General features: G+C 48.8%; 137 protein-coding genes and 1 non-coding gene across 138 annotated transcripts; 67 read left to right on the forward strand and 71 right to left on the reverse strand.

The window, feature by feature from the left end:
- Positions 1-270: 270 nt before the first annotated feature.
- On the forward strand, positions 271-2,347 carry INS49_014853 (uncharacterized protein; the record flags this gene model as incomplete). Its single annotated transcript, XM_043175541.1, has 4 exons — positions 271-553; positions 621-869; positions 922-1,946; positions 2,012-2,347. The coding sequence occupies 4 exons, from the start codon at positions 271-273 to the stop codon at positions 2,345-2,347; spliced, it is 1,893 nt and encodes a 630-aa protein (XP_043020498.1).
- A 369-nt stretch (positions 2,348-2,716) lies between these two features.
- Positions 2,717-3,909, reverse strand: INS49_014854 (uncharacterized protein; the record flags this gene model as incomplete). The annotated part of the gene is made up of 3 exons (XM_043175542.1): positions 2,717-3,163; positions 3,518-3,794; positions 3,863-3,909. The coding sequence occupies 3 exons, from the start codon at positions 3,907-3,909 to the stop codon at positions 2,717-2,719; spliced, it is 771 nt and encodes a 256-aa protein (XP_043020499.1).
- Positions 3,910-5,182: 1,273 nt separating this feature from the next.
- Positions 5,183-6,707, forward strand: INS49_014855 (uncharacterized protein; the record flags this gene model as incomplete). The annotated part of the gene is made up of 3 exons (XM_043175543.1): positions 5,183-5,640; positions 5,695-6,597; positions 6,680-6,707. 3 exons carry the CDS (start codon positions 5,183-5,185, stop codon positions 6,705-6,707), a joined length of 1,389 nt encoding a protein of 462 aa, XP_043020500.1.
- Positions 6,708-7,854: 1,147 nt separating this feature from the next.
- On the reverse strand, positions 7,855-8,660 carry INS49_014856 (uncharacterized protein; the record flags this gene model as incomplete). Its single annotated transcript, XM_043175544.1, has 2 exons — positions 7,855-8,460; positions 8,529-8,660. The coding sequence occupies 2 exons, from the start codon at positions 8,658-8,660 to the stop codon at positions 7,855-7,857; spliced, it is 738 nt and encodes a 245-aa protein (XP_043020501.1).
- Positions 8,661-12,650: 3,990 nt separating this feature from the next.
- INS49_014857 (uncharacterized protein) lies at positions 12,651-17,288 on the reverse strand (the record flags this gene model as incomplete). Its single annotated transcript, XM_043175545.1, has 1 exon — positions 12,651-17,288. One exon carries the CDS (start codon positions 17,286-17,288, stop codon positions 12,651-12,653), a length of 4,638 nt encoding a protein of 1,545 aa, XP_043020502.1.
- Positions 17,289-34,803: 17,515 nt separating this feature from the next.
- On the reverse strand, positions 34,804-36,039 carry INS49_014858 (uncharacterized protein; the record flags this gene model as incomplete). Its single annotated transcript, XM_043175546.1, has 1 exon — positions 34,804-36,039. One exon carries the CDS (start codon positions 36,037-36,039, stop codon positions 34,804-34,806), a length of 1,236 nt encoding a protein of 411 aa, XP_043020503.1.
- Positions 36,040-36,524: 485 nt separating this feature from the next.
- On the forward strand, positions 36,525-38,487 carry INS49_014859 (uncharacterized protein; the record flags this gene model as incomplete). Its single annotated transcript, XM_043175547.1, has 2 exons — positions 36,525-37,367; positions 37,414-38,487. 2 exons carry the CDS (start codon positions 36,525-36,527, stop codon positions 38,485-38,487), a joined length of 1,917 nt encoding a protein of 638 aa, XP_043020504.1.
- A 4,670-nt stretch (positions 38,488-43,157) lies between these two features.
- On the forward strand, positions 43,158-44,889 carry INS49_014860 (uncharacterized protein; the record flags this gene model as incomplete). Its single annotated transcript, XM_043175548.1, has 3 exons — positions 43,158-43,168; positions 43,246-43,298; positions 43,355-44,889. 3 exons carry the CDS (start codon positions 43,158-43,160, stop codon positions 44,887-44,889), a joined length of 1,599 nt encoding a protein of 532 aa, XP_043020505.1.
- A 1,579-nt stretch (positions 44,890-46,468) lies between these two features.
- INS49_014861 (uncharacterized protein) lies at positions 46,469-47,171 on the forward strand (the record flags this gene model as incomplete). Its single annotated transcript, XM_043175549.1, has 2 exons — positions 46,469-46,561; positions 46,749-47,171. 2 exons carry the CDS (start codon positions 46,469-46,471, stop codon positions 47,169-47,171), a joined length of 516 nt encoding a protein of 171 aa, XP_043020506.1.
- Positions 47,172-47,603: 432 nt separating this feature from the next.
- INS49_014862 (uncharacterized protein) lies at positions 47,604-48,739 on the reverse strand (the record flags this gene model as incomplete). The annotated part of the gene is made up of 2 exons (XM_043175550.1): positions 47,604-48,527; positions 48,620-48,739. 2 exons carry the CDS (start codon positions 48,737-48,739, stop codon positions 47,604-47,606), a joined length of 1,044 nt encoding a protein of 347 aa, XP_043020507.1.
- Positions 48,740-49,373: 634 nt separating this feature from the next.
- INS49_014863 (uncharacterized protein) lies at positions 49,374-51,564 on the forward strand (the record flags this gene model as incomplete). The annotated part of the gene is made up of 4 exons (XM_043175551.1): positions 49,374-49,471; positions 49,534-50,103; positions 50,156-50,288; positions 50,347-51,564. The coding sequence occupies 4 exons, from the start codon at positions 49,374-49,376 to the stop codon at positions 51,562-51,564; spliced, it is 2,019 nt and encodes a 672-aa protein (XP_043020508.1).
- A 1,256-nt stretch (positions 51,565-52,820) lies between these two features.
- Positions 52,821-54,280, reverse strand: INS49_014864 (uncharacterized protein; the record flags this gene model as incomplete). The annotated part of the gene is made up of 3 exons (XM_043175552.1): positions 52,821-52,901; positions 52,957-53,917; positions 53,988-54,280. The coding sequence occupies 3 exons, from the start codon at positions 54,278-54,280 to the stop codon at positions 52,821-52,823; spliced, it is 1,335 nt and encodes a 444-aa protein (XP_043020509.1).
- A 2,160-nt stretch (positions 54,281-56,440) lies between these two features.
- On the forward strand, positions 56,441-58,603 carry INS49_014865 (uncharacterized protein; the record flags this gene model as incomplete). Its single annotated transcript, XM_043175553.1, has 3 exons — positions 56,441-57,107; positions 57,212-57,822; positions 58,412-58,603. The coding sequence occupies 3 exons, from the start codon at positions 56,441-56,443 to the stop codon at positions 58,601-58,603; spliced, it is 1,470 nt and encodes a 489-aa protein (XP_043020510.1).
- A 584-nt stretch (positions 58,604-59,187) lies between these two features.
- Positions 59,188-60,009, forward strand: INS49_014866 (uncharacterized protein; the record flags this gene model as incomplete). The annotated part of the gene is made up of 1 exon (XM_043175554.1): positions 59,188-60,009. The coding sequence occupies one exon, from the start codon at positions 59,188-59,190 to the stop codon at positions 60,007-60,009; it is 822 nt and encodes a 273-aa protein (XP_043020511.1).
- Positions 60,010-62,410: 2,401 nt separating this feature from the next.
- INS49_014867 (uncharacterized protein) lies at positions 62,411-63,382 on the forward strand (the record flags this gene model as incomplete). The annotated part of the gene is made up of 1 exon (XM_043175555.1): positions 62,411-63,382. The coding sequence occupies one exon, from the start codon at positions 62,411-62,413 to the stop codon at positions 63,380-63,382; it is 972 nt and encodes a 323-aa protein (XP_043020512.1).
- A 1,801-nt stretch (positions 63,383-65,183) lies between these two features.
- On the reverse strand, positions 65,184-66,114 carry INS49_014868 (uncharacterized protein; the record flags this gene model as incomplete). Its single annotated transcript, XM_043175556.1, has 3 exons — positions 65,184-65,653; positions 65,832-65,898; positions 65,956-66,114. 3 exons carry the CDS (start codon positions 66,112-66,114, stop codon positions 65,184-65,186), a joined length of 696 nt encoding a protein of 231 aa, XP_043020513.1.
- An 8,750-nt stretch (positions 66,115-74,864) lies between these two features.
- On the forward strand, positions 74,865-75,458 carry INS49_014869 (uncharacterized protein; the record flags this gene model as incomplete). The annotated part of the gene is made up of 1 exon (XM_043175557.1): positions 74,865-75,458. The coding sequence occupies one exon, from the start codon at positions 74,865-74,867 to the stop codon at positions 75,456-75,458; it is 594 nt and encodes a 197-aa protein (XP_043020514.1).
- A 3,551-nt stretch (positions 75,459-79,009) lies between these two features.
- INS49_014870 (uncharacterized protein) lies at positions 79,010-82,473 on the reverse strand (the record flags this gene model as incomplete). Its single annotated transcript, XM_043175558.1, has 3 exons — positions 79,010-79,277; positions 79,333-82,171; positions 82,257-82,473. The coding sequence occupies 3 exons, from the start codon at positions 82,471-82,473 to the stop codon at positions 79,010-79,012; spliced, it is 3,324 nt and encodes a 1,107-aa protein (XP_043020515.1).
- A 624-nt stretch (positions 82,474-83,097) lies between these two features.
- On the forward strand, positions 83,098-85,444 carry INS49_014871 (uncharacterized protein; the record flags this gene model as incomplete). The annotated part of the gene is made up of 4 exons (XM_043175559.1): positions 83,098-83,228; positions 83,288-83,414; positions 83,482-84,890; positions 84,949-85,444. 4 exons carry the CDS (start codon positions 83,098-83,100, stop codon positions 85,442-85,444), a joined length of 2,163 nt encoding a protein of 720 aa, XP_043020516.1.
- A 369-nt stretch (positions 85,445-85,813) lies between these two features.
- On the reverse strand, positions 85,814-87,629 carry INS49_014872 (uncharacterized protein; the record flags this gene model as incomplete). Its single annotated transcript, XM_043175560.1, has 3 exons — positions 85,814-85,906; positions 85,963-87,149; positions 87,203-87,629. 3 exons carry the CDS (start codon positions 87,627-87,629, stop codon positions 85,814-85,816), a joined length of 1,707 nt encoding a protein of 568 aa, XP_043020517.1.
- Positions 87,630-88,360: 731 nt separating this feature from the next.
- INS49_014873 (uncharacterized protein) lies at positions 88,361-89,245 on the forward strand (the record flags this gene model as incomplete). The annotated part of the gene is made up of 2 exons (XM_043175561.1): positions 88,361-88,617; positions 88,675-89,245. 2 exons carry the CDS (start codon positions 88,361-88,363, stop codon positions 89,243-89,245), a joined length of 828 nt encoding a protein of 275 aa, XP_043020518.1.
- Positions 89,246-90,067: 822 nt separating this feature from the next.
- Positions 90,068-92,952, forward strand: INS49_014874 (uncharacterized protein; the record flags this gene model as incomplete). Its single annotated transcript, XM_043175562.1, has 5 exons — positions 90,068-90,163; positions 90,229-90,939; positions 90,990-91,583; positions 91,635-91,878; positions 91,931-92,952. 5 exons carry the CDS (start codon positions 90,068-90,070, stop codon positions 92,950-92,952), a joined length of 2,667 nt encoding a protein of 888 aa, XP_043020519.1.
- Positions 92,953-94,634: 1,682 nt separating this feature from the next.
- Positions 94,635-96,747, forward strand: INS49_014875 (uncharacterized protein; the record flags this gene model as incomplete). The annotated part of the gene is made up of 4 exons (XM_043175563.1): positions 94,635-94,700; positions 94,772-94,902; positions 95,012-95,710; positions 95,841-96,747. 4 exons carry the CDS (start codon positions 94,635-94,637, stop codon positions 96,745-96,747), a joined length of 1,803 nt encoding a protein of 600 aa, XP_043020520.1.
- A 766-nt stretch (positions 96,748-97,513) lies between these two features.
- Positions 97,514-97,880, forward strand: INS49_014876 (uncharacterized protein; the record flags this gene model as incomplete). The annotated part of the gene is made up of 2 exons (XM_043175564.1): positions 97,514-97,605; positions 97,700-97,880. The coding sequence occupies 2 exons, from the start codon at positions 97,514-97,516 to the stop codon at positions 97,878-97,880; spliced, it is 273 nt and encodes a 90-aa protein (XP_043020521.1).
- A 2,215-nt stretch (positions 97,881-100,095) lies between these two features.
- Positions 100,096-103,780, reverse strand: INS49_014877 (uncharacterized protein; the record flags this gene model as incomplete). Its single annotated transcript, XM_043175565.1, has 8 exons — positions 100,096-100,854; positions 100,944-101,019; positions 101,098-101,215; positions 101,295-101,619; positions 101,684-101,869; positions 101,943-102,235; positions 102,304-103,287; positions 103,360-103,780. 8 exons carry the CDS (start codon positions 103,778-103,780, stop codon positions 100,096-100,098), a joined length of 3,162 nt encoding a protein of 1,053 aa, XP_043020522.1.
- A 742-nt stretch (positions 103,781-104,522) lies between these two features.
- Positions 104,523-105,443, forward strand: INS49_014878 (uncharacterized protein; the record flags this gene model as incomplete). Its single annotated transcript, XM_043175566.1, has 1 exon — positions 104,523-105,443. The coding sequence occupies one exon, from the start codon at positions 104,523-104,525 to the stop codon at positions 105,441-105,443; it is 921 nt and encodes a 306-aa protein (XP_043020523.1).
- A 4,204-nt stretch (positions 105,444-109,647) lies between these two features.
- INS49_014879 (uncharacterized protein) lies at positions 109,648-112,519 on the forward strand (the record flags this gene model as incomplete). Its single annotated transcript, XM_043175567.1, has 4 exons — positions 109,648-110,361; positions 110,439-110,621; positions 110,704-112,039; positions 112,344-112,519. 4 exons carry the CDS (start codon positions 109,648-109,650, stop codon positions 112,517-112,519), a joined length of 2,409 nt encoding a protein of 802 aa, XP_043020524.1.
- A 743-nt stretch (positions 112,520-113,262) lies between these two features.
- Positions 113,263-114,087, forward strand: INS49_014880 (uncharacterized protein; the record flags this gene model as incomplete). Its single annotated transcript, XM_043175568.1, has 2 exons — positions 113,263-113,699; positions 113,811-114,087. The coding sequence occupies 2 exons, from the start codon at positions 113,263-113,265 to the stop codon at positions 114,085-114,087; spliced, it is 714 nt and encodes a 237-aa protein (XP_043020525.1).
- Positions 114,088-115,377: 1,290 nt separating this feature from the next.
- On the reverse strand, positions 115,378-123,398 carry INS49_014881 (uncharacterized protein; the record flags this gene model as incomplete). Its single annotated transcript, XM_043175569.1, has 4 exons — positions 115,378-119,677; positions 120,542-121,624; positions 121,676-121,832; positions 121,895-123,398. The coding sequence occupies 4 exons, from the start codon at positions 123,396-123,398 to the stop codon at positions 115,378-115,380; spliced, it is 7,044 nt and encodes a 2,347-aa protein (XP_043020526.1).
- Positions 123,399-123,804: 406 nt separating this feature from the next.
- Positions 123,805-124,261, forward strand: INS49_014882 (uncharacterized protein; the record flags this gene model as incomplete). The annotated part of the gene is made up of 3 exons (XM_043175570.1): positions 123,805-123,832; positions 123,909-124,048; positions 124,112-124,261. The coding sequence occupies 3 exons, from the start codon at positions 123,805-123,807 to the stop codon at positions 124,259-124,261; spliced, it is 318 nt and encodes a 105-aa protein (XP_043020527.1).
- Positions 124,262-124,920: 659 nt separating this feature from the next.
- On the forward strand, positions 124,921-126,777 carry INS49_014883 (uncharacterized protein; the record flags this gene model as incomplete). The annotated part of the gene is made up of 3 exons (XM_043175571.1): positions 124,921-125,104; positions 125,160-125,526; positions 125,583-126,777. 3 exons carry the CDS (start codon positions 124,921-124,923, stop codon positions 126,775-126,777), a joined length of 1,746 nt encoding a protein of 581 aa, XP_043020528.1.
- A 219-nt stretch (positions 126,778-126,996) lies between these two features.
- INS49_014884 (uncharacterized protein) lies at positions 126,997-128,316 on the reverse strand (the record flags this gene model as incomplete). Its single annotated transcript, XM_043175572.1, has 4 exons — positions 126,997-127,479; positions 127,628-128,044; positions 128,103-128,198; positions 128,266-128,316. The coding sequence occupies 4 exons, from the start codon at positions 128,314-128,316 to the stop codon at positions 126,997-126,999; spliced, it is 1,047 nt and encodes a 348-aa protein (XP_043020529.1).
- Positions 128,317-130,772: 2,456 nt separating this feature from the next.
- INS49_014885 (uncharacterized protein) lies at positions 130,773-131,813 on the forward strand (the record flags this gene model as incomplete). Its single annotated transcript, XM_043175573.1, has 3 exons — positions 130,773-131,009; positions 131,109-131,320; positions 131,381-131,813. The coding sequence occupies 3 exons, from the start codon at positions 130,773-130,775 to the stop codon at positions 131,811-131,813; spliced, it is 882 nt and encodes a 293-aa protein (XP_043020530.1).
- Positions 131,814-133,219: 1,406 nt separating this feature from the next.
- INS49_014886 (uncharacterized protein) lies at positions 133,220-134,615 on the reverse strand (the record flags this gene model as incomplete). Its single annotated transcript, XM_043175574.1, has 4 exons — positions 133,220-133,223; positions 133,279-133,804; positions 133,857-133,976; positions 134,138-134,615. The coding sequence occupies 4 exons, from the start codon at positions 134,613-134,615 to the stop codon at positions 133,220-133,222; spliced, it is 1,128 nt and encodes a 375-aa protein (XP_043020531.1).
- Positions 134,616-136,346: 1,731 nt separating this feature from the next.
- Positions 136,347-139,317, reverse strand: INS49_014887 (uncharacterized protein; the record flags this gene model as incomplete). The annotated part of the gene is made up of 7 exons (XM_043175575.1): positions 136,347-136,802; positions 136,878-137,661; positions 137,717-138,207; positions 138,264-138,848; positions 138,913-139,019; positions 139,082-139,109; positions 139,282-139,317. The coding sequence occupies 7 exons, from the start codon at positions 139,315-139,317 to the stop codon at positions 136,347-136,349; spliced, it is 2,487 nt and encodes an 828-aa protein (XP_043020532.1).
- A 2,039-nt stretch (positions 139,318-141,356) lies between these two features.
- On the reverse strand, positions 141,357-141,679 carry INS49_014888 (uncharacterized protein; the record flags this gene model as incomplete). Its single annotated transcript, XM_043175576.1, has 2 exons — positions 141,357-141,596; positions 141,653-141,679. 2 exons carry the CDS (start codon positions 141,677-141,679, stop codon positions 141,357-141,359), a joined length of 267 nt encoding a protein of 88 aa, XP_043020533.1.
- An 857-nt stretch (positions 141,680-142,536) lies between these two features.
- On the reverse strand, positions 142,537-145,166 carry INS49_014889 (uncharacterized protein; the record flags this gene model as incomplete). Its single annotated transcript, XM_043175577.1, has 3 exons — positions 142,537-144,273; positions 144,343-145,015; positions 145,078-145,166. The coding sequence occupies 3 exons, from the start codon at positions 145,164-145,166 to the stop codon at positions 142,537-142,539; spliced, it is 2,499 nt and encodes an 832-aa protein (XP_043020534.1).
- Positions 145,167-147,810: 2,644 nt separating this feature from the next.
- On the reverse strand, positions 147,811-149,485 carry INS49_014890 (uncharacterized protein; the record flags this gene model as incomplete). Its single annotated transcript, XM_043175578.1, has 4 exons — positions 147,811-148,881; positions 148,940-148,991; positions 149,048-149,166; positions 149,234-149,485. The coding sequence occupies 4 exons, from the start codon at positions 149,483-149,485 to the stop codon at positions 147,811-147,813; spliced, it is 1,494 nt and encodes a 497-aa protein (XP_043020535.1).
- A 1,670-nt stretch (positions 149,486-151,155) lies between these two features.
- Positions 151,156-152,637, reverse strand: INS49_014891 (uncharacterized protein; the record flags this gene model as incomplete). Its single annotated transcript, XM_043175579.1, has 1 exon — positions 151,156-152,637. The coding sequence occupies one exon, from the start codon at positions 152,635-152,637 to the stop codon at positions 151,156-151,158; it is 1,482 nt and encodes a 493-aa protein (XP_043020536.1).
- Positions 152,638-154,993: 2,356 nt separating this feature from the next.
- On the reverse strand, positions 154,994-156,251 carry INS49_014892 (uncharacterized protein; the record flags this gene model as incomplete). Its single annotated transcript, XM_043175580.1, has 2 exons — positions 154,994-155,938; positions 156,186-156,251. 2 exons carry the CDS (start codon positions 156,249-156,251, stop codon positions 154,994-154,996), a joined length of 1,011 nt encoding a protein of 336 aa, XP_043020537.1.
- Positions 156,252-157,508: 1,257 nt separating this feature from the next.
- INS49_014893 (uncharacterized protein) lies at positions 157,509-160,204 on the reverse strand (the record flags this gene model as incomplete). Its single annotated transcript, XM_043175581.1, has 4 exons — positions 157,509-159,024; positions 159,076-159,375; positions 159,433-160,069; positions 160,189-160,204. 4 exons carry the CDS (start codon positions 160,202-160,204, stop codon positions 157,509-157,511), a joined length of 2,469 nt encoding a protein of 822 aa, XP_043020538.1.
- Positions 160,205-161,257: 1,053 nt separating this feature from the next.
- On the forward strand, positions 161,258-162,090 carry INS49_014894 (uncharacterized protein; the record flags this gene model as incomplete). The annotated part of the gene is made up of 5 exons (XM_043175582.1): positions 161,258-161,311; positions 161,449-161,664; positions 161,742-161,767; positions 161,827-161,922; positions 161,985-162,090. The coding sequence occupies 5 exons, from the start codon at positions 161,258-161,260 to the stop codon at positions 162,088-162,090; spliced, it is 498 nt and encodes a 165-aa protein (XP_043020539.1).
- Positions 162,091-163,122: 1,032 nt separating this feature from the next.
- On the forward strand, positions 163,123-165,089 carry INS49_014895 (uncharacterized protein; the record flags this gene model as incomplete). Its single annotated transcript, XM_043175583.1, has 2 exons — positions 163,123-164,314; positions 164,380-165,089. 2 exons carry the CDS (start codon positions 163,123-163,125, stop codon positions 165,087-165,089), a joined length of 1,902 nt encoding a protein of 633 aa, XP_043020540.1.
- Positions 165,090-165,463: 374 nt separating this feature from the next.
- On the reverse strand, positions 165,464-166,633 carry INS49_014896 (uncharacterized protein; the record flags this gene model as incomplete). Its single annotated transcript, XM_043175584.1, has 2 exons — positions 165,464-166,224; positions 166,300-166,633. The coding sequence occupies 2 exons, from the start codon at positions 166,631-166,633 to the stop codon at positions 165,464-165,466; spliced, it is 1,095 nt and encodes a 364-aa protein (XP_043020541.1).
- Positions 166,634-167,653: 1,020 nt separating this feature from the next.
- INS49_014897 (uncharacterized protein) lies at positions 167,654-170,315 on the reverse strand (the record flags this gene model as incomplete). Its single annotated transcript, XM_043175585.1, has 3 exons — positions 167,654-167,800; positions 168,297-170,019; positions 170,095-170,315. 3 exons carry the CDS (start codon positions 170,313-170,315, stop codon positions 167,654-167,656), a joined length of 2,091 nt encoding a protein of 696 aa, XP_043020542.1.
- An 899-nt stretch (positions 170,316-171,214) lies between these two features.
- On the reverse strand, positions 171,215-171,602 carry INS49_014898 (uncharacterized protein; the record flags this gene model as incomplete). The annotated part of the gene is made up of 3 exons (XM_043175586.1): positions 171,215-171,219; positions 171,272-171,398; positions 171,477-171,602. The coding sequence occupies 3 exons, from the start codon at positions 171,600-171,602 to the stop codon at positions 171,215-171,217; spliced, it is 258 nt and encodes an 85-aa protein (XP_043020543.1).
- Positions 171,603-172,149: 547 nt separating this feature from the next.
- On the forward strand, positions 172,150-172,542 carry INS49_014899 (uncharacterized protein; the record flags this gene model as incomplete). Its single annotated transcript, XM_043175587.1, has 3 exons — positions 172,150-172,152; positions 172,243-172,381; positions 172,469-172,542. 3 exons carry the CDS (start codon positions 172,150-172,152, stop codon positions 172,540-172,542), a joined length of 216 nt encoding a protein of 71 aa, XP_043020544.1.
- A 487-nt stretch (positions 172,543-173,029) lies between these two features.
- Positions 173,030-174,383, reverse strand: INS49_014900 (uncharacterized protein; the record flags this gene model as incomplete). Its single annotated transcript, XM_043175588.1, has 2 exons — positions 173,030-174,264; positions 174,335-174,383. 2 exons carry the CDS (start codon positions 174,381-174,383, stop codon positions 173,030-173,032), a joined length of 1,284 nt encoding a protein of 427 aa, XP_043020545.1.
- Positions 174,384-175,500: 1,117 nt separating this feature from the next.
- On the reverse strand, positions 175,501-176,997 carry INS49_014901 (uncharacterized protein; the record flags this gene model as incomplete). Its single annotated transcript, XM_043175589.1, has 2 exons — positions 175,501-176,721; positions 176,782-176,997. 2 exons carry the CDS (start codon positions 176,995-176,997, stop codon positions 175,501-175,503), a joined length of 1,437 nt encoding a protein of 478 aa, XP_043020546.1.
- A 1,068-nt stretch (positions 176,998-178,065) lies between these two features.
- Positions 178,066-179,595, reverse strand: INS49_014902 (uncharacterized protein; the record flags this gene model as incomplete). The annotated part of the gene is made up of 3 exons (XM_043175590.1): positions 178,066-178,391; positions 178,496-179,041; positions 179,151-179,595. 3 exons carry the CDS (start codon positions 179,593-179,595, stop codon positions 178,066-178,068), a joined length of 1,317 nt encoding a protein of 438 aa, XP_043020547.1.
- Positions 179,596-182,228: 2,633 nt separating this feature from the next.
- On the reverse strand, positions 182,229-183,379 carry INS49_014903 (uncharacterized protein; the record flags this gene model as incomplete). Its single annotated transcript, XM_043175591.1, has 3 exons — positions 182,229-182,264; positions 182,407-182,433; positions 182,492-183,379. 3 exons carry the CDS (start codon positions 183,377-183,379, stop codon positions 182,229-182,231), a joined length of 951 nt encoding a protein of 316 aa, XP_043020548.1.
- A 978-nt stretch (positions 183,380-184,357) lies between these two features.
- Positions 184,358-186,139, reverse strand: INS49_014904 (uncharacterized protein; the record flags this gene model as incomplete). Its single annotated transcript, XM_043175592.1, has 1 exon — positions 184,358-186,139. One exon carries the CDS (start codon positions 186,137-186,139, stop codon positions 184,358-184,360), a length of 1,782 nt encoding a protein of 593 aa, XP_043020549.1.
- A 1,171-nt stretch (positions 186,140-187,310) lies between these two features.
- INS49_014905 (uncharacterized protein) lies at positions 187,311-187,986 on the reverse strand (the record flags this gene model as incomplete). The annotated part of the gene is made up of 2 exons (XM_043175593.1): positions 187,311-187,624; positions 187,734-187,986. 2 exons carry the CDS (start codon positions 187,984-187,986, stop codon positions 187,311-187,313), a joined length of 567 nt encoding a protein of 188 aa, XP_043020550.1.
- Positions 187,987-189,365: 1,379 nt separating this feature from the next.
- Positions 189,366-189,913, reverse strand: INS49_014906 (uncharacterized protein; the record flags this gene model as incomplete). The annotated part of the gene is made up of 2 exons (XM_043175594.1): positions 189,366-189,596; positions 189,662-189,913. 2 exons carry the CDS (start codon positions 189,911-189,913, stop codon positions 189,366-189,368), a joined length of 483 nt encoding a protein of 160 aa, XP_043020551.1.
- Positions 189,914-190,259: 346 nt separating this feature from the next.
- Positions 190,260-191,368, forward strand: INS49_014907 (uncharacterized protein; the record flags this gene model as incomplete). The annotated part of the gene is made up of 2 exons (XM_043175595.1): positions 190,260-190,362; positions 191,037-191,368. The coding sequence occupies 2 exons, from the start codon at positions 190,260-190,262 to the stop codon at positions 191,366-191,368; spliced, it is 435 nt and encodes a 144-aa protein (XP_043020552.1).
- An 8,313-nt stretch (positions 191,369-199,681) lies between these two features.
- INS49_014908 (uncharacterized protein) lies at positions 199,682-201,934 on the reverse strand (the record flags this gene model as incomplete). Its single annotated transcript, XM_043175596.1, has 2 exons — positions 199,682-199,779; positions 200,239-201,934. The coding sequence occupies 2 exons, from the start codon at positions 201,932-201,934 to the stop codon at positions 199,682-199,684; spliced, it is 1,794 nt and encodes a 597-aa protein (XP_043020553.1).
- Positions 201,935-205,010: 3,076 nt separating this feature from the next.
- On the forward strand, positions 205,011-205,590 carry INS49_014909 (uncharacterized protein; the record flags this gene model as incomplete). The annotated part of the gene is made up of 2 exons (XM_043175597.1): positions 205,011-205,520; positions 205,585-205,590. The coding sequence occupies 2 exons, from the start codon at positions 205,011-205,013 to the stop codon at positions 205,588-205,590; spliced, it is 516 nt and encodes a 171-aa protein (XP_043020554.1).
- Positions 205,591-206,409: 819 nt separating this feature from the next.
- INS49_014910 (uncharacterized protein) lies at positions 206,410-207,762 on the reverse strand (the record flags this gene model as incomplete). The annotated part of the gene is made up of 1 exon (XM_043175598.1): positions 206,410-207,762. One exon carries the CDS (start codon positions 207,760-207,762, stop codon positions 206,410-206,412), a length of 1,353 nt encoding a protein of 450 aa, XP_043020555.1.
- Positions 207,763-208,733: 971 nt separating this feature from the next.
- INS49_014911 (uncharacterized protein) lies at positions 208,734-209,709 on the forward strand (the record flags this gene model as incomplete). Its single annotated transcript, XM_043175599.1, has 6 exons — positions 208,734-208,814; positions 208,881-208,893; positions 208,945-209,191; positions 209,244-209,277; positions 209,334-209,551; positions 209,604-209,709. 6 exons carry the CDS (start codon positions 208,734-208,736, stop codon positions 209,707-209,709), a joined length of 699 nt encoding a protein of 232 aa, XP_043020556.1.
- An 840-nt stretch (positions 209,710-210,549) lies between these two features.
- INS49_014912 (uncharacterized protein) lies at positions 210,550-211,399 on the forward strand (the record flags this gene model as incomplete). The annotated part of the gene is made up of 2 exons (XM_043175600.1): positions 210,550-210,963; positions 211,049-211,399. 2 exons carry the CDS (start codon positions 210,550-210,552, stop codon positions 211,397-211,399), a joined length of 765 nt encoding a protein of 254 aa, XP_043020557.1.
- Positions 211,400-214,157: 2,758 nt separating this feature from the next.
- INS49_014913 (uncharacterized protein) lies at positions 214,158-215,143 on the reverse strand (the record flags this gene model as incomplete). The annotated part of the gene is made up of 2 exons (XM_043175601.1): positions 214,158-214,630; positions 214,720-215,143. 2 exons carry the CDS (start codon positions 215,141-215,143, stop codon positions 214,158-214,160), a joined length of 897 nt encoding a protein of 298 aa, XP_043020558.1.
- A 4,512-nt stretch (positions 215,144-219,655) lies between these two features.
- Positions 219,656-220,345, reverse strand: INS49_014914 (uncharacterized protein; the record flags this gene model as incomplete). The annotated part of the gene is made up of 1 exon (XM_043175602.1): positions 219,656-220,345. One exon carries the CDS (start codon positions 220,343-220,345, stop codon positions 219,656-219,658), a length of 690 nt encoding a protein of 229 aa, XP_043020559.1.
- Positions 220,346-220,955: 610 nt separating this feature from the next.
- On the forward strand, positions 220,956-225,838 carry INS49_014915 (uncharacterized protein; the record flags this gene model as incomplete). The annotated part of the gene is made up of 5 exons (XM_043175603.1): positions 220,956-220,978; positions 221,057-221,076; positions 221,140-223,350; positions 223,403-224,407; positions 224,700-225,838. The coding sequence occupies 5 exons, from the start codon at positions 220,956-220,958 to the stop codon at positions 225,836-225,838; spliced, it is 4,398 nt and encodes a 1,465-aa protein (XP_043020560.1).
- An 810-nt stretch (positions 225,839-226,648) lies between these two features.
- INS49_014916 (uncharacterized protein) lies at positions 226,649-227,317 on the forward strand (the record flags this gene model as incomplete). Its single annotated transcript, XM_043175604.1, has 2 exons — positions 226,649-226,833; positions 226,897-227,317. 2 exons carry the CDS (start codon positions 226,649-226,651, stop codon positions 227,315-227,317), a joined length of 606 nt encoding a protein of 201 aa, XP_043020561.1.
- A 29-nt stretch (positions 227,318-227,346) lies between these two features.
- On the forward strand, positions 227,347-227,868 carry INS49_014917 (uncharacterized protein; the record flags this gene model as incomplete). Its single annotated transcript, XM_043175605.1, has 1 exon — positions 227,347-227,868. The coding sequence occupies one exon, from the start codon at positions 227,347-227,349 to the stop codon at positions 227,866-227,868; it is 522 nt and encodes a 173-aa protein (XP_043020562.1).
- Positions 227,869-228,892: 1,024 nt separating this feature from the next.
- Positions 228,893-229,844, reverse strand: INS49_014918 (uncharacterized protein; the record flags this gene model as incomplete). Its single annotated transcript, XM_043175606.1, has 2 exons — positions 228,893-228,915; positions 228,995-229,844. The coding sequence occupies 2 exons, from the start codon at positions 229,842-229,844 to the stop codon at positions 228,893-228,895; spliced, it is 873 nt and encodes a 290-aa protein (XP_043020563.1).
- Positions 229,845-230,413: 569 nt separating this feature from the next.
- On the reverse strand, positions 230,414-231,772 carry INS49_014919 (uncharacterized protein; the record flags this gene model as incomplete). Its single annotated transcript, XM_043175607.1, has 1 exon — positions 230,414-231,772. One exon carries the CDS (start codon positions 231,770-231,772, stop codon positions 230,414-230,416), a length of 1,359 nt encoding a protein of 452 aa, XP_043020564.1.
- Positions 231,773-244,550: 12,778 nt separating this feature from the next.
- INS49_014920 (uncharacterized protein) lies at positions 244,551-245,756 on the reverse strand (the record flags this gene model as incomplete). Its single annotated transcript, XM_043175608.1, has 5 exons — positions 244,551-244,689; positions 244,800-245,058; positions 245,134-245,187; positions 245,288-245,423; positions 245,736-245,756. The coding sequence occupies 5 exons, from the start codon at positions 245,754-245,756 to the stop codon at positions 244,551-244,553; spliced, it is 609 nt and encodes a 202-aa protein (XP_043020565.1).
- A 1,275-nt stretch (positions 245,757-247,031) lies between these two features.
- INS49_014921 (uncharacterized protein) lies at positions 247,032-249,974 on the reverse strand (the record flags this gene model as incomplete). The annotated part of the gene is made up of 2 exons (XM_043175609.1): positions 247,032-248,318; positions 249,960-249,974. 2 exons carry the CDS (start codon positions 249,972-249,974, stop codon positions 247,032-247,034), a joined length of 1,302 nt encoding a protein of 433 aa, XP_043020566.1.
- Positions 249,975-250,108: 134 nt separating this feature from the next.
- On the forward strand, positions 250,109-250,571 carry INS49_014922 (uncharacterized protein; the record flags this gene model as incomplete). Its single annotated transcript, XM_043175610.1, has 2 exons — positions 250,109-250,259; positions 250,411-250,571. 2 exons carry the CDS (start codon positions 250,109-250,111, stop codon positions 250,569-250,571), a joined length of 312 nt encoding a protein of 103 aa, XP_043020567.1.
- A 367-nt stretch (positions 250,572-250,938) lies between these two features.
- On the reverse strand, positions 250,939-252,135 carry INS49_014923 (uncharacterized protein; the record flags this gene model as incomplete). Its single annotated transcript, XM_043175611.1, has 1 exon — positions 250,939-252,135. The coding sequence occupies one exon, from the start codon at positions 252,133-252,135 to the stop codon at positions 250,939-250,941; it is 1,197 nt and encodes a 398-aa protein (XP_043020568.1).
- Positions 252,136-255,089: 2,954 nt separating this feature from the next.
- Positions 255,090-257,544, forward strand: INS49_014924 (uncharacterized protein; the record flags this gene model as incomplete). Its single annotated transcript, XM_043175612.1, has 4 exons — positions 255,090-255,887; positions 255,945-256,670; positions 256,727-256,838; positions 256,910-257,544. The coding sequence occupies 4 exons, from the start codon at positions 255,090-255,092 to the stop codon at positions 257,542-257,544; spliced, it is 2,271 nt and encodes a 756-aa protein (XP_043020569.1).
- A 4,206-nt stretch (positions 257,545-261,750) lies between these two features.
- INS49_014925 (uncharacterized protein) lies at positions 261,751-265,808 on the forward strand (the record flags this gene model as incomplete). Its single annotated transcript, XM_043175613.1, has 8 exons — positions 261,751-261,977; positions 262,075-262,130; positions 262,288-262,827; positions 262,908-263,178; positions 263,420-263,540; positions 263,604-263,951; positions 264,085-264,149; positions 264,209-265,808. 8 exons carry the CDS (start codon positions 261,751-261,753, stop codon positions 265,806-265,808), a joined length of 3,228 nt encoding a protein of 1,075 aa, XP_043020570.1.
- A 1,160-nt stretch (positions 265,809-266,968) lies between these two features.
- On the reverse strand, positions 266,969-267,082 carry INS49_014926. The gene has a single exon. It is a non-coding gene; the product is annotated as a tRNA-Met (tRNA).
- Positions 267,083-267,662: 580 nt separating this feature from the next.
- Positions 267,663-269,318, reverse strand: INS49_014927 (uncharacterized protein; the record flags this gene model as incomplete). Its single annotated transcript, XM_043175614.1, has 4 exons — positions 267,663-268,169; positions 268,248-269,057; positions 269,185-269,244; positions 269,316-269,318. The coding sequence occupies 4 exons, from the start codon at positions 269,316-269,318 to the stop codon at positions 267,663-267,665; spliced, it is 1,380 nt and encodes a 459-aa protein (XP_043020571.1).
- Positions 269,319-270,252: 934 nt separating this feature from the next.
- On the forward strand, positions 270,253-271,143 carry INS49_014928 (uncharacterized protein; the record flags this gene model as incomplete). Its single annotated transcript, XM_043175615.1, has 3 exons — positions 270,253-270,513; positions 270,595-270,866; positions 270,969-271,143. 3 exons carry the CDS (start codon positions 270,253-270,255, stop codon positions 271,141-271,143), a joined length of 708 nt encoding a protein of 235 aa, XP_043020572.1.
- An 898-nt stretch (positions 271,144-272,041) lies between these two features.
- INS49_014929 (uncharacterized protein) lies at positions 272,042-273,396 on the reverse strand (the record flags this gene model as incomplete). The annotated part of the gene is made up of 5 exons (XM_043175616.1): positions 272,042-272,631; positions 272,691-272,779; positions 272,864-272,990; positions 273,073-273,101; positions 273,212-273,396. 5 exons carry the CDS (start codon positions 273,394-273,396, stop codon positions 272,042-272,044), a joined length of 1,020 nt encoding a protein of 339 aa, XP_043020573.1.
- A 651-nt stretch (positions 273,397-274,047) lies between these two features.
- Positions 274,048-275,772, forward strand: INS49_014930 (uncharacterized protein; the record flags this gene model as incomplete). Its single annotated transcript, XM_043175617.1, has 1 exon — positions 274,048-275,772. The coding sequence occupies one exon, from the start codon at positions 274,048-274,050 to the stop codon at positions 275,770-275,772; it is 1,725 nt and encodes a 574-aa protein (XP_043020574.1).
- A 1,676-nt stretch (positions 275,773-277,448) lies between these two features.
- On the forward strand, positions 277,449-280,021 carry INS49_014931 (uncharacterized protein; the record flags this gene model as incomplete). The annotated part of the gene is made up of 8 exons (XM_043175618.1): positions 277,449-277,686; positions 277,750-278,115; positions 278,182-278,469; positions 278,532-278,747; positions 278,815-279,013; positions 279,081-279,355; positions 279,415-279,489; positions 279,591-280,021. The coding sequence occupies 8 exons, from the start codon at positions 277,449-277,451 to the stop codon at positions 280,019-280,021; spliced, it is 2,088 nt and encodes a 695-aa protein (XP_043020575.1).
- Positions 280,022-282,889: 2,868 nt separating this feature from the next.
- On the forward strand, positions 282,890-284,166 carry INS49_014932 (uncharacterized protein; the record flags this gene model as incomplete). The annotated part of the gene is made up of 2 exons (XM_043175619.1): positions 282,890-283,145; positions 283,283-284,166. 2 exons carry the CDS (start codon positions 282,890-282,892, stop codon positions 284,164-284,166), a joined length of 1,140 nt encoding a protein of 379 aa, XP_043020576.1.
- Positions 284,167-284,900: 734 nt separating this feature from the next.
- INS49_014933 (uncharacterized protein) lies at positions 284,901-286,895 on the reverse strand (the record flags this gene model as incomplete). Its single annotated transcript, XM_043175620.1, has 3 exons — positions 284,901-285,941; positions 285,970-286,435; positions 286,498-286,895. The coding sequence occupies 3 exons, from the start codon at positions 286,893-286,895 to the stop codon at positions 284,901-284,903; spliced, it is 1,905 nt and encodes a 634-aa protein (XP_043020577.1).
- A 1,425-nt stretch (positions 286,896-288,320) lies between these two features.
- Positions 288,321-289,576, forward strand: INS49_014934 (uncharacterized protein; the record flags this gene model as incomplete). Its single annotated transcript, XM_043175621.1, has 3 exons — positions 288,321-288,536; positions 288,593-289,304; positions 289,365-289,576. The coding sequence occupies 3 exons, from the start codon at positions 288,321-288,323 to the stop codon at positions 289,574-289,576; spliced, it is 1,140 nt and encodes a 379-aa protein (XP_043020578.1).
- A 1,056-nt stretch (positions 289,577-290,632) lies between these two features.
- On the reverse strand, positions 290,633-290,950 carry INS49_014935 (uncharacterized protein; the record flags this gene model as incomplete). Its single annotated transcript, XM_043175622.1, has 1 exon — positions 290,633-290,950. The coding sequence occupies one exon, from the start codon at positions 290,948-290,950 to the stop codon at positions 290,633-290,635; it is 318 nt and encodes a 105-aa protein (XP_043020579.1).
- A 1,987-nt stretch (positions 290,951-292,937) lies between these two features.
- INS49_014936 (uncharacterized protein) lies at positions 292,938-293,950 on the reverse strand (the record flags this gene model as incomplete). Its single annotated transcript, XM_043175623.1, has 2 exons — positions 292,938-293,082; positions 293,169-293,950. The coding sequence occupies 2 exons, from the start codon at positions 293,948-293,950 to the stop codon at positions 292,938-292,940; spliced, it is 927 nt and encodes a 308-aa protein (XP_043020580.1).
- A 21,894-nt stretch (positions 293,951-315,844) lies between these two features.
- Positions 315,845-317,670, forward strand: INS49_014937 (uncharacterized protein; the record flags this gene model as incomplete). Its single annotated transcript, XM_043175624.1, has 5 exons — positions 315,845-316,038; positions 316,099-316,397; positions 316,587-316,721; positions 316,791-316,937; positions 317,021-317,670. 5 exons carry the CDS (start codon positions 315,845-315,847, stop codon positions 317,668-317,670), a joined length of 1,425 nt encoding a protein of 474 aa, XP_043020581.1.
- Positions 317,671-318,572: 902 nt separating this feature from the next.
- Positions 318,573-320,320, forward strand: INS49_014938 (uncharacterized protein; the record flags this gene model as incomplete). The annotated part of the gene is made up of 6 exons (XM_043175625.1): positions 318,573-318,594; positions 318,721-318,831; positions 318,887-319,501; positions 319,529-319,695; positions 319,774-319,935; positions 320,045-320,320. 6 exons carry the CDS (start codon positions 318,573-318,575, stop codon positions 320,318-320,320), a joined length of 1,353 nt encoding a protein of 450 aa, XP_043020582.1.
- Positions 320,321-320,418: 98 nt separating this feature from the next.
- On the reverse strand, positions 320,419-321,294 carry INS49_014939 (uncharacterized protein; the record flags this gene model as incomplete). Its single annotated transcript, XM_043175626.1, has 4 exons — positions 320,419-320,584; positions 320,668-320,753; positions 320,804-320,833; positions 320,902-321,294. 4 exons carry the CDS (start codon positions 321,292-321,294, stop codon positions 320,419-320,421), a joined length of 675 nt encoding a protein of 224 aa, XP_043020583.1.
- Positions 321,295-323,051: 1,757 nt separating this feature from the next.
- Positions 323,052-324,918, forward strand: INS49_014940 (uncharacterized protein; the record flags this gene model as incomplete). Its single annotated transcript, XM_043175627.1, has 6 exons — positions 323,052-323,083; positions 323,152-323,492; positions 323,559-323,640; positions 323,696-323,782; positions 323,924-324,324; positions 324,380-324,918. The coding sequence occupies 6 exons, from the start codon at positions 323,052-323,054 to the stop codon at positions 324,916-324,918; spliced, it is 1,482 nt and encodes a 493-aa protein (XP_043020584.1).
- Positions 324,919-326,341: 1,423 nt separating this feature from the next.
- Positions 326,342-328,301, reverse strand: INS49_014941 (uncharacterized protein; the record flags this gene model as incomplete). Its single annotated transcript, XM_043175628.1, has 5 exons — positions 326,342-326,732; positions 326,842-327,412; positions 327,463-327,614; positions 327,705-328,029; positions 328,094-328,301. The coding sequence occupies 5 exons, from the start codon at positions 328,299-328,301 to the stop codon at positions 326,342-326,344; spliced, it is 1,647 nt and encodes a 548-aa protein (XP_043020585.1).
- Positions 328,302-328,684: 383 nt separating this feature from the next.
- On the reverse strand, positions 328,685-329,905 carry INS49_014942 (uncharacterized protein; the record flags this gene model as incomplete). Its single annotated transcript, XM_043175629.1, has 3 exons — positions 328,685-328,822; positions 328,887-329,059; positions 329,251-329,905. 3 exons carry the CDS (start codon positions 329,903-329,905, stop codon positions 328,685-328,687), a joined length of 966 nt encoding a protein of 321 aa, XP_043020586.1.
- Positions 329,906-331,198: 1,293 nt separating this feature from the next.
- On the reverse strand, positions 331,199-332,494 carry INS49_014943 (uncharacterized protein; the record flags this gene model as incomplete). The annotated part of the gene is made up of 4 exons (XM_043175630.1): positions 331,199-331,374; positions 331,433-331,621; positions 331,782-332,254; positions 332,316-332,494. The coding sequence occupies 4 exons, from the start codon at positions 332,492-332,494 to the stop codon at positions 331,199-331,201; spliced, it is 1,017 nt and encodes a 338-aa protein (XP_043020587.1).
- A 5,112-nt stretch (positions 332,495-337,606) lies between these two features.
- On the forward strand, positions 337,607-339,669 carry INS49_014944 (uncharacterized protein; the record flags this gene model as incomplete). Its single annotated transcript, XM_043175631.1, has 4 exons — positions 337,607-337,686; positions 337,709-338,001; positions 338,101-338,472; positions 338,531-339,669. The coding sequence occupies 4 exons, from the start codon at positions 337,607-337,609 to the stop codon at positions 339,667-339,669; spliced, it is 1,884 nt and encodes a 627-aa protein (XP_043020588.1).
- Positions 339,670-340,919: 1,250 nt separating this feature from the next.
- INS49_014945 (uncharacterized protein) lies at positions 340,920-341,475 on the forward strand (the record flags this gene model as incomplete). The annotated part of the gene is made up of 3 exons (XM_043175632.1): positions 340,920-340,925; positions 341,033-341,223; positions 341,352-341,475. 3 exons carry the CDS (start codon positions 340,920-340,922, stop codon positions 341,473-341,475), a joined length of 321 nt encoding a protein of 106 aa, XP_043020589.1.
- A 4,454-nt stretch (positions 341,476-345,929) lies between these two features.
- Positions 345,930-348,095, forward strand: INS49_014946 (uncharacterized protein; the record flags this gene model as incomplete). The annotated part of the gene is made up of 4 exons (XM_043175633.1): positions 345,930-345,952; positions 346,052-346,582; positions 346,663-347,780; positions 347,851-348,095. The coding sequence occupies 4 exons, from the start codon at positions 345,930-345,932 to the stop codon at positions 348,093-348,095; spliced, it is 1,917 nt and encodes a 638-aa protein (XP_043020590.1).
- Positions 348,096-348,646: 551 nt separating this feature from the next.
- On the reverse strand, positions 348,647-350,142 carry INS49_014947 (uncharacterized protein; the record flags this gene model as incomplete). Its single annotated transcript, XM_043175634.1, has 2 exons — positions 348,647-349,524; positions 349,608-350,142. The coding sequence occupies 2 exons, from the start codon at positions 350,140-350,142 to the stop codon at positions 348,647-348,649; spliced, it is 1,413 nt and encodes a 470-aa protein (XP_043020591.1).
- Positions 350,143-354,712: 4,570 nt separating this feature from the next.
- On the reverse strand, positions 354,713-357,276 carry INS49_014948 (uncharacterized protein; the record flags this gene model as incomplete). Its single annotated transcript, XM_043175635.1, has 2 exons — positions 354,713-354,952; positions 357,274-357,276. The coding sequence occupies 2 exons, from the start codon at positions 357,274-357,276 to the stop codon at positions 354,713-354,715; spliced, it is 243 nt and encodes an 80-aa protein (XP_043020592.1).
- Positions 357,277-376,420: 19,144 nt separating this feature from the next.
- Positions 376,421-378,407, forward strand: INS49_014949 (uncharacterized protein; the record flags this gene model as incomplete). The annotated part of the gene is made up of 2 exons (XM_043175636.1): positions 376,421-378,094; positions 378,219-378,407. 2 exons carry the CDS (start codon positions 376,421-376,423, stop codon positions 378,405-378,407), a joined length of 1,863 nt encoding a protein of 620 aa, XP_043020593.1.
- A 1,638-nt stretch (positions 378,408-380,045) lies between these two features.
- On the forward strand, positions 380,046-381,848 carry INS49_014950 (uncharacterized protein; the record flags this gene model as incomplete). Its single annotated transcript, XM_043175637.1, has 3 exons — positions 380,046-380,383; positions 380,445-380,720; positions 380,843-381,848. The coding sequence occupies 3 exons, from the start codon at positions 380,046-380,048 to the stop codon at positions 381,846-381,848; spliced, it is 1,620 nt and encodes a 539-aa protein (XP_043020594.1).
- A 337-nt stretch (positions 381,849-382,185) lies between these two features.
- On the reverse strand, positions 382,186-382,797 carry INS49_014951 (uncharacterized protein; the record flags this gene model as incomplete). Its single annotated transcript, XM_043175638.1, has 2 exons — positions 382,186-382,548; positions 382,645-382,797. The coding sequence occupies 2 exons, from the start codon at positions 382,795-382,797 to the stop codon at positions 382,186-382,188; spliced, it is 516 nt and encodes a 171-aa protein (XP_043020595.1).
- A 2,331-nt stretch (positions 382,798-385,128) lies between these two features.
- Positions 385,129-386,214, forward strand: INS49_014952 (uncharacterized protein; the record flags this gene model as incomplete). Its single annotated transcript, XM_043175639.1, has 1 exon — positions 385,129-386,214. One exon carries the CDS (start codon positions 385,129-385,131, stop codon positions 386,212-386,214), a length of 1,086 nt encoding a protein of 361 aa, XP_043020596.1.
- Positions 386,215-388,537: 2,323 nt separating this feature from the next.
- Positions 388,538-389,112, reverse strand: INS49_014953 (uncharacterized protein; the record flags this gene model as incomplete). Its single annotated transcript, XM_043175640.1, has 2 exons — positions 388,538-388,765; positions 388,873-389,112. 2 exons carry the CDS (start codon positions 389,110-389,112, stop codon positions 388,538-388,540), a joined length of 468 nt encoding a protein of 155 aa, XP_043020597.1.
- A 6,573-nt stretch (positions 389,113-395,685) lies between these two features.
- Positions 395,686-399,427, forward strand: INS49_014954 (uncharacterized protein; the record flags this gene model as incomplete). Its single annotated transcript, XM_043175641.1, has 6 exons — positions 395,686-396,233; positions 396,291-396,676; positions 396,741-396,793; positions 396,897-396,987; positions 397,092-397,756; positions 398,381-399,427. 6 exons carry the CDS (start codon positions 395,686-395,688, stop codon positions 399,425-399,427), a joined length of 2,790 nt encoding a protein of 929 aa, XP_043020598.1.
- A 2,135-nt stretch (positions 399,428-401,562) lies between these two features.
- On the forward strand, positions 401,563-402,645 carry INS49_014955 (uncharacterized protein; the record flags this gene model as incomplete). Its single annotated transcript, XM_043175642.1, has 2 exons — positions 401,563-401,877; positions 401,977-402,645. The coding sequence occupies 2 exons, from the start codon at positions 401,563-401,565 to the stop codon at positions 402,643-402,645; spliced, it is 984 nt and encodes a 327-aa protein (XP_043020599.1).
- Positions 402,646-405,672: 3,027 nt separating this feature from the next.
- INS49_014956 (uncharacterized protein) lies at positions 405,673-406,887 on the forward strand (the record flags this gene model as incomplete). The annotated part of the gene is made up of 1 exon (XM_043175643.1): positions 405,673-406,887. One exon carries the CDS (start codon positions 405,673-405,675, stop codon positions 406,885-406,887), a length of 1,215 nt encoding a protein of 404 aa, XP_043020600.1.
- Positions 406,888-407,920: 1,033 nt separating this feature from the next.
- INS49_014957 (uncharacterized protein) lies at positions 407,921-409,243 on the reverse strand (the record flags this gene model as incomplete). The annotated part of the gene is made up of 2 exons (XM_043175644.1): positions 407,921-408,340; positions 408,416-409,243. The coding sequence occupies 2 exons, from the start codon at positions 409,241-409,243 to the stop codon at positions 407,921-407,923; spliced, it is 1,248 nt and encodes a 415-aa protein (XP_043020601.1).
- Positions 409,244-410,830: 1,587 nt separating this feature from the next.
- On the forward strand, positions 410,831-412,318 carry INS49_014958 (uncharacterized protein; the record flags this gene model as incomplete). The annotated part of the gene is made up of 4 exons (XM_043175645.1): positions 410,831-410,865; positions 410,972-411,037; positions 411,343-411,558; positions 411,640-412,318. 4 exons carry the CDS (start codon positions 410,831-410,833, stop codon positions 412,316-412,318), a joined length of 996 nt encoding a protein of 331 aa, XP_043020602.1.
- A 229-nt stretch (positions 412,319-412,547) lies between these two features.
- Positions 412,548-413,936, reverse strand: INS49_014959 (uncharacterized protein; the record flags this gene model as incomplete). The annotated part of the gene is made up of 1 exon (XM_043175646.1): positions 412,548-413,936. The coding sequence occupies one exon, from the start codon at positions 413,934-413,936 to the stop codon at positions 412,548-412,550; it is 1,389 nt and encodes a 462-aa protein (XP_043020603.1).
- Positions 413,937-416,141: 2,205 nt separating this feature from the next.
- On the forward strand, positions 416,142-417,098 carry INS49_014960 (uncharacterized protein; the record flags this gene model as incomplete). The annotated part of the gene is made up of 1 exon (XM_043175647.1): positions 416,142-417,098. One exon carries the CDS (start codon positions 416,142-416,144, stop codon positions 417,096-417,098), a length of 957 nt encoding a protein of 318 aa, XP_043020604.1.
- Positions 417,099-417,315: 217 nt separating this feature from the next.
- Positions 417,316-418,211, reverse strand: INS49_014961 (uncharacterized protein; the record flags this gene model as incomplete). Its single annotated transcript, XM_043175648.1, has 2 exons — positions 417,316-417,995; positions 418,085-418,211. 2 exons carry the CDS (start codon positions 418,209-418,211, stop codon positions 417,316-417,318), a joined length of 807 nt encoding a protein of 268 aa, XP_043020605.1.
- Positions 418,212-419,397: 1,186 nt separating this feature from the next.
- On the forward strand, positions 419,398-420,447 carry INS49_014962 (uncharacterized protein; the record flags this gene model as incomplete). The annotated part of the gene is made up of 1 exon (XM_043175649.1): positions 419,398-420,447. The coding sequence occupies one exon, from the start codon at positions 419,398-419,400 to the stop codon at positions 420,445-420,447; it is 1,050 nt and encodes a 349-aa protein (XP_043020606.1).
- A 533-nt stretch (positions 420,448-420,980) lies between these two features.
- On the forward strand, positions 420,981-422,889 carry INS49_014963 (uncharacterized protein; the record flags this gene model as incomplete). Its single annotated transcript, XM_043175650.1, has 2 exons — positions 420,981-421,665; positions 421,742-422,889. 2 exons carry the CDS (start codon positions 420,981-420,983, stop codon positions 422,887-422,889), a joined length of 1,833 nt encoding a protein of 610 aa, XP_043020607.1.
- A 36-nt stretch (positions 422,890-422,925) lies between these two features.
- On the reverse strand, positions 422,926-424,114 carry INS49_014964 (uncharacterized protein; the record flags this gene model as incomplete). The annotated part of the gene is made up of 2 exons (XM_043175651.1): positions 422,926-423,653; positions 423,724-424,114. The coding sequence occupies 2 exons, from the start codon at positions 424,112-424,114 to the stop codon at positions 422,926-422,928; spliced, it is 1,119 nt and encodes a 372-aa protein (XP_043020608.1).
- A 1,948-nt stretch (positions 424,115-426,062) lies between these two features.
- On the forward strand, positions 426,063-427,385 carry INS49_014965 (uncharacterized protein; the record flags this gene model as incomplete). Its single annotated transcript, XM_043175652.1, has 3 exons — positions 426,063-426,569; positions 426,801-427,086; positions 427,126-427,385. 3 exons carry the CDS (start codon positions 426,063-426,065, stop codon positions 427,383-427,385), a joined length of 1,053 nt encoding a protein of 350 aa, XP_043020609.1.
- A 475-nt stretch (positions 427,386-427,860) lies between these two features.
- On the reverse strand, positions 427,861-429,653 carry INS49_014966 (uncharacterized protein; the record flags this gene model as incomplete). The annotated part of the gene is made up of 3 exons (XM_043175653.1): positions 427,861-428,076; positions 428,120-428,249; positions 429,280-429,653. 3 exons carry the CDS (start codon positions 429,651-429,653, stop codon positions 427,861-427,863), a joined length of 720 nt encoding a protein of 239 aa, XP_043020610.1.
- Positions 429,654-431,312: 1,659 nt separating this feature from the next.
- Positions 431,313-432,483, reverse strand: INS49_014967 (uncharacterized protein; the record flags this gene model as incomplete). Its single annotated transcript, XM_043175654.1, has 2 exons — positions 431,313-432,129; positions 432,185-432,483. 2 exons carry the CDS (start codon positions 432,481-432,483, stop codon positions 431,313-431,315), a joined length of 1,116 nt encoding a protein of 371 aa, XP_043020611.1.
- A 2,325-nt stretch (positions 432,484-434,808) lies between these two features.
- On the forward strand, positions 434,809-436,342 carry INS49_014968 (uncharacterized protein; the record flags this gene model as incomplete). The annotated part of the gene is made up of 3 exons (XM_043175655.1): positions 434,809-434,935; positions 435,011-435,993; positions 436,055-436,342. The coding sequence occupies 3 exons, from the start codon at positions 434,809-434,811 to the stop codon at positions 436,340-436,342; spliced, it is 1,398 nt and encodes a 465-aa protein (XP_043020612.1).
- Positions 436,343-437,566: 1,224 nt separating this feature from the next.
- INS49_014969 (uncharacterized protein) lies at positions 437,567-440,856 on the forward strand (the record flags this gene model as incomplete). The annotated part of the gene is made up of 4 exons (XM_043175656.1): positions 437,567-437,885; positions 437,941-438,661; positions 439,661-439,765; positions 440,025-440,856. The coding sequence occupies 4 exons, from the start codon at positions 437,567-437,569 to the stop codon at positions 440,854-440,856; spliced, it is 1,977 nt and encodes a 658-aa protein (XP_043020613.1).
- Positions 440,857-441,214: 358 nt separating this feature from the next.
- INS49_014970 (uncharacterized protein) lies at positions 441,215-443,727 on the reverse strand (the record flags this gene model as incomplete). The annotated part of the gene is made up of 2 exons (XM_043175657.1): positions 441,215-442,140; positions 442,197-443,727. The coding sequence occupies 2 exons, from the start codon at positions 443,725-443,727 to the stop codon at positions 441,215-441,217; spliced, it is 2,457 nt and encodes an 818-aa protein (XP_043020614.1).
- Positions 443,728-446,113: 2,386 nt separating this feature from the next.
- Positions 446,114-446,440, forward strand: INS49_014971 (uncharacterized protein; the record flags this gene model as incomplete). Its single annotated transcript, XM_043175658.1, has 1 exon — positions 446,114-446,440. The coding sequence occupies one exon, from the start codon at positions 446,114-446,116 to the stop codon at positions 446,438-446,440; it is 327 nt and encodes a 108-aa protein (XP_043020615.1).
- Positions 446,441-446,988: 548 nt separating this feature from the next.
- Positions 446,989-447,468, reverse strand: INS49_014972 (uncharacterized protein; the record flags this gene model as incomplete). Its single annotated transcript, XM_043175659.1, has 2 exons — positions 446,989-447,173; positions 447,219-447,468. The coding sequence occupies 2 exons, from the start codon at positions 447,466-447,468 to the stop codon at positions 446,989-446,991; spliced, it is 435 nt and encodes a 144-aa protein (XP_043020616.1).
- Positions 447,469-448,545: 1,077 nt separating this feature from the next.
- On the forward strand, positions 448,546-448,948 carry INS49_014973 (uncharacterized protein; the record flags this gene model as incomplete). The annotated part of the gene is made up of 2 exons (XM_043175660.1): positions 448,546-448,654; positions 448,743-448,948. 2 exons carry the CDS (start codon positions 448,546-448,548, stop codon positions 448,946-448,948), a joined length of 315 nt encoding a protein of 104 aa, XP_043020617.1.
- A 670-nt stretch (positions 448,949-449,618) lies between these two features.
- Positions 449,619-451,565, reverse strand: INS49_014974 (uncharacterized protein; the record flags this gene model as incomplete). Its single annotated transcript, XM_043175661.1, has 1 exon — positions 449,619-451,565. One exon carries the CDS (start codon positions 451,563-451,565, stop codon positions 449,619-449,621), a length of 1,947 nt encoding a protein of 648 aa, XP_043020618.1.
- Positions 451,566-452,014: 449 nt separating this feature from the next.
- Positions 452,015-452,729, forward strand: INS49_014975 (uncharacterized protein; the record flags this gene model as incomplete). The annotated part of the gene is made up of 3 exons (XM_043175662.1): positions 452,015-452,258; positions 452,356-452,585; positions 452,703-452,729. 3 exons carry the CDS (start codon positions 452,015-452,017, stop codon positions 452,727-452,729), a joined length of 501 nt encoding a protein of 166 aa, XP_043020619.1.
- Positions 452,730-453,787: 1,058 nt separating this feature from the next.
- On the reverse strand, positions 453,788-455,581 carry INS49_014976 (uncharacterized protein; the record flags this gene model as incomplete). Its single annotated transcript, XM_043175663.1, has 6 exons — positions 453,788-453,840; positions 453,929-454,567; positions 454,640-454,707; positions 454,810-455,168; positions 455,240-455,344; positions 455,414-455,581. 6 exons carry the CDS (start codon positions 455,579-455,581, stop codon positions 453,788-453,790), a joined length of 1,392 nt encoding a protein of 463 aa, XP_043020620.1.
- Positions 455,582-459,137: 3,556 nt separating this feature from the next.
- Positions 459,138-459,611, forward strand: INS49_014977 (uncharacterized protein; the record flags this gene model as incomplete). The annotated part of the gene is made up of 1 exon (XM_043175664.1): positions 459,138-459,611. One exon carries the CDS (start codon positions 459,138-459,140, stop codon positions 459,609-459,611), a length of 474 nt encoding a protein of 157 aa, XP_043020621.1.
- Positions 459,612-459,920: 309 nt separating this feature from the next.
- Positions 459,921-460,858, reverse strand: INS49_014978 (uncharacterized protein; the record flags this gene model as incomplete). Its single annotated transcript, XM_043175665.1, has 2 exons — positions 459,921-460,618; positions 460,705-460,858. 2 exons carry the CDS (start codon positions 460,856-460,858, stop codon positions 459,921-459,923), a joined length of 852 nt encoding a protein of 283 aa, XP_043020622.1.
- A 1,859-nt stretch (positions 460,859-462,717) lies between these two features.
- On the reverse strand, positions 462,718-464,984 carry INS49_014979 (uncharacterized protein; the record flags this gene model as incomplete). Its single annotated transcript, XM_043175666.1, has 3 exons — positions 462,718-463,449; positions 463,610-464,710; positions 464,796-464,984. The coding sequence occupies 3 exons, from the start codon at positions 464,982-464,984 to the stop codon at positions 462,718-462,720; spliced, it is 2,022 nt and encodes a 673-aa protein (XP_043020623.1).
- A 2,599-nt stretch (positions 464,985-467,583) lies between these two features.
- Positions 467,584-469,756, reverse strand: INS49_014980 (uncharacterized protein; the record flags this gene model as incomplete). Its single annotated transcript, XM_043175667.1, has 3 exons — positions 467,584-468,477; positions 468,537-469,586; positions 469,745-469,756. 3 exons carry the CDS (start codon positions 469,754-469,756, stop codon positions 467,584-467,586), a joined length of 1,956 nt encoding a protein of 651 aa, XP_043020624.1.
- A 5,959-nt stretch (positions 469,757-475,715) lies between these two features.
- On the reverse strand, positions 475,716-476,236 carry INS49_014981 (uncharacterized protein; the record flags this gene model as incomplete). Its single annotated transcript, XM_043175668.1, has 2 exons — positions 475,716-476,042; positions 476,102-476,236. 2 exons carry the CDS (start codon positions 476,234-476,236, stop codon positions 475,716-475,718), a joined length of 462 nt encoding a protein of 153 aa, XP_043020625.1.
- Positions 476,237-477,712: 1,476 nt separating this feature from the next.
- INS49_014982 (uncharacterized protein) lies at positions 477,713-478,815 on the reverse strand (the record flags this gene model as incomplete). The annotated part of the gene is made up of 4 exons (XM_043175669.1): positions 477,713-478,308; positions 478,445-478,510; positions 478,577-478,736; positions 478,786-478,815. 4 exons carry the CDS (start codon positions 478,813-478,815, stop codon positions 477,713-477,715), a joined length of 852 nt encoding a protein of 283 aa, XP_043020626.1.
- Positions 478,816-479,561: 746 nt separating this feature from the next.
- INS49_014983 (uncharacterized protein) lies at positions 479,562-483,291 on the forward strand (the record flags this gene model as incomplete). Its single annotated transcript, XM_043175670.1, has 6 exons — positions 479,562-479,700; positions 479,781-480,212; positions 482,357-482,444; positions 482,515-482,745; positions 482,948-483,005; positions 483,175-483,291. The coding sequence occupies 6 exons, from the start codon at positions 479,562-479,564 to the stop codon at positions 483,289-483,291; spliced, it is 1,065 nt and encodes a 354-aa protein (XP_043020627.1).
- A 12,079-nt stretch (positions 483,292-495,370) lies between these two features.
- Positions 495,371-496,991, forward strand: INS49_014984 (uncharacterized protein; the record flags this gene model as incomplete). Its single annotated transcript, XM_043175671.1, has 2 exons — positions 495,371-495,759; positions 496,001-496,991. The coding sequence occupies 2 exons, from the start codon at positions 495,371-495,373 to the stop codon at positions 496,989-496,991; spliced, it is 1,380 nt and encodes a 459-aa protein (XP_043020628.1).
- Positions 496,992-497,990: 999 nt separating this feature from the next.
- INS49_014985 (uncharacterized protein) lies at positions 497,991-498,669 on the reverse strand (the record flags this gene model as incomplete). Its single annotated transcript, XM_043175672.1, has 2 exons — positions 497,991-498,481; positions 498,537-498,669. The coding sequence occupies 2 exons, from the start codon at positions 498,667-498,669 to the stop codon at positions 497,991-497,993; spliced, it is 624 nt and encodes a 207-aa protein (XP_043020629.1).
- A 32-nt stretch (positions 498,670-498,701) lies between these two features.
- Positions 498,702-499,410, reverse strand: INS49_014986 (uncharacterized protein; the record flags this gene model as incomplete). Its single annotated transcript, XM_043175673.1, has 3 exons — positions 498,702-498,881; positions 498,945-499,126; positions 499,158-499,410. 3 exons carry the CDS (start codon positions 499,408-499,410, stop codon positions 498,702-498,704), a joined length of 615 nt encoding a protein of 204 aa, XP_043020630.1.
- A 1,596-nt stretch (positions 499,411-501,006) lies between these two features.
- INS49_014987 (uncharacterized protein) lies at positions 501,007-501,685 on the forward strand (the record flags this gene model as incomplete). The annotated part of the gene is made up of 3 exons (XM_043175674.1): positions 501,007-501,020; positions 501,074-501,550; positions 501,652-501,685. The coding sequence occupies 3 exons, from the start codon at positions 501,007-501,009 to the stop codon at positions 501,683-501,685; spliced, it is 525 nt and encodes a 174-aa protein (XP_043020631.1).
- Positions 501,686-502,332: 647 nt separating this feature from the next.
- On the reverse strand, positions 502,333-503,001 carry INS49_014988 (uncharacterized protein; the record flags this gene model as incomplete). The annotated part of the gene is made up of 1 exon (XM_043175675.1): positions 502,333-503,001. The coding sequence occupies one exon, from the start codon at positions 502,999-503,001 to the stop codon at positions 502,333-502,335; it is 669 nt and encodes a 222-aa protein (XP_043020632.1).
- A 583-nt stretch (positions 503,002-503,584) lies between these two features.
- Positions 503,585-503,995, forward strand: INS49_014989 (uncharacterized protein; the record flags this gene model as incomplete). The annotated part of the gene is made up of 1 exon (XM_043175676.1): positions 503,585-503,995. The coding sequence occupies one exon, from the start codon at positions 503,585-503,587 to the stop codon at positions 503,993-503,995; it is 411 nt and encodes a 136-aa protein (XP_043020633.1).
- Positions 503,996-504,687: 692 nt separating this feature from the next.
- On the forward strand, positions 504,688-506,353 carry INS49_014990 (uncharacterized protein; the record flags this gene model as incomplete). Its single annotated transcript, XM_043175677.1, has 4 exons — positions 504,688-504,750; positions 504,814-504,873; positions 504,943-505,011; positions 505,616-506,353. The coding sequence occupies 4 exons, from the start codon at positions 504,688-504,690 to the stop codon at positions 506,351-506,353; spliced, it is 930 nt and encodes a 309-aa protein (XP_043020634.1).
- Positions 506,354-507,972: the final 1,619 nt, after the last annotated feature.

Genomic DNA, 507,972 nt, shown 5'->3' on the forward strand with positions numbered 1-507,972 from the left:
CTCTACCTGAAGTATATGAGTCTTGCGGGCCCCTATGTGGCTTCTCTCAGCCGTCTCGCATCCTCCCTCTGGACCCCTCCCTTCCATATTGCCAAGTCCTGGTCGTGTGAGCCAGAACTGGGTAGCTTCGACCAAGCTCTAAGTGGCTTACATGGGATCTCCTATGGATATGTGTTGGGGGCCATTAGACATCACCACTCTTCCTATACTCCTCCCTCACCAGCTGTCCATGCAATACCTTGAAGCATGGCAGCTTCACTACTCAACAACATGGTGGTCTCATCGTTGCCTCTGAGCCTCTTCCTCTTCCTCCTGTCAAGCACGGCAGCCATCCAAGTGACACCCGGCTCATCGTGTGCATCTGTCTGCCTCGACTCGTCCGATGGCGACCCCATGCGGGCAGCGGCGTCGACGACTAACTCTTCGGACATTGTGTGCAACGATGTTGACTATTTCTCGTCGTCGACCGGGCAAAAGTTCAAGGACTGCATCACTTGCTTGCAGACTAGCAACGCCCTCAGCGGCGAGGAGAGTGATGTCTCATGGTTTCTCTGTAAGCTGTCACGCGCAGCCTGATATCCCACACCGGTGGCTGGTCTCTAACGAGTGGGACCATAAAGACAACCTGCGGTACGCCTCGGCCGTGTGTCTCTACGACTACCCGGGCCACAAGAAGACGGCCACAACGCCATGCGATCTCACCAGCGCCTGTGCCCCACTGCAAGGCACACTCGAGTACGGCAGCCTGGACCCGGAGAACGGAACGGAGTATGGCTACTGCCAGGCCGACGACGGTGTTCTCTACGGGGCGAACGTCGATGATTGCGTGACCTGCCTCCAGTCAAGCTCCTCCACATATCTGGCAAACTGTGAGCCTCCCCAACATTTCCCCTTCTTGACAGGGAGCTGACCGGGAACCAGTTCTTCGCGCCCTTCAAGCCGGGTGCAAAGAACAGCCGCTTCCAGGGGCGGCCCTGAGTATATCCGGCAACATATTCTCCGCCTTCCCCATCAACACCACCGACGCGGGCAACACCACGTCGCCCAGCGCCACAAGCTCCGGCGGTCAAGATAAGCCGGTGCTCACGACGGGCGCCACCGTCGGCATTGCCCTGGGTGCCGCGGCGCTGTTCCTCGGCGCCATCGCTCTGTTCGTGGCGTACTACCTGAGGCAGAAGAAGTGGGAGCGCGAGGACAAGGCCCGGCCGCCGCCGTTCGCCTCGGCCCACCAGTTCTACTACAGCAAGGACCCGGGCAGCGGGAGCCCGGCGTCCATCACCACCTCCAACCACAGCTACGCGCTGCCGCAGTACACGGCCGACTACAAGCCGCAGCAGGTGGGCGCGGCCGCCGTCTCCGTCTCCGTCTCCGACTCCGAGACGCCCGAGCCGCTCCCGTCGGACTACTCCAGCAACGCCGAGTACTACGACCGCCTCGAGGGCAAGACCAGGGGCCGGCCCCTGAGGAATATAAGCCCGCCCATGCAGATAGCCGCGGTCGACAGCAACCACCATGAGCAGGTCGACACGATCGGCCAGCTCCCCACCAATTCGCTGCCAACGCACCCGGCCTACATCCCGCGCAGCAGCAGCAGGAACAGCAACAGAGGCACGCCCCAGCCAGGCGCCAGGCCGAGCCGCAACCCGACTCCGACGTCGGTGCGGTCGAGCACGCAGTCGGCCTCCCTGCGGCCGCAACACAACAGCACCAGCACCACCAACAGCGGCGCCAAGCCCGACTCCTACGCGATCCAGGTCTACCTCAACGCGGCCGAGGACCCAAAGGTCCCCCCGCCGCCGCCCCCGGTCGCGGCGCCGTCGTGGTCATCATCACACCCGCCGCCTCGCGCCGCGCCCGCCTCCAACGCCGAGATCGCGCGGAACATCCAGATCGAGCTGGCCTCCGCACAGCCCACGCCTCCTGCCTCCGCGGCGTCCCTCCCACAGGTGGGCGGGCGTTCTACACCCGCGCCGTCGTTGCAATCTCAGCAGCAGCAGCAGCACATGTCGAGGACGACGTCGCCCGACTACACCGCCGGCGAAGGCTCACCGCTTCCGCCGCCGCCGAGGATCGGGTCGCTCATCCTGCGTCTGTGCCGCGGATCCGCGTGCCGGGCAGCAAGAAGCTGCCGCCACGCCTCGAGGTGCCCGACGGCGCCGGCGCCGACATCTCGGGCCCGCTGGCGTTCCCGGATAGCCGCTTCTCGACACGGCCGCCGCCGCCGCCGCCGGCGCCGGGGCAGGGTCAGGCCCAGCGGCAGGATCGCATCATCACGCAGACAGTAAACCGTGGCGGTCGCTCGGTGGAGATGCCGATCGGCAGCGGCAAGAGCTACCTGTACGGGTGAGACTGGCTTGGCTGTCTAATCTGTGCAGTTCCAATGTGTTTTCTTTGGCTTTTGTCTTTATAGGAAGATTTCGTCTTTTTCCGGCGGTGGGTTCGGCAAGGCGTTCTGGTATTTTGGGTCATGGGACGGACCCCTTGAGCTAGGTGGGATGGTTGTCTTGTTGGGAAGTCGGTCTTTTGCTTGGAAGCTAGGAAAAGTAGGATACGACGGCATGTGCACTGCACAGTCGCAACGCAGGTCGGGGGGCGGGATTCTATTTCAACTCAACAATGTGGTAAAGCAGTCCACAGTCAAGGCTTGATGCCAGAAATAAACAAATAATATTAAATGACCACGATGGCAATGGAAACGCTAATGCTATGTGTTTGATCAACCTAGACGGTGCCCGGAACCTCTCGTCTTCCAGGAGTCGGGAAGTGGGCCCCTGCCCTGCGCGCCGGTGGAGGTGCCCGCCCTCGGATCGTTGCGGATGGCTGTGCCGTACTCACGCTGCATGAAGCGAGGAGTGGTGACTAGGCGTGCGAAAAAGGCAGGGGTGGGGATCCAGTTGGCGCCACCGCCGAATTCTGGCCACAGCCTGGTGAGGAAGTCGTGCAGATGAGCAGCGACGAGCCCGGTCAGCTGCAGGAGCATGACGTGGGGTCCTGCCATAAGGAGGCTGGCGCCCATCATGCAGAGCGGAATGAGCTGAGCGGGAACGGTAAAAAAGAAGAAGCCAGCCTTCTGGCCTCTCTGATCCTGAGTGGCAGTGTAGCACATGGCTAGGATCAAGGCCTGCAGGAAGTAAAGGCTTCCAAGGAAGTATTGCGCGAGCACCTTTTTTGACTTGTTAGCCGTGCACATGGGATTTTGAGGTGAACAATGTAACACGACAGCAAGTGATGACAGTGTTGGAGTAATGTAGGGCGCTCGAAACCACCCGAGTCCACAGGGATCGAGACCCGAGTCATCCATAGAGACATCCCACCATGCCCACACCGCGAACCGGCCCTTAACTAGGTATTGCGAATGACGGACCGGCCGAAGTGCAGGGGTAATCTCCCTCCTTTCCAGGAACCGTGATAGCAGTAGAGGCACTTCACTATCCGGGCAGATATAAGAGGTGTGCAGTTGGGGTATGGGCAGGACAGGGAAGGGCAGGGCAGACGAGGTGTTTGGTGTGGAACCTACAATGATGACTGTGCCGCAGAAGACCAGGTACCACAAGAAGTCCTCCTTCCTGCAAAACTTGGGGTGCGTCGTCTCCAGCTGGCTTGCGTACTGGAAGATGAAGTATGTGTCCATGACGATACCCAGCTGCGGGCTGGTGAGCAGGAAGCTGGTGAAGGGGCGCCATATCTGGGGAGGCAGGCGGAAGAGCTCCAGGTAGTGGAAGTAGATCCAGCTGTAGGGCATGATGCCCATGTGGCAGGCAATCGAGGTTGCTAGGACAGCGGTCGCGAATGTTCTGCGCGTGGTCATGTCAGAGCCTGTCTTGCGGGGCACATGGCTGGTGTTGGGAGAGGGAGTGCTTACCTCGCGATGGCTGGCGCGCGCCAGTAGGCATCCATGATGTCGGCCATGGCTGCAGGCTGGTGTAGAGAGAGACGCGACGAGAACAGAGACGGGAAACTGGAACAGGAACAGGGTGCAGACACGAGTAGAAATAGAAACGGAGAAGAAAAGGCTGCAAAACTGTTTGCGTGGCCCCAGCTGCTCCAGCTAGTAGACTAGGTAACGCAGGAGATCATATAGACAAGCTAGCTGGGTGTGGTGGTGATTGTCGCGGAACTTGTTGTTGTTTGACCTGACGTGAGGTGAGGTGGCCTTTCAACGAGTAGGCCGCAAGCGGATGAGAAGGGAAAAACTGCTGCAGAGCTCCGAGGTCCGTGGCGGGGCGGATAAAGGAGCTTGGGGGAGCTAGGCAGCCAGAGGCCCCACATTGCCGAGACTGTGCACCTCCCGCCCAAACAAGCAGCCGCAGCAAAAATTGTGCTGGGCAGACGGTGCGAGAAGAAAGCTCGGTTTGGATGGCCCTGGGCAGTGAAACCTACCTGCCTTGACTCACCTGGCAAATGCCAAACGGACGGAGTAGACTACCCAGATTTGGTATGTCTCGTACGAAGTTGCTTTGCAGGAAAGGTAGCGAGAGGGAGTCGCAGCGCAAGGCGTTCCTTTGCCCTCAACCCTCTGCCCTCAACCCTCTGCCCACTTGAGGCCCGTGTTCAATGTCCACGTCCACGTCCTTGGTGAGCTCAGGAAGTTCAGGAGGCGCCATGGAAAGGGTCTGTTCAGGTGCAGTCGTACAAGACGCGATACAGCGATGAGTTACCGCAATCCTGCCTCGACAAGATCGGACAGGAAGCTTGGAGCTGGAGAATGAAGGAATGCAATGGCAGAAGGAAGAAGTTGTTTGGATGAAGAGTGTGAGGAAAGAATGCTGCAGACTCCAATTCAGATATGCAAGATATAAAATTTTCTGAGGCTGCACGGGCCAATCGAGGGACCCAATTGACATGGGGAGCTCCCCAAGCCCAAAGCGATTGCGGAGCTGCCTGCTGTTGCTCATAGTTGGGGACTCATACGCGCCGAGACCTGGGACATTTATACATGGTCCTGTCCGGGTCCGGTGGTGAGTCTTGTTCTGATCTGTTGAACAGCATAACAAGAGCCATTGAGCGATTTAATTAATTGCTTCCCATATACACACACGCAGTCTTCAGTACGGCAAGGGAAGAGAGGACATCTAGGTGCGTGTTTCTGCTGGTACCTATGTAATGTACCATTCATCCTCTCCACACAACACCTCTCACCACGAGAGTAAGGTCTCCAGACTAACATGGCCCAACAGTCCTCATGGAGCGCCCAGCCTGGATCGCCAGGCAGCTCGCCTCCAAGATCCAGTCACGGGCCTACGCAACACACGGGCTCGAAATCCCGGCAAAGAAGCTCAAGTATGTGCCCAAGACGGGCACTTTCCCGCTGGGCTTCCGCGTGGCCGCCGTCAACGTCGGCGTCAAGCCCGCCAACACCACCAAGCCTGACCTGGCCCTGATCACCTCCGACGCACCCTGCGCCGCCGCCGCCGTCTTCACCAAGAACAAGTTCCAGGCCGCCCCCGTCACTTTCAGCCGCGACCTGCTCGCCCGCACCGGCAACCGCGTCCGCAACGTCGTCATCAACTCGGGCTGCGCAAATGCCGTCACTGGAAAGGGCGGCCTCGAGGATGCTGCCGCCATGTCCCGCCACACCGACCAAGTCACCGGTGCCTCCGACTCCACCATTGTCATGAGCACCGGTGTCATCGGGCAGAGGTATGCGTCCTGTCCGGACACGCATCCCCCAAGATGCCAGCTGACCTCCCGCAGGCTCCCCATAGACAAGATCACAGGCGGCATCCCAAAGTCCCACGCCGCCCTGGGCTCCACCTTTGACCACTGGCTGACCACCGCCATCGCCATCTGCACCACCGACACCTTCCCCAAGCTCATCTCGCGCGAGTTCACCCTGCCCTCTGACCCATCCAGGACCTACCGCATCGCCGGCATGACCAAGGGCGCCGGCATGATCCACCCCAACATGGCCACCCTGCTGGGCATCATAGCCACCGACGCCCCCGTCTCGCCCTCCCTGACCCCGTCCCTGCTCCGCTCCGCCGTCGACTCTTCCTTCAACTCCATCACCATCGACGGCGACACCTCCACCAACGACACCGTCGCCCTGCTAGCCAACGGCGCCGCCGGCGGCCGCGAGGTCGCCGATGACAAAGGGGCCGATTACGCTGCCCTCGCGGGCGCGGTCCGCGACCTAGCCACCGACCTCGCCCAGCTCGTCGTCCGCGACGGCGAGGGCGCCACCAAGTTCGTCACCGTGCAGGTCACCGAGTCCCGCTCCGAGGCCGCCGCCCGCAAGGTCGCCAGCACCATCGCCCGCTCGCCCCTGGTCAAGACGGCCCTGTACGGCCGCGACGCCAACTGGGGCCGCATCTTGTGCGCCACCGGCTACTCGCTGCTGTCGGAGCCCGGGTCCGCCTCGGCCGCCGCCGACGAGGCTGCCGACGCGGTCGTCGTCCCCGAGAAGACCAACGTTTCCTTCATCCCCACCGACGGGTCCGCCGAGCTGAGGCTGCTCGTCAACGGCGAGCCTGAGGCTGTTGACGAGGCCCGCGCCTCCGAGATCCTTCAGGCTGAGGACCTGCACATCCTTGTCAGGCTGGGCACCGGGGACAAGGAGGCTAAGTACTGGACTTGTGACTACAGCCATGAGTATATGTGAGTCTCTTTTTCGTTTTCTTTTTCATTTTCACATCAGACGAGTGGCGTTTGCTCAGTTGCTGACCATCTTTTTCCACAGCACGATCAACGGTGACTATCGTACATAGAGATTCACCCAGTCCGCCTGGGTACGGATGAAAGCGATGTGCTTGTTTGAGATGAGAAGTTTAGAGATACCATGAGTGCTTGGTAACAGATATTGTGAATGGTAGTATTTGAAACTAAACCGTTCCGCTTATGAATCCTCAACGTTAGATGTGAATGCAGACTCATGGGTTGCTGACGCCAGGTGTGTGGCTCAACAGTGAGGATCGACCAAAGAGGAATCGCGGCACGGCCTTCCATGAACGGGAGTGCTATCAGGGGGCGGTGCGCCGTCAGTAAATCTGCAGGTGCTGAAGTCTGCTTGAAATGTAAGTCCCAACTGTTCTGGTTCGGCAGGCACACGGATTATAATACAACAAAAGTGGGTACCAGTCGGACGCGTCGTGTAACGGTAACACTTCTGTCTCACTATAGCAACAGAATCGCTGGGTCGACTCCAGCCGCGCCCAATTTTCCTTTTTTTTTCAACCAGGAAGTATTTCCCTTCATTTGTAATTTTTTAACTTTTTTTTTTTTTTTTCATAAATTTTCTTTTTTTTTTTTTTGTTTTTCAAATTTAAATTTTGTTTTTAAAAAAAATTTTTTACGTTTTGTTCATTAGGCACATCCTAAGTATTTCAAACAATAAAAACAAGGCTCTCTGCTCTGTTTGATAACTATTGAGAAAGATGGTAGGGTTAAGCTGCATTGGCTGAGGGCTGGCAGTTGGCTTCTGCGGCAAGCAGGGCGCGGGAGGCTACATGTAACTGCAGGACCCTGAGCTCTTGTCAATCAAGTAGGACCGGTGGGGTCTGAAGGTCCGAGAAAAGTATTTTTCAAAAAGAAAACTTTAAAAACATACAACACCGGGTATTCGCTGGTCGTCACCGACCCAACTACTAATCCAGCCCTCAGCGGCTTGACTATGGGAGAGCGGACGGGATCCCGTATTTTCCGCTGGGTATGGTCGTATGTGACAAAGTTTGTGAAACTGGTGGTTATGAAGGGAACAATTTCAGGAGCTTGCAGTGCATCTGCGGGTGCTCCAGGGAGTCACACTCAAGTATTGAAAAGACCCACCGACCACCAAGTGTCGCATTCAATTTAGTTACGACGTCAATCGAACGGAATTCCTTGATAAATTTCTCTTGGGCACTACAACCCCCTCTTTCATGAGGCCGTTTCCGCCTGGCCTCCTATGTCCGCAGAATCCATCGTGTCTCTTGTCGCGTCCGCATCATCAGCCTCTTCAATAGTCAACTGACCGCTCACGTTCATTATAGCTGTTTGGGCATTATGTCCCCAGGACCCGTCCGATGCGGAGGTCGTCGTCGACGTCGAGCTACGACCACTCAAGGGGACCGCGCTGTCCGAATGCAAAGATGCCCCGGTCGGAGAGGAAGGGTCTGCCGCAACGAGTCTTGGTTCTACAGTCTTGGTATTCCCCTTCGGTGCCTCAGGCCTGCGAAGAACCGGGTGTTCTGGATTCGAGATGTCAAGATTCGCTAAGGAGAGTTCCGGGTCTGTAGTTGGGATGTCATCGGCGCAGTTGGCCCATTTCTGCCCCATGAGCTGTTCGTGTGCCATACGGTGTAGCTGTAGGCTGTTGTTGCTGATCCATTCCAGGTGGGCGTATGACTTGTGCTGTCGGCGCTTATGAAGGCGGTTGAGGATCGGCTCTAGGATGTAGGACGTGATGATGATGAGAACGCCCGTGGTGAAGGTGAAGTAAAGGCCGAAGCAGCTGAAAGATGTGTGCGTCGAGCTTCGAATCTTCTACAGTTTGTATTAGGATGTTCAATCTGACTCATGGTGGGGAGGTGTGGGTAGGATTCGCTTCTAACCTGACTATTGCAAATGTTCTGTTCCTGATCGTTGAGCGGCGGCGATCGATACTGGAAAAATTCTGGGTCGGTCGGGCCCTGTGCAGTATCAACAACTGGCGAGAGTAAGCCTACTATCATTGAGTATGACATGACTGCGGCCTGCTATTGATGTTGAAGTCCGCAGACATGCCAGGATATTTAACTCACTAATGAGAGCTTAGCCATACGATCATGTAAAATCTTCGACCGAGAACACCCAATTCCCAGAACAGAGCACAATACGTACTCGTTGTGAGAAGAAGAAAAAAAAGACTAACCGTGATGCCTGTACTGCAGCCAAAATGATGTGCCACCATTGAAGTACATCTAACTGCCATTGATTCTCCGGAAGTGGCGACTGAACGCCACTGAAAAGGGTAGATTGAGATGCGAGCGACCTTGTTCCGAGAGAGCCCATTAGGGCTGGAAGAGTGGTAGGGTAACCAGTCATGGCCAGCCAAGGCCATACGAGGCGAGCAGAAGTTGCATCAGATGACATTGGCCGAACTGTGGCTAAGTCTTCGTGTGTCAAGTTGAAGAATGGCGCAGCGCCAGAGAGAGAATCAGAGAGGCTTGCCAACGGTCCACAGCCACGGTCTCTTGGGTATGCTGAGTTACACCACTGGAATTGCTCAACGCATCCCATCGGCGATGCTGAAACATCTGGGCGCCAGGTTGGCAGGCGCCCAGAGACTGCTGGCCAGTAGATGGTGCGCCATGGCGTGGTCGCGCGATACCAGTCATCATCCATCCGTTGAATAAATCGGACTCCAGCTCCAGATAGAAAGACAATTGTCAAGTCTCCATCCTGCCGCACGAGCTCGGATATCGGACTCCAAGTAAGTGATTCTCCTTGAAACATGTAAATAGTTTCGTAGCTTCGAGACAGTTAGAACCACGGTCTTGCGAGACTCCTCGACACAGTACACTTACCTCAGCTTGGAGTTGATCCCGGCCAGGGTGGTTCCATTTGGTAAACGATACTGGTTGTCCAAGTCCTCGATCTCGTACACGTAATCTATTAAACCGGTCCGGTTGTCAGACGGTCCGACGGGGAGATTTCCATAATGATACCTGTCCCAGCCTCTGCCATCCTCTACGACGTGGCTTATGTAGCTGTCAGTCCCAAGTGGAGCGCAATGCAGTACATATCTGTACGCAAAACTTTCATCCTTGGGGAAGTTCAGTCCCAGGTCATCATGACTATCAATGTAGCCCGAGTCTAACCTTAGCGCGGATTGAGGGTTGCGGCATATCTGATGCTGGAAAGGGCACTCGGCGGTGACGTTCACTATACGTGTTGGCAGACTGCTGCGAACAAACTTATTGCAAGCTGTTGTCGTGTTGGACTGGTTGGTGCGGTAGCATTGTTGGACGTAATTCGCTGCGCTGTTTGACAGCTCCGAACGCCACCGAGAATTTACTGACTGGCCTTCGGCCGTATAGTTGTTCGTTACCGTGCTTATGCCGCAGTTTTGGCCGTTGATTAGGACCTCGTCGCCGATTGAAGTCGAGATATTTGCCGAGAAACCTCCCCGCAGCTGTGAAAGCCGCAAGGTAACAGGCGCTGAATATGAGCAAGGGTATGAGGCCGGCGATGCGTTGAATCCCCGATTTGCGCCATGCCCAAAGTAAAGCCAGAATTTCAAACAACGCCGACACTGCAGCGCTCGAGTTGCGGAGCATGACTTGACGCTGGTGGTGTATGGCACTTCTGTCTGTGGCCGTCGAGTAACATCGATGAAAAACGAGGCAGCAGATCCTCCAGAGCCTGGAAGCGACAAACGTGACAAAAAGAGCCGTAAAGGCAATAAGAATATTGCCGTATTGTTTGGTTATGGTGAGAGTTGGCCCCAAAATGGTGCCACGAGACCAGTTCGTCCAAATCCCTATATAAATGTCGTTATCCATGGCAGCTTGGGTGGTTGCCGAACGAAAGGAAAAGCACAATTGAATTGGAATCTATATGAGTTTGCCCCGAATCGAACAGATGAAATAACCTGAAAAAGTGAAAGAAAAACGCTGCCATTTTAAACTTTATACGATTCGCATCCACGCAACCATTGTGAATCTGCCTCGGGGGCTCAATCCTACCAGCCCGCAGAATGAGGCCCTTAAGACAGCGCCGTGCACCGCTACGCTATGGCAACGGAAACACCGAAAGGTCAGAACTGTCCAGAACGCTCTGGAAAATGCAGTGTAGCCTATATAGCTGTGCCGTCACACCCCCAACCCCTCCCCGAATTCGTTGACCGACACCGAAGAGTCGCATGAAAGCTACTGAATATGTGTATCACGACATGCGCAGCTAAATGACCGAGTGGCCCAGTCGTCGAGTAGGACTTTGTAAATCAAGTAGTCTTATCTTCCTGACGTCGTTGACCAATATGCCGTTGTGTGGTAATCAGCCCGAGTCGGCTTAGACCACCTAGGCAGATTCTCAGATCGACACACAGGTTTGCAAATCTGCCTTGTCACAGTGCTTCTCGGTGGGCGGGTGCAGCACTCTATACGTACTTGCGCAAATGATCGGGCCCTGCTTGAAAATAGAAATTGAATAGATGGAGGTGTACAATCCGAGCGGAAAGGGGGGGCCTAAATATTCAACCATGACCTGACAGCTTAGTATGTTTTCCTGCAAGATAATGTGCTACAAAATAGCCTACTATATAATAACCTCTTCCAAGGCAATGGCTTTATATACTGCCCAGGGCTCCAAGACCTGAGCTGATCTTGCATAGCAGGCTCACGATGCATCAGTGCATGCTTGACTTTTGCACGTAGTCTACACTATTTGCATGTTTCCACCATGTATAGCTATTGAGACTAGTGAAACCTTTATAAATATAAGCCATGTACATGCATTTCAAATACATCTTTGCATTTCAAATACACACATTGAGGGCCTTCAGAAACTGAGAGACACCGATTTCCCTTTAGCTGAGATCAAGCTGCCGGCATGTCAGGGTTAGACCGCTACTGACTCGGAAGGGGGGGGGGCTACCTTGCGCCCCCCTAGCCCTCACCTCCTTCCCCTCGCAGGATTGTGTAAGACCATTGGTTGAAACGAAAATAGGCCACCGGAGAAACCTGCCTGTGGAAGAAAGACGGCTATCTAACGTCCACGCATAACATCACTGTCAGCGGGGGCACCAGCATCGACTATATGCACGACAAGGGCATCTTCTCGATCATGTCCGATCCAAGCAACCGGTGTGCCCATCGAGTCGCGGCCATCTATCTCCCCGGGCACTTCTCTAGTTCCGGAGGAGGAAAGGGCATGGAGGGCCGGAGGCAGAGGGAAAAACACATGAGGAGTGACCTAATGGGATTCATTTTTTTCCCCCCAGCGTGAATGGCCAGATGGACAATAACATCGAAACAGGGCCGGGAGGCCTACTTCAAAGCAACGCGAGACGAGATGCATTGTGTGCCTTGCGGTGTGCAACCCGACTGTCAGCACCGCCCGCCGCCCCACAGCAAAGTTGGCACATCGGGACTTCATGCGGCAGCGACTGGGAGCACGAACAAGTCTTCGGCTATCTATAACATGCAATGATAATTTCATTTCTCACTCATCAGGAAGAAGAAGAATAGAAGACAAGTCACATTTCTTTGTCATGTTCGATATAGTACTCGGGTATCTACGCCCAGAAATCATCACACAGAGACACAGAGAGAACGAGAAAGAAGAGAAAACGCCCATAACAGTTGAACCTGCCCAATGCTCGCTTGACTTGATTTGACTCGACTCAGCTTGCTGATGTGTGACTTGATGCGATGCGTTGCGCGGCCCCGTGCCTGCTCTGAAACTTTGCCTGACCACCCTTTTCCTGCCCTGAACACTCCTTGACCGAAAAAAACGCCTGGCTGGATGCAAGAAGAGAGCCGATTTCCGTGAACCCTCATGTGTATAAATGTAAAGAAAAACACTGCCCTGATATGCCGCCGCGGTAGTCCTTATCTCCCCTTCCTATTCAGTCCCAGTCGTCGAGCGCAATGATGTCTTGCTGCTGACCCGGTTTCCCTTTCCCTTGTTGTTCCTAGCTTCCCAGCTTGAGATCCGTCGAGATTTTCAGCCTCGCCGCCGTTGGTCACACTCTAAGCGCCAAAGGCTTGCTGACCTTGGGACAATTGCTTGTTCTGCTCGCGATACCATTCCGTTTCGTTGTCCAACTCGGCAGCAACCCTCTTCAGCTCCCGCAGGCTCTCCTCGGCGTCTTGTTGTAGGGTACTGACGGCACTACCTGCCTGAGACACAGCGTCGCCATCTGTCTGCCGGGAAGCAAGCAGCGATGCCGAAGACATGCCCGCGGGAAGTGATTGTCGTGCCATCGATGGCTTCGGTTTCAGGAAACTTTGTCGCGGCGGCGATCCCGCTGCTGATTGCGGGACGCTGAAGGTGCTGCGGCGGGACCCCGTCAACCCCAAGCTTGCACGGTAGGCCCCATCCTGTTCCAAAACGCGGTCATCCAGGTCACCGGCGTCCGAGTCTCCGGAGTACTGGGAGCCGCCTTCATGGTTGTTACTCATTACTGGACGAGGAGCCTTATCGGACAGGACATGCCCAGTTGGCGTTGCGAAGAGTCCTCGACTTCGGAGTAGCCAGTAGGACGATTTGATGCCGCTGCCTGGCCCATTCCTCGGTCGCTCAGGCTCGGCTGATGAGCGAGGCGATGAGGACTGGTACCGAGAGAAGTTTGTAACCTTGCCACCCGTGGGGACCGATCTTGCCATACGCGAAGAATTGCTGCTCCTGAAGCTGATTAGGTCGTCCTCGCGGTGCTTGCCGCTCATCAAGTCTTGGAGGTATTGGGCCTTTTTGCTGAGTTTCGGTTTAGGTGCGGGCTTGGCCACGGCAGCGTTGCGGACAGACCGAAGAGGGTCCTTGGGCCTGGCTGGAGGGCCCATACTTTGCTGGCTGGGGTTCGGGTGTATGGTCACGCCCACCAGCGCGTCGTACAGGGAATCGTCGTCCCGGACGCAGTTGGCAGCCAACTCTTGCTGATTCTCCATGCCCGAAAATATGCCGGTAGCAAGCAAGGCGTCTGCACTGCTTGAGGTGATACTGGCTCTTCTCGAGGTATCAAGCGACATGCTTTCTCGCCTAGCCCTCTTCAAAGCTCGATCCTTCTCCAGTTCGTCTAGCCAAGACGACGGGCCGGTGAGCCGCTTCGTACGGGACTTCTCGTCCTTCTCCGCCTTCGCCTTCGCTGCCTTTGCTTCAGCCAGTTTGGCCTCCCTATATTGCTTCATTGCGGCTCTGTTGTGGCGCCCAACGCGCTTCAGAGCCAATTTCCTCGCAATGTCCCGCCATCTGTAAAAGAAGCGGACTCTCAGGCTGTATATCCTGAACTTTCGAGCTTTTGCCCAGGACCTGTTCTCTTCTTCTTTTCGTTTGCGCTCTTCTTCTTCCTGTTGATGCTGGTCAAAGACGGCACGAACTAGGTGCGTGACGAGAGCCTCTTGGAATTCTTCCATCAACCCATTGTCTCCAAGCACCACCCATCTGGCGAAGTCGCCCATCAGGTCCTTGGGCGGCGCAGGTTTTGGCGGTGGCGGAGGATTCGTCTGGGCCGGCTGTGGTTTGACCATCTCCGAAGGCTTCGTGAATAACGATGGAACCTGTGGTTGCGAGGCTTCCGAAGATTGTTGTGTGGACGTCGAATCCGGGCCTGCAATGAAGGGAGGGTTGGTTGACGGCGCAGAATTTTGATCGTTAAATGGTGCAGGTGGTGCGTCCGAGGGCTTTGTCGGATATGATTCAAAAATCGGAGCCTGTGCGTTGGCTTCTGCGGCCTGGTCTGGAGTCGAGAACAAGTGTGAAGAAATGCCCGATGCTGTGGTGGTCGAGGTAGCAGTGTCGGGAATAAAAGATGCTTTGCTTGTTTCTGCTGGCTTATTCAAGAAGTCGAACACGGAGCCTGAGCCGACATCAGGGGGTGGGGTGCTAGCCGTTGTGTCGGCCGGGGTAGTCGACCAGGAGAACTTGGGCATTTCTATCGGCGGCTTTGCGGCGGACTCGGACGATGGAGGATTACCGAATATACTGTCGGCGGGCGGCTTGGATTGCCAAGGAAAAGTTGGAGGTTGTGCATTTGAGGCGGAATTGTCTGTTGGAGGGGTGCTGCTCGTGTTGGATGCCTGGAAAAACGGGTTGCTGGACACTCCGGAGAATGGGTTTTTGGGCGTCGAGTCCAAAACTGACTTGTTCGTATCTGAAGTGGCAAAGCCGTTGGTCGTCGGCGGCCTTTGGAACGGCGAAAGCGTCTTGAGAGGGGGCTGTGGAGATGATGAGGGCGTTTCATCGTCGGAGAAGTTGACCTCAACATGGGTCGCTCTTGGGTCGCCACTTGCACCAAATCCTGGAGATCCTGATGGTTGCGTGACGAACATGCTGTCGGGGCTGTAAGTTGCCTCGGCGGCTGCAGAGGCGTCCTCGAAGACGGTCGAATGGATAACTTCTGGCAGCGGCCGGCCGCCACGCTTGCGCTCCACCATTACCCCTGAGAACGACTGCCGAATGGTTTTCCCGGGAATGCTCCTCCTGCGCTCCACCACGAGGTAGGGCTCATCTGCACCATCGGATGAGAAATCCATTTCCAGCTCCTCCAAGAACGCGATGCATTGCTCCTCGGTGTCAAATCGAAGTATGCTGTTGAGTACCTTCGCCGTGAGATCCTTAGGACCATCTCTCACTCTCCCATATGACTTGTGTATGGACTTCAACAATTGGCGACGAATTTGGGTGAAGTGGATCTCCGCAAAACAGGCCATGGTGTATGATACCTTGCGGTCTTCGACAATGGAGAAATAGGTAGTGAAAGACGCCGAGCCCGTCGTGAGAGCAACTTGAGGCCTGAGTGGGCCACGTCCATTCCATACGTTCTGCATTGCCTCAATCAGCGTGACGGCAGTTTGGACCTCAGATGAGTTGAACCAGAACTTGTCGTCCCAATCTTGCATCTGCTGCATCACAAATGGGTCGTGAGCGTTGAAGAGGAGATAGTAGGCTCGAAACTCAGCCTCGCTCTCCATGTGGACGCCTTCCATGTCCTTGCACTCGTCGTAGACCTGCATCAGCGAGAGCAACGTCTTACCAAGCTGCTCACGCTCTTGCTGTTCGGAGAAGTCTTCGGCCGCAAAGTTCTCTTGTGACAACAGATGAAGTGCCACAGCGTGGAACCTGGCAATGTTTTCCAGGCAATAGATCTGGTCCGTCCGTTCCTCAGCCGACATTGCGTTTTGAAAAATGAAGTCTTTCCTTATCGCCCTGGTCCGATCCCAAAGAAAGTTGTGCTGAGAAGGGAGGTTCTCATCAGACCTCAAAAAATCGTCAATGAGGTAGTCGACAGTTCGTCTCAACGCGGCTGGCGATCGGACTTCAGTTGGCAAGGGCGAGTCGGTTCCAGCTGCTGAACGCTTGAATGACTTGATCATTCGATCGGGATCCGGCCACATTTCCAGGCCATCTGGACTCGTGGTTTTCTCTGCCAACTTTACATCGTATTCGACTATTCGTGAGACCTTCTCGCCTTCGGGACACATATCCTGACAAATGCCCCTGAAATCGATGGCATCGCTTAGCTTTTTCCGCACGTCCGGATCATCGATTAGTCCAGCCTTTATTAACGATGTTCGGACACGTGCTTGATACTTCTTGTACTTCTCACTGTGGTCTTCCATCGCTTGCCTGCTGGCTGGGTTCCCTGGTTGCCGAGGCCATGCTGGCGGGTGGAGGTTGTCTTTGCGCAGTTGGTCGCGGATCTCCTTCTCGTAGACGGACGGTGATTTCTGGACGCCGTTGACGTCGAAACTATGGGCGCGTGCCGTCTTGGGGCCGAGGCCGCTTACCTCCCTCTCTTTCAAGTAGTCGGAAAATCCGTTGCGGTTCTTTCTGGTGTCTTTAACGCCGAAACCAATGGGATTGTTGCTGGAAGGACCTGATGTGAAGGCTGTCTGTGGCTTCTGGAAGGAGGTTGTCATCGAGTCAAAAGCGAGCCGCTTCATTGCACCTGCGTCCCCGAACCCGTTTTTTCTCTTCTGGCTGTTTGCTGCAGCGCCGGCGAAGGTGGCTGCCGCGTTGTTCGAGCTTTCAGCAGGGTTCGCAAAGAAATTGGATGAGCCATTCGTGATGCTAGAAGGGGCGCCAAAGCTGTTGGCCGAGGTGGCTGCGGCAAAGGGGTTCGATGCTGTCCCAAAGCCCGGGGCTGTCGTCGTCGCAGGCGCAGCGCCTGAGAAGGGATTCGAGGAGGCGCCTGTCGTCGCCTGTGCCGTGAAGGGATTTGACGCCGTGTTGGCCGACGCGAACGGATTGCTCGTTGCTGGCGAGGGCGCGCCGAAGGCAGGTGTTTGTTGTTGCTGGCCGAATGTCGAGGAGGAATTGAACGGAGCTCCAAATGGCGAGACTGATCGGTTGGTCGCGTCGGTCGAAAGCGCCTGCGCTCCGAATGCAGGCGCTTGACCGAAGCCCGCCATTTCTGGTTGAGTCTGAACGCCAGCTCCAGTTTGTTGGCGACGTTTGTTGCGACGCGGAGGGTGAGGGGTCGGGGTGCGAGATGGAGGGTGAGGGAGCGAGACGTTGTTGGAGTTGACATCGCGGCCCCTGCTGCTGCTGGTAACTGGTGTGCTGAGCTCGCCGGCCGGTGGTTCCCTTTTTGGCTTAGCGCGTCTCTTGCTGCGGACCATTCCCAGGATCTCGTTCAGCGAACCATGGAGTGGATCTCTATTGTCCTCCATAGTGCTCTCTCCCTGCAAGCTGGGAAGCACAGTCATGCTCGAACGCAAGATCGGCTGATGAATACACTCATGTGATTGAAGGCAGAGTTCAACCGCCAACCGCGTGCCCTGGGCGGAGTTTGTCATTGCAGCCGGAAACAGTCAGTTACCTTGTCTCACTGTCTATCCCGCAATTAGCTTTCTTGGGATTAATTCCACATTTCTGCGGGATTGCTCAAGTATAGCGGAAATAAAAACAAAGACGCTTTCTTCTGAATTCCCAAAATAACCCCCCTCTAAGGAGATTGGTTGTCTTACCAGCAATTTGTTCCAACTGCAGTTGTGAACACGCTCAGTGGAGTTCCAATTGCATGAGCTCTGTTGAATTGTCTTGTAGTCTTAGTCTTGGTGGACAAGCTGGGTGATTGTTTTCAAATGCTCTTGCGATGCAGAGGAGCAGGGTTGTAAAATTAGTTTTGAGTTTTAGTTAAACTAAATGTAGTTTTTAGTTTTAGTTTTGAGTTAGTACTTTTTTAAAAACTCAATGTAGTTTTTAGTTTTTAGTTAAGCCTATTAACTAAAACTAAAAAACTACAAACTAAATTAAGTTTAACTAAAAAACTAAAAAACTAAAAAACTAAAAAATTAAATTAATTAAATTAAAAAGAATTAAAAGAATTAAAAGAATTAAAAGAATTAAAAGAATTAAAAGAATTAAAAGAATTAAAAGAATTAAAAGAATTAAAAGAATTAAAAGAATTAAAAGAATTAAAAGAATTAAAAGAATTAAAAGAATTAAAAGAATTAAAAGAATTAAAAGAATTAAAAGAATTAAAAGAATTAAAAGAATTAAAAGAATTAAAAGAATTAAAAGAATTAAAAGAATTAAAAGAATTAAAAGAATTAAAAGAATTAAAAGAATTAAAAGAATTAAAATCTATTTTAAGGGTGATTCAAACCCCTAGCTATTAATACATGATATAGCATATAATTACAAGCAAGGAATTTACATTATATTTATATATTAATAAATTGATAAGCATTATTATAATTATCACGGGCAATTATTACAAATTTTATTAACGCTATATACAACTATACTATATATACTATGAAATTACGAAATATATATAATTTGGCTTCCTTATAAGTACATATAATATATATATATTATATATAATATGTGTACCCTATACCCCCCCCTTCCCCCTACCCTTAGCGTAACCACCTAAATATAACCTTTAATATCTTAATGGTTTATAAAGCTATAAATAGAAATAAAATATTTTTTAAAAGCTTATATTTTAATCTTTATATATAAAAAACTTTCAAAATATATTTACTTTTTAAAAAAATAGATATTTAACTTTAATTAAGTTTTACCTTAAATGAAAACTTAAAATACTTTTTAATAAAATTATATAATAATATTAGATTTTTTTTAAATACGAATATTATTTTTTTATATATATTTAAAAATTTTCATAAATAATAAATAAATTTATTTAAATAGATTTATTAAAACTTATATATCCTTATAAATACTTTAACTTTAAAAGTAGCTATAAGGCTTATTAAGGCTTATTTGCCCCTATAAATACTATAACTTAAAAAGTAGCTGTAGGGCTTATTCCAGCTTAAAAGAAGTTCGGGGTAATATATATATTGTTAGCGGATGCAGGGAATTACGTGAGAAATGGTATTGCGCTAAATTTTGGCTGGCTATAAAAAGCTAGCTTTTACGCTTATTTTAAACATTCTTTTAAGAAATTAATTTTTTTCTTTTCTTATATATTTAATGCTTTAATTAAGCTTTTCTTATTTTTAAGAATTTTTAAAATATTTATCTTTTTTTTTTAATTTCTTTTTATTCCTATCTTCCCTTTTTATTGCATTAAAGCTTTTCTTTAAGTTATCTTTAAGAAGGTTTAGCAAAACTTATCCCCTATTATTTAAGTAACTTGTTTTTGTTAATAATTTAGCTTAGGCATGATTTTAATTTTATATATCTTTAATTAATAATAAGAAGAATAAAAAGTTAGCTATAAATTAATTATTTATTAATTTTATTTCTTTTCTTATTTTTATATTAAACATTACCAAATTATTTTATATATTAGCTTAAAGCTTTAATTAAAGCTTATATTTATCTTTAATTTATTATAAAAAAGAATTAAGTATAATTAAACTTATAATAATATTATAAATACCTTAAAATTATTTTTTAGTTTTAAAATATCTTTTATGCTTTTAATATTTAAATAAAATACTATCTTAGTTTTATATTAATACATTATTAAGCTTTAAACTTATTTTAAGTTTTTTATTAAAAATTATACTTAAAATATAATAGTAATATAAACTTAAGATTAAAATAATAAATTTAAACTTTATAAATATTACTTAATATTAATTAAAAATGCTTTAAACTCTTAGTTAATATTTATTATTATTATTATAATTTTAAGTTTAAAATAAAAAGGGCTATAATATAAAATTAAAATGCCTACCTTGCTTACTTATAAGTTTAATAAATAGCATTATATTATATATTCTTATATTAATTAAATTATATAAAAAATTTAAACTTAAAGCATAACCTTGCTTAGGCTTTAATTAAATTTGGATTTAATTTGCTAAGGGTTTAATATAATATTAATAAGTAAAGTATTAAATATAAATTTAAAGAGCTTTTTTTATTATAGCTTTATAATTCTTATTTTTTAATAAAATATCCTTTTATTAAGTTTATTTTATTTATTATATTTATTAATACCTTTATTTTTTAAACTTTAATTTAAGTATTTTATAATAATATTAAAGATAAATTCCTTAAAACTAATTACTTTAATTAAAGATATTATTGCTTTTAAGTTTCTTTATTCTGCCATTATTTTAATAGAAATTATTATAATATATATATTATACTTTTAAGCTTAAAGTCTTTTTAAACTTATTCTTATTTTAAAAGTACCTTAAAACCCTAAAAACTATTTATCCTTTTTTACTTAAAGTTAAAAAAGGAATCCTAAGAAACTTATTAAGAAAAAAAAAAGATTTAATTCTATTTATTATTAATTAAAGTATTAACTTTGCTTTAATTAAACCCTATAATTTATTGCTAATAATAAATTAAGGATTTAAATTAATATTTTAAAAGTTTTACTTTTTATTAATATAATAATTTTACTATAAGTAGCTTTATTTATAATTTATAATTTAAATACCTTAAAGTTTAATAAAATTAATATTATTAAGATTTTAAATAACCTTAAAATTATTGCTTATTAATTCTTTTACTTAAATAATTAAATTTTAAAATTACTTAAGTAATATTATATTACTTTAAACTTAATAAAAGTAATTAAAAGCATTATTGCTAAATAATTTATTTAAAAAGATTAAAAAGAAAAGCTTTTTACCTTTTATAAATTTAATAATTAAACTTATTATATAAACTTAATTATAATTATTAAAAATATTATTTATAATAACCCTTATAATAACTTAAAAGTATAAAAAGGGAAAATTATAAAATATAATTAAAAACTTAATAATATAAATAATATTTTTCTTATTATAACTTAGCCCTTTTATAAGGCGCTTTTATTATATTTAAAAAAGTAGCTAATAAGGGAAGAAATTACTTATAAATTAATAAGGAATATTCTTTAGCTAAATTTTAAGCATATCTTATTAAAAGTTATTAACTAAAAACTTAAATATTTTAAGCAAAATAAGTATTTATTTATATAAAATAATTTTAATTAAAATTTACTTAATTTAAAAAAGTTAAAATTCCTTTAAAAAAGCTAAAATAATTTTAATTCTTTAAATTACCTTTAAAATAAAAACTTATAAGCTTAATAATCTTTATTTAAATTTAATTATATTAATATTATTAAAAGATATAATTAGGATTTATAAAATATAAATAAACTTATTAAAAGGTTTATAAAGTTAAAACTTAATTTAATTAAGTTTAAAGATAAATTTAAATTATTTTAATAAGATATTAAAGCTTTTTTTAATAATAAATAATAAAGTAATTTTAAAATAATTAAGTTAAGAGCTATAAATTTTATTTAATAGCCTTTAATAAGACTTAATTAAAGTAACTTTAATAATAATAAAGCATAAGCTATAATTTTAATGTTTTTTTTTAAAAAGGATGGATTATTTAAAGTTTGCTATAACTATACTTTTTAAAACTATAATGCATATTAATATAATAAGCTTAAGTAACTTTTTTTAAATAGCTTATTAATAGCTTTTAAGCTAAAGAAATTATTAATATTTTTTAGCTTACTTAAAGATATTTAAGCTAGCCTTTTAAAGTATTTAAATCCTACTTATATTTAATTATATTATAATTAAAGTAGCTATAATTTAGAAAAATATATTTATAATTAATTAAAGTTTTTATTTAAGAAAAGAAGGTTTAATTTATTTTATATAATTAAATATTATAAGCTTATTAAGGCGAATTCTTTATTTAAAGAAAAGGCTTTATTAAAAGTTTTAAAAGTAATTTAAAAGCTTAATAATTAAAAGAAAGTTAGCTTAATCTTAATACTTATAAATCCTATAAATTATATAATTTATATTAAAGAAAAGCTTATAATTATAAGTAATAATAAGCTTCTTTAAATAAATATTACTATAATTAAAAAAAAGCATATAGCTAAGAATATTAAAAATTAAGATAAAGTTATAAGAATTATAAAGGCTAATTATATTTAATTTAAAGACTTTAAAAAGGCAAAAGATAATTAATCTTAAATTATTAATAATAAATTATAATTAAAGAATAAAAAGAAAGTAAGGAAAAGGAAAAACCTATTTATTAATTAAAATTAAATTTAAAAGAAAAACATTAAGTTTTTTATAATGGGAGCAAGCTTAGTAAGTATAATAAACTTAAAATTAAAAAAGCGTATTTAATAATCCTTATTATTTAAGGAAAAAGTAGCTTAAGTAATTTTAATTATAATTATTAAAATAAGTGCTATAAATATCTTAGTACTTAATAATATTAATTTAATCTTAATTAAGCACCTATTAATAATATAATTTAGGGTGCATACCTTATTAAAGATACTTTTTAAGTTAATATATTTTAAGGATTATATTAAAGACTTATCTTTTAAAGTTAGCGTAATTACTCTTTTAAAAGATAATATTAAGGCTAATATTTTAATTAATTTATTATAAATTATTTAGTATTAGGTTAACTTTATTGCTATATTTATTATAGATATAATTAATTAAGAATGTTTTAATTTAGCTTATTTAATAATTTATATAAAAATAAATAATTATTCTTTATAGCTTGCTTTTTTAAATATTAAAGCTAAAATAAATTTCTTACCTTTATTATATTATAAATATAATAAACTTTTATATGCTTTACTTAATAATATAAACTTAATAATATATAATAAGGATTTCTTATCTTTAATTAAAATTATAAAAGAATGGATTTATATTAATTTAGAAAAAATTAAAGCTATATTCTTTATTATTAATAATAAGGCCCTTAATACCTTACATTATATTCTTTTAAAAATGCTTTTTTTCTTAAATATAAATTTAATATTTAAATAATTAAAGGGATATCTTTATGCCTATCTTACCCTTAGTGATATTAAAGTAATATATAATTTAAAATAAAAGAATTAAAAGCCCTTTAAAGTAGCTTTTTTTAAGAAAGCTTGGATTCCTTAAAAGTACCTATTGGCTTTTAAAAGCATTTCTTTACTTTTTTTAAGCCTTAATTAAAGCTTAATATTAATTAATATATTAATAATGCTAACTTATTTTAATATTAAGGTAAAAAAAAATAAAAAAGTTTTAAGCATTTTTTTAAATAAAGATATAAAAAGTTTAATCCCTATATTTATAAAAAACTTTTAAATTAAAGTTTAAAAGATTTATTAAGTTAAAGGGGAAGGTTAATAAATATTAACTTATATTTATAATGCTTATTTATAAAAAAGAATTGCATATATTAAAAAATAAATTAATAAAATTCCTTTCGCTTTAATAACTATTAAATTAATTAATAAAACCTTTTAACTTTTAATTAAAATTCTTTATAAGCAAATAAGCATTAAAGTTTATTTTATAAATAATTATTTTTTTAATAATATTATTCTTAAGGGCATAATTAATTAAAAACTTGCTTATAAAGAAAAAGTAAAATTAATTATAAATAAGAATTATAAAAGTAAATATAATGCTTAAATTTAACTTAAATTCTCTTTAATTAATAAGGAATTAAGATTAATGCTTAATTAATTAAATGCTTTTTTATAAAAAAACTATAACTTTTTTTTAAAGCAAAAAAAAGAAATATTTACTTATTTACTTTTTAATTAAGAAAAATCTTTAATATAAAATTAATTTTATATTACTTAAATTAATATTAATATAGCGTTATTATAATTTATTTAAATAATTCCTTATAAAGCATATTAAGCAAAGATAATTTAACTTTTAAAAGCTTTAAGGAAAATAATTATTAAAATGCTTAAAGATTAATAAGTTAATAAAGTTATTAAGAAATTTTATGCTATTTATAAAAATTAATAATTTCTTATAAAAAAGAAAAACTTTAATTATTAACTTATTAATAATATCTTAAAAGCTAATAAAGTTATAATTAAAAACATTTTTATTTTATTATTAATAAATAAATTTACTAAGAAATTTACAATATATAAAATATTATTTCTTCTTAACTTTTTTTTAAAATATAATTAAATTAAGCTAAATAAGAAAAGCTAAGATATTATAACCTTTTTTACTTTAATTAAACTATTTTAATAATATAGCTTACTTATAAAAGTTATAAATTTTATTACTTAATTTATATAATATATAGTTTAAATCTTTTATAATTTAATTTTTATAATATACAAACCCTTTTTTAATAATATTATAATTAAGGGTTTAAAAATAAATTATAAAAATAAAGAAATACTTACTTTATTAAGGATTTAAAAATATATAGCTAAGTATATTAAAAACCTTAATAATATTCTTTATAATTTTAAGCTAGCTAAAAAAATAATTAATGCTATTAAATTAAAATAATATAAGCAATAAGCTAATATTATTAACTATATTTATAAAATACTTAATTAATTTTTATTAAATAAGAAGATTATTAAAATTAATAAGTAAAATATTTATAAGAATATAATTAAACTTAAATCCTTTTTAAGCTTATTAAACTTTTATAAAGTATAAATGCCTTTTTATAAAATTATTGCTAAGCTATTATTTAACTTTTTAAAAAAGGGTATGCTTTATTAATAAACCCTAAATTAATAAAAAGTTATAAATGCTCTTAAAACTATAATTACTTTAAAGCCATACTTAGTTAATATTAACTATTTTAGCGATAAAATTATTTTTATAATAAATATAAGTTTTAAGAAATAAAATATATACTTTATATAAATTAAAAATAAATTATAATACTTAGTTTAATATAAAAATAATACTTAAATAAAGATTAAAAAGCTATATAATACAATAAAATAAAAATGCAAAGCTATCTTATATATAATTAAGCGCTTATGCTTTTATATTTATAGCGTTTACTTTATTTTAAAAATAAATTTTAATATTTTAATTTAATAATTAAAGGGATTTGCCTTAAATATATTAAGTATTTATATTATAAGATAGTTAATTATAATTAAAATATATAATTTTATTATTTATTATATTAAAGGTTTTAAAAATATTATTATAAATGCACTTTTTAAAAAGTTATTAAGGCTATTAAATAAAGCAAACTATAAATTTAAAGGAAATATTAAGAATTAATATAATGCTTTCCTTAATTAATTATCTTAACTTTAATTATTTAATTAAGAATTATTATTACTTAATAATTATTTTTAATTAAAAGAATTATTTAAAATTGCTTAATACCTTTGCTATAGGACTTATTTTAAAAACTTAATATTATAGCAATAATTATTCTTTTATAAAAAGGCTTATTATTTCTTTATTTATAAAGAAACTCTTTAGAAATAACTTAAAAAGGATTTGCTATAATAATAAGTTATTAATAACCTTAATTAAAAATAAGAAATTATTAAGAATTATTATATTCCTTTTAAGCATTATAAAAGAAATATTATTTATTTTTAAATTTAAGCTATATATTATTAAAAAGGAATATATATTAATATTAAAAAAGCTATTATTAGCTATCCTTATTATAATAAATAAAATATTTAAATTTATAGTAATAAAATTATTTTAATTATGCTAAATTAATTATTTATTAAGATTTATATTAATATTTAATATTTACCTTTTAATTAAGGATATAATAAGCTAATTAAAAAATAATATAACTTAATAAGATAAGTTAAAGCTATGCTTTTTAAAGTAATTAACTTAAAAAGTATTAAAAAGTTCTTTATTTAAAAATTTCTTTTTAAATAAGGGCTTTTAATAAAGATAATAGTAAATAAGGGATAAAAAAATATAAATTAATTTACTTAATATTTCTTAATAATTAAAGTTAAGAAGATTATAATCTTAATATATAACCCTTATGCTAATAATATTATTAAATATAGGTACTTTATTATTATAACTATTATTAAAAAAATACTTAATAAAGGGATTAAAGGCTAAATATAAATCTTATCCTATGCTTTTTTTATTAATTAAACTTTACTTAAAAAATTTTATAAGAAAAGTTCTTTTTATTTTTTTTATAGCTTTAAATTAATTATTTTAATTAAGATTATTATTTCTATATAGCGTATTTAAACTTAGATTTTAAATATATTTGCTTAAAATGCTTTTAATTCTTAGCTTTAATTACTTTTTAATCTCTTATAAAATATAAAGGCGGTAATTAAATTAATCTTTAATTATAGGAGGAAAGCTGCATAATGAAATATATATTATAGTTTCCTTTAACCTATTTTCTTAAAAAAGGATAATTTAGTTTTGCTTATTAATAAGTAAAGAAAAGCTAATTATTTCTTATTTTAAAAATTAACTTATTATTAATTTAATTTTTTTATTATTTATAAGATTTATTATAATAATATTTATAAACTTTAAATACTTAATAATATTTACCTTTTAAGTATATTTTTATTAAAATAATTAAAAAGATTTATTAATTATTTTAAAATATAGGAACTTAAACCTTATTTACTTTAGAAAACCAATCTTATAGCCATTATAAATAATAACCCCTTTCTAAATATTTTAATGAAATTCAGCCTATTTAACCTTATCTTAAATAACCTTAACTTTAATTACTATTAAGATTAATTAAATATATCTTTATTTATTACCTAAGTATATTAATTATTTATAAGCTTAAACTTATTAAATTCTTTAAACTTTAATAATTAGGATATTAAACTTATAATATGCTTATATATAAAATAAAGAAACTTAAAAAATAAGCCTTTATAATTTATTAATATTTCTTTGCTTTAATTAAATAACCCTTAATATTCTTAATATAATTAGCTTAGCAATACTTTTAAATCTTAGCTTAGGTATTTATTTAAAGGGGGGGGTTATCTTTTCTTATATACGCATATATATATATTTATTATAATATAGAATTTCTTTTTATATGCATTTATTTACTTAATTAAATTTAACCTTAGGTTTAAATATAAAATATTATATTTTTAAAAAATGCATTATAAAATTTATTATATACTTATTTATTATTTTTTTGCTAAAATTAAAAACTTTCTTTTTCTTTTTAATAACTTAATTTACTTTTTCCCTTTTTCCTTTTATTTTAATTATTATTTATACCTTATTAAAAGCTTATTCTTATAATTAACATAATAAGAATTTTATATTATAAGGTTACAATTATTAGCCTTAAATAATATTAACTTTCTTATTTTAAATAATATTAAAGCTAATTATTTTTTTAAGCTATATTATTTTATTAATAATAATTATAAAGTTAAGCATATTCTTAAACTTTACTTATTTAACTGCTATAGCCTTTTATATCTTTTTTATATTATTATATTTATTAAAGGTATAATTAAATCCCTTAATATAATAAATATAGTTAATATAAACATTATTATAAAAATTATATAAGAAGTGGTAATTAAAAAAGGGGATTATAATAAGAACGTTTTTATTTATAATTAAGAAAAAGTTATAATTTATATGCTTTAGGCAATACTTATAAGGAAAAGCATTTTAATGGCTATAAAAGGCTATAAGCAAAGCTACTTAATAATAATAATTAAAATAATTATATATTATTATTATATACTTTTTATAAAGAGCTTTATTACTTCCCTTAATAATAATAATATTTATATAGCTTTTAATTAAATTCTTAATATTATTTAAAAACCATTTTTTTTATAGCTTATTAAAAAACTTATTAAATAATTTCTTAATTATCTTTTTAAAGGTAGAATTAATAAGTTATTAAATAAGGTATTAATTTTATTTAATATTAATAATTTTATATATATAAATATTTTTTATAAAAGCATTATAAAGGATAGTTTTAATAAATTAACTTTTATTAAGAATGCCTTTTAGCTTAAAAGATATGCAAATACCCTTAATTAAAACTTGCTTAGCTTATAAGTTATAATAAATAGCTTAAAAAGAGGAAGGGGAATTTTCTTATATTAAACTTCTTAACCTTAATTAAGAAGGGTTTAATAATAAAGATATTATTATAAAAAGATATTAAAGGATAAGAAAATTATAATATTTTGCTTTAATTTTAGCTTAACTTAAAAGCTAATTAAAGTTAAAAAAATATTAAAAAAAGAAAAGAAGAAAAAGAAACTTAAGGGAAAAGAGGAAATTTATATATATAAAGTTATTATAATAAAAAAAAATAAGCAATGCTAATAATAAGCTACCTTATTATTAAAAGGAGTAATTTATTACCTTGCTTTTAATTAAGGTTAATTTATTATTAAAAAGGAGTTATTTACTTTTAATTCCTTGCTTATAAAAAAGTTATTTATTTTTTTATTATAAAGGAATTTTAATTAAGTAATTTATTTTAATTTATACTTAATAAATTTATAAATTAAAAAGGGAGTACTTTATAATTAATTATTATTTAAGAAAAATAAAAGATTATATACTCTTTTACTTTAATTATTAGCAAAATGATAAATTAATGGCTTTTAATAATAACTTATAAACCTCCTTATTGCTCTTTTTTTTTAATTAATGCAACTATTTAACTTAAGGGTAATAAGTTATTAGCTTTTGCTACTTTAACTTATATATGCTATTATACCTATTTATTTATAACTAAGCCCTTTTCCTTTCCCTTTTCTTCTTTTTCTTTCTATCTTTATATTATTATTAATTAAAGATTAAAGGTTAACTATTACTTAGCTATCTTAATAATAATATACTTTTAATATATTAATCTTTTCCCTTACTTAATTCTTATTTAAAAATAAGTAATAATTATTTATAAAAGCTACCTTAAGTTATAATTAAATATTAATTATATTTTTTCTTTATTTTTAACTTTCTTTACCTTAATTACTTATATAGCAATCCTTAAAAGTATAAGGCTCTTTTCATTATTATACTTTCCTTTTTTATTACTTAACTTTTATTACTTATTCTTTACTTTATTATTTATTTTTTTTACTTTCTTTCTTTATAATTAAAAGCTAAGATATTTTTTAATTAAAAAAATAAGGTAAAAAAGTAATTTTAATTACCTTTATATTATAAAATATTTTAAAACTTTAATGCCTTAATTTTAATAATTAAGCTTATTAATTTAAGAAAGAATAATTTAGTATTAATAATTATAAAACTTCCTTACTTTAATAACTTTAAAGATTTACTTAGCAAAGTATTATAATTTTTAAATATTATAAATATTTAAAATTAATAAAACTTTATTTAAAAAGTAAGTATTAACTTTTTTAAAGATCCCTTTAAAATAAGAATTATTATAAATAAAGTTTACTTAAATAATATTTAATAATTTTAAACCCTTAATTAGCCATTATTCTTTAATATAAAATAAATAGCGTTTAATAATAAGCTTATAAAGATAATATAAGAATATTTCTTAAATATTAATTTTTATCTTAAGCTAAGAAAATTAATTAAGTTAATAAATTTAATAAAATAATATTAAGCTTTCTTTATTCTTAATTTTTTTAATATAAAAGAAATGCTTTATAAATATAAAGAATTAAGAACTTAATATATTATAATTTTTATAATTTAGCAACTTTTTAACTTTTAAGATATTATATTCTTACTTAAAGAATTTTTATATTATAATTATATTTTACTTAAGAAATATTAATAGCATAAATTAATAAAGAATTATAAATTTATTATTATACTTATTTATATATTTAACTATTAAATAATAATAATTTTTAATAAAATAAAGAATTATTGCTTATTATAAAATAGTTTTATATTAAAAGATAGAAAGAGTAAAATAAATAAGGATGTTAAAGCGCTTATTTATAAATATTTAATGATTACTTTAAAAAATAAAATATAAGATTTTAATAAAGAGTTTGCATTAAGATTAAGATAAATTAATAAAGTATTTTATAAATAGTATATTGCTAAGTTTATTAGAAATTATTTTAAGGAAAATTAAGGAAAGAATAATTAAGAGGTATAAGATTAAGTTAAGGCTTTTTTAATTAAAACTATATATTATAAGATGCTTAAAATTGCTGCTAGCATTATTATTTAAATATTTATTATTTAATTAAAGCTTAATGGGATTAATAAAGTTATTTAAATGCCTATATTAATTCCCCTTATTAAAATTAATAATATAAAAGTAATTAAAGCAAGAAGTAAGCTTTTATTATAAAGGGATATTATTTAGTAATAGCTATTTAAATTGCAATATATTAAGATTATTATTAATTGCAAGAAGGGCATAAAGAAAATAATATCTTTAATATAAATTAATTTAATAACTTAATTTTAAATATTTAATATATAATAAAGCATAAATTTTTAAATAACTTAAAATTAATTAAGCATAATTTTAATTAAATAAGCCTTTAACTTAAGCATTATATTATAAGATATTTTAAAGCTAGCAAGGAATATTTACCTTAGCATATATAAAAATCTTTCTTATTTATCTATTTTAATAATAAATATAAATAAAACTTAAAGCATATTAACTAACTTAAAATAATTAAAATAATAATAAAGTTTGCTTAAGGATAATTTAAAAGGCTTATAAGTAAGTTAGCTAAGTAATTAAATATAAGATATAAATATTAAAAATAAAAGTATTATAAAAAGCAAAAATAAAAGTAAAAGCTTTATAAAAAGCTAAAGTAAAAGTTAATAAAGCTAGCATGTTATACTTAATATAATAATTAAAAAAAAGAATAAATTTACTTTTTATTTTATAAAGATATTTAAATTTTTAATAACTATATTAATGCTAGCTATTAAAGTAAATTTTAATAACTAAAAAAATATAATTAATAAATATATTATTAAGTAAGTTTTAAGAATATTTAAAGCTTTTATAAAAAAGTAAAAGCTATAATAAGATAAATAAGCAAGGAATTAAAAATAATAATAATAATTAAAATTATAATAAGGTAAATTTTAAAACTTAAAAGCTTAATTAAAAATAATAAAATTTTATTTTAATAATTTTTATAATATTTATTATAAAGTGCTTAAAAAGGGATATATTAATAAATGCAAGGAATTATATAAGAAATAATATTATATTAAATTTTAATTAGCTATAAAAAGCTAGCTTTTATGCTTATTTTAAATATTCTTTTAAGAAATTAACTCTTTTCTTTTTTTATATATTTAATGCTTTAATTAAGCTTTTTTATTTTTAAGAATTTTTAAAATATTTATCTTTTCCCTTTCTTTAATTCCCTTTTATTCTTATCTTTCCTTTTTATTGCATTAAAGCTCCTCCTTAAGTTATCCTTAAGAGGGTTTAGCAAAACTTATTCCCCATTGTTTAGGTGGCTCGTTTTCAATATATATATTACTTATTTTAAATAAACCTTATAATTTAATTTATAAAAAAATAAAATATATAAATATTAATAATTACTTTAAAACTATATAATATATATATATATATAATATAAATTAAATAAACTTTATAATTTAATTTATAAAAAATAAAAATACATAAGTACTAACAACTGCTTTAAAACTATATAGCTATTAAAAGAATAAATAAGATAAATATATAACGAAATGTATAATTTACTCTTAGAATAGCTTATAGTTAAAGCATTACACTAATAAATTAGTGGACAACCCTGCTCCCTAAAGTTTAAATAATATAATAAAACCCAGATTATTAAGTTTTAAAATATCCCCTAGAGCCCTTAATAACTATAAATTAATATAGTGTTAGCTATAGCTTTTTAAAGAAAATAAATTAATCTTTTCCCAACGGTAACCTAGGTAGTCACTATAATCATACGCTTTACCGCTAGATTACGGTGATTACCTATTAATAAAAAAAAAAAACTTATAAACTTACTTTAATATTTAAGAAAAAAAAGAATATATTTTATATTATTAAAGAAAATTTTATTTATTAAAAATATTTTATATATTATTAATTTTTAAATTTTATTATATTTAATAAGACTTTTAATAAATATTAAATATTATTATATATAAGAATGCAAGGTTATAAAGTTTTATTATTGTTATTATTATATAAGTTATGTAAGCTTATTAATTAAACCCACTTATTTTAAACCTTATGAGTTTAATTCTAAGTATATTTATTATATTTAAGTTTTAAAAGTAAGTTTTAAAATAAAGCATTTATAGGGGCAAATAGGCCTTAATAAGCTCTATATTCAGTTTTAAAATAAAGCATTTATAGGGGCAAATAGGCCTTAATAAGCTCTATATTCAGTTTTAAAATAGAGCATTTATAAGGGCAAATAGGCCTTAATAAGCTTTATATTTAGTTTTAAAATAAAGTATTTATAAGAGTAAATAAGCCTTAATAAGCTTTATATTTAGTTTTAAAATAGAGCATTTATAAGAGCAAATAGGCCTTAATAAGCTCTATATTTAGTTTTAAAATAGAGCATTTATAGGGGTAAATAAGTTTTAATAAACAAGGATAATAAAATTATACATAATATTTTTAAAGATTTCTTTCTATATATAAAAATAATATTATTATACTAAGAAAAATTCTAATATTATTATATAATTATATAAAGTAGTATTTAATTTTTATATTTAAGGTGAAAGTAATATATCCTTTTATATTTGTTTTTCTAGAGAGCGAATAATTTTAAATAATATTTTATTTATTAAGTTATAAATAAAACCTATTAAAAAGTATTTTTTATATAATTTTAAGTTTCTTATATAAAGAGATATTAATGATTATATTTAGGTGGTGACGCTAAGGGTAGGGGGCATAGGGGGGGTGGTCATGTCCCAAATAAGCAATTGCCATTTAGCAGATTTAATATAAATATATTAAAACCTTTATTTTTAAAAAGCCATAAGTATTTTAAAGAATTAATTATATAAAAAAAAATTATATTATATAAAATATAAAATTTCATAAAACTTAATAAAAATAATATATAGTTTATAAATAAAATAATAAATAAAAGAAAATTTAAAAATCTTTAAAAAAAGAAGTTTATTTCCTTATTATATAAGACACAATAAGCTAGTAATAAATATTATACCCCTTAATAATAATTTATTTTAAGCATATTACGTTTTATTTTTCAGAAATAAACCAACGTTATATACCATTAGGCTATAACGGGAGTTTAGGTCGTTAGTTTTTTTTAAAAGAAATTTAATATATATATTTAAAAACAGATATTTATATTAATTAAATAATCATTATAATTAATAAATTAAATATAAAATTAAAAGTAAATATTATAATATTATAAATTAAATAATATATATAAATTTATATTTATATTTATTTATTTATTTATTTATTTATTTATTTATTTATTTATTTATTTATTTATTTATTTATTTATTTATTTATTTATTTATTTATTTATTTATTTATTTATTTATTTATTTATTTATTTATTTATTTATTTTAAAAATTTTTTGAGTTAAACTTAATTAACTAAAAAACTAAAAACTAAAAACTAAAAAAATTTAGTTTTTAGTTTTTAGTTAAACCTATTAACTAAACTAATTTTTTTTTAGTTTTTAGTTTTTAGTTAGACCCATTAACTAAACTAAACTAAACTAATTTCAACCCTGCAGAGGAGCAAGTTGTGTTGGTTTGTTGTGTGTTCGAAGCAGAGACAGAACTTCAGTCTGCGAGATGGTTTCTTAATACCTGCCCTTTACGAGCAATTTGAAGGCCCACTTCGACCACGACGGATTGGACCTTGATGGCTTCGACCTTGATAACTTGTTTTGTTTGCCGATTCTGTGCAATTTCATTGCATGAGTAACTCCGACCTTGATAACTTGTTTTGTTTGCCGATTCTGTGCAATTTCATTGCATGAGTAACTCCGACCTTGATGGCTTCGACCTTGGTAGCTCAACGGTGCTGGCACTAATGAACTATAGGTTAGCTGTAGCCTGTCACTAAGACTGTTCGGTGCAAAATAGTGGCTTCTAACACGGCATTGGGCTGCAGAAGGAAATTGAATAGACACTATCTAAAGCATTAAATAGCGAAAATAACTGTATTTACCATGGGCACTGCGCTTGTACAACACAAGGGTACAGTTTGAGTGTAGACTCATTGTGTTTTTCATTATTTGTTTTGTACTCTTCAAATCGCTAAACGTGAGAAGACTGAGGCTATCGGCGGGCTGTTGCTCTGCACAGGCTACAATGCAACAAAGTGGCAGAGTGAGTGAAAGTTGGCCATAATGCTTGCATTTCGTGTTGCATAAACCAGACGGTTACTTGGATACAGAGGGAAAATGGAAGCACACATCCCCTCTGTATAGTTTCAACATAGGTAGATTTTCCAACTTGACTTGGCAGAATCAGGCCTGGCAGAATGGAAATGGCAGATGTTATGAATGTGGTGGCAGGCTTGAGAGATGGCAGAATGGGTTTGTGTTGACATGAGAGTGGATGAAAAGGCTGGGGAGGAAAGTCCAGTTGGAAGAATTTGACGCAGGTCGTTCAGCTCACTGTAGACATATGTAATTATTACAACCGGCAAGCGTCTTGCTGCTCCAGCGTTGCGATGGAATTCTGCAAAGACAGCGTATTCTTGAGTATCTAATTCTTTTGAATCCAACTGTGTCTCTCCTGCCATTCACGAGCAGGCCGTGTTTGGTGTGCCTACATCCAGCCTGATATTGATAGTGCAAGCTTGAGTAGATGCTACTGAGCAACAAGTTGTTTCACATTGCAAACGGTACAGCATAAGTGGTGAGGGCATTCATTGCAAAGACTATGAAGCCTGGGTATCTTGAGATTGTGGTCAGCTCTTTTAAAGCTATGCTATCGTTCAGTCATGAGGTTGTCTGCCGGGTGTTCCTGATGCGCCTATGCATTTCGACCCTTAATCCGCGCTGGTCCCAACCCTCTCCTGATTTCGTCCAGCTGTTGAAGTCCACTCTGGTCCTTTCCTCGCTTGATGCGCCTCTTTCCCTGCATGCTGTGGTTGCCCAAAAACTCGTCGAGAATGCCGTCGAAGTCTTGTCTCATCGGGCCCTGTACGCTCGACATACCTGACATGCCCGACACAATCGATCCCTCGTCTTCCATATCGTTGTAGCGCTCCTCCATCTTCTCGAAGCGTGCGTCCAGAATGTCCAGCTGCTCTGTGCGCACAAGCGAGGAAGAAGTCATGGTGTAGGCTGAAGGGTTCGTGAGGGCTCCCTTTCTCTTCTTCTTCCGGCCGCCCATCGTCGTCGTTGTCCATATGGACGACAGGCCATCCGCCTGCTTTGGCTCGGCCGGCTTCTTCTCTGCCTTTTGGTCCTTCTTGAATTGCTTGAAGTCCTCCAGCCAGCCTTCCGATGGGCCCTGCGCCGGCACTTCGGCTGTGTTCACAAGAGTTGGCACCTCGTCGTCTCTGTACTCTTTTGTGGGCTTCGCAGTGCCGTCTGACTCCCAGCCCTCATCGTCCTCATACTCGTCGTATGTCTCATCGAACTCGTGGTCGTTCAGCTCCTTGGCGTCTTTCGATAGGGTCTGGAAGATGTCGTCGTCATCGTCCACATAAGCATCATCATCCAAAGCTTCAAGGACCTCGCGAAGGCGAGGGTCCATGTCGGGCTGGAAGCCGGCGATGGAATCTGGCACATCTTGCTGCGACTGGTAGTTCAGCCTCTGCAGGTCCTTGGAAGGCAGGAGGTCCTCGTCGAAGAGGTCTCCAGACTTTTGCTCCAGCTCCATCTGCTTGAGAGCTGACTCGAGAGACTGCTTCTGCTTTCCCTTTGCCTTGTTCTGTGGCGCCTCCGCTTCCACAAACACGGCCTCTCCGCCACCAGTTCCAATCTCGCGCAGATGTTGCATGTAATCGTACTCGGTGTCGTCATAGTATACGCCGAAGTTTGCCGCCTCGCCTTCATTGTCCCGTATGCTCTCTGCCTCTGACCCCAGTTCCGATGCGAGGTCGTTCAGCTTCTTTGACTTCGAGCTGCCCGGGGTCGGGTTCAGCACCATGGACGGCGCCGAGTCATCATTGATTCGAGGGTCGTTTTGGGGCCGGTGCACCAGTGTGAAGTGCTGGGCGGTGCCCTCCTTCTTGGCTTTTTGCCAGTTGGAGGGAGGCATCTTGATGTAGTTTGAGGTGGTTGAGGAGCTGAGTGAAGAAAAGAGGTTCCTGTTTCTGGTATGTTGTTGGTAGTGGTGGTAGCAATGGAAATGCGGGAGAGTTGGTCTAGAGTGCGATGAAAATGGTCTACCAAAAAAAAGTTCTGGGGTCCAGTGAAATACTGTCGCATGCCAAAAAAAAATCCAATTTACATGCCGCGCTATCTTATCGCGCGGGGCACTTGCTACTGGCGCTGGGGTTGCTGTGCTTCGAAAAGTCTGTGCCCCGCGACAGACCCCAATTTCTAAGCCGGGTCTGATTTCGTCACTTGTTACTAGAGGGGCCCGCGCCGGATTTTGCCTCTGCCTGATCTCTCAGTCTCTGCCTCAACCTCGTCCTTACACCCCCTTGAGAGAAAGGCAAACATAAACCTTTCGCCGGGGGCATCCTACAGGAACATTCAAAATCGCATCCCACATTCGACTGTGCGGGAATCGAATCCACGATGGGGCAACCGAAGAGCCAGAAGAGCGTCGGCCTGGGCAATGCCCTGATGCACGACCGCTTCGGCAAGGGCAAGGGAAAGGATCGAAGGAAGGGCACTGGAGTCACCCGTATCAACCACGCGACCGGCGAGGAGTACATTACAAATGACCGCGAAGAGGCGAGTTGGGTCAAGATGAGGTCGGTCACGGAGCAGGGCGCCCTCGACGAGTTCTTGGCGACAGCGGAGCTCGCTGGGACCGACTTCACAGCCGAGAAGATGAACAATGTCAAGATCATCCACACCGATCAGAAGAACCCCTACCTGCTCTCGTCAGCAGAGGAGCGCATCGCATCAAAGAAACACAAGGAGAACAAGGACAAGTTGACAGTACCAAGACGGCCGCACTGGGATGCGTCTACCACACCTGAGGAGTTGGATGCCATGGAGCGGAAGAGCTTTCTCGACTGGAGGCGAGGCCTTGCGGAGCTGCAGGAGAACCACGACCTTCTGATGACCCCGTTTGAGCGAAATCTAGAGGTCTGGCGTCAGCTCTGGCGTGTCATTGAGAGGTCGGACCTAGTCGTGCAGATTGTCGATGCGCGAAATCCTCTGATGTTCCGTTCCGAGGATTTGGACACGTATGTCAAGGAGGTTGACCCACGCAAGGAGAACCTGCTTCTCATCAACAAGGCCGATATGATGACATACAAGCAGCGAAAAGCTTGGGCAAATCACCTGAAGGGCGCGAAGATTGCTTACAGGTTCTTCTCCGCTCAGCTGGCAAAGGAGTACAACGAGGCGCAGGAAGACGAAGATTCTGACGAATATTCCGACGAAGAGCCCCAACCGAGCAGCTCCAAGGTCGCGGAGGACATCAGAGCAGAAGGAGGAAGACGATAACGCAGAGGCGGCAGATGACAACCCCAATCTCCCGTTGACCGAGAGCGCCATTGCACCCGAACAAGACGACGAAGACACGAGAATATTGACCGTGGATGAGCTAGAAGGCATCTTCCTGCAACACGCACCCACGAACCCGGAGAAGAACACAAAGCTGACAATTGGCCTGGTGGGGTATCCCAACGTCGGAAAATCGTCCACCATCAACGCTCTCATTGGAGCCAAGAAGGTCTCCGTGTCGGCCACACCCGGCAAGACCAAGCATTTCCAGACGATCCACCTGAGTGAGAACGTCGTTCTCTGCGATTGTCCCGGTCTCGTTTTCGCCAACTTTGCCAGCACAAAGGCAGAGCTGGTCTGCAACGGTGTTCTTCCTATTGACCAGCTGCGGGAGTTCACCGGGCCTGCTGCCCTGGTGGCCAAGAGGATACCAAAGAGCTTCCTGGAGGCTTTGTACGGTATCACGATCAACATGAGGCCTCTGGAGGAGGGCGGTACCGGAACAGTCACGGCTTCAGAGATGTTGAGAGCGTATGCCCGCGCGAGAGGCTTCGCTACCACGGGGCAAGGAAACCCAGACGAATCTCGAGCGGCGAGATATGTCCTCAAGGACTACGTCAACGGCAAGCTCCTCTATGTTGAGCCTCCGCCGGGAGACATTGACGCAAGGGAATTCAACAGTGAGCTGTACGACCCGTCACATCTGACAGGAAAGAGACGACTGGCCCTCTCGAGCGCCATGGAGTCAATGTCAGTTGCCGCAGACGATGGAGCGTCCGTAGATCTGGACATGATCATGGACATGCCGGCCGGGCCCAAGTCCAAGAAGCTGGACAAAACCTTCTTCGGCCCCGGGAGCGGCAGCGCCGGGCACCTCAACAAGCCTTTCAGCTTCAAGTACTCCGAGCAGGGCCAGGCGGAAGGAAGGCAGCTGAGCGGGAGGAAAGCCAGGACACTGGCTGCGCTGGAGAAGGGCCTGGACCCTAGGGACGCGCAGTTGAACATGTCCGGCAAAAAGCACTTCAAGGGCGGGCAGAAGACCCGGACGAAGAAGAAGCCAAGTACGGCGGACGATGACTAGATTATTCTCAGGTTGTACATTGTAAAGCCAGAGAGATATTCCACTAAGTGGAGTGCCAGTGCAGATACGGCTCCTCTCGATCGAAAAGGGCCCACCGAGTGCTTATACGAGGAGTAGTACTTACACAATCCTCATTCTACTTAGGGCCCCTTTCGTAATTACGCTCTGAATCGTAAATTTATACATCCTAGCTCAACACACGCTCGCAAGCCCCATCCGAGCATTAGCTATGCAGCGGGCCTGCCAACTCATCATATCTTGGGGCAGACTGAATTGGACGACGTGCTCCGGCACAGCGAGATTGAACTCCAGCATGCCTTCTCCATTGTACTTTCGCGGCTTCCGCTCTCCGTGGAAAGTGAGGTCCTCAAGGGACCCGGTAACAGTGCCGCAAATTGCACTTTGATGACTTGTCTGTACCGGAAGATTGGATACCATTCAGTACATGGAGTGAAAGGCTTCTTTTTAAGCTTCTAGACTGAGGGTGGAAAATTGAAGTGAATTATTACGACACAAGTACATTAAATATTGAGTGGCTAGCCATGTGGTGTGGCTACGTTGTGTAACCAAGTGTTGTCCACCTTTAGTGTCTTTTCCCGTGATTTATTTATCCGTAATGTACTTCACACGTAGGCTGCGCACGTCACACTCCTACAGAGAACCAGGAAGAAAGACAACTGTGATGCTGTAGCCTCTTCGAGGCTGAAGTGAGCTTGAAGAAAGCTGATCGTATTTACTAGCAATATTGTTTCTTCGATCGTGGCGTTGAACAATCAAGGTTCGTACAAATGAAGCAATATCTCACTTCAACAAGTATTTCATCGAATCCCAATACGTTCGGTTGAAGAGAATGTTCCAGACTACAGATGTGCATGCCTGGAAAGCACTGCACCTGAGCCTGCACTGCTCTTATATTCAAGAACGAAGATCAATTATTACCCACAGAACTTGGCAAACAGATTCGATAATAGAACAAATTGCTCTCCGCAACGAAGTACAATCACCTGTGTCTTTAGTGGGCAGGAAGCTAAACTGAACGGAACTTGCTTTGTTCTACGGTAGACACCTTTTTGCAAATGGTACTAGTAGTAGAGTCCCAGCGAATCCAAAACCGGTAGGTGAGCTCTTGGTAGACCCAAGCTCGCATCCAGGTCTCAGCAACCCGGGCTCAGAGTTCATTCTGCTCAAGTCTATCATAAACACAAATTCCTCTGTCACTAGGCCACCGAACTTCTAAGGATCAGACATCGTGGCCGTGTGATAGCACTAGAAGCAGGCGAAGCAATTACGAACGTCACGGTTAGGTGTCATTAGCCAGCCGCGATGAGGAAACCGCCGCGTCCCGCTGTTTCTGTGATGGCATTGAGGCCATTGAATGGGGCTGGAAATGATATTTATCTAGTATGTGGAGGAATGCCCTACTTGTGGACTTTCCCAGGGCCGCGGGTGCCCAACTTGCTTTTTGGTGTCGATCTGTTGCTGTTTTAGTGGCGACCATTGGCTAATTAAGTCGCCGCACCGTATCGACGCAAGTCTAGTATGCTTTTCTGAAACGTCCTGAACATTTATTTGCCCGGCGGCTGGTAGACTGCGTCTCAAACCAACGCGAGATGTGGCGGGCTGGAAGGAGAGGAAGTCCGTCATGTTACACCAAGTGACATCAGCGCTGCTACTGTGGGCAAGGTACCTCGGTACCTCAGTCTGGCTTAAGACACCTTGAAAGCTACGTTTGAAAGAACATGATTGCCTTCTGGCGTTGGTGCTGGACCCAGGGTGTGACGAATGGAAGGAAGCCTATGCGGGTTCACGTAGTCAGGAGCTCAGTAGTTGTTGTCGATATCGCCAGCCATGCCGGACAGTAACATCCGGGTAGATAGACTTCTGCGAGGCCGGATATTAGATGGCCATATAGCCAGGGTGGTCAACAACCTGGCAGTGAGATAACCTCATCTTGTGCAGGGCGGCACGGATTGGCCTCCCACGAACTCTGCATGACAAGCAAGCTTGATTGCGGGCTGGCGCCGCCGGCACCTGCCAGCCTATCCTTGCGCGCGTAAGCAGCTGCAGTGGTGGTCGCATGTTGGCTAGCCCACGTTTTCTGTCACGGCGCGGAAACAAGACTGGTCCCAGTCAGAAGAGGGCTCAGAGCCCGAGCGAGGTTCCAAGGTTGTTTGGTGAACCGCGGAATTGCGGGGTACCAGGAGCCCGCGGTCCAGGGAACAGTGTGGTCAGATATTCTGGAGGCAGCCGTTGCCCACCAAGACTTTTCTGGGGTTTCCAAGCTCGTCTATCTGGTGGTCGATCCTGCAGATGTCTTTTTATATCCCGTGATATTCATTGACATGGGATGCCACACCAGGACGATCAGTGACACCTAGACAAGCTCACACGAGGTGAGCTCCCGGGCGGTTGGGGATCGGTGGGCGAGACAAGCTGAGGTGGCGACAGACAAACTCCCGCCAGAGTGTCTCGGTATGACGCGGGAATGCGGTTTCCCTGGGCGCAGCAGGGTCACAGAACCAGAAGTCCACGACGAGACGGCGGCCGATCACTATGTGCGTGTGGTGTGAGGGTGCGTGTGCGTATGCGCGTGTGTGTGTTGGTGGTACCTAATGAAAGCAGTGCTGTCTGGTAGTCCGGTAGTCTAGTCGTGCGGTAGTCCTTGTGGTAGTGCAGTGTGGCAACGCCGAAGCGGCATGGGCTGGGGGGTTGCTCGCCCCTGGTGCCCCTGACGGCATTTGCGACGAAACAGGCCTGTGGTTGGTCGAGCCCGGTTGTCCAATAAATGCTGTGTCCACTCCCCATCCAACGCTCCATCTAGACGAGGGCCGGATCCATGATCCAGAGACAGGGGCTAGGGGTAGTCGGGGGGACGGCAAGCAGCAGTTGTGGATTGGGCCCGTGAGGATATCTCGATTCTTTCTTTTCCATGTGCAAGGCAGCACAACACATTGAGAATGTGGTTGCTGGACGAACGCTGAGGCAGAGAGACGAGCGGGCAGACAAAGAACAAAGGACGTGTTCGTGTCGGCCGACGGAAACAAGAGTCAGGAAGTGCTTGTCGCATGCGCCGCAGCAGAGAGAGGCCGCACAGCAGGCATTGACCTTGTATGCTTGCATGTGAGATACTGGACCAGCAGGATTCCATTCCAGTAACCACACTCACACACACACACAGTCTTTTGCTGATAGGCATCTCGAAATCCGAGGTGGTCAGGGTGGGATTTTCAAGCTTCTGCAGCTCTGCTAGGCGTGCAGCGCACTACCCAGGTGACTACTGGGCCATTGCTAAGTGGGTGCCAACTACGACATAAGTACAGTAGGAGATGGTGAGGCCTGTGGGAGGAATGAGCAGGCAAGCATGGCAAAGGCTGGGCTGCTGGTGCTGAAGAAAAGGAACGCGAGTGAGGGTGATGGAGAGGTCGTCAACCGTCATAATGGTAGGGAGAGACAGGAGTGCGTGGCCGAGATTGTGTCAAAAGCAAGGTACCCGTGCAACCCGAATCTCTCTGCTGGCCTGGGTAGAGGAGGCGACTAGGCACGGGTGCGTGTTGTACTCCGTACCGCACCTACAGAACGCCCCTTCCTCCTGATAATGGCAGGGAAAATTAGATTGACGAGGAGGGGGAGGGGGAGGGAGGAGGAGGCAGAGGCACGGTGCTTCCATTTTAAGGGATGAAGCTTTGGGGGGTGTGCTGGTGCTTGCTCCTTGGTGCTCCCGCTACTCACAGGCCCCATTCCCAGGTTCAGGTACTACCACCGCCTTGTCGTTCGGCCCTCATTGGAAGACTACAAGAGAGGGCTCTGCAGTTTGCATTTTCCGTGAAATTGGACCGGATGTCCATGCAGAGCAGAGCAGCTTGGCCACTCCAGTTGCAGCCACTCGACTTGGCTTCATCAGTCCTCTTCCGTCCGGCTTCTTTCTTCCTCTCATCTTTTTTGTCACAACACAACCCAACTTCACCATCGTTTCCAGGACCGATTGACTGCCTTGGGAGAGTGTGCGTGCCTGTGTTGTCTGCATTTGCCTTGCCACTTGTCAGTCCAACACTCGTTTTGGATTTGGATTCCCTTTTTTTTAGCAAGGCACAAGAAACAAACGGAACATCGACCAAGACCAAGCCAATCTGACTCGCTCCTAGATTGGGCCCTGGCATGGATGGATAGCACTTGAACGCTGCGACATTCCCGCCAGACAAAGAACGCAGAAGAAAGCGTCGCCGCCCACCGCCCACTCACAACCCCAACGCCCACTCCCAAGCCCACGCCCGCCGCCGACTGGGCGCCAAAAAAGCCGACCAACGTACGGTAAACACTAGACCGCGCAGGAGAAGGCGTCAACTCAATTCGCAGCTTCCACCGCGAACCTGTCGATCGTGCAGTTTGACCTTTCAGCCACACACGTTCACAGGCGCCCCGGCGACTTTTCTTCAACTTTCGTTTTCCCCCCTTGCTGACCGCGTCGGTCGCTGCGAGTTTCTGTCGGGTAAATTCCACCGGGCAACCAACGGTGACGAAAAGACCCACGTTCTTTTGGTTCCTTCTCCTTTCTCCCTGGGCCTGGGCCACCATAACCCAACCCCCTTTTCCTGCAAACGACAAAACTCCCGCGTCTCCTCCTGTCCAGCAATCCGGTCCGACGTGGCATCACCGCTGAACAGCTGCCCAGGATGGCGAACCCGTACGTCAACCCCCCAGTCCCCCAAGGAATCAACGTGGCGAGACAAAGGCTGACCGAGTTCCATTGACAACAAACAGACTTGGCTCCGCCTTCAAGTCCTTCTGGCACACAATGACCAGTTACGACAGACGTACGTAATTGCTCTCGTCCCTCCAACTGGAGCACATGCTGAAGATAAAACCACAGACTCCGGTCACGATTCTCCATACCGATCTGGTCGCCACGTCCCCCTCGGCGAGGGTGGGCTCACATCAGTCGCGACCGCCTCCGAGTCTCGAGCAGACATCACATCCCCCTACGGCGACTACAACAACCGGAGCTCCCTGACCCATCTTGACAGCTCGACCTCGTACAACGGTGCCCCGGTCTCGCCCGCCATCCCTCAAAGCCCTGGCGGAAGCAGGCCATACTCGCCTGGAATGCGCTCCCAGCTTGCTCGGTCCAACACCGGCGACGGTTTCGAAATGCAGAGCCCGGTCGGCGAGATCCCAATGCAGTCGTTTCAGGACGGCCAGCCTCCACCACCGCCCGTCACTCACTCCTGGAAGCGTATCGACTCCTGGGCTGAAGACAACTACCCCGAGCTCTGGGATCAGCTCTGTGAGGGGTGTACTGCCAACGATTTGAACGAGCTGGAACACCAGCTGGACTGCACACTACCTCCCGATGTCCGTGACTCCCTCCAGATCCATGACGGCCAGGAGAGAGGCGGCATGCCTACCGGTATTATCTTCAGCAACATGCTCCTTGATTGCGAAGAGATGGTGCAGGACTGGGATCAGTGGCGCAAGGTCAACCAGCAATTCCTACTTGACACGGCAGTCGTGAAGCCAGTGGCTCCCTCCAAGGCTTTTGGCGGGAGCAGCGAGGCCTCGTCCTCCAAGTCCGCACCGAGCCCGACCCCACAGGACAAGACAGCCTGGAGAGAGACCCTCATAGCTCGTCAGGAATCCGTCCCCGCTGACTCGATCCGCAAGGCTTACGCTCATCCCGCCTGGATCCCTCTGGTCAGGGACTGGGGTGGAAACAACTTGGCCGTCGATCTCGCCCCCGGCCCCAAGGGCAACTGGGGCCAGATCATTCTTTTCGGCCGTGACTACGACACGAAGTACGTCGTGGCCCGGTCTTGGGCTCATTTCCTGGCGGTTGTTGCGGACGATCTGAACAGCGGCAAGTGGTTTATCGACGAGGACAGCCAGGAGCTCAAGCTGCGTGAGTTTAAGGCGGCTCGCGTCGAGCCGGGTTACTTCGATATCTTGAGGTGGAGGATGGATCAGAAGTACGGCCGAGGGGCGGCAGCCCGAGCTGCGAAGAGGAAATCAGGTGTTCCGGGATCCGGCACCCCGACTGGACCAAGCTCACCTTACACCAGCCCGACAGAGCCGAACGGCGAGGTCCGTGGGCGCTCGCTCCACCGCCTCAGCGGCAGCTCGCCTCTGGCCAGTCCCATGCGTGCGAATGGCAAGGCGAGCCCTCTGGCTCGCGTCACAGAGGAGGCCTCGCTCCAGGAACTTTCGCCCAACGGACTTACGAAGCCAGAGAAGCTCGTGGAGGTGGAGACACCGAGGGTCAGCGGGGAGGAGAGCAGCGCCCCGAGACTCGCGGCCCTGACGAAGGGTGAGACCTCAGATAGCGCGGAATCTGAATCACCCTCCTCGGCCAAGGTCAACGGCAAGAAGCCCATGGTAACAGAAGAGGCTATGAAGGAGATCGAGATCTAATGGAATTCCGCGATGAAGAACATGATACCTGCAACGAAAGGGAAGAGCATATATATCCCGCCACAAGGGGATTGGCGTTTACGGCGTTTTGACGAAGCCTCGACCCTAGACGAAACCGTTCTCTCAAAGTCTTTCAGCCCCTTGCGCGTTCACCACCTCCCGCGACTTCTGACCGAGAAAACGGATGTCGTCATCGGTTTCCCGGCCTGTTTCCGAACATCGCCATACGGCTTGAAGGATGCGTTGGTTTCTAGCACGCCTTCTGTACGAACACCACACCGGATTTTGCATTCTCCCTCAGCTCCGGCCAACCTCTGGCTGGCCGTTTTGGAAGCGAAAGGATACAATTAATAAGCCCCGTCTTCTGCCTTTTTTTGCCAAGTCGGGGTTTTGTTTTTGTGTATATTACTCCTCTGGCGGGAACAGACAATGCCCACCGCGTGGGGGCCTGTCCTTTCGTCGCACCGAATATTCTTCACTAATTACGCATTCAAGGCCGAGGTGGTAGTCTGAACGTCGTGTGTTCTAGATTTGGAGGTGGTCTGCTTGAGGCGTTTGCGGTTGGATGGGACGAAAACACCAGAAATCTCTAAAGGTCGTGTAGAGGGGACGAGGGGTCCACGAGCAGTTGGGGGACGTCAGTGGGAAGAGAGACGTAACCTCCGGTGGCGACGACGGACTCGGACTTCTCCATCTAGTACACCTGCGAGCGACGGCGAACCTGCCTGAGCCAGACTTCAATAAATCGTCCCGTTGAGGAGCCTTCAATTGTTGACTCTATTGTGCTGCCCTGGGCTTTTCGAGCGGGTGCGTGACATGTAACGTGATACGGTCGTTGGTTCGCGCAGGCGAGGCCGGCATAGTTGTGAAGCTTTACTCGTGATCACATGTGTGTTCCTTGTAGCCACAAGTCCCTGAGCAGGTATGAATACATTCGTTACCGATTGCCATGGAATCATTCCCCTGGAAGTGTTGCGGGACTCATGCTTTAGCGGTCGTCATACTGCTGTGAACTGGCAGGCGGCTGTCCTGCTCCTGTAGTTCAAGGTATCGACGTGTAAATCACAATATGACCAACCTGCCACCGTCACGTACGTGCAAATATTCAACAACGAGTAGCACTCGACTGAATGCTCTACCTCGCATATGCAAGACAAATTCGATCCACAGGTCCGTCCATCAAGGTGGAACACCAGGGCCGTATGAGGACACCCCGGCGCTCGAGCGCCCTTACCCCCTGTCAGGTCCGACCCGGCAGGCAGCCTGACGCGGCTGGGGAAGCTCCTCCAAAGCTCAGTCGTCATCCTCAGCCTCCACCAGAGTGTCGCAACCCCATCAACGACGACCATCGAATTCAGCCAAGAATCAGTCCTAGAATCCCGAACTCGACGGACACCGAACCCACCACATTCCATACCTGAGCTACCAGTGCTCCGAGGCTTCACAACAAGCGGACCAGCCGTCGTGATCGAGAGGGGATCTCTAGTACGATCCTAGTGTCACAGCTCGAGCGACACCGACCAGCCTGCCTACATACTCACATTCCCACCCACCTCGCATCCCTATCCCGGCCGCCGCCATGTCGGAAGAGCGCCTCTGGAAGTTCCGCAAGCCCGAGTGGCTCAACAGCGTCTACGCCCGCAACGCAGGCGTCTACAGCGCCGGCGCCTTGGTAAGTCTTCTCGGCATCACGGCCCCACGAGGGAGATGGGACCGGGGGAAATCTGGATCAACGGGGTCACGACAGCATCATCCGCAATGGCATCCCCCTTCCGCCCTCTGCGCTCTCGCCCCCTTGAAAGCGAACTCCCTACCCAAAAAAGCCACAAGCGAGCTAACACCGCACCCCTTACACACAGTTCTCCCTCGCCTTCTACGTCCTCCTCGACGCCTCGGTGTGGTCCAAGTCGCCCCTGAACGGCTCCGACGTCCACGTGACCTTCGTGGACTGGCTGCCCCTCATCTTCTCCTCGCTGGGGATGCTCATCATCAACAGCGTCGAGAAGCAGCGGCTGTCGGCCGACTCCTTCTCGTACAGCGGGTCCGGTGTCGCGTGGAAGGCGCGCGTCGTGCTGTTCCTGGGCTTCGCGGCGCTGGCGGGCGGGATGGCGGGCGGCGTGACGGTCTTCGTCCTGAAGTTCGTCGTGCCCTCCGTCGAGTGGCCCATGATGGGCATGGGGGTCGAGAACGTTGTTGCGAATGCGCTCGTTGGGCTTAGCAGTGTTGTGCTTTGGGTTAGCCAGAATATGGAGGATGAGTATAGCTATAACCTGGCGCTTTGAGAGGGGGGCGGGGAGTACACCGAAACGGGTCGTTGATTGGGGCGAGGATGGGGGAGGCGAGGCATGGGGCTTTGCATAAGCTGTGCTGCTAGTCCTTGATGAGAGAGGTAGAAATGGTTCGGTTGGGAGAATGGGTTTTGCCTCTGCCAGGAGTTTGGGTTCATTCACGCCTTGTCTTTTTCCCTTTGTGCACTGTACCATACGTTTCTACTGATGCAGCATGACAATGGGAAACCGGAATTTTCTTCAAGTCACCTGGGCTGACGAATGTCGTGGTATGAGAATATTGAAGTATTAGGCTCGGTGAGCTACGTCTTATTACAACTCTTTCTTGAATAAACCCTCCACGAGCAACAGGTCTTGGGGTCTAGCAATGACGTTTTGCGTGTATTAACCGTCTAAAATACCATGGAAGGGGCCCAAACCCAGCGCTTATTTGCTTCGCTTGTAGATCTTGGCCAGGAAGGCCTCGAAGACCCCCTTCTTCAGGCCGTCGCTCTCGTCGATGTTGGCGATCTTGTCCCTGATCTCGCCGACGACCTTCTCCTCGTAGTCCTTGTACAGCTTCTCGAGGTTCAGCTCGTCGTAGAGCTTCTTGACGACGGCCTCCTTGTCCTTGTCCTTGCGGCCGTAGTTGTCCTCGAGGATCTTCTTCTGCTCGGGCGTGCAGATGGCCAGGGCCTGGTTGACCAGCCACGAGCACTTGTTGTCCATGATGTCGGTGCCGATCTTGCCAATGTGCTCTGGCAGGCCAAAGTTGTCGAGGTAGTCGTCCTGGATCTGGAAGTACTCCCCCATGGGGATCAGGATGTCCTCGGCCTGCTTCAGGTTCTTGGTCGTGCCGATGTTGAGCTGGTGCAGCGCGAGAGCGACAGGCAGGTAGAAGGAGTAGTAGGAGGTCTTGTAGATGACGATGAAGCGGTACTTCTCCATGGAGAAGTTGTCCAGGTCGACGTTGTCCTCGGGGGCGGTGAGCAGGTCGGTCAGCTGGCCGAGCTCGGTCTGGTACGAGGTCTCGTGGAACAGCTCGATCAGGTCGACATAGGCCGGGTGGGAGCGGAAGTACTTCTTCAGGAGGGTGTAGATAGCAGCCTCGAGCATGAAGGCGTCGTTGATGGCGATCATGCCCACGCCGTCCTGCCTGTACCAACACGGCTTGCCGCGGCGCGTGATGCTGGTGTCCATGATGTCGTCGGACACGAGGAAGAAGGCCTGCAGCAGCTCGGTCAACCAGCCCAGGGTCGCGGCCTTGAAGTACTCGTCCTCCGAGAGGGGCTTGCCCAGCAGCAGCGACACGGAGTCGGGGACGGACATGCCGCGGTTGCATTTGCCTCCCAACGTGTTCGTCCTCAAGCTCTGTAGAAGAACAGACAGGATTGGTTAGACCTGAGGGTGACCTCGCCAAAAGGTGATGCCCACGATGGTGGCATGTCAGCCGGGGCACCTACCGCCTTGTACCATTCGACCTGCTTCTGGGGCAGCTTGTACGACTCGGCATGCTCGACGAGGTCGGCCTCCAGCTTGGGGAAGACGGCCTCGAATTCCTTCAGAGTAGTTCTTTGCGCCATGGTTGCTGAGGGCGTGGGGCTGTGGTTGCTGAGGGCGTGGGGCTGTGGTCGCTGTCGCTGTGGTGGGCTGTGTCGAAACTCGAGAAATGTCAGTCGGAGAGTTGATTTCTTGCTCCGGCTGTTTCGGCTAGCGAGAAAGAGGGGAGACTTGCTTCTGCTGACGCCGAGTAAATAGGGCAGAGGTCAGCGCGGTTGTACAGAGCCGACTCGAAGATAAACAAAATTATGGAAAGTCCCTTGGCGGGGTTACCTTCTCAGCCCGGTAAAGAGCGAAGCACAAGGGTACCCTTGTTAAAGGACTGGCCGATCCCTCAGGGCGGAACGCGTTACACACCTGGACAATACCACCATCGCACATCGCTGCATCTGACCCTGGGACCGGTACCGCCGCCCAGTGTTGACTGCCTCCCTCTCCGTCCGATGGCTGGCTGCGGGCATCCCGACAACATCCACTCCTGCAAGCACTGAGGACCCTAGCAACGACTCCAGGCTGCAAGGATCGACACGGTCATCAGAGGTGTCTTGACTCTCAATCCGAGCCCGTCTTGTTGAGATTGTCCCAATCTTGCAAGCCAGCCTGGTGCGTCAGGGGTGTTTGCTGCTCCGGCCTGATTGGGCCATACCCACTTGCACCATGGTCTTCACCCAGCAGGACATCGTCAACCTGCGGGCGTCGCTCCAGGATGCCGTTGTCAAGTGCTCAGAGAGATGCCTGTATCAATCGGCAAAGTGGTCCGTACTCACACAAGTCTCATCAGCCTCTTAAGTCACACGCCACTAACCACGGGTTACAGGGCTGCTGAGTTGCTTGACGTGCTCCCAGAAGCAACCTCTGAGGACGATGGGGTGAAGCTGAACAGCACCCCTCGAGGCTACGTGCCTGCGATATTGACTCCGAACCCTGATGAGAAGGAGGCCCGGCTTGAGGCTCGCGAGTTCAACAAGTATCTACTCGCCAAGTCATTCTTCGATTGTCGGGAATTCGATCGATGCACGGCGGTTTTCCTGCCCGATTCCCTTTTATCCAGCGTCCTGTCTCCCAAGGGCGACGACTCACCACTAAGTTCTCAACTGAAAACCACCAAAGGCAAAGAGTCCTTGGTCCCAACTCACACTATATTCCAACTGAGACCCAGTATTCTCCCTGAGCTGAGCCAGAAGAGCTTGTTCCTGGCCCTCTACGCGAAGATGCTCTCGGGAGAGAAGAGGAAGGATGAGGACTCGGAGATGGTTATGGGCCCTCAGGACCTCGGCACAGTAGGCAACAAGCAGCTGCCCATCGTGAGCCGTTATCTCAAGACCTGGTTCGAGGAGCGGAGCGACGACCAGTCTGCCGAGGGTAGCCAAGGCTGGCTGGAATATCTGTAGGTGATCAGGGCGAAATTAATGAGTCTGGGATAGCTGACATCACCACAGGTATGGCATGGTCTTGGCCAAGGAGAAGAACACGGACGAAGCGATGGCGTGGTTCTTGAAGAGCGTTCATCTGTTCCCCATGAACTGGGGCTGTTGGCTCGAGATGACTTCAGCCATCACCAGGGTAGAAATGGTCAGTCCCATGAACAATGTTGTTTGCCCGAGACTCGTTCTCTGACGAATGACTACAGCTCAACAAGATCGTACCTCGTCTACCGCAACATATCGTCTCTTACATGTTCCACATCCACACATCACTAGAGCTATACCAACCAACGAATGAGCTTGGAACGGCACTGGACCAACTCCTGGGCATCTTCCCAGATTCCCCATTCCTGCTCACATGCTCCGCCCTCTTGTCTTATCATACCAAAGAGCTTAAAGATGCCTCGACACGATTCAGCCACCTCCTTTCTCTTCATCCCCATCGCCTAGACAGTCTCGACATCTACTCCAACATTCTCTACGTGCTCAACGAAAGGCCAAAGCTGGCCTTTTTAGCTCACCTTTGCTCAAGCGTCGACAAGTTTCGGCCAGAATCGTGCGTTGTCATCGGTAACTACTACTCCCTGCTTTCACAACACGAGAAAGCTGTGCAATACTTCCGTCGGGCCTTGGCGCTGGACAGGTCGTGCTTGTCCGCGTGGACTTTGATGGGGCACGAATACGTCGAGCTCAAGAACACGCACGCTGCCATCGAATCTTATCGACGAGCAGTGGACATCAACAGAAGGGACTACAGGGCCTGGTATGGTCTTGGTCAAACGTACGAGATGCTGGAGATGTATCAATACGCGTTGTGGTACTACAAGAAGGCTGCAGGTCTACGGCCCTGGGACGGCAAGATGTGGATGGCCGTCGGCACCTGCCTGCAGAAGCTAGGCCGTGAGCGAGACGGCATCAAGGCACTCAAGCGAGCCTTGCTGGCCGATACTTACTACGAATCCTCGGGCAGCAGCTTCGGCAGCGCAGCCACGGGGTTCGACCGCACAGCGCTAGGCCGACTGGACACAGAGGTGCTCGTCCAGATCGCATTCATGTACGAAAGCCTGGACGAGGAGGAGGAGGCCAGGGCCTACATGGAGCTGTGCATCGTCCAGGAGGACGGCAACGTCGACAACCTGGGCGACGGCGCCGCCAAGCACAGCGACGTGCTGTCAGACGAAGGCGAGGACGGCGACGAGCGGGAGAAGCAGAACCAGGGCATCGGCGTCACGAACGTGACCAGCAGGGCCAGGATGTGGCTCGCCAGATACGCAATGCGGCACGCCGACTTCGACACGGCGAACCGCCTGGCCAACGAGCTCTGCCAGGACGGCCAGGACGTGGAGGAGGCCAAGGCCATCATGCGCGAGGCGCGGTCGAGGCTGGACCTTTCCTCTGGGGTGGCGGGGGGTTCTGATGGCTAGGTGCTGCGTTTCTCCGCCATTATTCCTCTGTCCTCAAATGCGAGGACCTCTTAGGGGAGACCTCAAGACCAATCTTGAGGTGTTGGGTGCTGCTGGGATTTTGAAGTTCCCCCTGCGCCATCTTGGGGCGGGAGCATCTCCAGTCCTATCATCATTTTGTCCCACATCAGGCAACTCGAGCCGGGCACCGGGGATACAGCACATCAGCTCAGCTTGGCACCTGACCATATGTATTCACGGTGGCGATTCATTCAAGTCATGTGGGCTTTGGCTTTGGGAGAGCCGAGGCTCATTCCTGATGATGCCGTAGGCCAAGCTCTAAATTCGTATTCTGGTGTTGAGAAACACGATGGGCCTCGCAAAGCAGAGACTTGAGTCTCAGAATAAAATTGATACCCAATCAACATTGTATTTTCCCGGCAGAGTGAGAAAGCCAAAGTGGTAAAGGTCCCCGGTTAATAATTTTGACGTCGCAAGAACTTGTGCCCATAGCAAGCCGCTTCGCAATACTGACCCGTGACGCCTGCTGGCTTAATTCTCAACAATCAGCTTCTCATGCCGTTGCAACTCACCTCATCTTCAGATGCTGAAATTTTGCAATCCTTGGTGTCTAACAATTGGATAATGCCCTCTAGGTCTTGAAACCCCGGAGGGGTTGTGCCCCCTCATGAGATGGAATGGCTTTGTGGTTCTATGGGATGTCTGCTTCATACATTTTTTTTTCGTATGCATTCAACCAGTGATGCGGTGTCAAGTTTGTAAACATCATCTGTAGTAAGGCACATGGAGAAGAGAGGCATCATGGTCAATGAAGAAGTTTTTTATTCATCAGGCACCCATCAAATGGAGATGTATGTTGGTGCTCATGCCAGTATCTCATCTGCTCGTGCCGATTTTCCATGATTTCATGCTGATTTATCATCTTCTCATCTGAATCTTGGTCTGCTCATGCTGATCATTCGTCGTTCGTGCCGAATTCTCGTCAGCTCAAACCAATCAATCATCCGCTGACTGCACAGACAAAGTGCCGCTTTTAGATAAGGGGCCTGTTTCCTAAACAGACGATGTGCTTCCAGTTCCAAGAAGCAACTACTTCCTCAAAGTCCATCCAAAGCCTTTGCTTTCTATCCTGAATGGAGAACCAGCCGATCGGATCAAGGACACAAAGGCCACACAGAGACCACACCACCATGGTACCCAGGTCCTTCGAGCCCAGGGAAATGCTAGGTATGTATCACAAAGTGTTGGCCAAGCTCCTAGGGAGGCGGGATGTTGATTGTGATGTTGTACGTCGCATTGGGTGCAGCATCGGTCAGGTCAACTCGAACGGTGTAGAACTGGGCCACATCAATTAGTAAATAAGCCAGTGCTACTGTGACCTAGGAAGCTTACCCGGTTGTCGGGGGACTGGACCGTGATGTAGGCGACGCGACCGATCGCAGGCATGGTTCCCACCGCAGGGGCACCGCCAGATGCTGGGAGAGCACCGTCCGCAATGATCGTATCGTCCGCGGTAGGACCATCACCAGCCGCCTGAGCACCGCCGGTTCTTCCGGGGAGAGAACCGTTCGTAGGCATGGCTCCGGTCGTAGGAGGAGGACCGCTAGCCGTCTGAGCACCGCTAGCTCTGACGGGGAGAGAACCGCTCGCAGGCATGGCCACGTTCGCAGTAGCACCATCACCAGGCGCGGGAGTACCGCGGCCGTTGGCCGCACCGCCGACCGTACGAGCAGAGCCAGCCGAGGAAGAAGAACCACCAACTGAAGGAGTGGAACGAGCCGAGGGAGAACCACCAACGCGAGGGTTCACACGGGCCCCGGTGACGCCATCGTTGGTGGAGACACGAAGGATCAGTGACGGACTGCCGGACGCGGTGATGCTCGGGCGCTGGGAGGTGTTGTTGGACGCAGATGCGAGGTGGGCCGCAAAGCTGCTAGTGATTGCAAGCCTGTCCAGGCCTGTGGTTAGGTTGGACGTGGTGGCCCGGTTAGAGGGACCAGTGCCGCTGGCGGGCTCAGTGCGGTTACCCAAGTTATCATCGGTGAGACCGCCTGCGATGGACGCAGTAGTGCGGCGGTTAGAGAGAGGGCTCGCGGTGGCCTCGGTGATGCCGGCAGGGTGGCGGCGCTGCAGCAAGATGGACGGCTGGCGACTCGCAGCAAATGACCGCAGCATGGAGAACCTACCCGGCCGAGCCTCTCCCTGAGTGGTCCTGTGGCCCTCGAATGAACGAGTTTGGGTCTCAGGACCGGCGAGGAGGGGACGGCGAGCCTGGTCTGGGCTCGGAGGAGAGGCATCAGAAGCGCGACCGGTGTCACTGGTCATGCCATCGTTCTCAGTTGGCGCAGAGTTTCTAGCAACCACACGCTGAGAACGTCAATATACATGTTGTATCATGAGCTTTCCAGGGTGCGCAAGCATACCTGTAAGGCCTCCTAGACCTCAGGGTCGTGGGTGTGTGCCTGCAAACTGCGAGCGATGGCGGCGCGCTCAGACGCACCAGCAGGAGGGTACGCATGATTGCGCCGAGGATAATTTGGATCTCGAGATGAACGATCCATCTTGAAGCGACCTGAAGAGTATTGGACCAGGCGCTGGCTGTCTGAGGAGACGGCGTTGAGGTTGTGAAAGGATTAAGAGACGGTCTGTCGCGGTTGAGCTGGTTGCTGTCGAAAGATCCATCAGGGCCTACTGAGAAGGAGACCGATTGCGTCATTGCTTGCCTGCCGGCCGCGTAATTCAATTCAGGAGCTTCACGCTAGCGTATAAAATGAATTGTTCCCTTGAGGGGGGTTGGTCAGGACTTCTTAATTCACATGGAGTAGACCTACGTACCTAATCGTCCCAAGTCAGCCTTTTTGGCAGCCTGACCTCTTTCCGACAGACGCAGTCAGTAATTCCATCTTGGAAAGGCTCCTAGTAGAAGCAAACATATCTTGCACGGCCCACGTCACCTGGTCGCAGACTTCCATGGAATAGTCTCGAGGCCACGTGTGATCATGCAATGATGGGAAGGTGCTCACGACGTGTGAAGGGCACAAGGGTGCTTACAAGACCCATTCATTTTTTTCACACAGTCTTTAAGAGTGAATTCATTTCAACGTCTAGCAATAATCGAGTTGTGTTCAATGTCCTGGACAACCCCGGAAGAGACTCGGAACCCACGGCCCGGAAAACGAACACTCTCAGATGGTTGCAAGTGAGGAGACCCACGGGTTTCTTTGTATGATTGAGCATGAACAAGAGAGAGCCAGCCATGCAAAGGACAATTCTAAGACTAGCTTTACCTAGTATGAAGAATAGGTGCAAAATGTCTCTCAAGCCGGGAGTGGTTGTTAATGTATATACCTAACTAATTAAGCCTGCCTCAGCCGGGCCAGAAGTTTCCCACATGGCACCATGCCTCTGTTCATCCAAACAGAGACATTGGGACGATTTTCCTTGCCCTCAAGAAGCCGGAAAGGTTTGCTCTACCTAAAATTAAAAAAGTAAACACGAAATATGGCGATGATGGCCTACGAGACCCCATCCCTGGATAATGGCAAGTCAGCATGATGGTGGGCGGGCCTTGGTGCTAGATGAGGGCAAGAGTATCACAGCGCATGGGTTGTGTAATACGCCATGTCACGATTAATGTGACTATTTAGAACCGGAAAGGTGATATCATACACGGCTTTAGTTATCCAAGGTTGCAAGAGCGTCAGTACCCCAAGTCCAAGCGTCATCTCAAGCCCGAAGAGTCCAGCCACGATCAAGTGTGAGGTTCCTCGGTGTTTTTATACATGCCGTCAACGGCGGTCAAGCATATAAGACACAAAGCTGTAGGTAGATTGGTGTCACGGCACAAGAAAGCCTATTGCGCCAAAATACCCAAAAGAGGGACGTTGTAATGCCAAGAGCATTACCATGGCTTGCACCTATATACATACTATAACAATAGCCACCCTTTAAGGTCTATCGTCCCAATAAACCATTAAGGTTGCTGCTAAGTACCCCCTGAAAAAAGATCCAAAGGCCCTATTTTCGAAATTATAAATCAAGTTATCCCCGGGTCTCGGCATTGCTCAATTCTTCCCAGTGAGGAAACACACCCACAGAAATCCACTCAATTTTTTTTTTCAGCGAAAAATTTCTTATAATGCCCAGGCTCAAACTTACAACCCCTGTAAAGGCATTACAAACTATCACGGCACAAGAAAGCCTATTACGCCAAAACACCCAAAAGAGGGACGTTATAATGCCGAGAGCATTACCGTGGCTTGCACCTATATACGTACTGTAACAATTAGTACCTAGGTAAACCAGTCAAGTTGGGTCACAGCTACTAGACATTCTTGGCGTCAGCATCTGGGCGCACAGTTCATCACATTGGCGCATAGTCCGGAGGAGACCGGCAAGTCGGGGGGCACAAGCTGTACAGCTCATCTCAATAGAACGTTGGCTTGATCTTATTTGTTGGGCGTCAGCATCAAAACGCCAAGCGGATTGCACTGCACGGTTTCGGAGAAAAAGCAGACCAGAATCTTCAGCTCGTGTGGCTGTTAGTCGGTGAACCCTGGGCTCGCTGTCATTGGCTTCGCGACTTCGTGCAAGGAAATTCAATTAGAGGTAGGTGCACAGGACGGAAGTCTTTGTACTCCATAGGACTTTTGCAGCATCGGGAGGACGGATATATAACTGAGCCCAACCACTCGAGCTAGGCGGGAGAACAAACTCTTCTGGTCCCAACGCATCGACCAGACCGTCTCCGTCGCTCACTGCTCTGTCTCACGACTGTCTTCTACGGTCCTACCGTGGCTATCCACATACTCGACAAGATTTCTCTTGGCTATTTCTCAGTAGCGGTAAAATCGGCTGAACTTGGTCATTTCCCAAGATGTCAGGCGTTCTCGAAATCCTCGGCGGCATTGCGTCCGTCATCGCCACCATCGAGGCGATCAAAACCACATATAAGGCGATACAAAAGCTCAAAGGTCTTCCTTCTGCTTTCGAGGAGGTAGTAGCCCGCCTACCTAAGGTCGAAGACGCGTTGGAGAAAGTCCGGAGGCACGCAGAATCACATCAAGGAGAGTCGGCTACGAACAGTGTGCAGCTAGCTGTCCAGAGCTGCAAGCCTAAGGTGGAAAAGCTGAACGAAATCTTTTACGAGATTCAGCAAGCAGATGAGAAGACTCTCGGCTTCGGGTTTCGCTCTTTCCTCGTCCGGTTCGGGAAGGGCAACAGGGTTGAAGATCTGATGAAGGAAATTTTGAGAGACACCGAGGCTATGGCTTGTGATCGGATCTTTGAGACCGCCACCACGCAAGACATCGAGGAGCTTCGCAGGGCGATCGACGTCGATGCTATTCGCAAGGCGATAGATGACTTGTCCGCGGTGGAACCGTCAGTGCCCGACGCTGCTTTTGCCAGCGAAACAGGCTATCATCAAGTCGGAAATCAGAATACGATGAAGAACTACGCGAACCATGGGACTGGGTCACAATATAACTTCGAGACAGCTGGTTCGGGGGCCTTCATTGGTGGCGAACATAAACACACACACAGTTAGTCGACTCCAGTGCCCCTCTTCAGCACTAGTTATAGCAGACCACATAGCTTTGGTACAAGATTCAATTCACTCACACTCTTCGAGTCCATCAAATGCCAGAAGCGAAAGGAGACTCGCGCAAAGAAAATTTGCTTTACGTTCTTCGCTGTGATGACGAATGCCCTCTAATCGACGTGAGTCCGGATACCTGCGACTGGATTCTCAAAACGAACGAGTATAAGCGCTGGGCATCCCGAGGCACGGGCAGTTTCAGTGATGACCGAGCCATTCTGTGGATCCGAGGCAAGCGAGGAAGTGGAAAGTCAACACTGGTTCAGTTCCTCTTTGATCGTGCCAGGCGGGCAAAGGATAGGGAACGGCTTGAATTATTTGCGCCAGGCATTCCGAAGTACTTCGTCGCAGCCTTCTTCTTCAATGCGAAACGGAACACACCACAATTGTACCGATCCCTGATCCAGCAGCTCCTCCAGTCATTGCCGCAGGACGCCTCCATCTTCCAAGACGCCGCCGTCTTCACAAATGAGCTTACCGATGATGATCCTCGGGTGCTTGGCCAGTTCAAAAAGCTGTTCAAAGACACTGTCAACGCCCATGCTACATGCGGACACATTTTTTGTTTCATAGACGCCCTAGACGAAGCCGCCGAAGACGACATCGAAAAGATCGTCGACTTCGTCCACACCATCGTCAGCGACGACTTGAACCGCCACGTGAGCTTCTGTATTTCAACAACGCCATCTCCAACAATCATACCGCCGCACCCAAGGTGTTTGCTCGATCTCAGCAATCATCCAGATCATCAGATCAGCATCGAGAAATACATCAATGCACGTCTCGAGAACTTTCCTTCCAAAAAGAAGACAATTCTTCGAAGACGAATTCTACAAAGGGCTGCCGGTGTATTTCTTTGGGTGGCCCTAGTCGTCGAAACATTGAAAGCCCACAAGGATGAAACCTTGGAAGTTCTCCTGGGCGAACTGGACAAACAACCAAGACATCTAGATGAGCTTTATCAAGCCAAATTACGAAGACAAAGAACCGAAAACATGGTAGTCACGGTTACTTGTTTCCAGGCTCTTCTTTTTGGGCTTTGGGACCAGGACGGGCCCACCGTGCAAATACTTTACCACCTCTTGATCTCGGTAGCACGAGAGGGAAAAATATCGCCGCGGGAGCCGGAGGAGACCTTGTCGGAAATGAAGCAATACATTTTGCGAGCTTCCCACGGCCTGGTAGAATTCCGCAAAATCAGTTCGTCAAGATGGTGGCAATTCAAATCGCCCACAGACAGATTCGCAGTACAATTCATTCATGGAACCGTTCGCAGCTTTCTGCTTGGAAGTCAGGGTCTCGGCCATCTTGATCCCAGCCTCAGACCTAACATACACGGGCTCAGCCATACGCGACTACGCAACGTTTGCATTGACTATTACCTACAAACCCCAGTTGGAGACTTACCTCCTCCTTCAGCACAACAAGATGAGTCGTTGAGTGGTCGTTACACCTGGCTTAGATATTCAATCTGGCAGGTACTACGCCATTGTGAGGCTGCAGAAGAAGGTGGCCAATCGCAGCAAGATTTCTTCGACTCCGGGCGCTTCAATTTTCAGGATTGGTTAAATTATGTTATTCCGTGGATGCAACACGACCGCCAACGGCGATTACACAGCCATTTCATACGAAATCACCTTCAAGGAAAACCCATGACTCAAAGTATCGCTCTTCATTGTTTTGCGATGTGCGGCTTGCCTCGACTTACTCTGTCACATCTGAAGAGGCATCCAGAGTCCAGAGAATGCTACGTTGGGGGCGGGCGGGCATTTGAAGACCTCGGATCTCCCATGATGACTTCAATCATCACTTTCTTCGTCGGAGATTCTAGCTGTCCAAATGGCGCTCGGTGCTGCCAATTCTTCAATGTTTGTGGAAACGACAGTCTGTATCACATGGACAGGGTCTTCATTCCTCATTCTGTGGACAGCGTTGATGCTGTTGACTACGCATTTTACAAGAGTCCAGGAGATGTGTGGTTTTCTCTTTTAGAGGACAGATTTGACGAATCCATGGTAGGTAGAATGGAGTTGAAGCACAAGGTTCGGAACTCGTCTCTGGCCCATGTATTTCTTTCGTTCGGCATAGGCATGATCAGTCAAGAGGCGAGACACATGCTGGTAGATCCCCAATCTTCGCACAATGCCTTCAACCAGAGCTCTACGCCAGCGGACGGCATGACGATGCTTCATCTGGCGGCTCTTTGGACGGGACATGAAGAGGACTTTGGTTTGATACTCGACAAATATCGAAATCTCATCAATGGACAAACCCGGAACAAGAAAAAAACTGCCTTGCATTTCGCGGTTGAACGCGGAGACCCTAGGATGGTCAAGCGCCTTCTCATGGAGGAAGAACTGGATCCGAATTTGCAAGACACGGTTCACCAAGCACCGTTGAATAAGGCCATCCTCGGGGAAGAAACGGAGGTCGTTCGACTGCTTCTCAATGACAGGCGGGTTGATCCAATGACACAGAATAGCCAAGGGAACACACCATTACATCGAGCTGCCAACGCAGGACGCCAAAATCTTGTGAGGCTCCTTCTCGATGACAAGCGGGTTGACCCCAACGTACGCAACGCCGGTTTGGAGACCCCATTACATCGAGCCATTCGCGCGGGACACGCAGAGTGCGTGTCGTTAATTCTTGCACACCGGCTGGTTGATCGCGAGGAACAGTGGAGATTTGGATTGACTCCATACGACCTAGCTCTCAACAGTAACAACCCGGATATCATTTACCTCCTTGCAAGGGGACCTGAGGAGAGGTCTGAGCGTACAAAGTTGCTGTGGGAAGTGGATGATGATGACCCTGAATACCAGTTTCGGCGGGATGAATTTTAGACAGAGTTTCTAGTCAACATTCAAGAATTTTCCAACGACCGCGTAGTGATCTGCTCTTCAAATCGATACACCATTAGAACGCGCGGTGGTAGTACCTGCCTCGTCGACGCTTCGCCTATGCGTACATAAGATGGGATTTTGGTCATCTTTGGACAACATGTGCTTAGGTGGTGGCAGGCTGGCCTATATGTATATTATTATAAGTACACTCCTCGTGCCTAGTTAAAGTTAGGCTATTATTCAATATACCACCATCAACGTCCCTGTCTCCGTGATTCATAGACCTCCGTCCCTGCCAATTCCTGTCGCTCCCTGACCGAATCTACCTCCACCGGCCTGTGCGTCGCCTCACGCACCTCATACCCCTGATTTGGGCTTGAGAACGCTGTTCCTTTTGGCGTCGCCGCGGACAGCTCTGAATTGTGGCCCTTCTTTCCTTGCCGCTTCCTGAGGAACCACCACATTGCCAAGGCAGAAATGACAGCGGCTAACGGGAGGCTCACCCCGAGTCCGACTTTGAGCGCAAGAGCCTCGCCGCCTCCAGATTCTGAGCCTGAACTGACGGGAGCAGTGTCTTGAGTGGGTGTTGGATCCGCCGACGTTGCGCTCGAGACCGTTGTGCTCGAGATCGGTGTGCTGGTGGAGCTCGCCGATGTCGTCGAGCTTGTAATCGTAGAGGATCCAGGAAGTAGAATTCCGTTGCTGTCAAGGTACACTTTCGGTTCCACATCGTTATTGCAGCACGGTGTGTCGCCCTTACGGCAACAATAGACACCGTCGCCACATATCTCTACCCTCGGAAAAACGTCGTCGTTGAACCCTGTATTTTTGGACACCTCATCTAGCGATTGACAGCCTCGTTATTATCATGGGAGTTCAAGAGAAGGAAATTAGGTGAATTGACGTACTGAAGACACAAATCTGTGCGCAGAGGTTCTTATCATATGGGCTCACGCCACAGGGCCCCCGGATCAAGATGTTGTCGGCAGTGCCCTTATTTTTGCACAGTCGGTTGGGCATACACTGGCTATCTGCTCCACAACAAGCTTGGGAATCGCTGCATTTCGTCTGATTATAAGACTCTGTTCCTCTGTAGCTCCAGCAAGTGTCACCTTGGGCCTGTGCTGTGAGAAAAGCTAGTAGGTAGAGCCTGTTGGCAAGCGGTCCCGTAGATCCAAGCATTGTGACAAGTTGGATCAAAGTATGGAACCAGAGACCGGCGAAAGTGAAAAGACAAGAAGGAATGGTAGAATGGAGGAGACAAGCAACGAGGACAGGCAGGCAAGACCTTCTTGGGGGCTTTGCCTGCCATGGGGGCTCGGAGGATTCAAAGCTGGCCAGGTTGCTGTTCAGCTCCCCCTTATTGCCGCGCCCCTTGTAATTTGCTTTTTCAAAGCGAATATCTTGTCCTTATTGGTGATCAGGGCGCGGTTTTGTAGAAAGGCAAGGCTCTGGTGGGGTTACACAACATGCGCCCTTCCAAGGTTTGCTCACCTGTGCAAGCGCCGCCACGCAGGATGGCTCGGCCCAGACATTAAGTCACCTTCCCCAAAACTTGTCACCCGCTACCACAACCCATAGACTTAACAGCCTCGTTTCTTTTCAAAAGAATTTTTAAATAAGCCATAAACTAGCTATATTGATAGCTGGGCTTAAGTATTGATTGCTAAGTTATTTAAGAGTTCAATTGAAACTTTGGTGATGGGATATTTGATGTAGCTTTTGCAGAGCAGTTTGTGAGTGCGCTCTTTTTTTGTCTGGGCCGAGGATGGTCAGACGCGTTGGGGGCCCAAAGATCATGTTCTCCCGGACATTCCGTAACGGCAAACTGGCGTTACAAAACCATCCTGTAAGAATATTAGTATTCACGGGCTTCGTTCAAAGTTCTCATCATCGATACGATATGCCGTACTCACGGTTGACTACGGCTATTCTTTCCGTCTGTAGCCTGGTGTTGATTGTCATCACCTTAACGATATGGTCACCCTCCTACCATCCGACATCGCCACCACCTTCAGTGCCGCCACCAGGAATTCATCCTCAATCGACCAGCAGGCCAACAGAATTCAGCCAGACATCATGGCAGAAAGAGGCCGCAAGGATCATTCAAGACGCAAAATCTTTCGTCGAAGAGCCAATCAACCCTCCGTACAAATCTAGATTCTATGACATGGGTCAACGGACCCAGATCGCTCGAGGATGGGTTGAGTTTCTTGATGATGCTCCCAAGTCGGAGGACAGTCGCGCTGTCCTCGAGGCTGTCGAAAGTGCGATCGGGTCAATGTACTCTTATCTACAGAATTCACCTAAGCACCCAGGAAGCAAGACGCCTTTTACTGACTTGCATTCCTCCATAATCCCGGGGTCTCGTGGGATCGTGATTCCTACTGGTAAGGCAACAATGAGATACGCCACTCACCTCATTGGCTCGCTCAAAGACGTCCTGCACAGCGGATTGCCCGTACAGATTGTCTACGCCGGAGACAACGATCTCCCAGTTGAGGACCGAGAGCGTCTGCGCTCGCGGTTCAGAGAGGTCGAGTTTCTAGATATCCTGACGCTCATCGACGACACGACCACGAAGCTCGAGAAGGGCGGTTGGGCCATCAAGGCCTTCGCAGCCCTCTACTCACCATTCGAGGAGGTCATCCTACTGGATGCGGATTGTGTCTTTGTCCAGCCTCCTGAGAATCTCCTTTCGCATCCTTCGTACGCCTCCACCGGCGCTCTGCTATTCCACGATCGACTTCTCTGGCAGCACAATTTTCGTGGGCGCCACGAGTGGTGGATATCACAGATCCGCCATCCCAGCGCAACACTAAACGAGTCACTTGTGTGGACCGAAGATTACGCCGAAGAAGGGGACTCCGGCGTGGTTGTCGTCAACAAGTCGCGACTGGATGTGTTTATGGGGCTTCTGCATGTGGCCTGGCAAAATACCCAGGCCGTACGAGACGAGGTCACGTACAAGATCACATACGGCGACAAGGAGTCTTGGTGGTTTGGCTTCGAGCTCAGCGGATCAGGCTACTCTTTCGAGAGGCACTACGCCACGATGGTTGGTTGGCTTCAGGACAAGACGGAACAGTCTATGGAGAGGATCTGCAGTTTCGTCATCGGTCACCTCGACGACAGGGACGAGGTGCTCTGGTACAATGGAGGGCTCCTGAAGAACAAGAGGCTTGATCCGCTCGAGTTTGGTCTTCCCACGCACATGATGGTCGACGGGACCTGGGAGAAGGGCGCGACGAAGGATGACATGAGCTGTATGCTTGGCAGCACTGGCAAGCCACTATCGCGGGAAGTGGACCGGATCTTGGACAAGTCTATTACTCTGGCACAAGAACTGGATACCGAATTTGGCTTTGTCTAAGGCGATTTGACAGGGGCCAGGGATCCGATTTAAGGTCTTTCGCATTATAGACTGTAGACTATTTGTACTCTTTGAGTTCCTCTACTAAGCTGGAATGACAGTCATTGTCCTAGTAGGACAAGGATTCTTTTTACATCGCACCCCACAACAAGTCGGGCTTGCTTCGCCCGAATCAGTATCCTACAGCCCTACGCAACGTCTGCGGAGGATACCGTTTTAGCCCGGCTCTCGATTTACCAGTCAGGGTGGAGGGGGTTGCAATACTACTGTAGGAGGCCCGATGCGTCTGTATTGGTGTGTAGCAGAGGGGCAGGGACTGGGCGCGCACCACCAACCCTGTCAGCACACCAGAGAAAGAAGCTATCGGTTCCAACCCGTAGTGCTTGACCGGGGGAGGGGGGGGGAGGTCCATCATGCACGGATTGAGGTGATAAGCACCGGTGGGGTGGGCAACACTGACAGCAGGCTCTGGGGACGAACAAATCCCACGCCGGGAAACCTCGTATTGCGATGCGATGCGCCTCGGTGTGGACCAGCGCCATTGGGCTCGACTGCTGGCAGGGCGGCAGGGTGGGATGTGGTTGTTGATGGGAATGGCATATTGCTTACTTGTCGCATCACTTTTTGTTTTGGTGTGATCTGGTCGGGCATGATAGTGGCATCACAACGTCGTAGCTACCTTGCCTGAGTGTCGTCTGGATGACCTTGCAGATCGAACACTTGGCTCGATAGGAAACCCCTTGTCATCTGGGGTTCGGTCTGGGGGCCCCAGATGGCGATCTTTCCCCATGGTTTTCTGTTGGTTGTATGTATAAGCAGAGAAACGTCCCTCGTGCCTTTCGCACAGCGTGAGTGACTTGTCCCGCAATGGAATCTCATTGTAGCACGATTCGGCTCATTGGGAACTTGGCGACATGCGGTGTGGTGGTACGAGAAATAGAACGGTCAAAATGCCACCCTGATAGCGCTGGCCAACCACAATGCTACCGAAGCTGCATGCGAGTGAATATTGACAAGGGTGTATTATGCCCTCGCCCAAGCTCTTGCAGAGGCGGAAAGGTACTTCAAGGTAATAAAATCGAATAATTTAGAGAGAAGATTGAAGCCGAAAGACGTCGCACGGCGACAGGCTGTACACAGGCTGGTGCCACTCCGCGAAGCCGCTCCGGTTGTATGTTTGGGAGGAGGGCGGGAGGGGGGGGCATCGTACTCAAGATACACAAGATAATCCTTAGTGGACGAGGGCAGCTGAGTGATCAATGGATACGAGTCGCGATCGTTCACTGCGAGCTTCTTCCCCACGGGTATGGGGTGTCTTGTCATCGTGTGGATCGCGAGGCTGGTGAATGGGCCTCGGATCGTGCGCTAACTTGGGAGTGCGAATAGCTTCGATGAAGCAGACGGCCCTCTTGCCCTGAGATAACATATTCGGATAGTTGACTGTCTTTCCCAACTATGATACGTGCCCGTGGCATACGAATTGGTTAGGTGATGTCAGGAAACCGGCTGCCAGAGCTTGATATCAAATATTAAGGTCTATTGTGGGGGTGAGGCTAAAACCTCGAAGCTACCAAAGCAAATCCACGAGTTCCACCATTTTCGCCAATCCATTACTCCCGACATGGTTTTGGTAAATGACAGCCGTTTCGCTTGGTCCAGTGAAGGAAAGTCTAGAAGGGTATAAGTCGTGACAAACAGTTTGCATCCATCTCCATCATTAGCTTGCTCAATCATGAGACGTCCAAAATCGTCCAAGAATCATTCGAGACATGTCCTCTCAAAATCCTCAACCAATCACAAATTAGAGAACGAGGGCCGCAATACCGGCGACCAAGCCGAGAGCACCGGCCTGAGATCCCATCTTGGGAGCACCCGCAGTGACGACACCGGCAGGAGACGAAGTGGGAGCCACGGGCGTGTTCGTAGGCGCAGTGGTGGCGAAAGTGGTAGGGGTTGGAGCTGGGACGCCGCCGCCGATGGGAGTGGTTCCGGACAGGTAGGTCGACGGTGGAGGTGTGCTAACAATCACGGTCGTCGAGGTCACCGTGCTAGAGGAACCCGGCAGAGGTGTCGTTGGGGCACCAGGGGCACCGGGGGTAGGGGTGCCGCTGGGGATGGTGACAGGCGGAGGAATCACGACGGTGGAGTTAACGCTCGGGTAAGGAACGCCGCCTGACGGAAGGGTTGTGGTCTCACAAGGCACCTCAGTCGTGTAGGTGGAGGTGGTGGTGATGGGCGGAGGAGTGGTGACCGACAGGGTACATGGGCAAGCTACAAAGGACGGTCAGCCTTGTGCAAATATACATCCGGGTAATGCTCCAGAGTCACGAGCTCCGCAGGAGACTTTCCCGAGGCCGGTCACACAGCGACTGCGTGTGCAAACCAAGAAAGAGACAGGGAGGCAAGAAGGGAAGATTCCGAAAAGTCTGGGAAGAGCAAGGGTACTCACGCAAGGTGATGGTCGTGGCAGAAGTGACAGTGTAGGTCACATTGTTCCAAGCCCAGGTAGTGGGAGACTGGAGAGGGCGTTAGTCAGGAGCGGCCGTGCAAGCTTCTTGGAGAGAAAGACATACCGGGCAGTATGTGGTGTAAGTGGGCACGACGACGGTCGTCCACTCCGTGCTCGTGGGCGGAGCACCACCCGTGGGGCCTCCGGTACCAGTGCCCCAATGCTTGCCAGCCTGAGCAGAGGCGAGAAGCCCGGCGAAGGAGGTGATCTGGAGGAGTCTCATTTTGGCTGAACGAATCTTGTCTGGTGAGAGCAGCGAGAGAAAGGGTCTTGTTGCTTGGTTGGGCCTGTATCCTGGCCTTGACCTTGGGTTCGGTAACGAAGGTGAGAGTCGGTGAAGACCAACAGATGTTGCTGATGTGCAATAACGACCGTGCAAAGTGGTGCGAGAGTGGGATGAGAGAGTGAGGAAATGATGGGAGACGAGGATGCAGGTGGGAAGAATTGACTTATATCAACAGACGAAAGACGAGAGGCAGGGACGAGAGAGACGACAGCGCGGTGCTCCCGAACCTGCAGGGACCAGGCACAAGCGCTGCTTCGCGGTAGGCCAGAAGGTGGTGGTGGTGGTGGCAAGAAGGGCAAGAAGGGCAGTAGCAGGGCAGTAACAGGGCAAGTGTGTGCCCAAAGTCAGCTCACATCATCAACACGACCACGGAAGGAGCGGGTGAAGGCGCGCGGTGCGATTCGATACGATGCGCTCGACACATCCGAACCCGAGAGGAAGGCACACTCGGCCTCTCCTCATCACTCAGCAACACACGCCACACACCACCACTTGGATGCCCACCTGCCTGGGTGGACAAGGTAGGTAGGTATGCGCGGTATCTGACAGATACCTAGACATAGATGCCCATGCCCATGCCCATGCCTGCCTGCCCGCCGGCCCGCCTCCTTCTTGCCCGATGAGTAATTCTCACGGATCAAATTTGGAAGGAAAAGGACAGACCAGTCCCCAAAGGGTGAGCGAGGCGAGCAGAAGAGGTCAGCCGCCTCTTTCCGTATCGCATCAAGGAACATCCCATTCTGGAGTCAGCCACTGGTTACTGGCTTCTCTGCTCACTACTCTGTCCCGAGGTCCCCGTACCTCCTTCCCTGCAACGGCTGCGGGCACTGTCCCACTCGATCTTGCAGCTGGATGCCTTGAGCAGCACTTGCCCGAGGGGATACACGATAGGAAAGTGATGGGATGGCCGTGCTTTGTGCTTCACGGTCTGCGATCCAAGGCAACGTGATTGCCAGCGTATTACCCGGTTCACTCTGAACGTTGTCATGGCCGGTGGCTCGAGAGGTCCCAGTTCATTGCACGTGTCAAGCCCAGACCCGAACCGGCGGAAGCTTGACGGCGGATGGCACCCAAACTGTGACGATGGCACGCGCCATGTCGTATCTCGCCTCACCTTATCGACCGTTGGGTCACCCCGTGACGTACCAGCTCGCGGGGGAGCTAGAAGGCTTTGGAATCTTTCCGTCCTTGGGGAGGGATTTCGAGATCTCAAGCCGGTACCGTTGACAGCTTGTCCTGCAGAAAATACAGTGCACAAAGGGTTGTTGATGGTGTCGAGTCAACTTATCGTCCAGGTCAAATACGAGAAATCCTCGACCAAATGTCAGCCAAGTAATCCGCCATTGGTTAGACCCGATTTTCAACTTCGGTTTTGGGAGACAGGGCTCCTGCAGCATGGCGATAGTCCGGTGTACACAGAGCGGGGATCCCTGCAGCTGCCAAGCAGCAAGCTACCTAGGTAGCATTGACAGCCTGTCACCGCCATCAATCCCTTCGTCGTCCTTCGTCGCATCAGTCACGGCCGATTCCATTTGGCCGAGTCGACGATGGAGACATACCTCGTGTCGGTCAACATGCCTTCTGTGAGCCAATACGCTGGTTCACCTTGGCACTGCCCGATGAGGGCTCCGTCCATGTTGTGATCTGGCTGACGGTCCGGCACAGAAGCCCACACCCCGCCTCGGTCCAACGTTACCTTTGATCCTCCTCGTCACACTGCCCTTTGGGAAGCGAACGTTGAACACGGCGGACTGCTAAGACCGAATGCCTCACAGGCTCAACCGGGCCGAATGCCCAAAAAAAGAATGAGCCTCAGAGGCACCAAACCTTGTTCGGGCCTTGGTTGGACTAAACACACTGGGGAGTCCGGAACCACCGGCATGACGGCGATGTTAGCAAATCGGAGACGAGGTGGCTGACGATGACCCAGAGGCTGTCTTGCTGAGCCTCTCAGGCTCCGTAACCTCGGTGCTTGCACAACCCATGCATCGCCTGCGTCAGCAGCGCTCTTCAACGTCGCACAGGGCCGCGAGCTTGCCAATTTGCCAATAAGCCATTTCAGTTCGAGGACACTCCCGACTCGGTTCCTTCGTCCCAGTGAGAACAACATTCATGGGCTGCTTTCGCTCCGGGAACTCTCGCACTAGCGAACCTAGCCGTCTGCAACGCTCCTTGGCCACTCAAGGCCCGAATCTCCAGGTATTGGACTTTGATTTATGCTTCTATCCACCGCGCAACGAGTGCAGGCAACGCCCCAAGGCCGGAAGCATCTTTCAATCCATGCGTGCTGTTAAAAACCTCAATGATACCACGGGCTTCGAAGATTGGATCATGTGTGCCCTTTCATGAGAATCGTCCTGGACTGAGTCTTACGTGGGCAACCACGCCTTCACATCTGCCCACCCCGCGACTTGGAGAGATTTCCAGGAGAATCCTTCCTTGGAGCGAACTCATGCCGAATTCGATACCCCATCGAGTCGAATGCGAGCGATGAGGGAAGTCTTTAGCCCCTTCCTAGCTGATGGGACATGCTCAGCGAATACGGCAGGTGTCTGCTACACACATTTTGAGGTAGTGTCACTGTCAACGAGGCTTGTCGCCCCCGGCGTGATGGCTACAGTGTGTGTACCTCAAAAGATAATTCCATGATGAAAGTCGTGCACAGAGGGAAGATCGTGATAGTCAGCTAACCAGTCAGCAAGTTTCCGCTCACCGTGAAAGAGAGTTGATGCCCCAACAGTATGCTTTCGCAGACAACAGACTATCTCGGACGACACTTGCTCAGGTGCGAAGCCTATGTATCTGTCACCGAAGAAATTCATCCTACAGATGACAAAAAGGGTGTCGAGAGGCACTCTTGGTTCAGATCGGTGCTGACTGCAGAACTGCCGGCTTTTGCGTCGACGAACCGAGTGATGATGGACAGGAGAGACATCAAGGCAAACCAAACGAACCTCACTGTATTTGACGGGCGAAGCACAGGAATCTGTCAAAAGCCACATACGAGGCTAATCCTCACCTGAGCCCGCCTGGGTCTGGATGCTCCACGCGGTCTCGATTGTCCCCCGAATGTCGAATGGCGAGCTGTGTCTCAACAAGAGCAATTCGAATAACTTCTTCACAGGGATCTTGAGGGCAGGAGCGGGAGAACAGAAGTGTGCATCAAAGCTGTTTGTCTAGGCATCATGCATCCCCTAGCGTCCACAGCTTGGAGAGCCTGTGCTACACGAAGGCACGACGGTAACGTTGCTCAGTACTCGGAGGCTGCCTAAAACAATGCTGCCGACCTACGACGCCCTGAGAGGCCTTCCTGGCGGTGCACTCGAACTCGGTTTGACTTCGACGACAGATAAGATCTCTTCACATTGCCGAAGAAGGTCACCCCAGCCAGCATCCCTCTGTCCTCTTCCAATATTCACCAAGGCCGAGGATTTACTCCAGTCGCTTTTTGGGACTGCCTTCGCGATTCCCTTCGAACCTTTGCGTTCTTGTCTGTTGAAGGAGAAAGGTCTAACTACCCACCAACAAGGTTCATCTTCGTGTGATTTGGCATTGCTGTGGACTGACTGTGGACTTGCATCCGGCAAGCCTCGAGATCACTCATGGTTGCCACTTGAATACCAAAGTGCCGCATTACGAGCCGACGTGAAATCTGCTGGATCAAGAACCGAGAAACCAATCGCTTCCAGAAGCCGGAAGTACTAGCTTCGATGTCTTACCGGCGCCGAAAGACTTTTCTTGCTGCAGTTCTTTTCTCTAAGCCTCTGCTCGGCCGAAACGAGGCTTTTGCCAGCCTTCGCAGTCCTCTTGACCGCCTCCCTCGGGACTGCTCTAGTTTGGAACGCGCAATGCAGTATACCACGATGGAGAGGCTAAAACATCGAACCCTTTGTTGGCTCCACGCCTCTTCGGGCGCTATCGGCATGACATTGGTCTAATAAGTCTCATGTTTTTGAGTCTGCGAACTTTTTTGGCCAGGCCAATTCTGAACAGCCCCTGTCGGCGGTATTTACAGCACATTCAATCCTGCTGGAATGCGCCGGACAAGTTCTCGCCATCTTCAATACTTGTGGAGTCCTCCACTAATTAACCAGGGGAAGTGAAACGAGAACAAGACTGAACATTTGCACTTGCACTTTAATTTGACGGAATGGGAATAACCCGTCAACCTTTGGGAAAACGACATCCCGTTGAAACAACCACATCTGCTCAAGACAGTCCAGCAGTCCCAACTCAACCAGGACCCGATCGGTGACAGATCGCAACCGTCGAGAGAATTCCCGAAAAGGCTTCGGCCCGCGTTACGACGGCGCGGTCTTGCCCGGCGCTTTTACTCGAAATATCGAAGCGGCAGAGCCGTCGCGTGGCTTTCCGACGCCGTTTGGCACCCACGCTTCACAAAGCCGACGATTTTGGTGGCTCGGAATCGGCCTAGACTTGGATACTCGGCAGTTGTCAGAAAAGAAAATGGCGTTCGGAAAAATTCTGAAGCACTGGACCTTTCTAAGGAGTGGTCTAGAAGCAGAGCGCTCTACCTTCGTTACCGAGCAGAGATGTACCAACCAGCCTCTGGCCGATGCGGGATCAATCTACCAGCAATCGGACAACATCGATGTTTTGGGGTCCATCGCCAGCTCGGGCAATACTTACTCCTCGTTTGACCAGCGATGCAGAAGGTTTTCCCCCTTAATCGTGTTGTGTTTGGTGCATGACTTTACGCGTGTGAGTCGGACAGGAAAAGCGAACGCAATCACTCCTTGGGTTTGGCGTGACTGGTCAAGCCAGGGCCAACAATTCTGACCATCGGAACTGAAGAGGCTCTGAGAGGTCCTCTGCTCGTCGACTTTTGACCTCTGACACCACAGTTCAAGCAGAGAAGCACCTACTGGGTACGCTGGGAATACAGAGCTGCTTACTATCACTCGAAAAAACGAATGTCGTCACCCCAACACCCGTTTGATACTGTCCGCACCAGGAACGACATCGCAGCGGGACGATCTTTGGTTAAATTCCCTGGACCTCAGTCTTGGTCGTCGTGGACATCGCGCTCCAAACCCTCGCAGTCCATTCGATGGAGAAAGACACTTGCCGAATACCAGCCATTGCGCTCCTGCACTGTACTATTTCTCATGGTGCAGCGTCTTTCGACGCTCTGAGGCGACCGGCTTTCGTGATCTCTTGTTAACCACGCTTTCCGGAGATGCCTTCCTATTTGGGCCACATTCTTCGAAGTTTGGCCTCGCGCCCAAGCATGGCATGGGCAGAAGCAACCCGTTTTTCAGGCGGTCGTGTGTGGGCTCATGGAGCAAGAGTCAGCGAGCTGCCGAGGTGCGGGCGAGAATTTGCTAACAAGTCCACCCTACTCTCCGCACTCGTGGGCGTTCACAGTCATCATAACGATGTAATGGTGGACAAACTCTGCAGCATCCGATTCTCGGCCACGCGAGTCGTCTTGGAAAACAGTCTCAACCCACAGAGACGATCTCCACGGACCTCGGCTCTGTGGTCCCGAGGTGTTGGGTCCAGAGCGAAGAGTGAATGTCTTTTTGGCCACGATCGGCGATGGATTACCAACACAAGCTTTCACGGTTCCCAAGCGACTGGCGAGCTGTCAGTCAACCTTTTACTGTGGTACCGACGTGCCTGGCGATCAATGTCGATCGGTGACCCATCGCAGCACACGTTCTGACGTCGCAATCGGCCCGGAAGGCCATTCGCCCATCGCTATCGATAGAGGCTTGTGGGAACCCGGACCCTGGTTATGCTCACTTTTTGGTCGGTTCTAGGCACACTCGCACCCACTGGGAAGCGCAACGATCTGCGGTTCGCACGTCCCGTCCGTCCCGTCCGCCAAAACCCTGTTCTGGAAGTGCTTGGCAAGCCTTCTCAGGTTGACAACACTGTTGCTGACTTGCTGACTGAGTAGGACGCACCACGAGCATCCGCCAATAACAGCAACTGGAATGCGCGATTTCCTGTTACTTGGTGCCCTGTGTCCCCGCGCCACTGGGCAAAGTGCTCCTGAGATACACTTCCGCCCAATGTACTGTGACACCGAGCAACATTGGCTTGTTGGTCTGTTCACATGCAGGCTGAAAACTCTGAAGCCGGGGCACAAACAACTTCCCCTCCATTGCGGCCAGCTAGATGCAGGTGAAGGGCGCCGGTGTGAGACTTGGACCGAGTTCGCTGGGACGATGCTGGGCAGCAATCTCACCGACTGCCCACGCCTCCTCGTTCGCAGACACGTCGCACACCTGCGCTGCTGTGCTCAGTTGGCCCCAACCCCCAACTGCAGCGCACCCAAGACAAGTCGCTTGGACATGGCCCAGACTTTCTATGAGACGTAGCACGGCCGTGGAAACCAGCGTCAACGTCTACTGACCTATCCGGGAGTCCTCGGTGGAACTCGCCATTACTGGGGTGGACACTGAAAGCCGTTTGCCGGGAGGCGAAGGTTGGATGAGCCGCTGTGCCAGAGGCAACTGGCATCCGAACCATCACCCCACGCTCGCGCTTGACAGCAGACCCAATCTTTCAGGCTTTTGACAAAAGATGAACAATGAGGGGGAAAACCTTACCCGTCTGCCGGTGTGGCAAGTGTGGCTGCTGCTGCACCAACTCTGCTTACGTGTGTGGTAGTGTCCACCCGGCTTCAATGCTCCGAGGGCCGGCACAACAAGTCGGCCGCTTTGGCTTTGGCTTTGGCTTTGGCGTGCAGTTAGTGTACCTGCAGACACTTCCGCACCTCTGAATCTCCAGCAGGTTTAGGCGGTCTCCTCTGCCCCTCAACCCCTCAACCCCTCACCTCCATTCATGGAACTTTTTCGGCGAAAAAAAAAAAAAAAAAAAAAAAAAAAAAGGGATGCTTCTACACAGGCGCGGTGCGCCTCGCTCAGACCATTGCGCGCTTGTTTCCAGCCAAGTGCTGATGAAAGCATGCCATGGCGAAAGGATCCACATGGGCTTCTTGGGAATCCATGTCTGTCACGCTGGCTTGTCGAGGATGGTTGCAACGGCACACATGGTGAGAAATGAAGGTCCGAGGTCCTGTTGGGTTGTCCTACCCTCCATTTCAACCCCCAGCCAAACAGCAGTGTTGTTTCCGGCCCAGGCACATGCAAAGACGCGGGCTTTGCCCCTGAGCCGATCCCACCCAAGAATCCTCGCAGGAAGGGCCTGTCAGGAACAGACACATGGTTGGCCCTATGGTCGCTCAGGTACCCGTCACCGGAAGCGATACCCAGCCAATGAAAGCTGAGAAGTGCCTGACTGCCGCTCCACCTCCAGCTGGAAGGTCCTAGCGCTTGGCGAAACTCACTAGCTAAACTTATTTTTTCCTTATTTTTTTTCTTATTCCTTGGTTTATTTCCCCAAAGTCCAGGCCCAACCGCCCCAGGACATCCGAAGGGACACGTCAGTAGCCTGTCCCAGTCCAGTTCCTTTGATGGGTATTCTGGGAAACCAACGGCGCCATGTGTTCTTCCTTTCCCACTGCCGCTGTTTCTCTCATTGTGCTAAATCCAAAAGTACGCACTGCGATGTACTCAAGTACGTGGCGGCCACGCATGCCGGGTCCCTATTTCTTTTTGTGGCTGTCGGCCGGCCCTCGGTTGCACATTGCTAGCAGGCTCAGGACATTGAGTTCTCGTCCCCAAGTGAGGCCCACGCGACAGGATTGCACGCCCGACAGGCTGCTTCTGTTGATTTGTTTCAAGGACTCGAGGGAGATGACCGCATGGACGCTATAGTATGGCTGGTAAGAGCCGTTGCGAGCGGCAGACGGCTGCCAGTCTACGCCCGCGGCCAAGCGGAGAATGGTATTGTCCTGGAAGTCGGAGGGGGTGGAAGGGGGGGGGCATGATCCCAGAAGCGTGCTCTTGAGCCGAAGAGGGAGTCAAATCTTGTTTTCTAGCAGCCTTGGCCCTCTCGGCCGTCCACTGACGAGTGTTGGCCCCAGTGGGTAAAGGGCTAAAGGGTGGGAAACAAGGTTGCGGGTACCTGGACCGTTGAAGACAAAGTTGCTGACTGAAAGATTTGGCGGGTACCCAATAACACCGAAAACAGCCCCAGCTCATTGGCCAGCTAGCGCATCCGATCTTGGTCCCGGCAGAGGAGAATCGTGGCGTGCCCCGTCGGGTCTTGACTCGGCCTGCTTTGGGATGTCGAGAGACCCACTCCTGTTGTCTGGACCGCCCTTGTCACCAGGTCCCGTAGTACCTGGGACCTGCTTTGCCAGGATGCCTGGGCGTTTCTCTCACAACGGGAACCCCATCACACCCTCCATTTTAATTTGTTTCCCTCCCATCAGCATGGCCAACATGTGGGAGACGGATGAGTATAAAGAAGCCTGTCCCACGATTCCCTGCCCTGGAGTTCCTTCCTTGACCTGATCTTCACATTTCGGCAAGCCGTTGTGAACTTACCTTCCTTCTTACGGAATACACACACTCATTCTAGCCATAGGCTATTCACTCTTTGCAACACGCAATATCAAACCATTTAGACAAATTCAAGTCCCGGGCGACTTTTGACTCCGATCTCCACGATCATTCTCTGCGCAGACACCAGGAAGCCTTCGAAAGGAATCCCATCTAGCACATCACTTCTGGAAACTGCTCCGGTCTACTTCTGACAATATATACACCTATCCACTTCGGCCCATAGATATATCGACATCAGTCACAATGCAGTACAGCACTCTCGCACTCCTTGCCTCCGCCACTCTGGCGGGTGCTGTCAACCAGATCACCTTCATGTCCATGGACGAGACCGACCGCACCGTCCACTTCACCCCCAACTCGGGCCTCGCCTCGGTGGACTCAACCGATGTCCCCGCTGGTCAGAACGTCACTGTCACCATCCCCGACTCTTGGATTGGCAACTACTACGCCGTCTCCTCTGGCTCTGAGAACTCGCCTGGCATGCTTGGTGAGGTCAACTTCAACAGCTGGGGTGGCCTGACCTACTTTGACGTGTCAGCCATCGTCGACGAGAACGACCACAGCGGCGTCTACATGATGTACCCCGCAGACACTGAGTCTCCCGTGTCCGGCTGCACAAACTTCCTGTGCGACACACTTTACCGCCTCCCCGATGATATCCAGACCAAGGCCACGACAAGCACCCACCTGATCACCACCCTCGGCGCTGGCAACCAAGTCGTGTACAAGGCTGCCCTGGCCACTCGGGATCTTGAGCAGCACGTCTACCCTCGTGCTGCCGTCACCGACGCCAACTGGACCCCCGCACGCCTGCACTCGCGACAGTTCAGGATCTAAGCTCGAGCTCGGCCAAACCAGGGGGACGAGAAAGGCAGGATGGCGGTGGAGGTGAAACAGCGCGCTCTGGAGGCGCAGCTTTCCAACGAAGCTACGATCAACCACAATATCTAACATTCAATCACACACCACAAGACCGAAGCCGAGGGTCTTGTGTTATAGAGATACCCCGTTCCCCCAGCGCCTGCAAAGCAAGCAGCTACAGGAAGGAGGAGTTTTTGGGCAATGAAGGTGTCGCGCGCCAGCGATGTTGGCTTTTGATCTTTCCGCGAGGATGATAGAAAAGGGGTGACGGCTCTACGATTGACGAGTATAGACAAATTCACGGTCCTGGAGCTGTATCTACCTGCACCTTGAGTGGTACAGCTCCAGAACAACCGGCACTCGCTTCAACAAATCTTATCACTTCACTACACTCATTACCAAGCTCAGATGAGCACTTGCACCTTATTCAAAGCTTCGATACTTGTACATAAAATTTAGTACGAAACATCCAATTTGAACTTTTTGATAACACCAACAAGATTTCACATGAAATAGTGACAACTTTCAAAACCGTGTTCTGTCGAACCTGTTCGCCGGCCTTGGTTTGGCCCCTTGGCATGGCTGGGGCTGTCGTTCGTAAGAGGTGGGTCCGGCCGTGAATTGCAGTCTTCATCACCAACAGGCGTCAGCGCCCCATCCAGGCGGTGATTCCGCACGCGTCATGGCGCCGTTGTGGCTGACGCTCTCCTTCATCACCGAAGCTGAGGGGCGGAGGGCCCCCATGTGCCAAATGAAAGTGACAGCCGAGGCGAGCTGAACTGCTGTGAGCACTTCCCTTTTCTTTTCTTGCTCGTTGCATGGTAAGTACATACTGCTTTTTTCCTGTTTGGTGGAGAAATCCCGTATCGGAAATAGCAGACCTGGAATTTGGCCCCCTCATTGTGTGTCTCAGCCCTGAGCCGCATGCGTGCACTAGTCTGTGCTGTTCATACTATTGCTACATACTACTTTTACAGTATGCTGATCATAAAAGAAGGTACTGCTTTATTTCTTGGGACCGGCAATCCGAGGACGTGGTAGTCTAGCAACTCTTGTCTCTCGTCATATTCCGCGATCGATCGTCGCACGCCCGCTGGGCCGCGTAGGGCTCTGGGGCTCCCCTAGGCTCAGGACAGCTAGCCCGGAACAAAAAAAGAAGAAGGGAGATCGCTCGCGTGCCTGGCTCGCTTGCCCTCGCTTGCGTTCGCTTGCCCGTCGGTCTGGTGCGCGCGACGCAACATCACTCCATCGTCGGCCGGTAATTTGGATCCTTCCCGGCCCTCGGCTGTGGCCTGGGCGGGGGCTGGGCAGGCCTTGAAAGGGCACCCACTCCCTCCCCATCCTCTCTTGTTGGGGGCGCGCCCACCAAGCAACCCGCCAAGACGGCAGGGAAGGGGAGGGGGGCCCTAAACCAACTAACTGACATTGTCCATTTGGCCCGCGTTCGTCCCAAAATTAGAGGCGCTGTTTTTGGATATCACTTTGGGGAGATTAACGACATGAGATGAACTGCCGATGGCTGCTGGGTGACGGCTGAGCTGTTTTCAGGCCATGTTTCAACCTGCTCGTGTCGCTTGGGAGCCACCAGCGACAACGACGAGGGCGACAACGTCGGCTGCAGGAGCCAACGATTGCTTCCTGGCATTTCAAGGGGCCAGGATGTGGAGCAGGATGCAGCTGGGCACCGATTGCATTTTGCCCCTGATCCGGATGATCCGGAGACTTGGACAACACGTCGGCACGAGAAGGCCACGGCAGCGGAACCTTTGCGGCAGTGCACGCATCACCGCGGCAAAATAGGCCGAGAATAGCAAGCTCTAGCGCGCAACAACAAAGCCAGAGGGACGGCACTGCAGGAATTGCAATTCCTTTCTCATAATAATGCGCAATGCTGGGTCGCGACCTATCTGTTGCGAGGCAACCAACTAGTCAAGTCGGCCAAATTAAGCAACCCAACCCAGAAGGAGGAGAGCCGGCCCCGCATGAAGTCGCCCATTTCCGCGCCCGCCTAGCTGCGAAATGCACTGCGCAATGCGCAGGACTAATAATAATAATGAGAAGAGAATAGGGGGATGAGGATCTTCAACCAGCGGGTGCCCGGTGGCCAAACAGAGTCAAGGAAAGGCCAAAGGAAAGCAAAGGGGAAAAAAGCCTCCTTCGGGATCCCGTCTGACGTTGGCTGCTGACGCAGTCAGATCCTAGCTCACGCCACCTGACTGGTTGGCAGGGCAGTCCGTGGCGCCGAAGCGGCAATGCAGTCAGCCGCCTGCTTTGTGCTGTGTACCATGTGTGTGGGTGTACCAAGTCTATTTTTCCTTATCTCACCCAACCCACTCTCACAACCTATCCGTGGAAAGTGAAGGTGAACAATCCCCCGAGGTGAGGGAACGGCCCCCCGTGGGGAAACGAGTGATCCTTTGGCCTCGCATGCGGGTGCCTCGCTGCCGTCCCGGAGACAAAGAAGCCGAGAAGAAACAGGGAGTTGACGCGCGAGGTCGTTCAATCTCCAGAAACGGGACAGTCTCAACCCACTCAGTCCCGGCTCTTCACCGCTCAGCCTCTCTCTCTCTCTCTCTCTCCTAGGGGCCCCTGCCGGAGGTGTGTCTGTCTAAGGCTGAGGGACGCCACACCGGGCACGAGCATATAGTAAACACATCACCAGCAAAAGCAGCCGGGGAGAGAGTGCCAGAGCAAGACAAGGCGAGACAACCAGCCAAGACAGCAGCACGCAGGCCAAGCCGTCCGACAAGCTGGGAACATCCGACCCAGCTCAGCCACGGTGACACGGCGCCGGCAGTGCTGCGGTGCCTCATCGCGCCCGCCTGCCCGGGCATGGACGAACCAGGCACCTCCCGAGAGGGAGGGAGAGTGCGAAGGTAACACCCGCGTAGGTATTCCTACATACACACACACACACACATAAATCGTCGCACAGGTCTCGGGCAACCCTGTTCTTGCTCGTGCTTGGCCCGCGTGGTGTTGAGACCGTATGGCTTCAAGCCAGGTCTCTCCCTCCCCCTATCTCTGCGCGGGAAGGACCGCATTTCTGATGGCGTGCATGCGTGCGCCAAGTGGTTTCGAGGGCTCAAGAGCCCGGGCGGGGGAAGGGGACGGGCGAACCTGCTCTTCCATCGTATTTCTTGCTGGGCAAGTCGAGCCGCGAGGCACGGGGGGTGAGCAGGCTGGCCGGCAGGCTCTGCTGCCGTGCTCTGTCCATGAGACAAGTACACCCGGCGCCGACAATGGGTCCCTGTCCCTCGTGGCGGTGGCGGGTTGTGATGCTATGGTGTCACAAGCCGTAGGTATGTTGACCGGTAAGAAATACTCTGGGCTGTCGTCGCTGGCAGCGCAAGTCGGCAGGCTCAAGAGCCGAATCGATGCTTAGGGAGTGATGGGTGTGTGATCGGGGCCCGCTGTGCAGAGAACCCGATAATAGTATATTATTCCACCAGGTGTGACACGCTCATGCTACATATCTTGGCAGTCCGCTTCCTCCCACCACCATCACCGGATGCGATGCGCCACAATTACTGAGGGCGTGTGGCACCGTCGAATCCCGCTTGCGCAGGCTTCTTCTCCTCACTGCCGCGTCCTGTGTCTTTGGCCTCTGACGTGTCTTCTGCCGCAGCCTTGTCTTCTGCCGCAGCCTTGTCCTCGCCATTGGTCTCACTCGGACGCGGGGAGGCGCTCTTGACCTGTTTCGAGTTGATGATACCCACCAAGTAGTCGCCCGTGTCCCCGAAGCCGTCGATGTGTTCTAGCTTCGCCTTGAAGAGTTCTATGTCGCGCAGCATGCTAAGTCTAATGTTAGTGGTGTCTCGCATGTCTTGGGTGTTCGAGAAGCACGTACCTGTCCCGACCAGCCTCGGTCTTTGGATCCGCCTCCTGGAACGCGGACCCGAACTGCTCCTTGAAGCTGGCGAAGACGGGAATCATGATCATGCGCACGGTGTCTTCCGACAGGTGCTTGACAAGGTTGCGGTGCAAAAGTGACGTCTCCTTGACAAGCGTCTCGATATATGGGTGTGGGCTTTTCTCGTCCTTGTCCCACTCGATCGCCTTCGCGGTTTTGGCGTGTGCCCCAGCTCTCCCGCTCATGATCTCCACAAGCTTGTCGAAAATGGTTTGCATATGCTCTTGGTAGTCCCGTTTAACCTTGTCAAAGTCTGCCATTAAAGCAGCCCCGCCCGAGCCGCCATGCCGTCGGATGAATTCGCGAACATAGGGTATCAAAGTGGCTATGAATGACAGCGCTTGCGAGGACGAGGCCAGATGTCGAGTGGTGATGTTTTTCAGGCCGGCGGATTTTGTAGCACCGGCTCCGAGGATTAGCTGCTTACAGCGGGAGTCGAAAAATTGGAGGTACTTCACAAGAGACTTCGCGACGTCTGATGTGATGGATGGAATGCCGACAATTAGGTGCAGGAAGTTCGACATGCCCTCCAAGCAGTATACGGCAGAGTTCGGCAGCACAAAAGCCTCGGAATCGATGACAGCCTTGGACTTTCCTGATCCGTTGCTCTGGGGTGCATTTTCAACGCCATTAACCTCCTCGTCCCCATCAGGATATGGAATCCAGACCTGTGTGCCAAGAATCCAGTCGTTTGGATCGCTCGTACTGCATTCCAGGATCCGGCTCAGCTGAGCAGTGTGCTTCTCGGTAAAATCGATCGCGCCCCACTGATCAGATTCCATGCCCTGAGCGAGCTTTTGCTGCTCACGGTCTCCATTGCTTGCAACAAATCTTTTGATGTGGTCGTTGACCTCGTCTTTCAGTTGTGTGCCCCCCCTTCCAGATATTGACTCGCATTCGTTGGCGAAATGCAGGTTGAGAGTAAAATATCGGAGGAACCAGACCAGCTCCAGATGTGTGCTCTGCTCGGACCGGACCCGTAGCACCCTCACAACCTTGTCTTGAGCTATGTCAATGCAGTTCCCGAGGAGCGACGACAAGTCCATGACCTTGTGAATCTCCTCTTGGGCCTCGAGTCCTGCGATGGACTGTCTTCTCGCACCTGGGCTCAAAGGCGGTGATTTAAGGGGTGGCGACTTGAGACCGGATGGGATCGACCCATCTTCAATGGATGCTGCGACGTCCAGCATCACCTTGACCTGTATTGATGCTCTCCTCAAAGTCTCAGTCACACTGACGTAAATCTTCACCAACAATTCCTCTGCGTCACCAGGGTCCATGGCGCGCAGATTTCGCGCGAGGATGGATGACTTCTCCCTCTGGGAGAGATGCCGCCCGCCAGTAGCAGTTGAAGCAGACATCATAGACGCATTGTCGTCGTCATTTGAGCTGGGCAGGCCTTGCTTCACAAGACTTTTGATCTCCTTAATCACAGATTCCCTGTATGCTGTGACGGCGACGCCAATCTGTTTTGCCCTGTAGAGACCTGCCAGGCTTTCAATAAGTTTTGCCCGGACTTCGTCGGTGGAGCCCAGGTATGATGGGAACGCAGATGCCTCGCGAGTACGGCCGCCTCTAGCTCGCATAGACGCAGTATGCCAGCGCGTGAGGACCTCCTGGTTTGACACTTCCCCAACATGACGTCGAAGGTCGGCCATGAGGCTTGTCACAAATCTCGTCTCGTAAGCCTTGCCGATTCGTGATCGCAAGGTATAAACGTCGTCACTGACACCCTGGAGCGCAGTGGCACTTCGTAGATCGATAAGCTGGACATCCCGTAATGCCGGGGCTGAAGGCCTGAACTCGTCCTCTTCACCGGCTATGAGTCTCTCGAGCGAGTCGATGCTGTCGAGGGCAGCATCCACGTCCCCTTCGTCAACCAGCGACTCGCACTTCACTAGCTGACTCAGTATCTCTTTAAGTTGCAGAACAGCATGGTGTAGTTGCTGAACATTCTCACGTCGCCGTTGCTGCTGAATTGTGTTGAGCCCAGTGAGTACTATCTCCTCATCCAGAGCCTCTAGTTCTTGCCTCAGCGTCTTGATCTTGTCCACAGATTCTGCTGCCTCTGTATGGAGTTCCCTCAAGGAGCCCAGAGCACTGAAGAATGTGGTCGAAGCCGTAGATATGGAAGAGATGAGGTGCATCTCAATGGTGTCCATGTACCACGATAGCTTTTCCTGGAGGATCGCATTCGTTGACAAGGTCTTCCGAGGCGCTGGCGCATCCCCGTTTGAGTTCTTGTCCTCCTTGCGCACCACCTCCGACCTCTCGCTTACAACATCGAATGTCCTGGGGTTCTCCAGATGGAAGTCTTCCTCGAAGTAGACCAGCGGGATCGTGGAGAGTGGTGGTGGACCCTGCGCGGATTTCCTAGCATAGCTCGAACTGGACCTTCGCACGGGGCTCGGCGCGTCCACATTTGTCCAAGACGATATTGAGGACACAGACGCTTTTCGAGACCCCTGCGGCCGCCTGCCCGGGCGCAGTCGGTTGTCCTCGAAGGGCTCCATGAGCTCATCTGGTTTCCCACGGCTGTTTCGATGCAACGTGTCCTCCTCCTCGCTCGCCTTGACCTGTTTTAGCTGCGTGTAGAGGGCGCCGACCTGCTTGAGGTATGGCTGGAACTCGGCAGGGTTCACTTTCTGGATGTTGGTCAGGGTCACCGGAGGTATGTCTCTGATTGTCGGTGGCCTGTGGGCACTCGACGCTGGAGCGGACGTGTGGGGGACGAGGCCGGTTCGGACGATGGGTGGTTGCAGGAGCGTAGATATTGCTTTACGAATAGTCAGCGACGCAGGCACGCAGACACACAGACACGCTTGCTTGAGGCCTCGTCAGGGGGAGTAAAGGACACAAACCATTCTGTCCTGCTTCCAGCATGGTATTGCTACTGCTCCAGCTGCCCTGATCCAATGCGCCGCCGACCGAGTGCAAGGAGCTCGCGGTCGAGCCTCGCCTGGTGCTGACAGAGCCATGCCTTCCACTATGGAACGGGAAGTCTGTCCGATGGGTGAGCGGAGACGTGGGCGAAGCAAGGCTGTCGATGGACTTTCGAGCGGCAGGATTTGAATACATGATGGCCGCGAATCAGCGAGAGGATGCGACAGAACACGGGTTGACGACACGGCCCCTGAGAACGGCAACAGGGAGACCGGCGCTGCTATCAATGGATCGATAACGGCGCTGCTACCGAGGAATCATCGCTGGGCCGGGTGCGCTGCACATGAGAGAATTATGGACTTCGGATTCACTAGGACTCTGTGGCTGGCCGATATATGACAGAAAAGAAGCACACGAAAGCAATGCGGGAGAGGGAGGAGCGGTTGCGCATTCCCTCCTTGGACCGGGGTTGTTGAAGCGAGACGAGGACGGGATCGTCTCCCACCCAGAAGAACAGCTAAACCCAAACAGAAGCTCAATACCCAGAAAGACAAGTCGCTGTGTGGCGCAGCTGATGGTGTACCCCTGTACCTCTGTACATGCTGTGGCGCATGCAATTGTCACTTTAAGCCAGTGGCAGGGATCTCGCGTTTTCATGCGCGAAAGGCGCGTCCTGGAGCGCGTAAAGTGGTTTATCGGTCCCTCTCGACAATTTGTTCGGCTTCTCCCCCTCCATACATGCCAACCCACTGCAACTCCAGACTTCGCCTTCTGGTACGTTGACGATTCTTTCACATCGCATTCCCTACAGACTTCATCATGGATCGTGGGTCTGTACATACCCTTCACGTCTTCCCCCAGGAGGAAGGGGAGGACACCAACCTCCAGGTTCAGAAACAGCTTGAGACCTTCATTCTTGAGTTCAGGCTCGACAACGTCTTCGTCTACAGGTATGCGCAATCCTTGGGAGCATCACACACACTCATAGCGCTCGCTGACTCCTATGCAGAGACCAGTTGCGCGAGAATGCGCTCCTTCAAAAATACTACTGCGACGTCAACATTGGCGACCTGATCAAATACAACGAGGAGTTGGCGCATCGACTGGTCACAGAGCCAGCAGAGATAATACCATTGGTTTGTTCGGATCTTCTTTAAGTCTCCATGTTGAATGATATCTCTGACGACAGAATACTTCTCACAGTTTGAGAATGCGCTGCGCAAATGTACGCAAAGAATTGTCTTCCCTCACGAAGCAAAGATCAGCCTCCCGCCGCACCAACTTCTACTGCACTCCAACGCCGAAGATGTGTCTATCCGAAACCTGGACTCCCTCACGATATCTCGACTTGTGCGGGTGCCCGGAATTGTCATTGGTGCCTCTGTCATGTCATCCAAGGCGACTGAGCTGCACCTCTCCTGCCGGAACTGCGGCTACACCCAGCTCATAGGCATCGATGGTGGCTTCTCGGGCGTGACTTTGCCCAGGAGGTGTGGCAGGCAAAGGCAAAAGGGCGATCCAACGGACCCGTGTCCCCTCGACCCCTACTTCGTCGTCCACGAGAACTCGAAGTTCGTCGACCAACAAGTCATTAAGCTGCAGGAGGCGCCCGATCAGGTACCTGTTGGAGAGCTGCCACGGCATGTGCTCATCTCTGCTGATCGATACTTGACCAACCGCGTTGTACCCGGATCAAGATGTACTGTTATGGGCATCTTCTCGATCTACCAGAACAAGGGCAGCAAGAATTCATCCACAGGTGGCGCCGTTGCCATCCGCACACCGTATCTCCGAGCTACCGGAATCCAAACGGATATTGACCAGACCGCAAAGGGTCATTCCATTTTCTCCGAGGAGGAAGAGCAGGAGTTCTTGGAGCTCAGCAGGAGGCCGGATCTTTACCAGGTCATGGCGAGGTGCATCGCGCCATCCATCTATGGAAACGACGACATCAAGAAGGCAATCCTGTGCCTGCTTTGTGGCGGCTCGAAAAAGATCCTACCTGATGGAATGAAGCTCAGAGGTGACATCAACGTCCTCCTTCTTGGTGACCCTGGTACCGCGAAATCGCAACTGCTGAAGTTCGTCGAGAAGGCTGCTCCTATCTGTATCTACACTTCAGGAAAGGGCTCGTCGGCAGCCGGTCTGACTGCCTCCGTGCAGCGAGACCAGTCCACTAGGGAGTTCTACCTGGAGGGTGGTGCCATGGTGCTTGCAGACGGTGGCGTCGTATGTATCGACGAGTTCGACAAGATGCGTGACGAAGACAGAGTTGCTATCCACGAGGCCATGGAGCAACAGACCATCTCGATCGCCAAGGCAGGCATAACCACTATCCTGAACGCGCGGACTTCTGTCCTGGCCGCTGCCAACCCCATCTTTGGCCGCTACGACGACATGAAGACCCCCGGCGAGAACATCGACTTCCAAACGACTATCCTTTCCCGTTTCGACATGATCTTCATCGTCAAGGATGCGCACGAGCGCGGCCGTGACGAGAGCATCGCAAAGCACGTCATGGGCATCCACAAGGGCAGCACCGCAGCCGAGGCTGAAGTCGAGTCTGAGATCCCTGTGGAGACAATGAAGCGGTACCTGAGCTACTGCAAATCGTAAGTCGCACCACCCACCCCAAATGAATCCACAAAAGCTAATCAAGTCACACCCCAGACGCTGCGCGCCCCGCCTCAGCCCAGAGGCGGCAGAGAAGCTGTCGTCGCACTTCGTGCAGATCCGCAAGCAGGTGCACGCGTCGGAGCTCGAGGCCAACACGCGGTCGTCGATCCCGATCACGGTGCGGCAGCTGGAGGCGATCGTGCGCATCACCGAGTCGCTGGCGAAGCTGACGCTGTCGCCGATCGCGACCGAGGCGCACGTGGACGAGGCGATCCGCCTGTTCCTGTGCTCGACCATGGACGCCGTCAACCAGGGCGGCGCGAACCAGGGCGGGCGCGAGCTCGGCGAGGAGGTCGCGCGCGTCGAGGCCGAGCTCAAGCGCCGCCTGCCCATCGGCTGGAGCACCAGCCTCGCCACCCTCCGCAGGGAGATGGTCGAGGGCAAGGGCTTCAGCGAGCAGGCGCTCAACCGCACGCTCATGATCATGCAGAGGCGGGACACCATCATGTTCCGGAACCAGGGCGCGCAGGTCTACAGGAACGGGGCTTGATTGGTCTGGTGCGTGTGCCTGTTTCTTCATGGATGGGACGTTGTGGGTTGATCCGTCAAGAGGCGTGGAAAGAGCGCGGGTGGAGGTGGTGTGGTGTACAGGCGTTGGGATATCCAAGGTTGGTAAACTTGGTGTAGTGCATTTTATGGCCTGTTGCGTGATGGTTTATTATCTACGGTAATGGCATTGTACGGTTTGATGACACGTAGTATTGTTTTGTTCTGGTCATTGCTCTGGCAGTCGTTGTCTCGGGTGATCAACTGTACATGCCCAAGGGAAGTCGTCAATCGTCAGTTACCCCAGAAATCAATTCTTAGTCTACACAACACGAGTGTTTACGAGTTCAAACAGGCGGATTCCGGTGGCCCCTCAAATGTAGGAAATCGTGTTGTCGAAGCGGATAATGCCGTCTACACCCAGCGCAGCTTCGCTGCCTGCCACACAAGGCCCGCGGGCGAAAATCTAGAAGTTCATGTTAGCAACAGAGCATCAATCAGTCGTTCAGTAATGACACTCACCTCTCCTTCGGCCTTGTCATCCGTAACCTTGTGATCATCCGAGTCCCGCAGGATTATCTCCGTACACGTGAGAGGGGGTCCAAAGTGCGAGTACTTGTCCTCAAAGACGCGATAGTCGTAGAACTGCGTCTGCGCCACGGCGCCGGCGACCTTGGGTGCGCTCAGCGCGTAGATGACCCTCGCGCCCAGGAAGATGCGCAGGTCGGACAGCACGGCGGACGACAGCGGCGGGGTGCCTGAGCCGGCGCGCTCGGCCGTGTACAACAGGCGGAGCTTGCCCGGGGTGCGGCCAACGGCCGGCCGCAGGCTGTCGTTGAGGCTCGTGAGCAGCGACGCGGCGGGCATGACGCCGTTCTGGGTGAGGCTTCGGGTCTGCAGCCAGTGGATCTTGCTGGCGAGGAAGGAGCTGACGTTGCGGGTGGCCTCGGCGTGCGTCTTGAGGAGGGTATTGGGGGATGCGACGACGATGGTGGGGGAGATTCCGCGGGTGGCGAGGGTAAGGTCCATCTCGTCGCTTGCTGAGGAGTTGAATGCCACCGAGGCATTGGAGAAGAGAGCAGTCAGGGTGAGGACGAGGGTGTACGTGTTGGTCAGGGCGTCTGCAGGGAGGAACAGGTCCGAGGGGGTCATGCGCTGGGACTGTGGAACGGCGAAGAGCTGCCCGGCGATGGCGGATACCAAGTTGGCGCTTGTGAAGCGGACCATCTCCTCCTGAACGCCCGGCTTGGACTGCCAGAAGACCGTGATATCCCGGGGCTCCGACTGGCCCTGGACGGGAAGGACCTCGGTACCGGCCTCCACGGGGCTGTCCTGTACGATATCCTGCCAGGTCGAAACGTTGATGCTGCCTCCCATGCCCTTGGGAACCTCGGTCCAGTCCAAGTGTCTGTTTCCCTCATCGACTACCCAGATGACCTGTCGCAAGGACGGATAGTTCTTGACCACGAGGTCCAAGGGGAATGAGCCAGGCAGGGCGACGACAGTGTCGGCGGCAGATCGCCGCAACATCGAGATGACCGCCTCATCTGACTGATCGAAAGGAATGAGGATCGCAGTCAGGTTGTGGAAGGAGCATGCGAAAAGGCTCGCGAGGAACTCGACCGAATTGGGGAGGTAGATGGCGACGCGAGCGCCGCCTTGGTCGTGAATGTGCTTTCCGATGAGGTTGATCTGACGGGTCACGTCGTCTGCGCATATTAGCAAATGAGGATCAATACTCGAAGAAGCCTAGGACGCATACCAAGCTTGTGCTCCAAGACCTTCTCGGCGCCCAAGACAGTCAAGATCTTGCCCTTGCCGACTGGTTTGCCCTCCTGGGAGGTGCCGCTGACGGCCTGCCGCCAGACGTCCCTGAGGTCACCGTCCCGTCCCCGGGACCACTTTGAGGCACCGGGCTCTTTAACATTCAGACCAGCGTTCAAGGGCATTCCATGAGGGGCGGAGTGTGAGCGGTAGATGGACGATTCGCCTGGGTGTCGCACCGGCGAGGCTTGGGCTTGGCGGGCAAGCAGCAGAGGATGGGTCTCGGGGTCGCGGCGCGTAAATAGCTGGTAGGTGAGGTACATGACGAGGAAGGTGGTGATGGCGGTCGACCAGGCGTTCCATTGCGAGAACAGGCCGGTGACGCCCTCGTCGAACTGCCACATCGCCCTCTCGTATAGTCCCATGTTGAGCAGATGGGCCGGCGGCTCCGACGGGCGCGGATGGTGAGATCGGTTCGGTTTTAGATGCGCAACTGGTGAAAGGTTCAGATCATTTGGATCATGGGCAGTGATTCTTTTCTGATCCGTGTTGATGACGGGTGACAGACGCGATCCAATGCTGTCGGGTTGATATAGCTTTGGAGGACTTGCCTAACCGTCAGCCAAATACGTAGTTGGTTCCAGGCGGGCGTCAGCTACCTCTATCGAGTCTAATCCTGGAAGCCTCGGGGCTGAGCTGTCACTCGGTAGCGGGGCTAGGTACGTGTGTACCTACAGTAGCACTGGGCTCCATCGGCCTGGGGTCCAGCATAGACTCCGAGCGCAGAACGGGCAGAACGGGCTAGCGGCTGATGCCGAGATCTAAGAGGCTGGCGACAGGGATGTGGTCGCCTGGGAACCCGCGCTTTGTTTTCATCCACCAACTTGGCCAGGCCGCGATTTAAGCTCCTCCGCCTGCCTTCCCTTTCTCGACATCACCCACCCAGCGCCGACGTCGACGACAACCACCACACCCCCGCGGGCTTGCCTCGGCATCGCCACTCCCCCGAGATCTTACTAACCACAGCAGCACCATCCACCGAATATCACGTTGTGCTCTCCCCCCGCCTGCGCACTTCTGACGGCCCGTGGCATAGCTGCGTCGACATCACCAACCGCGCATCAACCCTGCCGCGCAGTGCGAGCGGCAACTCGCAATGTCTTCCACGACAGCCCTTGCACTGAATAAGACACGAAGTACCAGAGCTCTCTCAACACCGTCCAAGGCCACCCCAGCTCCAGCTGTCGACTCTCCAGGGAACTGGCAGCATCCGCGCATCAAAGAGATCACTCGCCGCCAACAAGCAACAACCTTCGGCAGTGACAATGTCAAGACTATTGTCTACAACCTTGCCGCTGTCATCATCATCCATTTGATACGTTTGGCCGCCGCCGAGTATGGCCCAACGCCGCTGTAGGCTCGATCCGTCCTTGTGCGCAGGATCTTCTTGAAGCTAACGCGCAACTTCAGGTCAGGCGACGTGAAAGAGTACGTCCGCTGGACCGTCCTGGGTATCCAGGTACTTCCTCTCGTGAACATGGGCCGCGCCTGTCTCCCGATACTACGGTCGAAAGACGACCTCTCCGACATTGCCCTGACGCCGGCCCAGCGCGCTCTTCTTGGTCTGCCCCCGAGCTCAGCTCCGCCCACACCGAACTCAGTCTACAGCACACCCCCGCGATACACCCGCACACCTTCGATAAATGGATCCGTCGGAAAGCCGAGTCCGGCAAGTTCGCCTCTGTCTGCAAATGGGAGCCCTGCCTCTGCGACACGGCTCAACGGATCTCCATACTCTCCCGCAGCAAGCCCACTGCTGCAGAAGGCTGTGGGCTACAGTGGAGGACGGCGATCGTCGTATGGGTCTCCGAGCCCCTACAACGCGAGCACGAGCTCTTTCAACCTCAGCACTGCATCTAGCCTTTTCTCGGAACCACCTCCGACCCCCAGCCCGATCGGCGGGAAAAGGACAAGTGTTGGCCTGAACAACAAGTGGTTGTACGATAGGAGTCGTCGATCCTCGGGCAACGTCTGGTCGTAGGATGGCATAAGCGAATGCATGGGATGGATGCACCGAGACGGGGTGTGGCCGACAAAGAAGCATGGTATCTCTAGCTCATGACCGGTGTCTGCGTCCGCCCGTCTGGTCTTTGTGACGAGCAGACCGGGACCGGATGGGGCATATTGAAGCAGAGAAAGCAAGGATATTCAGAATAGACACGGGGCACATGGTCTCGAATCTGCCATACTGATGGCTCTGGTCTTGCAGCTTCAGAGAGCGGCGCCTGGCAACATTGCCAAGTTCCGCATCATGTAACTTGAGATACCACCGTACGTAAATAACCAACAAATTTTACACAATACCAAATGAGCACAAGGAAATCGGAGACTACATTTGAATGTTCACTTTCACCGGGCGTAACGAGTCAGTGTCTAGGGAGTTGGTAGAGGCAAGCCCTTGGTAGAGGCTGCTTAACAGGAGCAAGATATGTGCCAATTGAAATCGCCGAAAATGCAAATCGCGAAAATGCCATGGTCGCTTTGTGCAAATAGAGATACCCAGGTACCTAGATACCCAGGTACCTAGGTACCTGGGTAGGTAGATAGCTATTCGTACCTAGGTACTCCAGGGCAATCGAGGCGAAAGGGTTAGGTGGCCCGAGTGCAGCCATTATTAGGGGAGTGATATCACTGCCGCTCGCCGGCCTGCCCAGTTGCCGGCCTCAAGAACCCCAAGGCATCAACGTCCAAACCTACACGCCCTCCACCTGCGGCTCCTTCACCAGTGAATCCCTGCAGACCCATCTCCCTCCTCGACCAGGACAAGAGCAGGCTTGAGACATGCTATCGGGTCGCTGCCAACATGGGTGCAAGCGACTCGAAGCTTGTCTTCAAAAAGGGCATCTTCAGGCTCAGTGGAGAGCGCAGCATTGCTGCTGACGATCCATACTGGACCTCTGTCCGTAGCCCATCCTGTCCCCCCAAGCTCGGCCAGGCCGCCTTGTCGCTGACATTCATCAACAGTTCTGGGAGCTCCCCGAATCCTCCGACGATGTATTCAGCCTGTTTGCCGCCGCGGACATACGGCGCACGCGAGACCATGCGATCGAGAACCTCGAGACCTTGATACTGGCCGTTACCTCGCGGCTCTTCAATCTGCGACACCATCCGTCCTTTCCCGACCCCGAGATTGCCCCCGAGCGCGATGCCCTCAACTGCATCCGGGTTCTCACCAGGGTTCTGCCCTACATCTACGAGGCCGCCAACCTGCACGAGTGGGAGGACCGCTTCTTCTGGGGCATCCGGCGTAAGAAGACGCGGGAGTCGGCAATAGCCAGTGAAGTGCTCTTCGACGACGACGAAGAGGAGGCAGCGAGGAGCAGGCGGTCAGATGAGTACGAGGAGGTCAGGCCCTTGGCGGAAGAGCTCATCGACACCCTTGTCGACCTGCTGTTCTTCTCCGATTTCACCGTCTCAAAGCAACAACACGGCAAGCCCAAGGTCACCTATGCGATATGGCAGAGCGGGGTCGGCTGTAACCAGACCGTTGCTACGACCAAGGAATTTGAGAGCAACCGCATCGAAGTGTTGCGCCTGCTACTCGCCATCACCGGCCAGAGCCTGTACATGTCGGCCGCAGTGCTCCCACAAAATGGCACGAAAGCTCTTACGCACATCTGCACTTGCTCGGACAAGCAGGTTGTATTGTCTCTTCTCTGCTCGTTGCTGAATACTGTAAGGTCACTTGAGTTGAACTTGTTGCGTGCAATTCTAACAATGCCCAGACCATGAAGTACAACCCTGCGAGTTGGCGAGTACCGTACAATACGCTTGTCTTCAAGGACCCAAAGCAGATCCTTGTCACCTACTCCTTGCAACTACTTCTTGTCACGCTTCTGTATCCTGTTCCCGAGAGAAACGGCGAGCCGCAAAAGAACTGGTTCCGTCACTTTCTCGGACGGATACACCGGCCGCAGGACTTCCAGTTCATCGTTGACGGAATGACGCGTATCCTGAACCAGCCTCTGCAGGCTAATGCTTCCTATATCCCCGGAACCCAGTCGTCCATACGGTTTGCACCCGAAATGATAATGTTGTTTTGGGAGATAACGCAATGCAACAAGCGGTTCCGCTCCTTCATTGTCGACACCGAGAGGGCACACGACTTCACCATCCTCATTTTGTTCTACGCTCTCGAGTACAAGAGCGATGCTTCAAAGCAAGGGGTCGTGAGGATGTGTGCGTTCCTCCTCCAAACGTTGAGTGTGGAGAAGAACTTCGGCGTCAACCTCAACAAGCCGTTTGAAGCACAAGAAACCCTGCCTCCTGTGATCCGCATACAGGGCTTCAGGGGCAGCTATGCTGACTTCCTCGTACAAGTGAGTCCACAAATTATTTGAAAGTGGACGTCTAGCTCTAACATCATTCAGTCCATCTACAACCTCATCACCACGAGCAATGGAAAGCTTACAGCTATCTACCCTGCTTTGTTGGCGATTATCAACAATATTGCTTACTACCTCGAGGGACTCAGTGTTGCTACCGGCGCAAAGATGATGCAGCTCTTCAATTCGATGTCTTCTCCCTCGTTCCTGTTGGCGAATGATACGAACCACACCCTTCTACGATCATTGCTCGAGTCTATGAACTCCATACTCGAGCACCAGTACAAGAGTGAGTTGAAGAGTGGTACAGGGTTACAGGGAATGCATCTAACACTTTACAGACAATCCCGAGTTCGTGGCGGCAGTCCTGCGAAACAGGAAACGGTTTGAGGCTCTTCGCAATTTTACCCTGGAAAGTGGCCAGGAAGAGATCGAGAGGCGCAATCGACGGCGAAAGGATGCTCGAGCTTCTTCAGACATTGACTCCACCAGAAGTTCCGCTGAGAGCCTGAGGAGTCCAGTGACGGGCCATTCTCGGCCACCAACACTCAGCAACGTTCCCGAGGAGGACGGCACATTTACCATTGGCGATGACGAGGATGACAGTGACGAAGAGCGTCCCACGCCCTCGCAATCCGATCCAAGCGAAAATCCATCACGGGCGTCTTCGGTGGTGTCGAACGTCGAGGACGCGGTCCCAACACAGCTCCGGGGCATGTCAGAGAAGGCCAGGGGCAAGATGCCGGCCGGCATACAGAACTTCTCCAGGCAGAACAGCATGACCAGCCTCAGCGGATACTCCATGTCTGGCCAGTCAATGAACGGCCAATTCGAGCCGACTCCGCAATGGATCGACAGCTGGCTTCCAGAACTACCACTGCACACCATCCTGAGCGCGATCCCGCAGGTATCGGCCCTGGTGCCGCGGCAGGCGCTGATCGCGGACCACGCTTCGCCCGAGACGCTTCGCAAGATCAGCCAGGTGAAGCTAGTTGGGGTGGACCCGTCTCCGGTGCGGGTGCACTCGTTCGAGTGGTCGCCGCTGGCGCTGGGGTGGTACGAGTCCCTGATCTGGAGCTTTATCTTCAGCAGCGAGATGCAGATCTCCAAGGGCACGGTGGGCATCTGGAACGGCACGGGCATCAAGCTGTTCCGCGTGCAGGAGACGGCGCCCGAGGGCCCGACGCTGACCAGCCCCCGCGGGGCCGTCGACGCGGTCGGCAGCAACATCGTCTCCAGGATCGGCGCCATGAACCTCCGGGGCCCCGCCCAGCAGGGCTACAGTCAGGTCGGCCAGGGCGCAGGCGGTGGCGGCAGCGGCCCCGCTGCGGGCGGCTCACCTAACCCGTCTGCGCGGAGTTAGGAATAGGGTGATGCTGGGTTAAGACATGCTGGGAGGGCAACAACCGGTGTATGCCGGGAGGGGCGGCGACGGGATTTGGGGTCACACGCATAGCGATTGTATTACATATGCAGCTGTTTCGTTGCGGAGCCAGTGAAGCCAGGTCCATTCAGTCGGTGAGAAGAGGCCTTTTAGTGAGCGGGTTCCTTTTTTTCTCTGGGGACGGGCGTGCATAGAGCCTGTTCCCCTATCTCCTCCCTCCCCCCTTTTGTGAGAAGGGGATGGAATGACTGGCGTCTCGTACCTTTGAGGCGCGGCGCTGCTCAACCACTTCTAAAGAGCAGTCGTGATGCGAAGATCTGGAATACAAGGCTAATACCGAGGAATATATCACCCTTGACACATGCCTTTTTCCCCCCGTGATGCGCTCGCTGGCCCGTGACCGGCTGTGCTTGACCGACACGGCGGTTAAGAAGAGGTAGTCTAGGCGCGCGCGGTGTGTCTGCTTCTCACATGCCAAGACGTCATGCCATGCCTCTGCTGCAGTTTGCGCGCGGTCCGCTGCCCATTGGCCTGCTGGGAGGGCTTTTGGGGGTCTGAGGTGACACCCTCCTGCACGTAGCTACCGAGTCGCCACTGGGCAGCCAGCCTCCCGGTAGATACAGAAGATGGTGCTGTGGAGCGGCCATAAGCTTATTACTCTGAACCTTGATACCCACGGTTCTGAATATCCCAATGCGACGCGAACAGCAATTTGCCAATCAGGGCTGGCCAGGATACCTGTTCCCCAGCGCTTTGCGCCGGAGGGATCTCGTGGGGAAGATTTTTCGCCACTGCCCGTCAGCCCGTGACACTTTGGGCCCCCAATATGTGTGAGGTGTGTGAGAGGGTGTGGCGGACAGACACTGGCGTGCGAGTCGGTCGCGACATGCAGTGCATGCATGTCTCGGAGGCAGCCCGCAAGAACTAGGTGGTGTGTGTGTGTGTGTGTGCGTGTGTCTATGTGTCTGAAATGCCGTGCAGAAATTTCGCCACTCTCACACGAGCAGGATCGTCTTCTTCTTTCGTCGTCTCCTTCCAAGTTTCCGGTTGCGCTTGTGGTGGTACACCGGCATTCTCGTTATAGAACCGGGCGGTTTCCTTGGAATCCTGGCCGCGGGAAGGACGGGGACCCTCGAGGATCACCTTCGGCAGGAAGCACCAGAAAGGGGTCGATCATTTCCGGAGTGTTGTTAGCGGGCATGCAGCACAGCCACGTCGGTGCCGTTTTCGAGAAGTTGTGCTGGTTCCGTGCCGCTTGAAGAAGGACATTTTGTATGGAAACGACGCCACATCTGCGACTGGGGGCATGTCAAGCCACGTCGCCAGGATGATAGCTGCCCTGTTAATCTGGACCCTTGAAGTTGCTACATAGTCTGGTAGGCGCCTTTCCTGTTTTGACCGGTCGTTGATGGGAAAGTTGAAGAGGCAGCGCGCGTGTTTATTATCCCATATCTCCTTCTTGTTATAGGTGTCGTCAAGAATTATTTTGCCATTTACAATCCTGTTTTCGCGTCGCATCATCGCACATGAAATTTTCATTTTTCTGCGACTGAAAGAAACTCACGCTCGCTCTAGGATTTACATGTTGATTCCTGTTTGTGATCCTTGTGCCAAGACTTGCCCGTGAGGTTGGATAATGTGTGTGGCATCGCGGTAGCATCATGGCCGATACTGAAGAGGCCCCGCCGGTGGCGTCCGGCGACGAGATCAAGCCTTACAAAATCCACGTGAGTCGCCTCCTCCCCTAACGTACATGTTCTCGTCGCTGGCAAGGGCAGGCTGCTGACGCCACCCGCAGGTTTCGAGCAGATATCTCGACCTGACGAGGCAGAAGCTGGAGCTGACTCGTCTTCCGCACGAGAGCACACAGCCTCCGTCCGAGGACTGGTGGGAGCCGAAGCCTCAGGTAGAGCCGCTCATTGACTTCTGGTAAGTCGCCCTGTTCGCCGGCAGTAGAGCTGCCCGGGTTGTGGGATATGGGACGACTCGTCACGGGAGGCTGGAGTCTGGCGTCAGGGCCGTGCTGACACGGCAGCAGGCTCGAGAAATACTCGTGGCGCGAGCAGGAAGAGACTCTGAACAAGACTCCCCAGTTCCGCACCGCCATATCGACCCCATCCTCAGAGGCGCCCCTTCGGCTGCACTTCATCCACGCCCCGTCGCCTCACAGCCATGCCCTGCCACTCCTGCTGATCCCGCCTTTCCCCTTCTCCAACCTCGCCCTCGCGCACCTGGTGAAGCCCTTCACCGAGCCCGAGGATGCGTCCCAGGACCAGCCGTTCCACCTGGTCATCCCGGCCCTCCCAGGGCTCGGCTTCAGCGACCCCTTCCCGAACAACACCCCCGTGATCCCCGCGACGGCCGAGATGCTCAACACCCTCATGCTGCGCCTCGGCTACCAGCACTACCTGGTCAGCAACTCGGGCGCTGCGCAGTCGTCGCCCGCGAGGATCGACTGGAAGCTGGTCGAGAGCCTGTCGTCCGCCTACCCGGGGGCCTGCCTCGGCGCCCACCTCATCTCCCCGCCGCTGTGCTCGCCCAAGCTGTCCGAGGCGCCCCTGGAGTGGGCCAAGTGGACCATCGCCACCGTGCTCAATGCGCCCATCCTGGGGTACAGCAAGGAGGACCTCTCCGCGCACAAGCAGACGGCCGTTGCCCTGGCGCAGAAGAAGAAGGCGCTCACACCGTCCGAGTTCGGCCTGGACAATGTCGGGCTGAAGGAGCCAAACACACTCGCGTAAGTAGCTGCTATTCTCGATCATTGGCCCAGCGTGGGTCCCGCTGCAGTGCACGCTTGTGCACCATCTCCGCAGACGTCGACTCAGACGAGTTCGTCTACGAGGCTCTCTGGACTGACACTGCCGCAGGTACGCAATGTGCGACTCCCCCACGGGGCTCCTCGTCTTCGCCCTCAAGGGCCTGCGCCTACTCGCCCCGAGGCTGCCATTCACGCCAGAGCAGATCATCACCTTCACCAATCTCGCGTGGCTGCCCGGGCCGGAATACGCCATGCGGTTCTGGGCACACTGTGCCACGCATGACAACGACAACAACAACAACGCAAGGAAAGAGGCGGCCAAGAAGCCAGCCACGAGACCGAGGGTCGGCATCACAGTCTTCCTGGGGGAGACGGGGACAGGAGGCAGGAGCGGGGGAGCCGATACCGCGGCCCTCCCGGAAGGAAACGAAAGGACCGTCCAGGTGGATGCGCCCACCAAGGCCGACGCGGGCGCCGGGTACGTCTGCCCGGCGTGGGCCAACGCGCACTACAGCGTGCTGTTCTCGCAGCGGGCGCAGGGGGTGCCGGGCCTGCTAGCCTGGGAGAGGCCGCACGTCATCCTCACGGGCCTCAGGGGCCTCGCGGCGGAGGTGCTCAAGGCCGACGGGCGGCTCCGAGCCTCGCCGGCGGGGGCGGACACCGCCCCGCTGGAGGGCGTGGTGTCCCCCGGGGATGCGGCAGCTGGCGCGGGGGAGGGTGGCGACGACGACGGCCTGAAGCCGCCGCCGCGGCCGATCCTGGAGCAGGGCGACAGCTCCAGGACGCAGGTGGCGTCGCAGCCGCCGTCCAGCCCCAAGGGCAAGGAGCCCGAGATAGCGTCTCCCATGGCATCCCCAATCACGGCCGCGGCAGATCAAGACCAGAACCCGGGGTCGCCCTGGGCGCCGGCGAAGGGCGGGGAGGAGGAGGAACGGTCAATCAGGGAGGGTACTCCTGACACTGTCGTCCTGGTGACGGCGCCGACGCCGCAGGAGGAGGAAGCTGTGAAGAAATGAGCCCCTGTACCTCCTGGTTCATCAACCGAAAAGATGAGGACCAACTGCACGATTCCATTTTGTTAGCGATACCATATTTCTTCGGCATACACACGGCATACAAAGCAACAATTTATCATACGCATTTTCGGGGCGGGAGGGAGGAAAAGGAGCATACGAGGCGGTAATTCGGGGCAATTGCCAATGGACAAAGGGGGAGCAATTCGGAGGACGTCATCATACCCATGACCCGCAGGAGGAAGAGGAGGGGAGGGACTCCTTCTCTGTGTAATACTGATGCATAGCACATGCGCATAGATCCGTCGAGTGGAGCACTACAAAGCGTGATGAGGTGGAAATCGCATCCTTCCTGTCTGGACAGAGTGAATGGAAATTTTTATCGACGCGGGATTCCGAGCAAAACAGTCCATTCAGTGAGGGGTCCTGCCGGCTGGGAGATGGGGATGTGCGCTGAACCTCGTCGTGAGTGGTAGATCCCGGCTTACAGGGGATAATTAACCTACCCAATGAGCGAAAGGATGTCGTCGGTTCCAACTTCAGCGCAACTGCGACATGGGTGAAGCTTATTTTATCACGGGAGATGATCTATTCCGTCAGACCTAGGCCAAGTAAATATGATCTGGCAGCCCTATGATATAACAAACAGCAACTTGCACACGGAGAAATGGCCCTGTGGCCTGGGACTTGCTCAACCCGGAATTTTCCATTCCAGTCCACACACACATGGTGTCTTTTACAAGCTTGCTGATATCGATGTCTTTTAGTGATGCCCATTAATGCCACACTCTCCCATGGATTGGACGCTGGTGCGACGAGGTTCCCTTCAGTCATCGCATGCTGGGAGAACCTCGGCGACCTGTGAGTGAGAAGGCTGCCGTATATTCGCTGTGGGGATTTCATCCTTTCTGGCACCTGGCCACATTCCACTGTTCTGTGACTCTTGACATCGCAGGCCAGCAGACGTGACCTTCTCCGCCGACGGGCGCGTCCCCACGCTCAGGAGCGTTATCTTCGATGCGATAAACAGCGTGTCGGGCGAGATCCCCGCGAAGAAGTTCCGCAAAGCCAACCTCGCTGCCGAGGGCGGGCGGCAGCGACATGCAGCAAAGGCCCGGCTGCTGTTCCAGCCCTAACATGGGCTCTGCGGCTCCCCCCGGGGGGGGGGGCTGGACTCGCGGATAGAGTACCGGCCTGCGGTGGAGGACGACGCCATCAGGGCCGTCAGCCGGGCGAATGCAAGTGCGTTGTGGGCGTACATGGAGACGGTGCCCCGGATGCCGTTCAAGAGTAAAGAAGTGGGCCCGCGAGGACGCCGACGCGCGCCGCTCACATGGCTATGTATCTCGTGAGGGCGTTTCCCAAGAGGGAGGGTGAGGGCGGACGGTGATGCGTCTATTTCGATCTGGCAAAAACGGGAATGCCGAGTTCTTCACAACTTCGGTGTAATATCATCGCGCAGGGCGTGCGTTTCACAACGACGGTGACAAGGGGTTTATATGTGCTTACACGGACGGCTGCCAAGAAGGGCGATTTGTTGTGTGTTCTATTTGGTGGTGCTACAACATGTATTCCAAGACGGTTACTGGGTGGCGAGCGTTGTGCGTGCGGGCTGATGTTTCGGAAGGGCACTGAAATGCTCAAAAGAGGTGAGGCTTAAGGAACATCGTTTGATATAGTAGAGCAGCATGTGGACAAAGGCAGTCTAATTCAAAATACCTCTATAGTCATACCTCCTGTTCAGCTGGCCCTGGATCTGCACATAAGGTTGGGATGTGACTATTCTGAAGTGGTGAGGGATATGTGCTTTACCAAGCTTGGTATTCATTACCTAGGAATGAAGAAACAGTCTCCTTTGAACGAGAGTTGCCTAGGGGTGCATAGTGCTCACTAGTCTAGAGCGCTGTTGTTGTTGTTGGGGGGGGGGTGTTGTCCTGTCAGTAACCCTGCAGATCCTGGACTCAGGTTGTTGTAGGGAAGAGTTCCAGCTCTCTCATTTAATTTGTATATATATATTGCTACATTCTTAAAATGACAATGAAATAAAACGGGCATGTGGTGTAATGGTGACACTTCATGTTTCATTATATAAGCAGAGATGACCCAATTGCATCCACAATCTTTGTTTTTCTCTGAAGTACTTTCCCTCCCATACAGACTAGCTAAACCAACACTGATCAGTGACTGCATGGCAAGCCGTCACAGACAGCAAGGTCCCTGAAAGTTGTCTGTAAGCATTGTAGGTGATGGAACTCACTGTCCATTGGACTAGTGTAGTCTCTTCAGCTATAGATCAACATTATGATTTAAAATTTGTCTTAGGTCTAGGGATGGTTATTATGGGTATCTTATGCTTTGCATTAGCTTAGTTAATGTTTAGAAAGGCTAATGTATATTATATTAAAGTAATATTAGCTGTATTATCCCAAGCATATGGCTTTAAAATGGCTAGCCATTAGACTAAGTTATATTAAGATATAAAGCTAGAAAGGTTTTAAAAAGAGATTTTGCTTTCCGGATCATGGTGGTTATAAGAGGATTAGGTTTTAACTTTAAATTTCTCTTATTGTAAATATTTGAATTAAGACCAGCTTATGTGTATCTAGTTGCCTTGAGAATTTCTATTCATTCATTAAATTGCAGTGTACATAGCTTCAGAGTTGCTCAACCAGGGTGCAAATAAATTTAATTCATTTGTGTAGTGATAGTGTATGGTTGGGGGGGGGGGGGGGATCTACTTATGGCCATGGTGGTTACATGGTATGAGAAGGAAGCCTGAGTATACATGTGGTGAGACAGGAGGATTGACAGAACTTGACATTTAGGTAACTTATACCGATAGCTTGTGAAGATTATTTCATCATCCCTATGGGATGTCAGTTACTCTGATTTATCAAAAGCCATATGGTAACTGTAGAGACCTTTGACACGGCACTTTGATTCACTGTGTTAGTGGGAACCTGTATGTTCTGGAGGGGATGGACTCACATATATCATTCCACATCAACAATTTCCAGGTCCCCTATTCTGGAAGCCTTTCAGACATGTTGGGGATGCTATGATGAATCCCACACTAGGGCTGATCAGATAACAGACTAAGAAGCCAAGCCAACGCCACAGTCTCAAGGAAAACAAGCCTCCGCCGGTATTGAGGAAGATCAACACCAACCGACCACGGCCCGCAGAGCTGTTTCCGTTCGTCGCCAATACCAAGATGGAAAGTGGCGTCTGCCCGACTCCCGACTAAGGGCGCTGGTAAAGCAGCTGGTGAAGGATTTCCATGGCAGACAAATGCAGGACGGGCCCCTTGTAGTCAAGGACACGTCTATTTCACACATGTGTTCTGAGAATCTACGTAATGCCCTTGCGCAAGAAGTGCCGTGCCAGACCTGAGATGAACTCAAGCTCACCATCAGGCCTCCTCTTTGCAGCCTTCAGCTTCCCAGCGTCGAACAACTCCCACACCTTGAGGTACAGATGGTCCGTGTTGCTATCCGTCCCGATGGAGGACATGGCCGTCTTCATCGTCTCGTGGTCCCGGATCTGCTCCAAGTCGCTCGCCTTGATTGCGAGGGTCGGGTCCTCCTGCTGTCGTTGTGGGCTGTTATTTGTGTGGATCACCCCAAGCCGAACGCACTCGATAATCAAAGCCGCAAGTCCGGCAGCGAGTGCCGTGGCCACAGATGACCCCGTGTGTGCTTCGAACTCGGCAAGGGTCTTGTCTTCCACGTCGTTGTACCAGTTGTCAATCACCACGTCCTGGCCGGGAAGAATGAAACTGAGGCTCTGCTGGTCCCCGACTGTGTCCGAGATCTTGCCGGTGGCGGCGGCGGCGCCGATACGGAAGATGTTGGGTTTTACGGCGTGTGGGTACGTGCGGTCGGGATACTTGCCCTGGTCCGAGGCAGCGCAGAACATGAGCGTGTCCTTTGAATTGAATATGGCCGACGTGATGGCATCGGTGAATAGCTTCTTCCTCATTGGTTCCTCAGGCGGCATGATCGTCCAGGACATGGAAATAATGTGAGCGCCGAGTTTTATTGCGTGTGCGATGGCCTCAACAGCGCTGTTGGGATCGATCTGAAGCTTCGTGGACCCGCCAGCACAGAACTGACACATTTTCTAGGTCAGTTCCCAATTCACAGAACACCCCCGTGGATGCAAATGGGCTGTGTGCCAAAGATCAGAGTATCACATACTGTATGCAGCTTGATAACATGAATAATAGCAGAAGGGCAGATGCCTGCGATAAGGCGGGCCATGAGCGTTCCGTGTCTGAGGGCCGATTAGCATTCTGTTCATCAAATTGAGGAGCACAACACACGCCCCAAAACATCCATGATAATCACGTACCCGCTTTCCGAGTGCCACCAAGGAGCCATACGGGCACCGGACCGTTCCTTATATTTATAGAAGCTCTCGCCGTCAAACTTCTTCTGCAGGTCTAGGTCGGGGTGATGGATATCAGTGCCTGTGAGTTTTCATTACCTGTTAGTTACTCGGAGTTCTTGAGTTCTGAAACCAGCGCCAGTAGGGTTAAGAAAGCTTACCGTCGTCAATGAGAGCTACCACGACAGGGCCCAGACGAGAATCAACCTTGTTTCGAGCCTCCCTCAGCTCCTTGATCTGACGAAACTCGTTCGAAAACCTCTTCATGCATTCAATCCACCTGTGTGAGTCTACAGTCTTGTCATGTGAACTTGTGAAACCGGGTAAGACTTTCTCAGGCTGAGACAAATCGCCTGGAAGGCCCCGAATTTGTGGGTGGATGAGGACCCTTGGCTTGCTTCTGCCTTCGCGAAGGAGCCATGATTTGTACAACCTCTTCTCAAAGTCTTCCAAATTCTGATTAATCCTGTCCTCTGATTCTGTAACCTTTATGGTTTCCATCAGTATATTCAACCAGGTTTGTAAAGTTGGGTTGAGTCTGCCCACTTACGTTGACCTGAATAATGTTGATGGTCTCCAAGCTGGTCAGTTGAGCCAGTCCATCAGGTTCAGACCACGCACGAAGAACTGGATTGCTTCCACTCCAGTAGAGACTGATTTCTCTCAGATGGTCGCCGACTTTTGCAAGGGAGGCAGGGCACAAGTCTTTTCGCCTCCAGTCCAACACCTCCACTTTCTAAGACCACGTCAGTCCAGACTGGGCACATGTGAACTCTGCTCTGGGAACGAGACTGTCAGGACTAACTCACAAAACCCGCCAGAGATTGCTCAATGGCCACATCAGTGTGTGATGGAGACTCAAGGTCATCTACTATGACTCTGATGATCCTTTTAACACCACGCCCCTCCGCCCGCAGCCAGTTGAACAAGGCTACCATTGGAAACTGTTCTTGACTATTACCTTGCTTTGTCACAAGTTGGATATGAGGGAACGCCACGTATTGAAGAATAGACTCAAACTCGAGATACTGAAAGCTGCTTCTGGTGAAGTCTTTCATACTGAGTCTTCTTGGCGGTCCAAAGTCGAACCACAGCGCCTTGTCTAGGATTATATGGTCAGTCGAATCACATGCGTAGTCTGATGTTATTGGGGGTAGACCATATGTTTACCTTGTTTCCCTAGGCTATCGGGGCTCCGCAGAAAACGAGACGCGATATCCGGTTCATTGTTCCTCAAACAAAACAGCTTCAGCAATTCAGAAACCGCAGCAGCTGTCTCTCGTAAGCCCTCGAGGTGATCCTCAAGCTGTCTATCAGCTGATTTGGGCGGGGCCGCGACGGAATCCTGGGCCTTGATGACTGGTGACGCTCCTATCTGAGATGAGCCCCCTGCTCGTCGCTCTGTCACCGGAGTGCTGGCACTCGTGATGGAGTTCCTCCGCACGGCGACATTCGCATCAGGCTTGTTCGTTCTTTCAGCTAGAGGCTTGTCTTTCAGAGTCGACCACGACGGCGGCAGCATTTCCCCCTTTCTGGCGGTCGACTCGACAACCTTTTTCGACTCCGTCTTCCACATATCACTGCTGGGCTTTGCCTGCTTTTCTTCTTTGCCTGGGGCCATGTCGTCTCCCCGCTTAGTTTGGCCTCGTTCTGGTTGTGCAAGAGGCAGACTTTTTTGATTCTTAGCTGCCATCTGCATTCTGAGCTTCTTCTCCCACAATGTCTTGCTCTCCTCGTGGAACTGGAAAATGGAGAGACTTGAGCCACCCGCGCCCTTGATCTTGCAGTTGATAGCCGCAGGACCCTCTTTCAATAGCTTCAAAACGATTCTCTCCTGAGATGGGAGGCATTTTTCATACTGGACGGCTAGGTGCAGAGGTGTCCGGCCGCTGCTGTCCGTCTGGGTAAACATTTCGTTGGGTACCAGGCTGATTATCTTCGTGATGAACTTCTCGGCGTTGATCTTGCGACTCTTGTAGAACGTGGCTGAGAGCGCGGCGTGAAGGCAAGTGGTCCTCTCTCCATCCACGTTAGGGTTTCCTGAGCCTATTCTGCATTCGGTTCTCAATTGCTCGCCCAGATTCGTTGCCTCCGTTGCGTTGAGACGCAGGACTGCGTTGTAGCAAAAATAGTAATTTTCCTCGGCAATTGCAACTAATAAATAGAAAAGAATCAGTTCAAAATTTCGGATTTGCGAAGAATTTTGTCCAAACGTCGTCGCCTTACCTGCCAAAGGTGTACGTCCTGAACTATCCAAAGCACCCATTAAATGTGGTTGCCGAGTGCTTGCTACTTTGACGAGTGCTTGAGGGTAATACGCCACGCCCAAGAGACTCTCGTACGCGAGGTAGTGCAAGAAGTTCCGGTCCTTGGATGTTGTGGCGCCCCAGTGCGCTTCTCGTCGAGAGGCAAATTCAGCGAACTTAGCCTCCAGTTGTGATTCCATCTCCTTCGTCCTCTCTTTGCTCAGGTCCCCACTGGCGTTTTTCTCGTTCTTCTTCCGCAGCTCCTTTTCTCTTTGCATATCTTGTGCTTCCCTGTAATCTTTCTTGAACTGCTCCTCGGCTTGGTCTTCTACGTAAGACCCTTCTTGGGGCCCGACGGGATCGAGAGTCAACTCTCCATCGTCATCATCGTGAAGATCCATGGTTGCTGTCCTCCGAGGAGCGCCGTAACTTGGCGGATCGAGGCGGCCTGAGGGGATATTTGCGTTGCGCGATCGATATCTGGTATCGAGACCACGTTTGGAAGCACGAGCTGACAGCTTAATGGCATTCGTTATGATTAGCTCTCAAGGTGGGCATAAGAGTTTTGCAAGTCCAAAACTATTAGAACTTAGCCGCACGTTCGGAGTGTCAGCGTCACGCAATCGCCCATGCAGACCATATTTTATCGTCTTCCTAATATTCGGCTCGGTGGCCTCTTTTACTCATGCTAATGTGAAAGTGACACAGAACGTGCCACACGCTGCTACATGCATATCCCCATCAGGCAGACGCGCCACTGAAGCTGCACACCTGTAGGTAGGCAGTGCAGAAGGATGCGACCAGCGGAACAGATTCATTTTGTATTGCATGTGTTACTGGGCCTATTAGATTTCCCCTCCAGTAGTATCGCTTGCTTGCTGACCGCGTTCGAAGGTCATCTGCATGTAAGACGGCCGTGTTAGCCTAATCGGGTCGAGGTTGTGCATGCTAATGTACCCGGAAAGTACCAGCGACCTCCACGATTACCTGGGTAATAGGCCGCCACCTGAGAAAACTAATGACTTAGTCTGCGAGATACTTAAAGCAGAAGCTGACGCCAGCGGTATTCAATACGAGCCATGATGGTCTCATCGCTTCGTCAAGTGCCTTAATTCTGATCTTGTTTCTATTTTACAGAGCACCATGTCTGAAACCGTTGTTCAGTCCGACCAAATCGATGGAGCTGAAGTGGATGAAGCTGTTCTGAGTCTGGATATCGGGCTTGAGGATGTTGTCAGTGGCGAGGAAGACACCTTCCGGACCCAGAACACTTCGATGACCGACTTCGAGCGCCGCAACATTATCGAGAGAACAGGAGGCAATGTTCATACCCGCGTGGAGCTTCTTGACGTCACACATGGCCGTCTTAGCGATGGCGACGAAGGAACGCTCATGGTCCTCCGATTCCTATTCGACCCGCGCAAAAATTCGAGCCGTGTGCTCCGTGGAGAGGTGAAAATCGATTTTTTCGCCGCAGATGAGGATGATGACTGCCCAGTGGTCGAGTCCATCGCTCCCGATGGGCGTTTCACGGTGATGTCGACTACAGACCAGGTGTCGACCACGCGAGGTGGCGACCTGAACCTGGGCGTCTCTGGCGCATCTGTGGCCAGCATCAGCGCCACGGCGAAGCTGGAGAAAACCAGGAGTCGCGATGTTAGCGACTCTACAAAAGTCATAGGGTCTATCAACCTTGGGACGGGTCGGAATAAAGGCGACCCGACTGCAGCGGCATGGAACCTGTTGGAGAACAAGCATCGCAAATCCGGAGTGCCGGACTCGCTGACCGTTGCCATTCTTCTTCGTCGGACTGATTGTGAACTTTTCAACGCCAAGGTCACCCTAGAGGCAGACTGCGATTTTGCAACGGGGTTGCGTTCCAAGTTTAAGAAGGTCCCTTTGGATGATCCGGTCCTCTTTAATTCACGCCTCACAGGGAGGAAGGCGAAGAAAGGTCGCCATTATGGCACCGAAAACTTGGACAACGTCAGCCTTGATAGTCTTTGCGAAGTCAGAATGGATGTGCAGGCCCCCTTTGCGATTGGTGGCGAGGCTACTTATTAGTTGTATTGTGGTGGATTCTGGAAAAGACACCTGGAGGCCCACCGGGGACCTGCAGTGGCTCTAGGCTGCTGGCCTGGTTCGGGTTGGCTTCCGGAACAGCAAATACCGGCATGCATTATAGCCTGTCAGCCACCAATCCTCCGAATTGCAAGGAACGAAACCAAAGTCACTGGTACACCGCGAGCACTACTTGTGGCCGAGTGTTCAGCTCCTGCAGGCATGCAACCATCAGCTTCAAAAGGGCAACTCGGGTGACATGGATTCTGCACTTGCTCTAGTAAGCAAGTGGTACAGAGAATGTAGATCGTCATCTGGCTGCCGCCACGAGCGGGCACCCAATCCCGGGTGATTCCTGCCCTTTCGAACCTCACCGTACTGGCTTTTGCCTAGAGCCGTGTGTCTCGGGCGTATTTGCTTCCACTCGCAGAGAGCGTCCTTCCAGTCTAGCACGTCAGTCAATACCAAACAGATACGACCAGCTACGGAATGGGTGATGAGGGTGATGCCGGTCGAAATAATAAGGTGACATTCGGTCACGATCTAATTAAGCAGCTCAGGCAACCTCCGTGTCGACGACGGAAAGGAAGAAGCCATGGCGAGATCTGAGGGACCCTTGAATATCGTTGAGGAAGATGAGGGCAAGACGGGGGCAATGGTGATTGATCCCACCTGGCTAGGAACATCTGTTGGTATTGAGTGAGTGGTTAACTCCCCTTGCATCAATCCAATTCTCAGACTCCGAAACAAAATTCTGGATAAACCGTTAACCTCGAATATCAAGTGTCGTTGCTGTTCATGGTCTTTGTGGCCACAGCAACAAGACTTGGGCCACATTCGACAACCCAGAACGTCTGTGGTTGCATGATGCCTTTTCCGAAGGAACTTCCTTCGCTGCTCGAGTCGTCTCGTACGGTTATGATCCAAACGACAGTTTGAAGAGCTGCTATACATTGAGTGGTATCTACCAGATGGCTGAAGAGCTTCTCGCCAAGCTCTTGGAGGTCCGTAGCGAGGAAATCAAGGTTAGTTGGGATTCAATTCCGGCAAAGCGCAATAAGTAGGCAGAATACTAAGACTTGACTTGGAAGGGTGCACGCCGTCCCGTCTTCTGGGTATCTCACGATGTAGGAGGATTGGTAGTTAAAGCGGTAAGCATTCTGGGCACTGCACTCAAGTATCGTGAAAGCTGCGCAAGACGGGTTCACTACTTCCGTAGGTATATACTAATTGAGATATAATTAGGCCCTGATTCTGGCACACTACGAAAAGGAGAAGTATGCTGATATTCTCCGGTCCACACGGGTTCTTGTAAGTCACGACCGTCTTCAGAAAGCCCTCAGCGGAGAAGTATCTAACGAACCCATCGTCGTAGATATTTTTTGGCTGTCCTCATCGTTCAACCGGAAACAGTGATTTGCAGGAGAACTTACTCAGGCTACTGTCTCTGCGCCTCCAGTTGAGACCCAAGGTCAAGACCGCCTCAACTTTGTCCCAGACAGTGACTGAGATCAATGGAGCCTTCATCCACACGCAAATTCTTACCCAAGCTTTACTAGTGAATTACTGTTCTTCTCGTACAGAGATTTCTGAGAGTGTTTTCTCCTCATTTATCGCTTCCTTTGGCGTCGATGGCGAAATCGTTCTTAGCAATGCTCGGTCCCATCTGGATCTGCCACGCCCAATAAATGAGACCGTACATCCGCTCAAGGGCAAACCTGATTCCGACTGGCTATGTAAGTGTGCCAATTACCTAGGCACAGCCAGCCTTCTAATCCATACTTTGCTAATCACAATTCAACACATCAGGGGGGGACTGGGATCCAGACGAGCTCCACTCAATGCAGCGCGTCCTCGACCAAATGCCACCCACGTATCCACTCTCTCGTCCCAGGCACCTACTGGATGGTTCTACAGAGCTAAAGGAGCTAATGAAGCCTGAAACTTGGAATCATATTGTCCACATCCGCTGTGAGACTGATGCCAAACTCACCTCAGAAGAATGTTTTCGCGCCCTCCAGCGTATGAAGACAAACATTTGGCAATTCCAGTTCTACTTCAACTTCGACTCTGACGACTTTCGATTCAGTTCTTTGGAGTCTTGGTTTGCCTCGATATGTTCGCACATAGCCTTCGGTCGAACCGTTACTATCAAAACGCCAGAAACTGTTGGCCTTATAGGACGTTACATGTAAGTAGGGCCCTCTGATTTTCGCCTGTCTCCTTTCCTTTGCTGCCTTAAAATTTCTCCCTGGAAATCACAGGGAGAGAAAAGATACTCCAGCTGATATAATCTTACAGTCCATGGACCTTGGAAGGTGGGATAGATCATTGTTGGGAACGTTTGATCTCCATCGGGGCAGTAATGGATGCGGTATACGTACTGGGCTGTTTCGACGAATGCCACGAGTCGCAAGCTCTGTGGCTCATCTCCAAAATCGAGAGACAAATTCGGTCTACCGAGGAGCCATTGAAAATTGTGATAGTCACCACTGCAAATTCGAATCACGGGCAGAAGATCACTGAGGCGCTCTCACGGTTCCCCGAGAAGTCTGTCACCACAATTAGCTACTCTGGTGTACCGGTTGTTCCTCCTAAAGAAAATCTCGATGAAAGACTTGAAATACCTTTCTTCTTGCAGGAAGACCCGAGATATGCAGACGGACAAACATCAGAGAAAATTCGGCAGATGTACGCCTCAGGTCAAGCAGATGGAGATCTCCGTTGTCTACTCCTCACTTTGATGAAGGCAAGCCCGGATCCTATGAGAACGATGCAGTTGCTTCGGGCGGATCTGCCGCTCAGTGACCAGATCTTCACGGCCTCTCTGGAAGCGATATCAGTGGAGAACCGATCCCGAGCCTTGAACGTTATTTCGAGGCTGTCAACTTTGCGAAGACCCCTCCGAGTGTTCGAATTTGTCACATTGCACCAATTACCTGAGCGTGCATGCGGTACTGGCTGTTTGCAGCACCGAATATCCAGAACAGATCCATGCATGAGTTACAAGGCTGGCCAGATCTTACGGGATTTCGGTGGCTTGCTTCATATCAAAGACGACGAGGTGCGCTTCAGCCATCCCCAACTGAGGTCCTGGCTCCTGTCAGTAGGAGCAAATCCAAGATCGGAGAGCCAATGGTTCCACCTTGAGAACGAGTGCGAGCGCCACGCAGACGTATTGGACTTTTGTTTGAAGTGTCTCAGCCACTTGGACGGTGATGAAAGGACCGACGGATTGTTTGCCTACGCTGTGGAGCACTGGGCTCATCATTACACCATGACAAATGGGTTACGGCACAATGCAATTCTGAATAAGGTCTTTGGCGATACGCAACTTCTCAACAACTGTATCGCAGCATATGGCCGCTTGCAGACTCCTTTTGTGAAGCCACGACCTGGGGCCTCAAAGCCTCTTGCCATAGCGGCACACTTTGGCCTTGACTCCATTGTCAAAACTCTATTGACGAGGGAGAGCATTGATTTGAGCACTTGGAGTGAAGCTATACTTGAAAGTGTGCGGATGGGTCGTTTATCGACTCTTCTTGCTCTCTATGAAGCCTGTCCTACGGAGTTGGAGTTTGATAACGATGTTCTGCACGACATAGTCAAAGAGGCTGCGTTAAGCGGACATCATGAGGTATTCCGAGAGGTGGTCCAGCGTATTCCCGAAGCTCCTCATGAGAAGCCGGGATGGAAAGCAATCAAAACGCGACCAGCCGAGAAGCAGGTGCCTCATAGCGGCGAGCATGAACCAGCAGAAGCGCCCTCACACTCGCCAGCGAGGTCCGCCTTGGGAGCCACGGCTCAGGATACCTCGGAGGAGGAACGACGGCAACAAGAGACTCTGTTTACACAGACCACAGAAGACGACGAGGGTGCTGGGAATCAAGGCAAAGACAACGAGCTGCACAAGATTTGCACAGACATGGATCACAACTCAGAGCCATCTCGAGAGCAGGGTTCGAATCCACAGAATGAAGAGCAGGAGTCCAAATCTCCTATTGAAAGCTGTACCCCAGCGCCAATCACTCCGTTTGACTGGCTCCATCTTATTCTCTGCTACGCGGCAAGATATGGTCTTCAAGACGCGGCTGCCAGACTACTCTCACTCGGCGCAAATATCAACGCCAAGACTATTAGAGTTCCCAAACTCGAATTTGGCAAGACATGTGCCTTAATTGAAGCCAGTCGACTCGGGCATCTAGCTATGGTGCAATTTCTCCTCGACCATGGCGCAAACCCGGAGCCGACATCGAGATACATGACGCCCCTGATGGCTGCTGTCCACGGCGGAAACCGCGATGTTGTCAAGCTGCTACTGGAGAAAGGGGCTGACATTGAGGCAACTGACAATCACAGTTGGATGGCGGTCACCCATGCCAGCTGTTGGGGTTGCTATGCTGTCCTTGAAACACTCGTGCAGCACGCACCCCTGGTGGAATACACAGCTACAGAGACACCACCGCTATTGCCTCAGGCGGCAAGGAGAGGGAGGTATAACACTATGAAGATCCTACTCGAGAACGGTGTCGGTGCCAACAGTGCCGAAGAGGGTCAGAGTGCGCTGGCTCTTGCGATTCGTCGGAGGCGGTACGACATTTGCGAGCTCCTTCTTAACGGCGGCGAAGGTTGGACAGCTGCAGATCCCAACTACACACCCGAAGACTCGACGCCGCCTTTGGCGCTCGCCGTCGAGATGTGCAATCTTGATATTGTCAAATTGCTGCTCGAAAAAGGTGCTGACATCCAAAAGGCGGATCAGACCGATGGGTGGTACCGGGCGCCCTTGAGCACTGCAATCCTGTACATCGGGACGTATTCGAAGACCGACATCATAAGACACTTGCTTGAGAACAAGGCAGACCCTCTCGTCTCTGATGAAGATGGCTGGACGCCGCTCTGGACGGCTGCGAACGAGGGAGTGAGTATTTGTTCAGTCTTCTTTCCCCTTGAGAATTGAAACAAGCAGATCGAGTCTGAACTAACGCCTTGAATAAGTACTCCGAGGTCGTCCGATTGTTGTTGACGTCCGGAGCTGCGCCGTCGCTGGAGACCCCATGTGGCAAGAATGGGTGGACGCCCTTGTGCACAGCCGTTGTCCAGGAGCATACAGACGTGATCCAGGTACTCGTCGAGTTCGGGGCAGATTTCAACAAGGAAGTTGAATCCGGAGCTACATCGGTGTGTATTCCTCACACCCTCGTCTTGGACAGCACTCCATGTCCACATCCTGAATGTGAACCTTTCCTGACCGCCCCTGCAGATTGCCCTTGCCGTGGAAAATAGTGATGCAGAGAGCCTTCGGCACCTCCTGTCCAGTCCCAAGCAGAAACCCGATATCAAACATCCTTCAGTGAAGAGCGCACTTCTCGATAAAGTGAGGTGGAGTGACAACTGCCAGGAGGTCTTGGGCATGGTTCTTGCGGCTGGGGCGGATGTTGACATGGTCGAGCAAACTGGGGCCAAGGCACCACTTCTCATGGCGGCGATGGCAAATCCGACTCCTTTGACAAACAAGCTCGCCCAGACCATCCTAATGTACGGCCCATCTGTCGACTTCAAAGACGAGTTCGGCAACAACGTCCTCACCAGCATCAGTCCCTATACCTCGGTGAACACCATCAGGATACTTCTCCGCCGTGGCGCTATATTGGACGTCAACAGCAGTGGTCAAGGTCCCCTCATAGCCGCGATTGAAGCTGGCAATATGGATGTTTTCAAATTCTGGTTGACCCAAGACGTTGTGAAATCATCCGTCAATACGCCCAGTACCTATGGAACCTCACTACACCACGCCGTCAGGGTGGACAACATCGAGATGGTCAAGACATTGATTCAGCACCATGGCGCCAACATTGATTTCTCCGAGGATCTCAATCGTGGCACGCCTATAATGACGGCCATCAGCCTGTCACGAGATTCTATAGTCAAGATGCTATTGGACGCCGGGGCACAGTTGACGCGCCCAGCAGGCCTGCTCTCGTTTCCGATCAACATTGCCAGCGCAATGGCCCCACCGAGTGTCATCCGGCTGCTCCTTGACAAAGCCGACTCTGGCGTGTCAATAGACGTCCGTGACCAGTTCGAAAGAAAGCCTGCTCATCTCGCATGCTACAACAGCCTAGAAGCGTTCAACGAGCTGTGCATTCCGGACGGCGACTTTGCCGCCAAGGACCGAGTGGGCCGCGTACCGCTGCACTATGCTGCTCTCTCTGGCAATGTGAAACTTATGGAAGTTGTGATTGAGCGCTCGCAACGTGTCGGGGTGGACATCAACGTCGAGGATGACGACGGCTGGACACCTCTGCTATGGGCTGCGAGGTTTTCCAAACCCACGTGGATTTCTTCGTCTTCCTATAAGCCCCAGGAGATGATTGAGTATCTTCTCAATAACGCGGCCGTCGATGCTAGCGTGTGCGTTGGCGGCATAGGGGCTGACGAAGGCGACAAAAGCTGGTCGGCTGCCGACATTGCTGAGTATTCAGATCATCAAGCAGATCCAGCTATCATCAGCCTCCTGAGAGAAAGAGTGACCGAGAGGGGCATGAGCTCCACTGGGAGGGGAAAGCGTGGCGCTGACACTTCACGCTACTGTGATTGTTGTTTCGCTGTAAGTTTTCTCCCACACATACGTTTCCCATTGCGCCGAAGTACTGGCTATACCACTAGCCCTGATTTGCTACCCTGATGAGCAGTACCAGAGCGGTATATACATAAAAAGAAAATACTTAACTAGATACCTATTGCTGATCAATCCACAGCATATATACGGGATTTATTTCCGCTGCTTGGACTGCGGGACTGGGTTTCTAGGAGGTTTCGATTTGTGCTTCAAATGCGCATATTCCAAGCGCAAGCTTCACTCGTCAGGTCACCATCTCGCTAAACACGGTGAAGAATTAGCCGTCAACGATGGGTTGGACTCACCCGTGCTGGAGGGGGGCAGCCCTGTCCCCCAGGACCTTATTCTGGACCAGCCTGTATACGAGGGCGAGGATGACGCCGCTGATGCGACCGAAACAGATATGTTTGATGACGTGCCGGAGTATGAGAGTGGGGATGGTGGCGATGACCTATAAGGTCCTGCTTTATTTCATGATATGAACGTATGGTACCTATGGCTGGGTCACAATGCTGAGCCATAGCAATCCTGTGCCGCAGTCGCTGCGCTTCCCCAGTGTTAATAGCTTAGAGATGAGGGCTCATTTGCCTTTCTTCCTTCTTCCTTCCGTCTGGTGGTCCCCAATGCGACCTTTATTGCAGTGCTCACACATATTTCGTTACATACCAGACTGGATGATTTAGTACTCAGAGGCCTTGACTCCAGCCTTGTGGTATGGGAATGTTTGTGTATAATTTATATCCCTTTCAGCCCTTGTAAATCGCCGTGACGTGGACGAGATGTAGGTGGAGTGTGTATGAGTCGCTGACTAACCCGGTTGTGAGTAAATTCGGGGAAGACTCCCAGGTAGTGTCACTCTAGTCTAAGCGATAAGGGATTCGATAAGGGACTGTCAGGCTTAGCCAGGGACCGACTGCCACTGCAGGCAGGTCGCTACTAGGCAGCTCTAACGTGGCCTAAGCTTCATCTTACTGCCTTGTGACGGGGACAAGAAGCCACGTTCCTCCCGACAACCAAATAGATATCTAATATCTACTTGGTATATCCCACCACCAACTCGCAGCGATGACTGCAAGATAGAAAATAGCACATACCTTCCGAGCCTGACCAGCTGAAGTGCTCTCTCCCGAAACAACCACCAACACCACACCAACACTGACCGAGCAAGGCCCCTCTGGGCCCCCCAAACACCCGCCCGCCATGTACACCTCCCTCGTGCGCGCGCAGAACGTCTTCGGCTTCTTCACAACCGTCGCCTTCGTCGTCGCCGCCTTCATAGCAGGGACCGACCTGCTCGCCCCGCGCACGCCCTCGGGCACCATCCGGCCCACCAACACGCAGGTCGTCAAGGGCCGCCCGCACTACTACTCGACCAAGCGCGAGGAGTACGCCATCATCAAGTTCAGCCTCGACGCCGACCTCAGCTCCCTCTTCAACTGGAACACCAAGCAGGTCTTTGTCTACGTCACGGCCGAGTGGCCGGCCGCGGGGGACAATGCCAACAACGCCACGAACCAGGCCGTCATCTGGGACCAGATCATCACCAGCCCCAGCTCGGACCACCTCGCCAACATCGGGCCCGCCACCCTGCGCAAGCTGAAGAAGAGCGCCGCGGGGAAGCCGATAGACCCAAGCAGGTAAGCATCAAAAGTCGGGAGAGGAGGGGATGGCTGGGAAGACGGAGCAGGGCCAAGGAGGAAACAGCGATGGACGAATCACTTGAAGCTAACGCGCGCGAAACAAAACAGAGGCAAGCTCTCCCTCAAGAACCAGCGCCCAAAGTACCAGATCACGCACCCCTCGTCGCGCATCGCCGAGACCGACCGCGTCGAGCTGCGCCTGCACTACAACGTCCAGCCCTGGGTCGGCGCCCTGACCTGGGACCAGGGCCGCGACTACGGCCTGTGGAAGGCGACGGCCGGCGGCGCGAGCGACGCCTTCGCCCTGCCAGCCATCAAGAAGAAGGAGGACGGCGACAGCAGCAGCAGCAAGAAGAAGACCAACAATAAGAAAACCAAGGCATAGTCTGCCAGGCGCGCCCGTCGCGGACTAACTTGGTAGGTACGATCGTCAGTTTGTAGGGGGTGGGGAGGAGAGAGTTTCAATGGGAAACTCATGAGAGACCCTCGGCATCGGACTAAGAGGCACGGACACTGGGGAGGTAAGCTGCCGGAGGTGGATCGTTCCCATGAGCGAGCCTGATGAGGTCGTGATTTTGGCGTTCTTTGTCCTGAACCGTGGTCAATCCGACGGCCTCCGCTGCATGGGAGAGAAAGCCAGCTCAGCATCCTCAAAGCAGGAGGAAAGAGAGGAAGGAAGCATTCACGAGCCGAGAGAGGGTCATCCCCGCCAGACTCTCGTATCTCACGTAAAGGGAAAAATCTCAAGAATCATAGTTTACACCAAGTATCCCACCGCTGTTCTGTCAGCGCTCGCTATTCTGTACTCTATCGCTGTTCCTCTTCCAAGTCCAATCGCTGTTGCCGTGCAAGAGCATAGTCTCGTTCTATACCCGTCTCGGGAACAAATACCTCAAACCATATGCACTGGCCAAGGCCAAATAATATTCAACAACCTAGCCATCATACCCCCAACCAGGCCACCCCCCTCGTCCACTCCACCTGCATGTCCCAGATGGCCATCAGCCTCTGTAGTATGTCCGTTTTCCTGCTCCACTGACAACTCATCAGCCTGCGCGACAGACTGTGACGTCTGTCGGAAGCGGGATCCGTCCACGACGCGGAAGGCGATCCCATGGATCCCGAGGTGCGGTATGGATACGTAGATCGGCAAGCCTTCGTCGTTGGGCAAGGCCAGCTGAACTTGCGCGCCGGAGTACCGCCCATCTCTGCCCCGTAGGAAGCAGGAATAATTCTCACGTGTAGGGTGGTAATGTGGCTGAAAGAACGGGTCGGGTAAGGCATGACGATATGTTTGGGGCGATGCCTGGCCGGATGTAAGCGTATTCAAAAGATGCCTGGAGTCGCTGCTAACGTCGCGGCGACCTACGTCGTCGGTCCCGGCCAGCACCACAGTCTCGGTATGATCAGCAGGTCCTGTATGTCCCTCGTCATGACATTCGCCAGCTGAATGAGGGGACACCGGAGCATCCACAACGGTCACGGCCGGTGGTGTTCCTTCTGGTGCTAGGTGTGGTGCTGGCGGACCACCATGGTCTTTGGTTGGTGGTGTAGTCGATGGCGCGGGTTCGTGTGCTGGAAAGGGCTTCTAGCTCTGAGTAGCAGCTCGCGAGTCTTGCGACTGCTGTGGCTGGTTGGTAACGAGTGGTCTTGAGATGGGCGATGAAGAGAACCTCTAGCTCTGAGCAGCGGCTTGCGACTGCGGCCGGCCGCCACCCCTGCCACGCGGAGCCGGTGACCCACGGCCGCGTCCTCCCCTACCACGGCCACGGCCTCTGCTGTTACCATCAAGGCCCGGGGGTGGTGGGTAGGAGTTGTACGATGGCTGCTGTGCTGCATGGCCGTTACTATTCGGTGCTGCACCACCGCCGCCTCGTCCCCGCTGGGCACCGCCGCGTCCGCCTCTAGCGGCGCCATTCTGGAAGCCTCCGCGGCCACCTCGCTGGTAGTCCTGTTGAGGTGTCTGGTTCGGCGACGGACGGTACACCAAATTGCTAGGCTGAATGTTGAGAGTTCCACGCTGCGGCGGATGGCCGTTGTGTCCTCCACGACCACGACCGTGGCCGTTGGAGCCATTAACCGTACCGCGCCATGAGCCGGTCAGCGGTGGAGGAGCAGCAGCGTCGCGGAACTGTCTGCCACCAGGCGCGCCGTAGCCACCGCTCGCCACGAGCGTAGTCAGCGACGGGTGGGGCGCCCGCGCCATGGCAGCCTTGGAGCCGATGACGACCTGTCTGTCGGTCAGGTTGAGAACAGACGAGGCTGGGATCGTCTGGCCGCGGAAAGCAGGGCATCGGCTGTCCAGAGTGTTTCCACTCATGAAGGTGATGTCGAAGACGACGTCGAGGATGTTCTTGCTGCCCACCCTGCTAATGCCGACCACGGTTCCTCGAGAGGCGATAGGGACCTTGCCGATATCCTGCGCATAAACAACCCGGTCTCCCAAATGGAAACGCTGGTTTCCGAGTCGGGTCTCTGCGTCTCCAGGTTTCAAGAGTGCGCTCCGCGGCACTCCCTTGACTGCCTGAGAAGTCGTCTCCTTACAGGCTTCAAACGCTGCTTCAGATGCCGAGGCCAATTCCATGACAACGGTGGAGTCGAGCTGTTCAGCATCCAATGGCACCTTCGCAAAGCCGTTCGTACCGACTGACTTGAGCCACTGGCCAATCTCCTTGACTCTTGTTGTCGCCGTTGCCTCGTCAGGCCAGATATCAGTTGCTTTAACATCCCGGCTTTGCACGTTCTTCTGCAGCCCCGCAAAGAAGTCCGGAAACTTCACCATGTAGTCAGAGACTAACTTGATCGCCGCATTGCTGAACTCCCAGCCCGTCTCGGACTTTCGAGTGAAGCCAAGGACCTTCAGCTTCTTCGAATCGAACTTCAAGTTCAACCCCAAGTTGACTTTGAGATCTCCCACGCTGAGGACTTGGTAGGAAGATGTGATCTTGCTGAAGGCTAGGGGATGAAGGCCAAGGTTCTTCGACACTTGATAAGACGGCATGTATCTGTTCTCGCGCTCGCTCTTGTGGATGATTTGCTTCGCAAAGTCTGGCTCCTTGTTCTTCATCTTGGAGATAATAACGTCCAGCTTTTTGTCGCTGTAGCCAGTCACCGCGAGAGGCCGGCCATATGCCAAGTCGCCCAGGTAGAAGGCATGCGAGTCAACCGGGAATTCTTCCTCAAGAGGCAGGGCTGCTCTCTCTGTGAAACGCTCATCCTCATTGACCACGTCGTCAACAATGGTCTGCGACGCGTAGAAATCCCGCATGCCTGGTATTTCACCAAACTCCTTGATGGTGGAACCTTCGTCGGTCTTGATCAATCCCTTGAGCATTTCGACGTGGACCATGGACTCCACGTCCCCGATCAAGATGCCCAAACGCTTGCTGTAGAAGTCCTCCCAATACCTAGCATTCTTCAACCAATCGTCAATCTCCCTGTTGGAATGGTCCTTTACGACGACTTCGCCGGACCCATTCTCTGCAAGTGTAAAGTCAAACAGCTCGTCGGAGACACGGACGATCTTTGCTTCTTGGAGGAATGGATACCCGACGTAACACCGCTGGCCAAGTTTCTGCTTCGCGTTCTCGACCTTGGTTCGCACCGCCGAATCGGATAGCGTGACGACCATGCTCTCATTACGACTGTCCTGCTGGAAGACATTGACCCCATGGAAGCCCAGAGTCGCAGTGTAGGGGAGAGTTGCCAGACTTGGGAAACCAGCCAGGGCTGAGACATTAAGCATGGCTCCTTCCATCAGACCTTGCCGGTAGTTCAGACCCTCCGTGGGCGGGAGGTCGAATATGTTCTCCACACAGTGGCAGTTCGGGATATCAGGGAATATGCCCACCATGGATGATGGATAGATGAAGTTGCGATCCGCCGAGTAAGTGAACTTGATGGGGACATTGAAACCGTTCCTCCCCTTCTCATCGTCGGACAACAAGTCGTTCTTGGTGGCCATAGCGTCGAGGAGACGCTTCTCATCTATGAAGGGGATCTTGATCACAGCCTCCCAGTCCTGCTTCTTGCCGTTCATATCCAGCTCAAAGTCTCTAGGGTAAAAGTCGACGATAGGTGAGTTGGGGTTCGTCATGAGATCCCAGTAGACGGTAGGGACGATCTTCTTGCTTCGGTCGGGAAGCACACCCATTAGCTGCTCGAACGGCCGGAAAGGCTGCCCCAGCTTGAAGTCGAGATCGGCACCCAGCCCCTTGATAACGTCTGAGATCAGAGGAGAGTAATGGTACTGGTAAAACCAGGGCCACGAGCAGATGCCACGGTAATAGTAGAACAAGACCCATTGCAGGCCCTGCACGTAATTCTCGGCCAGCTTCTTCAGCTCGGCCTCCTTGTTTCCTGCCCACTCAGGGAACTTCTCGGCATAGTAGTTGTCCTTCCACTCTTGGAACTTCTGCTGGTAGAGGACGTCGTATTGAGCCTGAGCTTCTTCTGCTGTCACGTCCTGGACCTCCGCGTTGTCGTACTTCTTGACAATTCGATTGATAGCAAGTTGCGATTCTTCCTCGAAGTCTTCGACGCCTTCACCGTCATCCATTTCTGGCTTCGGCGGGAAGGTTAGCACGAGATGCCGGTGCCCGTCGTCATCTTCCTTAGTCTTCCAGTTGATGCGGGCGCTGTCGGCAAATTCTTGTACGAACTTGCGATCAGCGGCCTTCAGGCTGATGCCCAGATCCAGAGTCTCAGAGGCCCGCTTAGTAAGGAAGGGCTTGATCTGTTCCTTCCACAGCTTCTTCTGCTCTGATGTGACGACGAGTTTGCCCTTCGGCTTGGGCGCATCTCCGTTCCCGATTTTTCGCTTGGCCTGGAACCACTTAGAGCTCTCGACCTCGTGCTCGAAAAACCGGTACTCCTCCTTGCTGAGCTCCTCAAGGAAAATCCCTAAACGCTTCAGGTTCATTGCGCCGCCCTCGTTGATGTAGCCGTCGCATTTCGGCAAGACGGACTTGTATATCCTGAACATCATCGCCAAAGCGCCTTCATTGATGTGTATCCGTGGCAGGTTGGGCAAGAAATCGTTGCCGACAAAGAACGCCATGAGAATGAAATCATCGATAACCCGCTCCATGTCGAAGGGAAAGTCCAGCTTATTCGCGCCATCCTCCTTGAAGTCCTGGAATTCCAACTCGAGATATTCTCTAACAATGCAAAGATGCATGAGATAGAAATTTTGATGCTCCAATTCCTTCGACTGCACCTTGGACTGGCGGCCGAAGGTGACCTCCTCACGGAGGAGGCAGAAGTGCGGGTCGTGGCTGAGCAGACCCAGCATGATCAAATCCGCATCGAGGCCGTATAGACAGTGCCGCATGTTGGGGTGGTAATCCGGCTGTGCTCTTGCGTTACGAATGTATTCCATGATCTTGTGTTCGCCCTCGCCGGGGACCTCGTGGCCGGAAAGCACGATCTCACAGCCCTGCCATTCCTTGTCTTCGGAGACCTTCTTGTTGATGAAATATCTCAGCTGCTGCGACAGCTTCGCCATGAACTCTGTCCCCGGCGTGATGCAGTTGCTGTCGAATGGTTCCTCCTTAGGGATTTCTTTCCCTTCTCGGATCGCCTTATCCCTTGCCTGCTCAGCATCCAGTGCGGTCCTGAATCGCCTCGCGCGCTGCTGGTTCATCTTTGCCCGTGGCGCAACGCCGTCCACAGCCATGAAGAAGAGCTGCTTGGGTTTGATTTTACCAAACAGGTGTTCGATGTAATTAAAGATGCGAATGAACATCTCATCCTCGCTCAGTCGGAACTGGACATCGCCCGAGTCCTTGTGGGTGCAGTTGTGGATGATTCCGTTCATGTCGAGGTAGAGGCAGTCGAACTCGGGGATTCGATTCTCTGCTATGAGCTGGGAGATGGAGGGGTACCGCTCCGAGAGCCATCTGAAGAACTTGGGAACACCCATCGTCGCGTCGTTGGCAAGGTTGCCGCCGTGTTGGAGGTTGCTTGCGATGTTACTTGTTCGAGTTGCAAAAGGAAAAGATACTGTACGGCGCGATAAATATGGCCGATTTTTAGAGAAAACCGAATGCAAGCGTCAGCGAGGCAGTAGTAGTTCGAGGTTGGCTGACACTAGTGGCAGTTCGAGGTCGCACAGGTTTGTACGACACGACACGAACTCCAAAAAGAAAGACAAGCCAGGCCACTGTGCTGTGGTGAGGATAACGTGTGCGTGGAGGTAGGCCTTGAAAGGCAGGTTGGGTGAGGTGACGGTAAGGTGAGGTGGCGGGAATGATGAACGGGAGAAGGTGATGTTGTTCAGACTCGACAGAGGCGGCGATGATGCGACAAGCCTGCCGCCAGGTTGGCATGGTGGGGAGCTGGAGCCGCTCTTCCCAGCTTTAGCACGGGCCACAGCTTGTTTTTGGCAAGGGCGGGTGGCTGTGGGGACAGGACCCTTGTGATCTTGAGCGGCACATAGCACAGCCATCAACAGTATGATTTTCGCAGTCTTGGAACCCGACTCGACCCAATGGGGATGGGAAGAAATGAAAAAAGGAAAAAAAAAATAGAGGAGAAAACACTAACACTCATCGCATTCTCAATTGGTCGAAAGCTCTTTTGTCTATCGAGAGCCTCGTATGGAATTCTAATGTTCCTGACCGTGCTTCTCGCCAGGACAGTCTCGCGGGCAAAAGGATATGTATGGGTTAGCATCTCTACATCCTGCGCAGCCAGTTGAGAGGCAGCAATTCCATGTCAAATAGAAATAGGTATCATTATTCTGTAAGATCATCACCCCTCTCCCCTGGTATTGCATCTTGCAAAGCCCCCATCATTCCCTCTCAGGACCACGGGTCGTCGGCTGGGCCCCTATCAACCATCCGACTCCCGCAGTCAAACTACCAACGGCAGCTTCCCTGAGCTGGTCCCTCTTCCTCGCCCTCTGCTGCTGCTGCTCCGTCGACTCACCAGCGTCCACCGATGCGTCGAAGCCCCTGCCCTGCGCGGTGGTGTTGAAATTGGACAGCGCCGTCAGGTTGCGCTGTGCAGAGCGCATGCTGGCTCTCGACAGGTCGAAGAGCGACATCGGCGCCTCCTCGGACGTGTGCCGCGAAGACGATACTGGCTGTCTAGCTGGCGCAGTGGCGCTGCGAGAGGGTGCGTTAAACCCGCCGGGCATCGTGTGCATGTCGGCCGCCTCGTCCCAGGCATTCTCCTGCTCCTGCTCGGCGCTTATGGCCGTATCTAGCTCCTCTTCCGTGCGGCGGTACGTGTTGAGGATTTCTGATAGTGTCGCGGAAGGGGCGACCCGAAGAGCGGTGGCCAGACACTCGATCCTCTGCTCCAGGTGCCGGATGTTGGGGTTGCCGCTCGCGGTCCCGAGATGGGTAGGTCTGACGGTCCGCGAGGTGCGTCGGTATTTGCCGGCTTGTAGTGCTGCCCTCCATGACCAATCATCCCGTTGAGTCGAAACAGATGCAGCCTTGTTCACCAAGGAGCCGTTGCTGGCCTTGCGACTCAGCGGCTGTGGCGGTTTGCCCAGAGCTGCCACCCGGTTGACGACATAGGAATATGCAGTTTCAAAGTCATCCTCCGTCAGGGCTGCGTCGATGCACATCGCCGTGATGCGCCTCTCGGTGTGTAGTATTTCTTGCGGCTCCAATTCTGGTGTGAGTGCACAATGGCCTGACTTGTCACGAACCGTCAGGCCTGCAACCACCATATTACGGCCCACTTCGACGAGGTCTTGAATGTTGGTATAACTTTTCGGATTTTGTTCCAACACCTTCGCAATGATGGAGATAGGATCCTGGTGCACGCGTAGTACAACAGGCGTAAACGGCTCGCCCTGTTTTAGGACGAGCCGGTAATCACTCAAAGCATGGGTCGCCTTGAGCAGGGCTTCGATCCGTTGCGTCGCCACAAATGACCGTTCTATGGTCTGCGGGAAGGCATGCAATCTGATGACACGTCAGTCGCTACATCATCTAACTAATTCCCATAATACTTACATGTCGTTGCATTTCTTCACTCCACCCCTGGTGCGGTTAGGATTCGAAGCGTTGTCATAGGCACTCATGGCTGCGGCGTAGATGGTGTCCTGCAGAACTTTCTTCGAAAGTGGCTGCTCTGTCGAGTCCTCGTAGAGAGACTTTGCCAGCGAATATCCTGTTCACAAAGTCAGAATCAGGGTTGCCCGATACTAGGAGCAGAGCACGGATGCTACGTACGGGTATGCGCCAAAAGGGTCTTCAAGATCTCAACCTCGAGAAACTCGCGGCTGACACGTCCAAATATCCCGTGGTAATGCTGGTCTTCGTCCGGGCCTGACTCCTCTTCTGCGCCCCAGTCTCTCAGCCAGAGAATCTCGTTCCTAGCTTTGAGCCAGAACCTGTCATCCGAGATTGGACCATTCTCGCTGATGGCATGGATGAGTTTAAGAGCTTCTGTCTTCTGTTCACGCTCGTCTTGTAGTAAAGCCAATTCACCAGCTCTTCTGAGTGTACAAGGTGACCCTGCGCGTGTCGCAAGGAAAGCGCTGACGACCAGTGCGGATAGGAGGGTCGTAGCTAGCTTCGATGGTTTCGTGAGGATGTTGCTTTCGTCGAGGAGGTTATTGCGAAGGTGAGTGACATTCTTTGCGAACATGATATTAGTGCTGCCAAGGTCTGGGACTGGGGTCAGATTGGAGGCCGCAGTCTGTAGTGGTGGTAGAGGGTCGTCCAGAAGTTTGGCGACTTCTGCAACGATGGTGTATGCGCCTGTCAGTGCATCGGTTGTTGCTTCAGAAATCAGGTAGGCCGAAGCCATAGCAGCGCGAGCATATCTGAGCTCCAGGTACTGTTGCTTGTCCTCATTCAGCCACATTTGACCATATCCGCCCAAGTCGACGTCCTCTGGCGAGTGCCAATGATCTATTGCCTCGACAGCGACCTTCCAAGTACTTGATGCATGTGCGGTGAGCCACACTAGCATCTGCTCCCAGCCGGGGCATATTAATCCATCCTCTTCGGCGCCCTCTGCTTCTGCTTCAGCCGGGCTTTTGGTAGTCCACCTCCTTTCGCTATACAACCACGGTCCTAGCAGACTTCGGAGATCTCGAGCAATGTAAGGGTAATCTTCTTCCCGCTGGCCGGTTTGTGACAGGAGCAAGTCTACGGCCGCCTGGTCGCTTAGGTGTTCGAAGGCTGACAGCGTCACCGGAATGCTGTCATTGGGGTAGTACTCGTAATTCCGTCGCAGTAGAGGCAGCAGGACCGATATTGTCCACGTTCTGATGCAGGGCGAGTGGTCCAGGAAAGGCACTAGCAAATCGGGTAATTGGGTCAAGAGCCCAGCCTCCTCGTCCACGTTATGTGCCCGGCGCAACAGAAATAGTGTGAGGGGATCATCCTCAGCTTCTGCCGGTGCCTGTGGCCATGACAGCTTCTGCAGATGCAGCTTGCGGACCTTCTTGACAGCGTCCTCCTCGCTTAGGTGTTCCACAGTCGATATGTCGACGTCCCAGTGCTCGTGTGTGACATATTCCTCCTTTTCGATCTCGTCGATAAACGAGACATATTCCTCGGATTTCAGGGTCTCGGGGAGGTAGGTGAGCAGGATGCGCAGAAGCAACTCCTTTCGCAGCACGGAGCCATGTTGCGCGGCGACGAAGGACAAGCTGTCGAGATCCGCTTTGGCGGCGAGGTGCGCAGCGAGAAGGACAATCTTCGGGGCTGAAAGAACGGGACTCATGGTGGGAGATCAACGCAACACATGCTCTCCCGTTTTGCTGGAGTCTTCGATCAGGAGAACAGCGTCATCACAAGATTGTGTCTCCTAGATGTAAAGGAAGAAGGAAGATCCAAGGAGCTTGGCGCTGAGCTCTATACGTAAAGCTGTCGCATTCCTTGGAGGCAATCAACATCCCTGTCGTGTAGTGGTGGCGCCTGTGGCTAGTGGGCATTGCTACCAAATACGGCGATCCTGGCACTCGGAGCACTGTGCAGTCCTCGGCAGGCAGGACGGCACCCTGGAGCTCCACCATTGCCAATCGCGAGGTCCGGATTCGACTTCATGCCATCATTTGGCGATGCGACACAGGTGACTTCGCCGGCGACATCTCAACCAAATTCCTGGATACCACACCCACATCTACGCCATGTCATCAGGATACGGACTGAACGGGGGTGAGTCGCCTCTTCGGGAGCCAATGGCCCCGGCCCACAGAGACAGAGACACCGCGCTGACGATTCTACTCGCCAGGTCCGTCCCGATGCTTCCCCTTCTGGCAGGAGTTGCTCGCATGTTACGTCGTCAACACGAGCTCTGAGGACACATCGGGCAAGAAGAAGTGTGTGCCTGCGCTGGAGGACTACTACGAGTGCATGCACCACAAGAAAGAGGTCGGCCACACCCAGAAGAGCTGCTGCGTCAGAGCAGACCAGGACTAACATCGCTTTTCGCAGGCCGCCCGAGTGCTGGCATTACAGGCAGCGTACAGGAAGGCGGAGATCAATCAAGGACGAGAGAATGCGCCAACCGCGGGGCAAATACGGAACCTAGGCCTGCTGAACAAGGAGGACGACACGAAGAAGGTTCTTGGAGCGAGCTCATAGACGGTGGAAGGCGTCATAGGTCGTCTCGTTGTACATTCAAAGCTGGAAATCATCAGCCGAATAGAATCCAGGGGTTCTGTGGGTCTCAGAACACCCAAGCTTCTACCTTTGGCTGTGCATTTGCATCTATCTGCATGTGAGGATACCTGGTCAGCATCATCTTGAGATGTGAGCGCATGCAGACCTGTGATCGTGCATGGTTCCAGACGTCCTCGTCAGTTTCAAGCGAATCTTTGCTTTCTTATGTACGGCTGCATTCGCTGTCCGATTTCGCGGTTAAGTGGTGTTTGCACCAAGCCAGCTGGGGGAGGGGCCACAGGATCGAAGCTTCCTACCCAGGCAGGTACACACTCTTCCTAGGCTGAGGCAGCAGCTGTGACTGCAGGAGTAAGTGACTTCGAATCAAAAACAGACGCCGTGGTTATTCCACCCTCCTTCAAGTCTGCTCCCCACCCCCTTCCCAAAGTTATTGGTTACTTGAAGGGATCCCTGCCGCGGTGGACTTGTTTGCCTCGAGATCAACTCGCCTCGTGATCTACACTCTTGTATCCATGCACGACGTCAATGCGTGTGATTCTGGACAGTTACCCTTGAAATACCACGCCAGACCAACCTTCTGGCTGATGAGCTACGGTTGACAGCCGCTGGTGCAGCACAAGATGCCTTCGTTTCGGGGCATAGACATCTCCGTACTCGCACAGTCTGAGGTCGGCAAGCTCCCTGAGTACCCCCATCCTGATGGGTCCTCCGTTCAACTCGGCACTCCATATGACAACCATCAAGATCCATCTCGAGTATCAAAAGCCAACCCGACGGTGTCAGTGTACATCCCGTCTGTACCAGGTACGGACAGCATCCACTCCAGCCTTGATCTACACAAGTTACTGACTTCGGACAGGTGCCCAATTCTGTATCAAATATGTTGTCGAACGAGAGTCCAGCCCTCCAATTCACCTGTTCTTCAAGTTGTTCATGAATGGAAGACACATCACGTCATGGGGCATCAACCCCAAGGTCAAGGACAAGGGCCGGGTCGAAAAGGCCCTGTACGAGCCTAGTGATCGTTGGGAGCACGAAGAGGACGGCACGACCATTAAACCAGAGGGAATTGAGGCCCGGTACTTCCATTTCATGGGAGGCGAGCAGGAAAAGTCTGTTGCGGAGGACGGTGGGCTCATCGAAGTCCAAGTCTTCCGGGCCAAGGGCCGAAAGAGAAGAGCTGCTAAGCTGGATCAGTACAGGCATCAGGAAAAGTACGGAATCGCGTAAGTCTCGGAATTTGTTCGCTGGTGTTGATACATGGCTGACATTAGACGACCAGCGCACCTAGTGGTGGGTTGATAGACAATCCGCAAGACGTCACGTTCTTCGACTTCCACCTCATCGATCCCAAAGACGAGCCCTTTGCCAGCTTCCGCTTCCATTACCGTTCTCTGGCAAACCTGCGTCAGCTGAATCTGATTCCCTCCGATGACTCGAGCATCTTCGATACATTCTCTACCAGCACATTTACTGACAGCATCGACCTCACTCCTGATCTCAGCATCGATGACACGCCACTCGAGAAAGACCTGGATCAACCTCCAATCATCCGCTCTGATCCCGACGAGTCGGTCTTCGATGACGACAGTAGCTCCAATGAAGACCATCCAGGTTCAGAACAGCGCAGCAAGCCCCGAAAAGAGAAAGTATTTGTCCTTAGGACTCCTCCACAGTTGCTCCCAGGGTCAGGCACGAGCCATAACCTGCCTCAGCCCAGCAAAACGCTCAGGGACGGTTCTACCGATGGTATTCCAGACTCGTATCTTCAGCGTCCCTTGCCGGATCGGCCGCTCCCCGACCTGCCTGTTGGCGTACCAAATGAAATTTGTGGCCCCTCGCGGAAGACATCCACTGCATCAATCGCGACGTCGCTCCTGAGCTACGTCAGAGACGGTTCATTCTTGGACGAGTCTGTTGAATACGGCCATGCCCAGGAGGTCCCGGTGTACAAGGCCAAGTCAGATGCTTACCCTACTCTCAATCATCACCAGTCTTGTCCCGACGACCGGTCAGTATCCGACTATGAGAACTATCTTTCATCCGAGGATGAATTGAGGGTCAATCAGTTCCAGTCGGCCTCGCCAGGCGAGCATACAGTCAGCAACGGGAGTAGATTGAAGAATTATGCGGATGTCTTGGACAGCGACGATGGGTCGCCAGCAGCGAAAGACAGCAAGACCGCCGGCCCGAAGGCTAGCAAGTCCACCGTCAACATTGGGGAGAAGTACATCGACTTTTCAAGGTTCCCGCACCTTCAGCTTGATGAGTACGAATGGATCCGCCGCTCGCCTTCTCCCAAGGCTCCGCCTCGCCGGGTGCTGAGCCCAAGACTTGGTCGGCTCTGGGACACGCTGCGCCGTAACCGGTCTCGCTCACCACTGAGGCAGCCGTTGCGTGAGGCACCTGGTCGCAACTATTCAACGCCTCACCTGTCTGGCCAAGACGGAAACGAGAAGTATGGCAATTGGATCTAGTGTGGTTCGAAATTGCAAACATCGGATTGGGGCATGATGAGTCCCAGGAGCGTGGCTCTCCCCAGAGGTAACAGTAGCTCGAGGTATCCCCGGCCGTCATCGTTGGCGACGGCAAGTTGTAGCATGACAAAGAGGCACCAGAGTCCTATCTCGGAGTAACTAGTTAGCTTGGCCACCACAATAGAATAATTCCTCTGCTTGTAAATCCTCTATCCCGTTCTACCACCACTTCTCGTAAAGAACCCTATGAGGTTCCAGGCCCAGTCCTTGTGGGGAAGTCAACTTCTCGACGAACTCATCCGTCATCGCAGGCACCCCACAGACGTAGACAACAGCGAACTTCTTGTCATCGCCGACAGCCTCCGCAATGTCCTCGACTGTGATACGCCGGCTCTTGAACGGGATGCCCTGGAGGTCACCACCGTCCCCTCCCCCTTCTGCACCTGCGCCGGGGCCTCCGGGTGTCAGGAACAAGCCCAGCCGTCCCTTGAGTGCGCCGCCGCCGCCGTTGAAGATCCCGGCCAGGCGGTCGAGGAACAGTATCTTGGAGGCGTCGCGCTTGCCCTCGCCGCCCGGGTCCCGCGTCGAGTACAGGAACTCGACCGTGTGCCGCGGGTCCGGCCGCTCGGCGAGGTGGCTCGCGATGCTCATCAGCGGGTTGATGCCGACGCCGCCGGCGACGAAGACGATCTTGCGGAGGGTCTTTATGTACGGTATCATGTAACGTCAGTTTGTCTGGGCTTTCGGCTTCTACGGTGGAGTGCGAGGTGGGAGAGAAGGTGGGCGGGCTGGTGCTGGTGCGGCGTGGTCGGGGAGAGGGAGAGGGGGTGGAGAGGGCACGGCCACTCACCGTCGGCTGGACCCCCGGGGGAGGCCAGACGAAGCTGCCGCCCACGCGGACACGCAGCTCCGAGTGCAGGATCTCGGCCGTGGGCCTCCAGAGGTACTGGGCCGGCGGGTTGTCGGGCGACTTCTGCACGGCGAGCTCGAGGTAAGGCTCCTGCGCAGGGGCCGGTGGGGACGGGGTGGTGCCATCGGCCGGGGCGGCGCTGGCGGGCAAGACTGTTTTCTTCTGGGCCTTCGAGGGCGAGGAGGTGATGGTGAAGCCGCCTGGATTTCTGATACCCGGCACAAAGACGTCGAGCCACTGTCCTGGGAGGAACTGGTCGTCGCGGGGTGGGTGCGTTAGCCGTGGTTCTTCGAGCACTCTGGGGTCAGAGAAGAGAGCGCGGGGAAGGGCTGAATGAGCCGGAGGTGCGTATGCTGGCTTGGAAGATACAATGGTCTCATAAACACTTGATGAATGATGACGCAGGTGTGCTTACCCTGATGCGTCCCACGGACGCTGGGATGGCGAGGCGGAAGGTGCGGATTGAGGGGTTGATTTCCTCGATCCGCCTGAGAATGACCGTGTGGAGCGACTGATGAGTGTGATCATTGCGTCAGCAGGTTTTCTTATTGAGCATTCTGAGCCGCAACATTTCTTACTGGGTCGCGAGGCTCGGTCGCGGTCCTCTCGGAGTGGTCGGGCTTCGACATCGTGGTGGTGTTGCAGATGCAGCGGGACGGATGCTTCAGGCTGGCGAGTGCCCCGCGAAACCGAGGCCGACTGGACACCTTCAATGTGGAAATGATCATGGACAGGAAATTCGGATTTTTTTCCCCTTATTTCATCTGGTGTCGGAGATGAGTCCCGCGATCAGTCTGGATAGTTGTTGAACCATTACACCAAATGCGCGGCCAAGAATATGGGAGGCGGCTCATCATTTTTAACCTCGAGATCGTCACCTAGAGCAAAATAGTGGCTGCAAGATGGAGCATTCCCCGACCCAAACAATACTCAGTACACATCAAATCACATAGCCACCTCGAGATCAATTTTGCATGAATGCAAGTTTTATTGAATTCGCCATCTCAGCACTGAGCATAACATGGAACATGAAATTGGGCTGCATCAACACGAGGCGCTGCCGGTGATATAGCCTTATGCACTGCCTACAGCCCATTCGATTTACAGCCAGCACCACTTGGACATACTACCTGCTACACAGCCAGCGCAAGACCTCTTCTGTCAACCCTAGGTATGAGCCCCAAGCGCTCTCTATCCCCCCGTGTTAACCTGTTTCCACGTGCGTTCAGAGCGTGCTGTGTAAGCAGGTACATACTGCCCGGGTGGGAAGAAGCTCAGGTTTGTCCCCCCTCCATGAGCTCAGTAGTAGAGTGACCTAAGGTGCAGACCTAGGTCGCCTCGAGTCCCTCCCGCTCGCTCGCCCTCATAAATAGACCCTCTCCTACCCTTTCGCCTGCCCTCCTTGTCGACCATCCCACTCGTCGCCCGGTGCCCCCCCCCTTGCCCCCCCTCCCCCTTCCTCCCCGGCCGCACGCTACAGCACTACCTGCGTAACTCTCCTCTCTCTTCCTCTTGGACGCTCCAAGACCTGGTTCCATCCCCAAAAAAAAACCTACAGCGACTCTATAGACACACCGTCTTCCTCTTCTTGCATCCCCTCCCTCGCGCCTGGGGCATGAGGTATCCCACAGTTAGTCCGCGTTCATTGGCATCGTCTGCCTCGCTCAAGCATACCGTCCACGTCAAGCATAATTCAGCATTCAATTGTAAGTTGCCGTGTTCCCTTTCTTTAAGCACTGCTTTTGAATTGCCCGAAACGTTGGTCAAGTATCGTCGTCGCCATGCCGTCATGGTCGGGAGTCGAGGCCCCCAGCAATACTGCCGGATGCACAGGTGCAACTACATGCTGCACATCGCGATTTCCCCTTTCGGCCATTTCTTGTCCACGGAGCCTGCAGCCGAGTCGGCGCCGGCTCTGTTCGTTGACCAGTGTCGCGCGCTCCACACCCGTCCTTGGTGCAGCCCGAGTTCCCGCTCGGGTGAGCACTAGAGACAGAGCCAGCAAAGTCGAGCCTGCGGCATGGCAGTTCTCGTCAATTTTGTCCTGCCGGGCGGTTGGCGTCGGTTGCCCCTGCGGCGTTATCGCCCTGGTGCCGTTTCTGCCAACCGTTGCAGCGAGGACGCCTAAAACCCCGAAGTCTTCCCATCCGGTGCGCTATTGCTCATGAACCCACTGGCGCCCAGCGCTCACTTGCACTGGTCCCAATCGGTTCACATCCCCTCATCTTGAGGAATGTTATTTGGTACATGTTGGACATGCTTCAAGTTGCTAGACTGCGAGGACACACCGTGGTGCAGGGCGCTAACCGCAGCGGATAGGAATAAGGCGCAATTCGCAGTGCAAAACGTCCAATTCTCTGGAGGTTTTCCAGCAATATTCCAGCGTGAACTATTGGGGTAAATTCCGTGTGAATAAATTGTGCAAATCATTGGGCGATTTGTATCCCATCTTCCTTTTCCCTCATGTAAGACGAAGACCATCTCTGGGACATCAGAGACGGACAACAGACGCGAATCGCTGGAATCACGCCGACAAATAGCACCACGCAGCACTGCTGACCTGCACTGGTTCCAACGTTGTACAAAATCAGGGCAAGTATATCCCCGGCTGGCATCTCTCGCTCGTCAACCCTGAGAATATCGAGAATCATAAGAGAGAGTCGCGTGAGACACTTGTTCAAGCGCACTTCGAGCTACCACTTCCGGATTTGTGACCTCAGGTCCCTGACTTCTCTTGTTCAGCACTGACTGTTGTCATCATACGTAGGTACCCTGAAAACTAGGCCACGGCCCCCTCGAGGCTGTCACATACTTCCTTCCCTCCTGATAGAGCAAGACAACCATGGCTCCCTCATCAACACGGCCTACGAACGAGCTCGGGAGGCACATACTGCCCAATGAACGTGCGCGTGCCGTGGACACCGCCCAACGCCCTTCCAGCTCATTCGGAGTCTCTAGCTTTCGCAGCACCCTAAAAAGCCGTGCTTCACGGCCCTATGCCGCCGGTGCTGCACCAGGGCCCAGCAGCGCAAGAGCAATCTCGCAGGACGAAGAAATGGCAGTGCGGCCCCCACAATCCGCGGCCATGGAGCGAAGGGCTTCCAGACCTTACATCAACAACCACACTGCACCGCCTTACAGCAACACGGAACAAGCCATTGAACATCAGTATGCGACTATCACGTATATCGAACGACGAAACAACTGGTACAAGTATTCAGGCCCCAGGCTGAACACTACCGATGCTGTGTACACCACCGACGATGCGAACGGGCCGTCCTGCCAGCTCCCCGAGCCAGAAGACGCGACTTGCCCTGGGCAGGTAGGAATTGGGACCAGCTCGACCCTGGAGCCGTGTAGTAAAATGACAGCGGCTCGGACATTGCTTCAGTTTAGCCAGGCTGCGGTTGTCTTTGGGCAGGACCGAGCACAGCGGGCAATGGCGCAGCCCGAGCCGTATCACGGGTCTCCCGCTACTCGGTGCCCTGGTGCTGAAGCACTGGCCCCTGGTGACTCCACAAAAGACAAGCTGGAGGTTCCCCAGCAGGAGCAGGGGCAGGGGCAGCAGGGACCACGAGAACTCAAAAGGACTGACGAAGACGATGGCCATACTGACAGCTCTGCTTCTTCCGTGTTGACGAGCTCGGGAAGCAGAAGTCCACTGCCGAATACGAGTCCACTACTAACTTCGAGTCCACTGATGAATTCCAAGCCACAGTCGCGAAAGCGCAAGAGAGTCGAAAAGAAGGAGGAGCAGGAGGAGCCGGAGCAGGAGAAGGAGAATGATTCCGGGACAAAGAAAGTCGTCAAGGCAAAGGGAGGGAAGCCAAAGGAAGAAAAGGAGCACAAATTCGTGTGCGACAACTGCGGCGAGAGATTCAAGCGCAATGAACACCTCACCAGGCACGAAGAGAACGCCCATGGGATTGAGATGGAAGGGGGTGTACTTGGATTTGAGAGGTTCCCGTGCGGCCTCTGTGGCAAATGGTTGACACGCAAGGACAACCTCAAATCGCACAGAAACACAAAACACCCGGGCTGTGGGCCTGCGCCTGTCCCCAAGTCTGTGTTTGTGGACGCGGAAAACAAAATCATTGCCAACGCGCGTGTACTTCGTCGGCGCTAGTGACAGCAAACGGCTAGGCCTGAGCTCGCGGAGCCCATCTCGGGGTTGTCATCTCCGCTCAAACAAGACCAAGACGGGGAGCCAATTCAGAAGGCCAACAACAAATGATGGACGAGCCTCAGTGGTTGGGGTGGGGGAGAGATGTCAAGTTCGCCTGGGTGTTCAAAGTCTAGTTTTGTGGAGGGATGGCTCGTGGGAGCGTGAATGCCTCGGTTTCGAGGACTGACGTTGGTTCTCGTTAGTCAGCGGTTGGTGGGGCACCAGGCCGCCTTGGCAAAGCGACAGGATCCCGGGCAGTTCTGCCTTGGATGCCACGAAAAGTTTACACTTGGATTTTTGTTTTGAATAGGGTTTCTAGTATACCTAGACAGTTTGACCCAAACAACTGGGAACGCGACACTATAGACCGGGCCAACAACGACCCCACTTGCAATTAGATATCATACACAGTGGGCTAGTATTCTACTAGAACTCATAAGAAGATCGGTCAACTCCCGGTCGATCTTCTCCACAAACGGACACTTGGTTGGGAGGTTGAGAGTCCAAGTACGCGCGGGGGCCTCCGAGTGTCTGTACTATGCGACGGTGTTCGGGTATCAGCACGCCAAGTGTCCAACTTCTTGAGTTACTAAAACTGGATTTGGGGTACGACTTGCTACGGGAATTTAGGCATGAAAAGACCGGGGGCCTCATATACTATGAGTCCTCTGAGCCATGTGAAGGTTTTCCGTCATTGTCGTCGTCCTCTGACCCTGATGAAAGATTCTAGATATTGCTCCTTGCTACGGAACGTGATAGGCTGCCATCAAGCCCAGACGGAAACCCCAAGTGCCTCGTGTTGGTGAGTTCCCTGGTGGATCAGGGTCCTGGAAAGTACCTCGGTTGAGGAGTTCGGAAGAAACATCGAGTGCGACCTCAGACGGGAGTCGAAGCACCAGAAGAAACCATGTAAGACCCGTGTAAAATATGACGAATCATGCAGCACCAACTGCCCTCCCTATGTTTCAAAGTGGGCGAGAGGTGCTCTTGGACTACAGGAAGTAGATAGGCACATCCCAGAAAAGGTGATGTGGCAGCTCTTAGTCCACAGGTCACTGTAGTGTATCCCGTCATTTCCGACTATGTATTCTTGTCCGTTAGAGGCTCACCCTCGAGTTAGGTGAGAGAATCACTTTCTTTACAACGTGACATGGGACATTTCGAGATTGGGCCTGCAAGCTTCCGCTTTGACGTGAAGAGCTCTAACGGTCATACAAGCTGCATAGCCGGCCATTATTAGCTCTTTATAGAGGAATTGGCGTTCCATGAACTGTCGATGTATGTCGGCAGCTTGGACAGACATTGATGTGAATAGATCGCAGACTGTAACATGGAACAATCTGCATGTCAGATTATCAAACAGGTGTTTATCTTACAGAAGTTTAACCTGTGTATAGGTGTCTTTGATTAATATTGACATGCTCACTCTATCCCATGAATTGCCACAAGCTCCCAAAACGACTCATCATCCAGAGGCTGCTGCGCTGAAATCCTCTCCGAAGGCTGGTATCGAAACCCCTTGTGCACCACCTCCAATGTCAGTTCTCGCTCCCGTGGCCCAAGGTCCTCCTCCCTGGTACGATCCAAAAGGTCCCCAAGAGAGTCTTCTGGGACTCTCGGGTGGTCATGCCACTTGCGCCGCTGCTCTTCGGGGTAATGATGCGGCCACTCGCAACGACCTTCCCATTCCTGAGGTAGAGGCCCGAGCATTTCGAACATGCTGCCCAGGGTACTGGAGTCGCTCCATCCGGTGAAGGGATTGAAACCGGCCATCAAGGTGGTGAAGACGCACATGAAGCCCCACATGTCCGACTTGTAGGTGGACTCGGAACCTTCGTGGAGGAGCTCTGGCGGGCAGCAAGTCTCAGGCGGAAGGCAGGGGTCTGTCGCGGGAGATTCGATGCGCCTTGTCAACCCGAAATCACCGAGAAATGCGGTCTTTGTCGAGAATGCTTGAGGGCCATTTTATAGGCGCAACAAGGTCTCCTGGTCTCCAGACAAAACTGCACAGTGGCAAGGAGAACTTCTCTGGGCGGCCGACTTGCTTGTAACGCTCTGACGGTGTTGGTCCTTGGTCGAGAGCACCAGGGATAAGTCCGATCATGACGTTCCTGTCGGTGATATCTACTTGATAGGTTAGCCATGATTACCTGGAAACAGAATTGATTGACCATGACAAGTACCTCGATGGATTAGTCTGTGATAATGTAAGCACGCTACTGCTTTAAGTATATCTTTGGCCACACGCAGTCGTGTAGCAGAGTCTGAAGTGCGGCCCCTCGGACCCATGAATGTTTTCAAGTCTGGCCCCGTTACAGGAAGTACTACCACTACATGGGTATCATCGGGGAACTGTCCAGGAAGAGAAAATATTGAAGTGCTGAATATCAAATGGCAATGGCTGGGGTCTGGTATCAGTCGTTGTAGGTCCTGATGTATTCGGCTCTCAGTCTGGCCTGCCGTCGTGAAGGTGCGGTGGATCTTGAGGGCAACCGAGGTGTTGGTTTCAATTTCAAATGCAAGCCATGTTGTTGAGAATGATCCGTGGCCAAGTTTGTGTTCAACACGATAGGATTTGCCACCGCTTTGTATGGCCTCGCCGACAGTGGCAGGGTAACAAGGCGGCCCGGGGTACCCTCCACGCACGGAGTAACCGTCAACTCCTTCGGTAAAATCCGTAACATCGCCCTCATCATCTTCAGGGAAATAGTCACCCCAGTCATTGTACGGTTGATTGTTCTCATATACCGGTAGCTGTGCCATCTTTCCTGCCGCCGGGGTTGAGATGTGACCAGGGGGCCGGTGGGGCCTGGAGGGGCCTGGAGGGGACTGACTTGAGCGTTGGACGTCTGTGAGTCAGAACACGGCGCAGTTCGTTAGCTGAATGAGAAGGCCTCTCAGAAGAATCAAGAGCATTCCGGCCAAGTTGATATGGTCGTTTTAGCGAGAGGCGCAGCAAATAGAGTCATGCTCTGCTTGTATAACCTTGCTCAACCACGGTTACCTGTTTCAGATGCTGGAGAGTGCAAGTTACCTTCCAGCCCTCAAGGCAGCAACACAATTTCTAGATTGGGAGTTCCTTTCTTCTATCCACAGTTGACGCGTTTCTTGTTTTTGACTCAGCATCTGAAAAGTGGTTGTGCAGCCCTACAAGAGGGCTCTTTATAAGAAAGCGTAGGCTTCTACTGGTTTACGCGTGGAAATGATTGGGATCCTAATGAGCATTTACATACAGAGACACCTGCCCCTGGAATAATGTGCTAGAATTATTGCATATTAACTTGTCTTTGTGCAGGGGATACAGCACCAGCAGACCATGAAACCATCCTAGCCCCTCAGCCCCAGTCTCTCTGTATATTCAAGGAATGTGCAACGACATCACTGAACGAGCAACGCAGCAGGCCACCGCGTCAGACAGTAGGAGACACTCCGGCGGCACCTAGACTATCTGTGCCCGTAGCCATGAGGACGGCATGGCATTTTCATCCCTATCGTACCATTGTCGACGGCTTTATACTCGGCTCTACTGTGCAATGTCTACAAAGCTGGGCTTACCAATTATAAAATCCGTCCGTCTTTACCACCTTTGATGTTGACCCATAGGCCAAGATCTCATCGATCCATACGAGGTAAGCGTTGCATCGCCACACACACGTGTACTATTGTAATGGTAATATGACCGGCTGCTGGAATCTGTAGTGGTATAGAGCTTGAATGCTTCGCGATATATTAAATATGCTGGTCTGATAATTGATGCCAGTCAAATTAACCCAAACAGCCAGCCGGCCGGCCCGCCCGCCGGCCTTGAATGCAAACATTACACCCAATCCCATTCCCAGCCCTATTTTGATCCTCCAGACTTCATTCTCTTCCCGCCCACCTGCGTCCGTAAGTGCCAACCCATAAGCCAAAGATATCCATATCCGAACCTGACGTCCCAAAGTGAACGTGAGAAGTGCAAAGAAAAGCAGACACACTATCAGTCTCACAAATCATATGACAAATGAAAAGGAGGAAGAGGAGTAGAGAGAGAAAGCGAATGTGACAGAGAAAAAAGGTTGCCAGACCATGCGGCCTAGAAGACATCGAGATCGTATTTCAGCGTTCTCTCGAAGAGCCCCCGAGTCGTATTACGCACCACCGTCGCCATTCACCATGCTCCCGTGCCATGGCCACTAATCCCTTGCCCCCATGAGGTATCATAATACGCTTCTTATTCTTCCTTCCTTCTTCCTTCCTTCTTCCAAAGACTCACAACAGACACGAGCCTAAACATCCCACAAAGAGATCCCCTTTCCGCATCAAATGCATCGCCCAAGTCGAGATCTCGCTTCTTCCTCACCCTCCCACAGTTCTGTGCTCTCCATCTTTCCATAGTAAGCAACAAGAAAAAAGTCAACAATGGGCGCTCGCTAGTTCAGTGGCAAAAAGGGTATTAGGTAACAGACCATCGCCCACGGCACATTCGCATCTGGCAACGGCCGTGGACGCTCCTCACGTCTGCAGTACATCCTTCTCCTCCTCAGACGGGGGCAACGCGGTCGAATGGGCGAGATACCCCTCGTCCTTCTCCCAGGCCGCCCCGGGGCCGTGGAAAGACGGTTCCGGGATCGAGCTTCCGGGCTCTGCAGGCTTGGCTGTCTCGGTGGCGGTGGCACTGGTGCTGCGTGGGGTCGCCTCGCTCTCGCCCTGGGCCTGGCCCAAGATACCCTGTGGCCCTGCACCGGGTGGCTTCACAGGCTGGGGACTCAGGACGTTGGACGAACGCGCAATATACCTTGGTGACACGATGTCTTCGGATCCGAAGGGCAACGGCCGGTTAGGTATGTTGTGCTCTCCGCCAGTCGCGCCACCAGCGTCGCCACCTCCGGACACCTCGCCAGCGCCTAGCTTCTGCAGCAGCAAATCGGATTGTTGCTTTGCCAGCAGTTGAAGCCGCGCTACGGGGTCCTTATAAAATCGGAATAAGTTAGTCAAATCACAAGGGCAATCTCCGATGCTAAAACGACGCCCATGCTCACATACCCACTCCGACTGCTGGGGCACTCCGTCCGCTGCCGGCAGTTTGCTATCATCCTCACCCTCGTCATCGATGCCTGGGCCACCAGCGCCCCAGAACTTCGGCCGACGAATAGGCGCAGGCGTGACAGGGAGACTGGGTCGCTCGACGGCAGTCGGGAAGTCGGTCAGCTTGGAACCGCGTCTTCGCCATTCTGCGCCGGCTGACGTCTCTTGCTGGGATCCGACGCCACTACCACCCACAGCCCGGGGCGAGGTCTGGCCCACGAGGCTGCCTGAGCTCTTGTGCCGACGGTATAATGGCATGGAGCCCACATATTTATCAATGGCGGGATCATCATCCCACGCATTGACCCGCGTGAAAGAGGCCCAGGGATCAGAATGTGTGACCCGGATGGTAGGGGTGGCAGGGGAACTAGGCTCGCTCTTGTGGTCCGCGGTGGATGACTCTGTCATAGAAGGCTCAGTCATCGTCGTTTGGGATTCCAGGAACGATGTCCTCCTACCGGAAGGCGCAACGGTCGAACCCTCGGTCAAGGACGGCTCGGGAGGGTATACATCGTCAGCGAAAACCCGGGAGGCCCTCGGCTGTTCTATTTCCCAAGGGAAGATCGGCCGGGGCTTCTCGGCGCGTGAAGCAGGTTTTTCCTTGGGTACCTCATACCACATGTTCTTCGGCGGGCTTGGGTATCGCTGAGGAGGGACGAATGGAGCTGGATCGGAAGACATCTCGTAATGCATCTGCGGGAAATTCATAGCCTCGGGCTTGGAATCTGCAGGCGGAGCTTGTCTGTGGATAGTCAGCGACCATGTTCAAATGGGCGGTATTGGCAGTGACTCCTCACCTTTGAGCATCCCAGCTGTACTCGATTGGGCGTGGCTCAGGCTTATGCTCCCTCTCCTCATGGTGTACTACAGGAGCCCCTCCATGGGGCCCCGAAACCTGCTCTTCTCGAGCCTCAGCTTTTGTCCCCTCAACAACATTACTCAACGATTCGCTGGGGACGGGAGGGGGTATATAAGGGTGCGGGGCGGAGTCTCCTGCCAGAGACTTCTCATGGTGGTATTGGGACGGATGCTCATGATGGTGATGTTCATGAGGCTGGTCGTGGTGTTGTGGATGGTGCTGGTGATGGTAGTAGTCAGGTTGCGAGGGTGGTGGCGGCGCATGATGATACGCATCATGTGTGGATCTACCTTGGTGGAGCGGTGGCTGCCCGGTCGGAACAACGTAGGTGGTTGTTTTTGGACGGAATTCGCCTTTGACAAAGTACTGGACGATCTCGGGGATCTTGTGCTGGCCTTGGGACGCGTCGGTCGGCGTGAGTGGAGGGGACTGTGATAGACGTCAGTCTTTGTGCTGAGTCCGATGAGGGTGACAGCAATACTTACCGGCTGTCTGTAGTGGCGGTCGTAAACGGCCCACCACCTCCCAAGCATCTCATCGTAGGGAGTGCCCCCGGAGGATGCTTCCCTGCCCAGAGCCCACGGCTTGTCGCTTCCAATGAAGTGGACCATGTTTATGCTCGACTGGAAGTGGCGGTAGGCGGGAACGTATTGGTAGTGGCCGGAGGGCGTGACGTTGTAGGTGAAGCTCAGGCGGTTGTAGTTGTTCTTGAAGTGCATGTTCAGCAAGCCCTGGTCTGCGCCGTCAAAAGAAATACCCCTCTCTGCCATGGCCACCAGGGCATAGTAGTCGCCCATGTTTGGGGTCAGGGCCATGACTCCCGTGTTGAAGAGATCGGGCCATCCGATGTCCGGGGCGGCGGAAAAAGGGTGGTCCAAGTCAAACAGCTCGTCGGGTGCCCTGTAGGCTACGACATCCGCGTCCACATACACAATCCTTCTGAACTGGGTTTGTTTCCACAGATTGATCTTTGTGAACGCAGAGTGCAGATCGGCACGGTTCATCAGGTAAAGGTTCGCCGGCTTCTCGTTTCGCACGCGGGGGACTGGTATTACATGGTCGAAGACAGACTTGCGACAGTATCTCAGCAGAGGTTCGCGACGAGCATGACTTGTTTGCAGGGAACAGACACACCTTGAGTTGTGTTATGACCTCGGCCGACACAGAATCGAGCGTGACCAATACGGCCAGCTTCTTGGTGGTTCCGGCATCGCGCAGCGAGTGGGCGAGTACCAGAGCTCCTGCAAGAGGGTCAGGACAAATGCAGATTTCTCGGAGCAATTGGGAGTCTCGTCGAGCGTACCTGGGAGGTATGTGTCGCTGAGCAGCAGCTGTTGAAGCCCAATTGTTAGCTGTGTTGTTCTGGTCTGCCCGTTGCTGTCTCGTTGCCGTCCTGACTCGCCAACCCCACGGGGAAGTGTTGAGTGCCTCCAGATCCAGTAGCGGCTCGAGTCGCAGCACCCGGGTGCAGGCAGGACCTCCAACTCCTCACGATCCACATACCGTGACGTAGGCGTCCTCGCCGTTCTGCGCAGCCATTGTGTGTAGTTGCGAGGGCGTATGGGGGGGAAATGGGAAGGAAAGAATGCAGAAAGAGCAATGCTATGCCGCTATGCCACGGATATAGTACAAAGGCGTCGCGGTGGCGACTGGTGAGGAGGAGAAATAGGTCATGAGAGCAAAACGCGGGCGCCAGGAAACCGACGATCCTCTGTTGACCCCATGGGAATTGGGGAGCTGGGAGCTGGGAGCTTGGTTGCAGCTGCATGTGCAGGGTGCAGGGTGGTGCAGCTCGCAGAGAGAGTGGAGCTCCCTGGCTGCTGCAGCGACATGGGAAGGGGACATGCAGTGGCACGGCGCGATGATAGCTGGCGCATGCGGTTGTCCTGGAGATGGCTAACAGATGATGTGCATGTCGCAGGTACCGTGTCCCACACGGCCGTCGAAGCCCGGTGAAGGTTGGAGAGGCGGGATGAATGTTCGATCCATCAGCCCACCGTTTGTTTGGATTTTTTCCCACCTTTTTTCCACTCTCGTGTGTCTCATGTGTCTCATGTGTCTCCTGTCTCTGTGGCTTCAGTGGCCTCTGTGGCCTCATTCAGACACACTGTCGTCGAGGGTGCGCGCTCCAAGCGAGACAGCCGTTGGCAGTCCCTGCTGCTGCCGCCGCTGCTGCTACTGCACTGCACTGCAATACCACACACCACACCACACACCACAACACGACGCGAGGCAGCACGGCACACTGGTGGAAATGAGCCGGGTTGAATTGAATTTGGCTGCCGCGGCCAGCCCCTCGGACAAGCTCGAGCTCTCCCACTTGTGCACCACCAGAACACGCCGGCACACTTTTGAGTTCTGCAGGTGAGATGGGAGCGCAAGGGTCGGACCATGCACAGAGACGTACAGGCTTGCATCCGAGAGATTCAATCTCCTCCTGCACGACCCTTGGGTCGTATCTACTGTGAGGTCTGTGTGTGATGCCGCGTCTTGAGGGTTCTTTTTTAGATTGCTGTGCTGTCTGTCTGCTGCAATGGTGGAAGCATTCCAGTGCCCGTCTCGTATAGCATCGCAGGCCGTGTAGAAACCAGACTGTTGACACAATCAGCATGATAGGGCTGAGCTCGGTCATTATCTGGAACAACAGTAATAATAGAACTGGCTGTCTCGTTGACGCCACTGATGGAGACGCACGTGTGAGTACTTCCCGGTCGGTGATCCCAGACCCAAGACCAACGTCACTTAGCCAGCATCCATGGGGACCAGGCTCACCAGCGAGCAGGGTTCGAGGGGCGGTACGCCAGCGGTGCGGTAGGGCGGGCAAGCCACAGCAAGAAAGCTCTTCCCTGCAGCAGACATTTTGGGCGTTTCCGAAACGGGGCAAGCAGGCGGCTCACACGGCTCAGCTCCTCGCCGTGTTTCTCTCTCTTGTTGTTATTATTATTCTCAACAACCTTGAAAGACCCTGCCTGCATCGCATGTCGCCCTGCTCGCTTGCTCATGTTTGATTAACGGCATCCTCCCCAGATCCTGTTGGGGCCAAGAAATCTACTGTCAGTCGACAGATGGCGCTATTGGAACTCAACTCCCAGCCCGCCCTCGCATGCAACGCCACCAGCGTTAATTGCGTGACCGGCAACACGGGGAGTCATTCCACATTAGCTCAGTCCACGCTCGACAGGCGCCCGCGATCACGAGACTTGGCCTTCAGCGATCAATCAAACTGGCGTAGTTATTGAATCGTACATAGTGTCTGAAGGCTTTGTTCTCTAAGCCTCTGACAAAAAAGTCAACGCAATCGCGGTGCCTCGACGTGGACTGAGCGGCGTCAGGCAACAGGTCTACCTGCAACGACCGGCTGTACTCCCAACCACGCGGCTCTCCCGGCCAAATCCTACATTCCGCCAGGATCGTGACAAGACTCCACGCCCCCTTGATCAAAACAACTTCCACCGCGCTCACAACTTGATAGATTCTCCCTTGTCTGTTTTGAGTTCTCCGACGCCGCAGCAGCAGAAACAGCACAAGCCTCCTAAATTGGACCCGCGACCGATTGTCGGCCTCATGACCGGCAAGGCCTATCTGCTCGGCTGGGCAGACTGACGAGTCCCTCGCACGTGGCTGCAGGGCCCGTCCCCCCTGAGAAACTGCCTGCAGAACCCGCAGGCCCGCGCGGGAGCCTCTTCTGCTTGTCGCGCCGGGCGCGGCGCGGCGGTCGAGGTGCCGGTTGTCGCCACGTTGATCGAGTCCCGGCTGGTTTTCGACTCGGCAGCCTTGTCCTCGTCCACCTTGGGCTGTGGCGGCCACGCCACAACAATCTAGGGACGACCATGTCAGCTATCATTCTGGGCGTCGGTCGGGGCCCAGGGCTTACCGTGTCCTTGATTTCCTCCGTGTCCATTTTGAGTGGTTCTTGAATGTGGTATTGCTGATCCCTTTCGAGGCCAACACTTCTTCGATTATGAAAATTACAGCTTGTGGTGTCTGGTGGCCAGCGGTTTATCGGATCATGCAGGCTTTTGAATACAGAGACTGAGTTGCAGAATTCAATATCAACAAAGACTAGGTGGGATTCACTGTCTGACTCTCAACCATTTATCAGGTCAGTCACTTCGAGGTATGTTTATTGTTCACTGTTTCAGAAAACTGCTGCCACCACAGGCTGCCTTTGGTCTTCGGTTTTCGGTCTTCTGGCAAGCAGCTTCAGACCGTCGCTGGCTAGGGAAGGCGAGTACGACCCATAGTGAACTTCTGAGAACCTATACGGACCCGGGTGGGTGTAGCGCGCATGGTAAGGCAGCTAGTATCACTTCTCAAGGTCAATGCTGAACCCGCTTGATTGAATTATCCAAAGGTCTGTTTCTGTGGACTAAAATACACTGGCCTGCGCCGTGTGGTTCTTGGGCCTGTTAGGTGACCTTTACCATCAAAAGTCTACCATAGCAGCCTACGGCCAGCTCGAAGTGCCCCGAGATGGCTTGCAGACCGATGTGGCTCCGGGTTATTATAAGGCTGCTGGTGGTGTTTTGGGATTGCATGGCCGATAGAAAGTACAATCTCTAAGTCCCGGATATTGTATTCCTTCGCCGTTAACTTACCGGTCCGCCTGCTGCATGCCGGACAGGACTGTGGAATCAAGTTGGTGACGTTGCATATCCGGGCGAGGAGTAAATGACAGCCCGTCAGGCTTTGTTGGCGGACTTCTGCGGCAGCCATTGTGCTCAATAAAAAGAATTTCTCATTTTGATTTACGACAGATCAAATATCTACAGACAGCTGATACGTGGAGTTTCCACTCAGCGCCACGGCCTGGTCGCCGTAGACAAAGCTGCCGCTCGTGTCGACCGGCGCATGGACCGTGGCCGAGACCTTCTGCCCCTCAACCTTCCAGTCGACACTCAGGTCCCCAAACGGCGTGACGACCGTCGCGCTCGCCTCGTTGAGCCCGAGCCGCGCCCCAGACCCGGGCGCGAGGACCCACGACCTGTAGCCAAACCCGCCCACCCCCGCCGCGGGCCGCAGGCCCGCCGCCCACTCGGTCAGCACGTACGTCGGGGCGCCGCCCCAGGGGTGGCTGAGGCTCGTGAAGAGGCCCAGCCCGGGCGCCAGCGTCGCCGAGTTGACGTACTCCCAGCTGGCGCCGACGTCGGTCTCGGGGTCCGCGACCATGGGCCCCCAGAGGCCCCTGAGCAGCTCGCCCGCCTCGGCGGTCGCGTTACCTTGGAATAGGGCCGAGAGGAGGAAGCCGTTCGTGTTGGGCGAGATGTTGACGGCCGGGTCGGACGATGACACGGCCGAGGTGTCCTTGTAGCCCGGGCCGAGGCGCAGGGCCGACAGGGCCGAGATGGAGCGGGTTGTCTGGTCTGCCGAGGCGACGCCGGAGGTAATACAGAAGGCCGTCCCCGGGACCGAGATTTCGGTGGCGTTGTAGATGTTGAGGGAGTACGCCCCGATGTCGTCGTTCCACAACTTCTCGTTGATAGCGTCGGATAGTGACGAGGCGACCGTCGTGTAGCGCTCTGCTGATTCGGAGTCGCCTATCGCGGTGGCTACGTCCGCCGCCCCACGCAGGGCCTGGACCGCGGCGCACGAGACGGGCGACCCGGCGTCCGGCCCTCCGATGAAGGCGAATGGGCTGGGGAGTGTGATGAGCCCGGTGGTGTCGTACGTTGCTAGGAGCCAGTCAATGTTCTTCTGCCAGCCCTCCCACGTCTCCTTCGCCCACTCAACATCGTTGTGCAGGCGCACATGGTCGCTGAACGAGATGAGCCCCAGGATCTGGTAATCAGGCAGGCCGAAGCTGCCCGCCGGAGCGGCCATGGCGGCAGCGGAGGCCTTGACGTCGTAGCCGAGGTTGGGCGAGATGTCGAGCTGGCCGTTGGCGACCTGCGAGTCGAGCAGGAACTGCAGCGTCCCCCGCGAGTGGTCGACGCGCGACGTGCTCGCGGCCAGGATGCGGGCAGTGTGGTAGAAGTCGCCCAGCCACACGAGCCGGTCGCGCTTCGGCCCGTCGAGGCACACGCTCCCGGCCAGCTCCGCGGTGCCGTACTCGGCCAGGACGGTGTCGCTCGTGAGGGCGTTCTCGTAGAGGGAGGTGCCGTTGGCGGTGTCGTGGACCGCGGCGTTCCTGAAGTAGGCTGCCTGGTCCTGGTAGGCGCCGAAGCCGAAGGAGCCTGAGAAGGCTCCCGTGGCGAGGGGGTAGGCAGCCCGGGAGACGTTGAAGATTTGGGTGTCGTCTATCGAGACGGCGAGGTATCCGCTTGGTGATAACGAGGTAGTGATGTGGTACCATTTGTTCTCCTGCACGGCGAATGGAACCTCAAAGACGTCCAGCACCCAGGTAGCAAGTGTTGTCTGGTTGACAAAATCGACGCCAAATGCCAGTGAGATAGTGTTCGGTGGCGTCAGGGAAGTGTTCGTGTTCGCGAACCGGGTCGCCTCTGGAAGCTCTCCGGTCAGGAGCAAGGTGTACCCGTTACCCTTGATGGGTTGTGCCTAAGTAAGAACAGTGAGCATTATACAACCCTCACCGAGCAGTCTGTCGTCCTGGAGGAAGAAACTTACAACTGACCACCAGCTGCCGCCCTTCTGGATCAAAGTGTCGAACTCGAGTGTGTAGTTGCCCCAGGCCGTGGCTTCCGCCGTCAAAGACGGGCGCGAATTCCTCGCCAACACGCCCTTCTCGGCGTCGACCTCCCAGATCGCCTTCTGCGAGCCCTTGTCGACACAAGCTGCCGTGGCCGCCCTGGCACCGAGCTTCCAGATGTCGTTCAGGACCTCGTCATCGCTGCTGAACTGCCCGGGAAGATCGCCCGGCAGAACGGTGTCGACCGTAGCCTCGAAACCGGCGGCGGAGAACGAGACGGAGCCCGGCGTCAGCAGGCGGAGCGACTCCCACCTCTGCCCGCCCTGGAGCAGCGGGGCCACGAGCCTACCCGCCGAGGTAAAGTTGAACGTCTCCACGCGGAAAGTGTTGCCGAGCTGGTTGCTGAACGAGAAGGGCCCGTCGCTGAACGGCTGGTTGAGCCCATCAAACTCCTCGGTGTACTTCACCTCGACCTGCGCCGCCCCGGTGAGCGAGGACACCTCGAAGAAGGGGTATCCCGCGCTCTCGCCGCCGTAGTCGAGCGTGGCCACGGGGTTAGTCTCGTCGAGCGTGAAGGGCGCGTACGCCTCGGTCTGGACCTGAGGGGCAGATCCAACCGCGACGCCGACAGGGACAAACACATCCTCGCTTCTGTGATTCAAGTCCTCAGTGCACGCGTTCAGGATAACAACGTCTGAATATGAGAGTCTCACCTGCGGTCATTCTTTGTAATGACTCGAGCCGAGGCGAAGTGCTGCGCAGCGATGCTGGCGACACAGACGAGATACTTGATGGCAGTCATGGTTCGAACCTCGACCCATATTCTCTGGGAAGCTGGTCCAATTCTATGGTAATGAAATGCCAGGCCTGGACGCTTGAGAAATTATATACCTACCAGGGGGAGGGGGGGTTTTTGTCAACATCACACCACGATGTCAATGGAATAGCGATATAATAGTGATATGTAATTAAGGTTCTGACATGCTTTTTTTATGTGTACATTGCATTATTTATACGTTACTGATATGTAAATATTCCTAACATATTGTAATATTATATTAATCTTAATATTATGTTAACTCTTAATATAGGGGTAAAAAAAAAACTCTTTTTTTTCCTTATCCCTAACCCAACTACTTATTTATTTTTTATTAACTTAATTATTTATTATAAAAGAATTTATGGAATTACGGAAATATTTAAAAATAGAATTAGGTTTAAAGTTAATAAGGTTTAAATTAAAGCTTTTAATATAAAATTATAATGATATTAGCTAATATATAATTAATGCTAATATAAAGTTAATATTAACATGATTTAAAGCTTTAATATAATTTGGTTTTAATAGTATTTTAATAGCATTTCGTTAGTATTATATTATATTTTCAAAATTTTGTTTAAATGTTAAAACATGATTACATTGCGTAACCCATATAAAGACCCCCCCTCCCCCTGGTAGGTATAGCGTGGCCAGCGGTCCCTGATCGTCGGGCTCGGTCCATTTCACCACGAGCATTTGTTGAAGTACCTACGGTATAAGGCTTGATCCGGCTGATGGATTAAGCGTTTGCTTTTTCCATAGTTATGGGCCCTTGGTTCGTTTATATAGCGCGATTAACCGCTATATTCCCCTGAGCTATACTAAATTAGGCGCCCTGGGTTAAGCCCCTTATATTTAGGTTTCATAAAGGTTTTAAGTTTAAAGGCTGAAAAGTCCGCAGGTTTAAGAACCACCTGCCGTTTAAATGGCACTGCTTATATAAGTGCATTTAGGGTATATAACTTAGGTGAAGCGTTTTACGTGTATAGGGGCTACCATGGCATATACTTCACTTGGTGGGTACCACCTTGTGAACTGGGGGGTGTGTTAAAGTACCTACGGTATAAGGCTTGATCCGGCTGACGGATTAAGCGTTCGCTTTTTCCACAGCATTCCGTTCCCACGTGCAATCACAATTACTAGTCTAATAATTTGCATGGACCGGCTAGGGACTTGGCACACATATAGACCCATATGACGCCGAGGATAACACCGTGCGCAAACCACCATCTTTTAAAGACTCAGCAGCGCTATAGCACCTTGCGCTCCGGACGGAGATTGACCTCTTCATCCACTCATGGTGGGGCTTCTGCAACCTGGATAGTGGGTATAACACCCAAGCTATTCACCAGACGAACTGACTCGGATGATAGTAGAGCGAGGACGACAGAGACGGTCTGAAGAGTGGTGCACGTCATGAAGAGAACCCCCTGGATATCATAGTCGTATACGTATTACACCCCTGGCTATTGGTCGTCTACGCACACATTACCCCGGAGTCCAAGAAATCTGGGAAAAGTCCCGATGATACCATGCTGCAACGGGGACAGTCACGTCCCACTTTGTCTTTGGACCACTGCGGGGAATAGGCAAGGGAGTTGCACAAGGCACTTCACCGGCTCGGCTCGGCTGGGACACTCTTCGGCTCACTTGGCAACACTGAGTGCATGTAATGTGTGGCGGGAGTGCTCCGGAATTGCACTGTGACCAGGGCACGGATTGACTGTGCAAGCAGGTCTTCCGAGGTTCGGGAACGGGAGGGGTTATTCGGTCCTATTATAGAGGTGTTCCTAGCACCTCCGGATAACCCGAAACATAACCGGGTTTCCCCTTATTGTGCGCGAAAGATATTTACACATGCCTGGGTAGCACACTTGATCCTCCGTATCGAGCTCCTATGATTGCCTTATTTGCCGACTTTTGTCTGTCACTTGAGCCTAGCTGTGTGAGATGCGAAGTCTCTGTTGGGGTTATTGTAAAGCCAATCAAGCTGAAGATTGTAGATCAATTAGGAATGCTACTAGGTACAGAACCGAATATCTCAAGACTTGGATCATTCCCTCGATCTCGCAGTCCTTCAACTTCATACCATCACATCATCAAGATCCCACAGTCCCACATTTGTCCATTAAACGGTAGGCTGATCATTCTTCAAATTAAGGATACCATCTAGCTCTGCAAGTGACTCTCCATGGGGCTGCTTTCCTGTGTCGCTGCTATAATGCGCGTAAGTCTCCCAGTCGGTACTTTTACAGCACGTCTTATAGATTGGAAATTCTCAGCCATCCACATCAGAGATGTTTGTTCTCGGCGCTGCAATCATGAGGTCTGTTTGATTCCCGAGTATTGATTCCTCAAGTATTTCAACCTGTCCTAAGTAGGCATTTTGTTCTACTCCGTCTCCTGGGAGTGTGACGCATGGAGATGGAACCACACTTCCTCTTGAGATCAAAGTTCAGAACAATTCTAGAGACCGACTACCACCATCAAAGTGTTGTTGACTTTTCAGCACTCTGAACGTGTCTTTCCGAATGAAGAGGCTGAATCATACAACTGCAGCTAAGCACTTGAATGAACCCGCCAGAGCTCCGCCTCGAAACACAATACAGAGCTCGTATAGACACCCTCAAGCAACACCAGGCGAGGCCGCAGCAGCCTTAAGCCGGATCTCCCTCTTGTGCAGGAACCGAATAACAAACGCGATCGCGATCAGTCCAATCGACAGCCCAACCATGCTCGGGTACCCCTTGGGGTACGCGGGCGCCTCGACCTGCTGCCAGATGACGAGCGGCAGCCACGCCTGGAAGACATACGCCATCTGGTTCATGGCGCCCGTGACGAGCGCCCGCTCCTCGTTATCGTCGCTGCAGATCTCGTGCGCCCACGCGAACGTCAGCCCAGAGATGCCGCCGCCAAAGCCGCACAGGGTAAACGCGGCCCACTTGAGGCTGTCCGGGACGGCCCAGACCGTCAGCGGCACGTAGGCGACGATCTTGACGAGCCCGGAGAAGACGATGGCGGGCCAGCGCGCGCCGCGGAACAGGCTGTCGGACGTCCAGGCGTAGATGAGGGTGGTGACGATGCTCACCACCTCGGTGATGGTCGGGTAGATGTTGACCTCGCGCAGGCTGTATCCTTGGTCCTTGAGCCACAGGGGGAAGGCGGGCTGCGACGTGCCGCCGTTGCCGTTGTTGAAGAGGATGTACAGCGTCACCAGCGCCCAGATGTGCCAGCTCGAGAAGATCTTCTTGAACTTGGCCCGCGTGTACGGCGCCCGCTGCGCGCGGCCCTCGAGGCGCATGCGCTCCTTGGCGAGGACAATCTCCTCGGGCGTGAAGTACCATGCCTTGGTGATCTCGGGAAGGTCCGGGAGGAAGAAGAAACCCGAGATGGCTACGGGGAGAGACACTATTGTGTTGGTGATAAACAGCCACTGCCACCCGTGAAAACCGTGGACGCCGTCGAGATTGTGTGCTCCCGCCATCAGGTAGCCCGAGACCATGGATCCAACATTGCCCATGGCATGAAACAGGCACGAGCGCTTGGCCAGCTCGTCCTTGCGGTACCACGAGCCGATGATGTACTGCATCCCCGGGTAGAAGGTGCTTTCTGCCAGGCCAATGAAGAAGCGCAGGACGTAGACGTGGGTAGCTGTCTGGCATTTTGCAAGGAGGATCGTGAGGACCGACCATGTGACCTGAACGTGGTTGTCAGCAAGTGATTGACTCGCTGATGAGTTGGCCATTCGAATTTACCTCACAAATTGGGATCCATATCCCAGGCCGGATACGGGTGAGCAACAAATTACTGGCATGATTGTTAGTCAACCTCAGTCACAAGAAGTCGTTGCTTGTGTGTCGTACCTGGGTATCTCTCCCACGACGTATCCTACGGTCCAGCAGACCTGCATGTAATTCAACTCATTCCCGAAAAGGTCCAGGTCCTCTTTCATGCCGGAAACAAAGGCATTATTGATGTTGACCTGCATACAATTAAATTAATTAGATACTGCGCCGTTTGTATTATAAGTCCCGGAGTAAAGCACACACCTGATCAAGATACTTGATGAAGTACCCCAGCGAAGCCAGCGTCATCAGCACGGCATCGAGCTTGAACAGGAACCGGCGCTCCTCGGGTGACTTGTCGAACGTGTCCCACAGGTATGATTTCCATGTCGCCTTCGGCTTCTCCTCGAGGCCCTCCGTGACAGACGGGCTATCGCCGCCCCCGTCGTCCTGCAGCACGACGGCCGACTTTTCATCGGCGCCCTGCGGCCGGGCTGCCGTGACAGACCCTGTCATCTTATAAATCAAGGAGGCTGTTTATCGGGGGTTTGCGTCCGATCAAGCAGATGGCCAGTCCAACGGGATGAAACCTAACGCCAGGAATCCCTGCAGTAAACCGATCAACACTGACAATATAAACCAGTGCCGCAGAGGGCAGGTAAGAATCTGTATCTCCTCATCTTCCCCTTCCATGGTCCCCGTGGTTGTGCTGTGAAAGACGTTATATCCCCAGCCGTCTATTCGCCAAGGCAAAGTCCCCCCACGCGGGGAACACAGAACTTGTATGCGGGAATCTGTCGCAATAGAGGGGAAATAAGTCGTCAAGGAGATATCGACCTGTGGAAGACGATCAAGGCCCTTTATAACTGGCCCGTTGCAAAGGGAAGGGTGCTACCCCGAGGCGGGTGGTCAGTTGAGTGTCTTGGCACATCGCACCAATCTCCAATGTGCACTCATGCCTCAGCCGCCTGTGCCTAGACACCTCTATCCCTGCCCAGTACGGCAGCACGGGAACTATCGTGGTTGGCATCTTGGGAAATGTCCCTCATCAGAACCATGTCCCTCGTCAGGTAGGCTGCCGGGGAGCCTGGAACGGGTGGGCCAGCCAAGATTGCCAAGGTGCGCTCGCGGCGCGCGGCGGAGGTCGTGGCCGGCAGTGATAGATGTACAGGAAGTATTCTACGTCAATGCTAGTAATCAGGAACAAAGGCAGTGCTGCTCGTCACCCAAGTCTGCCAATCGATGGCGGGCGGGGCGGTGCGAGGAGAAGCATCCTCACCGTGAACGGTACCGCCTGTCCAGCCCCGAGCTTTCACCCTCTCCACCGGGCACGGTATTCTACCCCGGAGTCAAGCCTCCCGACTGCCGAGGGAAGCAGGCCGGCGCTCAGCACGGAAGGCGGGCCACTCGTCTTGCCGGCCCCGGTGTCGGGTGTACGCCATGATGCCGGTCGATGTCGTCAAGACGGGGCCCCTTGGCACGCCCCCCTTCCCGCTCCCCAGCCTGGCTAGGTCTCCGGCCTTGACTCCGGGAGGGCCCCGAAGAGTGGCGGTCCGGATTCACTTTTATGGCGCGGTCGGGAATTACTGGCGGCAAAGCAAATACCCGGTTCAGCTGAGGAAATATCGCTCACACAAGACCTGCGACCCAGCTCTTGAACCAGCACCTCCTCGTGTTGGTCTTGTCTCACTTGGCAAATGTGCTCATCCTGGTGCACTTCGCAACCGGCCCGCGTCGGAAACCTTTTTCTCCCTCTTTAGAGAGACTGGTTGAGGAAAAACTGCTGAGATACGGGCGGCGGTAGTAGTGCGCCTCAGCAAACACCAAAGCAGCGGAAGCCGGATACGATTTGCTTGACGGAAGGCGTGGTCTACAGTGCGCAGGCTCTTGCCTATGAGTGCATGATTGAAGCAAGTTCATGTGCTCGCTCACTTTTATGCACAGAATAGATGATGGACATATAAATGCAAGGGAGTACGGGCACACGTGCTGCGACTGAGAAATCATCTCTGTATGCTCATGCAATAGGGAGGGGGGACCTGTCTATTACCAACCCCCAAATAACCCATACCCCCCAACCAAGAAGAGGCATGGGCCGAGCCAGAACGCCTCATAATGCTCCATCATTCAAATCAAAAGGATTGGAGAAGAAATTAAAACCAATCCAAGCAGGGAAAGGGGCCTCATCAGAGGTCCTTCTTGAAGAAGTGCTCTGGCTTGTGATCCGTCTCATAGTCAACATGCACATACGCCCTCTCGACATCAGGTAGGCTCTCAAGTTTGAACTGCAGGTCCTCGGCTACATCGTGCGTCTCCTGTAGAGACTCGGTTGGATCCATCACTACATCGACCTCGGCTATGAGGCGCGGGCCTGAGTGGTAGACGCGGACGGTGTCGATCTGGCGGATGGCGGGGCTGTGGGTGCAGCAGACGTAGGTGATGAGCTGCTGGGTCTCGACGGATGCGACGACGCCCACGAGCAGCAGGAACTCGGTGAAGGCAGTGCGCAGCCAGGCGAAGCTGATAATAACAGAGATGATGATGGCGCCCGCCGGGTCGATCCACCAGATGAGCTTCGAGCCGCCGACCGAGGTGAGGATACCGAAGCCGTTGATGAGCAGGTCGTTGCGGTGGTCCTGCCACAAGATCAGGATCTGCGAGTACCTGTCTTTCAGGGCCCACGTGTAGAGGAGCAGGGCCAGCTTGGTGGCGAAGGCGACGCTGACGGCGATGACGGAGGGCAGGTGGAAGCGGTTAACACCAACCTCGCCCTCGCGGTCGGCCAGCTCGCGCGCCGAGAAGGCGATGAGGATCAGCGACACGGCGGTCATGAGGAAGCAGAAGGTGATGTTGCCGACGGTCTCGAGGCGCGCCTTGCCCGAGGGGAAGCGCGCCGGGTCGACGCGCCGGACGGCGCGGTTGGCGAAGATCAGGGTGACGTTGCTGAGCGGGTCGAAGATGGCGTCGGCCATGGTGGTGAAGAGCGAGAGCGAGCTGGACGAGATGGCGCCGTAGACCTGGAGGGCGGCCAGGATGACGTTGGCGACGAAGGAGCCCCAGACGGCGATCTTGAACTTGAGCTGGTCCTCGCCCTGCTCCTGCTTTGCCTCGGCCACGTGCTCGTCGACCGACTTGAGCATGCGCTCGATGGTCTCGTTCTGGCGGTTGTAGAAGCCCTGCAGTCGGCGGTACTGGACGGCCTTGCGGCCGAAATTGGGGAGCAGGCTGGACTTGCCCTGCTTGACGCTGGGGGCGGGCGACGAGGTACTGCTGCCGGCGGCGTTGGAGGAGGAGGGAGGCCCGTCACGCTTCCTAGAGATGTTGGCCTTGATCTTCTCCAGCTCGTCGGCTGTCTTGTAGCCTGCTGACAGCCCGTAGGGGTCGCTCTCGACAGAGTACCGCGGGAGGCGCCCGCCCGTCTTCTGGCTCTCGACGTCCTCCTGCTGTGGGGGATGCCGTGCGTGGGCGCCTTCCTGCTCGCCCTTTACCTGCTCGCCCTCGAGGGCCGTGCTTGCGGCGACATTGTCGCTGTCATTGCCGTTGCCATGGGTGGACCGCGTGCCAGACATTGGTGTGTGGTTGTTTGACCTCGAGACATTGGAGGAGTGGTGGTGGAGGTGGAATGGGTGCGGGTGGTGGGTGATGGTGGCCGAGAGGTCGGGCTCCATCTTGGATCGATCAAGGCTGGCTGTTTGCCAGTCGAAAGGAGGGGAAACTTGGGACGATTTCCACTGGTCAGTGATCGAAGTTTGTGTTTGCGTGTCGCGTGCACGAAGAGAGAGAGAGAGACGAGACGAGGTGGCTCGCCCAGTTGACGTCGTAGGCTAAGCGAGGCGGGTGGTCGTCCGTCTAGCGCGATAGGCTGAGCTGGTGTTGTTGAGATTAAACTTCGGCAGAAGCAAGCAGAGCAAAAGGCTGTCACGAAGACAAATAGAGTCGCCGTTACACCAGCTGTAACTTATACGCAAACCTTGAAAGAGAAGCTTCCCTACCTGGTACCCACCCTGGAGCTGTTTAAATGAGGCCCTTTTCCTTTTCCGTGGTATCTGGGGATTCCGTCGCGCAATCCCAGAGCTATCGCGGGGGTGGAGGGGAGCTTCGCAACTTGGCGGCCACGCTAAAGAGCAAGAGCGAGAGCGAGATGCAGACAGCCTAATCTTGGAGCTGACAGCGGCACACCAGCAGTGGAGGAGGTAGAATGCGGTCTTTTCGGAGGCTGGATCCACCTCGAGCAGGTCAGGTTGAGCTCCCCGCTCCGCTGACTCTGATCTGCATGACATCGTATGTACATGCATGGTTGGCCACCTCGCAGGGAACATCGTCCTGGTGAGGCTCAATCTCGCCCGCCCCGGGTGGTTCGGAACCCCGTGGCCGCAGGTCGCGCCAGCCACGGGCTGTTGTCGAACCCGTCCATTGGACTGACAGGTCGGCCGGTGGGTGTTTGGGGTCGTGATTGGCAGTGGTGACAAGTCAGACGGGTGTGTTTGCTGTCCCATACAAAATAGGTACTGGTACGACATGCCCCGGGAGGGAACCGGCGGTGAGCTCCTTGGACCGACTCATGTCCTGTGAGAGGTATTGCAGAATATCGACAGACGGTATATATGTTTGTGGATCATAAATATGTTTTGAACTTGGCAATGGTGGAAAGAAAGAAGGAACAGGGAAAGAGAGAGAAAGCGCATGTCGGGGCACATGCCATTATAACATGTTCCCCATGTTTCGGCGCAACTCGGGATCCCAAGCGTTCCAACCCCGTCGACACTGCCGACCAGCCGGAGCTACGATGCGATGCACTACGGTCACAGCACATTCTGTGACCGTAGCAGATATCTGGCCCATGCAGTGCTTGGGCTTGACGGGCAGGGCGGGGCATCTTGGCCTGGGTCTATATATGCTGTGGACCTCCACAACAACCACCGTCATCGTCGACGCTGGCACCCAGGCCCGGCACCAATTGCCCTGTCGTGCTTGTCTTGGGCCACTCCTCGCCCAGAACTATTACTACCAGCCAACGACCAATGACTTGTGACCAGACAACAAGACGGCCATCATCTCCTTGCTCGAGATTCTTGGCGTTCACACTGCCATTAAAACAGCTCTGTGTGTTTCTACTGAGCTAGTGGCGGGGCCATCCAGAGTCGAGATGTCGCGTCTAGTGTTCCTGGCCAACAATGGTCTTGTGATCCGGAGCAATGACATGATCTACGACATGAGAGCGCCAACCTCATAGAAGAAGGGTTTGAAGGGCCTGTTGCAGCCACCTCGCCGGTGCTACACAGACAGACACGGTGCCGTGATAGTGCTATGCACCACCAGGAGAACCTCTGTTTCCTTCGTGACGCAGACACAATCGAACTAGAAAGACCATGTGTGCTCCGCTTCCAGGGCTCATAGTAGACTTCATGCGGTTGCGTGAGCCCATCCAGCTCCCTGTATGCCGAGGTCACCTGAAGACGTGCCCTGAGTAACCAAAACTGAACCATGTCCATACCATTGCTGCCCAATGAAGCCAAACAGAGCCTCGAAAAGAGAACATGTGGATGGCAACGGGCGCCAGCAACACCTCTCATGCTATCCGAATATGCCTTTTTAAGGCAGTGGTCAAATCGAGGACAGCACAAACATGACGGTGCATACACCAAGATACAGCGCCAATAGTTTCGAATGGTCTTAAACATTGTATGACTTTCAAATGTAGTAGCCATACACGGTGATTACTCCAGCCGGTATAAGACGAAGATGCGCAGACACGTAAGCTCCTCGGACCAGGAAGCCTCTCAGCCGTTGGGCCTGAACCAGGAACCACTGAATACTGTGCAATACGTCGACCACCGCCATCGCATACACAAGAAGGGATGGAGCAAAACCCGGGTCACACTCACCACACTGTTACAGCCTGCCACAACATGGGCCGATTCCAGGTCCCAGGCTGTGCGTCCGTATACCGCATAGTCTCGGGCCCCATGGCCCCGAGACATCGTCACATCACATCTGCGCGCCAGGGCGGTACTCGCCCAAGCATCAAAGCTTGGACCCGACCTTGTCACCCCCACCCTGAGCCTGCGCGGCCTCAGACTCCTTGGGAGCAGCACCCCCATCCTGCGCCGCGTCCTCGGCCGCCGCCTCGGCGGGCTCATCGCCGCACCTCGCGAGGATCCATCTCTCGACGTCGGCGTAGAACTCCTCCCGGCCGGTGTCAGCATGCAGCTGGTGATAAGCCCCCTCATACTTCTTGAACTCCCGGTCGGGGATCTGCCCCTGGCGGTCAAACCACGCCCTCGAGGCGTCAAAGCACGTCGCCTTGTCCATGTCCCCGTGGCCGAGCCACAGGCTCCGCACCCGGGGGCTGAGCCGGTACCTTCCGGCGGCCAGCTCGGCCGTGCGGTCCAGCAGCGCCGCCAGGCCCTCGAGCGTCCCCGTGTCGTGGCACAGGTCGTCGTCCCGCAGCGACTGCACCACGGCCGGGTCGCGCGTCAGGTCCTCGGGCGGGATCGGGTTGGCCAGCTTCACGCGCGGGAGGACCCGCCCCGCCAGCCTGCCCGCGAACACTTTCAGGGCCCCCGGCCTCGCCGCGGGCGGGAAGTCGATGAAGGGCGCCTCGAGGACCCACCCCCTCACGCGCGAGACGATGCCCTCCTCGTACTCGGGCGTGCTCGCCAGGGCGAGGACCTCGCCGCCGCCCATGGAGTGGCCCATGACGAACAGGGGCGCCCCCGTGGGCTCGGCGGGGAGGGCGGACCCCTTGATGAAGGCCGCGATGTCCGACAGCACCGTCGCCGTCGGGCCCGAGTGGCCGCGGTCCGCGGGGCGGCTCACGCTCTGGCCCCACCCGCGCTGGTCGAAGGCGTACACGGCTATCCCGGAACGCGCGAGGTGCGGGAAGAAGCCGTAGTACCGGCCCACGTGGTCGCTGAAGCCGTGCACGAAGACGAGCTTGGCCTTGGTGTTTGTGATGGGGTCGTCGGGCTGGAGGGGGTGGCGGGGGACGTGTTAGCATGAGGGGCCACTCGGGTGCGTGCATATGTGTGTGAGTGCATGTGAGTGCATGTGAGTGCATGTGTGAGGGTGTGAAGGTCGTGTGAGACACGGCAGCGGGTGAGGCGAGCGGAAAGTAGGGAGGGTGACCAGCAGTCGGGGCAGCGGGACGGACGGACGGGTGAAAGGGTTTGACATGTTGATGGGTTGACAGGTGGGAGGAATGTGTGTTACTCACGAGCCACGTCTTCGTGTAGAGGCTTGTGTCCCCGACGTTGAACTTCCCTTCTATCTCTTTAACCATGTTGATGATGTTTGGCGCTGTGCTGGTATACAAAATTAAATAAATATAAGTCTGGTGAGAAACGGCCTTAGATCATCGGTAGATCTCAATTGGTAAGAAAGGATGTAGATGCAGACGCATGCACGGCAGAGCAGTTGAGAAATGAGAATGAGAGGTTGATGACGGGACGGAACCTCGGCGGTCAGTTTGACTCGGGCGGAATCTTGGCCCGCCTGTTGTGGCTGCTGTGCCTGAAATGCCCGGTTGTGATCGTCGGAAGGGAAAGTTTGTTCCTCGGGGGACGGCCCGAGACACTCTGATGCTCAGCTCGGAGACGGATCTCGTGATAAATATCGAGCACCAGGATAAGTAGCAGGTTTGAGAGGACCTCGATGGTTGATGAAACCACAGCTTTGCCTTTGTCACCGAGAGAAACAGACTGGACTGGACCCTTGGGGCCTGGAATGGGCACTAGAAGACCAGAATCGACCCGTTGCCCCCCGCCATCGTGACTTGGCTTGGCGCAGGCCCGTCGTGTTTCAAGACACAGACAGGGCTTACTAAGTAACGACGGGCCCCAATATCACATGCTTTGCGCCTCATGTTGCCGACGCTGAAAACTACTAGGTAGACCACTAGATAAGCCCTAAATTCCACTCGTTTATCAAGTGCACGGAATGAGGTAAGATGCTGTGACTCTTGGGCTGTTTACTTTGCTTGCCATCCATCATATCGAACTGCAAATCATGGCTCAATTGCAAGCAATGGCGCGGAGTGTATTCTCCCTCAACCTGCCTGCGAGTCTCGGCCATGTCCTCTCCATTTAGTTCATCTGTGTAGTCAACGCAGGCCAACGGCCCTCAATACATTAACTCGGTTGAAAGCAGTATCAACTTTACCACGCTCGCCGCAAAGCCACAAAGCAACCGCACGTACCCTACATGCCCAAATATGGAGTCATCCGAGAGCCCATTTTCCGGAGACCGATATGCCAAACTCATACACGGGACCTGCAACCCACTGACCAGCCGACCCACCAGACCTGGGAGAAGCCCCTCCTCGCCCCCCTTGTGGATATATCATCGTGTAGTCGTACACGTCGTCAAGCATGACAAAGTCCCCGGTTCCCGAAACGCCTGAAAAGGACCCTATGGATATCCCTTCCTCGGGAGAAGCCCCGCCCACCAAAAGGCTCTCTGTACGGAGAGATCAAAGAAAAGGAAGAGAAATAGCTATAGGCAAAACATCAAACTACTCGCACTGTATATTACCCACGTGTCAACTCAGGCCGTTCGTAGTGTTCTGGATCCCGTCGTGCAGCCTCTGGCTGTCCAAGTGAGAGGTGAACTTGCTCATGGGCGAGTCCTCGCCCGACATCCGCAATGAGATGCCGCTATCATCGTAATTGGCCGCGCTCATGTCGAGGACAGCCTGGTGGTCACCGTTTGGGCCGCCGCCACCCAAGACTGGTTGCGCGCTCTCCATCAGCGCCAGTATCGGGTCATCACTGGCGCTGCCGGTGCTGTACCGCATGCTCTTGCGCTTCTCGCCCCCGGCGGGCTCCTCATCCTGCTTCCTCTTCGTTGGTCCGACGGCCCGCGTGCTGTTTTGCTTCATGAACCCGCCCTTTTCGGCCAGGAACCAAACCATCTCGTCCAGGAAGCACTTCAGGCACCACCACGCCCCAAAGCTGTCGGCGCTGCTGATTGTCAGGTCTCGCACCATGGTCGTGCCGATGGTCTGGACAAAAAGCACGATATCCGCAGCCGAGGCATATGGGAATCGACTTGAAAGGGTCCGGAGGAAGTCCACCCAGCGGTCGAGGATGTTTGCGGAATTTGTCCAGTCCTGGCTCTCGGGTTCCTCGGGCTTCGGGTTCTGGCGGTGATAGTCTCCTTGCACGGTGCATTGCTCGAGTTCCAACGGGACATCCCTGGGGTCGAGCAACTGCCTGATGTCCGAGACAAGTAACTGCACAACATCCTCCATGCCTTCCACGGGCACGCATTGTGCGATCTTCCTAGGTCGGACAAATGTAATAAAGTCGAGATACATCTGTGTGCGGTTTGCGTGGTTGTGCAGGAAGTTGGCGGTGGCGTGAGCAGTCGTGTTGACCCTCAACGCCCGGTCCAGCAGATCAGCAAAAAGAGCGGCGGGCGCCTCCTTGGCCCTGAAGATATGGTAGGGCTGGCCCTCGAAGGATCGCCGAATGTGAGACACCAGCTTCTCCGAGATGTTTCGCAGACTCTGCAGGCCGTACGGTGGGATGACCTGAAGGGCCACGACAGAAACTATCTGCATCATGTTTTGGTACATGCGAAGATCGCACTGCTCAATCCATGTCTCCAGGGCGGGATTAGCCAGCAGCTTCTGCACCGGCACCGTCAACGTTCCATGGAACGCGGTGAAGAGGTGGAAGAAATTCTTCTCCTTGCAAAACCGTATGCACTCAATCAGAGAAGTGCAATGTGACAAATAGAGCGCTTCCAGGGATTTCGCAGCGTCGATGTCGGTGCCTTGAGGAAGGTATGGCTCAATCGCGGGCAGGGTCAGACGTGTTGGTGTTTGGGATGTGTCTTCTAGCCGCAGGGAGAGGAGCTTGGAGGTTCTGCTTCCGGTTCCGCCCAGCTCCGCCGTTGTCTGGACCTGTGGGTGGTTATATATAGCATGCTTGTGCTCATGGGACCCGCCGCCTCTAGGAGCTTCGATCTTGAGACTGTCGACAGGGCCGTCCTCAACCGGAGAGAGTGAGGGCTTTTCGACTTCTACAGCTGTTGAGGGCCGCGTCGTGTTGCTGTGGCCAAATTAGACGGGGCAGTCTCTGTTGTGGAGGTGGAAAACTCACTTCATCCTCATGCTCTCAGCAAAACTTGGCCCTGATGTGACCGAAGCGGGTGCCTGGCTCGGCATTTCGTCAAGATCGATGTCTTCATCGATCAACTCGAAATCAACATAGTGATACTTGGACTCCCCGCGCACCCCAAGACGCCGCGTCCTGAGTCCCGGATACAATACTCTAACAAGTTTGCCGAAGCTGGCAGGGTTGAGGACAGCGATCTTCTCATGCGCGCATCGCTTGACATAACTAGCATACACGCGACTGCGAGGCACCGAGGTCTTGCCTTTTCGACAGGATGACTTGATCCTACACATTTCTTGTCAGCCTGGCGACTTCAAACGAGGGCATATCCGGTAGCCTTACCAGAGCATGGCGAACAGTTGTCGGCTTCGCTCGCTGCTTGGGCCGCGCTCGTTTCCATGCAGCTCCGTGGCCACATCCTGCAACGACCGGTGGCTATTCCTTGTGAACAGCTCGCGCATCTCCTGGTCGTTGTTCGTGTTTGACCTCGCCCTGTTGGGTGCAGTGCCCATCTCGAGTCCCGAGTCTGGGGCTGGGCTGTCGTTGCGATCCATCATCTGGTTCGCGAGGCCGGGGTGGCCGGGGTGACCGTTGCCGGGCATGAACGTGTCGACGGGGAGGGACTGTCGGACCATTTGGGGTTGAGGCTGGAAGCGAAATTGAGAGCCCATGCCATTGTGCATCGCAGGCTCTACCGAGTAATCGCGGGCGGGCTGGACCGGAAGAGAGCTGGCGGCCAGTACATACTCGGGAGAGGGAGGCCGCGGCGCAGGTGCGATCTGCCTGAGCTGGCTGTTCTGTTGTTGCTGCTGCTGCTGCTGTTGTTGTTGTTGCTGCTGCGCGAGCCACTGGGCGGCGAATTGGTCGTCTGGGTCTTGGCGGCCCGGGTCGACATTGTTTGGCTGGGTGGTTGCGCTGCGCGCCGATGTTGTTGATCCTTCGCTCGGCCGCCTGGAAGCTGAGAAGCGCGAATACGCTTCTGCGTGTCGACGCAGTCAGCAACGGGTACAACAAAGACAAGCCTGGAGACAGGAGACGGGGAAGGTTTCGTGGCATGCGGCTGCAACAATAGAGGAGGAGGAGGGGGCACAATGTTACCTGCTATTGAGGCCATGGAGCCTGTGTGGGTTAGAATGTGTGTATTTGGATGCCGAGTCGCTCGCTCTCTGGACGTCTGGATCTTCGGGACTGGATCTCTGGAGAGGGGCCTATGAGCAAACAAAACTGACGGAGCAGGGGAGATAGAGATGATGAATGAGTGGAGACAAGGTGAGTTGTATATGCAGAGTGATTGACCGAGTGGCAGACACGGTGATACAACGGGCGAGCAGACGGGGTGTTTCTCTTGTTGCTGCTCTGGTCTGGAAGTGGGAATTGTTATTTTGGGGGTTGTTGGCTGGGAGACCTTGATGAACCAGAGTCGGATCTGCAGGTGGCTGGGCACGCTGGGGCCGCCCGGGGTATGGCTTGATAACAAAGGCCAGCACCAGCGAATGAAAGAGGAAAGGTCGGTTTCACTGCGGGGCCTCGGGGCATGTTTGTGCCTGAGGCAGGCAGGCAAGCCCGGCCGGGGTTGGGGGAGGAGTTCGGGTCAACCTGTGACAGCCCTCCCTGCCACCTGTCTGGCCTGTCTGCTCTCTGCTCAGTGCTCACACATGTCAGCAGTGTCGTCAGAGGTAAGTCGTCATCGAAGGCACTAAAATCAAGCTCCCTCCAGGGCTGGACCACCTGCACCATCGAACCCGACCAACCTGCTGCTGTCTTGCATTCCTGCTGTATGTAGTCTAAAGTGAAGCCTTCCTCTCTTGGACACATACGCTCTTCCTTCACCTTTCCATAGCATCATCACCGTCTGAATCCATCCAACAGCGGCCTGCTCCTCTGACCCAAAGAACCTCTGCACCGCCCTTTACAAGTCAGTCTGAGCCAGCCATCCCAGCTGCAAGCAGCAGCGAAGCCTGTGCTAGGCCCATTTCTCCGGGGCTCCGAAGCTTGAGCCCCTTGGCCCCGCAATCAGCTTCCTCTTTGTCGCTCCAACTTTGTGCCAGCGCAACATTCTGACCAGCTGTACTCTCTCTACACAGATTTCAATCCTAAAAGACACTCCAGACACCGACAACAACCTCATTTAGCTCCTCCATAAAGCCCAACACCGCCAGCAGCAACAATGGCTTCTTCCCAAGACAAGGTCCAGCACTACCTTGGCCAGCTCGACAAGGAGGTATGTACAAAGACATTGGTCACGAGGGCGGCCCGCCCGTCGGCTCCGAGCTGCATCTGGCCTCTGGCTTCTGAATCCCTTGTGTCCTCGCGCCAGATACATGGTCACCGTCGCATCAACTGATTGACACATCGCAGCTGTCCAAGTATCCTACCCTGCAGAACCTCGAGAAGCAGACCAATGTCCCCAAGACGTACACCGTCATTGGCGTCATCACCTTGTACTTCTTCTTCATCGTCTTCAACCTCGGCGGTCAGCTCCTGACCAACCTGGCCGGCTTTGCCATTCCCGGATACTACTCGCTCAATGCCCTCTTCACTGCTAGCCAATCTGACGACACCCAGTGGTTGACCGTAAGTCGGACGTCGAAGACCCCCATCTGGTCCGCCTGGATCGACCTATGCGCTAATCACGTCCTTATCTTTCGCAGTACTGGGTTGTCTTCTCCTTCTTCACGTAAGTTCCAATGCCTCCGCGCTCCAAAATAGATCGCCCTTGCTAATAATCGTGCGCAGCGTCCTGGAGAGCCTGCTTAGCGTCGTCTACTGGTTCCCCTTCTACTACACCTTCAAGTTCGTTTTCCTGCTGTGGCTCGCTCTGCCCACCTTCAGGTATGTCCAGTACTCCCTAATCCCGGACAACGCCCCCGAGATCCCGTCTAACAGTGCGATAGGGGTGCCGAAATCGTCTTCCGCTCCTTCCTGGCTCCCACGCTTGGCCGGTACTTCGGCGGCTCTACCGCCCCTGGCCTGCGTGCTCAGGCCGACAAGACCGAGTAAGCGACTTGCACCACAGGATCTGTCGACCAATCGAGGGCGCGCGTGGCCCTTGAAGCTACGGGTGAACATTTGCTCGGCAGTGACAGTGCGAGGATGAAACCTTTGTGCCCTTCAATATCGCCGGCCAAGCCGGGGCAGGCGATTGGCGCATCGGAATATGAATAGATGGGATGGCGGCGTTGTACTGTTAGCTGGTGGGATGAGGAGGCCAAGGGGGGACATTTCGTCTCTTTGAACGAGGCGTTTAGAACAAATGATGGTTCATGTTTGACTTTTTCACGCGTACTAGGACGGACGGTACACACAGCTCATGAATGTGCGGTCAATTGTCTTTCTTCGTAGCAGCCGTTACATCCGGCATTTGGGGTTAGATTGTTGCTGCAGCTAGCCAGCCGAGGATGCTATTGTTGGTCAAAGTGACGGATACATTTGGCAGCAGACCCGCAGTACACATCTGAATTGGGACTCTGTCAGCTTCAGGGTATGTCCAGTAACTGCACATAGTAACACTGTCTTCCATGATTGGAATCCGAAGTTGCTCTTAGTTGTAGATCCTGAGCGGGAAGATCCACCTTTGTGGGCGTACAGTGGATGAAGTACTCGAGACCTCCAAATCAGGTCAAGGCACTATTGGGAATCCGTACTGGGGACCTGCCAGGGTCGCGGTCCGATCCAGCGGCTCAGCTCACCTCTGGGTGTCGGAGATCCCAAGCAGTGAAACCTGACAACCACGAAACCAATGCCCTCTCCGGCCCCTGTTTTCCTGCACCCAGCTCATTGTCTTTGTCTACTTTGTTCGTTAACGAAAAGATTGAGAAACTTGGACTCCGAGTATTCCTTCGACGACAGCAAAACCTAGACCTATCCACGCCACCACAACCCAGTCGAGCCCAAAGTCGACGGCCACGACACCCCGTCACATGCAAATAGCCTCGCCCCTCCCATACGAACTCGCTGCTCGGACGCTGGCATCTGCAGGACGGACGCATACGATCCGAGGAATCGACAGCCCCGTGAGGGCATGTCCTCACCATGCAGCTCTCTCCGCTGCAGTCACGATTTGCCGCGTCAGCCATCGCCACGGTTGTCCTGATCATCATATACTTCACCCTTTTCCCACCACAATTCGCCTTCGCTGAGGAAATCAGCCATGGCTCGCCGATAATACTGGACGGCTCGGCCGGCTTTGCAGATGCAGAGTTAGAGACGAGAGATCTCTTGTACGAGCCAGAGTTCGATGCCTTCGACCGGAGTATACTTGGGGAGGTGACGAAAAGGGATACACTGTCTTTGTCGAACAACGTCCCCAACCAGATGAACCTCAATGCCGGCGACACGCTGGTGTATACTTTCCCAAGCTCGCAGCTGTCGAGCAGGCAGGATGCCGCCTCGTTAGAGCTGCGGGGAGAGGCCGGGACGTCCGAAGAGGAAGAAGTGGATGTCTTCGCAGACTTGGACGAACCAGACCAGCTATCCAAGCGAGCTACTGGCACGATGGTGTATATTTCGGCAAACACATGTTTGCAGCCCACGGGGAATTCGACGACAGCATCGGAGCCCCCACAGCTGACGCTCTACGTGTCCAACTCGACAGACAACACCTCCCCAGGACCGTCGGCTGATGCGAGCAAGCAGGAGGTCGTGCCGTTCAAAGAGGGTGCGGTCATGTTCAACTTCACCGCCTCGGATGATCTCTACATGGGCGTCTCTGCGAGCAATGTGTCGGAAGACTTCTCGGGGATATACAACTTCCAAATCGCTGCGTCAATCGACATGTGGTACCACAGCTACAACGAGTCCATGAGTGACGAGCTCTTCTGGGTGGACAGCGACACGACTTCGGTACTCCTCATGACACAAAACCTGACCACCACTCGGGACAAGGACACAGAGCAACGGCTCATGGACTCGAGGCCATATGTCATGTTCGCACAGAACGATGCCGTCCCTTCTATCAACGGCATGAGGTACTCGTACTGTGGCTTGGACAACTATGCCCAGATTGCTGCTGTTAGAAACGGCAAGGAAACAACTCAGATAACCACGGGCATAACGAGGCGAGGCGCAGGCGGACACCCCAAGCAGCAGTTCTACTTTAGTGGCCTGAATGCCAGCTCCAAGTACCAGGGAATTCTGGCAAGGAACGCAAACGCCACGGCCGACGTCAACGTTCCAGGAGGTGGTGGCCATGTCTTGCGAGCCACCACCTTCGAAACCAAGTCGAGTAGGTCTAGCTCTGAATTTTCAATCATATATCGCGGGTCCACCACATGCTGACGACTTCCACAGCCGGCGGCAACTGTGCACTCGTCTTCAACCTCACCTTCTGCGACCAGGTCGCCTACGCCGTGCCCAGCAACAACGTCACCTTCCCCAATACCACGCTGCTGGGCCAATTCTATGACCTGTCCGCGCAGGCGCTCTGGGACGGCTTCAACAAGTCGCTGCAGCAGATCCCGTGCGAGGCGCCGGACCAGCAGCAGTACTCGCTGGTGCGCAACTGCACGACGTGCGCGTCGGCGTACAAGAACTGGCTGTGCTCGGTGACGATCCCGCGGTGCGAGGACTTCTCGGCGACGGACCCCTGGCTGCAGCCGCGGGCGATTAACGAGACGCTCCCGGACGGCTCGCGCCCGGCGCCGGAGCTCCTCGCCCCCTACGAGGGCTCCCAGCAGAGCCAGCTCAGCTTCCAGCGCAGCCGCAACCCCATCATCGACGAGACGATCAAACCGGGCCCGTACAAGGAGGTGCTCCCGTGCGAGGAGCTGTGCTACGAGCTGGTGCAGAGCTGCCCGGCCGCCCTCGGCTTCGCGTGCCCGCGCCCGTGGATGACGGGCTTCAACACCAGCTACGGCGTCAGGAGCGCCCTTAACGACCAGGGCAACATCACGTGCAACTACCCTGGGTCATTCCACTTCTACGACGCGGCGCCGGGCCTGGCTGTGCCGTGGCTTCTGGCGTCGGCGCTCTTCCTGTCTGCCACAGCGGCGGTCTGGTAGAGTGACTGAGCATGGTTTGTGGTGGACCGGCCTGCAGACTAGTCTTGGGTAGTGATGAATAGGTGGATAACCATTTGAATTATACTGGAGGCCTTTGCCCTGTAGTGGCAACATATTTTCGCAGCACCGCTGAATACTATCAGGAATCCAACAGAGACGGGATGGCAGCATCTGAAAGACTTGCGACAAGCAAACGGCGTTCTGAGGACTTTGTTTTCCCAGCTTTGGTTGGTTGGTTTGTAAATCATTTGGGTATCTAATAAGAACCAGCGGGCGTTACAAAGCCGTGGTGCGATATCTATCGAGAGAAAGAAGAAGGGGAAAAAAAAAAAAAAGACATATCGCTATGAACGTTTCTGCATGCACATGCTTCTTCACTCGTATGCATAACACAACAGGCTATTCTCGGTCGTCATGACCGCGTCGACAGTGACGTCGTCCCCGAGCCCGAGGAATGCCAGCGAGTCAGCCAGGGTGGCCTGCTCCGCCTTGTCCGCCCCCGCCGGGTCCGCGACGGGGTCCCTATTACCCCCGAAGTCGACAGCGCGCGCCGCCGGGTCCGCCTGCTGCCAGAGCCACCAAAGCCTGTCGACCTGGGCGTGGTGCATGAAGAAGAGCGGGTCGTTGGGCGATGTCCCCGGGATCATGTCCCCGCCGATGGCGATATGGATCGCGCCGTGGGGCCCGTCCTCGAGGGCGCGCCAGAACGGCGCGAACCCCGTGTTGGACTCGGTCATGTCGGCCAGGAAGGAAGGCGTGTAGTAGTAGGCCGACATGTTTGCCCCGCGCTCGGGGTGGTCCTGGTCGCCCGCGCCGTCTGCGAAGCCCCGGTTCAGGCAGTGCGCGCGCGCCGCGCCCGAGTAGTACGCCACCGTCAGGTCGGCGAAGGCGCCGTCGGGGACGCACGAGGTCAGCGGGTTGGGCCGGGAGGGCGGGACGAAGCCCCCCGGCCCCGTGCCGCCGAAGCCCGTGGTTGCGGACCCGGAGAGGAGGGGGGAGTCGGGGAGGTGGCCCGCGTCGAGGCTCCAGTCCCAGTAGGGCATGGGGAAGGAGAGGCCGCAGTCGGACTGGAGGGCCTGCTCGTAGATGTGGAGGAACCACCTGTGCCAGGGGAGGAAGGAGGCTACGAAGTGGACTGTAATTTGGGGGTTGTCAGTGAGGGTGCTCTGAGGGATGGTGGGCGGGCCTTGAGGAATTCATTTTCACTGACTGTTGCTGTTCAGCTCGTTGTGTACGTAGGGAAAGTCATCGTAGAGTGTTGTGGTCAAGTTCAGCCTCGAAGGTTTTGTGGCCAGGCACTTCACGGCCGAGATGTACTCTTCTTGCTCCGCCGTGCTCAACGAGCGCCATTCTCGTCGTTGTTCAGGGTTGGTACAGGTCGCGGCGGTTACCTCATCTCTGACGTGTAAGTCCCGAGGGTGGGTGTGCCGTGTGTGAGGGAGTTGACGATATAGGTCGTTAAAGGGAATGGCCCGGCTCGTCTCCATAAGAGAAGTCACAGCCTGGGCCAGGATGGACTTGGACAGCCACTTTGTGAACAACATGGCGGATGGGTGTTGACAAGCAGGTCTAACGAGTGACGGGAAGAAAACGAAGGACGTGCGGAATTCTCACTCCACACAGCGAGGGCATTCATTGTATGGTGCTACATGTATATATGTGTATGTATATGGATGTATATCTTCCCACAACAGAATCTGCCAGCCCTATACCCGAAAGGTATGGCCGAAATTGCCAAGTCCCCAAGGGGCAACCGTCCATCACCACAGGACGAGCTGGGATGGATGGATGGCTCTTGACTCGCAACTGTTGAGGGCGGGAATAGAAATGCCAAGGATCTGGAACGAACTCTCCCCACAAGATACGAGGTTCCTGACAAACTGGGTCCAAAAAGCTTAGCATCAACTTAATGGCCCCTTTGAGCGCGAAAGAGGAAAAAAATGGCCCATTCTCCTCCTCCCGCCACGCTGCTCATCGCCGCCCACTTGCCGACTCGGGCAGTTGCGACATTTCTGCCTCGTAACATCAAACATCTGTGCTCCCCACGTGTGGTCCCTTAAATGGATTAAGCATTTATCCAAGCTATGACCGGTGAAGCCGGGTTCAAGGCATGTTCCCCTTCGGCGCCGGGACGAAGATCGCGGCTGGGAGCCAATGCCGAGGGAGCTCCCGGCATGACGGTCACCTGTGGTCCAGGGTTGTTCCCGCGCACAAAACCCACCACACAGCTCATCACCGAGTCGCGTCGACGTGGCCGCCATGCCAGGAGTCTTCCTTCCCTCCCAGCCGTGGGAGTTCCATCTCAAAGCTTGTCGTGGGCCCGACTTCTCCGCGCCGTTCCTGTCTTTCGGACAGTCTCCGCCGGGGGTCCCGCCAAGGTTCCGAAATCAGCAAGCTCGCTCCCATTCTCCTGTAGGAGTTCAAAGGAAATCCTGCCGCCGATCCTGCGCGGTGAGGATGTGTCAGGGTCGAGCTTAAGTTTGTGCACTTTATTAGTCCTGCATCCGTCGGGTTGCATGGCGGACCAGCTTATGCCATGAAATGCGCAGCGGTGTCCAATTTTTTCAAGCCTCGACCGGCTCCACTGATTTCCTCTCTGTAATTCCCGGCGTGGCCCCATTGTACTCCTGATCATGCACCCGCGGCCTGGACATGTCCTCGGCGTTGGCGCCATTCATGTGCAAGGTGGTGATGGGACGAACGGAGAAGCCCTGACAGGTGTCAGTTTGCCCTGGTCGTCGGCAAAGACCCGAATGCGAGCGAAGGGCCCCGCAGAACATTCAGCACGGTCATGACTGCCGCCGGATTTCTGTTTCAAGCCGCAGCCGAGTCATCTACAGGTAGGTAAGCCATAGCTTCTTGGAATTTTCGGATTGCTTAACGGTATTGTTCTCACAAGTTTCGCCGGCAGATGCGTAGAACGAGATGATGTATTGTCCTACAAGTGCCAAGCGATACAATGGATCGTGAGGACGACGACCTATCGAATTCGGCATGGTCCGGCAGGATTCGCGGCCTATGGTCCTGAGGTTTCAATAATGTTGCATTAGGACTGGAGCCGAGTGCATTTCTGAGCTGGGCAGTCTTTTAGGCACCCGTCAAACAGAGTGACTGCTCACTTCGCCGAGTGGCATTTTCTCTCTACCTGTTCCCGAAGTTTCACCTTGCACATTCCTCGCAGAGAGGCGGCAGACGCGGCCTGCCCACCTTTGCTCCCTCCGCCGGCCGACTTCGCCGTGGGACAGGCAGGACGAAACAGCAGCTCGGCTTTCTCGTGAGGCCGTCCAGCGAGCCATAGCGGCTCAGCCCTGCGCTCAGCTTCGCAAAGCGGAAGTTCCACACCAGGACCGCGAGGAATATTCTCATCTCCAGCATCGCTATCCTCTGGCCAAAGCAGCCCCTTGCACCCCCTGAAAAACTCAGCGATGACGCATCGTTCGGGTCAAACTCGCCGTCGGGGCTGAGCCAGCGTCTGGGGTGGAACTCGTTCAGCGGAGGCTCGGCGTTGCCCAGGCCCGGCCGGCCGGGGCTCGCTGGATGACTCCCTGCTGGCCTTGATTCGCGTCCCGGGTGCGTCGCTTCTTGATGAGTGACATCCTGCGTCATGAGAATGATGGGCGTCCCGCTTGGGATGCGGTGACCGAGGATGGTACAATCCTGTACGGCTTCGCGGAAAGAAATGGGCCCGGTACACGAGTATCGCAGTGTTTCTGCAATGAAGGCATCGAGATAAGGAAGGCGGGTTGTCATAATCTGCTCGCTGGTCGGCACAGTACCTGACCCCGGCAGAAATCGCAGCAGCTCTTGATGGAGTCTCCCCTGGACAGCCTGGTCGTCAGCGAGGTACTTCAGCGCCCATCCGATGGACGAGGCTGTCGTTTCGTGGCCTGTGATAAGCAGCTCGATGAGCTCGCTCCTCAGCGCAGCGTCTGACATGGCATCTCGGGCTTGTGGTCTTGAGGCAGCTCTGTCGAGGACCAGCTCCAACGCGCTGTGCGAGTCGTAAGCGGCTTTCTCCCTGCCCGCTGACACCTGGCGCGCGTCGTCGATGACGCGCTGTAGGCAGGCCTCGACGTGTTTCTGTGCCTTTTGGAACGGCCAGAAGAGTTGCCTGAACACCCACAAGTACACCGTTGGCGAAATGCCCTGCGTGACCCAGTCCAGGCACACGAGACAAAGACTGAAGTCTCGGTAGAAGCGCCTCGGCTGGGCCTCTCGTCCACTCCTTTCCCAGGGCCAAAGTTTCTTCCGGTCCTCTGCACCCTCGAACTCGGCACTCTCGACACCAAGCATGCCGAGATCCTTTCCGAGCAGCAAACCCACCACCGCCTCGAGCGTCGCCAACCTCAGATCCGCGCATGCTTCAAAGGGCGAGCCTTGCTCTGTGCCACCCTTCAAGGTCCAGAGCTCGACCAGATCCAAGGCTGCGTCTCGGATCCTCGGTCCACCCACGATCCCAAGGAACACAGTGCTCAGCATTGAGTTCCAAGCCCACCTCAGAGCCCTGAAGCTGGCCCCAGAGGGCATCCCGATACTCGCGCCAGGGGCCAGCAGCCCGAACCACAGGCCCATCAGCCTCGACCGGTCGATACTCCTGAGCCTGCGTGTCACGATCTCTCTCACCTCTACCGGGTCCGTCACCACGAGCACGGGGAAGGATGTGCTGAAGGAGGGGATGAAGGCCTGGAAGATGGGGCTGCGGTGATGATGGGACTGGGCGTTGAACCACGCGAAAACTTCACCACGGACGAAGAAGGAGATCCCAAAGCTCAAGAGGTCGCCCCATGGCAACAGATAGGAGAGCCGGTTGTATGGGATTCCAGGAAGGGGCTTGGGGATGAAGAACAATCTTAGGATGTAGAACAAGACCGCAGCACCAAGCGGCCACAGCAGATAGGGCGTCATGGTGAGCTTGTGGACTTGGGATAGTCTCGTAACTCTCAGCTGCCGCACCCATGGCTGCAGCTGTCCGTATTTAAATCATATAGCACACACGGAGAATTACGAGGCGCCCAGGATTTTGATCGTTAGGCCCTCGAAGGCAACGATCGAAGTCAGGGACACCAGCTGAGGTGTCTGAACCTGGCTAGACACGAAGGCGAGAGCCAGGCTCTCATTATCCGGCGCGTCTTTAGCCAGGCCCGAGGGGCCTATCATTCTTCTCCTGGCCTGCGGTGGTCGTAAAATTATCGGATCGGCGCCGCAGGATTGTGACGCTCCCGCCATTGCGATCCCGTACTTGTTCGTAGCTGGACACGGCCTAGGTGGCTAGTGCTTATGGCTGCTGTGGCCATGCATCTACGCTTCGGATCAGCGTTGAATAGTCACCCTTCTGGCTTGGCGCTCTGCGCGGTCAAAAACTGGTACTACAGCCGCTCGAGAGGTTTGAAAACCGAGTAGTAGGGTCCTGCACGTGTTGATTGAGAGGGCTATAAAATAATATGAGGAGTTATATTAGGTGTTCTTCACCAGCACGGTCTTGCACTTGGAGAGTCAAGTAGCAGCGGTGAACATACTCTGACGATCTTATCCATGTCATGAGGACATGGACCTCACAGTAATATTGGATAGGTCCGATTAATATCTGCAAGTCCAAGCCGTTCTCTTCACCTCGAGAGCAAAGAGTCTGACCTTCGCATCATCATGTGAGTGCATGGCGGAGCCGAGCGTGTGGATGATGTCGGATTTGTGTGTGACTTCAAAACCGAAGGCCGCAGATTGATACCGCCGAAGACATAATGGCTCATCCACAGGGTCGCCTTCCCTCTCCTTGGGAGAGCGGCACCCTATTTTGGAGGATCCCAGAGCAGATAATAGAGCCCCAGGTTTTTTGAAACTCCTTTTGGCCTGGGACGAGTTCCGTACGACGTCCCTCGTCATGCTGGACAAATCGCGGGAAAACAGGCCGCGTTCTGGGTTGCTGGGCGCTAGGAGTCACAGAGAAAGTCGAACGGGCAAGCGATTCGGCTCCTTTCAGAGCGTCTGATGGCATGGGACCTTCCCACCCTCCTGCAGCAGACCCGTAGACGTGGTCAACTCGTGACCAAAAGCCGTCAACGCGGTGGCTCAGGCCGAAGACTTATGTGTCAACTTGGCGACCTGGGCTTCGAGCCTCGCAACCTCTCCTACTCTGACCAGTCAGAGAACACGTTTTAAGCAAGATCAAGAGGTAGCAAACACACCTTCACGCTCGGCCCTGATCTCATCCTGCTCCAGCTTGACCCAGCCCCAGTAGGCCAACTGGTAGGTGAACATGGCCATGAGTAGAACCTTCGCGACGGGTCTGGTGAAGTCCTTGTAAAACTGGGACTAGGAGAGGAGACGTGTCAGTGTGCAACAGGCAGGCAGGCAGCAGGGTGACTCAGAAAAGGACGACGAGGGTCTTACGAGGGGTGAAGGCTGCTGCGGCTCAGACGAGGCGAATCGTCGCTGGATGGGGGCCTTGAACGCCTTTACCGGGGACGAGAGCCGAGCCTGACGGCTGGCCATTGACAGTATTACCCTCGAGCTCATCTTGATGTACGGGAAAGAACTATGTCGTGAAAGGTCTTTGAGATGATCTCAGCTGGGGCCAGTGATAGAGTAGAACCCTGGGAGCCAAACCCTCGCTGCCATGTGGAATGTAAAAAGCTCCATCCAATTCTAGCTCTGGTCGAAAGGTGAGTCCCCACTGATTAGCGCCCCCGCAATCAACCGAACAGCTAACGGCTAACAGGTAGACTACGGACTTGGATTACCAGCTGCCACTGCAAGGGCGGGCTGCGGGCAGGGGTAGCTCTTGGACGACACGTCTCCCGGAAATTCAATATGGAGATGTGGTCGTCCTAGGGTCCCTGAAATCTGTCCCCATTCATTACTTCAACATTGCATTACATATACCAACCGAGTCCCCTTCGACCCGATTGATCTTCTCTTGCCTCAGCCCTGCCAGGTACCCAGACATCCTGCCACTCATTCACGCCTTCCACTATAAACTTGTAATCCTTGAACCCGACTCGACTCGACTCGACCCGACCGGCTCGACACTCAATCCCCCCCTCCTTCACACCTCAACCTCACGATGGTAAGACCATGCGCCCCTGTCCCACGCATGCGCGCATTGCGCCTCTCGATCTCCACCATGACCACCGCCCATGCTGACCCGGCGCAACAGGCGCAAACACCCCAGCAGCGACGGGCGAACCTCAAGTTCGCCAAGGAGCAGGAGGCGAAGATGGGCAAGTCCACCGAGGAGATCAAGAAGATGACCAAGAAGGAGACGGCCAAGGCCCCCATCTCCCCCATCTGGCTCGGTATGCGACGCACCCCATCCCCCAAAGACCCCGCCCCAGTACTCCCTGCCGATGGAGACACAAGTGCTAACGGCAATGTGTCTTAAGGCCTCCTCGCCTTCGTCGTTTTTGGCGGAATAATATTCGAGGTCCTCTCGCGCATCTTCTTCGGCGGACGATAGACGGGCGGATCGATACGACCACCACCGCAGTGGGCAAACAACGACGACTACCACGACGCGCCATATTCGCGAAGGATCATGGGTAGTCGCGGTCTTGAGAATGGCCTGATCGCCGTGCAGAAAAGCATCAGCATCCGAGGCAGAAAGAGAGGCGTGGTTTAGGCCCACACGAGAAACTAGCACATGACTTGCGCGCCTGGCAATAAACAAGAGAGGCGCATTGTATCACGGGACGGAGTTCACAGTATTTCCTTTTTATTCTTTTTTACCCATTTTATTACAGCATGGTTGGCTTTTGGGCAGCCTCCTGAAGCAGGAGGGTCACAAGCCGGGTTTAGCAAGAATTACAAAAGTCGCAGCAAGTGGTATCCCTTTTGCAGCTACTCCCTGAGATACTTCCGCTTTTGGACGCCAGAGGTTCCCCTCTTCTGCTGTAATATCGCATGACGGCTAGCGGTGATCGGACAGCCGCAGACAGCCGCGGCGCTTATGCCCCCAGGCCCTTGCGCTGCCCGCCCATGTCGTGCTTCATCCTGCGCCCGGCCTCAAACTGCTTCTCCAGGTCCCCCGTGACTTGGTTCACGTTGAAGTGCGGCCGCGCCGCCCCGGATGTAGCAGACGCAGCAGCGGCACCACCGGCGCCCTTGCCGCCCAGGAGCCGCAGGAACTTGGCCTGCCTGGATGCGCCGCCCTCAAGCTCACCAACGTTCCAGTTGGCGGCCTCGGCTGCCGCTGCCGCTGCCGCAGCTTTCTCGGCCTGCGCGGGCTGCTTCTTCTCGCTGTCTGCTGTGTCCTGACCAGTCTTGTCCTTGCCACCAGACTCCGCGGCTGCCTTCTTCTTCTCCTTCTTGGATTTCTTGTCCTTCTTTGCTTTCTTCAGCTCCACCTCGTCGGCCGGGACGGCGGCCGGGGCAGGGACGTCCGCCGTGGCATCGGGGGCCTCCTCTTCTCGGTCTCGCTTCTTAGACTTCTTGGACTTCTTGGCGGGAGGTTGCTCATCGGCTGGTTCATCCGCTGGCGCAGCCTCAGTCTCGATCTCTGCCCTTTGTTTCTTGTCCTCCTTGTCCTTTTTCGCCTTCTGCTTTGCTGGTGATTCCGTATCTGCCGGAGCATCCGCAGAAATCTCGTCGGCGTCGGCGTCACGCTTGCGCTTCTTGTCCTTCTTTGAAGGCCTCTCAGCCTCCTTGATCTCGGTCGTAGTGTTTTCAGTCTCGGCTTCTTGGTTCTGCTTCTTGTTCTTCTTCTCTTTCTTGGCTGGCTTGTGCTCGATGGCCTCTTCGTCCTGTGCCGTCTTCGACTTTTTGCTCTTCTTATCCTTCTTGCGGGGTTTTTCGTCGTCAAGTGGGATGTAGTCGTCCGTCTCCCCGGTCCCCTCGACGGCCTCCTCATCTAGCTTTTCCATCACCGTGCTCTCCTGCTCCTGGAGCTCAGCCAGGTGCGCCTGCCTGGCCCTGGCCCTCTCCGCCTCGGCCTGTAGCTTCTCGTCCTGCTGCTGCAGCTTTGCCGCCTTCGACTCCTCGCGCCGCTTCTTTTTCTCGAGCTTCGCGGCCTTGTTGGCGGCCTTCTTCAGCTTGTCCAGCTCCTTGCGCTCACCGGTCCATTTCCCTGCGCGCTTGACGTTGGACTTGCGGGCGGCCTTGGCCTCGGCCTTTCCCTCTCGTTTTATCTTGCGCTCAAGCTTGCGCGCGGCGCGCTGGGCTTCTTTGCGCTTCAATATCTTCTCTGTGTTGGGCTGGTGTTAATCGGACTGCAATGCAAGTATACAAGAGCAATGGGGCCATGAGATTCATACTCTTGTCGCGGGCCTCTTGTCGAGACTTCTCATCCTCAGTCACCTCCATTTCTGCGATGGTTGGGAGCTTTGCTGAAGTCAGGGAATGCGACGATCGTCCCCATCTGGTCCCCAACTTTTTTCTGGGCTGCCTAGATTCTGCCGCTTGTGACAAGGGTAGGTACCTAGGTACCACCACACTTGACCTTTCTTGGCCAATCCTGGAAAGCGGTGAAAAGCCGTCCGCGCCCGCCTCCAAAAACTACATAAGACCAGACATCCCCCCGACTTGTTTCCTTCCCTTTCCTCTCTTCTTCTCCAGCCTGCGGGCATCTTGGTCATTTGAACATCTACAGAGAGGATTAGCGAAATCCCTGCACCAAGGTTGATATTGCATTCCTAAGCGAGCTTCAAATTTTTTTCACTGTGCTCGTCAGTTTACTGGTGACACGGAGAAGAAATGCTCCCACTTGTTGATAGCGCTCTTCGCCTTGCATGGCGAAGGCACTTGATCATCAACGTAGATAGAAATTCTCAAATCGTTACCACCTTCAAAAGAGGGTCTCACAGAAAAGGCAAGAAAATCGTAGAGCCGTCCATCCATGTTCTTATGCTGCCTGGTGACTGCATCCAAGTGCGAGGAGAGGAGTTAAGGGTCCTGTGGCGCAGCATGCCAAAGGGCGGGCTGGAACTAAGCTGTTATAAAGTGTCCAAAGTGTCTCGGCAACAGACCAGCACTGGATTTTTTGCAGGCATGTCATGTTCTTTTATGAGTCAAGGGGCATATGACTGCTTGCTGAGGTAGCACTATGTACTATGTGTATTGCCTGGATATACCTCGGACTGTTCTCCTTGCTTTGGGAAGAAGCTTAGGTGCCTAGTGGCAACTAACAAGTAATTGCTGAAGACAAAAGAAGAAAGACCAAACACTTCAAATGCAGAGGTAGGCTTGATGAAAAACACACCCCTCCATCCCTTACATATTTGCGTCCATATTATGCTCTGATCTGTCCCGGTATATTCCGTTCTGTTCCTGTAAATTTATATCTGCTCCTACTTAAGGAAATAAGTGGGGAATGTGTTGATAGTGAAACTGATCTGTTGATGTCTTTGCTGGTGTTCTTGCTTGTAGCAAAGCAAGGTTTCGGGAAGAAAGCGTATGTGAGCAGAGCCACGGCCGCGCAAAATTAAATACCCGCCTTCAGCAATTTTTCTACATGTGCCCACAGTCTATCAGGCCGGTATCCCTCAAGCCAATAATTGCCATGAGAGTCCTTCCCGGTAATCAAGAACCCATCAGGATAAGGGATGCCGGTCTGGATCTGCGAGACAAACGTCGGGAACAGAGGCGTATCCCGCTTCGTCACAGCTGCCGCCGAGAAATCAGTCAAGTAGGTCTTGACCTTGGTCCAGTTCGAGAAGCCAATGTGGTGCATGTTTGGCTTGCCGAAGAAAATGGGCATCGGGCCCAGCGGCCACTCGTTAGCCCTGACCATGCTCTGGAAAGCCTCGATCTGCTGGCGAGTGCCGTGCCTGTTGATGCCGCGTCGAATGTCGCCAGCCAAAATACCCAGGGACTGGTCGACTTCCTTCTTGGTTTTGAGCACACTCGTGAAGCTCAGGCAGTTGGAGACGTAGAGCCTGTCCGGGGGTAGGAGGTCCTGCTCGAGCGCGCGCCGGGCAGACATGGCCTGCATGATGGTCACGGGCTTGTCAGAGGGCAAGTGAGAAAAGGCGAGGCGCGAGAACCAGGCTGTGATAATGTCGTTGTCAGTTAGGAACGGGTTCTTATGGCCCGCGTCCCTCAGCTCCTGCAGTGACTTTTCCCGAAGCTTGGCCAGGAAAGCGGCCGGAATGCACACTGTCCGGTTTTCTTTCTGCCCAATGAGGATATTGTAGCCATTCCTCAACACGTACTCTGCGGTACCCAATTTTGACAACTCGGAGCCTGCCAGCTCGTAAGGCTCTGTTGGGTGACATCCCAGCTCGCGCAAAGGGTCCTCGTCAAACCCATGCAGAAGGGCAACTTCGTCCTCCCGGCCTCGAAGGATCAACGCCCAGTTATCCAAGATTGCCTTCAGGGCCATAGCATCGGCCGCAGCGTGAAGCCAGTGCAGAGTGACAATGGTGGCATCATTGAATGAGACAATGTGGAGGCCAGTGACGGGTCGATCTGAGCCGACATAGTCTTGGAGTGACTTCGGCCCGTCAGCGCCACAGCACAATTCGGCCCAATCCTCTGGATTTCCCACAAGAGCAGGGCGGTCCGTGGGCGCCGATTCGGAACTGGGCATGCGAGATGCCACAGGGTGGTCTGCTTTGGCCACGTCGTAAGATAGATGTGTGTAGGCAATAGCCGGGCGGGCGGGGGAGAACTTCCGCGGCACATGTAGATCAGGCCCGTTTTTCTACCACTTGTCATGATCCACTCCAAATGACTACGAAAGAAACGGATGTTTAAGACCTACCCCCTTCCTCACTCTTGCACCCAGCTTCTGCCAGGTCTCGCGTCGGACGAGTTGTTCGAGACTCTTGGCAAGCTTGTCGGCTTCCAAGACCTCGTCAAAGACCATAATTGCGTACATGGTAATGTTTGTGAACATAGCGCTGTTGTCGAAATAGTGCAAAGGAAGAACTAAACCAGGTTCGGCTTGCGCAGCCAGATCGTCCTGAGGGATAGCCATGCTGGTCCTTGGAGAGGGCGCCTGAGATGTGAAAATCACGAATCAAGGAACTATTACGATGAGAATTTTCTTGCTCTGACCCGAGAATTTCATCCGAATCCAAGACTAAGAATCTGGCGTTGAGATGGGTGGTCAGCACTACGTAGAAAGTAGATGCTCAGAGTGAAGATCCGGAAACTCTGCTCCGAGTTACAGATAAGGAGTGAGAGGAATTTCAAACCATTCCGAAGGAGCTAGTTCCATGGTCCGTTTTCTATCTAGCGAGGTATCGTGAATAACCAACAGCGGCATAGCAGCACTTTTACAGCTAGAGCGGTGAAAATGTCACAGATTGCACGCATCACGATCACTACGCAGAAGCAGCGATGTAACAAGAGAACTACAGGGACATAGACAAATGGCCACAACATGTCAATTGAAGATGAGTTGTCACTATCTTTTAAAGGAAGAATGATGAAGCAATTCAGAGTACTAAACGGGCGCGAAGTAAACAAGAGGCCTAAAGTGGTAAGTGAATTATGCTTAGGTAAGCCGGTTCCGCTACTCCTAACTGCCCAGTGCAGATCTTCCCTGTGCCTCCCTCTGCCTAAAGGATGATTCATCGCGATTTTGACCAAGGAGGGGGCTATCGAGTATGAAAGATAGACTCCAAGGACTTTCGCGGTCATCTGAACCTCGACTCCGCAAGAAACTCGATGGAGGTCCAGTCGAGAACTCCACACCGGTAATGCCGTACATTCGACCTCAAGGGCTGATTTATGGGCTAATATTCGTGCTAAGCAATGTGATGGTGATATTTATGGATTTCAGATCAGCATGGAGGAGTCTTTGTAAAGCTGAAACCAAATGCTGTGGCCAAGTGTCGACTCAAATAGGTATTACCGATGTGAGACTGCCAAAACCCCTCTGACAGCCAGCTCAAGACCAGTCCTCTAAACTCCGTCTCTCCAAAAGTGAACAGCGCATGAAAATGAATGAGCTGCAGATAAAAGCAGCCTCTTAATATTGCGACACACTAATGTTACAGAATTAATCTGCCGCTGGAAGATTCCATTCCTCAAGCAGCCCCTACTCGATCGGCGCATCCCTCGAGCCGGCCAGCTCCTTGGACGGCTTGTGGATGCGCACGAGCCTCAGGAAGTAGTCCTCCAGCACCAGCAGGTTCAGCATGATGCTCTGGGCGTGCCACGCGACGGCGACCACGCACGCGCCCGCGACGGCGTCGAGCACGAAGTGGTTGGCCGTGGCGACGATGGCGGTCAGGATGAGGCCCGGGTACGCCATGCCGCCGAGGATCAGGGCCAGCCGCTTCCAGCCGCGGAACTGGACGGGCATCGTGGCCACCGTGAGGCCGATGAGGAGCGAGTAGCCGAAGTGCAGGGATGGCATGGCCGCTGTTGGACACCGGGCGTCAGCTTCAGAGTGTGTGACGGTGGCAGATCTGAGAGCGGAGCGTTCACACTGCGAGTCAAAAGTGCACGAGAGAGTTTCAACTCACCATATTGGTTACAGAACTTGTTCGTTGTCCAAACACTGCTCTCGCCATCCGCACCGTGGACCGTGTCGACGAATCCGTACCCCTTGGCCTCCTTTGCGTCCGGTCCCTGGTAGTTCGGGTCGCTCAGCAGCCTGGGTGGCATGCAGGGCCAGCACGTGAAGATGACGAAGGCGAAGAGGTTGCACATGGCCATCGTCCGTCGCCTCTGCTCATACAGTGCCGGGTTGAGCGGGGGGAGGCCCGTGGCCTTCCATCCAGCCCCGGTGGGCGTGGACTTGCTCGGCAGGGTGCTCTGCGCGTTACGCCTCGGCCGTGTCGTCGTGAGGTAGTAGAAGACGACGAGGAAGAGGCTTCCCGGGATGTGGATGAACGAGTAAGCCCGGTTGGTCCAGCGCATCAGCGTCGCGTGCTGCAGGAACCACTCCTGGATGGGCCGCTCGATGAAGATGTGCAGTCGCTGTTCCAGGTGGATGAGCTGCAGGGCGTGTCGCCGCGCGACGTCGACGGTCGTCTCGTCCATTGCCAGGGCACCAATGGCCCGACCAACTTGGTACACCTTCGAGGCAGGTCATGTCAGTACATTATGGCAACACGATTCACCATGACAACCTCAAGGCCAGTGAGTGACCCATGATATTCCTCTCGATATACTCACCCCAGTAGATCAGGGCCCAGTACCACGCCTCGACAAGGAAAGGCAACCTCCGCAATACCCGACTGAGAAGACGATCCTCGAAGACCTCTGTGTTGGGCGTCTTGACTTTCTTCTCCCACTTCCAAAGCCGCAACGTTCGGTATCGCCACCTGGGGCCGAGTTCGTCATCTCCCTGGCTGAGAAGCGTCGCCGATGAACCGCCCAAAGAATCCGCGCTCCACGGGCTGAGCGGCATTGAGTCGTCGCCATCTCCCGACCACCGCCTTCCCGACTCTGCCTCGAGCGTATCCCCGGCGAATGAGCGCTTCGGCGAGGAAGAAGACGATCGGATCCCCTTCTCATATCCCCTCCGCCTGCCGCTGCCGGGCCGATCGCGGTTGATGATGGTCCCTCCAGCCAGAAGGCTCACCACAATCAGCGGCTCGAGGAAGGCTCCCACGCCCATGGTTGATGAGAGTCGGATGAAATCGGGGGATTTTTCGTTGCCGGGCTTGTGTTACACAAAGCTTGCCTGGGTCCCAGGCAGTCGATGGCGGTCGTGATAGACCGAGACTTGGTGTAACTTTGTCCGACGGTACAAACAGATATCAGGCTCGAGTTCTGATATTGACCGCTGCCCTGCAGACTGCTGAGAGGAGGGCCGGCCAGGTTTATACGTCTGGAGGGGGGTGGGCACGCGACCACCTTAAAGCCGGGGTGGCCATGGCAGCCTTACCACAGACGGGTGTTACTTCTTGGCCGACGTGGTGGGTGCCGATGGGGGGGGGGGGCCGAACCAAAAGAGAAAAACCACACACCCTTGTCCAAATCCCGCCGGAATATTGCCTACGCACCAGGGGGGAGCCCGCCTGTCGCATTGCGAAGCGACGAATCCGAGGCGGCAGAGGCATCACAGACCAGCTGGCAGGAGGGCCAAGCGAGCCTTGGCGGATCACTTCACAGGCCAGAGCAGGTCGGCGATGCACCGTGAACCCGTGCTGACGGGTTGGAGGAGTTCCGCAGTGCGACGGGTCACGGTACGAGGCCGAGGTCCCGGTCGGTTTGTGTGTGTGTGTGTACGTGTGTACCAACCACCAGTGTTGGCCCTGGCCGCATAAAAGATTACTGTGCGGTTATCTCTTTCTTCCACTTGTCACTTTTCGGTTCCCGGCACACCTGGCGGGTACTGGTGACGACTGGCAGCCCCCACGGACAAGGGATGCTGTTAGTCCTCCTAAGGTTGTCTTGGCAGCACAAGCCTGGCCGAGCGATCCGAAACACTCGCCGGCGGTTTGGCCAACTCAACTGTGATGTCTGTGATGCTCAAACTTGAGATGCCAATGTCATCCCATATGTTCTGCTTTTTGGCATTCGACGGCAGTCATGGAGGGCAGAATGGGGACAGCCGTGCTGTGCGTATGCGGCTAGGGACCTTGATACGATTGCCGTACGTTTATACGCGAGCGTGTGGATCTGTGGGGCTTTTTGACACACACAGACCGAGCCGAGTCCTTCCTTCGGGGCAGGAATCGGGCCACCCACGGTGCCACTGGACACACCCCATCGATTACTAAAACTCTTAATCTTCGAGCCTTTTAATAAAATTTGACGGGCCCCTGGCTACGGAACATGGCTCTCCAGACTTTTTCGCAGGATATGTGTGGCCGGGTTCCGTGCACGAATACGTGCGGAGTCGGGATTGTTGACGCAACGGCGCTCCCGTGCCCGCCCACATTCGCGCATTCTGTGGCTCTTGATAGGCTTAGACCGGGATTCAAAAAAAAAAGATCACTGTCGCACGCGAGCTCTCTCCAAGTTTGCTGTGCAATGATAGGGCTGACGTTTATCTACACATGAAATCCCAGGTCAGCTTACGCGTTCAGACAAAGACATGGGTAAGGCCCATGCATTTGGAAATGCCATCCACGACATCAGACACAGAGAGAACCAAGATCTACACATGAAATATCGGTATGTGGCAGACTTTTGATACATGTTTGTAGAAGCTTTCCACAATTAATAATTATATCACGGATTTCTTGGCAAGTCCGGAATTCCGATTCCTCCATGTTCCGCTTCGGGGTATGAGGCCGTGATGGATCGATCTAGCCCGGGAGGCCCGGGAAACATCTCACGCGTTGTAGTCAGCTGTTGGATTTAGTACCCCTGATCCAGGCGCTGAAGAGGCTATTTCCGCCATCGAGTAAAGAATAATTGCAGGATCAGTTAGACACGCACCGGAGGAGCCAGCGCCACCCAGCAAAAGCATTTGCATTCGCAGACTAGCTTTGCTGGAAACCTCGTGCTCATTGCGTGATACACTGTCAAAAGACTAAGGCGATCCTCGGGCACACAGTCTATGTCCTCGACCTCGTCATACGAACCGTGTACTGGTGTTGATGCAAGACCAGTTGGTTCGCAAAGAGGTTAAATGCCATGGTTGTAAATGTTAAAGGTTCGCTGTTTTGTTGCTCATCAAGCGTATACCCACCATAGCTTGTGCTATCTGTGCTTTTACTGTCTCTGTCTCTCGCCGGTTCCCCACCCTCTTCTCTGTGTGCGCAGTGCGTGTGTTGCACTGTGGCTGTTGGCGAGGGCCGGCCTTAAATGGATTAGTGATGAGCCCGGTTGATGAGTTGCCACGAGGTCGGTACTAATTTAAATTTTGAGTTGTTTTTGTGGGAGTGGAGACTGGCTTATGATGCTTACTCATTACTGTCTTTGCTACTACCATCTGATTGCTGAAAGGCAGATTTTCAAAAGCGCCCTATAAGTTATTAGTCCTAGTAGATTGAATCTGTCTAAATATTCCTAGTAGTGTTTTAGCATGCTGGTGATGCTGTATTGGCCTGTTTCTGCTTCTACTTCAATATCTGCGGCTGCTTCCAACCCAACTCTGCAGCGAGAAAAGCTTGGATTGCAAATTGTAGCTCCACAACCTTCTGGTCCCAATTTTCTCTGATCGGGCGCCGTTCCTTGCTCGTTGATGGCGCCGCGATGTCCTTTGTATCTCCACAGGATGATAGATACTGTCCGAGATGCACAACACGGCCCTTCCCTCTGTGTAAAATGCCTTGACCAGAAGCCGTAACCAGTGCGTTACGTACTGCTAACATATTGTTGTGTGTTGCCCGACTGAAGACGATTATGAAGTCATATGTCCTGAGCATGTCTCTGGCAAGGCCTCTCTTCTTTCTTTGGCGAACCTGGTTATGGATCTCCGTTTTAGAGCCTGGGGGGATGAAATGTTTCATAGCATCATCAAGCGCCTTCATACCCGTGCGGCTTGGAGGCCAGCCTCGTCCTGAAGGATGGAGATCATGTAATTTGTGTTTGGGCCTAAGCTCCTCAATCTCACTCACGCATTCGCAATTTTCTCTCAACAGAAAGCCGGCCGAGTGAACCTTTTCGACACGCCATTCACCGCCTTTGGACTGGGTCCATGCACCCAGTATTTTGACAAGAAACTCGGACACCGTGCTGCGGTCGCCGTACGTATCAGTGAAGAGGATCTTGTAGTCTGTCCGGGATGGGCGGATTTCAGGTGTTGGCTGCCTCACAGCGGCAGAAACAGATCGGGAGGTCCCAAGGCTCCCATCGTTCACCTGTCCGCCTCGCGGCAGAGTCATGGGCGGGGCCAGGTGCACAGTAAGTTTCTTCAACTGTGCCATGAGCCGAGCTTTATCTTGCTTGAGGGAATCATTGTCCCGCCTGAGGGAGTCCCTCTCCTTCTCCAACTCCAAGCAGCGAATTCTTTCTGAGATCGCAGCCAGCGCATTGTGGTTGGCCTGCTCCTGCCTGATCCCAAGCAGGCCCATATAACAGTTCAGATCCCGGTAATTCTCCTCAAGGCTGTCCTCAAGCCTCTTCAGGGCTGTTGCCGTAGCCCCATACTTCTGGTATAAACTCCGAGAGAAGTCGCCGAGCCACGACTCCCGGGACTCCAACCCTGCCTGGCCGACTTTCCTCGACTGGCATTCACCGAGGATGTTGTGTGTCTCTTTGCAACACTCGTTCGTTTCCCGCACGATATTTTCGAGTTCATTCTTCTGTTCCCGTTGCCGCCCAGCGAGACCGGGTGTGGGCTGGTTCTGCAGATGTGACATGAGGCCCTGCTGGAGCGGCTCCAGTCTGGTGATCCGGCGGGTTATTCTGCGCAGCTCCTCGGGCCAGGCCTGGACCTCATTGACGATTTGAGCGCATTTTAGGGCCAATCCACAGCAAGTGACCGCAATGTCCAAGATGTCCATGTTGTGGATGAAAAAGTGTGTAACCGAAGGGGTTCGCGATCGACGTGGCTGCAGCGATCAATTTGGGTTCCACGTGCAGTCATGATCCTCAACCCCGCTCAATGTTTACACACAGAGACCTCTACTTGCCCGCCCCACTGGTGGTGAACGCATTCACGCGGATGCAGGTGAGATAAGTGCAAGAGAAATTGCCTGATCTTTGGGAAGAACCGAACGAGTTCCATTGGCCATCGCCAGGAAAACTTTGTGAGCCACGAAATCTTACAGAGCCACTGGATGCTGTATGAATGAACTATAATGGCCCGCACATTGGACTATCACTTGTCCAATCCGCCGTCAAGGAAAGCCCCACAGTGTGCTTCCTCTTCGCCTACCTATTTCTTCTCACAAATAAGTAATATTCACATCAATCTTAGTGCGAATTGGGGACAGTGAAACACAATTTGGCACGGCGCGCAAGTTGAAGCTCGTTTTAATGACCCGTCTCTCTAGAATATTTGAAAACAGAGATCACCTCCTGGCATGACCCATAGGTCTGATCAGTGATGATCAGCATGCGACCTCTTTCAACAACCGCCCACTGGCGGACGAATGCTGTAGCCCTGGCCGTCATGCTATCCATTCGGTTGTGGACCCAACTGTCATAATCGTCAAAGTTAAGCACGGAGATAACATATTGGTACACAGGGTCCTTGGGGGGAGTTCCTTTTGGCTAGGTACCATAAAAAGTCCCGTGATTAGTATAGTCCTCATGTTGAAGTAACATGAGCGCTCAGCGGTCGAAAGGAGGGCCAAAAGTCCTACCTCTATTGGAGTAGATCGCAGAGTACATGTTTGGCCTCCCACCGTCACCTCATTACATCTTGGCAGCAGGCTGAACGCGTGGTTTCAGCCCATGCTGATCTTAACTTCGAAGCCTTGCGTGTGTCTGGGTCCCCGCGACTATTTCAAGCTGGAAGGTAGAACTCTCCGGCGGCCTCACCTAATCACAAAGGTCTTCTGCTCTAGTTTCGAAATGGCCTCTGGTGACTGAAACACCCATGCGCCGCTGTAGTAAGAAGACCACATCCAATTTTCGAAGAAAGACGCGAAACCTGTTGATCGTTTATAGGCCTCCATCACATTTTGAACATCAACATTGTTGATCAGATCTGCCCACATCCCAGTTTCGTCGGTTCGTCGATGCCGTTCGTCAACCAGAGACACAAAATCTTTCGCCCACCATTCTGTCATAACCTTGTGTGGGCGACGTTTCCCGACGAGTATGTAGTGTCCCTGCACAGGTCGCAGAAACACAAAAGCCGGACAATTTTTGAGCACGCACAGCATGTCTCCATGTGCCAGGTTCATGCCAGAAAGCAACAAAACGATCCCAAGCGGTGCTTCGTTTTTATGATTTCCCGTGGCGGCCTCCCACCAACTCTGGGGACCATCCATGGTCAGATGGAGGTTGTCGGCATGGTGATCGAGCACTTTCAGTACACGCCCTGACACGCGCAGCTCACTGCCTGAGTGAGAAACCTCAGGCCAGGCCTCTGGACTCCACTCTAGCGCAGCCATGGCTGCTTCGGCGTGACTGCGGTCAGCGGTCTCGATCTCAACCACCTTGTCCGGAGAGAGCTCGCATCCGGACGCAGCTGTGGGATTGGTGGTCCAATCTGGCACCCAGCTCGGCAGGGACTTGTTCGCTGATTGCCCATATAATATGATGTCAAGTTGTCGGGTACATCGAATACTATTTGCTGCGAACGTTGTGTATAGTTCCTCAACCGTCTGGGTGACGTCGGGAGACGGTAGCAGCTCAACCGCATCAGAAGCGAGCGGTAGTCGGGCAAACAGCAGGTCTCGCGGGTCAGCACACTTGCTGAACTGCCTTGATGCAGCCAAGACCTGCAAAAAAGGCTGTTTGACGACGTGTTTTCGGAGAATTGTTGGGTCAAAGGGCCTCACCTTGACCCCACTCCTGCTGGATTCGCGATCTTGCTGGATCGTGGTCCACACTCTTGACGGCCAGAAATTTCCTAGCGACATCACCAGGTCGATATTTTCGATGAAGATTCTATGACAGTCGGTGAGGCAGGTGAAATCCAAAGTTTTGTTGCCGCAGCATAGCAGAGGATTTTGGGCCAGTGTCAGCTCCTGTAATATCCATGTGCGCCTCCAGTAATCCTTCATGAACGTAATCGCCAGCGCACGGAATAAACTGCGCTTGTTCTTTTTCCAGAAAGGACTTTGCAAGTCCCAGTTCGCAAGGGTCAGGGCTATATCGGTATCTTGGTTTGGTGCGTCCAGGACCGTCACTACTTTCAACGCCTTGCTGTAGACATCTCCCATCAGCTGTAACTGCACGTTCTTCTCTGCAGCATCCTCTTGGTTGATACATATGTGGTCGATCCAGATAGTCGTCCGTCCTTGTAACCACATTAGATTCAGAATATTAGCGACCTTGTCCGACTCTACCTCGTCTATTCCAGCCTGCGTAATGCCGGTGAGGACTCCGTCTATCAAGATGGGCTTTGGCGATGAGTCGTAGTTCCCGTACCATGGCTTCTCGTTTCCGTCCCACGTATATGAAATTGTTGTATACGCAGACCTTGCTGAGAGATTGACTTGTTCCGTCCTGCATCGCAAAATCTTGCGAGAGTCGGGTCCTTCGAGCACAAGTAGGCGGATCTCGCCGGGGCGCAAACCCTGGCGGTACACGTCTGACAGAGGTGAGAGAGGAAGGCTAGAAGAGCTCCAACTCGGCTGATAGGGCATCGCTGTAGCCGTTCTGGGACTTCGCCATGAATTAAACATGTTGAAGCTATGGGCCTCCTGGAGTCTGCACTCGCGATCGCGTACAATGAAACCAGTCCTGTATTATCTATGCTCCGTAATGGAAACGGCAGGCGATTGGGAAGTAGGGAAGCCCCGACTTGAAGGAGAATTCCCCTTGGAGGCAAACTTGTCAAATATGAGCGGGGAAGTCACGTGCTGGAACAGTACACTCGGTGCCTTGATGGTGCTTGGTGGTAGCGCGTATGCCCCGTAAGCTGTAAATGCTAGGAACGGATGTACGATACCAAAATGTTGCATGTTGCATGTTGCATGTAAACAACATGTGAGGCTTAAAGAGGTTGGCTGGAGTGATGTTGATAGTGTCCAGTTTGTAAACAGTCTATGTAAATACAGATTGTAAACTGGTGTCTGGTGTTTTGCGTGCTAATTGCTCAATGTAAGAAATACCGCTTGCTGTCAGCCAAATCCCCTCCGCCCACCACACTCTCTCTAACACACAACCGGGTCAGTTTAACCAATTTTATGTATAACATGAGAGCTCAAAGATCGTTTCTCAGCAATCCAGACACACACGCACGTACACAACTATATATAATGTAGTTGATAGGTGCGTACTGCTTGTATGCCTTTGGTAGGTGCCTATTTATAGTACCTAGTTATTGCAAGGTTACCGATACCTAGATATGCAGATCTTCACCCCGTTCTACTGGGATTGTGCCGAGTGGACAGCATGAACCTAGGCATAAAAGGAGGTACCGACGGGCGCCGGTCAACTTGCTCTACACATTATTCAGTTATCCACATCAGGTCCACAGTAGGTCCGCTTATTATTTACATCCACTTTTTGTTTCCCAACTCAATCTATGCATGTACAGTGATCCCCATTTCGGTGGATAATATCGCCGTCGAAGTAGTCATGGAATCCCAAATTACGTGGCCCTTTTGAATAGAAGAAAGTGCGATGCGGTATTTGATGCGTTATTCAAGGGGTCCAGACGATCCGGGGAAGATCGACTCGAACGTCAAGTTTATCCTTGGATGAGAATTAAGTTTAATTTATGTACAAAACTTTTTAACTTTTCACGAATTCCCATTGCCCACCCAAATGATGTGGCCTGTCACTTCTCCTTGGGTACCAAGTGCTCAGAACCTAGTTGAAGACGCAGGGCTCGGTAGGCTGCTCGACCTGCTGGGCGTTGACCCGGAACTCGGTGCACTGGTCCTTGCCCACCGGCTTGGAGTAGGCCTGCTCGGGGTAGACCCAGAATTCGCCGTCGGTCTCGCCCGGGCAGGCCAGCCACTGGCTGTCGGCGGCGTCGGCGCCGTTGTAGTACAGGTAGATCTGGTCCTGCTCGGAGCCGATCAGGGCGAAGGGGCCCTTGGGGGCCTCGCCCGGGACCCCCGCGGTACCCGCGGGGGTCAGGCCCAGGAGGCCGTCGGCGGCGCCGGAGATGTCGACGTATGCTGGAGACATGTCAGTTATTGGGAAACCATTACGTACGGGGAAACGCCGGGCGGATGACGCGCGGGTGCGTTGTGTGTGTTCATGTCGGGTTGATGGAAGCTCGCTTACCGTATTGCTGGTGAGATGTGCCGTCGTTGTAGACTGCGATCGCCTCGTCGATGAGGGCGACAGCTGGGGCGGCGTCGCCGCACGAGGAGTTGGCCTGGGTGCCGATGTGCCAGTGGCCCTCGAGGGGCTTCAGGTCCTGGCCGTCAAAAGGCTCGCCGGGTGCGGAGGCGACCAGGTTGTAGTATTGCTCATTCTGGGCGAGAGCGCTGCTGGCGCAGGCGAGGGTGGCGGCGAACACGGCAGTAGTCTTCATTTTCGGAGTGTGTGGTTTGTGGTTGATAGGGTAGGGGTGATGTGGGTGGTAGGTAACGAGTGTCTGCGGCGTGTGTGATGTATTGGATTGGGGAGTTATGGCTTAGTTGAATCTTTTGTTTTCATTGCTGAAGTCCGTCTCTATCATGCATTCTTATATGCGTTCCTTGGGTTCAGTCGTGTTGGGACGTGCCTTGTTCTGAGTCGGTGTGTTCACGTACCCCTGTTAAACACGAGCGCTAAATAGAGAGCAAGTGGTACGAACTTGGTCGTATTGGCTTGGCGATGCGATCATCCTGTCCACTTTTTGCCACCCCGCAATCTCCTTACTTGATGCTGTTTCTTTTTCGAGTGACGAAGTTATCCTCAACCCCCTTTCTCGGTGGCTCGTGCCAGCTTGGGGCGCGGGTTCCCCTGAAAACGGGGCAAAAATACGGGGTTAGGGAGGAATGCGGTGTGAATATTACACAACTGTGAAGACAAGCACCCCTAATACCACTTCCCATTATTCACTACTCAAGTATACCGCAATGCTGCTACTGCTAGCAGCCCAGTATGGCAACGACGCTTATTGTTAGCCTCTCCGGTCTCTCCGGCTAACAAGCCGATACTTCCGCTTCGTTTCTTTTTGAAGATCAACACCGCCACTGCCACTGCCCAGGTGCTGAGTCCGCAACAAGTTCCCTGAAAGACCTGCCATGTACACATCCCTAGACCCTGTCATTTATTTATACGGGCCATCGGATGCCAGATGCTAGAAAAAAAGAGGGAAAGGTCGACACCATATATTGTAGTGCTTCGCGAGGACCTCCTTGAGGCCGACGGTTAACGGCGCAACGAAGCGTGCGGAACAGCGGTGGAAGCTGGAAGAGAACAGGATGTTTGGGCGTAGAGGAGAAGCAGTCAAGGAGTGGGCCTGCTCGAGGGCCACAAAGAAGGCAGTGCGAAGACAACTGCGATCAGGCTATTCAGGTTGCCCTTGTGGTAAGACCGGTCACTGGCAGTTCCACCCAGCAGCCCCTTAACCAAGTTCAATTATTTATTAAGGAATTCTGAAGTCGCTTTCATTAGTACACAATAGCTGCACAAGCACTTGTCGCACTTCCCTGCTGGTTAACCCCCTTCTTGTTCTTTAAGAAACAGTTTCCCCCCTGTTGGCCCACGGCAACAATACTCGTCAAGTTGTTGTTATAAGTCACAGCTGCGCACTTGGTCTGTCCCTCCGTGAGATCCTTGTTGTAGGTTACGCACTCGTCCATACAGTCTTCAAAGGTGTACAGGACAGTGTAATAGATATCGCTTATCGTCCCATTCCCGTCAGCAGCAGCCTCCCTATTGGGCCAGTCGGTGAAGCAGAACGTGGTGAAGCTGACGGCTTGGTCAGCGGATGAGTAATACGTCTTGGGCACTGAATATGTGCAGCTGTTGTCGGCTACACCAGTCGTGCCGGAGGTCACGGGTGCGGATGATGTGCTGCTCGATACTGATGATGTTGTGGCTGTTGATGGTGTGGATGAGGCGGCGGCTGTAGATGTAGTTCCTTGGGTTTGGTCTGATGTTTCCGAGGATGACTGTGATGGTGATGGTGATGTAGAGGTAGTGGCGCGCTGGCTGAGACCGACGCCGAGGCCGATGCCAAGTGAGATGCCCAAGATCACCAGGATAACCACCCCAACAAGGACCCAGAACAATGCAACGGGAAGGCCGAGAATCTTCTTGCGTCTTTCTTTTCGTGAGGGTGGCTGCTTTTCTTCGTATGGCTTCGAAACATAACCGTGATACGGTGACTGTCCCGGTATTGCCTCGGGCGCGTCAAACGCGACGACTTGAGGTCCGTCTTGGGGCCGGTGCTCGAAAAGGGTCGCCTCCGGTCCGTAGCTGTTCTGCAGCGCCGGGGAGATCGGCCCCGGTCGCGCGTGAGCTGCCATCCTTGCCGGCAGTAAACCACGACGATCTTGGCTTGTTGCGTGGTCAGGCAATCATATATACAAGAACGTCTCGAAAGCACTGTGGTTCCACAGAATCACGTTGACGAGATCATCTTTTTAGCGTGAGGAGGAAAGTTCGGAAAGGGGCTGGAGATAAGCCTTCCAAGGTTCCTACAAGGTTAGTTTGGAGGGCATTCATTGGCTATCTTGACGGTAATGTGAGACGGGTTTCTGTCAGCGCTGCCTGCTAGTGCCGGCGCAGGATCACTATCCATGTGTATCTTTTGTCTTACCATGCGGCTATTAGACTTTCAGGGGCCAGAAATAGTCCCAGTCCTCGAGTACAATGGTCAGAGAGATATTCAGCCCTCATAACCAGGATCACATCTCGATAGACTCCTGGGCGTGTGCGGCTTTTGAAAACCGTATCACCGGGGCCCCAGATGAATGTGAGTCGCTACAGTGGGCGTCAAAGGTCCTTCGCTCACCCCTCGTTTCGCACCAAACTTCACCAAGCTTACTGGTGGTGGAGAAATGGTTACACGAATGAGAGGGTGCATGTGGGTGCGCGGGTGCAACGCTACACGCCCTCCGGGTGCCTTCTTCTGCAGCGCTTCTGCAGTGCCCCGCGGCCCTCTGAATGCCCTTCTTTTTGCTTAGAGAGATAACGCCTACTTAAATTGAGTTGCCGTATTTGAGGCCAGCTGCTATGTCTCTGAACCCTCTCGTGACAGTAAGCGACATGTTGCATTCTAAGCTCACTGTTAAGCAGGCTAGTATTTTAGAATGTAGTAAAAAGAAATGTAATATGAAGATTGTATATCTCTAAATCTCTGCATTGCATCCAATGTGCCCACTACGTTGGCATGCCACAGATGTACTATTCCTACAATCCCAGTAGTTGAGAAGGTATCGTGAGCCCCGCTGGCTAGGTAATATTATGGAACTGCAAGGCTGCTAGCATGGCGCGGACCACGTCACAAGCATAACAGCTCTCTTACAACAGCTGCGCCTCCTATCTACCTAACCAACAGCGCACCTGCCACAATTAGCCCGACCTCTTGACGGTTCTCAACGACATACCTAATTTGGTCAACTCCTTGCCTGAAAGTTGCGTTCACAGTGGCCGGTAGGAAGAGGCGCATCAGTGGCCCCGTGGCCGCCGCCCCAGCCGAGTCCAAAGGGAATGCCAGCAGCAACATACGCTCCAGCGCCGAAGAATTCACAGTAACTGTGGCCACCAAAGCAGACCCGGCGCTTTGGGACTGCGCGAAACGCACGTCGAAGCGAGCACTTGAGACCGAAACGAACCCTGAGCGCCGCCGAAACATCGAAGCATGCCTCGAGTATGTGATGGAGAGCGGCTATCCGCAGATAGACGAGGTGTTTATCGCTATGGATGGTGCCGTTGAGCATTTAACTATGGACGGTTTCTGTCAAGGGGTTCTGCAATAAGAGGGTTGTATTTGGTTTTTGGTTGTGATTTTATTTTAAGTTTGTATTAAAGGGCCAAGGGGCTAAGGATTACCTATTAATGCCCATAAGGGGTTTATATAGTGCTCCTTCCTTATAATTTGCCCCCTTTAAAAAATAGCAGCGCCCTCGCAGCTAATAAATAATTTTAAAAGGTATATTTAATAAATTAGTTATCCTATGTTTTATCTTTTAAGCAAAGTATTAGGCCTAAATTATCTTTATCTTCCTTATAATTTTCATTTCCATTCTTTAAAGCGTTAAGGTTATTTTAAGGTTTATCCCGTAATTTATTATATTTCTTATAATTAGCTGCTTTTATATCTTTACTTAATTTAAAGTTATTTATAAAAAGTTTTAATTTAAAAGTGCATTTATTATTAAGTAATTTAATAATAATATTTATAATATCTTAAATAATAAGAAAGGCATTAAATCCATTTATAATTATTTTAATAAATAAAGTATAATGGTTACCTTTTAAGGTATTAATTTATTTATCCTTTTTAATTAATTAATCTTTTAAGTTAATAATATATATAGTATTAAGATTAAGTTGCATTTAAAGTAAGTTCCGCTAGGTATTTAATTTAATGTTTTTTAATTATAATTTTGTAATTTAAGCTTGCTATTTATTAACTTTAATAATAAATTTAGCGTTTTTTATTTTATATTGCTTATATTTTTATTATTTTATTAAAGATAGGGGTATTATTAATAGGGAATATAAATAAGTATTAGCATATTTTATTATAAATAAGAAAGGTAGCATGGATTAATGGGTTGTTGCATTATTAATAGGAAATATAATAGGTTGCGGAGATATATTAAACTTTATTTTCTTTAGGTTGTATTATAAACTTACTATAAGCATTATATTAAATTTTTTTTAATTAGTTTTCTTTAATGAATTATATTTTTTAATTTAGGATAATATAATAAAGATATTAAAATTGCTATTAAAGAAGTAATTATTAAGGGGAGGTAGTTTTTTAAGTAGGTTTTCTTTAATTTTATTATGCATAAATTTAGCGGCTTTAACGTTTTTATTAAAATTGCTTTTACCTAAGGATCCTTTAAATTTAAATTAGGATTTAGCTTAAAAAGAAGAAATATTATAATTTGCTATATTAAATAAGTATTATAAAGAATATAGCAAAGTTAAGGCTTTTTTAGTTAGTTAATTTATCTTTGCATTTATATAGAAAAGATATTAATTAAATTTTTTATTAGCAATATTTTATAGTTTATTGCAAATATATATTTATTACTTATATTCCTTCTTTTTATGCTTTTTAATAAATTGCGGAAGCTTTTTATTATATTCCTACTCTTATATTAAATGGATAAGGGTAAGGAGATTTATAGCCTTATTAAGTTTATTAATTTTAATCCTATTAAAATTAAGAATTATTTATAATGTAATATATAAGTTTTTTGCGGTAATTATTAAGCTAACTTAGTTATTTTAATATATAATGTTATTAATATTTTTAATTTAAGGCTTTGAATTTTAAAAAAGATTTATAACTTAGCGCTTTGCTTTAAATTTATGCTATTTAAATTTATTTTTAAATAGCTTTCTACTCTTATTTCTTTTCGCTATTATCATTAGTAATGGGCTTAAATTGCAAGGCTATCTTAAGTATATCTTTTATTAAATAAAAATAAATAGAAAAATAAAAAAAAGGAAGAAGTTTATAATTCTTAAGAGAGAATTAAAATTATGCTTTAAGTAGTGCTATATTTATCTTATTTTTTTATTTAAAGTTTTTAGGTAAATATTATTATAAGTTATTATGGTAGTTATTAGTAATAATTATTAATAGTAGTTATTATATTAAGTTTATAATGGATAATTATTTATAAGTAAATTTATTAAGCAATGATTATGCATTAAGTCTTAGTTATGGCAAGATTATTCATTTTTAAAATTTAAGTTTTAGTTTAATATATTTAATAAAATATTTTATATCTTTTAGTTTTAAATATTATTAATTAATTATGCGCTTTATATAATCTTTAATTTAAATAAGTTTAATTTAAGGTATATTTTAATTAAATGAATTTAAAGAATATGGCTTAAGGTAATTAATAGAAATAATATTATACTTTAACTTTTATATATATAGAAAGTTAAGTTGATATGTAAAACGGCCAATCCTTTTTATAATTTTAAAAGGGCCTGCATATTATAGTTTATATTTATGGTTAATATCTTATAAAATTCCATATTCTTTATATAATTAAAGTAATACCTATGCTTTAACTTTAAAAAATTATATAAAATATTATTTATTAAAGTATGTTTTTACCATTATTATTATAAGTATTAAAGCATTATATATATAAATATAGCTTTAAAGAAGGTTTAATAGTTAATAAGGTATTTAATTTATAATAATATTTAAGATATTATTTAAGGTAAAGCCTTTAATAATTTTATTTAGGGAAGTCTTAATTACTTAGGATTTACTATTATAGTATTTAAATTATATTTATAATAAAGTATTTAATTATTTTCGTGAATTGTTAAGGCCGTAAATAAAGTAGCGAAGCGTGGATTTAATAATTTATATTATTTTTTTTAATTAGCTATTGGTTTATAAATAGTATATAGTTATATAAAGTAGCTTTATTTTAAATAATTTTTATATTAATAATTAAATGCTTAATAAGAATTTAGGGTTTTAGTTTAAGAGGATAATTTTTAAATAACCTTAGTTACTTTAAAGTAAGTATTATAATAAAAAGGAGGCTTATTTTATGGCTTTTTATGTTAATTTTTTAAGCATTAATAATAAGTTCTTTAAGAATTTATAAATTATTAAGAGGATATAATTATAGCCTTTTATTAAAGAAAGTTTAAGGATAAAGTTTATTATAATTTAATAATATAAATATAATAGGCTAAGTAGTAATTATAAGTTTCTATAAGCTTTATATCTTTTAATATTAAAGACTTAGTAATTAAGGTAGCAGTAAGTAAATTTATACAGCTTAAAATGCAGTTTTTTAATATAAAAGGGCTGGAGGAATTTGCTAAATTAAGCATAATTATAATAATTACTTATATAGGTAAGTTTTAAGATTTTAATTATATATAATTAAGAAATGCAAAGATAAGGAGTTTTATCTTTATTTAATATTTTTTAAATAAGGTTAAAATAAATTTTAAATAAAAGGATGGCTTTATTTTTATAAAGAGCATTATTTTATTATATTATGTTTAAAATTCTTACCCATTAAGGGTTTATTTAATAGCCATCTTAAAAGCGCTTATAAAAGTTAAGAAATATTTTAATATATATATTTTTATTTTATAGATTTAATTTTAAAGGTATTATAAGGGTTATTAAATGCATTTTTAAGAAAAATGATTAATATTTATCTTAATTATTTAAGAAAACATTTAGTTTACTATCTTTAATTAGCGGTAATATATTTAATAACAGCATATACAATAATATATTTAGCATAATATTCTTTCTTTTTAGTTTATGCAATAAATTAATTTTAAAGGCATTAATATATTTAAAGGCATGGATTAATCTTTTATTATTTATTAAGGCTATGGTAAAGTTAATAATATTAAGTTATTTAAAAAGGGCAAGGATTGCTAAGTAGTTTATGCAAATTATAAAATAATATTTAATAATATTAATTTAATATTAATATTTTTTAAGTACCTATATATAGCTAAGAAGTTTCATTTTTATAGCTTAATATTAGCGTTTTATAAAGAATAAAGTATAGCTAAGATATATAATTATTTTAATTAAAGTTTGCAGTAAGTATATAACGATATAGCCATCTTTTATAAGTTTCCTTATAATTAAGTCCATTATATAGTAAACTTGCATTTTAATTTTAAATATAAATATATTGAAATTAATAAATAAATGCCTTTTTAAATTAAAGTATATAATGAATATAAACTTAATTAAGTCTTATTTTATAATGTTAAAGGCAGCTTTTTTTGCATTGCTAAGTAAGGTAAATATAATTTATTTTATTTAATTCTCTTAAGCTATTTTATCCTTTAGCTTTGTTAAGGCATTTAATTAATAAAGATTTATCTTTTATTATTTAAAAGGCTTAATCTTTATTATAAAACGCAAAATGTTATATTTTATATAGCTTGCAAGGCTAATAAAATATTTTAAATCCTTTAATAAGCAGGGAAATTTTAAGGCTTTAATAGCCTTTAAGCATTCTTTGGTTATAAAGAGGCTAAAAGAATTAATATAATGGCTAAGCATAATAGCTATTAATGCTATGAAATAAAATTTTTTTAAGCCTATTAAAATATTCTTTTATTATAATTAGTTAAAAACTAAATAAATATCATTAATATAGTTTTGCAAAAAGCTATCCATAGTAATAATTATATTATTAATATATGCTTTAATGAGTATATCTTTAAGAAGCTAATTTATTTATTATTATATATAGGCTAGGCTGCTATAATATTCCATAATAACGTAGTTAAATATAAATTATTCGTAAGTTATTATAATAATAAATATTTATTAAAATTTAAGATAAATTTACCATTAATAAAAGAAAGCAATAACGTTAAGAATTATAATATATTTTGCATTTATAATTTTTAAGAAAATTTGGTTTTGGCTTTTTATAAGGTATGCATTAAGGATTAATATATGGTTTAATCCTTAAATATTAATCATTATGTAATCTTTCTAAGTATTATTTAGTATAGTTTGCTAAATAATAAATATAGGGAAAGAAAAGGGAATAAATTAAGTTATTTATTTAATTTTTTTAGCAACTTATAGTTTATTTAAAATTTTATTAATAACCTTAGCGTTCTTTAAAGTTATAAGGTAAACTTTATACTTTTTTAAAATTATATTTTATTAATTTTGCTTAAGGCAAACCTTAAGCTATTTATTTTATAAAGCTTTGGCTTAACCTTTATTTTTAAAAATATTTATATTTTTATTAAGGAAACTTAAAAGCTTATCTTAATTAATAGGGTTTAGGTTAAAAAATATATTAATGCCTATTAAGATATGCATTTAAAAGTTATTTAATGGCATTATTTTTAAATATTAAGAATTTAAGAATTTATAAAAGGCTGTAAATATAGCCTTATTATCTTTATTAATAATATAAATTTAGCATTATAGATTTAAAGAATATAAATATTCTATAAATATTTTATTAAGTATAATAATAGGCTTATTTATTTTATTTTTAATAATTATGTAAGCTAAATAGATATTTATAAGAAAAGCATAAGTGCTAAATTAAGTTAATGTAAAAATAAATATTAAGTTTTAAATATTATTAATATACAAGTAATATTTAACGGGGAAATAAATAGCTAATTTAAATAATATAATAGTATATTGCATGGTAAGTACCCTAGCCTTTATTAAGCGGCTATAATTTCTTATTTCCATAGGAATTTAAATATAATAAGAGTTAATGTTAATATATTCTTTTAAATTAATAATATTAAAGCCCTTTAATTTCATGGCATTTATATTAATAAGCATATTAGCCTTTAAGTCTTTAATTATAAAAACTTTATAAGTAAATAAAGTAATTGCTGTAATTTCGCAATTAATATATTTTCTTAGGAATTATAATAGCATAAGTATATAGTTATACGACTTATAAATTTTCATTCTAAGTTTACGTAATTATAGTAGAAATGCGTATTTATAAATTAACAAAAGGGAATAATTTTATTATAATTATTATTTATTTATTATCATTTAGTTACAGCTAGTATTACTATAAATATTTAATGATAATCTAGATAGTAGTTAAATGAAAAGATGTAAATAAGTTTAAGAGTGAAAATTAAATCCTATCCTAAGTTTTAAGTTAATCCTTACTAGCGATTAAATTATTTCCACGCCCCTTATAGTATTTAATAAGATACCAAGGCCTTTTAGTTTTTTGCTAGCTGCTTTAAGGTATCTTTTAATGCATTATTTAAGCCTTAATTATTTAATAGGCTGGTAGTTTTTGCCTTAGCTATAAAAGCTATTAATATTTATCTTTATTAAGGCCAAGGCTTTTTAAAATAAATGGAGTAAATATAATTTATTAGTAAATTATTGCTATAAAAATGCTTAATGTAATAACGGTAAACGGATAGTAATAACGCTAATATGCTAAAAAAAATAATGTTTAAGTAGTTATTATGATTATTAATAGGAAATGCTTCCTTAAAGGGATAATTAAAAGCCTTAGCGGTTGCATTTATGGAGAACTCTTTATTTAAAACTTTCTTAACCAAAGGTAGTTAATATGCAGGCATATTAAGTTACTTTATAAAGTTCATAGACTTACTATAATAGGCTTAATAGGGCTGATTTTATTAATATGATTTAATAGCGAATAGGGCTTGCAGGGTAGGCAGGCAACGGTTCTTTAGAATAAGCTGTTATTAGTGATCTCCCAGCTATAGCTATTATTAAGCGGGTTATTACTGCTTATCCTATTATTAATGCCACGCGGCGTATTAATTTGGTAGCAGCCAAGGTTAACTATATCCAGCATTCTAGATTTGGCCTTAACCAGCCAATTAAACCGGCAGTTAAAACTGATTCTCTGTAGGCGGGTGTGGGCTGACAAGGATGGATAATATTCTAAGCAAACGAATATTATTATTAGGCTAGGTTGAGAATTATACTTTTGCAATTTTGGATGTTGTTTAAAAAGCTTTTTAATATCGTTGCTTCGTTAGGTTTTTGGAGTTTAAACTTAATTTTAAGAGCAAGCAATTTAAATATAGTAATTAGCTATGCAGGAAGCTTTATGTTGCAAGCCTTTATGTTTATAATAATGATTTAAAGAAATAAAGTAATATTTTATTTTTTTGCAATTTAATAAAAAGATAAGTAATTTATCTTAAGATTAGCTATGGCATTTAAAAAGGACTTAGCAAAATGCGATTTTAATTTATTATAAATTGCTTAAATTATTGCTATTTTAAGCAGCTAGCGATTATTATTAATTAAGATATAAGAATGCTATTTAAGTGCATTCTTTAAGAAATATTAAGATTAAACTTAATAAATATTATTCATAAAATGGATTTATTTAATATGCTTTAAATGCTTAATAAAATAAAAAACGTTAAAATATTTTATAATCTTCCCATTAAATTAAATACTTAAATTAATATGCTTATAAAGGTAAAAATAGCTAATATTTGCTAGCTAAATGCTAAAATGTTTATTAATGCCATTTTGCATAAGCTTGGCTTAAATATAAACTTAAGGGATTAATATATTTGCAAACGCTATAATAATTAAATATATAAAGTCTTAGTTTTGCTAATTACAAAGCTATATTATTGCTTATATAATAAGGTTGGCAGCGTTTTTAGCTATAAGTAATGCTATATTATTATTATTAAATTTAAGGCCTTTTAATTCTATTTTATCATTCCTCTTTAAATATAAGGGAAAGCTAAAATCTTAATTATATATTAATATAAACGGTATATTTTTAAGGGAAACTCTTAAGGATAATAATAAACTTAGCAAACTTATTATTTAGCAATATTTAAGTATTTAAGAAAATTGCGTTTTAATTAATGCATATAATAAATTATTAAAAAGCAGCGTTTAGCTAACTAAGGAAGCGGCTTAGGGATTAAACGCTAAAGGAGATTTAAGCGATAAGAGCGCCCGTTAATAGGCAAGAAATATAAGAAGGCTCTTTTGCTTTATTAATTAATTTTATAATTAATAAGTTTTACCTTAAGAAATTAAATTATTTTTATTAAAAGTAAGCTATAAAAGATAAGTATATTTAAGCTTATTATTTTAAATCTTTATAATATATAGAAACTTAAATAGGTAGTGAAATTATAAGAGTTGTTAAGCATATAATTGTTTAAGTTTAGCTATAAAGTTTTGTAAAGCTATATAATTAAATAATTTAGATAAATAAATATTAAAATAGTTATATAAGAGTGAAGCAAGCAGTTGGAAATTAATAGTAAATTTATGGTAATGCTCTTATTATTTCATTAAATAAGGCTATGTCTATGGTAGTTACCGGCTAGCATTTAATTCCCGTTATCTAAGCCAAGTTGTTAAGGGGTTCTGCAATAAAAGGGTTATATTTGGTTTCTGATTGTGGTTTTATTTAAGTTTATGCCAAAGGGCCGAGGGGCTAAGGACTACCTATCAATACCCATAAGGGGTCTATGCAGTGCTCCTTCCTCACAGTTTCTTTGCGATGGACTGGGCTATGCTGACCACTAGTGACCGTAAGGCTAAGGCATTCGTGCTGGTAAGTTGATTACCGTTCCTGCCTGGTGTTGTTCTGTTGTTGCTCGAAACTCACCGTCTCAACTTGAAGGCCGGACCGGACTATGGGCCTGATGTGGAGCCTCCAGACTTGGGGAGGTGACCAGTTTGTCAGCTCTTTACACGTGAAACGACAGATCAAGTTGCAGTTGGATTTCAAGGCTTATAGTTGAAATACCTAGGTATTGGGCAACCAGGCTTTGATTCTCGTGTGCTGTTGGATACAAGATCATGCATTGGGTAGCGTCTTCCGCTTAAAGGGTTCTACTAGTACTGGTTGAGCACCGACATTGCAATCTTGACAAGTGAAACATGCGGGCGTTGATGCGCCGGCTGCATGGAGGGGATTTGACAAGCATTCCATTTTCCTCTACTGGGCGAACAATTGCTTCAGGTAACATCGCAAATCAACACCGTAGATCTGGATACCACAAGTCGCGCGAGTCCAATCACTGTGCAAGGTAAAGCTTCATGTGATTACTCCGAGGTCTGTCTACTAATACACTTCCTGGTTTCTTTTGTTTCTCCCTTTCATACAGCAACACATACAGCAACAGAACTTGGACATGTTTGCCATCATGCCTTTTGCCCACAAGCTAAACGGATTCCTGCGTTTTATCTTGATGTTCCAATTATCATCAACAGGTCCGTCATAAGTATTCGGCAGAAAAGGACCATTTAGGTCATTGACAGCCTCTTCAACTTTTGGCCCAGCCTTCCTGAGCCAATCATTATACGTGAGATCCGAATCCGCGATGGTAAGTAGCTGCCTCCGGTCCAGCTTCGCGTACTCGTCGACCCATACGCGAGCTGCGATCTCCGCAAAAGGGTCATCGGCGACGACAATGTGGGACTGTGGGTACAGTCCCCCGTGAATAGTGCGCAGTTTTGTCGAGATCCCCTTCTCGCCACCCGGTCTTGTCTTCAGGCGCCCTGTCCTCATATCCGCGACCAGTTCCTTGCCGTTTGGCCCAGATGTCCGAACTTCACACAGACGGACGCACCCTGAGAAAATCATCTTCGGGTATTTTTCCTTCAGCTCCAAGGCGACTTGTATCATTGCTCGATCTAGGCGGCTCTCAAGGATGACATCCGGGTCCTTGATGGGCGATCCATCAAGGGGATTCTTTGCCCTATCATTCCTCACGCTGTAACCCAATCCAAGGCCGCTGGTTACAATTTCGGGTATGAACTGACAGACACCAGGCTGCATGAGCTTGTCGAACGACTGGATATGGTCCCTAGCTGTTACAAGCAGTTGATCGTAAGACAGATGTCGAGCTTTTTCAAGCAGTTGATCGTAGGACAGGCGTCCAGGGTCCTCCCGCGAAAACCTTTTAAGAGCAAGCTTCATAATTGGCTGCGAGTAGAACACCGCAATAATGCGCACCCGGTATTTTGTGAGTTGATCCCAGTTAAAAGATTTGCTGTCGTCCGTATCGACCGGCCCAGGGTACTCCTTGTGTTGGCTTGCTTTGTTGTTCACTCCGCTCCGGCGGATCTTTTGGACTTCCTTCAACAGGTCATCGCCACTGCTGAAGAAGAGGTTGTAGCCCTTCAACATCAGTACTGACGGAAATATCATTCGGCGAGAGAACCACTCGATTGCCCTGGGAAAGTCGTTGCCCCTTAGATCAAGTTGCAAAGTGAGACCTACCCCAGTAGGCGTTGATCGAACCTGTTCCAAGAATGCTTCCAACCCCGGCACCTTCTCGCCAGTATTCTCATACGAGCTCGCGAGATCTTCCGTCTGGAAATTGAATCGCCTGGCTACAAGGGTTGTTTCAACGATCTCTTTGAGACTTAGCGAAGCCCACCTTCTCTTCTTGGAGGTGATGCGACCGGCAACTTCATCGTGCGCCAAGAACGACTTGTGTGCGGATCCGTCGGCGCAGATGCGAGCATCGAGCTCGTGACAATTAAGTCTGTTATTGTCCTGTCCATTTCGGATGGCCAAAATCGAATTTTCCGGGATTTTCAATGCACGGTCGTAGAGCCCGCGGTGACAAAACACAGCGATTCTTGGATCAATTAACCTTGGATAGGAGCTGCCTTGGCCAGCCGGCCCCGAAACGTGGGTTGGATCGTCGTAATAGTTACGTTGATAGTAACCGGGTGGAAAGTATCTATGAATAAGTTTGTTGTTCCATTCGTATCCCGGAGGAAGTTTGGGTCGATTCACAAACTTTCTTGCATGGTTGAATCCATCCCTGAACTTTGCTGCTGCTTCCTCGGGCAGTGACATCTTGCCCGAAAATCGCTCCAAGGTTTGTAAGTCGTCAAGACACGAAGGATGATTGCTTGAGTCTCGTTTCGCGTCGTAGCTTTGCTTTTCAGTTTGTGATTGCTAGTGTTGCTTTAAAGCAAGCCTCGTTGCCTGACCGCGAGCGTGAAGCAGGGTGTATTCCGTCGGATCGTAAAGATACGATTGTTTTCCTGCTAGACCTCTGGCCAGCTAAGGAGGTAAGGAAACAAAAAGTTATTTAACGCGTCGTCGGGGCCTGATAATGGGGAAAGACTTAAGAATGCACTGAGAAGGCTTGGAGGCCGTGTAGAGTCTTCTACTGTCTTTTCCTTGGAGGGGATAGAATGAGGGGACAAACATCAACTTGATTGAATCATAGGTAAAGACTTGGACGAGAAACTAAAACTTTGAGCCAACTCACGAGTTCTTATATTCAACCAGGCTTTGATACCAAGTACATGTGACTGATTGTAATCCCCATTGTTTGGTACACAAATACATCTCGAGCTTGAGAACGTCATTTCAACTCATTACATGTGTGGCACTAATTTTAGCATGTCCACATATAGCAAGATACATCCCGAGGTCGTCTCTTTCTCGCCTGGCCGCCACTCTCCGTGCCTCACCAAAATTGCTAAGTGGGTTGTCATATTTTTCCTCGTCATGTTTCAAGATCAATGCTGTACTACCATTATTCTGCTTACATCACATGTTGAATCCATGCCCAGAGGGCTTGCAAGTATCACTGCGGTCAATGTTTCAGCCTTGAGCAAGGCCGATGGAGTGTACGGGTGTGTGAGCCATGGGCCCATTGTGGTCAAGAGCAGACAAGGCCCGTGGCTTGTTATCACTACTATATTTGGTATTTCCGCCTTAAAAAAGGAGTGAAGTGTAGATTGGTGGGAAGTGTGTGAGGATGAGCTGGGCCGAGGGTAAATGAGGCTCTGCGTAGTACTCGACACCAGGACTTAGGAGGTTGGTCTCAACAGTACTTGTAGATAAATGAACACCAAATCCACGGAGAATTCTTTTAGCTCCGGTTCACGATTTGCCCTGACGTGCTGCGAGACCACATCATATCTCCGGGGAACGTATCAGATGAAAGAAGCTTTCATGAGATAACGTGAAATCCCCAACTTGGTAGCAAGCCGTGACTTTGGCTCTAAATTGGTACACTAGACTGATATCTATACCCAATCTCTCAGCTCGGTGCAGTAAGCGCTAGAAAACATCATGCACTTACAGCGCCACGGGGCCGGGGGCGCTCACACTTCCTCCCAGCTTGCCTTGAATGTTGACAGCCTGCAGATTATTGTCCCACAGGCCCCAAAATTCAGCAGGATATGCAAAATGGCCGCCTCTGAGGGGTCTTCAGCTCGGCATGGTATGTGTGGCACTTTTTGTACTCAGGTGGGTGGGTGGAAAACGAAACTTGCTCAGCCACCCGCCTCCGCCGCCCCAATCTGCTTTTAGAGAGTTATTTGCCTACATACTGAACAATCACAAAACGTGATCAGGTCATTAATTGCTGCTAATTCTTACTGATATGTAGTATGCGTTTGGTATTATATATCAAGTTATCCCCGCGAGGAATCCCCTGATCACTTACTTAACAAGGTGCAACACAGCCGAACTAGGTAATAGTTATCTTCAGCGTTGTAAGTCATGTTCTTCTCTGCGCTCGGGTAACACCGAAGCTCACAGTCCAAATGCTGAGGTGCGGGTGCCAGGCTATTGTGCGACTCTCTTGTTCATGTGAGCCGTCACTTAAGCCAGACCAAAGGTGCAATTTCAGGCCGCCTGTGCCAGCGAGGATTTACACCCCGGTAACTATAAGCTGCCACACCTGCCTCTTACTTACTGTAAGCACCACTGTCAGACCCCACTTTGCTATCACCACGGAGACCACTTAGACGTGCAGACCCTTGGTGGCTGCTTGTATGACCCAGTTCCGCCTTGGAAGAGCCGCCATTGCCTGTCGAATATGGCGCTTGCATCGCAATTCTGCCTCGGGCCGGCAACTTACCTCGCCTCAAATCCTACATTGCAACTCTGAGCAGGTGATCGCGGCTTTCATCGGCGATTTGCGTTTCGGTCATACTTGTGCCTCTTTCTCTTAGGTGTTCGGGTTTTGTGTCTACTGTCTATCATCACGTGCAAGGAGCTGCTCATCCTGACACTTCTCCACACGGTAGTATTTTATAGCAGTCGTTCTCCGCATCTTTTCTAAAATTCAGCCTGCTCATGACTTTTCAATTTATCACGTTCTCATCACGCCAATCACATTCGGATAACATGGCTTTTGTATATGAGCCAATACAACGTGAACAGATACGACTAATCAAATTTTGTCTTCATAATGAAAAACAGTCAGCGATCCTCCAGACGTTTTCGCTCGACAGAAGCACACCCCACTACATGGCCCTCTCCTACACTTGGCTATCTGAAACCACAGGCGACGCAAGGAATTATGTGCTTCAAGTAGAGAACCAACAGCTTCCGGTCCTTGATCCGCTACAGGCGTTCTTTGACGTTTTAAGAGTGAAAGGTCCTCAGTTCACCGAAGTGTGGTGGTGGATTGATTCTATCTGTATCGACCTGGACAACCCAGAAGAGAGAGCTCACCAAGTACAGATTATGGGATGTATCTATCGCAATGCTGGCCAAGTGATTTGTTGGCTGGGGGACGACCCAGATGGAACCGACCTGGTCGTCACCTTCATTGAACATCTCAGCAAAACCACCAGGCAACATCCACACGTGTACGAACTAATCCGCAGTATCTTTGAGCAAGATGTCTACGACTCACACTGGGCTGCATTGGCGCATCTTCCAAAAGAAGTGGTGGACTAGGATTTGGACCTTGCAGGAATATGTGATGCCCGCAAGTCTGTCGTTCTGGTACGGAACGCGGAGCATTGACAGGGCCGACGTTGAGGGTGCTATGTTAGCTGCAGATAAATGCACGGCACTCTTGATTAAAGCTACACCTTCCTTCCGCGCAGCTTGGAACCGAAGAAGGGTACGCTTGCATGAGATTGGAAAAAATGAGCAGAAAGGTCATACGGCTAGAAGCATGTCTCTCACCGCGCTGGCTGCCTACAGTTCGTGCTTTGATGCCACAGACGATCGAGATCGACTCTGTGGTGTCAGGGCAATTGCCACCGATACCTGTCTTCTGAGCGTCGATTACTCTCTCAGCGTCGATTACTCTCTCAGCGTCGAAGAGGTCTACCTGCGTTTTTTGCAATCTTTCATCGAGCATTACAGGTCTCTGGATGTCATCTGCTTCGCTTCCATCTACCGTGCGATACCTGGTTCTTCCCTCCCATCTTGGGTCCCCGACTGGCGGAGGAAGGTGGACCCTCTGGTCGTTCCACTGATGGTCAGTCAAAGTTCAAAGACTCATATTGGGAATTTCCGGCCACCGTTCTCGGATCGTTTCGAGGCAAGCGACGCTTCTCGTTTCTACGCCGCGTCCGGAGGTATCGCGGCCGTGTATCGCTTTGAAGGCACGAAACTCATCACCCGCGGAACTATCTTGGGAACGATTGATGGGATGGCCGGATCCACGAACACCAATCTGGTTCAGAGTTCTTCCGCGCTGAACTCCTCCCAACCAACAACAAGTGGTACTAATGAAGCCACAGGCATAGTATCAGACACTCTTGAAAGTGTCTGCAGATGCTTGGTAATGGACCGGAAAGATCGATATCTGCACAAAGCCATGCCCATCGAAGACTTTCTCAAAGACTTCCTTTGGCTATGTGCACAACTGCGGCGAAATGAATCTTCAGTTACGCCCCTACCCGCCGTGCACAAAGACTTTAAGGGATGGTTGGAATCTGCAGAGGGTCTTGAAATCCACGGCCACAGTCTCAAGAGCATTCTTGGCAACAACCAGGAAATTACAGACATTATTCAATCATCACCAGGCTCGAGAGCTCCAAACCAAGACGAATACATACAAGAAACGTTCTTCAACAGGTTTTTTGATAACATTGTGAGAATGTCCCTCCGTCTGTTGGTTACCGACAATGGACACATCGGCTTGACTACGGAGAACGCGATGAAGGGGGACTTGGTTTGCGTGCTATTCGGTTGTCATGTTCCTGTTTTACTTCGGCAGAAGTCGGCAATCGATCCCAATTGGACTTTTGTAGGAGAATGTTTCCTTGATGGATTCATGACTGGAGAATTCTTAGGGCAACCTCAATTGGTGGAAAAGGAATTTCACATTGAATAGTGAGAGGGAGGGCAAGGTTGCCATGCTGCTATATATATCTCATAGGTTCTTCAAACCATCAGTGCTGCTAAACAATTCGCTGAACTCCTCATTTTGACAGAAAACACCGGCAGACAATACAAAGGCATTAATTATATAAGCTAGTGTTCCTGCTGGAATTGCCAATGGATTATTGCCCTTCCAAACGCCACGCCGTTTTGCAAAACACCATTCCTGGCTAATTGCGCTCCTAGATAAACAGGAACGCAACCCGCCAAAGGGACCACGTGATTCCTAGTACAATCAGACATCCTGTTAGAAATACGCCGGAATAGAAGGTTTCCACGGGTCTTGCCACCGCTGACCACTTAGGTGGTGGCCGCTCATTATCCTCTCTACCCGTCACTCTACCCACATGCGGAACGTATTTGAAGTCAAACTTTGAGCCACCGTTCAAGCCACTTTTACTCTGGATGACAGCTTCATGCAAGAGATCCTTCCAGAACTTGGTAATCTTATGATCAAGGGATGGAATATTGTGCTGTGCGAGGGCAAGCACCTGCACCAACCAACAGTGGCCTTTGAAGCACGCGTACGAATACCACCCAGGGCGACCGAGACCTAAGGAATCGCAGAGCTCGTCACCATTCAGAACACGGCTTCCGGCCTCGATGAATTGGGCCGATATGTTGAAAGGGGGCAGGTCTTTGAGACACTCGACGAAGTTGTGCCCGACGATGAGAGACGTCGGCGTGACGCGTAACTCGTGGATGAGCATGCTCTCCATGACTGCCTTGGCCTTGGGGACGGTATCAAAATAATGATGCGGGGTGCCCAGTATGTATCCAAGATAACGGAAGAGGGCGATGTAGTCGGCGGTTTCTTGCTGGTTCGGGTGCACGCCCATCTGGGGCAGTTGAAGCCACATGTGGTTGCAGGCAAACGTCGTGATGGAATGGATCGAGTCCAGCTTGTTAACAGGAACTCCAAACTTGTCCACATCAAAATAGTCCGGCCGAGACTTGGCGAGCTTCATGATGCGCTGTCGGACCGAAGAGTGAAGCAGCCGCACGCGAACCGTGGTGATGTGGCCTTCTCCTCCTGGCTTGATGGCTTCGAGAGACTTGGTCGCTTGGAGGATGAATTGAAACGTCTCAAGAAGCCTCCGCAGTAGTACACGGGTTGAGAAACCACCTGTACGAACCAGGACCTCAACAACACCAGAGGCAGCCGAGTTCTCGCCCATGAAGCCTTGCAAGGCGAATCCCATGAGATTCGCAGGTGCATATCGGTAAAAGAACTTTTGCCCTCGCTCCAACTGAGCCCAATCTACCCACTCGGGGACTGTGTGCACCTCATTCCAGAATTTCGTCAGAGTCTCGTCATTGTGGTGGTTGTCCTTTAGAAGGACGTATAGATCCGTTCTGGCCCGGCTTGTGCCGTCTTCCTCCAGCTGTTGCTTCTGCCGGGAGATTTCTTGCAGCTTCTCCACCACTTCGCTTCCTAGCTCGTCGTACTCATAGCGTAGCGGATCCGTCTCTTCCCGAGGGAGGTGAAGTCCGGTCCATTGGAATTGATAGTTGCCAAACTTGCATGTCGCCATTTTCGATGTTGAAAGAGTTTCGGTGGAAGCCGAAGTGAACTCTGACGTGAGAGGCACAATTTGTATTCCCAAGGTCAGCGTGATCATGAGTCGACGCTGACTGAGTGCAGCACTGCTAACCGGAAAGGGCTGAGGCTGGCGAAGGAATTCCAAACTATAAGTCTTGGGGACCTGTATTCCCCACTCTTATGGGGAACAGGGCCAACTAGAAAAGCCATGTCTGGATCCGCATACCGTAGTGGCTGCGCCATGCTGCAATGTTCAGCTGCTCGTAGATCGCCGGAAGCTCGCCGAGAGCTCGCCCAAGCAGTTATAAGATCAAGACGGACATCCGAGAGACTGCCGGTGGTTCATTGCTCAGCAGTGTGAAAAAAATGGCTGTTGTCATTTTCATTTTCATTTTCGTTTCCCTTTGCGGCTGGATCTACGTTAAGCTCAGCCGCAGGTGTCTTTCGTCCAAATCCAGGTTGAATTCTCTGTGCAATAAGAAGAGTAATAATGACCTTCAACATATTGATGTCACTATCCCTGATATGTTTCAGACTTTTCTGAAATTACCACCCAATGTTAATCCTTACTACAAGGACGTGAAATTAGAATCAGAAGAATGGTTATCCAGGTTTGGCAAGAGTCTCCACTGCACCTCTGCTGTCGTTAACGTCAATACAGCTTCTGCTCATATGGGAAAAGGACAGAAGATGCTGTGCACCGGTGTGACTTCTCATACTTTGTTTCTATATCCGCACCTTTCGCACCTCCGGCCGAGCTTCGAACTCTCTGTGATTGGGGTAACTGGGTACGTTTCACATGTCTCTTTAACTAGATCTTAGCCTGACATCGTGAGTCCGTAGGTGTTTCCGTTTGATGACAGTAAGCTGTGCGGACTCTTTATATTATCTTAGTCGTCTCTAATTGTGGCAGTGTTCGACAATGGTCACTTAAAAGATCAACCTGGGCAGGCGCGCCAAGTTATGAACAGCTTGATGGCCGCCTTGGATGGGTCAGAGGAAAACGAGCCCAAACTAAAGATTGTGAAAGCGCACGACACTGTTGTAAGAAGGATAGCAGCGGTATGGAGTTCTGTGCTCTCTCCGGTGATCCCAGCTGACGCTCTATAGAAATCACCGCTTGGTATGGCATGTCTCAAAGGTGCTCGTAGTTCCTTGCTAACTTGCTCACAAGGGGTGCAACATAGATTTGCAGAGGCAATGCGCTCATACTCCGCTGGCGTCCTCAGGCATGTTTTAGACGCGTCTTCTAACCATGTACCAACCCTGGAAGAAATAATTCTGGTCCGACGAGAATCGGCCGGTGTATCACCGTTGTATCATCTGGTTGAATATGCGCACGACCTCAATGTCCCCGATGAGGTGTTCAATGATCCAGACATTCGGGAACTCGAGGCTCTCGGGTCGGACATGGTATCTATGTGAGTGTCTAATGGTTGATTTACGTCTGTGCAGGAAGCTTATCGAAATCAGTACCAACGATATGCTGTCTTATCGTAAGGAAGAAGTGAGTTCCTCTGTCGTGCGAGGAGTCATATTCAGCTGACCGAATTGGCCAAATAGAATGAGGGAGTACCTCACAACATGGTGGCATTATGTCGTATGAATGGCATGCCGGCCCAAGAGGCTTTTGACATGGTAGGCGAGCTTCTTCAAGAACGTTACCGAAGATGGGACGTTATAGAGGGTCATGTCCGCAGCTGGGGCGAGGAGGTCGATGGACAGGTCCAAAGATACATCGAGGCCATCAAATGCGTGGTCAAAGCAAACTTATACTGGAGGTATAGTACCCTCCTTCGAAGCAGGAGATTTATATCTGACACTCACGATTAGCTTCGAGTCCGAGCGATACCTAGGGCGTAGTTCAGTTGACGTTCGACGGACTAGGACAATTCGTGTTCTTGCGAATCCTGCATTTCTGTCCAAGACCAAGAGTTGAAAGGAGAAGGGGTTACTGAGAATATCATAGATATTGTATAGAATGCCATAGATATCAGAGATAAGAGATGACTGGACTGATAGGAAGTGGAGTTGCACGACCAGCTGAAGAGGCGGCAGCCCCATCTGTTGGCGACAACACGGGGCTGATCACACTTGGAGTGGATGTTGTAATTTGAGAAGTGTTAGTTATGCCATAAACTCAAAGCTGCTAAATTCCCCCCACAAGCAACAAGACTGTGAAATCTTTCAGTTTATTAGACTATACAGGAAAGCAGTTTCTATACAGTAAGTACATAAATTGGGTGTGGGTGTATTGGGTGTAGGTGCGTTGGATGTGTACTATGTGTTGGATGTGAGTGCACTAGTCGTGTAACGTATTTGTGTACTATCCGTTTCTTTCTGTGCGAATATCCATTCTCTAGACTAAAGCCACATATTTCAAAGTGTGTTTTGGACCATGCTCAACGGTCTTGATCAATCTCGGATACAATTTACCTAGATTGTCGCCCAGTTCTAATAGATGGATTGAGAGGAAGTTTTACATACTACAGGGCAAATACTCCTCTCCAGACCTTCTGCCCCAACACCACATGTCGTTGCATGCCGCATGCGCTAACATTCCTCCGCTCTGGCCTTGACCTTTGACTGGCCACTCAGCAACCAACAGACAGGCTAACACGAAATCCGGCGGCTGCAGAACTTCCTGCTTCCTCTTATTCTATAAACGGGCCATTCAAGCTACAAGCAGTTTATACCGCCAAACCCATTTTTATCCAAGTAAGTTTGCTGCTTTCAGTCAGACTATCACAGATCTTACATCCTCCCACTGGTCCGCAAAATGTCCAACCCGGTCTTCGTCCTCCTCCACGGCGCATGGCACAACCCACAATGCTGGGACCGTCTCACCACCGAGTTCGGCAGAGCCGGATACAGCTCCCTCGCGCCTGCGCTGCCCTCGTCGGGCTCGACTCCGCCAACGACGGACTGGTCTGGAGATGTCGAGACGATCCGCAATGTCGTGTCGGAACTCGTGCAGGAGGAAGACGTCGTCGTGGTCATGCACAGCTTCAGCGGGATGACCGGCGGCACCTCCTTGGAGGGGCTGGACAAACAGACCTGCTTGGCCAAGGGGTTGAGGGGTGGTGTCGTCAGGCTCGTGTACATCGCGGCCTTCGTCGTGCCGGAGGGGTTTCAGCATTCTCCACGGGACACGCGGGACAACATGATTCCTGAGATGAGAACCGACCTTGAGGTGAGTGTGCGATTCATCTGAAGCCTATCCACCACATAGAAGCACATGCTCGACACCGGCTTTCCATCATTGACACCGTGTCCAGGCCAATACCATCACGGTGCTCCCAGAGGACGTAAAGGGCATGTTCTACCAGGACGTAGACGACGAGACCGTCGCCGAGCTAGCCAAGCAGCTGCGGCCCCAGAGCTTTGCCTCGTTCTGGAGCACCACCACCCATGCCGCGTGGCGGGATATCCCGACCACGTACGTGCTGTGCCTGAAAGATAGGCCGACTACTGTGGCCGCCGCTCGGTACCTGGTCGAGGCGGCAAGGGCGAGCGGGAGGCACAAGATCGACAACGTGATTGAGGTTGAAGCTGGGCACTCTCCGTTTATTAGCATGCCCAGGTGGACTGCTGAGATGCTCATCAGTGAGGCTGGTCGCCGGGCTTGACTTTGTGCTAGACTTAATCATTGCTGCAGTGGGCAAAAAGAACCTTGTAAGGCGGAAAACCCCATCTTCCTTTTCTGGTGATGCCGTCATGGGTTTTACTCTTTCTTCCAGTGCTGGGTATTTTTTATGCCGGGCGCAGGTTGAACGGGGAACCCTCCGGTCGGTAACACCTAACTAACCACTGAGCTATTTGGTCGCAGTGTAGACGGTGTTCCAGCGATAGCAGGTGGAATTGGCTTACCTATAAGCCCTTCAGGTGAGGTGAATGTGAGGGGTGCATGCGCAGATTGTGCTTAGTGAAGTCCGAGTCTCTCGCAACCGCTGCGCCAGTGCCGCGTCCCACACCCGCAACGCGCCCTTTCACCGCCTGGCTCTCAACCACAACGGTTTGTTGTCAGTCTGTAGTCATTAATGACTTCAGCATTGGCTTCAAATTTCGTTCTTTTGAGTAAAGTGTATATTTCTAGAGAAGACAATCTAAGGCTACCCTTGGACACAATCACCATAGCCTAATTCAGTCAATGCCATGAATATTGTTCTCACTGTTCAAATGTTGTCGTGTCCGATGTTTGCATCACAAAGAATCTCTGGCCAGCAAACGTCTTCCCCCAGGGACATCAAATAAGCTCACATGGCCATTGAGGTCGTGGTTATCAAATCCCAGTAAATGTCACCTCACAAATTGTAGTTCCATGACAGATTTAAAGCTCCATGGCTGCAAGGCCATCAGCGCTTTGTCTAGCTGGAACACGTGCAACTCTGGAGGTAAGCAATGGCCCCCAAAGTCGGTGGTGATACTCGTGGGCAATCTCTGATAAAAAGAATCGGGTGAGTCGAGGGTGCCAGCTAAGAGGGCAGGGACGAGAGGTCACTACGGGCAGGGGTGACTTTGACGGTCGCCACCGTTCCTCCAGAGTGCCCAAGGAGGATATTATGTCTTTGCCATAGCGAGATGAACGGCCCTCGGAGACACCGGCCCCCCGTCCATTCTACCTGATTCCGTCTCGGGATCTGCAGATAGACTGCATCCCCAACCCCAGATGGTAGACCAAAGGTAACGCAGCCCAAGCCCGTAGGCCGTATTGGTAGGACTTCCACCTCCAAGGAAGGTTTATGAGGTGATTGCAGGGACTGATAACCCAAGGCAGACTTGTCCATCTATCCTGCGGTAACGTTGTAGCCAAGGGATGCGTGGTCAGCAGGAGACGCAGGCAGTATCACGGCTGACGAGTCGAGGGAAAAGTAGAGAGACGCATGCAGGTCATCATGGCGTGGGACATGAGGCTCCGGGGGCGAGATGCTGCAAGTCCTACGTGCCGTGCAGCACACACACACACACTTGCACACGCACGCACGCAAACACCCACAGCACCTCTCACGTGTGGGGTCGGGGAGAGAAAACGTGGACACATGGAAGGTTGATCTAGAAGGATCCATCCTAATCAGGACGGAACTGGGAAGGTGGACACTCGCGCTGCCAGTACGCGCAAGCCTCGAACTCCGATGTCGACATTGCGGGCCCCAGATCTGACCAGATACGCGTGTTCTACATGCAAGCCCACTGAATAAGGTCGTGCCTGGTTTGGGAAGGGGGGAGGGGGGAGGGGGTCAGGCCAGGCTAATGCAGATTGATTGGGGTTGGGTTGGGTTCCTGGGAGCAGGGGGGAGGGGGAGGCAGGGTGCAGGGATGGGGCACGCTCTCTCCTGGGCGGGCAAGGGTGGACAGACACGACAGACCAGACTTCTTGCCGGACCATTTAGGCAGACACGCCCTTTTCAGTGGGACATCTGTCGCTTCTTACGTATGCGTGTGCACATGTGCACGCGCGTGCCTGGCCCACATCGGCATGTTTTGTTCACTTCTTCTTGCTTTCATTGTTTGTAGTTGCCTGGTTGCCGAGAAACGTCCCCTTACGGCGACTGCGATGCCTGCCAGATGCGGGATTGCGAGCGTGGGCGGATGCCTGGCGCTCTGGGTTGTGGAGGACACGGGTGGTGTTGTGATTTTTTTCGGACGAGAGTCTAGGCAGCACGAGAATTGGCAAATATTTTGGCAGATGTAAGGCGTAGTTGATTGGGAGATCTATCAGGCCTGCCTCAATGTAATGTGTGTGTGTCTCCACCGCCAAGGAGTCCTTCTCCGCCAACGTGTTCTCCTTCTTCCCTGTGTAAACATTACAGGATGCCTGAGGCGGCCTTTTGATATGTAGCTAGCTGAAAGCACAAGACCGGAGGGGTATATTCGACAGTAGAAAAGAATAAGGGGCAAAAAATTAGAAATGCCAGAAGACGTGTACCGCTGTCCCGAATGCATCCCTCCCACTTTCTTTTGCCCTCCAAAAAAGAGGAAGCAAGGGCCTGGTTGAAAGCCACTTTGCTGTTTCCGTTTTCGCCAAAACTCCGTAGCCGAGCCAAAGATGAGTTGGGTGTGTATGCACACCATTGATGATTTGTTGGAGATGGGTAAGCCCTGACACGTAACCATCGACCGCCGCCCAGCAGCCCAGCCTCCAGGCCTGCTGCGAGTTTCCTGCCGAGATGAGTGCAAGCTCTTGACGCCTGGTCACCGAGGACCCTGCCTCTACGCTGCTGCCTCGGAAGTTTAAAAAGTCAGAGAGATCTATGCCTGCTGCCTTGCACGTTAGCCCAGCTGCCTACTACATCCCCGCTGTCACATTCAACTCGGGATGAAGATACAGACTCACAAATTCACCATCACCCTTCCCCTGTCCCTCCTCGGGGGCATCCTCCTCCAGCTCTAGTACCTCGCCCCCGAGCTGCTGCTGTTGTCCCCTGAGAAGTTGTCATAACCCGAGCCCGAATCGAACGACAAGTACGAGGGTGACGAGCCCGAGGTGGACAGGGCGTCGAAATACCTGTTGCTGTCGTCCGCGGCCCCCGCCCCCGCACCGCCGCCGCCGTACCCGCCGCCGCCCAGCTGCTGCGCGTCGTACAGCTGCGGGTCGTAGAAGGCGCTGTAGTCGTACTGCTGCTGCTGGTCCGACAGCCCGCCCCGCCGGCTGCCCCGCCGGCTCTCGCTCTCGTGGCCCATGGCCACCATGTGCTGGATGCTGACGCCGCCCCACGGCACCCCGGACAGGTAGTCGCCGTACTCGCCGCCCTCGGGGGACATGAAGTCCTCGGGCACGGGGACCTGGTACGAGCTGCCTGCCAGCTGCTCATTGCGGGACTCCCGCTCCTCGCGCTCCTTTTGCTCGCGCGCCTTCTCGCCTGTGGTGGGGTTAGCCGCGGTCATGACCTGAGAGCAAAAGAATTCTCGCTCTGCAGGAAATTGTTCTTGATAAGGACAAAATACTTACGGAATTTTCTCTGGGCGATCCTGTTCTGGATCCGCCTTCGCTCCTCGGGCTCTGTCACCTCCGACCAGTCGTCGCCTTTGGACTGGTGCTTGGACGAAGATGAGGACCCGTGCTTCTTGGAGGAGCTGGAGGACGAGTGGTGGTGATGGTGGTGTTTTGATGATGACCCGGACGGCATGTTGCTGTGATCCTCTGTCTCTGTTTCTGAGCCGGAGTGTGGTGATTGCTTCCTTGCCTTTCTGCCGTGCTGTCTCTCAGGCGCGGTCTCGGGAGCCTGCTCTTCCGGAGGAAAATGGGCCTGGCGTGGGGTGACTGTCTCCTCTACGCGCTCGTCTTCTTCCTCTTGTGGTGAGGGCGCGTCTGTGGTGACGAGGGATAGGTTTGCTATTGATTCGGTGACGGCCGAGAACTCGGACGAGGACATGTAATGACGGAGTCACGATGCGAGTGTCCACGCCCGCGATGATGCCTCAACCTGTCTAAGAACAGTAGCTTGTGCTTGTGGCAGCCAGGCTGGTCAATGACCCATCAACCCGGTTGATAGTGTTTGTTTGAGGGTTGTTGATGTCTACAACAACTACTTGATAGGGTAGTAAGGGGTAGTAGTCTTTACATAAACAGATATGATTCGTTGACAGCGATGTCGTGAAAAAGAAGCTGACTGAATATTCAGGTGGCAAGTTCCATATGTTTATATAGCCCCTTGTAGAGGCTCGTAGCCGGCCGGAACGACAAGGGACTGCCTTGTACGTGTAAGTCCTCACGTATGCAGCCAGGGTAGACGCGCAGCTTACACCCCGGGGGAGGAAGCCTCCGGCCCATGCCGAAGTCGACCATCGTTGCCCGGTGGGACATGATGACTACCTGCCGCGACAGAGGGTGACGCACAATTCCGACCTGGGAGGGTGCAATGCTAGCAAGGATTACCACAGACGAGGACGTCCCGCCGACGCCATGCCCCCATGCCGTCAGAAGGACTTGGGAATGTAGGACGTGGGTGGGTATGGCGGGTGGGCGGCGGCTACACTAGTAGCGGCAGGATGGGCCACGGGGGCAAATGACGATGCGGGAGGAAGTGAGAGGGAGGCGTGGACTCCGTAGGGCCCGGGCAGGGGAGGCAGGTAGGCACCGCCAGGAGTGGAGGCAGGTAACGGCGTTAATTGCAGATACCTTAGGCAGGCAGCACTGAAAATGAAACCGTGCCTCATAGCTCGGGCGGACTAGGGAAAACCAAGACGAGCCGAACGGGGTCAAACGAGAGTGACAAAGAAACCCTGTTCGCGTTGACAGGTCGGTGTACCTGATGGAGAGCCCAGGGTCCAGCCTTGCTTATGTGCATTGCATGGGAGCTAGAACAAGAATGCGAGATACGACGGCAAATAAAATCTGGCTCGCTATTGGGGCTAGCTTTGTCCACTTGGACACTCTTGCCATCTTGCGCAAAAGTCCCTCCTCGTGCCTCGACCAGCAGACCATCTTCTCGATACCTACCTCTCCGGTCAGATTTAGAGCAGTCTGAGCCTGATCTCAAGCAACGAGCAGATAGCTAGCCTCAAAAGAGGTGTAGCAACGGCGCCGTCTGCATGGCCGTCGAGTCACCTGGCACTAGCCATACTGCTGGTAACTTAGTCCGATCTGATATCGGTAGTCGGCTCTGGGCTGTGTGGGCGGTTGAGGTCGCCATCCCGGGCCCTCGGGACTCTGTTAGAGAAGCCGCAAGTTGGCTGTGTGTCCCGGAGATAGCAAGCAGTGCCCCCCCACAGGCTTCAGCAAATCGGGATATAAGCTTTCCACTCCGCCATGTCCTACCGGCAGGGTGTGGCATCGACGGTGTGGGAGGTGGGTGAGTCGGAGTTGAACCGTTATGTCCATTGGTACCGTGGACCGGTACCTTGGACTGTTTTGAGCCTCAAGGGCTTCACAGGCGGATATAGTAGACAAAAAGCCGGTGTGACGAGGCCGATACGGCTAGATGAGACTGGCGAATACCTAACTTACCTGTCGCTGGTTGCGCAATTGTGCAATGTCATATGCCATGTTGAGGCATAGAGCCGAGGAGGGGTTCAAGGTTGAGGCTTGCCGTCTGCAGTCTGAGCTTGGTCGCATCGCTGATGACGCAGCGCGATCTTGTCTTCTTCGGTCGGATTGAGGGACGTTCATGCCAGGATAATATGAATTGATCACCTCGAGCCGGCTCGGCCGCGTGAGACCACGAGGCCGTGAGGCTATGAGTGGTGGTGAGTCGTTGGTGGAACATGCTCTCTCAGGCGTGGCAGGTCCGCAGGATAGATCCTGCAGTGCCCTCTCCATGCTGGAACGCAACTTCGTGCAAGGGTAGGATGAGGCACTGCTGAAGGGGTGTTGACGGGACGGAGCAAGTGATGGATACGGCTGGTATGAGCACTATCGCGAGTGACATCCAAGGCATTCGGGAGCTCCTGAATATCCCGCGCGATGAGCGTTGCCAAAGAGGCAGGGCAGAGCATGCCTGTGTGCGACATGCACCGTGCAACGTGCCAGCCAAAGGGCCATGGGGGGTGACCAGAATCGACGCCGGGGTGACTCATTTGTGACTCGAGGAAGCAGAATCCTGTTCCTGAGTCACCCAAGCCAGCTAAGCGAGATGGGACCAAGGTCAGGGCGTAAGCTCGAGGCTCTGGTAGAGAATGACGAACTGCTTGCTGTGGTGCGCCAGCTGACCAATCCTTCGGAGCTCGGAGTCGGAATGTGCTCTGTGGCTCGTCGCGGGCTGGCGGGGGGGGGGGCTGGTCGTCCGGATAAGGTATGGCGAGCCGCCCGCAGGCTTCAGCAGAAGCTTAATCTGAGGAAGCTTACCTGAAAGGTACTGCCTGCCCACGTGCTGGGGGTGAGGGGGGTGCGAACCCCACTGTGGCCCCGAGCGCCGATGCTCCCCTGGGCACCTAATTATTATCGCGCCCCCGTTATTCCCATGCTCCAGCCGGCCGGTGAGAATCGGAACGTCCGCCCGTCAACAGGTCAGCGGACAACAGACGACCGGCCACTGATTCGCCAATTGATAATTTTCAGGACGGCGGTTCCAATCTCAAGGCCCGCAGGATCTCTGCTCCGAGCAGACTCGGCCGGGTCTCTCCTATTCTCGCGGCCTCGTGACCTGAACAATTTGCACACGAGTTTCATCTTCCCGCAAACTTCCATATGCCTCATACGCAACAGAAATAGAAGCTGGGCAACGGATTTCGTTCCTGCACCAGTTGCAGGGCGCTGATCCTCTGGAGCCTCACGATTTAGGTGGCCAACTGCAGGTACCCTACCGACCGGAGCAATTCTGGTCCTGCTGAGCCAGTGGCTGACGTCCAGGTGCAGGCGCCACGCGCGCTCCTCCTCGAATGGGAAAATGTAAAGTGCACAATATGGCTGAGCGGGAACAAAAACGAAAAAGCTTCAACCCCGACTCCTCAACAGAAGACGCGTATTGTTTATTCATGATTTGCAGCAAAGTGGATGATTATGGCGTGCATCGATATGGGGGGTTGCATGGAACTTTTCTGGGTGCCTAGTTTTTTGTGGGTGCGCATTCGACATCGGATGACGCGGACAGAGGTAAGCCAACCGCCCGCATTGGGGCCAGCCTGCCAGCCTGCCCACCCGCCACCGTCAGGACAGATCCACCTTCCCAGCCCTGCCAAACCTTAAAAGGAAGGTCATCGTGAGGAACACCCTAAATTGATGGAATACGCGTTCCCATTCCAGATGACGTTGTACCAGATTTGATGGATTCTCGATGGTACAAGTTCTGGCGTCGCCGCCCCCCGAACACCTCAACCCTCGCTCCGTCTGTCCCTCTCTCCCTCTGTGTTCTTCAGCGAGTCTCCATCATCTTTTCCCTGTGAGAAGGGTGATAAGACGATATCTTGAGAGACAGAATATGTCCCTTATCGAAGCTCTTTATGGCACAAGATTCTCCTGATTGCAACTGTCTCTCTTGAGCATGGGTACAGTACCACAGGGCCGACCCGACAGCGTGGGAGCATGGGATTCCGGCACGGCCCGCCAAAGTCTAAAAAGCGGGGACCACACTCAGCACCGGTACTCACCGACCAGTGCAACAGGAACTGGGCGAACTGGAGAAGATGATCGACATGGGCCCAGGACTCCGAGTATGAATAAGCTCAGAAAATTTACGTCTAGACTTTCTTGTTTAGACACCAGTTAACGATTCTGTCAGAATGATTTACACGGTGGGGACGCATCTGCATCACGCTGGCCGAGGCTTCGCGGTTCAGAGACGTGCGGCAACCATCAGGGCTCAGAAGTAGCTCAACTTGCAGCAGACTCTGCTCATGTACCAGCCTGTCAAAATGGTCATCACATGTCATATGTGAATGCTTTCTGTCTGATCCTGTCTCTCGGTTTAAGGTATTTTGCCAGACGCCTAACTACACACAGCGGTGCAGCCGTGATCGGGTCAGATCTCAAGCATTTTGAGAGGACAGAAGCAGACAGTCGGTTCAATTCTGATGGCTGCATGACTGAAATCACTCGGGAAATAATTGCTTCTATATGCATCAGATTATTAATTTTACTTCCTCGTAGATTCTCTTCGTAGGTGCTGCTCACGTGCCAATCCGTACCGGAAGCAATTCAGGTGTTCGTTTTCCTCTGTCGCATCTTTTGTCACTTGACATTTTTAGGGAAGCCAATACCTGCCAGTTAGCGGCATTTCGGTGGAGTCTATCGATTTGATAGCCGCAAATAAGGAGCCGTTCGGAGCGAACTGCAAGCCCTCGCGCACTGTGGCTCTCACAAGGCTTGAGGAAATGCACACCATGACTTGACTTCCAAATGGTATTGGTATTTGTACAGACGGCCACAAGGCCTGCAAACGATAACGTGATCGTCTTCACGCTATCCCCCACTGGTCCGTCTCGGTCTAGGCCTCGCGCCTAGTGCCGCCTCACATAAAGCCCATAGATTCTCTCTGCGCCTTGCGCTCCGCGACCCTCCTCTTGAACCTGACCTCGGCCCGCCTTCTCTCACCACCGTCAACCTTGCGGCCCCTCTTCTCCTCCCACATTCCCTCCGTAACGGAGACCAAGGCGGCGCGTCCCCCCTTCATGGGCAGCGCGTACGGGCCGACGACGGTGCTCCCCTCGACGTGATACCCGTCCACGCCGACTCTCTCCTCCGCCGGGACCTCTTCGGGCTTCTTGTCCACAGGTACGTTGACGACGTGCCGGGAGAAATCCAGCGGACCCCGCTCGACCTCGACCACCGACAGCTTGGCCTTTCCGTCCTCGACGTGCTTGATGTCGCCCCCCGGGCCGAAGTGGCCGGCCCGGAACTTCTCGCGCCAGTGGATCAGGTAGCGCCGCGTGCGCGGGGGCTCGATGCCCAGCTCGCGCAGCTGCGGCGACGTCAGGGAGAAGAGCGCCTCCCACGTGGGGAACTTGGCCGTGTGCGAGCTCAGGCCGCGGCCGATGAGCGTGAGGAAGGTCTTGACGTCCGGGACGAAGGGGGTCGGCGACGGTATTATCGGCACCTTGCTGGCCTGCTGGTGTGCGTGTCGGGTCTGGAGGGGTTGCTGGATGGCGGTGCTGGGCCGCGTCAGGAGGCGCAGGGCCGTCCGGAACTGCGACGTCTTCATGATCTGGGGGGAGCTCGCGGTCAGTGGATGGGGGGACGAGGGACAGTGTCATGCGTGCATTGCGCGCGACGTACCGGTCGATTACCATGCCAGGACCAAGAACGAAAGACAATGCACCCTTGATTTGGTGAGGTGAGGTCCAGATCAGCCGAGTGTGCGGGCAGTGAATGCAAGCAGTGCAGATGGAGCTTCCCGGGGCGTCGAGACAGACGGAGGCAAGCTGCAGCGGCTCAAAAATTCATGGCTGGCCCGTGCGTGCTCCAGGGCGGTCGCGGCGTCGGCGGATCGGCATGCAAAGACGGCGTTGAGTGGCGTCGCGTCCTTATCGATAGAGCAACTCAGAGCAGTTACCAACAGCTTCGCTGGTTACCAATGACGCGCGATCCCCTGCACCTGGCACCCCCCTGCCTGCACGACCTGCATGTTGGGGTGGTGCCTTCCTTCTATCATTGATGGACCGGCTCTAGGCTGCGACACCTTTACGGCTCCCCGGGGACCTACCGACTCACTTCCTTACACTTCCTCTCTCTCTCCTTCTTTTTTTGCAACCACCTACATCGTAACCCATTCCTGGGTCCTCAGGTTGGGCTGGGCACATTTGCCTGTCAGAATGCACATACGGAGAACCCGCAGGTAACTCTCACTTACAAGGCAGGCCGTCATGGGTCGGAAGGCTGCCGTCGGAGCTCGACGCTCACAACCAGATACCAGTGTCCACGCGCACGCAACAGGTCAGTTCCCACTGGCCTTGGTTCTTTACCTCATCCAGAAAACTCGCTTACCATCCTCAATAGATCCGATTCCATCGTCCCTCACGGATCTCATCCGCTTCCTATCTGCCAAGGACAGTGATCAGGACGGCCGTCCAGCTAAACGCCGAAAGACCGACGGTGGCGGTCCCGAGTCTGTCCCCATCATTCGGGAGCAGCTGGTGATATCCAGGACAAGCCGCCACACACCTCTGGATTCGACATCCTCCCACGCCTCTGGTGTCCACTCTCAGCTTCGGTTTGGCTTGACTGCCTCGGATGCCAAGGCAAAACCTGCCCACTCTTACATCTTCACCGTCTCGACGAAACCATCATTCAAGGGTGGCAACTTTAGCATTGCTTTTCCACTCAGGACGAGAGATGTATCAGATCGATTTGCAGCGATCATTGCAGCACGAGACGTCCTGTGGTCAGATCCTGGGACCGAAGATGCCATCTGGGTCGATGCAGATGTCCGGCTCGATGAAGATGATGGCACCACAGTACTCACATTTAACTTTCAGGTCAACTGGAATGTCAGCACCACTACCTTCGCGACCGCATTCTCTCCGTATCAACAGAAATTCAGAAGAGAGATCCTGGCTGAGGCCTTCCCTGAACTTTTCGCAGTCCCAAGACAGAAGAAACAGGACTCTTGCTCACCTCAGATGTTTTACGAAGCAGCACACATTCCCGACGCAGGCTCCACTCCCCCAGAGGACTTTGCCATTGAAGGCATGAATGCAACACTCTATCCTTTCCAACGTCGAGCTGTGCGATGGATGCTTGGACGAGAAGGCGTGCAGTGGTGTGGACGCCCAGACGGGAATGACAGCGTCGTCAAGAACATCGCCTTCGAACCCTTCGATGCTCCAAGTGCATTCGCCAAGATACGGGATGCTGATGGACAGGTCTGTTATATCAGCAAGCTTCTTGGAAAGATTACCAAAAACCCAGCACCCTTCGAGAATTTGGAACAGAATTTCAGAGGGGGCATTCTCTCTGAGGAAATGGGGCTGGGGAAAACTGTTGAGATTCTGGCACTGTGCCTTCTTAACCGCCAGCCTGCCGAGTCTGTGGAAGCTTTTGACCACTACCTTGGTGAAAAGGTCAAGACGACTCCGGCGACTCTCATTGTTTGCCCATCGTCTTTGAAGAAGCAGTGGCTCTCGGAACTGAGCAAGCACGCACCTAGCCTGGATGTCATGGCGTACAATGGCCTGAATCAGCAGGTGCGCGAGGATCAGAGCATGGAGAAGGCGCTCATCGAAGATTTGGCCAGCCACGATGTGGTCGTAACTACATATAACGTACTAACTTCGGAACTCGACTACGCGCTCGGCGAACCAGACAGGGCGAGACGGAACCCCAGAAAGTACCACCGACCCAGGTCTCCACTGACGCAGCTGTTATGGTGGCGCGTCTGCCTTGATGAGGCTCAGATGATCGAGAGTGGTGTTTCAAAGGCAGCCACCCTGGCGCGACTCCTTCCCCGCGTCAACGCTTGGGGTGTCACCGGAACTCCTGTGAAAGACAGCGTTGAGGACCTTCGAGGCTTGCTATTATTCTTGCGATACGAGCCGTACGCGTCCAATATCCCGGCCTGGAACGCATTGCTCAGCTCCAATCAAGACGGCTTCAGACGACTCTTCAACCAGCTGTCACTGCGTCACTCGAAGCGGCTCGTGAGACATGAGATCGCCATCCCTGCGCAGAAGCGATATGTCATCACAATGCCTTTCACCGCGGTCGAAGAACAGCACTATCAAACCCTTTTCAGAGAAGTGGTTGACGCTTGTGGCCTTGACACCCAGGGTAACCCAATTCGCGACGGTTGGGATCCAGAGGACCCTGGTGTGCTCGAGGGAATGAGAACCGCCTTGGATCGATTGCGACAGACCGCACTACACCCAGAAGTTGGTCACCGGAACCGAAGAGCTCTGGGCCATAGGAAAGGCCCAATGCGCACTGTTGCGGAAGTACTGGATGTCATGATCGAGCAGAGTGAGGTGTCTAGACGTGCTGACCAGCGAGCCCTACTGTCAGCCAAGTTGACGAGAGGTCAGCTATTGGAGAACTCACCTCGTGTGGGGACTGCGCTCGAGATTTGGCAAGGCGTCTTGGGGACTATTGACAACATCGTGAAGGAGTCTCGGGAGAAACTTCAGTTTGAGATCCAAGTTGCTAAATCTTCTACTGGAGATCGTGCTGCGGTCGAAGACGATGCCAATGATGAGGATATCAATACAGGGCCGTGTAGGAGAGGCCCGAAGACGTTATCGGTCAGCACTGGAAATTCAACACAAAGCCGTTTTCTTCTGTGCCAACGCGCACTTTCAAATCAAATCGAACGAGGACATGACCGTGCCAGACTCGGACGACTTTCGTCGACTTGAGAAGCTGGAAGTCGATGGCTACGAATCTGCGAAGAAAATACGCAGAGAGATTCTTGATGAGAGCCGTCGAAAGGCGGAAAGGCTGATGAAGAAGATCTCTGATGCAGCATCCAAGCAGACCTTCGCTGTCATACCGGAATACAAGAGCGTCGACAAGCGCGGCATTGAGAGTCGGGCAGCGGTCGAGGACCTTGAACTTCTCGCCGCGAGTCTGAACGAGCAAGCCGATCAGCTCGATGACTGGCGCGAGCATGTGATCCAGCTCCTGCTCAAGGCCCTTGTAGATGAAGACGATGAGGTTGAGATCACGGGAGATGAATATGAGGACTCGACAAAACTCATGGAAGAAATCGTGGTCTATATTCAGATCCTCAGGGCGGCAATTGCAGATCGTGAGGATGTCGTGACGGGCCAGACCAACGAGCTGGTCGAGCATGAGGCCAGGGTTTCGCTCCAGCAAGCCTTCACTGGCGAAGGCCCATTCCCAGAGAAGGTGATGGAATTGTTCGCGGTGCGCGATAGGATCAAGCCCAAGCCAGATAAAGAGACCGCGGATCTCCGTTCCCTGAGAGCCGTCGTGGCGAAGCTGCGCACTGCGACCGTCAAGCTCCGGCACGAAGTCGCGAACGGATCGAATCGCGCGAAGCTCGAGCTAGACATCGTCACGGAGCAGTTGAAGACCACGCAGAAACAGCTCTCGGAGCAGCAAAAGGTTGCACAGACCATGAATTCGGAGCTAGACCTCTTTACCTCTACGATGAACGCGCGGGTGGACTTCTACCGTCAGCTGCAGAACGTGTCAGATTCGGTGGCCCCGTACGAGGGGCCCTCTGGGGACGACCAGATGAACGCAATGCTGCGCCAGGAGGAGGTGCTTGCCGAGAAGCTGGAGGCTTCTAATGCAAAGCACAGATATCGTAAGTATTGATTCTTCTCATATTGTCTCCCATGCCTTCTATGCACTCTCGTTGGAAGTCTTGCTGTGGGACAAGCTCCTGTCTACTAGCATCGGCCTTGCCGCCGATGAATCGCAGATGTTTCCTACCATACATTGCTCGGGTTCCTTGTTGTACGCTGCGAGGTAGCCCGTCGCCAGTCTTTCGACCTTATATCGCACCCTTTCCGAGGCGTCTGTCCTCCGTGACTTGACGTTCGCGGCCTTGTTTCCCCACCCATCGACCAACTCTTCCACGTGCTAACGTGTTGCAGTTCTCCATCTCAAGGAAATGGATGCCAGGGACGGGGACCAGCGATTTTGTATCATCTGCCGAGAAAACTTCACTGTTGGAGTTTTGACTGTTTGTGGTCACCAATTCTGCAAGGATTGTATCACACTCTGGTTCAGGGCACACCACAACTGTCCAGTCTGCAAGAAACGTCTGAACAGCTCCAGTCTCCACGACATCACTCTCAAGCCGCAAGAGCTTAAAGTCCATTCAGACTCAACTACAACATCACCCAAGAAGTCCGCTGAAAATCACGACCAAAACGGCGATGCGCCAGCCAAGAAGTCAGCCATCTATAGCGAGTTCAGCGCTGAGAAGCTGGCCGAGATCAAGGACATTGACCTCGATGGACCAGCATTCACCACAAAAGTGGACAATCTTGTGCGGCATCTACTTTGGCTGCGGGAGTCAGATCCGGGAGCCAAATCCATCGTCTTCTCGCAGTATTCCGACTTCCTCAACGTGCTCAGGCTGGCCTTCCAGCGGTATCGAATCGGCTTCACCTCCTTTGATAAGGCCAACGGTGCCGCAGACTTCAAGGAGGATGACTCGATCGAGTGTTTCCTGCTGCACGCCCGTGCCCACTCCAGTGGCCTCAACCTCGTCAACGCCAGCCACGTCTTCCTCTGTGAGCCGCTCATCAACACCGCGCTAGAGCTACAGGCCATCGCGCGAGTGCACCGTATCGGACAAGACCAGGAGACGACCGTCTGGCTGTATATTGTCGACGGCACGGTCGAGGAATCAATCTACAATCTGTCCGTCCGAAGGCGCATGGCTCACATCGGTGACAACACGCGGTCCCGCGGCAAGGGCAAGTCGACGGAGGCCACGCCCGAGCCGGGCGACGAGGCGATCGAGGCGGCCAACTCGATGGAGTTGGAGCACGCCAGGCTGTCGAAGCTAATGCGGAAGGGCAAGGCAGCTGGCGAGGCGGTCGACAAGGGAGACCTGTGGGAATGCCTCTTTGGGCACCTTGCGCTCGGAAGACAGGCGGCGAACGGCGCTGGCGGCACAAAAGAGCCCGGCCCTGCTATCCGTGGGTTCCTTGCTGCCGAGGCTGCGGAGCAGAGGAGGGGAGAGGGAAGCGAGGGCCCTTTGCGTCTTGTTAATGGGATTTGATATCTCTGTGTGTGAACGGTGTTGGTCTAGGTTTATTCTCTCTCTGGTCGGAAATAGATGCATAGAGTTGAGATAAATGCCATTTGTCTTGTGGGCTTATGGCTGCTAGAAGGCGGTTTTGGCCGGGATTATTGGCCATCGATGATATACGAGTAGCGAGAAGATATTTGTCTTTACCCCAACATGCCTTCCGTTAAGGACAGCAGATCCTATTTTTATGACGCGATCCAGGCAGTGAGCTCGTGGTGCTGATCAATATGCGTGATTAAATAAAACACGATCATGTACCGAATTTTTTGTTGTCCATCTGTGGTGCCATCAGCCACCGATTCGACTATCCCGATTGCGACATCAAGTGATCTACGGTCTGATAGAGTGGGCGAGACATTTCGGCAAAGTTCGGCTTGAGCTGTGTGGTAGGCTTGAACATGAGAGGTTCACGATTTCGAGTATCTACGTGCCTGACTCGATAACACGCACATGCTCGGAAAATCATTGGACTAGTTTGGAGACAATAAAGCCGAGCTCGAGGGCCACTCTGAAGGGACGGGAATTACAGATGTAGCCGTGGTTACAGGAACGTCATCATAAGACATGTCAGCTCCGGATAGCAACTAGTCTGCCTGCGGAACATGCCGATGGTGTGGGTGAGACTGGAACAGCCTATCTACTCTTCGACGCTGAGCAGCGGAAGCAGCCAGACCTCATCCTTGGACGTTCAGACGAGCAGAACCGGGCTTGAATCTTATGAAGCGGCTCAAAGACTGAGTGCCTGTTGAGACGGTACATGCGTTTCGGCCTGCGCGAAGCATGGCCTTATCACACCTACCACTTTGGGGCATCCATATCGAGACACATAAACAGCTCCGTAAGCGCTTGCGCCCGGGGTGGCGCACGGCATGTGCGAGTGCGACCGGGGAGCACTGGCTCAGGAGCAACCTGGACAGGCTGGCTCTCACCTTTGGCCGGCCAGTCCTGGGCATTCACAACTCAACGTGAGTGTCACTTGCTGTTATCGAGACCCCGACCCACGCCTTGACTAATACGAGCCCTTGAAGCTACGGGATCGTCTTTGACCTGCTCGAGTGCATAGTTCAGCGCACATTCGGCTACGCCACAAAGGACATACGCCGGTGCTACGTGGAGGTGAAAAAGGCGCTGTCCGACGAGAAGAACACCAAGGTCGTCTTCATCCTGCACTCCCAGGGCGGAATCGAGGGCGGCGCCATCATCGACTGGCTGCTTCAGGAGCTCCCCCAGAACCTGCTGTCCAAGCTTGAGGTCTATACTTTTGGCAACGCGGCGAACCACTTCAACAACCCCTTCCGCAGCGCGGCTGCCGAGGCAGAGGCAGACAAGAAGCCCCTCGCCGCAGCGGTCGACGCAGCCCTGGGCACGACGGCAGGAGCAGCACAGCCAGTTTCGAAACCGGCCGAAGGGGTAAAGCCTCAGGAGGCAAGGAAGAACGACCCCCACTGACGCCGCCGACACCGGTCTCCCCGCCGCCCATGCTCTCGACGCCCCCCGCCTCCCCCGGCGCCCTGGCGGGCCGCGAGACGGGCAGCAGGAACCCTGCTGCGCTGAGCGGCAGCGCCATCGGCCACATCGAGCACTACTGCCACTCGACCGACTTCGTGGCTTTGTGGGGTGTCCTGCACTTCAAGGCCGCGAGCGCGGCGGACCCCAGCGCGCCCGTGTTCGCGGGCCGCGCCTTCAGCCGCACCGCGGCGAGGGGGCAGGAGGGGCACCTGCTGTGCCAGCACTACCTGAACGCCATGTTCCCGCTCGAGAGGGACGGCAAGACGGGGCAGCTCGTCGGGTGTGCTGAGACGAATGCTTTTATGGAGGGCGAGGTCACCGTCGGGGCCAGGGGGGAGGGCGGCGATAACACCGATGACGACTCGGAGCAGCCGCCTGGGTCCCCGGGCATGCTTGGCCGCGGAGGGGCGGTGACGATGACGCGCAAGGTTAAGGAGCTGAGCCGGCTGTGGCAGTACCGCAACGGGAGGAGCCCTGGGGTGAAGGCGTAGTTTGTTGCCGGCTCATCCTCGATGATGTGTTCTGAGTAGGAAAGAAGAGGATGTGGGTCTACCTGAAACTTTGAGTGACAAAACAGAGAAGGAAAAGTTGTGTTAGAAAATCCGGATCCGTATTCTGTTTCGTAGTATCTGTGTAATCAACACGCGTTACTTTAGAATTCAAACTTAGAGAACAGCAAACTGGGTAGTTTCTACCACGTCAGGGCTGGAGAATAGGGCTCAGTATGTAAAGCAGCGCGGCGGAACAGAATTTGGGGATTGACGGATTGGTCTCGAAAGTTCAGGTGTGTGAGGGAAGAATATGAATCTTCAAGCAGAGCTCAAAGCCTCGAGGGAGATATCCGTTGTCACAAGTAGAACAGACCTCCAGAGCATCAAATCAAGGAGTCAGCGTATGCCCACCCAGCTTCCATAGTACGCCCACCCAGCTTCCAGCGTTGGCCCACCTAGTACAAAGAAAATTAGCTGCATTTGCACTAAAATATAGGTACTGCGGGGTTCCTAAGTTAGCAAAGCTATAGCTATTTTAAAGGGGTTTTATAGCTACCCTTTTATTTGCGACTTGAAGTTTACTTCTGCCCTTTGCCCTTTGCCCTTGCCCTTTGCCGCCCTTTGTGCCCTCTGCCGCCCTCTGAGCCCTTTGCCGCCCTCTGAGCCCTCTGCCGCCCTCTAAGCGCTCTGCCGCCCTCTAAGCGCTCTGCCGCCTCTAGGCGCTCTGCCGCCCTCTGGGCGCTCTGCCGCCCTCTGGGCGCTCTGCCGCCCTCTGGGCGCTCTGGGGCCCTTTGGGCTTTTTAGGCTTGTATTTTTAAAGTATTGCTTAAATTGGAAAATAGCTACCCTAGCTTTTTATATGCGGGGTAAACTTAGAAAAGTACCTAGTTTTATTAATATAATACTAAGAAAAGGAAGTACTGGGTGGGCCAACGCTGGAAGCTGGGTGGGCGTACTGTGGAAGCTGGGTGGGCGTACGCTGACTCCAAATCAAGGGACTGCCACGGGCTTTGACGTATAATCATTAACAGTGTAAGTCGAATGCAGCTTTTCACGTGATTGTTAACATTGCAATGACGGTAACATTTGTGGCCACTACCTAAGGAGCGCACATTACAGCACTCACAACCCCACTCAGGCTTCTCCAGCCATCTCCGGAGCTTGGCGAGGCCGAACGTATCATGCTCCAGTTCCGAGTGGAAGAAGGGCTTGTCATACCAGCCGACAGTCCCAAGCGAGTCCAGCGGCTTCCCGTACGGCTGGCAGGACCCAAAGTCGATGAGCACCGGCTGGATCTCGTCGTTCTTGCCGCGTCTGACCATGATGTTGTCCGGGTTGAGATCGTTGTGAGCTAGACCCAGAGAGTGCAGATACTCAATGGCCGATTCTATGCCGTCTGCAAACTTGGTCCTGTCCAGCGTGTCGAATTCCGTTGTCAAAATGAACTGCGAGAGCGTCTGCTCAAGTTCCTCCAAGACGATTGCGCATATTCGGCCGCGGCGAGTTCGACAGCCATAGTAGCGAATTATGTTGGGATGTACCGTCTGGGAGATCTGCTCCATGATGAGCGTCTCCTGAAGGATTTCCTTGGGGACAAATGGTGTGCCTCTCATATCCTCGAAGCTATTCAGCCCGGGTCGCTTGATATAGGTCGGTTGGTCGATGCTGTCAGGTGCGATGGTGAGAGGTGGTTGTGATGGTATGTTGGGGTAGACCTCTTCATCAGGAATGCGCTCCAAAGCATGTCTAAATTCTTGGAGCGTGAGCTCTTTTTTGTTTCTGGACGTTTGACCGAAGTATAATCTTTCGTCGCTCGTAATGTGGTAGAAGGTTGTGTGCTTGGGCACGGTTGTGCCTGGACTGAAAGATTCAATGATCGTGAGGTCCTGAAGGGACCTTAACTCAGAGACTTGATCCTCAGTTGAATCCCAAGAGGATACGCTTTCATCATGAGGGCCTTCATCGAGAGACGACATGACTGTGCTGAAGGAGAACAGATTGCGGTTGTATGAACCGGCAGCAGGATCGGTCGAGTGATGTCGCCCGATGCGGAGATGAAACAAACTTAAAGCCAACGGTACGCCCATTTAGTGACCGCAGCCTAATCAAATTCTACTTCAGTATCCAATTAATTTCACAAAGAATTGACATTTAAATACGTAGTAGTTAATAAAGAAATTAGATCATTGTCGTTAGAATTATATTCTGAATTATATACACAGATAATTTAATAATATTTTGAGATTCCGATTGTTGTGCCAGTCAAATCTCTGGTGTGCGAAGTTTGTTACACAAACTGAGCAACAAGTACTTGTGGAGAGCTATGGCCCGGCTCTGAGGCCTTAAAGGCTTCTCCGTACATAATTCCATGAACATAAGATGAGCCGATTGTGCGATAAGTCTTGTCCTTTCCTTCAACAGACCTTATAACAAGGGGTGTCTGGACAGAAGGAATAATGCAGATGAGATCGCCGGGCTCTACCAAGGGGGTACTTGTGCCACTACATTGAGGTGTAAGCAGTTCAGTTCAGCAATAGCCCTTTGGTTACTGCGGGCCATACGACTTGTCAAGAAAGAGTCTTACGTACCAATATCCCTTCATTGTCGTGAAAAACCTTTCTCCATTGATGCTACTCCCCGAGCGAGGAATGAACGGTATGAAACGAGTCGTCTCCAAGGCCCATTGGTCGAGCCATTCATACTTTTCAAGATAATTCTGGATTATCGGACAATGTTCTCTGCAGAAGTCGCCGAAGCTCCTGGCAATCGATGCGTGGTCATCCTCGTCACAGCTGTGCAGAAGGGTGCTAGCGAATGCCAGAGCCTTGTCCGGGTAGGCAAGGCCGTTACGGCTCTCTGTGGCCTCCAGGACTGCCCAGTATTGTTCCGCGAGACTGGGCTGAGCGGAAAGCATTTTTTCTGTGGGAACATAGGAAGCGTCTTCATCCCCCCCGGCTACCTCACCGCAAAGTAAGACCGTGTCGACAATATAGACAGATGCCTCGAGGCAGAAACCGCTGACACGGGCGCGGTGCTTCCCGACCGGGACCAGTAGGTGTTCACCTCTGCTGGCATCATACCTGCCGTTGATTGTCCAGTTTCGATGGCAGTCTAGATATGGACACCACGATGGCCCGTCGGAGAGATCTGTAAGGAATTTGTGCCATGTCAAGCCAGTGAATCGAAGAGATCGTTCAGCAAGGCGAGAGAAGAGCCGCAGTCTTAGCTCCGATATGGTTGTTGTATAGTCAGCTTCCACCAGGAGCTCTCCGTCTTCCGATCTCGCAAGAGGATGCCCCAGAAAGGCGTAGACAAAGTCCCGAGGATCCGTCGCTTTCTGCATCCGTCTCGCTTTGAAGAGTACGTCCAAAAATTCCGCCGTGTTCCTCCGCATGACATGCTGTGCGGAGGTTCTCAGGATAAAGGAAGACCGATACCATGACTGGTCGATGCTCGTGGCAAAAGTCGCCCAAATATGTGTGAAGAATCCAGAGATCCAGCCGGACATGAAAGAGATACCGGGAAACTCGTTTCCCGTCTGCCCCCATGCCTCGATAAGCTCCATGATCTCGGTGAAGTTGATGGTCGAGCCACCGTACGCCAAGATGGCATCTCTGGAGAGCCCAACCTCCTGGAAGACCCAGACCCGCCCGAACCACGGCTTTTCGACAATCTTCACGGCGTGGAGCAGCCGGTCGCCAGTGACCGGCCCAAAACCCCCGTCCTCCTCCTTCGGCCTCCACCAACTACCATCGGCGATTCGGGACTCCACCATGTACTTCGCGGCGATTCGGTTGTAGTCTCTAATCACGTCAAAAGCTATCTTAGCAGATTCGCCATTGTGTCCGTCATCTCCAAGACAAATAATGACCCGCCATGCATGTGAGTAAATCTCTCCCATCATGTTGACATGAACACCCTTCTCTTGGAGGTTGTGTTGGTTGATGCAAATCGCATCGACCCAAATATGTCGCTGTTCGTGTTCATACCTGACTTGACGGAAAGCTTCAACGAGATTTGCCGTCACATTAATCTTAACCCCCTGGCAGGTAATAGAGCTGACATCTTTTGTGCTGCCCCAGGTGTAAGACAATGCTTCGTATTCTTTAAAACGCATGTGGTTATCAGTCTCTTTAATTATCATTATTATTGTAACGAAGAATAGGAACTCTTTACCTGCAGATTGAAGAGGTGTGAGATATAATGAACACTGGATAGGGTCATCATAGGTCCCCGGTTCGAGCAGCACGATGCGAGTCCATTTTCCTGCCGGCAAATTGTCATAGAAAGAATATTCCTCAAGCCTGAACATGTTGATGGGTAATTGAGACGAGTATTCCATCTGTATAGGTCCAAGGCACAAATTTGACTGTAGAAGTAGGTCGATTTTTATGAAATGTTGCCTAGCTAAAAGAAGCTCTTGCTCAATGAGCTGCAGCGAAATGGAGGCCTTTTAAATGTGGTGCTGGGGCTGATAAGATAAGCTGTGCCACGCCCTCTCGGTTAGCTGGCCGAAAGACAGGCCTGCGGAGTCAGTGTTGCCTGAAGAGAACAACATTCGAAATCGTTATGTAAATGTAGGTCGGCGCTTAGACGTTGTATATGAAGGCGGAGGCGGTAGAGGCGGTGGCGGTGCAGGGTAAGGGGACAACAACCACCTACACCCATGAGGCCCTTGGCTCTCGAAATCTGGGGGCGATGGGAAGGAAGCCTGAATTGTCCTTTTTCGCTTTCTTTAGGTTGATGATAAGTTGCCGCTCATGATTCTAAATACCACATAGGGCAAGACTGGAGAGCTTTGCGATTTGAACGTCCCTCCCGTAATGTATAGTTGGAAAACCGTCAAGAAGAGACATGAGATTCTGATCGGTTCAACGTAAAAGACCAATCTATCCTGGAAGTCACTTATATGCATAATTTATGGAAAACCTGGAAGTGGATTGGATAGATGTGCATATCGGTCTCGGGCTATGCATGGAAACGGGCTCGTTTCATGCCCAAAACTGCAAGCGCAAGAACCTCTAGGTAGGTATGACCAGCGACGCGTGTTGTTTTTACCTGAGCAGTGTAGAGTTCCAATATCGATGTGCCCTGAGATAACATGTCGACCAGACCGATAAGACGCCAATCGCCTCGGATGCCGTCCATATGAGAGAGAGAGTCAGATATTTCGCGTACGCGCCGGAGTCATTGCCGGTAATAGGTATCGGCACCCGACCCCGAGCGGTGCATGCATTAGACCCTCCCACCTGCAACACGGCAGTGGCGGCGACATCACAGCCGGCTCACGATAGCTTGGAAGGTGGAGGCAATTACGGAGCAGAAGCCGTCCTCGCGGGACGTAATAGGCCAGAGGAGAACTACTCAAGCGCTGGCTGCCACCCCATTCTACCCATTATTTAGAGCACTTCCATAGGCCAAACTCAGGCAGTCTGGGAGTCGGTCAACCGGCTTTTAGACTGCCGAATATGCAGGGTCACGTAAAACTCGACAGACCCTAGAGAGGGCAGTCGTCAAGTAGCCAAGCAAGATAAATAGGCCCCGTACCCCGTGGCAGAATATCCCTCTCTCCCTCTCTTTCACGAATGTCAACAGCTCAATCTCCTACAAATCTCAAAACAACACCAAACATCACTTACTACCAAAGACAAACCACGGTCTAAATCAGTCAACATATGTGGAACAGATTGCAAATGCGGATCCGGCTGCAAGTGCTTAGGCTGCCCTGTTGATCACAGCGGCAAAAGCAGCTAAGCCGTTCGTCAACACAAATAAACATGGGTAGGTGACTGAGGAGCGTCTGGCGGCGACGTTTGTGGAGGCTTTTGACTAACCCGCCCGGACAGAGTGAGCCTGCTGGAGAGCCGCTGGAGGCAAGGGTGGATTAGGACAGTACGAAGGCGAACGACTGAAATGACGGTTGTCATGGTCTCGTTGCATGCGGATGGATTGGCGATGAGCTATGTTGGTAGGTCTCTTGTATGTATGATAATTATATGGGAAGCAATTATATATTGGTGTTGTTTTGTCTAAGTTCTAAAAGGCTATATGCCCTGAAGGGGATAATTAAAGTAGCCTTTTAAGTAATAAGGGTTGTACTTGCTAATACTTATAGTTTTTCTCTTTTTTTAATAAGTATATATAATCCTTATTATAATTAGCCTTAAAATTATAATTCATTGCATATTAAGTATATATAATCTTTATTATAAGAAAGTATTACTAAAAAGGCTTAAAATTATAACTTATAAGTTTTAAAGCAAGTTTTAATAACCCTTATTATTATATTACCCTTTAAACTTATAACTTTTATTATTATATTATTCCTTAAATATTATACTTATTATTCTTAATACTTAGCTTTTAAAGTTGCTTTTTTATAGAAATTATTAATTTTTATATAAGGGCCTTAATCTTAAATTTCTTTTTTATAAGGGAAGTTAATATTTATAAAGTTAATGCTAAATTCTTTAGCTTATATTTATTTTTATTATATATTTTTATAATATAAATATTATTATCTTTATCTTTATTTTTATTATTAAAATATACTTAATATTGCTTTAAATTATTTTCTTTTAGCTACTTTTTATTCTCTTAAAACTAAGCATTATAAGTAACTTAATTATTTATTAAGTTTTTCTTTTATTTTTTATTATTTTTTTTAATTTCCTTAATGATTATCTTTTGCTTAAGTTGCTTAGGTAATAGCATATATTTCTTAATAAGTTTCTTTATATATAAGCCTTGCATATACTTATTAATAATTTAATATAAAAAGTTTTAAAGCTAAGTTAGTATAATAATTTAATTCTTTAATAACTAAATCTTTTTAATTTAGTATATATAAAAGATACTTAAGATTAAAACTTTTATTAAGTTATTTATTATAAAAATTATAATAATTTAGCATTTAAGATAATAGTTACCTTAGTAATTCTTATTATTAAGGATGCTATATAATCTTGCATTAAGAGTTCCAATACTTTTAATATAAATACATAGCTTTTTAACTATATTATTAAAAAATATTTACTTATCTTAATATTAAAAGTTATTAATAATTTAAATAATAGCTATTATAATGATATTATTTAAGAAAAGTATTTTAATTTAAATTATAATTATAGCCTTTAGCTTATTAATTTTAATAATTTTATAAGAATTAACCTTAATAAGCAACTTGCTTTTTTTAATGCTTAATATAAAAATAAAGTTAAAAATAATTTTTATAATCTTTATTAAGATTTTATTAACTTAATTTTAATTATCTTTATTATTAATAATAATTAAATTACTATTAATATTAAGTAAATAAGAGTTATTATTATTAATATCTTTATTAATATTTATTAAATAAGTAAGTAAATAAAAGTTATTATTATTAATATCCTTATTAATATTCATTAAATAAGCGTTATTAGCAATAACCTTACTATAAAAACTAGTAAAACTAATAAGCTTATCTTTATCCTTATTAATTAAGGTAATTTTAACCCTTTTTACAGCCTTAATAATAATTTTAATCTTTATCTTATTGCTTAATAGAAATATAATTATAATATTTATTTTATTAATTAAGGTTATAATTGCAATATTTATTTTATTAATTAAGGTTATAATTGCAAAGCTTATTTTATTAATTAAGGTTATAATTATAATGTTTATAGGGGAATCTTAATTCTGGTTAAGAATTATAATAAGGCTACCTTTAATGCTAGCTATATTAATAGTAATCATGATAATGATTATATTAAGTATATCCTTAACGTAGAAAGTAAATATAATATTTACTAAATAATTTTGCTTATTATTATTATCTTTATAAGGTATATTAATAAAAGTATTAAATAATTTTTATAAGTTATTATTAATATTCTTTATTATAATAAAAAAGAAAAAGATTTTATAAAAATTTAATAATTAAAATAAATATTTATAATATAAAACTTTGCAATTATTATATAATAATTATTAATTTATTTTTTTAATTATAAAAGAAGTTAAAAAGTTATAAATAAATTTAATGAAAGTTAGTTTTAATGTTTTATTAATAAATAGCAGCAAAAAGTAATAATAATAATAAGGTTAACTTTAAAATAATAATTATTAATAATATTAATAATTATAAGGTTATCCTTATATATAATAAGGTATTAAGAAGGTTTTAATTAAAGTATAAAAGGTTAAAGTTTATATTAAGGGTTTAAGTTTAAAAGGTATAAGGTTTTATAGCTAACGGTAATAAGGTTAAAAGGAAAAGGGTGCTAGCGGTAAGTTGCTCCTTTCTTAGCAAAAAAGGGCTACTTTAGGTTTCTTAATTAACCTATTTACTTATATATAAAGCTTATTATTATTAATAAGCTTTTATAATATAGTATTTAAAGTTAGTTTTATTATTATATTAATAAGGTTATTTTTTTTATTTATTTACCTTACTTTAATAATCTTTTTTATTTTATATAATTTTTATAATAATATAATATTAATTATAAAGTGCTTTTCCTTTATTATTTTTAGCTTTATAAGGTATTTATATAAGCTATATAAGTTTATATAAATAATTAAAGGTATGTTTAGCAATAAGAATCATTTTATAGCTATTTTAATTATTATAATTAAGGAGATTTTAATATTTACTTTATTTATTATACCGTAAATTTTGCTTATTAATATGCTTTAAGTAATATATTTATATTTTATTAATAATTAATAGAGAATATTGCTTATTATTATAAATCCCTTAATTTCCTTATAAGTTTTATTTATAAGGATAATAATATATTTAAGTTAAAATATTAAGTTCTAATTATTTATAAATAATTTATTTATAAATATAAAAAGTTTTGCTATTTTAAAATCTAGAGGCATATATTTAATTTTTTGCATAACGTTATTTATTTACCATAATAATTGCATATTTAGGCTCTTATAATTTCTTATCTTTGGGTTTTATATTTATATAGCTATTAAAAGATTATATAAAGCTTTTAATTAATAGATTAAAGCTATATATATTTTGCAAGCTCTTTATTTAAGGTATCTTTAAGGAGCGTTTTTAATTATTGCATTAATAAAGGTAAGTTTATTAGCCTATCCCTTTTATTAAGTAATAATTAAGTTAATAATATTTATAATTATATAAGCCTTGTTATAATTTATTAGGTTTTTAAGCATTAATTTTTATTTTAGTTTTCCTTATAATTTTATAGCTTTCATTTTAATCTTCTTCTTATTCTGGAATTTTAATATGAATAGAATTAATATATTATTTATTTACATGCCTATTATCTTAAAGGGTTATATGGGCTTTATAATTATTAAGCAAGGATTATATATAAAACAATTTATTTTAAGCTTTTATTAATAATATCTTTAATATATATTAAATTAATAAACACTGGATTTTGCTATATTATATAAAGGTTAAATAATATAAATAATTATACCTAAAGGGTATTTATTCTTTAATTCTTTTAATAGCTTTATAAGGATTGTTTTGCGTAGTTTGGACTTTGCTTAAGGGTAGGCTTAAATAATATCTTAAAGTATAAAAACTATATCTTTTTTTTAAATTAATAAGGGGGTGAGTGCAAGAATTGTTTATTAACTTATTCTTTAAATAATTGGGCTTTATATTAAGATTAATCCCTTTTTATTATTATTATAACCTTAAATAATAAATTAAAATTTCTTATAAGGTTTTATAATTTTACCTTTTATTTTTTATATTATATGGGATTTAAAGAGATAATATTTACTATATTGCTTTACTAATTATTTCTTAATTTAAAAGATACCTTTAGCAATAAAGTTATTAATTTTTATTTTATTAAATTCTTTAAATGGTAAGTTTAATATTGTGATAACTCCATCTTATTTTAATTTAATCGCTAAGTTATAGTTTTTATTTTCTTTCTTTAAGATATATAATATAATAATGTAATCTTTTATTTTTAATAATAATAGTTATATAATAGGTTATATTTAAGGTTTTATGGCTAGGTTTTTTGCTTATAAGGGTTGCATTTCCTTATTATTATTTTAATAATATAGTTAAATAATTATTAACTTAAACGTTATGGCTTTATTTAGTATATTTAAGGTTATATTATGGCCGTTTATGGTAATAATCTTATATAAACCCTTTTATTCCTTTTTTTCTCTTTATATATAAACTTTGCATTACAGCGAATATTCTATATTAAAGATAGGTTTAACCTTAGTGTTTAATATGTTTTATATTTATTATTTAGCTATAGTTTTTCGCAGTATCTTTATAGCCTTTAAAATAGCTTTTGCTTACTTTTATGTTAATAATAATAGTAATGATTTATATAATACTTATAAATAGGCGCTAAAGATTAGGAGCATAGGAATTAGTTTATTTAATTTAGTAATATTATTAATAGCTTTTATAGCCATTTATAAAATAATATCGTTATTTATGCTATTATGTAATTTGGTATATAAGATTTTATATATTTATTTAAGGGCTTAATGATATCTCTTAACTTTCTTAATAAATTAATATGCCTTTATAAGGATTTATTTATATTTAATTCCTATTATTTATGCCTTTAAATGGAATTTTAAGAATGCAAAGTTTATTCCTATATTATATTTAATAATATTTAGTAGTTCTTAATATATATTAATTTAAAGTATTTATAGTGTTTGCTATGTAATCTTTATAAATATAGATTTTAAGAATTTTATTCTTTAGAAAGCAGTAGTTTAGTTTATAATATAAAGGATTGGATATTTGCTTAAATACATTATATTAATTAAGATTTTATAATTAAATTTATAATTATTATATAATGTAAACTTAAAACATTTAAGCATGGGTTTGCTTATTTAATAATAATAATATATTTTTTTAATTTTTGCTATTGCTTATTTATTAATATTTAAATTATCGGCTTTTTTAAGCATTTAGTATAATTAATTTATTAATGGGTATTTAAAGCAATAGTGGAGTTTTTTTATTTCTATCTTTAAGAGGAAATATATAGTATTAATAGTTTAGTTTAAAAAAAACCATAAGTAACCCTATTTTTTAAGTATTAATATAATAGTTGCATTATTAGAAGAAATTATTTTATTTATAATATTATTATAATATATTTAAAGTTTATTTATATTTATTAAGTAAAGCAGAAATAGGGTTTATACTTAAATAATATAAAAATTAATATAATTAATTAGGATGGAAATTTCTATTATGCTAAGCAAATTAATAATTATTTTATTATTAAATTTAATTTTAGCTTTTCCTACGGTAGTTATATTAATTTAGTACTTTAAGTTTTTTTATTGCAATATAAGAAATTGCTTATATTTAGCTATAGATATTAATAATGCTTTTATATTTAGTAGGATTCTTTAAAAATAAGTTTAATTATATTTATTTTTTAAGATGAATTAATTGGCTATAATAATTATTTCCATTTAAAAAATATTATTTCCTATGATTTAATATATAAACACTTTATTAGCTAGGAAATTAATATTTATATAATAAACCTTCTTATTAAGTTTTACCTTTATAACATAAGTATTGCTATTATAATTATTATCTTAATTTTATTTATCTTTATATTTATAAAATTTATCTTTATTATTTATTTTATATTCCTTAAATTTACTTAGAAAAGTATTAAAGTTATTATTATAATCTTTATATTTATATTATATTAAGTAGCTTCTTTTTGCTAAACGTTACTTATTAACTAAATATTTAATTAACTAGCATTCCTTCTTTTTATAAATATAATATCTTTTCTTTTAAGGTTATCCTTCTTCTTTTTTATAAGTATTATTATTTTAAGCTTTATAATTAATACTATAGGATCTTAGCTACCTAAAGCTTAAATGGCTTAGGTTTAATTAGCTAAACCTTTAATTTCCTTAAAATGCTTAAAATTATAATTATTATCCTCTCCTTAGCTTTTAATCATTATATTTATAATTAATATAATATTAATTTAAAACTTTATTTATAATATAAATTATAATTACATAGCTAAGCTATGTTTTTATTGCGAATCTTAGGTTTAAAAATAACTCTTTATATAATTAAGCTAGCTTAAAAAGAGCCATTTTTAACTTAAGAACTTCTTTATAAGCTTTAATTATTATTATTCTTAAGTTATCCTTTTTAATATAATTTTAGCTTAATGCTTATTAGCAAAGTTATAACTTATTAAGCATTAAATATAAAACTTTATATAAGTCTTTATTTAAATTTTATGCTTTTATCTTTATAAATATTGTTATTATTTAGTTTATATAATAATGCTAATAGTTAAGGTTTATATTAAAATATATCTTAATTTTAAAATATGCTATTATAAATATATTAATTTAATTTATAAAATAAAGATAGTAAGTCTTAGCTTAGTTTTTAAATATCCAGGGAAAAACTATATAAAATTAATTTAGTTGGATTTTAACATAATAATAAATATTAAAAAATATTTTTATCTTATTATTTAATAAATTATATAAGTTCTTAATATACTTGCAAAAGTTATTAAAAGTTTTTATAAACTATATTAATTTCGCTAGATTTAAATATTGATTAAGAATATATTATGGGGAAAGAGTTTTATATAGGTTATACTTCTTATTTAATAAAGGTATTTTTAAGGCAACCTAAAGTTATATTAAGTATAATATATATTTTTAATATAAGCTTTATTTTTATCTTTTCATTAATAATAATAAGCCCTACTAGCCATATTAATTTTTAATGGATTGCATTATTAAGTTTAGGTTTTATAATTATATGCCTAAAGCCGGTGGCGATAATAAATATTGCCCTAAGGATTATCTTTTTAGTAATTATTATTATTTAAAGCTTACTTATAATGCTTATAAAGGTTATACTTATAGTTACTATCTTTAAAGTTATATATAATATTTATTTATGCTTAATTCTGGAATTAATGGGGCATTATAAAGCTTATTATTAATTCATTTTAATCTTTCCTTAGCTTAAGCTATGATAATTAATTATAGTGCTATAAATTAATTATTATATTTTATATAAATGCCTTATATTTAAAGGAAGACTTTTAAGCATTATTAATAAGGATTTAGTAATGCTTTAAATATTACTTATATTTATATTGCATAATTCTTATAATAAGTAATAAAAAGGTTATTATTATAAAGATTTTATTATATATAGCTTATTAAAATACTTATTAAGTAGGTAATTAGGTATTTTATTAATGCTTTCTATATAAAAGCTATAAACCATAATTTTAAGTTAATATATCTATAATAGGTTAAGTTAATTAAAGTTTAAACAAGCATCTTATTAACTATATACCCTTTAATAAAAGCTAATAGCTTTTTAATATTATTAGCTATACTTATAGGTTTTTATAATAAATATTATAAGGAGTAAATTATTAATAAAATAAATAATATTTAAGAGTAAGTTAATAATAATAGTTTAATAATAAGTAAATTATAGTTATTAAAAGGAAAAAATTATTAGTTTTTTTAAGCCTTAAAAGCTAAGGTTTTCTTTTATTATTAAGTCCTTTTATATTAGCTAAAAGCATAATGCATAACTTATATTTACTTATAATATAGCATTGCATTAGCTTTAATAATTACGATAATTGCAAGCTTTATTTATTTAATAATTATAATAATTATAAGCTTTATTTATTTAATAAAACGAAGCTTTATTAAATTTTGCTAGGTTTTAAAGAAGATTTAAAAATGGGTTTGTTTTTAATAAAGTCTTATGCATAATAAACATATATTTCTTAAATAGCAATAAATATACATATAAATATTGCAGGGAATGCTACTTAGTTTATTTAATCTTTGTAATATTTACTTAGGGAGTTTAATAATGCAGGGAGGCTTAAAAAAGCAATTATTATTATATAATGTTTATTAATAAGGAAGATATAATTTTTAAATTAGGGAAATCCTTATAGGGTTGCTTTTTCTACCTTATTAATTTATAGTACTTATAACCATTAATTAGTATTAGTAAGTTTCTCATATATATAATAATTATATGGGAAGCAATTATATATTGGTGTTGTTCTGTTTAAGTTCTAAGAAGCTACGTGCCTTGGAGGGGATAACTAAAGTAGCCTTCCAAGTGACAAGGGTTGTACTTGCCAACAAGCTAGGCGAGAACGTGTCCTCTACGCTTCGGGCTTGGTTGACGAGGCACATAGGATTTGGTCTTCATAGGGCATGCTGCATACGTGCCCATTCGGACACGGTCGGACCTTCATCGCACCTACACCTATCTAGTACAATCCAAGTCTGACCGTATTGCTCCGCAAACTTGACACATACTTGGTATCCCCATTCGAATCAAGTATTGGTGTGTCCCCCCCCCCCTTCCCCCCGGCATACTTAGCGAGACTCCGACTCAAATTTATTGATTTTCCCCAATGAACGCGTCTCTCGCACACCTACATTTCCAAGGGCCAAGATCAAAGTCCAGTCTCAATTAGCGAATATTCACGTAGTCACGGCCTCGACGCTACTCAGTTCTACCCGCCGTTTTGTGAAAGGTACACCAAATGTTGACTACTCATTGTTGAGTCCTTTGAAACACTGTAGTGCGCAGTTCTCTATATGTTGGTGGGAACTTTCCTCGTCCTGACTCCGTTCGACCTGCGAGGAATAACGCCTGAGCAAGTGTGCGTAAAATAGTCAACAAGAAGGTTATGTGGCACTTGGCCTCCACTCATAATAGCCGGATCACAAAGCTTTTACGGTGCGTTCGGGTCAATAGTCAGTTGATTCGTGGTTACTTCCGTTGCAACGGTGCATAAGCTGAGGCACAAGTGGATGTGGAAGAGCGGATCTTCCTGGCACTTAGAGGAGGATCTTTGATCTACGCATTCGAAGTAGCAAAAGGGGAAAAAGCCTCGTGGCACTAACAGTCAAGTCCCATTTCTAGTGTCCTTCGAGGGCACCGAGATATCATCAGAAAATTCCAACACGAGCTCAGAGATCTTCTTGTCGAACAATAGTACGATAAGATGTATGTTACAAATGACGGAGTTCTAGGACTGCATAAGATATGGCCGATGCGCAAGGAACACCAGACCTTCAACCATGCCATGGTAATCGCGCTTTGTCGTTGTGTTTCATAGTGCATTAATCTGCTGGCAGGAACACAACATACTTGACTAGGACCTCCATGAGAGAAGCCCGCCCTGCCACGATTGTGTTTACCTGGTCGCTTGCTAATTACTGAGTGACGGTGCCACGAATCACCACACTTTTTTCACGGCCAAGACTCGGAACTTCCATGTTCCAAGTAACCATACTTAAGTGACCGAAGTATCACATACCAAGGACATCAAGCCCCTACTAGCCCAGAGATTGTCCCGCAGAGAAGAAAACACAAGCGCGCAATGTTAGGCGAGGCCTGCCACCTCTACATTAGTAGACGCCTCCAAGGAGGAAGAATACTGTGCAACGAGGTAGTCTCAACCCTGAGTATTACTGTTGTTGTATCTGTACTGGGCCGCTTGGAAGGGCGAGAACCGCGTGCAACAAATCCTGAAAGTGGACGTGATCCTCTCCAACATTAACATCCTTCCTACACAACACACGCCCAAGCTGGTATGCACCATCCATCAAGGCCTGTCGGTACGCGCAGCAGGAAGACCCTGGCCCACATGGCTGCGGTGGTGGATGGGCTGTAGAGCAGCGAGCACATTAACGAGTCCTGACTTATCTGGGCGACATATGCAAACAACATGGCAGCAGCCTTACCAATAACGAACGCGCTTGGGGCACGGGGCTGTCTAGAAGCAAAACCTCCCTTTAGCACAGCGAGCAACAATCAGTCAATTGCACACGGCCGCGGTTTGCCAGTGGCGGCCTCTTCGACCAGACACGCCAGGGCCAGGCAGGCATCGTCACCGGACGAGCCACGGTGACGGGAGGAGGAGCCGTGGCGGATGGGAGGACAACAGAAAGCGCAAGGTGGGATTTCGAGATGACCCGACGTTGGCACCCGTCACGGTTGAACCCGACGCAGAAAGAAAGACTACACCACAGCCAAGCCCTGGCAGGAACATCCTTGAATAATGATGTAGCGAAGCGCGGCCTTGACGGACAAGACAAGACGAGGTAGGTGACGGTCATTTGAGTCTTGTGATTCTTGATTTCATGAGGCGCCAGGACGGGCCGGGACATAGGCATTGCCCATCCAGGGTCCCTTCCCGATTATGTCTGCATTCTGGAGGGCCGGCGGCGCGCCGGCCCTCGATTAAAAGTATCCCCAACGACCGACCACCACCTCTCCACCAGGCTCCGACAGGGCTTCGACACGTCTTCGTTCCTCTCCTTCCTTGCGACCGTGTTGACGAGACCTAGTGACTCTCAGCTCTCAAATCGCAGGGAAGAAAAACCAATCACGTTTGCAGCACCCGGCGATCCCGAAAGTATTTGTTTTTGTTTGGACAAGATTTCATCTTTTTCTCCCAGCATGCTCATTTGTTTTGAGGTGATAAGTCCCTATCGAGGACCCAGAAGTTCGACGGGCAAGTCAGCTAAAAGTTCCCTGCTACCCGTCGCGAATGAAGATGTGATGCCCCCTGACCATTGACCACCACGCGCCGATCTAAGACCAAACGGAAAAAGCACACAAAAGAGGTTGGTTGTACGGAAGCCGTCTAGTATCCGTAAGCCTCGAGGGCCTTGACCGTCTTCTCATCGACCTTGGCGTTCTTCTTGCCCTCGGCGAGTTGTCGGCGGGCGGCCTTCTTGCGCTCGTAGTAGGCAGCGCCCTTGGCCTTCCTGCGCTCCTCCAGTCTAGATGATTGTCAGTAAAGACCCTCCCCGTTTTCCGTTGGTGTCTTGACCACGGGCTCCGGGCATTGTAGCCCAGAGCCGCGAGGATCGAGATCTCGAGCAGAACGCACCTCTCAACAACATCCTGGTACTTCCAGCCAACCTCGTGGCTCAGACGGCCGACAGTGCAGTACTTGCGGCCAGGCTGCAGCCGCAGAACGCGGAGAGCCTGGGGGACCACCATCTTCTTGACCTTGTCGTAGGGAGGGGGAACACCCTCGAAGACCTTGAGGCGCTCCAGGGCGGCGGCACCACGGGCGGTCTTGTGGGGGATCATGCCGCGGACGGTCTTGTAGAAGATACGCGAGGGAGCGCGGAAGTGGAAGGGACCTGCGAGCGGGGTCAGACATGTTGTTCGACGCGGAGACAGCATCGTCGCGTCTTATCGGAAGGGGGGATGCTCACCACCGCGGGTGGGGTTGTATCGGGTCATCTTGCGCAGGTAGGCGTGGTACTTGACTGTATCCAGATCGTCAGCATTCGTCCATGTCTCGTCTTCGTTCTGTGCCGGGTGGATCTCGATCCTGGACATGGGCCTCATGTCGAGTGGGCTACGTACGCTTAGCACGGAAGAACTCTCCGGAGATGTTCAGGGCCTCGGTGCGGACGACGACGATCTTCTGGCCGCTAAGCAGCTGCTTGGCGACAATGCTGGCCAGACGGCCCAGAAGGTGGCCCTTGCCATCGATGACGACCTATTGGAGGCAGAAGCAGTCAGTATCGCGGACTGTCGGGATGATTTGTGCGTCGTGAGGCAGTCCCCGCCGCCCAGTTCTCGGTGGTTCGTCGCATCGTCGTGTGTTCCTCCTCTTGATCCGGTGTCTTCCAGCCCCCAGAGTCCACCTCGTTTGCTTGCGGCAGCCTCGTGATGCCCTGCAACCAGTTCCATCGTATCCATCATCCCTTCCTCTTTCCGTGTCCCAGGCGGCGGTTGGCGACGTCGTGACGGGGCGGGGCCTCGTTCGGACAAAAAAAAAAAAAGCTGGGAGAGGAGGGAGTGTACTCACGACCTGCTCGAAGGAGGACATTTTGAATGTGTGTCGACGTCGTCACGAAGGGAACTGTGGAAGGGGAGACGAGGGAATCAACGTTTGCTCAGGGAAGATCTGAGCTGGCAGTTGGGTCGCCCTGTGAAGTTAGTATTCGTGTGGATGGGTTGGGATGGGTCAACACACACGCTTTCGTACCGGACTCTGGCTGTAGGTTCGGCAGGGCGAAAATTGGGAATCGACCACAACCAACTTTTCGCCCAGTCGGTTCGACGCTGTTCCGGTGTTGCTATTGGCCAGGAGGCCCCGTCGGGCTAGGGCAGGCGCGACACACGTGATTTGGGGAGGGAAGGGGCGACCGGGGGGTGGGCCGGGAGTGGACTGGCCTGCCACGGTCTGGAAACCCGCTTTTTTTCGACGACCACGGCTGCAACTGTACAATACAACATGCCCTTCCATGTCAAAATACAATGGTGATTGACTGTGATTGATTCCGCATGGCAATCGATAGTGGTCATTTAATTCTTTGCATGAAATGGCAAATTTGACTGCAGAGTTGCGACTTTGGATATTCGTACACATTTGCATATGTCCAGGCACATTTTGCTCCACAGACCTACCCAACGCCACGAGCCCTTGTTACAGTAGGAAGTGGTCGAGCGACGGGAGGGAAGTCAATAGATAAATGGATAACACACTCAAAGAGCATCCAGTGCACGTTTTCACAGTCCAATATAATGCATGCGAATCTATCAACTCCCTCCACATCGTATCATGCCCGGATTCAGCATGCTCCACTGGTGATAGGCGGATTGGCGCTGGCCGCCCACAAATCGTCTCTTCCTGCTCGCCGCCCAAGAAAAGCAAAGCTATGCTGTGTCGCTGCCTCCCGGAATCCATCCACCAGTCAAAAGTCTCAGTCTTCAAATTATTCATGACACGCGCCAACGTTGAGATGCAAGGAAAGGGGACTACCAAAGGCCACTCTCCGACACCAGCCAGATCGCCTGCATATGATGCTTTGATGTATTCCCAGCGCCGACTCCATCGGTCTTCATCATGGCTGTAAGAAGGTTGAGTTTTGGTGTTTGCTGTGCCAGACTGAACAGCCATCGAACAAGTCTATGAAAATAGCAAGCGTGTGAAATCCATAGTCTACCCACTTCCATTCAATCACCAAGATGCTTGATGCAGTCCAACCCAGGTCTAGCAAGCCCGACGGTTTGCCAACCAGGAAGAGTAGTCGATAAGCCCCAAGACTTGCTTCTATCGGCCCTGACGGAGGGCAGAGCTCTGGCTTCAAACCGGTCACGCTCAGGATCCCTTGGCGTCGTCAAGCCCCTTGAGGACGTCCTGGACCATCCGCACGAGCTCCTTCCGCTTGGCCCGCGCGTCCTCATCTCCGTTCGTCTCAACCTCGTCCAGCTTTAACAACACCTGCTGCATGACCGTCTCCGACAGCCTGCGGTGCTCATCCTCGCTCTTCTTCGGGTCCGACGGCGGGTTCGCGGTGTACTGCAAGCAGAGCGGCAGCAGCTGGGTGGTGAAGTGCGATTTTATGGTGTTGAGCTTGTCGATTGGCCCGCCCGGCGCCGCGGCCGCGCTGCCACCGGAGACGCCTGACGCCGGGGACTGCGGCCTGCTCGTGCCGGCGCCGTCATTCCTAGGGACTTCGAGGCCGCCGCTGTCGCGGGGGCTGGTGCTGCTCCTGTCCTTCTTCTTGCTCCTCCTCTTCTTGCCGCTCTTGGACTTCTTGGACCGGCCACCCTCCGCGTCCTTGGACCCCACCACGACAACTTCCTCGCTGCTCTCCGTGCTCGAGTCGTCGTCGCCGTCGGGAAGGACCACGAGGATCTCGCTGTTGTTTTTGACGCCGAACTCGCATATTGGCTCGTCGTCGATCTTCAGCTGGCGCCCCTTGTACAGCAGCTTTATCTTGCGGGCCTTGCGATCTGACAACTTCATGACCATCTGCGCCCGCTCCCGCACGTCGCCCACAAGCAGCTTGCCGTCGCCGATACTATATGCGGGGAAGTGTTCCGGGTAGGTGATGCCCTTGTTCTTGATGAGGAGAATGTCGTCCTCGTCAATCACCAGGGAGGGGCCACCGGTTGATCGTGTGTAGTGCCGGCTCCTATCCACAGGTTCTCTCTTATACTCTCTTCCTTCCACGCCGTGGTTCTCCAAGTCCTCGGACGTGATGTAGCTGTAATCGTCGTCTGTCACCGCGGGCACACCATCTCTTCCCAAGCTCGAGTTGAAGGGCGAGAGGCCACCTCGGTCACGGCCAGACGACCAGCCATACCGAGACATTTTCTTCCCGCCTGCGTCTCTGTCCTTGTCCGATCTTGAAGAGGTGGACTTTGCGTAGACAGTGGGTATCGCACCTAGTAAGACGGCGGCGGCGGCGGCGCTGCTGTAGAAGACGGTCGGGTTGACGCCTGTGGTTGACTCGATGTACTGCGAGGCGCTGTCGATGGTGGTCTGGACAGAGGGTGGCAGTTGATTGACCAGGCTGGAGGTGAGATTTGCAATGTGCCCGGCGATTTGGGCGGCACCGGAGGATGCCAGGGTGGAGGATCCGGAAGCCACCTTGGGCAACTGTTACGATGGTCCTTAAAAGGACACTGACCGGACGTCGGGAGAAGGGGTAATGGAAGGGGTTGGGCGCGAAAAAAATGCGCTCGAAAGATTTCAACCGGGAAAAGGATGGTTGGGTGCAGTGATTGGAGATGTGTTACTTGACAGTGGCGGCGAATGGTGAGATGGAGGCTGCGTGCTTGATTTCGCGCCCCAAGGCCCGTGTCGAACGAAGTTGATGCGCCCAAGTGGGGTCGATGCCGTAATGCAGAACGGCGACCCGGTTCGTGTGGCCAGGACTAGACACGTCGAGGATGCAAGATCGTGCTGGGCCGCAAGCCAATGTTGGGAGAAACTTCGCAGTGTCTGAAATCGACTGACTGCAGAGGGCAGTACTTTTGGTTGTGGTCACAAGGACAAGGTCTGCTGGGCTGATCCGGGATGCTTGATTCGGCAATCGAACACTCGAAAATGGTGTCAGTCCTTGAAGCTGGCGGTCAAAAAAAGAACGGGATGGGATGAGGCTGCGGGTTCTTGGCTCCAAAGGGAGGGGGTCAGAGCAAGCCTGGCCAGTGTAGGGTTAGGATTTTTTGCAAAGGGACCCAAGGGGGGGGGGGAGCAGTACCGCCAGTGGATGTGTGGATATTTGGGTGTTGATGGACCGCCAGAGACAACGAATATCTAAGAGGATATTAAAGCAGCAGCGTCATTGCGGTTACGTCTGGTACGCTCCCATGACTGAAGGTCGACACCTAGCTCAACACCGTCATGGTTCCTTGAAAAACACCCACATGCCATGTCTTGCTTCACCTCGAATCGACTGGCGACAGACTCCCGAGTTTCTGGGGCCAGCTGCGCGCCTGCAGCATGATCGTCGGCCTGGGGACAAGGTGTATCCAGAGCAGTCCAGACCTGAAAATCCAACCCATTGGTCGTCCCCAGCAGAAGCGCGCTGTGGACGTTTAGCCGTCTGCAGGAAAGATCATGGGAGATCAGCAGGCGAGGTGTGGTGCCGGATTAGCGCATGTTCCCATGCACGTAAGTCTTGACGGCGATCTGTGAGCGGTTCTGGTATGCGCATATTTAGTCACTATGGCAATAGTGTTACTAGAAACAACCCATCGATTATTCATCAAACTGGGCGCGAGGCGATATCCCCAAGGTCTAATAAATGCCTTTGTAGAGAGAACAGACATGTCCTCAATCAAGGCCGCTGCTGGAGTAATAGCAATTACGTCATTTCCGGTATCCGCTCCGGGGATAAAATCTGACGGGTGATGGGGCGTTGACGCCGTAAATACCGTTGAGAATGAAGAAATGCAGGCAGAAAGCTCGCCAGCGGGCAGGGGAGCATTATTTAGGAAGTTTTGAAGGGGGTGAAAGATCTCTGCTGCTTGCTTTTCTTCGGACATTAAATACAATACAGTGCAACGACCAAAGACAACCCATGTGGATCTTCATGTATGGTATTTGAGATGTTACGGTGGGGCCGAGCACGAAAATGGAGCCAGGCCTGGCTTGACAGAGCCGAGGGAACTGGAAGGGCTGATAGCTGCCGGCAGTGGATGTACCCGTTCTGTCGAGTTGACAAATCCACAAACGGTGATCCCATTGCGACTACACATTGCCTCACCTGTGTCATAGCTTCTTCCCGCCGCATACCCAAAGTACCTGCATCATTATAAAGCTTCCAGAACCCCTCCTTGCTCAACCACCCCAACGGCCCACCCGACCACGAAACAAAACCCCTCCCCAAGTAAATGTCCTTTATTCGCAGATTCTTCTCCGGATTTTCATCACCCCCAATCAGCATGGAAGCCGCAAAGACCAAGGCCCAGTCGCTCATCGACGAGAACGCCGTCATGGTGTTCTCCAAGAGCTACTGCCCCTACTGCCGCGCCAGCAAGAAGACCCTGCAGAGCGCCGGCGCCCAGTTCAAGGTGTACGAGCTGAACGAGGAGAGTCAGTACAACCCACCATTTGCCCCCGCTCTTTCCCCGTCCCTCCTTGGTGATTTGTGGTGATCTCCCCGGGAATTTTTGGGAAGGATGTGAGACACGTCAGGAGAAGTGAAGATGAAGGCTGACAGGTGGCGATCTTTGAAACGTAACAGGCGACGGCAGCGCCATCCAGGACGCCCTCGAGGAGCTCTCGGGCCAGCGCACTGTGCCCAACATCTTCTTCGGTAAGAAGCACATCGGCGGCAACTCGGACCTGGACGCGCTCGGCTCCGGCCTCAAGACGAAGCTGCAGGAGGTTGGCGCTCTTGCGTAAGGGCTATTCACTCTCGTTGTTTGCGTGGGTTATAGAGACAAGACGCGAAATATCATTGCTCTTCTGGAACAACCTGCGATTGACAGCCTTTGTGATGGACAGGAGGGCGAACCTGTGATTACTACACGATGCCCCTCGTGGGAAGGCTTTTCGGGCGAATAGATTCGATGATGCGTACACTCGAGGGACAAGATCAAGAGGATGGTTACTATCCTTGCCCGCGTGGGAGATTCCGGAACGTGCAATGTGACTGATTGTCAGACCCCGGGCTGTTTTGACCGTGACTCGGCGCGGACGTACACCGTGAACCATGTGCATGTGCATGTGATGTGGGATTGTGCAGCATCGTGACCACCAGACTCGTGGTTCACAATACTTGGGTGGCTACAGTACCGACGGGCCGCTCCACAAACTCCATGATCCCGTTGACGATACTCGTCTTCGCCTCCTCGCTCGCGACCTTCTTACCGCCGAGGTAGTTCATCCAAAGCGCCCGCGATATCCTCTCGTCCCTCACGGTGCCGATCAGCTCCCTGCCGCTGGACTTGCCCTCGTCGTACACCAGCGTGAGCTTCCCTGCCTTGTCGCGCAGCATCAGCAGCTCCTTCTTCTGAGGAACCTTGCCCCTGTTGAAGATGCGCTTGAACTCCCTCATGGCCTCGCCAAACTCCTCGTCCTTGGCCTTACCCTCGTGCGCCTGGATCGCCCTCACGAACCCGTCCCGCAGGTGGTGGAAGTCGGTGTCGCGCACGGGCACCACGCGCACCATGCTCCGCGCCGGGATGCCGGACCTGAGGAGCTCGTCCCAGATCTGCTCGCCCTCAGCGGGGTCCATCAGCCGGGCGCGCAGGTCGTCCTTCTCCGAGGCCACGAGCGTCGACGCGATCGGGCTGATCCTGCGCACCAGGTGCTGCTGCAGGTCCGCGATATCCTGCGTCGCGACGTAGAAGCCCAGCACGTAGACGTTAATGCCCAGGAACGACACGGACCGCGTGCCCAGCCCCACCAGTGTGTACTCGGTGCCGGCTGCCGCGGATGGCGGCACGATCAGCGTGGGCGCAGTGACCCCGTTCGACACCTCCGGCTGCGAGCTCGGCCGCCCGTAGTCCGGGAGCTCCACAGTCCTGGGGAACTCTTTGACGTAGCTGTTTCCCGTGGCGACGACCTCGCGGCCGTTCTCGTCGTGCTTGACCACCTTGCGCGTGGGGTCGTTGATGGGGTCGCTGGCTGGCAACGGCGAGTCGAGCTGCGTCGACCCGCCACCGCCGCCCTCCTCGCGCAGCTTCTGGCTGATCTTCCAGCTCACGTAGATGATGGATATGACGCCGGCCACCGCGCCCGCGGCGAGGGCCTGCTGCCTTGTCCGGTGGTACTCGGCGTACTTGGCGGCGAGGCGGTTGACGTTGAGGGTGTCGAGCTCGGCGCGGCGCGACGGCTTCTCGCGTGAGCTGGCCATCAGGCCCCGGCGGATCGTGTGCGAGCAGCGTGGGCAGATGGCTCCGCTGCTGCCCGAGGTGAGGAGGGGCCGCCGGGCCAAGCCGCGCGAGAGAGACTGGCGGAGCATACTGGACATATGTGGATGAGGGTTCTGGCACGCTGCCTGTCGCGGGGTGGATTAATTGGTGTGTCCCCGAGGCCGAAAGTCTCGACGGGTTCGGAAGGTGGAACGGATGGGGTCGAGGTTCTTGGCAATCCAATTGATGTATTCCCAAATGTGAGGGAAACTCGTTGCCCCGGACGGTTATGTGGCCGTACTCATTCGCCGCGAATGTGCTTTGGTTAGCTGACCTAGATGGAAGCTCGGGATGGCAAGAATGTCCCTCCCATTATCGCATATGCATGGGCTGCGCAATGCTGCAGATCTACATAATTGCGTCATTGGTTTGCGTATAGAGGGGGCCAAGTACATTGCAGGCCAGAGCACAGGGACTCGAAATCTAGCAAAGAGAAAGTTTATCTGGTCTGGTCTGATCCCCGCCCCGGTTCCACCTCGTGAGTGAGCAGCATTTGAAGATTGATTGACGGCAACATCGGCAGTGAATTCCCGGATGGCAGTCGAGCATGAGCGGCCATAACTGTTGGCCGACTCGACCAGATGGCCGCGTTCCTGCTGCTGTCTCCGTTTGTTCTATTGTGGTCGTGGCTGCATCCAGCCGGCCGGGTCTCAGCCAGACCAGACCAGCCCAGCCTTGAGAACCAATCTGCTTGCTTGTCAAGTTTGCCTGCCTCGGCGCTGATCATGTATCCAGCTGCCGTTGTCCAGGTAAGCTCTTGCTGTCTGCACAGGTTCATCTCAGAATGTAACCCCTACTCAATGCAGGCCAGACACTGCCTTCGCAAAATAGAGCAGAGAAGAGCACAAGGGCAGCTAATTATAAAGGCAGGCATTGCTTGCAATGCGTGCCGTGACAACGGTCGCTTCTGAACCCCTTTTTCCTTTCTGTCTACTAAGCCATTGAGGTCCAAGGCGACGGGTCAGGGGGAGCGCCTAAGACGAAGTTACTCCACAGCTATCACGTAGACGAGAAATGCGCTGCAAATTGCCCAAACAGCCCAAATTGCCATGCGTGTGCTTGTGTCACGTCGTTCATGCCGCCGCTTTCGTTTTGGCTTTGGCTGTGGCCCCTGATCCGGACTGTTGCTTCAAGGGGGGTGGGCTCCAAAGTGGCGACCCGCATTGTGAGACGCCGCCGCCGCAAGGAGAACGGGACTGGGGCGCTGCCGGGTTGCTGGGGGCCACAAATGCCATACCGCAAACTCCTGTCTCTGGGCTGCAGAGGATAGAGAAAGGCTTGACCGGACTTTGGCAGACGCACCTATGAGAGCGCTGTTGCTTAAGCAACCGGCACAGAGACAGCGACAACGACAGCGACCGAGACAAGCAAGGCACAGTAGCATCGTGGCCTAGTCGTGCAGTAGGCTGGCGAAAGAAGCATCTCCAAGCCAAGGTTGCTACTATTAATTGGCGGGCGCCTATAGTCAGTCCGTTCAGGCGCCGTCCGCTCCGTGTGGGCAAGCAAGCAAGCACACGATCAGGGTGTCGAAATCTGGACCGCAGCAGGGTTGGCCCAAGTCGTTGCGCGCTCGTCAGTCACGGATCGACCCGCCTGGTCTCGGCAACCCCCCAGCAGCAGCCAGCCTCGTTCACGGCTCGTTCACGGCTCGTTCTCTCTCTCTGTTTCTCTCGCTTCGGTTTACCAGACTGATTGATTACTACCCAGCTCTACCTAAGTAGGCAAGTAGGTATCCTTATATAGGCATCTTCTGCACCTTACGTCAGTGCAGTGCAGCACCACAGGCCCCTTAATAATCTAGGTGGCACGGGAGTATCAACAAGTAGAATACCCGCCTGACAGACTCGGTGATAATATTCTAGCACCTTTTCAAGTTCTGGGCTGTCTCCGTCTGCCGGCTTCTGTCTGCTCTTGCCTTTGTCATCCCAGCCGATCATCATCCCCCGTCAGACCCGCCTTCCCTCTTCGTCCGTTCCTCAGACACACCCAGACCCCCCCTCCAAAGACAGCACCAGGCCCCAATTCAACCCAAATATCTACATCCAGCCCATCCGCGCCTGCACTTGCGCCTGCACCTGCGCCTGCACTCGGCACTGGAGTTGGCTTGGCCCGACTACACCGTCACCCTTCAGCCTTCGCATCCCGAGTCCCAGGGACTTCCATGGTCAACCTCGCCCGAACTGTTTGAATGCCACATTGACTCGGCCGACATGCAGCCTGCTCGTCGTCTTTAAATACGGCCCATGACACTTCTTTGTCCAGTAATCCTGAGGGCTGTTTCATCGGCCAGTCGCGGCGTGCTCCATCGTTGAAGGAGGAGGGGGCAAAAACATCCACGACAACCAAGGTCCGTCAGCACCGGCGTCAGCTTCTTAAAGTACCTAGGTAGGTACCTACCTAGCCTGTCTCCTTCCCCTACAGCGCCTACGTGCTCTGTTGCTATGTGCTGTGTGCCATAAGGTAGTCCACACCCCTCTTGGAACAGCCTGCCTAACCTGTGCCCAACTTGGAGCCCAGCAGATCCATTTTCATCTCCATCTCCGCCTCCATCCGCCATCCACCTACCACAAACCCCGTCATCCCAATCCGCCCTGCCCCCGCCTCGACCCTCACCACACCGCACTGTCACTGTCATCTCGACCCGCCCAAGTCCAGCCCAACCAGGCCTCTCGCTCCCCGGGCCCATCCAACCCATTTGGCAATTACGTCCACCGGCCGAGGGCATCGTCCTGTGGGCACAGCAATTTATACTCTCTTAACAGTAGCGCATCCATCCGTCGTCGCATCTCGTCGCACCCGCACCCGCACCAGCACGACCATCACATTACATCCACGCCCACCCTCCCACGCACACAAACACACAAGCCTCCGCGCCACCGACTCCGACTGTCTGACCGAACCCGAGTCTGATCGTCCTCGAGGACAACCGCGAAAGCCCACCGAGTCCTCCCATCCGCCGCGGATGTTCTGACGCATCAGAACACACACTCGCCCTCAACACGCCATGTCGAGTCAACAAGCGCCTTCGCTCGACGCGATAGCGCAGGCCGAGGCTGCTGAAGCAAGTGGCAATGGCACCCCCGTGCCCGCCTCCCTGGAGGTCGAGGAGAACCAGGACTCACGATCGACTTCCTCCGCGAGCTCCCCTCAGCCGGCCGAGTACGAGGAATCGGATTTCTACCACAACGGCAACGACTCCGAGTCTTCCCTCGGTGTCCCCAACCTGCAGGACATGCAGGTCACCGATGAATACGAGTGCCTCACCCCCGTGCAGCGCCTGCCCAACGAGATACTCATCCAGATATTCGCAAAGCTGTCTGCTGCCACAGACCTGCGTCATGTCATGCTCACATGCAAGCGCTGGTCCAGGAATGCCGTCGACCTGCTATGGCACCGCCCGGCTTGCACCTCGTGGCCCAAGCACGGTCTGATCTGCAGCACTCTCAGCCTCCCCCAGCCGTACTACGCATATGCCGATTTCATCAAACGCCTCAACCTGGCTTCGCTCGCCGATGGAGTTAATGACGGCAGCGTCATGGCCCTGGCTGTCTGCAACCGCGTCGAGAGGCTGACCCTCACCAACTGCAAGGGCCTGACCGACGGCGGCCTGATCCCGCTCGTAACGAACAGCTCCCACCTCATGGCCCTGGACATCTCGGGCGACGAGGAGATCACCGAGGAGTCCATCAAGGTCATTGCCGAGCACTGCAAGCGCCTGCAGGGTCTTAACATCTCCAATTGCACAAAAATCTCCAACGAGTCCCTGGTCCTCCTCGCCCAGAACTGCAGGTATCTCAAGCGGGTATGTCCAGCCTCCGCCCAATGCCCTGGCTGACCAGTGCTAACACGAACGTCACAGCTCAAACTGAACGACTGCAGCCAGATGTCTGACGAGGCCGTCCTTGCCTTCGCCGAGCACTGCCCCAACATCCTCGAGATTGACCTGCACCAGTGCAAGCTGGTTGGCAACGCCCCTGTTACCAACCTCCTCGCAAAGGGAAATTCCCTTCGAGAGCTCCGGCTGGCAATGTGTGAGCTCGTGGACGACAGCGCCTTTCTCTCTCTTCCCCCGGGAATGGTCTTTGACCACCTCCGAATCCTCGACCTTACCTCCTGCGCCAGGGTCACCGACCATGCTGTCGAGAAGATCGTCACTGCCGCTCCTCGTCTTCGGAATCTTGTCCTTGCAAAGTGCCGCAACATTACCGACCAAGCTGTCTTCTCTATCTCAAAGCTCGGCAAGAACCTGCATTACGTCCACCTAGGTCACTGCGTGAACCTGACCGACGAAGCCGTCAAGCGTCTGGTCCACTTCTGCAACCGTATACGGTACATTGACCTGGGCTGCTGCCTGAATCTGACGGATGAATCCGTCACCAGACTGGCTGTTCTTCCGAAGCTCAAGAGGATTGGCCTCGTCAAATGCAGTAACATCACCGATGTGTCGGTCTATGCGCTTGCTAAGGCCAACCAAAGACTCCGCCAACGTAGGGACGCAGATGGAAGGAACATAGGAGAACCTTACTCGAGCGGCAGCAGTCTTGAACGAGTGCACCTTAGCTACTGCACGCAGCTCACGCTCAAGGTAAAAACCCAAAATCGAGGTTCGTGCGATCAGGTCTAATACTAACCACGACACAGAGCATTATCAAGCTTCTCAACTCCTGCCCTAGGTTGACACATCTCAGTCTCACGGGCGTACAGGCTTTCCTTAGGCAGGATCTCGAACAGTTCTGTCGCGACGCGCCACCTGGTAAGCTTTTGTACCATTCTGCATTTGACGTTGCATCTGCGCGATTCGCTGACTAACTGTGTCCCTTGCAGAGTTCACAGACCACCAGCGGAATGTGTTTTGCGTCTTCTCTGGCCAAGGCGTGTCCAATCTACGCCGCCACCTCAATACCGACTCGGCATTCGCTCACCTCCGCGACGGGACACCGACGGGATTCCCACGCCATGCTCAAGTCCCAGCCAACTACGCATCTTATGCACATCCAGGGCATGCCCACCCCGATGCAGGCTTCGACGAGCAAGAAGGGGACGTGGTTGACGACGACGACGGACTCGATGATGGAACTGAGATGGTCATCGACGCAGCACCTCTGGTTGGGCCGAATACCGGTGTTGCCGGTGCAAGTTTGGACGCCAGCATAATACCGCCCCCTCCCCCAGCACCATCTCAGGTGCCGTCGATGATGTGGCCACCACACAATCAACCTTGGGCACCAGGAGTGTCACATGCGAACGGCACTCAACCGGCAGCAGGTCCAGGGGGTCAAGCCCCTGGCTTCCAAAGCCCAGATGTGACTGATGCTATGGACATGAGCCCTGCACGGCCGAGCGCCAGCACTGCTCCGCTTCGACTAGATGGCCCCTCGGGTGCTGCACATCTAAGAGACCAGACGGACGGCAGTGATAACGGTGGCGGATCAAGTCGGAGCAGCCCTGCTGCCCCATAACAACTTCTCCTGCCCCATGCCGGATATCAATCTCGACGACCAACCTCGGCGGTCCCTTTGGACTGCTTGCTGGGCCAGCTACTTGCCGTTCGAAGCAATAGTCGCTCAGCCTCATGAGGAGGGTCTGAAGCGATAACTCGAAAAAAATACTCTCTCTCTGCAGGATAGGGTAAGCCGTATCCTGCCGGCGGATGGGTAATTATGTTCACAGGAAGACCCAATGAGCGAGATTAGCCCTGGTCCTGGCCGGAGGACAGGAATGACTGCGATTATGATACCCCAAATTTGTGTGTGAAAAAGAGGCGAGTGTGCGGCTCGCCTGGTGGGCGGCTCGCCATTGTGTGGAAAGACGGCAAATTGAATTCTTCAACATTCGCACAGAGCAGCAAATGCATCATCATAGACTGGGACACTGGTAGTGCGAGGGAATGCGCAGGAGCGCGGACGGACGGACCTTGAGAGCCTCGTCGACAGCTTGGTTTTGCCCCCGTGACGGAAAGACGCAGCATCGATGGCGGGCCGGTTGACTTTTGGTCGTTAAGCAAAGCAAAGGTGTTTAGGTTTCCATTCTGTTCGGCTTTGGCCCATTTCCCCCTTTCTTTGGCACTCACAGGCTCGCCTGCATGCATGCATGCCTGCCTGCCCAATTATTAGTTTTGTTATTTCAGTCACCTTGCATCAACATTGGTCATGGCGGATTCGGAAATTGGCAGAGATTGGTCTTCCCCTTTTGGTATTGTCCTCAACAGCGCGGTTTTGTTCTTTCTCGATTTTGGACGGTGGTAAGGAAATATGGACTTTCTTCGTCTTTTCCTTCCTAGGACTGAGCGGGCCGGAAGGGAAAAGGAATTTGTGGATGGAAAGGCGGGCTAGTCCGGCCTGACTGACCAGCCAACACGGTAAAAAGAAAGGGGAGAAGAGGATGGGTACCAGGAGGCCAGGGGGCCAAGGACAGCCCGCACTTATTGTCATTTTGGTCTGTTTGCCTGCCTGTCTGGTGAACAGTCGAGCGAAAGAACAGAGAAAGAAAGATACCATTAGAAGAATTGCATGTGCTCCCTGTCTGAGTAAGCGATCTGGCTGGCCTGGCCTGGCCTGACCACTTCTCTTCACCTGTGACTGAGTGGTGTGTTGTTGACGATGGCGAGGCTCACGGCGGCATTCGCCTGCATAGGCCTCGCATCTTCTGCCACGCGGCTCAGGGCAACGGCCGAGTGGCCGGCCCCTCTTCTCACTCCTTTGGGGGAGAGGAAGAAGCTCACCCTAGATCCATCAGTTCCTTTTCGTACCGGCTTCGGTGCGTTATAGCTGGTGGAGGAGAGGGCAATGACCATTGTCGGGTCCGGAACGTGGTGGCTGGCTGGCTGGGGTCATGCTGTGTCTCCGTGGGATGCAGGACGTGAGCTGGGGAGTGTGTAGGAGGGAGAGCGTCTCCCGTTGATGCTCTTGGACGCCTTCCATCCGGGCTGATGATCCATATCTCACAGTGATCGCCGCTGGTTCCCGAACGGGGAGAGAGGTGATGGGGAGGAGGGAAGAGGTAATGCTGTGCAACCACTTCCAGCTTTGCCCCCAACACGATAGGGAGCCGTACAGGGGTCCTCGCGACATCTTGCTGCATCTCGCTCATACCTCCACGCGCCCCCCCCCCCCGCGTGAACTGGACCGCATGTGAGTTGGGGGAAGAGGAAGGGGGGTGCCACGTCTGTGTTCGTGCTGTGGGATATGCAGCTGGACCACACGCCGATAAGACGATGCAGGCAGGGTCCTCTCTGACTCTGCGGGGAGCATGTGCATGCGGCCGGCTGGTTCCGCCAAGGAAATGTGCGTTGGCCGGCTGTGCCTCGGGGAGCGGCGTCTGGGGGTAGGAGGATGGGGATATGGAGGCGATGCTGCCAAGTCTTTCCTCTATTCAACTTACTACTGAGAGACGGGATGGCTATGCCTGCGGGTCCACTGGTCTCACCTCTACTGGTACGGCTGTTATTTTCTCTTTCTGGGTTGCGCGGCTTTGTGTTCTCTTGGTCTGTAGGCCGGACTCGGGTGGGTGGTCAGGGAGAGGGAGGAAGAGAGACAGGGCCCGTGTGCTACCTGCTCATGCAGCAATCTCCGCAAGTGACGGTGAGATGGATGTGCAGTCTGTGATGAGATTGAAGGATCTCTGGTCCACACCCAGGCATCGGGAGGTGGGAGATGGAGGTGGAGGTGGGACGCGAGGAGGCCTCTGGCTCGAGTCCGTTCTGGGAAAGCCGTGATGGAGGCAGCAAAGGGGGGTGAGATGAGGAGGCAACAGGGACAGCCTCATGCAAGCTGCACTGTGACTGACTGACTGACTGACATGGCAGCAGCACAGCAGGACAGCAGCCATGACGGTGTGTAAGACCACAGCCATCCACCCGTCCGTAATTCCCGTTGGCCAAGCCCTGGTCAAGGTCCGGGAGGGGAGCGGAAGGGGGAGAGATGAGCTCAGGCGAGAAGCCGGGACAGGTCTGCGCGCCAGCCATCCTGAATTGTTGGTGGTTCCCGCGCCAGATTCCGGATAAGCATCATGGCCTTGCTTGCAGTGCAGCAGCTTCGAGCTTGTCCCGCGCGGCTCCATTGAATATGCTCGGAGCTCGAGCTGGTGTGGGTGGGGGACGGATGACGGGCAGGGCCAGTGCAGCTGCATGTGCGGGCAAAGAGTGTGTGTGGGGGTGTGTCTGCACGATATGGTGCGGTTCCGAGTGGACGGCGCGAATCGTGGAAATGATGTCAGAAAAACAAAAAAAAAAACCATTAGCGAGCCGGCCAAGAAATCTTTGCTAGTCACGTCTCACGTTTCATGGTTCTCATAAAAGTGCAGAGTGCTAGGTAGTAGGTGGTTGGATTGGAGAGGGCTAGCCTGGTGAGGCAGTGAGGCTGTGTAAGTCAGTCAAGAGGCCGGCTTCCCCCCCCCCCTTTGTCAACCCCAGGAATCCAGATATCAGTCCCAACCCTGGCCTCCTTATCTTCTGCTATGCGCGATTTCTGACCGCTTGTTATTCCTCTACCATAAGCGGACCAGAGAGCCCATTTCAAGGCTTCCTTGGATCCCGACTCCAAATCTGCTCTTTCTATGCGGCATTTTCAAGCAACAGTGCGGAATTCCCCAGCGAGACTCAAGACTATCTCCAACACTCCCCAACATCCCACCCTCCCTAGCTCCCCTTCGCGTGACCCTGCTCGTCTCTGCTCCAACGGCCTCGATGATCCCCAGTCGCAGCCTTTGCCTGCCTGTTTCTTGGCGGCGCTCCTCCTCCTCCAACTCCCACGCCCTGCCGTGAGAAAGTTCCCCCCATATAGTGCTTTGTTTTGTCTTGTCTTCGCTTGCATCGCCACAGCAATACTCCCCTCTGGCCTGGGCAGGCGGCCTCCCGCGCGCTGCTGCTCCCCGAACTTAGACGCCGGAATGCCTATCTGGGCCGTCTGCCCTTTCCCCAGATCAGCATAGTATCAATGCACAGCAGAGATGCCACGCCTATGGCACGGTAGCATTGTAAGCCCGAGTCAAATCCAGCACACGTGCCAGTGTCCTTTGCAGATGAATGTGAATGCCCCCCCCCCCCGAGTATCAAGTTGGTTTCCGCGCCAGTCACTTGGATTGCCGCTACTCGTGCTACACATGTGATGATGGACTTGCATACTGTTTCCAGTCTCCACCGCGGGCGGTGGTGAATGCGCCAATTTCCCCTTGCTGGCGCCAACCTGAAGTATCACAGGATCCAGAAGATGGTCGAAACACGGACGAGGGAGAAACGGTCAGGTAGCCCGCACGAGAGATAGCCACATAGCTAGCCCGTTTGAGTATCTCAGGCCGGAAAGCCTTTTTTCAGCACCATCGTCACGCAGGAGCGAGAGTCGGGGGGAGCAGCAGCACTGCGCGTAATTTTGTTTCTTTGTTGGCTAATGATTACTCCATCCGCAGCTTGCATACCTTTTCCTGGCCATCTGCCTCGCCTTGCCTTGCCTTGCGTTCTCACATGCGGGCACCCCCAAGCCTCCTTGTCGTGACATGAGTAGCCTTCTCCTCCTCTTACCTCGAGTATAAAGCCCTCGCCCGGCTCCCGTAGAGTTCCCATCGACCTGCCACAGTGTCACTTACACCTTCTGCACCCTCCTTCCTCCTTCCTCCTCCTCCTGCTCCTCATGTCCTCCCCCGTCGCTCAGAGTTACAAAACATACCTCACCATGGCGGAGACCGACGAGGCCGAGACGGCCACGACGGAGCGCCTCCGCTTCAAAGACGAGGAGGAGGCTGCCGGCGGTCGCCACCACGGCCGCCGCGCCTCGATGGCAGCCAGCAGGCGGCCCCAGCTGGCCCGCTCGTCAACTGCCCTCTCGGAGGACTCCATGTCGATCCGTCCCTCGAGCAGGCGGGAGCCGACTGCAGTTTTGCCTATTCAATACCGAACCTTGTAAGCCGTTGTTGGAGGACAGCCGAGAGCAATCTGTTCTGTCTCTTATGTCTGCTTCGCTCTATCTTGTGGCGAAGCTGACTTTTTGACTATACAGATCAATTGATCTCGAGGACGCGAAGGCGAAAGATAAGAATAATGCTGCTGTTGAGGGTAAGTTTTTTCTTCTTCTTCTTCTTCTTCTTCTTCTTCTTCTTCTTCTCATAATACAGGGTGGTGAGAATAATGTTATTTGCGCCCTCCTGGGACATGTGGGAGTCGGAATTCAATTCGGAAAATGATTTGCTGATATTCCTTTCACACTTTACAGACCTCGCCGACCTGGACTGGCACACAATACCCACTCACGAGCTCACCCAGCGCCTAAATGTCTCCGATAGACACGGCCTCTCAGAAGAACAGGTCAAGCGGCGCCTCTCAAAATACGGCAGGAACGCCCCCTCCCCTCCACAGACGCACCGGCTCAAGACCATCACGGGCTACTTCTTCAAGGGCTTCGGGTCGGTGCTCCTGGTGGCGTCGATACTCGTCTTCATCGCGTGGAAGCCCCTGGGCGACCCGCCCGCGCAGGCCAACCTGGCGCTCGCCATTGTCTTGCTCGCCGTCTTCTTCATCCAGGCCGGCTTCAACATGTGGCAGGACTGGAGCTCCAGCCGCGTCATGGCCAGCATCAAGACCATGCTGCCCGACGAGTGCCGCGCCCTGCGCGACGGCGCCCAGGTTGCCCTGCCCGCGTCCGAGCTCGTCCCCGGCGATGTTCTGCTTGTCGGCGCCGGGAACAAGTTGCCTGCGGATATTAGGTTCATCAAGGTCTCTTCGGATACTAAATTCGATCGCTCCATCCTCACGGGTAAGTTGTGCCTTGCAGAAGTGGACAAACTTGAAAGACAAAAAAGAAGAGTTGTTTTCGACTGACTCTCGCGCTTTTAGGTGAATCCGTGCCATTGGCTGCCACCGTCGACTCGACGGACCCCAACTACCTTGAGACAAAAAACATCGGCCTTCAGGGAACGCATTGTGTTTCCGGTAGCTGCACTGGGGTTGTTGTGTCGACGGGGAACAAGACCGTATTCGGAAAGATTGCGAAGCTCACGAATGAGCCCAAGGTTGGGCTGTCGACTCTCGAGAAGGAGATCTTGAGCTTTGTTTGGATCATCTGCTCTATAATGCTGCTCATGATCATTATCGTGATTGTTCTCTGGTAGGTTCTGTTATCCCGGTTTGTTGGCTGGACCCTGGCTGACTGTTTTCTTCAAGGGCTGCTTGGTTACGAACGACTTATCCTGATTGGATCAATGTGCCTACACTTATTGTGGACTGTGTATCAGTGGCTGTCGCGTTCATTCCCGAAGGTGAGAACACTCTCTGCACTCGAGGACTCCCGTCTTTTTTGGTTGCCGACTTTGATGTTCTCAAGGATTGCCTGTTGCATTGACGGCCAGCTTAACGATAAGCGCAAACATGATGCGGAAGAACAAGATCTTGTGCAAATCGCTCAAGACGGTCGAGACCCTGGGCGCTGTGAGCGTCATCTGTTCTGACAAGACTGGAACACTCACTGCGGTATGTCTTGACGTCCTTCATCTCGTGTTGAAGAATGCAACTAACAGACTTGACTTCAAACAGAACAAGATGGTCGTCACAGATTGTTATGTGGGCCTCGAGAAGATGTCGGCTGACAACGTCAGAGATACCCTCATCGCAGAGCGAAACATAGACGGCAACTTTGCAGGCAATGCGATCGACCAACTGAGGACAATAGGCGGTCTCTGCAACGCCGCCGTCTTCGATGCACAGACAAGAAAGCTGCCTTTGAACGAGCGGAAGATACATGGAGACGCCACCGACACTGCCATTCTCCGGTTCTCCGAGTCTCTTGGACCCATCTCTGAGATGAAGAGATGTTGGCACACCAAGTTCGACTTGGCCTTCAACAGCAAGAACAAGTTTATGATCAGGGTTCTTAGCATGGCTGTAAGTATTATTCCCGTCCCATCTGTCATGGAGTCTCTTTTCACTCCGACAGTCATAGCAGGGTCTCGGAAGGGACCTCTAAATCCTCAGTCAGCCACCTCAACACAGCGAATATATTAACGCAATTGTGCAGCATCCCGACGGAAAGATCGATGCAATGCCACTTGACGTGGCTTCAGTGTTTGAGCCTAGTGACCTGTAAGCGCATCACTGCTCACAGATTGTGTGTGTGCACGACTGACGTTGATATTACATAGGTTGCTCACAATCAAAGGTGCTCCTGATCGACTCCTTGATAGGTGTAAATACTACATCGGAAGAACCGGGGCGTCCCACCTCATGACAGAGGCAGCTAAAGCCAAGATCGAGGAGGCACAGGCGGAATACTCAGCACGGGGCCGCCGCGTGCTCCTCCTCGCGCACAAAACGCTCTCCCGGTCCTCGTTAAAATCCTCCCCGCTGTCATCAGCATTCGAGAAGGAGATGGCAGGCCAGGCCAAGGCGGGCCTCACGCTCGTCGGCCTCGTGGCGATCCAGGACCCGCCGAGGCCCGAGATCCCGGGTGTGGTCCAAACCCTGCGTGGTGCGGGCATACGCATCTTCATGGTGACTGGCGACTTTGCCCTGACGGCCCAGGCAATCGCGGCCGAGTGCGGCATCATCACCAACGAGCCAGGGTCGGTCAAGGCCGCCGATGACCTCAGCCGCAGCCCCCTGGCGCACTCTTCCGACCTCAACGGTGGGGAAGGCCAGGCCACCAAGACGGTCCGGTTCGAGGACCAGCCGCGGCCGACGTCCATCGTCGTGGCTGGCTCAGACCTCATGGCGATGAACGAGTCGCAGTGGGACGAGCTGATCAAGTCGTACACGGAAGTCGTCTTCGCGCGCACGACACCGGAACAGAAGCTACGCATCGTGAGGGAGCTGCAATCGCGGGGCCTCGTGGTGGGCATGACGGGAGACGGCGTCAACGACGCGCCGGCGCTGCGGGCGGCGGACGTGGGAATCGCGGTCGGGTCTGGATCAGACATCGCGGTGGAGGCGGCCGACATGGTGCTGCTGGAGAGCTTCAGCAGCGTGGTGGAGGCCGTGCGCTACGGCCGCATGATGTTCGACAACCTCAAGAAGACCATCGCGTACCTCTTGCCCGCGGGCAGCTTCTCCGAGTTCTGGCCCGTCTTCACCAACGTCGCCTTCGGCCTGCCGCAGGTCCTCAGCAGCTTCCTCATGATCGTCATCTGCTGCTTCACCGACTGCCTGGCCGCCACCTCGCTGGCGTACGAGAAGCCCGAGGCCGACGTGCTGCTGCGGCCGCCCCGCGTCGTCGGCGTGGACCGCCTCGTCGACTGGAAGCTCATCGTGCAGTCGTACGGCTTCGTCGGCATCGTCGAGACGGCGTGCTCCTTCGCCATGAGCTACTGGTACCTCGAGCGCAGCGGCATCCCCTTCTCGCGCCTGTGGTTCGGCTTCGGCGACCCGGAGGGCATCGACGCGGACTACTACGCGAGCAAGCTCAACGTCGCCAGCTCCATCTACTTCATCACCCTCGTCGTCATGCAGTGGTTCAACCTCATGTCGGTCCGCACGCGCCGGCTGTCCATCTTCCAGCACCCGCCGCTCTTCAACAGGAAGACGCAGAACGTGTGGCTCTTCCCCGCCATCCTGTTCGCCCTGGTCATGGCCTTCTTCTGGCTCTACATACCGCGGTTGCAGGAGGTGCTGTCCACGGCCGCGGTCCCGGTCGAGTACTGGTTCCTGCCCATGACTTTCGGGCTGGGTATCCTCCTGATGGACGAGGGGCGCAAGTTCTTTGTGCGGAAGTCGCCCACGGGATTGATGGGTCGGTGGGCTTGGTAGTTGTATCTATAGACAACTAATCTGCCAACACTCTGCAATACTTATAGACATGAGATAGAATACTACGCCTAAGCCTTTCCATAGTGTGTATTCATGAGCAGATGGCAAGCACATCCCTTTAGTGAACATAAAAGCGCTTGAGACAACTCCCAATAGTGCTTCCGTGATAGATCATATGTGAACATGGTATCCAGTCGACACTCCAGACACAGGTCACTCCGACGAGTATTTACAGCCCTAGAGCTTAGACTGCAGACTACTCGGCCTCTCCCTTTCTCTCTCTCTTCGCCAGCCGCAATGCCGCCACACATGTCTGATTGCCCAGCCCACCACACAGGATTTGGCAGGTATTGGCCATAGAAGCAAACCCCACATGCGCCAGAGCCAGCGGTCTTGTCAACGGCTGGTCAGTCCTACAGGCTTGTGACTGATAAGGGTGCCGGACACGAACTGAGACCGAGATATGAGGACACCGATGCTTCGTTTCGGACCAATCAGTGAGGAATCGTTCTCGAACGCCCCGGCTTCAACTAGTGGGGCCATCTACCGTAGTAGGGGAGGATCAAAAAGTACGCCTGAGTCTTCTCCATATCTGGGCAATATTTGCCGTAGCGCAGGAGAATCAAGAACCGGGCGTTCTGGCAACGAAAAGAGCATCCTTCTATCAAGACGATCCTGTGTCGCACTCACCCTCACGAATTGTTCCAAAGAATTCAGGAGATTCGCACCTGCAAAAACGGACGGTACACCGGTACATCGCCAACACTAAACCACGTCAGAATTCACACATCCAACACCCACAACAGCTTACACACCTAGGTGTGTGGGTGCTGGGTGGGGGTGTGTAAATCGGCCTGGGTGATGCGCTCTAATTTGCTGTAGCTTGTCATGGGCCCGAGTGGTGTACCGGTGTACCCTCCGTTTTTGCAGGTGCGAATCTCCGTATTCATTAACAATGATTCTAGAAATAGAATGCCGTTGAGAAGCTTGTTCAAAGCAGAATTACCAATTCATTCCGACTACATATCCAGACATATCAGGACGATGCATACATTAAACAGAATGTCTTCCCGTAGAAAAATAAGGGGAAAAATGAAAAAAGAACCTCGTACATGTGTCCTCGGTGAGACTATACAACATTGTCAATCACGGTTCTCACACGGCTTCATACAGATGACCTCCTACCTTGAACTCACGACCTTCGGATATCTCACTGGTTACCCAGCGAGTCAATTCTATGAGACCGACGCTTTAACCAACTAAGCCACGAAGACGGATACATGTGAGGCCGGGGGGTTGAGAATTCCCAAGAAAGCCGTCTGGGAACTGAGCTGGCATTTCTACACCAAGCTGGGTGGATGACGCCCAGAGAAGACCTGGTCTGCCATCAGAAGGAAGTAAGCAAAGCTTTGGGCCCTCTGTCGTGAGAGTGGGCCCTCTTCTTTGGACTCGATTCCAGAGCTGCGTCGTGGACGGTGAAGGCTTGCGGCCTAGATCGAGTCAGTGAAGCGTGATGGTATAATGAGGGCTTTTGTGCGCCATCTGGAAACTGTATTTCCGGACAGGGGAGGGTCGACATAACTGATGTGAGCATACGGTGTTTGGATATGAGACTGCCTTGTCCTCATGTCATTGACAACCGAGGATCGGGACATCAGGCAAGCCACTTGGCCAGTTTCTGCCCATTTACACGACCTCCACAAGACGCAACGGCACAAGGGATCTCTTGACATGTACATCGTATCCATGGTCGATGCCATCTATTCATCTATCCCACTCGTCTCACGCCGTGAACCACATTCGCAGCTGCACCCTCCGTCCTTCCCCTGATCGTAAAAGTACACGTGCCTCGGCTTACAGATACAGACCCTCCGGCTCACCCTCCTGCTTCGTTCGGAGCACTCGTTCGCGGGCAGGACGGAAGTCGGACATCTGCACACGCATACGCCGCTCCCGCAGGGCCAACAGACCAGCCTCTGAGCAAATGGCCTTGATGTCGGCACCGGAGAGGTCGTCCTTCTGCGCAATGAATTCCTCCAGGTCCACGTCCTCGTTAAGGCTCATCTTGGACGTGTGTAGGTGGAAGATCTTGCGCTTGGTGTTCTGGTCTGGAGGCTCGAAGAGAATCTTTCGGTCAATTCGGCCGGGTCGGATCAGGGCTGGGTCCAGGGTCTCGATCTTGTTGGTTGCCATGATGACCTTGACATCGCCGCGGTCATCGAAACCGTCGAGCTGGTTGAGAAGCTCAAGCATGGTTCGCTGCACTTCTCGCTCGCCGCCCGATGTGGATTCGTAACGCTTCGTTCCGATGGCGTCAATCTCGTCGATGAACACGATCGAAGGTGCGTTTTCTCCAGCGACCTGTACGCCAAGGTCATGTTAACATGTGACACAACAATCATATTGGGGAAGACTATGCATTGTTCGCATTGTACTGACCTGGAAAAGTTGTCGAACCAACCGCGGACCATCACCCAGATACTTCTGAATCAACTCGGAGCCAACAATACGCAGGAAAGTCGCCGAGGTCTGGTTTGCCACGGCCTTGGCCAAAAGCGTCTTTCCAGTACCTGGGGCACCGTATAGAATGACACCCTTGGGCGGCTTGATACCCATCTCCTCGTACAGCTCGGGATGCAGCAGGGGCAACTCGACCGACTCGCGGACTTCTTGAATCTGTTGCTCCAGACCACCGATATCCGCGTACGACTCCGTAGGGGCCTTGTCGAGCTTCATCACGCTAACCGCCGGGTCGGTGTCATCGGTCAGAACACCGACAATGCTGACGGTCTTGTGATGAAGGAGAACACTGGCGCCGGGCTCGAGCAGATCCTTGTCGACGAAGCTCATGATGCTCACGTAGTACTCGGGGCCAGTGGTACTGGACACGATGGCGTGGTCATCATCGATCATCTCTTCCAGTGTCCCGACACCCATGGGGCTTCCTCGCATGTCGTCAACGCGGCCACGCTCGTCGGCATTGCGGTCGGCAGCGTCATCGGCAGCAGGTGGGGCGTTGCTATCTTTCGCAGCCTTGGCCTTCCTCAGGCGCTCCTGGTTTTCGACGTATTCCTCCTCAAGCAGTAGGTGGTCGTGGACGCGCTGCATACGCAGGAGACGGAGTTTGCATCGTTGAGATGGGTAGATGGCGGGGAGCTTCGCAGCGGCACTGGTGCCCGCCTGCTTTCTCTTCTTGCGACCGACGCGGGTGGTTGGCTTTGGCGGAGGCTCGTACTTGGGCTTATCCTTCTGGATGAAAGGGCGTGAGGTTAGCAAAGCTGGGGTACTTGATGCAGCAGTAAGTAGGACCTGATTACCACCAGGAGTTGACGCAGCAGGCGTTGCAACAAAGCAGTACACGGGGGAAGCAACAAACCTTCTTATCCCTCTCATCACGGCCATCCTGGCCACCGCCCATTCCAGACTGATTCTGACCCTGTTTTGACGAGATAGTCAGCAAACGTTGCGCATGGTGCAGTCACTGCAGGGCTCCGGTGGTTTGCATACCATTATCGCGACTCAGTACTCGAATGCGCAAGACTGTGTTGCTTGAGTGCGGTTCGGGGATAATACGAGAGAAGCGATCTCCCGCAGAGGTCGCAGGTGTGAAGGGGATGGGATGATGACGATGGGTTTGGAGGCGTCTTGTGTTGAACGAAGTGCTGAGCCGGTCGCTGGACGGAAGGGCGAAGCTGCAAGTGACGAGAGGCCGGCGTAGTAATCCCGTCGAGCTCCCACGTCGCCTTTAGGTAATCAGGCTCCCAGCGACACACGCCAGCTCGCTCCCCATGAAGCGTGTGGCTCGTGCTCCCCCCCGGTCCCAGCTGGCTTCCTCGGTACGTACTCCGTCGGGAGCGTCCAGTCGTGTGTGTACCTGGACAGTACTTGCATGAAACCGTTTGCGCTGCACAGGCCGCATGTATGTTAATGGTACCGTCCCGGCGAATGATGCGGGCCCAATGAAGTCACCGTGAAAAGTATCGGCCTGGCCTGGGTCTACCCAGGACCTGATAACACCTGAGGAAGCAAACCTCGGGACGTCAAAGCCGTGCGTGGGCGATCTCTCCCCAAGCCTGCCTCACTGCAGAACTGTATCCGACTGTACTCCCCCGTCCCCAAGTTTCAAGGTTGGCTCAGATCTCTCGGGCAGTTTGCTAGCTCGTCCGCAGCGAGCTGACTACATGCCAACTGCCACATCCCGTGGGCTTCCATTGATCCCCGGGCTTTATACCCTAGGCAATCCACTTCGACCCCTCCGTCCATAGACTATCGACACGCGAGAGCGACGTCTCCGCCAGATCGTACAAGGCTGACTGGACCTCCACTCCGTCGCCTACTCACCCCACTCATCCAACCCTTCTGCCACCCCTCCTTGTTCTCTTCTGCCTTGCCTTACCTTGTTACCAACAGCAGCAGCAGCAGCACAGCACAGAACATCTTCACAATGTCGAGCACACGCGAGCGCCGCATCCTCAAGGAGCTCAGCGACATCCAGCAGGACAAGGACAACTCGGGCGTCCTCGCGACCCCCGTCGATCCCAGCAACCTCACACATCTCAAGGGCACCTTCCCAGGGCCCCCAGATACGCCCTATGCCGGCGGCACCTACACAGTCGATATCCAGATCCCGGACATGTACCCCTTCAAGTCGCCCGTCATGAAGTTCGACACCAAGATGTGGCACCCCAACATCAGCAGCCAGACAGTGAGTCCAGATTCATAGGGGAGCAGCCAGAGGAAAGGCAGCGAAAGAGGGGAGCCACGCTCACACAGTGCCTTTTTCCAGGGTGCCATCTGTCTCGATATTCTCGGGAGCGGCTGGTCGCCCGTCGGCACCATCAAGACCGCCCTCCTGTCCCTGCGCATGCTCCTCGAGGCCCCGAACCCCAAGGACCCGCAGGACGCCGAGGTGGCCAAGATGATGATGGACGATCACGAGTTCTTCGAGTGCGTGGCGCACGACTGGGCCGTCAAGCACGCCGGCGCGCCCCGTAAACAGCCGCCGCCGGACCAGCTGCAGCGCAAGACCACACAGAAGAAGGAGGATGACATAGCAAAGTACGCTGGGGCCGTACAGACCAGTTTTTTCTTTGCCCCTTTCTTCCCAAACTTCCACCTCTTGGACATCTCAAGCTGACGTGGCTCCCCCGGGGTGACTAGGTATCAAGGCTGGAATAAGAACCTTGTCGACCGCTTCGTCAACATGGGCTTCGACCTCGACGCCGTCGTGGAGGCATTCCAATATGTGGGTATCGACCGCAACGGCGGCGACGACTACGAGATGGAGGAGGCATATATGGGTGATGTGACCGCCCGTCTCCTGGGCGAGCAATGAGACACGACACTCCTTCGAAGGAGAAGGAAGTTGGAATAGCGCGGAGCATCTCTTAACAACAGAACCCCGGAGGCTGGGGCGTTCAGCCAGCGACGGTTATGGCGAGACATCATACGGAGGTCGACACGTAGCATTCAAACGGAGTTCCAAGGGCAGGAGACGGGCGAAGGTGGCAATTACTTGTATGCCGTAACGGAGTTGAGCCGTCCCTCGAGGCTTCGGGACAACAGCATTATCAGTGGTCTTGCTTTTCATGAATGCATTTCTTCGCAGATAAGGGATAACGGGGGCGTTCGGGACTGGTAGTGAGGCGTGTCAGTATTTTCCGTGGGCGGCTGCTGACGAGGTGTCCTCACGGCCTTTGGCTAGTGGCTATATAGAGGAATCAAATGAGCTCACTTGGCTATATAACAGCCCTAACATACCCCCGACCGACTTGTATGTGTAGTCCACAATTCATGACTATGATAATTTACGTGGTGCGAGATGAAGATGCCAGTGGAAATACCACAGATCGCTGGATGAATGGCACTATACAACTCGATGCGGATGTAGGACAAAATGCATTGGCATGGCGTGAGTTGCCCATTTGACGCCGCTTCCACCCAGTCTATGAAAATTCGAATATGAAGAAGGAACGCACCGCCAAACACGGTATGACTACATTGACTGATGCAAACCAACTGAGCCTTCCCAGTACCTCGTGGGCGCACTGGTCCCCTTCCTCCTCTTTCGGCCTATCCTACCCAGTGAGAGAGTATCCAGGCATAATGACGAGTTTCGTGTGTGTGAGCGTGTGAATGTTCCCTGGTAATTCCCTATACTACATATCCTAGTCCACACGAACCACTGCGGGGCGTCTCACTACCCCTCTGGAGGTTTTGTTCTCGAGGACGCTTTATAGCAGGTCGCGCCTGACGAACTCCTCACGGAGGGCCTTACCCAGACCAGCAGGCGAGCGCTCCACGATCACACCGGCGCTCTCGAGCGCCTTGATCTTCGAGTCGGCACCGCCCTTGCCGCCGCTGACGATGGCGCCAGCGTGGCCCATGCGACGACCGGGGGGCGCAGAGATACCGGCGATGAAGCTCACCACGGGCTTACCGCCGTTGACGGTGTTGTTCGCCCGCAGGAAGTCAGCGGCGTCCTCCTCGGCCGAGCCGCCGATCTCACCGATCATGATGATGCCGTCAGTCTCCTCGTCCTGGAGGAAGACCTTGAGGCAGTCGATGAAGTTGGTACCGCTGAAGGGGTCGCCGCCGATGCCCACGACGAGGCTCTGGCCGAGGCCGGCCTGGGTGGTCTGGTTGACGGCCTCGTAGGTCAGGGTGCCAGAGCGAGAGACGATACCGATGCGGCCGCGCTTGTGGATGAAGCCGGGCATGATTCCGATCTTGCACTGGCCGGGCGCGATGATTCCCGGGCAGTTGGGGCCTACAAGGCGGGTCTTGGTCTGGGTCTTGAGCATGGAGGTGATGCGGACCATGTCTTTAGCCGAATGTTAGCTCCTTTGCCATGAACTGTGGGGGAGTTTTCGCAGAGCTGACCATGTTGGGGGATGCCTTCCGTGATACAGACGACCAGAGGGATCTCTGCCTCAATGGCCTCCTGGATACCACCAGCTGCCAGAGGTGGGCTGTTCCACCAGGTTAGCGACCGGATTGTCTCATGTTTAAGTCTCTTTCCTCTCTTCCTCTTCCCCCGGGTTGCGGTTCCTTACGGCACGAAGATTCCTGTGGCAGTTGCGCCAGTCTCCTTGACGGCATCGCTAACGTTTGCGAAAACGGGCAGGTCAAGATGTTTGCTGCCAGCCTTCTTGGGGTTTGTGCCGCCGACGACCTTTGTGCCTGAGAACACAGCTTTATCAGCCTCCTTTTCTCCAGAGCAGTGCTGTCTGTAGCACGATATCGAGTATCGATGGTTGTTTACCATATGCGATGGCTTGCTCAGCGTGGAACCTGTTGTAGCAGCCCGTAGGTTAGCATGTGAAACCCTTCCGAGAATATTTCACTCAAAGCTTGGCTGTTGCCAGGAGGTTTGCGAGCTGTGCAGCGACGGCACGACAGACAGATGGAAGACCTCACTCACGTTCCCTGCTTTCCAGTGAAGCCCTGGAAGATGACCTGTGTCGCCGTTGATCCTCAGGTTCTCGATGGTCTGCTGGTAGGGGCCGGACTGGGCGCTGTACGTCCTCTTGGAGAGCTGGCGCAGGATTGACCCGGTAGGTCGCAGTTGTCTGGTGAATGCCTGCATCTTGGAAGGTCCGCAGCCTCGAAGACGGTGGAGCTATTAGGAGGAAAAGGAAGGTGGAGAGGGAGCGGAAATCAGTTGCAAGAGGAGGACGATGCTGAGGCAGGCCGTCGATGCAGATGGGGATAGCTTCAAATTCCAGGGCTTATCCGTACGGTTCACTGGTAGTGTACTTTACTCTGCTGGCAGCTGGACAGAGCTCACCTGTCACACCCACCTGCACTTGCTGCTGTTATTACCAGCTTTCAAGGTGCAGTCCCCAGATTTGGTACCAGCAGGGTGGGCCAAGTCCACAGCTAGCGGGCCCAAAGGCAGCTCTGCGGCTAAGACGATAGCACGATACTCTCAGGACCAGCCGTGTGGTTCCGAAAGTACCCGTCCTGCCTGCCGAGGCCCGGGCCAGGAACTCCAATTCTTATCAGTCGCCGCAAGGCTTATCGCTACTAACAAATTTCCATCTCGACGAGGGGCAGCTCTTTGACTAACAAGCAATTGTTATTCTGGTCTTCAGTAGCATTGCATTTTGCTGCAGTCGCAAATCCACTGAGTCAACTCCACACCAACGAGCGCCGAATCGAAAAGGCGCATTTGTCACCCGAGCCCACCTACAGCACTTCTGTCGCCAGGAGAACGGTGAATTCCAATACGTACACGATGTCGACGACTACGGTGACAATGACGGAGACGAAGCGCAAGAAAGGCGCTGATCTCCCTCCGGAGAACGAGCGCTTCCTACGGTGCTGCGCGGACATCGCCAACGCCCTCATCGAGGACCATGAGGCTTCCCAGGACTCGAGACGCCCGAAAAAAGACCTCAACTTGAACTCGCTCCGATCAAGACTCGCCAAAAAGCACAAGATTAACAACATGCCTTCCCTGACTGCCATTATCGCCGCCGTCCCCGAACACTATAAGAAGTACATCCTGCCCAAACTGGTCGCAAAGCCAATACGGACTTCTTCGGGGATAGCAGTCGTTGCCGTTATGTGCAAGCCTCACCGATGCCCACATATTGCGTATACCGGCAATATCTGCGTCTATTGCCCAGGAGGGCCAGACTCCGATTTCGAGTACAGCACACAGTCCTACACCGGGTACGAGCCTACGTCAATGCGAGCAATCCGCGCAAGATATGACCCGTTCGAGCAGGCCCGTGGCCGTGTTGATCAGTTGAAGGCGCTAGGGCATTCAGTGGATAAGGTGGAATACATCATCATGGGAGGCACGTTCATGTCTCTCCCAGAGTCATACAGGGACGACTTCATTTCCCAGCTGCACAATGCACTCAGCGGATACCAAACCTCGAACGTGGACGAGGCGGTCGAGGCAGGCGAATTGAGCAACACAAAGTGTGTGGGCATCACGATCGAGACACGGCCGGATTACTGCTTGCAACCGCATCTTTCGAGTATGCTGCGCTACGGCTGCACACGGCTGGAGATCGGAGTGCAGTCTTTGTACGAGGATGTTGCAAGAGACACCAACCGAGGGCATACTGTCGCCTCAGTAGCAGAGACGTTCAGCCTTGCCAAGGACGCTGGTTTCAAGGTCGTCAGCCACATGATGCCCGATCTACCAAACGTCGGAATGGAGCGCGACCTTGACCAGTTTCGCGAATACTTCGAGAACCCAGCCTTCAGGACTGACGGCCTCAAAATCTACCCAACTTTGGTCATCAGGGGAACAGGTCTCTATGAATTATGGCGGACAGGCCGCTACCAAAACTACACACCAAACGGGCTCATAGATCTTGTCGCGCGTATCCTGGCTCTTATCCCCCCTTGGACTCGTATCTATCGTGTTCAGCGCGACATCCCGATGCCGCTTGTCACCTCTGGCGTCGAGAATGGAAACCTTCGTGAACTAGCCCTTGCTCGCATGAAGGACTTCGGCACAACCTGCCGTGACGTACGGACCCGTGAGGTTGGCGTCAACGAAGTCAAGAACAAGATCCGACCCAACCAGATTGAGCTTGTCCGGAGAGACTACACAGCGAATGGAGGCTGGGAGACATTTCTTGCCTACGAGGACCCCAAACAGGACATTCTCGTCGGATTGCTGCGCTTGCGAAAGTGCACCGAGAAGTACACATACCGCGAGGAGCTCGTCGGCCAGCAGACAAGCCTGGTGCGTGAGCTGCATGTCTACGGGACAGCGGTGCCTGTGCATGCGAGGGACCCGAAGAAGTTCCAGCATCAAGGTTTTGGAACCCTACTGATGGAGGAGGCGGAGAGAATAGCGAGAGACGAGCACGGGAGCGAGAAGATCAGTGTTATCTCAGGCGTTGGTGTGAGGAGCTATTACAAAAAGCTCGGGTACTGGCTAGATGGGCCCTACATGAGTAAATGGCTGGATGGTAGACCAGGGGGCCAGGACTAAGCACCATCATATCAACACAAGCATTTCATACAGGGAGGATGGTGTCTGGCACCAGGCGTTTCTGAACATGGACCGGGTTGCAAAGGAAGGCGTTCTTGGAGCGCGCATACAGAGGGAAACATTCAGCATGAAAAAATAGGAAAACGGATTCAGCGCCTCATCAAGCCTCTCGGGCGTTTGATCAGCAAGGCTCAGTTTTTGATGACTGAGAAATCGCTTGATAAGAGCTGCTTGCAGCAGCCGTCGCAATTTTATGTCTCGCATCCATCCTTCAGTCTTGTGGCACAGCACCATTTTGATCAAGTGGTCTGCGAACCTGCACGTCGTCAACCAATGGAGGAATCCCAGCTTTGGCTGAAGTCGAAATATGGCGTGGCGCTTTGCCGAGGAAGACAGCTATCCGTTGGATTGTCGTACAGCTCTATCACAAGATATTTATCGGAGCAGGTTTTATCTCGAATACAAAACTATTATCTCGAGAGCAGCCACACCAAGGTATGTTGGGTTGTATTAGTCGGCTGGCCAAGCTGCCCTAATTCTGGGCAATTCAGTCTGGCTTGCCAAGCTGATATGGACCTGTCGAATCACAATCTTGCCGGTCTAGGCACCGCGAGCGTTTAACAACATGTGACCAGGGCCTCCTCGTCCGTATCCAACATCAACCGCCCAACCGCCCCGGCCAGATTCGCGTTGGCCTCTTTTGACTAGAAACCATAGGTCTTCCAGACCAGCGGGAAAAAGGATTCCAGAATCAGCCGAAGCCTTAGAGGCGTCCTGGGCAGCCTCTGGGCAATGCTTATGACCTTCCAAGTCGAGCATCTGGAAGACGAAGCTCACGATAGCTCCGTTCTTGGGTCTCATCGCTGTTTTGAGCTTGTAGAAGCTTTACCGTGCAGTTGGATCTTCCACCAGCCAGTCGTCCAAGTGGCTGCCCATCTGCCACCCCTCTTGCGCCCACCCCCCTTTTTCAAACGGTATCATGCTTGAGGCTGGCTGAGCCAAGGCAACACCTTGCAACGCTGCAAGGTGCATGTCGTGCCACGTGAGAACCCCTCGGATGGATCTGGGCCTCACTTTCCGCTATCAAGGCCGTCCTATCTTGTGCCTGGATTTGGAAGTCCTCTCACGGACTTTCTCCCCACCATGATATAGTCAAGCGCGAATGGGTGGTTCGCCAAGGTAGGAGGCGGCCAAGAGGAAGTTTTGTACACATCGCGAGGGGTTCCGTCTCCGAATCATAGGACTTCTTGGCTCGTTATAGTGGAAGGTTAAGGGGGGTCGCCAGCCTCTTGAGGAAGGCTTTACTATCACGGCTAATCTCTGAAAGGAGTTTGTCTTTGGCGCAGAGTATGGCAACGATGGGGGTTACCAGTGAGTAGGGTGGTACATACCCCATGTACGTCTTTAAAAAGGGTGCCCTTTCTGCACTCAGAGCTTAGCCATACGCCCGCTTCGAACACAAAACGTAGCACATTTTCCAGACCCAGTCGCTCTGCCACACAAAGTGTCAATCACGCCAAGGTAGACCTAAAGAAGGGTCTGGAGATTTATCACAGCCTGATGCGCCGGTAACCAGGTCTTGGGACCCTCCTTCTCTCCATCTGCGACTTCTTTTCCCAGTTTCGGAGCCTGTGATACCATTTTGAAGTTACGGCCGAAAGCCCCACCCTGTCAACATGGCTGAGCTGGAGAAGACCATGCCGACCCCGGAGGCCGTCGGCGTCCCAACTCGCGACTCGATCGAGAACCCGGAGAAGGCCGACGTCTTGCCGCAAGAAGACGTGATCGTCGACCTCTTCTCGCCCCTGCCGCCGCTCGAGGGCGTCCCAGAGGAGCCCATGCCTCTGACCGTGCGGGCCCTCGTCGTCGGGATCATTCTCGGATCGCTGGTCAACGCGTCCAATGTCTACCTGGGTAAGTCCTCGCTCGCGGCCCCAGCCACGAGACGCGACCGCGCCGCCTAACCGCGCTCTGCAGGTCTCAAGACGGGCTTCACGTTTGGCGCGTCCATGATGGGTGCCGTCTTCGGCTTCGGGGCCATCAAGATCCTGCAGAAGATCGCGCCCGGCGTCCCCTTCCTCGGGCTCGAGAAGTTCGGCCCGCAGGAGAACAGCATCATACAGGCCGCGGCCACTGGCGCCGGCGGCATGACAGGCCTCTTTGTTGCTGCGCTCCCGGCCATGTATCGCCTGGGACTCCTCTCTGAAGACCCGCGCGATGACTTCCGACGCATTTTGACCCTTACGCTCGTCTGCTCGACTTTCGGCCTCTTCTTCGCGGTGCCGCTGCGCAAGTTCTTCATCATCAATGTCTCGAGGGAGCTGCGCTTGATCTTCCCGTCGCGTGAGTCCGCCCGAGTCTTTTCCCGCGTTGTCTTTCTGTTGGCCTAACTGACCTGTGTGGAATCAGCCACCGCTACTGCCGTTGCGATCCGTTCAATGCATGCTGTCGGCACGGGGGCCACTGAGGCCATGAAGAAGATCAAAGCGCTTGGCCTTGCCTTTGGTATTGCCCTCGTCCAGCGCGTGGCATCGTACTATGCTACCGGCATCCTGTATGATTGGCACGTCTTCACTTGGTTCTATATCTGGGGTAACTACAACAACTGGGCCATCAATATTGAGAACTGGGGTTGGATGATCGAGTGGACACCTGCCTTCTTGGGGTCTGGTATGCTCGTTGGTCTCAACACAGCTAGTGAGCATTTCTTCGTACGAGTATTACGCGCACCGTGTTTCGATTTGCTAACATCTCTCAAGTTAGCATGTTTTCTGGCACATTCCTCGCCTGGGGCTTCATGGGCCCCATCCTTGTCCACTATGGAATCTGCATCGGCAAGGCGTACGATGAGGAGGATCCAAAGTGGGGCGGATATGTCTCATTCTACTCCATGTCCGGTATCAACGACCCAGACTACATCCCATCCCCACGATACTGGTTCCTGTGGCCGGGCGTAATGGTGCTCGTATGCTATAGTATGGGAGTTCCTGGTGCACTGGAAAATCCTCTACTATGGCGCAAAATATGCGTGGAAGTCTGCAGCAGGCACCGTGAACGAGCTCGTAGCCAGCCGGCGCCAGGCCCGTGGGGTTCCCTTCCTCGAGAGGCAGTCGCGCAACAAGGACGACAACCGCGGCCTGGTCGAGGACTTCGCGACGCCGGAGCAGCAGGTCAGCACGTGGGTGTGGATGCTCGGCACCGTCGTCGTCGTGGTCATGACCTGCATCATCGGCGAGCTCCAGTTCCACATCAACGCCGGGCTCTGCATCCTCGCCAGCCTGCTCGCCATCATCTTCGCCCTTCCTCAGCATCCACGGCGCCGGCGTCACGGACATCGCCCCGCTGACCGCCAGCGCCAAGGCCTCCCAGCTCGTCTTTGGCGGCATCACCAGCGGGCAGGGGCTCGGCATCAAGACCGCCCAGGCCACGAACCTCGTCGCCGGTGGTATCGCGTCTGGTGCTGCGGATATGTCGGCTTCACTGGTCAGCGACTTCCGCGTGGGGTTCCTCCTCAGGACGCCGCCGAATCTGCAGTTCTGGGCTCAGGGCCTTGGGACTGTTGTTGCTATGTTCTTGGCACCAGGTACGGTGATTCACGAACTCAAGAATATGGCCCGGTTGTTGCTAATGGGTATGTTTTAGGAATCTTCGTTCTATTCATGGCTGCGTATCCCTGCGTATTGCAGCCCGACTTATACGACCATTGTCCATTTTCCGGTATGTAATAGAGTTCTCACTGTGTTGTCTTGTCTTCCCCGAGGGTGGAATCGCAGATTCGTGCCAACCCTGGTTTGATACTGGTTGCTAATGTAACGTAGCCCCAAGTGTGACTGCCTGGCAAGCTGTCGCAGAAGCAGTCACGAACCCCCAGGTGCCTATCCCACTCAGCTCAGGTATCTTCGCCCTTGTGCTGGGCGGCGTCTGTATCGCACAGGTCGTCCTCAAGAACTTCTTCCTTGTCGGTACACGCGAGAAGTACCGCCAGTGGCTGCCCAACTGGATGGCCATTGGGGTTGCCTTCGTCATCCCGCAGACGTACTACAGCACCGCGACGCTGATGGGCGCCATCGTGAGCCACTTCTGGCAGAAGAAGAAACCAGCCAGCTTTGAGAGATACTGCTTTGCCGTTGCCGCGGGTTTGATCGCTGGTGAGGGCCTGGGTGGTGTTATTGGGGCTGCTCTGCAGCTGGGCGGTGTCTCTGGTGATGTCTATGGCACTATGGTTGGCTGCCCCATGGATTCGTGCTAAGGGTCAGGCCGTTCTGGTCACTTCATTTCTTGATGCTATGACACACGCGCCGTCTTGAATGTTGGCTAGTGAGCAAGTTCATTGAAATGAAATTTCAAACTGATCCAACGGTATCCACGTCACTTGCTTCCCTCGTCGACTCCTTCTGATTTCATCTGTAGATTTGGGATGTAATCGTATCGCCCGCCGACTTGGCTTGTGTCGACAACGAGTGTAATTGCTGATTCGTCTACCTGGCCCGTGATGTTTCCAGTTCAACTCCGAATAGTAAAGGCCAAAGATGAATCGGAGCTTAAAAGGGAAACCACACGTTTAGCATGGACGGGTTACAACTGAAGTAAAGGTCTACATCTATGGGATTCATTAGTCTATTGCGGATAGTACCTAGGTAACTCAATCGCATGTTATCGACTTTTGTGCTTCAAGTACTCAAGACAATACGTGGACGTAAAACTTCGTGAAATTATGCCAGCCTCTCGTCTCGAAGTCTACGCTGGGCAGCGAATGAGTTGCTTGTAATCTTTGACTTCAGTTGCTGGTGCGAATTAGCATACTCTTTTCTTCATGTATAGAGTAATTATTCTCACATAAGCCGCACTGCCTTTTCTTTACCAGAACACAAAGTTGGCTGCTACGCATCAACCATGGGTATAATGTGTGATATAGAACAAACACATTTATGAGAATAATGCAGTGTTTCTCGAGACACAAACATTGAACAACAAGGCTGGAAACGGATGCGCTGCAAGAAGGGAATGTCTCTCGGGGAGATCGGGACAGAGGAGCCAGCTGAGTAAAGACTTGGAAATATGACCAATGAATCACATCTCGCCTCATGGAATTGCGGTCGAGTTTGGAGCGGCCATGATATGTTTGAAAGCTCGAGGCTACCGACCTCTTAAGTGACAGAGCAAGCAATTCTTGCCAATACACTTGGCACGTTCTTGTGCGATCTTCTGTAGATACCAAGGTGGGCCGGCTTGGCTCGGAGTCCGGATCGCGAGGTATCGCATTGGTATGGAACTCGGCACGCTGGGAACTCCGCCAAGTCAGCCAGCCCAATCAGACTCGGAAACACCACAGTCCGTCTTGACCAGAAGCCGCAGTGCCAAGTGAAATGAGAGACGACGGAGAGAGAAATGCGGCGCGCACTAACAACCCAAGTCTTGAATTGAGGCAGCCCAGGCTGGGTGTGAGTTGATGCCAAGGCACGATGGGCAGCACGCCCAGCAGAGTGGCTAGCTTGGAAGACATGGTAAAACAGAAGATCGCTGCGATCCATCCGATGCGTACCAAAAGTCATCAGCCCGGGTGCCTGGGCTGACAGGGTCCCAGACGTTGCGGGGAAAACAGGGGTCCCGTTGTAGCCTCGTGCTTGCTGGCCGTGCGAGCCGTGGACCCACAGCAGCTCTGGCCAATGGCAAGGTGACATGAGGCGCGCTAGGAGGGCGCTGAACTCAACCTTAATTCCCGTTGACGACATGACTTCTCCAGTCCTCATCCTCACCTTCCGCCTTCATATATCCAACATCAGGCGTCCTGCGCTGACCCATAATACGACACGGGTTATTATGAATCCTCATCGTAGAGTCTCACGAAGGATCAACATTATAACAGCAACATATTCCTCAAACCGGAAATGAGGCGTCTCCTGGGTTACTCGAATGCTGGCTACTCAATCCCACAGCCCCCGGACTGTCGCACAAAGGCGTGACCTGCTCGAGATATTACGTGAACAGAAGGGGAAAGGCGTGCTAGCGCACTCATCACCTGGCGAACCATGGATCCTTCTTGTTAAGCTTTCCGCCTGGTCCAGCAGTTGATGCCCAGACCCTGTCACTCCAAGGGTTCCAAGAAAACCCACGAACATCGAGCCCACGATGAAAGATGTTCCCGTTTCGGGATGCAGTCGCATTCCCACTAGTTGGGTTCGGATCAACTGCAGTAGTTGCGACACGGGCACTCTGGTAGATCATTACGCATGGGTACTACCTCCAGTGGGACATCGTGGAGGGCACAGCCTGCTGCAGTCCTCACGCACATCTCCATTCAAGTGTCTGGAGGTGTGAGACAAGGGTGGAGACATGATGAAAGAACAAACACCGAGTATGCGTCTCAGTAATCCTGTTAGCCGTCGTCCGCGTATATGCCCAGATAACATTCGCGTCTAACACCTACCAGTGTAGTCCAACAACAGCGGGACATGTTTCCTCGATATTAGCAATCAACCCCAGGAAGCACGGACGAAACACTAGAATCACATGGCCCAAGTATGCCCAATATCAGCTACGTTAGCAGCACCGGAGGCATACCAAGGCCGCCGGTCAGCACCAGGATCTTGAAAGGTGGCTCAGGTAAAACGCCCAAGACATGAGCTATGCCATGCCGAGAAACGAGGCGGGCCGCGTCATGAGGCCATCCATCATCTCAATGTCGTCTCTGGCGTTCCTGCTCGACAGCTCTCGAACCTTTCTGCCCTGTCCATTGACCAACCACTCACAGGCTGCGGCCGCCCTCCCCGTCAAGCTGATCCTTGTGGCCAAGTGGCCGGCATCTGCTCTGAACTTTGCCTTTTTTCCGAGCTCTTGTTGCGACACAAGTTACCTTGTTGTCGCCAAGGCTGTAAGGGAAAGGATATCTTGGTATGACCACATCATAGATATTCCTCCCAATGTGTGCTTTGTCACTGGTATGGCGTCTGAAGCGGATTTAATAACCCCTTCGACCCTCACTCATTTACCACTGTATCTTCTGCTCAAGTGTCCAGCCCTCAACAACAACACCACGGAAAACGCCAAGCTTACTTCACTGACGAGCAAACGGAAACTTTGATACCAGACTGTGATATCAACCAGAGAGACGTCCATCATGCAACTCAAGCAGCTCACCGCTCTCGCCCTTGCTGGCGTTGTCTCCGGCCAGTCTCTGACTGATCTCATCGGTCAGAACCAGGACCTATCTCAGCTCGCAACACTGCTTGGCCAGTATCCCGACCTTGCCCAAACACTGGGTGGTCTGTCCAACATCACCGTCCTGGCACCGAACAACGCTGCCCTCTCGGCCCTTCTGAACGACTCGTCAGTTACGGCCGCTGTTGCCGCCGACCCAGGTCTTGTCCCTGCCAGTAAGTGTGGATTCCCCCTTCCGCTCCAGGGAAGGTCCAGAAGGAAGCACTCCGTGCCACAAACTCTCTCCTTGATATGAGTTTCGCTTGCCTGGTGCATATAATGGGAAGTGACCAGGTTGCTGATCAGACACAAGTCCTGACCTACCACGTTCTCAACGGTACAATCAGGTCCACGGATATCACCGATACTCCTGCCTTCCCCAAGACCCTGCTCACCAACTCCACCTACACCAATGTCACCGGCGGACAGGTTGTCAAGGCTGAGACCGAGGACAACAGTGTCGTGTTCACCAGCGGTCTTCTAAGGCAGAGCCGCGTTGCGACCGCGGACGTGACTTTCACGGGAGGAATTGTCCACATCATCGACTCGGTGCTCACCATCCCCGCCAACGACAGCGCGACCGCTCTCGCAGCCAACCTCACCGCCCTTGCTGGTGCCCTGACCACCGCAGACCTGGTCTCCACCGTTGACACGGCGCAGGACGTGACCATCTTCGCGCCCTCGAACGAGGCCTTCGCCGCCATCCAGAACCTGGCCGCGAACCTGTCCACCGACCAGCTGTCCAGCATCCTGACCTACCACGTCGTCCAGGGCACCGTCGGCTACAGCTCCTCGCTCACCAGCGGCGCCCAGCTGACCACCCTCAACAACGGCCAGGTCACCATCACAATCGACGAGGGCGACGTCTTTGTCAACTCGGCCGAGGTCGAGGTCGCCGACGTGCTCGTCTCCAACGGCGTCGTCCACGTCATCGACAACGTCCTGAACCCCGACAACTCCACCGCCCGCCCGGACGTCACCGCCTCCACCCAGCTCCCGGCCTTCAGCGGTGCCAGCAGCGCCTCGGACATCCCCTTCACCTCTGGTATCACCGCTACTGGTACCGCTGCTCCTACCGGTGGCGCCGGTGCCACTGCCACTTCCAGCGGGGCCGCTGAGGCTGGTGTGCCCGTCCAGACTGCCGCCGTCGGCGCCGCTGCCCTGTTCGGTGGTGCTGCCATGCTCGCCAACTGGTAGGCGACTCGGTGGTATTGAGCATAGTCAAAGCTCACGTAGGGGTCAAGATGGATGATAGGTCGAAGTGAATGTTCGCTTTATGAAGCAAGGGAGATTGTGGTAGTGTGTAATGATACCCAGGATATCAGTTCGACAGGAAAGTAATATGAGACGGATGAGGGCAAAGTTACGTGAACTGGTACCATCATTTGAGAAACTTCAGTCTTGGGTTAAATAGCGCTATCTCCTTGATACTCATGATGGGGGAACTGTAGCCAGTTCCCCCTGATTGATCCTATATTACCTCTTCAATTCTAAGTGGAGTCAACTATCCTTTTACGTTTGGAGTCCTGAACGAGGACTCATATTGGTGCTTGCTGGCACTAGCAACAGATAAAATGGATTACCCGAGTGCTTCTTTTCTTCTTTTCTTTTTGCCTAGGACTTTGAAATTCCATACCAGCTTGATCTTTCGTCAGGGACAGCTGCAGTACCATTTTCTGAGAGACCGGATATTCGCACAGAAAGAAACGGATGGACACAGACACTACACGCCTAGTGCACCTATGCCCAACACACCCACACCCAACGCACTCACCCAATTTATATACCCAAACCTGATTTACATACCCGCGATAATTCACAAACTAGATTTACACACCCAATTTATATAACAAGCCAGATGGTCTGGTCTGTTCATTCCCCAAACCAATTGTAATCCTCTTCTCTTCATCTTTCCACCATGTATATGCCGTCTAGCCTTTGGAAGCGTTAGGTATCTTGAACAGAACCGCCTTACCTCTCGGGCCTTTTCCAAAAGCTTTGTCAACGCGGTAAAAGCCCTTGCGCTCCAGCTGAATGATGTCACCTGTCTCCAGATGTGCCACATCAGCATCGCAAAGCACGTCGGTCGTCGAAGCGGACACAGGAGTGAGATAATCATCCAGATTGTCATCTTTACCAAGGGTATCCTTCGTCAGCAGATAATCAAACTCCCATAACTCGACCTCCACAAGATTAGACCCGTCACCGGCCAGCCAAGTGATTTTCTTGGTTTTACGAAAGTCCGTATCATCAAGCTGAAGCGTCAATACCAAATCTCTGATTGTACCGTCACCGGAGTTGTTGCACCCTTTGACGATAGCATTGCCCCAGCCCATGAGAGTGACCTTCTCACCAATTGCAAGGGATGCCGCATCAGCGTGGTCAAGAAGTATGGGCCGACCATACGTGACCGATTTTGTTCCGACGGCAGGATTCTTCGGGTGCTTGGGCTTAGGCTCAGAGTACGACACGTCAGGCCCGTTCAAGATTGTCGCCGTGACCATCTTCTCCGTCTCGACTGCGGTGTGACGTGGCGCGACCGGGTCGATAACCTTCTGATTCATGGCCCACAATATCGTCCAGTCCATCGTCACGGCATTACGGCTCGGACCTTGCCCCAGCATGAACTCCCGGAGCGCTTGCACAGTCAAGCCACGGCGCAGTATGCCGCGGACCGTGGGCATGCGAGGGTCGTCCCACCCGGTGCCAACACCAGAATCGACGACCTGGGCGAGCTTGCGCTTGGAAAGAAACGTGCGGGCGAAGCTGATGCGAGCAAAGTCCCAGAGATGGACCGGCCGGAGGCCTAGGGCGCCGAGGAACCAGTGGTATTGCTCGTTGCGGTCCGCGTACTCGGTCGTGCGGAGGGCGTGCGTGACGCCTTCGATGGAGTCGACGACCGGGCATGCGAAATCGTACGTCGGGTAGATGTTCCAGGCCCAGCCTGTGCGGTGATGGGCTACCCGCGCTGTCTGAGCGATTGCCGTGTGCATCCTTCACGTGCGGAAACCGGTAGATGGCCGGGTCTCGTAAAGCTCCGTTTAGCGAGTCGAACTTGATGCGAGCCCTTGGGCAGTGCTGTTTTCCAAGAGGGGTACCTGCGCGCATCTCTTTGAACATGGCTAGGCTTTCGTCTGCGGGGCGGTCTCGCCTCCTGCTTGGGAGACGTTGTTTTTTCTCCGCTGTCAGCGCCTCGGGATCGTTGTCGTCGGCGTAGGCGTTGCCGTCGCGGATCATCTGCTCGGCTATCTCGCATAATTGAGAGAAATGGTCACTCGTATAAGTGACCTGATCGGGTTGGATACCAAGCAAACCCAGATCTTGAAGGATGGCTTCCTCGAACTCTTGCTTCTCCTTGGCTGGGTTTGTGTCATCAAAACGAACAATGAGCTTCCCATCGTAGGCATTATGTGCAAAAAAGTCGTTAAGAAAAGCCGCCTTCGCATGACCGATATGTAGGTACCCTCTGTGTAAATCAGACGCTGTTTCTCCATATTGTATGAAGCCTGAGATTGTGGTAAAACTCACGACGGTTCTGGTGGGAATCTAGTCACCACTCCGTTCTCGGTGCCTTTGAGGCCAATGTTATAGTTCCCTCCGGCTCTGCTCACAGCAGCGCGCTTGTCTTGGGCTCGGTTTTGGGAAGCGCTGAGCTCGGTCTGGATATCGGGATGAGCAATTTCGAGGTAGTTCAACCACCGTGACAGATGAGACAAATTGCCCCGGCGGGCTACGGCATTGGCCATACTATTCGCTCGGATCGCGCGCCGTACTTGCTCGCCGGCGGGACTGAGAGCGTAGCCTTGAAGATACGTCCTGAGAGTGAGGTCTTTGTCAAGTTGCCGGAGCAATGCCTCGACTGACTTGAAATCCGTGGACGATAACTCAGATTTCAATTGCTCGATGTTGAACATATCTGTAACCATTGTTCGTGATGGTCGAATGTGTGCCACTTCTACATCAGATTTGAGCTATGAGGCATCAGAGGAGAAATCGGGGTGGCGGCAGCTTGCATCATGGCTGCCCAAAGGCCCAGGGTAACATTGCGGCTCCCGGCGGCGTGGTGACTCATGGCCGCGATGATTGCCTGGACCAAACCAAGAAACTCGTAACGTATGAAAAGCTGCAGAACATTTATGGAAACTCAGGTAAATTCTAGTTGCAAGCAACATGACATTCTGTGAGAGTCGAAGCAGCGTGTTCCCCTGACAAGCGGTGGTTTTGACGGTAGCGAGGGAGGAAGGAGTGGTATCTATATAGTCCAGTGAAAGAGCTGCCTGAGGTCCAGTCCAGTCGTATAGGATCCATCTTATCATGAGATACCTAGATACCGCAGTTCCCCGCTGGTCCAGCCATGTGTGCATAGACACGACCAATGAGCGTGATGTAAGCAGTCCTGCCCGTCTGGACGCGGGCTTGTGTTTCTGCCAAGTCATATGTTGATTGACTGCATACGGCGTCAGCTGACCACATACAGTATGCATGCAGTTTAAGCGACATCTGCAGGATTTGTTTGTTCGGTGGAGCCATGTTGTGTGAGTGATGTTTTCCTAACCATCCTCCATGGCCCGAGTCAAGTGCCGCGGGATCGGCAGGTTTTCTCTTCAGCTGACGCCCCGTCATCGTCGTTAGCAGCCTCCAGTTTGAGTGATTTTCCCAATCCAGGAAGTGAGGCGATCGCCATTTGACAGCACACAAGCGGGTTAGCACTGGACCGGTCCCCATTACTACTAGTGGATCCGGCCCGCGGATGAGCCGGAGTGCAATATCACGTCCCGAACACATGGAGATCTGCCGTGAGGACAGAGCTGACTGTACGGGCTTGATGTCAGTTAGATGGTTCTCTGCCGTGCCGAGCTCACCGATGTCTTCCGGGCTCGCGTTCTGCATTTGGAATTCCTTCATCCGCAAACACGCATCGACGGCCGCCCGCGACGCACTCTAATGCAGCTCTAGGATAGAGCACCCAGGTAGCCCGAAATACTCACCTCGCACCTCGGTAAGATTCGAGTTGTCCCACCACGCTTCGCATCCGCCAGGCTCATCTCATTGGCTTGGCGCTAGGGACCACATTTGATCGCTTGGGCATTATTCATCAGGTACCGAATGTAACCACAAGTCGGTCTAGCAACCTGGGGAGTGTGATCGATCTTGCAGAAGTAGCTCTCCGTAGCTCAGGAACAGGCGCATGTAATGATGATGTGCACTACTCCTGTCGTCAAGCTTTGTATAAAAGGAGCTGCCATGGGCCCCCTTGTGCTGTGTAGAGATCACGTCCACTGTGGTATTTCTATGCATACTCGACTTCATATCATCCACTGAACTCAATTGCACAAGCGCAATCGTTCGATATGATGTACACACCTTCGTCCTCTCTGGGGGCTGCGCTCGTGTTGGCCAGTCTGTCCTCTGCTCGAAAGTGCACCGATCTCACTGTCGATGTGCCCGTTGTCTCACGAAATGCGGTGTTCAACCGAACAGCACCGACAGACAACATCGAGGTGACCAACTTTGTTCTGGACTTGACTCGCCAAAGTCATAACCTCACAAATGAAGCTCTCACCGGCGTGAGTCCCCCTTCTTGAACGAGGCGATGCCTATTCCAAACTCTAACAATCAACAGTATGCAACCATCAAGAAGACCTACACCGTGGCGGCAACATACTGCGAACCAGATGATGGGCCATCTGAAACTCTTCAGCTACTCACCCACGGAATCGGATTTGACCGCACGTACTGGGACCTCTCCATCAACGACTACAACTACAGCTACGCGGCCGTAGCAAACGACGACTACGGCTACAGCACCTTCGCGTGGGACCGCCTCGGAATCGCCCAGTCCGACCACGGGGAACCCGTAAACGAGATCCAGTCCTCACTGGAGATCGCGGCGCTCAAGACCCTGACTGACCAGCTGCGCGACGGCTCCATCGACTGCATCGGCTCCGGCTTCGACAAGGTCGTCCACGTCGGCCACTCGTTCGGCAGCATCCAGAGCTACTCCCTCGCCGTGCTCCACCCCGGCGCGAGCGACGGGCTCGTGCTGACCGGGTTCAGCCAGGCCAGCCAGTTCAGCGCGTACTTCGCCCTCGGCGCGGACTTCGTCTCCGCCAACGGGCTGCTGCCTTTTGTGGACTACCCGGACGGGTACCTCGCCTCTGGTAACCCCTCCGGTGTTCAGACAGACTTCTTCGCCCCTGGGAGTTTTGACCCTGCCTTGTTGGATTTGGCGGCCACATCGGGCAAGCCGGTCACTGTCGGTGAGCTATTGACTCTTGCTGGTGCGACTGCGCAACCGAATCCTCTGACGGGCCCGGTCTTGATCATCACTGGAGGTGAGTCCGAAACCATAATACTGAACTCAGAGCTGAGATTGAGAGACTGACATCTCACAGGTCGAGATATCCCCTTTTGTGGTGGAGACTGCCTGTTGACCGGCTCCTCCCTTCCAAACTACCTCGAGAAGAGCAGGCCGTTATTCCCAAATGCCAGCAAATTTGAGGCTGTCGTTGTCGGGGAGGCTGGGCACGGACTGAACTTGGAGTACTCCCATCCCTTCACGTATAGCAAGATCTTGGATTTTGTTACGCAAAACGTTGGGTTGTGAGCGGGATGCATGGTCTTCTCTTGGATGGTAGCCACTTATACATCTCGGAAATATAGTCCACATACTTGATGGGAAAACGACAACGAAATGTATTAAAGATTAAAAGAACGAGGAGCGAATGAATCGCTGAGATATTATAGGACACAGCGTCCCATTGAGCTGAATTTTTAATTGATCTGGTATTCAATCAGTAGCTGTTAGTCCTTGTGAGAGGACACATCAAGAGAATCATGGTGCACTCCAACCTCTGCCTCACCTAGATATGGTGTCTCCTGGACACCCATCTGACCGGTTGTGTAGAGTAGCAAGCTGAGCCACACAATTCAGAATTACTCAATCCCACTTAGGTAACATAAAAACTCTTCTACTTAGAAGCCCGAAGTCGTTCAGCAGCAAATCGCTGGTTTGCTCCTAGGACATTCATTTCGCGCAACTAGGAACCACAACTTGGGAAAACTTCCCATGCCTCAACGACCATGTACCCGCATCCTCACTACTAGACTCAACCCTGGTCTACAGTGAAAACATAGTCATCAAAAATGGCACCAAAACTCTCGCCCTATTAGCTCGTATCGGCCATTTTGCCTCATCTAGCACACCTTTCTGCCCCCAGCACCCGGCCACCAGGACTTTGACCTCATCTTGTGCCTCATAGAGCTCGGCTCCACCTCCATTCTCAGATAATTCTCTGCTTGGCTGATGGAGGAACCGCTTGCAGATTTCCCAATATACATTCCTACTAACTTGAATCGATATTGACATCTTGGGGGGCGTGGCGCTGCGTTGGATGGCTCCCCGAGTACCATCAAAACAAAGATCTCATCATGTGAATGGATTGATGTCTTTTGTGTACCTAGGTAACATCTCAACCCTTCCAGGCTTCACATGCTGAATTACAGATGTGTTCCATTTCTGAAGACTGATTTGCCCAAGCTTGGTCTCCAAGCTGGCCTCTGGCTCTGGCTCTGACTCTGTCATAGGGTCCTCCAGCTCGGAAAAATTCCAGGTAGCCTCATCCACGTGCAGCGGGTGCAGCGCCTCAACTTCAAGCCTCCATTACTCACCAAGCTGCTCTCTCACGTCGTTATACACCTCCAGCTGCTTCTCCACAGACTTCGTGGGTGCCCATGTCTCCAAAGTCATCCCTTTCTTGACCAGACGTCCCTCCACAAGCTGTGGATCTAGGATCCAGCCATATTTGGGTTGCCGCGCGCCACATCGGCCCGGATAATGGATGTCGTATGGAACGTCGGGAGTCAAACCACGCAGGTTGATAGGTGTTTCTGGCGCTATAGGATAGGCAAAACTGAACGTGTAAATCGTCCCTACGTTCCATAGAGGGAAGAAACCGTCTGTGAGTTCAGCAATGACCATTGGGAGACCATAAGTATCAGTATTCTTGTCATTTAGACGAAGTGATTCAAGGTAGCTATTATAGCTGTCAGATGTGATGAATGCTCTGACAGAAGCTTCATCGGACCAGTCTGGATGCATGTTATTGACTGGACTTTTGGGTCAAGCATACCACAACTATCTGGAGAACCTTACATGTAATGAAAATGATTTCATCCGGATCAATAATCCCTCTACACACATTATAACCTTGGCTCCCAGACACCGACTCCAGGCATTGTATAACTGAGACAAACTCGATGTCCCTCGAGACCTCAATTGGGGTACCGTCAGAAGTTCGCTGAATAGGAAATTTGCATCTTGACAAGCCGACTATTTCTGTAGGCTCTCGAGACCGACGTCGTGTTTGTTTTGTCCTGGCCATAAGAAAAACAGGGGTGTCAATTTATGGTTGCAGGCGGGGTTGCGTATGCAGAGGCTTCAGATTGTTGGAAGGAAACAGAGCTGGGTTTAAGAGGGGGGAGTGACGAATATATATATGCTTAGCCGCATGCGCTTCAGGAAGTACCCGTGACTAGGTATGCAACAGCCCACTTGACTGCAGGTTGTGGCACAGTTGCGAGCTGATGGCTCCTGAATGACACCACCCATTCCAGCAGTCACAAAGGGCCTGTGTTTTGGAGGCATGGAGGCAGTAATGACGTATCGAACATTCAGAAGGAATCCCTGTCTACCTAAACTTCGGTACTGGTTCGTGCTTCACTCTATTTGGACAGGTTAAAACGTTTTTCAAAAGAACCTGGGGCTGGACCTTTTGTATTTGAGTGCTTGCCCATTGGTTGGTGCTTTGATGAAGCACCAACATGTGAGCTTGCTGTGCCCCTGGAGTCCGAAATTTAAAATCAGTATTGGCTCGGAGTTTAACAGAATACGCAACTGCAGTTTTCCCGATCAACATCTCAGAGCCGTTTATAATATCCAGTCTGGTAAGCTTCATCCAAGGACCGCTTTGCCAATTGACATGTAGTCTCCTGATGAGCGGGACCACAGCCTGTTGTGCTATCACAACTGAAAAACTGCTCGAGCGATGTGCTAGTGGTGGTCTCACTTGATATCATTACTTCCGATGTAATAAGACATACAAGCAGCCTCGTTCCTTCACTTAGCGTCGCTAAACAATGTTTCTGATTAACCCAGGGACTGTGATCACGGACTGGAAGCATTCGAGTGGGACAAGGACGAATCTTTGAACGGTATTGGCAGGTTTGGCTTTGAAGCCAGGGTTCGTTTGCCAATTTGAGGTACGATGACTCGCCATGAGAGTCGAGAAACACATGACTAACGTGCTATACTCTCTGGAATATCAAAAAAGCTGATCCTGATGTACAACGCCTGTCGTCACCCTAATAAACAGCATCCTACTTGTCACCAATAATTGCGGAGGCAAGTCTACCATGTGCTTGTGGATAATCCACCCTCCTACCTGGCGCTTCACCGGCTCTTCTTTCAAGAACATGACAAACGCAGTGCTTCAGCTTGTATGGTTGTATCCTAGTGCCAACGATCCACTAGACTGTTGTGCCCCGTATTAGCAGTTATAACATGGGAGTGGGGAAGAGGGGAGGGTGCAAAGTAATCAACAGCCACAATGACAATGGTTGGACATACCCAATGTATTCTTTAACAAACCTGACTCAAATTCTAATTTGGTTGGCCAGGTGCTTCAGCAATGCTCCGATTGCATGTCTCTGTATTTATTCCCTAAGAAATATATGATGTGTGCATCACGCATCGAGAGCCGCAATACGCACAAACTGGGGACGGGCCCCAAGGTAGCCAACACCAGCCTGAGAGGATCAGTTCCGACTGGGTATAACAATCGGCCCACGTAACTTACTCACTGTGGTGGACACAGTGAACGGTGCCCCTGGATTTGCCATAGCCCTGGTCGGGTTATGACTGGAAAGAGCTTTGCTTTCTAAGTTGCAGATTGTGCCCACACACCACATCAAGTTTCATTAATCCACCCAGCAGAGTCACAAATCAATTGCGTCTCGAACTGGAATTCACCCGCCGACGAATTCTGGGTTGTGAAGCCCCAGCACTGGCCCGGGTATTGGGTGTTGAAGTTGTTCCACCAACACACGGTGTTGCTGGTTCCACATGAAGTCAAGGTCAGTGGCAATCGGGTAGAAGCGCAAAGCCAGGGGATGGGGCGGACGGCACATGAACAACGTACCAGGCGTCACTTTTACCTGAAGCAATCTCCGAAGCGCTCTTGTAGTTGTACTTGGCGCACTCATTGATACATGAGTTCAAGTTTGTCGAAGGTGTGCTTACGAGGTTGTCGTTTTCCCCCCTGATGGAAACGAGAACCGTGCTGCAGAACTTTCGGAACACGTATGTGTCGTTACCAAAAGTAACATCATGCAGTGTTTTATCCGACGATGGGCAGTCGCGATATAGTGTCGAGCTCGGCCCTACCACATCGGTTGTTGTGACGGATGTTGTCGACTGCGCACTAGTAATTGTCGGCGCGTCGCTTGCGCTTGAGGATAGACTGGTTGATACGACCCCGAGTGAGGTTGGGGTCGTGGTGGAGGAAAAGGCGGGTGATGCAGAGGAACTCTCCGTAGACTGAGATCGGTTGGATATTGAGACGCCGACACCGACACCGACTGCGGCGCCCACGATCACGACGGCAGCGATTGAGAACAAGATCCAAGACGTTCGAGATGCGAGGCCCCAGAGTCTTTTTCTGGTGCCTGCTTCAGGAGGGACCGCTTCAGGAGGGACCGCTTCTGGAAGATCCTTCTCTGTATGGTGTGCCTTTTTCCCTTCCGCAAAATACCCTCCTAGATGTTGCCCTTCTGGATAGTTTGTCTCTGGATGTTGAGGCCATTGGTTGTGATTGATGTCTGCTGAATTGACAGGCTCTGGGAAGTCGTCTCTGACAACATACAGGCCTGTTTCTGGGACCACTTCAGGAGCGGAATGCCAGTGGTCTGGAGTGGGACCCATAACCGACCAAGTTGGTTCGAAAGACCAGTTAAAGACCGCCAAAACCCACAGAGGCGTAAGAAGTCTATTTGTTTTCAACTAGGTTGGGTGGCGGAGTATTTAGCCAAATGGTCGGCACCAGTGAGGATTGTATGTAGGCTTGCGTAGTTGGCACAACACTGAGAAGGATCGCGGCAGAGACAGACGACACCATGAAACGAACGAAGTGACAATCCCAATGCAACACAAGGCAGGGACTAGGTCAGGGACAGTAGCTTGTTTTACAAAGGGGAGGAGGTAAAGCACTTTGTCGGTCACCGCAGGCTCGCTAGGATTTATGAACGGGGTTTACCAGCGCCATGCAATGGCACGAGTTGCAAATTGACGCGACCAGGTGCCAATCCTGATACTCTAGCAAGGCTATCAACAGGTGCCACATAGGATGTGCAAATACGCCAGGCTCGAGTCCTGACTGGCCAGAGACCCGCTGAAGGTGAAAGGTTAAATGCATGTTGGGTCAGCATACCACCACCGTCCAAATTCGCTTGCTTCGCCTAACCCACTACCTGTGCAACATTCAATTCCTCGGACAGCATCCGAGTCAAGCGAGGTGGACCCTGCCTTCACTCATTGGGGTGGTCTTCATCCAGTGTTGCCCAGACTGAGGAGCGCCAATTATGTCCCGCGCAACAACCGCCTGCAGTGGAGTTGATGTTGGTTTTTGACGGATTCTTAACCCTGTAAGCGAGAGATCGACTGCAACTCGAACTCATATCTTGGCGCTTGGAAGTGTCCACCCCTACTCGCACATCACACACGGGCGCTAAGAACAACGCGTAGAGAATGGCTGTTGAAAAGGCTTCCAGACACTTTTGTAGGTAGCATGATAAGAGCGTCAAGGACATTATTGCTGATAGACTTGAGTGCGAAGCAGAGCATGAGCGTGGTCAAGACGTTGGATAGATAAAGCGAAGGCTGACACCTCTCGAAGGGCTTGTTTTACGCCAATGATTTTGACGTGATGCTCAGTCTCACTGTTTCACGCAATACAAATTGATGATTTCTCAATATATCATGTATAAGTTGGCAATTCACCCTGTGGATCTGCAGGCCTCCAACTTAACAATGTATGGTATACTGGTGAACGGCTGACGTTCTCCGGCCCAGCGCGCCGCTACGATGAGGACACTGGGTCGGTCCTTTTTCTGTCGATGCTGCCTGGTTCTGGAATCATCTGAGAAAATTCTTGGTGATGATCTACCGCTGTACCACTACGTCGTTACAGTCAGAGGTATTCCACGGCCTCAAAGTCGTATTAAATTGAAACCGTGCTTGGACCCGTATGGTGACCACAATCAAGCGTTGCTGCCCAGAACCATATCATGCCAGCTCCTACATGATTCTTCTGTCATCCCGTTGAAGCACGCCCCTGATGAGTATTACTAGTACAGCCATAATGTCTCTAGAGGCACAACTCTGGAAGTTGATGATCTGGCCCTGCTACAGCCTACAAGGAAGATGTCACAGCATCGCCACGGGTCGTATACTAGTATGCACATCAGCTCAACAGCACTCTCTCTACGATAGCCTCTACTGCTTACAGTCTGTGCTGTGCGACTTCAACAAATAACAGTTCTCTGAAACCTAACACGCTGAGAATATGTTTGGGGCAACTGGCAAGAATGCTGTTGTCTGCCAACGAAGCAGACGCATAATTCGCTTATCCAGAGCTCGGTCTAGGGCGAGCCTCCGAAAGCTCTGCTGTCATCAGCTATTGTCTCGCGAGCGAGGACGCTACATTGACACGTCGAGTTTGACGAACTTTCAGACTTATATGGAAGAGACGATGAACCAAAGGGGCTCTGCTTATGCTTTCCAGACTAGAACGTTGAAGCATCAGAAAAAGTGTGGATCATGCTTCCCGTAATCTGTGGCTTGTGGGATACAATATGATTGCAGTACAATCATCCGAGAATTCGTCCGCGTGAAGGGACCCCTTCCATCTCGCTGGAACCTTCATTCGGCAAGTATAAGAGTTGCACACAAGTTAGTGACAAGAGGTTGTCATCTCGAACTGACAAACGGAACGTCTTACGTAAAGACTCTTCAAAGAGATCTTCCAACCTGGTGCTTGTTGGAATATTCTAGATGTCTAGGCTATTATTAATACGGGATATCCTTTTCCCCATATGTTTGCCACTGTATGGAGGATAATAACTATAAATAGGGGCCTTTCCTCCTGTTGAATAAATGTTAGCTAGCCTAATAAACTAAGCATTTAACGCTATTATTTAATAGGTTATAAAGCCCGGAGCTTACTTAAAATAGCAACGCTAACTTAATATGGAAAATGGCTAACTTAATACGGAAAACGCACATTACATAATACCCTTAATCGTTATTACTTTTCAAACCTTTTAAATAAGATAAGCTTTATATTTAAAGATATACCTTTTAATTAATTACCTAATTAGGTTAATTAATAAGCCCTTAATTAATTAAATCGCCCCATTTAACGTTATAAATTAACCTTATCTCTTAACCTAAAGCCTATATATAAAAAACCATACCTTTTCTACTTAAATACTTAACTATTTTTCCATTAATACTTAACCTACTTATATAATTTATATACTATTTAAGAGCCTTTATTAAGAATAATAAAAGCATTTCTTTAAAATTTAAAAATTATATTAAATTAATACTAAAAACGCAAATTTTAATAAAATTATAATAATTCTTAAACTCCCTTAAAAATACTTAATTATATCTTAGCTATCTTTAATTTATAATACCTTAAAAATATATTATTTAAAAGCCCTTTTTCTTTTCTTTATAATTATATTACTTTAATACTTATATCTTTATTCCTTAACTTATTAAATTTATTTAAAATTTATTATATCTTTTTCTTTATTATTTTAATTATCTTAATAAATATTTTATTTATTTATCTTAAAATGGCATCCCTTAATAAGTATAGTATTTTATTTTTTAATAAAATGGAAAACTATATATATTAAAGCGTTAAAATCTAAGCTTAGCTTAAAAAAGAAAACGCTATTGGGAATAATTTTAAGAATCTTTTTTAAAGCTTATCTTTAGCTTAAAATAAGAAAGCCCTTATTAATATTAAACTTATATATAAATAAGGGCTTATTATATTTATAAAAGATATAAATAATGCTTAAGAAGCATGGGATATATTTAAATCTTATTATAAACTTTTTAAATTTATAAGCTAATATTTACTTTATAAAAAGTTCTTTAATATTAATTTTAATAATTTTAAGATTATAAAAGAATATATTAATAAGCTAAAGCTTTTTTTAAAAAATTTAAAGGCTAATAATATAATTCTTTTTAAATAAGTTATAATTAACTGAATTTTTTATAGCTTAAATAATAAATATATTAGCTTTATTTAAAATATAACTTAAAGTTTTAAAAAAGATTTAAATGCTTATATAGTTAAATCTTTCTTTTTTAACCTATTAAATGAAAATAAAGGGAAACCCTTTAAATTGTTTAAAAAAGCTTTATATATAAAGGGTAAGAAAGATAAGAAAAAGACTATTATATGCCTTAATTATAAAATAAAGGGCTATACTTAAGAGAATTGCTATTTCCTTTATTTAAATAAGGCATTTATTAGCTGGAAAATAAATAAATAAAGAAAAGAAAAGGAAAAAACTACTTTTTTAAGGAAGAATATAAGCTAAGAAAAATGTGAAAAAATATAAGAGCAATTCTTAGCTTTATTAATTAACATAAAGTTTCCCATAGCTTTAAAAAGCGTTTAGGAAGAACTTATAGCCTATATGGTTATAAATAATTTAGTAGAAAATACTAAATATAATAAAAATTTATTAAATTTCTTATAACTTTCTTTTAATAACTTAATAGAAATTAAGGTAAATAACCTTATATATACCCTATATATATATATAATAATAATAATAATTAATAATAATAAATTTATAGGAAATTAATAATATATAGATTCCATAGAAATAGCCATAAATATTGCTATAAATATAATAAGTTTTAAAGATATACGCCTTTTTAATACTATATATATAATTAATAAAACCGTAAAATAAGGTAATGTAGGTATTATATTTATAAATAAAATAAGGGACTTAATAATTAAGTTTTTAAAAATAAATATTATAAAGAAATTCTTTAATATATATTATATGCTTTCTTTAAGTTTAAATATATTTAGTTATAAGTATATAAGTAATAAAATTAAATTAAAATTAAAAGGAAATATTATTAAACTATATTCTTAAGAAATAAATAAGCTAATAATTTAAGGATATTAAAAAGATAGCTTATACTTTATAAGAATTAATATAATAAAATAAATAAATAAGCTTAAATATACCTTTTAAAAATTATATATAATTTAATAAAATTTAAATATAAATAATAGAAATAAAGAAGAAATATATAAATAGCATTATAAACTAGGCTATATAAATATTTAAGCTTTAAAAATATTTCTTTGAAAATATAAAATAAATATATTAATAAATAAACTTATTTAAGAATATATAAGTAATTATAAAGTATGCTTAAAAGCTAAGCATATTGTTGGCGGGTGCAGGGAATTACGTAAGAAATGATATTGTGCTGAATTTCGGCTGGCTATAAAAAGTTAGCTTTTATGCTTATTTTAAACATTCTTTTAAGAAACTAATTTTTTTCTTTTTTTATATATTTAGTGTTTTAATTAAGCTTTTTTTATTTTTAAGAATTTTTAAAATATTTATTTATTTTTTTCTTTAATTTTTTTTTATTTTTATCTTTTTTTTTTATTATATTAAAGCTCTTCCTTAAGTTATTTTAAAGAGGGTTTAATAAAACTTATTCCTTATTATTTAGGTAGCTTATTTTTATTAATAATTTAGCTTAAGTATAATTTTAATCTTATATATTTTTAATTAATAATGAAAAAAATAAAAAGTTAACTATAAGCTAGTTATTTATTAATTTTATTTCTTTTTATTTTTATATTAAATATTATTAAATTATTTTATATATTAGCTTAAAGCTTTAATTAAAGCTTGTATTTATCTTTAACTTATTATAAAAAAGAATTAAATATAATTAAACTTATAATAATATTATAAGTATTTTAAGATTATTTTTTAATTTTAAGATACCTTTTATACTTTTAATATTTAAATAAAATACTATTTTAATTATATATTAATATATTATTAAGCTTTAAATTTATTTTAAGTTTTTTATTAAAAATTATGCTTAAAATATAATAATAATATAAATTTAAAATTAAAATAATAAATTTAAACTTTATAAATATTATTTAATATTAATTAAAGGTGCTTTAAACTTTTAGTTAATATTTATTATTATTATTATAATTTTAAGCTTAAAATAAAGAAGGTTATAATATAAAATTAAAATGCTTATTTTATTTACTTATAAGTTTAATAAATAGCATTATATTATATATTTTTATATTAATTAAATTATATAAAAAACTTAAACTTAAAGTATAACCTTATTTAAGCTTTAATTAAACTTAAATTTAATTTATTAAGAATTTAATATAATATTAATAAATAAAGCATTAAATATAAATTTAAGGGGCTTTTTTTATTATAGCCTTATAATTCTTATTTCTTAATAAAATATTCTTTTATTAAATTTATTTTATTTATTATATTTATTAATACCTTTATTTTTTAAATTTTAATTTAAATATTTTATAATAATATTAAAGATAAATTTCTTAAAAATAATTACTTTAATTAAAGATATTATTACTTTTAAATTTCTTTATTTTATTATTATTTTAATAAGAATTATTATAATATATATATTATATTTTTAAGCTTAAAGCTTTTTTAAATTTACTTTTACTTTAAGAGTATTTTTAAACCTTAAAAACTATTTATTTTTTTTTATTTAAAGCTAAGAAAGGAATCTTAAAAAATTTATTAAGGGAAAAGGGAGATTTAATTTTACTTATTATTAATTAAAGCATTAACCTTGCTTTAATTAAACCTTATAGTTTATTGCTAATAATAAGTTAAGGATTTAAATTAATATTTTAAAAGTTTTATTTTTTATTAATATAATAATTTTATTATAAATAGCTTTATTTATAATTTATAATTTAAATACCTTAAAGTTTAATAAAATTAATATTATTAAGGTTTTAAATAGCCTTAAGATTATTATTTATTAATTCTCCTATTTAAATAATTAAATTTTAAAATTACTTAAGTAATGCTATATTATTTTAAACTTAATAAAAGTAATTAAAAGCATTATTGCTAAATAATTTATTTAAAAAAATTAAAAAAAAAAGCTTTTTGCTTTTTATAAGTTTAATAATTAAATTTATTATATAAATTTAATTATAATTATTAAAGATATTATTTATAATAATTTTTATAATAATTTAAAAGCATAAAAAGGGAAAATTATAAGATATAATTAAGAACTTAATAATATAAATAATATTTCTTTTATTATAACTTAGCTTTTTTATAAAATGCTTTTATTATATTTAAAAAAATAATTAATAAAAAAAGGAATTATTTATAAGTTAATAAGGAATATTCTTTAGCTAAATTTTAAATATACCTTGCTAAAAGTTATTAATTAAAAACTTAAGTATTTTAAATAAAATAAGTATTTATTTATATAAAATAATTTTAATTAAAATTTACTTAATTTAAAAAGGTTAAATTTTCTTTAAAAAAGCTAAAATAATTTTAATTCTTTAAATTGCTTTTAAAATAAAAACTTATAAGCTTAATAATTTCCATTTAAATTTAATTATATTAATATTATTAAAAAACATAATTAAGATTTATAAAATATAAATAAACTTATTAAAAAGTTTATAAAATTAAAACTTAATTTAATTAAGTTTAAAAATAAATTTAAATTATTTTAATAAGATATTAAAGCTTTTTCTTATAATAAATAATAAAATAATTTTAAAATAATTAAATTAAAAGCTATAAATTTTATTTAGCAGCCTTTAATAAAACTTAATTAAAGTAATCTTAATAATAATAAGGCATAAACTGTAATTTTAATGCTTTTTTTTAAAAAGAATAGGTTATTTAAAGTTTATTATAGCTATATTTCTTAAGATTATAATATATATTAATATAATAAGCTTAAGTAACTTTTTTTAAATAGCTTATTAATAACTTTTAAATTAAAAGAGTTATTAATATTTTTTAATTTATTTAAAAATACTTAAGTTAGCCTTTTAAAGTATTTAAACCTTACTTATATTTAATTATATTATAATTAAAGTAACTATAATTTAAAAAAATATATTTATAATTAATTAAAGTTCTTATTTAAAAAAGAAAGGTTTAATTTATTTTATATAATTAAATATTATAAGCTTATTAAAATAAATTCTTTATTTAAAAAAAAAGCTTTATTAAAAGCCTTAAAAATAATTTAAAAGCTTAATAATTAAAAGAAAATTAGCTTAATTTTAGCATTTATAAATTTTATAAATTATATAATTTATATTAAGAAAAAGCTTATAATTATAAATAATAATAAGCTTTTTTAAATAAATATTATTATAATTAAAAAAAAGTATATAGCTAAAGATATTAAAGATTAAAATAAAGTTATAAAAATTATAAAAGTTAATTATATTTAACTTAAAGATTTTAAAAAGGTAAAAGATAATTAATTTTAAATTATTAATAATAAGTTATAGCTAAGAAATAAAAAAAAGGTAAGGGAAAGGAAAAACTTATTTATTAATTAAAATTAAATTTAAAAGAAAAACGCTAAGTTTTTTATAATAAAAGTAAGCTTAATAAATATAATAAACTTAAAATTAAAGAAATATATTTAATAATTTTTATTATTTAAGGAAAAAGCAGCTTAAGTAATTTTAATTATAATTATTAAAATAAATATTATAAATATTTTAATACTTAATAATATTAATTTAATCTTAATTAAGTACTTATTAATAATATAATTTAAAGTATATATTTTATTAAAGGTATTTTTTAAGTTAATATATTTTAAGGATTATATTAAAAACTTATTTTTTAAAGTTAATATAATTACTTTTTTAAGAAATAATATTAAAGTTAATACTTTAATTAATTTATTATAAATTATTTAATATTAAGTTAACTTTATTATTATATTTATTATAAATATAATTAATTAAGAATATTTTAATTTAACTTATTTAATAATTTATATAAAAGTAAATAATTACTTTTTATAACTTACTTTTTTAAATATTAAAATTAAAATAAATTTCTTACCTTTATTATATTATAAATATAATAAACTTTTATATATTTTACTTAATAATATAAACTTAATAATATATAATAAGGATTTCTTATCTTTAATTAAAGTTATAAAAGAATAGATTTATATTAATTTAAATAAAATTAAAATTATATTTTTTATTATTAATAATAAGGCCCTTAATACCTTATATTATATTCTTTTAAAAATGCTTTTTTTCTTAAATATAAATTTAATATTTAAATAATTAAAGGGATACCTTTATACCTATCTTACTCTTAGTAATATTAAGATAATATATAATTTAAAATAAAAGAATTAAAAGCCCTTTAAAATAGCTTTTTTTAAAAAAGCTTAGATTTCTTAAAAATATTTATTAACTTTTAAAAGCATTTCTTTATTCTTTTTAAGCTTTAATTAAAGCTTAATATTAATTAATATATTAATACTGCTAACTTATCTTAATATTAAGATAAAAAAAGATAAAAAGGTTTTAAGCATTTTCTTAAATAAGAATATAAGAAGTTTAATCCCTATATTTATAAAAGATTTTTAAATTAAAGTTTAAAAAATTTATTAAGCTAAAAAAAAAGGTTAATAAATATTAACTTATATTTATAATGCTTATTTATAAAAAAGAGCTATATATATTAAAAAATAGGTTAATAAAATTCCTTTTACTTTAATAGCTATTAAATTAATTAATAAAACTTTTTAATCTTTAATTAAAATTCTTTATAAGTAAGTAGGTATTAAAGTTTATTTTATAAATAATTATTCTTTTAATAATATTATTTTTAAGGGTATAATTAATTAAAAATTTGCTTATAAAAAAGGAATAAAATTAGCTATAAATAAGAATTATAAAAGTAAATATAATGCTTAAATTAAGCTTAAGTTTTTTTTACTTAATAAGGGATTAAGATTAATGCTTAATTAATTAAATGCTTTTTTATAAAAAATTATAATTTCTTTTTAAAGTAAGAAAAAGAAATATTTATTTATTTACTTTTTAATTAAAAGAAATCTTTAATATAAAATTAATCTTATATTGCTTAAATTAATATTAATATAATGTTATTATAATTTATTTAAATAATTCCTTATAAAGTATATTAAATAAAGATAATTTAGCTTTTAAAAGCCTTAAGGAAAATAGCTATTAAAATGCTTAAAAATTAATAAGTTAATAAAGTTATTAAAAAATCCTATATTACTTATAAAAATTAATGGTTTTTTATAAAAAAAAAAGACTTTAATTATTAACTTATTAATAATATTTTAAAAGCTAATAAAGTTATAATTAAAAATGCCTTTATTTTATTATTAATAAATAAATTTACTAAGGAATTTATAATATATAAAATATTATTTCTCTTTAATTTCTTCTTAAAATATAATTAAATTAAGCTAAATAAAAAAAGCTAAGATATTATAACCTTTTTTACTTTAATTAAATTATTTTAATAATATAGCTTATTTATAAAAGCTATAAATTTTATTGCTTAATTTATATAATATATAGTTTAAATTTTTTATAACTTAATTCTTATAATATATAAATCCTTTCTTAATAATATTATAATTAAGGGTTTAAAAATAAATTATAGAAATAAAGAAATACTTACTTTATTAAGAGTTTAAAAATATATAGCTAAATATATTAAGAATCTTAATAATATTTTTTATAATTTTAAGCTAATTAAAAAAATAATTAATGTTATTAAATTAAAATAATATAAGTAATAAGCTAATATTATTAATTATACTTATAAAATATTTAATTAATCTTTATTAAATAAAAAAATTATTAAAATTAATAAATAAAATATTTATAAAAATATAATTAAGCTTAAATTCTTTTTAAGCTTATTAAACTTTTATAAAGTATAAATGCTTTTTTATAAAATTATTATTAAATTATTATTTAACCTTTTAAAGAAAAATATATCTTATTAATAAACTTTAAATTATTAAAAAGCTATAAATACTTTTAAAGCTATAATTACTTTAAAGCTATATTTAATTAATATTAATTATTTTAATAATAAAATTATTTTTATAATAAATATAAATTTTAAGAAATAAAATATATATTTTATATAAATTAAAAATAAATTGCAATACTTAGTTTAATATAAGAGTAATATTTAAATAAGGGTTAAAAAGCTATATAATATAATAAAATAAGAATATAAAGCTATTTTATATATAATTAAGCGCTTATATTTTTAAATTTATAGCATTTACTTTATTTTAAAGATAAATTTAAATATTTTAATTTAATAATTAAAGTAATTTATCTTAAATATATTAAATGCTTATATTATAAGGTAGCTAATTATAATTAAAATATATAATTTCATTATTTATTATATTAAAGGTTTTAAAAATATTATTATAAATATACTTTTTAAAAAACTATTAAAGCTATTAAATAAGGTAAATTATAAATTTAAAGGAAATATTAAAAATTAATATAATGCTTTCCTTAATTAATTATCTTAATTTTAATTATTTAATTAAGAATTATTATTACTTAATAATTATTTTTAATTAAAAGAATTACTTAAAATTACTTAATACCTTTATTATAAGATTTATTTTAAAAACTTAATATTATAATAATAATTATTTTTTTATAAAAAGGCTTATTATTTCTTTATTTATAAAGGAATTCTTTAAAGATAATTTAAAAAGGATTTATTATAATAATAAGTTATTAATAACTTTAATTAAAGGTAAAAAATTATTAAGAACTATTATATTCTTTTTAAGTATTATAAAAGGAATGCTATTTATTTTTAAATTTAAGCTATATATTATTAAAAAAGAATATATATTAATATTAAAAAAGCTATTACTAATTATTCTTATTATAATAAATAAAATATTTAAATTTATAATAATAAAATTATTTTAATTATATTAAATTAATTATTTATTAAGATTTATATTAATATTTAATATTTACTTTTTAATTAAAAATATAATAAGTTAATTAAAAAATAATATAACTTAATAAAATAAGTTAAAGCTATGCTTTTTAAAGTAGCTAACTTAAAAAGTATTAAAAAGTTCTTTATTTAAAAATTCCTTTTTAAATAAGGGCTTTTAATAAAGATAATAATAATAAAAAATAAAAAAATATAAGTTAATTTACTTAATATCTTTTAATAATTAAAGTTAAAAAAATTATAATCTTAATATATAATCTTTATATTAATAATATTATTAAATATAAATACTTTATTATTATAGCTATTATTAAGAAAATACTTAATAAAGGGATTAAAGATTAAATATAAATCTTATTTTATACTTTTTTTATATTAATTAAACTTTACTTAAAAGATTTTATAAAAAAAGTTCTTTTTATCTTTTTTATAACTTTAAATTAATTATTTTAATTAAAATTATTATTTTTATATAATATATTTAAACTTAAATTTTAAATATATTTACTTAAAATGCTTTTAATTTTTAGCTTTAATTACTTTTTAATTTTTTATAAAATATAAAGGTGGTAATTAAATTAATTTTTAATTATAAAAGGAAAGCTATATAGCAAGATATATATTATAATTTTTCTTAATTTATTTCCTTAAAAAAGGATAACTTAGTTTTACTTATTAATAAGCAAAGGAAAGTTAATTATTCCTTATTTTAAAAATTAACTTATTATTAATTTAATCCTTTTATTATTTATAATATTTATTATAATAATATTTATAAACTTTAAATATTTAATAATATTTACCTTTTAAGCATATTTTTATTAAAATAATTAAAAAGATTTATTAATTATTTTAAAATATAAGAACTTAAATCTTATTTACTTTAAAAAATTAATTTTATAGCTATTATAAATAATAACCCCTTTTTAAATATTTTAATAAAATTTAGCTTATTTAACTTTATTTTAAATAACCTTAATTTTAATTATTATTAAGATTAATTAAATATATCTTTATTTATTACTTAAGTATATTAATTATTTATAAGCTTAAATTTATTAAATTCTTTAAACTTTAATATTTAAAATATTAAATTTATAATATATTTATATATAAAATAAAGGAACTTAAGAAATAAATCTTTATAGTTTATTAATATTTCTTTGCATTAATTAAATAATTTTTAATATTCTTAATATAATTAGCTTAATAATACTTTTAAATTTTAACTTAAGTATTTATTTAAGGGGGGGGGGTTATTTTTTCTTATATATATATATATATATATTTATTATAATATAGAATTTCTTTTTATATATATTTATTTATTTAATTAAATTTAGCCTTAGGTTTAAATATAAAATATTATATTTTTAAAAAATATATTGCAAAATTTATTATATATTTATTTATTATTTTCTTATTAAAATTAAAAACTTTTTTTTTTTAATAACTTAATTTATTTTTCTCTTTTTTTTTATCTTAATTATTATTTATACCTTATTAAAAGCTTATTTTTATAATTAATATAATAGGAATTTTATATTATAAAGTTATAATTATTAACCTTAAATAATGCTAGCTTTTTTATTTTAAATAATATTAAAGTTAATTATTTCTTTAAGCTATATTATTTTATTAATAATAATTATAAAGCTAGGCATATTTTTAAACTTTATTTATTTAGTTGCTATAGCTTTTTATACTTTTTTTATATTATTATATTTATTAAAAATATAATTAAATTCTTTAATATAATAAATATAATTAGCATAAGTATTATTATAAAAATTATATAAAAAGCAATAATTAAAAAAGGGAATTATAATAAAAGTATTTTTATTTATAATTAAGGAAAAGTTATAATTTATATACTTTAAGCAATATTTATAAAGGGAAGTATTTTAATGGCTATAAAAGGTTATAAGCAAAGCTATTTAATAATAGTAATTAAAGTAATTATATATTGCTATTATATACTTTTTATAAAAAGCTTTATTACTTTTTTTAATAATAATAATATTTATATAGCTTTTAATTAAATTTTTAATATTATTTAAAAACTTTTTTTTTTATAGCTTATTAAGAAATTTATTAAATAATTCCTTAATTACCTTTTTAAAGGTAAAATTAGTAAATTATTAAATAAGGTATTAATTTTATTTAATATTAATGATTTTATATATATAAATACTTTTTGCAAAGATATTATAAAGGATAGTTTTAATAAATTAATCTTTATTAATAATGCCTTTTAGCTTAAAGGATATATAAATACTTTTAATTAAGACTTGCTTAACTTATAGGTTATAATAAATAGCTTAAGAAGGGGAAAAGAAATCTTTTTATATTAAACTTTTTAATTTTAATTAAAAAGGGTTTAATAATAAAAATATTATTATAAAAAGATATTAAAGAATAAGAGGATTATAATATTTTATTTTAATTTTAGCTTAATTTAAAAGTTAATTAAAGTTAAAAGGATATTAAAAAAAGAAAGGAGGAAGAAGAAACTTAAGAGAAAAGAAGAAATTTATATATATAAAGTTGCTTTAATAAAAGAAGGTAAGTAATGTTAATAATAAGTTACTTTATTATTAAAAGAAGTAATTTATTATTTTGCTTTTAATTAAGGTTAATTTATTATTAAAAAGAAGTTATTTATTTTTAATTCTTTGCTTATAAAAAAGTTATTTATTTTTTTATTATAAAAGAATTTTAGCTAAGTAATTTATTTTAGTTTATGCTTAATAAACTTATAAATTAAAAGAAGAGTACTTTATAATTAATTATTATTTAAGAAAAATAAGAAATTATATATTTTTTTACTTTAATTATTAATAAAATAATAAATTAATAGCTTTTAATAATAACTTATAAGCCTTTTTATTATTTCTTTTTTTTAATTAATGTAATTATTTAACTTAAGGGTAGTAAGTTATTAGCTTTTATTATTTTAGCTTGCATATATTGCTATATTTATTTATTTATAGCTAAGCCCTCTTTCTTTTTCTTTCTTTTTCTTTTTTTTCTTTTTATCTTTATATTATTATTAATTAAAGGTTAAAGATTAGCTATTACTTAGCTATCTTAATAATAATGCACTTTTAATATATTAATCTTTTCCCTTACTTAATTCTTATTTAAAAATAAGCAATAATTATTTATAAAAGCTACCTTAAGCTATAGCTAAATATTAATTATATTTCTTTCTTATTTTTAATCTTCTTTACTTTAATTACTTATATAATAATTCTTAAAAATATAAGGCTTTTTTTATTATTATATCTTCCTTCTTTATTACTTAACTTTTATTATTTACTTTTTATTTTATTATTTATTTCCTTTACCTTTTTTTTTATAATTAAAAGTTAAAATATTTTTTAGCTAAAAAGATAAGATAAAGAAGTAATTTTAATTACTTTTATATTATAAAATACCTTAAGACCTTAATATCTTAATTTTAATAATTAAGCTTATTAATTTAAAAAAGAATAATTTAGCGTTAATAATTATAAATTTTTTTTACTTTAATAACTTTAAAGATTTACTTAGCAAAGCATTATAATTTTTAAATATTATAAATATTTAAAATTAATAAAACTTTGCTTAAAAAGTAAATATTAACTTTTTTAAAGATTCCTTTAAAATAAGAATTATTATAAATAAAGTTTGCTTAAATAATATTTAATAATTTTAAATCCTTAATTAATTATTATTCTTTAATATAAAATAAATAATATTTAATAATAAGCTTATAAAGATAATATAAAAATATTTTTTAAGTATAAATCTTTATCTTAAGTTAAAAAAATTAGCTAAGTTAATAAATTTAATAAGATAATATTAAGCCTTTTTTGCTTTTAATTTTTTTAATATAAAAAGAATGCTTTATAAATATAAAGAATTAAAAACTTAATATATTATAATCTTTATAATTTAATAGCTTTTTAACTTTTAAAATATTATATTCTTACTTAAAGAACTTTTACATTATAATTATATTTTATTTAAAAAATATTAATAGCATAAATTAATAAAGGATTATAAATTTATTATTATATTTATTTATATGCTTAATTATTAAATAATAATAATGTTTAATAAAATAAAGAATTATTATTTATTATAAAATAGTTTTATATTAAGAAATGAAAAGAGTAAAATAAATAAGAATATTAAAGTGCTTATTTATAAATATTTAATGGCTACTTTAAAAAATAAAATGTAAGATTTTAATAAAGAGTTTGCATTAAAATTAAAATAAATTAATAAAGTATTTTATAAATAATATATTGCTAAGTTTATTAAAAATTACTTTAGGGAAAACTAAAGAAAGAATAATTAAAAGGTATAAGATTAGGCTAAGGCTTTTTTAATTAAAACTATATATTATAAAATGCTTAAAGCTATTATTAATATTATTACTTAAATATTTATTATTTAATTAAAGCTTAATAAGATTAATAAAGCTATTTAAATATTTATATTAGTTTTCTTTATTAAAATTAATAATATAAAAGTAATTAAAGTAAGAAGTAGGCTTTTATTATAAAGGAATATTATTTAATAGTAATTATTTAAATTATAATATATTAAGATTATTATTAATTATAAAAAAAGCATAAGGGAAATAATACTTTTAATATAAATTAATTTAATAACTTAATTTTAAATATTTAATATATAGCAAGGTATAAATTTTTAAATAGCTTAAAATTAGCTAAACATAACTTTAATTAAATAAGCCTTTAATTTAAGCATTAAGTTATAGGATATTTTAAAGTTAATAAGGAATGCTTATTTTAATATATATAAGGATCTTTTTTATTTGCTTATCTTAATAATAAATATAAATAAAACTTAAAGCGTATTAGCTAACTTAAAATAGTTGAAATAGCGGTAAAGTTTGCTTAGGGATGATTTAAAAGGCTTGCAAGTAAGCTAGCTAAGCAATTAAATATAAGGCATAAATATTAAAAGCGGAAGCTTTATAAGAAGTAAAAGCAAAAGTTAGTAAAGCTAATATATTATGCTTAATGCAATAATTAAAAGAAAGAATAAATTTACTTTTCATTTTATAAAAATATTTAAATTTTTAATAACTATATTAATATTAGCTATTAAAATAAACTTTAATAGCTAAAAAAATATAATTAATAAATATATTGCTAAGTAGGTTTTAGGAATATTTAAAGCTTTTGCAAAAAAGTAAAAGCTATAATGAGATAAGTAAGCAAAGAATTAAAAATAGCAATAATAATTAAGATTATAATAAGGTAAATTTTAAAACTTAAAGGCTTAATTAAAGATAGTAAAGTTTTATTTTAATAATTTTTGCAATACTTATTATAAAGTACTTAAAAAAGAGTATATTAATAAATATCAAGAATTATATAAGAAATAATATTATATTAAATTTTAGTTAATTATAAAAAGCTAGCTTTTATACTTATTTTAAATATTCTTTTAAGAAATTAACTTTTCTTTTTTTTTATATATTTAGTGCTTTAATTAAGCTTTTCTTATTTTTAAGAATTTTTAAAATATTTATTTTTTCCCTTTCTTTGGTTTCCTTTTATTTTTATCTTCTTTCTTTATTGCGTTAAAGCTTCTCCTTAAGTTATCCTTAAGAGGGTTTAGCAGAACTTATCCTTTATTATTTAAGTGGCTTGTTTTTAATATAATTAAAATAAAATAAAAATTAGCTTAAATAATTAAGTATATAATATACTTAAAAGAGTATATAGTAATATAGGCGGTTCCTTAAAACTTATATATAATAAATATAAATATTATATATTATTTCTTAATAAAAAAGTTTAATATTTAAAAGTTTTTTTGCTTAAAAATAAAAATAAAGCATTAAAAGCTTTTAATGACTATAAAAATAAGGCAGAAAATAAATATAATAAAAGAATAAAAGAATTCTTTACTAATAATAAAGGCGAATATATAAATAAAAAATTTAAAATCTTATTAAATAAATACTTTATAAATTACCATATAACGCCCCTATATATAAAAAAACTAAATGGCTTAATAAAAAGACTAAATTTAACCATAATAAATAAAGTTAAAAGCCTTTTATATATGACAAATCTACCTATATACTTATGGGGAAAAGCAATAAAATATACTATATATTTATATAATATCACACCTTATAAAAGCTTAGGGTATAAGTGCTTATATAAAGTAATAAATAAAAGAAAACCTTATATAAATAACTTGAAAATATAGGGATTTATTATATATTTTTAAAATAATAATATAATTAAATTAAAACCTAGACATAAAAAGGGCATATTATTAAATATAATCCTAGAATTGAATATATATTGAATATAAGATATAAATAATAAAAAGCCTATATTAGTTCGGGATGTCTAGATATTAAAAGGGCAATATATAAATAATAATGATATTAATACTAATAATAATAATAATAATAATAATATATATATTCCCAAATGTAATGGGCTTGGGCTATTACCCAAGCCTTATATAGTGTGGCTAGATAATTCAAGGGAGCTTAGATTATTACGTACCTTTTGGCCTAGTTAAAAGGTTGCTGCTTTGCAGCTTATGGGAGAAGGCGCTAGCCAGCCTGCAGCCCCTTTAAGGCCAGCCCATAACAAATAATCCAAGCTTTAGGATCAAGGGTTTAAGTCACGTCTACCGCAACTACGAGCACCCCTTTCGTGAAAAAAAATCCCTGGCTTAAAAAGGCGATATCGCAAATAAGCCTTAGGGGTAGTTATACCACTATATATAAGGAGGGAGCCCTAAAGGAAGGGGCTATGTAATGGGCTTAGGCTATTGCTCAAGCCTTATATAATGTGGCTAAATAATTCAAGGGAGCTTGGATTATTACATACCTTTTAGCCTAGTTAAAAGGTTGCTGCTTTGCAGCTTATGAGAGAAGGCGCTAGCCAGCCTGCAGCCCCTCTGGAGCCAGCCCATAACACCAGAATTATAAGAATAAAGGGAAGAAAATTCCCCTTCTATTTTAAATAAGATAATAGTTTAAGGGAATTTAGAAGACTATATATATATTATATAAGACATATTATTAAATAACTAAATATTTATATTAAATTCCTAAGAAAATATATTAAAATATTGCTTAACTGCAGCTAATATTAATAAACCTTCTTTTTTGAAAAAGGTATTAAATAACCTAGAAAAACCCTTATGGGTTAAATTTATGTTAAATGAAATATATAGTTTATAAGAATAAAATACTTATATAATAATGGATTTACTACCCGGCCGTATGGCTTTAGGGGGGAAATGGGTATATAAAAAGACATTTATTAATAACCCAGCTATTATAAAGCTTAGTTAGGTAGTAAATAATAAGAATAATACTAAATTTAAATTTAGATAAGTTATTTAGGGATATAACTAAAAATTAGGCATAAATTATTTAAAGACTTTTTCTATAGTTTGCCGCCCTAAGACCTATACTATGCTATTAATAATAGCAATAAATAAAGGATATTATATATATAATTACAACGTTAAAAACGCGTTTTTATACTCCAATATTAATTTTGAAATATATATAAAACTACCCTTTTATATATATAATAAACTAGAATATAAAAATAAAGTTGCAAAACTAAATAAAGCTTTATATAAGCTAAAATAATTACTTATGCTTTAATATAAATACTTAAAAAATATATTAACTAAGCTAGGATTTATTATTTGCCTATATAATAAAGGGGTATTTATATACCCTAATAAATAAATTATATTTATATATTATATGGATGATATTATCGTTATAGGACTTAATAATAATGATATAAATTTAATAATTAATAAATTATATAAGAATATAAAACTAAATTTTTAAGGAGATTTAACAAATTTCCTTAAAAGCGATATATATATAAATAAATAAGATAAATAAATAACTATAAATTAAAATAAATATATAGATAAAATATTAAAAAGATTTAATATAAAAGAATAGGTTAAGAAAAAGGAAATAATCCCTTAACTTATACTATATACCCTTAATAAAAAATTAGAAAAATACTTTAACCAAGTTGATAAAAATATTATAAAATTATATTAGCAATAAATAGGATTTATATTATATGCTAGCTTAAAAACAAGGTTAAATTTAACTTATTTTATAAATAAGTTAGCTAAATATATGGCAAACCCAGGGCTAGAGCATATAAAAGAATTAAATAAAATATGGGGATATATATATAAATTCCCACATATATCTAAAGTATATAATTGCTTTGAAAATAATTTATAATTAATAAGCTATATAGATTTAAACTGGGGTAACGATATATTTATTGAAAAGAGCACCTTTAGTTATATATTTAGCCTATATAATATTAATAATAATAATAATAATAAAATAAATCTTATAAGCTGGAATTCTTAGCTGCAAAAAACACCAGCACTTTCCTTTGTGGAAGCAGAATATATGGCTTTAAGAGAAGCTATAAAAGAAGCTGAATATTTAAATAATTTACTTAAATATTTTAATAATAATTTAAATATTGGCTTTAATCTTAAGCCCCCTATTATATATATAGATAATAATGGGGCTGAGAAATTAGTTAAAAATATCTTATTTTATAAAAGAACTAAATATATAAATATTGCATATTATTATATAAGAAAAGCAATAGAAAATAATAAAATAATATTAAAATATATAAATTTTAAGCAGAATTTAGCAGATTGGCTTATAAAACTAATAGATAAACTATATTATAGAGAGTTTAAAGAAAAGTATAGTTTAATAGAAAAATAATATAAAAATATTAAGCTAGAGAATAGAGAGATTTTCTACCTATATTATAATGCGCGTAAAATAAGTTAAGGTGTTTACTCTTTAATAATTAGGGTTAAGATTTTTTCCTTTACTTATAAAATATATAAATAAATAAAGCGGACTTGATTATATATACATATAATATTACCCTAAATACTGGAGGTTTTCCCCTAGAAGAAATAACTAAAATAATAAAGGTTTTTCCTGAAAAATAAGCGTTACTTACACGGCCCATATATACCATATATATACAGTTATAATATACCTACATTACGTTTATATACGTCTCATTTTATATAGAAAATGTATTTCCGTAGTGTATATAGTATAAATAAAATGACGTGTGACTTTAATGTGTAAAAATGCTGTGATATACCGTAGCCATTATAAAATAACTAGTGAATCCTATATAAAATTATAATCTGATATGTAATACCCTACTGGCTATAAGTTTAAGTTTAAGTGATAGCAAATTTTTGGGTTTTTTGCCTATATATATATATACACACACTTATATAAGTGAGTTTTTTCCTTTTTATAAGGTTTTCTTACTATATAGTGAATATTCCTCTTTTATAAACTAAATTCCTTATATATAATAAATAAATAAATAAAAGGGAATTAGTTTAAGGGGGGCTGTTGGAATATTCTAGATGTTTAGGCTATTATTAATACGGGATATCCTTTTCCCTATATGTTTGCTACTGTATGGAGGATAATAACTATAAATAGGGGCCTTCCCTCCCGTTGAATAGACGTTAGCTAGCCTAATAGACTAAGCATCCAACGCTATTATTTGACAGTGCTTGCCGTGTTAGAGTCCGGATAAGCATCTTCCTCAAGAACTGTCGGGCACTAACTCATGATTAAGTGCTGAGGTCGGCAACGCTGGCGATCAGCTTAATGACAGGGACAGAGGATCTACCCGTAGCCGTTCTTCAGACTCAACACAATGATACCTTACAGAGCTTTGGTACCCTTGGCGCCTCCGCCAAGCCCCCGGCACCAGACTGGGCTTCTTGTTCAGCACCTGGCTCCTTAGCCGAGTCTTGTTTGATGGCATACCGAGCATGACTTCCGTGGCGATCACTCATCGCACTTCTAACATGTATGCCCCTGCTGAAGTCCACACTACTAACACTCTGACTCTACACTTTGACATTTATGAATCCTACAAACCCTCATGAATTTAGGTCTTACTCAGCCGAGGTTACAGCCCGTGAGGCCGGAAAGGGGGGCCCTGAATCCCGAGCGGGCCAAAAGTGGATAGGAAGACGTAACGAGAACCGCTGAATTTTCATCGGGCGTCCCAAGCCCGAACAGAGGCTCTACAGGACAAGTAGCACCTTTCGACGTTAGCCGTGTCAGGAAAATTGGCTCTGACGATGGTTTCTGCTCGACCCACGGTCAGGTGGCGCGGGCGACTCGGCCGCGTGTGAGTCGAGTGGGAAAGCTCAAAGGAGCACAAGAGTCTGGGCTTCGGTCTGTGGACGACTGGGGAACATCGCTCTCCTTTTTCAACCCGTTCCTGTCCATTCCCTTGAGCTGCTGCCGCCGAGAATCATTCCCCTGTAAATCAAGAGTCCGGGGCCGTCAAGCTTAACTTTGTCGCTGCATGCAAGAGCCCGGCTCCGATCTCCACCGATCCAACCGGCAACTGCATGCCAGCCAGTTGACCTCTGTTCTTCTCCTTCGGACGCTCCACCGAGCACGACCAAGGTCCCACCATCCCGTCGTTTTCTTTCTTAACCTCGAGCTGGAAGAATCGAGATCTAGTCCGGCTCAGACAATCCGGAGCACGTCAGTCGGCTCGGACCGATACCTCACCCCGGATTCTCGAAAGCTGCCATCATGCGAACCAAAGCAGAAGTCACAACGGCACCAGCAGACCCTGAGGACCAGGCAACGCTGGCGCTGCCCGTTGAACCCAAGGATGTTCCGGTTGAAGACCAACAGCAGCCCGTGTCCTGCGCGTCAAGCAACGCCGGCGGCGTCCTCGGTAGCGTCGAGGGAGAATTGATTGACTTCAAGACCCTCCACTGGTTGTGAGCCACTCAGCCGTCCCCTCCGCGTCGATACGATACAGCAAGCTAACCACATCGTAGACAAGGAGGCATTCTGCTGGTGGCGGAGACTGTGTCCCTGGGAATCCTGTCACTTCCCTCGGTTCTGGCAACCGTGGGTCTCGTGCCAGGTATCATCCTCATTTGCGTCATTAGTGCGCTGGCAACCTACTCTGGCCTCCTCCTTGCCGAGTTCAGGAAGCAGTACCCCTTCGTCCAGAACTTTGGTGATGCAGTTGGTCTCCTTGGGAGATCGATTGGCATGGGCGGTGTCTTCAGGGAAGTGTTTGGCTGGGCCCAGACCGTCCTGCAGGTCTTCCTCCTGGGTGGCCATATTCTCAGTAAGCAGCTTCCGGATACAATTTTGACCCTCTCTGGAAAATCGATTTCCTATCTGTGGCCTGTACCTCAAAGGTATTGTGAGGCTGCAGGTTTTGGAACAAGCCATGGCCATACTGTGGCCTGGTCCTCCCTATATCCAGATGAAGCTTTTCCCTCAGTTCTTTGTTGGCTGACTCCTTTTCCTGCAGTGTGGACTATTTGCATGAACACGTTGACGAACAGCACAGTCTGCACTGTCGCGTGGGCGGCAATTGGCATGTTCGTTTTCTGGTTATTCAATATCCCTAGGACTTTGAAGTACACCAGCTGGATGTCAGCAGCATGTGAGTTCAGGCAGGCAGACCAATGTTGGTCCAAGTATATATGTAGCTCCCTCGCTGACGATCACGAAGCTTGCATCTCTATTCTGGTCGCTGTCCTCATCACCGTCATTGACGTCGGAATTGAGAAGCCCATTGGAAGCGGATCCATTGAAGTGTTCAAATCCCTCGGCTTCGCTCCAGCTTTCCTCGCTGTGACTAATATCTCAAGTGCTTTCTGTAAGTACCTCCCTACCTACGCCACATCAACAAACATCCCGGACCCGTGACACAAAGTCTGACCCATATCGTACCACACACAGCCAGCCATGCCATCTTCTTCAGTGTCATAGCCGAGTTCAAAAACCCGGACGACTGGCCAAAAGCGCTGGCGTTCCTGCAGATCACAGACACCACCCTCTACATCATCTCCGCTGTCATCATCTACACCTACGTCGGGCCGGACGTCCCATCGCCTGCCCTTTCTGCAGCTGGGAGCGCCACAGTCCGCAAAGTGATTTGGGGAGTTGCGATTCCCACGATTGCCATCGCCGCCGTCATCTATACCCACGTTGCATCCCAGTACGTCTTCACGCGCATCTTCGGCCACACGAAGCACGCCATCAGGAGGACCAAGCTCTCGACCGTCGCCTGGCTTCTCATCGCCCTGGGAATCTGGGCGCTCGGGATGGTGGTATCCCAGTCCATACCCGTGTTCAACGACCTCCTGGGCATTGTTGCCGCGGCGTTTGCTAGCTGGTTCTGTTTCGGGCTGCCTGGGATCTTCTGGCTGTGGATGCACCACGGGAACTGGTTCTCGAGTCGGAGACAGGTAATTCGCTTTACCATGAGCTCGCTTCTTCTAGTTGTGGGCTTTCTCCTTTGCGTCTTGGGTCTCTGGGTCTCGATCCAGTCGGCCGCGACCACAACGGCTTCAAAGCCGTGGACTTGCGCCAGCAACGCGGCTGGATAAGGTCGTGTATTCATTACTGAAGCATGCAGTCTACATCTTGCAAAATAAATCATGATACTTACCCAACTTATAAGTTATACTTGACGTTTTGGCTGTACGCAGCGCAATCACATGAGCGAGTGAAGTGAGATAAAATATCGTGAGATCCGTTTCTATTATTTAGTACGAAAAAGCTCGGTTGAGAACGAGTGTATCTTGGCTACTCTTGCGTGAAATTATGCCAAGAATAGACCAGTAAGGCCATCGTAGACACTAGATGGATGCTGTTATAACTTTGAACGTTTGTCTGATCCATCTTTGCAGGAACGCATCTCGGCCCACAAGGGCACCGAGCTTTGCCAAGTAATAGTAATAAAACAACCTTCCCAAGTCCCGAGAGCCCTTAGCCCCCGAGCACCGAAGCAAGATCAATCTGGAAAAGCGGAGGCAGTCTCAAAAGTGGACGAGGCGAAGCTGGGCTTACCGAGCCAATGGCTCCGTACCTCCGGCTACTTATTACTAGGCAAGGCAGCTGTTTGCGCCTAGGAGAACGTCTATCGGGTGGTTACGCATATAGGGCCTTGATATAGGAGAGCTGTAATTTTAAGCCCCTGAGAGGGGTAGTTGATCTTACAAGTGAATGAGCTTTCGCTTATAGACGAGTTCGTGCGCTTTGACCGGTTTAGAGTTCTGTCCTGCTTGACTAAACCTTTATCCGCCACAATGCCTTGAGTGCTACGGTACAGACCCTTGAGCCGGATTGCAGGGGCTGCGGCTCAAATAGGATGGGACGTCGCTCGAATCTGTAGATTGCCTCCTCCATGCCTCGCTAACGATACGTAAGTTCCGGACGTTGAGAAGATGTTGTCATTTGCAGTGCTATATCTGCTTTGTAAGCTTTTTCGAATTTATTTAATAGAGAGATGGGTACTGATCATTCGCAAAGTGAGCGCCGCCTTTGCGCAGGGTGGTGCAAATTCCAATGCCCTGCAGAGCAACGAGTCTTACGACTACATAGTAGTCGGCGAGGCGCGGCAGGACTAGTCGTCGCTGACAGGCTCTCCGAAGCAGGCCACAGCGTCCTGCTGATCGAGCGGGGCCCGCCCTCGTCAGGAAGATGGAAACCCAACGTGGAAACTGCTGCACTACCCTTTGACAACTGGAGGCCAGGGTGGCTAAACGGTACCAACCTGACCCGGTTCGACGTCCCCGGACGGAGTCCTTTACAACCCCCAAGGATACAATGTCGTGTCTGCTGCCCTGGCAGCGGCTGGCTGGAACAATGTAACGGCGAACGAGGTGCCCGACGAGAAGAACGGGACGTTCAGCTACGCGAACTATCACTACAGGTACGGGTACCGCAACGGACCGGTGGATACGTATCTCGAGACGGCCAGATCGAGGACCAACTTCGCCCTGTGGACAGACACCGGTGTGCGCCGCGTGGTGCGGGATGGCGGCCGAATCACAGGCGTGGAACTGGAGTCGAACTCGCGCGGAGGAGAGGTTGTTAACGTCACTGCCAACACAGGGCGTGTGATCCTCCCTGCCGGGTATTTCGGATCACCGAAGATCCTGTTCCGGAGTGGTATCGGGCCTGATGAGCAGTTACAGGTCGTCGCCGACTCGGAATCCGACGGACCGACTTTCATTGATAAGTCGCAGTGGCTTCGACTGCCGGTTGGGGAGAACCTCAAAGATCATCAGGTGACCGACTTTCAGATCTCGCATTCTTGTGTCAAGAACCATGACTGGTCGAACCAAATATGGGCCAACCCGGTTCAGAGTGATGTCGAGCAGTATTTGCAGAACCGCAGCGGCATGTTGGCAAGCCCTCCAAACAACCACGGCAGTCAGGATTATGTCTAACAGTCAAAAGTGGCCTGGGAAGTCCTCGACGGGTCTCTATTCTCCGATGGCAGGTCGAGGCAGATACAGTGGACAACAAGAATCCAGAATCCTGGGCCTCCTCACAACGTCTTATCGTTATCACAGTTTGTAGGGCGTGGCTCTTCCTCCGTTGGTCGTCTCACCATCAACTCGAATGTAAGAAATTGTCCTCGCCATCGGCAGAACTATTCACATCCACCCAGCACCCGGGACCTGATCTAATACGTCTGCTAGATGACGATTTCATACGCGGAAATCCCTTATTTCCAGACAGATGATGACAAGAAAGCTTGTGTCATTGCCGGTGAGCGCATGATAGCTGCTCTAAGGGCAGACCCGGAGATAAGCCTGGTGAAGCCAGCTTCCAACCAGACCGTTGCGGAATACGTCAACAGTGTGAGTCAGCCTGTGCTTGCTGAATCTGCTGCATTCCAGTGACCAATTGCCCTATCTCCGACAATTTCAGTCACAATATGGGATATGTAGCTAAATGATCTCGGTTCAGGTTGCCATCCGCATCGCATCACGCCGCGGACTCCACCTCATGGGCACTGCGAGAATGGGAGCCGACAGCGGCCTAAATAGCACTCAGGGACAGGTCGTTGTGGATTCTGACACCCGGGTATACGGGACAGACAACCTCTTTGTCGTGGACGCCAGTATCCTGCCCGGGATGGTGACAGCGAACCCCACAGGGACGATCTTTTCCGTGGCGGAGAAGGCGGCGGAGAGGATCCTCAGTCTCTCGAATATTGCCAAGGCGAAGAGGGGTGTCTTTTGAGATGGGCTAGCTTCACTCAAAGCCTACTAGCTGGGTAAAATACTTGAAGATTTTCTCAAGCAGACCCCTGTAGCATAGTGAATGTTGAGCTCAGCATTCTAGTCCTTGGGTCCCACTCCATAGTGTTCGTCAGTGTATAGCGATCCGACGGGGACACCACGGTTGTCGGCATTCAGTCCGATGAGTTGTTGCCCGACGTCTTTGACTTTGTTGTACTGACGAAGGAGTTTGATGTGTTCGCTTACGGTCGACTCGGCCGGTTGTCTGTAATCCCGTCAGTTATCTTGTGCCGGAGTAAGACAATAAGAGTATTCAGAATGTGTAAGAGCACTGGCGAGGTGACTCACCTGAGACGACTTTGGCGTTCTTCGAGCTCTCGATGCTTCTTAATGACCAGCACGCAGTGGTGGTACATGCCTTTTATTATCCGACACTGGGTAGTTAGTGTGGTTTTCAAACTTGACTTGGCTAGTAGACACTTACTGCAGCATCAACTCCGGCGACGAATGCAATCTGAGTACCCAGCCATCAGAAAATTATCAACTTGAATTCGTTTAAGTGCTTGAGATTCACTGGCTTACCGTGCGCGAGGCATCGTCAGGACTGCTGACATGCACTTGAAAGTGATCATCAGGACCGGGCCCAGTGATGCTGACTTCAGGCCCTCCCTGCGAAGCGCGTGCCTCGGCTATTACTGGACCCCAGACATCAGGAAGAGGTGGGAGCGCAGCCAATGTGTGGTCCTGTTGACCTTGTTCACTTCCAACGCACTCGACCTGGATCCGTTCCTTGAAATGACCCAAGTGACGAAGTATGGCCGTCGATAATCCCCCACAGTCTCGGTCATTGGCCGTTTCGGCGGACAGGGAGCCTTGGAATTCCTTGATAAATTCACAGTCGGCAGCCGACAGTAGTGTGGTATCCTGCGCGACGGCATCCACCTGGTCACCAACCGCGGTATGCGGCGGACCCATCGTGCGGACAGGATGTGACGTTATGCCTGGCTGACATCAGTTCCTTGGTGCTCTCTTGTTTTCAACTACTCGAGCAGCATGTTTGGACGAGATTCAGGATCTCTTGGGTCTGGATTTGGTGTTTCTGGCTGGAGACAGGGAGCTGGACGTGGTCTCCCGGTGCCCGCCCTCAGCGGTTGCAGGACGCAGCTGCCTCTGCAAACTCGACCTCGATGGCTGGATGCCCTAACCCTGTCCTCATCTCGGATTTGAGTGGCACCAGACCCAGGGTTCAGGGTCGTGGTGGGTGGAAGATCTCGGCAAACCGCCCGATGGTGGCGAGCTCGAGGGCAGACAAGGGCAGACCCATGAGGAGATCCCCTGTGCCAATTCTGTCAACTGAGCTTGGCTCTTGTAAGGCCACACGCCAAGGGCCTACATGTTGGCTTTGGGGCCTTGGCTCCCATGAGGCCACAACTTGGGCCCACCAGAGAGTCCAACCCAGGCAAAAGACCATCTCGACCGACAGCACCAGCAGAAAGCACAAATCCAAGAGATGGAACAAAAGACGCCGCCTTGGTACATCTGGCTGATTCGACACATGACCCCTAAGATCTCTATGGTGGCGCCATATCTGCCACTGGCCCTGCATTTCTTCGTGTCGTTCTAGACTCCGACGAAAACACTCCGCCTCCGGCCGCTGTCGCAGCCTGGGCGATAACCATGTCCGGCTTGTGCTCCCGCCAACTGGCGTCCCAACATCGGGCTGCGCGACAGTGGCCCTTGGGTGCCGTTGCAGCCGGATGACGCGCAGAACCTGCACAGCTCGAGAGATAAGCGGATGCCCTCGACGTCACGGTCGCAGAGGACGGCTCGGTCATGCTGGGGCAGTCCAATGCGCAACGGATTTCCGGCGAAATTATCTCAAGTACGACCTGAGGAGGTCGTTGGATCTGGGGGCGGGGACTGTCGTGGAGGCGAGCCTGTCTCCATCCACCGCAGCTGCTGCGCTGGTATGGGGGAACTTTGCGGAGGAGTGGGTCCGGGCGGGGAGCACGAATGAGGCCCTCGCAGACTTTGATTTGAACGCTTGCTCAGGGCACGATCGAACGGCCCGAATGGCGAGCCTCGACGGTGGGCCGCGACTAGATTCGGCGCGCCTGTTCTGTCAGACTTTGTCAGGGAAAACACGGCGTCCTGCGCTGGCTCGGCTATCCAGAAAACGGCGAAGGTCAACCGCGGCCAGAGGATGAGGAGGACCCTTGGATGTGACCCGTCATTGATCGACTTCGCGCGTGTCTTTTTTCGGGGCCATTCGGCCACAGCCGCGTTCGCTGCGATTGATGGAAGAACTCTGGAGTCACTCCACTCTCAGCGAGACTTTCCTCAACAACACGTTACTAAGTCGCCCAAGTACCTCCTGCTGTTAAGCCTCTTTTGTCGAGCCCGCGCAGCAAACCTCGCCATTGACAGCCAAGCGGTGTGCGCCGCTTAACAGCTGCCCCTGTGGGCGTCATGTCATTACGGCCCATCATCTGCTCCCTGCGACAGGTGCTGTGCTCGTATCATCAGCTATGCTGCGCGGTCTTCTCCCTCCCCACGGGGCATCATGGACGCCCTTATTATATCCGGGGTCAGACTGCCACGGACCCAACTGCTGAGCTTCTGGACTCGTCTCACATGGTCATTCCAAACTCTATTATTGACTCTCGTCTCATCATCAAAGCATTTGCTAGACCACCGACTCTTTCATCTAGCCACACAACAACCGCACAAACATGGCGATAATGGGGCGTAAAGGATACGCCTGGTAAGTCAACACTAACCACTCAAGCACAGAAACTCCGAGGAAAGTTTCGAGCTGACAATCGTGTCAAGGTTCTGCGCACTATCCGCAGCTATGTGCAACTCCTACTACGGCTTCGACGCTTCGGTGTTCAACGCCGTCCAGGGCTCCGACGCTTGGCTCAACTGGATGGGCAACCCTGGACCAAACCTGGTCGGAGGTGTCAACACTGCCTACTCCGTCTGTGCTATCATCAGTGGATGGTTTATCGCCGCCCCGACTGCCGACTTCCTGGGCCGGAAAACAGCCATGGGTATCGGGACTATTCTCATCATGATCAGTGCAATCCTGGAGACATGCACCCCAAAAGGCCAAATCGCATGCTTCATCGTGGGCCGTGCCGTCAACGGTCTTGGCCAGGGCATCGCTCTATGTATGTTTTAACCATCTCGCTCCAGGAAACTTGATAGAGACCAGCCCTGCTAACTAAAAATTATAGCTGCTGGACCTTCCTACATTGGAGAGATCACACCCGCCAAGATCCGTGGAATTGTCATGACATTCTGGCAGGTGGCATACAGGTAAGCTTCATGTGGTCACACCCTCACCTCTTATTCTACTAACACAGCTTGCTAGCGTTGGGCTTTTCTTCGCCTTCTGGATCAACTTCGCATGCACAAAATACCTCGACCGTCTGCCCGAGAATTGGGACTGGAGGATCGTGTGTATCTTTCAGCTCATGGTTCCAATCTACGTGCTTTGTGTCCTTCCGGGTCTTCCCTTCTTCCCCTAGATGGTGAGTGACGATGGTGATCTGCCCGCCCCTCAGATGGTGCTTCTTGCTGACAGCTGTATCCCATACAGGTGCGTTAAGAACAACAAGCTCGAAAAGGCCCGAAGCTCGCTTCATGCCACCCGATTCAGCTCGGAAGAGGCCGAGGAAGAACTGCAGACTATCGTTCAAGCCGTCGAATTCGAGAGGAACAGCAAGGAAACATCGTCGGGATACGCAGCGCTGTGGAAGGACAAGAGTGTCCGCAAGAGGCTGCTACTTGCGCTCGGTATGAATGCTGGTCAGCAGCTTACCGGCCAGGGGTCCCTCACGACATACTCTACAAAGATCTACCAGGGTGTCTTCGATGACTCGTCCACTATCGCCCTCATCAACGCCCTCAACGCCACACTCTCCATCCTCTTCTGTCTCAACGTGACCTGGATTGTTGAGAGATGGGGGCGAAAAGTCTTATTTATTGTTGGTGGCGCCGGTCAGTCTTTCTTGAAAACACACTCGATACATTCGCATAACTAACATCCCCTTAGGTATGGCATGCTGTATGCTTATCGTGGCGACCGTGGGCTCGCAGACACCGACCGGAGCCGACGGCGCCAAATCATACCCCGTCGGAGTGGCGATCGTGTTCCTGCTCTTCCTGTTCATATTCTTCTACAAGCCCTCGTGGGGCGCCGTCACCTGGATCTGGTCTTCCGAGATCTTCTCGCTCAACGTGCGGGCCCAGGGTGTCGGCATGGCCGGCCAGACGCAGAACATCGCCAACGCCATCGTCCAGCAGTTCTTCCCGCTCTTCCTCGAGGACTGCGGCTTCTACGCCTTCTACATGTTCGCGGGTATCAATTGCCTGCTCGTCTGCTACGTCATCTTCCTCATCCCAGAGACAAAGGGCGTCCCGCTCGAGGAGATGGACAAGCTCTTCGGCGGCGCCAGCCACGTCCAGGGCGGTGCCATGATGCGCGAGGACACCGACGTCACAACCACCGAGCACCACCGGCCCATCTCCAAGGGCACCACCGATCACAGCGGCAGACATGTCGAGGGCTCGGCTACGCCCGAGGAGAAGTGAGGTATTCGATGCTGACGAAGTTGACGACGAAACTTGTTTATTTTCCGTGCCACGAAAACGATAGGCAATTAATGACGAGCGCTGGGGGCGTTTCTTCACTGGAGCTGAGGTGTAATTGGTGGTTTCCTTAGAAGAGGCTATCGTGGGAAAGACGGTCCCTAGACCATTGATAGACCAGCTGTATAGATGTGTGCCGCGTGAAGCGTGCCACAACTCAATCCCGACGTTTATATACACTCAAATGCATACCCTATTTTAACTCTACCAACGATTTTTTAACGTAAATGCATGAGAACCTTAATGCAACGTTTTGCCTCTGAAATCTTTTCTCGCGACTGCTTTTTATCAATTGCCAGAGGACTGCTCGAGGGTCGCCTATTGTCTCGACGAGCAAAATACGGTATACCGGCACAGGCAGCAGCTACAAGAGGAACAGCTGCGGTGTGGCACAGGTGGGCCCGTACAAGGGATTCAGTAACAGCAGCCTGGTACCCAATCCGTCGCCACCGGGACGCACAAGTCAGGGGCTACGGGTGCGCCAGGGGTCAAAGAATGGGGCTTCGACTTCAGGAACAGAGCAGACCTCGGACAGCCCCGGAGGTACCGGGGCGGGATTAAGGGAGTAGTGCTCGGCTGTATGCAAGGTTAAGGACGACCTTTCCTGAGAGAATGTGACTGCCGGGAGGCGTTGTCCCGACACATTACTAAAAAGTTTACTTCTGGTTTCCTTTGGGGTGCTTATGAGTAGTCTCTTTTTTTTTCTTTTCTTCTGGATGAAGTCATCCAAGGCACATTCAGATAAGCCTGGTGGAGTATAATCTTAGACTAAAAGTTTATACGGGCTTGTATTTACTTCATGGGTTTCATACTAGGGCCATTATAAGTCATAAGACCTACTTAATGAAAACCCTACTCACATACATAATACAACCAGCCACTCTAGTCAGTTTAAATGCTTCGTTTGACTTAAATATCTCAGACTGGAAGTATTAAACCTGGCAAGACAGACTGAATGTTTTAAGACCTACTGTAGTTAACAGGGCCTTGAAAACAAGTGGTGGTGTGCATAATTAAGGGTGTGCTTAGGTAGGTCTATGGCTTACTAGGTATACTACTAGTATTCTACCATCAAAGTCTATAGTGAGCCGACATACTCAGCTAAAAGAACAATAGTGTGGATGAACTGACCGCTTTGTGTCAAATAAGCTCTGATCAGTAAATCATTCAGATTCTTCGTTGATGTCAATTACACAAATCTGATCTATTCACAAGATATTATTTTCCATCTACATGCGAACTTATAGACTACTCAATACCAATCGACCCTTCCCGAGTTTAGAACTTGAAACAAAGAAATGTACAGAGCCTATCAGTGGAATCATATGGCGGGACGTTGTTGCTTCTCTTGTCCCCATCAATCTCCTTAAACAGCCAGAGGATCAAGCTCACTCGAACTGCCCTTCTCCCAGGGGTGCGTTCTCTCAATCTGGCGAATCAAGTCCTCATGCTTAGAGCTCCTAGGCCTGACGCTTGCCTGGAATGGTTCGGGGTGGCTAAGGATCCCTGGTGAGAACTTCACGGCCGGCTCAATCTCGTTGCCGGCGTCATCCCGGGATTTTGAGATATCGAACACGGCCAACGACCGGGAGAGCGTCAGCCACACGGATGCATCTGCGAGCATCTTTCCAGGGCAGGCACGCCGGCCGAACCCGAAGACGTAGTCGTACGGGTCTGGTGCAGGAGTGGGTCCAAGAAATCGTGAGGGGTCAAAGACTTCGGGATTCGGGTATACGGACGGGTCATGTGCGAACCACCTGAGTTACAGTCGGTCAGCATCACTGGCGGGCTTTGTCTGGGGGGTGAGGAGCAGCGTGATTTGGGAGAAGCGTGTGAAGAGTAAGATGGGTGAGAGCGGGCACGAACCAGATGTTGGGAATAATAATGGCTCCCTTCGGTATCAAGTAACTTTGATAGACATCGTCCTCGGTGATCTCGTGCGGGAGCCCCATGGGCGCAATTGGATGCCAGCGAAACACCTCCTTGAGAACAGCCTCGACGTACGGGAGACTGTCGCGGTCCTTTACATTCGGGAGACGTCCGTCCCCCACCACACGGTCGATCTCCTCCCTCGCCTTACGCTGCACTTCGGGGTGCAGCATCATTGCCAGGAAGAAGGTGGCCATGGAACTAACCGACTGCGATAAAAGATTAGCAGGCCGAAACCAAAGCGGCGGCTCAAGAGGTTTTACCGTGTCAGCACCCCCTGTGTACAAGGACGCTGCGCTGAATTTAAAGACATGTTCCTCCTCGGCACTGAAGTTGCCGTCGGCCTTCTCGTAAAGCGCAGACACGTAAGACGGCTCGTAATGCTGCTCCTTCATCTGCTTCCTGACGAATTGCATCGGCCTCTCAGCGAGTTCCGTCAGAGTAGCCTTCCACTTGACTGCGGTCTTTTGGAACTCAGCCCCTGGCGCCCATTGGGGAAGGTGTCTCACTGGGACTAGTTAGCGGCTGGTGGCACAGGACTATAAATGGGTAACTGACATAGGGGGATAGTGTCGACCAACCAGGCACCCGGAACGGTGGCCGCCGAGAACTGTAAGAGCGCCGCGTCGGCTATATCCACCAGCGGGTCTCGCTTATGCGGCTCGATCGTGTAACCATAAGCCATCTTCAGGATTATTGCTCCAGCCTCGCTACAATATTATCTCAGCCCTGCCGTCAATTTGGGTGGAGGTGGAGGGTTGGGGCGGGGGGAGTGGTTGTGGTTTAATAGGGATGCTCACGTCCTAATATGATCCAGTAGATTGGTCGGATTGTTAAGAACCCGAAGCAGGAACCGATGCACCTCAACCTCCTGGAGATCATTGTATCGCAATACGCCTGCTTTTGTTCCCACTAAGGCGTGAATCGGTCTTCGATACGATCGGAAGCGTTCATTGTAGGTCTGGGTCGCGAGAAGGTCTTCCCAGCCGCACATTTCGTTTCCAAAGATCAAATTAGGCCTCGATGAATAAATCAAAGATCGCTTATCCAACAGCTCGTATGCCACGTCAGGTGAATTCAGCACGACAATCGTGGTTCCAAGGGCGGTGACGGAACTGATTGGTCCTGCAAATCATTTTCTGATATGAGCATCAACTGGGGCAAAATAGAATGAGAGTATGAGACTGACCATAAATGTCTTTGTGTTTGAGCCAGAACTCCCATTCCCGGACACCAGTCTTGGGCATATCAGTAATGTTTCCCAATATTGGCCAAGGCTTTGGTCCTGGCGGCAATGGATACGGCTTCTTCTTTCTGAGCAGGATCGCAATCCTGACGGCCGCATATGCGACAATCGCCAGGATAAGGTTGCTCACGATATCTGCGCTGAAGAACATGATGCTGTATCTGGGCGTGATCTGTACGGTAGGCGGCCTGAAAGCTCACCCGGCTGTTCTTTCTCGATGAGAGAAGGGCGAGGTGTCTAGTAATTATCTATTTACGAGCGTCAGCAAGATACCGGAGACGGGTTAGATAATTCCAAACTCTTTATGCGCGCGATTGCGATGAAATGAAACCCCCTCAATTCTGTCGTGCTACCGGCAATAGTGTTCGCGACGATCAGCGCACAAGTGCTTACGCCCTCCAACAGCCGAACAGCAATTTGCAACATCCAGTTAGGCTTGTATTACGCCAAGAGGGTGTGCTCCACTGCGACTGTCACGCAAAACCTGGAGATAGTTGGCTGGATTCATTGGACCACGTGGTATCTTGTTTGGTGCTACTTGCCATCTTGTGCAAGCTTTTCATTTCCCTGCACCCGCCGGCGCCTCCACGGGTTGTCCCTCTGTCGCTGCTGATAACCCTCGTGGTACCAGAATCTGGCGGCCTTCTGCCACGTGCACTTCTTCGGGCTCGCCTGGTCTGGTTCGTCCTACCGTCCCAAATGCTCTTTGCAGTGCCGACTCCCATTGCCTTTGGACTCCTTCTTGGACATTTCTTTGCTGTTTGAACTGGAAACTGGAGTCCAGGGCCCTGAACTGCCGCACAAAATCTCGCAGGCTGTTCAAAGCACCTATTTCAACCTTGAGCTTGAAGCTGTAGATGAAGTCCTTGACTTTGATTTGCACATAGTTGTAACCCATATATTCCAGAACTGCGCAAGGGGCAGCCAACGTCAGCCGTAACTCGCTGAAAGGGTTGTGTCCTTTTCAACATAGTGACCGTGACGCAAGACAGACAAGTTTCGAGAGACCTTGGCCACAATTGGAACACTTTGCTTACCAAGAATATTTAAATCCAGAAGCAGAACAACCAAGTTTGCTAGGATGAGCGATCTTAGCGTACTCTTCATCGCTGCGGTCTCCTCGGATTCCATCCTCCGTCCGTATTGCCTCAAGAAGTGCCTGCACCGCCACAGGTATAGCATGGATAGAGTGATCTCCTGCACAAAGAAGACGGTCACTTCTGTCCGCTCCATTATGTCGTATGCTTTTGTCAGCGACTGCGTCTGCAAAGCTCTCGCTAAAATGTTGATCGTAAAGGCGCCTCCGTGCATCGTCAACCCGTTAAAGATGATCATCGTCAGAAGGAAATTCATGATACGATTGTCGACCCAAAGCAGGTGAAGCCTCGAGTACAGGACAAGCGACTGGCCCGTGACCATTGGGATCCAGCCGGCCGAGCCCAAGACCACCACAAGCATGCTGTTGTGCCTGCCGAGGCTGAAGTCAATGACCTGCGCCACCGAGCATATGATGACCCCGAACGCGGCCAGCATCAAGCTCCAAAAGTAGAGCGTCCGCCGCCGCTTGAAGGTCCACCACACGACGAGGACGATCTCGCTCGCGTTCCACAGCCCTACGCCCGCAAGACATGCTAGTGCGAACCACAGTCCTTTGTTGGTTTCCACAATCGACACCGAGTCTCGTCCCATCAGGCGTGGTGGACTTGGGCTCATGGCGGCGCCCTGTAAGGGGTCGGACGGTGAGATGCCTCCCATGCTAGGAGACCTGTAGACTCAGAAGATGATGGGTGTGTGCGGGAGGGGGCTGGGGCGTGCCGTCCTCAAACGTAGTGTGCACTATACCGCTGCGGATGATGGAAGGATGTGCTCCGATTTAAGCCACATTGTAGAGCTGGCACACACTGCCAGCGAGAAGGCACGGATGCTGAAATGAGGAAATTGTCCACCACGGGCCCCATGATCTAGGTGGGGTGAGCTCGCCGGTCGAAAGGCGTCTGAGCGGGCAAGGAAGGTTTGTCCCGACCGCCGACCAGGATGATACTCTGCGGCGAGCACGACAATTAGACTTTGCTTCCTTCCTTGCCAACATTGCCTCGGCCAATTGCCTCTGGGGACGAGACGTATCAACCCGTTCTAGAAGGCAATGGGACCTGTGCCTCATGCCCTATCGACAACCCCACAGGCCAATATCACTTCTCGTACGTGTTTGTACTGCGGTAGGATATGCTTGGTCAACAGTGCAAAGTTTAATATCTGCCCATGACTCGGTGTACGTTGATCAATGGCTACGACTCGTACACATCGCGATCGGCCGAGGCCCTCCAGCGCACACATCCAGGTAACCTGGGACGACTGACTTAGAACTAGACACAAATACACATGTTGCGAAGATGGTCCGAGAAAACATCGAGGCATAAGATGCTTCACTTGCATAGGAGGCAAATGGCCGTATTCGTTCATACGAAATGGTTCACGTAACTCTCATGAGCAAGTCATGGGTCGGGAAGACTTTCCATGTTCGGCCAAGCAGGCAGTGTTTGCGCGGGCATCTGGGAGAGTCTTTGTCTATCCTTTCCGCGGAACGAGCCTGGCCTGTGGACGCGTCGTGAGCGGACCCCAGTCTATCGAGACAACAACATCAAAGGACGAAGAGAATAGTCTCGAAACAATTCTTGCACCATCCATGTTCTTCTCTCGCTGGAAGTATGAAGTTGTCAGAGCTGAAACGACTCCCGCCTTCAACACAGTCAATCGAAATCGCAAGTCATGCGATAGAGGCCGACGGCTCGCGAGAAGGACATGAAGCCAAGACCTCACTGACTTTGTTTAACCTTCAGCCGACTGACCTCGCACAATCGTTTGGCTCCAGAATGGGCTCTTGGTGGGTGTCCTGAATGTCTGTTTCTTGGAGGAGTACACATCGAACGATTTGAGAACTACGCACTGCACATTCGCAACCTACCAACCTGAGGTAGGTATTGCCTACTTTAGAGCGAAAGTACCCATAAGCCTGTGCCCTCACGTTTCCCATCAAAACCTTCCAATCCCTCAGAAGATGGCCAATGCGTTTGGCGGGGAGGCGACGAGTCCAGGGTGATTCAATGGAGCCGATGTCAGCATAAAAGAATACCGACCGGTCTTCTTACAGTACGACGAGAGTTCCTTCAGATCCCATAGCTCTCCTATGGGCATGCCGAAGAGCGAAAGAAAGTATTGGTGGAGGACTGAGCAGTCTGTCAGCAAGCAGAATCCACGCGAGGCGAGCTCGGAACTAAATCTCACCCAGATCTCCAGCGCCGCCTATTGTGCCATCCGGCTTGACTGGCGGGTACGCCTCGAACGACTGGCTATCGCCTGCAACGGCAGAGAAATGCTTGTTCCAAACCCATTTTGCCGTCTCAGGGATTCCGTGCAACCCCGACAGTGTCGCGTTTTGCATCTTGGCAAAGTCCTCTGGTGTAGGGTTCTCCCCTAAACCATCTCATGTCAGTCTTTCCCATTTCTGAAAGGTTCGAGGCTCAAGTCTGCTTCAACAAGTAAGAATCCCGAGTCTCGCTTGAGACTCTTGTGTACGACTTCTTGTCCATTGAGAGAGCTGAACCGGTCACTAAATTGCGTAGGTATCTCTTACAGATCTCAGTCACCCCCGTTCTGATGATCAAGATGTCCCCACGGCGGAACTCGACGCCCTGATGGCGCGCCACCTCCTCCACGTCTTCGACAGTGATGCGGTAGCCATCAAGACAGTGGTATGGCTTGGATTGGGACTCCATGTAAGCTTTGAAGTCAATCAAAACTCCGCGACCGACAAGCCCTCCGCGAGAATGCCAGTGATCAATGGTGGGCTGTCCATTTTCCGCGGTGGTTTGAGGCGATGCGAGAGCTTCCTGCGTCGGCTTGATCCCGTTGTATGCCAGGCCGGAGGGCTGGTGTTGCACATGGACCAGGCTGTCCCACTGACTGCTGAATTGCGTGTTGAACTCGAGCTCGTCATCCCAGCCGTGGCTGCCGGGCGGCATTAGTCCGTTGGAGGAAAGGGACAGGACCTTGTGAGCGGGTGACCTCCGGCCGGGCAGAGGGATTTTGATACCATTGAGAGGCCAACTGTGAAGGATTGTCAGCATAACATCTTATGAACAGTGCCGTCCACATTAGTTCCTCTTACTTGAGGGAGATTGACACTCCGTCCTTGATCTCCGTTGCAGCCGCCGCGACGACGTCCGGCGTCAGAAGGTTGAGCGTGCCCAGCAAATCCTTCTTGCCGTCCTTGTCAAACACGCCCCATGCACAGCCCTGGGGCATGCCCTCTACCTTTGGGAGGTCATCGAAGTCGGGGATGCCCATTGTCGATACCTAGAGACAATAACTTTCTGTAGTTACGCCAAAGTGGGAATGAAGCCTACTGCGGACAATTTGTTCTGAGAATGAGACAGGATTACTGCAAGTACCAGAAGCTGGCGATTCTTGCTCTTCACTTCTTTACTGTGTAGTAGAAGCAGGTCTAATACGTCGTAATTGCCTCACTCAAAACCCCCTCTTTTGGTGTAACGACGTGGCAGGATTGCACTGTCTATCTCAAACGAAGTGATGCCCCCCCCCTGTCGTTTTGGTTAGCTGTCCCCCCCCGCACCAAAATTTGGCTGTGAACGTAAAATACGCACTAAGATTCTTATAAACACCCTTATTAATGTTATTACGTACTTAATTTAGTAAAAGAAAGGTTATTATAACCTTATTTTGCATATATCTTTAAAATGGTTGGGAGTAATAAAATTAACTTAAGCTTATTATATTAAGGGGTATATGCTTTATTAGCCTTAGCTTAAGGTAATTATAGCTTATTTAAATTAGCAAGTAATTTATTTTAATAGCCCTTAAAAAGCAAAAGCCTAGCTATTATAATTATATACCTATTTATAATGCTAAATTATTTATTTTATTAATAAGGTATATATTAATTAATTAATAGCGTTATTATATATAAAAAAGCTAATAATAAAGATAAAGGCTGCTATTATTATAAAATAAAAGCTAGCAGTTTAATTAAAGCCTTTTTAGGATAAATAAATAGCTGCTTAATATATTATTTAGCATATTGCTAAGAATGTTAAGAAGGTTGCCCTTAAAGCTATCCTTAATAAGAATAATACTTTAGGCAGCTTAAATAAAGCTAAAAGTATTTATATTAATTAAAAAACATTAAGTATATTTAAATTATTATTATTAACTAATAATATTAAAGGTAGCGATATTAAGGAGTTAAAAAGCTATTCTTTATTAAGAAAATTATTAAAGAAAGCATTTTTAATATTATATATAAAAGTTATTAGCATAAAGGCTTTTTTAATGCCGTTAATAAAGTAATAAAGCTTTAAGTTTAGTAATAATAAATATAAAGCTTTTAATATTAATTTACTGCTTAATAAACTTTTTTTTAAAATAAAGAATTAAGTTAAGGCTAAGCTTATTAATATAAGAAATATAATAATTAAGTTATTATAAGTTTTATTTAAGGTAAGTTATTAGCTATAAATAAGAATATTCTTAATTTAATTAGGTATAATAAAAAAGATTAAAAGGTATTTTAAAGGAAAACTTCCTAATAATAAGATTATAAAGATGCTTTTATTAAGCAAGGGTTTTTATTATCTTATAATTATATATACTTATAAAATAATATTCTTAATAATGCAAATAACGCCTTATAATATTGCAATGCTAAGGTAATTAAATATTAAAATCTTTAAGCTTTCTTTATTAGCAAAGTTAATGCCTAGCTTAGCAAATAATTTGCTAATAGCTAAGCGCTTAAAAAGTATTCCTTTAGTAAGAAAGTTATTATTACCTTAAGGCCCTTAGGAAGAATTAATTATTACTTATATAATAATTATAATAAATAATAATTAATTACTTATCTTTAAGGCCTATAAAAAGCTAATATAAATATAATAATGCTTTAAGGGTCTTTATTATAAGGCTAATCATTATCATTATAATAAAAAGAACTCTTTATAATAATAATATTATATTAAAAAGAATAGTATATATATAAATATTATTAATATTAATTTAAATATATAAGTATAAGCAATAATTAATAATAAGGCTATTATTTAAAAGCCTTTAAAAAAGCTTTTTATTAAGTAAATAAATGCTATTAAAGCTAATAAAAGTAATAAGAAACTTAATAATAATAGTATTAGCTTTATATATAAATAAAAAAAGTTTAAAAAAGCAATAAGTAAAGAAAGAGCAATATTAATATAATAATTAACTTATTAATTAATCTTTATACTTTTAGCTTTAAGTATAAGCACTTAATAATGCTATTATTAGCGCCATTAGCGCCTTTATTAATATACCCATTAAGGGGCTTTAAAGGGCTGCTAATACTGCTAATACTAGCAGCTTTTTACTTAGGCAACCCTATATACCATTATTAATTACTTATGCTTTTATTATTGCCGCTATAAATACTTAATAATTAAAAAGCTTTTAATAAAGACTTTATATTTAAGGCCTTATAAAAGCATTTTTATATATTAATAAAAAGAAGGTAATTAATAAAATTATAAAAGATTATAAAGTATAAAGGCATTAATTTTTAAGCCTTATATTTAAAGAAGGATATTTAATTTAATAAGAAGGGCTTAAATAGTATTAAATTAATTAAAAGGCTTATAAAGCTATATTTAAAGGAAAGGGAGGATTTTTTTAAGCTTTTTAAAAGCAATAAAGAGGAAGAGGGCTTGCTATTGCCGTTAATATCAACATAAGATAAGAATTATAATTTTTAATAAGCAAAAAGCTCCTTAATATTAACTAATAATATATTAATATTAAAGAGTAAATTTAAGGCATTTTTTAATAAATTTTAAGTATTTAATTAATATTATTTATAAGAGAAAAAGTAATATAATTAGTAAAAAAGTTAATAAAGTAATTATATATAAAAAAAGAGTATTTATTTAAATGTTTAAAGAGTTAATTAAGAAAATTAAGTATATTTTTTATAGTAAATTATTAGCTATCCTTTTTTAATTACTTTAATAATACTTTTTTTTATTAACTTTCTTATTCTTAAAAAACTTATTATAAATAACCTTATTGCAATACTTTTTCCTTTTTATTAATGCTGCTTTTTTTACCTTTTTTTTAACTATATAGCATTTTTATTACCCTTTATTATTATTATTACCCTTAAATCTTTTCTTTAATATATATGCATAGCAGAAATATCTCTTAATTACCTTTATATACTAGCTAATCTTTAAAGCGCTTAAGTATAAAAAACCTATAAATTTCTTATTATTATTATGGTTATCTATTTTATATTAATATTAATAATAAATATACTTTTTTAAATCTTTAAAATATGCCTTAATTAAGTTAAAATTAAGGAAATATAATGATAAATATATTAGCTAAATACCCCTTATCTTAATAACTATATAAATAACGTAATTATAATATTATAAGGCATTATTTATTATAAGGATTAATTAAGAGCTTAAATAGGCATTTATTTAAAGAAGAACCTTCTTAAAAAACTACGTTAAGAAGAACTTCTTTATTATATGCTTTTTATATATTATAATATTAAAAAGATTGCTAATTATAATTACTAGCAATAAATAAAAGCAAGCGCCTTACTTAAAAAGATTTTTAACTTAAGGAGTATACTTTAATAATGCTTAACCCATTCTTTTTACGCTATTATGCTTATTAAATCCTAATTTATTATAAAAGATAAACATTTTAGCAATATACCATAGCTTAAAAATCTTAAAAAAATAATAGTTTTAAAGGTTTTTATTACGCTGCTAAGCTAATATATACTTACTTATTAATTTAATTATATACCTTAAGGGCCCTTATAATAATCTTTATTAAGCAGTTAATTTAATATACCTTAATAAAAAAGCATTGCATTTTATTAAGGTATATATTTAACTTATTAAGGAAAAGATCTTTAAGCTTTTATATAATAATAAAAGGGCATTAGCAATGCTTAAAGGGCTTATTATGCTAAAAACATTATATACCTTTAAAGCCCATTGCTTTAATTTAATGGCATTTAATAGCAATAATAAGGGCATGCTTAACGCTATAATATTTATAATTATAACCCTCCTTTAATATTATTAAATTATTACCTTGCTGCATTAAAATTTAGCTTATAGCTATTTATTTAGTAATGATAAGTTTAAGCGTAAATAGAATTGCAATATTTATAATTCTATACTTAATAAATGGTAGCTATTTATTATGATAACCTTTTTTTTGCTAAATTAAGTGCATTAAGTAATGTTAATAAGGGTGTTTATAAGAATCTTAATGTATATTCCGCGTTTATAGCTAAATTTTAATGCAAGAGGGGATAGCTAACCAAAACAACAAGGGGGGGGCATCACTTCGTTTGAGACAAACAGCAGCTATCGTGGATTTGCTGCTCGACCCACTATTCTGGTCACCGCTCCCTGGCCCCGGGCATAACGTGCTGTAAGAAGCCGGTTGGGCCCTAAATCCTGAAGTGAACAAGCGAAGATTTAGCCCACAACGGCCTTCTGCACTAACAACCAACATCCGAACGGTTTTGCAGCTAGAGTGCGGCACAATCACCATCCTACCGAGAAAAGCCAAGGGCCTGGGCAAACAAATGGGGCTTTCGGACCATCCATGCCGGACTTGAATGCCGCCACTCGCAAGGGGGAAAAGATGTGCGTTTGATGCTTGTCATTTGCCATGCTGTTGGTAGACTGTTGGTAGACTGTTGGTAGGCTGGTCAATATAAAATCGAGGCCACATGGTACCCGATCACGAATACGCACTCCCGAATTCGAGTCAGGATGCTCCATTACACGTAGAATCTGCAGGTAGCCCGGAAGATCGACTCACGCATGCAGGAAGGGTCAACATCGCCATGAGGAGTAGGCCAGCTTCAAACCACATCGGCACGACACATTATAATCGTCGAAAGATCGCAGACCTGGGCAATTGAAAACGTAGACACAGATTATCATGATGCAACATGCAGTCGAAGGGGGCAACATATTGGTGCTTTGGAATTTGTCTTGCATTGGAGTGGCCCTTATATCCTACCATGCCTACCTATATCCTGCCCACCTGGGCAGGTTACACAATGGCCGCATCGGCGGCCTTTTCACACAACCCCTGGTTCCTCACAACTCAGGACTGGTGTGGGGAGCGGATTCAGAATGCAGAATGGATCGACTAGGCAGATCCACTTGCCCAAGTGCCCGTCCATAACAATAGCGTCCCAAGCTCTTGCATCTTCCCAGCGGCCTCTGGTTCAACCCCAGAGACGCTATACCAGGCCGTTATCAGGACGGCACGTCGAACCCGATTTATAGCTCAATCTCGCTCCACAGCCGAACCTCCAGTTCAGGGAGAGTGATATCCTGACGCCAACACTACTCCAACTCCCAGGACAAGATGAGTCCCCACGACAATGGAGTCACGGCGGCCAGCGACGTGAGCAACGGCACGCCAGACGCCGGCGCCATCATGCAAAAGTATGCCGATGAGGCTCAGAAGCGCGTTCTCCACCGGGCCCAAGGGCCTGGCACACTATGCAGACCTGCGCGCCATCGAATCCGGGCGGTTCCATGCTCTTGCCGAGGATCCATGGGCCGATCATGACGCCCTCAACGCGAGAGAGCCACCTCTCAAGGACGGCGACAAGGCGAAAGTGGTCATCCTTGGCGGAGGCTTCGGTGCGCTTCTTGCTGCAGTCAGACTCATCCAGCAAGGGTTTGACGCCGACGAGATCCGATTCGTAGACTCGGCGGGTGGTTTTGGAGGTACTTGGTATTGGAATCGGTATCCAGGTAGGTACTCACATGAGACCCTCCAGTGAGACGTGGCGACCAGAGTCTCCAGAGACTACTCTGGTTGACGCTCAGTTCTGACATGCTGCCCCCTGACAGGTCTGCATTGCGATGTAGAATCATACATCTATCTGCCATTCTTGGAAGAGACAGGCTACGTGCCGACGAAGAAGTACTCACCGGGGCACGAGATCTTGGAGCACTCAGAGAGGATCGTAAAGCATTGGAATCTCGCGGACAAGGGCCTCTTCAGGACCCAGGTCTCGGACCTGAAATGGAATGAGAGTGGCAGGACGTGGACAGTCAGCTTGACCGAGAACCGAGGGCCAGGCCAATCTCCCCGAGACCTGGAAGTGGAAGCGCAGTACTTTATCGTTGCATGCGGCGTGTTGTCACGGCCACAGGTTCCTAAGATTCCTGGGCTCGAGTCCTTCGCCGGAGACATGTTCCACATCCCGCTGGGACTGGAGTGTCACAGGAGGTACACCTACCGATGGAAACATGAGCAAGCTCGCGGGCAAGAGGGTAGGCGTCATTGGCACCGGCGCAACCGGGATCCAGGTGGTGCCCAGCCTTGCAAAATACGCCAAAGAGCTGTACGTTTTCCAACGAACTCCGTCGGCCGTCCACCGGCGCGACCAGCGGGCCACAGACCCGCACGAGTGGAAGACACAGATCGCCAATAAGAAGGGCTGGCAGGAGGAGCGGACACTCAACTTCACCTCGTACGTGTGCAGGAACGACGGCCCCGACGCGCTCAACCTGGTCGGCGACGAGTGGTCGAGAATCGATTCGTACCACGCCCAGCTCGGGTCCACTCGCAAGCCTCCTGTCGAGCCAACGCCCGAGGCCATCGGAGCCCACATCGCCGAGTTCGTAGGCCTGGATCTCCCTCATGGGGAGGCCACACGCAAGAGGGTCGACGACATCGTCAGGGACAAGGAAACGGCAGCCAAGCTCAAGCCGTGGTACCCCTCCTGGTGCAAGCGCCCGACCTTCAGCGACGAGTACCTGCAGGCCTTCAACCTGCCCAACGTGCACCTCGTCGACACGGATGGGCGCGGCGTCGAGTCGGCCACCGAGAAGGGCCTGGTGTTCGGCGGCAAGGAGTACCCGCTGGACGTGCTGGTCCTGTCTACCGGCTTCACGTCCCCGTCCGCCGGGAACGGAGACCCGGCTCTCCGTTCGGGGATCCGCGTCTCGGGTCGCGGTGGTTTGGTATTCCAGGACAAGTGGAAGGCGCGAGGAGCGACGACTTTGCACGGCATTCTCAGCCACGACTTTCCCAACCTGTTCTTCCTCAGTCCCCTGCAGGCGGGAAGTGCCCCGAACAACGTCCACATGCTGGATGTGCAGGCCCGGCACATTGGTTACATCCTGGGCCAGGCAAAGAGCAGGAACGCGGCGACCGTTGAGGCGTCGGCGGAGAGCGAGGAGGCCTGGAGCCTCATGTGCATGTCTGGTGCGGCGTGGTATGCGCCTATCCCGATGTGCACGCCTGGGTACATGACGAGGGAGGGAGAGGGCTTTGGCAAGCAGCCGGAACCTGCAGAAGCGATGAAGCTGGCTCGGGCATCGCCCTTGTCGGGAGGGTTGATAAGTTACGACGCGATCCTGACCGAATGGAGGGAGAAGGGCGATTTGGCTGGAGTGGTCGTCGAGCAATGAGACGCCACAGGGTCCTGGGGGGAACATGGGATCGCCTGCGGATCATGACCTCGGGGCCATTTGTTGTTCATTATTTCGATGCACATAAGAGGGTGCAACCAGAAGTGTTGGCATGTGAGAAGAACGAGAGACTTTGAGCTGTTCGTGCAACATTACATTACAATACAAGCGAGCACTAGGATCTAAACAAGTGGAGTTGTGCATTGGGAGACCCTCCTTTTGTTTTTGTTCTTCACCAAGTCAGGCAATTCAGAGATCTGCGCATCTCCAGTCAACCAGGGTTTCACGGACAATCTTCCCGTGCACCGTCGATCATGCACATCTATCTGTATGCGGCAAACTGCATGGTGAGCTGCTGCGATATTGATTACTCCGGCACAAGCAGTGATCGTCAGGAACGGCCTTTTTGAGATTAAAACTGGGCCGGAGGCGGCTGTGAAAACCGGAGCCTGGCAATGCGGAGATAACTGGACTGAATCGACCATGACGGCGACTGAGTTTGGACATGCAGTAGAGATTGAAAAGCTAATTGTTCAAAGTGTCAGTGTCGGCAGCTAAAAGTCTAAACGCAGCCAAGCGAGATAGATGAGCTCGTGTGCAACCTCTGAGGCTGCGTCCCTGAAGCCCCTGAAACCAGGTGTGACATGTGCGACTGTCAGACTTGAGCAAGGGAGACGCGTGTCTTGTAATCTTACCAAGTCTTTTTTGCCACAAACAGAAGTCTGAGGGAGACACAAAGCTGCTTATCATCAGTGTTACGATCGACAGCGGCTTTGCGCTGACACTGAGCTTTACGCCTTACGTAGTGGTACTGCCGCTTCCCGAAGCCACTGTCGTACACTGTAAACAGAAAGCAATGTCTGGGACACACGAACGCCTAAAAGTGGGTCAGGATTCAGGATCAACCTGGAGGAAGCCCCATTTGCAACCGCCTGCAAATTGGGATTCACAGTGCCAATCCACCCCGTACCAGTAAGCACCCGACAATGCCACTATGATTCAGGGGGAGCGACACGATTGTGACGTCCGTTCTTGCCATCATTGCCAAGCAGGGCACACGAGAAGCGCGGTCCCCTGACGTCTCTATGCATTCCACATTTATTACCTCTTTTGCAGTTCAAAGTCAAGAAATAAGTCTTCTGTCTCGCTCCCTCCGGATCCTCTTTCAACCTTTTTGATCATCACAAGCCACCTTCTCGTTCACTCCCGACCGTAGTCACTCCTTAACCCACTACCAGCCAACCGCAATAATGAAGGTACGAACGAGCTACTGTGTGATACGAATATGTCTTGCAACAATTACATCCGCAGCACGAAGAGAAATCTGAAGAAGCAATTAAAGAAACTGACAAGACTGAATCAGACCACCGCCTTCCTCACCCTCATCGGCGCCGCCAGCGCCCTCGTCGCCCGCGTGCCCCCCATCGCCGGAGCAGCCTTCGAGGCCCCCAACACCCTCATCCAGTACCAGCGCTGGTGCCCCGTGTGCGAGACCGTCGCCCTCAACCAGGCATGCATCGCCAAGCGCGCCAGCTGCCAGGCCAGCACCCTCGTGTACGTAATTATTCAGGTGTTCGCAGCCTCGCGTGTCGGGAAACCGGCACACGAGCCTCTTCAAGCCATCAAATTCGCCCAATCCTTCTTCAATTATGTGTCGACAGGACCGCTAACCTGGAAAACAGCGTCCCTGACGATGCTCCCGAGTGCTCTGAGCGCTGCAGCAACACGTGCCAGCTGTCGGCCGTCGCAGACAGCGACTTCGGATACAGCTGCAACGTCACCTTGCCCGCCGGTGGTGCCCAGTAGAGGAACGCAAGATTTTCGCCTGGGGGATAACTGGAATCTTGAAAAAAAAAAAAAAAAAAGGGTACCAGTGAAAGTCAGCATTAGCGAGCGAAGCCAGCTGTCTGGTCTGGGCCGGTGGTTGCAAACGGAGTGAATGCGTATGGTTGGGGTTACACTTAAACACAGAGCGGGTTCATCGCAGGACCGCCAGCTCAGAACATAATGTCTTGATACCAGGTCTGCAAAAGACCATCCTATAAGCCGCCTTTGGGTACCTACCGTGAAATCAGGATATACCTTGTGGACATCTGGGCCTTACGACACTACTTGCGCTCTCGTAAAACAAAATAGTTCGAAGGCATCGAAATCTCATTCGAAAAGCTTAGAATTGAGCTCTTTCACGGATGATGTGTCTTTTGTTCCGAATATCCTCAAATTCTCTGGCTCGCCGTTCCACTTGTGATTTTGGGGGGTTACACTTGTAATCCAGCAGCTTTAAGGTGAAGAATGTGCTCTCTTGGACTTGGTTCATTCCATTCATACGTCTTCAGCAAGAGAAGTTCCGGAATTTCCAGAATTTCCAGGCTTTTATAATGCTCGAGTGACTTGCATTTATGTTTTGCGTGCCATTCTTTACATTATCATGGCGGCCGCGGACCTTTCTGAACCTGTCAATTACATGCATGCGCCTGTCTTATTTCCTCAAGATTCATGCGAAGCAAATTTTCAGCGGTTTCATCTCTGGTAGCAGTAAAATGTGGAAATAGGTTTAATGGTCGTTGCATGCTTTGGCGGGATACCGTTGCCGGTGGCGTAAAGACATTTCAGCAAGACTTGTGTTGCGATGGCACAAAGGCAGAACGGGAGGGCCTTGGTTCTTCAAAACTCCACTGATGAACTCTTGCTCCCTCCTTGTCGCATCCAAATTTATCTCATCTCCATTGAACGACCACAGACACAGAGTGACACCAGTGAATATAGGTGTTCCCTCCATCGGTATTCTCACGTGTGGAAAATTTCCATGCACCCTGAGCCTAGGCAAGGAATAATTGGCACACCCATGCCGATCGCTTGCAGTAGCAGTCCAAACTGAATTGAGACTTTATGCAGTCTTTGCGTATTCACTGAGCTCTAGAAACGTAGAATCGATCGTCGCTCCAGAATTATCTAATCAAGTGCACCAGGGCTGACTGACAGCAGCCCGCCCTGTCAGATTGACGAGGCTTGCCAGAATGCTTACTCACTCCGCGCTTGACCTAGACCTTGACTAAGATCGCAATGCCGGTAGTCACCTACTTACCCGACGGGATCAGTGACGGGGACCCGCACTTCTCGGTCTGGGAACTGCCAGCCATTCTTCCATTGTCACACAAGTCCACTTTACTAAGTTCCAACCGATGCATTAAGGTTCAGCCGCCTCTCCTGCAGGACATGTTGCAGTGTCAACGGTCTAACCTCCCGGTCAGCAATTATTTGCGTTCTATCTCCGGATGCTGATGCTGACGCTTGGGAGTGTTTGCTAAGGACATATCGAGGGATGATTGCTCTTCCGGCCACTGTGCCTCGGCAAAGGAGACGGGTAAGAAGCTCTTCTTTGATAGCCAGTGAATAACTATGTGGACAAAGACGGGTCTTTCCGCTTCAATGAACCCACTCGCCGTCTCAGTGCGGACAGTCAATCATTAACCAGGCATTGGAAGACCGTATTGAGGCAAGTGGGAGAGTGTCTGCACAATCATGCAAGTCCGGCCAGTGAAAAGTCCAGACCATCAACTGAAGCCTGACTCTTTGTGCAGAGGCGGCACGATCGTATGTTCCTCGGGACTGGCCCAATGGCAAAGACGCTGTAGTGCATCTCGTATCAGACCCGAGAGATAACCGAGTGATGGAATCTCGCCATGGGAAGCTCTACTCATGATTGTAGCGCGGCGCCTAGGTGCAGAGCCAGGCAGGACTATCTCGAGCTCGGGGCGCGAACCGCGGGAGGTTATCTCGACCTAGTGCATCGCTAGGCAGCGTGCAGACCTCTCGGACGGCTGCTCTATCGCAGCGCACGAGTAAACATCTGCTGTTTGTTCTCTGGTGAGACATCTGCGGCTGGATTTCTGCATGCTAGAGCTCTGAGACACCCGAAAGAGACGCCCGTAAACTACCTAGCGGGCCGCGGCAGCAAGCCCCCGGGGCGGCTGTCACTTTTCGTTTCCGGCGAGCTTGGTTTGCTAGCTGCGGCATCACTCGTCTCGTGACGAGTTTTGCGACTGGATGCTATGCCTAGTTCGGAGTGGCGAACAGCAGTTGACAGGTTTGGCGTCAACTTGCAACTATCGTCGTCCAGAAACGTCGTTTCTCGACGGCAACGGGGGTAGAAGCAGATCGACGACGTCGATGGACAATGGGCAGCCTCCTCTTATCGATGTGGACCTGTGTCGCACTGTCGCTGCAAGAAGATTCCAGACCCGTCCGAACTCGGCAGAACCCCAGATACCACCTTGTCAGCTTGTCACCGACAGATTGGAGAGGTGTGTGACTCGCGTGCCACAAATGCAGCCTTCCCAAACCGAGCAGTCGGCGATGCAGATCGCCATGTGTCGGTGACAAAGACACTGCACAGGCGCCGCAGGTACGGCTGGAGAAAAATTGGACAACGGGGAATGGAAGCGACCTCACGCCTAGGTCAACCCAGGCACACACACACACAAAACACAGGGTTCAATGCCGGAACTCTGCTCGGGTTGCCTGAAATGAACTGGGAAAGTCTCAGCCCACAGGATCGGTGATTCTCGATCTCCCCTGCTCCCCTCACACCATTATCTCTCGCCACTGTAGGTGAGACGGCCGACGGGGGGAGGGTACTGGGCAGCTGGGCAACGGGTGGCTGGACTAGGGAACGAGAGCCGAGCAGCCACTTCCTGCCATCTTGCAGCACCCCCTGGGCCTCAACAGCCGATTTTCCCTGGGCAGCGGCCGGGGTAGAGGAGCCACTGTCGTCACTCGGCAGGTGGGAGGGCAGCTAAAGTATTTTGGCGACAATTTCGCGACGGTTGAAGGAGCCAAAAAAGCGGGGGAAACCCCAGATCGATGACAGGAAAATCCTCCTTTGGCGTCTCGGCACGCAAAGGTTGGTGGCGCTTGGCCGGTTATGCCAAGCCACAGTGGACGGCTTTGCGCGGTGCCTGTGTGTGTGTGCATGGACAAGGTCGCATGGGCCCTGGGCTGGGGGCTGGCTGGCATGGAGATGACTGCATGGTTTGTTTCTTCTCCATCCTCGGAAGGAGAGAAGGAAAAAAGGGCAAAGAAAGCTTAGGAGACCCTTCTCAGGCATTTGCTGCAATAGCCATATGCGGCTCCGGGGATCAGCCCGGCAAGGCCACATGACCACGGGATCCTTTGACGCATTCGACAATGCCATTGGGGCGCTGGCTGGCTTTGCTGATGGTGGTGGCTGCGGTCTTTTTGTTTGTTGGTTTCGGCGTTTCCAGAGGCAGACTCGGCAGAATCGAAGTCAGCTTTGCAGCTTGCATCAGCAGCTTGGGCAGCTTGCAGGGCAGCTTGCAGGAGCATGGCTCGAATGGCTCCAGCAGTGGGCTCTGGCTTCGCCTGTCCGCCTGGTCCATGGTCATCGGCGGTCTCCTGCCAGCCCAAGCGGCTTGGCCTTCGCGGCCCCATGAGGTTAGCTCCAAGGCAGAACTGGCAGGGCGGGCGTTCTCTGGCGTTGGAGCGAACAGGAGCGAACAGGTCCCTTGTCTGTGCCCCATCGTTGGGCCAGCATGTGCCCCACCTCCGCGTCGTGTCGGGCGGCCGTCATTGGCGAGCCTGGCCGACTGATTCGGTTCCCCAGATGGGGAGGCAATCAACGCGGAGAGAAGGGTGGAGTGGGCTACGAATGGGCGGGGAGGGCGAGTGGAGGCGGAGACCAAGCTGCAGGAAGCTGGCCTGCAGGGATCCTGGCCCTGCCGATGCTGCAAGCGGCCATCGAAACGTCGTACACAGCTACTATACCTGGTAGTCTATACCTGCCGCAGTACCGTAGCACCGTAGTTGTACCGTAGTACTGTCAAGATGGTCCCTCCCAGCAGGATCCTCGACTCTGCCTTTGGGAACGAATGAAATTCACTCGTACCATCCCATCCCCGATCGACGGGCTGAGATGGGTGCTTAGACAGCATATAAACTCGCCCGCCCACTTCTCCTCCTTCAACTCTTAGATCAGCTCTTCTTCCGACGCCTGACCGGTAACTCGCATTTTCTGCTGTGGAAACAGACTCTCTGACTGTATCCATCCCACATTGGCAAACCAAGGCTGGCGTATTCTGACATCAAGCCTTTTCCCCAAGCTTGACTGGCCTTGACCAAGCCAGACAGACCGTACCTAAGGGCCTGAGTGAGCTTGGCCTGGTTAAGCTTCATTGCCCAGCAACCCTTGCTTACCCTGCCCCCAAAATTCCCCTTGGAGATCCCCCAAACGATTGCCCAACATGGCGGAGAAGAAGGGTGAACTGTAAGCCAAGCCCCACGTGGAACTGCCGAGCTGACACACATTGTCTCTCGAATTCACTGTTTATGTCATAGTTAATCCTGGCTAACAACAAACAATCAGCTACGCCGAGCCGGGTGCCCACGAGCTCGAGCGCGGCGCATCAGCCGGCGCAGTCGACATCAATCGCAACATCGAGGCCAAGATTTCCAACCCCCTGGCCGGAATCCCCAAGAGCCAGCTCATGCGCCAGGTCGACGCCTTTGCGCACGAGAAGGGCCTGGCCGACCACATCCCCATCCTGCGCAAGGGCGCCCTCGTCGCCCAGCTGGGCGTTGCCACCTCGCTCACCCGCGAGGACTACGACTCCATCGGCGGCGAAGAGACCCTCACCGAGGAGGAGAAGACTGTCCTCGAGAATGAGGTCAAGCACAAGTGGCGCCTGCCCTGGAGACTCTGGCTGACCGTCATTACCTGCTCCATCGGCGCCGCCGTCCAGGGTTGGGACCAGACCGGTTCCAATGGCGCCAACCTGTTCTTCCCCAAGGTCTACGGTATCGGCAGCAAGAGTGTGCACGACACCCTGATCGTCGGTCTTGTCAACGCTGGTCCTTACATTGGTAGCGCTGTTCTCGGCTGCTGGCTCACTGATCCGTAAGTCTGAATGCCGCTTCACTCTCCAAATTTTGGGGCTGTATTGAATGAAACGGGCTCGACTGACTGACTGTCGATAGCGTCAACAACTGGCTGGGCCGTCGAGGTGTCATCTTTGTTTCTGCAAACTTCTGTCTGTGGCCCGTCATTGGATCTGCCTTCTGCCACGCCTGGCCCGAGCAGCTGGCCTGCCGTCTGCTGATGGGCATTGGCATGGGAATCAAGGCATCTACTGTTCCTGTGTACGCCGCCGAGAACTCGCCTGCTCCCGTCCGTGGTGCCCTGGTCATGACCTGGCAGCTGTGGACGGCCTTTGGCATCTTCTTCGGGACCGTCATCAACCTCGCCGTCTACCACATGAGGGACCAGTGGCGCTACATGCTTGGAGCCCCCTTCATCCCGGCTGTGCCACTGCTGTGCTTGATCTACCTGTGCCCGGAGTCGCCCCGTTGGCTCATCAAGAAGAACCGCTACGTCAAGGCATGGGAGTCGCTGGTTAGGCTGCGCAACCACGAGATCCAGATTGCTCGCGACCTGTACAACATCCACGCCGCCCTCGACCTTGAGTCTCACGTCATTGCCAAGAGCACCTACGTCGTCCGCTTCTTCGAGCTCTTCACCATCCCCCGTGTGAGGCGTGCTACCCTGGCCGCCTTCACTGTCATGATTGCCCAGCAGATGTGCGGCATCAACATCATCGCCTTCTACTCCTCCACCGTGTTCGAGGACGCCGGCGCAACCCAGTACGAGGCCTTGACATTCTCGCTGATCTTCGGTGCCGTCAACTTCTTGTTCGCTTTCCCCGCCCTCAAGACAATCGACACTTTTGGTCGCCGCTCCCTCCTCCTCTTCACCTTCCCCCAGATGACCTGGACCCTGCTGGCTGCTGGTCTCTGCACCCTCATCGACAAGAACAACAGCGCGCGTACCGGCCTGGTCGCCCTGTTCGTCTATCTGTTCGCCGCCTTCTACTCGCCCGGTGAGGGCCCCGTGCCCTTCACCTACTCTGCCGAGGTCTTCCCGCTGTCCCATCGTGAGGTCGGCATGAGTTTCGCCGTCGCGACCTGCCTGTTCTGGGCTGCCATCCTGAGTATCAGCTTCCCCTTCCTGCTGGCCAAGACCGGCACCGTTGGTGCCTTTGGCTTCTACGCCGGTCTCAACGCCGTCGCCTTCGTCATGATCTTCTTCTGGGTTCCAGGTTCGTCCATCCCCCTCCCTCACTGACTACTATCGAAAATTGGTTACTAACGCGCGAGTCCCCCTCACAGAAACGAAGCAAAAGACCCTCGAGGAACTCGACTACGTCTTCGCCGTGCCTACCAGCAAGTTCGCCCAGTACCAGCTCACCCAGGCCGCACCCTGGTGGGTGAAGCGCTACGTCCTCTTCCAGAAGAGCGCCACCCTCAAGCCGCTCTACCACGAGGAGCACCGCCACCAAGCCGCGGAGTCCGAGCAGTTCCAGGAGAAGTCGGCCGAGGCGTCCGACCCTCCCAGCCCTCGTCACCTGGAGTAGGCGGGAGGATTGGGCACCATCTGGCCGGTCCCACGAGATTCTGCTTTGACGCGAATATATATCCGTTTTCCTGCTCTCTATAGAGCTAGATACACGAAGGATATCGTCGCAGGATAATTTGACTTTTTTGTGCGCCCGTTCGGGATATGCGTCTACATGCATCGGACTAAACCTGCCCTCTTGCTGATGAAAGATATATCATCCACGCAGAGCATGTCAGGCCCCTAGATTCGGTCATCTTAGATATTAATGGATCACTTTCTGCCGACCTATGGACAACGGCCTGAATCGCTAGCCCTCCTCCTTTGTGTGACATGTAAGTGACCGCCCAGCCTGTGGCGCGCCAGCCATGTTTATAATAAAGACGGGTACAAAGTATCACTGCTCCTTCAGAACGCTCTCGTTTCCAGGGGGTATCTCTGTTTATTTTCTTTTTCCAACTCCCTCGACCGGGCCAATCCAGCCGGGCGGTATCGCTGTGCTGCTTTACATGTTCCAATTACTGCTAGTGGGTAGGTATTCAGAGAGAGACAAAGAGAGCCGATCAGCACTCAGAAGTTGAGCCAGTTGAGGCAGCCCTTGTACAGCTCGGCCTTGTACTCGTACAGCTTGACGCTGAGGAACTGCGTCGCGAAGGCGGTGATGGTGAAGACGAAGTCGATCTCCTCGCTGAGGCCGTTGTCGCACGTCTCGGTCGAGTTGGGGTAGGTGATCCCGCCCGTGGCGTTGTGGTACTGCGTTGCCGTGGCGGTGGTGATGAAGGGGAAGGCCGGCTCGGCGGTGACGCCCGTGCTGAGGTCGAGCAGGCCGTCGAACAGGTCGCAGGCGAACTCGACGGTGAAGTCGATGAAGGGCTTGAGCGTCAGCTGCGCCGTCTCGGTCGTGTTGTACGTCGCGTGCTTCTCCGTCGTCCAGCCGTACGACGTGCTCTGGCCCCAGTGCACCATGTCCAGGTGGATGCTGCCGTTGGGCATGGCCGACGTGATGTCCACCGTCACCGCCCCGCCCACCGTCGCCGTCACCTCGCCGCCGATGCTCACGCCCGCCGAGGGCCCCAGGCTCAGGATCCCCGGGATCTCGATCATCGAGTACGTCAGCCCCGCGGGCGACCACGACCACGACTGGTCGTACACGCCGTCCACCTCGATGGTCAGGTTGGCGTGGTGGTGCATCGACTTGTCGATGTCGATGGTGAACTCGGTCACGCCCTTGAGGAGGTGCCACTTCAGGTGGCCCGCGTACGTCACCGAGTTGTTGATCTCGGCCTGGTTGAGCTGGATCTTGACGGACGACGTGTCCACGATGGTCTGGTCCTCCGGGAGCGCCCAGTCGTACGCGATGGTCAGGCCCTCCTTGTCCAGCGAGATGCCGCGCTTGTCGACCCGGTTCGTTGCCGTCGCCACGCTGTTGAAGTTGATCTCGGTCGAATCTGGTAACCCAGTTAGCCATCACTTTGTGTCACCCTCACGCTCGGGAAAGGAGAGCATGGGTTTCATCGCATGGTGATCTTACCGGCTGTGCTGTAGACATCGCTCTTCTCTGCCTTGGCGACGATGGTCAGGTTCGACTCAAACGAGGCCAGTGTGTCGGTATCCGCGACGAAAAAGGATCGTTCAAGCTCGGAGTCGCAGTCTCCCATGTGGTTCGTGACCATTACAAAGCTGTCATTGAGTCCGGACCACTCCGCCAGAGCCTCGTTGAAGCCATCCTTGTCACTGAACGTGACAGCCACACGCGACTGGCCCATGCAGTCCACGGCGCTCACATCGTCAACGTCCTCGAGTATCACCGCTGGGTGCTGCATGAGAAGATTCACAGAGACAAGACTGGCCTCATCGGGGGTCTTCCAGGCCAAATCAAGGTTCTTGGTCGGAACAATATTCCGTCCCACTCCGAATGCCTTGCGGTTCTCATTGGGGACTGGGATGAGCCGCAGCTTCGACGGCTGTTCTGTTGCGGCTTCGGATCGGGACTGGACGGCTGAGTTGAAGGGGGCTGCATAAGCGAGACTCGCGATAAGGGACGCGATTCCGACGGAGAACTTCATTTTGAACTGTTCATAAAGCAAGATGCACCTGGGTATTTCAAAAAGGACAGACTGGGGTCGGAGAGTGTAAAGAGAGTGGCATTCGCTGAAATGAATGTGCAACGTTCAACAACAGCGACTGAGAAGCAGAAAAAAGAGTGACTGAGCCGGTGTGAATGAATGAACACCAAACTCGACAATACCAGAAGAAGACACTGATGATAACGACCACTTTCCGAACCAAGGAAATCCCGGCGCGCGGTGATCCGGGGAGACATACTCTATATACCTACATATCTACCATGGTAGGATCCGTCAGATTTCCGCCCCCCGTGCAAGGGGATCGTCAACGCAACCCGCAGGCATGCAGGTAAGAAGATCATTAACGGGGACGCGAGCCCCCTGATCCCAGCAGGCTGAACCCGTCGGTCCTTTCCCGTGGGATTCGACCACGACCTGAGTCGTGCACATGCCCTGAATGCTCACTCGCCCGAGGGCTCGGAGGCCCGGTCCACTGGCGGCCCAGTGAGGTCGCAGCACGCCGCCAAGGGTTTAGATGAGCCTCCGCAGGGCACCCAATAGTAATCAAGCTTCCCGTTTCGACACACCTCAACGGCTGACCCACGCCACGCTCCGGCATGAGAACCCCCTTTCAGCTGAACGGGTGGCCGCTCCAATCGGTGGTCGCATTCCGCGATGTGAAGCTGGGCAAAATGTGCCGGGGTTTGCTTCCATCTGCACATGCATTTGTATGCAGAGGATTATTTGGGCAGGTGTGTTTGCCAGAATGATAGCAAGGAGTCGAGTCCAGAGAATGGGCAGCGGTGGCTGGCAACTAGGCAGAGTCTCACAATACGCTTGAGTGCCTTTATGGCAAGTCGTGCATGTCTAATGTTGTGCATGAAGTACCCATATTAGACCGTCGTATCCAAACTGATTGACTAAAACTTGACTTCAACATCACTGCAAAGCATCTTTCGAGTCTTCCTTCGGTATTTCTTACACGTCGTGCTCGGTATGTGGGCAAAATTGGCCGTGACGGGTTGCATGTGGGTTGAAGAGATTATAGGAATGCTTTGGATGGTTACATCCGTTAGATAAGCGTCCCGTGTGAGTTGCTGTTGGCCGTGCCGACTCATCAAGAGGCAATTGGGAAATCAGTATCCGGTGGCTCTGTCAACGCATGCATCTGCGACAACTGGGACTCGGCAAAAGATATTTGTGGCCCTCGAATCTCGCGGCTCGGATAGTGCCGAATGGATGGCCGAGTTCAGACTTTTGGCCGTTTCTTGTCCACGTCGAGAACCTGTTTCTGCTGCTCAGGGGACGCTCAGCCCTCCTGATGGCAGCGGCATGCTTACGTTACATTCGATGCAATCCTACTGGTACTGGGGTTTTGGGCCTGATATGTCAACTGCCTTACGGGGAGGCGCATTCCATTAGGAGGCGATCCGAAAGACGTCCCGCCGGGGAAATGAGCCAGGGGTGCGATGCTGCGGTGATCCGGTAGGGGAGACTTCTTGGCGTGAGGCGCAGACTGGTTGGCTCGGCTGAGCTGAAGTGGGTGGATGGTGTCACCTGAGGTTGGTGGAGGACATCTGGAAGTTGGGTACTATTGTGGACGTTGCAAAATCAGTCTATCGAGCCTCAACTTCTCTCTGAAGGCCCGAGCTTGGCACTTTTGAGAGATGGCAGCCGTGAGCCTGGGATATCCCGACCTGACTCAAGGCCTGGTCCTTTCATACCCCGGGCTACCGACGACGAGGCCCCCCAAGCACGTGGGCACGTGAATCACACATTTGGCAGTCAAGGCCGGTACGGAGGAAACGCGTGCCCTGGAATACGATGAGGTTCAAGAATAGAGTTGCGTCTGCAACTTGCATAGTGTTTCACTCGGCTGTCTCCATTTTACCGTAAGTACGTTGTCGGCTGGAACTGGAACGCTTGCACATTGGGAATGAGTCGCTCAAAGTCGGGGCTTAGGAGAAGACTGCTGTATAGATTGCGGTGGAAAAGGGTGTACCACCGAGATAATTACGCGCTATGATGTTTTCACCGTAGTCTCCAGATCCGAATCCCCTTTGTTTCTGGTGCTCAGTTCTAAATTTGACAGCGTCGCAACAGACCCTCTCAATGCAGGGCAAGGAATCCAGAGTGGAGCCTGCATCTGATGTAGCGTTGTGTCAAGAACATGTGGGAACGTCCCACATTCAATTGGTCAGGGCTGAGTGTGGAATGGAAACGCGAAAACAGCAGGTGAATTTTGCAAATTGTTCACGTTCTCCTCGTACGTGCAATACAGGTGTATCTTTCGACGACACGGAGGTGAAAGCTGTCATCGGGCTCCTGCAAGCTCAACCCCGGCAGCGAGTCCGGGGTGGAGACGACGTGAATCGTACAGCACGGCCCCGAGCAGATCTCGCCCTACTCTAGATAAGAATGACAGATCGTTTATCGAGAAGACTTATCCGACGGTCTGGCTGCTGGTCAATGGGGGCAGACTGAATCAGAGAGAATGTGAAGAGACCCTAGGCCAATTTCATAGCTGTGCATGTGCATCGAGATGGTCGAATAAAGTGTGCACCTCAGCCAAATATTCCTGTGTGTTGTTTCCAGCAAGATACCTAAGTTAGGCTGCCGAGAAGTACTTATTAATGCCATGTTTTTCAAGCCGTCAAGAGAGAGAGAGAGCGCCAAAAAGTTGAAATACAATAGAAAGTGCTGCATACACAGAAAAATGAATAGAGGAACTAAGATTCTGAATGTAGAAGAATTTCAATTGGCCCCATGTGTGTCCTTTCTTTGGATCTAATGTGGCACAAGACAAGGAAGGCATCATCTAAGCACATGATATATTGCCACACTGGATGTCTGTCACTCAATTGTCTTGAATTTCTGCCTAAAGCGATGCTCAAATCACTCCGATATCCGTTCTCAGGTGATAAAGGCTATGTGTCCTAAATCGTGGGCACGGGAGTTATTTGTACACTAAGGGGAAGATACAAGCCGGTGTGTGGTTCAGCGTACCTCTCAAGTGCTGGCAATCTAGTGTTTCTCAGTCTCACGTTATCATAACTTGTAAAATAACTCCACTAAATCTGGCTGCAATACAACAAATAACATGAACAGAAGACAGATAATGGTCTTGATGTACGATTGTCTTGAATGTCGTCACACAAGATCAAAATATTTGATGTCCACGCCTCCCTCCTTCAAGAACTTTGGAGTTAGGACCAAGTTCGCTGTCCCTCTGAAGCTGGGAAAATCGTCGAGAACAACATTCAAAGGCTCAAATCTCGGGTCCACATAAGACAACAACCCCGTGTGGGTGTCTTTCCAGATAGGCCTATCATTCTTTCTGGACTCCGCCATTTGCATGTGACCTGGGAGTGGTCCGAGCAAAGACTCCCCATTTCTGACCGATGGCATGACACAGGGGCCGACAACTTGGAACTTTCCATCTTGAGTTGCTCGAAGGATCAAAGGGGAATCACATCCAAGCAGGGTGCAGATTTGGTCACCCGACTGTGCTTCTGACGGCGCAAGTCCAAATTGACTGTCTGTGGTTTTAAATGTAAGCCTGAAATCCAAGAAATGAGACTGTTCCAGGAAAGCAAGTTCATCTCTGTCCAATGGGTCGTATTGGTCGCCATTAGACAGCATCTTCTGAACAATTCTTTTGCCTGACTCAATAGTGGGCAATCCTTCCCTAGGCGGTTCCCACACGTCGGAAGATTGACCGCACAAAAGACTTTGAGTAACATATTCGAGTTTTTCGTCATCGGTTATAGTCTTTTCCGGCTGGATCATGTTTATGAGCAGCCGGCGGAACTCCTCGTATACCTCTTGATAGGAGCAGCCGATCTGTGAGCGTCACCCTTCGTGATGTTGAATCGTGCCAACCAGTACCCCAGCCACCCGAACCACATCATTTGAATGTAATTCGTACCAAGCTGCGATCTGAGAAGAGGCGTGTTGTCCGTGATTGAAAAAACCCCTCCACTTAGGCTTTCTTGACCAATCTGGAACCCAGCTGGGGATGTGTGATCCTGTTCCAAGCTCGCATGATTCAAGGACAGAGAGGGAGCCGGTGCTGTGCACAAAACGTAGAAATATGTCTTTGTAGGCATCTTGAAAGGACTTAGTATAGTCAGGCACAACTCCTTTTGTTATGTCGTCACGGAGTAATGACCAAATCCCATAAATCCTGTCTCTTGGATCATAGCAGTCTGTGAATCCGAAGCATTGCCTTAAACTTTGAAATGGCACTGTTCAACGACCTGCAGTAAGGAATCCCACCAGGGGACTTTTTATCTCACCCAACTGCACCTCGAGCGATTTCACACGATCATACACTGCAGGCTCGATAATGGGGAGCTTTCTTTCCACTGCACGAGGTCGTCTCGAAAGTACCAGCACAAACGCTCGAAAGAAGACAGGCCAAGGCACTTGTCTGTGTCCACAAGTGATGATGGCGGCAGGCGATGCCAGTTGTATCTCCTGTCGTATCCACAGTCTACTGAACCATGGCCTGAGAAGTAGATGCATGAGGGCATCTATTTCCTCCATGCTGAGCCATATGTTGTGGTTTTTAAGGTCCGGTCGAGATGGTCAGCCCATTCATCTCGTCGACCCAGATGATCTCTGGTTGCTCGGGCGAGCCCCAAACATATGAGAGAGCCTCATACTCGGGACGCTGGTCCTCCGAGAAGGGCACAACGTCTAGGCTAATGACAATTGCTTCTTCGAAGGTCCCAGGGTATAGTTTGACACGTTGGATGTAGTTGATTCCGGGGAGAGGGTCGTATTTGTAGACCGCAGGCGCCTGCAGCTGGATGAACCCAGAGTCGCTTGTAGGGCTTGAAGGGGGGCCCGGACATCATGCCTTTAAGGAGTCGGTCGGACTCGACGACGAGCTTTGGGGCATCAGAATCGGCCCTCTGCCGTGTGCACTAAGAAGATGCAGTAGACAAGAGAGGGGGGCGGGGAGGGGAAGAGGGGTTTGCATTTGCGTGTAGAAAATCTGGCTGCAAATGGATGTGTTGGTGCCTACTTCGTAGTCATCCTTCGTTGTTGAACCAACAGGTCACAATGCCCACTCAAAATAGGTGAACAACTTTCAATAGGCAGACCATGTTAAGATGTAGATCCACAGCATGTGAGTCTACTTTCGTGGCTTCTTATTGAGTGGATTCTACACATACTTTATAATTAACTCAGGATTCTGAATTTCGTGATCTTGGAGCACTTAGAATCCAGGCTGGATCCCACAAGTTTCAGAGATTTCTTTTGGAATTTTGTGTATTGGTTGTGCAAGCAGCGTATGTATTCAACCACAGGTTCTGCTATAAAAGTATCCAGCCTCTCCCCCCGACACGTGTAAGCATCCAATAGCAATTCTACCCACCCCGGAAGGTCTAGACGCCCTGGGCAGAAAAGTCTGACCTACGTGGGTGGACAGTGAGCCATTCCGGCGCACCGTACAACCTGATATCTCAACTGCCAACGATAGTTGACGTTTCAAAGTCAACGAAGCCAGCATTTCGTCACTGGGACCTCGATACTTCTGTTGGAATATTCTAGATATCTAGGCTATTATTAATACGGGATATCCTTTTCCCCATATGTTTGCTACTGTATGGAGGATAATAACTATAAATAGGGGCCTTCCCTCCCGTTGAATAAACGTTAGCTAGCCTAATAAAAAAAGCATTTAACGCTATTATTTAATAGGTTATGAGGCCCGGAGCTTACCCAAAGCGGCAACGCTAACCCAATACGGAAAACGGCTAACCTAATATGGAAAACGTACATTATATAACACCCTTAATCGCCACTACTTTTTAAACCTTTTAAATAAGATAAACTTTATATTTAAAAATATACCTTTTAATTAATTACTTAATTAAGCTAATTAATAAGCCCTTAATTAATTAAATTACCCTATTTAATATTATAAATTAACCTTATTTCTTAACTTAAAACCTATATATAAAAACCATACCTTATTTACTTAAATACTTAATTATTTCTTTATTAATACTTAACTTATTTATATAATTTATATATTATTTAAAAGCCCTTATTAAGAATAATAAGAGCATTTCTTTAAATTTTAAAAACTATATTAAATTAATATTAAAAACGTAAATTTTAATAAAACTATAATAATCCTTAAAACTCTCTTAAAAATACTTAATTATATCTTAGCTATTTTTAATTCATAATACCTTAAAAATATACTATTTAAAAGCTCTTCTTCTTTTCTTTATAACTATATTATTTTAATATTTATATTTTTATTCTTTAATTTATTAAACTTATTTAAAATTTATTATATTTTTCTCTTTATTTTCTTAATTATCTTAATAAATATTTTACTTATTTACCTTAAAATAACATCCCTTAATAAGTATAATATTTTATTTCTTAATAAAATAAAAAACTATATATATTAAAGTATTAAAATTTAAGCTTAGCTTAAGAAAGAAAATATTATTAAAAATAATCTTAAAAATCTTTTTTAAGGCTTATCTTTAGCCTAAAATAAAAAAATCCTTATTAATATTAAACTTATATATAAATAAGGGCTTATTATATTTATAAAAAATATAAATAATGCTTAAAAAGCATAAGATATACTTAAATCCTATTATAAACCCTTTAAGTTTATAATTAATATTTACTTTATAAAGAGTTTTTTAATATTAATTTTAATAATTTTAAAATTATAAAAGAATATATTAATAAGCTAAAGCTTTTTTTAAAGAATTTAAAGGTTAATAATATAATTTTTCTTAAATAAGTTATAATTAATTAAATTTTCTATAACTTAAATAATAAATATATTAGCTTTATTTAAAATATAACTTAAAGTTTTAAAAAAGATTTAAATATTTATATAATTAAATCTTTCTTTTTATTATGGGTTAGCCTTAGGTTGTTTGCCATAAGGTATATAAATAGGGTTTATATTTAAAGTATAAAGGAAAAGGTTTACTCTCTGTTTATATCTACGCTAAAGCTTATTTTTATAAAGCTAAAGCCCATTAATTAATTATAATAGGCAAAGCTTAAACTATAACATATCCTCCTTTTCCAGGTCCTTAGCAAGCCTTAAAAAATAGCTATATAATAAAAAATAAAGAATACCATAGTTTAATCATGAATTAAATATTACTCTTTACCTAGCCATTTAATTATACTTTAGCGCCTTTTAATTGCGCCAAAGGCCCAGCCTATTATCCATAATTAATATACCCCAGCCCTTATAATTTAATATGCTAGCTAAAGCAAGCTAATAAAAAACAATCATTTAAGCGCAAGCTAACGGCTAAATTAATAGCATTCTTATAATCTTTTAATGCAAGCCTTTTATATAAGCTCTCTTATTTAAAACCTTAAAATCGCGGATTTATTATATAATCCGCAATTAATTAGCGCTTAATTATAAGTAATTTGCTTTATTAACGGGAATTTTCCTAAATTTTAAGCGTTTTCATAAGGCTAAACTAATTAATATTGAAAACGAGCTACTTAAATAATGGGGGATAAGTTTTGCTAAACCCTCTTAAGGATAACTTAAGAAGGAGCTTTAATATAATAAAAAGGGAAGATAAGAATAAAAGGGAATTAAAGAAAGGGAAAAGATAAATATTTTAAAAATTCTTAAAAATAAGAAAAGCTTAATTAAAGCATTAAATATATAAAAAAAGAAAAAAGTTAATTTCTTAAAAAAATATTTAAAATAAGTATAAAAGCTAGCTTTTTATAATTAGTTAAAATTTAATATAATATTATTTTTTATATAATTTCTTATATTTATTAATATATTTCTTTTTAAGTATTTTATAATAAATATTATAAAAATTATTAAAATAAAACTTTATTATTTTTAATTAAATTTATAAGTTTTAAAATTTACTTTGCTATAATTTTAATTATTATTATTATCTTTAATTCTTTATTTATTTATTTTATTATAGCTTTTATTTTTTTATAAAAGCTTTAAATATTTTTAAGATTTACTTAATAATATATTTATTAATTATATTCTTTTAATTATTAAAGTTTATTTTAATAGTTAATATTAATATAGCTATTAAAGATTTAAATATTTTTATAAAATAAAAAGTAAATTTATTTTTCTTTTTAATTATTATATTAAGTATAATATATTAGCTTTGCTAATTTTTACTTTTGCTTTTTATAAAGCTTTTACTTTTACTTTTACTTTTTATAATACTTTTATTTTTAATATTTATGCTTTATATTTAATTACTTAATTAGCTTATTTATAACTTTTTTAAATTATTTTTAAATAAACTTTATTATTATTTTAATTATTTTAAGTTAATTAATATACTTTAAATTTTATTTATATTTATTATTAAAATAAATAAATAAGAAAAATCTTTATATATATTAAAATAAGTATTTTTTATTAGCTTTAAAATATTTTATAATATAATATTTAAGCTAAAAGCTTATTTAATTAAAGTTATGCTTAATTAATTTTAAGCTATTTAAAAGTTTATACCTTATTATATATTAAATATTTAAAATTAAGTTATTAAATTAATTTATATTAAAGGTATTATTTCCTTTATAAGGAATTATTTAAATAAACTATAATAATATTATATTAATATTAATTTAAATAATATAAAATTAATTTTATGCTAAAGATTTTTTTTAATTAAAAAGTAAATAAATAAATATTTCTTTTTCTTACTTTAAAAAGAAATTATAGTTTTTTTATAAAAAAGCATTTAATTAATTAAGCATTAATTTTAATTCTTTATTAATTAAAGAAAACTTAAGTTAAATTTAAGCATTATATTTACTTTTATAATTTTTATTTATAACTAATTTTATTCTTTTTTTATAAGTAAGTTTTTAATTAATTATACTTTTAAGAATAATATTATTAAAAAAATAATTATTTATAAAATAAACTTTAATGCTTATTTATTTATAAAAAGTTTTAATTAAAGGTTAAAAGGTTTTATTAATTAATTTAATAATTATTAAAATAAAAGGAATTTTATTAATTTATTTTTTAATATATATAATTCTTTTTTATAAATAAATATTATAAATATAAATTAATATTTATTAACCTTTTCTTTTAACTTAATAAATTTTTTAAACTTTAATTTAAAAATTTTTTATAAATATAAAAATTAAACTTCTTATATTTTTATTTAAAAAAATACTTAAAGATTTTTTATTTTTTTTTATTTTAATATTAAAATAAATTAATATAATTAATATATTAATTAATATTAAGCTTTAATTAAGGCTTAAAAAAAGTAAAAAAATGCTTTTAAAAGCTAATAAGTACTTTTAAAAAACTTAAGCTTTCTTAAAAAAAGTTACTTTAAAAGGCTTTTAATTCTTTTATCTTAAATTATATATTATCTTAATATTATTAAAAATAAAATAAGTATAAAAATATCCCTTTAATTATTTAAATATTAAATTTATATTTAAAAAAAAAGCATTTTTAAAAAAATATAATATAAAATATTAAGGGCCTTATTATTAATAATAAAAATATAGCTTTAATTTTATTTAAATTAATATAAATTTACTTTTTTATAATTTTAATTAAAAATAAATAATTTTTATTATATATTATTAAATTTATATTATTAAGTAAAGCATATAAAAGTTTATTATATTTATAATATAATAAGGGTAATAAATTTATTTTAGCTTTAATATTTAAAAAAGTAAGTTATAAAAAGTAATTATTTATTTTTATATAAATTATTAAGTAAGCTAAATTAAAATATTCTTAATTAATTATATTTATAATAAATATAATAATAAAATTAACTTAATATTAAATAATTTATAATAAATTAATTAAAATATTAATTTTAATATTATTTCTTAAGAAAATAATTATATTAATTTTAAGAAATAAATCTTTAGCATAATTCTTAAAATATATTAACTTAAAAGATATTTTTAATAAAATATATATTTTAAATTATATTATTAATAAGTATTTAATTAAAATTAAATTAATATTATTAAGCATTAAAATATTTATAATACTTATTTTAATAATTATAATTAAAATTACTTAAATTACTTTTTCCTTAAATAATAAAAGTTATTAAATATACTTTTTTAATTTTAAGTTTATTATATTTATTAAGCTTATTTTTATTATAAGAAACTTAGCATTTTTTTTTTAAATTTAATTTTAATTAATAAATAAGTTTTTCCTTTCCCTTATTTTCTTTTTATTTCTTAATTATAATTTATTATTAATAATTTAAAATTAATTATTTTTTACTTTTTTAAAATTTTTAAATTAAATATAATTAATTTTTATAATTTTTATAACTTTATTTTAATTTTTAATATTCTTAGCTATATACTTTTTTTTAATTATAATAATATTTATTTAAAAAAGCTTATTATTATTTATAATTATAAGCTTTTTCTTAATATAAATTATATAATTTATAAAATTTATAAGTATTAAAATTAAGTTAATTTTTTTTTAATTATTAAGCTTTTAAATTATTTTTAAAGCTTTTAATAAGGCCTTTTCTTTAAATAAAAAATTTACTTTAATAAACTTATAATATTTAATTATATAAAATAAATTAAATCTTTTTTTCTTAAATAAAAACTTTAATTAGCTATAAATATATTTTTTTAAATTATAGCTATTTTAATTATAATATAATTAAATATAAATAAGGTTTAAATACTTTAAAAAATTAGCTTAAGTATTTTTAAATAAGCTAAGGAATATTAATAATCTTTTTAATTTAAAAGCTATTAATAAGCTATTTAAAGAAAATTGCTTAAGCTTATTATATTAATATGCATTATAATTTTAAAAAGTATAGCTATAATAAACTTTAAGTAATTTATTTTTTTTAAAAAAAAGCATTAAAATTATAACTTATACTTTATTATTATTAAGATTACTTTAATTAAATTTTATTAAAGGCTATTAAATAAAATTTATAACTTTTAATTTAATTATTTTAAAATTACTTTTTATTATTTATTATAAAAAAAAGCTTTAATATTTTATTAAAATAATTTATATTTATTTTTAAACTTAATTAAGTTAAGTTTTAATTTTATAAATTTTTTAATAAATTTATTTATATTTTATAAATTTTAATTATATTTTTTAATAATATTAATATAATTAAATTTAAATAAAGATTATTAAGCTTATAAGTTTTTATTTTAAAGGTAATTTAAAAAATTAAAATTATTTTAACTTTTTTAAAGGAAATTTAATTTTTTTAAATTAAGTAAATTTTAATTAAAATTATTTTATATAAATAAATACTTATTTTATTTAAAATATTTAAATTTTTAATTAATAACTTTTAATAAAATATGCTTAAAGTTTAGCTAAAGAATATTCTTTATTAATTTATAAGTAATTTCTTTTTTTATTAATTATTTTTTTAAATATAATAAAAGCGCTTTATAAAAGAATTAAATTATAATAAAAAAAATATTATTTATATTATTAAGTTCTTAATTATATTTTATAATCTTTTCTTTTTATATATTTAAGTTATTATAAAAATTATTATAAATAATATTTTTAATAATTATAATTAAATTTATATAATAAGTTTAATTATTAAACTTATAAAAGATAAAAAGCTTTTTTTTTTAATTTTTTTAAATAAATTATTTAATAATAATATTTTTAATTACTTTTATTAAGTTTAAAGTAATATAATATTATTTAAGTAATTTTAAGATTTAATTATTTAAGTAAAAAAATTAATAAGCAATAATTTTAAGGCTATTTAAAACCTTAATAATATTAATTTTATTAAACTTTAAGATATTTAAATTATAAATTATAAATAAAGCTATTTATAATAAAATTATTATATTAGCAAAAAGTAAGATTTTTAAAATATTAATTTAAATTCTTAATTTATTATTAATAATAAATTATAAAGTTTAATTAAAGCAAGGCTAATGCTTTAATTAATAATAAATAAAATTAAATTTTTTTTTTCCCTTAATAAGTTTCTTAAAAATTTTTTCTTAGCTTTAAGTAAAAAAGGATAAATAATTTTTAAGGTTTTAAGGTATTTTTAAAATAAAAGTAAATTTAAGAGGACTTTAAGCTTAAAAATATAATATATATATTATAATAATTCCTATTAAAATAATAATAAAATAAAGAAACTTAAAAGCAATAATATTTTTAATTAAAATAATTATTTTTAAGGAATTTATTTTTAATATTATTATAAAATATTTAAATTAAAGTTTAAAAAATAAAGATATTAATAAATATAATAAATAAAATAAACTTAATAAAAAAATATTTTATTAAGAAATAAGAATTATAAGGCTATAATAAAGAAAGCCCTTTAAATTTATATTTAATGCTTTATTTATTAATATTATATTAAACTCTTAATAAATTAAATTTAAGTTTAATTAAAGCTTAAATAAGGTTATATTTTAAGTTTAAGTTTTTTATATAATTTAATTAATATAAAAATATATAATATAATGCTATTTATTAAACTTATAAGTAAGTAAAATAAGTATTTTAATTTTATATTATAGCCCTCTTTACTTTAAGCTTAAGATTATAATAATAATAATAAATATTAATTAAGAGTTTAAAGTATTTTTAATTAATATTAAGTAATATTTATAAAATTTAAATTTATTATTTTAATCTTAAATTTATATTATTATTATATTTTAAGTATAATTTTTAATAAGAAACTTAAAATAAGTTTAAAGCTTAATAATATATTAATATAAGATTAAAATAATATTTTATTTAAATATTAAAAGTATAAAAGGTATTTTAAAATTAAAAAATAATCTTAAGGTATTTATAATATTATTATAAGTTTAATTATATTTAATTTTTTTTATAATAAGTTAAAGATAAATATAAGCTTTAATTAAAGCTTTAAATTAATATATAAAATAGTTTAATAATATTTAATATAAAAAAAAATAGGATTAATAAATAATTAGCTTATAGCTAATTTCCTATTTTTCTTATTATTAATTAAAAATATATAAAATTAAAATTATACTTAAGTTAAATTATTAATAAAAAATAAGCTATTTAAATAATAAGAAATAGGTTTTGCTAAACTTTCTTAAGGATAACTTAAGGAGGAGCTTTAATGCAATAAAAAAGGAAGATAGGAATAAAAAGGAATTAAAGAAAGGGAAAAGATAAATATTTTAAAAATTCTTAAAAATAAGAAAAGCTTAATTAAAGCATTAAATATATAAAAAAAGAAAAGAGTTAATTTCTTAAAAGAATGTTTAAAATAAGCATAAAAGCTAGCTTTTTATAGCTAGCTGGAATTTAGCGCGGTACTATTTCTTATATAATTCCCTGTACCCGCTAATAATATATAGCTAGTTTGCTTTAAGTTTAGGCTAGCGCTAAGTTAATATTGCTTTTAAGCCTTACCCTATAAAAAAAATTTTACGCCCCCTTAAATAAACTCTTCTCCCTTATTAGCCTTAATTAATAAAAGTTGCATCCTTATTTTCTTATAATAATTAAGATAATTATGCTTATAATAGCTAAGTTAGTTATATGTAAAATACTTAACTTTATTTATTAAAATTATTATAATATTAATATTCATTACTTTATTATTTTAAGGTTAAGTATTATCCTCCCTTGCTATAATGCTAAAAACGCCCTTATATTATTATAAAATAAAATAAAAGGCCTTAAATATATTTAGCTATTCCTTATAATTAAGTTAAGCTTTTTTTATAAAAGTTAAGCTATTAGCTATTAATAATATTTTATATTTATTTAATTAACTTTAAGTTTTTACTATATAAGTTAATTAATTAAATTAAGCAAGAAATTTTATTATTTCCTTTTTATAACGCTGCCATAACGCGATTAAGCTAAGCCTAGCATGCCTTTGCTTAAAAGGGTTCCTAAGCGCAAAGCAAACCTTCTTTAAAAAGCTTTTTAGCTACCCCTTAAACATTTTTATAAAATTAATATAAGGCAAAAATTAATTATAAAAAGTTCCTAATTAATTAAATATATAAAAGAATTAAGCCCCTTTAGCATTAATCGCCTTCTTATTTATTATAAACTTAGCCCTTATCTCTATTAGTTAAGTTACTAAGTATTTTTAAAATAAAAGTTCCTTTAAATAAGGAAGGGCTTAATAAGCTGCCATTATTCTTTTTAAGTTTTATTATATTAAGTTTTATATAATTGCATTATAAGTTTATAATGCAAGAAGACTTTAAATATATATTATAAGTTAGCCTTAGGTTATTTATCATAAGATATTTAAATAAAGTTTATATTTAAAGTGCAAAGGAAAAGGTTTACTTTTTATTTATACTTACGTTAAAGCCTATTCTTATAGGGCCAAAGCTCATTAATTAATTACAATGGGCAAAGCCCAAACCATAACACTTTTTTAACTTATTAAATAAAAATAAAGAAAAACCCTTTAAATTATTTAAAAAAGCTTTATATATAAAGAGTAAGAAAGATAAGAAAAAGATTATTATATACTTTAATTATAAAATAAAGGGCTATACTTAAGAAAATTATTATTTCCTTTATTTAAATAAAGCACTTGCTAGCTAGAAAATAAATAAATAAAGAAAAGAAAAGGAAAAAACTACTCTTTTAAGAAAGAATATAAGCTAAGAAAAATAGGAGAAAATGCAAAAGCAACTCTTAGCTTTATTAGCTAATATAAAGTTTCCCATGGCTTTAAAAAACGCTTAAGAAAAACTTATAGCCCATATAGCTATAAATAATTTAATAAAAAATACTAAATATAATAAAAATTTATTAAATCTTTCATAACTTTCTTTTAATAACTTAATGGAAATTAAAGTAAATAACCCCTTATATACCCTATATATATATATAATAACCATAATAGCTAATAATAAATTTATAAGAAATTAATAATATATAAATTTTATAAAAATAACTATAAATATTGCTATAAATATAATAAGTTTCCAAGATATTTATCTCTTTAATATTATATATATAATTAATAAAATTATAAAATAAGGTAATATAAATATTATATTTATAAATAAAATAAAGAACTTAATAATTAAATTTCTAGAAATAAATATTATAAAGAAAGTCTTTAATATATATTATATACCTTCTTTAAGTTTAAATATACTTAATTATAAGTATATAAGTAATAAAATTAAATTAAAATTAAAAGGAAATATTATTAAATTATACTTTTAAGAAATAAATAAGCTAATAATTTAAGGATATTAAAAAAACAGCTTATATTTTATAAGAATTAATATAATAAAATAAATAAATAAGCTTAAATATACCTTTTAAAAATATATATAACTTAATAAAATTTAAATATAAATAATAAAAATAAAGAAAAAATATATAAATAGCATTATAAACTAAACTATATAAATATTTAAGCTTTAGAAATATTTCTTTAAAAATATAAAATAAATATATTAATAAATAAACTTATTTAAAAATATATAAGTAATTATAAAGTATGCTTAAAAGCTGAGCATATAATTAAAATAAATAAGATTAGCCTAAATAACTAAGCATATAATATACTTAAAAGAGTATATAGTAATATAAGTAGTTTCTTAAAACCTATATATAATAAATATAAATATTATATATTATTCCTTAATAAAAGAACTTAATATTTAAAAGTTTCTTTGCTTAAAAATAAAGATAAAGCATTAAAAGCTTTTAATAACTATAAAAATAAGGTAAAAAATAAATATAATAAAAGAATAAAAGAGTTCTTTACCAATAATAAAGGCAAATATATAAATAAAAGATTTAAAATCTTATTAAATAAATACTCCATAACTTACTATATAACGCCCTTATATATAAAAGAACTAAATAACTTAATAAAAAAACTAAATTTAATTATAATAAATAAAGTTAAAAGCCTTTTATATATAATAAATTTACTTATATATTTATAAGGAAAAGCAATAAAATATGCTATATATTTATATAATATTACACCTTATAAAAGCCTAAGGTATAAATACCCTTATAAGGTAATAAATAAAAAGAAGCCCTATATAAATAACTTAAAATTATAAGAATTTATCATATATTTCCAGAATAATAATTATAAAACTAAATTAAAACCTAGAAATAAAAAGGGCATATTATTAAATATAATCCCAAAATTAAATATATATTAAATATAAAATATAAATAATAAAAAGCCTATATTAATTCAAGATATTTAAATATTAAAAGAGCAATATATAAATAATAACAATATTAATAATAATAATAATAATAATAATAATAATAATAATAATAATAATAATAATAATAATAATAATAATAATATATATATACTCTTAAAATTACAAGAATAAAGGGAAGAAAATTCCCCTCTTATTTTAAATAAAATAATAATTCAAGGGAATTTAAAAGACTATATATATATTATATAAAATACATTATTAAATAACTAAATATTTATATTAAATACTTAAGAAAATATATTAAAATACTGCTTAACTATAGCTAATATTAATAAACCTTCTTCTTTAAAAAAAGTATTAAATAACTTAGAAAAACCCTTATAAATTAAATTTATGCTAAATAAAATACATAATTTACAAGAACAAAATACTTATATAATAATAAATTTACTATCCAGCCATATGGCTTTAAAGGGGAAATGAATATATAAAAAGAAATTTATAAATAACCCAGCTATTATAAAGCCTAATGAAATAATAAATAATAAGAATAATATTAAATTTAAATTTAAATAGGTTATTTAGGGATATAACCAAAAATTAAGCATAAATTATTTAAAGACTTTCTTTACAATTTGCCGCCTAAAAACCTATATTATGTTATTAATAATAGCAATAAATAAAGGATATTATATATATAATTACAACGTTAAAAACACATTTTTATACTTTAATATTAATTTCAAAATATATATAAAATTACCCTCCTATATATATAATAAATCAAAATATAAAAATAAAGTTATAAAACTAAATAAAGCTTTATACAAGCTAAAACAATTACTTATGCTTTAATATAAATACTTAAAAAATATATTAATTAAGCTAGGATTTATTATTTACCTATATAATAAAAAAGTATTTATATACCTTAATAAACAAATTATATTTATATATTATATAAGCAATATTATCATTATAAAACCTAATAATAATAATATAAACTTAATAATTAATAAATTATATAAAAATATAAAATTAAATTTTTAAGGAGATTTAACAAATTTCCTTAAAAACAATATATATATAAATAGAAAACATAAATAAATAACTATAAACCAAAATAAATATATAAATAAAATATTAAAAAGATTTAATATAAAAGAAAAGGTTAAAAAAAAGGAAATAATTCCTTAACTGTTGGCTGGGTTATGTATTGCAATACAACGTTTGGTTAGTGTAGTGGTTAATCGTTGTTAACTATGGAAGAAAGGAAGGTAGAAGGCCTGATTATGCTAACTATTTTATATGCAGCGCTAAGGCTGCTACCTGCCAAGCATCCTAACAAATCAAAGCTGCCTAATTCTAAACAATCCTCCATATAAACAATACCTATTATTCCCATATTAGCAATCTTTATTTTATAGGTGCATATTTCTTTTAAAAAGTATAAAAAAAAGAAAGGTATTAAGTTAAATTAAACTTAAAGTTAAAAGGCAATTAATTAATTATATATATAAGTTAAATTATAAGTACGCTATTATTTCGCTGCGCTATACTATTATAAAAAATAAGTATATAAAAAGGCCTAAATTGTTATTAAGGGGTTGAAGGTTAGTTAGTTCGTTAAAGTATGCGATTAATAGGAAAAGGTTAATTAAATATGCATATATATTAAAACGTTCTAATTATATAAAGTTAAAAAGCTTAAAAGGTTGCAATTACTATATAAATATTTCATTTATAATATATTTTATAAATTTATGCTTTTATTGCTTATAGCGCCTAGGTTAAATAAGAACTAAACCAAACCTTTAAATTGCTAATATAATTATTTAATCTTTAAATAATTAGAATTTCCCGTTTTAGCTTAGCTTAAGCTTTACTATATTTAATGCCGCTTATTAAATAAAGAAATTAAGAAATATAATTAAAGAATAGGTTAAAATAAAGGTTAATAAGTTATAAGGATTAATAAATAAGGTATTTAAATAAAGGGAAAGTAAGATATAGGATGAAGAATATTAATTAAGTTAATAAATAGCAATACTCTTAATTTTAATATATAGGTATTAGATCGCGAAATCTAATTAGGAATACTTATTAAATATAAGCTAGCAACTTAAATGCTTATAAGATAATAATAACCCTTATTACTTAAACTCTTAATGCATAAGCATTATTATAAAAATCTTAAATATAAGGTTTGCCCTTAAGAAGGATATAATTTAAAGTTAATTAACTGCGTTATATTATAAGGTAATTTGCAAATAATTAATAGATATAAACTAAACTTTTATACTTTTGCTATGCATTGCTTTTAATTAAAGAAATTATCTTATTATTCCTTATTAGAAACCTTTGGCAGTCTTTTATCTTTATAGTTATATAATACGCGTACTTAAGTTAATCGCGCTAATGTTAATATAATAACCCTATAACGTATAATATAATGGTAATATTTAGGGTTATATTGGCGCAATTTGCTAATAAATCGTTAAATTATGCTTTAGCGATTTAAGTTTAAGCCTTAATGCATTATAATTTTCTTAACTTTTTACTATATTTAAATAATTACCTTATCTTCTTAGCTATAATCCATATAGCCCTATATCTTAATTATAATATTATTTATACTTATAAAGCGTTAAAAAGTGTTATTAGGGGTACTTTTTATAAAGACATTAGCTAAATTATAGTTCCTAGCGATTTAATGAATCTTAAAGATTTTATGCTTTTTATATAATTATTAAAAAGCTATAATATTAATTATAAGGCGCTTTTCTTTTATTATGTTAAGCTTAACCAAGCATTTATATAAGGAGTATGAATTAATGCATACCATAAAAAGAATTATTATAATATTTAAACGTATAGTAATTTAGCATAAAGTAGCCGTTAGCATTATAGCTATATTAAAGCTATTAATTATGCTATAAATTTTTAAAGCCAGAATGCTTTAAATTACTCTTTAGTACTTTATTAAAAATTAATAAATAATATTGCCTTTAATGTTTTACTTAAAAGCTTATTAAGTTTATATCTTATTTATAAGTATAATAATAAAGCTAATTTATAAGCTAAGGTCCTTATTATTAGCAAATAAGCTATTAATAAAAACTATTAATTTAGCTTAAAATAGATTTAGGGGTATATATTAAAGTTTATGCTTTAAGTTATTAGCTTGCTATTATAGCTAACGATTTAGCTTATTATAATCCTTATAGAAAGGCTTTTAAATTTAAGCTGCTATTAATAAGTTAAACGCTGCCTTAAGTTAATAAATAAAAGTAAGATATGCTCCTTATATATATTGCTTTATATATTATTAAGCATAATTATTAACTTTGCTATTAATAAGCATAATTTTCTTACTTTAGCCCTTTTAATAAAGATATAAAGTACCTTTATTAAAGATATTTATAATTATGCTATTAAAGATAAGTAACTTATTAAGGGTAAGTATTTCTTTTAGCTTATATTAAATATTTACCTTTTTAATCTTTTATTCTTTTAGCTTTAAAAATGCTGAAGTATTAAGGGATAAAGTATTATTAATTTGCATAGTAGTAATAATAAAAATATCCTTTCCTTAGTTTATAATTAAAAGGCATAAATTATATATTAAGATAATTATATTTAAATTATTATAATAAAACTTATAATAAATTGCTTATTAATATATATTAAATTTAATAATGCTATAAAGCGGTTTAATAATTTGTATAATAATCTTAAAAGGGTATTTATTTTAAATTTTAAAAGATAAGTAATATAAAATAAATTGCTTAAGTTTAAACTTTAATTAAGGATATATTTAAGTAATATCTTAAAGTTTTAGTTAAAAGCCTTATATTAAAAGGAATGGGGCTAAAGTAATTAAAAGCCTTTGGCTAGCTCTTTAAATAGTTAAAGATTATATAAGGATATTATGCTTATTCTTATTATTATATTTAGCAATAATAAGCCGTAATTTCTTATATAGCTTTTTAATTTTGCCTTTAATTTTATAAATAATATATAACTTAAAAAGCTAAATACTTCTATGCATTTTAAGATTAAAGCATTTAAAGTAAAAGACGTTATTGCTAATTAACTTTATAATTTCCTTATAATTAAACTTCTTAAATAAATTACCTAGGGTATTAATTATATTATTATATTAAAGCTTTAAAGAAAGATTATAGTTTTTAACCTCTTGCTAAGTAAAATATATTTCTTTCAGCTTATTCTTTAATCCCTTAAGCTGTTTACATTATTAAGGTTATAATGGTTTTAATATTGCTGGGATTAAATTTAATTTAAATTAAATGGGCTTATTAAGAGCATTATTTAAGTTAAAAACCGGCTAAATATTATCTTTGCCGTTTTTATCTTGATAATACGGCTAAATTAATATTAATTAAAAGACTATTAAGCTATTTAAAAGGTTTAATATAAAGTTATATTTATTAATGCTAAGCAACTTATATAGTTTTTGCTAATTATGCTTTTCTTGCTATACTTATATATTACTTTATAATAAAAGACTTAATACTTTTGTAATATTTAAGCTGTTATGAGTATTTAAAGCTGTATTAACTTATTATTTAGTATAAACCTTGCATAGCTTTTTTATAGCTTTTTAAATAGCTATTGCTTTTTTAAGAGTTAAGGGAATTAATATAAAGTTTTTTATAAATCTTAAATATATATTAAAAATAAGGAGTATTGGAATAATGCCATTAAAGCTAATTATATTATTTATTGCCTTAATAGCTATTTATAAGATGGCTTTCTTAATATAAGTTCCTAAGAGTTTAGTATAAAGAATATTAAAAGCTTATTAAAACAAAGCATAATACTTCTTAACCTTGCTAATAAACTAATATGCCTTTATTAGCATTTATTTATAAGTAATGCCTATAATTTATATAGTACTTTAGAATTCTGTTAAGGTAAAGTTAATTTTAGCATTATAAATAATATAATTAAGAGGTCTTAAATAGGTATTTATTTAATATTATTAAATAGCCTTTTATATATCCTTTATAAAAAGAAAGATAAGAAATTGCTTAGCTTAAAAAGAGGTTATTAAATTAATAACTTATAAAATAAGTAAATTAAGTAAATATATAATATTTATAATAATCTTATAATTAAAGTTAATATTATTTTAAAGGTTAAACTTAAAATATTATAATATTGCGAAATAAAGTTAATAATAATAATAAAATTTAAAAATTACTTTTAAGATAAAAGAATTAATATTATTATAATTAATATTAATAAGAAGGCGTGAAAAATAATTAATTAAAAGGTATTTAAATTTATAATAAAGTTGCTAAAGCTTTATTTTTATTAAGAATATTGCTAGTATATTATTGCTTTCTATATTAAGGAAAATTTATAAGTATCCCTACTTTTAGGTAACTAAGAAAATTTTCTTTAAATAACTATCTTTTTATTAAACTACCTTATTAATAATATTTTAAAGGAAAAAAAAGTTTTTATTTATATTTTAAATATAAAAAAGGAAGGAAATAGGCTTATTTATAATATAAAATATTAATAATCCTATTAAAATATTAATTTATATTATATTAAGTAACTTAATAAATAAGCTTAGGCTAAATTATATTTATGCTTTGCTAATTTATATAATATTTAAATATATAAAAAATATTTAATATTGCAAAGCTTAAAATTGCTTATATTTAATTATTAAAAATATTACTATACTTATATTTAATATAATGCCTTAATATTATTAATAAAAGTATTAATTTTAAATAATAAATATTTCTATTATTAAGCAGTTTTTAAAGTTAATGCAAATATTAAAGCTATTTATATTGTTAAAGAAGTTATAAAGAAAGGCTTAATTTATTAAAAAGGTATAATAAGTATATTCCTTTTTGCTATTATTAATAGCTAAAGTTATTATAATGCTAGCAGCTTTAAAGTTAAAACCTTTAAAGTTAATAAGAAATGTATTAAACTTATTATTATTAACTTATTATTTAATATCCTTATATATATAAATATATATAGCTTTAATATGCTATTAATCTTTAAGTAAGTAATTTATTAATTAATATTTCTCTTTATAATATATAAAATACTTTTTCTTTTTACGTTATATATTGCTATTATTACCTTTATTAAGCTAATATTCGCCATTATAGCCATTTTTATAAAGTTCTTTATTATAACTATTGCCTTTAAATTAATGGGGCTGACTTAAGCGGAAGTTAAATTAAAAGCCGTTATCCTTAAAAGGAAATTAAGAGTATCTTAGGTATTAATTATTATTATTATATTGCTTATTAAGATAATATTGCTTTTTAATATTTATAATAGCTAAATTATTATTATTTTAATTATTATAACTATTAATATAGCCTTATTTATAAGCTTATTAATTATTTTTTATAATTATATATTATAATATAAGGTTTTAAGTCTTTAATATCTTAATATATTATTGCAAGATAAAGTAAAGTTATTTAATATTTATTAATGCTATTAAGATAATATAATAAAATTTAAGAATGCCTTATATTATTTATAAAATTATATTTTATAAAGAGCTATCCTTATAAATAATATACTTAAGTGCTTTATAGCAAAGCTATATCTTATTAATAAGTATTTAAAGAATATTTATATAACTTTTATTTAAGTTTTTTTATTAAAGAGTAAAGAAAGTTAAAATATTTTAATTTATAAAATAATTATAATAATTATTATTTATATTAAAGTAATTCTTAAGTTTCTTATATACTTAAGTAAATAAGTTCTTTTAATTAATAACTTAAATATAATATATCTTTGCTAATTCTTTAAGTATATATAAAAGAGCTATCTTAAATTATTAAGGCTAAATTTATAAATTGCTATAAGCCTTATAAAAAAGGAGAATCTTATTATTAAGAATGTTATATAATTCTTTAATAAATATCTTATCTTTATAATAATATTTACTTAAATTAGCTATTATATTTAGGTTAAGTAAAAAGTTCTTTATTTTTATTAAAGATAAAAGGGCGTAATAATTATATGCTATATAAAAGTTATTAGCTAAAGGAAGGTTGCTGCTTTTCTTTAATAAATTAAGAGGTTTTAAAGGGCCATTATTACTTTTATTATTATTATTAAATAAATTAGGCGGTTTAAGTAATTTAAGATTAGGAGAATTATTATTAATAAGTAATTTCTTATCTTTTATTAATGTATAATTAAAGTTAAGGATAATATAAATATTTAAATTATAATTTTAAATTTAATTAATCTTAAATATAATGTAGTATTTTTGCTTTTAATTTATTAGCTATTTAGGATAATTTAGTGCTTTAAGGATATATATAAGTTCCCTTAAAATATTCGCTCCTTAAGTATAAATGCCCTTAATTTAAAGAATTTTCTTAATAATACGTAGCAAGTCTTTATTAACTTATATAAATATTAACTTAGTTTAATTATAAAAGTCTTTAATAAATGCCTTATATGCCTTATTATTCAATATATATGCTATAGCTTAAATTTAGCCTTAAATATAGGTATTTAAGTATTATTTATTGCTAAAAGATCCTAAAGGATTTATTTATATTAAGGGATTAAGTATTTTAATAATACTTTTAAATATAAAAATATAATTTATTATAATTAATATTAATAAACCATTTTGGCTAGCAGCATTGCTTATTATATTTGCTATTTTATTATTTTAATAAAGTAATAATAAGGGTATATTTAATTTAGGAAAGAAAGTAATAGGAAGGGGAAATGAGTAGTATTAAGGGAAAACAAAAAAGTTAAAAGTTACTTTTATAACTTAGCTATTAAAAGATAAATTAATTCCTTTCTTTATATTTATTTATATAATGAAATATAAGTAAATATATTATTAATAAAAATAAATATTAATTTAATTCTTTTAATTATAGCCATTAAATTTAAAAGTTATTATTAAAGTTATTTAAAGCATAATAAATATATATATATTAAGGGTAGGGGAGTTTACTATAATTTCTTACCATAATAACTACCTCTTTATACATTAGGTATTATCATTATTATAAACTGCGCTATGTAAATTTATAATATTAATAATATTAATTAGCATAATTAAAAAGTTATTTTTTTAAGCCTTGCTAATTTATAATTGCCCTTGCAACTATTAATTAGTATTAACTAGGTTATATATTGCAATACAACGTTTAGTTAATATAGTGGTTAATTATTATTAACTATGGAAGGAAGGAAGGCAGAAGGCCTAATTATGCTAGCTATTTTATATGCAGCGCTAAGGCTGCTGCCTACCAGGCATCCTAACGAGTTAAAGCTGCCTAATCTCAAACAGTCCTCCATACAAACGACACCCATTATTCCCACATTAACTTACATTATATATACTTAATAGAAAATTAAAAAAATATATTAATTAAGCTAATAAAAATACTATAAAATTATATTAATAACAAATAAGGTTTATATTATATACTAGCTTAAAAATAAGGCTAGATTTAACTTATTCTATAAATAAGTTAGCTAAATATATAGCAAACCTAGGATTAAAGCATATAAAAGAATTAAATAAAATATAAAGATATATATATAAATTCCCATATATATTTAAAGTATATAATTACTCTGGAAATAATTTACAATTAATAAGCTATACAAATTTAAACTAAGGTAATAATATATTTATTAAAAAAAGTACCTTTAGTTATATATTTAGCCTATATAATATTAATAATAATAATAATAATAATAAAATAAATCCTATAAGCTAAAATTCTTAACTATAAAAAACACCAGCACTTTCCTTTATAAAAGCAGAATATATAGCTTTAAGAAAAGCTATAAAAGAAGCTAAATATTTATATAATTTACTTAAATATTTTAATAATAATTTAAATATTGGCTTTAATTTCAAGCTTCTTATTATATATATAAATAATAATAAGGCTAAGAAATTAGCTAAAAATACCTTATTTTATAAAAAAACTAAATATATAAATATTGCATATCATTATATAAGAAAAGCAATAGAAAATAATAAAGTAATATTAAAACATATAAATTCTAAGCAAAATTTAACAAACTAGCTTATAAAACCAATAAATAAACTATACTATAGAAAGTTTAAAGAAAAGTATAGTTTAATAAAAAAATAATATAAAAATATTAAGCCAAAGAATAAAGAGATTTTCCACCTATATTATAATACACGCAAAATAAATTAAGGTATTTACTCTTTAATAACTAGGATTAAGATTTTTTCCTCCACTTATAAAATATATAAATAAATAAAGCGAACTCAATTATATATATATATATATATATAATATTATCCTAAATACTGGAGGTTTTCCCTTAAAAGAAATAACTAAAATAATAAAGGTTTTTCCTAAAAAATAAGCATTACTTATACGGCCTATATATACCATATATACATATAGTTACAATATACCTACACTGCATTTATATATATTTAATTTTAAACAGAAAACATATTTCCATAATATATATAATATAAATAAAATAACGTATGACTTTAATATATAAAAATACCATAATATACCGTAGCCATTATAAAATAACTAGTAAATCTCATATAAAACCATAATTTAATATATAATACCCTACTAGCTATAAGTTTAAGTTTAAGTAATAGCAAATTTTTAGGTTTTTTACCTAAATATATAAACACTTAATAAGTAAGTTTTTCCCCTTTTATAAGGTTTTCTTATTATATAACTAAATATTCCTCTTTTATAAACTAAATCCCTTATATATATAAAATAAAATAAATAAAAGGGAATTAGTTTAAGGGGGGCTGTTGGAATATTCTAGATATCTAGGCTATTATTAATACGGAATATCCTTTTCCCCATACGTTTGCCACTGTATGGAGGATAATAACTATAAATAGGGGCCTTCCCTCCCGTTGAATAGACGTTAGCTAGCCTAATAGAAAAAGCATCCAACGCTATTATTTGACAACTTCGGCCCTCACCCTGTGCGCTCTATGCCCCACTATCATCAAAGTTAAGCCAGCCATTCGATACGGAGGATGGGGTTACGTCCTTATGTAGAGCCATCGTGGCTGCAGGACCTCATCGGCCCGTTGCTGTCCGTATTGGTATTCGCCTTGTCACCAGTCATCTGGGTGGCCGTCATCATCATTTCCATAATCCAGATAGTGTTGGACCTCATTCGCAGAGAGCCCAATGCTTTTAGAACTGTCCGCTCGGGTGCGCAGATTTGCGCATGGCCCGTCTTACTGCCGTTCACCACAACAGCGGACGCCTCCCGCCGATTCGTTTACCGGGCGTCCAACCTTGCATGCGAGATCAGAAAACATAGATCAACAGAACCTCAGCTCCATCCAGATCGTAAGAAGCAGGACCCGCCACCGAGGAGCCATCCCATTTTCAGCTTAAGAGATGACTCGAACGAGATCAGGCCTTACAACTATCCAAAATGGAGGGGCGACCACGATATCAGGTTATTTGAAATTTACCCTGACGGAGGTTCCGGCTATTATGACGATCACTTTGGCATGGTCCAGGGGCGCATCATTCACTCAAACTTATTGTGGGGCCCTAGCTACGATGCCATATCGTACACATGGGCAGATGAGAAGGGCGATTCAGCAGCGACGGAGAAAGTCTACATAATTAACGAGCGGTCGCAAAGCTACGTGACCAGAAACTGCGTCAGGGTCCTCAGACAGCTGCGACACCAAAAGAAGCGCCGGCTGGTCTGGATCGACGCGATATGTATAGACCAGCACAGTGATGTCGACCGGACTCATCAGGTCTCTCTCATGAGCAGGATATACATGTCTGCCAACAAGGTTATCGCATACACTGGAGAGGCGACACGGGAGAGCGACAGGCTTTTCAACTGGATGAACAGCGTCCATCCAAAGGATCTCGTATTACCCACAAACTCGGGTTGGGCCGACCTGTTGGACACTGAGGGCCGAGCATGGGCCCCCGACAGAGGGCAGCTCGTTGCAGGGCTCGAAAATTTCTGGTATCGATTGGGCGTCCTGAGCCACAACGTATCTTTTCGTTGTAGTCAATTGTGGTCTGTTCTGTTTGGCAGTGGGCCCGGACAGGCACCGGATGGCCATGCCGCATCCCTCCCAGACCAGCAAGTCCTGGACGCTGCAACTGAGTACTTCTCACGCCGATGGTTTCAGCGGGTCTGGGTCTTGCAGGAGGTATCGCTACCAGACGTTCGCAGCATCGTCATCATGTGCGGCTCAAAGTCAACGTCCGCCATGAGGGCATTACATTCACTCTCCTTGCTTCCCAGCGATAGCCTTGGTGCCTTGACTCTCGGACCCTTCTACCTTATGCTGCGCAAGAAGATCATGCGCCCTGAAAAGTCTCATCTTCTTGACGTCCTCATCGAAACGCGCGACAGGCATTGTTCCGAACCCCGGGACAAGATCTTTGGAGTTATTAGTATCGCCAGGGGGCTCGAGGAGGGCAGGTTTCCCGAGCTTGTTGCCAACTACGGTCTGAGTACGGCTCAAGTGTACGCCAGGTACTCGAAGTTCTTTATAGAGCAGCACGGACTAGCATTCTTTTGGTCCTTGATCAAGTCCTCACCCGTGGTCCCGAATCTTCCATCTTGGTCTGCGGACTGGAGTGTTCCATGGCCCAATTACAAAGCCGTGCGCGGGAGACATCTTCCGGCTACATCGCGCAAGATCGACCGGCTGGATCCGTCTGTGAGCTTTGAAAATATTTTAGACGGCGAAAAAAATCTCTTAAAAATTATCCGGCCTGCGGTGAATCGCGGGGTGTTCACAAGAGACGGGCATCTGGACGGGTCTAACGGCACGACTCGGACAGTCGAGGAGGTTGGCGATCTCCAGGAGGGACATCATCTCGTCGAGCTGTGTCCCGGAGTATGCGCGCTATTGCGAGAAAGCGGGGCCCATTATGAATTCATCCAAGTTCGTCCGCATCATTCCGAAGTGGATGGGCTACATCAAGTTATTGATGCTTGGACTGAGTATGTGGTGGACGGCAAGACCTTAGATTTTAGTAATATTCCCAGGGTTTTGGTCGGTGGGAAAGGTCTTGACTATCTATCAGGTTTGAGAACATACTTGATTCGCTAAACCCTGAAAATTAGGTCTTTAATTGTCTTCTTTCAACAGCATTAGTCAAAGTTGCGCTATGAACACTGCAATTTTTAACGGCATGATAGAAGGGCAAGAAAATGCTGGAATATTGATTGTATGACCATGTCTTTTTTAAACATAAGTACGATACTGTCGCCATGATGTCCAAAACTCCCTTCCCCCTGGTAACAAGTTATTCATACCATAAGAGTTATAGATGAGATGCATGTGTGTGTCAGGATCCGTTGAGGGTTGTCTTTGCTAAACATCGGGGTAGTAAAGGCTTCCTCCGAGACCAAGTACGTTGCGCCGTTTAAAGACTTGCTATGGGGAAACCCTTGTATGAATTTGACTTACCAACTTTTCCAACACCAACCATAGAACAATGCCTATGACGAAGCTTCTAGAACGTGCGGGTGATGCATCTCACTGCCGACTCAGCTAGCTGGTGTGTCAACCAACTCCTGCGCTTGTGCAGTAAGACCGGAGCATATAGGTCGATTGCACCACATATCCCTGAATGAGACATTCCCAATCAGACGATCTCATTGAGTACATGTGTCATGATCAAACTGGTCTACAGAAGCGAGAATTCCGCCGATCCTTAGCCAGTACCCAACTCCACCGGCCTGCATGCAGTATACGGCATAAGATCATCGTGGAGTCGGATCCACGGACCGGACCGAAGCACGGTTCAGCGCCTAATTGTTACTTGACGTCGGCTTTGGCTGCTGAAAGGTTCTCGTCATATTTGGGTACTCCGAGTTCCAGTATTCTTCCGAATGTGGCCGGCGACAGCCGGCCCTTGAAGTTGAAATAGTATGTCCGAGTCTACCGAAAGGTGACACATGTGCTGCACAGGTATGGAATTCGTGTGAGCCTCGGCAATGTGAATCGCAGCCGAATATGTGGAGAAGAAACCAATTCCTGTCCAGCAGATAATCAAAACATAATGACGTTCCAGACGGTCGGGTTGTGCTAGAAGCCGTGAAAGGCACATGACGTAGTCCGAAAACGGTAACCGGACACGCGATTAAGTTTCAATAGGGCCACTGATTGGCCGCGGAGGCTGGTGTCTCCAATTATAGCCGACAGTTTCGAGGCTTTGCGGACTTGGTTCCAGGGGCAGGGAAGGGGCCAAAGCCTCGGTGCCATTCAACGTCTGCGCCTCCTTCACTTTTCCTTCGCCTGGTTGCTCACCACCCCTCTGCCGATACTTCTATTCCCTGCCACATCATATTTATTTGCTTGGTCGATTAGCCTCATTTCAAATTTCTGTAACAGTAGACCTCGTCTAGACTAGAACCTCGGCGTCCAAGACGTCGCCTCGGAGCAATTGCAAGCCTCTCGAACCCTCGAGACTCTTTTCCCCCTTCGACGAGGATCTCCCGGATGCGCTGCGGCCTCATGTGACGGACAGACTTGCAACATCGATAGCGTCTCTTCATTTAGATCTCCTGTCGATAACCATACATCTGTTCCCCCTGCGATTCGGCGATCGAGTGGCTCGGACCGCGCACTCCGGGTCAGCGACACCGACACCAACAGCGACATGACGCCCCCAACGACAAAGGCAGACAAGGCGGCCTACTCGGAGCGAATGTCGTACTATCTCAACAAAGTCAACCCTGTGCCCACTCTACCAGAGTACACAGGCCCCTACAAAGTTGGCACCGCCGATGTCGAGATCCCAATCGCCGACCTCCATGCGCCGAGCTCAGCCCCTTCCCATGCCGCGGACATTCCGACCGTCCAGTTCCGCATCTTCTACCCTGCCCAGCCAGACAGCAAGGGAAAGAGGATCACATGGCTGCCAGCCCCTCAACGAAGTCACGTCACAGCTTATACCAAATTCCTTGGCTTTGGTGCCTTCACGTCTGAGCTTCTCTCGTAAGTGTGGTTCCCTACTCGTCCTGCCAGTGTCCACTTGCTAACGCCTTCACCTTGGCAGGTTTCTCCCACGCCATGTACATTATACCACAATACCCGTCCACAAGAATGCTACCATCCTCGAGCCCGAGCACATTCCGAACAAGCGATGGCCTACCATGATCTTCTCCCACGGGCTCGGCGGCAATCGCAACGCATACTCCCATGTGGCCGGCTCTATGGCCTCACACGGAGTTGTGGCGATATGCCCGGAACATCGCGACGGAAGTGCAGCCGTGTCGTTCATCCGAGACCCCGCCGCTCAGGACAGATTCTTTGCGAAAACACCAGGCGCACAGTCCCGTACATCAAGATCCCGCATGAGCAAAACCAAGAAACATGGGATGCGAGAAACAAGCAGTTGAAATTAAGGCTCTGGGAGCTTGGACTGATACATGAGGCTATATTGGACATCGACAGCGGGCTGCCCATCAAGAACTTGAACGCCAGCACACCGACAGAATGTCTCGGCCAGCTCGCGACGAAGATGAATGTGCAAGAGCCAGGGTCTATCATGTTCAGCGGGCATTCGTTCGGCGCGGCAACGGTGGTGCAGTTCCTGAAATCCACATACTATGCCGGTGCACCCGAGCTCAAGGACTTGGACGAGCCCCTCTTCGTGCCTGCACCAGGCACCCGTATACGGGCACAGATAACGCCAGCAAACCTCCTTATCTTGCTCGATATGTGGTGTTTTCCGCTGATTTCGCCTACCACCGCGGCTCTGTATCGCCTACCACTGCCAGCATACGCAGACAACGTCCCAACGGCACCAGGCGGGTCCGCCATCCTCGCTGTCGAGTCCGAGGCCTTCGTCAAGTGGACCGAGCACCTACACGCCAAGTGTCGGATCCTCTCGCCAGATCCCAGCGCCCCCATCGTCAAGGCCTCAGCATTCGAGCGCCCTGGTTCGGGCGTCCGGCTGCCGGAGCCAAATTTCTTCTACGTCGTCAACAGCGCGCATCTGAACCAGAGCGACTTTGCTGTGCTGTTCCCCTGGCTGACCAAGAAGGTGTTCGGGTCCGACGAGCCGGAGAGGGCGCTGAGGCTGAACGTGCGGGCATGTGTGCAGCTCCTGCGGACGAACGGCGTGCCTGTGGCCCGGACCTGGTTCGGCGACCTGGTCGAGGGCACCGACACGGGCGCGAAGCTGGGTGCTGTGGAGACCAGCAGTCGGTCTGGCGCTGAGGACGGGGGTGTCGACGATGGCATCCAGGACGATAAGGCCATTTTCGACAGGAGCGGGAACGGCGTCGTCGACCAGTGGAAATGGATCGATATTGTGGGCATGGGCGGCGAGTCCGGGCACGAAGGCGAGCACGGAAAGCCCGAGGCCGTCGAAGGGGAGAGCGAGATGGAGAACGAAGTCGAAATGGGCGCTGATACGCAGCCGGTCGCTGCTGCAGTAAGCGCCGCAGCGGCGTGATCCTTAGAATTTTAGCTGGGCTTCACCTTTGATGATAGACTGATTTGTGGTTAATAGGGCGCAAACTGGCAAAGGAAAAAGGATACCTATAGACCGAAAAGAGCAGGAGTTGGGTGGTGTCGACTGTTTTTGATCTTTAGAGCAAAAGAACAAAGCCATTCTGAATTACAATCTATCTACCAAGAAAGGAGCCCCGGATTGAATTTGAGGAGCCAGACTCGATTTTGACGCCAGCTGTTTTGTCCCCTTTACCCACGCAGCAAATTCCGACAATTCGAACACTTCCTCGCAAGTTGATGTTGTTTCCCTGTGTCAGGTATGTACCATCTCTCACCTCTCATCTCTCTCCCACAACCAGTCTGCCGGACGGGAAGAAAGCCTGGTACGACGGGGAGACTCTTTGCAAGACAGCAAGACCCTCCCCAGTCCTCTGGTGAAGGGACCAGGCAGAGAAGCGAGTCCTCAGGGTGGGCCTCACCTCCGGCCCAGCCGCTGGGTCGTGTGCCGGGGTGGGAGGGCGGCGGATGGGCTCGGAGGAGCGCACGCGGAGCAGTCTGTTATTGGTCATGTCTGGAATGGCTTCGGCAGTGGGCGCCTGAGCCTTCTGCCGAATGGACCACGACGACAGCCGAGCCCTCAAGGTGGGCCGAGTCGGCGAGAAGAGCTCCCCGATGGACTTGGAGTCGGCAGTCTTGGGTTCCTTCCCGTGCGTGCGGGTTAGTATTCGAGTTCTTGATACGTCTCAAATCCACGATCAATCACGTCGGGGGGAGGGGGGCAGCTTCGCTTTAATCACCTGGCTGGGTTCTGGCTCGTGTCCGCTCGCTTGCGCCACGGCGGGCTCTTTTCCTTTCGTGCTTGGTCTGGACTTGACTATTCTTGCGGGCCTTGGCCTCCTGGTGTCATTGTCAGGGTCATCCTGAGAGCACATATGCTGCAAGATAGTCATGTCGACAGATGAGATGGCATACAGCCACGGATCGATGGAATCAGATGTCCTCGAAGGATACAAAAATGAGGCCTGGCAGAATGCAGTGTTATGTTTACCTTTTGCTTCCCCTCTCGCGTCTGGTTCAGAATGCTGTTTTTTTTTTTTTTCTTTCACTTTTCAGCCATTTTACGGTTAGAGTTACGGTAATTACAGCACGCAATCCCGGGCCAACGTCGGGACGAGACACAGAACAAGGCCTCTCCTCGCCACAAGGCATGGAATGATAAATAAGCACGCCTGAGGAGGGAGCGCCGTGCGAAGCATATTAAGTCAAGGTTTGGAGCAAGTCAGCTATGACGGGCCAGTTGGCACTATAGGCTCTGTGCGCACTCAAAGTCAAGGATACACGCTTGCTCCCGCATGCTCCGACGGGTGCCATTGAACGCCTCCGACTGGGTGATTTGCCGTTGTGACCAGGGGAAGAGGTCTTGGGCATCAATAGACCACTCTTGTTGGAGCGCAGGCGTGCTGGGGGCCCTGGCGGGTAAGGTAAACCGGAGAATACTGGCACAAGGTTCGGCTGCATCCTTGCCGGCAGCTGACGGCCCGCTGGGAGGGAATCCCTCCCCGCAGGAACTCGAGATGGGGACCCGGTCCCTTCCACGGCCACCGTGGCGATGTGTCTGGACTCTGGAACCCCTCGCAAGCGGTCGGATGATCCGACAAACTGGCGCAGGGAAGCGCTTGGGGAGACGGCTCTGATTCATCCCCCTTGCGGTTGATGTTACACGTAACGGCCGGACGTTCTCGTCGATCTTTAATGGCTGTCTTCCAAATACACCTTGGCACACCTCAAGCGTGTGGTGTGCCTCGTTCGGCATACTCCACGACCAAGGGTTGCGGTGGAATGGTGGCCTCCTCGATAGAGAAGAAGGGCCAGGATGAAGATCAAAGACCTATCGCATGGGATCTTTGCAGCCCTTACCACTTCTCATATAGCATCTTTCCCCTCACCCGCTGCCGCACGAAGAGCGTCGTACGCATCGCCAAGAACCCCCTCTCGGTCGCAGAAGTCGGCAAGATGGTCCCTACGAGCCCTGGCTCAATAGTTAGCCACCTATCCGGTTGGGGGCAAGGAAGGAACCCTAGTGATCCGTTCATCGCCCTAGCGAAGGTTTCAGGACTAAGCGGGACCCGGATGTTGTTCAGATAAGGTTTCCCCAGATCCTTTGATCGACGTAGCTTGGCCAGAAGCAGTGGAGCACGGGAAGCGACTCGACTCGTTGGTAACCGAATATCCATCTCTATGTTCCATTCCTGCATGCTTTCCTTCGCCCCATTGACTCAGTGCCAAATGAATCTCTCGTCATCGGCGGCTCGAGGAAAGCATGCATTGGTTCTTCAAAATTGGGACGAAAGAGAGACCTTTTCACGGCGGTCCTACCGCTCGCAGCCTTTTATGTACAACATGCAGCTGATGTGCGTGTGACCGAACAAGAAAGCTTTTCTTCAACAGAGTGGTGTATACCAGAACTGTTAAGATTCTCTACCATTACTGCACCTGGCTAGTGCCTGCTCGAGTTCGTCAACATCTATCATCTCAATATACAATCGAGACGCATCTGAACCCATGTTTAAAGTGCGGCTTCAGCTCAGGGGAACCACACTCTAGTGCTCGGTGAAGGCATGTGGTTCATTTCCACCACACAGCATTAACGGCAAATGAAACAGTATCATATCATGATGGGAAATGCAACCCCCTACGGCAAGATGAACTGCCAAGTGACATGGGCCAAGGGTCCCGGGAATCTGATCCTGCCGTTGGGGCAAGCTACACTCGCCGGCCTTGGATGCGTCTAGAAACTGCCGCCCCCCAGCCGTCTCGGCGGCTGTCTCAGTCCCTAGGGACAAACAAGTTTGAGACCACCAGCATGGTGCTCGTAGTGGGTGCTTGCTTGAGTCATTGCCGTGGGTGTGTGTGTAGGCCATGCGGCGCCCGAATCATTCCGAGGCCTCTCCGGCCTGAGTGCGGGAGGTGGGCACTGGTGGCGCTGCTCAAAGTCTAACCAACCATGCAAAAGCTTCTGTTAGTACGTGTATTCGGGCCCAAGCTTTGCCCAGGGGGACAGATAGTTATTATTGATCACCTCCCGAGAAAGTTCGGTTCGGAGCCTGGCTGTGTTCCTGCGAGGTATCCTCGCTCCACTTCCTTCGTGCTCTTCTGGGAAAGTCGCTCGACCGACGATCCACGAGCAGCTTTTCAGAGCAGAGCACCTCGACCCATATCCATTATCGACAGTCCGTCACCGATAACCACATGACAGCAGTTTCTTGCTTCCTGCCTCTGTCATGTTCTCAATACCAAGAAGCGATCGTGGCATCGCTGGGGATAGTCTGGTCAGCGGACCGGCCCTCTTTGTGATCACCGCCTTCATCTCTCTGGCACTCTACAATGTGCTGGAGTTGGTCATCATTATATTCACGATATTCAAGAAGCGCAGAGGTCTTTACTTCTGGTCGATGCTTGTGGCCACGGTCGGAATATCCTTTAACGCAGTCGGCTACCTCCTCAAGTTTCTACATCCTAAGGTTGGTATTGCCTCGAGGTTGACCTACGTCTCATTGGTCCTCGTGGGATGGTCAAGCATGGTCACTGGACAGAGTGTGGTGCTCTACTCCCGACTGCACCTGCTACTGCACAACCAGCGCAAGCTCCGTTTCATCTTGGGCATGATCATCTTCGACGCCATAGTCTGCCATGTTCCAATAGCCGTCCTATTCTACAGCGTCAACTCGGACAATGGAGCACCATTCGTCACGCCATACTCGATCTATGAGAAGGTCCAATTGTCGATATTCTTCATCCAAGAATTGATCATTTCATCGGTCTATATCCATGAATCGTGGAGGTTTCTCCAGGCACGCCACCTGGCATTCGAGTCCAACAACAAGAACCTTGACGGCCGCAAGATCATGTACTGGCTTATAACCATCAACATCGTGATCATGGCGCTCGACATCTCCATCCTGGTGCTCGAGTTCTCCGGATTCTACGACCTGCAAACAAGCTGGAAGGCCCTCGTGTACAGCGTCAAGCTGAAGCTCGAATTCAGCATCCTGAACAAGCTCATCGAGGTGGTCAAGGCTCGGAACCCGGATCTCTTCGACAGCGAAGGCGTCAGGATGACGTTGATCAACGGCGGGAGGCGAGACGTCGGCAAGAGCAGTGGCGGAAAAGGCTCAGTCAGCGACCACCAAAGTCAGCCAACAGAGCCGCGGAGGACATTGACGGATGTGGAGGAAGTCGAAAGCCCGAAACACGCCATGGGCAGCATTGCTTCTGTCGTGTCGGTCAGTCAGGAGAGGCGACACATGGAAAAGGATTTCAACTCGAGCCGGTGGCCTGGTGCTTTCGCAAAAGGAGGGCCGCTGTGATAGGCACACGCGTCCAGGGTCCTTTGTGGAAGTGAAATTCAATTTGTGTTAATATGCGTGGCCGGTGCGATCTGGGATGTTCAAATATTTTGCCCCATTCTAAGCGGGAAACTACAGCATGAGCTCGCCAGTATGCGAGGTATAATTTTATGAAACGGCCTTTGCACTCTTGAAAGGATCAAACATGCGATGACATCCGTCAAACTAGTTCTGGTGAGCCATGAAATCAACTACGAACACTCTCACGCAGCTAGTCTGGATGGCAACCTTTCGCACTTAGCACTCGTACGGCTACAACATCAGGACTGGTGTTTTCTTCACTGTCCCTACTTGTAGCCCCTGTCATAGCGGGAAGCCATCGAGTAGCACATATTTCGATGGGTTGTTATCTTCAGTCAGTAACAGCGGGCTCGGCAGTCTCACCACATTATCTGCCGGCGTGTAAATACGAATATTCCTCGGATTTGGTGCGCCGAAGCAACACGGTAAACACAAGTCAGTTGGGGAGCTTGCTCTGAAGATGCTCCACAATGTGATATTGATCTAGAATCAAGGACCCGACGGAAAAAAGGCGTCATGGGTATACGTAGTACTACCAGAGGTGACATAACCCTTGTCTATATACCTTGGTTTTAAGAGTAGCATCCGGACGATAGTTGCTTAACCGTCAGCATACATCGGTTATAGGTCATTATTGGGCATATCTAGCGAAAGGTTCTTAAACGCCTCGTACATCTCATCCCTACTCATACATGATTATCAAAATCACTTTCATCCTCATAGAACAATTCAGATGTACATAACGCAGACAAAGTCTGTGAGCTTACCTATATAGAAAGGCGTTAAAACGCTGAAAAGAGCTCGATGTAAGGTTCTGATGTAAGCTTCTCAGATCTCAAGGGCCTCCTAAAGTCGAGGGCCAACTACCAGCTGAATCTGAGGTGCCCGCTCTGTGGAGTGGAATAGAACCTTGTGAAGTCAAACGAAGAAGAAACTTTGGGAGCAGAGCCACAGTCAAGAGCTGCAGGGCTCATTTGCATCAGCTTATGGTGTAGTGCGGTTCTGATCTGAAAATCTGATAAGCGAGCCAGACCACTCTTGCTCAACTCGAACCTGGTATACAATATCAATACGAGTTCATGCGATGGAACAGAGGGCAATGGCCACGTCCGCCGTCGTCTTAGCGCGGCTAGAGTCCATCTACATTAGCTCCGTTCTTGACTTTAGCAACCTGACTCGACTGGCAGCTACTTTGCGCTAATTTGTATACACATAAATGGTGCCTGTTTTGGAAGACAGGAAAAGTATTATAGTTGAGCTAGCAAAATCTCTGAGGATGTATACCCCCTGCATACTAACCGGCAGCGTACGAGCGCATACACGAAGGACGACTCAGAGCTCGGAGCGCCGGGTCGCTCAAGTGGCCGAATATTGCTACTGGAAGATACATGTTCGTCTTTCCTAGCTGCCCACATAAGGTTGGTGGCATCCGGGTGCTCAGGTTCTGCACCTGCCAGAACAAGATGTTACATACTGCTCAGTGATCATGAGAGCATCTCATCGTAGGCATACCCGACTTCAAGTGCGATACTGGTTGGATTACCTAGGTAGGCACGGTCAAGAAGACCTACCAGGGGGGAGGGGGGTTTCTGACTGGGTCACGCAATACACTCATGTTTTGATATTTAATTAAAATTTCATAATTCTAATGAAATGCTAATAAAAGGCTATTAAAATACTATTAAAACGAAATTATATTAAAGCTTTAAATTATATTAATATTAACTTTATATTAATATTAATTATATATTAGCTAATATTATTATAATTTTATATTAAAAGCTTTGGTTTAAATCCTATTAACTTTAAATTTATTTTTATTTTTAAATATTTCCATAATTTCATAAATCCTTTTATAATAAATAATTAAGCTAATAAAGAATAAATAAATAGTTAGGTTAAGGATGAGGAAAAAAAAAGGTTTTTTTTTACCCCTATATTAAAAAGTTAACATAATATCACAGTATGTTAAGAATAACTATATATTAGTGACGTGTAAATAATGCAATGTATATATAAAAAAAGCATATCAAAACCTTAATTGCATGTCACTATTATATCGCTATGCCATTGATATAGTAGTGCGATGTTGACGAAAACCCCCCCTCCCCCTGGTAGGGATATTGCAAAGGCAGAATCACCATCGCAAGTAGCTGAGACGATGCTCGATCATATTGGGGTCTATCTTATCGAAGACCGTTGGCCATCGGCCGTTTGTCCATATGGTGGACTTGAGTGTGCAAGTGACCGTGGGCCCTGACGCCTACAGAATCACGCATCCTCCACAAAGTCTTCCTGGGTGTGGGCAATCCCGCTTCACTGCGTCGCCTCCCTGCTCCAGAACCTGATTGATCATGTCGGTCGTGAGGTACAGGACCTTGTTCTCGACGACCTGCTCCTCAGGCTCCACAAAAGCGCCCTTGCTAGTGAGATACTCGATGGTCGTGGCGGCAATTCCATCAGTGTCGAGGCCCTTGGCAGCGGTCATCGCCTATGATGGTTGTCCGTTAGCAACCAATTTGTAGGTATTTGTTTTTTTGAAAAGCACACATGGCCCGTAGTGATCAAGTTGTTGGTGCATCAATGGCATTTGCTTACCTCAATCTTCTGGTTGAGGGCCGTGATGTGTTCGGCCTCCAAGACTCCATTCGCTTTGAGGGCTGACTCGACATAGTCGATGATCGAAGGGTTCCATGAGGGGTTCAACTCCTTGATCTGGACCTTGAGTGCGTTGATGACTGATTGAACTTGGTCTTGCTGATCATGGCTGGTAGGCGCAGCCAGGGCCCGGTAGGCCAAGAGAAGCGCCACAAGAACGGGTTTGGTTTGGGGAAACATCTTAGCACCGCTGCTGAAGAGTGGAAGTGTTGATGGTTGGGGCGCATGGGATTGATTGGGAAGGGAGGCTGTGGTAGGACTACAAATATAAATCAGACAACGTGCAGCACGAGGCCACTTATGAGTCCGTGCATTAAACTATGGTAGTCCTTTACTAGTCACTGCACTAAGTGAAGTGTTGGAGGTGGTCATACCTGGATCATATCCCAAGTGTGCTTACTTCCTTGTGCCAGTGAATGGGGGCCACGGTGAATGGGGCGTTGTAGACACTTGTAAACATGATGCCCTCCGGGTCTTTCTGCAATCAGGATCCTGCCCATATGCCCACCCACTTCGAATACAAAGATTGTGGGTTTTACCAGTCCCAGTCACTGTTCCATATTCCATGACATTGGCGTGACAGGAGGAATATTGGGCTTGACATCTCTGGGTCCTCTTCTGCAGGCCAAACGAGCATCCCCATCATGTGCAGGAAGCTAATAGAAATTTCAGTCCTCAGTTGCTGCAACTGAAAGTGCAGATGCCCACGTGATGTTTTCAGGGTGGCGATGTACATGTAAAGTCACTATCTTGAGCTCGTATCATGACTCGGATTTAAGACCGTTTCCTGTGTAGTGTTGCGCCATCAATCCGCGACCACCAATGGATGCGACTACCTAGATAGTTACGAGTGATTGGACCAATCGCCGTGGATTTGATAACTTCCAGATGTCTGAATTGCAGTTTTATCGCTCTGCAATATGTGGCTCCCGCGTTGTTGAGTGACTTGATGGTGAGATTAGATCACAGCAGCAGGACTCCGCATCCTTGGGTAAGGCTGGTGAGTTGAGTACTGCAATCTTATTTGGATTCCCACGCTCTATCCACCGCTACACATACCACCGCCATAACTATGAACAACCGCCACGTCATGCTTGTGGGCAAGAACTGCATCTCGTGTGCGAGCATGACTTATCTTCACACATGGTGCTGTACACGCTGTTCGGGGACTGCAACAACCCATGATTCCTCTTGCACACACAACAATACCAATTGCCGTTGAAACTACTAAGGTAACCTGACGCCATTGGATCTCAGGCCAAATCTTAGCCGCTGGTATCAATTAAAGGTTGTCGCACGTACCTAGATATCCCGAATCAGGTGCTCGTCGAGAGTGGACGTACGACATGTAATGTGACGTTTCTTCTCAAGTGTTGCGGCTCCGGACAACTTTGTGATGCCAAAGTCTCTTGCTCTGCAATGACAAGTGTGGCCGCTTATCAGCCCTGAAAAGACAAGATGGGGATCTTTTATCGCGATGTGGACCTTCCAGGAGTGCGCCAAGTTAAGACTGGAGATGACAGAGGTTCAGACACGAACTGGCGATGAGGGGAAGCTGAAGGTTATCGATGAGGGGAAACGGGAATGTGTTACCCCATTGTCAAAAACCAATTATATTTTACCACCTGAGATCCAATCACGCGAGGGCCTGATGCTCCTTCCCAGCGAAGGCTCCCTACGGATATGGTGGGGGCGCAAAATCATTCTAGAGGGTAGTGTGATGACCATCAAGCTTGATTCAAAAGGAGGAGTGCGAGACCATAGTCTCTTGCTTTTGCCCTAAATTCGAAGCTGTTGGTGCCGCAATGTATATGAGCTATCTAAGTGAGAGTTATGGCTCCACGGATGGAACCATAATACATAGCTTCTCTCCCTCATTTAATACATGCTGCTGTCTTTGTAGGCGGACTTAATGGCACTGCCCTCATCTATGCCCTTCTTCTTTACTTGTATTTGAATTTGTATGTTTTTAAACTAAGTTTCAATAGGAAGAAATGCCGATATCACCCTGGGCGGATTGACTTGTGATACTGAAATAATGGTAAATCCAGTTAACATTTACATTGTTTTATTATAATTACTACGCTGTTGTTTTATAGGTCATTCCACAGGAAGATGTTGTGCAGTTGAGAGTACCCTAAGGAAGGTATCACATGACACATCCTCCTACTGTAGGTCATGCCACAGCAGGTTTTCCTGTAGTACACTGTTTTGTAGGAAGCTGAAATGATGGCGACTTGTAGAACTAAAGGGGCAGAGTGAGCAAGCCTTTCGTTGCGCGTGATGCGTGAACACCCTCTTTTTCTGTTACACAGCAGAAGAACTGTCCATTCACGGGTTTGTGTTTCGCGAAGAACCTTCATTTTCTGGGTTACACTGCACCGGAGTAAGCAGGCTGACTGCTGCGCTCACCCAAGAATTCCTCAGGCATCATCAACCAAGAAGACCGGGAATGGCTGCCTAAAATAATGCAGAGACGATGGTGCCAAACTGATTCGCCTTTTGCAAACAACCACTGTGTCGTACTGGTGACGAATCCCACGCTTGCCCAATTGTCACATGGAGGAACTTCACCGCAAGTGCCATACAGCCTGCCATTGACTCATGGCTGAAGTATTAGGTATCGTCGGTAGCGTTATCGGCATTACCCAGCTAACCGGCGCCATCATCACCACTGGGACCACATTGAGCGGCATACTAAAGACATGCAGGACATTCCAGATGAGATACACATCCGACTCGGACAGCTTCACGTGCTGTCATTGAGCTTGCAGCAGTCAGAGTGCCGCGGCATCACTGCGGAAGTAGTGTCGATCCCTCCCTTGCAAAACGCGAGACAGCACTGTCAGGAGTGTCTGTTCGGGCTAGCAAACATGCTCGAAGACATGACGAAAAAGCTTGAGAGATCTGGCAAATTTAGGAGGAAGGTTTCTCTTGCCAGACATGTTCTCCAAAAGGATCGAATTGCGAGAATCGAGCAACGGCTTTCGCACTCTGTCGAATTGCTCACTGTCGCCAATCAGATGTATATGAAGTTCGTCAGGCTCGACTCAAAAGTTTGTTTTGGAACCAGACATGCTGAAACACACATTTAGACACCTTCTCGAATCTCAAATACCTGGCTTCGTACATAATACTTCTCTTGGCGCACCTACCCCGGTCGTGGAAGTAAGAGCAGAACAGTCGTCAAGTGGCGAGAGTTACGAAGCCATGTCAGCACAAAGGCTGAATAGAATCCCAAATTCACCAATCGGCACCATGACACTGCAACGTTCATTCCGTGAAATTGAACGAAGCCAAAAGCCCAAGTCAAGGTGGGAATTTGGCCTTGCCTGCATTACAGGCTCACTTCAACTGGAGCTTTATCAATCCCCATTAGCAAATGGAAGCGACGCTGCCGCTGCAAGCAAGGACGAGGAAATCTACGACAAGGCGACCGAGGGTTCGCTATTTGCCGAAAGCTAGAATCAAGATCAGCCTGCCCACGTGGTGGTCGGGCAAAGTCATAGAGGCACTGGTCTACAGGAGTCAGGTCGGTTGGTCGCAGCTGTTGAGGACGCGGAGCTTCATGAATCCCTGCTATGACTGCTATATCATGGCGTTACACAACATAAAGAATGGCGACCTTGGAGCGCTCGTAAAGCAGTTTGATCAGAGACAGGCGACCCCGTGGGATGAGCTCAGGTGTGGCTGGAATTTCTTCCCGGTAAGTCACCATCTTGCTCTGGTTAAGATTATCACTGAACCGGAAATTCCAAGAGGCGCTCCAATGTGGCCAATGGCAAAATTGCTCATTCCTTCTGGATTGTGGAGTGGAAGCATACCTGGATCTCTTCTTATCTTCGATCGTAAGCACACTGAGGAACCCGAGCCATATTTGAGAGATTATCACGCTCTCAACAGTATGCACATGTGCCTCCCCTCAAAATACGCATCGAAGATGTGGTTGTAGCTGCCGGGTTTCATTCCTGGTGTGGAGACCAACGACTTCATGCCTATCGGCAATTGATTGGAAAGACCGAACAGAACGAGCCCTTGCTTATATCATTTCTGTTCCATTGGAAGGGGCCTCTAGCGTCTTTTACAAACATCAGACGCTCTGTCTGGCCTGATGAGGAGTACTACTCGCAGGCATTCTTGACGAAGCGAATGCAACTTACCACCGGTCTGGTCTTGAATGGACCAGTTGTCTGGAAGGAAAATACCGATATTATACCGATGACTCGCTTTGCTCTGGAACGAGATGGATACTGGACGAAAGCATCAATGGATCTTTCTATCTCCATTAATGACGGTGAAACATTACTTCACGGCCTAGCTGGGATCATTGGATTACTGGGAAACGAAGACTCAGTGAAAGAATGGCTGCGGTTAAGTATGGATGCCATAGGACGATGCCACAGCCTGAAGGACTTGTGCCAAGCCAGTGCAAGGAGTCACGGGCCGTTTTTGGAGACACCGCTTCTCAGGCTGATAAAGCAGTCTTCTGACCTTAGAGTCCCGTTCTGTTGCCAACTGGGAGATCAAGATTCAATGCCCAGGCTCATTCAGCGCTGCGAGGCCTCAATTTTATTATGGTTGGAGTGCTTGCGTGTCGCCGGCGTGGACCTGCTGAGGTACGGTCGAGAGGAATTCCAACGCCATGTGACTGTATTCGATATCGTGCGGGACTTCGGACTCAAATTTAGCTGCCATGGTGAAAAGAGGCACAACTGGTGGGGCATTTTCCACCTTATCAGGTTCGACTTTGGCGCACGTCCATCTCAGTGGAAGTTTTGGTGGTCTGAGATAAGCGACGACTTTGCGGGAGCCTTTTGGCACATGGTTGAAGAGCAAGAGATATCGAATCTCAAGGTCCCCGGAGCATGGATATAAGGTGAACCCCCATCCAGATTCTAAGAGTTCACGCATATAGTCACTTGAGGACGGCGCAGAGTGTCAATCGATCTCATCTAAATGGTTGAAAGTCTTTGACATAACATTGTCATTTGTTGAAGCTGCAAAGGACACATTATGCATCGCACAGCGCAGTGCAAGCCAGGCGTTAACCATATGCAGGACTAAAGTCAATGAGGAGTTCCGTAGCAGATAAATCATAGTTCAGATGGCATTTACACGGATTCGATGTTCCCACCGGTAATGCCAATGATTCAAAGAGATGATCCTGCGCTAAATGCAAAACATGATCCCATTCTAGATGCCGTATATACGCCCTATGCCCCATGACTTTGCTTTTTTCTCCTGCAAACTACGGCTAACGCTCTCCGTAGCTGAATGAAAACGCCCGAAAATCAGACTTGAAGTGAAGTGACAGGCTAAATGTAGGTGTGCTCACCCGGGTTTCTCGGCTATCCTAAAATACGTCAGAGGCGCTGTTTGCGCCTCTCAACCGTCTGTCTCCAGCACCATTTGGCCCCTTTATTAGAGCCCACCTCAGATCGGCGGACCGACTACGGACGTTAAGAGCGTGCATGGTTCCACCCAAGTCAACACTGATGCCCCGCTATCTAGACAACCTTGCGGTCAGCGATTCTAGGACGCCCCAATGATGTATTTCCGTCCCGCTCTGGCCCAGGAAACAGTAGCTGCTGTGACACAGCAAGACACCGTGGTCTCAAGCGTAGCTACCAAGAAGGCGATCGCATCAAATTTGCGCAGCACACAGGAACGACTCGTCAATCGCAGCTCTCTACTACACCTCCACTGCAATTGAGCACCGGGTGACAGAAGATGGCGTCCCTGTTGCGCTCCCCTTCGAGATTGACGCCTTGGTGCTTCCCGCTTCCTATTTCTACGTGCACAACCGCAGCAAAGAGGCGAAAGACAACAGGCCTCGGCTGTAGTCTTCGAACGAAGCTGCTCCGAGCTCAAACATTATTCTTTTGAGGAGTGCCAGACTTTGGAGCGAAATCGGATCCACAGGTTTAGTCCGGTGACAGGCACCAGAAGTCTTCAGTTGAGCCCCGATACAACGCCACGCGTCGGGCCGTGGGGTTTTCAGCCTAAGAGATTCGGCCATCGTCCCATCCCTTTCCCTGTAACGACGAGCCTTCCCTCCCCGGACCAATGAGACAATCAGCCACCTACTGGTGGAGAGCGCAGCATGCATGGGGAGTGGATCAAGAGCGGATAAACGCCGAAAGGATTTCCCATCTCAGTTAAACAGGTGCTCGTACAAGTCTTGTCGAAACACAGCTCAGCGTTCCAATAGGGCGCTTTCTGACCGAGTCTCCTTCTGGGCTGATTCTCCCTCCAAGAGGCACACGATTGCAAGGGTTGGTCCCAACAGAGGATTGAAATGAACACCAACAGACCTTCCTGACCCGGGAAGGTTCTGGCCTAGTGGAGCGCGACTAAACCCCACAGAATGGCCTGGGCTGTACCAGTTAGAACGTTTCGGATCCCTGAACGTGCTTAAGTGCGAGTTTAGCCCAGACACACAAACGCGCCATGCCACTGTGCCTCTCCTGCGTGCGTATCACGCCCCTAGAGTACGGTGTCGAGCAGGCATCATGTCCCAACCGGTTTCCAGGAGCTCCAGTCTCATCCACATTTATCCACTCCCTCGGGTGCAGGCAGGCCGGCTGTATTAAATGTCCCGTCCCCGGCTGCTCGGATTTTAGAAGACAGCTATTACATGGGACTTCACGGGCCCTGAAATCGATCAGCCGTCACCAAAAAGTGAGCGATCGGACTCACTTGCAACCCTCCGCGGTCGAGAGCCCTCGAATCCGGCTATTTCGATAACCAAAGATGGGACGCCCAAACCCTCCTCGAGACTACTGCAAGAAGCTCCTCCCTGTAGCAATTGACGAGATAGCGAGCAAGGAGCCGCAACGGCCATGGGTGTCGCTCCCTGTGGACGACTGGGACCTGGCCCAGGGCTTTGAAGATGTGACCTTTGAGGCTTTAGCCAACGCAATCAACAAGGTAGCACATGTCATCGAGGCGGCGTTCGGGCGATCCTCCACGTTCGAAACCTTTGCCTATCTAGGCGTGCCTGATATCCGATATCATCTCGTGCAGATGGCGTCCATCAAGACCGGCTTCAAGGTTCTCCTGTCGTCTCCGCTCAACAGCACCAACGTCCACGCTTCGTCAATGCAAAAGACCCAATGTGTCGCACTGCTGTCAGCCAACGGTGCTCTAGTCGACGATATCCTGAGGGCTCATCCGGTTAAACATGCTTTGATACCAGAATTGGACGACCTACTCAGCTTACAGGACCGTGCCACACCGTATCCCTTCCACAAGACATGGGAAGAGGGCAAACTTGACCCTTACATGGTCCTCCACTCTAGGTCAGCTCCCTAGAGGTCAACCGATTCGCTGCGCTGGCTGACTGTTATCGTACGCAGTGGGACAACAGGTGACCCTAAGCCGGTAGAATATCGGCACGTATTCTACGGGAATGCGTGGACTTATCTGTTCCTGCCGGATGTCTATGGACGCGAGCACTTTGTTGACCTGATGTATCCTGGCAATGGTACGAGGTTTCTGCTTACATCAGCGCCATTTCATGCAATGTCAGCTACCTGCGCTCTTCCGATGAGCGTCTTTGGGGAGGGCACGTTATGCCCGGGCTTTAGGCACCGGGCCATAACCACCGGCGATATCCGCGAGTATCTGGAGTTTGCCAAGGTGACCAAGGCTGCGCTTACGCCTTGGATGATGGAGGATGTCGCTCGCAAACCCAACCCAGAGCGATACATTAAGCCATTCGAGTCTGTGCTATTTGGGGGTGGTGAGTTACATGAATGTCATGAAAGATGTTGCGTTGCGCGATGGCTGATATGTTGTGCCCCCAGCCGTTCTTTCACCACTTGCGAGTAGTATTTGGGCTGAACATACTCACATTCAAGTAAGTGCCAAGCTAGAGTGGCCGGTGTGACGCTCGCATCCTCCATTTCGGCTTGTGCCAGGCAGCTATGTGTCACAAGAGATAGTGGCTGACAGTTACACAGAATGGCTGGGGCTGCACTGAGGCTATGGCTGCAGGCATTGTCAGAGGGGATAACGAGGACTGGCAATATGTGTACTTTGACACGGTGCATAGTAAGCACCATTCTTCTCCTTTTACGGTCTCTCGTCTGTTATCTTTCCGAACGTTCCAGAATGCGTCACTTTGGGACCTATAACAGGTGATTAACACGTACCAGCCGGTGTGGAATTTCGGAAATCAGACGCCGAGTTCTTCGACGAGCACGGGTCACAGGTGCCGCTATACGAGATAGTGCTCACCATGACCGAGGACACAGCGCCTTACGCGAGCTGGCACGTACGACAGGGCATCACACCCGAGAACACAAAGCCACCGTATCCGGAATATCGGCCTGGCGACCTCTTCACCCCCCACCCCGACCCAGAAAAGGCCGCATTCGTCTTCAAATTCGTCGGCCGCACTGATGATACCTTTACGCTCTCGACCGCCTCCAACATCCACCCTGGGCCAATTGAGAGGGCGATCGGCGCACACCCCGAGGTCGGCGGCGTCATGATAGTGGGTAACCAGCGCCGACAACCGCTCGCGCTGATCGAAGTTGCCGAGGGCGCCGAGCCTAGCACTGGCCTCAAAGAAGAGATATGGGAATCCGTGATAGATGCTGCCAACGCCAACATGCCTGCACATGCAACTATCACGCGGACACATGTGGCGTTGGTGCCACATGGCTCACTCGTTCGAACGCCAATCGGGAAAGTAATTCGGAGAAAGACAGAGGCCAAGTTTGCGGACGTAATCAACAGGGTATACGATGATTTTGGGGACCAGTGGCAGGGCAGACAGGGAAGGTTCAGCTCCATTACGGCGACGACTCAGATCACAGTGGAAGTGTCAGAGTCGCCAACTGTGTCTGAGACAACATCTAAATAGCACGTTTAGTCACAGGCGGCTTACGCTGTGACAGGCGAATGTGCCATTATTAGACCCGGCAGCACGGATAGGCTGCCACACAGGAATCATAATGGCGGCCTAGGCCGAGCACATGGCGGCCTTTCGGAGATTTTGGTACGCGCCGGTCCTCACCACCGTGTTGTGTGACAGATGAGATCGTTCCATTTGCGTGATGTGTCTTTCTGTCTGGACTCTTGGTGTCACGCCACATCATGATGGCGCATGGTGAACCCGCCGAGTATGGCTTGTATTCTGACGATATCTCGGAAGTCCGAAGGATTCCCGCGCAATTTCATGCCTTACACGCCTTACATGCCTTCTCGTTTCTGCAGGGTGGCTTGACAAGCTTTCCCTGCCAAGTCATCTGCTTTACTACTGCAAGGTAATCCAAGCTACTGCGAGGCAGGCAGCACTGCATGTACATAATCTCAGTCTCCCGAAGAACGAACGACTGCTTCTTATAAAACCGCTCTTGGCCGCTTCGTGTCAAAACTCTGGATGAAAGTGCCTTCTTCATTGCAACGAGCAAGAGTGTTCCTGACGACCGAAATGAAGCCAGCAGCCTTCTTGACCGGCGTATTGGCAACGGCTGCCTCCATAGCAGAGGCCCAGCATGGCCGCAGGAGGGGGTATACGCCTGCGAGATGCACACCGGAGAACGCCGTACAACGCAAGGAATATGGCAGCATGGCTGACCACGAGAAGTTGTCCTACATCCACGGAGTCCGATGCCTGATGCGGCTGCCCTCTCAATATCCAGCCGGGGTCGTACCAGGCGCAACCAGCCGCTGGCTTGACTTCACGGCAACCCACATCGACCAGACTCTCCAAATCCATTTTGACGGACTTCTCCTTCCCTGGCACCGCCACTTCATCTATCTCGTTGAGCAGGCTCTCCATCAGGACTGTGGATACCCAAAGTCACTCGGCATCCCTTACTGGGACTATCCACTTTATCCAAATCTGGCAGACAGCCCAATATTTGATGGTTCCCACACTTCACTAGGGACCAACGGCCGTTCCACCGACCTCTGCATAGAGAAGGGCCCCTTCTCCAACTCGACCGTCAACTTCGGGCCCTTCACCTCCATAGTCACCTTCGACATCACCCAGCCGGCCAACTGGCAAGAGTCGAAGCCCCAGTGCATCAAGCGCCAGTTCCTGAACGAGCCCCTCCGCGAAAACAACAACCAGACCAGCATCGACGGCCTGCTGGCCTCCCCAGACATCCTCACCGTGCTGCGGTGGCTCAACGGCGCGGACCTCATGGACGGCTTCACGGACAAGGGCATCCACGGCGGGGGCCACTTCGCGGTCGGGGGCATCGGCGGCACCATGTCCGACTTCTTCTGCAGCCCGCAGGACCCGGCGTTCTTCCTGCACCACGCGCAGCTCGACCGCCTCTGGGCGAACTGGCAGGACGAGAACCCGGACCTGAGGTACACGTACAACGGGACCAGCACCGTCTTCAACCCGCCTGGCGTGACACCAGAGGTGGACAATTCGACCATGATGACGTTTGGCGTTGTTGGAGACCCCATCACGGTTGGGGAGACGGCGGACCCGATGGGGATGACACCTTACTGTTATGTTTATTTGTAAAGTTTAATTACTAGTACTGTAGTCAGTGGCGTCTGCCATTCTGAAGCAGACGCATTATAGATGCTCGTGTTGTGGCGTTTTGTCTTCGGGATGGGAAGATAGAAAGGATAACTTGCTTTTCTATATGCGATCTGCGAGTGTGGGATGCTCCCTATCATGTATACACATATGCTTCAATTTAATGTAGTGGAACCTGATTTATAATTTGACTCCCTGGTTCTCTATTCGCTGTGTTGCATGCAAAGTGACAGGTCATGTCTCCTGAAGTGTGTGGCAGCATGCTGTTCGGGTCCAGACCTGGGCCTCCCCTGCAACTTTGACCATGGCTGTGTCGGTCTTGACTCATTGAGCCGCGGAGCATTCATTATCGGAATTGGCTCGACGACATCATCCCGACTCACATTTGACTTCCTTGTTTACTCGACTTTTATGGGGGCTTACAAAACTGCTATTCGTTTCCTCTTCTGCCCTGATCAATAGTCGAAGGTGGCAGTGTTTGTTTTCTTGCAGAGGCTGTCAAGGGCCAGCATGCCGGTGCACAAATGCCACAAACAGACGTCATTCTCGGCGCGGTAATTCGGAAACTGGATGGACAGCCCTATGGCGGAATAATCTTTAAGCAGCGGTTGGACCAACTCTTGGCATATCTCCAGTTTCAACACTCAAAGATTTAAAATTATGGAGACATGCGTTCTCTGTTTTCATGCTTAATCGGGAAAAGGAGAAACGGAGGCCATGGCACAGATTAGTGGGTGGGTCTCCTTTACACACACACAGACCTCAACTCAGCCCCGTAGAGAATAGAACGCATCTTGTGAGAATACAAAGACACGTCAGCAATGGAGAATGGCGGGTCGGTCCGTCCATACCTCAGGCAAAGAGCGGGCAAAGGATTGTCATACCCATAGCGGAACGAGCCAGAAGCGCCATCAGCTCTTGATCGTCCACGCTTCTTCGCACAGAAGCAGACTTACAGTACAGCTCCCACATAGAGTGTTGAACGGGTTTCGAGGCTGATGTTACGTTTGCTGTACCACACAGCGCTCAAGGCGACTGATGGTCAGATATTGATCGCTCAACAGTCTTTCATGCCATCCGTTTCAGCACCCCAGCATCCCAACGACTAATTAACCATGTCGTACAAGTAAAACTGTCAAACCTTTGGCGGCGCAGCTTCTTGTCACGTGAAAGTGACACCAGCAGCTTTTGGCCCTGCGACCGCTTCACCAGTCGGAATTTAAGCTGGCAAGCGGCCCATGTTGTCAGCCTGCATGTCCACCTGCCATGTCATTGCTAGCGTTCTGGACATCCTCGAATAGCGGTCCAGACCGAATCCACTGAGGGCATGCTCTGCTCGCCGATCGCTACCGCTTGACGCAATATGGTACCCGCTTTGGACTATATCTTGGCTTGGCTCTACACCTTACATATCAACCCCGGAGAACAGCCGGCGCAAACTCCACGGGCTTTACCAACCGGCTCTCCAAGTTACGCGTCCATCTCCACCATAGATCGGTTATAGACGGGGCCTTATTTCAAATGGGAGAACTTCAATTGGAAGACTTACGCGTCAGCTTGGCCGGCCTTGTACTTTTTCTGCAGTGGCTTAATGTTTACGCGTATTGCCTACCTATCTGGGTAGGCAGTGGACACTGACGAAGTCACGATAAGGATGATATTTGCTTATGCATCATTGAGTCACTGTGGGCATGGTCTGTGATGCCTCTTCGTGCTCTGAATTCGCTATTGTATAAGGGATGTAATGTGGAGGCATGCAGAGCTGCCGCCGGTTAAGACTACAACCGGCCACTGACCGACCCCCTTAGATCTTTTTGGGGCATCATTAGCCAATCCGAGTCAGCCATTTAATAGAAGCATTCTTTCTGGAGATACAACCTTGGGTGTATCTTGTAGATCGTGGCAGTGGCGTTGATCTTTGACAGACACTCCATTCTCATCCGTGGATACGCGTATAAAGGTCTTGGACCTTTCCATGACAACACAGGCAGTGACAGAAGGAATCCAGGCCAGTCTCGTCTTCAAACTAAATCACCACCTTCATTTGATCTCATTAGGCTCTCCTGCCATCTTTCACTCGCTGTTTCCCTGTCTTCCAGTCTTTACAGTCTTCCAACATGAAGTTCGGCGCCCTCATCACTTCAGCTGGCCTTCTCTCTGGGCTTGCCTTGGCTCACCCTGAGGAACGCCTGTCCCGCCGTGAAATTCAGCGCAGAGCCGCACTTTCCAAAAGATGCGAACCGAATATCGCCAAACTCAACCGGAAGCGCCACGCCAAGCGCATGGCGAAACGCCAAATCGACTGGTCTAATGCAACCATCCCCGAGGCACAGCCCTACTACGACGTTATTCAGAACACGACTTGCATCCAGGTACCCGACATCATTCAGGGCCCTTATGTCTGGCCCCAGTCTGAGCTCCTGAGAACGGATGTGAGTGAACTGAAGCCCGCGACCCAATCATCCTTTCTCACCTTCATGATACCTTTCACATACATTGGTGATGAAGGCTAACGTCCCGTCAATTTACAGATGAGCGAGAACCAGCCAGGTGTTCCTCTTACCATGGACATCGGTGTCCTCGACATGGCCACCTGCGAGCCCTTGACAGACGTGATGGTGAGCCTTTGGCACGCCAATGCGACGGGTTCCTACTCGTCCTTCACCGCGTTGGACCCCAACCTGGTCTTCGGCGACCTACTCGCGTCGCTCAACATGACCAGAGACCAGGTGGAATACGGGGTGACTGATCTGCACACGGACGACACCACGTTCCTGCGCGGAATGTACCCGACCGACTCCGAGGGCGTCATGGAGATGAAGACCATCTTCCCAGGCTTCTACGCGGGCCGCAGCCTCCACGTCCACAGCCAGGTGTACACGGACTACACCCTCTTCCCCAACGGCACCATCAGCTCCGGAAACCTCGTCAGCACCGGCCAGCTCTACTTCGACGAGTCGCTCTCGGCGGAGATGATGGCCCTGGAGCCCTACGCGAGCCACACGCAGACCCCTCGCGTGACCAACGACGTCGACCAGTTCTTCCCCGACGGCCTGGAAAATGGCTGGAACCCGGTGTTCGACGTCATCCCCGCCGATGGGGTCGATCCCAAGAACGGCATGATTGCGTACATCACAATGGGCATCGACACTACCAACATCCAGAAAGCCCCTATGAACATCAAGGCTCCAGGCGAATAAGCTGAATTGGCACGTTGGTCTCATCATGAATTAGAGTTCTTCCACATTAATGCTGCATGATTCCTGTACATACTCTTCGACCGGGACTTAAACAAGTAGCTACCTGGTTTAGCCATCAGGCGAGCTGAGGGACAATCATCATGGCCAGATGAAAAGGTACAAATATAGACGGATCACTTTCGCGATACAGCAGATAGGTTTCATATTCGGCGTTAAAGGATGATAGATAGTCAATTTCTATATTCTGGAACCAGTCGCTTATCCTTTGTGAACCAGAGTCGAATGTCTCTTCACACATGATCAGGACTTTATGGGTCATTTCGGAACTCACCATCCTCATTTTTTTGAGTCATAAACCTCACGTACTATTCCATTTCTAGTTTCAATCCATTTATATCAGACATTTCAGATGCTAACTCTCCTCATCTAGACTCGTCAGTGAATATCACAAGGTTCCGGTGAAGAGAATCTAAAGTCTTGTGCGGAATAGCATAGAGGTTTCCCAAGCCCGGAATTCAGCTCCTTTTACTCGTAAAGCCTCTGTGGCTTTTAAATGTAATATCTCTATGCGTTAAAACTTGCAAACATCCATTGGGAAAGAACGTGCTGGCAATTGTCTTCTGGCCGATTTTGCATTCCATCAAGTCGAGTGAAGCTCAGGTTGTTCATAATTCTATCATGAAGCAATGTTCAAATGGTACGATCAGAAATTGTTAATCAGGAGTGGCTCGTTACCCTTGAGGAAGTCTTCTGTCCTTCGGATTCACTGAAATATCAGCAATTCTGTGAGATACATTTCACCTAGTAGGATGTCATGTGAAACTAAACAGAACGTGACTGCACTATTCAATATCTCAGGTCTATTTGCCATCTCTAACAAGAAGCCTGGTCTATCTCTGGTAGGATATTATTGGCAACATGTGTATCGCCCACAATGTTCCCGAAGTTTCCCAAGCGACACATACTAGCCTTGCCTATACAGAAGAAAATTAATTCTTCAAAGTTATTAACCGGCAAGTCTATAGATCAATTAAATTATGAGGCCATTCTATACCCGCTACATTGTTGTTCCAGTAACTATCCTTGCAGAGAAAGACTTGCCCACAGTATAAGTGACGTATTCATTGTGTTGGGTAGGGGGGTTTAGAAACCTTGTGCGCTGTACATAGAACATTGACATGTGAAATTGGGCCTTCAGCCTATGACTCACTTACATATGTTCACAAATGAGTGGCTGGTGTGGGATACGGACTCTCATATGCTTCTTGAATGACTTGCCTTGTACTATACAATGAAGTCGAGCCCCTATTTACTTGAAATACACAACTTGCATGTCTTCACCGCACGTTTTCAGAAGGATTTCACAGCTGTCATGACTTCTCCATTGCTCCACCTTTGACCCAACTATAATGCAGACTCAGCTGGTCGTTGCATAGAGACTATTCCATTTTGGGTGATCGGCTGTGTGTTTGCTGTAATCCAACTCCCGTGAAGGAAAGGAAATACTGATCAACTGGAACAACTGGAGATTGAGCGTCAGTCTCGCCACCAGTCGCCTCCTGGGCCATTGGCTCTCATACAGGTGCAGCTTCACAGTCTGACAGTATGCAGGCTTGGTGTAAATGCTCTGCATCAAAGCCTTCACAATCACTTTCCACCACTGATGTCACCAATTTCAGCTTACGTAAAGTATCGTACCATCGTCAGGTATGGTTCCATGAACGGACGGGATGTAAATCCCTTTGTAGTACTGTATTTGAGATTGCCAAAGTCCGTGCACGCAATTGAGTTCGTCCGCTGATTGACTTCCACTAGCACTTGTGTGTGGGGCATTTTTCATGTAGAAAGAACCACACTGTTCGAGTGGCTCTTTTGAGATTTCAGATGATGTTCAGATGCATGTTCGTGCGCATGCACTGAACCTGACAACGCTGAGCATAGCCCTCGTCACAGATATCCATAGAAATCAGGCCAGTATACTCCAAGGATGTTCCTGTGCTATACGTCTAGAATACTCTGTGAACGGAAAAAATAACACATCAACACTGCCAAACGGAACTTAAAGCTTAAACGCTAATTGGCCAAGCAAGGTAATATTGCCAAGCAATATATTTGCTAAATCAAACTTAAGACTTAAAAGTTAATTAGCTAAATAAAAAAAATGTTAAACTAAACTTAAACTTTAGCAGCTAATTGGTTTAAATTAAACCCCTAACCCTAACTTAAATATTGGTGGGAAGCAGGGGCGTGAAGCGCAAGGGGGGGGGGCTGCAAAGCAGGTGGGCCCCCCCCCCTTATGTTTCCTATATAGTATGCACTGCTTATCCAGACGAATAGCTCCCAGGGCCCCGGGAGGGGCTTCCACCTGGTTTGACCACCGTGCCCCTCGCCTAGGATGGGATATTAACGTCTAGCACAAATCGAGGCCCGCTCCGAGCAGATCCTCGCTTCTGCGCCCGATGTTCTTTACCCCGAGTGAGTCGCTGTCGTCACTGGCCAATCTCACAGCACACTACTGCCAAGAACGGTGACAGGTCCACCTGTGTCCGGGGATGCTACAGCCCACGGCGTCGTATCTGTTATCTGCCGGGCATTTCGCCCTTCCCGACTATACCGTGCATGCTAAAGTTGGGCCCCTGGGTCTCGCTGCGCCGCATGACTCGTTCCGGTACACGACCGCCCGCACCCCGGTTCATTTCCAGGCCTTAGTTGTCTCGTGTTTTTTTGACACGGCGTGGCTTGGCACAATTTCTAGTCTTTCTAGTCCCATCCCCGGCCACCTCTTCATTGACCTTCTTGCTTCTTCCAATTGACCGTGTAGAGATCCAGCCCTGGCCTCCTCTCAACGGCGTCACCTGGGCGAAGCAGTCAGTGCCTCATGGAAGCGTCGTACTTCCATATCTTCGACGTCCAGCACGTGGCGAGACCATCGACTTGAGACCACACCACCACGCGAGTCGCAGTTTCGGGGGAGCGACACTGTCACCTACCCTTTCTGCAAAAAAAGGCCCACAGTGAGGATTCAGGATGACGCCGATGCCAACGCCTACGGAGGCGGACACATCATATGATCCTAGGACGGCGACTCCTACGTACGGCACGGGGGCGGGCCCCCTGACGACAGTCTTCCAGACGCCCGACTTCTGCGCCTCTTCATTATGGCAATACCCCTTGACGCCGCCGCTGTACAGCTCCATCTGCATGCCACCCAACTTCAATAATTACTGGAACTGGCAAATAGGCTACTATTCACCGGGCATCTGCCCCTCGGGCTACACTGCCGCGTGCGACTTCCCGACATCACTCGCCACCTTCTCATCATTCACAGACGAGTCCGCGTCGTCTAAATCATGGCCGTACTACGGCGGCGAGGTGAAGTCGGATGAGACGGCTAGGTTATGTTGCCCGACGGGCTACAACTGCTATTCCACGGGGATGATGGGGGTCGGATGGAGTTATAGCCTCTGCATATCCACAGTGCCGTCCACGACAATGCGGGACCCGGAGGTGACAACAGGCACAGCATATACGACAACAGAAAACCTGGCATATGCAATACAAGTAAGATGGCGGGAGGAGGACTTGAGCATACTAGAGACGAATCCGACCGTTCCGGGGCAGACGATTGTGCAGACTCAGGCAATCACAGATGAGGCCACACCTCAAGCAACGCAAGCAACACAAGCCGGAACCGACTCCACAGATGCCCCTGGGACATTCTCCCGCGGGTCTGTCGCAGTCGCCGCAGGTGTTTCGGTCGGAGTGTTCTTGCTGCTATTATTATCAGCGATATTGATATGGCGCCTGGCAAAGAAGAGGAAACAGGTGGCACGATTGCAGATGAGCGAGAAGGACAACAAGAGCCCCAAAGTGGGCTCCAGCGCCGACACAGTAAGCACCACGCTGTCCTCGGGGCCGTATTCGCCGAACCCGGTCAGCCCGCTGACGGACGCGGGGGCGCGCTCCATCACGGGTACCGTGAAGGGGGCCAACACGGCAGAGATCGACTCGAGCCCCGTGGCCGAGATGGCGACGGGGGAGTCCAACGCGGCGGAGCTGGCCGGCGACGCGACAAAGCCGGTGGAGCTCGCGACGGAGGAGAAGCCGGTCGAGGTCGAGACGAGGGATTTCGTGGCGGAGCTGCCGGGCGATATGCCGGCCAGCTGGAGGGAGGACGTGGACGGCAGGCCCACGAGGATGAATACCCGGAAACAGCCAGGGGAGAAGTGGAATTGGATATAATGACTGCTACTGGCTGTGTACAGTACGCACAAATTAGAACAATTAATTGGTCACACTCGAGTGCTGCCCGAAGCAACTGCGACCGCAATGCATTCTGGCGCATGCGAGAACCGCTATTGACAGCACTTGTCATTGGTATTACGGTTAAGCAACGACGGAAATTGCCGTGGTCTCCATTTTTCGCATACTGAGACTATATTGTGGGGGGTGGCCAGCAACAGTGTCGTTCTGCGCAAGGCACTGATCTATATTGTAGGTGGCCATAAGGCAGGGCCAAGTGAAGTGAATTAGCTGGTACCGACAATGCCAACACTCCCGGTAGTAGTACTGCAAGTGGAGCGTCAATACCCGTGCAGTCGATAGGCTGGATCTTCACAATAAGAAAGAATCATGACCGGCAGCATACACATGCACAGAAATGTGGCTATATTCGCTGGCACTTCCCCTATACCGTTACCATGTGTTGACTCGGTATGTGCGAAATTATCAATCTTGTCGTCCAGACAAGACTGCGAGAATACAAATTTACACTCGGCGATCGTGTACTCCTTTCTGGGCTGAATTCCTAGTACTTCTACAGCTGATGGACACTTGGACCAATGAGGGAATTTTGGCGAGCCTTTTATTTGGGCTTGTGCTCAGATAAGCCAAAACGTGTCAACGGGCTCAGCATAACACAATTTGACATACGCATAGATGATGTAAGACTAAGCGTTGGTGAATCAGATCTGTGTTATTGCGACTCAAAAGCCAACTCAACATCCAATTCAAACCCCACAGCAAAGGATTTCCTGCTCGGCACTCACGCTATAAGTTAATCGATGGCTTACACAACACATGAGACGCATAGACCGCCGCGATTTATGATTCCCGCTAGCCGGCTGACCCGGAATATAGATTTTCTGGGGCAGACCTTGAGGCCGCTGTAATTAGTGCATCGACCCAGGCTTGTTTGCATCTCCCGGTGTGCGATAGATTTATACATAGACGCATGGGTTTCATACAACTCCATTCAAAAGACAAGATGGCTTAATTACTCCTGGACCACACCAAGCGCAGAACTGCTCCTCTTGCGCAGCCTGGTCCTCTCCTTGGGCGTCTCAACCTGCGCAGGCTTGTCCACTTGTGACGCAGATGGCGTAGCCTTGCCAAAGAACTTGCCCAACCTACTGCTCACTCCCGCATCTCCATCAGGCGCACCAAAGGTCCCCCAGCTGGCCCGGTCCGCGGCGGATCCTGGCTGGAGGTGTTTCTGCTGCTCAAGTGCTCTCTCCTGCTGGTCCTCGGCCTGGCGCCCGTCCTCGGCCCGGTAGGGCTGGTAGAAGCGGCGCTGCTCTATCTCGAACCTGCCAGCATCGATGGCCGCCTGGTTCTTGTCTCGCGCTTGCTGGTTGTTGCCGAAGCGGCGGTCTACAGAGTCGTTCAGAGTCCCTCGGAGCGTCTCGCCGACTCCCTAGGCCATAGTCAGCACGAGATTTCGGTTTTCGTGCAGAACGGTACATGTATAGTGACTAGAATGTGTACTTACATGGAGACCCACTGCGGCCGTTTTGAGGCTCTCCAAGGTGGAACGATGTTCATTCGGGGCTTCTCTGAAGTAGCTGTCTGGCGGGGACTCATTCCTCCCAGGATATGAGAAGTTTTGCGGCCCACCATGTCTGTTTGTGTTTCGCTCAGGCACTGGTGGTGTCGCGATGGAATCGTAGGCGCCTGGCGCAGATGGTGATGTCAAAGGCTCGCGAGGTGGGATGATACGGCGACCGGGTGTTTCTGAGCTCTTCCTAGGAGCTGGGTCGAGGGTCTCCTTTGGGGGCCGTGGAGGTATTGCTAGCGGAGCAGGTCGTAACCCGGTTTCGCCGGGATCGTGGGCAGCCTGGTGCTCAGAGCCTGGAGTGCTGGCTGCGGGTAACTCTGCGGCGCCCACTCGAGGTTCTTGGACGACTGTGGTCCCATTTGGACCCTTCACAGTTGTTGTGGTTGTTGTGGTCGTCGTCGTGGTTGTCACAGTCTGACCTGTGTTGGTGTTGGTGTGAGTTTCACGTTTGATGGTGGGACTATTCTGCGCTGCAGGGTCTTGGACCTGGCTTTCCGGCCCATTTGCTGTCATACCATTCGTGGTGTTGCCATTCGCGTACCCGGGGTTGGATGTGTTGTTCGAGGACGGGTTTGTCAAAGTTGCCGAGGCGTTGGAGCTACCCTCCGTAGTCAAGGAATTAGTGGGCTCTGAGCTATTTGCGTCGGGAACATCGAGTCTACTGGCATTGCCGGTGTCCTGCGGCGGACTGAAGCCAGAGCCATGAGGGGGGCTCTTGCTCTTGTCCTTGGAGAACAATTTCCACTTTGATCGCTTCTCCATGGCGGCAAAGTCAAGATGGCATGGGGATGGTGACAGCAGCGAGAATAAGGGAGACAAAAACGTGGGACAACAGCCGTGGTCTTGAAATGTGCCTGAAGTACGCCCCAGTACCTTATTTGCCCTAGCCCTAGCCTGGGAGGCCTTACAAGTGAGCGGGATTCCTTGATATCAGCCCCCTTGTCCGCGGTCGAGTTGGGGTGACGCTGTATGCCGTCATCGCACTAGCCACACTCACCACATGCACGATGATGCAGGCAGAAGGGGCACTGACCATGTCGATCAGATCATGGTAAAACGGAAATATCGGGGTACTGATCCTTCATGATCCAATACACTTCTTGTTTCTCCGATAGGCGGCGTGCATTCTCCTCAACCCATATTCATTGAGCTAGATGAGTACCTGGGTATCAAACGTTCTTGTAATGCCTGTGATGCGCTCCGCGCTGCTGCTTTCGTGATTGGGCTATGTGCCGCGCCGCACTGGCAGCGTTATAGGTGCTAGATAGTACCTGGCTGGCAAGGGTTGTGATACCTTTTTTCACTGCCAAATAGTAATTAGGTTTTCATGCATACTGTATCTTCTAGCTAAGGGGGCAGCATTATAAGTGCGCTAGGACTATCTCTACCTTATGGTACCCCTTTGGCTAACTAGTAAAGTTAGCGATTACCTGCTGCCTGAATCTTTTGCGCTTAACCTGGTTTGCACTACTATACTGGTATTGTACTTGAGGTCAGGCTACTGCTGAAAAGGTACGATTGGGGTTTTCCCAGGAAGGCCTGCTAGGAAAATGGAACTAGAAATGCATATGATTGATCTATATAACAAGATTCATGCCTAAGGCACTTTGATGCGAGGCGCGAGGCGCGATGCGGGACTGGTATGCGGCGCCCGCGCGAGGGATGGATGACCGGTCTCCTGGAAAGGCGTTGTTATCAGTATTCAACAGGATATATGATAACAGATGACTAGTTGTTACTAGTCGGGGGCCCGCTCTGGGGATAATGGTGACTAGTATCTATAGCTGCGATTGAGAGGAACAGGGAGGGAGGAGAAGGCTTGTTGGAGGCCACTGCACAACATCAGAGCACACGAAATGCGCGCAAGTGAGAATTAATGCACAAGATTGTACTGCTACTGCAGTGCAACGGTGCTCTTATCGAGAGGCTCCGGGGGGCACCGCTCTGGAACAGGGCAACTTTCTGTCTTGGTTACATTTGCCCATGGTGAGATCAGGAAGTGGAGCTCTTTTCAATATGGCTACCACTCGCTAGAGCCAGTCTCGCCATAGATGACACTGGAACCAGAGCCTCTCTCCTGTCTCAGTCTGACGCGGGATCGGTCTGGGTGGCAGCGGAAGGAGGTGGCGCGGCTGTAAGGAGAGTGAATCGGAGGGATTCTCTTGTGGATGCGAGTTATGACAGTAGGCGCGGACGTCGACAGTTACAATGCGACTTGACCATGTATTATGCGAGCCTGTTAAGAAGGATGTGTTCCCTGATCAACCACATCGAGGACTACAGTGTGAAGGCGCGCTTCCTATTCTAGTTAGTCGTTTACGAGGTTCCTTTTGGTTAGGCGGCTACGAGATGCTGCCGTCCGCCAATCAAGAGCCGCCGCCCAGGTACGTTGCCAAGGTTGATTGCTCTCAGCTGGGCAAGTAACACGTCCATGGGCAACGGAACTACTGGTACCTACTGGCTTACTTGTTCGCTGACCGATCCTCTAAGCCTCGTGGATCCGCAGTTTCGCACTTTCGGAGTCGATTGTGAGGATCCCAAGATTGAGGCTGTCTCGTAAGTATCTAACCCCTTCTGGACTGATATTGTGATCGAACATGGCACGCAAATATTGAGAGTCGACGTCAAGGCTGCGAATGATGGGGGTATAAATACGAGCGGGAGGACTTCATGGTGATGGGCTCCGATCAACTCATCAAATCAACCATAAAAAGTGACATAGCCCCGGAGATCCAGCTCCTCTTCTTCTTCCTCACTCTACAATTCAAATCCCAGGAATCTTTGGAAACCACAGCGAAGATGGCAGATATTTGCCCTCTCCAAAGCATTGTCAACTGCACCGTGACTACATGTCCCCTCAGCTGTGCTCAGGTGGACTACCAGCCCACGCGTGCTGGAAATACCGTTTACGCTGCTGCTTTTGGCCTGCTTCTTATTGCGCAGCTCGGGCTCGGCATCAAATACAAAACCTGGGGATTCATGGTCGGCATGATCTGTGGTCTCGTTCTTGAAATTGTTGGATATGCCGGCAGAATTATGCTGCACGAGAACCCGTTCAACTTCAACAACTTCATCACGTAAGCCCCCCCCCCCTCCCTCGCCCCGTGAACTGTACATTCTGTTCAAAATCGAGAAAAGACTCCTGACAGCCTTCATAGCTATCTTGTACCTCTTACAATTGCTCCCGCCTTCATCGCTGGCGCCCTTTACCTCTGCCTGTCCCGCATAGTTATCGTCTACGGCCAGAACATCTCCCGCTGCAGGCCCCGCGCCTATGCAATTGTCTTCATGGCAAGCGACTTCGTCTCGCTGGTCCTCCAAGGCACCGGTGGCGGGATCGCAGCCACAGCGGATGATCACTCCGGGAGCGAAAGAGGACGGGCCATCATGGTCGCTGGTGTTGTGTTCCAGGTCGTCTCCCTTCTTATCTTCATGGGACTGGGCTTGGAATTTGCATCACGCCTGCGCCGCAGGACAGGTGGGAGCGCCAGGGACATTCGGTTCGTACAGCTAAGGGACACGAGGAAGTTCACTTGGTTCCAGTATGCGCTCGGCGCGGCTGTTGTGCTCATCTTTATCCGCTCGGTATACCGTGTTGCAGAGCTGCAGCAAGGCTTCAATGGACCCATCGCGAATGACGAGGTGTCTTTTATGATCTTGGAGGGGCCGATGATCTTGTTGGCAGTGCTTGCAATGACGGCGTTGCATCCCGGCTTTGGCTTTGGCGGCCAGTGGAGCAGTGCGGCTTGGTCGTTCAAGCAGTCCAGAAAGGCTGCGATTGCCATGAGCGGCTCATCCATAGACAGCATTCACATGCGACAGAAGCATAACCCTTGAACTCATTCAGCTGAGAGCAAGTGCAGAGTCTCGAATCAGGTATTCTTCGAGTGCTTTGGTCTCTGACGAGGTACACGTATGAGCTCAATCGGCAATACAATTAGGAACAGCAAGCGTCTTCTTTTGTACTTGTACTGGCCGTAGGAGCACAAGCTGGAAACCCCTGAGGGCATGTCACAGTTAGCGCTTTATACTTGCGACGACCAATATCGGACAACTGCTCACATCATTATATCTTTATGTACTCCGTGATTGACTGCCACTCTCGCGATAGCCCCCACGGTTTTGTCCAAAATACAGCTTTAAGCGTGCCTGGGTAAGCTGGGCTGGGCACGATGCTGTGGTCGAACCTCCGAACATCAAAAGGCATCTCGCCCTGCCCATCGATCCGTGACATATCATCAGGCAGGACGAGGCCGTGCAGTCTCGAAGACTCGTCTGGCAACTCGCGCCCTTTCAAATCCCTTTCTTCCAGCTCAATCACTCGTTTGGCGGTCAGGTAGGCGTGATGTGCGTTCCACAGCCCTTCCCGCAGAGGCGCAAATTGCAGTAGTTCCAGCGCGCGTCGTCGTGTCGCGGGATGGCGGCATTTCAGCGCGGCATAGTAAAGAGGCCCCAAGATTTGAATGTCGAAAGACAGCGGTTGCGGTCTTGCCATTTCCACGCCCGCACGTGTCTTGGCGATTTGCTCCGCGTAGTGCACAAGCTCGTCGAAGTCGGCAAGGTAGAAGTCTGTGGCCGTTTCACCAGCTGTGGTGCAGACTCGCAGCCAGATGTAAATGACTTTGTAATGTACCAAAAGAAGGCTGAGCGCGTCCTGCTTCACTGGCTTGTCTCGGGCCTGCATTCGATCCACCAGTCTGCCTAGCTGGTCGCGCCACGCGCCCAGCCTTGTTTGAAGTTTGACCTGGTCAACCAAGTCATCGACGTCAACTTGGAAAGTCGCGGCCTTTAGGCTGACTGCGCCAATGAAACGGATGCAGGCATCTGAGACCTCGATGAGCCGCCGTCTAGAATCGGCAAGGTCTTCGTGCGGAGAGTCTTCTTCAGCTGTTGGAGCGTATATTGGCGGAGTCGTTCTGCCGGCGAGGGAACTAAGGACACTCAGACCCGCAAACACCGGAACAACGTGATCCTCAATAGTTTGCAAATCGCTCTTCGAGGTATCGGATCCTAGGTCATAGTCTGCATGGCTGTTGCGGCGGGCTGCAGCTAGAATGTTGAGTCCACTTTCAACGTGAAGCAATGAAGATTCAACGCTGCCCCTAAGCAAGTCGATACACGTGAACAAGAGGCAGCAGACCAAAGGAACCAAATTCGAGTTGGGACGCGCTTGAATCCGAGCTGATAGGCTCCTTATTGCTTTGTTCCACTCCCGTTGAGCCTCGGGGTTGGCACTGACATAGCCTTCCGGATGTCGTAAAGATGATTCAACGTCACGATAAATGTGGCTGACGGCGGACACAGCATGACGAACTGATGGTTCAGAGTGTGATAGTTGTAATACAAGCTTGCTCCAGAAACTTGAATCGAATTGTCCGTCCAGGTTCGCAGCAAGGGTCTGGCGGAAGAATTCAAGGCCTCGAGCATTTACGAAGAACGTCGGTTGGCTCTGCATAGGAGGCATATATACCGTGATTACATTTCGGCGTGTTGGTGCTGCACGTGCCGTGTCATACTCGCACTTTCGATTTCCCACGGCGCAACGTCGACAGACAGGTTTTGATTCATCGCATTTCACTCGACGAGCTTTGCAAGTGCTGCAACCGGTTCGAACCTTGGACGTACTTTCTCGGTTTCTCTTCGGCGCAAGATCCAGTCCGAGGGTCATGGTAATGATACTGCGACGAGGAAGAGGCTCGTCATTAAAGAGCTGCTAGGGTCAATGAATCCAAGACATCCGGCGGCGAGGGGAATTTGAACAGAGAACGACTGGAAAAGGCTGAATTTCGAAGCTTAAATATTCGAGGTGAGTCTAGGCAGCCCCTGTCGTGGCTGTCGATCAGTAAGAAGTCAAGCCAGGGACACGATGGGTTCTGCGTCCAGTCGACACAAGCTCTTTATTAGCGACTTTCGCGTGGGGATGACGCGTATTTATATGCTGCGCCACAGTGTTTGGCATCCCCACGGCGGCACTGTGTAAGCATATTGAAATATCCGTGAGCTTCAATGGTGCGGGAAGAGACTGTGTAAGCGCCAAAAGGCAAGGTCCCTCTATGGTATGAAGTCTATGCACGTCTCGTGCGATTCTCCCGTTCACTGTCCCTGTCAATCAGTCGCTCAATCCGCCAGCTCATTGGCGACATATAATATGATTCCAGCTCCATTATGTAGCGCTGTAGAGCTGACTTGGGTGCCATTCATGAAGTTGGTGTGGTTTCATCCACGCGAAAAGACCAATGCGCGCGCGAAGTGCTGCCTGCGTGGTGGCTGGTTTTCGGGCGTTCTATTTACTCAAGGAAATGTCCTTCGTATTTTGCGATACAATGTTTCCTTTGTTCATTGAAACTCGTGAGCTGGAAGAGCCGCAAGATATCATTTTGAAATTCAAGCCAAATGCACCCCCTCCTAAACCACGATCGCCTCAAACAACATCAACCAGCGCTGCCCCAAGAGAAAAGCGGCATGACATTGTGGTGAGAGACATTTAGTTCCGCATCTAAAATTCTAGATGTAGTTTTAAATGTCAAATTATTGCCGCAGATTCGACTATTGTCAATACTCGCAGTCGGCCAAAGCCATGGGAGCTACTAGTAAAGTCAAGTTCGAAGAAACCAACACGCCAACATGTTTCCCCCCTTGAGTTTGCTTCAGCACATTTCAACCCAGACACTTAATCAGGACAATTCCCGCAGGCCAAGTTCCGACTTGTCATCTATATCCTGGGCAAGGCGACAGTTTCTCCCGGAAATTGCTGACGCCGATGCCATTCTAGTACTACCAAGCATACAGTGTCCAATCCGGCGGGCCAGCTGGTCAACCCTGCCACGTCAGGTTAGTGAGACAGGCTCTACGTGGTCACGGCACAAAGGCTCGGTTTGGTAGTAGAAATAAGTTTACTTTCGTAAAGGGTCGACTGAAGAAAAATAAAAGCCCTCGCCAGCTGCGCCGGGATCGAAACGCAGCTGTAGCGTACTACATAAAAAGGTGTCGGTCGGGAAGTGGGCTGATAAATCTGTCGATAAGGGCACTGCAGTGCAGGGCCCAGGTTTAATTTTCCAACGGCTGGAAGCAGCTGAATTGACTCTCCTAGTGTCCACTCAAGCTTCCTCTTGGAGACGAAAGATGATGCTAAGCCTCGGGAGTATGCACTGCCACCCCCTAGACAGCGCTGTTGAAGGGACCTGGACCGGCCCTTAGCGACGGTTTCTCTCCACCACCACTCGTCCGGAAGCTTCTTGATCTGCGGATAAAGTCGCCCGGGCGAAGACAGGCTTGATCCAAGCTTGATCCAGGCTTAACATGACAACACCCCTGGCAGAATCCCTCGTTGCCAAGCATCACCAGATGCGGCATCATACAAAATCCAGGAGAGGATGTGTTGACTGCAAGACTAGGCGTATCAAGGCACGTCTGTCCTCGCAGTGCAACGAATTGAACATCAGCGTTATTAACACGCCGTCTGTAGTGTGACGAGAAGAAGCCAACATGCTCAGCCTGCGCAAGACGACAGACACAATGCCAGTACATCGCGCCAGGCCGCCGAAGACCTGCTGGGCTGCAAAAGTCTGGAACTGGCAGTCCTCAAACAGACACTGACAACTCACTCGCCATCCAGCATCAGCCTTCACCGAGCTACGGAAGCCTGTATATCCCGGAACACATGCTGCACCTTCGCCTTCTACACCAATACAACACCTACACCGTCCAGACCTTCACTGATGCCTTCCAGCTCGGGGGTTTCAAGTCGGAGGCTCTCCGCGTCGATGTCCCCACCCTCGCCTTCCAGCACCACTACCTCATGGACGCCCTCTTCTCCGTCACCCTCCTCCACCTGGCCAGCACGGATCCTTCCCCTGACCTCCCCGTCACCACGTACCGAGACCGCGCGCTGCGGCAGCTGCGGCATCAGGTCGAGAATGTGTCGGAAGAAAATGCCCGACCCGTCTTTATCGCTTCGCCCCTGTTATCTGTGACTGCACTTACGGCGGATCGGCAGACGGGCTATGAGGGGATGTGGCTCACGAACTGGCTTGCGCTGGCCATCGGGCCGCGGATCATGATAAACGGACAGAGGAAACACGTATCGCCCCGCCCCACGCCGCTGAGGGCAACACCGCTGGACCACGCTGCTCCTGTCGCGATCCCATTGGAGCTGGAGGATGTCCTGCGGATGGACGAGGACGACGAGGACGACGAGGACTGGGAGTTCCGCGAGGACCTCCAGCGCGCGGCATCCGGGATAGGCAGGCTGTTCGGGTCACTGGTCTGCCCTACCTGTGAGCTCTGCGTGGCTTTCAAGGTCAGGTCATGGCTGTTCGTATACGTCTCGTCAAAATTTGTGGATATCGCCCGTCGCCTGAGGCCGAGAGCCTTGGTTGTGACGAGCTACTACCTGCCATTCTTCCACTGGTTTCCAAAGATCTGGCTGTATGAGGACGTGGCTATGCGGGAGACGGAGAGGATTGCCGCGGCAGTTGGGGATGAATGGGCTGCGCCTCTGGCGGCTCCCAAGGTTGCCGTGAGAGTGAAGGATACGGGTCTCCTGAAAGAGTTCCTTCTTGGGCTCGTGTCCCGTGAATGTCTTCAAGATGAGAACTCTTTTGAAGGATTTGTTTGATGGAGATTGTGAGGTCCAATTGATCAACAAATAAAAGACAGGTACGTATTGATTAATGTTCAGGCATACCCCTGATTCTAACATGGGCGGCTGAGAACCTCAGACCTGATGAAACTCCCAGACCCAGCTATTTCACACATGGCTAACTTGCGAAGCGCCGTCTCCACACAACTCATTATGACGAGGTCCTCTTCTCGCGGTACACGTCCCAGGAACATCAGCCATCCAAATCCTGCATAGCCATAATCTCCTTCTTCCCAGGCACGTACTTGGCCGGATGCAGGGCAGCGGTAACAGCGACGACACCAAGCATCAACAGCGCGTCAAAGATGTACAGATACACCTCCGACGAGAGGAGGACCCCATCGTTGCCCTCGATGTACTCGATCAGTCGGAACAGCGACCTCACAAAGATCAAGCCGCTCGCGACGTAGAGCACGCTCATGACACCCCTCCATCCTCTGATGTGCCTCTGCCATCCCGAGCTCGCCTCTTCGTGCAGGACAAAGTTCGGCACCTGGTCCAGAAGTCTACGATGGAACACGGCTGCCGCCACGACGAAGAGCCCGAAGATGATGAGATGCACGGCTAGGCCTTGCAGGATGATGGTCTTGCCCGTGTTCATGGATTTTGCTTGGGCGAGCAGACCCGCGCCCATGACCTGCACCAGAAAGGAAAGGACGTCGCCGATTACGAATATTTTTGTGAGGCGCGAGGGCTTGATCGGGGAGAGGGTGGCGCTGTGGAGGTAGAGGATCAGGCGGCCGAGGACCATGTAGATCGAGGCGGCGAACAGGGCGGGGGCGACGAGGAGGCAGAGAGTTTGGATCATGAAGAAGCCGAGGCTCGAGGTGTTGTTAGAGGAGAGAAAGCGGCCCAGGTAGCCTGAGATTTCAACTATGGGAGATTTTTGTCAGTGGTTTTCGGCTGTCGTGTAGTCTGGTTGGTATGGAGAACGTGCGGAGACACCCGATGATCAGAGGAACAAAGTACCATGCCCCGCCGGCGGATGATGATGAAAGTATGCCACCCGCATCCGATAATGAAGCCGATCAGGAAGATCATGGCGGCTGCTCCCGATGGAGTGTACTTGTACAGGTTGTAGGATGCCATTGTCAGACTTCGAGGCGAGGATGGGCGTGTGAGTGAGGTTAAGAGACAAGAGAGGGTGAATTGGTAAAGGCCGAATGATTGAGAGGCATATACTGACTTCTGAAAACACGCGAGAGCCTTTATTATATACAAATATTCGCGCCAGTATTTTCACAATATTTTTCAAATTCAACTGCATCTTCATCTTCTGAGGCTGTGTCTCGTACCTTCGCATTTCGCTCTTCGCATTTCGCTATTAATACGGTACTTAGGGAGCCAGAATACGCCCACCCAGCTTCCAGCATGCGCCTACCTAATACTTCCTTTTCTTGATATTATATTAATAAAACTAAGTACTTTTTTAAGCAAGCATAAAGTTTACCCTATATATAAAAAGCTAAGGTAATTATTTTTTAATTTAAGCAATACTTTAAAAATATAAGCTTAAAAAGCTTAAAGGGTATAAATAACTTAAAAGGCTTAAAAACGCGCAAGAGCGCGTAAAAGGGCGCAAAAGGGCGTAAAAGGGCGCAAAAGGGCGCAAGAAGGCGCAAGAGGGCGCAAAAGGCGCAAAGGGCAAAGGGCAAAAGTAACTTTTAAGTTGTAAATAAAGGGGTAGCTATAAAACCCCTCTAAGATAGCTATAGCTATGCTTTATCAGTAACCCCATAGTACCAATATTTTATAACACATACAGCCAATTTCCTTATACTAGGTGGGCCAACGCTAAAAGCTGGGTGGGCGTACTCTGGCTCGTACTTAGGGTGCATGTATCACACACATCCTTGTCGCCCCCTTCCGCGCCACCCCTAGTTCGACGGAAGACACCATATTATCACAAACGGACACTCGAAAAAGGGAAGCTATGTTTGAAAACACCAGTCAGGAGACGGGATAGTCTCTTTAACAACCACATCCTTTACACACGAGATGTGTTCAAGAGAGGTGTTACCTCTACCGGCGTGGAGCCCCACCGTAAGCGACCTCCTAGCGCGGGAGGAATTCCTTCCGGCGCCTGCATACGTATCTGTACTTTGTAGCTGCCTAGCACGAGCTGTCCAATTCAATCAAATACCCCTGAGACATGTTCCTGGCTGAAGAGCTGAACACTACATGATACGATTCATCTGAGACTAGGAACACACAATCCACTACTGTCCCTCAAGATCGTGTCGGCCAAGCGCACCAAACCACGCCATCCACCAAAATGTCCTCCTCCGACGAAACTGAAGAGCTCGCACAAGGACGCGAGGGCATGAGGGTCTTCGCTGAGGCAGGCATGGAGCAGCTGGGGCCCTGTCCGCCGGACCTCGTCGAGACCACCATCGAGATCCCATTGCGAGACGGGACCAGCAGCCGCACCATCATCACCCGGCCAGCGAACCCCGCCCCCACCGGAGAAGGCTACCCTCTGATCGTCCTGCTATACGGCGGCGGATGGTCCGGCGGCACGCCCGAGATAATGGCCGCACCGGCCCGTGGCTTCGCCGCCCTCCTCGGCGCGGTCGTGGCCTGCCCGACCTACAAGGTCGCTCCGGAGGACCCCTTCCCGGCGCCGATGCAGAGCGCGTGGGAGGTTGTCGCGTGGCTCTCGGACCCGGAAAACCTCAACGGCGGAATACTCGCGAAGAGCGATGGCGTGCGGTTCGACCCGCAGCAAGGATTCGTCGTTGGAGGAGCCAGCGCGGGCGCACACATCGCGGCCGTCATCGCGGGCATCTCGGCCGTGGCTGCCGCAGATGAGGGCAGCGAGCTCGTCCGCGGCCTCACACCCCTCAGTCACCCGCTGACGGGCGTGTTCGCGTCCGTCCCGGCCCTGTTGGCTGAGGCCGTGACACTGCCGCCCGAGTACGCACCGCTGTGGACGTCGCGGGTGGACAACGCGGACGCGCTGGTCATGAAGACGGAGCAGATGCACCAGTGCGAGAGGAGGCTCGCCCCCGACTTCGCCTCGCCGTGGTTCTCGCCGCTGAACCTGGACATGGGCAGCATCAAGGGATATCACCCTCCGAAGGTGTTTCTGCAGGCCGGCGAGCTGGACTGTCTTCGGGATGACGCTGTTGTCTACGGCAAGATCATGAGTGACAATGGGGTGGCTGAGACCCGCGTCGAAGTTGTCAAGGATCTCGGGCACATCGGATGGGTCACATTTCCTATGCCAGATGCCCACACCGATGATATCAAGACGATATCACTCGACGGCATGGCTTGGCTTCTGCAGAGGGACTGGGAGAGGCGTCAGAAACTGCCGTACTAGATGCAGATACGTCGTCAAAGTGAAAATCAAATAGAACTTTGTAGTCTAGGCCCTGGCACGAAGATCGTCCCAATGTGCAATCAGAAACGTCCCCAGACTCAATCACCGAGATTAAAAGGACGACTTGACGGCTGTTGACTCGAGTGCTCAGGAGGATAGAACTAAATTGCAGTGATTGCTGAGCTGGGTGGATTGTGCTGCGGGCCTTGTCGATATCAATCTGAATTATGTCACACTATATCTGCCGTTTGAAATGCATAACTAATAGCGGCGTCTGGCTTCACGAGAATTAGCTTCGTCTCTGCCTGTGCTAATGTGCTACAGGGTAGGAATCTAGTGGCTGGCTGACGATGGTGGGGTCATTCGATTCAAAAAAAAAACGCTGCAGCTGACAATTGCTACCCAGAATCAGCAGAGGACCCTGATTCCACGGTCTGATTGTCTCGCAGACTTCATCCTTGAATACGGGACAAACATGGTCCGAAAAAGACTAGGGGACTTGATCTGCTAATATTGGAACAACTCTTCAACGGATGGCTACATTACGGGGAGTCTGGTCCCTATCCAGATCTATCTCACTGCGACCCACGCCCCGCCTCTGTTGTCTCAAGCTACCCACGCCGGTTACCCGGTCCAAGAGATGGTTTGCTGGCCGCCGCCGCTTGGCCAATAACCGTTACCAATACAGACAACTCAAGAAAGCCCGGGATATTCGCATTCTGGAGCTCAGGCCGGCGGACAGCTTCGATGATCCCCTTCATCTCTCCCTCAAACAAGTCTCACTCGAGGACCACGACAGACATCGCTTCGAGGCAGTGTCCTACGTCTGGGGAGCCCCACGGGGCGGCCAGGAGGTCCTCTGTGATGATGAGACCATCCGAGTGACTGTGAATTGCGAGTCGTTGTTGCGGCATCTGCGGCTCAAGACCCAGACGAGGCATCTGTGGGTTGACGCCCTTTGCATCAACCAGTCGTCGACCTCGGATAAGAACCATCAGGTGCCTCTGATGGGAGACATCTTCGAGTCGGCAGAGCGTGTCATTATTTGGCTTGGGCCAGAACGCTCAAGTGTGGCCAACTTCTTCCGCAGAGTGAAGCTGTTCAACCCGTTCATATCGCCGCAGCTCTATGTCATGAGACGTTTCGGTCCCTGGGCGGGGCACTCGTTTCGGAGGCTGAACTTTGTTTCACGCATTGCCAACTGGGCTTGGGTCCACAGTGAGTGCTCTTATTGCTCCATGACTATGCATTTATTCTCCTCTCCTAGGTGGTCCTACCTACTGACAGGGAGTAGCTGTGCGCAGCGCCGAAGACTCACGAATTCTGGGAGAGATTGGCGAATCCAGCTGGTTCACCCGCGTGTGGACGCTCCAGGAACAACTCCTATCCTCCAAGGCTGTGATCGTCATCGGCCACCATGAATGTCCCTGGGAAGCCTTCGCAAACATTTGGGCTTGGAACATCAGGTCGATCAAATCACTAGGTGGGGAAGAATCACCGGTCACGCTACGGCTGCTCACATGGATCGCCTTCCAAAGCACATCTCTGTCGCACTCAAAAGGCGGCGGCCGCAAGATACTGAATGCCCAGTTTGACATCTACTCGGGATTAGTCGAGTGTGCCCGGACACACGGCGCAAGCGACCCGAGGGACAAGGTGTACGCGTTCCTGCCATTGATGCAGAGGATCGAGCCAAACACAGACCCCATGCCTGTCAGGTACGACATGTCGTACCCAGAGGTGTATGAGCAGTTTGCGAAGTACTCCATCCGGCTTTCGGGGACCCTGAGGTATCTGGAGACGCTCCCGCCACTGCGATACAAGAGTAGCCTGCCTTCCTGGGTTGTGGATTTGCAAGTGCCGGCAAAATATCCTATGCGGAGGTGGGCTCACAGCCAGCTCGATGCCCGAGCTACAGGGGATAGCAAGGTTGACCTCCACCTGCTCGCCCACTCGAGGCGGGGCGAGCTTCTGTTGAAGGGATCAAACTTCTCAGCCATCAAGAGGATATCGGCTATAGCTCCCTTTGAAACCCGGGAGTCTCCAGATTTTGCAGAAGAGATCGCCACGTGGTTTTGGAGCTGGCGGGATACGATCAGAGAAGCTGTGCTGAATGGCGAGCTCATCTGCCCATATTCTTCCTTTGCAGAAGGATTCCACGAGTTCTTTGACGGGGTGATGAGGTTCAACCCGTACCTCGGTGGGTGTACACTCTTTGTGACCGATTCAGGGCACCTCGGTGTGTCACAATTCAGTGTCCGCGAGGGAGACGAGGTTGTGCTCTTGGCAGGATGTGCTCTCCCCGCCGTCCTCAGGTCCTCAGGTTCCGAGAGACATCGCTTCTTCGCTGTGGCGTACGTTGCAGGGATAAGCCACGGCGAGGCTTGGAATCCACGGGACAGCAGATCTCACGAACACTTGAGAAGTTTCACGCTGATATAGCCGCGTAGTGAGGAGAAAAGCCAAATCTGATATATCTCACAAGGCCCCATCTGGGTCGAGCTTCGACTCCCTGAGGCTGTTCAAGGTCTGCATCGCATACTCATATGTCAACATTGTGGCACCTGCGGAAGGCACTGTTCGCAGCATGTTGGTGCCCAGACCGGTGTAGAGCGCCCTCCAGCCCTCTTCTCTGAGAACTGTCTGAAATGTGCAGACCATCCCCCTATATTTTGGTCGAAGCAGGACATCCGATTGTCGTTGAACGCTGCCAAGCCCGTTCAAAAACTCCGGTCCCAGCATTGCACGTCGCTGGATCTGTAGCCTTGTGCGGATGACCTCGTGGGGATATGTGACACTGCTCGCGAGCATCTTGGAAAAGATCGAAGCGTAGAGAACCGCGAACCAGTTTGCTCCAGGATCGCCTATGCCGCCACCGGTGAATTTCCGCCTTAAATACTCATAGGCTGGAAACTGAACCCCGACATGGGATATTCCTACGAGCGCAGGCCATAGCCCGGCGTAGAATGCAGGTGCTCCTTCGTATCGGTATATCTTCCGAGCAGCATCGAAGCCAGAGCGGTAGTACCAGTGAGGCCGATGGTAAGATGACGATGTCATATCTGCCAACTTCGTGGGACAGCGTCTCTTGGCCTGGTGCGCCTGTGACATCACGCGCACCTTGAGAACCCATATTGGATTCGTAATAGCAGTGGACGCAACTCCAGCAATGATCGAAGAGCACATGTTGACAACTAAGGTGCTATCTGTGATTTTGTCAGCCTTGTTCTATGAGCTCCCAGGGCCCACTCCATGAGCCATGAGCAGACCACTCACCAAACGTGTTTTGAAGCACATGCTTGCTCTTCTCATATGTTGCAAACCATACAGCCCATGTTGGGAGGTATCCCAGAATAATGAGACCCCCTCCTCGATAAAGACCTCTGATTCCTTCTTGTCTCAGTATGACCCGTGCGGTTCCGAAAGTACCCTTATAGAACCTCTGACTGCAAGAGCGGTGCCTCTTCCGCAAACGGAGAATGATCGGAACATACGCCTCCTGGGCTTGGAGGCGTATTTTGATTGTGTCCAGGGGACAAGTGACCAGACCTGCCACAAAACCTCCAGCTGCCCCAGCAGTCGCATTCAACTCGGCCGGTGATGCTTGTCGCGCCCAGCTCTCCAGACCTGGCCGCCTTCTATGCTGGGACAGATGCCGAGTTGCCATCGCTGGCGAACCCGTCTGTGCATCTCAGGTCCTCGCGCCGCCTCCCGGGGCAGTAGTTCCCACCACGGCCGGAGTAAAAATCACTTCGGGGCAGGGCGTCATCTGTGCCCCGGAAGATAATTATGAAATCAAGACCATCCACACGGAAGGCCGCTCGTTGACTGAGGGTTCGGAGGAAAGCTGGTTGCCTGGCACCTGAAGAAAGAAGATCTAGGAAAAGATCGGTCAGCAGCTGATTGCCACTGGATGGGAGTAGCTTCCGAGTCTGTTATAGGCTAGAATCAACCCCAGCTTACAGGGGCATCTGGCCCCTGCCCACCATCCTTTGCTCACTTTCGGCAGAGCCTTCACTTTCGCACTTTCCCATGACAGATGTCTGCAGAAAGTCGCTTTCTCATTTGTTTACCCACAGAACCGCAGTCAACGTGTATGGAATTAAGTGCCTAAACCTTGACGACTTAGAAGCCCAGCATGCAGTACAGGCAGTCGTCACTGAAGCACCCAACGGCTGTACTGCACCCTGCGATGAGCCGACACGCATAGCTAGGTCTAAGGCCTTGTGGAACTTCTTCAGGACATCTCCGGAGAAAAAGCCTATAGAATTCGACTCGCGATAAGATAAGCTTTCGAAACAGCTTACCGAGGCTGTTCAACACGTTGAAGAGCCATGATTACTATCCATACAAATATAATCACAAACGCCGTTCAAAGTATATTCACCTGACGGTCAGCTCGGCATTCTTCAGATTCTACTGACTCGTCTCAGTGGTGAGGCAAATATGGAGCCAACAGTGCAAGTTTAAGCCTTGGAGGTGTTGGAATCACTGAGAGCAATTCTCTGCTAACCTTCGCGGGCCCTACCGGTTTCTAGACATTCTGCAGTAACCGCTTCAGTGCATGGAAGGGCAGCTTAAAGTTCTGACTAAGAAGATAAGAGACTAAAGAAAGTGTTCGCTTCGCTTCTTTTCTATATGCCTCCAAAATATGCGCAGCGTGGTGTTAGCGGTGTGTGGAGACACAGACGGCAGACAACCTTTTTCAAATACGGCGCTCCACTTGCGATGGGGAATCAGACATCCAGGCCATGAGTGTATATGGGAGTGCAGTATTATATTTTCGAGAAGTTGAAACAGGCCATCATCACTTGCACCACGTAATTCCCCAAGATGAACAGGAAACCCAAATAACATCCTTTGGGCTGGATCTTCGCTGTTGGGCGTGTTGGCTGAAGTCTGGCCGCCGACAGATGAACTCGAGACTCAATAGCCAGAATTCAAAAGATCGTCAAGAGCAGAGGAATCAGCGCAGTGTATTTTCGACACATTGTGGGCTTGATCGGGCCTAGATGATTCTTACTTCGAAAGTAGAGCATCCCCAGTGATGGAAATGCCAACATTATGAACTCAAGAGCAGAGCAATCAGGCGTGAAAGGATCAATGCTTGACAATCTCCCACTGGAGACAATCCGGTTCCTTTGGCAAACCATTTGCACGTGAAGGGTCTCAACGCATCTGATTCAAGTTGAGCTTCATACTTGAGGAGCCGAAAAGCACAATGTTGGGTCGACAAGTGAAGATCCGAGCTGACGCGGATGTTGATGTTGTCAGCGCTAGAGCCATCGCTCGCTCCACCGTCCATTGATATTCCCGAGGATGACGGGACAAAATGTCCAGCCCGATATGCTGTGGAATGTGAGGTGATCCGACGCCTGTGCTAGCATTGGCAGCCAAGGGTTCATGCACCCTAATGGCACAGTACTGTAGGATACGGGCCAATACTGTGCGTTTGAGAACCCCACCCAGGCGGAGAAGAGTGACAACATTAAGCCAACGGAGGAAGCCAAGTCAGCCTAGGTATAAAGTCATCCCAGTTCCCATCTCATCCGTCCACCACTACCTGGTTCCATTGCCCAAAACACCCGCCGTCTCTTTGTAGCAACCCAGCCAATATGGACACCCTCACCAAGAAGACCATCACCACCAAGCGTGGCTTCGAGTACACGTACTATGTCTCCCCCGCCGCAGCCGGGAAGCCAACCCTTCTCCTGCACCACGGTTTCCCAGACCAGGCTGAAGAGTGGGAGGACCTCATCGTCAAGCACCTGAAGCCCGCCGGCTACGGCGTCATAGCGCCGGACCTTCTCGGATACGGCGGGACGTCGAAGCCGACCGACCTGGCCGCCTACAAGTTCCGTGGCATGACCGCCGATGTCGTCGAGATTGTCGACGCCGAGAAGGTCGACAAGGTCGTCTCCCTGGGCCACGACTGGGGCTCCCGCGCCGCCCAGATGTTCTTCAACCTGCACCCCGAGAGGGTGTCGGGCCTCGTCATGGTCAACTTGGCATGGTCGGGCGCGAACAAGGGTCCCTTTGATCTTGATGCGGTACTGGCCCAGACAGAGCAGGTCTTTGGCTACGGCCTGTTTTGGTATTGGAAGCTATTTACTGCGGACGACGTATGTTATTCGTGTTACCCCTCTGCGCTATTCAAACCGCCTTGAAGTTGTACATAGACGGGCGCCAAGAAGCATCTTGCGCCTCTGCCAGTACCCACAGCACGGCGGTCCTCCCGGCGGTCCTCCCCGCGGTCCACGGGCCGCGACGAAAAGCCCCTATATTCTCAGGATCTACCTAGACTGGAAACATCGAGTTAGGTCCGAGGCTTTGCTGACCGGATATTCATACAGGGGGCGAAGGTGCTAAACGAGAACTCGGATATCCTTTTCGACATTGCACACTCGCCGGAGGTGTGGAAAGCGACATTCTGCACCAAAGACGGAATGCGCAACGCGCTGGTGAACAGAGGCGAGGGTTTCGACATCAAACGGCATCCGTATGCCACCGAGGAGGCCAAGAAGGCCTTCATCGAGCGCTTCAAGCGGGACGGTTTCGACGGCCCCGTGTGCTGTGAGCTACTTTCCTCCACCTTCAAGGGCCGGCATTGCAACCTGCCAAATAACAGCGTTGCCGAGAGTGTGCCGTTAGTGAGGTGCTAATGCGACTGCCTCCTAGGGTACAAGAGCCAGGCTTTTGGCCAACAGAGTGAGGAGGCAAACCCCGACAACCAGGTCGTGAACGTCCCTTCGCTTTTCCTTGGGTATGAGGGAGATGTTGTCTGCAGGAAGGAGAGCATACTGCCCTTTGTCGAGGCCGGCGCGCTACCGCAACTGACGAATGTCACCCTGGAGGGTGGTCACTGGGGATTGCTGGAATTCCCAAAGGAGTTCGGGGAGAGTGTCACTCAGTGGCTTCAGAAGAGCTATGACACATAGTTACCTGTAGATGAGACGTGCAGGTGATGTGGCGTCCATCCATCAGTCAGTACTCTCATGGACATGCTTTCCTTAGTAGAGTAAATATGAATTAGGAAGCAAACACTCAAACATCATCTTCCGTAAGAGCGTGGTCGTATTTGTGCTTACCGAGCCTCCTAGAAAGTTTCTTAGCTCTTTATTAATCCGTGTAATGTATGTTCGACTGAATGACGTCCCATGATGCGTTTTTGGGATACATGCTAGGTACCAGGTAGCCTATTTCCACGTGTTTTCATATCATTGTCTTTGGCGTACATAGACCAGCATCAAACCAGAGCGCATATGTCTACATGTCAGTCCACAATCATACTCCGGCTTCCTCGGACATTGATCTTATCCTTTATCAATGCTGTAATGTTCCGAGAAGTGCTCTCTTGTTCCCGGGAACATTAGACGGCGTATAACGCCGATATCCAGGAGCCGGCAGCTCCAATTAGCGCCTACGAGACGCGGCCGGGCATGGAGAGGTGTTCTCCGGATCGAAGATGTCGTCGCCGGGGAAGACAGGCCAGATCTCGTTGATGATGGCAGTTGACGAGTTCCCCTTGGCAGCGGTGACCTCGATAAACAACGTGTCGGACCACACATAATCCCCATCTTGCGGGTCGACCAGTGGCACATACGTGAAGTTCCCGGTAGCACCGCACACCTGGCCAACGTAATACCTCTGAACGAGGCCTATGGGGACCAACCATGGCCTCGACTTTGTAGTCGGTGATGAAGTCCCCGGAAGACTGGATGTAGAAGCCGCTAAGAGCGATCCAGCTGTTGAAGAGGAGGGCATACCGCGCGTTTCCTCCGGGGGGGGGATGTTGGTCACTTCTGTTGTGTTGATGTCGTTGTCTGTTGTGCGACCAGTGCCTCCGTAATTGTGTTTAGGCCATGAGTTGAGCTTCTGGGCTGCTCCTGAGGCAGCGAGGGCTAGGAGTGCCGAAGCTGAAGGAAAGTGAACCATGTTGATGAGAATAAGAGGCGTTAGAAGCAGAGAGTTTGATTCGACGCTCTGATAATTTGCAAGTGAGGTTTGGATGCACATAGATGGGCAAACAGCATGAGATGGCTAGCTTATATAGACGTTCTGAAGGATTCATCACTGACAAACTTGGTGACAATTTTCTGAGAATGCAGAATAGGCAGAAACACTGCTTGTGGAGTTTTCGCCTTGGTTCGGTCTAGACTAACCATGGCCGTTGCTGCCTGGGCATGCGAAGCTATTTCGATTTGGGCCAGATTGTGATTTTACCGGATCCAACTGCTGAGTTCGGCCTTGAATACATTCAGACTTCAACCACGGTTCCGAGCAAATTCATTTCCCAGGCTGAATTCCCGTGAATCTTGACATTGGAAATTTGAGAATAGAACCATAACTGAATCTAAGATCACTATTATGCATAAGGTAGGAGCTAAATACTAACGAATCTTCCTTCAAATTCACATGTGCCTCATCCCAACCAGTTGACTGTCTCTGAAACGAGGCTACGGCGCCTTATCGCTGATTTTGAAGTTTTGTGGTCTTGACTTGAGTCTCAGCTGCGTGGTCATCCCGAGAAGAAGCATCGCTTCCCATCAGGTAGGTGTATCGTCTCACAAAGCGAAAATAGTTACTCAGAATATATGAATCGCATGACTGTCATTCTGCTGAATTTTCGAACTTAGGTATTACTCTATGGTCGACGCGCTTCCAAACCTCAAGCTACGCACTCATGTCACTGTTGTGCCTCGAGATGACTGTGAAGCTTCTCCCAACGCTCCTGATTCCGGCTTAACGTAGCTGCCGGCTTCTGAACACCACCCTCAATATCTTGGCCGGCCGTGCCCGCGGCGCCGGCGGACCTCTTCCCCCTCCGCTCACGGGAGCGCATTCGGCGGCCGCCGCTCCTCCTGCGATCCCAGCCCGAACGCGGCCTCGTAGGCATCCCTGGCCCCCCGGTTCTGGAAGTTCTGCTCGGCCCTGCGCGGGTCGACCTTGAGGTAGTTGTGGTGTCGCACCTCCGGGTCGAAGGCGTGGGGGTCACTTTGCAGAGCCTGTGGTGGCGGGACAAAACCCTCGGCTCGGTAGCGGACCTCGCCTGCTGCGGCACGGACGGGGAGGAGGCCTGCGTCTTTTTTGCGGTGGGCACCCAGCCCGCAGAGCTTTGCTATGATGGCGAAGGGGAGCCATGCCCAGCATAGGAGGATGACTATTGATATCCCTGCGATCAGGATGAAAGGGCCCAGGGAAATCATTTTGCTCGGCTGTCTTCGTTTTGTGCTCCGTATTCCGTGTGCAAGACTGTGACTAAGTCTTTACAAGAGGTTTTCTGGTCTTTTGTCAAAATCCTTGTGCCATTTTAAAATATAGAGTCCATCGTACCTGCAGTTCTCCCCAGATGTGGCTTCTAGTTGAAGGTCAGGGTTTGTTTGACTCCGGTTTCTGCTTGCATTTGGTGCAAAGATTATCCAAGGCAGAGCAACGGAGATTGTCAAATGTTGGTGAGGTTGGATGCAGCATTTTCAAAACTCAGCCACTACTGTCTCTGTGGTCAAAGAAGTGTGTGAGTGAACATGAGCTAAGGTGAGCTATTTCAAGCCGCGGTGCTTAGACTCTGGCGAACACCTTAGTTCGTTTGGTCAACCTGAACTGGCTCCACTATGTATTTTTGTAGTGGGTCACAAGATAGGACTTGGTGCCTCAAAAGCACAGAGGATTTAGGCTGGAAGAATGTTGGGCCTTGCTAGAGCCACATCAAAGTGCTCATTTTGTGCTCTGCAGACCGTTGTGAAGACCTCCAGATGTCATGCAATCTCTCCTCCTGTAACCAACAAAACCGTTTTCAAGAGTCGTGGGTCCTATGAAGAGAATAGCAGTATGAAGCATCATTTAAAAGAGGTATCAGGGCGCTCGGTGAGCCTGCATTTGTTATTGTGCATGCTGTGTAGGAAGAGTTTTGGGCGTGGTTCATTTGTGCAACTCTTCAACAGAAGCAGCGGCAGTAATTTCAGCCTTTTGTGGACTTTTAATAGCTTCAAAAACGCCTGTATACCCGGTAAGCCTCTTGGACGTGACCCTAGGCTGCATGGTAGGCACATGCTGCCTGGGCAGCTTCTCTTGTCGATGCCTCATCATAGGTCACGCAGTCATTTCCTCTTAGTAGACCACAATGATAGGGCAGCAGAGTCACTTAGCCGTGCTCAGATCAGATGTGGCGCAGCCAGTATCGCGGAAGGAAAATGAGGCAGGGGCAGATCAGAGTTTGAGTCCGACTCTCTGGCCAGTCAATCCTGTCGTTCTTTTCAGTGTCTCTTTGAAGACTTTCTGAGGTCGTTGCTCACAACTTCTATCAAGAAACCTTCATCTACATATCCTGTTCATTGAGCCTAAACAACATGGCACAGCATAGGAGACAGCAGGCTTGAGAGCAGGTGCTTTTGCATGAAGTTCATGAGCATCTATCTATCTTCTCAGCGACTGCTGGTTCCATAGAGAGAGGCTCGAATCGTCAATTCATTAATGAGCATCTATCAGATCCTCATGCGTTGTCACGCGATGCCCTTGGTTTTAGGGAATCAACGCAAACATCCCAGAGCCAAGCGTCCAAAGGAGAGGTCGTCCCAATTAAGGCTGTGCTCTGGTAAACCGCCGTATGGAATGCCCTTCGGCGGAGGGGAAAATCATCAGAGGCTGTCCCACCGCCCAAGGCTGGCTTGACAGCACTCTGCTGCCGTTGATGGCCAGTGAGTGACACGGGAACCATCTGGCTGTCAAAAGGAAACCGTTCCGTATCGACGGCCAGAAGCTGTCGCTCGCCTTTCCCATCCTCATTACTCGTCCAGATTCCCAGAACTTCAAAGCAGACAAATCAAATTTCATCATCGCGCAATCATTTCCGCACTCGCAATTGGAATCTAGTGGCCGTCACGCCGCTCCTTCTCCACCATTTCGTCCTTGGCGCTCGGAAGCTCAACAGGCTCAGAGCTAGCCGGGAAGACCTTCATCTGCTGCGGAACGATGCTACTACTCGCCACTCGCTGCGTGCCATAGTAGCCGTAGGTCTGCTGCTGCTGTCGCAGGAGCTCCGACATGTCCTCGACGCTGGAGATCGAGTCGTGGCGTTCCTGGCCTTCCTGGAGTTCCTCGCGCTTCTGTCGCCTGAGCTTGAGCAGGTGGTCCACTGAGACGATCAAGATACACAGTATCGTCAGGGATCCGAAGACGGATCCAAGAATGATCGCAGTCTTGTTGGACTCAGGGTGGCCTTCAGATAAGGGCTGGGTGCTGAAGGGCGCAGTCGGAATGGGGGAGGCCGTGGTCGAGTCCTCAGTGATCGTGACATACACAGTCTGCTGCCCAGGCACTGGAGCAGGTGCATTTTCGGGCGACAGTGTGATCTCCGGCTCATCGGGCTCACCATTGTGACCTTTGCTGAGCCTCGCTGTGAACGTGACAACCTCCTCCGGATGCGGGGAAGGGGCCAAAGACGGAGGCAGAATGGTTGGATCTGACGCGCCGGTCATTGCGGGCTGCGCTGTATCAACTGGAGCCGGAACTGAATATGGGACCGGCGAGTACTCGTGCATCCCCACGGAAACAAAAGGCGCCACGTTCGTGCCGGTCAAGGTGGAGGGAAGCGCATTGAATTTCATCGTTTTGCCGCCGTATGTGTAGCGAGAGTATGTTGAACCTACGCCCTCACGGTCAAGAGAGCATTGAGAGGGAGGTGAACTTTATGACAGGTTAGCTTGTCTTGTGGCAACTCTCCTTGTGAGTCTGAACTTACCAGGTGAGTGTGTAATTGTTCGGAGCGGCATCGGTGACCATGCAGCCTGAGGCGCAGTGGTCATGATCGACGCACGTAGGTGTGGCTTTGGTGAAAGTCGCTGGCAGGTGACCGGCGACGCTGTGAGTGCCCTCATTACTCACTCCCTCCACAGCATCCACGATTTGGGACAAGTTGCCCATGTATTGGCGCTGGCTGAGGGCGGGGAGCTCAATGGGCTTCGCGACTACCGAGAACCATGCCAAGCTGACGCAGATAACGAGGCAGAGGATCCTGTGGAATGGTGTGGGTGGGGCCATCTTGATGGTGGGAAGAGAGAGAAACCGGGCTCGGAAGGGAGTTGCGAATCGGGAAGGGTCCTAAGCGATTTGCCAGGTTGCAAGTGACAGCCAAGGACTACTCTTTGTCTGCCTTGTCGGTCACTTGAAGCTCGACATGAGAGAATGTCAAGCGACGGTTGAAGCGACGCGTCGAGGGGATAAAAGAGGACGAGGCTGACAGGTGTAATTAGCAGAAATCAACATGAACAGTCACGCATGGAAGCTCACCACAGATGGCGGGGTTGGAACAGCTGTGTGTGGTTTCTAGAATAACCAGACACTTTGGGACGCGTGATTGCTCAGTGCTTTGCCGCATGTAGGTCAAAATGCTTCGTGGCGGCCAGAGCTGTGATGATGGCTGACGCGCATGTGTGGTTGCCAGGGCCAGTATTCCTCGGAAGGAAGTTACGATCGGGGTGTCTGAACTGAGCAACCACCCGTCAGGTATTGACAGTCCTTCGTGGGAGGTGCGGAATCTACTTTCGCCGATACTCTGGTGGGTTGTTAAGTCAGGAGGAAATTCGTCTCATGTACAATGAGCTTCCAAAGAAAGGTTGTAGCCCGGTGGATCTGAAAGCCTTCTGCATACAATTTACACACAGCAAGTTTTCACAGACCGGTTGTGTTGGGAATGAGAGTAAAAGAAAGTGACCGCCAAGGTCTAGAGTTTGACAAGAAGCTCAAATGCCGTAGTTAAGTCACCTGCAGACACGTCCGCCAACTTTCTTATCATTCTGCTGGCTGTTGATGTCGTATGGAACCCGCTCTTCCTTACTTCAGCCTCAAGAGATGCGGACCTTGAGGTATCTCCAGGCTCATTCGTAACGTGGCGTCTCTTGATAAAGAAGTTGTAGGGAGCATGGGTCGTGGCAAAAGACCACAGTGAGCAAATGAAATAGCAAATCAAACTCCGTTGGGTCAAAACCAGTCAGAAGCTCCAGGCGCAGAGCCGGTAGCACTGTCTGTTCTTGACTTGGTTTGATTGTGCTTGAACTCGAGAGGCATGGTCGTGCCTACAAGGTACGTCGCTCCGTTATCACACGGGTACATATAAGATGTTGAGGGAAGAAGAAAAGGATTCCAGGCACATAACCAGGAAAGAAGTCTGTGCCGCAAAATGGCTCACATATCCCAGAGATGCTTGGACCCTTGATTCCCGATGAATTAATTGTCTTTGGGCCTGACGAAGGAAATGAAGCTCGTTGAATTTCTCACAGCCCACACCGCGAACAGTGGAAGTTGGCTACCCTATGTTCCAAGATGGACAATGACCCTGGTAACAGAAGTGTTGCCCAAAGGCTGCATAAAGTGCAACCTTAAGCAACACAAAAGTGGTGACACCGTGGCTAGCATGCAGGGGGTTACCAGAATATTTCGTTCGACACCCCGTGCCCCAGTGCCTGAAGACGGTCGGATCGGGATGCATCTTGAACGTGTGTCTTAGCCGCGGTCTTGGGCTTCCGTTGAGTCGTAGTGACTACACAGCGTTGTCTGGTTTGCTCGTGTTTGCAATGCTTCAACTTCGAAGCGGCCCCGCGTTAGGCCACCACGACTCCCAGCTTCGGTGCCGCCAAACATACGGCAGAGCAGCGACTTGTTGGAGTAAACGTCGTGAACGAAAGCACCACGAGACACCGGTATCTTCTGACCAAACGGCATGTCGCAGATGCTCGTAGCCGTTGTCGACAGCAGGCAACCCTGTGCCAACTGCAACGTGAGCAAGAAGCCTGGACGGCTTGTTCCTCAGGCCCTACGGCAGATATGCGCCGTCACTTGTTCAACGGACCCACAGCGGGGCATAGGCGGCAAACAAGCGCTGTCTGGTAGTCGGCTCACTGTACTACGCAGTAGACCGGATGAATGGTGACCGAGTAGATAAATGTAGCGCATCTCTTGGGACACCTACTTACGTGATACCTAGGTATGGAGTTCGGTGTTGATCGCCATAAAAAGGGGGATCTTGGGATTGGTCACGCAGCCGGTTTAGAGTGGATGAGACCCACCGGAATGACTGGTCAGATGGCACACTCACAGACCCCAAGTCATTCATTGAATCCTCGTGGGACTTGGAGTGGGCATGGATGGGATGGGGCCAGTACTCCTGCGGCGCAGTGAGCAACCAACATGCGTGCGTGGTGGGATTGTCCTGAAAGGCCACTGCCATCCCAATCTGCGTCCGCTCACGGTGCTTCCAGTCGTTCTCCTGCCGACAAAAGGTGAAGTTGGATCTCGTCTCTTCTTTCTTCAGCCCGGCAGCTTTGCAGTTTCACAGCAACGATCTTGAGTCGCCCCGTTCTTGGCAAAATGCGTCTCAGACTGATTGTTGGCAGGCAGGTCGCGATACTGTCGCTCCTCGTCGTGTTGGCGCTCTGGTATCGTGATACATTGTCAGAGAGGTTTGAGCCGGTACAGAGGCTCTTTCCTGCCTCAGGTGAGTCGACCCGTCGTTGTCCAGCATGCCCGGCTGCTGTTCCACAATGTTGACTGACTCAGTCGAATGGACAAGGCGAGGGCGCGCATACTCCAGCCAACGTGTCGCCTCCTGCAGCACCTTCGCAGCAGGCCTCTCTGGAGACGCCAGAAAAGGAAGTGACACCCATTGAGAACGGCGGTCTGGAAGGTGGGCGTGTAGAAGACGTTGAGGTCGCGACTTCCAAGACATTGCAGAACGTGGACGACTTCGTCCGGGCCATTTTTGATCCTGCCGATGCGACCTTTGAGCGGCTCGAGTGCCCTGCGCCGCCGCCCGCAGTCTTGGCACGCTATGAAACACTGAGGTCTCCAGCCGCCACGCCTCGCAACGCGCCTCGCAACACGCCTCGCAGGATCTTCAAATATTACTTCGCCCTGGATCTGACCCAGGTCGTTGATCTTTTGCCCCGACTCATCGGAAGTATCGTCGAGGCAATTCGCTTCCTCGGACCCGAGAACTGCGTGCTCTCGATCGTCGAGGGCAACAGTGATGATGGCACCACCCTGGTCTTGGATGCGATCCGCCCGGAGCTCGACGCCCTAGGCATTGGCCGCTACTTCTTCGAAACCAGCAGCATCAACCCCAAGGAGGGCGAGAACCAACGTGTTACCAGTTTGGCCAAGCTGAGAAACCTTGCGTTACAGCCCATGCTGGACAACACCCGCTACTACTCGGAGGACACAACCGTCATCTTTCTTAACGATGTCGCCATCTGCATGGAGGACATCCTCGAGCTAGCCTATCAGCGAAACCACCTGAGCGCTGATATGACCTGTGCCATGGACTGGACTTATGTCGGACGACACCCTGCCTTCTACGACGTCTGGGTTTCGAGGACGATGACGGGCGAATCCTTCTTCAGGATCCCCGAGGAGAGGAGTTGGGACGAGGCTTGGAATCTCTTCTGGAACGATCATGAGACAAAGAGTCGGTACACCCACCTTCCATTCCAGGTCTTCAGCTGTTGGAACGGCGCGGTCGCCTTCTCGGCGGATCCTATTCTGTACGGAGACGTGGTGTTCAGAAGCAACAACCCAGGAGAGTGTTGTCAAGGAGAGCCGGAGCTATTCTGCAAAGACCTCTGGTACAAAGGGCTGGGGCAAGATCGCCGTCGTGCCCAGTGTCAACCTCGAGTACTCGGATGATCAGGGCAAGGCGCTCAAAGCCCTGAAAGGGTACACCTCGAAATGGGTCGGGCCGGAACAAGACAAGAAGTCCAAAATAGAGTGGCAGCAGGATCCGCCGGAACAGGTGAAATGTATGGAGGTCATGGAAAAGCCAGAGTGGCGGCCCTGGGACGAGACTCTGGTCACGTCGTGGTCGCGGAAAGCCAGGAGATCGAACCGCACGCACTGGAGACGCTGAGATCGAAACGGACAGAGAACCGGAGGCGCCACGCAGCTGTGACACACTTACTTTTTCCACTTGCACAGCCAGTGAGCGGTTCCCAACATCCACAGGGTGTTGTTGACGATGCATCCGGCCGAATACAGACATGTCGCCGGGGCTGCGGCGCCCGGCTGCCAACCACGTGCGTGCAGGCTGCCAGACGCGATGTGGACTTCCGGAAAATCACACCTGTGACGGGGTGCTTCATATGGAATGGAGTCAATTACACTCGGCGTTCACACCACTTTCGAGGGTGTTGTCGAAGGGTCTTGATGACCAGGACCTAACAAAACGGGGCCGGCGCGTTATGCGAAAGACTGGGCAAGGCCACCCCCTGTCAGTTGGGCAGCCCTGCGCGAGTCTTCAGCCTAGGCAAAAGACCACCAACGGGTTGGGCAACAACAACTGAACGATAGGGCAGCCATTAACGAGAGCCTGATATCATTTGGAATCGCCGTCACTTCCTCGGATTGGAAGGTCACCTGAGCTTTTTAAGCCAATAGTTGGGACCAGCACCCGGCGCCCGGGTGCGTGGCGAGGCGTTTCCAAGAGACGTGCAGCACAAAGTGCACCATCTCAGCCTTTAATATCCGGCCTTGGAAAATCATTTGTCGGGGTGCTGTTAGGCGCAACTTAAAGTGCTGTCGCCAGGAGCTGGCTTTGACAAGCAAGTGCCAGCGAGGTGACAGCTCGGAATAGCAGAATACGCAACACAGCGCAGCGCAGCGCAGCTCATGGCTGCCAGCACCCCTCGACGGCTCATGGGCGCACGCGCTCCCAGCGCACCGACGGGCCTCATCTGCCGTCGGCAGAGGGTAGCGAGGGCGTGAGGCACTTTCCAGAAGCCGTGTGCCTGTCACACCACTGCGCGACATTTGACAGTCTGCGGCGTTACTGACTGCGTCACGCTCGCCCTGAGGATCCACAGGGCCGGTAAGCTTTCCTTGGGCACCCACTTCCCGTTGCGGGCAACCAGGGAATGGCCCTGGTGACCAGCGCCTGCAACATGCTCGGCGTGTCAAACACCAGATCCCGCCCCGTGTGCCTCTCTCTCCGTTCCAATTCATAAACGTCGGCTTCCCCCCTGGCTCTCTCCCTCGGACCTGTCGCAGTTATGGGTCCTTTCCCCACGCTTTATCGTCATTGGTCCTGAATCATGCTTGCGCTCCCCTCGTCTGTGCGATAGGACTTGATAGCAATATGTCATCGTACTACACCGAAAAGCACCACCACTCAAGGAGACGTGAACTTCCCGTCGCGGGGACAGTGCTGCGCCGAGTTGAAGTGAGGAGGCCATCACTGGAGAAGTCTCCACCACCGGCTCCTGCGCCTCCCTCAGTCAAGGAACCCACCAAGGAACCTCCCAAGGAGCCAAAGAAAGAGGAGCCCAAGGAGGAATCCAAGGAACCCTCCAAAGAGAAAGAAGCGGCATCGCCGCCAGCTCCGGAGTGGTCCAAGTGGGAACCGATCGAGGGGGCAGGATGGGACGGCCACTGGAGGGCAAAGGCCACTGAGGATGGTGAGTGGCATCTCTACGTCAAGGAGAAAGACGCACGCCGCTGACTGAAGTCTAGGTGGATGGGTCTATCAGTTCACAAAGGAATTCAAAACAATCTGGGAGCAAAAGCCCGTTGAGGCCGCTCCTTCAGCCAAGTCGTCGCCGGCGTCGGCGTCGGCGTCGGCAGCCGCCTCGGCACCCCCAGCTGGTGAGCCAGTGCGATTTGAAGAGACCGCTGCTCCTGCTACTGCTGCTACTACTGCGATTCAACCCCTCGAGCAGCCGCCACCGTCTGCCAACTATGAAACGGCTGGTAGCGGTTGCGCCTGCGCGTTATGTTACTACGATGCTGCTGCTGCTGCTGCTGCTGCTGCTTCTGCTGCTGCTTTGAGTTCGCTGCAAGGTGACGTTGCCGCCCTAACACTCAGTGGGAATAGAGACGCCAGCCACCTCCACCAGTACGAATACACACAAGCAACAACAGCAACAGAAATCCCTCCCAGCGCCGCCGAGCAAGGCCTCGTCGCCGCCGGCCAAGCAAGCTACCCAACCGCCGCCGTCAACCCATCACAAGAAGTCTCCCACCGTCACAGTCCAGGCGCTGCCTCCGCCGCCCGCTCCAGAGGAAGCAAAAAAAGTAGTCGCCACTACTCTCACTCTACCCACAAATCCGCCCATCACCGTGCCCATGGTCCCGACAAGGCCGCTCATAATCCGAAGGAAATTGGCGATGTCGTAAGCGCCGAGAAGGAGAAGAAGTACGACCCGAAGAGAATCGTGGACAACTGGGTTTGGGAGTGGGGCTATGGCGCTTGAGTATGTGTTGTTGGGATTGCACGGGTGAGCAACGGATGGGCAACGGATGGGCTCGTTCCCGTCGGCTGAGGGGGTGAGTCCGGATGATATGTGAGATGTGAGCAGGCGCGCAATGCCCTGCTTGGCTCAGAATTCCAAGCCGATTGTACTATTCCGCCCTCAAGATTTGGGGGATTTCGTCTCTGCATGATTCCAGTCCGGTCAAACAGATCGCCCTCGTTTAGTAATTTCGTTTGGATACCCGTGACCGCTATTTTGCAACCTGATCACGATACACATTCTTGATCATACCCGCAGCACACGGTCCCCTTTGTGTAACAACCTCGTCAAGCTGTGCCGGCCTCTACCAACTTTCTTTGTTTACATTGCCCAACGGGGTCGCATGTCATATCTCTAGCCGCACAATCATCCTGGCCAAGCTCCATTCCGTTCAACTGTCCCGGCGGATTTCCCGTCTCCCACGCGGCAGAGCCAGCCCCCGGGGCACAAAAGTCCGCCAGACCGACTGAATTCCTTTTCAGCACGCGGCTTCGTGGCCGACGAACATGCTTTACCAGCCTCCTCGGCACCTCAAATAGAACCGCAATGCAGGATGGCCGAGGACGACAATGGTCTCGGTGGCTTTCTGCTTCCTTCTCTTCACCAAAGATTCGTGGCCAAGTCATTGATTCTCCGATGTTGTGTCTCCACGAGCCAGATAGATTTCTGCTTTGCTTGATTTACTTCTTGATAGCATCTTGGCAGGAAAATGGCGATGTATCATCGGTACACGAATGTCGCACCCTACTCCCCTCTTGCAGAGTCCCCTCTCTCGGCCTCGACCGTTTCCAATCCCGCCGGTGGCCCTAAGCATGTCGGACGCCAAGTTCGGGAGGACAAGTTGTCCGAGACAACGTCCGTGAGCGACACAGTGAGCTTCAACCGTGCTTCTGAGGCTATCACCATCAAAGATCACGCTCCAGCCCCCACCCTCGGCCCAGTCCCGGCCATAGCTGGGGCGGGAATTGGATCAAGCTGGGCTTCCTCAAGAACAAGATTCGAATCTTCTCCAGTGGTATTCGCTCTGGGTACCTCGCCCCCCTCGAGTCCCCTGGACAGCGAAGTTACATCTTCTCAGCGGTTGACAGAAACAACCGCAGTGCCCTTCTCCATGGACCATGCGAGCACCGGGAGCAACATTCTCACATCTTATTCCTATGCTACCTCAGAGTCGCTACCAACGCACACTGCAACAGCATTCCCAGTCCACATTGAGTCAGCTCGAACGACTGGAATAATCATAGGCAGTGTTCTGGGTGGTTTAGCCGTGCTCCTGATGATCAGCTTCTACATAACTTGGCGCAGGCGACGCGGGATCCAGGGAGACCAGGCCGACAGAGAAAAAGAACCAGCCCAGCAGCGATCCAATGAAGCTACGGGCGGAACAGGTAACACCACTGAGGAGCGGAAGCACTCAACAGAGAGCCCTGCGACCCTGCCATTACAAGGTGTCGCCCTACCAAGGACCCTCCGGTCGGAGCCCATCATTGTCGACACGATATCGCCCATGAACCTCATCCTGCCGCACCTGAGCCGCTGGACCTCGGAGAAGGCTGACATCCCCTCGCCACCCGGCCACCCCGCCGTCGACATCCCGCCGCACCTGCGCCACCACCCTCTCCTCACCAGCACACATTTTGACCACGACGACGAGGATGACGAGGACGTCCGCCACCCGGGTGGCGACGTATCCCCCTGCTCCTCTCCCTCTCCCTCCCCCTCCCCCTCGCCCAGGCCTCCTGGGCTCCCGGCCCCGGCCCCGGCCGAGAACACGGACTTCAGCGGCTTCCTCTTCTTCGACAGCCCGTCCTCGCGGTCGAGCACAAGGCGGCCCTCGACGCGCGACAGCTCGGCGCCCCGCACGGCCCTGAGCATGCCGCCGCCCCACCGGCCGCCGCCGCGCCGCCGGCACACGAGGGCCGGCGGGCAGGGTCGTATTGGTGGTGATGATGGTGCTGCGAGGTCGAATAGGGTCTCGGGGTCCTCTCTGTCTGGTGGTGGTTTTGATGATGGCGGCGGTGGTGGTGGTGAGGCGAACTCTGCGAGGCCGCCATCGCCGCCTCCACCGCTGCCTGTGAGGGACGCCGCGAGGAGTAAGAGCTTGCATAATTCTGAGCGCCCGGCGGTTTGGATCTGATGGCTCTGTTGGGTCGAGGGGTTTCAAGGGAGGCCGTCTTGTATGGGGCCATGATGTCTAGTGAGCAGTTCCTTGGCCTGGCTGCTGGTGATGGAGGCTGTGGCCATAGGCATGTCAATCTCTGATGATGCCCTCCTTCTTTAGAGACGACGAACACAGCTTGACGGTTTCAGTAACCTTGAAGATCTCGCACACCTCATGCATCTTGTCATGGTGACTTGACTAAATCCTTGACATTTCTTATTCTATGGAAACCCTGGGTATCATCTATCAATCGTTACGCTGAATTCACATAAACATTGCCTGGAGGTGGTGTCCGGTCCATATTCCCGCTCCAGAACAATCGCCCGGATGAAACTCATTGTTCTGCAGGTCGTGCCGGTAGGGGTTTATCAGCCGCTCGCCACATCCGCCTCGTGATGAGCCCTCGACCCCCAACTGCAATGGCCTCGAGCGAGATCACCGCCGGGAGCACAGCGCCTCGCGACTCGGACGACGCCGCATGAGATATTGCCATCTCGTGTGCATCATCACGCCCACCTGCAATTCCGGCCTCCCCGCCAGCCGCCCGCACCGTGTGCTCGTCGGCAGGTGGCGAGTATGACGGCACGGGGTGGTCATGCGCTGCCGCGTCCCGCGCCGCCGACGCTGCGCCGGGCTGGTGTACCCTCCGCTCCTCCCGGGTACTCGGCTCCTCGCCCCGCGGCGCATACGGCGGCGGCATCGTCGCCAACTCGATGTCGTGATGCCCCGTCAGGGCGGTCGCGCCGACCAGGCCGTCGACCTGGTCCAGCTGCTTCACGGCTCGTGGGTTCAGCCGGGCCGTGCCCAGCGTCCCCGTCTCGCGGGGGACCAGGAACACGTCCAGCGCCGAGAGCTGGGCGCCGACACGCGCCATTGCCAGGGCATCGAGGGTCAGGGTCCAAACACGGCGGCTGTAGATGTAGACGAGGAGGATGACGATACAGACAACCTGCAGAGCGATGAGGATAGATACGGTGACGATTGCAGCCGTGCTGAGCACGGGTACAACCATCAGCTCGTCGCTCTCTTCTGTAGTGCGTTTGTAATCCTGTGCGCGCCAATCGCCACGGTCCTTCATCCGAGTTAACAAGGCGTTGTTCGCGTAGAATGTTGCTGTGTTGAGTGTTGCCCTTGCTAGCTTGCGGGTGGAGAATGACCGGAAGAAGTCCCGGGCGAGCCATGAAAATAGTCTTGAAGGCGTGTACCAGTCCTCAAGCGTTGTCCCCGTATGTGGCCCCTGTACACGCACCGGTAGTGTCCCTGCCGAAGACGTCAATGTTTCCAAGGGGCCGCATTTGACAGAGCATCGTCAGAACACCATTCGTTGTTGCGTTGGCGGGGCTCCAAGTCCGCAGTTACGAGGTTGAACGTGTCGAGCCAGCTATCGTTCCCGAACATTGCCATTGTTGCCGTCTTCAGGGGCCCGATATAATCACTGGTTGGGCTGTCTCTTGACGAGATGTCAGACCTGCTGCTCAAGTCTTTGCCGCGAGGAATGTCGAAGCCCGAGGGCATCTCGTCCAGGAAGCGGGTCGGCACGCCTTTAGTCCTAGCGCTCCCTATCTCAAAGAAGCTCATCATAAAGTCGGCCTGACAATGGAGGTAAAGCCCGTCGTCGGTTCCTGCATACCCGCAGTCCTCCGACCAGCTTGGGCAATCCCATGTTGATCCGTTGTCTGAGAGGCCGATGTAGAGGTGTTCGGTGAAGTTGATTGGCTTCCATGGGAATGCGTCGGCAGTCTCCCAGGGACTTCTTTCGAGCGGAGGATAACATATATCGACAACTACCTCGCCTTCGATGGCCAGATTCGTGTTCCAGCCCCGCGCCGCAGTGGGCAGCGCCCCGGTATCTGTAGATCGGAGGCACTGTTCCTCAACTTCTTGAGCAGAAATTGGCTCGCATCTTGTGCCGCTCTTCAAGCCGAGGGTATAAGCTCCGAACTCGTTCTTGTAGTAAGATCCTATCGACGAACCGGCTCTCAAGGTCGAGGCATGCATCAAAGCTGAGCCGTTCGTGCTGTAGTTCCGCTCGTATGCGGCTTGATTAGGCCACTCCCAGAAGTTGCCGAGTCTGCTCTGCCCCAGGTCGTACGGGCCATATGTGAAACCGCAAGTGCCATCCGACGTCGTCTTGTCGTTGCACACTGGCCACAGATTTGGCTCGATGCCCCCAACAGTTGTCCGTAGGCTTTTGCGTGTCTCGGTGATCACTTTGTCCTGATCTTGCTCAGATGCTGTCTTGGCCGCAAGCGGGCTGGGGGTATAACCTAGTGCACCGTAATCCAACGCTTTTTCATGGTGCTCCGGGAAGTTGGACATCACAAGTACGTTGTCGTAGGCCACAAGACCCGGTCGGACAAGCGGCAGTGAAAGTGCGATGAAAAGCACCAAGAAGCCAAGCCTGAGGAGTGCCGATGACCCGACGGGCGACAGGACCTTGAAGAAGTTGTACCAGTCGCGGTCAGCAAGTGCGAAGAGCTGGCGTACGCTGAGGGTCTGGCCTGGCTTACGGCGCTGCGAGAAGACAACAGCGGCGCGGGCCAGCAGGGCGCTCAAGATGGGCAGCGAGAGGACAGCCGCGAGCGAGTTGAGGACGTTGATGGCGATGACCCATCCGTGCTGCACGTAGTATTCATAGCCCCTTTCGTAGATATGGACAATGAACGATGGCTGGTCTGCGATCTTGCAGGTCAAGACCCACGGCACAACCAGCAGGGCGACGTAGAAGACGGCGAGTATGAGAGGAAGGCGTGACTGCGACAGCAGAATTCGGTTCGCCTCGGCCTGCGCCAGAGCCTCTTCGCGACGCTGCTGCCCAGGCGGTGGTTGTGGGCGAATGGCGGTCATGTTGTTCGCGACCCGGTCGGGCCTCGTCAACAATTCACTGGTCAGGAGGGATGATAACACACGATCAAAAGCACGGAGCCCAGGGACCGGGCTCGTGGGACTTGGTGGTCTCCCATTTTCATTTTGAATAGTCTAGCCTTTCTTTCTTTTTCTGATGTGAAGCCTCGGCATGCTGTAGCCGAGTTGAGGAATCCGCGATGGAAGCTTGGCTGTCCAGATGAGGTGTGGTGGGCAGCGTCACTATGTTGCTTGAAGTAGCCGTGCTGGCCGTGCTGGCCGTGCTGGCCGTGCTGGGCCTATGGCAGTTCGGGCTGGCGACCCAGGATGGCCCACATTAGGCAGCTCTGAACAGGCCTGACAGGAAAAGAGGATCAATTGGCCCTCCAGTGAGTCAGCAGGCTCTGAACCGCCCACCTTGTCGCCCAATTTACCAGTGCGTGGGAAGCTTGATGCCGCCTCCTTGCATCCTTCTACCAGCCTCTGCTGCAGCGTTTGGGAGCACAGCCTGCCAATGCCAAGCCTGCATCCAGAGGGAGGCGAAGCAGGGCGATAAGAGAGCCTGACCCTTCGCATCACGGAATCATAGAATGGAACACGGGCCGACAAATCGGAGACCATCACATGCCTCTCTAACCGACAACCAACCGCCACTTTACCCACGACACCATCGACAACGACCTTGTGCACCTTGTGCAACAACAGAAATTATTGTCGGGCAAGACAAAAATAATCGAAAACGGCTACTAGAACCACTCGAATAAGTCTCATATTCGAGTCTCGTGTTCTTGCACGCAGCCGTTATCACGAATCTGGAATCAGCCGCCCCCGAAGCAGACGCACGCCTCGGTGGGGTTTTTCCAGGACAGATTCGAACACGATGCGACCACCCAGGCAGCTAGCTGTTCACCAGAGCCGAAGCCGAAGTAAATGCTGAAGCTGGACTTGGACTTGGAGGGCAGGACCAATTCAGCTGTCGAGAAGTGCCATGACTTGGGGCTGCACTGCACACCAGTCAACAAGGCACAGGCAGGAGCTGGCAATCTAAACATACCCTCTTGGCTTTTGCGAGTGGTCCTTTTGGTGATGTTTCTGCAGTATATGTTGACCTGGACGGTGCATCGGTGTCTGTCAGCTGCGCCCTCGCCCACTACAGTGGTTAAATCCTTAGCCGCACCGAGAAAAGGAGAGGCAACGCGTCACATGTTAGAGAGCTGGCGTCCCTCTGGACCCCTTGATCAATTCTCGCCGGGAAAATCCAGTCTGGGCGGATTCAGAACCCCCTCGCCCACTTCCCGACCGGGTGGAACAGTGTAAGACCATTGGTCAGGCTCAGCCTTACAGGCTCCCCATCCCCCAAACGGCGCTACCCTGAGCTTCGACGGTGACGTCCACAGGTGAGAACTCGCAAGCACGTCCTTGCCGTGCCCATGACAGATCTGGGCCTGGACCAGATCTGTATGTATTTGGGTTTGCACAGAATACTCATCATTTCAGAAGCCTGGGAATTCCGATGGATTAATTAGAGCAAGGGTGTGCACTCCCGGGCTGCTGCCAATGGATGTTGGCCATGCCTCATGTCACTCACCAAGATGCCATCCAAGCCTGCCACAACTTGTCACCCGGGAAATTGAGTCAGTACGTCAATCCGCAAGCTTCCGGCGCCCTCGCCGTCGGGGTATCGGATCGGTGGGTGGACCACCAAGATCGATCTCTCCATGCCTGCGCAGACCGGGCCCCCACCAGCGAGCACCTCGGCCATGGAAGACGTGGCATCCCAGACAGACCGGGGAGCGCAGCGCTCGCTAACGCCGAATCTTGACAGTCTTGGGAGTTAGACGCCACATCGGCCCCAGTGCCGCGTTCTGCGTAGTCATGATGATTCCGCAGCACTCAGCCTGGCAGGCTGTCTTTGACGCGTGCTCCCCATTAAGCGCATAGGAGGCGATGCTAGAGTGCTGAGGACGTTATTCGTGAGGATATCTTGTAGCTAAAATGGTACACTGGCATACGTACATCCTAGTAGAATACCAGTCGGTAGCGTGCCAGAAAGACCAAGTAGAAGGAAATGAATTCTCCGCGTACTAGGGTCCCTCGGGGAGCATCTACGGATATAGAATAGTCTTCGCGGGCCTCCCTATCAGCTTCAGCCTCAGCCAGAGATATAAAGATACACAAACTAACACCTCTCCATCACACTCATCCAGCATCTTCCATTCAATACAACCTCCTCTCATTATCGCGGCCAGGCATAGAAACGCAGCCCGCCTCATCAAAACAAATCCCCGTCCGACACACAACAGTCACTCATTCACTCACTTCTCAAGACCACAATATCACGGCAACAATAACAACAACCCCAAAGCCACCCTCAAGAAAGAAAGAAAAAATGAAGTCCATCACAACCACAGCAACCACCCTCCTGGCCCTGGCCTCGAGCGCCGCGGCAAACACCTGGACCCTCTACTGCGGCGACTCATGCAGCGACGGCACCGCCATAACGTCGGGGGCCAACTTCACGGGGTCCTCATGCACGAACCTGACCTCCGAGTACGAGTACTGCTATCTCTCCGCCGACAAGGCCTGGCACTACGCCGTCGTCTTCCAGACTGAAGACTGCGTGGTCAGCAGCGACGCGCCCGCGACGGTACTCCAGGCCGGCGAGTGCACAGATTCCGGGGCATTTGAGTCCTGCATGGTTGTGGTAGATGTGTAACGAGTGATGGGTTGCGAAGGGGGAGGGGCTGGGAGAAAAATAAAAAAGGGGCGCGTACTTCGCGGTGGAGTGGCCAGGATGGCTGGGTGGATTCTGTATGATTGTTTTCCGATTAGACTCGTGGATGTGGGAAGCGTTTTGAAGATAGATTTGCCATGTGGCTGGGTTGGTCATCGGGCCAGGGGCAAGGCAGCGTCGGCCCTCGAGGTCTAGATTTGTACAATATCCTTTCTGGGACGCTCTTCTGAACAAAAGGTCTGTCACATATCCTTTCCGGCTGTCAGGGTCTGTTCCATATTGAGTGACAAGACGTCAATGCTGCGGTGAATTGTTGCAAATTAGAGAAACGTATTGCTCTATCTACTAATAATACCCGACTCCCCCTGTGCAACGGTGAGGTAATATGCACACTTCCCACCATATACTGCCCATCAAGCACGGCTCACGAGATGGTTTGGCCTCCCTAATTCCCAGATCCCAGCGATTTCGGCCTGGTACAGTGTCGCAGGAATCCACTTGGCGTCATCAGGTCGAGAAGACCTCGTCCCCTAGTTCTTGGGCGAGGAGACCCTGTAAGACTGCCATGGCCTGCCGTTAAGGCTAGTATCGCAGGGGCCGGGGCTGTTCGACTGTGCGAAGTCGTCGCCCTTTTCCGGCGAGTAGGTACAATCGTCGGTGGTATAGAAAGCAACTTGGGGGTGAGGAAAAGGTGTTGTTAGTCGGCCATTCATTCCTCCTCGTTGTCGAAGTCAGGTTTCAGCGTGTCCGTCCAACTTACTGGAATACTCTGGGGACTCAAGGTACGAGTAGGAGACAGTCCAGTACCCCTCAGAAAAGGGGATGCATAGATCCAAAGCCTTGGGCCCAATGCCAATGTCGACAGTTGACTCGTCTCCGGCGCAGTTTGTGGTGTTGTAGTCGAAGACGTGGACCACGGCCACGGCGCCGTCGAACTGACGGTTCTGGACGATCCCAGCGCTGGCGAGGGCCAGGGAGGTGGCGAAGGAGAAGACGCTGGTGAACTGCATTTTGAGACGAGTATGAATACTAGTGGATGGTCTGTTCTGACTGTTGAGGATATGGGAGTGAGCGTGCTGATGATTCTCTAGACAAGACTAGACAGAAGCCTGGGCAGCGCGTATTTATACAAAAACGCGCATCGACATAACACCCTCACATCTTCGAGACATCATTAAGACAGCGTCATATTAGACACACTGCTTAGCTTTCTGACGGATTGATGTCCTGAGGGTCGCGGATCCTTCTGTGGATTCTCAACGTTGACAGGTGCGGAGAAGGTGTCCGTCGAGGCTCAGGGAGGTCGTGGAACCCAAGCGATCTCGGTAACTGGACCGAGAGCCTTCGTGGCTCGAGGACATGCAAGATCATCCGAAGCTCATACTCGATGTGCCCAAAGAGTCCAAAGGCTAAGCCCACAGCCCCACGCATCGCAGGTACCGGTCAGTCCGTATCCCATCATGAGGCTCCGAATGCTGTTGCCTGGATGCCATCCACAGCAATACGAGACCAACGAGCCTGCACCAAACCACGGCAGGAAGCCGTCAATAAGGCAAGTGCAAAGGCAATCAATTGACACATGGAAAAGGCTCCAATGTCGTTTCTCCCCCTTTCTTTTTTTAAAAGGGGCATGCGGACGGCGAGAGGCAGTGTTGACACAGGCAAGATTTCGGCTTCACATGGGCATTGACCAAAATGCAGGATTGCGTAGGCAACACAAAAGGATATGCGTGTATATGTTCAATGATATCTCAGATTACAATGACATTACAATAGACTGCTACGAGAATCCGCCCGCGGGTATCGAGAGGCAGGTGTAAAGATAGAAGGGAAGAAGGCCAGGGGCGTCACAGTGACAGCCACTTTAGCGCCTCTCGGCCCGGAAAATCCTGCAGCGCCGGGATCCCCAGGCGCCCCGGTCTCTGCTTGCAAGCCATCGCATCTCAACCTCCGGCTCCGTCAGGTTGCGAGGGCGCCCTCCCAAGCTTTGCGACGCGGCAAGCTCCCACCCCGAATTCGAGTCCCACCACCGACAGCCTGCACGACCTCTCTCTCAGCCCCGCGGAACAAAAAGACAGGCCCCAACCATGACGTCCACGATCGGAATCCCAATCAAGCTCCTCAACGAGGCCCAGGGTCATATCATCACCCTGGAGCTCGACTCCGGCACCACCTACCGCGGCAAGCTGATCGAAGGTAGGCTCCCACCCCCTCCCCTGCCCTCATCCTCGTCCCCCTCTTCATAGCGCAGCCATGCTAACAAGCACACCGTGCCCACTGATAGCCGAGGACAACATGAACATCCAGCTCAAGGACATCACCGTGACGGCGCGCGACGGCCGTGTCAGCCACCTGGAACAGGTCTACATCCGCGGCAGCCACGTGCGCTTCTTCATCGTGCCAGACATGCTGCGGTATGCCCAAACCCTCAACCCACCCCTAGCAACAGCCCTGGACGAGGGCGACAGCGACAAGAAGGGACCCCCGTAACTAACGTATCTGCCCGCCTCTCTAGGAATGCGCCCATGTTCAAGAGCCGCAACGCCCGCGGCCGCGGTGTCGGTCTGGCGAGAGGCCGTGCGACGGTCAGCAGGGCCAGGGCGAGCGGCCGTGGCGGGAGGTAGAAGACGGCTGATTTCGATTCACCACTCGAGGTGGTGTGGAGGCGACGAGAGGCGAAACCAGCCCCGGGCGTCCAACACGAGAACGGCGCTCCGAGCTTGAAAATTGGCCAGGATGGGGCGGGAAGCGCGTGGGGCAACGGGGCCGATTTGGACGACGAAAGATTCACGACCGATGCGAAAACTCGCTAAACAGAGGTCTCCTGGTCAGGGAGAAGACATCGAGAGCATTTCGACGGCGTTGGATCAACGAATGGCTTAGACGTTTGAGACTGGGCGGCGGGCGCTTACACGGGCAGAGAGGGGGAGCAATCATGGGGGATTTCAAAAGGCTTTTGTCGGGAAAATGCGTCCGTACGTATAGCCAACGTCCATAATACCAGTCAGCGCTGACATGGAAATCACCAAAGTCGGGCGCTTTAAATGCTCAAAACTCGAGCGCTTCGCATGCCAGGAGAATGAAGTGTCTCCTCGGTCATGTACACATAATTCTATTTCACACGAGATATACAGTTGTGACGTCCTCACCCAGGAGATAATTACTTCAGCCTCGCCAACGCCTCCTCGGCCCTCTGCACAAGCTCTCTAGCCTGTCTCAGCTCAGCCAGCAGGGCGTCCTCGTTGGCCTTACTGCCGTCCCTGACGGCCTTGTCGAGAGTCTCGGCAACACTGATCTCGACAGCCCTCACGGCCTTGCGACCTTCCTCCCTCACCTCGCTCTGCCAGTACTCCCTTGCCGACTCCCACTTCTTCTGCAGGCGGCGCAGGCTCCACACGATGCCCAGGGCCGCCACCGCCCCGGACTCGGACGCACCGAAGGTGGACAGGTACATGAGCGCCCCGAGGGAGGTAGTCAGTGTTGAGAAGCCGGCTGACTGGAAGACAAGGCTCTGCGCGAGGGCCTGCAAGGCCGGCACCGTCTCAGACTGTAGGTAATTGCGAGTGAACGTAATGTGGGCTGGCCACCTGGTCCCGGGCAGACTTTCCTTGATAGGCGTCAACTCCTGCGGTGGTTCCGCCGCCGCCTCGGATGGCCTTGCGGTCGATGCTATCGTCGGTGGCGGATAGGGCGCCTTGTTGCGGGCGTCGGTGCCGAAAACGCCGGACCCCTCGATCTTGCCGGCGAGGAAGATGACGTTCCGCTCCGCGCACGGCAGGAACCTCTGCGAGAGCATCTCGGATGACAGCACGCCGACGTCGTCGACGCGCCAGAAGAGCTTCCACCAGTTCAACTTGCGCCACCGCCTGCCTGTGAACGCCTTGTCCAGCTGATCTTGTAGCTCCGCATGGGACTTCTCTGCCCACTCTGCCAGCGCTGCGTTTAGCGTGGGTACGGCAGCAGAGGTCTGGGCCGAGAGCGCCGAGGACAACCTGCGGGATTCCTCCTGCTGTATTTTGGCATGGGTATTCAGGAGGATAGAGGCAATCGACTCTCGGACAGCGTCTTTCGTGACGCCTTCTCCCGTAGTCGTGACTCCGGACTTCAGCCAAGTCGTGATAGAAGGGATGTTGCTCTTGAACCATAGCCTCTCATACTCAAACCCTCTGTCTACGCTCTGGCGCAAGGCATCCAAGCCTTGGGAGGCTGCTGTGATGTCGATGGTGGCGAACGGTAAGGCCGATGGGTCTTCGGGTTGAAATCCAGGCGTGTTGACCGCCGCGGTTACCGCACCCTTGGTCGAGAGTAGAGGAAGGTTGGCCAGCGAGGCGGCCCCTAGTATGCCATCCGTGACGAGCAAAGCTCTGTGTACCGGTGTCGTGACAGGAGTATATCTTCCAGTGTGTGAGGTAGGTATATCCACCGTCGGCACCAGCGCGGTCTCCTCAAAGTTCTGGAATGCTCCCCCAGTCGGGTCGGCGAGCGGGTTGGTCTCTGTAAGCAGTATCTCGAGCTTCCTTCCGTTAAGACCGGGAGAGGAGACGTTCATCTCCCTCAATAGACTGCCTCCCGCGTACGTCATCGTCCCTTCAGCGTCCTTGGCACCGCCTTCGTGGTCTGCCCCGACCCGGACTATCAGCGGTTGTCGCGCATCATGGCTTATCAATTCGCTCTCCCATTCCTGCTCCGGCGACAGCGGGTCCGCAAGCAGTAGCCGCAATACCTCCTTGGCGGTCTGTCCCGACTCGGATCCATTCGTCAGTCCCAGGATGGCGATCCTCACGGTTTCTTCGCCTGCGCCCTGGCGCAGCGCGTTGAGGGCCAATTGCACCCGCGACAGGTTTACGTAATTGGTCGCATGCTTCTGGAGTTCCTGGAGGGCGTCCAGGAGCTCTTTTCGCGGGTTCGACGTCTGGCTGGCGGTGGTGATGGACTGATTCCGACGCGTCGCCAGAGATTTGCGCCGCGTCCTTCGAGGTGCTGACGAGTTGGGACGGGCCGCGAGGGAACAGAATAAACAAACAGTAGATGTTGGCTTCGCGGTAACCCTGTGCAATGAGGGTGGACGGCAGCCTGCGACAGACCGCAGGCTCAGTCGTGGTGGCATGGCGCGCCGTATGGGATCTTGGGTTGGCACACGGAGGGAGTCGGTTGGAACTTGAACCGGAGCTGGAGCTGGAGCTGGGGCTGGAGCCCGGGGCAAATAGGCTGGCAGGCGGACAAAGCTTCCAGAAGAGCTTGGATCCGGAGTCCTGGGTTGTGTGGGGGGGGGGGTGGACTTTAGCGCAGGCACTCCTTCTGCCGATCTTCCCGCAGCCCAGTGCCACCCATGTCTTCTCCATCATCACTTGTCCACTTAAACCCGGCCCCACGCGACCTCGACTCAACTTCAACCTCAATTGACCCTTAACCTTAACCCACGACTATATCGTTACCTCTTTCCTCAGCTCTTCTTCCTAGGGGCGGCAGCGGAAACTCTCCGCTACCTTTGCACTGCACTTCACTGACCGTTCGCACAACAAAGGCAGCTCCAGCGCAACGCTCAAACAAGCCACCATGTCATCGACCGCCCACCGCCGCCTGCTCCAGGAATACCGCATGCTCACCAAGAACCCACCCGATGGCATCACCGCCGGGCCCGTCTCCGAGGACGACCTTCTGCACTGGGAGGCCATGATACAAGGGCCAGAAGGGACACCCTTCGAGGGCGGCGTGTTCCCAGCAGAGCTTAAGTTCCCGGCCGACTACCCGCTGGCCCCGCCAACGATGAAGTTCCTGGGCGAGATATGGCACCCAAATAGTACGTATGGGACACGTTAAAACCCTCGCCATACCCGGGCCTGCCTACCTGTCTTTTTTGAAGACGCGCACATGCTGACACCCTCGCTCCTCCTAAGTCTACCCAAGCGGCCTGGTATGCATCTCCATCCTCCACCCGGCCGGCGACGACCCCAACCACTACGAGCACGCCTCGGAGCGCTGGTCGCCCATCCAGTCCGTCGAGAAGATTCTGCTGTCCGTGATGAACCTGCTCGCCGAGCCAAACGACGAGAGCCCCGCCAATGTCGACGCCGCCAAGATGTGGCGCGATCACCGCCAGGAGTACGACAGGAGGGTCAAGGAGAGTGTAAGGCAGTCGCTGGGGTTGTAGATGCGATCTGTCCTACGGGGACACTCAGTCAAAGAGGGTCCCCGGCGTAATCGGTGTGCCCCGTTGGCAGACCGTGGCACGTTTGAAGCATAGACCGCGATCGAAAGCGTCACCGGATGATTTCAAGGTTGTCATGTTCCCATCGAGGTTGGCTGCCTCACAACGCATGCAAGCACCCACGAGCTGCGTCAAATGTGTTGGGGGAGGGGGCCGGAGTGTTCCGCCGCGTTGCGAAGAACGAGCCTGCCAAGTGTATGGATCGGGTGCTGGGGGTGGTCATAGCGTGGAGTTTACGGGTCAAGGCGTCGTCGTCATCACAGACAACTCAGAGGGCGCTCATCTCTGTATCCTTTGAAATAGACGTACGTAAGGAACGATTTTGTTGATATGCTGCTGTTGTAAATGGTATTCGTCACTGGGCGTGTTTGGTCGCTACGGCGGATCAAGCAAGGACGCAGCAAGGACGGTTAAAGAACAATAGCATGGTCTCAATTAGCGTGCGATATGAAATTGGGAGTCCTAGGCACTTCAGCACAGCGGTGTTAAATTATACACATACTACCTCAAGACGTCAAGATGGGTAACCGAAACTCTCATACAAGACTTTCCTTGAGTGAAGTACTACTGTGCCACGTCCCAGCTTCAGAAGAGCGAAGACGGGACATGAAGAATCCAAACAGATACAAAAACGGCATGGAAGAAGAATTGATTACAACTGAAAATCTCGAAGTGTGTCTGGGTCCCAGCTCACCCGAAAAAATCAACATCTTTTCTGGAATGGACATATAAACCAGTTTCGCTGCCCTACTTATAGTTTCACTCATGGGTCGCACTACTGCACCATCTATCACATAGGGGCAGAGGAGTCATGTCAGATGGGTTGAAAAGTGAGCAGATACGGGACGGCCCATCTCCCCTTCTCCCAAGCCGGCCTGCCTACCGCTCTGACTTTGCCTGTAGAGCATACTCACCCTCCCAAGGACATGGCATTGTTGACCGATGTGTTGGATAGCAGTCACGGCCTTCACAGAGGATCCGATGCACAATCGCGACGCGAATAGGACCCGGGAAAAAGGACTTTATTCGGCGCAACAGTCTATTAAAAAAAACTCCAGGCGCCTTTCGCTCGCTTTTAGGATACCTTTAATTCACACGAATTAGCGCCAGCCAAGCCAGCTCTATCGAGGATTTTGTATGGGGAAGTCAGGCGGCGACACCCTCCGAGGGCCAGCTAAAGCAGGAGCGGGCGAGTCAGTCAACAAGCGGCCACGGTACGGGATTTCGAGGGTGGGTGGCAGGCACGGCGGCCGTCGACTCACCACCGTAGTGTCCAGGGTATCTCAGCCCCTGGCTATGCTCCGACTCCTCGGCGCTCGTGGGCGTCTCGCTCCTCCACGCGCCCGCGGCCTGCCCGGGTTGCTGTGTTCTCGCCGGGCCCTCAATGACAAAAACGTCGCTTTCGGGCGTCGACACGCCGCTCCTCCCATGCCCGTGCCCGCCGCCCGCAACTACAGGCGATATCCTGTCGGTGTCCTCGTCGTCCTCACGCACCGTAACCGCCACCCCGACACCCCAGCCGTTCCTGCCCGCGTGCGTTGACGTCCTGGAGGTAAGCGTCGTCCCCTGAGACCAGTAGCCACCGCCGCCCTTGCCACCGCCGCCGCCGCCGCCGAACCCGGGCTCCAAGTCAGTGAGCTTGATGCTGCTGCCGCGCCCGTAGCCTGGCATCCCGCCCGCCCGTCGCTGGCCCGACCGGGTGGTGGCTCCCCCTCTGGAACCCCCTGTGGCGCCGAGGCTGCCGCTCTGGCCCGTGTACTGCAGGCCACGGCTCCGCTCCGTGGACTCGAAGCCCTTGAGGCGCATTTTGCGGAGAAGCGGTCGGATGGTGACGAGACTTGACGCGACTATCGCCACGCCCGGTTCGACGAGGGTCCAGACCATCGCGTCGGTTCCGGCGACTGGTAGTTCGTCAGCAAGGGGAATTCGAGCTGGAACCGTGGGTAATAGGAGGAGCCGGGGCAGCTTCTTACACAGAATATCGGACGTGTCCGTTAGGTCGGAGAGAAACTTAAGCCTGATCAGGGTCGCAATGGATGCGCTGAGTGGGTACAAGTCAGTCTTGGCTTCTTCAAATACTAGAACGATAGCACAACATGAATGCAGAGAAACTCACAAAACCCCCAGCCCCAATACAACAAACACCGTAGCCTTGGCCTGCGGGCTCATCTTGACGTGCCAGATCATCGGTATCGGCAGCAGCGCGAACAGCCAGTCCGTGACGATGGTCATGACGGACAATGCGTAGGCCGCATTGACAACCTCCTGCGCCGACACACATTTGAGGTTCGGGATGGTGTAGTCCCACTGTGCCTGGACGGGGCTGCACTGGAATATATCCCAGAACCACAAGGCCAGCGACCAGATCAAGACAACGAACATGGTCCCGTAGATGGTGTACAGATAGCGCTTCTGCACCGCCAGCCGCAGGAGGAAGAAGCCGATCGACAGCTTGATGAACATCATGTTGAGGACATATGTCGCTGTTGCTAGGGCCTGCCACTGTCGTGTGGGGGATTGGGACCGTCAGTCTGCGGCCCCAGAGCACTTACACCCACCGAGGGCTCGCTTACCTTGAGTGCTTGTATCTCCTGGTTCTGCGGAACTGCCTTGTTGTGCCTCCCTAGCCCTGTGTCGACGCCGAGCAGTATAAACGTGCACGATATGGTGAAGACGACCTGTTATCGTGGTCAGCCCGCAATGTGGTCTATCTCGTGACGGATACCTCCTCGTGACTAGAACCGTACCTGAGCAGCCAGCATGAGCCAGTCGTCGGCCATGAAGCTGTTTGTCAACACGCCTCGGACATATGTGCGTAACCCGACGGAGAAGAAGGTCAAAATCAAGAAAGACACGGCAGTGCCCACTAGGGCTCCGCCATTGTATTCAGCGAGGTAAGTAGCATTGTCGGCCATGAGAGCCGGCTGCGATCATAGGAGCGACAGCGTCAGTTCGACCAAGTGGAGTGAGCCTGAGGTCGCGTATTAAACCATGTGAGTCGGACAGAAAATCGATGTCACATGTATGAAGCAGGTTATCCAAGTATAGCAAGCCGGAAGAGATCAGATCAAAAGGACAAAAAAGGACCAAATGCCACGGCGTGATATCGCGTGGGGAGGGGCCAGATCAAATATGGTCATCCGTAGGGTAGGCGGCGCGGTAGCAGCAGCGAGGAAGGACTACTTCTCACACCATATCCGTCGCAATCCCCCTACCGCGTGCATGCATCAGAAGAGGAGATAGAACCGGCATGCCGTCCGCAAGAAGGAGGAGAGCAGGGAAGACAGGGCTGGCGGAGGAGCTGCCACGCGGGATGACAGGGCGTTCGACGCAGGAGATGCTACCCTGCTGCGGCTGCTCGAGGAACGTTTTGGAAGCCCGGGGCAGCCTTGCTTCGACCGGGGCCTGGTTCCTTTGCCATCCCGGGGTCACCAAGAGAGACGAGACTTGTAAGCTCCCTCCAGCAGGCGAAAGCTTGGTTGTGTTTTGCCTTGTTGGGATAAATGAAAAAAGGGGCAAGGGTGGAGGGCGCGCCAGAGTGGAGGAGGAACGAGGGCAAAGTGTGTGTACACAGTAAGATACAGGTTCCCTGTCGCCTTGAGCCGCTTCGAGACGCAGCTAATAAGAAGATCCCAGGATGCCAAATGCCCAACTGCCCAGAGACTTGTGGTCGAGACCCATCTCGTCAGGCCGAGGGCGGAGGGGCGGCATATCTGGACCTCGCAGAGTCAACATATTGTTGGTGCTTACAAAGAGGTGACAGACAGTCCAGCGCCGGGCTCGAGATTAAAAAGACAACGTACGATGGGGACGCAGTGCTGGCTGGATATTGGCCATCTGCGGTCCATTGGGGCTCACATATGTACCAGCAGCTGCAGGCACGGGGCGAAGCACCGAATGAGGTTATGAAGCTGGTGTTGTTGGGAGTTTCGGGTGCCACATCGATCCACCAAGTCGCAGACGGCGCAGACGCAGCAACTGCATGGATTTTCTGCAGGAACTTTTCTGCTACAGTATGCAAGTAAGACCTGGTTCCGTCTAGCTGACTGCATGACGCGATGCTTCGCGCGACGGAGTGGGACGCATCGCGTGCCCGCCCACGGTAGTCCCGGGCAGGATGCACACCATCGCCTTGGGGGTAGTCGCTTGTGGGGCGACCTGCCCTCCGCGAAGTCCTCGTCTGTGCGAAGGCGACATCCCAGGCCCGGCCAAGTTCGTCCTGTGAGCCTCTTCTGGTGGACATGATGGGCTGAGCAACTGGTAGAGCCGGCGATTGGGTCAAGCCTAACGCAGCAAGCTTTGCTAGTAGGGGTTGCTGCGTAGGAATGGGGGTTGATCCTGCGAGCCCAGGGGATACGAGTCGAACCAACAACGTCCGCATAGAATGCTCGACCAACGCTGCCAGAGCGACGACCCGAGATGCTACCGAGGTTTGAGGTTCTCTTCCTTTCTGCCGTGACGTGCTTCTCGTTGGGTGGGTCTTGGGTGACAAGGCAGGGTGTGATCAGCTTGTGATTCCAGGTAAAAGTGAAGGGCTACAGTATCACATCGACATGTTGTCACTGGCTGGGCCCTGGACGACGTCTGGGGGTGGGGGGGATTTTCTCGACTGGAGCATGGATGCAGAAGATAGCCGATCAGGCCCGTCAGCGCAAAAAGACAAGACGCAAAGAGGGGCCACGCGAAGTAACGTCCAGGGATATGAGATTGACCGGTTGGGCCTCCCGAACATGCGGACCCGATGTTTCCCATGATCGGGGGGTCGGGACAGCCCTGCCTGCCCAGCCGCCCAGGCTGTCCTGGAGGAAGGAGAAGGTGCACGGGTGGTGTGGGCGCCAAGGACGGCCGGGGAGCAACGGGGAGGGAAGGAGCCAGGGGCATTGTTCCTGCATGAGAGGTGCGCATGGCGGCTTGGGCTGCAAGTACATGCTGTACTCGTCTGCTCATCTGCTGTATTACTATGGCTGTGCGTGTGCGTATGTGTGCGCGCGCAATCGTGACGCGGACACCACCCTGACGTGCAGGGCGACATGGCGTGAACTCCGCCGCTCGACACGAGGATGATACTGTACGTGGAAGCTAGATCTATATTTTCCAGCCGGGAGACGAGCCCGCATGGCATCGATGCCTGCCCGAGCCCGTGCTGAGCCCGTGCCTGTGCGCAAAATGTAACGTGCAACTGTCGAATTGCCTTTTCCCTCGCGGACAAACTCGCTGGCAAGAAACGGGCGGATCGAATTCATCCATCATGCACTATCATGAATGGGGAAATCGAAGAGTTTGAGTCGGCCTCTATTCACATGGTATCCACGTACGTACTAGGTTTATCACACTGATTTACTGTACCATCCCGTTTCGAGGCTCCACCCGGGCTGCGTTAATTAGGTGTGCTTGAGGCGAGATTGGTTGATCTGGATGGCCGGGGGAGCTGGCCCGCAGCCTAAAACCATGAATGGGTGACAGCACGAATGATGTATCATCAGCCAGGAAGCGTCAACAAGTCACATAAGCCGGTGACTTGACTACACACACACAGTAAAAGGCCGGAGGGTGGGCGAGAACGAGTGGTACGGAACAAAGCAAGAGGGTCGCTACCATTCTACCGACCCCGAGATTCGCATGGCTCAAGGATCGAGTGGCTTGTGTCCGCCTCGTTTCATTCACCCCCGAGTCCAGCCAGCTTTGGTGCGCTTGTGCTTCGACTGGAGCCCACAGTTATCATTCTTGGTGCTGTAGTCCCGTCAAGATCTGATCTGGTCTTGCCGGATCTGACCGTGGGAGGGGAAAAAGAGGAGCACTGCTCAGCGAGCGAGCGACGCCGAAGCCGATGGCAATGGCGATGGTGATGGCTGGGCAGCGCAGGGGTGAGAAACATCCCGGGGCCCACATCGTGCGGAATGCAACGTCGATCCGGTCCCGACCAAGCGACTGCTGCCGGGCAGGCTGAGTGCATGAGTGAGGAAGTGAGCGAGCGCAGAGTAAGAGACGTCCACTGCCTGCTTGTTAGCCATTTTTGCCCGACGTCTGTTTGCTGACAATGGCTATCTATAGACCAGCAAGACTGTCAGTTGCCAACGAGATGGGTTGGCTTTTCCCTGTCACTGGCTCGTCCAACTCGATTTCAGACGCATGGCGGACGTTCCGCAAATCTTATTTATCTGACTGCATGAATGAGTGAAAGAGTCCGTTGAGAGAGTCTGGGGTAGACTTCCCGGACTCGAAGTTTATTTTGCCAGAATTGATGTCGGCTCTGAGGCGGCCCAATGTGACGATACTTGATGCGGGAGACAAAGCTAATCGAGGGGGGACACATAAATAACTGTCCCGGGAAGAGAACACGCCGGTTGGAAGAAAGCGAGCGAGAGGATAATATGCACAGCAGCAACATCAAATCACCTACATCCAAGCCGCCCGAGAGAAGCCGAGGCCACAAATCAAACACGGTCATTAGGGCAAACCAAGACGAAAACCATGGCCCAGCCCGGCATTGCAGCTGCCCACCGCCTCCTCTTCCTCTACGCGGAGCCAGTCGCCGCCCTCTACAGCGCCTTGCTGGCCGGCCGCGCTCCGCTCAAGTACCTTTACCTGGTGAATCCGGCAGCCCCGGCCCACTACCATCCGAGCCTGCAGGTTGTGCTGGACCAACTGGCCGCCACCTACTTTCTCTTCGCCTTCAACCAGGCCGTGGTACTGCGCGTCGTTGGTGATGATAACGTCCGCGTCTGGACCGCCATGATATGCGGCATGCTGCTGTGCGACCTGCTGCACATCAACGCGGCCGGCAACACACTGGGCTGGGGCGTGCTGCTGGACCCGGCGGGCTGGAGGTTTGAGGAGTGGGTGGTCATGGTATCCACGTGTGGCTTTGCCGCGGCGAGGGTGGCGTTCTTGCTGGGCTTTGGGGCGGCAAGAGGAGAGGCCAAGCCAAAGATCAAGACAGGGTAAGATGGTACCTGAAGGGGCATCATTCTCCCTTGCTGCAATGTGAATTAGACACGTGTGTAGATGATCACTCAAATGGTTCGTACATTGGTATCATTGTACATATCTTGGGCGAGTTCTTGGACAATGGCGGGGGACAGTATTCAGGCTATATGTCCCTGCATCGTAATCGGAGATCCATCTAACCAGTCTATCGTAATGGGCATTGGGTATAATTCCACAGCGACTTCAACATATCAAGACAAACATCCAACAGTGAGTGCAACACTCAGAAAACCACTAGATCCGCCAACCTGCCAAAGCAAGAGGCCCTCAATCTATCCGCCCGTGCGTCTCCCCATTCTCCAGCAGGGCCTCCCTCTCGCCGTGCTTTCCGCCGTCGTTGCCGCGGTACAGGACGTAGTGCTGCGCGAAGAAGACGAGGTCGTACACCATGGAGACGTTGCCGAGGGCGAACTTGACGGGGTTCCCGGTGACGCCGCTCCAGTCGCCCTGCAGCGAGCTGTCGATGACGAGCTGCGCGATGCTCAGCACGCCACCCGAGAAGTCCAGCAGGATCTGCCAGATGCTCCAGCCGACCGTGCTCTTGTTGCGGAAGTTGGCGACCACCTGAGGCGTGTACTTGATGAGCGTGATCCACAGCTTCACGTAGCCCACCGCGTACACGGCGTCCAGCCAGCACCACGACGTCGCCGCCCCGACCGAGCCGCTCGGCGACTCCGACACCCCCGCGATCAGGACCACCACCGCCAACACCCCGGCCGTGCAACCCAGCGCCGTGCCCGTGATGAACCGGCTCGGCCGGTTGCCCGCCGACGGCGTGAACCCCCACGTTCCCGGGAGGAAGTACTGCGACGTCGTGATCACCGAGAGGAGCAGCGCGTGCGCCGCGAAGACGATGTCGTTGAAGGCCACGGCTGGCGTGTGGCCATCGTGCCGTGCCGCGTACTGCTCGCGTACTACGGGGCTGTAGTAGAAGGCGAGGTTGGAGATGAGGTAGGACAGGAAACCTGGGCCGGTGCGCAAACGGTCAGCTACGTGTGTACTCGGAAAAGCAAGGACAATGCTTGGGGGTCGGCAAAAGGGGCCAAAATACCCAGGCAGTTGATGAGCGGGAAGTCGACGGTGGTGCCGGACGTAGACTTCCGACTGAAGTTGAGCAGCGGCTGTGGGTAGAAGGACAGCGACCAGCACAGCGTGTAAACCCAGCCGAATAGGCCCGAGAGGACATCAAAGAACCCAACAGCCATTGTTGCCGGTCTTTATTCACTTATACTCCATCCGTTTGGGGAGAGTAGCTTTTTTGGCAATGGTGAAGTAGGAAAACGTTGAACAAGGTCTTCATAGTCTAAATCTAGCCGGCCTCTTGCACAGCATTGGCGTCTCAGATTGCGTGCTACTGCCACTGCCGATGTTGAGAGCTCCTGTGACCTCAGAAATGGCACTGGCGCTCAGGCGACGGCCCCACCTGACGATCAGAGCTTATCTTATCGGACCCTGGATTGAATCAACACTTGGGGAGAGACCCTGGGTGCATTAACCAAGCCCACTACAAGGGCGGCCAATTTGTAGTCCAAGCATGTGGGATGGTTCCCATCTCCCAAATGGACATGTGCTGTTTCATCTTGCCATTCTCAACTCCAAGCCACTACCTCTTGCATGCAATATGTTGAATCTGAAAATTGCAGGTCCCAGAAAGCAGCAAAATCAAATGAGCCACAGTTTTTGAAGCATGGCTTTCTATCTCTACAACCCGTTTCCATTCAATCAGGCTTCTTCAATTCATGTTTCCCTTTATCTTGAAGAGAAGAATCATGGCCCCCCTGGGACTGTGAAGAAACTTGGGGGGCAAAAAGACCAACCTGAATAACAGAAGTGAACTCTTTGCTATCCCAAAGCCTAGAAACCATGGGGCTGTGTCTGGTCTGATGTGGTTGAGGAACTGGCTTGTGTCCAAAGCGAGAAGCATCACTATTGTTCATAGGAGAAATCAAGAGTGCAATTCCCAGGGGTATCTCCTTGGTCCGGTTGCACTGTATTGCTTGGAGGTGTGCACTTGTGCTTCGCATTGTAACAAGACCATCTGGCGGGATATAGGCATTGCCCAGTGTCGAGGATTTACAGTAGTACAACTAGGGCCAGCAAATCACTCAAACTGTCATGGTTCAATAGTCATCATCTGCTGTCATTCAATGTGTGGGCCCGAACTAGCCAGACAAGAGCTCCCGAGCTCATCCATCTCCAAACAAACTCTATCCAGACACCTATTTCCTGATTGTGTGAATACATGACCTAGGGAAGGGCGTGCCAATGAGACACAAAATGGACCGCCCTCGGGGAAATAAAGGCAGATCTCAACCCTCTAGTCTAATCTGACATGCCGTCTATGATGATGCAGAAGCCATCTATCTTCAGGCCAACTGAGGTCTATGCAAGTCCTCTAGCGACTTCTTCTTTGTCTTCTTTTTCTCTCTTTCTTTGCATGTGAACACATGAACGCGCGCACAATATTGCCTCTCTCGGCAGGCAAAATGCCAGCTGTGCTGAGTTGGGGGTATAGCCCTGAAGAAGAGTGTGCTTCATCCAGGGCTCTTCGAGCATGGCAGGAGTGTGGTACAAAATCTGAAGACAACCTGCCTTATCCATAGGTAGGTGCGGAGGGAAAATGTTGAAACATCTGCAGACAGAAGAGATATGAAAATCAAAAGTGAAAGGGGCATAGAACTCTAAGAATATGGTGTAAAGCAGGATAATAATGATGGTAATAAAAACTTCCTTGATCTCCCTGAAAACGCCGTGGGTGCCTGCCTAAGCATGCATGCATATGCTCGTTGATGTGGTCATGGAACATTTCGTCCCCCTCTGTTGCCAATTTGCTGGTCAAGGGCGGAGGCAAGCATGGGGAACAAGTCTGGTGAATGGTGTTGCTTGCTTGGGTCCATGTTGTGTGACCCCGGCTCCCCCCCCCCCCGATGTGGAGAAGCCCGCATTCAGCCAGTAGGTGGGTGGGTTGATTGTTGGAGGGGTTGTATGTGGAAGGGTGACATCCGGCCCAGAACCTGGTGGCCTGACTGCAAAGAATCGTCTGATTTCTCAGGCTCCAGCCGCCTTATGCCTTGGGGCTGCTGCCCTGAATAAAAGAGGGGAGGTTCTTCCATCCCTTCGCATCCGGCAGCTTTGCACGTCCAAAGTCCTCGTCCAGATCCAGAATGATCTTGAGCGAGTTCCTGCTCCTCGCAAATGGGCTTGTGTCGATCTTGTCCTTGAGCGTCGCCATCGCCTCCGACACACCGGCGCCGCTCGGACTCTTTGCGCTGCCTGGGAACGGGATCGCCCGCTGAAGAACCTCATAGGCGGCGAGGGTGAAGCCGAACTGTGGTGAGGACCGCAGGATACGGGCTGGGCCACCCTTGAAGAACGCCTTGAAGCCCTCCTCCTTCATGATGGTCTTGGCGGCGTGAGTGAGGCCGTTGTAGGTGGTGTCACCCTTGCGGGCTTCCACCTGGAGACGAGTCTTGATCACGTCGGCGGGGGTGGTGAGATAGGCCGCAGGCATACCGGCGATGGCACCCGCTGTCAGAAGCTGGACGATGCCCAGCTTCTTGGTCGGCGACTCTCCGAACAAATCCTTCTTGAGATGGCTGTATGTCGGGAAGTAGATTGCGGAGAAGGGCACATCACGCAGCAAGCAGGCGGAGGCTCCCTTGTAGAGGCCAGCGAGACCGAGGTTACGGACAATCCACATCGCCGATCGCTTGGGAGCGGTTTCAGCGCCTGACTTGACGGCTTCGCCTTGTACTTGCAACCGAATCTTGACAATCTCGAGGGGGTTGGTGAAGACCTGTTGGCACAATATAGGTTAGCATGCCTTGTCCGACCGACTCCATGTTTGTTTCACGTGGGGGATACTAACCACTTGACAACCACCAGCGCTTCCACCGGCCAGGATCAGCTAGTGGATGGATTGTGCCTGTCTTCTTGTCCGTGAAAAAGCCCCGCACGAGATCATTGACGGTCAACTTGATGGCCTTCTCCGGGGCCACCCCCACGAGCTGGGGCAAGACGCCGGAATATAGACCGAGGACACCTTCGTTGCGGACAACCTTGCGGAAGCAGTCAAGCGAGTTGTTGTACAACTGCTGCCCCACGGCGGCGCTCCTCTGGTTTTGCATCCTAGTCTTCACGAGGTCGATGGGGTAGACCATGAACGCGCCGAACGCGCCAGCCAGACTGCCAAGCGCGAAATTATACCCAGACTCCAGGACCTTGCTGAGGAAAGCTGCACCAGCGGACTTTGCCTGGGATGCCGCGCCCGAACCGGACTGGTCATCGTAAGCTGGGCTCCTCCACGATGGGTCCAGCACTTTGGCGAAGTCTTTCAGGGTCAGGCGGCCGGACGGCTCGTCAATGCTGGCAAAGTGGAACAGGATGTCGGCCTCCATGGGCGTGAAGAGGGAGAAGCGAGTGACCTTGGCGGCCTGGTTCAGAAACTCGGTACGGGTGATTCTGCCATCGCTGCTCTTGGCACATGCGCGACGGACAATGAGCTCTACCAGATCCACCTCTTTAATCATGTTCTGGAAAGCACGCACGTTGGCGTACGAGATCTTGCTGCCCTTGGAGATGTTGCACAGGGTGCTGAGGTGCTGGAGAATGTGGTCGGAGAGCTTGTGTCTGGAAGTCTCGAGGATGATGCGCTCGAAGTCCTCGGGCTCGATGAACCCGTCGCCGTCCTTATCGAAGAGCAAGAATGCTTGTCGGATCCTCTCGCCTTGCAGACCACGAAGCATCTGAGAGAACTGCTCATAGTCCATGGCATGCCTCTTCTTGGTGCTGCCGATATACAGCTTGGCCCATTCGCAGTCCCAGTCAAATCGGATGCTGTCAGGTCCCTTGTTCAGCTCATATAGGCGGCGGAAGTCCTCGTATTTCACAGTACCAAGGCGTTCGACATCAAAAAGTCGAAAAGCGATTTCGTATTCGGCGTCGGGCTTGTTCAGGAGGTTTTCGAAGTAGGCCCAGTCCGGCATTGTAATACGGCCCTTGCTCTGGCGGTCTGCGACCTGGAAGAGGAGGCCATACTGGTCTCGCTTAATCTTGTGCTGTTTTTCAGGTTAACTTGTCAGCCTACTTGCATCATGGTGTTGGAGTTGGAGCTGAGTCAATAGTCAATGGGCATTGACTTACATAGTCTTCGTCTGAAGGGGCAACGGCATTGATGAACTCGTCCGGGCCCATGTACAGCTCTCCGGACCCGGGGTCCTTGACGGCATTGGAATTGAAGCGAGCCTTTGTCTGGGCAGACACCTGCACAGGCTCCTCCGAGCCTATGAGGGTCTCCTTGACAGCCTCCTTCACAGCGACTGCCTTGGGCATTGTGCAAGTGGTTGGCGCTATCTCAGGGACAAGGAAGGTGTATGTGGTTCAGAGGGGGGGGGGGGGGTTGGGTAGAGAGTGGGCTCAAAACAAAAGAAGGCTGGTTGGAGGTGGGAGCCAGGTTATCGCAAGCACATGAGGAGGTCTGGGACGTTTCGTGATAGGCGTTCGCTCCGATGCTGGAGGATGGTCAGAACGAAGAGCCTATGTGGTTGACTCAAGCGCGTCAAAGGGGCGGGCGGTCCGCTCGGAGTCCACTCTTTTCTCGGTTGGCGATAATTTGGCCTCTTTCGCACTGGTCGCAGCGGACAGGACAGGTGCACAATAGGCTAGAGAAAGCTGGGTGCAAGACAAAAAGTGGTATTCTAGGGATGCCTGAGTACTTGCGACCGTGAATTAGGTTGAGAATGACTTGTGCGACACAATGTGAATGATTGGCGACGTGTCGGTTGCAACGAGCGGGTGGTCAAAGGCTGCTTGGAAATTTTCAAAAAGCAGAGCGATCCTCGGCGGGCACGGAGTAGTTCGGGGAATTGGGCTACAGTAGTAGCCTGGCCAGGACCCTGCTCAGCACGCCGGCCGGGAGCCTCGCTCCCCCAGATCAATGGGCATGGGGTCCGGAGTACTTTGCCCTCCGCCCTCTCCAGGAAATCCTTCATGCACGGACCATGTCCCCCTTGCTCTAGTGCCAGCGTTTCGCTTATTTTGTCACCCGCCTGCTGCCGCCGTCGCACAATCAAGAGCCAGACAAAGCACTCATGACCCAAGGATCATCGTCCCAAGGGACCTTCTCTCGCTAACGCCGGACTCTCCCGACAGACTGGGTGGGGAAAGCTTAAATATCCCTCAGGGCGGCAGTCAACCTTGGAATATGACCATGAGCTGTGCTGCCAGCTTTTCAGAACATTCCAGTCAATGGAACAGAAAAGACGACACAAGGACTGCAAGCAAACAGTTCGTCTAATATTTGCTCAGCCGATAGTGTGCCCTATTTCCTTGATGTGTCATCCATCCCTCATGCACTGTCATCAAAGCCTCCTTTCATCGCTTATGGCTGGATAGTATGAGATGGACACATAGCAGATTGATAGTAAATCACATACAATATTCGAGGCAAGTCCCCAGGCCGGCAGAACTCGGGCCCTGTCAGTCCTCCTAGTGGGTCTTTGTTCAGCGTCTCCTGGGCTCGGACTGGTGCGCTTGGGGCGTTGAGATCTCTGTTCCGGATCTGCCAAGCATCCCGCCTGTCCGGGCGGGTCAGCCCCAGGTTCAGCATGACTGATCGTCAGCAACTGAGATAGGAAATTGTATCCTGTCTTGTCAAGTCATTTTCGCCTGATGGCTAAGTGGTCAGACCGTAGTGAGGCTGCGATTACTCCACATGGTTTGCTCATGCAATATTGGGGCCCCAACATCTACCTTCGTCACATTGTAAGGATCTGCCTTGGAATGTTGTCGCCTTGGTAGTCCCTCTTGTGCTTTGCGGCTGTCTCAGAATTCCTACTTTGCCGAGGCAAACGGAAACGGCTGATAGGGAGTGATGCTTCGAGCCGGTTCCAGGGATACGAAATCTTGCAATGGAAAGAGGCAAGAGGACAGTGAGCACCAGACAGCTCTAAAATCACTTTCAGATTGCCATAATTCTGCTGGGTGCCTTATCTACACTCAGCAAGCCCGTCAAACCTTAGGATACATGCACTGCACTCGGAATTGGGGGCATCCATCTCGGACAATGAATCCCGGGGGCACACCTATTGTCACTCGTCTCACACTATAACAAAACATCAGTCTTTTTCACCTTCTAAATTCAACTATGCTTCATACACAACCTTCCTGGTCACTCACAACCTTGACTAGCTGTCGCCGCAGCTGAGCCATCGGGGCCCTCTCCAGGTCAAAGTTATAAGGGATGACCGTGCCATGCCCCATAATCCAGGTCCATTCAACCATCATGGGCCCATGACAAAACGCCTGGCCACAGATTTCCCTTACCCTTCCTGTCCATCCCTATATCTAGACCACCCCTCGTAAACCTAACGCCATGCAGATGTGTCGCACGCCTGGTCTGCTATTAAACAATTGTAGGAAAAGCTGGAAAGCAGAATGCAACGCGCGCAAGAGTGCCATCGGAAAGAATCAATCGCATGCCGTCATCGTTTTTATCGTCGAGTCATCAGGTGGTGTAAATTGGTATCGTGAGAGGTATCAAAGGGAACAAGCGTTGAGGCCACCAGCCATAGCAGCTGGCAATCTGGCAGTCGGCCCATCGACCAGCCATAACGTGGCAGCTTGCAGAAGCGCGGAGACGTGAAGAGAGACGTTGATCGCAGGAAACAGTCCGTTGGCCCTGCCGAGCACATGAGTGGACAAGATCGGCGATAGCACATCGTTCCTCGCGAGTGAGGGAGGTCGTCTATGCCAAAGAAATATTAAGAAAGTTTTCGTTCCATTCCGGCTGCTGCGGTGGATGGTAGCCAGATGAGCAACAAATCACACCTGGACCGAGATGTGGGTTGCGTATGTGGCTTCCTAAGCATATACAGAGGAAATGCAATGTTTCGTTCGGGTCGGCGCCTAGCCGCGGAGGCTCAGTCGCCCTTCAGGACTCGGCAAGGATGAGGTCGGGGAGGGGAAACCTCAGCGAAGCAGAAGGCTCATGAGAAGCACCACACAAGGACAGACGTGGGACTGAGTGGTTGAAGGGAAGGACAAATCCCTTGTTCACCTCCTCCTCGACGAAGGTGGAGGCCTTTTTGAATCGGCGGTCGGCATACTTGTCGTATACGGCGGTGTGGTGCTTCTGTGGAGACCGGCAGCACTCGAGCAGCATGGCCACGAGGGGCTTGAGCTGAGCCCACGTGTAGCCTGAGTAGTGGATGTGTCCGAGTGACCAGAGGGAGTTTAGCTTATGGCCGTCGATACGCTGACCGTAGGTTGGATCTGAACTCACCCATTCGCCCTTCTTCAGCATCAGGCGTGCCAAGCAGTGGGCACCGGCGGAAAGATAGCTGGGCGTGCAGCCTATGAAGCGCTCGTCCATGATGGTCACCTCGAGGAAGTACTTGGCCAGGGTCCGGGTCTCCAGGTCGTAGTCATCAGCCTTGCTGATGCGACGCAGGAAACTCATGGGGCCCGGCCAGCCCAGCTCGAATTGTAGCATGCTCAGCATGAAACGCTCAGCCTTGAGGATCTCATCCACGGTATAGCCGCCGTCAACCATGAATACAATCTCTTGTACGGAGGGGCAGTTGATCTCCTCGTACTTGGCTGCAACGAAAATGGCCGTGGCACCAACCAGCTGGAGCTTACCGAGAGACACCATCTTGTTCGAAAGGAAGCGATCAATGTAGTTCACGGTCAGGAAGAGTGTCTCGGGGAGCAGAGAGAACCGGTTGTGGACCTGGACAAGCCAGTCCATGAGCACGGAGCGCATCGACCACTGGATCTCAGCCTGGACCTCGGTCATGTAATGAGGATTCGGGAGCATCTTTGTCTGTTCTCCAGTGTTAGTCCAAGGGCACCACGAAACGGAGGGTTTTCTGGTCGGCCCACCTCGAGCTCCCGCATGTACTGAAAGATCTCCTCGCCGTACTCTGCAACCATACTCACGTCCCACTCTTCCTCGTCAATGTCATCCTGCAGGCGATTGTCCTCGACGTAGAATTTGGCCTCTTCCAACTCCTCCTGGATCCGGGAAGTCACTTTTGGTACGAGGAGAGTTGTTGCGCCGGTGGTGGTGTTGTCACCATGCGACCGGAATGAATGGGCCGTCGTGTATCCTTGCTCATCGTACAGATCCTCATCGTCTTCCTCGTCCCAGTACTCCTCCGCCTCCGGCACGGGTGGCGCTGTTTGTAGCGAGTGCATGGAACCTGGCGCAGGGAGATGCTGGGATGACTTCGTGTCAGCAGCCATGTGTGGCTGCACATGCTCGGAAACTGGTAACTCCGGAGGGAAGTACGCGTCGCGTCGAGGGAGCTCTTCCACCGCGTCCTCGTAGGGCGTTGCGTCGTTTTCGTCCTCGGCATCGTGAGGCTTCTCCTCCTGGATGGTATGCTTGCTTTGTGTTCGGCGCAAGACAGGCGCGTCGGCGGCTCTGAGGTAGGGTTGGCTCCTGTATTGGCGACTGAGGGTCTGTTGCTTTTGCTGGGGCTCGTCGGCATAGACAAAGGTTGCTTTCTTAGCCGCGTTCTGTTTCATGACGGTGTGTCCTCGAGACTCGGTCTGTGAGAAGCCGGCTGTGGTCGATGAGGGCTTCAGACCATTGGATGGCCGCTGAGCTGGTCTCAGGAAGGCTTCCTTGCTCTTGCCAGCCTTGACGGCGTTCTCCTTGTTGTCGTCCTTGTAAGGGACCATCTTAGCCGTGTTTGCTGTGTGCTTCACAAGACCCTTGGTGACCTGGCTGACGGTGGGCGCAGACGTGTTGCTCAGGTCTCCAAAGGCGGCTCGCTTGATAGGTCCCTTAAAACCCCCAGCAGTCGTGGCACCGTTCAAATTGGCCTGATGGGTCTGGCCGTTCCTGGATGCGTGGCCGGTGGTATTGAGGGACAAGTTCTCGTTGTGATGAACTTGCGCCACGAAGGGTCGCAGCGGGCGTTGGGGCTGTGATGGAAGGCAGAGTAAGTGAGCTTGGTGTTGCTTGGGGATTCGATGCCGCGCAAAGGATTGCAAAGAGACGGGGCAGTGTGGACTCGTTGAATACAATGGGGATGTTTGGGAAGGGGGTTTGACGGCAGGCAGAAAAGTCAGGAGTCACTTACTCTGGCGTCCATAGTGAGACTTATTTTTCAGGCCGAAAGACGCTTTTCGACGTATCAAATGCTGGGTGTTGCTGTTATAGCGCGATACAATGAGTTGGCGTTGTGTGGTGAAGTTCCGGACGTCAAACGCAGAGCTGGGAATGGAGTCGGGCACGCGATACCATCAAGTAACTCGAGGCAGACAGTGCGTGGGCGGGAAGAATTAGTCTTCGCGCGTCCGTCTTTGTCGTCGACGAGGAGCTGTACAAAACAAACGGGGAGTGGACAAGTTTGATTGCGATAATGCGGGTTTTGGATGTCGAGTGGCGAGCGGGTGATGGTTGACTGGGTGATGACAGCCGCACCCGAGCTGCGAGGGACCCAAGCTGCCTGGTGCCACAGGGATTAGAGCTTGGAGGATCGAAGAAGTGGGTTGACCGAAAAGTTTATTTGGTAAACAAGGTGTTGAAGGGGGGCTGGTGGTCTCTGATACTGCCGAGGAAAGAGATGGTGGACCATGCAGCTGCAGAGGGAGATGGCAGGTGCCGACACAATACAACACGAGGGGATGGTGCGCGCAAGGAGACAAGAGGTGAGTCAGGGAAACAGTAAGGCACAAACACAAAGCTTGGAACGTACCTCGAGGGAGAGGCGCCGCGTGTTGTGCGAGTACGAGTGCGTGTTGGAAGGGAAGGGGGGGTGGTTGATCTGTTGACGGCGCGCCAAAACGGTTGTCCAACTGGGCCAATGAAGGAAGTCGAAAGCGAAGCTCCCAAGATTACCCGTCCCCTAGCTTGGCTGCGAGATTGCCCCGTCCAGGAAGACGATGAAGAGGGTCGTTCCTGAAGATCAGAAGCGGGGGGACCGGATTGCGTGGGGCGGGCTGGGGGTGCATAGAGGAGGATGAGAAGGAGGAGCCGGACACGCGCACGTCAGATCGACTTCCTGTCCATGTCCAGGCGGATTTCCCAATGCAAACAATCCAACTTAATCTCTAGCCTTACGAATGGGGCTCGTTAGCCCATGATGGCTGGCGTGTGTTTGTTTACTGCGTGTTATGCCACGACAGGGATGCGTGCACGGGCCGGGATCTGTCGTCGCGCCGGCGACCGGCATGTTAGAACGCCGATCAACGAGCCGACCAATAGCGCGAGGGCTGGTGGGGCCCGCTTAATTCTCGTCGCGTCACCCAACGAGCAACTGCGAACTGCGACAATGCGATGAGAGATGCCCCAACACTTGGGAGATATCGCAAAACCCCGTCATTGCCAGCCCATAGCCGTTGGATGTCAGATTCATGAATTTTATTTCTCACAAGAGGCGCTGTGGTGCAGCAAAAGCTGCCGACTCGAGGTCGACCCGCACCGCGTCACCCGTCCCGCCCGCCGCGCGAGCGCCGCGCCTGGTCACGTGCCTTGCTCTGGGTTCCTGTCAATTCTGCGTCGCAAACTCGCCGTCTTCGGGAACATCCTGTCGCATGCATCCCAAAGCCAATCTGACAGAGTATTTTACCATTTCCGACAGTCCTGGCGATGTCAACTGCGTGGCGCATCGCTCTGTCACCAAGAAGAGGGGGATTGTTCACCCAAGGTTTGGTTTTTGCGACTGGGCGGTGCTGGCGCAAACGGGTGCTTGTGCTGTGCAGTGGCCTTGAGGTGGGCCGCCGTTGCTGGCTTGCCCCTGGGCCTGGTTGTTCATGGCCGACCCCTTCTGGGCCGCTGGCCAGTAGGATCGCCGTCGCATTCCCTCGCCCGGGGCCACCTGAAGCACAATGTTTTTGATCCCCCTTCAAGCGCGACCGACAGTTGCATGTCGCATTCGTCCTTGAATTGGTTGCAGATAGAAACAACGCCTCTTGATGAGTCCTGAATCCTTGAGTGCCAGAGTCTCCAGGTCCCGACAGCCGATGCATTCAATCGAGAATGAAGGGTGCGACCGTCCAGGCCCCACTGCTGCGAGCCCCTCTCCCGGCCAGTCTGCCCTGATCAAATTGCCCGCCCCCGGGTCACCCAGCCAAAGCGGGACTGAAGCTCTGTTGCCGCCACTGAAGATTGCCTTCAAAGGTCCCTCATGATCATGCCATTCAATTGATTAGCGACAAATCGTCCGGGATTATTGCGATTATTGCGATCATAACACCATCGCAGAGCCGACACATAGGCACGCCGTAGACCTATGAAAGAGCTTGTCTCGCTCGAATCGGACTGGCCACCAAGTCATGGAATTGCTCTTGAGCATTGCCTCTCGTATCTGAGGACCCGACGCCCCGACATTGCGAAGCGCTGGATGCGACGGACCGTCGCAAAAGCGCTCAGCAGGGGGGGGGGTCAGCATGACTGAAAACGGCTCAGCTCGCAATCATCCCCTCCCCCTCTTGCCCCCTCTGCCCCTTCACCCCGGCGGCCGCAGGCCAAACAGCACAGCAAAGCAAGCGGGTCCCCCAGCCCTGACATCCGCGAGACCCGTGGCTCCATAGCGGACGAGAGTTGTCTGATGCGTCGCGCAATCGTGGTCCCCATCGTCAAGGCATTGGGGAGCCTGGGAAGTACGAGTCCTGGCTCCCGGGGCCCTGCTACGACTCAGCTAATGTGCGCTACGGCACTTGTCTTGCATTGCATGCGACCCATCTCCACCCATGGGCTCCGTGGCAGCATCGAAGCTCTTGCTTTTAGAGGGGACGGCTTGTTGGCTTTGCGTGGGCCGCCTGCAAGGTTACGAGGAGGACACCGAATTGCCCGTCCTGTTTGGCCACTTGCTCGCGCCCAGATAGGCTTCTCTATCAATCTGTTTCTGGGCTGAGTGCACCCTACACGGCACTGTGGTCCTTGGGCCATGGGTCAGCTAGCATGGCCCTTATTGCTAGTGTCTTCACGTAGTGGACTGGCAGACTGGCTGACTGGAGTATGGCTTCGCTGTCGATGGCACGCTGAGAAGCCAGGGCTTCGCAGTAGAGCTGCATGTGGTGTGGCGGTCCGTATCAAGATCCAAGGGCACCACCACCACCCTCCACCACTGGCTTAGATGTGGTTGTGGTTGAGGTTGAGAGATCCTGGGGATCGCATTCCCAGGCCCAGCCACTAATGGTTGAATGACGACCCTCGTCCGAGTCGCAATCATCCCCGGCAGCTTGGATCGGGCAGCCTGCTTGGTCAAACTCTCGGTCTGTCTCCTCAATGACGGATTCCCACTACCCGGACATCAAGGTGCGAAAGGCGATCCCCCAATCCCCAAAGCCAGAGCTGCTTCATTGACGGGAAATCCGCCCCTCAGCTCAATACCACCTGCCTGAGACCCTCCGCCCTCTCGTTCATGCGCACATCGAGGCCCGTCAGTCGCTCTGGCGAGTATAGTCTCACCGGCTGTCCGAGGTCAGGTTCGCATCATGGAGCGACATGAGACGACGAACTCTGATTCAACGAATCACAAGACCACGCCCGCACCACTCACTCGGAAGCTTGACCTTGCGCCAGCGACAGTCGCACACACCCACCCAAGAATAGTAGAGGGTGTATGGTTTCTCCCTCTTTCTTTCTTCCTCTCTTTCTTTCTCTGCCTCTGGGATCGTATGCTTTCGCAAAGTGGTTTTCCCAGCGGTCGCGCGACAAGTTGAATGGTCTGATTTCAAGGCGCTGGCACCTGAAACCCGACCGGCGCACCCATAGAGCACCAACTACTAATAAATGAGTAAATGCCTCTCGGCGATCGCGGCGCTCAGATTGCATTGCCTCCAGTCAGCCCCGGAGTCATTAAGAGGCAGTATTATCCCACGGGTACCTGACCACGCACTCTTGGCCCGATCCGGTTCGCGCACAATCGCCCTTCCGTTACATGCTGTGCTTGCCGTGCCGTGCGTCTCGCGCTTGGCCTGCCATTTGCCCACATGATGTGACTGTGTGCGATCCATCGACCGATGTGTCTGACTTGACTGACAGGTCCTGGTGGCCCCAGAACGATGGATGGATGGCCGGGCCGCGCGACAAAAGACTGCGGGAGCTTGGGGCAGCCCAAGACTGCTTCTAAGCAGGCAAGCAATCCTGTCCGGTCGGCTCATCCACTCACTCACCCATGGGCTATTTCTAGGGCGCCCTTACCAAGAGTAAACCGCGCCCGTATCTTTTGGGGGCCTTCCTATCAGATCGCCATCCTTCCTCACTCTTCGATTCCCGGCGGCACTGGCGAATGCTCTGTTTGCTATTCGTCTAGAATAGTCTGTGAATGGGAACTCGGTCGGCGCACCATGGGTCAGAAAAGTTGCAAGCTGATTGGTCAACCGCTGCGGGCACTGCCTCAGAGTGCAGCGGTGGCCACGTCGCCATGGTTCTCGAAACCCTGCGATCTGATTGGTCAAACGCCACAGGCGTGACGGAAAGCCGAAAGCCGACTGATGGTGGTGGCAAGGTCACGTGACACCCCTTTATGGACCTGGGAAGTCGTCACGTGGTAACGAAAACCGCGGTCACGTGGTCTAGCCGGCAGAGGCGTCGTGATGACAAAACCAAGATCCTGAGGGCCAGTGGCCCCCTGATTAAATGAATTGGAGAGACCTTGTTACGATCTGATCCCCTCCCAAGCCTGGCGAGCTTCTTTTTTCGGCCTGGGCCGCCTCGTCTTGCCTTGGGAGGGGATCTTCCTTCTTTGGGAGTTTTCTTGAGGCTGGAGTCCTCTTGTTGGCGCTGTGATGCCTTCTCCTTCGTGGTGGAGAGCCGCTTGAACTTCACGCCGCGAGGGCTGCGGGTGCGAGTGACGCTTGGAGCGATTCGTGGAGTTCTTTTCTGCTTTTCCGCCGGGCCGGGACGTGGAGAGCCGGGTGGCTGAACTTGACGCTGCGAGGGCTGCGGGTGCGTTTCCCGCGCGAATCGAATTTCTGGACTTGTTTTCGGCTTTCCCCGGCGTGGGTATGGTCTCGGCAGTCCTGGAGAGCGGTACTTTCCCGTGGCGGAGTCAGAAACGGGCATGAGGACGACCGCGGCGAAGCTAGCGAGGAGCACTTTCTCGTGGCGAAGTCGGAATCGCGAAGGTTGCGAGTGCGTTTCCCGCGCGGATCGAATTTCTGGACTTCTTTTCGGCCTTTCGCCTGGCGTGGGTACGGCCCCGGCGAAGCTGGCGAGCGGCACTTCTACGTGACGAAGTCAGAAACGGGCGTGAGGACGAGCACGGCGAAGCCGGCGAGGAGCACTTTCCCGTAGTGCTGGTAGGTTGTAGCCAGCTGGCAATTTTCCCCTGAGAGTGGGACACTGGAACGGGCAATCTGATAAAGGGTAGAGAGGAGGTGTCATTCGGCCTCGCTTCATGGCAACGATGAGCAGAGCTCGTTGTAAACGGGAAGAATTTGCAAAATGTTTATCATTCCTGGGTTGGTCGGTCTGTGTATGGATTGGTTAATTAATCTAACTTCTGTATATACCATATGTACCCGGGAAGCGACACTACTGATATCACGATGTGGTGTTAAGGGAGGAGTGACTTCCCGCTCTGGGCAGCTCTGCGCCTCGCAAGGCGCACAGGAACTGGCAGAGGGAGACACCAAAAGCCTGTGTGTATGACAAGGCGCAAAGCAGGTTCAAGCATATAAGAAAGCCCGGCTCGTTATTTAAAATTATGGAGAGGGTTGGTCTTATAGGGAAGGCATAACTTAAGTCGAATGTGAATAGGAATACAACATGGACAACACTTTAAGGCCAAGGTATCTGAACATGGTGCTCTATGTTAGTGGCCCATTCTTTCAAGAAGAAGTCTCAGGCTTACGAGTGGGAAAGCAATGACACGGTAGATAGTTTTGAGCAAGGAGAGATTGGTGAGAGGGGAGTCAAATTGTCAACTAATGAAACAAGAACCCATCGCGCAACGACTCTACCCGAATGTTTCTCACCGCATGCAATCCCAACCTTTCAGAATCACCACTTGACGAGTGTCGGACCACGAAGCCCGCGATAAGCCTACCCCTGGTTACTCAGGATCATCCGAGGTATTAATGGCGTCCCTCGTCCCTTATCTAGGCATTGCTCTCATCGTCAGATGACGACGCCTGGGCAGCAGTATTGTGCTCGCAGTGACGACCGTCCGAATGCCAGACACACTCCGCACAAGCATCGTCCTCGAATCCAGGGATGATCATGCAATTCCGGAACCTGGTAGTCGTGAGGTCGGTGCACTCATTGGCGCACGGATGGACGAAGAGTCCGCGCGAGGCGATGATGAACGCACGGAAGAGGTTCGGAAGACGGACGATCTTGGCAGCGAGGAGTTCAATATCCTCGTTCGGATACATGCGAATGAGGACGTTGCGTGACTGAAGCTGAAGGGCAGTCGTCTCCTTGTCCTGAAAGCTAGTTAATGCGTAATCACAAAAAATGTGGCGAGAAGGGTTTTGGAACGAACATTGATGGCGAGTCTGTTCAGCTGGGTGCGACTGGTACCCATCGCCGTGGGAAAGACCGCATAAAGCTGGCCGTCGATAGTGCGCCACATGACCTGACCGAGCAGCGTCATGGTTGGGGGGGCAGGAGCAGCCATTGTATGATGAAGATTGATTGTTATTTGTAGATTTTGACGTTGAAAGGATCATGCAACACGAGGAGGAGACTTAGATGTATGTGTTGCACGATGAAGGAGGGAAGAAGAAGAGAGAGGAGCGGAAGAGAGAGAGGAAGGGTTTTATGCCGGTGGGCAAGAGGCTGCTTGAGTGGCTGGGAGGGTTACTTCCTCAGATGGCAGTTAGTTGGTTATGCAAGTGACTCACTGAAAGATGATCTCTTTCCTTCCTTCCCTTCGAGTTGATAGTATTGTGAAAAGTCAAAGGAAAGGTGTAATGGAAAACTGGGCAAGTAAAGGGCTGATATTAACTTTGCATTAAAAGCTCACTTGCACCACCTAAGCATAAAAAGTCGCAGCGTAACGTACGAAGAGCCAGGATAAAGTTTGGAAATTAAGATGGCACCTTCTATCTATCATTGAGTTAATTTCTTTCTTTTTTTTTTGCAACCTCTGGTGCTGGTAACTTTTGATATCTGCTTTTAACAAGGTCTTGGTGGCATAGCTGATAGATGTCCCAGACTCCCCACCTAAATGGCACGAAATTAGGTGGGGAGTCTAGGACATCTGTCAGCTCTTTCACTGAATAACGGTCTTGGTATGTCCATACCAGAAGGAGCAATTTACTTATATGGGAAGATTCCCCACCCAGTGGCAGCCACCGTGGAGACTATGACTTGTCTCCGAGGAAGAGATACCGACTTGGCCCCCCCATAACTCTATCCAAAAAAATACCAGACGTGATACGATTTTTGCTCCCGAATCCTCAGAAGCCAGAGATTCTGACGGTATAAAATTTGGGTCAATTGATAGCTGTTCAGCTTTGGAATCTGCCAAATTGTGGGCAGAGCACCATTTCCAAGATCAGTCTTCACGTGTAGTGGCAAGGTAAGCATGTTGCAAAGATGTAAGGCTTGGCAGACTCTCCACCCAAATTAGGTGGGGAGTCTGCCAATCCTTACATGGCTAGACATAGATTCCCATTGTCAACTCCCTATAACAGCCCTGAGCAGTCTTCGCATGCCTGGCAAGCCGGACATTGCAATGACCAACTCCCACTTGGGAGGGCGCCACATACCACTTGGATGGACCGGTTGACATCCCCAACCGTAGAGAGTAAACACAAAGAAAGCAAGAAACCAAACGCAAACTATGAACACTACCTACTTATCTACGCAGCGACGCAGCCCCCCAGGTCCCGTCCTGTATGCTTTATGCAGCGTTAAGACGAGGCAGTTTGCCCTTCTCGTCTCGCATCTGCCGACAAAGCTTGCTCCTCTTACGAGCGATCTTCTCTTCTGCGCGGCGACGAACCAGCCCGGTGGCCAATTCATCGAGCTGTGCTATCCTCCCGAGACTTGGAGAGAAATCCTCTGGCCATTCTTGGCTCTGAGGTGCCGGGGTGCCTTCAACTTCATCGATATCCATGGCCTCCACGTCTGAATCGGCAAACGGCTCCTAACCACCGACCGAAACAGACGCTTGAGCTGGACTTGAAGAGAGGTGCGGCGAGCGCAGGTCCTCATCAGACATGGCACCAAAGCCCATGTCATAGTCCTCCTCCTCCTCCTCCTCTTCGTTTCCCCCGGTGTTGTGTACCTGATGCCCATGGATAGGAGGCTGGGCGGGCTGGACAAACTGAGGTGCCGGCATGTTGACAGCCGGCTGCGATGTGGTCTGACAGTCTCTGGCCCGACCATTATACGCGCAGTTTGAACAAGCACCTCCTGGGATCAGAGGTACAGGACCAACGTTGGGAGCCCTCACGCAACCTTGCCACAAGCCGTGCTGCCGACAACACTTATCACAGGCAGGGCCGGACGTGCCAGTGACTTGGCAAAGGACTGCAATCAGGTTTTTGTTGACAAGAGACGTGTCAGAGGCAGGGCCCAGTGCAAAGGCTGCACTGTTTGCGCGGCGGTGATCGCTATCAACGAGCTCGTTGACCACCGGCAAATCTAACAACTTCTTGACAAGCCAGTTGTCTGGCCTTGTTGTTGGGTAGCGCGCAGCCACCGCAGGAACGTTCGCCTTGACGTAGTCCCACGCGAGCACTGAGAAAAACTGTCAGAGATGCCCAATTAAGAGAATAAGATTAACATTACACGCGTCTTCAGGCCAATCGGCAGTTCCCCATCTGCCAAATGCCTGTCTGACACGTGTCGATGTAACCGTGGGGGTAAGACATACCTGGGCCGCCACCCGCTCCTCCACCACCAACACCACCACTTCCACCACCAATTTGAAAAGAAGTCACTAGATGAATCGTTAGTTAAATGACCAAAGAAACATATGTCATTCAAAATTTGACCAGAAACTGACTCTTGCTGTTGCTGTTGCTGTTGCTGATGCTGCTGATGCTGCTGTCGCGGCTGAGGAAGGAACAACAAATGCCAAGGGTGGGGGCAACGTGTTTTGGGCTGTAAATGTAGGGCTGCGCAGACTCCCCACCAAAACACAGTGGGGAGTCTGCTAACCTCGACTAAGTCAACACAGCTGGAATTGTGCTTGCTTTCATTCTATCTGTAAACCTGCATCTGGTCGCTTTGCAGCTGTGACATCTTCTAGTATCTTCCTGGCTGGATGCTTGCTGTGTCTGACAGCAGTCAGAGTGTCTGCCCTCTCTTGGACTGCTGGGCGAAGCATTCTAGAAAATCCAGTGCTTGTTGAGTGTTGAAGCCACGGTATTCCCGGAGATATTCAGCAAGTGACTTGCGAGTCTGTAATAATCTGTTCTTATTGTCGATACATACCAGACTCTTTGCAGTGGCAACTGGGTTGAGGGGATCTATGCTATCTAACAAGAAGTATAAGTGCCGGAAGTCTTTCGTATGTCTATAAGGGGACCCGACCCTTCTGGAACCAGCAGCAGAACGACCTGCAGTCTATGTGCTATGCCATGAAGTGCCCCCACATCTTCCTCACGTTTTCGGCGGCCGACTTGCACTGGGAGTCACTGCAGCGTGCGATGCCCAACTACGAGGAGTGGAAGGCGGCCGACGACGCTGGCAAGATGAGGATCTCGCGCAAGAACCTCCGGGAGAACCCTCACATCGCGGCCCACCACTTCTACCACCGCTTCAAGATATTCTTTCAGGAGTACCTCACCCCCAAGCTCAATATCACAGCCTACTGGTACAGTTTTGAGTGGCAGGGCCGCGGGAGCACTCACGTACATGGGGTTTTCTGGGTCGACGGCGCCCCGAAGGTGCCCGTGGACAGCTTCGTCAATGAGGTTCAGAAGCAGGAGTTTGCTGAGTTCTGGGGCGTGCATGTCCATGCGTGAAACCCCGAGCCGGGCCGCCAGATGCCGCCGCAGAAGGACAACCCCCTGAAGTACAAGATGGGCAGCGACAGCTCCTTCCTCATGCTGTCCCGCGTTGTCAACCGCGTGCAGCGCCACACCTGCAGCGAGTCCTATTGCCTGTGGAGATACAAGCTCTGCCGTTCGTTGTCCTCGTTAAGATGGGTAGCTATACGGGGCGGCCTTGCTTTCCCGACCGGCCGGAGATTCCTCGCGACGTAGTGCCCGTCTTCCTGGTGCAGCGCGAATTCGTAAGGGACACCGTGCTCTGCATACGCACGCAGTTCCCTTGCATTATTGCGTATGCCATTACTGTGCACAAGTCACAGGGCGCAACGTTGGCCAAGGCCGTCCTTGACATCTCTGGGCGTGACTTCGCCAGCGGCCTCACTTACGTGGCCGTGTCCCGGGTCACTTGCCTGGACGGGATCATGTTCAGTGTCTCCTTTTGCCTTGCGGACCTGCGTATTAAGAATGACGACGTTGATCTCTTGCGGTCCAAGGACTATGACCGCAGGCTGAGTGCAGGTCAGATCCTGAAGCCCAGCATGGAGGAGGGCGCCCTGTCCCCGCCGGAGAGGTCGCCGTCGCCTTTCCGAGTGTTCTCGAGCTTTGCCGACGCCCTTTATGAGGCAGCGTCTGCCGTTCAGGAGAGTAAGCCTGGACCAAGCGCGTCAGGCATGTAGGCAGGGTGGCTAGATGAATAGATAAAGGTATATAGTGTCTTTTGTTAATATCGTATTCATGCCGTATCTATGTATGAGGGTGTATGTGTGAGGGTGTATGTATGAGGGTGTATGTATGCGTGTGTTTTGGCAGCACTCTGCCACATGTCCACTTGCTGAGATGTGCCTCGTGCGCCTCGCGGGGCGCACACCTAAATTTATATGTGCGCCTCGCGAGGCGCACACAACGTAACTCAGCAAGTGGCAATATTCAGTGTGGGTTGCTACGACAACACCCATCACGTCACGTCACACTCAGCCAGGCCGGCCCCGGAGCTAAGCCACTTAAAGAATCTTCTCCTCGACACTCTTTCTTAATGGGTTCTCACGGAATGTTTACGCTGATGCTGGTGACGAGCGCCCACGGAATGTCCACCTTAATGCACCGAGTCCTTCGTGGTAGTAATCCAGGATGAGGTTGTCGAAAGCAGCACTTCAGCAAGAATCTCAATCAAACCTTCCCTTTTTATTAAATCCAGCTTTCTATTCCATTTAAGCATTCTTCCACCAACTACCTTTCGATATCACCTGCCATTAATCCAGACTCTTTACACAGTTTCCAATAACACACGCGTTACGCGTCCCCCAGCATAATAATGTTTGCTGTACGATCTCCCGATACGGGTGAAAAGAGGAAGCATTCCGGTGCAGATTCTGAGCGCCCAGATCGCTCTACAACCCCCCAGCCGCGTCTTTCTCCTCCTACTGGAGAACCCCCCCGGCCGCGTTTTTCTTTTCCTACTGGAGAACACCAGCCACGTCTTTCGCCTCCTACTGGACATAGAAGAGTTCAGGCACTGGCCCGAAATCAGTTTATGCCCTCCCTGCGCGGAACCTCACACGAAGGGATTGTTTGAGAGCCACCAGCCTTGCATCTCCCTCCTCCTCCTCCTCCTCCTCCTCCTCCTCCTCCACCACCTCCACCCTCCTCCTCCTACTCCTACTCCTGGTCCTGCTGGGGCCGCTTGATAGGCATGTGATTCCGAGTTCCCTCTGTGGTGACTGACCGAAGTAGGAGAAGCAAGTTTCGCACGAGCAGGCAAAGTGCGGAAAAGGACGTCCGCATGGAGGATGCTCCACCGGCTTAAGTTTCGCGCGAGCAGGCGAAATGCGGAAAAGGACGTCCGCATGGAGGATGCTCCACCGGCTCAAGTCTCGCGCGAGCAGACAAAGTGTGGAAAAGGACGTCCGCATGGAGGATGCTCCACCAGCTCCGGCGGCTCCGCCACGTCGTTCCGAGACTTATATTCCTCGGCCTATCATCCGCCCACCCAGGCACGCTCTGGAGTGCTGGGGCTGCTTGATAGGCATGTGATTTCGAGTTCCCTCTGGAGTGCTGAGTTCAACTTTTCAGCCCAGCTCGCGAGGTGCTGAAAATACCTCGTGAAGATGTCTTTGCTCTCCAGATCTTCAGCCGAAAGAACAATATAGTTGCAGCTATCTTCCTCGCATCTCCAAGTCCCATTGGGGCCGCTCGGTAATATGCTCGGGATTCTCTCTGCGCGGACAACAAGACGGGCTGTCTCTAAAGAAGACGCCGGTGTTGGCTGAGGCGCGGGCTGCAGTCGTCTGAACGAAAGGGGCTAGGAGGAAGGGCACTAAGAAGAAGATGAGCGTGAAGAAGAGGACTACGAGGAAGACGACTACGCATGAGGGACCACGAGGAAGACGACTACTCTCATGAAGATCCAGCCGGTGCTTGCCTGGACTCAGCAACTGGTGTTGTGCCAGAGCTTTCAGGGGCAGCTCCCCCATCAGCTGCTGACCACTAGGCCCGCCGACAACAAAAGCGACGAGCACTCGCCCAGAGCACCCTCCTTGCGTACCCACTTAGGCAGGCACTCAAGCTTAAACTCTAACACGAGCTTTTTCTTCTGATCACCACCCCTCCACCTTTCATGCCTTGTTCACAATTTCGCGTTTAAACTCTCGATGAGATGCACGCATGTAAGGCGGCTTTCTAGCATTTTCAATACCCACTCGTCAGGGCTGTCATTACCGTTCTAATCATATCGATACCTTCTCCCGCCCACATCTCGTGATGGCTGGAGGCAGACTGAGACGGCCGCCTAGAAGGCCGCCGGGCCGACTACGAGGCTCCAGGCGCCCTCGTAGCCCTGGGCGCCCTCGTGGTCGTTCACGCAGATACTCCGACTCGACTGTCGCCTCCATTGATTACAGCCACATCAAGTACGTTCCTGGTCCAGGCGCCCTCCTGGTCGTTCACGCAGATACTCCGACTCGACTGTCGCCTTCATCGATTACAGCCATATCGAGTACGTTCCTGAAATGTCCAGAAGCAGGAGGACCACGAGGAGGAGGAGGACCACGAGGGGGAAGATCACGAGGAAGAGGACCAAGGGGAAGAAGGAGGAGCGCGAAGAGGACCATGAGGGGGAAGACCACGAGGGAGAGGGCCAAGGGGAAGGAGGACCACCAGCCCTAGATCCCGTCTTGGCTTCGTGAGTACTTGATCAAGGAACTCAACCTTTTCGGCTGCGGGCCCCCTTCCGCCTGCGGCTTCCTATACGATTAGATGGTCAAGAGTAGAAAGGTCGGCACAGAGGGCACCAACCTGAGCGTTAAGTCGGCAGCGCTCCTTCTCTCCTATGGAACGATTGGCATATGAATGTCTATCGCTAAGCTTCGTAAATTCTGCTCGAGCGGTAACGCGGTATGCAAGGACACATACGCCATGGAGTTTGGAATCGTCGAGGGGATCGTAAAGAGGCTGGCTGGCTGGGACGCATCGCAGAGCGTTCAGAACAGACTGCTGGCCACTAGGCCGGCCGACAACAAAAGCGACGGAAGGAGGAGGAGCGCGAAGAAGGAGGACTACAAGCCCAGAGCCCGTCCTGGCTTCGCGAATATCTGATAAACGGACTTGATAGGACCAGGAGGAGGACCAGGAGGAGGACCAGGAGGAGGACCAGGAGGAGGACCAGGAGGAGGACCAGGAGGAGGACCAGGAGGAGTGCCACACCGAAAGTGCAAGCCAGCAGATATAGAGTACGTGGAAGAAGACTACAGGAGAAAGGAAACAAATATGCGTACTCAAGACATCGGCGCTCCCTGTCGCTGTTCTGGAACCCTTAGAGTAGCAAAACCAAGAAGAGAAGGGGAGGGAGGAAGACAAGTAGTATGTCTTGAAATGTAAGTGCAAGACTTTCTAAGTTATACTATGCTGCGTTTCTTGCAAGATCAAAGACATGGATTGTTTTATTCATTTAGCAGTTAATATTTAATACATACATCAAAAATAGGTTAGACTGGCAAGAATGAAGGCCACCCTCAAGCCCACGATTTTACCGGGGCCGTCTTGGGCGCTTCTCCATCCCCCAACTCTTTGCAGAGTCAGTTGCAGAGTTGGTTCTACAGCGGCTTGCCAGCGCTGGGTGGTTAGATTTTGGAAGGCCACCACTCCCGAGAAGTATGACGAACAGCACCGAAACGGGTGTTTGTGTCTTTTCCTTGACCTTGGTGTTTAAGTCTTTTCCTTGACTGGTGGTATGTGTTGAGTGTTGAATGCTTAGGTCGTCTGTAAGTAGTTGTTAGCAAAGTCTATAACAAAGTCCGTTGAGCCCGCTGGCGCCGGCCGGGTCCAGTCCGGTCGAATCCTAGGTTCGTCCATGGCCAGTGAACGGTGGGATCACGAGCCCACAAAACGGAGTTGAAACAGTTTCCTTATAAAGCAAACGCAATACTTCATTTATGTATTAAGGCTGTTTATGTGGGCAAATGGGTGGTGATGTCCTTGGGCCTGCAGGGTGCAACGCGTAGGGCGGCGACCTCCAATCCGGAATCGGGAAGATCAGATGGCTGGATTTCATGGCAGGATGGCGTAGTTGGGTACTTCTGTGTTAAATAACGACTTGAAACAATGAGGGTTCAATTCATGGTTGCGCACATATGTCTTTTTGCGACGTGCTATAATGACATAGCTGACTTGGTGTGGTGGAAGTTAGATGCTGGTCCGCCAGTGTCTGCGCCTCGCGAGGCGCACACCAAAATGGAACAGTTTTAGGTGCGCATTTCGTCAGTCCCAGACACTACCCGGACCACGCCTCAAATCAGGCCACAAGCTATATGTCAACAGTGGCTGCATAGCAAATTGCCCGCTGACATGACGAAAAGAAGAGCAATTTGGAAACGGACAACACCATTCAAATCCCTAGCTTCAGCGCATTCAAGAGCAAAAGTCGCATCACGTCCAGCATTTTTTGTGGTGGAGTTATGGCGTGTGCAAGTTGGCGTGTCATGGGTGCAGGTGTCTGGGCCTTGGTCTCTGCAACCTCCAAGTTTGCTTTTGCTGGACCACCTGACAAATTGATCTCTGTTGGCACGAGTTTATGTCCGATTGGAACGCCAACTATATCATTGGAATCACTGGGCTCTGTTTATTCGGGGGCAAAAGTTATATCACGTCCACGATGTTTTCTGGCGGAGATATAGTGTACCAAAGTTGGTGTCTCTCAGCAGCAATCTGCATGAATGAGGTGACTATGCACGTGGTTTGGGCCTTCGCGTGCCTTGCAAGCAGGACAGCGCAATGGCCGCCACTTGACGACCCCAGGGACAACCCCCTCTGAGTAGGTTATGTGCATGGGGGACCCGACACCACTTGGCGTCAGCATGCAAAAGTCTGTGTGACATGAAAACGCCAACGCCCAACGCCAAAACACCATACTCTATCCTTTCCAAACACCCCCCGCCGAGAACTATGTACTAAACCCGGCCATGACATACCCACGGAGACACAACCGACAGGACACCGACTTGGCCGTGCCCAGAGGGACGATCTCAACCGCCAGTGCGGTCCTGTCAGTCCGTGTCTGAGTAGCCATGGACCGAGAAACGAGGCCCACGCTCAGCCGAGTCGAGACTCGGCAAGCGCCCCTCGCTGGGAGGCGTGCGGAACCGGTGGCCCCGCAAGCTCCCGGGACGGTAGCGAGCTGGCCGGAAGACAGACGGGGTGGCAGGCTGGGAGACCGCCTGACGAAACTCCCGGCGACTGCGCTCCCGCGAGAATTCCTCCATCTCGCTGCCGAACCGCGCACCTGAGGGTCTGCCCTCTGGCTCTCCCTCTTCCTCCGAAACCTCCGAACCCATGCCCACAGACGGCGAAGCAGGGGCCGTGGCTGCAACGGGAGACGGGGTGCGAGGCGGAACATCATCCACAGAGGGACTCCGCGCAGGCTGGTCGTCGTCCAAGCCGTGGCACCTGCGTCCTCCATCTCGGCATCACCAAAAGGATCCTCCGATGTGAGTCTGCCCCGGCACTCACGCTCCTCTGCCCTATCACATGCGGCAGAGATGCGCGCCAAGAACCCGCGCACTTGGGCGATCTCCGCGCTGTTAGCTTCCTCCAGACCTCTCTGAAGGACTGCCTCCATTTGCTGGAGGGTAAAAGGGGGGCGGTCAGCCGCGGGATGAGCTGGTGCCAGGGGCGTGGGAGCCGGAGCCGGAGCAGGCACAGCAGGGGCAGCCACGGGTGGGACGGCCGGTTGGCCACCGGGAAAGTGTGCCGCCTGGGCGGGACCTGCCAAAGCAGGAACCGGTCCAACGGTCCACTGGCAACCGGTGGACTTCCGGTTGTACGCGCAGTTGGCACAACAGCGCGCGGGGACACCGTACCCTTGACTCACCTGGGCCGGGTTGGTGACGCAGCCCGCCCACAGACCGAAGCCAGAGGCACACTTTCGGCACGCGAGTGCCTCGGTGACGCCCGAGACCTGGACCATGGCGGCAACGAGGTTGCCGGGGCAGACGGAGAACCCACGCGCGTCTGCTCGACGGGACGAGCTGACCACCAGAGAGTGAATGGCCGGGAGGTCTTGCACCCGCCTGACCCCGGCATTGTCAGGGGGCTGACCGGAGGGGAAAGCTTGCTGCACCTCCGGGATGGCGGCCCAGACCACCTGCTAAGCGGTTGGGGTTTCTGCAGAAGTGTTAGCAATGGATCAAGCTTTGCGACTCGTCAGGCGCACGGCAGGGGAAGATGTGTTCAGGTGTGTGGGTGTGGTGGAGGGTTGACTTACGCGCAACGACGGGTGCTGCAGAGGCCATTGTTCCTGCGCAACCACATGTCAGAACCTGCAAATAAATGGATGGGAATGATCTCACTTGATGCTCTGTCTCGATGTAGATGAAGAGGGGTTTGAACAATATGTAAATAATGAGTTGTCGTTGTGTTGTTGCTGCTGCTGTGCAGATGCTGATGCAGTCGTGGTTGCACCTTCCGTGTTTGTCAACATGGGATTCTGCAGGGAGGTTTTGTTGACAGGAGGTAGGTGGTCCGTGCGCCTGGTGCGGCGCACACCCAGTTTAGGCGTGCGCCTCACCAGGCGCACAGGATCTCTACCACTGCGCAAACAAACCCCTGCCACATCCCATGGCGGCTGCATAATCAGTGTGTACCACTTCAAATTCAGGGGTAATATGTTCAGCTTGCTTCTTGGTTTATATAATGCAGATGGCAGCTTATTCTTTGCTCAAATATGCGACGAGGAAACACTCGGGGGCCAATACCGCCTTGCAGACTGGTTGGGTCTTGACGGGATCCTCTCAGTCACGCTCTGCTCAAGTCACACTGTCCAGGTCTGCTCAGAGTGTCAATGTATCTTGACAGCTCGCCTTCCGCTGTAGAAGTCATCTCGACCTGCCGCTCAGTCTGCCATAATCAAGCCGTACTGCTTGCTTAGTTCATACTGCTCAAGCCTGCTCGGAATGTTTCTGTCACATCACATTGCTTGAATCAATCTACATAAGAGCAGTCCGTCGATTGCACAAATAACTACACATCACACTCGTGCCCGGCTCTTTGCACTTGGGACGTCTATTTCTGGCATCGTTGCGAGAAAGCTCTGCTCGCCAGGTTCGCCATGGTCGTCCCTATGTCCGTTTTCGGCTCCGTCATGAGAACGTGCTCCTCGCCAGCATCGCCATGGTCGTCTCTGCGCCCATTTCCGGCGTCATGGCGTGCTCATCCTCCTCCTGACCCTCTCCTTACCGCCATGGAGCACATCAAACAGGGCTGGCTCATGGGTAACACAAAGCTCAAGGTTGCCCTACCTAGAGTGCCATCGTGAGTTCCCGGCTCTAGCGATGCTACTGCCGAAGAGGTCGAGTACTTGAATAAGATAGTCCCGTGGCCAGGACGGTACTAATCCTTGTGCCCTGCAGATGGCAAGAGGGCCGGGAAGATTGTCTTCGGCATGCCTCTTCTCATCCCAACAATAAACTTGCTCACGCTATCATCAGCATCTATTTTTAACCATAATGCTTTCATAAACTTACCTCTTCACAACAGATACATGGGGAATGGCCTCTGCGTCTGAGGTATTGGAGGTTCAAATCCTGGGACAGTCATAGTACCCTCACGAGCTTTCTTTTTGTCACTGTCGTCATGTATGCAAAGCAACCGTTCAAATATAACAAAGTCTAGGTAGGGTAAGTTGTCTTGTGTCAGGAACTATCGCAAGGTGCAACTTCGTGTGAAGTTTGTTATAGGCTTCCATTATGTCTACTTTATTTAATTATTTAAAACCGCAGACTCCCCACCTAAAACAGGTGGAGAGTCTGCAGTCATAAATATAAGTTGAAAAAGTTCATACAATGAGGAAGGGATTAATTCCATCCTACAGTTACCCTAGACTTTCTCGCTTTTCGCTCAATTCCTAGCAGATCAACGTTTCCTACACGTAATTGCACACGCTCGTGGGCTGTGACTCTCAAGAATCAGCCCAGGCCCAGCTGGGCACAGTTGTTCGTTTTATTTCTATCTTACTACATCGTCTTCTTACTGCACACCTACTATCAACCTTTTCTAAGCCCGCTCTGCTTTCCATCTTCGTTGTGTAGCTGCATCACGTTCTTGGAGGTTTGCAAGCGCCCGACGTAGTGCTGCGGGTATCGCTGCATTCTGCCAATTCTCTTTTGAAACTCGATTCAAAACCTTAACACCCGCGAGGCTTCTACACCTCGATAAGGACACATACGCACTGATGGGCTCGAACTTCTTTGAGCTCCTTTTCCGACCTGTGAGCTCGACCAAAATCTTGTCAAATGTCCTCCCTTGTGCCTTGTGGTCTGTGATGGCGAACGCTGGCGTACAGGGCAGACCCTTTCGCTTGCAGACTGTCCCGGACGTCCTAAGGAAACTGAACTTATCGCCAGACAAATGAATAGTATCTGGTCCCAGGGCAATTGTACCTTCTGGCAAACCTTCGATTCGCAGGTCTTTTGTGGCTTCGGATTGTAAAAGGATTGCCGCAGGGGGTCCAAAGTGGACAAAGACGTTTTCACCAATCTCGAGGCCACGGGCCTGGTCGTCAACGATGACTCCAGAGGCTGTAAACTCTGTTCCGTTCATGACTTTGAGCCCGGGATATTGGTTCTTGTTGGTTATCACGGGCATCCCGTCCGTATAGAAGAAAATGCCTGGGATATCTGTCTGGCCGCTGTCCCCTTGGGCAACTATCTTCTCTTTTTCGTCAGGGTCAGTGGAGTTCCACATATGGGTTGACATAAATATCCGACAGGCCTGACCACGGCTTCTTGCAAAGCAGAGTACGGCATCCATATTCATTCGCCACCGCGACTCGTTCCGTGGAGTGATAGCCCTCGTGCCGTGCTCCCAACCGAGGGCCTCATCGGGTTGTACAACCTGGTCCATGAGCCGTGTATAGAACTTGTCTGGGGGTTCACCTGCCCTCATGCTGCCCAGCATTTCCTGCAGTTCTGGGTCACCCTTTGCGCGCATCTGCTCATCGAGGATGATCACGTCTCGGAACTTGTTGAACAGCTCGAATCCCATGTGGTGTTTTGAAGCCTCGTTGACCCGAGACGAGGAGGGTTCCTTTCCGGTTTGATCATCCGTCTTCTCAGAAGGATTCCTGTGGTTCTTATTAGGAAATATGAGAGAAATACCCTTCACAGGCTCAAACTGAGCAAAATCTCCAAGAACTATGACAAAAGGAATACCACCAAAAGGTTGATCTTCTTTGTTCGTATCACACAGATCCCCTAGGCGTTTAGACATATCATAGAAGAAGTCACCAGCAGTCATGCTCACTTCGTCGTGTATAAGCATCTTGGTCTTCTTCCACCGGGATTTCAGAATCTGGGTATGCTTGTTGCCCCTACCTTTGATATCCACGCCAATTGCTGAATGAAGGGTTCGTCCGTTGATATTTGCTGCGGCAGCCCCAGTCTGAGCGGTTATCTGTAGCGCCCAGCTCTCGCCCTTTATCCGAAACATTGTCGCCAGTGCGTGGATAAGGTGACTCTTGCCGACTCCACCGCCTCCGCCGATGTACAGTAGTCTCTGGGGTCTTTCTGACTGAACATCTGTTGCGCTCTGGAGATGGTCCAGATGCCGTGCCACATAGAGAAGAATAAGGGCTTGCTTGGTATTGAGTGACAGCAATTTTACAATCTCTTTTCCAACCACAACCCAGCGTTTCCTTGGGATGAAGCCTAACTCCATGGTCTCTGTTCCGCGGTCCCCGTGGTTGGTATATGAGTCGTACATATTATCGGCTGCCCGTGGTGTGCTGTCTTCTTCAACGCCCTCTCCGAAGGTATCGGAGATCATGATGTCGTTGACGTCTTTCTGTGCCGTCAGAAAACCCCTGACATCATTTCCACATAGCCCAGCATTTGACGGATCATTGGATAGGTCAGCTGTCCATCCTTCAGCAAGTGAATCAGACATGGCGGGGAGGCCTTCAACAAATTCGGTCAGGCTCTTTAATCCCTGACTCTGCTTCGCTTCGGTGGAGAGTACTCTCCCGAGGAGGACAGCCTGCTCGGCTGCTGAGGTTGGGAGTTCCGGATCATCCGGATCATCAGCCACATTAACGGCGGGCAGCTTGTCAGCACCAAGACACTTCTCCGCCCATGCCTTTGCATCAACCCTCGCGTCTTCCGCCGAACGCCGTAGATGCTGAATATTGGCTGCGTATGTCTTCAGGCGCTCCTCCAGGTTCTCGTGCTTAGTTTCCCAGACTTCTGAAGGGCTCAGGTCTGTTTCTCCAGCGAAATGTTGCCATGGGACAAACATACCCAAGTGGTGGATTGCTGCTCGGAATGGCTTTTCATCGTCCTGTGATGCAAAATCTGAGTCGACATAACCTGTTGGGACAGGAACAGCAAGTTCTTTCTTTCGGATTTGCTGAACCCATCCAAGTGGTATGGGAGATCCCTCCGGAAATGGGACAAACCACGGCCTCCTCATGTCAACACTCATAGGCCGTTTGAGTTTGACAAAGAGCATGTAATCGTATAAGCAAAGATGATCGAAGACTGGGCCACGATGAGGGTATGCCTGGATATGTAACAAACGTTGTCCTTTGTTTGTTAGCATCACAGAGTCATCAAACTTCATGGCTGGGTTCAGTCCTGCAACCCTTTCTTGCGCAGCTGGCCAAGTATTACAGACAGCGTTGTATAGCATGTTCATATTCAAGGACGGCCACGGATTGTCTCTTTCAGATAGCGGCGTTATAAAGAAGTCGTAGTTCAAGATATCAGCGACAACCTCGACGGACGACAATTCGCGCTCGGTTGAGAGACGGTTCGCAACTCTCATAAGGAATTGCCGGGCTGTGTTTCGAACGGCTGTGGTCCTAGGTGAATCATCTCCATCATCGTCGGCAGATTCTTCAGGGCCCATTGCTTGAACTCTTGCCGCGTATGCAAGACGCTTGTACGTTGGCGCATCAAGCTTTGTTGAATATTCCGTCATGTAGTACATAGCTGAGAGACCCCGGGTCTTTGTATGCATGAAGGTGAAGTCGTGGTTGTGCCTGAATGCTGCTGCAAGGATCGTGTTGTATCGTACAACGCGGTCGTGGTTGCGTTTCAACTTAATGACGCCTTCGTCTGTGATGTGCGACCTCTCAACAATGCTCCACGGTGCTCCAAAACGACATCTCTTATCCTTTTCCTTTTGCATTTTCCGGTACTTGTAACAGGTTGCTGTGTGGCTGTGTCGCTGAGATGTCCTAGCACAACGGTTGGCATCCTTGAGGAGATTGCACCAGGCCGTGTCTGTGTCTTGCGATAGTACATCAGGGTGGAGCGTATGACGATCTGGTTGAGATATGTCCGTATCTTCCGAGGTATTCTCATCAAGGGTCTCCACAAAATTCGAATCACACCATCTCAGTAATGATTCCTCAAGTGACTTTCGCCTGTCTTGGGTGTCTGAGTCGGTTGATGAAAGCAGTGAGGCCATATTAGGGAAGGCAAGGTTGCCTTGAAGCCATATCATCCCATGCATGTGTAGCATGCCTCTTTCGTTTGTTTCCACTGCTCCGAAGTAGAAGGAAACCCGACCGATTGATGATGGTTCACCAATCCGCAGGAACTGGTTACAGAAGACTGATATCTCGTGGTAGAAGAAGATGGCGGCGCTGACTGGATCCTCAACACTGAGTTTCAGCCTTTCACGTGCATTGCTCAGGCGACCGAGAACATCCTCTAATTCTTCTGGCAGTGAGGAACGTTTCATGCTAAGTTGTATCCTGATAGGATTCGTAAGATCGTTCGGATTGATTGTAAACCATATTGCTGGAAGACTGTGGCGTACAACGGCAGCCTTTATGCGACGACGCATCAACAACCTTGACTCAGTTGAGAATGCTGAAAGGAAGCCAAACGACGTTAATTGCCCCAGCAATTGCTGAATATCCTTGTCCGTCGTAACACCGTGCAGCTTCATCTCGGCAGCTGCCCTCTCGAGACGGGCCGGCGTCAGGCGTGGGAGGACATTTTGAAATGCCTCGAAGGAAGCCTTTGTCACCTGTTGCATGCTGATACGTCGGTTCCCGGCACGGGTGAGTATGTTGTAGACAAGAAACGCGAATACTGGGTGCTTTGCAAAACGCCCACCATGCCGTAGGAGGCGCAGCCTTGCCCACAGCTTCAGTCCAAGTGGACGACCATGCCCGGCGTCTTTGTTGTTACCGTTCTCGTCGAGAACACATTGCCGTACACCCCCGGTTCCCCATGGGAATAGACATGGAAAGGTCTTTGCCCAATAGGCTGGGTCTTCTGATGCAGCAAAGTTGTCCCCGCGTTTCACATGGATAAACGGTTCCATATAAGGTGTCTCCTTCATGTCCATCACAGGATCACCCATTGGTTCTTCTGACGGAGCTCTGCTCGGGACGGTATCAGGTGTTATGTCTCGGGACTGGAAGTCTTGCAGCTCCTGTCCGCGTACGCCCATCGCCATGAAAGCTGGATGGAGCTGCTCTAAATCCGTTGGGCTTATTGGGTTGTCTATGGGAAAGACACCAGATGAAGTCCGTCTTGTCGTTGTGGTGGCTGAGTTATCAATCAAGTCTGTACACAGGTCAGGCTGATGTATTATACAGATATGCTTGCGTGTGCTGACATATAATGCCAGGGAACCTGTACCGCAGACTCCCCACCAAAATGTGGTGGGGAGTCTGCGGTATGAGTTATAGCAATATAATGATATAGTGATTGGGACATCTAACCTTCTGGTATTTCTGCATCTTCCAAATCCCCCTGCGCATCTCCCGTCTCGGTAAACCCGAGACCACGCTCGCTTGGGAACGTATTTTCGTCGGGATCATTTGCCGACAGGTCCACCCTCTCGTTGGTACTCGTACTGTTTCCTTGGCCCGACCCTGTCTCTACTCCAAGTTCCTCGGATGGGACATAATTCGCCGTGTGGGCCTCCTCTTCAGCCGTAGGTTCAAAGTGTTGAACACATCCTCTTAGGCATTCAGCAATGTAGTCCTCGGTCCACAAAGTCAGCTCGTCGTCATCGATTTGTATATTCGCATATAAAGGGTTGTTCCGCCTTAACCACATTAGTGCTCTCGCGACATAGGCCGGACGGATGCTGAGAAAGGAGGAAAGGTCCTTCGCCTTGGGCTGCATCTTCCCACTCCATATCACCAGGACGTTCTCGAGCGTGGACCCAAGAGCCCTTGGCAGCACATTTGTGCACAGATCAGATATCGGACTTGGAAACACACATATATGACCTTTAATGTGTTTTCGGTATTTTGGACCAATCCATTGCAAGTCCATGCGAAGCTTTGTGATGAAACCATAAGCCATATTGATCCCGATGATCTTCTCCTCGATCGGGGAAAGGTCGCATAGTTCCTTTGGATATTGGTGCGCACACCGTAGGAGATATTGCCCATGCGAGGCATAATTAGACAATTGTCCCTTCCTTAGCTGTGCCGCCCCTGCAGGGACAGTGGTCGCCATGCTTTGGTGACATTCCTTACAGGTTGGTCGTATCTTCCAAGACTGGCTGTCTCCTCCTGCAGGTGCACTCTTGGGGAAACACAAGTCACACCTTGTGATATGTGAAATTGCTTCCTGGTCACCGGGTATAAGATTGTCGAAATATTGCTGCCACTCCCAAGGTTCCTCCACAAAGTCCGTGCCGGGACACACGATTTGACACCATACGCACGCTCTTTCTGGTAGCATACCCCTCGGAAGCTTTTCACCAGTATCTGGATCTGTGTCATGAAGTTTTCCATAGCACTCTTTTGCGATCCGGACTTGAAGATCAGGGTCTGCCATTGTGAATCCAGCATCCTGCTCAGATAACCGCTTCTTGTCCTCGAATTCCTCAGTAATCATTTGAACTGAGCGTGCCAAACAAGCCTCCTGAAGGTGTCTGGGGGCTGGGGCATTGTCATTCCTCTGTGTTGAGGAGGCGTGTGGACTCGCGCGATCAGTATTCCTGGTTGCCACCCGTCGTTTTTTGGGCCGGTGAGCGCCCGAATTTTGGTCTGCTTCGGCCCCGTCTACGGCAGCTGTTGTCGACTTGGCTTTGCGCTTTCTCACCGACCGAGGAGGAAGGTCTCTGAGTACCTCGGCGCGGTCTAGGGGAGCCGGCGCGGGTCCGGCACTCGCAAGCACCCGGAGCCCATATTGCTGCCCATCACGCTGTCTGGGCGGGTTGAAGATTCGTGATACCTGTGCCTGAGACATCTTTTCTTATAGGATTTGGTATGGATAGTATGTAATTTTGTTCTTGACTCGTGCTTCTTATTGCGTTCTGTCACGATTATACAACAACGTAAACACTTTAACAAAACAGCTAGATCTCAAGGAATCTGAGAATTAAATCAAACCTGGGTATGCCAGAGACCCTGTAAAGCTCTCTACTGTCAGTATCTACATATCATTTGCCATGTTAATCATATATCATCCCACTTGAGTATTCAAACAACCACCAATATTGACCTTGTCTGTCAGATGATGCATAATCGCCGAAACTAGGTAGAGTAGGTGGAGATAACTTGCAGATGGAGAATCGGAAAAGCCGCCCACAACATCCGCAGCCGCCTAGAACTCGTGCAGTGGGTCCGCTACTACTCTGCAATGCGTAGCATTGCTGGCAGAAGTTTCATTGCATGGAATTCAGAAGCGCCTGACACATTTACCGGTTCCTAAAACGGTCGCAGATCTGAGGTGATCTATACGGATTAGGCATGCAACAACGTTACAATCAAGAGCAAATAACTCGACTATATGCATGCATTACTAAAACATGGAATTCGGCGAGACAACGTCTAGATATCGAACGACACCACGAGCAGAACCCGCATGACACGGAAGCTTTCGACGACCATCACATCTCCGACGACGGCGTTGAGGATGATCTGTTACTGTTCTCAGCATCTTGGCCTCTGAAATCAACATGATAGACATTCTTGGTTCTGCGAGGGCTGTCAGAAAGACACGTTGCATGGAGATTCGTAACCGCGTGTTCCGCGGCCAGTTGCGCCCAAACTGAATCATCAGGCACGATGCTGTGATATCCTCGCTGATGGCTGACTGGTTTAGCAATGCTCGCCTTGAGTGGGCCAAATTCGCGGCCTAATACGGAAATTTCAGCCGTGAGAAGGACCAGGTCGTGCGAAGCCAGTACTGTTAACCTAGGATGTCTCAAATATAAATACCCTCGTCTTGACTCACATCTTGATAGTTGGAACAAGACATCATCTTCCTAGACCACACATGAGCCCATATCATTTATAGTCTCCTCCCTCTTTACTTCAATACATCCTTATACCCATCATGTCAGACGTTGAGATGAACGCTGAGTTCGAGGACTTCGAGGAAGACTCTGATGTTCCTTCCGACGTGGACTGGTCAGACAACGACGACCCAGCCGATGGTCCTAAATACACCAACCCTAGGGGAACGATTGTATGGCCGGAATCCGAAGCAAAGACCATACCCATCTTAGGAGACGATCACATGAAGTCTGGCGAGTCTTTCGGAGGTCTCCAACTACATGTGCTGTCAAAAAGCCGGCGATATGAAAACACCTGGAGGCGACCACACCGCATGTTCAAGAATTCGAAGGAGATCAAGCTCCGTATCCCTATCCGGACCCAACCCTACATGACCAACGAATCTGACATTCTTGTGACCGAGGGAGAATCGTCATATATCTCAGTGTGGTGCCCCCATTACTCACGGGACCCGCCCCCAGATGATGTCTTGGAACAGCATGCTTGGTCTTGTATCCTCAGCTTCTACCCAAATTTAGTCCGATCTGAGATGAATGTTATCAATGGTAGTGAGACAATGACACAGCACAGACAGTCGACTATATCTCAGTATGGATTTATATATGAGGATACATTCCAGAAGTAAGTAATTCTTGGCCCATTCTAGAGTCACCTGCTAACCTTTTCCCAGGGCTGGCCTTAAAATCCCGTCCGGGTTGAACTTCCCAAGCAGCGTTGTCTCGGCTAATGGAATAGCGGTAGCCGATCCAATGGCGTTTACATGGAAGCCAGCGGAAGACCTGCCTTGGTGGATGACTGCATGGGAGATCAAAAACGCCATGGGTTTCATGCGAATGACCACATACTTCAACATGCTACCCGAGTATGAGAAGGACCAGTCTGTGTCTTTGACCTGCCCGGGGACAGGCAATTATGCATTCCATATTCTCATCATCATTCCCAAGTCAGCAACGCAGCTTCGAAAGAAATTCAGCAGTTCACTAGGGCTAGGAGGTTATCTCCAACGCGATGGGAAGAGATACTGCTTCAACGGGTATTTTGTCGGCATGCTGAACACAAACTTCCTACAGGAATGTGCGGTTCACATCCAGATCCCGGTTATTATCCCACGTGAGATTTTTCAGCTGGATGGGCAGGGAGGAAGTACTGGTATGTTTGGTTCTGCGAACCTCTCCCCTTCGAAGCCAAAGATGCCCCAGACACCAACCAAGAACGGTCAACCTTCATCTTCGAATGGCCTCCCAGCATCTCCTACCCCGGCAGACAACAAGAACGCCAAGATCAAGGCACAAATGAAGAAACGACTTCAGGCCGGTGCACCTTCTAAGAGAAACACGCAGTCGTCTTCAGGTCCCAGCACGCAGGACACGGTCGGCGGCAACGAAGGTGGTTCCTCAGGCACAGCTCTAGCGGCAGTCAACCCGGGTACCGGATCTACGGACGAAGTTCCTCAAGTCACAGGTGCTGGCTTTGATGGTGCAGGAACAGGTCCACCTGCGGAATCCACAGGTGTGGCGCCGGCGGCGTCAGAGGACCATGCTGCTCCGAGCACTGCGAAGGACAAGGGTAAAGGGAAGGCTGTCGCAGATGACGAGAGACTTGGCGACGCAGTAGGGGCTAACTCCACCCAGGGTGGACGGAAGAAAGGGAGGAGGAACTGAGAATCGTGGGTCGTCGTCACCTGCCTCGCCGGTTTTATTTGTCGACGTGGTTGATCATTCAAAGTATTGTCTGTTCAGTTCGTTATTTGTCTGTTGAGTCTCTTTGTTTGGCTATTTCATTCCTTCTAAAATCTTTTTAAAAAATTACAGTGTTAGTCTGCGTTTCCTTGAAGTCTATAGGTATCTACTACTCACAACTGCAAATAAATTGTCCCGCAGTCCATTCATTTCTAGCAACACTGTACCCTGTGTTCCTCATATTACTTGCAATTAGGGGCTGTTGACCTAGGCTGGCTGAGTTAATGTTTTCACACAGACAGGTAAGTTGAACTGAGATCGCAGACTCCCCACCAGATTTTGGTGGGGAGTCTGTGTTCTTAGATGCACTCCTGATTAGTAGAATGGCCACTGCCTAGGGAGAATCGGATATGGGTGTTGCATAATTCTTTTTTGGGCATAACCTTGCAGATGGATATGGCAGGAGGAAGTTCGTTGGGTCTTCCTTCAGGTAATACCACAGGAGCCACACAGATTCACAGAGCAAAGAGCCCCCATCATTGTGAAACCATCGCATTATCGAGAGTGTAATCCATCGCCCACAAGCAAATAAAGCAAAGTCAACGAGTCCCCCAGACCATCGTGTGTTATGCTGCCATGTTTCCACAGCCATATGCCGTTTCCCGGCCTCAGGCTTCCCTTTCCCGGCGCCAAAATGCCATGGTAACAACTATCTTGATTCGTCCAATGATGCCCATCGTTGCATCTAGCACTGCTCTCATCTCTATGTTGGAGACGCCTGTTCCTATCTTCCATATCTGAAAGAAATCAACGCAAAGACTGTGGCCTGAAACCCCAATTGTGCTCGAATAAGCACTCCATAGACATCCATACTGTTGCCGTGTCGTTAGAAATCATCGCAAAAGTTGAAAACCTCATAGACATCCGATTCCGGCATATCATGCTGTTTGCCGTGTGAGACAGTGAAGCTCGTGTGAGGGCTTAAACGCCCGCAAGTCCGCCGGCACCTCCTCCAGCACCTCCTCCACGTCGGTTGTTTCCCTTGCCCAACGTACCACCACCACCAGCAGGGGGATCGCCACCAAAGCGGGCGAGGGTCGCCTGGTCAATCGTTCCCTCTGCAATTCCTCGCATCACGCGTGCACGAACTTGTCCATACTGGGGGCCATTCTGGAGCTCCTCCAAAGTAGCGTTCTGGAAGATCTCTTGCTGCTCAGTTCGAAGAATGTGCATCGTCATGTTGTGCACCGCAGTCTGGTGCCTAAGGCGAGCACCCGAGGCGGCAAGCTTCTGCATCTCAACCTGTGCTGTGCTGCGCTGGCTGCCACGAAGTGGCTGAGACTGGCCACGGCCGCTTCCACTCGCGCTGCTGCTACTGCGACCGCCGCGAGACGGGTAACCCTTATAAGGGATGGCCTGCGGAGGCACCTGGGGTTGACGAGGACGCACAGTCTCTTGGGACCCAGTGATTTCTATAATCATTAGCATCAATTGATATATTCATTATAATATTAGATGTGAACTTACCAAGGTCACTGTCTACCTCACAGTACTGGTCAGAATCACTCAGCGGAGTCGACTCTCTGCGTCGCACGTCACGCTCTGGCGTACGGGATAGGTAGCCGCCCACCGATCGACCTGGACCTCCACGAGCCACCATTGTCGGAGCACGCGGTCCTCCAGAAGCACGTCCTACAGCTTGCTGGCTAGATCCAGAGGGTCTGGCTCCCTGTATGTTACCGGAAGGAGGCTGGTCACGCGGAAAAACAGGTGGTGCCTGGTTGAGAACCTCAAAGCCACCGGATCCAGAGGACCCAGACGAGATGGATCGCTGATGGCTTCCGCCTCTTCGCTGGTACACATTGGAGAGAGCTTCGAATAGTCAGTATGTGTCGGCAATTATGCAGCTGCAATGTTGGGAGGGAGGTGACGTACGTTGATCTCCGGGTTCCTGTGAGACAAGTCTGGCTGGTCCAGGTCTAGGAGAGTTCCTGCGGCTGCCATTGTCAGAGCCAGGGCGGCTGCCATCATCAAAGCCGTGCCGACTGCCAGCGTCAGAGCCCCGGCGACTACCGGACTCAGAACCTGGGCGACTGCCGGCATTGGATGCGGGACGACTGCTGCTGTTAGAGCCAGGACGGTTGTCACCGTCGAAGCCACCCCTCTGTGGGTTATTGCCTTGAGCTTGGCCACTTCCCGAAGGCTGGCCACGCTGCTGTGGGTTGTTGCCCTGACCCTGACCGCCTTGGGAAGCTTGGCCACTCTGTTGATTGTAGGCACGATTGAGGTTGTAGTTAGGCGCGCCCTGACGCTGCGCCTGTTCGATTCGACCAGAGCGACGGGGCTTATCGCCCTTGTCGCCACTGCCGCGGTTGTCACGGTTGTCACGGTTGTCCGACATCTTGAGTGTAGCTATGTGATGGGCTCCCAAGTGTAGGTGAGCGATGTAGGGTGCGTAAATAGAGCAATGGGAAGGTTGGCGGTGATGATCAAGAGTATGGATGGGTGGATGTAAGTAGGATGGAAGGTAAAACGTGCTTTACGGTAATAAAGAGTAGGGAAGGCGTGTGAAGAAGTTGAAGACTATGAATGAAGGTTAAAAGTCCTGTACCCCTAGGGTTTGCCGTGTGGGTAATCAGGAAGCCGGTGTCTTCCTCTACGAACTTTTTGGGATGACCCGTTGGATGTGCTTGTGGTAAGTTGGTCAGCATCTAATAGAACTATGTCTGTAGAGGGTTTGTTGAAAGACTCGGCTGCGCTGCTCCCTTTGTGTATGTGGCGGGAAGGTAATGTATGAAGAAGGCTTCCTTCCAGGTGAAGTGAAACGGGACTGGTGGAAGGAACCCATATGGATGTATTTGGAGGAACATGGTTACTTGTGTGAGCATTACTTACCTTGAACCGTTTACTCTGGTCTCTTGAGTCTCCTGGGATAGCACGTATGGAAACAAGTCGTGATGTGTGGAGTGTGTTGGAGGGAAAGGTCTCGCAGAACTGGAGCGAAGCGAAGAGGTTCTTGAAGGTTGGCGGGTTGTCAAACGACCTGTGACGAGGTCTCCCTCCTTCCGTGTCTATCGAGAGTGACGAGAAAGTTTACGTGACGAGGAACGTGCTTTATGCCCTTCTCAACCCTTACGTGGAAGTTGATTGTTGATGTTGTAGATGCTAGCCTGCACCTGCCAAGGAAGGGTTGATAACCACTGTCTTTCCCCGAACGTGCTTGTTGTTTCTCTTTCCGCTTGGCACAGTTTCCTGGAGTGAATGGTAGAGAGAAGAATAGTCGGTAAAATCTTTCCCACCTTCACGAGATTTTATACGATGCTGATGTGGACTTCAAGGTCTCGGTCTGAGTGTCCGTCATCTACGCCCCAGACCATATCCGGATGTTCTCAGTTTCCGTCGTGTCCTTCTAGAAGCTGAATCAGTACCCGGCGCCCTTCTTCCCATGCCTCCCTTCGTCTCTTGGGTTTGCTCCACATGTAATCATGAGACTCCTAAACCAGCAAATGAGTTCATAATTTTTCAAGCTGTTCAATCACGGCAACATGTTCTCCCACAGCAACATGTTTTCCGAAGTGATCCTATAATTGCAAGGCCGAACGTGCTGCATAGACATTAATCCAGACCGCAGACTCCCCACCAAAATCTGGTGGGGAGTCTGCGATCCGAAATGACCATCAAGTCTGTGGTTCACCCTCGTCCTCCGATCACCGTTTGAATGCTATTCGGGCCCAGTGAAAGAACTAGCCATACTTATCTCAGCACAGAGGCCATGCCCTGTGGCGCATTATGCTGTGTCACATTTTCCCGGCATGATTCCAGCCCCCTACCAGCCACCTCGCCCCGGGATCTCCGCGTTGCGTGCACTATGCAGTAACAGAAGGTCAATGCTCATGATATTGTAGCCTGAGCCGGGCTCTTTCTACTGATATACAGCTTGTACCTTATCGCTGGGTCCGGAGCGTGGTTGTGGTGGACGTAGTGTAAGGTGTTGGTGATGGATTGGGTCATGTGAGGGAAATCCCTTGCCAAGCATGTCTCCATTTCATCGTTGGCCGAGAAAGATTCACGAAACTGATTGATCGCATACCATTTCAAAACCAACACCACAAGCCCCCACTGCCCAACCGCTCCTCCCAAGAACGTGTGCAGATATTCCTCAACATCGAACGGTCGACCTCTTGGAGGTTCAACACCCACATAGGAGAGAAGCAGTGGGTCTACAGGACTTCCTTCACAGCCCCAGCAGTCGAGAAGGGCAGCAAGGCCGTCCTGGCCTTTGACGGCTTGGACACGTTCGCCAAGCTGACCTCGCCAGTCGCCGTTGGCGGCGAGTCCGACTACGAGTCCGGCTCCGAAGACGTCTCCACCAAGGTCTTCATCGCCAACTACGCCATAATCATCAAGCAGACTGAAGAACCGAATAGTCGTGTCACCCGGCGAAAAACAATATTTGAGTTATCTATGGCGTCTTGCTCGCCCGTTGTCCCTGGCTCTGCGTGGGAAGCCGCCCGTATAGCATATCCGATACTGCGAAAAAGGTACCCGGGCAAAAGACGTCCCATAAACCCCAGAATCACACGGCTAGTACGCCTGTCCTTTGCCTACGTTCTCCATATACACTTATTAACTATATACGTAGCTTGATCTACCTGTCGCCCACAGACTTGTACTGAACCACCGGAGGAATAAACGTGCAAAGGGATGGCAGATAGGCAACAGATCTTCCCGACGGGTCGAAAACCTCGCTGCCTTGCTTACACAGATGGTTGGCAACCCCTCCCAGCCGAGCGCTTGTAGGAGGTGCATGAATGGACATGGGAACTGGGTTGGTTGTTATACAAACAGACGTCTGCCTGACGGTTCTGTCATGAAATCCTTGCCCGGCACTGCCTGTGCAAACTGTACGGTCAACGGCGAGGGCATCAGGTGCAAGATGCCGGCCTTCGCCCAAGATCACTCCACCAGTTAGTTCAGGGCAAAGGCACCATGTGTCAACACTCCACAGCACCCCGCAGTACAGCCCCCAGCAAAGCATTTCACTAATTCAAAACGGTATTTCTGACGCGAGATTGAAGTTCCTTCCTGGCAATCATGGTGATCAAACGACTGTAGACATCATTAAATCAAAGCCGAAGAATTGGATAACTGCACACTATTGTATTAACCAACGTGAGAAGAGTAGGTTTCCATGTGATGTCTGGTTTTCTCCTTCCATGACTACTAAAAGCCATATGCTCTAATCAATAATAAGTACTGAACACACGATCCTAGAACCCTTTCATCTCCTTAGAACGCCCACCTCGAACCACACGTATCTCCTCTAGGCCTTGTCTGCTTGTCCAGGAGCTTTCGGCCGCAGCCTCGGCAATCCCAAAACGGAGCTCTCCCAATCAGTATGTATGAGATCCTCCTCAGTGGGAGTCGGCGGGGGAGTCGGTAAAATCTTCGGCATCTTCGTCTGCTTCTCCCGCCGAGTCCGCCGCCGAGTCCGCCGCCGAGTCCGCCTCGGAGGCGGCCCCTGAATCTGCAGAATCTTCGGACTCTTCGTCCGCGGGAGGTCACGCCGCCGTGGAGCGACATAGACTGCTTCGAGTCGAAGTGAGAGATCGTCGGGTGTCGAATTCTCGTGGTGGGGAAGCGGTGGTGATGTTGTTGTTGTTGTCGGTAGACCCTCGTCGAGCGGATCGTATTGCGTGGATGTATCCTGAGCCAATGGAGGACAAAGCGCAGGCTGAATCTGCTCAATCCGCATTTCGTATTGCTGCTCCGTCGATTCTTCCGGGAATCCAAGTGGCTCTGCCGTCTCAAATGTAAACGGCCAGTAGCCAAGCATGGCGTACACCGCAGAACCAATATCTTCGCATGCATCTGTACTAACGTCGATGGATTGCGAGACGCACATACGTTCCTCGTGGCTGAGGTCAGGGTGCTGCAAGGCGGCGATACATGACAACCGGCAGGAGGCGGCAGCCCGCCATGCGTTGAGCATGGTGTTCACCACGCAGTGAAACCCATGTTGTCTCCAGTCCTTAAAGTTACCATTGCAAGCAGATTGCGGCAAGGGCACAAACTGCTCCCACGTAATATTGTGTAAGTCGGGAAGGGACGACATTGTATTGTGTGTAGTAATGCTGTGTGGGAAAATGGAGTTGACTTGGGATGAACAAAGTTGAAGTTAGAAGAAGAAACCTGTCCCTCGTCGCGAGAAAACGAGATGATAAATAAGTCGACGGAAATTGGGCGGGGTTGGTTGCTTTGTTTGCTTGTTTTGAAGTCTCCGCAGGCAATGTTAGCACCTGTTGTTCGTGATATACGGCCGGGTGGTGACCCGTCCCTATATTCTACTGCCTATGGCTTATCACGACCCAGTCAAGACGCATAACACTCACTACTGCCTCTTTCGGCGCCATGCCGCTTGAGCAAGCTGAGCTGTCACTAAACAACGTCACTACCTGAACACGGTTAGGTGGCCGAACTCTTTGGGGGAGTTCGGAAAGAACGCAGGCATTACCTCGGGCAACAACGCTGACAGTATTCAGTACGTCTAAGATCCACGAAGGCGGGCCAACTCTATGGCGTCTCTGCCTGGAGCATTTCCGACGCCGAGGCGAAACCACCACGACGAATACAACCACAGCCACCCCTTCTACAAGTCACATATAGATGAGGACGGCCACAAAGACGAGAAAAGACACGAACAAGAGAATCGAAGCAAGGACAAAGGCGACAGCGAAGACGAGATCCAGAACGAAGACGAGAGCCAGACCACGACAGCCACCAGATCGCGGCGGATGATTGCCACCTGGGCAGTGGCGGTATCGGCTTCCGAGGCCCGCCGCCTCAACAACACAAAGGCCAGTAATAAAATACCCAAGGACTTGAAGAGGAGGAAGAGGAGGAGGAGGATAAGAACGACGACGAAAACAAGGATGATGACGGAGACGACAATACGGACGACAATGGGGACCACAGAGCACAGGTAACTCCACCCATAAATCATCCCGGCAAACCCATCACTCCTCATCATCATTGCCATCACCCCAACCCTTCAGGAGGCTTTGCTACCTCAACCTATCCTCCGTAAGACACCATGACTGACCCTGTACTCAAAAACGCAGGAGGCCACCGCATCCAATCATTCGCAGGCAGTGACCATTCCACCAAAAAGAAGTACAACTGATACCGCAGACTCCCCACCTAATTTTGGTGGGGAGTCTGCCATTATAGTTGCAACCACCGGAATTTATGATAAGTCTTGAGTTACCCTAGACTTTTGGTCAAAACGAGCATTTCCAATTCAAATAAGCGCAGTCCAACATACTAACTATCAACACAGTGTTGTTGGGCACCTTGTAGCCAAGACTTGAGCAACCAATTGCTAAATGGCGCAATATTAAGGGTTCAACCTCCGGTACAGTCGACATGTTTTCCCCTCTTGCCATGGACGTCACCTCTTGTTCTCGAGCAGCGTGGGGTGTCGTGAAGGGATGCGGTTGCGCGATGGTGAGGGATGCTGGAATGGCACGGCATGGTGAGGTTTACGTGGACCATCAGTACCGACGTGTTTTGCTGCGTATTTCGGGGCGTTGTCAAGGGGTGTATATGCGACTTGGTATAAGACTTGAAGATGTACCTACGGCTTGAGAACCACAGAAGCCACAATGATCAGACGATCATGGAGTCCGAGGGCCATGATCACCCGTTGTTCATGTCTAATATTGACGGAAACAAGAGCCATGTGCATACCCACGAGCATCACGGTTCCGCAAACCCCATTCGTAGTTGACCTGGTGCCTGGCAGACATGGGGCGAGACGCACGCTGCGGAGCACCGCTCGGAACCGGCACAGGTTGTGCAGAAGGTATGTCCGGGGTACCGGTTGGTGGCAACACCGGGGACGGCTGCGCAGAGGGAGGCTGATTCGGTGCAGCAGCCGGTTGGCATGGCTTGGAGTGCAGTCAATCAATTCGACTTTGGCCAAAATGACGAAATCTCTAGGGTAAGTCTAGCTGCAGTGCATACTGCGTGTGCTGCGTGACTTGAAGTGCGATGTGCAGTCAATCAATTTGACTTGGGCCAAAATGACGAAAAGTCTAGGGTAACTCTGACCAGAGCTGCATTGCCGTCCTTGGAATTGATGTGACCGTCAAGGGTAGCTGGTTTCCAGGAGTCTCTGCGCCTCGCGAGGCGCACTGCATATTTGAGTGTGCGCCTCGCGAGGCGCAGGGGCTTTTGGAACCCAGCTACCTTTCCACCAGATCTGTTGATCACATCTGCCATTACCACGACAGCTACGGAATCTATTCACTAACTTTGGTCGCAGTTGAAACGATCACGGCATTAACTTACCCTAGGGACAGTTTCAGTAGGTTACAAGGATACCAAGCTCTTAAGGAAAGAAAACAGCGAAGCTCACTACGTGCCCCAAAGCCATACCCACGCCTCCAATACTCCCATCTGCGCAGAATCTAGCCGGCCCAGTGGGTACCAGTGCATGCACTAGATAGAGCCCCTAGGCCCTCGGCTGCAGGCGTCAGTCAACACACACTACGTGCCCCAATGTTTGTTTATCAGACAAGTGCTTGGCTCGTCACGCTCGGAAGCCCCGTGTCTGGCTCCCTTACGAGAAAGTCTTGCTCGGCAGCATTACCGTGGACATCCTCACGCTCATTTCCAGCTGCGTCAACGGAGAGTGCTGCCCGCGAGGACCGCCGGGCTCGTCCCCACGCCCGATTCGGGGTCCACCACGGAGTCCACCACGAAGAAGCCCTTCTCGCGAGGACCGCCGGGCTCGTCCCCACGCCCGATTCGGGGTCCATCACGAGAAAGCCCTCCTCGCGAGGATCACCATGCCCGTCCCCGCGCCCGAATCAGACTCCGTCACGAGAAAGCCCTGCTCGAGAGGACCGCCGTGCCTGTCCCCACGCCCAATTCCGGCTCCGTCACCAGAAAGCCCTCCTCTCGAGGACCGCCGGGCCCCTCCCTACGCCCAATTCGGGCTCCGTCACGACAAAGCCCTCTTCGCGAGGATCGCCGGGCTCGTCCCGCCGTCTCCCAGAGGCATCCCGGGCCAAAGAAAAACCCGAAAAAGAGCCCAGAAATTCGACCCAGGCGGGAGACGCACCCGCAGCCTTCGCGGCGCGAAGTCCGAAGACCGAGGCCTTCCACCGCGAAAAGGAGTGCCCCATGCCAAGAAAAACAATCCCAAACTTCCTCCAAGGACGCCAGCACTCAAAAAGAGTAGGTCTGCCTTTGGAGAATCTCAGGGTACCTTAGGGTACGTTGTTTCGGGCATGGAAGGAACCAGCACTCTGGTGGAGGGGCTCCTCGCGCCCATGTAGTATATTTTAATCATCGAAACTGCCGGCTGGACCACGTGACGCACTTGCGTCCCTTTCCGAATACGGAAAGGCGCCATTATTAAGCAACGTCACGTGACCTCCCCTCCGCAGCCTGCCCAGACGAATAGCTCCCAGGGCCCCGATAGGGGCTTTCCACCTGGTTTGTTTTTAGGTGCATCCGATCAGCCAAAAGAGCCCCTGTCTCACAACCGACTAGCAGGCGACCGGTCTCTGGTGGTCCGCAAGCGCCAATTGGATGAGTGGGGTTCGCGATCCACTCCGCCTCGCAATCGGGCAACGAACAGATGCCAGCGTTCGTTCGCGCGCCCGCCTTGCGCATTGCATCATGCTCGCCTAGTGTTGAGAACCTGCCTGGCCTGGCCACTGGCATTGTTACTGTGTATGGCACAACAACGGGATCGCGATAGTGGAAGGCGCTTTCTCCCTCTCCTGCTAGTCTACTGTATGGGAGCAAGCCAGCGATGGGCCTGGCTCGTCCCCCGGGCCTGGGGTGGATTGAGTGCGACCCCCCTTGACCACCTGTCCGTCACCCAAGCCGGCAAGGTTTGACAAGTTATTAAGCTTGCGCACCAACGCAACAGCGACATCCCGGCTGTGGGGAGTTTCGCCGCCAGCCCATCCCCATCCTTCTTCTCAGCTCGATGGAATCGGGCCCAGGCTTTGGTTTGGGCCGCACAGTGGACTGAGTGTCGAGGAACGAGCGGCACGGCGGACGGCCAAGCGTGCGTGGCACCGGTGTGAACGTGGACATCAAGAAAGCACGCTGTGTGTGCGGTTTGGCAAAGACGTCTGCGATACCCTGTGGACAAGGCCAGAGCCGTTACTCACTACTGTACTGACGTACTCACTCTCCCACTCACTGTCTTCCTGGATCACCTTGCTATTCCCAACGATAACTCGCAATCACAAGCCTTGGAAGCGGTGGCTCGACGGGGTCTCGAGTCGGAGATGATGTGCATGTCCAAGGGCCCTCAAACCTTCCAAAGTCAGGTACTCCTTGAAGTAATACTCGATCTAGACCCTCGGGAAAGGGGGGGTCTGAGAACGAGGCGCCCAAGCCGTTCCAGCCCGCAGCTTGCATGGATGGATGGTGTTCGTGAGGTCTCCTGCCAGTCAAGATGCGCAGGTGATCGTTTATTTCCCATCATCTTGAAAACAGTGGCAGGTGTGCCTACGCTACGCCTGTGTCCGCACCTCTCTGCCCTCCCGGCAGGTTACAGGTAGATGTGTGGGTTGGTTTCCCACCGGCTCACTGCCTCCAGTCCTGTCGCTCGCAAGGAGAGGCGGCCTGCCGATCGGCCGGGGTTGAATTCAGGATCGAGCGAGACAGACCCCAATTTGCGCGACCTGGAATGCCTTGGTCAAGGTTGCCACAACTCCACCCAATCTCGAGTGGTTGATGATGGGCGCAACTGAAAGGGCCCGTACCTAGTCGTAGGTACTGCCGGGCAGGGTCGGGCCTGTCCCTGGCCCGTTTGCCTATTCCTCGGTAGGAAATGCGCTGGAACGCTTACTTGGATGTGAACATTGTGCCGCTGCGACAAGATCAAACATAGTCTGCCATTGCAGCTTGGCGTGTCGGGCGCACAGCGATTCAC

This window comes from Diaporthe citri, assembly GCF_014595645.1.
Source record: "Diaporthe citri strain NFHF-8-4 chromosome Unknown scaffold_8, whole genome shotgun sequence".
In the NCBI taxonomy this organism is placed as follows: Eukaryota; Fungi; Ascomycota; class Sordariomycetes; order Diaporthales; family Diaporthaceae; genus Diaporthe; species Diaporthe citri.